Source organism: Bombus pascuorum, chromosome 5, assembly GCF_905332965.1.
Source record: "Bombus pascuorum chromosome 5, iyBomPasc1.1, whole genome shotgun sequence".
Lineage (NCBI taxonomy): Eukaryota > Metazoa > Arthropoda > Insecta > Hymenoptera > Apidae > Bombus > Bombus pascuorum.
In genome coordinates this window covers 4932675-5357502 of record NC_083492.1, presented here as the reverse complement: position 1 = coordinate 5357502, position 424828 = coordinate 4932675, and the positions used below count along the sequence as shown (strand labels likewise).

The 424828-nt window shown below is 41.2% G+C and overlaps 1 protein-coding gene across 9 annotated transcripts; it reads right to left on the bottom strand.

Moving 5' to 3' along the window:
* Positions 1–24070: 24070 nt before the first annotated feature.
* Positions 24071–423941, bottom strand: LOC132907088 (zinc finger homeobox protein 4). Of its 9 annotated transcripts, none has more exons than XM_060959833.1 (11): positions 423822–423941; positions 406557–406635; positions 336374–336424; positions 305590–305674; positions 279011–279046; positions 240177–240265; positions 153022–156389; positions 146654–149493; positions 143293–146067; positions 142119–142566; positions 24071–29994 (listed from the first exon to the last, which is right to left on the bottom strand). In XM_060959833.1, the coding sequence occupies exons 7-11, from the start codon at positions 156185–156187 to the stop codon at positions 29276–29278; spliced, it is 9948 nt and encodes a 3315-aa protein (XP_060815816.1). In that variant the 5' UTR covers positions 156188–156389; positions 240177–240265; positions 279011–279046; positions 305590–305674; positions 336374–336424; positions 406557–406635; positions 423822–423941; the 3' UTR covers positions 24071–29275. The 9 variants fall into 9 exon arrangements, 8 of the variants coding, with proteins under 8 accessions (XP_060815816.1, XP_060815818.1, XP_060815815.1 ...); XM_060959835.1 differs by lacking the exon at positions 423822–423941 and adding an exon at positions 423534–423617; XM_060959840.1 differs by lacking the exons at positions 406557–406635; positions 423822–423941 and adding exons at positions 62596–62666; positions 371316–373139 and having other exon boundaries at positions 29888–29994.
* Positions 423942–424828: the final 887 nt, after the last annotated feature.

Here is a 424828-nt window from a genome sequence, read left to right as displayed (position 1 = left end):
GATGGTCGTCGATAAGGGAAGAGGACCTCCGTGTGTCGAGGGGTTCTTCTTCTTAGGCCCCGGCTATATCCTCCCTCTTCTGCCTCTTCTTCTTCGTTCTATCGCCTGTTCACTCAGGGGTCCAGTCGATGCACCCACCTATATGGTTATAAAAGGGATGGTCAGGGGAGGCCCGGATTACAGGGGGGAAGGGAAGAATGGTGGCATAATATCCGCTTGAACTTAAGTTATATTCCTCCTCGTGCAGCCGAGATATCGGTGCGGAGGTGGAGTTCGGTTCGAGGGTATGCTAATTCCGGCCTCGGGCCACCACGCAGCCCTTAATAGCCAGCTGAGCAGCTCTTATGCCAGCAACTAGCGCTCGTATATACAGCGTAGAGGGACGGTGTGCATCTCTCGTAGTTATAGAGGTCTCCCGGAGTCGATGGTACCGTCGGCGAGAATCACCGGTTTTTCGGAATGTTAATGTCCCGGTAGAGGCGCCCCTTGCTCGGCTCATGTCGACGATTAGCGCTCGTACGTGTAATTGGGATAATGCGTCGGGACTCTCCTTCTCCCTTCCTCTTCTTCTCCTCTATTACTCGTTTTCCAGGTATTCGGGACTTTTTATCGTATTTAAGCGAGGGAGTTTAAATGGCCGTGTACGGATACCTCCGGGGGTATACGTGCGCTTCCAATGGCCGCGTGATTGCTCTATCTCTCTTTCTCTTTCAGAGCGCCGTTCCATCGTTTTTAGCCAGAATTTCAGCTCGTGACTTTCCGCTCTTTGGATAATCCACGGAGCGGATTACCTACGCAGACGAATCGGGATCCTGCGGTTCCGGGAACCCCGTGTTTTCGAAAACACGGTTTTCAACAGGGATTGCTTTTCCTCTTTACCAACTTATTCATTTTCACCGGCTTCCTCTTCTTCTTCTTCTTCTTCTTCTTTTTTAGCCTTTCTTTTAAGGCTTTTGTCCTTTTCTTTATTCTTCTTGTTCTCGCGATAGAGGAAACTTTTCTCGTGCAACGAGGCGTGCCATTCGAACGATCGTTAGTTTTCCTTTCTCGTTACAAGACGATAAGCGAAATAAGACAGGAAAATCTTGAACGTTTTTCACCTTGTAAGTAGAGGAGGTTAAGTAGTTTGTTCCCCTCGCGAGATTATTTTCAAGACGCGAGTATATTTATTAATGCCAGAGATTTCAAGATACAATTTGCAAGGGGAACGTAATTTTTATAAGTAGAGCATATATCTCGGACGTTTGATATGACGTTTTAAACAAAAACTAGACAGATACTAAAATACAGATTCGCGAGTTTGATACATCTTATGTAAACAAAAAGCACAAACCTGAAACGACGGAAGAGTCGTTCCAAACTGCATCTATCCGGAAACGCTTCGAAGTTCACGTCGAAGGATTCCTACAACTTCGAGACCTGTCTCGGAACTGTCTTTCGTCCCGATCACGATTTCCAGTCGGGAAGTCCGACTCCATCGGTCGTCTTTGGGTTGCCCCCTCCTCTCCTCGTATCAATCGCTCGTTCCTAACGCGATACGCGGTTCGGTCGCGAAGCGCACGATCGATCGTTATTTATCGACTAATTCGTCTCCATTTAGAAAAAACATCTGCCGTTTCCGAACGAGGGCTTTTGCACCGCGAGCTACGATCCGGGGCCCACGGCGAATAATTCTTAGGAGAGAACGGTCCGACGCCAGCCGACGATTCCTACCTCATAGGCAGATAATCGCCTTTGATTTCTCTCTTCGATTCCTGCTCTCTACCCTCCCCTCCTCCGCTCTCTCACCCCCGGTTACCCTCCCTCGCCCTTCATCTCCTTCTGCTCGAGTCCGCGCGATCGGAGATCACTCCCTTCTTATATAATTACCTTATTTCCGAATAATTGGCCAATTTATACTCGAGTCCCAGCTGAAAACAATCCACCTCTCTCTCTCCCCCTTCTCTCCTCCGCTCTCGCTCTCTTTCTCTCTCTCTCTCTCTCTCTCTCTTTCTCTTGTCGGCGTTCTTTCGTCCTGCTTGGTCTCTCACCGTGGACCCCGTATACACCGTGTGCCCCATAGGGCCCCGTAGAGCAGTTATTTTATGTATATGGGAGTGTGATTAGATCGGACTCCATGCCGGTGTGTGGGTATGATAATTCTGCCCGTAGGGCTTCGTGGGGCAGTCTCCACCCACGCCACGCACACACCACGTATCCGCGTCTATCTCCCTTTTCCTTCCTCTTCCTCCATCGTATCATGGTTCGTTCAGTTTTGTCCCTTTCTATCTGTTGGCCCGGCGCGCTCTGTACCCGGTCGTCCCACCTTTTCTTCCGTCCTTCGATTCTGCAATTCTACGTTCTACCGTGCCGGTAACATTGTAATCATCCTCGTACCGTGCATTTTTGCGCCCGGTAACCGTGCCGTGGTCGTTTCGGCTCATTTGAATTCGCGCCCCTGCGCGATCTAGTATTAGGGATCACGAGAAGGTGCCGCGCCGTTTCCGAGCCTATCTAGCATTGCCTTCTCCGATCGTGCGCTCACAAAAGACCATTCCTACCGATTCCACCTTTATGATCGCCGTACGCCGTGAATCGTTGCGTGAGATAAGCTCGCGGATGGCTTCGTCGCACGTTCGGAAGATGTAGGGGGGGGTGTATTAATTGGAAAATTTTGCACCAGGCAATCGTTATCTTCTTTGTATTTTAAAGCGTATTTTAAATGTTTTCTCTCTGTCAGTAGATATCAGGTATGTTTGATGATATTAAAACTTTTTATCATCCTTTGCCTACCATATGTAAATATTATATTCTCATATTATTTATATTTATTTCGTCACGAGACATTCCATCTGTTGAAGTGGTCATCGCTTTTAAGAAAACTCTACATCCGGTCTTTTAGTTTTCTCTAATGGCACCGAAGCCATCGACAGCGTATGGGCAAAAGACTGCGTCCAAGGCAAACCATAAACAGTAGATAAGCGACGATGGCTTCAGAGTTTTCAGTCATAGGGTAACACTGCTAGCGCGCGGATCTGGATCAGCTCAATTATATTCCGACTTGTATTTACACTTTAGTATTTAAAATATTTTCTACCTTACAATTTATCCACGCGTTCCTTTGTATTCACATACATCTAATAACATCAACACCACCTAATTGTCGAGTTTGTTACGATAAAGTAAGGTAACGTTGTTAGTTTTACGTCAAAGAAACCACGACTGTTATATTCCTTTAAGCTTATTTTTTAGCGGGACACGTTAGGTACTGAGAATGACTCTGCCAAGTTCATTGGACACTGGGAGAAAATAATACTTTCAGTAGTAGGTACATGTAACAACGAAATAACGATGTAAGATTATGTATAACACGAAAAATGATTTTTATATTAAGTATGACGTTATAATGCGTACCTTTGACTTTGTATCACATGCCTCGCAACATATCGGAACCAATCTTCTCGATGCACGCGGAGCTGCGTCTCAGGGATCTTGATTACGAATCTGCCGAATCATTCTTGTCCGATTCGAATTGTTGAATGAATGCCTGTCTTGTTACCGCTGGTGACGCGTTGAAAATAACTAGTCAGGTTAAATACATTAATGATTGTCAGAAACAGATTGCGGACTTTTAATCGCCGCGGGAAGAATTTTATTGATTCAAGAGTTCGCACGATCCACCTTTTTCATATTACGCGTACATAGAATTTCGTCTCGTGATGTTTCGCTTTAGTTTCGCTTAGTACGCCATAAATTCTCCATCTTGCAGCGGTGTAATTATTCATTTAACGGCGGAAGTTTCCAGTCGAATTAAACATGCGTTGAAACTTTTGATTTCTTAAAAAATCTCTATCGTTAATGATTTATACGTCTTTAGAATATCAATATCGTTTGAAATGATTAATACCGATATGTTTTCGTATCAGGTTACGGTTTCTAATATTCACGCGTTTCGTAATTGATATCAATTAGCGTCAGTCTTATACGTGACTTCCTTTCATGGTTTTATGGATATTATCGACAAACGTTACTATTTCGAGATAACTCTGGAAATCTATTTAAAGCGACAAAGTGAATCCACGAGTCATATCCAATCTCATAACGCGTCCTCTTGATATTTCTCGTAAGAACAAACAAAATTATCCAGTGCGAAGGAAGTAGGAGAGTATCCCTTTCAGCGGATAGGCTCTTGATTCTCCGAGCGATCTACGTCCGAATGGCAACGAACGTCCGGGTCCCACGTTACACTTTTGCTACTTCCTACTCGGTGAGAGGTTCGCATGGAATCGAACGAGACAGCGAGAGGAAAGGTGAGACAACTATAGGAGGAAGAAATCGAAAGAAGATCGCGATCGGTTGCTTGGGAAGGGGGATGAAAAAGCGGGACTGATCGAAAGAGGAGGCAGTGTGTGTAGCAATTAAGTTGGTGCTTACGAGGATAATTAGCGAAGGATCGAACGAGGAGGCAGCTGGCCAGCGGTGGAATCGGGACCCATCTTCGTTTCTTGCCTCCTCGAATCTTCTTCTTTTCTCTCTCTCTTTCCCCCTTTCTTTTTCATCTTGTAATTCCCTTGTAGCCGCATTTACCTACATAATTATCGTCATGATGATTATGACTGGCCACGGAGCCAATGGAACCCACGGGCACGTCGCCGCGTGGCAGCGCGTTTCCCTCGACGCCGTACTTCTCTTTCCCTCTTCGCGGTACGAAAACTTATTACCGAGTGGCCCGAAGAAGCGGTCGCCCCGAGCTGTCCAGGAACTCGTTGCCGGGTTTAACACGCTATAGACGTGGATACGTGCAAATGGTATTCGCGTACGCGGTGCATTCTGTGACGTATCAGGATAGGATAGTAACATAAATCGTTACGTTCATTGGAAAGTTAACAAATTTTATTGGACGCAAACAGCCGGAATAATTAAACGGTATTCGTTGAAAGAGAAAGAAAGGTTCAGCTTCGATATTATTTAGTTTACAGATTTCATATTTGAAGGTCTTAAATCGTTAGTATTCTATCAAGTAACTCGACTCGTCTGAACAAGACTTTAGAATGTTGTAGTACGTGTAAAGAGAAGGAGAAACGCGTCGAATAGATATGTACAGTGGACGAAAAACTTGTAACGATAGAATACTAAGGGTAAATGGTACAGGGAGAGGAAGAAACGAAGGAGATGATCGAAACACGAGGGCCTGGTAATTGCTGCGGACCGGTCGTTAGGTGACTACGGAGCCGGGTGAAAGTTCAGTTAATTCGATTAGAATCGGCCTGGTGTATAAACCGCGGTCAGGATTCGCCGTGAGCGACTCTCCATCGCGGATCTGCTTTACGTTCGGATTATGAGAGGCTCGCTCGGCTAATCTCCTTTCTCGGGGTCGTGCGCTGTATTATCGGACTTCCTGGTGTTGATGGCTCTCTTCGATCCTTTCGCGTTTTAGGCCCCGCGACCACGGTGTTTGCGTTTCCTTCGCGCGGATTAATGGCCTTCGTATTTAGGAACACAACCGTCCCGGCCGGCGTTGCTCGTGAAATCTTGATTTAATAGGCCGACAAGAAAATTATCGTTTCGTCGTGCAACGTTCGGGGTTACTCAAGCCGCGATCATTACCGTTATTATTACTGTTATTTCATTACTGTTAGTTTTGTCTTCCATGTGATTTCACAGATTTTTTATTCGCTCGAGCGTGATTACGATTACGAGCGTGTAGAAATTCGTTTGACGCGGTTACGATTGGAACGCGTGCAAATTATCGTGCTACCGGGGGCTTTTATTTCAATGGAAATTTGTTTTTAGCCTCTGCGAAACACTTTAGATACCTTTTTGGTTTTTGTTTGCGCTAGACCTTTGTGCGTGGAATTGGAAATTGAATTGACATAAAAGTTTTACTCTTATCGCAGGGATTTCATAGAATCGTATGTTAGGAAGTCGACGTTATGAGGTTCCGGCGTGTGGAATCGCGCGAGTTGATCTTTCGGTGACAAATTATATCGTACGTCGTTTCGAAATAATCGATCGCAAATCATACAAAATTTATTCGAGATGTAACGCGAATAACAGCGTGTTGGTATTGAAATCGAATTAAATCGGATATGTATCTACCGAGTCCACTTGTCTGAAGAATACTTATTTCCATAAGTGCTTGATAGAATGAAAATAGTTAGAATCGATTCATTGGTTCATATAGCACAACTATAATAATCATAATTTACACTCAGATATTCGATTTTAAAATTTATACTTACAATGTGTACTTTATCTACAGCAAAGACTGTTAATTACCGATTTTTATGCAAATATAGAACGCCAGAATGAAATAAATTAAAATTAAATATTCTAATAACCCAACCCTAATATATTAATATATAACCTTAGTCCAATGGTTAACACGTGTCCAATGTTCTTAACAATATCCGTCCAGTTGAGCAAAAGATTTTCGGTCCAAAGAAACTAATCTCGATCATCCATTCGATCTCTTTCTTCCTCGTTTGAACGATCTTCCTGATCAACCCCTTATTTACATTCGATCAAGTATTCCCTTCTGTGCAATCTCAGCGTCCAGGGTGCTCGCCATGCAAGAGCTCCTCGCCCTTAAACGCGATTCACGATCGCTCCACATATGGATAATATCGTATCCCTTGGCGCGGCATCGGAGAAGAAAGAGTGGTACTAATGCAAGGCATAAACATTCGGCGAGCAGAGCCACTGCAGGCATGCAGGAGTTGCCTGGCGGAGAGTAAGAGGGTGGAAGTGGTGGCGGTTGGGTGGCAGTAGCTCTGCGAGATGACGAAGGAGCGTCGGGCGCGGGGTGGTTCCCCGGATCGATGTGTGTGCCCCCGCCTTCCACGGGGAAAGAGTCACCCAGCTTCTCCTACCCGCTTTCGCCGCTCCTGGGGGTAGTTATACAAATTTCCAAGAGTGTCTGCCTCCTCTCCCTGTCACCCTCCTGGCCCACCGTTTCTCGAATCTCCTTTTCTTGGCCCTCCACCCTGCACCGGCCACCTCTCACGCCGGCTCCTAGAGTTTCCATAGCAACCCGGAGGCGGGTCTTTGCATATTATACTCTGTGTGTGACAAGCCGACTCGTTATGTATGCCACTGTGTAGGTGTGGAGGTGTACTGTACACCATCGTACGGCTGCGCGTGTGTTTGGCCGCCTTGGTGCGTTTAGGCGAACGAGAAACCGCGCTTACGTACACACCCGTTCATAAGTGAAAACTTAAGCGCGCACCATTGTGTTTATGTATATGCGGTTCAATCACGCATTTTCATACAAGTTTACGTTTTCGCTAACGTAGTTATAGAAATAGAATTTAAATAGAGATTCGTTCTCTCTACTAAATGTTGCAACGTGTACTCTACTTTGGGTATCTTATGTACCTTTTTTGTGTTTTGTACCGAGAGCAGCAGGGTAGCCTCACGATCGAACCGATGTTATCCATAAAATCTCATAAATCGCGAGTTATAAGTTACCGTTACTAATAAATATTCTTGTACGTATGTAATAACAAACGAGTTTGCTAACGAAGGAACAAACTTTCACGAACAAATTACAAATTACCCAATCGATGGAAGATCAGAAAATTTGTAAAAATAGGTCCGTAACTTCAAACTTGAAGTTTGTCACTCTCCAAATCTGTTATTGGTTGGTGAATTATCGTACAATTATCGTGCTCAGGTATCCTAATACTTCTGAACGAGAGTGTACGTACGTACGTGTGTGTATGCCTGAGCACGATGAACTGGTGTCTCGCGTGTATGTATAGGCGATGTTAGTCCGTGTGGTGGTAGAGGGGTTGCAAAGGAATCGGGCGGAGGTGTGAGCAGAGGCAGATGAGGAATTGTCACCTCCGACGGAACCGGAGGAAGGGTGGAGAGTGCAAGGAGCGAGAAGGAGAGAGGATGGCGAAGCGAGAAGAAATGTGACGATGGGGTAGGGGTTGCACGGCTATGCCGGTTCTTTGTACTTTGCAGGGTTGCTGCAATCTCCCATACCCCACGGCAGCTTCCACCTCGCGAGTGAACTCACCCCATGCCGGTGGAGGCTGCCACCTTCCTTCCAGCTTTCCAGCCACCCCCTAGCTCCTTAGCCTAGCTTCCTCTCTCACCCTGCGAAGCTGGAATTTCTACGAATCCGTGCTATCTTATATATGGAGAAACGAGAACGGCGGTGAGCCGACGCGTTGTGATTTTTACCGGGGCTCTCGTTCAATTCCGGGAGCCGTGGCGCGAGCGCACTCCTGGGGGTGGCTTTGATTCTTTCCAAGGAATCGAAAGCGACGGTTACACGCGCTTGACTGAAAGATAGCGAGACCATCGTCCCTCTGTAACTGTTCAGAGATGCGGTTGCAATTTTTGGCGATGTCGAAATTTTAACACGCGATGACTAGGTAACCGAAGGATCAAATTGCATTTATCGAAAGAACAAGAAAGACGTACGAGTTTCATCTTCAAAAGCGTAAAAGTGTATAGCTACAAATATCGGTTCGCTATGAATTCGTAACACGTTTCAAAATCTGATACGATTTTGGTCCACTTTGACTTTGTATTTCTTACTTTACTTCGATTAACGGAAAGCTGCCTCTTGTCGCGACAATCTCTTCGATTCGTACTAGTTTTACAGGTAATCATTAGATACGCGTGTACCCGTACATATTACGTACAACGAGTAAATAATTCGTACTGGTTTCGTAGATAATTTCGAACTATATGTTACGACACAAGTTTCAAAGATTATGGCTATACATTTGCACAACCATCGGTGCCAAGCATTGCTTTCGACGAAGATACAAATTCTAGAAACTTCAAGCTTAAAAATAGTCTTACCTTAGTTCGAATTGCCACCCCATCGGGTCGTTGAACATCTCGGAGTTAGGGTACTTACAGTGGATGGTCCAGAGCATACGTGGGCCGTAAGGGTATCGCCGAATGCGTAGGACTTTGTTAGGGTAGCGGCGGCCTTTCCACGGGGTGACATGTTTTTCTGGCAGCCAAGGGGTGCGAGCCCCTAATTATAAAATAAAAAAAATCAATATCTTACCCTAGCCCAGGCAGGGTGCACAAAAAAATAGGGTGACTCCCCCGTCTTCTCGTCATTTCCACCAGCGATTCTCATCCCACAAAATCCAACCCCGCGTCTTCCAGTCGTTGCTCCCTGCTCGTTTCGGCCACGGAGCTGATTTTTTTCTCTACCCCTCCGTCGCTCTTCCCACCCCCTTTTGGGGCTGTATTTCTGGTGGATGGGGGTAAAGACGAAGGAAGAGACGTTGGACGAAAGAGGAAGATGGAGCAGGGAGATGAAAGAGTAGCGTACATGGGATACGGAGTTGGGAAGTGGCGTAACTGGAAGAGAAGAAGGGGAAGTATAGCGGATAACGGAAGAAACTGCACGACTTTATTTCGTTGCGCTTATTGCGTTTCCTGAATTTTTATACGCCGCATGCGGCCCATACTTATGGACTTTTAATACCCAGCTGGCACGTGCTACACGCTCGCAATTTCGATATCTACTGCGAATAAAGATGCTAAAGTATTTTAGAGAACGACGAGAAACGGTTCGGGGGGATTCACGTGCGTACGTTTCTTCTGCATCGCCAGAGTTCTTTGATCGGATGTAATTTTTATGCGATTAGCGGCGAATATGAATCGTTGTTTAGCCGAGGTTATATTTTAAGCGCTTTCCAGTCAGGTTTCTGAAAATCGCACCCTTTTTCATATTGTTACGAGTGACGATTCCTTTACAAGAACGGCGATTGGAACGAAACAACTTTCAGGGAAGAATACGCGAAGATTTTAATATATGAGAGTGAGGTTTATTAAAGAGACGAGTGATAAAATTGTAATAGTCAGTGTATATTAAAACACAAGTACAGAGATAGTGTATACCAATCGTAATCTTCGCTTGTTCAATGCTACTGTTCAACTCTACTCTTGCTATTCGACTCTATGACTGCCTGTAATGATTCGCTATAATGATTGTCCTAAAGAGCACGTTCATTTATTTGTATCGACCGGTGGTATCGTAAAAAGTTCAAATGTAACTGCGGTTGACGATTACAAATAACGGCGGTAATGTTTTGTCCGGAGTTGTCCAAAGCAACGTTGGCACTCCAAGGCACAACGATACGAGTCTCTCCCGATTCGAATCTTCCCGCTACAAGAGGGAGGATAAGAACTTGTCAGCGAAGAGTTTGTCAGATTATGGCGACTCTAAAATATTAACAAGTTTGTTACTTTTCAACGATTCATACAAATCGTTAATCTATATCTTGGATCATACGCGAATAACCGCTTTCTTAATAACCCGTGTCGGTTACCAATTTTAAACCTGATGGTGATACAACCAATCGTTAAACCTACCGAAAATGTGGCACAAGCCAACTGTAGATCGTATCTCCACCGATACCGCTTACATTCATCGATTCGCGAGCACGGCGGAGCAAAGCGTCCCAGAGAAAACCGCTCCCTCTCACCGGGGTCGATTTCACGTGAAACAAAAGTGCCTGGAGCGGTCGCCGGTGGTGGCGGTACTCAATCAATAGATACATAAATATCATCCTTCTGCGGGGCCTCTGTTCGACAAACCCCTGCGTGCACCCAGTACACGCGTGCGTCGCCTATTCTTCTGTTACGTCTTCAAACTTTTCTTTTCTCTTCCACGATTTCAGTCAAATGGCGATGCGGCTGGAAACGGGTGGAAGAGGTTTTCGGTGGTAGTGGCACCATGGCACATCGATTCCGTGGATTCACCGGCGTCGTTTTTGTCTCGCGCGACGACACATTCAAATAAGTAAGGGCATCCCCTCGCCCCTTGGAGAGGCTTGCCCCGTGGCACCCATCCCTGGGACCTTGCCTTGCCACCCCTTGGCCGTAAGGTCCTTCTTCTTTCGTTTCCTTCGCCTTCTCTCTCCTCCTCTTGCCAGCTTCGCTAGCGTCACCACCCCAATCTCCACCTCCTCCCTTTCCCCCCACAGCTCAGGTCGACTCGAGGGATGGGTCGCGACGAGATTAAAAGAAGAATCAATAGCGCCTCTCACCCCACACCATCGTTGCGCTCCTCACTTCCACCGTGAAGGTGGGTGCCTCCTCTTGCCCTCGAGCACCCTAACCCCCGCAACCTCAAAGGCCCTTGCCATATATTGAAATGCTCTAAGAGAGGACTACCTCGGAACCAACATCTTCCCTCTCTTTCTCCCCCCTCTCTCTCTCTCTTTCACCTCTGCCTGAGTTCTTCCGCAACAGCCACCACCCACACGTGGGTGGCCATGGACGGGAGGGGTGACCACCCTCTCTCTATGTGCCGACCTCCACGAACACATTCGCTATACTTCTTCGAATCCTCTTGGACAAACACTGCGAGCATCGTTTCTTTTCTTCGCTGTCTGTCCTTTCTCCGCTCCCCTTCTCTTACCTTGCCGCGCGTTTCCTCCCAACCGTAGCTTTTGCAAGTAGGTACCCTCTCCCTTTCTCGTCTGTCTTTGGCTATTCTCCGCGTAGGAAAAGAGATTTGTCGTCAACCACCCCCCTCCTCCTGCTCTTTCTCTCTTCGTTTCTCGCGCTGTTCGGCCTTTCACGAAAGTCACCGAAAGAGCCAGAGAAAGGGATTAGAGAAAGGGTTGGCGAGGGTGAGATGGAACGTTCGTGGACCATCGAGGAATTGTCAATTTCTGTCTGCGCCTTACCTTTCTTTTGCATAGCGAGATAAGGGGCATCTCGGTGAATGATTTTAGCGGGAAATAGCGGGGGTCTTTGAATCCCCTCCCTCTGGATCTCCGGTCGGTAACGAAAGGCCAGAGGCAACAACATCACGTGAAATCGCCTCGAAGATAGGCTTTGGCCGCAGCCGCTGGACGTCGGAAATGCCATCTTCGAAATTGCTCTTGCAGCTCAGCCACCCTAGCCACCGTTTTTAATCGCTGCGAACGATGGACGGCGATCTTGAATTTATAATGGTCGATCCAGTTGCTCCTTTTATCGCGTTTATCCGATAATCGGCCGGATAGTCACTTTACAACGGCTGGATAGATTATTATCTTATTAAAAGATGCTTGGAATGTTTCAGCGTTAACCAGAACGCGTAAAGCATCATGTTAATTTACCGTGGACCTTTCGCGATCAAAAGAGGAGACGCTTCAGGCTGAAACAGTAGATTTATTATAATAAATCTACCTTGATCCGATATTATTCGTCTTACCAGCGGAATTATGTTATTAAGATAGATTTTTAGAATCGCTGGAATGCGATAGCTTACGTTGTAATCGACTCATGCACTTTGATGGAACGAAAATTGTTTATTACAGCTTCGTAGATATGTGTAGATAACTCGTTGATAGCGATGAACATGTTGAAACAGGGATTTTTACCGTAACAGGAAGCGTACAACGCTATCTTCGTTTGGAATCGATGTTTCAGAATCTGATTAAAGAAGCGTAACAGAAGGAAATCGTTGTATGTAATTTTATTAGTTTTCTAGTCGAGTATTTAACGATATTGTTGTTGGTAGATCGTTACGATTAATATAGGTGTATTCACTGACGTAACAAGTAATACGTCTTCTTCAAATCCATAACCGATCGACGTCGATACTTTTCTGTACTTTGTACTTTACGTACAGCTTTTATATTTTCGTAGTCTACAATTTAATAAAAGTACGATCGAAATTTATAGCCGAGTATTTAATCAATTTTAATCAACGCGTTAAACGGATGTTCTAATCTGTAGCACGTACGAATATTTAAGACAAAAATTTGTATCGCTGTGATATGTTGTATTATCTTCCATGGAATTAAATAATTATACCCCGAACGAAGAACAATGGGCAATATGCTATTATCTAATTCGAATAAGCGTGGCTAAACGTCAACCATGATAATGCGCACATGTCACACGGTCTGTTAATAACATGAGACGCGATAAAATCGGTTACAGAGGAGGCGAAGCCTACGGTAATTTCACGTGAAATCTGTTCGAGGCTGGCTGGCTGTTGTCCAGCAGCTAAACACACATGGAAGAAGCTATTTCGGAAATTGCTATCGCTGTTTGCATACTATGATTATGTTAATGCAGTTTGTCTTAATGATTCGATAAAACGCGTGTACCTTGCTTGCCTGTCTGCGTGTTATGCGATCGTAGAAGGAAGAAAAAGAAAACACATTTTTGTACACCGATCTAGGTTATTAGTATATCGATAACCGTGATCGATGTGCCATCCGTTATATCAAGAAAATGTATTGTGGACAGTATAATTTAGAATAGATTGCGCGTTATATAAATCAAGCTGTTTTTTCGAGAACTTCCAAGATGTTTGGTGGTAGCTACAATTTTTTCGTTAAAATTGAATGTCAATGTTTCTAAATTATATCTATTTACGTTAACAAACTTAGGAAATTCTACTTGGAATAAGAATGAAAAATTACTATTTCCAATAATGGATCGTTTCAACTACTTTATTACTTTTATCCTAAAACGATATTATTTCGCGTTAAAATGAAATAAATCGTTTTCTTGTGTAATTTTCTACCTCGTTTAATTGTTTCAGATAGAATAACGAATAATTTGGATTTTAATATCCATTTCAGTTTAAATATTGCATACGTTTGAGCGATGAACGCGAAACGTAGTCAAATCATCGTACGACGTAACAGCGTTTGCTTCTAAAATTATTCTAATCTCAACTACCCTTCGGTAACAAGCCTGAGCTTAGTATCTGTGAATTGTGCGAAACTTGTAGCGCAAAAAAGAATACGCTCCCAGAGTTTACGTTACGTCGCAGGCTTGAACCGTTAAAGCTCGAACAATTCTAGCTCGATTTACAAAAAGATAATATTGTTCGACCTTTCGTCGTCGAAGGAATGCGATTATTATTTGAAAACAAATTCGTAGCTAGCCAACCCCTGGTACACGAAGGTCGGAGATAAAGCGCATTTTTCTAGGAGGATCGTTTTTCTTTCTTAGTCTCTGCGTCGCTTTGAATTCGGTAGCCACGGAAATTGCCGTCCACATTTTGCGGCTCGGCTCTGACAAGGTGAATATTTTAGCGGCACCCCGTAGCTTGTTGGTTCCCACATACATATGCGTGCACACGTGCACAGGTTGAAGATACGCCTCGGTCAACATCGTCGAAAAATGTATTAAAGGCAAACACATGCATTCTAAGGAGGTTCGCCCTACGTTTCACCCTCTCCTACCTCCACCGTACGCTTTTTCGTCCCCGCGACATACATCCACGTATTCATACGAGCACAGAAGATACTTTTGCCAATCCCCCTACTGTCCAAGTCTTTTATTTTACACATATACGCTGTTCCACACTATCTAACGCGTACTACTGTACGCGTGGCTCTGATCGATAATTTCTTGCTGGACCTTTCCGAGGATTCAGGAGCTTCCGATAGTGCTTGTTGGTATTTTCAGAGAAAAGTGGTTTTACCGTGTTTTCGCTTTAAATTTCTCGCTAAAATTGAATTTTCATATAGCGTTTCGCTTCGTTTTCGTCCTTCCAGTAGCGTAATCGTATTCTTTTACAGTGAAACTTGAATTAAGGCCTAAACGGCAAGAGATCCTACGGCTAAGGTTTTCTCTGAAAGGAAACATTTGCAAATTAAGAGAATCGATAAGCTTTCCGCGTTCCTTGTTGCTATCTTGGGAACAAGACGATTTTAACTCTGCTTTCACTTTGAGATTCCCGATAGAATCGAATCGCGTGCATCGTTTCCTTTCATTTTTTTCCGCGTACCGAGGGTTTAATTGTAGCGGCAGATACGTCGTTCGATGCAACGTACTTCGCGATGCTGCGTCGTGATTATCATGCACCTAAGGTGTTTGCGTTTAACGAACACCATATACACTCCAACAAAGTTGCGGGGATATCGTGAAACGATGGTCGTGCCAAGGGGAAGAAAAGAGAAGAAACACCAGCTGGTTTTCTGTTCGAATACGATTTGCTCTCTTTCAGCTGGCCGCGTATTAAATGCTGTTAAACGAGCCGCCAATCAGCACCTGTCAAATTGTAATCAGCGAAACTGTATACTTCCATATACGTGGTTCCTCGCAGCTTTTCCGAACCTTTATATATAATACACAGTATAATACATAGCAAGAAAGTGGGAACACGGCCGCGAAAAGGGGAACGTCTTTGCCATTATTTGGCAATTAATAACGATGAGTATCGTCGATTGGTTGACTACATAGACTACTTATTCCATGATCGTCGTAATTATAGGAAAATAAAAGAGAAGAAGGAATGCTCGGTGGCGCGATGCAGGGATTATCGATCTTTCGTAGAATTAATTTTTGTTGCTTTCCCATTGAATTTCCTTTGTTTAATGCGAAGAAGCAGAGACCGATCGATGGAAAAAGGTTCACTTTATTTTCCCGTAAATATCTGTTACACGTTAACGAGTAGAGGTGTTTTATATGTTACCTGAATGCGTTGATACGGTTCACAGATCGTGACTTTGTATTCGTGTATTATTACAACCACCGATGCTAGAGCAACTCTCATTACCATTGGAATACAACGTGTATAAAAGGACAGAAAAAAATAACTTACATTAAGTTGTCAAGCACTTGTGAAGACATGATTAAATTTCATAGTTTAGTGGCTTGATTTTCGTGCGCTACATGCTGCAGGCTTCTTGCTATCTCGAATCCAACAGCTTTTACCGTGGCTCGCAATCGAATTAATTAGTTAGTCGAGTTGCTAGAAGCGAGCAGAATCCGCTGAATTCTGGTAGTTCTTGTTTACTTAAAAGGGAAAGCTTCTGTAATTTAAGATGTAAGATTCTCTGATCCCGAGAAAGTCGAATGTCGTTTTTATTAAATTTCAATAAATTTTTCATTCACCTCGGTCGTTATTACAAACTGTCAGGCCAATAGCCGATAACTACGTAGTATGCCCCGTGTAATTACATTTATGCAACTAACTGTAAGCTTTCTAATTTTTATTCCGCGAACGTTACAGTTATAAAGTTAGAAAGAAACATTAGCATTTCGGTGTACATCAGTTACATATAGATACTTTGTACATATTGCATATACATACTATACACATTACGATAGCGACACGCGTTTATTTCTTTACACGTCTAATGGAAATCCAAGTCTTAGACAAAATTCTTTTCCAAAATTCTCAGGTATTCTTATCAACCTCTTTTCTATAATTCAAAATTCTCAACGATATTGTCCGACAACGATACCCTAAACGATAAAACTCTCGATAATCAATCAATCAATTCAATTACAACGCGTCCGAAACCAAAATACACGCACGCACGCTTGGTCATGCAACAGCACGCGTAATCCAAACTCAGTTCGTTTCAATAGCGCCACGTATACGTACCATAAACATGTCCTTAGGTTCGCGAGTTTCCAGATTTCCAGGACTCGCGCGTGCACAGCTCGGCCGCGAAATAAACATCGCCTCGTCGCGACGTGTCACCGTGGAATTCGTATTAATTGCAAGTGGACAAGCGGTGCAGCTCGGCTTGCCTCCGAACAGGGCTGGCCAAGCGGGACGAGTTATGTGGCGGAACGAGTTATTATTTACTTATTAGACGGCTGGCGAGCGCGGCGCCCAGCGAGGGGGTGTGAAAATGAACTAAGGCCAGCCCGGTAGAAATTAAAAACGTGACTCCACGGCGCGGGTAGCTTCATCGCGCGGCTAACGAGAAGATACGACCTCCTGGTAAACGTGTAACTATATACGTGTTTGTCTGTGTGCGCGTATAGGTATAGCAGTCTTATATGCTGCAACGTCCGAAGACGTACGTTCTTTATATACCGGGTGCTCGTTCCGAGAACGACGTTAACACCGGCGAATCGGTTGTGCTTGCATTTTTTTCTCTCTCCTGCCGTATAATAATCTTCTTTTTTTTCTTTCGAGTTATTAAAGCGAGCCGGAGTTTGCTCGTCTTTTCGATTCATTTTGTGGTTTCGTTTCTTTGGTTCTTTTGATTCCGAGGATGCTCGCTTGATTATGTTAACGTTCCGATGACATGGTACGTATACTGCTGCTCGTAAGTGTTTGAACGCAGTTGATTTGTAGCAACAGTACGCGAATGTAGCGTAACGTATAGATCGATGAGAAACTAATTGCTAAAAACAACATCTCATTGTCTTATGGAATCGATAAATATAATACATCTTAGTTATTCGTTTGAAAACTGACCGGCGGTGTATCGAAACTTGAAACGCGTCTCGTTATGCGTCTATTCGTAATGAGTTCAAATATCGTTGCTCGAATTAATCGCGATAGCCTCTCTATAGGTCTAGAAAAATCGTCTTAGGATGGAGAATTCGTTTAGAATGCATCGCTGTAAATTTGCTTGGAGAATTCTTTTCTCCACTCTTGTCGGATGCCAATATTTCATTGCATACCTATTAGCTTCTTTTAAATTACTTCCTTATAAGAGACAGAAGATGATTTATCGTATTTCTTTCCTGTATTCTTCGATCATTACGAACGTACTTTTCCTATATATTTTACATCATCGTAAAGGAATGTCTCTTTAATTTTAACGTTGCATGAACGCGAAAGGAAAGAAAGGAGGAGGAGGACACGGAAGAAAAAGCGATAGCTTCGATAGAAATTGTCTCAAACGTAGAGTGTGCTGTGTTGGTGACTAGATACCGAGATGTACGTAATGGTAAAGATGTACTAGATGCGATTGAGTGGAAATAGGAAGGATAAGAGGAAAACTATGTAGGTGGATGCATCTCTGCCTTCTTTCTGTCCAAAGGAATCTTCAACGGAGCTTCTCGCCATTTCCTTTAGATCCGCGTGCTGTCTTACGCCGTACCCATTCACTATTTCGCGTTGAATGCATTTCAGATGTATTTGCAATATGCAATTTTAGATTGCCACGTAATTCGAAATAGTAACGGTATACCGTGTTACGCGTTATATATATTTTTCTTCTTCTTCCTTTTCTTTTTTAAATGTGGTTATATACATTGTACGTTTCCAGTACTCTTTGTTACAAAGAATAAAATAGTCTTGTCAGATTAATTTACGTTACGAAGTGATTTAACAAACGACGTTACTAAGTAATCTAACGGGCTACTCTTGTTTGTTCTAAATAAACTCCTGTTCGTGCGAAGGGAAAAAATACGTAGCTAAGGGTTACTTATCGTTTATAGATCCATCGTGACCGTGAAAAGTTTAGAGTAATTCTTTCTTAGCTACAAGTTTTATAATCTTTAGATATTTAATTTTCATTTCAATTTCCATGTATCGCGGTTTAAAAGTATTTCGATTTTTCAAAATTACAAAAAAACCCACTCCATGCGGTAGATCTTCGTTCTTCGTTGACAATTTCAACTGAGATGTGATTATCAACTTTTCAAAAGAATAATCGAAAAGTTATTTCGTTATATCCTCCGATCTTTGGTATCCATGGTCATTTTTTTTTTTTTAGAAACTAAGTCGAGAATGATAGAAAAATCTAATTAATATTTTCACTCTGGACCCTGGCATAGCGCTCACCGCATTTACATCTAACTGCTATAGCTTCGTTTCAATAATGTTGAATTATAAACAATTCTATCGTAGTTGCGATAATTTATACAAAATCCTATTCCATAGCGAAATTATTACTTTCAACCCTTTCACTTCTACTTTACGTACTCCCATTTGGCAGGCAAAGATACGATATTTAAATTTTCAAGTCAGTCGCCTATGGCAATTTCGCAAAAGACCAGACGCGGTACGAACTTAGCATTCGAGACGAAATCGCGTCGTGAAGACGCTTTGGGGGTTTCTCAGATACGGGGGTTGAATCGGGGTTGGCTGAGACGTAGATAGAGCTGAACGATGCTCTCGCGTCCCTGCCAGCTTCCCAAAGGTTACGGATGGCGAGGGTGGGTCGCATATATTTTACGTGTCGCCTTTATTTCGATACGACGGAGCTTCGATCCCGTCTAAACCTAATTTGCGTTCCATTTCGCGAGCAAACACTCTTTCCAAGACCTTTCGAGATCCTTCTTCTCTCATCCTCTTCCGGAAGAGTTGCTTCGTTCTCTCGAAACGCTCTTGATTCGTCGCGAATGCCACGCGAGTTTCCTTCTTTGCCTCGCCTATAGGGCTGTATCGAGCTCATTTTCCTTCGAATTCGTGCGAATTTTTTCTTAATAGAACGGAAAAAGATGGTTTTCTATTTGGAAACTTGTTTTAACAAATATCTATGACGGACGTGCTTTTACGACGGTGGAAAATTTGGTCGTAGTAATTATTTTATTAGATGCGAATGTTTTATGTTTCAGAAATTTTTTAAATAATTTTTGAGTATTTACCGACGTGTCGTGACGATAATTTAGTCGAAAATAATGTCTAGTATCAAATGGTATAAAATTATAATATATGAATCGAACGAAAGAATCAGATAGAAATTTTATTATATCCAGTTTTCCGTAGTTTGTTTTTATTGCGATGGTATTATGGTTTATTTCATCGTTGTTTTATTTTACGAGCGAAATCCAAATATAGCACGCACGTAACGATAAACTTGATAAGCAGATCACCCTAAAACTTAATATATTCGATCCCTTAGAAAATTATAGAACTTTTTACTTGTGAGATCAAGGGTTTAGAATATTTGAAATATTTGAAATTCGTACTTACCTCGACATCTGTGTCATCGAGTTTCACAAAGGCACCTTTCGAGGAGCCTTTAACGACAGAGCGCTGCGACCAACGACAGACGCGAGTCTCGTGCAACGAAGTCGTTCAAGAAACATCGAATTTCTTACAGGTAATACTTACCATTTAATGGAACGTGTGGAAATATATCATAGTAGAACGAACAAGATAAGTTTTAGTAATTTATATTAAAGTAATATATTTAAAGCGCAAGGAAAAAAGAAGAAAAGGAAAAATACTTGATTTCGAAGTAGGATTCCAATAAATATAGGTATCTGTTCTTAGTCTCGAGAAGAATAACCTGGAAATCGCGTAGGAATTTGCCAGTTCTGTTCAGCAATTGCGCGAAATCACGAAATTAATAAATTCGATCGTATCGACAGTGACTGGAGACTGTCACGGCGATTGTTCGGAACGCTTCGACACCGAATGGAAATCCGTAATGGCGTCATTGAAAAATTGCATCGGGTCATCGTGGTACGAGCGTTACCGATGTCGCGTTATCACGCGACATCGCTCGCTTAAGCGGCCGTGTTTTCCGTCTCTATGCAAATTAGCAGGTGAGCTAATATTGGAACTCGGAAATGGGACGCTCTGTGGACCGGAAATAAAATGAAATCCCGCATAATAGAGTGATATTCGCGCTCGGCGATTCGTTCATCCGCGATAACGCACGGTACAATTGGCGGAGGAGTTTCCGAAAGCTTTGTAAAACTTGTATTTTATATTAAATATTTTTATACTTTTACATCCTTATCCTTTTCTCTTAACGATATTCCTAGTTTCTCATATTGATATTTTAAATATTATTCGAAATTGGTTAATCGAATCGAATTGAATTTCGGACTCGTACGAGGCTTAAGCGAAATATCTTCTTTTAATTCAACATGCTTCTCGATAGAGTAATAAATATCTGGGGAAAACGAAAGAAAAACTTAAAGAAAGGCAACTTGCTACGTCCTAAAATAACAAGGGACAGGATACGGTAGTATTACGTGAAATCCCAGTGTTTTAGTTTCATAGAACGGTTCGAAAGAAACAATCGTATAAAGAATTCTAGTGTTTTAATTTCATAGAAAAATTTCATAGAAGCGTTGGAAATTTTACGAAATAAATAATAACGATAAAACGAGACCACTAAATAAACGATATATGTCGTACTGTCTGCAGAAGGAAATTTTTATTTCGTCGTAAGACGACGTTGGTAATCGTGTTCGGTGAAAACTCCGTATGAAAACTTCCGTTGGATAAAAAGTAACTCGTTGAAGCAGAACGAATCTTCACCTTTGGTAAAATGACGAAGACGTTCACCGTTGATGTATGTTGAACAGGAAGCGAGTTTTTTCACCAGAAAGGGGAGAGAATAGAATTTGAAGTTTCAGTAGTAAATCGGTAGAAAGACTCCGGAAAAATAAAGCGACGATGGGAAAAGAAGATCGAATCGAGCCATTTTCGGAATATTTTTGCAGAAAGATACCGCGTGTCCAGCAGTTTATTTTTCTCGCGGCAAAACCTACCGGAGTAACACGAACACGCAGTTACTTTAAAAGACACCATCCCTGGGCGAAACGTTAGGAATCAAATGTTTTCGTTTACTTTCCCTCCTCGTTTTTCTTTTTTCCAAGGTCTTTATTTTTTCTTACTCGTACCCTTTTTCCTCTTCTTTTCTTCTTTTCACCTTGCCACGGCGTTTCAACGATTTCTTTCGGCTCGTTGCGATTCTCTCTTCTCGTGGGAAAATATTCTACTCGAGATTTAACACATTCGAGATCCAGATGCAATTAAACAAGTCGATGCATTTCATGGTTTATACTGCTTTTTCTTATTGTTTCACTTTCGTACAATATCATTTCGCTGGTAGATTCTCGTCGATAGATGATCGAGTAATACGAATTTATCTCCAAGAAGCACGGTATCGCGTCGATCCCGAATGTGTTAGTATTCCCTTTGGCGTAGCCATTTTATTATATCGGATCAGAGATTGAAAATCTTCGAAAATCAGAAATTGAGAACTCTTTTCATTAGGCGTTCGGTTAATGGCAATTCGATAAGAAAATAAAAAGGAAAGAAAGAGAGAACGGAACAGAACGTAACATCTCGCTTCTCACTCCTAAGCAGAAAGAAATATCTCCGTAGTTAAACGAACGATTCAACTTATAAAAGAACGCTGATGTGAGGAGTACACGCGTGAATTTCGTTCTCCGAGTTTGCATGCAGACGCGAAAAAGAAACGAGGGATCGATCAGGGAATAAGACGTTTCAGCTTTTATCTATTTAAGAAAAGGATTATAGGAAGGGGATTATTCATCAGTTTCACAGACTAGATCTATATATAATCGTATCGTATGTATATATATATATCCAATAATATATATATAATATCATTATATCCTTCTTCATCATTTATATTTAGTGGTATAATTAATTACTCGCTTAGATATGAAACCTAATAGGAACATGATTGCACCGCACCCATTTTGCCGTACGATGTTGGTGCCAGATCGCAGATCTCCCTCGCCTCACTCTTAAATTCCTATTTTTTTTTTCTTTTTGTTCTCTCTCTTCAATTACTCTTTATAGGAATAGCGCACGTAAATATGTGCATCACTGTATGCTCGCGTATATTTATATACGTATACAGGTACAGCCATCTTACATGGCACGTGTGTGTGTGTATGTATGTATGTATGTACGTATGTACGTATGTGTGTATGTATGTACGTATGCATGTATGTATATAATATGTGTATGCAATGTGTGTGTATGTGTATGTGTAACGCGTGTATACACGTAAGTATGAATTGTCACGTGCTCGTGTATGTATATGTGTGCTCGTATGTCGATACGTTTTCGCGCTTGCATGTCGCATTTTCTCTCTCGCTCGCTCAACTCTTATTCCTTTTATTCTCTCTCTTTTTTTTTTCATCATTTTCTTTTCTCTATTATAAAATCTAGATGCGTGCGCGAACACGGGAACTTGTTCGCGCGCACATAACACATATGGCACCATAAATATATATTTGTACACAAGGGCGAGCGTGGGTGGACGAGATGAACAAGAAAGAACGTACGCGATGTCTGTATCTCTCTCGGCCGCGTTTTGCCTTCGTTTCTTATCGTTGCTCGGCCTACATCGTGATTCCCGAGTTTACGCGGTTTTTATATTTCAAGTTAATCGATCGACTGTTAATCGGAGATCAACGAAGGGTGATGGTCACTGATACGCGACGAAAGAAATCGGACGAGGTCGATTCGGTAGGAACATGAAAATTGTCGCGCGATCGAACGTGACAGGCATCACAGAAGAATGGAAATTCTACAACGAAGAAAAGTAAATCCTTGCTAGAAAACTTCGTTCGAAAATCACAAACGATTGCCAAATGATTAGAAAACAACGACACTCGATACGTCTCTCTTGCGCATCTTCGTCAGCAAGTACGAGAAACGCACGTCTGTTTGCATGCTCGCGCGCTCTTCCACATTTTTCTCTCTTCGGTTATCGTTTTTCTCTCCTTTACCTCCACCTTTTTTTTTTGCTTGCTCTCTTGTCTTATTTTTTTCGTTTATCCTGGATTGTATTCGATCGAAGCCGTCGGTATCGTTTCCTCTTTTTTTTTTTCTTTTTACCGTTTCTCGTCAAGTGGGTCTCCCCGCGTCTCCGCGAGTTTTACAAAAAAAGGGGCGAGGCGCGAGGCGCGAGGAGAGAAACGTTATTTTTTTGTTTTTTTAATAAGTATCGCGATCGAGTACCTTGCGACAGACACAGACCACGATCGCTCTCGAAAAAAAATTGCTCTCGCACGCAGAGGAACGGATCGCGCGCGGCGCCAACATCGTCGGGGTCCTTGAGCCGGCGTTTACGGGGTTGACCGCGCGGCCACGCTGGTTGCACGGCCTCTTCCGGCCCCATCGGAGGGCCACGGGCCCCGTAAGTGAGTACATATAAGATATACACATGGCAATCTCTCACAAGAATTAATCGCTATCGTTATCAATTAGTATCCGTTATTAATTAATAGTCAATGAAAATGTAGCTTGGAACAAATTCACAAAATATTCAATCGGCGATAAATGTGAACCACGATAATAGTGACAATATTAATAATAATATTCATAATGCAATAATAATTATAATAATAATAATAAACGCCCTTTCAATCATTGCATTAATAATAATAATAATAATAATAATAATAATAATAATAATAATAGATAATAATCGCAATAGCAATAGAAATAACCAATAGGGTTATACCAATAAGTATAGTCGTATTCAACATATTTCATACAAACTCAACGACAGTTATAGAAAACTGAAAAACTTCCTCGCCGCCGGCCGCTCTTTTTCTCGTCGAATCTTACACGACGTATCGTTTTGCCACTTGTCTTTCCATTTTCTGTGCTCTCCGATAAAGAGGAAAAAGGAAACCGCGATTCTTTCGATCAACAACGTTTCGATTTTCGTCTTTTCTTTTTCTTTTTTTTTTTTTTTAAACGAATCGATCTTAACGTCGTTCCCATTCCACGATCAATCTTCTTAAAAATCGACCGTGTGACCCTGTAAATACGTGTAACTGATCATCCGAATAGTTTCTTTTCCACTGATCGCATATATCTTCTTTTTTCTCTTTCCTTTTTTTTCTCTTATAAGCAATGGCTTCGGTTTTGCAGCCGCGTCTATTCGTACGAGCTTCGTCGACGATTATAGCAGGCCGTGGATAGAAAAATCGATCGTGGAATCGAAAGGACGTATCGTCGAACGTTCTTGGGTCGCGTGATCTCGCGAGGAAATGTCGCACGATCGACGAGAGAAACCGGAAGGTGACGGGCGGCGATGGGGCGGTGAAAATTTCTCGCAACGTAATAATAGTTTCCGCATACTCAATTGCATCTCTTATAGTTCACTCCTTAAATTAATCCGCGCACGCTTATCACTCATTCATCATTGTTGATTTTAGGAACAGCTAGTAGCGAGGTTCGGTTACTCTATCACGCAATCTCCCGTACTCGAAACTCAAAACGCCAAAACCCAGTTTTGCGTACACGCGCACGTACGTTGCCGCGTTTTGAGAATTCACGCGCGTATATGCGATATACGTTATATCGATTCGAGACCATTCTCGATGTTTTCGATTCGCTTCAATTCTCGATGTGTGGTATCCACGTATATACGCATGTTTCGTGTGTATTACGTCTACATGTTCATATGTGTGTATTATATATGCGTACGTGTAGACAGTGTGAGTATATGTTCGATGTACATGTTTTTTTTTCGAAACAAGTTGCGCGTTCGTCGATTCGTCTCGTGCAAATCTCCTGCGTGTGTATTAGCCGCGAATCGATTAGAAAAATTAAATATTCCGTGTATACATGTATACGCGTCTATACATATGTGTATGTATACAATTAAAAGGAACACGATGTTGATTCTTTTGTGCGCCAAAGTGCATACCATTCTTTTTCCTCTTTTCGTTTCTGTTTTCTACCACTTTCGTTTTCTTATTCTCTTTCGTTAGAATGTACGCGCGATAAAAGGGGACGCGTTTCGCCCTTTTTCCAAGGTCTCGCGTCTCGTCTGCTAAGATTAGTGATATATCGTGTGTATGTATAGTCGTTCGGTTAGGTCGTTTGCAATATACAGGCTTGATGAGAGCGTTCGAGATCGACGAAACGTGGTGAAAGCCACGATTTCAAATAAGAGGGGGCTCGCTACTTCGTAATCTACAGATTAACATCTACGCAGATTTTTAATTAGCCCGTGATCACCGGATAGTAACAATTGTCCTATTTTGCGAGGTATCGTTTACGAACATTTCTCTTTCCTTTTCTCTCCATTCGTTTCGATGCTCCGTGTTACGATTTAACTAAAAAGGGAATCGCCGCGGAGCAACGCGATCAATTGGGAATTTCCATTTTCATATGTGTATACGTATATGTGTTTATATGTACGTGTGAATCTTTTTTCTTTTTCAATAATTACACGTGTACGTCTCTCTTTGCGTGTATAAATACGTGTATATAAACGTGTGTGTAAAGTGTCCCTAAACAGGTGTCATATGTGTGTCATGTGTGCGTGTTACCGTGTGTCCATTCGTTTCAGTTTTAGCCCAACGCTATAACTTTTTACATAGATAATAATAAATACATGACCACATATATGTAAATATAATATAGTAAATCTATAATAATAATAATAATAATAATCATAATAATAATAATCGTAATAATAATAGTCGGTAATAATCAAATATAATATTAATAATCGTCGTTATCAACGTTTACATTAGAAAAAGCATCTTTTGCAGACAGGAACCTCGAGTTGCTTAGTTACCTTACAAATAGTTATTACTTTGCGTCTCGTTCGACGTCTAACGACCACTACGCGTTTTGCGCCCGCCTTTCATCCCCTTAAACATCCCCTTCAACCCCTCTCTCTTCTTCCTAATTTACTTTCCACGTAGCCGGGTAGTACCCTCTTTATACTACATATATATGTATTCGTTTTCTTCTTACTTCGTCGTACGCTCTTTACCTTCGTTTTAACTCCTCGGTTTTTAATTTTTTTCGCTTTTGAGGTTAAGATTCGGAGCGCGACCCTTAACAGGCTCTTTTCACATTCTCTCTTGCACATACGGTGGCACAACCCCCGCTTTCTTTCCACATTCGCGATATCCCCGATTCACGATTTTCCCAGTTAGTTTTCAGGCTTTTTGATAATTCGCTTACTTTTCTTCCTGTTCTGTGTACATGTGTATGCGTGTGTGTGTATGTGTGTGTGTATGTGTATTCGATTTCGGCGCGAAAGCGTGTTTAGAAAATTAAACAAAACGCGAGAAACACGACGTACGTACGCGCGTATACACGTGGCCGTTTCGGATATTACCCGCGAGGATTCTAGTACGTTACAACATCATATATTTATATATAATATATATATATATATTTATATAATTTTCTACATAAATATATATATACTTTTTGTTCATCCATTTTATTCATTTATTTATATATATATACCTTTTTTTATATATATATATATATACCTATGCATGAGTGTGTCTCGTGTGTCGTCTACCGATGCATATCCTCCCATATTCCCCTTAAAATCTACAGTTTAATTGTAATTAACCGTTAACTTACGAGCTAATAGTGGATTCTTTGTCATTCCCGAGCAGACCTTTACAAAAACCCCGTGTCCGTCGATCGAGAGGTGACTTTTATTTATGTCTTTCTTTCTTTCATTTTTTTTCTCTCTTTTTCTTCCATCGTGTCCAGTGCTATGCCGTGTTCACCCGATTCAACCGCGTTTAATTCTCTTTTCTTTTTCTTCTCTCGTAACCACGGAGACCCGGTTTGCGCGTACGCGAACTTCGCGCTTTCCTTCGGCCGACCCCGAAAGCATCACACGCGCCGCGCAATCCACCGTTTCCGGTTTTCCAGCGAGAAAGAACCAAAAAAAGTTCACGCCTTGATCAGCACTGCGCTCGATCGCGGTCTACGGCGCGGCTGACCGATTTGCTACCGTTTCGTCGACCGATTAACTAGCGATAATCAATTACAGCTATCGATAGCAATAACTATTTACCATTATTACTATCATTATTATTACTATGTTTATTATTATCATTAATATTAATCATTAATCGTTAGGTTTTTTTTAGCGTTATTAAATATAATTTATTAAATATAGGAACCATGTTTCTGGGTCTTTGCTTGTTCGTGAACGCGAACCGTATCGCGACGGGCACCGGGGCAACTTGCCCTCTCGCGTTTTCCTTCCCATTTCTTCTTTTCGCTTTCTCCCCCGTTTCGTTTCGTTTCGCGTCGTCGTCCTCCTTTCTCTCCCACGAAACTTTACTCTTCTTTCCATTCGACGTTTCTCCTTACGAGCATTTTGCTCTCACGGCCAGAGAAAAATGAACGGAACTCACGTTTTAAAATTCGCGCGCCGGTAGCGACGTTTATTACGCGTTTTATCGTACTTAAAAAGAACCCCTCCCAGCCGCGGGGTTACCGTGCCCTGTGGGTGTTTCTCGAAACTATAGAATGGATATTACTAGGCTTGTGTATGCGTGTATGCACGTGTATACGTGTCACGAGTGAGTGCGTGTGAGTGTGCACGTGTGCGCGTGGGTTCTCTCTCCATTTTTGTTTTTTTTTTTTTGTTTTTTTTTTGTTTTTTTTTTTTTTCGAAGAAAAAATCCTTCCAGCCACCGATTTCCTCAAAAGGTCGTCCGATCGTCCTCCGACACGTGAACCTCTCTGACCTCTGTACGTACTTTCGCGCGTTCATCTCTTGCCGATTAAAAAAGAAAAGAGGAACACGCGGTGATCTTCCTTTCTTCTCGCGATTCCCTTCCGTTTCGTGTCTTTTAAAAGGAAAGGCTTTCATCTTTTTTCGTGGTCATCGTCGGTGAACGACGCTTCATCCGATTCTCGCATCCTCCTTGACACACGCTACTTACGCAGTACCACCCATACACACGCACGTAAAAAGAGAAAGAGAGAGACAGAGAGTGAAGATTCATTTTTTTTTTCATTTCTTAGAGATGAATATGTACGTATGTATTCGTAACGAGCGCGACGCTATTAGTTTCGCGAACGCCGCGCCATCTATTCTACTACGCCGCGTCCTTAATGTCTGTCCGCTTGTTTTAGTAACTTTTTTTTTCATTTGTTTCATTAAATCTTTATTATTACTTTACATAGGAACGTTTAAATCAGCCCACCTCGACGCGTCTTCCCGGCGTCGTCGACGCTCATTCTTTTCCTCTCCCTCGCGTATTTATTCTCCTCCACGCGCTTCTTCGTCGCCTCGCGGTTTCCGCGCCGTCATCTCCATCCCCAAAATCCTACTTACGAAGCGACCGATGCGTACAGTCGACGCACGGATAGAGACGATGTCGCTTCGTAAAAAAAAGGAGACACAAAAAAGAAAAGAAAAGAACGACGATCCATCGAGAAAATCGCTCGTTTCTCGACTCGTGCAAACGTCTCTCTCGATTATCAAACAACAAACCGATAATCCTTTTGGTCGTACGTTACTCTGTTTTCACTCGTCCCGTTACGTGTGTCCGTCAAAACTCCGAAACATTCTCCATTCTTTCTATCGAAGGAACTTTGGTGAGCGCGCTGCTTTGGTGGCACGCTATGTGTGTACATATATTGTAACAAAAATATTAGTTAAATTGGTGATTGCGCGCGCGACAGTGGCCCGTGCGCGGCCCGAAATTAAAACGAGAATAAAGAGAGAGGTCCATTACGCGGCATCCTCGTTGATTGGTCCACCGTCCACGCGCGAGTATCTGGAGCCGGGGATTCCCCGGTGCCCGGAGCGGAAGAAAAAGCCCTCCCCCCACCGACAGTTCCTGCCTAGGTTGGAACCCCCTCCCCTTTATTTAGCCAGTTAGGAACGTTGTTTGCTTTCGTTATCGAGTACCCCGTCGAAGAGGAGCACCCATCGAACACTCTCTCCCAGCTCCGTTTTCTTCCTTCGTCCTCGGTTTCCTCTTCCTTTTCTTTTCCTCCCGAAGAAATCGTCAGCCTGCGAACCAGACGATTCGCGAACGTTCGATGGCTCGTCCCGTGGTAGCACCTCTGCCTGACGACTCTTCTCCGCTGTCTCTGTTATTATTCGCTTCTTTCGCACGTGACACGCTCCGTTTAACGCGCGCCAGCCAAAGCAGCAACCTCTTGGACCAGTTTCTGCCTCTTGACGTCGGGAGCGTTATTGTTGTCCTGGTTCGCCCTCTCGTTAGCCTGTGGCTGGCCCGTGGTGCTCTCAGCGGCCGCGCGAGCAGCCAACAGGGTGATTTGATTCACCACATCCTCCATCTCGTCCGTGAGCGGATGCACTTCCTCGCCACACTGTCCCACGGATTCCACGCCGATGTTACCAAACTGTTGTTGCTGTTGTTGGCGTTCTTGGTTCGCTTCGAGGCGAGCTCGATGCTGCAACGTTTCAGCGTGACGCCGCCATTCGGTGACGGTCGTGTAAGTTCTCGTCGGGGTGTTTCCATCGCACAGAGAACAGACGTAACGAGATTGAACGAGGCGCAACGCACCGCGACGCTGTTGATTGCCGAGATAGCAGGAGCGTTGGTGAGTGAGCAGCGTCGATTCTTGCGGATAAGCTCGGCCGCATCGGCGACAGACCAGGCACAGTTCCGTCTCGACTTCGCGACAGTGCTGTGGCGGCCCGTTCTCATCGGAGCCGCACGGAGGCGTCGGCAATCGCACCGTTTCAAGGCCTGGATGGTTTGGGTCTTGCTGCAGGAATGCTTGCATCAAAGAGCGCGGCACCTGGACCTGGGTGCCCCCTTCCACGTGCAACGACATTAGCCCACTGCTGTGCATGCTGCCGCTCAAACCTGGAGCCGCTACTGGAAACAAACCACAGATTCGTTCTGTTAGAAAATCGCTTTCTTAATCTGTTTCGTTTTTAAATTTCTACGAAACCATCTTAAAGTTGTACGAGAAACGCGGAAACGTGAAACTTTCGTGATCTTTTCTTAGAATTAGAAAGAAATTAGTTAGAAGCCAAAATAGTCGACTTTGTCTTCTAACAGTTTCGCGATCTTTCGTTACTTCGAACACGCGACTAACGTTCGATATTTCGTAAATCAAGTACTATAGACATTAACGAAATTGACCAGCTTCGCTTAATCGTAACAAAGAACGTAACCGATGTCTGACTATCATTTTGCAATCTATCGTACCGAGATTCCTAACTACCGAAGCGGTTCTTCTTTCAAACGATTTCCAAACGCGGATAGGGTTATAATTGATTTGTGCCGACTTAGTTGTCATAATAACGTCAACGATGTAACCAGCAGAGAATTTATATGGAACCTGTTTTTGCTTCTACGAGACAGGTAAATTGGTAGTTATTAGCCTGGCCGCGGGGCGACGCGCATTGACGGGATAATTCCTGCGGCCGCCTCCAGAAAGGAGCTCAATGTCATTCCTTACGCTCTACACCGGCTTGCCTAACCGTGGCATCGTCTATCCACGGATAATTTCAATTAGACGGCTATCGTCATTGTTTGATCCGAATCAAGCAACCAGCGTACCGGATTTTATTTTTAACGAAGGATCATAGGTAAGGTAAGGCTTGTGCGACAAATCACGAGCAATTTGCTTCCTAATTAACGAGATTTGGTTACGCACGATGTCTTAGCAATTACACGTTAACAATTCGATGACGATAGTCTTTTACAGGCGTATAATTTCTACTCGTCCAACGATAATGTTAATGTTCCGTGATGTTCTGTAAGCGAAACTTATTTTCTTGCTTATTCTATTAATTTTCATACGTAATACCTCGTATAGCAGGGATATTTGAATCATTTTCTGATATTTTCTTCTTCTTACACTCGAAATATCTAATATTTTCACTTATTCTTTCGTTACTGTATCGCAAACTAATAGAGCCCCGTATTGTACGAGTCGTAGTTATTCCACATAAAATTCGAGATTGAATTACAAGCTCGACTAATTCAAATAAAGCTATAGCTTGTAAGAATGCACGGACGCCTTCGTTGAACCATTTTTCAACGAAATATAGCGCGACACGGCAATGTATTTCAGACAAGATTCGATCGAGCGATTCCGGTGAGATGTTCGAACGATCCTCGAGCGATCTTGGAGCGATCTTGGATCTCGTGGTCGGTGAGGATGCGTTGTTGCACGTCGATTAGGCGGGTTGACAGGTTTACGCAGTGACGCGCATGGGTATATCGCGTATCGTGTATCGGACGAGGAGTCGTTACGAGGCAGGAAGTGTTAATGATACCCCTGCTCATTCGCTGGACGTTCGCCTGTAATTATCAGGCTTGGTGGGGCGCGAGCAAACCTGGACGAGAGAGCGGAATATCAGGCAGGATATCGTCTCTGTCCCTCTCGCTTTGGTCCGTCTGTTCCGCGTCAACGTGGAATTGATAGTTATTAGAGTCGAAGACCATACTTGCCGTGCCTCGAACATTCGCTTCTTTTAACCTGAAACCCTAATGAGAACCTCTGCCGATACGAAGTGTGGATTTAGCCCTGTTTGGTTAACGCTTTCACCGTCTTCTTCTTCTTCTTCTTCTTCTTCTCTTCTTTCAGCTTCGTTTTCTCGACCGTTGGTAATTCGCGGCCGCGTGGATTATGGTTCGCGTCGATCGCGAGGCCAAATAATCCGCGTTTTTATGTCCTTGAATGTCGAAGGGACCTTTCTTGGAAGGAGTTGCTCGTGTAGTAAAGACGGGAGAAATGTGTTACGGATAAATGGCGGGATTAGCGCAGCGACATTCACCGCGGTATAGTTCTGCGAGAGATGGCGTTGAGGAATTTCGTAAAAATCCAGAGAATTCGCCCATCGTGGAGGATGATCTATTTGCATTTGTTCGAACTCCTTCGTTTCCAAATTAGGCAACAACCAGAATCATTCGGTTATAAGTTGTCCGTTAGATTACGGGCGAATTAGATACTCTAGAGAAACCAAAGGAATGGGATTAAAATAGAAATTTGCCTAGAAATAAAAAAGAAATTTGCGCATAATTTCCAAAGAACCGGAATTTAATGGCAAAACGAAGTAGCAGCCTGCAAGTATGTAATCGGTTGATCGTACGATGACCGGAACCGTCCAGATGTCGACGATCGTCCTCGACTCCGTGAATTAAGCGTAACAATTTCGTGGAACGCAAGCAGTCGCGCCTCCACCGGGGATTTCAATCTCGCGACGGCTAACGCGACTTAAAACGCTTCCTCTCGAAACGATCTTCGCCGAAACCATTTCCTCATCGATGATAACGCAAGCCGAACGACGTCCACGCGTTCATAATTCCTTTCAGAAGTAACGAATCTCTTTACTTTATAAGTCAGACCTGCGGTTTCTTGTTTGTTTCCCTTTCGAAGCGCTAAAGATCGAAGAAAAATAAGAAACGCGCAGCAACACACGGCGACAGCAGTATACGTTCCTTCCGTGTATACTTGTCGCTGACAACGAATGTCGTTTTCAAATTCAACGCGAATATTCCACTAATTACGTGGACAAAATGATATTCGTGTGGAACACGCGCCAACCACGAGCTACGACAAGTTCCTCGTCGTTGTTTCATCGTTATATTCCCGATTACTTTCTCCAGCGTGGACAAAACGCATGTACAAGTTGATATTTGCAACGTATATGAAGAAGAAGCGACGACAAGTTGTTGGCTGTTGCTGGAGTAAAGACGGAGCTGGAGAATATCGTGAGGTTCGCGAGATCTGTTTTGGCACCAAGGCCATTGGAGGACCCCGTTACAACCCCGAACGAGCTAATATAATAAGGAAGAGCGTCGAATGACGCGCAGTAGATCGCGCAGCTGTCCCGATCCGTGTGACACCCTTGAAACAATCGGCTCGACCGAGAGAACGGAGGGGTTATTACTCTTAATGAGCACTGGTTATTTCTTTGAGTGGCTGTGATTTGCCCTCTCCCTCTGCCCTCCCGCGATCCTCCTACTCGTCCACGCATGTGTACATACACGCGGCCGATCATCACGGTACGTGAATCGAACAAGAGAAACTCACGCGCGTGAAACACGTACGAGCCGACACACGCTCGGGTCTGGGCAACTTTTACACGCGCATCGCTCTCGCCTCGTCTCCTTAGAGGGCAGGAGAAGCTCATTTGCGTACGGATTGAGATAGTAGTGCTTCGGTACCACCTCGATGTGTGTTTTTGTTTAAATGTGTGACTACGTACGAGATTCTGATTGCCGGCCGCTCCCAGCTCCACAGCGGCTCTCAATCTTCCTTCGATGTACGAACCGTTCGGACGTCGCGCTGATCAACTTTGTCAATTAAAATTCATACGACGATGACAATTAGAAACGTCATTTTTCGAAGGTTTCCCTCGGATTTACGATTATCGATGCTTTCTTCTCGTGACAAACGAAAATATAAGATTTCTCTTTTGAGATACTTGCTACTAATTATATATCGTATATATACACACCTAGGTAACGTGGAATTGATAACTTTTGAATAGCGGATTTGGCCAATTTGGCTTCTGGGAGACTCTTACGTTCGAGTAACCGATCGACTCCATTCTTTGTAAATTTCTACCTGGATGCCTGATTAGTATCCAATTTTCCACTAGGTTCGTTTGTTACAACAGATAGGGACGTACGGATATAAATTTCGAGATAATGTTCAAAAGAATATTTGCGATATCGTCGCTTTTCTCTATTTTTCAATTTATACATCAATAAATGCTTCTGATGTATTTTGCTATAGGAAGTATCGATTCGTGAAACGAATCACGATCGACTAACACCCCATTCCAGTTGCAAATTTCCAAGCAAATAATTATTCTAAATATAAATTTGAAATAATTTTTTGACGTATCTTCTAGTAGTTGATCGATTGAATTTTTTAGCGGAATTAGATAACGATTCGTTGTCGGTTGAGGACCACTGGACCTAAGATAGCCGCGACACATGCTGGAAATTTGTTCGGCGGGAATTTACGAGCGAGTTTCCGTGTCAGACGCAATACCGTGGGTTCCGCTGGTAAGTAGGTATATGTCTGTATATCCTGACAGCTATAAAACCGCATTCGAAGGGCGTCGAACAGAATAATCGGGAATGTCGTTAGTTAGCGCCTGCAGGAATTTTAATGGATGTTCTGGAACAGCGTAACGACAACGCGCAAGTTTGTCAAATTGAAGCTGGTTTGCTAAGCCGCGCGTACCGCGTCCCATCCAGGACAGTCGAACGATTCCTCTACCGATTTTAAATTGTATTTTACAATGCATTCCTCGACCGTGCTTGATTCTATCGCTGCGAAATTCTTTACAAGTTTTCAGTTATTACAACGAGAATTACAACAAAGGATTTTGCAACAAGGGACTGTGTTTCGTTCTTTTTCTTTGAAATTCTTTCTTAATTTTCTCGTTATTCTAATGAGTATTTTAACGACTGGAAGAGGAGGAATTCTCAATAGAGGAGATTAATTTTTGTCGCACCAAGATATTTACATTTGTAAATGTGACTAGTCTCAAAGGGAATGGAACTTAATTTAAATTCGTTCATTAAAACTATGCTAATTCGTCGTTTATCCTTTTACGGCTTATTTAATTTATATGTATGGAAAACACCATCTGGTATATTTGATCTTCCCATGGAAGATATCTCTTTTACCTTTTTATATAGCTAATATTATGTTGTAATATAGAGCGTTAATAATTTTTCATGCGAAGGAAATAAGATACGAGACGTTGGTGTAACGCATTGATACGAATTTTGTAATATTTTCCTCGCGATACCAGCTTGCCCTGAATCTATTTTTACTTCGCATCGAATGTATTAATGATAATGAAGGAAAAAGGAGGGACACTGGTTATACGAATTTATATATAGTTACCAGGGAGACGAGCAATTTTGTATCTATTTACACTAATTGCTCGAGCATTTCTTGAAAAGAAAATTACGGCCTAACAGTCTGTCTTCCAATTACGACAGCGAATGAGGTAATTGCTGCTGCGGAACGTAGCAGCCTCGATATGCTTTCTTTCAATATTAACTCTCGATATGAGTTTACTTTTTTCCCTTCGCTTCCATTCGTGACATGTTCGTTTCGATAGCTACGAAGCGTTTGTGGATAATTGACGCAAAGAATTGCTGTCAGGCCAGAAGTCTTCGACACTATAGAACCTCTAGCAAAACGAAAACACAAGCTGCTTCGTTGTCGTCGTTTATGTATTTCTACCTTAATTAATTTCTTCCACGATGCAATTCTCTTTCTTATGCTCGTCTATCTAAATCTTCTTTAGCAATTATCCTCGCGTTTCATTTTAAAGTTGAGATTCGATCGACCAACGTTTTTGGTATATCAAAGAACAACTTAATTTCTGTCTCCGTTAATCGAGAGACCACGATATTACCAGTTTCCTTAAATATCGCGTTGATCTACTTTCCTCGCAACTCTCTATCGAAGCTCAATTACCAAAATTTTCTACAGGGTCCATACGATTTATCCAACGATAAATCGTAATTAATAATTTCAATTTCCACCATCTCCGAGTTTCTTCTCGTTTTTTTACCCACCTTATACAATCGATACGATAGATATTACAAACCAGAGATCTACGACAAACTACGATCTCTTCTGCCAGCTGTCTATCAAATCGAGCTTCGCCTCGCTCGCAAAATTTCGTAATTAACAAATTTAGTCCTCGACATCCCGTCGAAGGAAGAATTCGCTGGAGGATCAGGATCGCCCAAAAGATCAGCATGCCTATCGTATTTCCATAGCCGAAGATTGACTCGACAATATCAGCGCACCGAACCAATACCATTTATACAATTGGTCGAAAGGAAGGTTCTTCGTGTAAGGGCATTAATCTCACGGCGATCCTGGGCGCAGTCGATCACCCGACCGATCCGACCATCTTTCAGCGCTCGGGAAGTCAATGCCACGGTTGGGGATCGATGCATTCGCGCGTTCATAAGCTTGCTACGCGAAGTATGCAACAACGGTGCATTCCACGTACGTCTACCAACGTGTTCTCGCGCGGTGCGACCGTACACACCGACGTAGGAAAACACGTTGTGAACGTGGGCGTGCATTCCTTCCCTCGCATTATCTCCTCTTCGCCTCTCTTTATAACCTTCCTCGCTATCTCTCTCTTTCTCCTTCTCGGCCGATTCCCATTCGTGGTGTCTCCGTCCCTTTTTAATTCACCGTCCAACCGAAACAGAGAGGGACCTTTTCTTCCTCTTTTTATTCCACATCGAGGCCCGTTATCGTGGATACCACGGTTCAGAACGGCTGTTTCACACCTCCGCTCGCGCGAGAATTAGGAAATAAATTAGCGGCCGGGCTAATTTCGTTATCTCGGCCGACGCGAGACCCTCCCGCTTGAGACGTCAAGGGACCGATGTCCCGAGCCTTCGAACCGCTGCTCGGACATGGGTGAAACCGTGTCCCGAACACCAGGATCAATGGCTCTTTCCATGATGTTGTCCGTCCCGTTTCTTCCAAAGAGTATATCTTTGCCGGATCGGCGAACGGGTCTTCGTTAGAAGACGCTTCGGTTCCGATTGAGATGGTGCCCGATGGGACCACGGTGTTTTATATAGAAAAAGTTGTCGCGCCTCGTACCAACCATGGAATCTGTGTGCTTTCGTTCTCGAATCCGAAGGCTGTGGCTCTTTACGAAGTTGTTCGCAGGGAAGACGCGCAGGGAAGAGTGTATGGATGGAAGAGCAAATTATACTTTGCTCCGTGCAAGTGTTTCTTGCTTGATCTTTTGTCCATCGTTGGTATCGGAGATCGTCCATCGAACGTATTGTCGTAGCTTTGTAAAATATTATTGCGCGATAGATTCGTGGTAACACGCGATGTTCGTATTACGAAATACGTTACGAGATTTTAATATAATAATCAGCTTACGATATCAAACTAATCGATAGAATATCGGTTTATCCATGTACGAGTTTTGTATTCGAATTTTACTCTCGTTTGAACAAACAGAAGGACTTTTACGTTACAAGAGAGACTTTGAATCAAAATATATATACGGGGCGAGTCATTATAAGATTTGTTGTTTGCAGTTGTACACCGCAGCTTTTCAGGGCAAATTTATCGAAATGGTTATCCAACGATTAATGCGTATATTTCTCCAACTTAGTTTAACGTTCGAATAACTCGCCCGAGCCCTATAAAGTTCCCGCTATTTGCAATTCCACTTCAACTTTGTGCTCGTAAAAGATAAAACACTGCAAGCTCGTATTCGAAACTTCCATTTATTATTCTACAATATCAACGACCGATAAGGCCTCGTTAAATGCAATTAAATGCAATCTCCGAAACGTGTATCGCGATATCCGAGGAATCCAATAAAATTTACAACAGCCCGTCTAATTATACGCGTTAACAGAGTTTTACGAAAAGTCGAATAATTAAATGACCAAAAGCAGCTTCCATCCAGCTATACGTGCAAGTGTACGAGGTTGGCTGTGTACGAAATAAACGATGGAATAGTTATTTATAACGGTGAATGGGCGACATTCATATTCGAGGGACCAAATTTGGGTTGGACCATCGGAGAGTCACCTGCCCACCCATTTGACGTTCGATACAGGCCAGGAGGTTTCGTTGTAGGGGCACTCTGCGCCTCCCTTTGGAAATGTTGAATGTCGAGGATCACGAGGAAGTCGTAATTTCTACGGAAACGAGGCAGCCGAGTGAATTGACGACGGCTTATCTCCCTGCACGGTCACAAAATCGTTTCGTACGCGTATCGGACAAGATAACGGCGGTGGCGTATCGATAAATTCTGCTAATTAATTATTGACGTGTCTCGGAGCTATTTTTGCGTTCGCCGCGCGCACGTGAACCTACGGGACCAGATCCTTTTCGCTTCTTTGCTTTTATCCTTCGTTCGCCTTCTCCCTTCCTTGCGAACGTCCTTCGATCGTTCTCGTCGCTCCGTGGTGGCCCAACAAAATTATTTGTACCACCGTATTAATCGTGAAATCGGTTCTTTATTTTTTCTCTCTTCCTCCGTTTCATTTCGAGGTGGCCGTTTTCGTAACGAGATCGATAAATATCGCTCGATAACCGGCCGATTCGAATTTCCTTTTATTTCTATCGCCTCTTTGTGCCGGATCGTACGGTTGCCTTGTGTCTGCTATATTTCGTTACTTCGCTTTGTTCGTGAGATATTTTCAATTGTTTAGTTTTTTATTAAATTAGAGTAGGTATATATATATTCATATATAGCGTTATTTATGGTTTTTTTTTTACTCTAACCAAATACTATGAATGAAGAGAGAAAGTTCAAGAAGCGTGATCTTTTTCAAACTTTGGTGACGATCGTTGTTTGTAAGTGAAAAGGTGTGACGTAACGTGTAATGTCGTAGAAACTTCGTGTCGAAGCGATGTTTCGCGTAAAACGAGACAAAAAGGTAGCTCAAAGATTCGAAAGTAATACAAGGCGTTCGAAAAATATACGATTACGAACACACATAACGTATTTAATTTGTTTTATACAAGAAGCGATGATTTTTTGAAAATGTCGGGGGAAGAAAATTGAATCTCGGACATGACACGCATATCGAGGAAACGTCGCGAACGATCTTATTGGGCAGGTGTCTTTTTTCGACACCTGTGTACGAACGTCAAACTCGGTGGAAAGGGTGAGATCAAGCAAACGCTCTTTACGAGCAGCGAAAGAAATTCAAGCGTCCATTTGTTAAATGTTTTACGTGACACGATATTAATTCTTCGTATCGATGACTCGACGCTTTATCGCTGAATTACGGCTCGTTGAATAGGACCGTTATAAAAAACTGCCGGCAAAAGTACACGCTTATTCGTCGTGAAACTTGAAGATATCAACGCCAACCACCTGTACACTTGTGTCACTCGTTATCCATCTTTTTGGTTAACTGCTGATCGATATCTGCTGAATTCTTTGGTGACCGGGTGATTTACAGATCGGGTCGCGATGACGATGGCAATGATCCAAACACACGGACGAAACGAATTACGTTTCGATATAATCGTATGTTTTCAATGGCTCGTATTATTTTACAAATATCCGACTCGTATTTAGTAACATCCCGCGTTCGTTTAAAGAGCACAGAGGGAAACGTCGCGTCTTTCATTGGGGGGCAACTTTTGAATTACTCGAGATACATTTGCAATCGATCCCGTCTAAACAAAATTGTCTTTCTGTTAGATCATCGAATTAAACACACGGTTCCTGCCTCTTGAATAAATCAAAAATAGAGTAGCATCCGTTAGATGCTCGATATTTTCAAAACTTTATAAATTCATCGGCTACTTTGAAAGTGTCGTAGTAATTTTAAATCTAGAAGCTTGTTCTTTCTTCCACTCGTACGTCGTGTCAAAGTCCTCCCTTTTATCTAACAATTACCGCAGAAGGATACGAAACGGAAACAACAAAGCACGATTTATCAGGTTGTTCCGGTGCACGATCTTCGTTGCAAAACGTCAGCGAGACGCGCTAAAGGACTCGCCAAGGTCTTGCTAAAAGGCCAAAAGACAGCCTACGATTTCGCTTCACGCTATCCACCGCTTAGGTTTCTCGAAGTTGTGGACGCGCGAGGATCGTGAGCGCGATCCACCGAAAGCCGGTGGCCGCTAGTATGTATTGAGTCTGCAAAACGGGAGGACGCGGCAGAAGCCAGGAGGTGGAGTTCCCTGTCAGGTACCTGATTCCCCGTGCTGTGACGAAGAGGCAGAGGAGAGGTCTTCGACCGGTAGCCTAAGTCGAGAAGCAGTCCCTAAAGAGGCACCAGGGTCATTAGCGAACGGAACATTTATCCTTGTCCCTCGTTTCTTCTCTTTCTCTTCTCTCCTGGTCGGTTGTTCGCACTTGATTCGCCGTCGGTATCAACGGGTGCCAGGCAGGAAGACCCGTATTATCGAGTCAATTGTCTCTCTCACCCTCCTCCCCCGGCCAGTTCAGCTGACTATAAAATCATTATCACCCGTCCACCACCACCGAGGCATCGTCACCAACCACCAACCTTTTTCTCCCCACCCACCCCCCCGTTCGCTGCCTTCCCCTCGCCGCTCCTCCGGCCACTTCTCGTTCGACGTTGAACGCTCGATTATCCCATTAATACCGACGAGTCCGTGCATCCATCCGTCCCGTCGGATCTTTAATTATTTAAATGCAGAGCAACGCTGCGGATCCGACGTGAAGGGTACACGCGGACCCGCCAAAGTCAGGGGCGGACCACGGCTCCAGCTTTCGACTCGTTAAACTTTATGCCCACCTTGCGTCGCCTTTACAATTTCGTCTTCGCAGTTTTCTTTTTAGGAGATCGACAGGTCGCTATTGTACCAGTGGATGGACATGTTTGGACGTTGTTTCATAGTTTTAAACGGACTACGGATTTAGCTGGTATATCGTAGCGTTATGAGAATCGACGAGTTGAAACGGCAAACGACGTAGACAGTGACGGAGGCGGAGATTCGTAACAATTAGAGCAGAGGTATATCTTTTAGGCAAGCTTTTCTTAGTTTATTCTTGACGTTGGTTTATTCCTCGGAGGCTATGGAGTTTCAAGTTTGCCACGACGTTTTAATTACTTTTTCGTTCTTGTCCGGTTCGAAGATCGTAATTGCGTCAGTGTCGATCGGTCGGAGAGAAAGTTTCTCGAAAAAATTCCGCAATATCCCTTAAATTAGGATTAACACGCGTATTTCCAAAGTATACGTGTGTTGTGTCTTTTACAGTAGACACCTTCTTCGGGTTACTTTAAGATCGTAACTGTAAGAAATGCCCAATTGGTAGTTTCTCATAGAAATTTTATAAACTCCTAGCGGTCGTTTTCTTGCTTTCTTTCTCCTACATTTATTACGCGTTTCTTTGTACATTTGCATTTTGGTTTCTTTGGTTCGAGTCGCGCATCTTGGTCGTGCTCGTGAAAAGCGAAGAGTAGAACGCAAAGTAAGTTCGTTAAACGATCCGGCCCTGTTGGTGAGATTGGTCCCGTTGGGAATGACGGTTGTGACGTGGTCGTAAATGGGTTTAGATCAACAATGTATCCGGTAACAATCCAATATTTGTCTCAACGAGTAGGTACGCGCATATAGGCCAGCCTGACCCTGACACGATGGCAAGCAATACCCCTTCGAAGATTTGCCTTAACGATTCTTAACTGGTCGACACGCGAATCACAGGGTTCTCACAGCACCCCAGCTCAAGAAACAGCGACGTTCGAGATTGAAACCTCTTGATCAACCCGTACGTAAACTCTCTTTCACAGATTAATTCTGAAAAGCTTGACTTTTAATCTGTTAACCGGCTCGTTTCTTAAACGTAGACGTTTCGTGCGCTTAAAAATCGATATATCGTAATACGGCAAGTTAAAAAACCTATTAATTCGCGTCTTCTGGAAAAATTTGGGAATAGAAGATCTTTCGAGAGCGACGTATCGAGGTAACTTATTTCAACGAATCGCCGAATTAACGTAACATCAAGAAATGCAATGTCAAGAAAATATTTTAAATACACACACAAAAATTTCGAATAAATTACCATGTTACAAATATTGGTCGATCGAACGACGAATTAACTTCTTCTTCTTAGTCAACTTAGATTAATCATCGTATAATCGCGAAAAGTAATCGAGAACATTGTATCGTGTCGTTTCGTAATATTCAACGTAGGTATAAGGGCAGATTTATTTGTGAGCGTAGCAGGTAACGAAATAAACGGGATTAACTAATACATGGTAGGACGATCATGACGCGCGTTGCCATAACCATAACGGGTATAGACCGCAGCCGATTGCAGGTATCATTAAGCGACGACTTAATGAGCGAGGCGTGCCGGACGTGGGAAGTCGCCTATCGTACTGTAATTATCGTGCTGTAATAGCGATCGAAAATAGGAGTGGACTCCCTCACGTGATCACGATGATGGTCATGCTTCGCCACTTTGCGGCGACCGGGATTGTTTTGTGCAATTGTGTCGATTGTTCGTGCCGATTGTAACGTGGGAATACCGAGAGGAATTTTCCTGCTCTTTATAATTTCGTCCACCAAACTATTCGATATTTTAAACCAAACAACGACCGACCTTCGATACTCTTCAATTTCAATTTCAATGTATATAAAATCGTTTCGATCATCGTTCGTATATTATGATAAATATAAGAAAGCAGTGATTTTCATCGTAACAGGCACACGAGTGGTAATATAAAGAAGTAATTGTCTGATGAAACGATAGAAATGATTTAACCTTATGATTTAACCAAACTGTATTCGCATGCTTCCACGTGCACGTTCACCCCGAAGGTTTCCATTTTAATTCACTTGCCGTTGACATTTTACATTCATCGCGTCTGTCCTCTTTCGTTAGAAGGATCGATATATTACAACACAGTGATGCAAGAAATACAAGAAAGTTGAGAGTCGAAGAATATCATTTTTCTTCTACGAACTGAAACCATCGAAAAGTAAGCGAAGAAATTAATTGCAAGCGATGCAAGATGCTAAGACGCTATTATCCGAATTTCTTTGAACAAATCCCCGATAATATTGGCAAAGACAGAGTGATCGTAATTTCGATAAGAAACGAGACTATACTAAAAAAAAAGATGTCAGAGCGATTAAAAGGAAACACGATAAGGGGACAGCCTTCGACATCCAGCTTACCATTCGATTTTGTTGTTTCTTTAGGAAGAGACGCCACGTCGGCGGATTAGGTCTCGTTAGGATATCGCGGAGTCGTTAAAAATAATTGTCAGCCGGATAATTAAGGGGTGGAAGGCAGAGCCCGTTCGTGAAGGGAAAGAAGAAATCATTTCCATCGTCTGTTTCTTAGACGTAACCCTCTGCAACCTCTTATATTTGTCTTCCTCGTTTCCTTTTCCCTTCTCTTCTTTTTTTCCCATTCTTATTCCCGACGTACGTAACGTCGTCTCCTCGTCAATCTGCTTACGTTCCTCCTCGAAACAGCTCTTTATCCGCGGCTCGTATTTTGTTAGCACATCGTTAGGAAGCCCAGAAGAGGGTGCGCGATTCCTAACCATCGGAGGGTGGAACGTGGATCCTCGACTGACGGCCATGCGCGGCTTGTTACGCAGATCAGACACGCTCGGAATCCAACTTTCCTCCCTTTTTCCCAACCCCTTTTCGGTTTCGAACAAGTCTCCGCTTATTTATATTCCTCGTTCAACAGTCTACGCTCTAACAGTCTCTGGACATCGAATTACATCCACAGGAATTTCACGTTTTTAAGTATCATATAGATTCGTTTGCGTCAGCCGAGATTGGACATTTTAAAATTCAATTTAGAACTTTGTACAGAATAATTTTAAACTCTTCGTATATTACGAGACGACAACTGTCTTCGATATAATAACGAAACAACGAGAGAGAAAATGTTTTCTGTTGTAGCCATAAATCGACAATAATCGTATCGTAAGCGTAAATTTAAATATCTATAAATCTGTAGTAAGGTTATTTGAGTTAATTAGAGATGGTTATTATACGTACAAAAATTAATAAATTAATCAAAACAATTTGCAGAAATAGAATAACATATACACGCTATTAAACTACGATCATTGTGTGCGAGACGAATGTTAACATTAACATTGAGCAGACTTTTTTCTCCTTTTGATTAGTTAAGGTTACGTCTATCCTCGTATAGAAGACTATTATCATCGTGACGTTAATGTACGTGATAGATCTCGCTATTCGTCGCGCCATAATATTGTAAACGAGGGGAACAGTCCGATTTCAAACGTAGATCGTTTACAAGTTGTTCACAATTAAATTTGGAGAATTACAGGGTGAATTCATTAGCGCGACACAAATTAGCCTATCTTATCTTATTGAAAGTTTCGAGTAGCGATATTTCTTTGGACTGTAAACCTTACAAGAGCGTCCTCGTAACGAACTAATGCGAACGTGGTCGAACGACCTTGCTCGTTCGTACACTGCTTCCTTTACTTCTTACTTGTTTAATCGTTTTATAATGAAATTAGTGGACCAGACGAGAAATTACAGGGCTGATTTATGTAAAGGGATTTCGTAGTTAATTGAATAGAGCTGTCTGGGCTCGTTTCTTGCGAATCCGCTCGATTCTTCGGTATTTTCATGCGAATTGATTTACTTGGTTTTATCGATTTTGTCGCTAAACCGTTTGTTCATCGAGATTTTGTTTTTCTCGGTGTGTAGGCTTTGTCGAGAGTGCGATTCCGCGGTATTTTTATTTAGTGAATGCATAAAAGAAAAGAAGTTAGAAAATTCCAGACGTTCAATGATTTTCTGGTTTCTAGTTTTGTGTTTTTATCGCAACGATTATTTTTTGAAACCCTATTTATATTCGTACGTGCGTTTTTAAGGATGCGATTCTATGCTTTTACTTTTGGAACGAAGAGAGAAGAGAGAAAGGAACCTGCGAGACAAAATGTCGAATGATCTGATCTTCGTGAGTGTTACAAAAATTGAACTCGTCGATTCGTAAGAGCCGAAAGATATTCCATGATTTGCTGTTTTAATTTTGTGTTTCAAGAGTTTGTAATATTTAAAAGTTCATGCGTGCCGCTATAAAACAATAAGAAAAATAAAGCCGAGTTAGAGAAAGTTGTTGGAAACTCTTATTTCACGTTCATTCCACTTTCTGCCAATCTCGTATTAATTTAGTATCTGATTCTCGTATAATTCATCGGATAAATTCGAGTACCTGTGTCTCAACATGTAATCGTTAACTGTCTCGCGTATGCGCCAATTAATGATCGTAAACAATTTTAATTAAACTTTCGTGAGATGTAATGCGCTTACTCGCTATCATTTTTTTACAATTTTTATATATAGGTTTTATCGATAAAGAAAAAGAGAGAGTACAAATTACGTTCCATCGTCCGTGGATAATTACTGGACTTAAAAGTTCAGAATATTTCATAACTCACGAGTAATACGTGCATTACAACCGTGTAGCAAATTTTTTTCAGACGTTTCCCCTAAATTCAGAGTGTAGAGTAATTTTACAGTTATTGCGGAGAGACAAGTATGATGATTAAATCGTTGTGATTACTATAACCGTAACTTAAAATACATAATTGTGATCGTAGAGTGGATTTGCATGAATACGAGCGAGTTGACATGAGAATTGCTCAAAGTACGAGCAGTTCGTCCTAATTTAATTTAGCTCTGCAGCCAAACGATCGATGACGTAAGTTAGAATTTTGTCCAACATATGCGTACGTAGTGCTACTTAAAAGATGTCGATGATCTCGAAGAATGGAAAAAAGAAATTATTTCGAGACGAAAGGAAAGAGTAGTAAGTCGTTACAATGTTTTCCTTCTCAAACCAACTAATTCTACTTTTCTCTTTTATCAAAATAACAAAGATATTAACGAACGTGATACAAAGAAAATCTTACCAAATACACTAAATAATACTGAAGCAAATACATAGATATTCAGGAGTAATATCGAAGGAATTTGATAATTTGAAATTAGAAAATATATTTAACTAGAAATCGAAAGGAGCAGAAAATGCACAGGGTGGTCTTCGGTGATGGAAACGCCAAGTTCGCGAGGGATGCGAGTGTCGGGGTTTGCGTCGTAAATATTAATGCGACCGCACCGGGGTAAAGAAAAATATTTGAATAATAATTAGCGAGACACCCTCGTTCCCTGTTATACCGGGTATAATAAAAAGCTTCGGAGGAAGAAGGCGCGCGCGAAGACGGGGTCGCGACGAGAATTTCCTAATTAGGAGGATTCGACTCTGGCTCTCGCAAACAATGGTCCAGCAAACGCCCAGAGAAACACTCGAAGCAGAGATTTTAATATCGAAAGCTCCGTTTATTTATCACCCCCTTGTTATCCTTGCGAAAGGAAAACGAAGCGTATTTCTTCAAAAGAGAAAGAAGGATAAGCTAAACAAGAAACGGGAACTTCTTCCGAGCTGAAGAAGCTGAAGAATTCAGAGCCGAACTTCCTTCGGTTTTGTAATTTACGGTTCGAACGAAGGGATAAGAAAACAATCCCCAATTAACGATTATCTCAGGTATATCCCCTCTTTGCGTTGGCCGGTTTATCATCCGCGAGATCGATCAGATGCGTTTTAATTTATGCGCCAATAAGGAAGTCCTTGGTGAAACTTGTTGAGCTGGTAATCGATACCGCGAGCTTTAATTAGCAGGCTGAGAATCATCGTGGTGTAAGTAAGCGAAGACTTCCAGAATCCGTATTCAGCGTTCTTACAACTTTTCACGTATTCTTACAGCTCTTACGAGTATCATCCTTTCAGCGCATCACGATCGATTCAGTTGTAACTTCGACACGATACGTTTCCACGCTTTGAACAAATATCGGAAGAGTTCGCGGTGCTTTTATCACGGTGTAATTCCATTTATCGCAACAGAGTTCTAGTCAATGCTCGATCGAACCAACCTTTGCCGCTTGATTTCGTTCGCGTGAACGAGAGGTAACATTCAGCGAGGAAAATTGGCGAGCTCCTGTTATATGAACAACGATTATACAAGCTCGACGAGTTCGGATAAATGGAGTAGCAGCGTGATAAAGACACTACGAAATAACTGTGTGAAATAACGAAACGGTCTTTCGAGATTCACTGGACTGCTGTCTCGAACGCGATTAGCGGTGCCGATACATCGAAATTAAGAAATAAAGTGGCAGTTACAGGGTGTAATAAAAGTGCTTCGAGGCGTTAATTGGATGAACGACGGTACTTATCACGGGAAACGCGAGATTCGTTCGATGCATACCAGGGTCTTCTTCTTTCGAGTTCGCGCCAAGAGATTCCGTTGTAGCCGGGCATTAACCAGTCTGCCGATTGGTCGATCCTCGCGGCGCGACACCGACACGTGATTAGTGTAATTAAGTAGGGGTTCCGCGTGGAAGTAGGGCGTTAGCGTTTCCCAGAGGGGATTAAGAAACCCTATCGAGATGGCGACCGGTACCCGTATAATTTAAATTCGCATTTATGTGCCCACGCTGTCTACCATCTACGCTCCGACCGAGAGTTCTTCAACCAACTCTTATGTATTTCAATTTTGCTTCTAGCGTGAATTGTATTTAACCGATTGTTTTGTCTTTGATCGTATTTCATTTCCTGCTCTTGTGCGATGGGCACAATTGGAATCGCTTTTTACAGCTCGTCAACGAATAGTTTGCTATTTAAGAAGTTCAAAGTTCCTTTTAGACTTTGAGTATGTGTATACGAGGCCTGTGGAAGTTTCTGTAGAAATTTTATTACCGTGGTTACACGCAAGTAATACAGAGACGTAGAGCGAACGAAGGTTCTTAAAATTTTCATCAAAAGGTGTGACAAGCGACTGTTAGATCCGTAAATCGATTGGGCGCCTTAAGAACTGTCTAGAGGAGCTTCTAACGGTATTCTAATAATTAACGTTAACTTAATGTACACAGTTGGATACGTAGCTAGATAATTATTAAAAGAAGATCGGAAAATAGAAACGTAGGTAGGCCATTGATGCTAATTTCTCGAGTTTGATACTATCTGGGACGAAGCTTGCCGGACAGGGAGTAAGAAACTGGGACGTCAGATTTGTCTGGTAAGATTAAGAAGCCCTATCGTGATCAAGACACGAGCGTCTAACTATTAGATACTGCGATGCCGTAATGAGAAATGAAGATTTCCACGGGGAATCACGACGCGTGAATCGTCGATTCTCGCGATACCGTGACTCGATCGCCGTTCCATTGCAAATCGTAAAAAGAGAAACTTTACACGGATAAGCGTATCGATAACGTAGAAGAACGAAGGAGAAAACGCTGAGAAACGGCGAAAGTACGGAATATGCAAAGGTTGGTCGGTAAGTTCAAAGGGGCTACTCGGAATAAATCAAGCGGATGGGCCCGCGGTACGTGGTTTTCTTCTTTCCTGCTGCTTCTCTGACAGTCATTAGGATAATCAACGAATTAGCGTTTCCGCGCTAAGGACTGGATAAGGTATAAGGGAGTTAGGAGGACAAAGTGCGTCTCGACACGCGATCCTCCGAAATTGTACGGGATGCACGCTCCAAGATTCGTCTTTTCGTCGATACCAACTGTGTGCTTCGACCATCCTTTCGGTTTTCTTTTTCTTCTTTCTATGAATTCTGTTTCGAATGGAAAGTTTGAGAAATTGTTTGAAGTTTTTCAAATGCAAATCTCGCAGGACTGAATGTATTCATAGTGGTGATACACGTATGTTTGCCATCCTGGGGTATTTTAATGGTTTGGACAATGTATGAAGCGGTTTCTAAAGCGTGGATTTATCGTTGCTTAATTTCCCAGACTAACGGAATACAATAACGGATACAATTAGAAGATTGAAATTACAAACACAACGTTATCGTATCGACCGATCAAACAAAACCTGAAAACTTCTACAATCTGATACATCGACCGTAAGAACAGTTGAAGTTAATCGATTAAAAATATTGTACAAGCACAGGTACGAGAGCCAAAATGAAAGTCACGCGAAAAATGATTTTCCAATTGTTCGAAGCAGTGTATTTAAATTTATTATTGATGTTGGAAAAGAAATAAATGTAAGAAATAAGATCGAAAGATTAAACTATCGCGCAATATGTACGAACAACAAGAGACATTATCTGGATGGTGGCAGAAGTGACGAACGGTTTCCGGTCGGAGTTAAGGAGCATTTAATTAGTAGCACTTAACATAGTCGTCTATAGTCCTGGTCAATTTCACACGCGAGCGTACCCCTTATGGACACGAGACGAACGATCCCGTCTTGGGGCGTGAAAAACACGATGAGATAGTTCGGCTCTCTGACCACGTGGGTTGGTTTATCTTCGAGGAAAATCTTAGGACACAGCTCGAGCAAATTCCTGCTTTCTCGAGGGTTCCATCGCGAGGGTAAAAAAACTCGTCTTCGCGTGCACGTAAGGTTCTGCGCCATTAACTTTAATGCCTCATCCTTTCCGCGGTATTAAAATGTTTACACAACACACCGTAAAATACTCTGATTTCCTTTTCCTGTAATTTCAAATTTCACCGTGTTACCGTACCGTAAATTTAGCTTCGTTGGGAACAAAGATAATATTATAAGATTCCTCTTGGATTAGTATACACGGTAAAATTCTATTTACGTCGAAGATCGAAGATTTTTATTTATGTCGATGATCAAGCTGACCGATAAATTTTTGATTAAACAACATCCGTTAAGATCGCCATACGCGTTTCTCAGCCAACTGATAATCGAATTAATAATAACTAACTAACGATCAACGTCACTTCTCCTGCCATCGATACGATTAAAACCGAAACTTATCTTGCGGCGATTGACTCCGCATAAATAAATAGACGAAAGAAGAAACGAACCATCCGCGTCATAAATTGAAAGATATTAAAATTCTTTCCATCTCTCATTCGCTCTCACACCAGAAAGGAAAGAAAAAGCGAGAGCAAATAAATTACAATTAAAACACCTCGTTATCACCCCATTTCTCATCCACCCGATTCGTAACAGAACGTCTTCTATCGCGGACCCATCAACCCGCCTCTTTAAGGGATCCTCCGCTTTAAGCCTTTAAGCACCTGACCATAAAGTCACTGGTAATTGTCTCGGTGAATCTGAGCGACTCACCCTCGCCGACAGGCATGCAAATAACTCGGGGTTAGTTAGCTAATGGGGTTGCCGGTGGCTCGATGCCCGTTCAGAGTTCATTCATTAAGGGGTTGATGGCTTAATTGCCAGCTCGCGCAGCATCACTGCCACCCCCAAAAGGATCACGAGCATCATCCTCTCTGCTACCTTTCCCTCTCTTCCTCTACAATCCTGGCTCGCCCATCCGGTTGATCTCTCGAGCAACAGGTTGCAACGGGAGACGTTTGTATCCAGCTCTCTTTCTCTCTTTCTCTCTCTCTATCTGTCTTGTTGTCTCTTGGTACATAGGATCCAACTCGTTTGCGTCCCGAATTAAACGGCCGGGCCGAGCATTAATTAATTGTCCCAGGTCGGTTGCCGAGAACGAGGGGAAGAGAAAAGAGAGACCATCCGGCGGGGTTAATTGTCGAGCACGTCGTTAACGCGATCCTTTCTGCCCTTTTACGCGGCGGAGAAAGTACTTTGGATTTTAATGAGCCTCCAAACGATCCCCGTCGTTCTTTCTTTCTTCCTTTCTTCGACGTTTTTCGGTGTTACAGTGACGAATGTCATCCTTAACTCTCAAATAAGCGATTTTACATCGAACAGAACAAAATAATCTCTGGAATAAGTATAGACACGTGTTAGCGAGCAATGATCGTTTGAGAATATTCACATCAGCCGAACGAGACTTATTATTATCTTCGGATGAGCAGAAATGACATCTCCGTAGAAAACTATGATCGTCGAGTTGCGTCGATGTATATAACGAGTTAAATGGTCTGTCATTAAATATAATATCGTTTGGTTACAGATTACTATGATATGTTTTGTTAGACTACTAAAATTTGGAGTATTTAATTTTATTTTGTAGTTGATATCTCTCGTGATAGAGGTTAGTGATAAAATTAAATTGAAAATTACAAAATTAAGCAATCTAAAGCTGAATCGTTATGGATACTCGTTGTATCCTCAGTGATACCAATTTAAGAGTATTATTTGTACGATTTATGCGACTGAAATATAAGCCTACTATTCATCGATAATGTCTATACGCTATATATTATGATATATACATTTCTTCCACATTGATATATTTATCGCTTAAGAATATTAATAACATTCTTCGATGTAGCATAAAGTCGTACATATGAATCTGTCGTTCGTGTAGCTTGTCAAATCATTCTCGAAGAAAAATAAGCAGGCTCTGGAAGCGAAAGAGAACTGCTGATATTAGTGTAACAAGGTATAATCATGTACTTTTCTGACAGAACCAGTCTGTACGTATCCACTGGCAAAGTGCAACGCGTAACTAATTTTAACACGTTTGAGTATTAGTTATTCCTGAACTTTCGAAATCTTTTCAACACTTCGTTACGACAATCGCGATTCTCATAGTTTCCGTATAATAAAAACAAATTATTATACTTGACATTTAATGTATTACTAAAATTAATTTAATTAATCGAATAACACAAGTAAGGAATAAAAAATAAGAAACGAGACAAATAAATAAATGAAATGAAATTAATAAAATGAAATATGCGTTATAGATACAAGACCTATGACATACATTGATCATGGATTTCGAAAGAGTTAATAAACCGAGAAATTAATTTACCAGACACGAAACTCGCAGCGGTAAACGTTACTTCGGATTGTTCGTCATTTGTTAATTTCGTTTCCAACGCGAAGAACAGGATCGCGTTATCCAGCACGAATGGGAAATATTTTTTCTCTCATTTCTCCATTTCTCTTCTTCGTTCAGCTCGGCCGTGCTTGATTCTTTCTGTCTTTCGTTTTTTTCTCATTTTACACGAAGGTAACGACCATACGAATTTTCGCCATTTGTATGCGACACGGCGGTGCTGTCAACGTGGGTCGACGTGAATTATCGCGAGTGTCAGGCCTTACGACCCGTCCGTATGAACGGTTTAATTTAAGGTCGCTGGTTTAATTCCTGGTAGAAAGCGCGTCCTCGTAACAGTAGCTGGAACAACAGCGCCCAGGGAAAATAGAGAGAACGTTAATTTTGACTCGATGGCTCCGTTACTTTGTATGTACGTTTCGTCTGATTTCTCAAAACGATGCCACCCGATCGAGAGCCACTTAAAATCCGGTCTTTGTATCAAGTCGTCCGTGACTCCTTTCATGCATATGATACAACGAAAGACAAAGTTTATCTAAATATCCTTAACAAGGTAAGAACGAAAAATTATAGAAATAAATATTCTTATTACGAATTTCACATTCACGGGAAACAGAGTTAGTAGGAATTATATGAAAATAATACAGCGTCTCAGAATGATGAAATTGATTCGACGAGTTGCTTTAAATCGATGTTCTTTTACGAGATTATTTTCCTCGCATCGTAGATACATTTCTTTCGATCAAAACTGAGATCCTTTCTACGTGGATACGTATCTTCACAGTCGACTTTTCTGTGATTCTTAAAGAACAGAACGGAAAGAATAGAATAGTTTCGAAAGAACTCGATTCCGTTCGAATTCAATTTTTTTTTTTTTTTTTTAATAAAAAATTGTCTCTTTCATTCGAAACGAGATTTCTACGAGACTCGAACTTGTAGCGATTTCTCCTTTGAAATTCTCAATCCTCCTCGTTTTCCGTACCTAATCCACCTTTCCGTTTCATCAAGATTTCCAGGGAAATTCGGCAAGAAAGGGCAAGAGTAGAGTAGTTTGCCGGATTGGAGATAACCGATCGCATAAACCGGCGATGTGCCGTGGATGAAAATGGCCGTGGTTAGGGTAGAATCCAGAAATTCCCATCTACGCGATCGTCTATCTGAAGGCAGCGCGAGGAAACGCGAACGATGCTCCGTGGGCGGGGATGATTTAGTAATGAAGATATTAACGGACCGAAAGCGCGCCACAGAATACTGAGATTCAACTATCCAACGGCTGACATAACTCACGTTTATGACTCGAAGCCGGTTGCTTCCACTCTCCCAGCCTTCAGACCCTTTTTCTTTTCGTACACCCGTTACATCGTGGCAATTAATGCCCGAATCGCTGGGGAAACGTTTAGTCTGCGGTTTCGACGCGGCACGGGGATGTTTTTATGTCTTCTGTAATTACGTGGATTAATTTGATGTCTTGATTAAGTGACCGAGAATGCTTTTGTTTACGATCGAATGGAAACCGTTAATAGCTATGTTTTAAGTAATGATACCACGTTTGGAACGACGATATAGAAGTTTTTGGTGAGTTATTAACAGCCAAGCTAATTGAACGTTGCAAGTGTCGAATAAATACGCGCGTGCCAAAGCTAAAGTTTTGTGGATAACCGAAACGTTATTTTTCGATCGAATATAACGATATAATGTGACGAATAAATATAGAAAAAATATATAAATACAAGAAAACCTATTTACACGTGCTATACTGTTTCGTATCGTAACTTTATAACATTTTTACTTTTAATATATCAAAGACTCGTTAATTAACAGTAAAAAGAATTTTATATTTTAAGCAAGAATGTAAGTCCATTATGTAGCTTCCTTAAAAAGGCTGTAAGTGCCAAGACAGATTTTCTTATCCGATGAGATAATTGAAGCAGATTTGCTCTACGCATATGTTCAAGTACGAAGGAGGAGCGCATGACACATACAACTCAATTTAGGAAACTGATCGTGTAACATACATCCTGTATCACACGCGAAACGCTAAAAACTGTACGAATTATTGTGATAACGCTTCCCTACGTGATTATTGATATTGCTGCTCGTAATAAAGAACCCGGATTTTTCCTCCCGCTCTTCGATCACTCTTTGGAAGTGGCGAGTAAACTAGAATCAGGTGAGAATCATTTAAACTGTAAGAATCTATCGTCGATTGACAAAGTTGGTAGTAATTGTAGGACAATTCTTTATTATATTTTTACTGATTATTCCATTTTATATATTTCGATCTATCGTTAACAAAGCAAAGAAGATTTTAACGAAACACATTTCTAATAAATAGTTTTCTTCCAATCTGACTAAATATAAAGATATCAACTGTTAGAGACGACTATAAATTTCCCAAACAACGTAACGTTAACGCTTCTCGCGTTTCTGTGTTATCAATAATAATAAGAATTACAATAATCTATGTTAACGAAAACGTACAATCTCTCATAGCATTTTGTAACTTTGATAGCAGTTTTTATAAAACTGAATGAAATTGCATGAACTTTGAAGCGTTCTATATCTTTGAACGTTCCTAATTAGTCCAGCAAAATATAGAGATAGAAAATTTGTAGCTTTCGCGTTTTAGCGAATGTAAATCCTAATACAGACTGTTGCCTTTCTTTATATTAGCGGAGAGATAGGTACAGGGGTTGCAGAGGGTTCGGAGAAAGGGAAGAGACTGGCTAAAGGGAGAGATCGTAGCATAGAATAAGTTTAGCCGGGATACATTAGCAGAGTTATGCTCCCGGAGGCACTACGGCTGGCTACGCCGTATATCTTGGTTATTTTTTACTATCACCCCTGGCGGTACATAGACACACGCAGAAAGGGTGATTTCTTCACCCTTCGACCGACCCCTTTGTACTTTGTACAAAAAGAGGGCCAGTCAACCATCGACTATCCTAAAACTTTCGTAAACGTTTCCGTAGAAGTGTACCTTCCTAAGTTTTCTTCAAAGTTTTCACAACGGTGTATCGTTCATTTTTAGATAGCATGTTATATCGGACCAGGAATTTCTATCGCTAACAGTTACAACGCGATGAAACTAAAAATAGTCGTGGCGTTTGTTTCGACGTAAATATGTCGAAAGATCAGCACAGACTCGAAGAGATTTTGTCACAGAGATTATTAATATTTTTTAAAAGAAATATAGATACACAGAGAGTTAAAAAACACGTTAAAAAGTAATACGAACTCCTTTAAATTGTCATTTGAATATTTGCCGATGATACACATTCTCTTTTCACCGAAAGAATCTTTCATCGGTAGCAACGATCGAACAAAAGTTCCATATGTCGGTTTCGAATTGTATTTTCCACGGGGCCACATTTTCCCGCGTGGCTGATAGAAATTTATCCTAGGGGCGAGGGTTATTTTTATATTTATAGCACCACGAAGGGCGGGGGCAAGAGTGGTACTAATGTCTATATCCCCACTCTTCTTTGTTGTTAATAACCATCAACGATAGGCACGCAGACCAAGAAGAGTCGAATTGTGGGGTGGGTGAGGATATTTCACAGGGTAGAAAAAAAACTGTGCTTCGAAAAGTTGTCTATGGACTGCACGGGATGACGATATGATTTACGCAAACTGCCACATCTTTACGCGAACTGTTCATCGTGTACGACGCGTTTATCCGTTCTTCGATAAAATTTCCAGCCGATTTGGTTAATTAACACCTTCGTATTAATTTTTAAAATTTATGAAACGCTCGTGTAAATTTCACTTTATGTGTATAAAGATAAAATACTGTGTCTGATTAACCGTTGTTGCCGAGTAAAAAATTCAACTAAATATTTTCAGATTTAACCAAATATCGTCTATTTTCATAGAAAGGAAATTTTATTATTTTATTCAATGTCATGCACGAGTAAACTTAAATAAGTTGGGGTTGTGCCGTAGCAGAGTAATGGTAGGTCGATGATAGGTTGCGTGCCCTTAAGAAAGGGTCGAAAAATGATAATGGAAAAGATTCTACATTATTGTTTTTTGCAACTAAATAACATTCAATTTACAAAATTTCATGCTTCGATGTTAATTATTTATTCCCTTCGCAGGTAGAACTTTACCTGGGGTTCGTTCTCTTTCTTTAGAAATTTAATATTAAAGTTTCTGCTTTGTCATACGACGTAGATCGAATAAATTATTAAATTGTTACACGTTCACCATCAAATTGGAAAACTTTATGTTCAATTTTATCTTGGACTTTCAATTTTGTGCTATTGCGGTTTAACCGTGGAAACTTTCATTCTTAATATTTAGAGACATCGTCGTTATCGATCAATTCTACTATTTCGATGAATTACTCACTATATTTTTGTCCTATCGATAACGATCTAGTCGTATCTTTACATAAAACTGAAAGAAATTTTGCCAAAATTGCAACAAATTTAAGTACACGTTTAATTGTTGTTTCACGTTAAACGATGCTAATTTCCAAGAGATACAAATATATATATATATATATAAATGTCAAGATATCGAATAATAAAAGTACAGTGAAATTGTTCCTATACTATATTTATCAACATCTTCGCGTAAAAAGCTTTGCAAGCACCCAATTATAACATGTATTTTGTATGTAAAGCCACACTACCCTTATTAATACTTTCAAGCGGTCGCTCGTTCAGCATACGGGGGTGGTAAATTAGTTCTCCTATTTTTTCCCCCCTTATACGCGGATATCCGTTATTATCGGAAGTATGGGGGATGCGTGCTCACCCCAGTGATTCTCGCAAATGTACTCCGATTACATACATAGTTTCTTTGTGTGGTTGTGCGTTGCGGGCCGCAATTGCCGCTGGTTCTTACGGATAGCAGGCGTCGAAACAAAAAATAGCTTTATGTCACGAACGATCATTACCGAAGTTTTTTCAAAGGGGGTGGACGCGTGGCAGGGTCAGGGATGACCCGTAACCTTGGACAACGCGAGGAGACGGTCATTCGCCTTGACGATCGTGAGTCCTGCAGGTGCTGACCAATCCATCGTGTCATAAAATAATCATGTGTATGTCTCTTTGTGCTTCTTTACTTTCCTTTTTATCATATACCGTATTTCATTCGGGACTCTGAAACTTCGTCGCTTCACGATTGTCATTTCACCGCGAGTTTTTCTGTCTACACGAGTTTAACGCGTTTGCTACGGACGTCGTGTATGCGTGCGACGCTTTAAGAGTAATTTATACTTTGATCTAATTTTATGCTGCGAAATAAGCGAATATATGTACATGCGAATTTTATAATTTATAACTTTCAATTTAGTATGACACAGACCATTTTCAACCTGAAAGAAGTTAATTTATATGATATCGTTCCATCGGACGCGATTAACGTGGAATCAATCGGTGACGGAGGTAGAATACAAAACGACTATTTATACCGAGCAATTACTGTCATTCCCATTTAAAACATTTTAATTCGGACGTCGACCCTCGGTATCTCTGTCGTGACATTTCGATACGCGACAGAGTATCGTCGCGAGCAGACACGATGGTGTACTAGTCACGAGATCTACCCTCTCCGATATATATTCCCTGAATGTACGATCGAAAGAAATTATTTTATTCGTAATTGGGATGGAAAAATTACGTTTTATCTAATTTTGGTAAAATTTCTTGCAACGTTACGCGAAGATAGCGCCAAGTCGTTGGAGCGAAAATATAGTACAGTAATAGAATTAAGATCGCTAATGACGATATCTTAAAACATCAGGAATAAAAGTTCTCGCGTAAAAATTCTCGTGAAAATTGTCATATAAAAGATTGAAACTGTAAGGTAAAAGTCTTGCACCGCGATCGTCGACATGCATCCGTTTAATCGTTTATTCGCATCGAACTGTGAAATTTTACGAGTTGTATCGTTCAACGACGCGGCAAATTCGCCATTGAATTTGTAGAGAAAGAGAAGGGACCACCCCCTTTCCCCTTGGAAACGATCGCTAAACGACGAAAGGTAAGGAAGATGGAAACGTTTCGAACGGTACATACATCGTTTTCACGGTCCGTGTCGTCTGTCTACGAACGTGACACGCTGTTTAGTCGATACGACAGCGCGATCGCTGGTGCAACCAGCAGCTGGCACACGTGATTTTCCAGAAAAGAGTAATTTCCACCGTCTAACAGCCTTTATTTCACCCTCTGCCACCTTCGTAGCCTTCTTTTTATTTTGCCCTTTCTCCTCGTTCTTCATCGGGCTCGCCTCATTTCTCGTCGATCGAACGTCGACGTTCGACGATCGCCCTGCCTTCAACTTCAAAGCGAGGACGTCTCATTATCGGACTTTCCGCTTTCTTGACACTGCATCCTCGCCACCTTCCGCTTACCCTCTCTTCGTCGACCATCACCCCCTTTATTCCTTACGGACGGAGCGAGGCTATCCGGGGAATTTATTTTTGCAATTCCAGCACGATCGGATGTCGTGACCAGGCGATAATTGGATACCCTTCCGCTTTTAAAATCCTTTTGTGAAACGTTTATTAGAACGCCGCGGTATGTGATCGAAGGGTGGAGGTTTCCAGGCGCGCAATTGACGATCATTCTCGTGAGATCCTGCGAACCGTGTCTTCGTGACACCGATGATATTGGGATGTCTGCTTTTTTTCGTCGTTTGATCGATAATTTGTTTATACGTTGCTTTCGATTAAAGGACGAGAGGTATTCATAGTGTATGATATACGAGCGACGCTGTCCATGCAAATGGTTCTCTTGTATTTAAATTACACTAGAAATTCCTCTATCTACGCGAATGATAATTATACGTGGATTTTTTTTTATATTTTACTTGTATCGAGCTATTACTATACGCGTAAAATATAGAACGATCCGATTACGCTAACGTGTAAGATCTTTTAGAATTTAGATGGCTAAACGCGTCGAGATAATCCAGCTCTGATATATTCGCTAGTTTCCTTTATTCGAATCATTTAGCATTCGTCCATCGCACGAAAGAATAAAACGTTAGCGTTAAACAAATCTGTTAGAAATCCCAAAATTTGTCCACACACACGTATCATGGAAATTTACGTTTTGATGTTTGCACGGTTAATCCCTTGTTTTCGTACCGAAACGATGTAAAAGCATCGTTGTTTTCATAGAAGACTCTCGAATCTATCCGTATTAAAAGAGCGTGTAGGCGTCAGGATAGTACCTTCGAGAGAAATCGATTTGGTTCATAAGTGGGGTTATAAATCATTGAGTAGTCGAGCTGTGCAGCATTGTTGCTGCATACGTACCGAGGGGTTCGCCTTTAGATATCGATCAGACAGTTTATCTTCTCGCTACAATAAAATAATCGTTCGTATCATTTGCTCGCTTTCACCGTTTTCGCGTCACCACGGAAATATTTCTTCCGTAGTATAATATTTTTAAGAACTTTCTGTCAAACCTACAATCAACGCTCGTTACGAAATGATGTACGCTTCGTCGTATTTCCTTTGTACACAAACGATTACGAAATCTGTTATTTCACTTTCAATACCTAATCGTGGTAAAGAATATCCGACTTTTTTAATTAAAGATTCGTAACCGTTCGTTGCTGTATTATTTTTCCGTTGTAAGTTAAGCGAGCGTTTAAACAGAATATTTTTAATTAAAATTTTTCTTAGAAAGTAACGAGAGGTATTTAATCAAGTCAGATTTTTTAATCTAGAGCAATCGTTAATTCCATTAAAAATTGTTGAAGTGATCGTCACTTCTGAGAAAACTCTACATCTGGTCTTCGGTTTCTCAAGCGCTAAGGTCATCGATAGCGCGTACACAAAAGAATGCGTCGAGGAAAGACCATAAGCGGTACACGTGCGACGTTGGTTTCGACAGTTGTTTTAGTCTCAGAGTAACGTTGCTAGGGAGAGGATCTGGATCGGCTTACATTGTATTTCAAAAATAATTCGCGAAATTAGACGTACAAATCATTCTCGAGATAATTCTATCGTTTTCTAGTATATTGCTGATTTACAAAATATAAAAATTCTTGTATAGAAAATTTTGTCATCTTCCTAAGAAGCTATCCGTAGTTTAATCGGATGACAGTGAGTTTAATTGCGATTCGACCTTCGATGCAAGTTACAAATATTTTCCATGAGAATCTATTTAAAAAGACGACGCGAAACGAGAGAATAATCGAAACATCTAAAACACCGGGCAAAGAAATTCAATCAAAGCGTAATTTTACAGCTAGATGGCCAATCATCGTACTAATGCAAGGACTGCTAGAAGTTCAGCTTTTCTTTGTCGACATTTTTCTTTGTATCGAGGCATTTTTTGTCGATCGTAAGCAAAGGTTTCAGAAAAGGCTAAACACAGTGAATACCAGTCTGACTTTAATAAGCATTCACACTATTCCTGGGACTGAATGCCTCCATTGTTTGGTACAATGCGGAAGATTACGAATCTACATGACAACAGGCAGACTTTGACGGTTTTTGGGTCGTGTTAAGGGTCGAGGTGACGCCTGGTAGACCTCACATCGAGTTTACTCTTACATACTTAATCGTCTCCTTTATTTTCCTTCTTTCATTGCCACGTCACTGTTTTAACGCCATACAGGGTATATTAAAAAAGGGAATTTTATCTATCTAGGATGCTTTACGAAATACGAAACAAGATTAAAAATATTCAGGAGGGTGACTTTTAGTCGTAGTCGATTTATATCGTCTTGCGTATAAAGAATATGAATATTTATCGTTTAGATTAGGATTGTTAATAACATTGGAAAAACCGTATGCCGACCGTTATACCAATTTAACGTAATATTATAACGTTTTAGTAATATAAGGTGCCAATAATACAACAGCGATAGTTGGTACTAATCGCGTTAATACAATTTATTGTTTGAAATTCGTTCTTCTGTTTCTCAATGATGGTACGTCGTTCGCAAAGTATCTAATCGTAGTTAACGCGATTTCGCACGCGACAGGTTAATCAGTGCAACCCCAACAAACAGAGTACGCGGCCAAAGCCACAAAGAGAGGCGTTCTGCGTCGAGTATTTCCTTTCTAAACGAGACGAGCACGCCCTTGGCACGGGGCGAGGAAGATCCGCGATACGCTCATTTGCATGGAGGGTGAGACACGCTGGAGTAGAATTGAAAAAAGGGGAGGGCAAAAAAGCTTCTGGTCGCGCGACCCAACACAAAACAAGGTTACCCACCGTGCAGGTTTCGAGTTTCGTTCGCCAAAGTAGGGAAAAAAAGAAACAACAGTAACAAGACACAAGGCAGAACGAGGGAAACATTGGATGTTTGACGGGGAGCTAATTTGAGGTTAGACTAATTTCGCACGCAAAGAAAAAGGTCGTCCATGGCGAAGGCAACAGGGTGTACGGCGACGAAAAAAAAGTTGAACGCGGTTGGGGATTGGGGAAAACAAGGGATGGTCGTTTGGACGTGCGAGGATAACGGTGGAAATTATTAGGATCGTAAATTAATTCGGTGCCTGTTTAATCTAAAATTGCAATTTTAGATATGGGTTACGAGATACGTTGGATTTATCTTTAACGAGGAAAGCGTAAGACACGTAGAAAATATTAGATTTTTAAGATGTATTTAAATTCATTAAAAGATGTATTTAAATTTTAAATAGAAATAGCTAGATCTGAAGACACCGAATTAATACATAGACCTAACAATTACGACGATTTAAAAAATATTAAAAAATTTTTAGAATTTTGTACCATGTTAGATATCAAATAATATCTTTCGTAGTCTAGTAGATGATATTCGAAACGCACTGAAAAACAGCTTCGAGAAGCCTTTTCCTTCGTTGTCAGTGGTCAACAAGTTTCTTTGTTCCCAAGTTGTTACGTTCCTGCATAAAACGCGCGACAGTTTACGAGAAAAAGTTTAAGCGAACTATCGAAGTATGTTTGGTGAAACGATAATCGATAGGGCCACGACGCGTAACAGTGGCAGCAACCTGTTCTACGACTTTCTCTTTCACGGACTATTAAATAAATAATTGCACTGCCACGTTGTAATTGCTCGCCGAGGTTTTCTATACGCGTTATGAATTTGTCGCTACCCGATATAAATCTCGTATTATGTTGCAGTTTACACGTTATGGACAATATTTCATCTTTTCGAGCCTGCGTTTAATGACGTAGTTTTAACGATTATTGGTCTACTTAAGACAGGATTTGAAAAAGTGAAATTTACATGGAAAAAATGATCAGAAGTAGAATAAATTATACTTTGAAAACATTCGCTTATACTGTTGGAACGAACCTTGTTTCAAAAATTGGTTTCAATTTCGTAGTAAGAAACGTAGAGTAACTGCTATATAATCATAAAAATGTAAAATTTCGAATCTGTGTGAGCTGCGAACTTCGAATCACGAAACTTTGAATTTCAAATTATTGCTCGAACTATTTATTACGCAAAGCCTTTAATATAGAAACGAAACAAGTAAAATATCCATCTCGAGCTAACGAAAAATCAACATATTGATTATCAAAATTTGTAGGTCGAACGTTCCGTTCCAGATTAAATTGCACGTTAATCAAATTTTCCTTAAGAAGAATTTAGTATTTTTTAAAACTTGCTACACTTGTAGCTTTCGTTTCAAAAACTCGTTATCCGAATATCATCTATACATACTACGGGTACCTGGGATCGTTCGAGTACCTATATATTTATCACTATAGTAATATCGAAATAAGATACCTAACTCACACAGCATAATATTTTTTAAAATTTCAAACTGGTTATATTATCGGGCTAAACGAACCAGCAGATACCTTATCCGACTCATTAAAATTAATGTACCTTTTCTTGTCAATAATTTCCATTTACTCAGAATCCAAGGTAAAAAGGTTACTCCTCGTCTGACACAGGCAAACACATCAATACTGTTACGAAAACGATAGTATCTACATACAAGTCAAACACGTGCGAATGCGTGGCATGTAATTTGCGCACCGTTATCTACGCTATCACGTGTACCGTCATCATCGCCGCTTTCAATTAAACGATCCATAATGCGTTAACAACGCAACTATACGCTTCTACGATAAAACGCCGATTATCCGGATTTTACCGATTTTTTACGTTTCAAATTGTATATTCTCCTATTTATCCAGATAATCAGCGTCCTACCATTATAACATAGAACGCTGTTCTCGCCCGTCTGTCTCTATCCGCACGCTTAAGTTTGAGTAATATGTATGTATATTTATCGTTGTTACTGACCTGTTGATGGCCAGGACGCGACTGAGGCTGGGAGAGAACCTGGCCTGCATGGTCTACTTGCACCGCTGAAACTATCACAAGCATTTGGTGTTTTATTCCGTCGTGATGTATTTTTCTTAATTCTTTCTTTTTTTTTTTTCTTTTTAATTTTTCACACACGAAATAATTTTGAATAAAAGGAGAAGAGGGTCAGGGCTAAATCTATGTAATACCTCTAACGAACATCGATTCGATTGATTTATTCCGTTCTATTGGAACAAAATTATTAAAAATTTCAACGTTATTAAAGACGATTAAAAAAAATTCTTTTCCAACGAAAGACTTTTCGTTAAAAATGAAATTGCTAACTTCAGAAATGGATTGCAGATAAAAATCAGTCGTTATTAATTTTGGAAGCCGATTGAAAGAAACCACAGAGCAGGCCAGACTCTCTTTCGCCTCGAAACCGGCGTCTCCGTCGTGTCGCCGTACTGCAGTAGAATTCTTTATACAGCCGTTTCACTCTATCTGCCGTGAACAGTCTCTGTTCGCTTTTTCGGCGGGTTCGAGCATTCCCGCGAACGATAAACATCGAGGACGTTGATCGTTCAAGTAGTAGAGATCAATAATATTGTTGTTGGTGGGTCACGTTATGGTCGATTGTTGTTTCGTTACTGGCACGCGGAGGCCGGTTTAGTGCGGCCGTGGACACTTTCGTGCAACGTGATTTATATTTCGTAGGAAAGCGGTACGAGAGTATCGTACGCGTCGATGGCAACACCACGTAGGTGCAGCTTGATAAGCGTGAAAGTTTATGCCACGCTTCGGGACTCGATTGTTTTGCGTGTCACTTTCTATTATATAATCAATTTTTTCTTTCATTTTCTTTAATTGACTTGTCATTGTGTAGTTTTTAGCCAGCCTACCGATACGTTCATCGAGCCAAGTTACGCGTCCGATCGAAATCCTACGACGAAGCAAACGCGATCGAAAACGAAATTTAAAAGGGAAATTTGATGATAATTCGTAAACGAAGCGCGCATGTGTAAGGATAAGCGTAAATGTGGATTCTGCGAGAAAATATCTTTTATATTACACGTTCGCGAATTAGATACTTAACTATCGACGTTATTATTCCTACAATTTGCAGCAAAAACTATAACCCAACACGTATTATTAAAATATAAACAAGACAAGGTAATACAGAACTTTTAAACGAACCTCGTATTCAACTTGTTCGACTATAATTTTCTACATCGTCGTATAATAATGATGGCAGTGGTTTCAGAAAGAGCAGAGATAATTCACAATTACATTTGAACAACCCGAAGATGCCGAAGCATCGTTATTGCGCCTAACTGCGGCACAATTATAACGCGAAAAACTATATGATTAATTAAAAAACCCAAAGGGATTATACACATCAGAGAGTCCTTTTTTTCTTTTATATGCTACATTTACGAGCATATGCGTAAAGAGTTTCATAACGTAACGATGGTATCGGGGTGTTATAGTTTTTACTACGAAACTTCGTAAATCTTTGCCTTTGTACGAGCGAAATAATTCACTCGGGTCGAGTACAACGCTGTAGTTAAGTATCGGCACAAGGTAACGCAACCCATAATTAACATGGTGCGCGGATTGCGCGCATATAAAATAGCAGTTCGTCGAAGCATGTTAATAAACCGCGCTACGCATCGAATCGTCTGGAGTCGAGGCTCAACTCTCAAAATGTGATTTCATTGCTACTCGGAGAAATCATGCGTTCCTGTTGAATCGTTGAATCGTTGAATCGTTAAGAGGCAAAGCATAAAGATCGATGCTCGGTGATACGAGAGTAAATGAAATAATACGACGCGACACGGTTGTAAATGAAATGGACGTCGTTATGTTTATAGCAGATCGTACAATGTACTTATTTATCCAGTTGTAACTGCGCGTATGGATCTTTAGTTGTCGTTGTTGCGTGAAAACTATAATTTCGTATCGCTGACCCAATTCTTCGAATCTTTTCTCCTTCGTGTTATTAATTCGGAATTACTGCTCGACCGACCAGATATTTTATATTTTATGCAACACGATTTACAGATAACGATTATTAAGCGTGACGTGTATATCTCTTTCGAACGTTCGTGGATCTTTTGAACGAGACAATATCTAGTACTATGTGATATCGTTGCGAGTATTTCACAGCGTGCAAGGCGAAAAAGTCTACGTGTATCGTTGCAGAAAATCGAGAAGACGATCGATCCTCAACGATATCTGACTTATCGATTGAATACAAGAGGATGCAAAGACGTTTCGGGCACTTTGCGTCGAACACACGTATTCTATGATTATGGTAAATAAACGATAATTATACGAAGTAAGACGACCAGCGTCCGCGAAGCGATATCTTCCAGGGCATCTCGATATAATAAACGCCTTACTAATTTACCGCTTTACCCATCGATGCACGAACAACTGCCATAGAATGCTCAATAACATCGGTACTAAAGCTATGAAAAAAGAAGGCAAAGCACGATAGAAGGATGGAGAAAAAGCGCGTGGAATTAGGATGGCGTGGTAGTGGATCGAGGCGGTGATCGCGGTCGCCGATGGGGAGCGGCGCGGTTCGAAAACGGGGCCCGGAGAGCCGTTTCATCAGCTCGTCGTTTCCGTAAATCATGCGAGGCATCCTTTCACTTTTATTCGGCGGCGTGCAGAAGGAGAGAGAGAAGAAAAAGGCTCGAAAGAAAGCGTGGCCAAAAGAACGAGGACAACGGGCCAGCGGGGCAGCTCGGGGCAAGAAAAAAGGCTATCGGGGTCCTAGGGGGAGATCACGAACCAGCAGGGTGATCCCGCGATGGAATTTAGTTAAACAGTCGTCGTTGGAGACGACGAGGACGAGGACGTTGCTCGGTCCACCCGGGTGCTTAATAAAAATCGAAGTCGTTCGTTCGTTTCTCCCCCTCGAAGCCCTCTCTCACACGTTCTACGTCGACGAAAGAGAGGAAAGGACGATCGAAGAGAGTGTCCAAAGGAGAAAACAAGAGGGAACAACCACGATGGTACCCTCGACTCACGGATGTGTGTTCCCCTTACACGGATTTTACGGGGAAGCGTGTGTTTCCTCTGGCTACACGTGTGTCCTTCTCGTGTTGTTCCGCGATGGTACACGTGTGTATATAGGTATATCTATTTCTATGTGTGCACGTCCGTCTCTTCGTCCGTCTGTACACGTTAGAAGAGCGCGAGGAGCGCGCGCGAGCGCCCCTTTGGCCACGAGTACGGTAGCGATACGTTTCTCCGACAAATAAATAAAACGAAACCGTAAGCGAGGGAATAAAATGTGATTTACAACGGTGGAAAGACAATGGCCGAGGCTCCGCACGATAATGTATGCGGATGGCGCGGACTGGTACCCGGGGATACTGACTTCTGATTGGTCGTGCCCCGACGCCACCGCTACAACGGAAAGCGATAAATAACTACGAGCAGATAAAACCTTTCTTTCTGCCTTGGGCTTAGCCTGGCCACTCTCTCGCATCGGGCTTAGCACTCGAGGCTTCTCTTTTCTCTTTCTCTCTCTCTCTCTCCTCTCTCTTTCTTTTTCCGTTCCTCTATCATCTTCTCCCTTCTTGTCTCACCTCTCCTTCGCCCTCCTTTCTCGCTTTTCTCCCTCGTCTCCCTTTCCTTTTCTTCTTTTCTCGCCGTTGTCTCCCGTTCCGCCGCTTCCATCGACCGATTTCGAATCGTAAAGGCCGGTTCGCACGAATCACGACACCCGCGATACGCCATCCCTTCTCTTCTCTCGCATTTCCACCCTCGCACGCATCGACTGTCCCGTGGATTTTTCTGCGCTTTTTCTCATTTCTTCTTCGTCGATCGTTCACGCTGGATGGAACGTAGATTCGCCGAAGGACTTATTTTTGTTGGCGTGGTTCGAGGAACGGGCTTTCCTTCCGTCCGGTTTTCGTGGAACAAAGATATCACGGCGACAGGAGTGGCTCCGGTGATTTGAACGGAAGATCGAGAAAGTCTTGTCGCTCGGTTCGGCGCCGCCCGGATTCGCTTTAGTCCTTTTCTGACATTGTAACTGGTCGTAGATTGCAGCGTGGTTGTAGAACGAGGTGGATTTCACGGAGGAGGCGGTTTATCGCACTGATTTGTGGTTTGGATTATTATCTCGATATTTTGATTTGCAATTTGCATTATTGTTTTACGGATATTCTACGATCGTTATTTTACGCGCAAAGAAGTAACTTTTAACCCATTTAACAAATAGATTGGCAATCTATCGAGGTTTAATAGTTCAGAGAAAAGATACGCGTTTATGCGAAATTGAAATATTATCGTAGAAGTAGTAACGATAATTGACGCGAATTGTAGATACTCTGTCGTTATAATTCTTACTTACGTACTCGATAATTCGCTATCAAAAGTGATTAAATTCGGTCTACATAAATATTATGTAACAACGTCCTTTCCCTGTCAATCTTTTTATATCAGTTGATTTAAACAAAAATATGCTATTACGTGCAAAATAACCAACGCGTAACCAGTCACATTTACATTCATATTCGGTCAATTGTTATAGAAACGTTCTTCCAACGTTCGATACGTTTTCCATGCGATTTCCCGTCACGTTTATTCGTAGCGAACCCAAACACGACCATACTGTCGCAATCGAGGATGTAAATTTTTCCAGCAGTTTTCCTCGCTTCACCCTCGGGCCATACTGTGACAATAGAAGGGAGAGACGGAACCAAGACGATCGATCGTTCACCGGCTCGAGATGGCAACTAAACTTAAAGGGGGACGACAAAGGGAGACGCTCGAGCTGCCTTTACAGAAATATGATATTTTTCCCCATGGAGCAGCTTGTTAAAAAATATCGAAAAGCGAGGGTTCCACACCCTCGAAAGCGAGGAAAAGGTCCTTTTTAATTTTTCAGGGTTGCCGTGTCTTTATCCAGCGGTGTTACACCTCTAACGGCCACTATAATTTGCATAAAAAAAAAAAGAAAAAAAGGAGGGAAGAAAAAAGATATTCATTGACCATCGAATTCACTGAAATCAATAGAACAGCCTGTTCAAAGTCCCACTCTCGTGCGAATGGAATTTCCACGGGAACACGATCGAATTTCCATTTCAATCCCGCAAATGACTTTTTTACCCCCGTCGATTCGCGAGTATTCGCGCTCAGCTTGGGCCGATAGCCAATTTCATAGAATCCCGTTTGGCAACGTGTCGCGCACGAGTGCCAACATTTTTCTTTTCATCGATGTCGGCCGCTAGTCAGAGAGGATTTAATTAAAAATCGCGAGTTACCGAAGCCATCCGATGAAAAACGTGGAAACGTCGCGGAGGGGTGAACGTCGGAGAAGGGATAACCCAGGTCGATTTCAAATATTTTGCGCGAACGAGCGAGGAAGAGACTGCGCGACCGAAGAGGTATAGAGATGCAATTATTTAAAACAGCAATCACGGAAATGAAAGAGCGGATTGAATAGACAGCCACCAGAAGCTCGGTGAATATTCGAACGGCTTTCCCAGCTGGAAAAATTCTCTAAAGGCTTTCCTTCCGGGCCGGCGAACAGCAATGCAGATCAAAAATCAAACGTAACCGTGGAGTTGCTCGTTTTTTTTTTCACCCCGAGTCTTTTTCCTCGTCCCACGTTTTTCGTTTCGAGCAGAGAAACTCGCGCACATGTGCGTTTTTAAGCACCCTCGCTTTTAATCTTCGGTGTTTTATTTGCTACCGTAACACGCGTGCAGCGTGTGTCGGAAAAATCGATGGGAAAGATTCGTGTTACGCGTTCGAAGATGATTGTAAAAATGTTTGAAACGAATGAAAGATCTTGTTGAAAATTATGTCGCGTGGATCGGCACAGTAGCGTCACGCCTAACTTTGAAGGAAACATCAATTTCCTTTTTGAAAATGACAGTAATCGGTATTAGAAGTGGGAAGAATTGTGATTGCATTAGTGGATCAACAACCTTTTAACCGGTATACTTGTCAATTTTTATAAATTGTTAATTCCGACGCTCTATGCATAAAATCGCTAAAGATGGACATTGTCTATTTTTCTTTGTATTTTTATTCGTCGTATAAGCGAATACTTTCGTATATAACTCTCTAGCCTTTAATTTACTTATATTCGATCAGGCGGCGGAATTGTTTGCCTTTTTCCTTGGATCTCGTTACGTTGCGTACCATTACCGCTGTACCTTTTACCGGAACCATTGTGCGCAACTAATGCGCCGGAAAATGCAATACGCGGAAGGGATTTTTATTTGTTCGTTAGCGTGCCGTGCGCGTTACTTGATTGTTCGGCCTGCTTTGTTCGTAAGGGAGCAGGCTGATTATTCTCTTAGAGCTTTTATGTAGTTCGAAGGTTGCACGTTGTACGGAGATTTTCTTTTATGAATGTCAATCGCGTTTCTGGATAATCTTAAATAGGTTTCGTTTGGATGTTCGTCCGGGTCTCTTTTTGATTCCAAGCACAATGGCAAATCTCGACTAATTTATTCCTTTCTCACGTACCGATCCCGTTGTATAATAGATATATCGATCCTATCGAACGTTGTCTCCTTGGACGATCCGAAGAAAATTCCTCAGCGATCGATTTACTTTAAAAAAGTTTCGTTCGTCGTTGCATCGATAGCAAAGGTATCCTCGACAAAGTCACTAAATTTACGTTAGTTTCCTTCACGATACGCTTACAACGTCGACTACGCGAGTCGCGTTTGTGTAATCGAGGGCTCATCTCTCGGGCGTTCAACTTTTCAGGCAGTTCGACGCGAAATGATATTAAGTTTATTGTGGAAGCATGATCGATGGTCGGTCGAACGATTACGCCGATTACGAAGAAGATCCCTGTATTTACTCACACGAGACGGACACCCCTGATCAAGGTTCGAGAACGACCTTTGCCACCTTTCCCTCCCTTGAATCTGCCCTCGGTGACTTCTGCCGCCTTTTACCGGACCCTCTTGAAAACTGGCTGTCGCCTTTTGTGTTTGCCTCGCACCAGTGAGAAGGCAACCCTCCCCCGGTATTCGCTATTGACCCTGATGATTGATCATTTTGATTTGATAATAGGCTATGATAGCATCGACGAAGAGTAGGCGGAGACCACCGATAAAATGCTTGCGATATTCTGGACGCTCTTTGGTAAATTAACGTGGAAAATATCGCGATTTCTGCTTTCAACGTATTACCAATCGTTGGTATAGATTTGTTTGCACTAAAGTTTCACGTTATGGATATTAATATAATGATTCTTTATTTTACATTACCATTGTAATGGAATAATTATCTATTCGATCGCATCTGCCGGTTTTAAGAACTTGACAATTTCTTCGGAGCAATTTTATTTCTGTAATATTTATTGTATGATAATGGAGCTAACAATGCTCGTCAAAATATTCGAGTATTCTATATTAATCGCAATGATAAAATCAGCATCATCGTCAAGTCGAATATTCTCGCAATATTACATTCGAAAATAATCGAGTCGTGGCTCTTGGTTCTTGAAAGCTAATCACAGTTCCTAATTGTTGAAAGAGATTCTACAAGCAACGTCGATATCTGTCATGCTCTTCTCCAAACTATCTTTCAAACAATGCCTAAAATATAAATTTACGTATAAAATCAGCAGAAATACTCCAAATTTTTAAAGCTCGTTGAAACCCTCTTCGCTCGTCGCTAACAAATCGCGTAAGAAATGCGTGGGCTAAGATTTTACCAACAGTTCTTCTTTTTCCTAGGGGCTTCGGGTATCGGAGCTTTAATATTCTTCGACAAACGTTCCATCCCTGAAGACCAGCGAGACGGAAGGGGGAGTTTTCGCTCTGGTCGCCTCGCGGTTCGCTTCGAATTTTAATAACTCGGGGAATGCTCAGAATCCAATAATGTCCCCCGATCGACTCTGCTCGTACGAGTACGCGCTTTTCTTCGCGTACGAGTCGCCAGATTCGCTGGCTTATGTCGCTCAGCCGCTTCGGTGCCCATTATATCCGCTTCTCTTTCTAGCTTCTCTCGCGAATTCTCCCTTGGACCTTCTTCGACCCTCGATCTTTTACCTACGACCACTCCCTCGCCTCGAACTGCTGGAAATCTCATATTCTGGAATGACGACGCGACTTCGACCCCTCGATTCCCCACTCCTTCCTGTCTTTCCGTGGATATTCTTCTTTCTGGCACCGAAATGTTCGCCATACCGCCGTTCCAGCCTCGATTATGAATAAATTTCGACCGTGTTTCTCGAGATACGGACGGTTTCATAGTTGATGGCAGATGAATTGTTTGGTAGCTGTCTCGGAGGCCGAGCAACGTTTGCCTCTCTCGCTTGCTTTCGGCGTAATATGGTATTTGCGAGCTCCATGGTATTTTATATAGTATTTGAGCTTAGTTCGTGGACATGGTAAATTATACGAATTATATGGCGAACTAAAGTATAAATTATAACGTGAGTTATGCTATAAATGATATTTTAATTGCGTAAATAAATGACTGTTTTACGAGATAGAAAGTTTTGAAGAAATTAGATTCGGGAATGTAGAAAGATTTGTGTTTCTTTCGATGTATTATCGTTTCATCGAGGATCGACGATTTACGGTTTCCTTCAATTAAAACGTATTTTACAATTTGTTCAGTTGATTTTTGATCGATGATTGGTGCTTCGTGGAATTCTAAAGTAAATTCTAAGTTCTTTATTCGTAGTTTGTATATTTGTTGTGTAACTGTTCCATCTGAGGCGAACAATAAGATTCCACGAGGAAATAAAATTTGCATTCCTCTCGAAAAATTCGAAACGTTTGTTTCTTTGCTACGCGCTCGACAGAATCATTAAACCGTGAAAGCTAAATTACCAACGATACCACCGTTTTTCTCTGTGCGATCGGTATGCGATAGATCTCTTGAAGAAACTCCTTTCCCTATAGTGATATTTCGCCTGCATATTTGTCACGGCCGATGCTCATGGTACAGAGCCAAGCATTCCAGGATTAAACTCGAAACGACTAAAATTCGAATAAAACCGTCATTGTGTCCGCGCCAATTGCGAAAACTTTCTCGTAAAATTCTCCTTTACTTTAAAAGACAATAAATAGCTAAAAGCCATCGAAAAAACTATTTCGCGTTTAGTCATCGCCGAGTAACGTTAAAATCCGCAAGCCGATAAAACTGGACTTATCGCGTTTCTCTTACTACCTTCGCACGTAAAATCGGCTCTTTCATTTGTGACACAAAAACACCTAAATGAACCTGATAAACTAAACTATATGTTAATTACATCCTTAAACGAACTCCTAAACTGCACGATCGAAGATAAAAATTGTACGTACTGCATAAACACAAGAAATGTGCATATACTTGGGACAATGTAGAATTGCCTTTCCCACCAGGTAATTTTGTTACGAATTCCAAATTTCTTCTCCAGATATCGACAGTAATTTCCCCTACTTTAATTCGTTTCCTACGAAAGAATTGCCGAAGGTAGCAGAATCTTTCTAAGCTCATTTTCTCTTTAAATTCTTAGATCTACTTGGAACGCGTACTGACTTCAAACTTTTGACCGATTTTTTCTCAACCTACGACTATTTCGTTAACAAACCTCCTTATGGTAAATCTTGTCGACTATATTCACCCCAATTTCAACTACTCCTCCTTATTCTACCCTCATCTTCGTCGATCTAACCCTTTTTCCATCTCTTTATCCGTGTTTCTCAGTCGTAGCCCGAGCTTTCGCGAAGAGGATCAGCTCTGCGACGAAGGTGAAAGACCATCGGGGATTTCGAGGGTAGTTGTACCCCGAACGATAGATTTCCAGAGCTCTCTGATCAGGCAGAAGGGAAGGGGGTTTACGTGGAACGCGAAGTCGCTCGCGATAGAGTCACTCTCGTCGACGTCCCGGAACGAGAATGGCGAATCGAGGATCGTGGAAGAAAAAGAGAGGTTCGATGGGGGTTGGAGGGGTTCTCGGAATAAGGTAAGGATAATCGAAGCAATCGAACGCCGCTGCCGGGCTATAGACGAGGGCGTTGGGCCGCGAAATGAATTCCACCCTTGCAGCTCGAACGGGGCTGGAAGAAAGCGAGCGCCCTCCCGCTATCGCACACGTATGCACGGACACATCTTCGCCGTGAAACGACGCTCCAGGCTGCTCGGAGAATGATAACGTCGCGCTAGAACGAAGATTTGTGAATACATTAGAGAAAATGCACGGCAGTCGGAGGAAAAAGAGGGTGGACTGTGAGGGATAGCGGGTTCCTCGGGGGAAACGCCTTGGAATCGTCTTCTACTCGTGTATTTATCTTCTTAGGTTCGCTTACGACTCGTGGCGAGTCAACGAACTTGGAACTTGGCCCTCCCTGGTATTCCAGGAGAGATTGTCGCACCCCGAGACAACAGACGAGGGTTGTGAGCGTTCTTTGATTGCTACGAACTTTCGGCGATGTGTAGCAGTGTTATTTGTATGGCGGTGGACTTGACATTTGGCGAGGAAACGGACGGAGAGAATAGAAAGTTTCGTAATAGTAGAGAGTTTCGTGGTTTTGAGTTTCGAACGTGTATAAATTGGCTGAAATGGGTTGTTCGTTACGTCGGTATGCTAAGTTTCATGATTAAATTAGAATTGCAACTTTCCCACGTTTCTGCAACTATGTAGCTTTAACGAGCAACTCGAACTCATGGTCTACTGTGATTCCATAAAAGGATAGCAAATACTACGTCTAATTACCTATTCGTTATTAATTTCCATTTTTTTTTGATCGAATAGATTCAAATAGGAAATTCAAACGATACATAGAAACGCTAAATATCAAGTTTAAGTGGCCATTTCAATAAACGTGGTTTAAAATATCGCCATTAAGAATCAAGCAATTTATCTAAATACTTATGAACGATGATCTACGTATCATGTACACTGGCGTGTGGAACAAGTAGATCGCGAATCAATTTGCGCTCGTTTAAAAAGCTTGTTAACGCCTGGTAGAGATCGTTTGTTCTCGGTCCCAGTTCTATCATCCTCGAGGACGCCTAATTCTCAGCTGGACAAAGCGATCGACTGGATCTAAATTGCCCCCGTTACTCTCGTTTCACGAGGCTAGACTCGGAACGTTCAAAGGGCAACGTGTTTCGCGACAGTGACAAAAAGAGTCGTCGGTATTACGAAGGTGGAGACATCGTTTGGTGGGTCTGGGTCGAACGTGTTTCCCTTCTCTGTTATTTCTTGAGGGCCACCTCCGCCACTTTCTTGCTCGCGCACTCTCCTGGCGAGAGACTGATGGCGGTTTATATTACGCGGATTCATATTACCACCAATTAAACTCCTATACTACCTCGAGCCTGTGGTGTTCATACGTTATACTGGGGGATACGGGACGTTGGTACCTGGTGCACGATTCTTCTACACGTTCGCGTTTAACGTTTTCTAACGGGTGTTTCTACTCGATCTCTATTCTACGTCCTGTGTTTAAGACTAGACTGCGGATTTTGGCGCATTTGCGGGGAACTCGAAAGTGTAAAATTGTACACGATACGAATAACTTCTGACAAAACGATTGTTTTCAGCATACGCTTAAAAATAGGAATTGGCGTAAAAATCAGCAGTCGAGTTATGACAGATAAATATACGATTTTAGAGATTTGTAGATGTTTCATGGAATCTGGTTTAAGAATGATCTACTGTACGCTGGTGATTAATATTTTATCTTCTCCTGCGTTTATCTTTCGAGCAGCTTATTCGTTTCGTCTTTATCCATGAATTTTAATTCTGTGGATTTTTTGAACACCGTTCGTATACATATTTCATGATCGTGACACTCGAGGAATGCAGATTGTTCGATTCAGTTGGTCATTAGTCGAAGAATCGACGGTGTTGCTTAGTCCCCGTGTATCGGTTTCAGTTCATTATCGCAATTAGAAGAATGTTTGCTCCTTCGGAAATTACCTGGCGACCTTTGCGTGCAACGATTCCGCTTGCGAAAAGTCCCCTGGGCGAGGTGACTCGCAATTATTGGCAAAAGTCATGCAGTCAGAACGAACGAAGAAGAGTCAAGGAGGGTCAATGATTTCGATATCTTCGTTAATTCTCTCCTTATCGCCGTTCTTACGGAAACGAAAGTTTCCTCTTTCAATAAAGAGTTTCTTTAACGTAAAGAGTCGCGTGAAACGTAAGCGATCGAAAGCAGTTTCATATTTTCCAGTATCCTCAAAGATCTTGTGACAGCATCGTTTAGAAAATTACCTAAAGGATATCTCACGTTAGATGTAATTTTTTTTATCGATCTAAGTTTAGATTTCAGCGTAGAAATTAGACAATTTTTTTTTTATTTTGGTTTTTTTACAATTTGTCCTGAAGGACATTTGGTAAAGCGTTATATCTTATTGGCGAGAAAAAAAATAAAATAAAAATAAATATAGCATGTGGGTGGCTACCCCCAGCGGGGTGCCAGCTTCGTTTTTTTCTAAGTTATATCTTTTATGCTTAGACAATTTGATACAAATTATAGCTACGAAATATTGATTTGAATATTATTTGGAGAAATATTGCTACTTCGATCGTCGAGTTTCCAATTTTCTAACGCAAATTCACTTTGTAATGTCTTGTTTCGAATATCGTTGCACGTCGTTCAGAGTCACCCGGTGTGTATGGATGCGAGGATACCACCGCGCGAGAGGAGACATTAATATTAAGCGTCCCCACTCGAGCAGCACAAAGATCGCCGATAAGATTTTTATAGTACGACCGGGTGGCGGCAGACTCGCGCATTGCCAAATCGCGCTAAGCTTCTTCGTTTTAAATTTTACATCGACCAATATTACACGTCACCTTTTTGCGTCCTCCTGTCTGTTCAGAAATTAACTTTTTAAGTCAAACTGATCAACTTCTTCGAGCTTAATCTTTTAATTAAAGATAAAAAACGTAAAAAGAATCGCATACCAATCACGCGTTTTAGTGATAACAATTTTTTAAAATTAAGATCAAGAAATATTCGGAAGGTTCGGTTTAACTTCCGAATGTTATAAACATTTCGAAGAATTTATATAAATATCCAATAGTCTAGCGATTTTCTAGTTACAAAGATTCTACGAAGCAGTATACAACAGCAAAATTAAACGCTTCTGTCCGAGTTAAATTATCCTACTCCTGCGTCCTTCGTCGCTAAGAACTTCCTCGACCTCCAGCCTCTCAGAGAACGTATTCGTTTCATCGACTAAGTTTCCAGTGAGGAAGTTGCCAGCCGAAAGATTTATTTTAAGAATCTCTGGCCCGTGACGTGGAAGGACTCACTGACCGTCGGAATGTCTTCGGCACAGAATTATCCTGCCGGATTGAAATGAGTTCTAAGAATCGGGGTACGAGAATTGGCTCGCTCCGGTACCGTTCTAGAGAGTCTAGCAAATTAATAGCTCCTCTATTGTTCAACCTGCTAATTTTAGATGAAATGTTTTTATATATATATTTCTCGTTATTATCGTTGTTTCGTTCATTGGAATTATCTCATAGGAAGACGTTGATTTTCGAGTATTAATTCACTCGGTACGAACTGGAATAAGTAAATGCGCTTTTGAAGTAATTTGAATCGCAAAATTCTTGTGTAATTTTCGCTCTAGAATTTCTATTGCCGCGTAAAAAAAGGAGTAATACGTTTGCTTCGATAGTGCAAGAAATTTCACGAAGATTGCATAATGAAGGATTCTACATTTTTTTTTGCAATGACTATTTTAACGTGTTTGGACTTTCACAGTGATAGATTTGCATATTTTCTCTAGTTATGGCGTGTAACCAACGAAACAGGAGAAAAGTCGTAAACGTAGCTTTGTAAATCGTTCGAGGTTTGAATCGCTAACTACATCAACTATCGTCTAACAAATTTAGAAAAGAGAAAACAGAAAATTCTGTAAGTAACGTCATCTTCCAACATCCCAATGCCCAACGTAATGACAATAAAAAATTCGTCTGGAATTTTTACGAAATTTGTCATTTACACAAAATGCAACGACACACTACCTACCGACGTCTTTCTCAAATCTACACTTTTTTTCGTCCCTAAATAACAAACTAACAAAAAAAAAAAAAAAAAAAAAAAAAGGGAAGAAACGATCAAAGTAAAAATCTGTCTCTGAAATTCACGTGGACGATCCTGGCCGAATCCTGGCGATTCGATCTTAGCCGGAGAATCATAGTCCGGCCAGTCTGACGAGGAGGAAGCTATCGGCTCAAGACACGAGAATTCAGCGCTGGACTAGCCCGAAGCTTGTTCGGGATTGAAAGTTCACTGGCATTGGAATTATCGTGAGGGCAACGATACGTGCGAATCACGTCGCGAGTCACGGCCCCTTTCGTGACCGGCGCTCGTGAATGCCGATGGGCGTATTCGTGTATACGTCCGAAAGGGAGAATCGATCTGAAAAGATCGAGCGGACTGTCCGTACGGAGGCATCGGTAGCGGCCTTCTCTTATTGATTAACAGAACGTTACGCCTTCGCTCCAACGTTTCGAACGTCGATCACCTTTGAATCGGGTGATGATCGTGCGACGTCTCATCGTGATCGAGTTGACGGGAGGATTTTGTCTCGTAATTGGAACTTTGATGGGATAGATAGGTATTAGGTTGATGCATGTGAAACCATTTTTCCACCTAAGAGTTCGATAGAGACAGTTTCTTTGGAACCTCGTATTAAACCATAGATTCTCTCCTTGAAATCGTATTTGCAGTGCATATAGAAAGTATCTTTTTGGCAGGTCTTATACCTCGTTGTCAATTTCTTTTTTTTTTTTGCAGTTAATTGAAGATACAATTAAATGGTACGAAATTTAATAGAAACGATAGAAGTGTACTACTTGAGAGGAAATTGTAATTAGTGCACGGTTAACTGGACTTCTGTCCATTGAGTACACTCGTCCGAACGCGATCTCCTGTTACGCGAACGAAAAATAATAAGCGGTGGAGAAAATGGATAAACTTGTATTGCGTAAATTCCGCGGTTATATAAACTGTTTCCCCCCTACAAGTTCGGACAAATGAAGTTTTACTACAAAATTTCACGCGTTGTCCGTTCGAATGCAACGTCGCGCGTAGCCGAAGGTGGGTCCGTAACATTGTTATCATCGCTGGACGTGTAAAAGTCAGCCCGTTTCGTGGCGCACTTTGAAATTTCGAATCACGTCGCAGAGACGCGGCCGTTGTGTCCGCGATCCTTCGCGATCGGTTGTAAACGCCGCGACGTAATTTGTGGAAATTCGCTTTATGGCCGTACGCGATCGGTGTTCGATCCAAGAAACCTCGACAACGAACGAGCTTTTCACCGTGAATGTTACTTGAAGTTGGCAGAATAGTCGAGAACCTAACATCGATCCTGTCCTTACGTAACGAAGTCAAGAAATCAACAAAAATTGATCGGTTCGACTTTGCAGAGGCCTGTACGTATTTCTCTGTTAGCGAGCATTATCCTCGAATGTTTCTTGTTTCCACGAACGTTCGCCCTGTGTAAAAGCCTCGGCAACCACCACTATGGTGTCTAACTTTTCATTCGTCCGCTAAGTTTCTTTCTTTATTGGGCGACTGTGCCGCAACGAAAGCGTTTAGCTTTCGAGGAAGAACTTGGTGAAGATAAATAAAGGAGAAGTCACGGCGAAAAGGAGAGCTGACCGTACGACAGAGAAAAGGGGAGAGGGTGGAATCTGTTCGCGAGGGAAGCTGAATAAAAGTGGAAGAGCGAGAAAGAGGAGAAGCGCGAAGCAAGCAAGTGGCCCTTTTGTAGTCGTTGGGTGATAATTTTTAATCAGTGCGCCCGTTGGTCCACCGTGAACGAACTCGTTCCTTTGTGCTCCTTTCGCGGGCAACTGGCCAAGGAAAGGTATTGACCCAGACCAAAGGCTTCCAGGCGGAAGGACAAAAGTTTCGGGATAATTGGAAGTGGCCGGACGCTGCGGACCCGAAAATGCATAATCGTGCCGCGCTGATTTTCAATGGGACCCGGCGTTATCTTTGAAATCGTGGTTTTAAGGGCTTCTTAGAGGTTCACGAGGCTGGTTGTTAATTTAGAAAGCGATCATCCGTTTGAAGTTGCATTAGGCGGGATTATTCGCAACATCTTTTGTCGCTTTGCTGACAACGGCATATCGGAATAAAATATCGGGATGAAACGATCGAAATAAGATACTTTTAATTGAGCAAATATATTTTTATTCTAAGATCACTATAAGCTACTTTGCTTACAAGCGGAAAAGGAACACTTCCGCAGAAAGAACGCTCTTTTCCATTTCTCGTACCATTTTCTCTCAACATTCGTTAAGAATATTGTCCGAAATTTCATATTATAGAAACAATAACTGCCATCTGTAAGAACAAAAGTCCAGCGAAAATGAAACTACAAAATCGAATCGACTAACACAAGTACGCCTTGCATAAAACATCATCGATCTCCTCTGAAATCTGCATTCTCATAATTCTTAAACCTTCTCGCTGTCTGTGCAAATTTCTTACCTAACCTAATCCAGCGTTGCTTACACTCGGAGTTTTCAAGACGACCCTACCATGTTCAAGCGTGCAGTAAACTCATTTCGGTTGGCGAGGCGTTCTGACGATTTGCCGGTCGCGCCTCGCGCACCCAAAAGAACGAAACGAAATTGCGTGGCTACCATAACCCCGAGGTCCTCCGCCGCGTTAGCCGGTGAGCTCGTGGCACAGCTTCCTCCAGGGTCCACGAAGGTATGCGGCCACGAAGAGGACTAGACTGCGGGGCACGCGGAGCGCCACCGGAGGCTATTAGGTGTGCGGCATTCCGAGGTTCCTGGCTTTGCAAGGGCAAACCGCGGCGATCTACACGTCCACGCAGGAGAAATCGTTCCTACCGGTTAGAGAGTCCTTGCTTAACACACTTCCTAGCAATCTGATTTCGAATTGCTAGATCGCCTATCCTTACGCGTTTATGGGAAACTTAAATGAATGCGAATGTATTCGGTTGGCAACTAGGTGATCAATATCATCTAATGACAAAATCCGCAATCATTTAGTTGCCAATCCAGTACAAGATGCATGTAACGCGTAGAAACGTGTACAATTTTCAAAGCGAAAGATAAAATATGAAGTCGGTGATGATGATAGATAAAAAAATAAAACGAGAAAGTCATTTCATCCTAATTATTACTTTGAAACGAAATCTTACAAGAAGAAAAGAATAGAATTTCTATCAACGTTAATTTACGTCACGAATTCTTTACAAATTATCGTCCGAAACGCGAGTCGTCTGAAATAGGGTACTTTATACAAAATTCTATGAAAACAATGTGAAAATTCAAATCGTACTTAGTTTATATATTTCCAAATGTTAAGTGAACCTGTTACTCGGCTCGTCGATTATTTAACAAATCAATCGTACGAAGATGCTGTCGGTTCGCTAATGGATCCACGCTGTGCGAAAAAATAAAAAGGTTTGGAAGTTTTATATATAGAAAATGCAGGAATAGAATTGGTTTGGTATCCGTCGTTGATGGAGCAGCTATTGGTGGCGTGGGTGAGCGGTCAGGCGTATGTATACGTGTTTGCGTATAAAGGGAATACACCGGTGGTGTGGGTGCCGCATTCCAAGGCCCATTCAGACGGCCATGCCCAACGATGTCAGACATGCCCACAAACAGACAGGCAGACGCCCGGGCGAACCTTTTCTCAATCAGGCCGATGCGTTCTAAGTTAATTGTCCCGCACTTTTGGTATGCCGTCGTAATTCTTTCAGTCCCGTCTCGTTAAAACGTGACCCACCACGCAAGAAAAATATCCGTTCTTTGTGCATCGATTTCCCGTTCATTTTCGTTCGTCTGTTTCATCGTCGAACCTGTCTGTACGATGACGTGTTAAACAGACGAGTTTTAATCGTTACCGAAGGATAATAAAGCGGACCGAGTTCATAAATTACAGTTTTTAAAATCGCATTATAAATTATAAGTAAGTTTCAGTTTGACAATTGTGTATAAGAGTAAGAGTAAGAATTGTGTATAAGAGAATAAAGTTGAACTCATAGAGACGGTTAATTGTAAAAATATCTGTGTAATTTAAGATCGTCTGGAATCGATCGTTTCTTTAAATATTGTTACCGCGGTGTATAAAACGGCATCGCGCGTTATTTATATTTAATTGTTTCATCAAGAATCAAGATCTTTTTGCGATAACAGTTTGTGTCAAAATTTACCCACGTTCGATCGAATCGAATAATACGATGAAAATAAATTATACAAAATAATGAAATAGCTACGTGAAATATAAAAGAATAATCTTACGTTGTCACGATAACTTGAGCCGGATCGACGCGACGCTTCGACACAGAACCTTAACATCCTTTTACACAATGAGAAACCGAATACCACCTTTCCAACTCCAATAAATCCATCCAACCGAGCGAATCTCGTCTAACCACACGATCGAGCCATCCTTGCCATACGAATATTAAGAAAAAAGAAGAAGCTCATTAACTATGCGCGGCGTACGATTCCAAGGAACTCAGCATGGACCTAAGGGGTCCGAGCAAAAAGGTATCCGAGAAGGTTTCCTAGTCAAATTAAAGCCTCTGCCAACTGTTCGGTGAGCGAGTTTTAATCCAACGAAACGAGAGAGGACTGGCGATCGCGTTTAATCGGCGGAGACCAGCCGCGGATCGGCATTGTTTTGTGGAATTAGGATCGAGATTCGAGAGCGGCTTGGCCAAACGTAGAAGAAGAACGGGTCGTCGAGAAGATCGAAAGAAGAGCGAAGAAAGGAGAGAGGAATGGAACAGGGACGAATCCTCGAGGAGGAGACGGAGATGCCGGTGGTTTTCGCATACCTTTAATATCTCCGCACACAGAAGAGGTCCTTTGGATAGCTGTTGGACAGGCACGGCGATGACGTGACACTACTGGAGTTAAGTGGCGAAACGCGCGGACAAAAAGTCCCATGAAAAACCGAGGCGAAACCGAGGCGAAGCGGCTAAAACAAAGGAGGTGTGGAGGTGTGACGAAACGCCGTGAAGAGAACCGAAGGAACAGCTCGCCGGAACCTTCTATCGGTCTCTCTTTCTCCTCTCTTCCGTTCGCCATAAAACGCGTTCCCAAAATTCACATTTTTGTTTCTTTCTCCTCCTTCTTTTTTTTTTTTAATATCTAATTTATTTTTAAGGTTTTTGTAGTTTCTTGGGATTTTCAGAGATTTCTTGATTGGACAGAGTTGCGATTTATCGTTAATGTTAAATCAACGATATGTCGATGGAAAATAAAGTCGATGGGATATATCGAACTTGTAACGAAAAGCTTTTGAATGCGGTGGAATCTTAATTATTTGTATTACAATTATGCCCTGCGATATGTAATTTAATTTTTCCATTTTGTTTTTCACTTTTGAATAAAAATCTAATGATTTCTGTCAGTTTCTATCTTAACTTTCCGGCCTGTGTCTAACAGTGTCGAGTTTTAAAGAAGACGTTTATTGGCTGCAAAAAGCAAGAGAATGAAATATCCTCGGTGCAGGAGGACCATCGAACTCGCAACGAAACTCGATCAGACCCAGGGAAGATTATGAGGCTAGCTCGCGTGAGTCGGGATAAAAATTATTTTTCGCCTTGATTGAGATCTCTTGGGAACAGGTTCGTGAGGCAGTGGTACGTACGTGTGAACCGTGTTACAAGATCCAGCCCTATGAAATATCAATGGCTTATTACTAATGTAATCTTTCGTTCAATGCTCGATGATTGCCAGACAAGCTACCGTGCGCTTCGGCGTGGATGTTCAATCGAAAAACTTTTTTTTTGTTTGTACAGGTGCCACGGATTGTCGATCCTTTATAGAATTGATACAACAAATTATTCATCTACCAAAGTATATTATTACATTTGTTAGTTAGAATCACAGAAATATTTGTATATAATTGATTACATAGATCTTTAAACTGCGAGGTTCGCAGATGCCAAAGGTGATTTGTTCGTCTCTTGTCATTCAAATGACAGACGTTAAAAGGGATTTAAACAATTTTTCAATAAAGACATTTTTCTTGTCAAACGATAATAACTTTTATTAAACAAAATAATGAAAATTCCATTCTGAAGGATATGACGTCTCGCTGTTAGGATTAATCTTCCCAAAATATTTCTAAATTTACGACTGTCGTCCAAAGGAAGAAGTGCATCAGGGAAAATCATTTTTAGAACGAGACAGAGATACACGACCCATCAAAGAGTGTTCTTTCATTTTCGATCGGAAGGAGGACGAGGGTGAAGTGACAGGGGTTGGAAAAAGTAATCGAAATAAATCCAAGAGAACGGAGTGAGCTCGGGCTTGCATGCCAAACGGCCATTTTTAAAACTCCGTCGGGAAAATAAGAAAAACTCATCAAGTAGGGATGATTGCCGTTCCCTCCACCGTGAACCACCGACAACCCTCGCCCACGGGAGCCACCACGGGTCTCTATGCTATTCCATGTCTGTAATCTAGGCTTCCCCCCTTCTTCCATGGGTCCTCAGGAATTCGCCTACGGGTTATTGTCCAAGTATCTTCGCTATGTTGACCTTCAATAATGAAAGAATACCTTGGAAGAACGATACACAGGAGTGGATCTGCAGGGACGCGAAAGATGCCGAAGATTAGGCCGAGAGTAATATTAAACGAGCCGGTTGGGTTGTTACGGTGGTTGGAAAAATTTGATGAAAATTTTAGGTGAATTTAGAGAAAATCTCGTTGTCTTTGTATTATTATTATTGTTATTATTATCATGATTATCGTTATAACTAATAATCGTGGTTTAGTTTCAAATTTTGATTGTACGAAGGTTCGTGAACATTTTAGGTAAATTTGGAGGGAGTTTTATTATTTCTATATTATTATTGTAATTAATAATCGCGAGATATTATTCGCGATCACAACGATTCCTTCGTGTTTTACATAATTTTCCGAAATTTCGTGACTATAGAAACACCCTCGCGTGAAGGAGATTTTGTTATCTTCGTCACGAGTATCGAGTGTTTTATTTTATAACGACACAGCAAATAACCGAACGAAAAGAATTTTTCCGACGCCCATAATGTGATGGTGATATTCGGTTAAATGTTAAAATTGCTTATATAATTTAATGAAATAATAACGCGTCAGTGTTGCGTGGAAAGTTACATTTCTGGCATATTTCCGTCTCTAAAATAATATTTAACTACGGCCCAATGGAATTATTATTTCTCGTAGAAATGTTCGTGAGATCCCTTCGAGTGATATTTTAAAACGGTAGAAAACGGAGAGGGTCGCGAAAAGAAAATTGACTGAAGAAAAGTCGAGCTCGTAAGGCAGCCGGCCCCGTGTGTAAACTTTTCTGAATTTCCTTAGGCAAATATTGGTCCTGGTCGCGTAACAGGGGCGTACAGCGCGCTGGCTTTTAGGGGAGGTCGCGAGGGCGAGGAAAATGAGATTTCTCTTCGATAGAGGTTTCGTCGCGCGGCTCTGATGGCAATGGCGAATTTCAAATTAACTCGTATCGTGCTCTGGCGTGCCGCGTAATATCCAGAGATGCGTGTTCGGTGGGAATCATTTTGCAAAAAGAAAAGTAAAATCACCTCTGTGTAATTGATTTAAGCAGTAAAGACACGTCAATGGGTTGTTACGTGCGAAACCTACAAACTTTTTATCTTGTGCATGCGTTTTCACGTGCAATATCCACTATGTACATATTCGATATTCTCCTTAATTTTTTCACTTTTACATCGTATATAAAAAAATATACGTACAATCTTTTTCCCGTCTATACAATACAGAGAGTGTCGTTTAAAATTTACCGGCATCATTTCCTACGTACGTTCTTCCTATTCGATCGAAATTCGGCTAATAAAAATAATAAGCTGCTCTCTTAATAGCCTCTACCAAAGAAAGCAGATGGTTCCCCAACGTGTCATGAACCTACATCGAAAACCCTTTCCACACTGTGTTTCCAACAATCGTAGTTTTTCTCTTCTACCTAATTTCTTCCTTCCTTTTCCCTCTCTTACCTCGAACGTTATCGAGTAATATGCTTTTCAAAGGAATTATCTTAGAGAAGCTAGTAAAGACGACACCTAAAGACACGTACTGCTAAAGCCTAGTGACATTTACGAGATAATACTGGACAAAAGCGAGTTAGGAAATTTTACGGGGTCCCAGTCACGGTGAAAATATATATTTTTTTCTCTTTTTCCTTCGGCGGATAGCTGGACGGGACAGAAACCGCAATTATAGTCGTATTATGTGGCGTGGTTCGCGCGAATTTTCTTTTTGCCAAGTCGGCCGGACCTGGTCACGTGTAAAACCCGCGTTTAAAGGCGCCTGCTCAACGCGGCCAGCCCGTAAAAAGAGCGGCCGGCGACAATTCGTGAGATAACATTGGATTCTTTATCCCGTTTTATGGCCGGACAACTCGGTTCCTCTGTTTTAGGCTCGAACGTGTTATGTTTTACATTTCCACGTCCACGCACCGCGTGATTTTACTGTTTCCTCAGCCGGGACGCGCCGCCACGAGCCTTCGAACGCTCTTTTAAGAGCGCGACCGGCCACCTTTTTTTCCCGCGGAACTGGAAATCGGTTTTACGAGCGTAGCTATTCGAATATCTTAGCCAATGACAAAGAACTCGCTTAGAAAGTTGTACGAGAGATGTTAGAGACGCGAGAGAATCGAAGGAATTTGCCGAATGATAAATAGATCGTGAATATTTATGCAAATTCGCGTTTTTACGAATGTAATTAAAGAACGAAACTTAGGCAGAAAATTGTTGCATCTATTAAATATCTACCAAAGAGTACTTTGGATATTTTTTTGCATTTGCCAGATTTCCCATAAATCTGTAAAAATGCGCATCTAACGATAGATGTACAGCGTAATTACGTTTTAGAGAACTGATCCTGTATACTTGTTCGTTGGTTTCGTTTGAAGGAAAATTTCAATAGATTCGCTTTCATTTGACAATTTACGAAAGAAATTGATCCCGCTCTTTAATCCATCGTTACGCGTGTTTTTACGGACGGAATATGCGAAGACTGTGATGCATATTTGATTACATTGCCATATAGAGACCATCGAAACGTCAATTCATCCGGATTCGGATCCATTGTAACCACAGCTTTAGGAATATTCGACCGGCGAAGAATACGCGAGACTTTCGAGAGAACTTTGCCCTTTCACATTCGATACTTTTAATGGTTTCAACGTTTAGATTCTTGGGAGAAGCAATTTGGAAATATACAGGCAACGTTGGTTGGATTTATTCGTAGTTTCAGAGAATTCGTGCGATGACAAACGTACGTAAGATTTACAAGAAAAATGATCGTTTGGTAGCGATGTCCGAGTTTGCTTTGGGTATGTCAAATTCGAATCGTCGTGAAAAATATTAATTGCCCACGACTGAAAGAAACTTCGACTTGCAAATTGTGCAAAGAAGGGAGAACCGTGATCTCGTTTCTAGTATCGGCTCGCTCGCAATCAGACTTTTTCCTCTAGAATAAGAGGAAGGTAAAAAGGACCGGTACGGCGCAAGATAAATTTCTTTTCTGGTCCACGATCGTCGACGGGTCAGAAAAAGAAGTTTCCGTCAGTTCTTACCGGTGGAAGAACCTTGGAGGGATTTGAATACGATCGATTCCCAATAAATAAGGATTGCTCGTGATTATGGAGCTGGTCCTTCCACGTAGAAAGCGAACGAGGTTGAGAGGGTACGGAGGTGGGTCTCGCTATCTGTAAAAGATAACGGGACAACCCTTGGCGATGGTAGTTGGGTTGGGCTTCGTTAGACCGAGTCCCTTTCACGAGTCCTTCGATTTTATTCGAAGAACCGATTGGGAAAGAAAATCCTCGCGTTAAACTTTCGACTTTACGAAAGAAGCTTTTCTTCGTCTGATATTGACTATGCGATTGTTAAATGTATATATAGGGTAAAACTATCGCAAAATGTTAAACATATTGGGTTACTGGAAATGAAATAAGTCGACGAAAGGGAATGGAGCAGAGCGTGAAACGGGAGAAGATCAAAAAGCTTGAATTCTGTTACGAATCGGAAGAAGAGTAAGGTAACGGTGATATTGTGAATGCGCGAAGAAAAGAGAATGCTGAAATTTGATTGCCAGTGAAACTGAAACGGAACAAACGATCGCGATGACACGTCGAGTTAAAAAGAGAAGAGAACGAGAAGAAAGCTGAAATTCCATTGTGAATCTATACGAGGAGCAAGAGCAAATGTAATGGTGACATGTTGAGGCAAGCCGAGTGAAAAAAGGAACGCGAAAAAGGAGAAGCTCGAATTCCATTGCGAATCAGACCGAAACGGAACAAACGAGTGCACCACCAACATGCCGAATCACTACGGGAAACAGAAGAAAAAAAAGACCTAACTCGAACCTAAAAAGGAAACGTAAAAAGAGAAAAACAAGGAAAAGAAACAAGTATAAAAGAAAGAAAGAAAGAAAGAAAAAGAAAAGAAGAACAATCGAATACCTGGCCGGTAAGAATTCGCATCGCAAATCCGTCCCACGTCAACAGCGGACCGAAATCACGAATTCTCGGACTGTTGCGTGATCCGGCGTTGATTTATGACAAATAAGAGAATTCGGCCTGGCTACGCACGTTTCGAGCGGTATAACCAGGCGCGTACCAATAATGAATACGTATAAGGAAGAGGGAAGGAGCAGCCCCAGAGTCGAAACGGGGGATGGAGAAGGGGAGAGCGAGAGGGAAGCCCAGAGCGTACGGAGCCGTCGACTTATTTGAAATGTAAAGACGCGTCTCTCTTTTCTCTCTTCTTCGTCTTCGTCCCTCTGGCCGCGAATATTCCATTAGCGGCGCTCTGTGTGCGTGTAGGGCATTGCGCGTGGCATACATGCATAATCGTATATCAAATTATTTATATGTGCACCGGTGCACGGCAATGCGTCTGCGGAATGTACGTGCACACCGTATGGGAGAAATGTGCGCGCGAGCGAAACACACGGGTAATCCTCTAGCTCTGTCGCTGCATGATTTTCGTATGGTCACCTCTGTACATATACACCGTGGTCCTAAATTCGCGATACAAGTAAAGTCAAAGAAGATGCTACGAGTCGAGATTTAAAAAAAAAAAAAAAAAAATAAATCACGAAGAACGAGATCGCATTGGACGCGATCGTTTTGAAGAAAATTTAGTTTCCTTATTATTATTACCTATAGAATCATACCGATTTTCTTTCGACTACGAATTTAGCATCACGATGTACGTATGTATTGTTTGTGTACGTGAGTGAGTTTTATAGCGTCGCGTACAGGAGTACGAGTACGTGGAAACGCGAGCGTGAGAGCACGATGGCGCCGTCAGTCAATATTTATAAGCTACAGAGAGTTCTGTCCGTTTGTTTAACCTGTAGACGGAGACGCTTTTTTTTCTTATTTTCCCTGCGAACGATGTAAAATACGACGCAATAAATTGCTGCGAAAATTTCAGTCGGTTTCGGGGTGCCTAAAGGCTCGCCAAAGCTCTGTCATCGGCGAAGCGAATTTTGAAACGAGTGGAAAGTTGTTTGCTTGAAGCTTCTGTCGATCAGGTGTTTAAGCAAATTGCGTAAATATGAAATACAAATATATATTTCAAGTGATACGTAATTTCTATAGTACAATATAATATAATAATAATAATTGAGCACACGCAAAATAACGTAGGAATAATAATCGAAACCTCTTTGATGTATAACTTTAAACTTTCACGCTAACATCTTTGTTAATTTAACAAGGATACGTTGTAGCTTGGAATAGAACCAGTCGATGGTGTTGCAAATGTATTTCTTGATAATATATTAAGGATTCTTAAATAAAGTAGAAGGTACACAGGAAAATTGTACGCGAAGAACCGAGTACGAGAAACATCCAACTGAGCGAGGAACGCTTGTACGAAGAAGTATATAAATATAGCTAAAGAAAATGCGATCGGCAATGAACACATCAATAAACGTCATCAAACACCACCTTCCATCCTCGTTGCGCGTATTTCTCGGAAAATCCCCGAAGAATTCTCAAGTTGTCCTCCTAATTGCAGATGCACGCGCGTACGAGATACTAGAAGTAGCGTATCTTCGAGCAATCATCGAATCGGAATTCATGGCTCGTATCATTAGCAAATGCCGTAATGCGGTGACCAATTTGGATTCCCAGCAATCTCGCTACATACCGTACCAACTTTTCCTTTTCAAAGTATCGTTTAACGTTTTTTGTCGGTCTATTTCTGCGCATCCTGCATCGATCAAATCGAATAAGCATCGAAAAGGAACAAAAGGAGGAAAAATGGAGATCGTTCGAATGACGATCGTTTCATACCACCGCGTCCACCTGCGCTTATGCTTGTGAATCTCTCTGATCTATGTGTCGGTCTGTTGTATGCGTGATCTTGTACACTTTACAATCACGTCTTCGGGCTATCCTTTGCGCGTGTATAGGTGGCTATACTTGAATCGATACATCGAACGTAGGTACGCGCGCACGGATTATCCGCAAAACGTCTGCCATTATGATTATGTTACTCTACGATCCAGATGTACGTGGCACGTTCGATCGAGCTCAGCTTTGTACGTGATCGGTAAGAGGGTACTTCTCCCCTCTCTCTCTTTCTCTCTCTCTCTCTCTCGATGCCTCTCTCGATATTCTTATTTTCTTTATGCTCGATGGAGCACCGCAGCGTTACCGATCGATTACCGAGACTTAATATTTTTACTACGTGAAATTTTGCTAAAGGCGGCATTACCATATTTTTTGTCATTGGCCTACGCCTACGTGAAGGGGTATATTGAAACCGCGAGAGTGCATGGAGGGTGAGCTACACGGTAGAGATATTATTATAATGCGATCTCCTCGTACGCGCAACTTCTGTTTCTTGTTGCTTTGAATTTTTCTTAATTTATGCGGGTACTCGGATGTTTGATTGGCAATCGACTTTTGATAGAAATTATTACGATGTAATTCATTCGATTTGTTTCTCAGTTTTTACGATTGTTTATAAGGACGTTTCGCGTTTTAATAGATTTTTGATACAATCTCTATATAATGCGGTTTCTTTGAATGCCGAGCTATATTATTCGAATTCGTTATAAACTTTCGACAGATATTATTAAAACGTAATTTACTCGATCGCGAGTTTTGTTTCTTGTAAAAATTTATTTATAGCAATTTTGTACCGAGTTACACCGAACTCTCTGCAAAGCTCGAAAGAGATATTTTCAATTAACTTTTCTTTAAATTTATACTACGACCCTCTTTACAGAATATTAGATAAACGTTAACGTACAATACTAGGTTGAAAAGTCTGTAGTTAAACGAGAATGTATTACACCACATTTAATTGCGATAATTATAACACTCAAGAACCAGCGTACGTTGTTCGACTATCGATATTTATCCGATATTTATCGATATTTTCAATTAACTTTTCTTTAAATTTATACTACGACCCTCTTTACAGAATATTAGATAAACGTTAACGTACAATACTACGTTGAAAAGTCTGTAGTTAAACGAGAATGTATTACACCACATTTAATTGCGATAATTATAACACTCAAGAACCAGCGTACGTTGTTCGACTATCGATATTTATCCGTATTTACAAGCATAAAAATTCAGCGCACGTTTCAAAACCAACTCGTATGTCATGTACCTACTTGCAGCGATACAATTGAATATTCAGAACGAAGTTCAGGATTATTTCAGGGTCATCATATCACGGTTCATCGAACCCATTCTACGTCTACGCATTCATAGTAAATGACACGTTACTTTCTAAATATACGTTGCTTTAGTATTTAAAGGGTCCTGGAACGATGTAAGATATACCTGCGCATATTATTTATATGGTACTCCTACTTAGTATGACTACTATATAGTAATTTCGTTTAAGAAACCCCTTACCATTCAGCAGGCAGGCTTAATAATTGATGCAAACCCTGATGACAGTAGGAAGAACAATATAATACGTATTCTACACAGAGTGATGACAAAGTTTAACTTTCCGTGTACGGTTTGCATACTGATCCGGGCTGCATCTCGTATGCACGCGCATTATCCGTGAAATTCTTCCCATTATGATTATCTGTTCGTTGCTGGACGATCCAGACGCCGCCGCGCCGTGGCCGCTACGTTCGATCAAGCTGATCGTTGTACGTGATCAGTAAGAGGGATATATCTCTTCTTCTTTTTGGTATTCCTTCTTTGTAGTTGACCGCGTAAATAGATGTCAGTGATCTTTGCGTTAGACTCTCTTCCTACTTCCTATTTAAATTCCCTCTTTTCCATCCTTTCGAATATTTCGTGTCCTTTAGCTTTGCAAAGTTTTTTTAAATAGCTCGAAGAAGTATATAGTTATTGGAATTTAGAGATTTAGAAATACTTAGTTGCAACTATCATTATAGTTTCTTTCTAGTATTAAGTTGCCCGAAAAGTGTCTTTCTTTTACAACGACGCATCTTTATACAAATATGAAAACTGATCTGTCGAACGTTGTGATCTTTATCTTGATAAAACAAAATAGATCATACGTAATTCGATGAAATAATATAAAACGAAAAATGTTGTGTATCTATTATTTCCTTATAAAACGAAAGAAATTTTTCCGACGACCTGATATAATCTCGACTGGCTCGAAAATAGCGTACGTACATAACAACGAGTGGTATTTTCTATTGTAAAGAGATTACTTTTATTTAAAACTTTGTGTTTTAAACATTTGCCTACAATGTCCGTCTGCGTGAGCTTTAAATATATTTCGATATCTAATCTACAATTGCTGTTATACACATTTCCTTTTTATAAACAAAGTAAGATTAAACTAAGAGTATTCTAATTTTCAATGAACCAAAATTAATCCCCCTTTAAGCTAGAAAAGGAAATTCGAATTCGTTTGGAGGCAGGCACTGGGCTTGTGGCAACAGAGCTCGTAAGAGTAGAAACCGTAATGACATTCTCTCCGATCAAAGGAAGCCACCCTCGAAATAGTCGAGGAAATTTAAAACGCTCCCTTTTTTAGCCAAAAAAGCAACGAAGACTGACGAGGGTTAATGCTGATCACGTAGCCGTGTACGCGTAACCTCTCTTCCCCTCGACTTTCTCCGACGTAAAATCCATCCCTCGTCATTTTTCCCGCTGGCCGACGGTGCCATCGATCAATCAGAAGCTTTTGAGAAATTGTGGAAACCGGGGGACTGCGTTGAATTAAAAATCGCGATTAATCGCACGTACGAAGCTCGTCCCATTTCTCGGATCTTCTGCGTTCGTTAAACGATGTTATTCGAATTTCGTAAGTTGTATAATCGTGGGAATTTGTGGTTCAAGCGTCGTTGAAATGGTCGATCGAAAGATGATTGGAAGAATAATTGTCACGAATAACGTTGTTACGTTTGTTATTATCATAGATAAAATTGCCGCGTTGGATATTGTTCGAGGTACTTCCAGGTGTAATATATCAGCGAATATCAGTGCGTCCGCCGACCCTTGACGAAGCTAGCTACGATGATAGCGAAACATTGGCAACTTTTTCTTTTACACGACTCGCACCCGGAACCCTCGACCAATGTAGAACGCAACAGTGTCGTTTAGGATGTCGCTAAGCGTAACAGAGTTACTTGAGATAATTGAAAGGTTTCTTGGAATTAAAATATTTTGAGGTTTCGAAAATTAAACCTCATTACTTCCCATTTCCAATTCAACGAGGCTTCCATTCTCTATAAACAATCGTCGTTTTCTCTGTCAATGGGAAAGCATTTTATTTGTTCCCCTAGTATTCACGGTGAATCGAATTTTAAATCGGACAAACAGAAACTGCGTGATCGTTCTTCCGTTTCCATAGCAGGGGGAGACGACACGTTAGCACGTGGAATGATGATCGTGACCCGAAAAATGGCAAGGGGAGAGTATCGTTCGGAGTATTGATTGCCGATCGTGTCGCGCACCCCTGACATGAATTATCATCGGCGATAGCAGTAAAAAGAATAGAAGAAAAAAAAAAAGAAACGCCTGAGTCATCGAGGCCGTTCGATAGCCACCCTTCATCGGAACATTCAACGCGGAGCATTCGACGGTTTTCGTATTCCGTGCGCGATCTTTGCATTGCCCGCTGGAGAAACCTCGATACCATTTATCATAATTCATCGACATCGGCGAGATAAGACGACGGATTAACATGTAACTACCGTACCGATCACGTACAGGAACAATCGGCACACCGAACAATGTGATTGCACGCGAAATGATGTTACGTTCTACTCGCTAATGGAAAATTAAATGTAGTAGCTGAGGGAGTGAAAAGAGACGCGTGTTTGTTTTTAATTGATATTTATGTTTCAACGCATTTGATTGTGTGAATTTTTAGTAGGTTTTCTTGGCAGGGGTGAATCGTGTTATAAAGAGCGATATATTAAAGAAAGTCATCGATTGTTTAATTCGCAAGAATTAATTCTAAAAGTAACTTGTTTATATCGCAGTTCGATGAAAACGTCCCAAATATTTCCGCGAGAGGTTGTACTAGGATGAAGATCACAATTACTTTAAAGATAATATTTGTAATTCACAGTGGCATTGTTTTATAAGTTTTTTTTTAAATAGCAAACAACACACTCGAGGGATATTCTATTAGAAACTGTCAAAGTTAGAAAACTCAAAGAATATTAAGCAAATTGTAAAAGAAGAGAAATTGTTTATTGTTCGAATAAACGCTGGAACGAATAAACTTTACATTCGAAATCAATTTATTGGAAGATTTATTGCGTCAACGTTCTGTAATTGCCTTAAAACTATGTTAAAATTCTTCTGTTATCCAACAACTGCAACTTTCTTCAAACTAAATACGCTTTTACTTCTGTCAACGATTGTCACGATATTCCTCGAGTAGGAACACGCTTGTTTTTTCCGTTTCCGGTAACCTTGCAGTCAAACGACGTTAGTTTAAACGTTTTTCGCGTCCTCCACACCGCCGTAAATAATTCTGATAAGCAACAGCGCGCAAACGTGCGAACAGGAAGCAATTAGCATCGCGCTTTCGCGGATTATTGTCGGTCGGTTGCTTTCTCATCTCATTTTCTCGGTAATATAATTGCGGAGAAAATAACACGCGTAACGATTTCCAGCTAGACCGCGGTTAAGCATTCCCGTAAAAGCATTAGCGACGTTTACCGCCTCGGGAGCAGCGGAAATTTTTGTATCAGCTTGCATAATTTAGCTATTTGCTTGTCGTTTTAATGGGCGATCCTAGGCCGCCATTTTCCCTCACGATTTTCCACGCTGCTCTCCAAGCCGTTTAGATGACTTTGTCAGCGTCTCGTCCGCGACAAAAACATAATTACCACTCTAATTGCGCCTAATGACACTACCGATATACCATCTTTTTGCGGGCAAACGAATCTCTCAGGCAAATTGAAGATTTCTTGCTTGGAGTCAACAGACTAAAATAGACGATGATACGTTTGAGGTTCATTTTTTTTGGAGAAATAGAATCGTGCGATTCGACTTGTTAATTAATTTGGTAACTAGCTTGCTGCGTTCGTAAATGTTAGAAGAATATAAATATAATATTCTACTGTTTTCAATTCGTGTTCGCTATATAAAACACGTAAATTGTATTTTCTCGCACATGTGTTACGTTTTAGAGTAAAAATGGTATAGATTATTTGTAGTAAATTAACGTACGATAAATGCAAATGGACTTTTCCTCGTTCGTGTCAATCAGATCTAAAATTGACAGCTGAAACCACACTGTCCGAACGATTCAAAGAATTTCACACTGTCCAGTGTAAATCAATCTAACGCGACGCTTCAAAGAAAAAAACTTTCTGAAGGCGTTACCTAATTAACACCTACGTAAAGCATACACGTGTAATCAGTGAGTTAACTACTAATTTTAGGAACCGAGACAACATCTTGTTAACGAATTAAGTATCAAACATAGGAAGCATAAATCTCCGAAACAATGCTAATGACATGGCTTCTGTAAATATTTCGTTCTTCGATTTTTCAATAGATACACATCATGAGAATTGTAAAATACCGTACTAGTAGAATGTTAAATAAAATACGCTATGATGTTCCTTTCCAAAGTTTAAAATGCATTTAGATTAAAAGAAGCAATGTAATACGCAGTGTATTAAATTGAAAAAATATCGTTTCATACAACTTGTTCCTTGTTCTAAAAATTCCTGTACATTTCTCTAACTGATCGTAAATAACGGAGAAATTGATTCGTTTTGATACGTATCTTTTAAAATACGGACAATACCTCGAAACATATGTCGCAGCGTACAGTAGTGAACACAATCGCGAAAATTTATTGTAACAACGTGATTTGCATCGCATCGCTTTACGTTTCCCTCTTTTTATCACTCGAACGACACCGCGTGAAAATGAACGTGAAATTCGATTATGTCCATGCGTGTCAGACGTATCATAAATTATTTGCATTGTACGCACTTATTCCTTTCCCTCAGCTGTTCCCTTATTACATCGTGTTTCAAACGAACCTCACTTTGTTCAAGTATCTACATATAGTACACGAAAAATATATAAACCGTATAATAGGACATATAATATCCTGTATCTTCTGTCATATCTATCTATTTCTAGCCTTTATTGGCCTTCAACTTGGTAATTATAAAAATTTCTGGTTAAAGAATACCAGCTCAAAAACAAATAATTCAACCTCAAATAGTTGTATTTAGCTTCGTTCGAACAGCAGCCTTATCCCTATGACGCTATAATTCCACTTGAGAATAGGAATCATAATTCTATTTAAGAATACCATTTATTCTCATGTTCAAAATCACATTTACTATAACAGTTCTCCTTACACTCGATCTTAACATAGCGTCTCTGTTTCGTAAAACCGTAGCAAATCCTACCTCTAATCGATAATTCCTCGTTAATCCCTACACTCCGGTGAAATTCAGATACTGTTCTCACGTAAACCATAACTTTAGAAACAGGAGGATGCTGCACACTGCGTTCTCTGTAGACCCAAGGAAAACAAAATTCGTGTACGCTGTTTCTCAGACCAAAAGCAGAGCGTAACTCGCTCTCGCTATTTTGAATAACAGCGAAGACGCACGAAAGAGTGGAAGGAGTAACGACTACCAATATCAATCAGCTTCCCAGTGGACCAGAAGGAAAACGAATTACCGTGCGCACGATCACTGCGGAGTACCCAGGACCCAGCCACGTAAGATTGTCCATTCAAAGTAAATGGCGCGCGGCCCATTAAAAAGAGGCTGGATGCCCATGAAGAATTCAGAAGCTCGCGGGCGCAGAGGGCAAGAAGAAGGTCGAAGGTGGCGCGACGATGCCGTGGTACGCGGTTTTTCCTTTCGGTGGCGTGGCTTACGGCACCCAAGAGGCGCGGCCGCTTCGACGCCGGGCATACCGAACAGGCATTACTTGATTGTCTCGTCAGAAACAAAGCAACGGAGCTGCCGTGGCCTTAATCTAACTTTCTTGCTCGCTTTGGTGGATATCGTCCGCACACGTGGTTCCAGAACGGAGAGAAGGAATCGAGAGACACCGAGGAACGCGATCACGCCGAACGTTTCTCTCGGATCATCTACGAATTGCCTCTGAATTGCGTTTTAGCGAGTCTCGTATCGGAGCGGCGGTGACGAGCAAGTTTGTGCGAGTTACGTGTGTTTGTTGGTGAAAGGGTTATTTTCCTAGGTAGGTTTCTATTCTAGCAAATGTTGTCGTTAAAGTTGCGATCTGTGGGACGAATTTACAATTTTTATTCTTCGTTCGTATTTCTGTAAGAAATTCCATCTGAAGAAGACAAAGTTCAAGTCGATTCTATATTTAATCGAATTCAATGTCGTAGGCGGAGATTTTATTTCGTATTTTGAACTGAAATGGTAGCTGTTAGAAGGAATTTATCATTTTTCTCCGGCTGCTAGTTTTATGTTCTCATTGAAGGAGGAAGGTGAAACATAGAGCGGGACATATGGATCTCGCGACAAGAAAGTAAGTATGTTAAATGCAAACATAGAAGCAGCGTTTTGAATTAGGCGAGATAAGATGAGAATGATAGAACGTTTTAGGTGTTGCGATTTATCCGATATTAATGCGAAATATCACGAAGGAAGCTGCAATTGCTTCGAATGAATTACATTTTGTTTTAAACAAAACATTACTAATTACGTAGAATTGGTGTAGTTTTATGAGAAGCTTGATTATGCTTTCAATTAGGCGTGCGAGAGAAGCGAAATCTTTTCTTTATTCAGTATTCGGAATAAGCTAATTTATTCTGATTTTAAGCAAACTGTTCTTCTTTGTTTCAGATATACGTAACTAATTGATTTATACTGATATAAAGTATCTTTCCTCGATGCATATAAAATTATTATGAACTACTTAGGAGAACTGAATAAGTAGATTCTTTGCTTCCTGATTAGCTACGTTATTGATCCGATCGAAATCGAAGAATGAATGGAGAGCAAATTAGACTGCTTCTGAAAACTAGTTAGTGTCTAGTTATTACTTTGGTTTACGTGTCCAGCTACACGATATATTTTTAGAAATTATTTTAACCCGTTACGCAAGTGGATATTTGCTTTGACTAAAAGATCAGCAAGGTAATTCAACACCTACGTGACGAATAAAACTGAGCTGTCCATTGAATTATTTAATTCCAACTCTATTTTCGCCCAGGCAACATTTTATCTCTATTAAAATAAATAAATTGCAATAGTTAATCGTACACGGAAATTATATGATTTTTAGACTTCTTCTCTTTGTCTTTTTTTTGGGGGGGATACTTTCCGTTGCTCGACGTAATTTCACGAACTTTTACGCGGTTGTGAAACTTCTTTACATATGCGTGGAATCGTACAACTGGGAATAGTACGGAATAACTGATAAAACTGTTCGATGTCACGTGGACAGACCCGGGAACAGAATTAGGAATGTAAATGGAGCCAGACACGAAGACACTTCGCGTTTCGTTCTCTTCGGTTCATTACTAACAATGCAGCAGCTAGCATGAGCGGAGACTACAAAATTATATTACTGTTTCATTTCTAAAGAAAGAAGGAATTTCAAAAATGAAACTTCTGTCCGTTCTAGAGGAGAAGTTTCGGAAAACTTTACTTTTAAGCAGTTTGCTTCGAAAATAAGAGGTACCATATTTGGCGAATAGACCGTAGAAGGATATAATTATGTCTCTCAATCTTCCATACTGTCTCGTTGAGAAATGAAGTTTTTTGAGTTAATCAAATGTAATTTCTTTTTGAAACAGGAACGGTATTTGCCCGATACTTGGCACAAATTCACGATTACTCGGAATAATTACGTATTAAATATAATCACGAGTACGTTCTGTATTATGCGCATCGTTTAAATTTCCCACGAACGTTCCAAGCAATCTCTCAATTCCAAAAACCCTTAGATTCCCCTCAAAAAAGAAAGAAAAGAAAAAAAAGAAGAAAAGGAAGAACTTGTTAACAGCACCCAAGACGGTTTTCCTCCGAGATGCAGACAATTACTCTTATCCACGGCCGCGTCGATGCGATGATAAGGCTAAGGTGAGGTTGGCTCGGCCTCGCATAATCGCGATCACTCGCGGGACGTGGAAAGGGTTCGGGGAAAGGAAGAAGAGCGACCCGCGCGCGCGTGGTCAGGGCGGGGACCACCTCGCGAGGCCGAGACGTTAATCAGAATATAATGCGACCAGTTTGTAGGTGGGCGCTTTAATCGAAGCTACGTCCCTGGCCAAGAAGACCGGACGTCTTCAGCCGTTTATCTTTGTCCGCGTCTCTTTTCCCCTTTCGCGGTCAATTAGGATCGGCCGTGCGCGTCGTGACAATTAGCACGGCCCAGTCACGAAGCCGTTTCAAGCCTCAAACGATGTTCCGAGAGAGTCGAACGATGATTAGCCTACCGTGTTAACCTGCGATCCGACCGATGCCTGTGTAATTAAACAATTAACGCTCTGTTCTGATTAGTTAAACAAATTAAGGCTGACGCAAGAAACGTTAAGTGGAGGAACTTGGTCCCGTACACGGCTAGCAACATCATCGAACCAACGTCCTCTTTGTCTTCCCCTTCTTCTTTATGTTATTTCTCTTTGTCCTCTTCCCTTTCCATCGTCTTCTTCCCAAACACTTTCATCTTCGTCTAACGGCCGTTGAGCGTGGCAATTAGAGGCGTGCATAATTAAGTCTCGCTGATTGTTGACAATGGCTGTTAGCGAGCCCACGACGACTGTCTTTCAAGGGAGCGTCTCAATTAGTATAAGCCGGACGAACCAGAGTTAAAGTGTTTGCGCTGCCGTTTCGCGTGTCCCGGTAATTCCGTCGATGGCTGGTTTATTAATTACTGGTTGGGTAAAGGAGACACCGTCGCGACAAATTGCTTGGAAGTCGCGAAAAACGAGGCGCACCGAACCGCTGGTCCATGGAATTCTAATCGGTGTGCAAACAGTCGCGGGACACGTGTGTTGAAATCACCGAGAGATGGTGTCCACTCGTTAAGATCGCCGGTCTAATGAGTTTCATGGAGGAGATAGAAAGTCGAAGAGGTTATCGTTTTGGTGGAATGTTTGAAAGTGTTTTTCTGGGTAATGTGCACGACTTTCCAACGTATTCTAACTATTTCCAGTTGGATATGCTAATGACTCTATGCCAGGATTCAATTAAATACAATTTTCTATATACACGCTGCACGATTCTATATTTAACCGCGAGAGTTGCACGTATGGAAATTATCATCCTCCACGAGTCTTTTCCGAAAGACATTCGTCACAATGTGCATCTTTATTTTTTTCTTCGAGTATCTACTCGCGGAGACCTAGGTTTCTCGGTCTTTTCGTTCGATATAAATTAAACAATGAGTTTAGTTTTTATTACAAGGAAGTAAGAAAGGTGGGAACGTTTCGGCCGAATGGAAGAATCGGTTCTACCATTCGCATTCAAGGTTATGCTTAAGTATAGGGTACACGTGGTACGTGATTCGAATGACGGCTGGGTCAAAATCTTTATTTGTGAGCGTGATGATCTTACGATGAACGTGAGATAATTAAGTCTTTTTTAAGAAGCTAGGGGTCGTGAGCGGATTTTCAACGAAATTCGACGGTGGAATTCCACAGGACTTACTCGAGGATTACTCGGAACACCGCTAAGAATGCCTCAACATCGGAGGTTTCTGACGTTTTTAGGAAACGCTTTCGTAACCGACGCGTCTTCCACAGCGTCGTATTCTTTCCGATTTTTAGAATCTTTAACAATTTTTTATATCATTTACTATGTCTCTTATTTTTTATTTTATGTATTCTTCACAATTCCTGGAATTATTAATAACTTTTGACATCGTTCGTTATATCCGTTCCTTTTTTTTTCTTCTTTTACCCGCTATATATTCAAGCGATGTGTCTAAAGATAAGTTTCAAACGACACTTTTGTAGACGAAGAACTTTTTTCATCGTTTCGGTATCTACAATCGGCTAGAAATATTCCTCGTAAAATATCATTTACCGCAATCATTTACCGCTTCAAGTTTTCACCGTTACGATAAAATATAAAATAAAATAAAATAAAATACAAAAAATCCGGAAATCTTCGTTCCGATAGATTCTACTCTTATTTTTTTATTAAGAGCAGAAGATAAACGTTTCTCGTCTAGCCTGTGTATTTACATATCTCGAAAATTTCCTCACGAAGCACCAAAGGAGATCACGACGGCAGCGGTTTCCGTCGCCGTGCCGGGTCCATCCTGTCCCCGTCCTGCCAGTGGTTCTGGCCTTTATTTCCGTCGAGCCGGTCGTTTACTATCGGCAATCTGCATAAGCGTTTAACCGAAGCGAAGCTGAATCATACGCGCGAGAAGAATAGGAAGGCAGTCGAGGTGTTTGCTGCGTGGGGGAATGTTCCTCGGCCGTAGAACCGTGAAACGAAGCGGAGAGAGAGAGAGAGAAAGAGAAACAGATAGCGAGAAGGGGACCAAAGAGGAAGAAAAAGGGTGCAGAAGAAAGAGAGGAAGGTGGACCAAGGAAGGCGCGAAGCCGCTCGCCGATGGAGGCGAAAGTTTACGACGCGTCGCCTGGCAGAGTTACCGACGCTACCACGGAGGCTCTTCGCTCTTTTCGATCTCCCCTTCTTCTCTTTACTGTCTCTACCTTTCTCTCTCTCTCTCTCTCTCTTTCTCTCTACACCTACGTAACAACACCTCGTACACAACAACCGTCTTGGTGTATCCCGGTAACACTATACACCGTCCGGTGTAACAATGTGCCGACCCGCTAGTAGCGGATCATTGGCCAGCCTCATCGCTCATTCTGCCGCCTGCAATTGTGTGTGTGCGTGTGCTGCTATGGATGCACGTATATGCGAAGTTTCACGTGGAACACTCGAGGTTAGCGGAATTTTGTTTGTTTTCCCGCGTGGGTGGTGGAGAGCCGGGAGTATAGGATGTTTGACGAGGATTTGGATATTTGGGAGGAAGATTTGGAAGGATTGCTTCTTCGAGTGGATCGATGTTTCACCGCCAATGACCGCTGGACAGGGTGATGTTTAAGGAATTAGTCATTTTACCGAGTGCGTGATAAGTTACATCGGGGGAGAGATCTGGGGTTCGTAGAAACGAAGAGACTCGGAAGGGTTGTCTTTTGGAGTATTTATGTAGAAATTCGAAGGCAGAGGCGAAAGTTGAAATATAACGCTAACGAGGATGAAAAGTTATACGATATTCCATTACTCTGTGATCGTGGCAATGAAGAAAAATTCAGTTTCTACGCGTATAGTCGGAATTTCATAATTTAAATCCCTCCTTCGATGTGACGACGCTCGTGACGCGCGAAAGGTCTGCGCTTGCACGCGTCCTATGCCGTCCCGTTTCGGGAAAGTCAGCGAGCCACGCAAAAAGCGAAAGGTAAACGCGACGTTTACGGCGCTCGATGATGATGATCGTTCTTCGGGGAAAGAGGTTAGCCGACAATCTCTATACAAGTACGTAGCAACGGAACGGCAAGTGGTCGACGATGGATCATCGATCCACCTCGGCGAGGAGATCGTTCCCCCTTGGCATGCAGCGGGCCTATCGTGTTTCTTATTCCCGGCAGAGAGATATCCGCGGCTACCTGAAAAATCCGGCGACACGTGGACAAGCTCCGTCGTTAGATTCATCTTGGTGTATCGTTTACTATCCTTGGACACGGTTGGTTTAGCGTAATATAGATAATGTAGCTTAGTGGACGCGATTGCTCTCGTACACGAGACGAAGGGGAGAAAATCAGAAGAATCTGAGGATGGAAAACGGTTGAACGTAAGATCGTTTGCAACGTGATCGACGACGAGCGTGTTGGAGTCGCGTGTGTAAATCGTTGCGCAAAATCTTTCGCTCTTACCCGACCATTATATCGTTCGTTGTGTCTATCGACGTTGGTATAATTGACTCTTTATTTTCACTGGTCGACCACAATCCACTTTAAATGTTAAACTCGACTGGATAGCCAGAATGTGTCTATATACGTGTGCACACGTGTATGTGCATTTGCATGAGACTCGTTGGCCGCTTTGTTCCCTACTTTTGTTCCAGCGAACGGAAGACACGGAGCTACGTAATATGTTTTCGCCTATCGAGACGCCATTACACCGTATCACTGTAAAATCGCTACGTATTACCGCCACGACTGGTTCGTCGTTGTTACGGGCCATCGTTATTCCTATATCACGGAGTACCTTTGACTCTCTATCGTCGCTATGATTTAAATCGCTGGAATCTTCGTAGTTTCTAACGCCAGAAGAACGCTGCTGTCGTTTGTTTATCGAACGAAGATACCACGCGAACGAATCCTCTACGGGCATCGTATTTTCCGCGGGATTAAAGTCTGAAAGTTTCGTAAAGTTCTCTCGTGCCAGCAATTAAATTAGAGAACGAACCAGGATGAAATATTGAATTGCAGGGTATTGAAATAAGACGTGATCGCTCAATAACTAGCGGAGATCTCTGTTCGAATAAACGAGCGGTGGTAAATCGCCGAACAGCAGTAAAATATCGGATCCGTAAAACGGCCATGATATGGAAATCCAGCGATGAAGATCGTTTATGCGGAGAGTCGACTCGTTTTAAAGCTAGCGATATTTTTAATCGATGGGTTTTAAACAGCGAGATTCTTTCTTCGTTTTACGTCGAAGCTCTCTTTCTTCTAACGACGCTCGATACGTATTAATCTGCGATTTAAATTTGACGAAAATACACGATCTTTTCTCTTATCGCAATAACAGTAAGTTTGAAACATAAAAATTAAACGGTACGAATGGAAAATTCGTATCAGAGTCGATTAAATTCCAACTTGGATACTGCCAGATCGATCGTACGCGAAATTATTTTAACCAGAACAATACACCAGATGCCGAAGGGCAGAAATTACGTCGGAAGTGGTACGGATGGTCGAAAGCTTTCGCGGTTCCGGTTCCACTGGGAGTCGTGAGCCGCGCTCGGGTGTCGGCCACGAACGAGAGAGAGATATTTTTACGAGTCTGGCTGAGGTTAGGCTCTCCGGGTTCGACTCCTCGCGGTGGAGTTATAATTTACAGCCCTTTGCCTTGCCTCTCCCTCCTCCCCACGTGCCCACCCTTTCTCACTTTTCACACGTACTCTCGAGGAAGATTGTTCCAGCGCGCTCGCGAACTCGCTAGAGCTTTAAGCCAGCCACGCCGCTTAATAGTGTGTCTGAGTCCGCCTGTCTGTCCGTCCGTCTACCCGGCCCCCACTTCGGCTTCTTCCGCGGCTGAACAGAGTACGTGTGGGTTGTTAGTCGGCCAGTTTATGCCCAGCCTGGCCGCATACTCTACCTACTGCGTTCGTTTCTTCCAGATTGCAAACTCTCGCCCTCTACCTGTCCCCGCGAAACTTTAAATTGGATCTGGTTTCATCGATGCGAACCGCCACAATTTCTTCTTCTTCAGAAAGTTTCGTCTATAAAGAGGAAGAGTTTCTTGGTACTCTTCGTGGAAAGATGACTAGCAACACCGTTCGTCTATTTTTTTTTCTGGTAGAGAGTGCCGTAGGAAAGGTACTCGTACGTCATTTTGTATTTATTATTTTCTTCGTACATATTTATGTTCATTTGGTGCAAGTACATTAAACATCGTTCAGTAGTACCACTTGGTAGTACTTTTGTATCGGCACGAGATTTTATACTGTAAAAATAAAACATACAGGATCCGAGGGAAGAAGGTTTCGTTGGAAAATAAAGAATACCGATAACTTTCTGTAGACAGACTTTGACTGGATTCATAATTTCACGGCCGTAGAAACTTTTAGTTAGAAAATTCGAGTTTCGATGGTCTTTGGTCGTCCCTTTGAAAAGTCCCTTTGGTCGCAATCGACTGCACCAAAATATGTTGTATACGTACGTCCGGATACTATATTCTCAAAATTCATAAAAGTGGAATCGATCAGTCTGATTTGTGAGTGGGTCGATTGTCGCGAGAGGCAACGTAAAGGGAACATGGGAAGGCCGAGTAGTTTTTACCGTACGTAAATCAAAGGCCTTCGTTCGACCGCCTCCGCGTAGCTTCCCTGCTCGCTAGTTCCGTTGGTGTCCGGGTCTAAGTAATAATTTCGAATTAAACGTTCGAAGTAATGTAATAAAGTCGTTCGGGGGGATAAATTTAGTGCGGTCCCCGTGGCTGACGCGGTGGCGGCATGGCAGTGGTGCTGGCGGCGGATCGCGGTGTGTGGACCGGGTCAACGGAGCTCGGGACGGATACAGTTGTGCCGCGGCCATGTAGGTAGGTGTTGGACACCCAGCGGGGTTTACCGGGAGTGGGCGGCCCGTTGCACACGTTGCAGAAGGACCCTGACAGAGCGCGGCGGAAAAGAAGAACGAACGACTCAAGGAGAAGGAAAGGGAAGAAACGAGGGAGGACACGAGTGAAAGAGAATAGTAGAGAGAGAGAGAGAGAGAGAGAGAGAGAGAGAGAGAGAGACGGAGAACGGAGGTCCGGAGAAAGAGAGTGGCTGTGTTATAGCACCAGAGAAGTTTGGTATCTGTATTTGTAGATACCAAAGTCCAACGGTGAGCGCGAGCCAGAGAGAAGAAAGAACGGAAGATGGATAGAGATAGATAGATAGATAGAGAGAGAGAGAGAGAGAGACGGAGTACGCGGTGAACGGTGAGTAAGAGAAGAGAAGAGAGCGAGAGAATCCGGCCGAAGCAGCGGAGGCCCCCGAACCCTCCCAACACCCACACACAACGACGCCGAGCAACCGGCCATAACAATAAATAACTCTATCCTTCCATGTGTTACCGCAGGATTCCTCCTCGCGGTAGAACCGCGCCCTCTCCTTCCTTCGAGGAAGTCGCGTACCACCGTATTGCCACCACTTCCATTGCCCGCGAGGAGGTTCCCCTTGGTCCAGGTTGCCCTGTCGCCTCCTGCTCCTCCTTCGCCATCGTCTCCCTTTCTCCCCTTCCCCTTGTTTCATCTCGCTCTACGTACAGCGAATTTTCTCCGTTTATCTCCGTCTTTTTGCCTGTTTCTCGTTGCACCCTGATGTCCCCTTTGTGCGTGTGTGTGTTTCGCTTTAATCGAGTTACCTTTCGCGCGAACGAGTGTGCGCCTTATGACCGGATACACTGCCGATTCAGACGTTGCGCCCGCTCCTCCTCGACAACGCGCCGCGATAAAACCACGTGTCGACTGATCGCGTCGTAGCCCCGCGCGACGATGCCTCTGCGAAGATTCGGTAACACGCTCGTACGTCATGCGATAAATTCTCTGTCCCGAGCTCTGCACGCGGATACCCTTTAGTATTTATGCATCGAATCCGCGTAGAACAACGGACGCTTTCGACTTTTTCACGTCGAATGCTTTCTTCCTCTTCCTTTCGGTTTTCGTACCGAAGAGATCGTTCGACTGCCTACGCGTGTTACATATATAGACGTATTAAAAAGTCTAGGAGGAAGGCGCACTTTTATCTATTATCGAAATCAACGAACGTTCGCACTACGGCGTTTCTCACCCTGTTCCAACCGTATTCACGCTCGGCAATTATCACGCGGCCATCGACTATCCGTTTCCGACCAATCACCGCCCTCAAAAAACACCAATTTCCACCACAACACCTCGTGTGTTTTCCAAGTTTAGAAAAGCGTCTCGTCGTTCGGATTAACCCGTTCTCGTAGTATTACACCGTTGGTATTGGAAATGGGATTACCGTAAAGTTGGATCGCGAGGATATCGACGGAGATCCGGCGAGGAGAAGACCGAAGGTGGAGAACGAGTGGCCGGTCTGTCTGATGGTTTTAACTAGATCGAATGGCAGCCTGGCGAGAACTAGGTAGTCGAAAGTTTTTGCGCGGCTAGTTTCTTCCTTTCTTCTTCCTTTTCTCTGCTTCTTCTCCGAAGCCTACGTTCGTGTGCCGATGCCGGTGAGAGCGGCGAGATTCTGACGACCGGCTACGGGCTACGAGGCGCTGTCGAGCTCACCGGGACGAGCATCGAACGAGAGGTAAAGGAAGAAAGAGAGAGAGAGAGAGAGAGAGAGGGGAAAAAAGGAAAGAACGAAACACGGCAATAAACCGAGAAGAGATAGGCGATCCAAGGATTCACCAAGGATCCCAGACTGCTTGGAGTCTAGCGGTATGCTGGCCGCGACTCTCGACTCCGATTTCTTTTCAGAGACGATAAATCCACCTCTAATCAAAATTCCCATTACGAGAGAGAAAAGGCAACCGAGGCGGAATGCGCTCGCTATGACTGGTTCGAGTTCGTACGAGGACGCGAGATATCGATGCCACTTCTGCAAGAGCTGATCGCGATCCTCTCGGGAAGCTATCTAGGCGTTTCTCCAGAGTACAGAAGGCTTCTTTCAAATGGAATTCTTCGCAGTAATTTCTTGCGAATTGTTAGGTATCGGGAGAATGCCGGATGTTTTGTGTATTTTGAAGGAGATTCGGCGAAGATTCTGAGGAATAGGATGGTTCGCTTGAAAATAAGTTGAATATCATTTTTTTTTCTCTCTTCAAATCGTGTTAACGATCTATTATTATAGCGTATAACCATCGTAGGGAATTTTCTGATAGATAGAAATTTCTCGCGATATTGGAAATTGTCTAGTAGCGATGACGATGGGAGGGTGCAAAGGGAGCGACCACCTTCCAGTACGAACACATGCTTTTATACATACGCTGTAAATGATCTCGATAATTTCCAAAAACCTGAAGACCGCTAGGTATAAATTTATGCGTGGACAATGAGAAATTCAGTTCCTTGCAGTCTGTTTCCATGGGCCAGTCTCTTTGTCTGTCAGTGATTGTATTGTCAAACGAATAAGTACAGTTATTAATTAGTATAGTTATTACTTCTTTACGCTAGATCTATGTTACTGCGAAAAGTCTATAACCTACGATTCGTCACTTGTCGATTCACCGACACGATTCCGCCATTAGAAACTGACCAAATTGATCAAGTCGAACAAGGAAAAGCTTCGGTAAAAGCTTGGACAGTCTAGAAACGCGTTAAAACGCGTCAGAACGGTACGCGGTTTCGCGTATAACGACGCCACGAGACGTTCACGGGTCGTGGTTTCTCTTCTCCTTCTTCTTCTTCTTCTTTCACGGTCGGTCGTCTGGTTGTTTTTTTCTTTTTCGAAGAGGGCGAACGAGGTGTCGGAGGGCCAGCGTTTATACCCGAACCGATGCACACCGAGAGCCTCCCCGGCACTTGTTGTATTTATTTTAACGGCATGCAACGCCTACGTCTATATGCATTTAAAATATAGCACAGTTGGGCCCTAGTTTATGAAGGGTCAGGTCATGGTGCGCGGTCAGCGCTGCGAGGATGGAAAGGAAGCGCGAAAGAGAGAGAGAGAAAAGAAGAAGAACGAAGGTGTAGAGGAGAATGAGTTGGAGAAGGTAAGACGATGGTGTGTTGCTCGTGTAGAAGGGTATCGGTGCCAGGGGACCATGGAACCGTCGAACCTTCTTCGTTGGCCTCGGGCCCCGTTTAACGAGACTCGGTTAATGCAACTCATAGATCATCTCGGTATGCACTAAACGCTTGAAATATAAATACGTATAAACACCGTGTAAATCAACGTGATTAGTTGGAAGTATAAGCGCGACGCTCAAGTGATTTCCCACAGATTGGTTTTGGTGAATCGTTTGGTTTGTGCCTGTTATTGACGTAGAAAGCAGGCAGTGTTGATTCGTTTTGATTAGCACTAATGAACCTGTTTGTACGACATATGTTTCGTTTTATATATGATAATTGTATCTTACCGCTGAGAGACGAGGGTTGCACGTCGATGGATATTACATTCAGTAAAAATTGTGGTAGCCAGTGAACTTAGCGTTCATAACTATCTGGTATTTAAAATCGTTTGCAGTTTATGGCGTCGAGCTACGAATTTGCTATGAGAAATTGCGAGAACGTTTTCAAGAACGTTTAAATTACTTAGGTATTTCGTTATTGTTTGCAAAGTTGAAAATTAGAAACCAATAAATATCACGAATAAAATATTCTGATTCATGTTGGTAATTTAGGACACGTAGGTAAGTAATTTGCAAGCGACATCGTCGTAGAGTATCGATCGTATTAATAAACGTTTCTCTCCTGAAACGCGTAATTCGAAATTAGCGAGTGAACGATCTGAATCTTGCGCAAAGTACAGCACGGATTCATCCTCCATTTTGGAAAATAATAAAAACCGTATCGTTAAATCGTACAACGTGGGAGACGCCGAGATTCGCGAAACATTAAATTCACCCTCGCCTGGCCGAGCGTCATTATGTCATCGTTTTGCGAAACCGGTTTCGCAACGACGCCGGCGACGATTTTTGCGGTCGCACTTTAACAAAGTACCGAGCCCCGAATCGATTTCGCGTCCCCTCTGGGCCGTGGACTTCGTCAAAATTCAAGGAGCACGACGGGCCACGCAGAAAAGGGAAACGACGGAGAAAGATACACCATAGAGAGCAAGATACATCATAGAGAGAAAGAAAGAATCAAGAGAGCGGTTCGTAATCGTTTACATCCGCCGGTATTATCAATTTTGCTCGCATCATCATCCGTCCCTTTTCGTCTCTCTCGCTTTCCATCGCGCGAACCAAAGCCACTTTTCGCCTTTCTACGCCGACTCCGACAGGGCACAGATGGCACCCTGTTAAACATCGTCGAAGCATCCGTAAGTCATTTGTCATCGCGGTAAAATTGCTAACCGACGCGACCTTCGTTCAACTTTCCGCCCTCCAGAAGACAATCCCAGGCCGATCCATTAATTCTTCCCTGATCACTCGACTCGAGCATTCGACCCGACTCCGGCCACCGGAACCACTGTCACTTTCTCCAAACTGCATCGTTACGTAACGGGCAAATTGATTTATTTTTTGTTCGGAGGCTCGTTCGTTCTGACGGGAACGAGGTTGCAACAGCCACTTCGGCTCCTCTCCGCGGGGCAAAACACATCACTTTCCGTTTCGACGCGGCTTCGCAGGATTTCTTCTGTTATTTGCCTCCAACTATTTCCCTACGTGTAATATAGAATGTTAGATTGTTACGTAGAAATATGAACGTTCTTGATTCGATGATTTACGGTGATGATGAAGTACACGATCGGAGCTGTTTCTTCTTCGCAGTCTATCGACATCAACGAATTCTATAATGTAGCGCTTGATCGAGTAAAAATAAAGGGCTCTTAAGTATATAAGTTAAAAGAAGCGTTGATACATCAACGTCCACTTTCCTACCAGCTTGTACTATGGTACAATATTTTTCGTTCACGCTCTTTCCATCCATTTGAAGCTTATAAAATTAATTTATTTCTGTTTGCTCGGTTAATGCGATAAAATCATTCGCGTTAATTCTCCTTTCGTCGTACATCAATTTGGATCATTATGTATATCAGGCAGAAAAATCCATTACTTGAACCTACACGCCCATAAAATCCTAAATAAATTCCTAAAGTCTCGATGTACAAATAAATCCTAGCATAGAACAAACCTATCTTCGTTATCCTCCGCCTTCCTCCTTTTTTTAATTTTCACACCTGGATGCACGCCAACCAGTCCGATCAGCCGAAAAGCGAAACGACCTTCCCCACTTGGATGACCTTACTCCTGACCTGTACCATCTCGAACACGGTAAAACGAGTGCAGTGGCCGAAGATGCAAGGGGACCAGTGGGTCTGGGGGTCTTCCACGGAGAGGATTCCAAGGAGCTGGTCTCGTAATGCGATATAAATGGAGGCAGGACCGGCCCAATGAAAAGCCAACGGGCAACCTCGGGTAGAAGATACATCAAGATTGGGCTGACGGTTGACTTGGTGCACGACACGCACGAGGGGAAGGGGGTGGAAAGGGAGGACGAAGCGAAGCAGTAAAAACTGGATCCCTCTCGCCACTCTCTCGGATCTCGGGTCTTTTCGAGCCTCCACCCTGGCCCGGGCATAATAAGGACAAACCTTTAATCTCCGACTCAATTATAATTTCCCCGCTGGTCGCTGGATGTCGCGGGAACAATCCCTCGATCGGCCGTGCTGAGTAGAGTCGTGGATCGAAAGTGGACCACCGGTTCGCCGCTTTTTGCAAACGGATCCAACCGGACTCCGAGCGCGTTCTCCTTATCTCGGGAGTTCGATAGAACTCGTGAGTTCCACGAGTAAATGGGATCCACGGCTGCATCGCGTCGTTCAGCGAATCTGCGCGGGTATTTTATATGCGCGGAATTATTAAAAGGATTGATTTGTGCGCGATCAGGACGAAGGAAAGGCGCTGACGCGTTTTACGTAGACGGATTTTAATTTGAACGTGTATTTTTTTTTCATTTTTGACACGTTTGATATAGTATGTATATAGCTGGAGAAATTTTATTTTACTTTGAAAATGCGGAATTTTCGGCTGATATAGAATATAAGGGAATGCACGTCAGAGTTTGCTGTTAAAACACTCCTGAATATTCAAAACGATCGTTATTTAAAACGACGCTCGAATTGAGAATTCCCTGTATTAACATCGACTTTTCAAAGAAGACTCTTCGACGAGTTACGAACTAAGATAACTCGAGAATTACCAGGAACTTGCTTGCCTTGTATTATCATTCTGGTCAACGCTCCGGTAATTCTATAAATCGTTATCAAGAAGAAACTTTCTTCCTCGACGAATCCCAAGTCGAGATAACCGCTAACAAAGACTCAGAATTCAAACTAATATTACAAGGTTCAGGATATAATACAACCAATGTAACAAAGAATAAAACTCCCTTACTTCCTTCACACCCTCGTTAATTCAGTTTTACGATGAACCCACACTCCCATAACTAAACACCGTGCACGACCTGTACATCGATTATTCTTTCGGTGAATAGCAATTCGATAGCATCCTTTTCTAAAAGAAAAAAGAGGTCGCGTACCAAAAAGAAATCTCGAAATCTGCCCCCACGTCGCGATCGTGTCTCAGTTTTGTGTGTATCCCTTCGGGCCAGGTAATCCTTAGAAGCGTTCTTTGTCCTTCTACTAGCGAGAAAACGCTTTGTCATCTGCGCTTCCGCCGTCGGGGGTGTGCGAGGAGCCCTCGAAAGGCTGGGCCTCGACACATTATGTTTATTCGGCCCCGAGAAAGCAATGCCACCCAGCCAGGTGTGCCCGTACGATCGAAATCGTTACAGCATCCAGAAAACGCTCGGTTCCTTAGAATTCTTCCGTGAACAATGGCGTCGTTCGTCCTCTCGGTTCACAACAGCTTAACCGAAATGGAGCAACGTATTTTAACGCGGATAAACGTGGCATCATCGTGATTTAATCACGAATGCGTCTTTGAAATCCGACGTAGCTTTGCGCTGAATTATATGCACAAGGCATCGGGTAAACGATGGCGCAGATGGCAGGGGATGATTTTGTCTAGAGAACTAAGATATACACGCGCGGAATAAAATTTGTTTCTTTCTAAGTTTCGTTATCAAGATAGTTGGATTTGTAGAGAGATCGCCATGTTTTTATTTGATAAATTTCGTATACTAACTGTATAATATTATTCTTAGGGTCTTGTGGGATATTTCATCTATAAGAAAGTTAAATTTCAAGATTCGTTAGGTTTATTACGTTTTTAGCCGATACGTCTTGTAGATTGTCAGAGATGTTTCATTGGAAGAAAAGTGCTTAAATTAGTAATTTAAAAAGAACTGATATTTTTCGTAGTTCTTATTGCTTCCTTAATTCATTTTTTCCCATATGCTGAAAGTCTAAGGTAGTCGAGGATTCTCATTAACCAATCAGATGTTCTATACACTGCTGTAAACATCAGTAAGAACGAATTTACTAGTTCTTTGATATGCTTGGTAAGAATGTTGTTGGATAAATGATAGAATGTTACTAGATCTAATTGTAAGTAACGAAACTTGAAAAACTTCTTCCGTTCGGTTTCTGTTATAAAATCTCGTACGTGTCGTATTACATGTAAGAAATTGTATTAATGAATACGAATGCATCTTGCAGGGATGTGTTGATTTTTTAAAAAGGGAATCATCTGCCGCCGTGTTTGAAAATCGAGGAGTCGGTTCTTATTCCTTTGGCATCAATGATTCATGAACGGCTTTTATATATTCTATTTTTATTGGAAATAACGTATACCTTGAAAGAATATATTTTATAGATAACCCGATGTACAAGCAAAAAAGGGGAATTTATAAAATATTTTATAATACATATTCGACATTGTATGAATATATAATGAACATAATTTATAAAATTGTTACGTCTCAATTTCGAATAAACGTAGTATAATAATAGTAAAATGTAGAATGTCATTAACTATCCAAATCGACGTACATACCGACGTTTAACAAATTTAACCATTCTTTGTAACGCAATACATCGTTCCTATAGAAAAATAAGAAAATAGTGACGCTCCTAAAACGTCCAACGTCGCGTTTTCCCGATCTATTCGTTTCATTTTATCGATTTATCGATCTTACTGGCATGACAAACAAAGACAATCCCTAAATTCCATTTCAAGAACGTTATAAATTCATCATCTTCGACTCAATAGCGTCGCAATAAAAATTTAATAAGCCAAGCGATACACATAGTATCCGCGCTCGCAAAGTTTTCAAAATATTCCTCGTCACAATATCGCGACATTAAATATATTAAAATATTCCTTATCTGCCGTATTCGCGTAAAATGACCGATAAAACACGTGTACCGTGACCAAAGTGTTAACAAAGTTTGTACAACTCCATCGAACCCTATGAGATCCGAGCTATCGACCGAAAGGCGTGACCGTGCGGCAAATGTATATTAAAACGATTGCGATCTGCCGGGTATCCGCGAGATAACGCTCGATAGGCCAGGTGAGCGTCGTTGGGAGTCGTGGAAGGGACTGGCGATCGCAGCGAGCCGATAGCGTTTCTCCCTCTTATCCTTCAAGGCGATTCCCACGAGGCCGAGTATAAATATGCGAAAGCAATATCGTTGGCGTCCTATCGATATATTACCGAGGGATGCTCGTTGTACGCTTAGAAACGTCAGCGATGGTGGCTGGTCCATCGATGGCAGCTCTAACAGGTAACTAGGTAGAGAGAGAGACGGAAAGAACTCGAGCGAGAGGGGAAGATGCTATCAACACCTTCGCGGCTGTACCCGCGGCTGTACCCGCGGCCGCCATTTTCTCTTCATGTATGTGTATGAGGGCCCGCATTGCATCGATAATGCATCGGGCATTGGTTGTCGGTGGACGGTACGCGAACTAATCGATTTCCTGTGGAAGTCGATGGCTGTAAAACCAGGTATTCGGTAAACTTGTATTTTGTCACGAAAGTTTTTCAAAAGTTGCCGAATGTTCGCCAGTATTAGCCGAGAAACGTATTTCATGGGTATATTTCATCATTGATGATGTATCGTTCGATCTTAGGTCGCTCGGTGTACAAGAGATTTCATATAAGGTATATGTATATATTCAAAACATTTTGAAGAAAATGATAAAAAATGATTTGGAATATCAAGTTGGAGTATCAAGGAAACCAATAGAATTATTTATTAAATTAATAAATAAAGTGGGGAATAGAAGATACGCAGCACAAAGAAACGACAAAATTGAGAGACGGAATTTATAGTTGACAAGCGTAATAAATTAAAATATAAATGAGAATTGATTACCAAGGTAGTGAGAAATTTTGAATGCAAAAGTTATTGGGACTCGTCGATATTAAACCGTATTGCGTATTATTGAAACCCTAATTAATTATACCGAAAAACGAAACTTATGATTACAACACCTGTTTCTCAGAAGAACGTGTTCAAACTTTTCGTCCGAAAAGCAAAGCGTGCTCCAAACTTTCAAACACGAGCGTATACGTTACTTCTCAGTATTCGTAAAATAATACTCTGTTCTTGCTACGCAACACACTACAGATTTTCGAGTTATAAGAAGATTACCCTTACCAAAGCTGTAAACGTGCGTTTCTTCTGGCGTGTGTACTTCAGCCCAAAAAATTCAGGTTACCAAACCTTAAGGAACATTCGCACATATTTTACAACGCTTTAAAGATCGCGTTTCTTTCCCGCGTTTCGCGTCCATGGGTTTCATTCTCGTCTTCATCGAGGGTTCGACGTTACGTTGGAAGATATTTTGAAAAAAGCGGGTGTCTCTCGCGAGCATAGTCATTTCGCACTTTATGCTCGCACAGCACGCTCGCCTTCGCGGATACCTGTTTATTATTGCTGTTTCGCGGATGTAGCTTCTGGGAATCGCAATACTGTACGCACTTTTGGCTACGTGGCGCGTTGATTTTCCGCGAATGCGTGTAATGAATCTGATTTGTCTTATTGCCGGTTTGTCGAACGCCTTCGGCTCACGCAGATTCTGCCGAATACCTCAATCTCAGGCAATTCCAACCCGAAATTCGTGTAGCTTTTACTAATTCGCGCTTCCAGTTATTATACCTTATGGAACTATGTGTTACAAGTGGAGACTTTTAACCATAATTGGTCTTTTTTCTCTACGATATTGATAATCGAGATAGGAAGACATTTTGCATTTTATGCAAAATTTTTAGTTTTGTTAATACAGTCAAGGAGACGGTTAAGTGGACACTTCGCTCGCTAAGTACTGTAACAAGTACTTTACTTTACATTATGCGTGTTATGTATGTACATTTTTACGTTAAATTCTTCATAAATCCATGAATATGCGTAATCGATCGATAATTGTGTGTTAAAGTTTGACGAAGTTCGGTTTCCATTGTAGTATTAGAACTGAGTGATACGATCGATTTAATAGTTTAAACGAAGTAATCAAGTTTAAATGAATGTAGAAAAGTACAAGTCTTTCTCTTTAAATAATTATTGGTTCTCTTTGTGTAATTGATAATTGTATATTAAAGTTGAAATTGAAGGATAAAGTAGAGTTTCTACAACAGCGTACGATAATTACTTAAAATTTTGTATATTCCAGGATATTTGAAGTTTATCATTTTCCGACGAAAACATATTACAACCGTAGGGAACGTCGTCCGATAATTTGCTCAATAATAAAACGACCCAGGGAGCAAAGAATTATAAATCATCGAATAATCACATAAGGGTTTCAAGAAACTTTGATAATAATTAATTTCGTTCGAGGACTACAGGGGAAGACTGAGAAGATTTTACAGGGAAGCAGTTTTAGGATTCAGTACGTTATCGATCAATCTCGTATCACGAAAATTGTCTCTGTATTTTTTCTTTCGTTTCAAAATTTGCAGAGTATCGCACGTCATAATCTTTTTAAAAGACTCGCGCCAATTATATCGCATCCAAACTCTCCTGTTCAATCACAAAGTAACGTTAAAAATCAGGAAATCGACAAAGATATACTTCTCGCTTTTTCTCCCGCGATATTCTTTTAAAATATTGTCCGAAATCTCTCAGTTTACAAGAACATCGTCGTAAACGCATCGATGCTTCCGATCATAAAAAGGTCCACATAATTCAAAGCTGGGATTACTTCGCAAAAGCATTACCGATATGGATGACATTTTTCCGCTATTAGTTAACCCCGGTCGGAGAATATCTAAGGTCTCGACTATTTATCTGGCCGTACTTCATTGACCCACTTCTAAAATGACCCGTAAAAGAAAACAATCTTTCTCGAAGCGAACAAAGGGTAGCAGAATAGTGGCACCAGCCGCAAAACCAGAAAACGTTCAAGCAGACGTCGCGGTAATCTCCCCGTGGAGAAGCGACAATCAGCAGGGGACCGTAAAGAACGGCGAAAGCCCATTAATCCTCGCCAGAAGAAATGATTTAGGATCGGTTCGTGTACCATCAGCCTCGCGTCTCAGGCCATCAGCGTAACGGCTACCAGACGAACACGCGTTTCCCAAGGTTGCAGCCTAGCCGTGTGACAATCATCGTCTCGAACTAGGTCCCTCGAAAACAATTCGCGTTTCAATCGTTGTTGTGTCGTGAATCGTCAGCATAATGACAGATGGCCGGATGATTGTACGTATCGTTCACTGGCGTTCGATCGATTGAATATACAGGGACTGGAAAAAGGAAGCGAGCATAGAATCCCATTCGAAAATTCTTTCGTTGCAAATCGATAAAAACAAAGTAGAGTATTGCTATCGATATCGTGGAGAATTAATTTTCAAATTAGAATTTTAAGCGATGTAGATAAAAGGTTTTAAATATTTTTTATTTGTAGCGTAAACGACAATCTCGTATAACTCAACGCGAGAAAAGGAAATATAGCTGCAAAGAGGTTTATTGCACGTAGTTATGGAGCTTACGTCGCTTCGTTAACGTCTACGAAGATAAGGCGATCTCCCGTTGCTCGAAAGAATCTATTAATCTAAAAAGAAGACGAACTTATGAATCTTATCATCATCGAAAACTCTTTCGTTAAGAATCTATCGAGATAAACAACGTCGCTATTCACATGTGTGGAATTATTTTTCCATTACCGACAAAGTCAATCGGTTATTTAACATAGGCAGACGATTCCAAATAATTTTTCGATTCTATACATAACAACCCTTACAACTCAGCTGAAAAAAATAGAAACATAGGTTGCAAAAGGGTTGATGCAGGCTTCTCTATCGACGGCGTTGGCGAGGACAAGGGGATTCCCCATTGCGCGAAATGGAGTCCTTGAACCCGCGAGAGCGGCAGGCGAGGAAACGACGTAAGTGGACAGAAATGTATAGCGCAACGTGGTTCGCGGCGCGTCAAGAGGGAATCTGTCCCCACCCGTGGAGGAGAAGGTGGACAAGGAAGCGGTGGTGGCGAACGTTTGGTCGCGAAAGAGGAGGAGGACGGAGGTGGAGAAGGAGAAGGAGTCACATCGTGGGCAACTCTCTGCGTACCGAGAGTCGAAGCTCTGTCTCGCGTACGCGAGAACCAATCCCAGTATTTGCGCTTCCTTCCTACCGTGGATGGCGACCACCTCTTTTCAGGGGCGTAGCCGTCGCGATCCCCCTCTCCCCGTGCGCGGCATGGATTTTTCGCGCGCTCCAAATTCCGCCCCGAGCATCAACGGGCCGATCCTCTTCATCGGGGATCGAACGAGGCCCGTCGAGTCTATCGATGTCGCGTCCGAGGTCGTTCAACTTTTCCATGTTTGCCCGTCACTCACTCGGACAGATTCCGAGGGCGGATTTCGGTCATTCGCGTTGATTTTTCATCGACCGATGCGTTCGGAGGCATGTGACTTTGGTTAGATCAAGGAGATTACGGTGTACAGTAGAATAGGGTGTTCATTGGCTCGACGATATACGTGATTTGCCGTTTGTACAGCGGTGCACGGTCGGATAAGTAGATTCAGATGGCAGAAGTTCATTTAGTCAGCCGTAAACTAGAATCGAATTTCTGTACTATTTATGATCTCTGTCGTTTCTCGCGTATTAGTCTGCGTTCAAATAAGTAGATTCGGCCAGTAGGACGTCGTTTAGTCTGACGGTAACCAATTGCGAGAGTGACTCTCCCCACTACCTGCGATCTTTCGTTTATACGATAGTTTACTTTCGGATAAGTAGATTCAGGCGGCAAGAATTTACTTAGTCGGACGCTACGTAACGTTCTGTCTTGTTCGTGAATTGAGTTAGGCAGCTTCCATGACGCAGTAGAATAAGATTTTACTGATATTTCTACTGTTTATGATTGTTGCTCGTATAATACTGTACGCTCGGTTAAGTAGATTCAGACGGCGGGAGTGCGTCTAGTCTAACGTTAAGTAGATAAAACGAAGTTCGTATAAACGAAGTTCTATTGTGGTTGAACGTTTAAGTGTTATTGGAGCTGTTAGCGATTGCTGCACTGCTAATAGAACAGAAGTAGACGAGTTTATTGATCAGTAAGAGATTGTCAAGTTTGTTAATTAAAGGGTCGTTTAATAAATCATTTAAAACACCATGAATTCTCATGAACAACTTTATACTGATATTAGAGCCTCTGTAAACTCCTGTCGTTTCAAATACGTACGAAAGCATGTAAGAACATCTTCTGAATTATCTTCCGCGTAGAATATGACAACACGAAGCAGGAATGTTTCCTTCGTATCTGGAGATCAGTTATATTATCCGATAAATTATATCTCAGAAATCGAATTCAGAAAACTACGACATACTCTTAATTGATGCACACAGAACACCTCGTACGTTCTTCAAAAATCTTCGTATTACTCTTTAACTTTGTTCTTCGCATAATACCCAAACACACCTATCAAAGCCGATACCAATTAAAACACCACATACCGACACTGAAGATGAACCACGAGGAAGTGCGTCATGTTCTTATCCGCGCAATAATACTTCGACCTTTATCCACAATTTTCAGTGTCCAAACGCGTTTACCAACCTCCGTATGAACGCGATTCCGCAATTTCCCGAAAACTGAAGCGGATCGAGTAATCGTGCAGTTAAAACACGGCGAATTGTCGCGGTGGAGCACGAGTCAGAGGAGAGAGGATCCGGGCAAAGAGGAAGGGAGCAGATAGACGGATGGACAAAGCTGTAGAGGAGTCCTGGAGTATTCAGTCGGTGACGCGGGCAGATTTACGGGCGGCTCGCCACGCAGACGAGCGTCTCTTTGCGGATTCTTGGGCTTCCACCGATATTATTAGCGATCGCGTCCTCTTTTTGATCCTGGCAGAAGGACGGGGGAAGGCTCCTTCCCTTGCGGCCGTCGAGAGAGTGCTGGACACGGCGGGTGGTTTTTTTCGTGGCCGCGTATAATGCGCTCGATAGAAGTTGCTTGCTCGAAATCCTTCGAACCCTTTTTCCCTTGTTAGGGCCAGCTCCAGGCCCAGGCTCGAACGAGTACGCATCGAAGGGACCGCGAATTTATTTCTTCTGGCGTAGGCATTCGCCGCGTTTCCCATCCACCGGACAGACGCTACGACGACAACGACGATGACGTGCGGTTTAATGATATGCAGCATTCAGAATGATCGTACCATGCCACGGTTTGTGTATCTGGTTTCTGCCTTCAAAATTTAGAACTTAAGGCTTCTATATTATATGCCGAAGTTGAGGATTTTCTCGAGTGTTGCTGTATGGAGATAGTTGTTACATTCATGAAGTAGTTGTTACACCGTATTGTAACTATTACTATATCGTATAAACTTGATATGGGTCGTGATAACAAATATAGTGTGATCATTTGATCGTTAAACATCGGTCGAGTCTTGGGTTATTTTTGTATTTTCATAAGAAATAAAATAATGCGATAAATTTATAAAAATGTCGGTCGATGTATTTGTCCACCTAAATTATCTATTTTAATCACTCAAACGTTTAACCTCTTACTCCAAACCTTCGAATTTCGTTCGAATTTCTTGGTGGTACAATACTCGAGTATTCTGATAATCTTGATGAAGGATTTACATATGGAAGACTTATAAATGAGAGCTGCGTGGAACGGAATCGTCTCTTCCTGTTCGACTGCCATTTATCATTCGCGAGACTGGTAGTGCAAGAAACGCATAATTACAGATAATTCCCTTGGTACTTGCTATGCGCCGGGATAATTGCGGCCGGGTATTGTGTGCCATTGTTCCGCCGACCGGCTATCCCTTTGATTATGGCAATTCAGGGCATCCAGATAGTCAGGCGATATTTAATTTCGTGAAAAATTCTGGTTGATTTTGATTTGATGTTGGGAATCGAAGAGACGTGTATTTTTTGACGCTTCAGGTGAGAATATGTATATTAATGGGGGAAGTCGAGAGACGTGTTAATGGAATAATTGTATATTGAAAGTCAGGTGTTTCAGAACTGTTGACATTGCTGTAATCATCGAATTATAAGAAAGATACTCAGTTGTCGAAAGTTTATACGATATATTACAATATTGTACTATTTTGTTCAATAAATTTTCTTATCACTTTTGCTTTTAATCTTACGTTTCGAACCAGGTTAGCAGATTCTCTTTTCGAGGTGTTTGGAACATTTTTGAAAATTTTAATGCTGTTACATTAATTGCAGAAACATGTTGCATTGCTTATTCGTGCTTGGTTTCAACGCTACAGTCTGGAAATCGAAAGAAAGATCGATTCGCTGGTATTCCAGTTGCTTGTCAGCATTTATAGCAATAAGGAACATTTAGAAGTTTTCATATATTCGTATTCTTCATATTATATTACTGTAGCAAACTTTAGTTTTACTCAATCAGAATCACCCATCTTCGATATCAAAGTTCAAGTATAACTGGCGTCTACAGTCTTCAACCTCGTGATTGATTGTCTCTGGTATTTTTATATAAAATTGACTAACTTTGGCTACGAATAACATAGAATCGTATAGAACCCATTCCTTTTTTCATTTCACATAAATAAGTAATAAGAGAAGAACATTATATCCAAATTTCCTTTTCCCTTTTCTTTTCTATCGTAACGGAAGATTAAAAAACGACGGATCTCACTTTATTAGTCTACATCTACATATTTTAAATTCGTCACTTACACTACCGAATGCCTCACGCCTAGCAGAACGTCGAAATAAATATACCCATCTCTATCCTAATTTTAACTCTACCCAACCTTTAAATCTCATCTCAAATTAAATTCAACTAACGTGACTGTGGTTCTTTTCGCGGATTCGATCGCGTCTTGAGTGCTTTCGTTCCGACGGTTTAAATTCGTACAAGCATAGATATGTCGTCTAATAATGAAACTTTAAAGTCATAAAATCATAAACTTTAGACGCTCCGGATCGACTCCTTGTTAAGTGCAAATAAATTCTCAACGATGAACTCGCAACTCAGCATCGGATCTCGCATCTTTCTCGCGTCGATTCCATTCTCGAATTCACACGGTGATTCTCGCGATTCTCGCGTGCCCCGCGGAATCTTATTGGCTATTCAGGCCGCGATGCCTTAACTGCCCGGGATTCGATGCATAGGAGCCATAAAGCATGGAATACAGAGGCCATGGTGGGCACAGATCCCGCGAGTTACCATGTCCCTTACGGTAGGCATTACCGAGATTACAGACGCGGACTGGACCTCTGTTCGAAGGCAACGAGTGAGAGAAAGATGAAAATACGCCATACCGATGGATCGAGAGAGACGATCGACCGCGTAATAACCCTTACTTCTTCCGATCCCTTTACCCACGTAGCCGATGAGATGGCCCTTTAGGTCTCTAAACGGCCCGACAACACGGGACCTTCTTACTCCTCTCTTTCTGGGTTCTATTAAAATCCGTGCGAGATAATCGGTCGCCTTGATAATGCGCAGCAAACCCGTGAACCCTGCAGCGATCGTCAATTTATCTTCGCGAAAATACGATCGTTTCGTCAGTTTGCTTCTTTGTACGTGAAACGTTATACATCGAATTTGCGTAAATATTTCATTTTCTTCCGATTTGCGTCATCGAATAATTCTCTTCGTTGACACTATGGAAAAGAGCTTCAAAGATTCGTCTAATATAATTTTCGTCGCTGTTTCTTTCGCGTGGATTCCTAAGATATTATGAAATTGAAAGAAATAGAAGAACGTTTATAACATTACCATCCAGACACTAAATATATGTTATGATAAAGACACGTATTATTACAACTTACAAATATGTAGATTGAACTGCTGCTTTCCTTTTTCTCAACTGTATGAAACGTAAATTCATTATGTTTATCCCGTATGATTTTTATATAATGCACGAACGAGAAAGTACTATAATTAACGATGCAGAGACGAGATCCGCAATAAACGCTAGTCTTATCGTTAGATCAAGAGTTTTCCACGAGTTATAAAATAACTTATCAACATCAATCTGTAGCTAAACCACGATTTTAAGATCGCAGTCGAAGTTAAAACCACGTGTGACCAGTATGTACAGGAGTTAGGAGTTAAAAACGATATACCATCGAGGAAAACTCGGTTATCCAGGTTTGGTGGCGTCTGATTGGCGTAATATATGCGAGCTAATTATTTTGATCGCGAGTCCTTATGCCCACGCTGATTGCAGGACTAACGTTGATCTCGAGAAAGATTCGCTGGGCGTGGGGAATTGAAGTCGGCTCGACGTTTCTGCAAATTGCTCTTTGAACGCTTCAGTTACACGCTCCGAGGCTTTACGAACGGCTACGAGAGACTGCCAACGCGGAATCCCCTGCAGATTCTAATTGCCTTTCTAATGGAAAATTATTTAATGCCGCTTGATTTTGATCTTACGAGAAATCACGACGTAAAAACGAGAAATTCGTTCCACTCAATGAGGTAATTGAAATGTAGGAGTCCTGAGAGATTGTAAATGATAGCGTTTAAAGTGCTCGCGCAAGGATATTCTCAGCAGAAAGGATGACTCTTTTTATACGCGCAGATTTTCCGTAGCATTCTTTCCTTCTTTTACTTCGAACGCGATCTTTGGATTCTGTTAACAGCGTGCGACACCAATTGCTTATACTACTTTCATAGAAAGGAGTAATCAGACCTATCAACAGTGTCTGACAATAACAACTTTCTCTACTTTCTTGGAAAAAAAAGAAGTCTACGTAATGCGGAATAAGAGATTGGGAATAGAATTTGAGGAATTTCAGTATAAACAGCGTAAGAGTTTAATCTTTAACAAATACGGAATTGGAAATTACAAGCTATCGTAAAAGCGTCACTACTCGACACGTTTCTAAATAATTGCATCTTACTACAACTAAATTCGCTTCGACGTCTTTTATAATAACAAAGTATCAGCTTAATTCCATTCGCAACCATTGTGTCGTTTGTAGGTTCCAAAAATTATATATCGCGTATTATGAAAATATAAAAATTACGAAAAATGATCTAAAATAAAGTAACGCAAGTCTTCCAGTAAAACTATCCAAGTTTAATATAAAAAGAAACCAACACCTTAAACCTTATACTCCGTATATAATATTTCGAGCTGAGAGAATTTTAGCAATCGATAACAAGGAAAAATTCGGATAGAAAATTCCAGCAGCTTGCGGGCTCGTAATAGAAGCCAAATTGTTCCAGCGGATACGTAGTGATTCGTACGAATTTGATCGAAAGATATCCCGCGTTGGAAAAGGAATAACTCAGCATAAAAAGAGGAGGAGACGGCAGACTGGAAAGATACTTCGGAAATAACTAGAAAGGATTGCCGGAGAGGGTTTCCTCGTTTCTTCCTAACAAGCTCCGCGCAAGCTTCCACCCGTTAGTCATACATTTATATAAGGGATGTATCTTCTTATTCCACGGCCAGGATACAGGAGATACGTATCTCCTGGTTATTAATGTATGTCTGCAACCCCCGGTTTCAACCCCTCTCCCTCCTGCTCGTTCTCGAGCCGACTTCGAAACCGAAGGAGCTTCGAATGCCAAGAAAATCCGAAACTACGCGAGAAGAAACTACGCCCCAACGATGGTTCTCATGTTCGTCTTTTCAATCCTGATCGAGTAATTTTCATAAAGAAAAAAATATGTAACTATGCTAATCCGTTTATTTCACTTTGATTTTTTTGATACTTTATTATTTATTGTATTTGCTGTTTACGATGGTTGCATATTAAAAGTTTCTAGTTAAGGAACATTTAAGTAAGTCGAAGAATTTTACTGTGTAAGTTGGAGGATGTGAAATAGACAAAGAATTATTTATCGAAATTGGAGAATAGAAAATAGATTAGAAAATATTCTGAATAGTTTACTGTCTTTTGTTTTTTAATATATCGCAAAGTATTAATGGGTAATACAGCTCCGCTTTTCTGTTATATTGTTCTCATCAAAGACGAACCTTGATACGCAATTGCTATGTTTTGTTCGATATGCTGGTGTATTTATATATAAATGATTGATTACCTGCGAGATCGTCTCAGCATTTTACAAATCCGGTCGTTGAAATTTCAGAAGTCGTGGGCCGTAAAAAATCGGAAATTGGATAGCAGTTTTAGACGATAAATCATGGGAATATACCTACGCAAAAACCTAATTCCAACTGTAAACTAAAATGAAATTACTATAAAATTCAAATGGCCAACAGCGTGTTATTAAACAAATAACAATAAAACCAATAATAAGTATATTAAAATTGAAAAGTTACCTTCGAAAAACGTCGAAATAAATTGTCCTTAGCCCGGAGAATATTATAATTTATAATCTGTCAGTCATCAATCTTCTCGTATTATGCTTCGGCAAAAACGAAAACACCGAGAAAGTATCAAAACATGGTTAGTAAGTAATAAACATTTATCCCCCTGGGTATCGTAATAAATTACGAATTCACACGAATTTTACATGGTACCCGATAGGGTATTACAACGTGTGTACAATACGCTAACAACCGTACAACGCCTATTAACTACAATTTATAATCGCGTCGCGCGTAAACTGATCCCTCCGCAACAGGGAAGATATTTTTCGCGTGGCGAATTGAGTATCGCTGCTCATAAGAATAACTCCATATTGATCACACTTGAGAAGCCTGCGGCCAACAATATGAATTCCTAATGCACGATGTGCACCCCTTCGTTCAATCTCTTATCGACGCCGACAAAGCTCGAAAAACTTCGTTACGTTCGACATATCTGGCAGTGATCCAATGCCAATCACAGCCATCTTTAATTCTTCTCTGTCCGTTCGAACGTCGATTTGCGGCCAAAAGATCGTCTATATTTCATTTGGAACTCTGCTCGTTCACTTTGCCTTGATCTAACTAGGTTAGATAAGATCGTGATCCATATTTATTCGGATTTCGAGTAATGCGAAGATTATTAATTCTTAGTGTTTTGGATGTCTATAGTTCTTGGGGATACTTTACTATAATTATGTACATTTGTGTTTTTCAATCGAAGCATATTTTTATTTTTAAAAATCATGATTAATTTTATGTAGATAATTACGTAGATTGAATGCCCCGTGCAAAAGAACTGTGGGAATATGATGTCAATGCACAGATTACGAAACTAAATAATGATCTATCGGATTCATCGTGGATGTAACTTTCAGCGATTTCATTGAAACGTAGTTTTAATAATTACGGAGGAACGGACGATCGCAGAGAAATACGCATCCAAGAATATTATCTACGATTGTGCGAATCTACTTGATCCGAGTCTATCTTTTACTATTTCAGGCTTACGAAAAATCCGACAGAATCCCGAAATACCTACCAACATTTCTATTATACTAAAAATATCACTGTTCAAGCTAAACGTCTAAAACTTTTTTCGCCAAAAATAAAGATTCTCTTCGAGGAAGGAACCGAACGAACCGAGTAAGAAAATCTCTCTACGTAAAATTTGCCTACGAATGGTTAAACGGTTCCATCTGAAAAGGAAGGAGAACCAGAAAACCATTCTGGAATCGAGTCGAATAACTCGATCAAGTAGATGCGCGGAATTCCGGTCTAAAACAGGATAAACGACCGGTCCGCGACAGGACGATTTCACTTTCGGTTTCAAGGATGCCGCGCGTTTGTCACACTGGCGCTGAGATAATAGCAGCCAGGCGAATTATCCGAATAATCGTGGATAGAGAAGAAAGGGGAGAAGGTAGGAGGCGACCGTGCAGGCTGCCGCAGAAACAATAATGCCAAGAGCGGATCGTCATTACCCGGCCGGTAGAGTTATTATAAGCGAGTTAGGACAACGGCGCGGCGAACAGATCGTTACGCTCTCGGGCTGCGCCGAGAAAAAGGAAACGATAGACAGGAAACCAGCTCGAAATTGCTAGAGAAAGAGTGTGTCTGAGGGGGACAAGGTGCCAAGAGAAGAAAAGGAAATGCCACTGGTCATTCGTGGCGTGTCCAACGATTTTCTGTAATCAGCTAATTTATGCCTAATTTAGTTTCGTTTCCCGGGTCCAATCCAGACCTGGTAATCTCGTCGCGGTTTTAGATTTGCGTTCCGCCGTGGAATCGCGGCGTAATTGATTTCGAAGTAATTCGTTCGGCGTAAAGCAACGAGCAAGGGATGAGTAAGGAGGATGTACACGTACGTACGTTTCGAGGTGAAGAGCATTTTAGACTTTGTTCGATTTTCTTTTTTTTTTTTTAGTAATTATCTTTTATGTTCCGTAAAGCTACCAAGATTCTTGGATTCTTGGAAACATGTTAGTTGTAAGATCCTTGTAATTAGTAAGAACTTCAGAAGGCAGGTTTAATCTTCCTTGTGAAATTGTGGACAATTAAGAAAAATCATAAGGAAGGTACATTATGGTGAGCCTGTTTCTACTGATGTTTTCCTGATTTTGAAGCCACTTAATGCTTAACAAGAAGGTTTTTTATATGTCTAATATGAGAAGAAAGCACGAGGAGAGTAACAGCTTATGAAATTAATAATGCTCCTGTTCCATAACGGCAATTTTTGTTCAAATAAAATGTCAAGCAAATGTGAGCAAATTGATCGAGACGACAACGATGACTTACTATTTTATATATTATGTACGTATACTTCGTCGAAACAAGAATGATCTTTATGTAAATTGTAGGAAGACCTGAACCTGATGTTAAAATCAACTTCCTCGACAGCGTCGAACTTGAACATCCAGTTCACTCGGTCAAAATCAAACTTTCAGAACCAAAGCTACCCTTGTTCTTAAATACTATAGTTTTACATTAAGAACCCGAGACTTCCATTTGGAAGCAGACTGTCCATCAGCATCCACGGCGACGTTCCGCGTGGCAATTCTCTTTCCGCTCGGAGATCCCGGCGGCGCGGCGAGGCAGACTCGTTGAATCGTCCGCGAGGCTATTTTGCAATTTTCGTCGGTCGGTCACGCGGCGCGAGTCCGCCTGTAACTAACCGTGTTTGCGGCGTGCACAGCCGGGGGCAACGACGAACAACTATGTGCCAACGTCACGTAGAGGCCAGACTCCCCCCGTAACTCGGAAATCGCGTTTCCACGAACGTTCTGGCCGCCGCCGCCGCCGGATAGGAAAGATCGGCCGAGGGGATCGCATTAAAGCGCGATTGCGCTCGCCGAACTAGGAACGCGGACTGATGATGAACAGTTTGACGGCGGTCACGTCCCGCGCTCCCGAAGAATCGCGACATAATATCGAGGAAATGAACCGAACTGGTCCAAGTATGCGTTTCACCGACTCAACCTTTCGTTTACCATTTCAACATCGTTTCGTTCGTTTTCAGAGAAAACGAGATGAGCTTGCGTTCCGTATTGCGCGTCTGGTGGATTCCTCACGAGGAATTTCCGGTTAACCGACGAGTTACATTTGCGTGTTGCGCGTAATGAGAGATGGAGTTGTCGAGAGAGGCGATTTGGTTTAGTTGCGGTATGAAGAGTAGCGTGAGATTTTTAGTATCTAAAGTGTCCATATCTTTGAACGTCTATCGTTATCATCGTCGATAAGTTGGAGCTGTTGAAAGAAAATTATGTTGCAGTAGTTTATCGAAAAACGCGAACCATCGTGTCGTTGGTCCCTGAATTTTTCTTTTCAATTGCGATAGCGAGTACGTTAACCGCTGATATGATTGATGCTTTTGTCGTGATCGTTTGGCAGGTACTAAATTATACGGCGGATTGGTATTGACTTTGCTAGATTTATGAGAGTTCGGTTTATGTAAAGTAAGAGGCGTAGGACTCGCTTAAGTAATGTCATTTTTGATAATACTTTTCGTAGGTGAATTTTAAATCCGTAGTAAATATATCATTGATCGATCAATCACGTTGACGAAACTGCTTTTTAGATTCGAACAAAATAAAGACCGTAACGCGAAGACCAAAGAATAAAAAGTCGATAACAATTTTCTATCCGTCCGAAATAAATCTTAAATACGAGATACACAATTTCTTTGACGAATCACTGTCTTTGATAGTAGACCTACGATTTAGAAGATCATTCCTACGACTATCCAAGTCACGATACGACGTATCGCAAGTGTACCATCAAGCGACACAATTCCGTCAAACGAGATAGTTGAACCTCGCTGTAAAAAAAATCCTACATACTAAGAATCATACCGTCCATGGCACCGACCATCATCGACATCTTCGAGATCAGATAACGACGATGCGCCACGCCATTTATCATCCCCTTTGCTTGGAACTTTTTCTCGGTCACATAAACGCCCCTGTCGATTGATCCTCACGGTGAAAGTTAATCTCTCGGTGCGTATGACATAGAGAACAAGAAAAAGAGCGAATGAGGCGAAGCTTGGTCGCAATCCAGCTCGTTAGGATCCATGTTCTCTTCTGGATCAAGAGGACCTCGCGTACTTGGTTGCCTTCGTCTCCTTCCTATCCAGATCGTGATTCCCTCGTTCCCCTCTCGAGGCCGTTTCATCCTGAATGGTGGCGCGGAATGCAGTAAAGCAAATAGGCTCCTCTCGCGGCCGAATAGCTAATTACGCTTCTTGGCATTCCTGTTTCTGGTTAGCCAGTCAGCAACAGTCAGAGAGAAGGCAAGCAGCTTGGCCAGAGGAATTATAGGCTAATCCTGGACTCGTAGGAGGACACGAGCGGCCGCGGTCACCAGACGACGAAGAAGACCACGAGGAACCCACCCAGACCTGATATCCTTCCTCTTTTTCTCGTATTTCTTCTCGTCTTTCTCTTTTTCTTTCTTCCTTTCCTCCTTCTGTTTTCTTCGCGTGCTCGCCTTCCTCTTCTTCCGTTTCCCTCTTACTCGGCGTAATGGCGTTGTTTAATGTTTAATCATAGCCGCCGCACGGCTAGAGTATAATCATAGTATAATTCAAGCAACAACATCGGCAACCACCGTGCCACGACGATGCTCTGGTGGTGGTATGTCCGCGCTCTGCGGTCGAGAATGCATCCGCAGCACCCAGATGCACCCACGGCTACGTGTTCCTCTTTAGGGCAAGTTCAACGTTGTTGCTCTTGGCGAGGGTGAAGTTTATCGTTTCCGAGTATGAGCTTGTAAAATGTAGAGACTGATGAGCGGTTGAATCCATGTTAATTTAAATTTGGAGATTGAGCTGCAGAATCTTATAATTTATATTTGCGAATTGAACTGGAGACTTTTGTGGCAGAGACTGGAGGATTTGTTGTTAGCGATATTGATAGGTTTGTTAGTCGTTGCTTTGTTATTCTTTAGGCATTCCATATCCTAACTGCTACTTATTTATTTATTAAATAATATATGGATAAGTACATAATTATTTATTAATTATTTATTTAATACCTATAAAACACTTCCATATAACAGCCTTTCGTATAAATTAAGCATTTCCTAAGAAATTAGATTTATATTCCAATTAATCACCTTCAGGCTGTCTATTCCAATATTCTCCAAGTAATGATATTTATCTTTCATTTTATTAATTATCTTTATCTAATCTTCGATCGATAATGATTCACGGATCAATCTTTTTCTCTAGCCTTTGATCTGCATATTTCGAACATATTTTACCATAAATTAAAATCATTAGTCCTCCACCGCGTAGTTAATAGCATGATTTAAGTGCGTACTCTGAACTTCTATTAAATACCTGTTTGAAGGACGATTTATGCCACGCGCGGCCGATGTTGCGACGCGTATAGCTACAAATGACAGAGTTCGACACAAACGATCTTTGATTGCGTTGGCAGGTAGATTCAGATGTAAGATATGTTCGCATGCGTGCTGCCCGTACGACTTTTCTATTATTCAACCTAATCATAATGCGGCTCCTTCCAACTCTATTTGTTAATATATACCGAATAATACAAAATAATGACACGTTATTAATACGTATCCTGTGAAATCGCTATTTCAGATTGTTGTTAGATAAGAAGAAGTAGGCGATAAGTAGTTGATCTATTGAAATCCCCTTCATCCGATGATATTGTTTTATCGTAATTAGTCTCTGTCGTATTTGATCATTTTATTATCTATTACATCATGTCGTGATATGAAAGATCGTCTCTTTGACGAATATATCATCGAAACCTGAGATCAGCAAGATATCTGTGAAAGTATCGGTGAACAAATTTTTCGAACAACGCATTGGATCATGCAACAGAAATTATTTTGGTATACGCGTACGTAAGTGTACCTAGTATTTTACAAAAATTTTACTTTATAAACGATATTTCATATGCGCTACATCAATATGTATTTGATATTTTTATCAAAAGTCTTGCAACTTCTATATGTATTTTTCAATTTATTCGAAACTTTCTATTCCAACATAATCACGATAGTCGCGTCTCATTACACTGCCAATAAAGTTTTAACAACTACTACGTAACACGCGTAATATATTCTTGAAAGCGAATCTCTACATTAACTCACTCTTTACGTGCACTCCAGTTTATTCTCGAATACGAATCACGAAACATATATTATATTTATAGCAAACTTTTTGCTGTGATGAAAAAAATTCGAAACACAAATATCGTCAAAACCATTCTCGTTCGAGATAATAACATTAACGTTACCTTGTAATTTTCGCTGTGCCATATTTCACAACACAGCTTAATACCGATGTTTCGAATCCAGTTGAAAACGATTCATTCAATTGGGTACACGAAAATTTCTTCGTATCACCGTGAAAGTCCCGTTGAACGACGGGGCTTTTTCGATAATTAACACTCGATTCTTTTGTGTCGGTGACTGCTCGGTACGCGTCAAGGCACCGAACGTCGTCGATTTGCTCTTTTTCGATCGCCTCAAGGCCCATCGGTACTTGCGTCGTGCCGAGTCATGCGTGGAACTCCCGGCATCATTGCCATAACTCGTCCCGCCGTGTTGCCTTCGTGGAGAGTTTATGGTACCATCGTTCTCGGCCCGCAACAATTCGGTCGCCATCGTCCACGCACAATTGCTGCCAGATTTTTACCTATCCTGTTGCCCCGTGGATGAATTATCCTCTCGATCTTTTATCTATATCTTGTCGACATTTTTATCGAGCAACATCGCGTGTGGCATTATAATTGTAGATTTCTTTTCCATTCGCTTGATCACAAACTTTTAACAATTATATTTATATATTGTACATATTATATCATATTTTACCTTCAATATTTCTATAAAGAGAACTGCGTTATTCAACGAATATATAGAAAGTAATTCACGACTACGATTATTTCTATTTAAATAATTCAAAAGGAACTGTAGCTTGTCTGTGCAATAAAATAATTCCGATCCTTCCAATCTCTGTATTTCTGCCCAAAAAATAATTACTTCGTTATCAAAAAAAAAAAAAAAAAGATGGAATAAGGAAGGAATTTAATCAAACCGTAATAATTGTCCAAATGTAACGACCAATGGAAACTTCTTACTTCCAATTTTTTCGTTAGTTCACGCGATCTTCTGATAGAACACCATTTCTTACGATCTTCCTATTCGTCTAAGAAAACAATTACATCGCTACCAAAACAAAAAGGAAAAAAAGAGAAGAGAAGAGGACGCAAAAACGGAAGAGAGAAAAGATTTAATCAAAGAAAATTACGAAAAATACGATCTTATTTCGGAGTTTTTCGTTAGTTCACACGATCTTATATCGTAGCAGCGTTCGAATCTTTGTCCCGGAATCGTTTTCATGGCGTCGAGGTCACGAGGAAGCGACGCCGGCACGGCGCGCGGCGTGGCGGTGGCAGCGTTGAAAATAACGTGGCACATTATAGGCAAGCATTAGAGTGACCGGTAGCCGACCGGTGAGTTTTTTGCCGGATTCCAGTAGCGCCTTCGACAAACACCGGCGAAGAGGGAAGAGTCCGGTCTCTATAGTTCGCTACTTTTACTAGGTTATTCACGAACGGTCTCGTGACTCGTTCCGCGCCAGCTCCTCTCAGCACCTTGTCCGACGCGGAGTCTGCCAAGGGCCAAAAGAAGTCCCCTCCGGAATTCCTCGTGGCGAAAGTGAACGCGCTGGAATCGAGCTTTGCTACGCGCGAAACCGAACCGTTCCGTCGCCTCTTCGCGCGTCATCCTCGCGTATGCGTCTTTCAGAGGCTTCCTTCTTCGAGTCATAGTTCATCAGTTGCAAAGATGGAGATGTTTTTCATACCATTCATATTAGATGGTTTTAGCTAGTTTTAGATTTTTAGGATTTACTATAGTTTCTGTGATTGATCGATACTTAGCAGTGCGTGAAGGATTTTTAAAGTTTGAAGATTCGACGTTAACCTGTCAATGTTTTCGGAGAACGAAGGATAATTAGGAACTGTAAAATCGCGTACACCGTAAGTTATATAATCGTACAAATTTCATTACTCCAGGCTATTCATTTTTTGGTACAGATTATGTTCCAACTCTTAGAGCATAAATTTCTAACGAGACGGCTGTGATGTCTTAAATTAGGATGATTCTCGAATTTTCTAGAATGTGTGATCAATTAAACGAGAAAAACATTCGTAAGACGAGAAACTATTCGATGTCACGTCCCTTTTAATTGCCCCCGGCAACGTATGAAATCATTCTGATGGGAAAATAATTGCTGTATTATTAATTATTCGACATGCATCATTTTTCTGAAGACCGTCGTGCGGTTGTTTTGCAATCGCGTTATTAAAGAGCTCTGATTGCGAGGATACCTTCGCGGATATAATAAATGAGATGATTCGAGAAAAGATATAATAAATGTGAAATATAATAATTATTTTCCTAAGTGGAATGACTATTAAAATGAAATTAGAATTCTGGGACCCATTTTAAGAAGATCGTACAGAACGTTCAACTTTTTTCCACGAACTATATCTCTCGATACATTAAATTTTCAAAATCATCTCACCTAATCCCCGCCATCCTATTGCTCCTTACATCGCCAGGACGCGCCTAAAACAATATTCTGATCGACAGTTTTTTAATGTATCTACAATTTCCTTCAAACTGCGTCAAATTCGATCAAACCAATTAACGAACGTTCCCAGCCAACGGCGATTTCGTGTTCGAACGAAAGGAAGAAAAGAGGATGAAAAAACGATATCCACAACGGTTACGCTGGGGGATGAACTGTCACCCCCCATGGCAGGATTTTTTTCGGCTCTCCTTTCCTCGGTTCTCTCATCCCCACGAGCCATGAGTCACATAATAGTTCCTCCGTGGCCCCTAATGATTTATGCCTATGGTCGGGTTTTATGTATTTCTGTGCAACGCGCTTCAGCATTTTTCTTTTTTTCCTTTTTTAGCTTCTCACCCCGGTGTCGTTGGATCGACCGACGATGAGAGAGAAAGAGAAACTATCACGGGACCGTGAAGGAAGAAAAAGGGGATGGGAGAAGAACCATAAAGCGTCGCAGGGCCCTGGTACTGCTTTTCGCTGCTACGGCTAACTACGCAGTCTATATAGATCGATATAATTAATAGCTCCGGCATGGATCGGGTAACATATGGCTCGGGACACGTTCGAAGAACGGAGAAGGACAGAAAACTCGGGGACAGCAGCGTGGAGAGAGGAGAAAAGACTCGGGGCACATCGAACTCTTGGACTGCGCTGCATTCAAAGGGATTAGAGGCGAATAAACGAACACCGCGAGGTGTTCTCGTGCAAGCGAAAAAAAAACGACAGCGGCATGCTAATTCCTACCTGGTGGCGTCCTCAAGGTCCAAGGAGGAGCCTACCAGTTGAACTCGTTCGCCTGTTCGTCACACTACTTTCGGTGTGAGTTTAATATTGACCCGGCGAGATTAGGTGCGAGCCAGGTTTGGATTAAACGAAGCGACGGTTCTGTTGATCATTCGTGAAAAAGTTAAAGGTTTGGTTTCGTTTAACGTTTGGAGAAGTTGAGGGAAAATTGAGGATATCTGTGAAGGGTGAGTTTCTTATGCGATTACATCGTTTTATGGAGCATAGCGATGACGAAGAATAATTAGAGGAAAAAATGATGACTTGGATTGTGTATTCCTTGTTTTAATATATGTCATAGACGATCAAATTTTTGGGCAGAATTTTATTCCTAGTTATTGGTGTTGTATTGCTCTAATTGTGATTGCAAATTTCTAGATTTCGACGATTCTAATTTGTCAGAAACGAAGCACGTACAGAGAGTAAGCGAATGAGTGTTGAGGAACCGAATGAATATTGATACGATAGAACCAACAAAAAATATACTTCAGAGCAGAACAAAAAATTCTTTCTGTTCCATTTCCATCCCTTACTGTTCGATACAATAAATTCAAGTAGCGATACGGATACTACAGTAATATCCATTAAAAGTGACCTAAATAGAACACACAATCATATATGTAAGTGCACGTGTACTGTCTACATTCTCAACAATAATTTATTCAAGAATAAAGCTTCCGTAAAGAACGTCACTTTGTACTTTCAACCTATTTTTCCCCATAAATTCGTCCTTTCTCAAGTTAGTAGCATCGATTCAAAACCACCCTGTATATCGCATATGTAGAGTTTCCACGTGAATTGCCATCGATGGACAAAGAACGAAAGAAAGATGCCAGTTCAACCCTCTAGTGGAGATATCATTTGCATTCCCTCGTCGACAAGGCCACGTGGCCATACCGTGTACACGGCCCTTTCCGCACCCTGCGCTCGCGCGAGTAAACGGCGCGCGTTTTGCATAATTTCACGAATCGCGCGTATAATCGTTCCCCGCCGGTACAAAACGCAGCGGTATTTTGTGTCGTACTCGCGTGACCCTGGCCTCTTCCGTATTAGCATAAGCTTTTCGAAATGACGCAGAAAGAGCGACACGTGACCCGTCACGAGCCGGAAGGACCAGGCCCTTGAAAACCAAAGGTTTCAGGCGTCATGAATTTCTGAACCAACTCCGTTCTTTTCTTCCTCGTCCCTCGAATCACCTCCCTACTGTCAATCGTCGATGTATCAAAATTTTGTCGAGTTATGCGACACATAGGAGGAAGCTGAAGAACGTTTTCTAAGGGGCACGTGACAGAGAGACAGAGAGACAGAGAGAGAGAGAGAGAGAGAGAGAGAGAGGCCTTGAACTCTTACACGAGCACGAGCCACGCTATTATTATGGTAGCAGACACCGATGTAAATGAATTTTATATGTGGGTTCTAAAGGAATCAGTTGGAGTTTTGAAATAGGTTGTGTTGCATTTGTATGTTGATGGAGTTGTTCGAGATGCAGGGAGATCGATAAAGTGGCTGATGGAGCAGTACGTTGATTTGAATATGCGGATTTGTCTATTAGCTGGTGATTTTTAAATAATAGGTATTTTGCAAAAGCGATGGGTACTTGTGTAGGTAAATTTGTTATGTTTCTTTCTTATGAATCTTGTAATGAATTTATGGCGTATAAGCTTTTTACTACAAGTCGGATGATTTAAGAAGAAAATGATTTAGTGAGAAGATTTTTATCTTTGTGACTGTAATAAGCTTAGATCGATGGTAACTATGTAATTATGGATCGAATAATCAGAAATATTATAACTTCAACTCTTTTTATAGTAAATTTCATAATACGCATAATTTCATAATGAGTAGAAAATAGACGTAAGTACCTCAACAAGATGCAGGTATCGATCAAGCTTACTCGCAATTAAAATGTTGATCAAAGTTTTAAATTTGACCTAGCTACACGCGTATAACTATTCTTTTTTTAGCTGTAACTTTCACTATTCACCTTCGCGATAATGATTTAATTGTCTCTCGCGTATCCATATACGGTAGAGTAGTTGGAAGAAAATGAATATATATTGGTATCTGATAATTGATAATTTATACCTAAGAATTCACGATGAAATAGAAACTTCTTACGTAATAATTTGTGAAATAAATGTAAAAATAATCAATCTACGAAATGTACCACGCGTATCAATCATCCTACAAGAGGAATAAAAAGAAGCAGGGATATCAAGTGATAATTCCAGAGGACATAAAGTGAGAGCTACCAAGAGTAATCACCGGATCGTTACCAGGCACAATACTTTCATGGAGCGATTTAACGCGCGCGTTCTCGAACAAAGCCATTAGATTTCACAAGGAATATCGAAGTCTTTGTCGTGTATAGTCGGTACAAAGGCCGCGAAAAAGGCGAAGCCAGGGTTCAAACGCACCGACGATCGCTCGTCACCAAGGAATCAATTTTCCGAATGAATATCCCAAGCTTTTGTTCTCCTTCTTTTTTCTCTCTTTTCTCCTTTCCTTCCACGCGTCCGCTTCCATTCAGAGCTTGAATCGCGTCGTTTAGGGAATTTCGTGGCGTCGCGTCGGTGGCAGTGAACGGGGCCGTCAACACCGTCCATGACCACGTGTACAATGGCCCTCTCTCGCAATCATCCACCTCCCTGCGTATAGATCGCCTCTATTGTTACCTCGAAAGACGCGACGAAAAAGTGGCGCGACTAATTACCTCGGCCAGCCCGATCGACAAAACCTTGGAAAGTCGAGTGTAAATCACGTAACAATTACAAAGGCGTCGAGCCAACACCGTTTCCATTGCCAGTTCCCCGTGTTGTGTGTACAGTAACGTTGTTTTCTTAACTGTGATTGAAATCGATCGACGTGGATCGTAAATATACTACGTGTAAATGGTTGGCTACTTGGAAATTTGTTAGGACGACGAGTAGACTGTAGATATTCGCGTTGCTTGGTGAAAATTTAAAATCACGATGTGTTTTTATAGGATTTAATATTTTTAAGGAAATCGAAAATTTACATACGAAAATACTAGACTGTGGATTTTTATCCATTTACGGGAAGTCTGAAGGTGTAAAGATGCATAGAACACGCATAATACGTTCATTCTTCGTTTAAAAAATTTTGCTACATGTCTCCGATACTTTTGAAGAACATGTTACGTACGCATATCTTTCGGAACAATATTTCTCAACTTTCAAACGCGATACACATACTTAATTGTATTTCTTTTATATATTTAAAACGTATAGCGTAATTTCAATATTTATGAATTGCTATTACCGATATAGTTCTCTCCAAACACAAGTAACCTAAATACGATACAAATCAGAATCTTCTACGCAAAAATCTACCAATAACGATAGCCGTTATCGTAGCTGTAACTTAAGACCTTATTTATTTTATTACCAAACTGATCAACGCCTTACACCCCTGTGCCTTGTAAAATTTTCCTAACAATATCGATTCAATTAAAAATTATTTGTTAGCATATAACACAAATAATAAAAATTCAAGTAGAAGCGAACGTATCGAGTGAATCTCCCGATAAGCAGATTCTACGACTCCAAATCTCAGTATTCTTTCCCTGAAACAAAATTCCATGACCAAATGGAAATATTCCGTAGGACGCGGTTTGACTGTCGAGCATCTACGTCCTCGCATTAGAAATCCAGGCGCGAACGTGTAATCTTACAGAGTACGGTTAACGCTTCCCTGTCGGTTCTAATTCATTGCTTGAACGCGAGTCGATCGAGCAACCTCGGCCTACGATAAACTCGCTTGTTTTCCATGCCAGTACCAGCTTGGCTGGTCTCGACAATGCCATGTATGTACTCGTAGAGTCGAGTCGTCGAATCGTCCGTGTCACGGAATGAACCCGGCTTAATTACCTGGTGATGCACGACTACCAGACGAACCACGTCGTAATTCGCCTTAACAGCCGTGGTTTACGCAAAACTCGCGTGATCGACCGGCCATGGTACCTGGAAACACGCTTTCTTCCGTCTCGAGTGTCGCCTGCTCGATTCACGCAGGTTAGGTAGTCGATATTTCACGCGTTCCTCTCGCCAGGAATTTAAACGTTTATTTGAATATGAAGGCTACGAGAGAAGAACACGATATGTCATATTTTATATTTTTTACAGAGGAGCAGTTTTAAAATCCAGTTTTCTCTGTCAATTAATTCCGTGTTGTTACGATTGTTCTTTTGTTCGATTTTGGCATATTTTTCTATCTTCTTCGTAATTTTATGTAAACCCACGTTCGTAATTCCCGTTTTTATCCTTGTTTCCGCTCATTGGATCTATCGAATCCTTAAAATCTCTCATACAGCGATAATTGAAGTCATAAAATCAAGAAACATGAATTTATCGTGTTCTCCTGCTGTGACTTTCATATTTATATACTTATCGTAATCAATTAACTTGTGTTACTCGTAGTAGACTAAAGTAGGATTATTTTGAGTTATGTTCGTTCACTTCGAATCTTGTGATTAACATATTTGGTTAAGAGCATCTTTGTAACGGTCTATAGTCGAAAATAGACTATTTGATTCATCGTTAATGGCGTTTCCGCGATTAATCCGTATCGTTTAGCAAGTATAATTTTCTGCATACGACAAACGAGTATAGTTCTTTCGTATACAACGTTTATGCTCAGTAAAACGTAAGGAACTTATTTAGTCTATTACTACTTTACATAAATTCTACAGCAACTACTAAGCGAAGGAACTACGATAATCTTTAGATATCGTTATTTAATGCGATACGACTTACCTAAAAACAAATCTAGAAACGCAAAGGGAATGTTTTGTCAGGGTTCTGGGTAAAAAGGAATGGGGTGAAATAATCAAATAAGAAGTAAACCAAAGATTAATCTTACCATAGTATAGCTTTATTTTAGACTAGAACGGAAAAATAATATAATATTAATAATATAAAATAATAATTAATAATAATAATAATAATAATAATAAACTATATACACGAGAATAGTAGGGACCGACATACATAACATTGTTGTTCATACGTATAATTGTGATTGTCGTGTCCATAGGTGTGTGTTACGTATGCACAAGTGTTCCTGAATTTTAGTGTACTCCATACATGCGTATGCGTTTGTGGATTCGCGTTTAACGCGAGTGTGCTAACGAAGAAAAAAGCGAGAAATTGAGCCACACCCTCGTCGGCTGCGAGTTCGATCTCTGAAACGCGTGTGCTAACTTTTTGTTAACTTACGTGCCCGATCATACGTTACTTTGTTGTAAATGAACTTATTCGTGGTATTGTAGAAACGTGATAGAATTGTTCGTTTAGAAATGTTCTAATCGAAGCAGATCCAGCCTCTACGTAAATCTACGTTCAGTAATACCTACCACTTCACTGGTATCGTTGACTCTAGTATAGAATATCATAACAGTTTGGATTGGATTTTACTCCAGTACTTTAATTCCAAAATATTTCATTTCACTTCGTCATAGATAAAATAGATTTTTCAGCGTATCAATGGAAATTTAATCCTTGAATTTCATACGAACAAATTCTTATTTTTCATAAATGCTTTAAAAGCATTAACGAGTAGTGAAAACTCTCGGTTCGAAGTGGTTCGAACGATCACGTTTATAACGCAGGCTGAACCGATGCGCTGTAAAATTGTATAATCCAATCTGCAAACTGTTATAAGATACCTATACGATTTAACAATTTGCTCCACGTTTAATACTAACATAGTTGACAGTCTTATTTGTTAACTAGATTTACAAAGATCGGCTGAAAATTTCACATTCCAGTTACCCGAAAAAGTTGGCGATGCTTAAGGATTCGATAAAAGGGGGAAGAATATGAAATTATAAAATAAAAAACTAGGCTAAAGATCGTAAAAGAAAGAAAGGGAAAAGAATATAACAGCGATGTATACGTCGAGTTTTCAGGCTGTTCAAGGTCGGTACGAGATCAAGTCGATTCGTTCGTGTGGGCAGACGAGAGTGTGACTACCACAAAAAACTATAAAGAGAAAGAAAGATAGTTTCTTGGGGGGGGGGCACATAAATAACTAACGCATAAAACAATAATAATAATAATAATAATAATAATAATAATAATAATAATAATAATAATAATAATAATTAGTAATAGTAGTAGCCCTGATTAAGATCGATGTCGTCGTAAAAATGGCAAAATAGGATTGTCTCGCTTCGCTGCGAAGGAAGAAGGAGGACAAAACGAAGTTATGTGACGCGATGACATAGAAACAGGTTCGACTGCGATTAACGCATGCGTATGAATGTATGAACAGAATGAATTTCACGTTTCGTGCTTAGATTTTATAAAAAATATAGGGAATCAACGCAAATTTGTTATATAATCCGTTGTATAATCCGTTATATATATCTTATATCTGTTACGTGAGATAAAACATCATTTATTATATATTAATTTAAAAAAGGAGAGTATAACTCGAACTCTGTTATTACTAATAATAATTACGATCTTTTTGTTAAAACAATTGACGATATACGTTCGGATAAATATATACTTAGTAAATCTCAAATAAGTAAAATTCAAATGAGTGATGTTGATTAATCGTTGATTGATTAATAATCGAATGAGATCGAAACTAAGAAATTAGTTGTTTCAGCGAATTGGGGACTTTTAAGAACTCCGAATGTTAGGCGTAAATCTCGAAATCGAAGTAAATACAAGAAACTACTAAAATACTAATTTGTGAATAGCGAAACTCACCTATCACATATATACCATAAGGTCAGAACACAATAATTTTTAAAGCAAGGATCAAATACAAATAGTGCAGATCCTTAAATATATCAATGTTCTTTTCGTTTGAGGTTTCCAAAATTAAAAAATGTTTTCGCGATAGTAATTATAAAATGGCTAATTTTTAACTTAACTTATGTACGAAATTTTCTAATTGCGAACTTCGATAGCGTAAAATCAGTAAAATAAAGAAACTAATAATTAAAAAAAACACTTTTAAAATGCTTTCAAATTCGTTTGTACACGTATTCCTAAAAATGGACGACAAATTTCCTGAAAGGCGATAATTCTATAATATCAAGCTCTCGTAATTCGTCGAAAAATGAAATCCATTTTGCGTCACCGTATAATGCATTGTAGAATGCACGTATGTATATATGTACTTATGGTTAACGCATGTGTCGTTCGTGACAAGAAAAAGGCAGAGAGAGTCGGACTCTCCAGCGATCGTTACGCTTCTTAGAGGCCAGAATCGGGACCGTTCGAGATAAAGGGGCCCTATCCGAGCCTCGGATAACAGCGAGGGCTTTGCGAAGTGTATTTACAATGAAACGCTTCAGGCGCAACAAGGAAAAGGCACTGAACGTAAGATGACACGGTGTTGGAATGGCTTCGCGGCTATGCATAATGACGACGACGACGACGACGGCGACGACGACGACGACGACGGCGACGACGACGACGACGACGACGACGGCGACGACGACGACGACGACGACGACGACGGCGACGGCGACGACGACGACGACGACGGCGACGACGACGACGACGACGACGATGATAAGTATTACGCATATAGAAAAACAAGGAGGGTAAAGAGGGGAGGGACGAAAGGTAAGGGTACAAGATATTTCGCAACACTATGTAGGAATTAAAGGCAATGTATTCTCCGTTCTTTCTGGCTATACTATAATGAATCAAACGCATCGGATAATAATCGAAATGGATAGTTACTAAGGATCCATTATAAAATATACTAATAAAATTCGTAATAATTTGTAATATAATCTATAACTGTACAGCAACTTATAATCAAAACGCGATGGCTATTACTTCTTTATCATCGTTTTTTTCCATTTTCATCATGATACTCTCACTTGGTTGGTTATGTTTATTCTTCAGTTTCTATGTATTTCACCGATGGCGATGATCGATATTAGATTAATTAGATTAAAAATGTTTAATGCTTGATATTCTAACTCATCACAGCACACTCGACACTTTCACGCTTTCTCTAAAATTTATGTACTTCTCTAAAAATCCCATTCTTTGGGAGTCAATTCACTCGCACACTCACTCACACATACTTTTCGTATTGTAGTTTACTCTTTTATGTTCGCTCTTTCCATCTTTATTTTTTTAGTCGTGTTCTCCCTTACGCTAGAAATAGTCATCTGATAGGAACTTTCAGTATTGCCTAGCTCTGGATATATTATTATTCGCACTATACATATAAAGATTCTTCGAGATTTCGCTTTGTTTTTTATTGGTTTTTTGAATTCTTTTCACTTAGAAATTTCGTAATCGATGGGCCCCCTAGAGTATCACACGGGCCAAATTATACAGTATGCGTACCTATACACGCGGTAAAGGAACACGTGCACAACATACAACGACGGTGACTCGCGCGGGTTCGAAATTCATCATTGTGGTAACGATGAAAGAAGGTCAGAGAAAAGAATAGAAAAGAGAAATCTCATCGAAGAGATGAAAATTATTCTTGTGTCTCGAACACAAAATAGCAAGTTCAAGCATCGCGATATATCGCGAAATATCGACTACAAAAGATAAAAAAAGAAGGAAAAGAAGCACAGACAAATATCCTCCGTTTCAAAATTTCGAACTCGTCGCGGGCCAAACGATCGTTTACGAGTCTAAGAGGTCAGCCAGACACTCACCGGCCGTGGTGGTAGCCGTGCTAGCCGCTGCGGTGCCTGGGTGTTGCTGTTGCTGTGGCTGGAACATCGCCGTAGGATGGAGGAACAAGGATCCGTACATCATGTTTTCGTCCGATTGCTGCTGCTGGCCGGCTTGCTGGTTACCAGGCCCGACCACCGGCGAGCTACCGATTCCTGCTGTGCCACTGTTGCCACTAGGAACGATCGGTGCGCCGGGTGTTGGCGGCACGAGGCTACCTTCCTCGACGGCGACACGCACCGATTCGATGTGTCGCCGTGAGAATACGTGCTCCTGGAGCGGCGACTTGGCCGAGTATCGAACTGAGCAAAGCCTACATTCGTCGGGCCCTGTCGGACCGCGATGAGGTTGGACGGCCGATCCTTCGGCTGGCAAACCTGCCGCCAGTCTAGCTTTCTTCTCCTTCGCGCGGGCGTTCTGGAACCACACCTGCCACTCCTTTCTATTAGATCGCAAAGTCCATTGGTGACTCGATTATCGTCATTAAGGTGATGTAATTGGAGGAATTATTGTGGAGTTGGTGAAACTTCGGAGATTTAACAGATAAAATGATAGAGGTATAGATATTAATTGCTATAGAACTCCATTTATCTGAAATCCAGTTATAAGAACGAAATCTTTGCTACTTCACCCTTAAACGAATTACTTATTGACTCGACTTATTTGAAAGTCAACTCCTCTTATATGAACGAACAATTTCTAGCAGTAGGGAGAACCAAGGTACTTGTACAAATATTATACTAACTCTAGTTATGCAGTAACTGTTTGTTCTTCCATAGGTTAATACAAATGAAGTACTACTGTAATTGGAACTTTGTTAAGGATTCGTGTATTGTTTGATGTTCCTCCTGCAGAGTTGTAAAATGCAGATGCAATAAATCAGAGTAAAGGTAGAAGATAATAGCGTAGAAAGAATTTCATTTATTTAAATCGGTCGAAGAATTTGAAGATTTTTAAAATTATCTTTATTATTTGTATCGTTATATCGAAGTTATACTTATATTCGTTTAAAATTGCATAATTTTTTATTGCTCCGATCCACGGATAGAGAGTAAAATAATCTTTACTTGAATTAAAATAATCAACTACCGCAATAAAGGTTATTGCGAAGCTCATGCACGATAAAATAGAACTATCGAAGTAAAGACTGCTCACCTGAACCACGCGCTTCGGCAGTCCGATCTCGCGCCCGAGCATCTCGCATTCGGCCATCGTAGGCGTCTTGTAGTCCGAGAACAACGATTTCATCACCTTCACCTGTGTAGCTGACATCTGAGTGCGATATCTTTTGCCGCTGGACTGGCCCGTTCCGCTGCCGGTGCCGGTAACCGGCGGGCCCGCGGTACTTCCGGTCCCCGCTGAAGCGGGTCCCTGTCTGGAGCTCTGTGTGCTCGAGGCTGGACTCGCCGGTCCACTCTCGTCGTCAAGGAATTCTGTAGTCTCGCTCATGCTGTCGTCGTCGCAGATACTTCTTTCGGAAAGGTCGGTCAATGGACCGCAATCGCTACCACCGCGAAAATGTGCGCCGTGTTGCTCTTCGAGAAGATTACTCAGTCCACCGAGACTCAGTTTCATCGGGCGACTCAAGTCTACCGGTTTGCTCAGATCCAAAGGAGATTCACCACTGTTACCGCTTGCCTGATGGTTCGCGGTTTCTTGTTTACCGTTACTGGCGTGAGCTTGCAACTCACTGATATATCGTTTCATCGACTCCTCGTAATACTTCTTCAAGGATGCCTCCATGTCGGTGTTGAAAGGTGGAAACAGAGGAGGCATCATGTTCGGCGTGCTCGGATTCGAAGGAGCCGACTCCATCGAGAGTTCTTCGTCGGGGATATTATCGATATTCACTTCGCCGCGCGCAACTTGATCGGCGTGTTTGCTGCTGAGATGGGATTCTAACGCCGATTTCACTTTGAACAGCGCTGGACAAAACGGACAACGTTTGTTGATCACCTGGCTGTGCGCGCGGAATTGGCCTTTCCGTTCCCTAGCCCGTGTATTTTGGAACCACACTTGAACAACACGTTTTTTCAGACCGACCTCACGGGCGATCGTTTCTAACATCTTTCTCGATGGATTTGACTCGACTTGGTACTTCTGGTACAAGTAATCCAGCTGTTCGGGCAGTATCGTCGTTCTTAATCGCTTGTCTTTCGGCTGCTCGTTGTGCTCGGAGTTCGGGCGACTGTCACCTCCTGTTCCTTCTTCGAAATCATCGTACCTTCTCTTTCTGTCCTGCATCATAGCGATCAAAGGATGAGGACTATCGGTAGCTACTCCAGTGGTAGCGTTCAGTGCTTGTTGCTGTAGAATCCCGAAAGGTGAGTCTGGCGGATAAGCCGGTGGGAAAAGGGATGGATTCATGATATGTACCAGCTGATGTTCGCGCCACAGTTCGAATCGCCCGAACATCAAATTACACTTGTCGCACTGAAAGCTACCTTCCTTCGACTCGGTTTGCGACTGCGACTGTTGTTGCTGCAATGGTTGCTGCTGCTGCTGCTGCTGCTGCTGCTGCTGTTGCTGCTGCTGTTGCTGCTGCGACTGTTGCTGAGGCTGTTGATGCGTCTGTCCCATTGTTGTCTGATGCTGATGGTGGGGAGGCGTAGTGGTGTTCAATGGTTGCTGCAACTGTTCCGCGAGAGCGGGAGCGTTCGTTGGGTTGCTGGAGACGGCGTTAGCAGTGGTGGTGGTGGAACTGCTGTTGCTATCTTCGGAACTGAGAACCGCGGCAACTTGGGCCGCGGCCGCCTGCGCTTGGGCGCTCCTCTTCGCGTCCTCCTCCTTGAAGCAGTGCGTCTTCTGATGACGTATGAGCTCGTAGTATCTCTGAAACACCAGCAAACACTTCCTGCATTGGTAATTCAAGCCTGGGGTCCGCTGGAAGCGGCCTGAATTGTCGTCGCCCTCGCGGCTGCCCGTTGTTACTGGTTCAGCGGCTGGCTGATTTTCGTACACTTTTCGTGCTTTCTGTCTAGCGTTTTGGAACCATACCACGATCACGCGCGGACTCAGTATAAGCAGCCTGCTCAGATATTCCAAATCGTCGTCCTTTGGGTACGCGTTTTTGTCGAAGAATTCCTGAAGCACTTTGATCTGGTAATCTGTGAATCTTGTTCTGTTAGCTCGTTTCCCGGAGCTGCTACCCGATGAGTTGCTGCCGTTGGTGTTTCCACCGAAGGAGTAGTCGGTTGGTCCACGGCCAGGACTCAGAGATCTCTGGGGCGTTAGTGCCATAGGCGCAATGGCGCCTGTAACGACGCTACCAGCTCCGGGATTGGGGCTGGCAAAGTTTTGTGGTGTCAACTTCGGCGGGAGCATGGGAGTGCTCGGAGCGTTGGTTGTCGATGAAGCGTGCGATGACACATCGTGATGAATTCCAGAAAACACCGAGCTCATGCTGAGCGCCGGTGAATGCGGTCTCGACTCTTGTCCACCGGAGCTTCCAGGAGAATGATGCTGCTGTTCTTCTTGATGCTGCGATTGCTGCTGCACGTGACACTGCGGCTGTTCTTGAATCTCTTGTTTTATTTCACTGGCCTGAGATGTATTCACGCTCGTGGTCGACGGTGGCGGTGTTGCTTGCTTGTTTGGACTTTTGTCATCCGAGGAACTGCTTCCAGATACGCTAGAGTTCAACGGTGTCACTTTTGCCTCTCCGGTTTTTTCGTATTCTTCGAGATTCAGAGTAGTGCTAGGCGGATTGTTGAAATTGTACGGGCTGTCCTTGTTACGTTGTCGCTCTTTGAACAGTGTGTTCCTAAACCAGTGTTTGATCACTTTCGGCGGTAACCCGCTTTGGGCCGCCATATCGAGAATCTGTTCCTCGCCGGGAGAATTGTTGATGTCGAAATGCGCTCGTAATATCTTTAGCTGTTCGTCGGTTATGCGCGTTCGCGCTCGTTTCTGCGAGGCAGCCGCGTTTGCCTGTAAGAAAAGGTCGCCTATGCTTTCTTTCTTGTTCACAAATTCGAGTACGATTTACCACGCTGATATACGCTTTCAGATAGAGTGTCTGCTTTTAATTCGTTTTTTTTATATACTCTAACATATCGTAGTTTCTCGTGAAGGTTGTTTATTGGAAGAGAACGATTATACGATCGCATAGTGATATGATAATGATTGCAAATTGAAATGTTAATGAATATGAAGATCGACATGACATAGAATAGTCCCGAACTTACTTAGTTTTATATTGATAATTTTCTATAATCGTATAAATTATATTTATAAACGCCTTAGATTACTCTCGTAACAAAGTAATTATATGGCGATAAAGTTCTAAAATAACTAAATTAACATAACAACAGATAATAGAGTTTAATTGCAGATTGTAATTATATTTTGCTTATAGATTATGATTTTTAAAAAAGCAGAGAAGAATATCGAAAATTATTAGAATTTATAACAGAAAAATGACGGCTTGACTAAATAAAATACTAACTAATTTAACGAAGAAATTTAAACGAAATATAATAAATCTCTATAATGAAGGAATCATAAAGCTACTCACGGCTGCTACTTGCTGTTGTTGCAAGGCGAGATGTTGCTTGGTTAGGAGTTCAGCTTGAGCATTGATAGGCGGATATCCGGTAGCCGTTCCATCGTACGGCGGTGGTGGTAGCATCATCGGTACCAAAGGTGGTTGTAAATTCATAGCAGCCAAAGCCGGTATTCCAAGCGGTAAACCCATCATACCCATCACCAATCCGGGATACTGTTGGAAGTGCTGCTGCAGTTGAGATGCAGCCATTGCGTTTAAAGCAGCCTGCATTTCGGTCATCTGTTGCGCAAGAGTCAATTGTGCATGCTGTTGTTGTTGTTGTTGTTGCTGCTGCTGCTGTTGCTGTTGTTGTTGCTGCTGTTGCTGCTGTTGTTGTTGAATATGGTGTTGAGCATTGGTCGGAAGCACACTTGGAGTCGTAGAATCTGTACTCGATACTGGCGTGTTGCTTAACGCTGGAGTCGTTGCTGGAGTAGTAGAAGTAGCCTCTGGAGTCTTACTGACACGATCTTTGTTCTCATTAATCTCCTCTTTCTCCTTTTCACGTTGTTCTTTATCCGAGGAGAGATCTTGCGGCTGGCTAGAAGCTGGTGTCGAGCTTCTAGGTCCGGACGACGTAGAAGAAGACGTTGCAACAGTCACTACAACGCTTTTTTTCTCGTATTCACATTTAAATTGCTGAGCATATTTCTCTAAGAATTCACGAGGCACCAGATCACGGTGTACTTCTTCGCAATGAGCTTTCAACACCCAAACGCTACTAAATTCCTTGTTGCAATGCTGACAGGTGCTTCTAGTCAGTTCTGGTATAACGTCATCATCAGTTTGTTCTTCAACTTCTTCCTCTCTTTCACGAGCAGCTTGAGCAGCTAGGGCCTGTTTCTGTTGTTCCTGCTTCTGTTGTTCTTGCTGAGCTTGGAGCGCCGCAGCAGCCTCTTCTTCTTTACGCTGACGTCTTTGGTGGTTTTCATTGAATTGCATCACTAGATCGAAACCAAAACTTTCTAGAAGATGCTTGTACATTTGCGACGTCTTGTGACGAGGCTGAGACAAAATATCTTGCGTTGTTTGCGAAGAATGTGTACTCTGCTGCATGTGTTGTTGTGGACCAGGTGTTGTAGATGAAGGAGGTGGAGTTTTCGCTGGTGTGGATGATGCGAGCTGTTGAGATGCTGCTAGTTGAAACAACGCTAATGGACTGCTAAATATGCAGTAGAGTTGTTGGTGAGTGGCAAGCTGCTCCTGGTTGACAAAAAGAGCACTGCATCGAGGGCATGACAACATTGTTCCGCTGTTTCCAGAGGTACTGGTGTTAACTGGTGGACTGTTTGGGCTGCTTGGCGGAGGCTGTTCGATCAATGGACGTGCAAGATCCAACTGACCACTGGCAGCGAGATCTGGCAATTTACTGGCTCTAGTCTGGTGCAGTACGCTCCTCATGTGAATGTCCAAAGTACTGCCTTGAGAATAAGCTACTTTGCAAATGTTGCACTTGTAAGGTTTCTTGTCCTGATCTTGCTGAGAATCAGGAGATTCCGTAGGACTCGCAGGCGGTACCACAGAGATTAGTGTGTTGTTGTTACCCTGCTCTTGCATTGCTCTCTTCAACTTATGCAAATGGCTCACGCTGTTGTAATGAACTAACAGAATATTCTTCTGGGTGAAACTCTCCTTACAAACGTCGCACTTATACGGTCTGTTAGGATCCAAATATTTCTCCATAGGATAAGACATCTTTTCTCCCTTGCGGTGCAGCAGCGTCTTGTTGTGTCCAGTCAAGTAACTCTGCCTGGTAAACGCGACTTTACAGCGATGACACTTGAACTTTCTCCCCGGATCGTGATACGAGTCCTCGGCCACTGTTTGACTATTCAAATAATCTTCTAAAAGACGCTGCTCTTTGTGTAATGGTGAGGAGTCACTCGCGTCACTCTCTTCCTCCTCTGCCTTGCTGGCATCATCTTCGATATTCTGTTCTCCAACCAAATTACCCTGCCTGCGAAGAGCTTCCTCCGTGAGCGCTTGAAGCAACGGATGAGCGTGCAGCAGGCTTTGTTTATACTGTACAAGTTCGTCTTCATGCAGATCCGCATGAGCTGATTCCAGGTGTCTTTGTAGAGCCTGGACCGAACGAAACGATCGTCCACAGAGGGCGCATTTTGTCGCATCCCGAATCGCGTGATACTGTGAGTGCTGTTGCAGCTTTTCCAGAGTCTTGAACGCAAGACTACACTGTCCGCATCGATACTTGTAAACGTGTTTTTCGCTGACGGCGAGTGTGGGTGTAGTGGCTGGATGAGTCTCTCTGTGATGTTGCTGTAGTTCCTCCAACGAGCGGCACACGCGTCCGCATACGGTGCATCTGGTGAGCTCCTCGATTTCCTCGTTGGTTCCACGTTCGCTCAAATCCTCCTCTTGCGGCTGTTTCGTGGTGGTAGTCGGCGAAGTCGGTATAGTTACGGCTGGAGTCGAAGTGTTTCGCGGATTGTTGTTCAGCCAATGGCTCTGGTCCACCAGTAACAGCAGTCGTTGTAAGCCGTCCGCGTTAACCGAGTGTATTTGCATCACGTGCTTCTCGAGCGCGGAACGTTCTTTGAAAATGTCTTGGCAAAGTGGGCACAACAATTCCGGCGGCGGCTCTTCCTTTACGGCCTCCGTTTTGTCCTCGGCATCCTGAACATGAGCCACTTGCAAATGTTGCCTCAATTCTTCGCGCGACGTTGGCTGATAAGTGCAATATGGGCAGGTGACTTCCTCGTGCTCGTTCTCCGGCTCTTGTTCCGGCTCCTGATCGTTATCCGGCTCCTGCTTCACCTCGCTGCCGCAGTCGCTACCTTCTTCTCGTCGTTCTGTAAAAGAAACAGTAACAAGAATTCGCTTGGTGATCGAGGCATCTCGTCGAGCTTAAGATATTTTTCGTCGCGTGAACGGCATTATTATATCGAGTGCGCGTGAAAGATAAATTCTTAACTGGTGTGCTGCTGAACTGATCGTTGATGAAATGATTCTCGTAAATAGAATTATGTTTAAATTAATAATCGTATACAGAGGCCTTTATTTTTACGAAATAAGTCAACGGTAAATGATTCAGCAAACAGTTAATCATAGTTGGACTATTATTAGCTAGTAAGATATAGTTAGATAAGTAGTATAGAAACTTTGTTAGAACCCGAAGGACCCTCATTTCAGCAAATTCGTCTCTTTTATTTTAAATATGTACTTTAATGTTAATTGTTGAGGTGTCTTAATGTAAAGTATCAAAATTTCCGAACGGTGAAAACCGGAAATCACGATGGTTACACACCGTGCAATTGGGCCGCATTAATGTTAACAGTTTTGATTCGTGCAGCATAAATTCTTGTGCCTTAATATCACGATTACTATCGGCCGATAACGCGAACCTGTAATTCCCCCTTTCTATTAAGGCGTCGATAAATCGTCGATCGACATCAAAAATCTTAACAGCCGAAAAAATAACCATTAATCTTGCAGCTGCATGCGAACAGAGGCATGAGTCGATAATGTTGTGAGAGAAAGTAAATTACGTTGAACGGCAGCGAAAGCATTTCGTCCTGTGACGTTCGATTTCGTTGTTCGATGTTACATTTCGTTAAAATCGAATTCTGTTCTTTGTCTTTTATTCTAATTTTATATCACATATCTCATAATCGAGATGTATCACTTCAATTAACCGATATAATTCGTAATAAATTATCAAATAATGAGAGCAACCCATGATTGTCAATATGGAAACGATTGTAACAAAACATCTATTCCTATATAGTCATACGCACAATGACAAACGTGCAAAGCAATTAATATATTTCGATAAAAATTCAAACTAGTCTCTTCTAAAAATTCAACCAACGCTAATAAACTTCGATCGAATTGCTAAAATCCATCGTAGCGATCAATGGGACTGTGAGCAATCAATTAATAATCAGTGGAAAAATTTCCACGAATTACCTGCTATTTAAAAGAAAGCAATCAATTAAAAAAGAAAGGAAATTCTCACAAATTTCTCATCGTTTGTAAAGAACCAATCTGCTATCGAACGCTGAGAAATCAAATTGTCAATGGAGCTTATGACTCAGTGGTATAATCTCGTCATAATGGATATACGTAGAGAGGCAACAGCCTTGTCCCTAGAGCGGGACAATCGATGAAAATTAATGTAACGTTAAAGAGTTTTGGTAACAACGAAAAGTATCGAGGGAGAGCCACGGTGGTGTGCAGACATCGCAGATGCTTCCTTGTCCGTATAACAATACCGCTTGAAATTATAGATTGCCGACGCGAAATTATCGATGGGTCGTTCCTCCAAAATAAAGGGAAGACCGCCTATTCGCGTGGTCTGCCATTGTCCAAAACCGCATTTACATCGAACAGGCGTCAGTTGCGAAGGCAAAACGCGACGATGCAACGCGTGCTGCTGGTTTTCGCTTTGTACACGATGCTGCTGTTCATGAATAAAAATCCTCCGTGCGATTTCGTGTCCTTTCAGACGAGAAATTTTGCAGAATATAGGAAGAATATAAAAGTATAGAAACTTTGAAGAATGTCACATCAAAATGGAAAATTTGGAGAGCACAGATAATAATATAACATACCTGTGGGTCGGGTATAGATCCGATATTTAATACAAATCCGAATGGATTCCACTACTTTTATTTTTTAGTCATCGTATTATCATTACATCGTATGATTAGACGAAATAAAATATTTATGTTAGAGGTTTCAAATGAACGTAACAAGTAGATGACCTAATATTTATGGCCGACAGTGTATTTGTTCTGAAAATAATTGAAGCGCTTTCTAGTAGGGAAAACTGATCTTGGCCCACTAAAAATTGCATATGAAATTTTACTGCCGTATGAAAGAGCTTGATGAAAGCAATCAAGCTTTAGAATAATAATAAGAAACGGCAGAATCTAGAAAATTAAGGGCTAAAGAATAAATCGATATCGTTTTTTTCCAACGAAAACATGATCAAAGTATTGTAGATCTATAGGGGGATAGTCTATTTCTTGAAGATAATGAAACATTTGTCAGAGTTGTAATATTGTGATAACAGTGACAAAATGGGAGGAACTCTGGAAGTTCTGGAGTAGTAATAGTTCGAATAGCACGTTGCGGTATACCTTCTCGTACATTTATATAAGTACAGGTCGTCGATATAATAACACTCGACATTGTGCGTGTCGAGGTAGACGGCATCGCCATATGCCATGCAGAATTACCGCAACTGCATGTTAATTGTGCGATAATCGATGAAAATATTGAATTCATTAAAAGAGGTGATCTTCACGAACGACATGCTAATCTTCTGCAAGTTTATTCGTTTAAAAACGATTTAACAGATGTGAGTTCTATTTTCATGAGTTCTTTCACATAAAAAATATGATTCAACGTCCTTGCAAACATCCTGCTTTTAGTTAGTTAGTCAGATTTTAATCGTATTTAAATCGAATGCCTTTGTAATCAATTACTGTTTTCTCGTAGCTTTTTCTTTCTTAATAAGTTGATCGTATTTAAATCGTGTTACGATGAAAACATTTCAGAACAAACATTATGTTTTATGTAGCATTTAAGGATAAGTGAAGGTAAATGTATTCGGTGAAAATAATTATGACGCAGGTATAGGTAGACTGATTATACTATATCTAAATCGATTTTACATCAGGAAATAATTTAATGATATCGTAAAATAATTATTCTCAATTATTATTTTCCTATAATATTATGATTGAATAATACGATGATTCCGTCTTCTCCGTAAAATTATTTATATCGATCGATCTTAAGAATCTAAACCGCTCCAAAGATCTAAAACTCTGTAAGATTTTGTGCGAATGACCATGTTTGACACTGTTCCATCTCTTATGGATTTAACACTGGCAATATTCTTTTCTCAATAAATACAATTCTGAATACTTCACACTGTTCTAACGACAAATCCTTAAAGCCTGCGTTTCTAAATCCACCAAGTTTCATACTGCGATTTCTTTCATTATAAATTAAGAAACGTACATTCGTTTTCTTAACAAATGTAACATCGAATACTTCGCGTCGTTTTAACGATACCACGGTTCAAATCAAAGCATGTACATAGTTAAATAAAGGTAAGAAGCAATTATATAATAACAGGACTGCGAATGTTTATGCAATTTTATACTTTCTATGCACTGTAACTAAAAAAATGGAACACGAATCGAAATTTGTTTCGTCCAAAAAATGTTACAGTGATTACTTTATTCTGAATGCTTCAAATATTTTTCCCTATTTCAATTTTCCACAGATGCATAGAAATCCGCTGTCTAGGACAATGCTTTTCACTAAGTAATTCTACCTTATCTATAAAAAGTCTTTCCACTCACCATTGTTGGCACTGGTAGCATTCGGTGTGGTTGGCATGGTGGGACTGGGTTGTTGGGCAGGTGGAGCATCCGGGTCGCTCATAACTTGGAAAACATCCCCGATATCAGTGTGCAGTGTCTCGTTCCCTTGAATACCACTTCGTCTGTGAAGTTGATGCAACTGCTCCATTTGAAGATGTCTGAGCGATCGAACATGTTGCAACAGAGGCAATCTGTGCCTCGCGCTGAAGCCACACAAAGCGCAATGGTACAACTTCGCTTGGGATGGTACGTTGGCACTGGCATCGATCAGGTGACGAAGAAGTAGGGCTGCAGCCTCGTGCCTGGGTGACGCGGCATGCAGGGCCAATTTGTGAGCGCTGTTCGTGTAATAGTCGCACGCGTGACAACGTAATTGCGCGGCGCTCGTGGGCGAGGCCAGGTACTTCAACTTCCATTCGTTTCGAAGCCCGCCCTCTTTCACATGGTTTACATGCTGTAAACGTTGGAGATGCTTGTCTGTCTTGCAGTGCAATTGGAAGTTAGCCTTCAGGTTAGTTTTGTAGGAACAGAGTTTGCAAACAAAGTGGCCAGCTACAAGAGCGAGGATTTCTCCCTCTCGTGTTCTCGTTCTGTCCACTGCTAAATGGTGGCCAAGAGCTTCCAAGGAATCAGTGGCGAAATTGTTGCACACGCAGCAATGATACAGATGAGAAGGATCAGGATCAGCCGGTTCGGGTGGTGGATCCATGCTGTCTGGTGACAGACCAACGTCACCACCCAGGTTACCCATGGCTCCCATGTTAGCCATGCCACCCATAATTTCTGGTGGAAGCTGCGGTGGCAATTGACCACCCGTCATCATCTGGATTAGCAAAGCCTGATTGTAAGCCATGTCCGCGAGAGCCGCCTCCGCGTGCTGAGGCTTATCCAGGCCACCCAAATGAAGTAGCTGCTCGAGTTGCTGTTGATGTTGCTGTTGCGCTTGTTGATGGTGATGTTGTGCCTGTTGGTGGTGGGACTGGAGCGCGGACAGGGTCTGCATGTGCTTCACGTTCTGCTGCAGGACCAGCATATTGTGCGTATGCTTCTCGCTAGTCATGTGTATCCTTAGGTTCCGTGCGACATTTGTTTCGTAGTTACAGACGTCACAGCGAAATGTTGGCTTCGGTTTCCCTTGATTTCCGGCCTGGCCAGCGACGTGCGGACTGTGGTTCTGTTGATGATGCGGGCTTCTCGTTGGCATCGGTGCGTCCTGCGAAGACGAGGGATTGTTCGCAGCCGAGCCACCGCCGCCGCCCTGCTGAAGCTCCTGCATGTTATTCAAATGTTTATCGCTTTGCATATGAATACTTAGATTGCCCTTGGTCGTGGTAGAATAGTTACACACTTCGCATCTGTAGGGCTTGTAACCGCAAGTGTAAGTCTCGCCACGTGCTAACCTAGGATGTGGTTGTCCGGCGATGCAGTAGATGCAGGAGGTTTCACTTTCTGGATGTTTCTCTTTCATGTGGATTTCCAAAGTTTCTTGGTACTTGTAGTGCCAATTGCATTTTGGACACTTGAGCGTCTTGCACGAGTTTCTACTGTGAATTCCAGCCAGGGGTCCGCCTGGGCCCGCCAATCTGCTGCTGGCTAGAATCAGTTCGCATTTGGGGCATTCGACTCCGCTCGGTCTTCCTTGCATGTGCTCGGGGCAGACACCGATGGTCGTGCCTGTGAGGAAATTCGGTGGTTGCTGGGTCAGCGCGGCGTACGACGACGGTGAGCCCTTCGTCGACGAAGCAGGTGGCGGTGGTGACGTGTAGTGTATGCCGGAAGCGTCAGGTGCTTTGGCCCAGGAAGCGGCGCTCACCTGGGCGCCGGTCCATTGATGCTGCTGCGTTTGTTGATGATTGTACGCGAGAGGATGATTCGAATGGGAAGTGGGAGTGGTGGGTGTGCTAGGTGACGGCCTCTGTGGTTGTTGCTGTTGTTGTTGTTGCTGGGGACTGCTCGGTACCCCGGGAGTGCTGGCAGGCGTACTGGTCGTGGTTGGTGTTTCATGATCGGTGGACTCGGTACGCTGCTGCTGCTGTTGGTTCTGCATTTGCGCGGGCGATGGTTGCGGACAAGTGGAACTCGTCACTGGTTCGAGAAAACTGACCAACGGTTGTTTGCCTCTGCCCACGGCTTGAATGATCGCTGACGCGGTCGAATGTGAGAGTACTTGTCGCTCGTCTTCCATCAAGGTAAGCTGATGTTCGCCCTGAGCGTGTGCCACGAAACTCTTCGCGTAGCCGAAACTGAGCTTGCATATGAAACACATTAGAATAGGTTTTACGGGTACCGAAGTTGCTGGAGGTGGTGGTGCCGCAGGAGGAGGTGGTGGTTGTTTGCTACCCTCCGCGCTCCTGTAACTTATCACCCGATAGCTGTGCATCACAGGAAGATCGGGATTGTGCTGCTGCGCCACCGAACGTTGTTGTTGCTGCTGCTGTTGCTGCTGATACGCCTGATGCGCGTACAGTCGCGAAACGTAGTACGCGCTCGCGATTTGGGGAAATACCAGCGAATGAGGAACCGAAACACCGCGCCCATCTACGATGCAACCGTCAGGTAACGAGTCATCCTCGCTGAGTTCGCTCTCCCCCTCGATAATGTATGCCGAACCGTCCGGATTGTAGACAATCTTCCCGTCGAACTTTTCCACATCGCCTCCCGTTGGACTCGGACTAGGGCTTGGACCTTGTTGTTCTTGAGTTTGCTGTTGATGTCCCTGCGGTTGCATGGTCATAGTGGTTGTGGTGGTCGTTGTCGTAGTATCCGCGATCGGTGTAGGCGTCGGTATGGCATCGCGGGTGCAGGGTTCTGTGCCCGAGGGTGGACTGGCTGTCCGGGGGTGATGGGGCTGATGTAACGCAGCCCCTGCTGCCGGGGGGGACCCGCCCCCTCGACCCCCCTCCTCCTCCGGGCTCATCTCCTGCTTTTGCTGCGTGTACGTGGAATTTTGGAAGGGCCCGCCGTGTTGCTGCTGTCTCTGCTGGTGCTGTTGCTGGTGTTGATGCTGCTGTTGATGGGCCGCCACCAGCTGCTGGTAGAGCTGATGTTGCCCGATCGCGGTCGACGTGTGTTGTTGAAGATGCGAGGGAGGAATGTTGTGGTGCTGAAGGTGGTACTGGGGGGGATGAGGCTCACTGGAGGGCATCACCCCAAACGTGAGGCGGGCGCCAGCCTCACATCACCTACGGCGCCTGCGCCTACACTCTCTAGACTTCCTCTTCTTCCTCTTCTCCTACCGTATGTCGTACTCCCCACCCCCTTCGTTCTCTCTCTACTCGTCCTAATCTGTTCTCCACCTTTGACAGATGCTTCTTTGCTAGCTACCCCGACACAACCCCAGGTCGTACCTGTAACAAAGAATAGAATTTTACGTTTAGCAAGATATCGTCGAATTTAATCCGTTATTAAGTTTTTCTATGATATAGACAAATAACTTCTTACATTATATCTATAAAAGCAGTATTATATTAAAATATTACTAAAGTATAGACTTGGCGTGTTTTATTTTCGTAATTCTAAATTGATACCAGGTGTTTGGTCCTGGCCGGATGTACAAGAATCTAGCTCGCAGTCCCAACGAAGAATGATTTCGCGGAGGAACACTACTAGATGGTCTAGTCGGTTAATCCGGGCAAACAGAGGCGGTCGAAAGGACAGTGGAAAGATAGCGAAATACGTAGAAAACGTCGGCAAGCTGCGTGTACAGAGGATCAAGGCTGCGATGCCGGGTACACAAAGCGGAAGGAGACTCGCCATGGCGACACAAGGCGTCCTATGTTCGGATTACCTGAACCCTCGTCGTGGACCCAGCTGTATTTACAACTAAGCGTCGACCAAGCTTATCTATCGATCGAATATCGACGTCTCTCTTTGATTCTCGTACAGCCGTACAACGAGAAACATAACGGAAAGAAATCAAGTATCCATGAATGGTCGCTGTTGTACGATTAAAAACGTTCCTTTTCTAGCCTGTCCTAGATTCTCCCCTATTTCTAGCAATAAAGGGACAATCTCACCGCCATGGCAAATAAACGGAAACACGCATAAATCCATAAAGTCACGTATGTATCTATACAAGCTTCTACTGTTCTATTCTGCCATTCGAATTTCGAGGACACGTAGATCTCGCGATGGCGAGGATCACCGTGAGATATCGCCTTCGGAAGTATCACTATGCCGCAGTGTCTACGTGAATTCGAGATTACACGCGTGGATTGCTCGAGGCAACGAGCATGCGTCTAATCATCCAATCCCAATTACGCGGTCTCGGTGATCGCGGTTCAAAAGACGGCCGCGAGTATTCGCAGAATCTAACGGATTAAAGGGGAGAGGGGCGTAGTGTACGCGGATTTATGCGGCCGCGCGTGTGGGGGTGTATCGCGGCGTGACTGAATCAGGAATCTCTCCGATCCTCGCGGAGGCTACCTAGAGAAATTCTTTTCCCCTCTTCGTCCCGTAGCAACTATCTTCTCCTCTTTCGTTCGTTCCAGACACGCCGCTGGACATCGTGATACATAGATGCATTATACGATCTTTCTATCCTCGTCTTCCTTTCCTCGTTACTCTTAGTCTTGTTCCACGTTTTCCTATGCTATCAGCGCAGTTATAATTCCGCGGTGCAAACTCCATAATCCAGTGACCATAGGCTAGGTACCAGTTTTCTAATGCGTGAGCCGCGGCAGGCGATCATTTCCTCGGATTATCGTCGATCGATCGCCAGGCAAATCGCGGTGGTCAGCACCGTTTGTCGAGTTTTTCCACGCCGAAACACCACCAATTGCTAATTCCCCCTCTCCACTCCCAATCTCTCGCGATCAATTATTTCGGATTGATGCTCAATTTACGTGTTTACGTGGAAAGTGATTCGAGCACGCTGCGGGGTGTACGCTATTTATCGCGGAGTACCGTGCGTTTCTGTGAACATGACTTAATCTTATTCTACTATGCTATCTATCAATTGGTCTCGACTCGTTTGTTCCTCGTTTTGTTCATAATTTAGGAAGTTATAGCGTGGTATTTTTGCTCGTCCTGGGAATTGGTTTCCTTTGGAACGTGTACAATAGATAAGAGCGGGGTTTGAATTGGAAAAGATAAAGATTTTTACATGAAGGTTGACGTGTCGTTTCTCCGACGGTTGAAACAGATATCACGGTCGTTGCGTGACCACGTTATGCCACGTTTGTACAACGTGTAACAAGCAGATAGTACGTTAATGCTCGCTTGATCAGGGAGTTGGATCTTGCCGTTAAAAAGTTGCATTCCGAACGGCTAACATGGTAACAGCGAGGGTTACAAATATTTCGTAAAGATAACGTAGCTGCTCTTGCGTATGAGTTATATTCTTATTTAATGACACATTTACACGACCTTATAATTTCTATTAATGTTCGAATTATGACAGGGTTGGAAAAATTCGTTCGGACAAAACATGTGACTAATTTGTGAATATTATTCACAGTGATTATTTCCTTTTTATAATACATCACGCAATTAGAGAGGATCGACGCACGAGCTATGACAGTGGTTTTTAGGGATCGACTTTACTTCTTCTAAATTTCTCAATCTCATTAACCAGCTACATATTTAGTGCTCTACCGCAACAACAAAATTCAGTTCAACAAAACTCTACCAAATGTCTAATTAAATAAACTGTTGTCGATTGAATCCACTTATCCGAACCTGAACTTTGATTGTACAAACTATTTGTCCACCAACAAGGTCATATAAAATGAATCCTACATCTGAAATGATTTTTTACAAGAAATCGTACAAACAATTCGTAAATTCCATCACTCGAATAAATAAAAATATCATCGCTCATCTCTACTTTTCATTTTATAAATTCGATCTGTCTAGCTTCTAAACAACTCGCATGATATCTAACGAAAATCCAGTGAAATATGAAGAAGTACGTGGAAAGTTAAAAACATAACCGTTAGTACAACAGTATAGGCGTGTATAAGTAAAAAATGAAACGAGCGTAATACCGTTGCCGGTTAGATTAGGGCCGGAACTGTTGTGTAACCAAAAACATCTGCCAATCTGACATCACCTGCTCCGTGTTACCTATTTCTAGTTAATTTATCATCCATTTTGGACGAAGTTAGAAACCGAAAGACGTCAAGGCTGGTTTCTCGACCAGGGCTAGATCTCAATATAAAACTTCGCTCTTTCCTCGGACCATGGTCTTTCATTATACGATAACATCTTAACTGCTACGCCAGCATGCGAATTTTCGATGGCGCACGGTTGTTCCGCCGATTCGCGTTAATAAAGCCTCGATATCTCAGAATTTCTCGCCAAGTCGCAGGTCAGGACGCGGAATAAGTTAATTGTTTAACCACCTGAGAGAAATTTCGTACGAGAAACAGATTGGAAACACATTCAGTTCTAGCGAGAACGATCGTGTCGATGAGTAGGCGTTCAAGCAACGTAGCGGTTTTCAAGCGAGCTTTTTTACAATTTTGCTCCGTATTCGAGGGTTGAAACGAACAGTAGGAAATATCGGATATTTACAAAAAAGTTTGTAAATTTTTGTATATGAAAATTGAACGCGTGATTTTGAATACTTAATAATTCCAAGTTTGACTAATTTGAGTATCCGTCGATGACACTCGTTTCAATTTGGCAATTCAAATATTGTAGATTAGCTTTCTAAATTGCCTGTCAATCTTGAATATTTGCAAAGAAATTTATAAATTATTTCTACGAACGCTTAATGTGTAATTTAATGTAGCTTCGAGTATTTAGAATTTCATCGATCGACTAATCCGTGGACTTTCTTAAATCCGAAAAGTTTGGAAACTAGAAAATGTAGAAATAAAAATTTCTCGATAACAAATTACGTTTACGCGACTTTTTACGTAGCGATGTCGCGTACAATTGAGCAGCCACGTAAAAATTGGAACATGTTTTAGAAAAGGCGTTTGAAAACCACTGAGGAAGGGAGGAAACGCGTCGAATGAATTTGATGGCGTGACGAACGCTGTGGATGACTACGTATTTCTAGGAGGATTCATTAAACAAAGCCGATATATCGATTCCACCTTTCCTTCAACGACACAACAAGCTGCCTCTTCCGCGAAATATTGTTGCCACTAATACGATCGATGAATTTGATTACGGTCTACCTATCGACCAGCGACGAAGGTTGCTCGAACTTGTAGCAAAGTCAGAGTAATTTTCGTCCGACTAATAACAGATACGATATCATAACGGTTGACGCTACTCGTTGGTAAAATCGTGTTTCTTTCAAATTAAACAATTTGCACTTACAAAAGTTCGATATTTCGCGAGATAAATCGTAATAAGCTAAATTGCAATTTTGCAAAAATATATATACAATTTAGTTGGTTAAACGTTTTCTCTACGAAATATTTTTTAAATTACGAGTTGAAAGATATACAGCTGCAAATGACACGTTGTTGTTCGCGTGTGATTATAATTCTTTACAACAAAGAGCTTCAAATATCGTAAAAGATATGACGTGACATACGTGAAACAATTTTCGTGTCAAACGTACATTTAAACGGTTCTGAAATAAAGACATAAAACCTCCTTTTAAAATTCATGCAAAGAGAACTATTCCTATAATCCTATCTACTCACGAGCGCACTGATAAAATACGGAAACAGTTACGTAGATTCATATCTTTTACGTTATTTGAGGTTTCCATGGGATTTTACTGGCGATACCATACCTACAAGCTCCCAGGTATAAGTGGTATCCTTTCAAAATATTCTTTCAGCGTTCCACTATCATCCCGGGCAACTTCATCAGAGATTCCAACAGGCACAAAATCACCGATCTCTATCTTCGAACCGCGTTCCAGTAACATGTGAAAGATCTAAGATATTTCCGACGTATAATCACGTTCTAATTGATGGGACGATGAATTAATCTTGGAATCGTAAGGATTTTTATCTTGTCCAATAAGATATTTCATAATTTTAGGTGTAAAGAAAAAAGTTTTAAAAAATACGATATAAAAATATAGATAAGGATACAAATATAATATTTACGATATGACGTGATATTTAATATATAGGATTTTGCAAAAGTTAAATATTACGGCGTAGTATATTTCAATCTAAATTTGCCAATGCGTTAACTAAGCCGACGAGACGCGACGTAAGCTACTCCGAAGAATTATAATCACATCCGAACGGAAAATTTCCACTATCCGTGTGAAACGAAAGAATCGCGTCGATTCCGTGTTCCGTGGACGACCCTTCACGCGGAAAGACAATCGGTGGACGCCAAAATGCGAAACGAGCAAATAATACGCGAATATAATCGTCGCTCGGGAGAAAGTGGAGAATGAGCACAGGTGGTTGATGAGTTCGCACTCAATGACGGAAGGGGAAGAGAACACGAACTCTTGAAAACCGACTAAGTATAAGAGAGAGAAAGAGAGAGAAAAAGAGAGAGAGAAAGAGAGAGAGAGAGAGAGAGTTAAACATTCGGGGAACGACCGCGAATTGGAGGCAGCAGGGCTTTTGTTTGTCGCGCCGTTTCACCGGAAACCGAACCGATATGCGCGTCTCATCACGCGAAAGTCCCTTTTGTGTCGGTCCGACGGTAGGTAGGAAGAATCGAAGGGACCCTACGGGGCCCACATGACGATCGGTCGCGCGTTTCGACCAGGCACGAAATACGCAAGATGCGCGCAATTATGGCTACCCAATTATCTCGTACGCGTCTCGTTATTTATTGAATATCGTGCCTGCTTATTTCTCAGGCGAGTTTGCGTGCCACCGCGAGAGGGGAAGACCGGGGGCCCTTCTCGCTTCTTCTGCGAGCTTCCGCGCGGAAATTCAATGGACAGAAAAGGTGGAGCGTGAGCGGTGCGCGCGTGCGTTAACGCGGAACGTCTGTCTGGAATTAAAGGCCGCGAATTAAGAAAAGTTGCGAACAAAAGCTATGATTATAAGGTATTGCGGTTAGGAAACAGACAGGTAGAAACGTCTGTCGAATGTTACGTTCGACGCCAGGAGTTTGAGATTTTTATGCTTAAGTGTCATACTTATCATTATCGTTATTATCAAGAGTGAGGCTTCCGGGTGTAAACCGTTTCCTTTTCAGGAATATATTCCCATCATTCACCAGTATATTCTACTAGCCACTTGCTGTACCTTCGTCGAAGGTTCACACGTTTGACTCTATCAATTTGACGATCTGGTTTTAGTTCGATGATATGGACAAGTGTCAAATATTGTTTTCTCGAATATCGAAGATTATCAACTGTTGAAGTGATTGCCACTTTTGAGAAAACTCTACATCTGGTCTTCAGTTTCTCAAACGTGAAGGTCATCGATAGCGCGTAGACAAAAGAATGCGTCGATGACAGACCATAAGCGGTACACGTGAGACGTTGATTTCGGCGGTTCTTTTAGTCTCAGGATAACGTTGCTAGCGAGAGGATGTGGATCAGCTTACATTGTATTTCACACTTTGTACTTTATTATTCACAATATATATACTTACAATACCTTACAATTTACCTACGCATTTCTTTAATTCCATCATACACCGAATAAACTTAACATCAACGTAACGAATTATCGACAGTTTAAACACTTTTCCCATCTCTACGAAGTATACATACAGCTGTTCCAAATATCTCGCAATTTCTATATACATCTCCAGATTTGTTTCAGATTTAACCAACGTAATCATCATTGGGTTTCATAATAGCGCGAATGAAATTTCAAAATGTTTCGTATAACACGTATACCTAAGAATAATGTGTCTACAAGTATCGAAATACTTTTGCGAGCCTGTGTACACCTATTCCACGAATAGAATAAAGCGTTTATTCCACGCCCACTCTTCTAAATATTCTTACGAACCAGAGCACATTTCCTACGGCAACGTTCGTTATTTATGCAGATTTAAGAGGCAATGTTGAGAAATCCTAGCAAAATACGGCTTGGAATCCGTTTAACGATATCGATCGTTAAACGCAACACTTGGCGACTCTCGATCAAACCTCGTGCACCTTTCATTATTGTCGTTATTACACCGGCCGCTTTCAGTTTGCTACGCGCGTACCAGCGCGCCGATAAGACCTATCGAATGCTTGAAACGCAAGCTCGAGCAACACGAGACGCGTTGCACGAACGCGGAACGCATCCACGCGAGACGATCGTCGTTGCTCGATAAAACTTCGTTCTGGTTCCCTCGACGAACTGCCAATTAACGTCGCGAACTATTCTAACGGAGCGACCACGATTTCCGGACGTCGTATAGACGACATAGACGTTCTTCGATTTTCCTAGTGGAATCTTTGAAACACGTTAAGCAGTTTATAATTACGAGACCATAATTTTATCCAGATTATTTTATGATAGCGAGAGGTGGAGTGTGTAGTTACGGTGGGCGATGAATGTTGATTATGCGGAGTTATAAGGGAAATTATGGACGTGGTTGGATTGAGTTTATATTGCTGGTAGTATAAATAGAAAAACAACCGCGCGTTCTATACGAATATCGATTGGTTAGAATCATTAATCGTGTTTTTATGATTTTAGTTAGTTGGACGAATAATCTACGCGAACGTATTGTTAGGAAATTTTGAAACCAGAGCGAATATTCAGTTTAACGTTAGAATATCTTAACGTACCTAAATGTGAGACAAATAAATCTAATTGAAACGATACGATGAAAATAAAATTCATGTATGTATACATGTATACACACATACATAACATAAGAAACATATGTCAATGTCCCTGAACGAAACTTTCAAACTTACCACCAAAGTAGCACACGCGATGAAAGAACGAAGAAATGCATGGAGAAACACGAAGAAATCAGTACGATCAATTGTATCAACTACAAGAAAAATACCCTAACTGAAATGCCCGTGACTGGGACGCGCGTCGAAATGATTAACCAGCTACGAGCCTAGCGAGCATCCAATTATCATGAAAGTTACCCATCAAACGTTTACGACCTAGCAACGGAATCCCCGCAACATCTAAAACTATCCAGCAGCCAATAATCCCATCATTGAAGTCATTTTCCGACTCTGTTCGACTGCAAGATCACGAATCGATCTGTTGAACCCTATCTTACAGACTCTCGCGGCCGACTACGCTGGTCGACGACGAGGACGATGAAGAAAGAGAAGAAAAAAGAAAAGAAAGGAAGAAGAAGCCTCGCGAGCGTTAGTCGATTAATCAATGATTTTCCAATTGCTTCATCCAAAGAGGAACAGAGAAGAAACTGCGGTGTGGCATTCGCGATGGCCGATTCGCGGTTGTAGCAGAGCAAGATGCCTCCTCGGGCGAACGCTAAACGACCGGCGATCGAGAAGAGGGGCAAACATGGCGGAGGGGAGAGGATGAACGCGAAGGAACGGGGGGTGGAACGACGAAGAGGAGAACGATGGGAGAGAACCACTACGAGAGGCTTTCGAAGACAACGGTAATAAGTGAAGGGCAGAGCGCGAGCACGAAGGAGGCGCGCGTAATTTACGTGCAACATGGATTCGGGCGGCGTTTAATCCGCCGGACGAGCTGGCGATTATGAAGTTAGGTTGGGTTAGGTGGTGAACGCAAGCAGGGCCTCTTTGTGATATCAATTAAGTATGATTTGCCCCCTCCGAGCTATGCGCGCTTCGATCTCTCTCCTCCCTTTCTATCCTTTACGTTTTCTCGTCTTCTTCTTCTTCGTTCTTCCTCTTCATCTTCTGGTTCGCTGCTCTGTTACCCCCGCGGGGTAACCCAGAGTTTAACCCATTCCCTTATAATTTCCTTCCAATGCACCGTGAGAAACTCGACCGTAACACGCACGCGCACGCACGTGTAAGAAAGATAGGATTATTCGAGTCACCTAAGCTTCAACATCTTCAAATTCAACCGTAAACTTTCTACGGTGTGTAATATTATCAGAGACTATTGGTCCTTGATATCGTGTAACGAAAGAATGAAAAACTGTTACGTATTTTAGGTTCAGTAAGGGAAGACACGAAAAGGAGAAAATGATTCGAATAATCCTATGGTAGGGTTAACCAGGGGTCGATCAGGAGGTATTGTATAAAAATTAATAAAATAAAAACGAAATAACTCGCAGAGTTATAGTAATCGAAACTAAGGATATTCTCATTAATGGAACAAATTTTCCTTTTCACGATGAGAAATTAGATGATCGTGGCAACGATCACGATAGGTTTGATCGTTTAGCACTCCACAAGATACGAAATTGAATAGTCTATTTTCAAATGTAAATTGTTTAAAAATTCTATACAACCAAATTTAACGAATTACAGAACAAATTGCTTACCTTGACTCAAATAACCCTATCTTACTCCATCATAATTGTTACGTTTCATCGAATTTTCGTCGTCCGTCAGCGAGTAAACCGAACCCACGACCAATCCGGTTCAGACTCAAATCCACCAATTAACCCCGTTAACGTCTCTCGCCCCCGCAATTAAGTTCTGATCCTGAATATAAGAGAAGCAGATTCCCGCGAGTTGTATGCGCGTTTCTCTCGGCGAGATCACGGATCGTAGGCGGAACTGAGGGATAAAGAGCAACACGGAGAGCCGCCACGATCCTCGAAACGCCACCTCCTGTCGATATGCTCCCGATAAGGTCGCGTGGGTCGATTGTAATTTCGAATTAGTCGGCCTGTCGGTTTTATCGTGCACGCCGCGTTTCGTGTTTCTTTGGATGTTTTATTAATACCGGTGTCGAGATAAGCCCCGGTTAGGCAGATTTCTCTCCGACGGGGTTCCAGATTGTAAAAATAGACACCTATGCTAATTTCGTGTTCGTGGATGCTGATGGAAAATGCTCGATTGATGTGGCGTCGGGAATGTGAAATTGAATTGACCAAACTATGACAATTGTTAGCAGAGTAAGTAGCTAAGTAGATGGCTGATACGATAAGGTATCGCGGTTTAATCTATACGAGCAATTATATCTGGAATTATTTGCTATATTTAGGCTGGATATATCTATTTCTGTGCTTTGAGGAATCTTATCTGTAAACAGAAATGTTTCGGCGATGATGTCTCTGGGGTATTAAGGGAATCTCTGTGTTTTGTTAACAGAAGATGCGCACTTTTGTTTTATAGATTTTAGTCGACGGTAACAAACAGAGAGAGTATTTTCACAAAGTTATAAATCAGACATGTCGTCGCCGATCTTACTATGCGAACTTCCTTCAAGCGTTCATTTATAAAACATTTGTGACTTATCTACATTTTAATTTAAATTTCAAACTAAAACAGTTACTTTTAAAAGCTCCGTAAACTTTTCCAACGTTCAAAACATGTCGCTATCAATCTTTGTACAAAATACCACGACACGAGGTTTCTAGAAAATACATATAAAATTTACCTAAGGTATTAAATTAAAACGTTGTTACTGTCTCCTGTAATTGTATATTTTCCTAACCAAAGTCCATGTTAATTCGACCAAAAACGTTCAAAAGGTCTCATTAATTTTCAAGAACGAAACATCTCAAACTCATCGTTCTGAGTTCGATAATTCTAGCGAAAGATTCGCAAGACGCTTTTTCAAATCTCTTCCGAAAATCTATTCTATCTACGTCAAGCCTTTCATTGTCGATACCATCTCTTCTTAACCATCTGCAGAGCAAAAAAAAAAAAAAACTCACCTACTTCTATATTCTCTTTGAAATCACCCCGTAACGAAGCAGAACCTTTCACCTAACCATCCTCTGGAGGATACCCGCAATCCGGAACCCGCGATTCAAAAACCAAAGCAACATCGTGGAGTCGGTTGTAAAAGGGGGACGGGAGAACCAGTCGCTCGGTCTGGCTTCGTCGTCGAGCGTCGATAGGAAATGCTTTTTGCTGTGACGTCGAGGCCGCGCCGGCAACAACGGCCGGCAGGGGTGGCTAATGACAAAATCAATGCGACATAATTAGACATGGCGGCTAGCTGGCTTGGCAGCGATCCGCGTGTGTACGTCGATGCACGGTGAGCATTTACGTGCGCGTAACAGTGTGGCAGCGCGCGCGCCGGGAATTATTGTAAAAACATCCCTTAATGTGATCGATACGGCTTCGTCGACGTAGCTTCACGACTTGGAACCATCGTCGTCGTCGTCGCCGTTCCGTATCGTTCGAATCTCAACGAAGACGATCAGGTGGTTTGCTGGCGTTTAAATTTCGTAAACGGAAGATCCGGCAGTGCAAGGATCCGGCCTGGCCCTGGACGTAATTCATCGCGATGGATTTTTTATCGGGTCGAAGACGCGAGCCGTTCTCTCATCGACGGCCGCCAGCACGAGCGGATGACCCTGATTGGGTTTGGAGCCGGTTCGAGGTGGCGCGCTAATGATCTCTGTTAGCGGACGCCTCGCACACCGAGAGAAACGGCTCTCCTCTTTGATTTATGATCAACGCTGGATTTCGGCGAATCGGTAATAAGGACCCGAGCCTCTCCCTCCACGTTCTCTGTGTACATTGCACGCCGATTCGCATTTCGTGGCCGCCGAATAAGTCCACGCTGTTGCCTGCACGCGACCAATTTTTATGGTTTCACCGGTGTTACCGTTTCGATGTTGATTGCACGGCGAACGTAAAGTCGGTGTACTTTGTGTTTCTGTGGGCCTGAGTTTGATATACACAAGCTCGCGCATTTCGAATACTCTGATGTATGGGTATTTAATCGAGATCCATCATTGCCGCATAAAGTATTTCAACGAGCGAATAAAGAATCCAATATAATATAAAGTTATTTACTGCCCAACGTATAGAATCACTGTCATATTTTGCAACATATCCGAGTCTTGTATGTTCGTTGGAATTTTTTCAAAGAAAGGCTACCAAAGGAATCGTTAACTTGGAAGATAACCATACTTTAATATTCCCATTATTTCGTGGCAGAACGACGAAAACAATCGATTACCGTTACACCTCGCAGACACGAGTCGTAGAAAGTCGTAGACAGATAGAACTCGTTAAATAGTACAACGTTCCCCTCGACTAATTTTCTCAATCTTCGCTCGGCAAAGAAAAGTTATAGTCCGTCCCAGTTTCTAGAATTACCATGTAAGGCAATGATCAAAATAATTGACGGTTCGTTTATTCCATCACCCGACCAATACTTTGTAACTTACTCATACAATTGCAAACAGTAAACATACTTAATGAATCCTCTACTTCCATTCTTTTTTACTTTGTATGTATTTGTCAACTATTTGTCGAATGTTTTCAACCCTTTAAAAGGAACCACAGGAATCATTTAGTAGTGATTTCTCGATGATAAACGATCTCATAGTTTGATAGAAGAAAGACAGTAACGTTAGAAAAATTCGTGCTTTTCGCGCCTGTAGATGTTACGAATACGTGGCAGAGAATCGGAAGCGTAATTTTTTCCCAGAACGAGTAAAGTACAAGCCGCGACATGTCGCTTCGACGATGCCATCGTCCGCTTCGATTTCAAGCGAATCCGTAGGTGGAAGAGCTTCGTACGCTCGTATGTAGAGCTAATTATATTCTCGAACAAAGGGTTGCTTCGATGACGCACGTGTAAGGTCAGAAGAGAACTTTGATGAGCAGCTCTACACATCCGGTCAACGATATGTGCATAAGACAGATAGAACAAGAAGAAGGATAAAGAAAAAAAGAGAAGGAAATGAAAAAAAACGACTAGTCGATAGAATTTCGAAGTCGTTCTTCTCTGCTCGTTCTCTGTCGATGAAAGAAACAACCTACTCAGAGATATAAGACTTTTAGCAATAAATGACAAATTCATGAAATTTTGTAAAAGAAACGAATATCTTCCGAGAAAATTGAAATTAATATTTTCGATGCAAATAATTTTTAAGACGATCACGTTTGATAAAAAGATAGTTTCGATAGTATGTTATTTATTAATAAGAATATCGACTATGAATTTGTAGCTCGTCTCAAAGAACGATTTGATTCTAATTGATTTTGAGCTGGTTCTTGTTGGTTTACTAAAATTACTAGAAAGTGGAGCTGCTCGTTATTGCGGCAGCCCTCTCAATTTGCATAAACACTCGCAATCTAACGATCATGAAAAAATCCCGAGTCCATTACTATTTGTCATTCGATCGGTGAAATCTCGAAGTCATTCGTCGCTCTTGGTCTTTTTTACTTGATCGTCTGGTTTCATGATCGTGAAAAAATCCTGTGTTTTCAAGGACTCGGTTGAAATCGATGATAGGAAGCGCCTTTATAGAACGCTGGAAATACACGTCGCGACTACTCGTGCGTGTCCGTAAATTGATTTAAATGCTCCACGCCTATATCTGTCTGAAGCCGTGGGATCGCTTCGCAAGTCAACGGGCAGATCCATCAACGCCGGTGTGGTAACGCGAGCACCGTGTACCGCGGCAATTACAAAAATAATCTCGCAGCAAATAATATCGAACCGGTCGCTACAGCGACCGACAAAAGTCGATGGACGCGTCTCAGCTTCTTCCATTTGTGCCTTCGAGATCTCCAACGTTTCTCACGTTTATGACGATATTTACCAGATATGTTTGAAGAAATTTTGAATTTTTATAATCCACAAAGTTAATTGTATTAAGGTTATAAAAGTTAAGGTATATTATAGATATATTTAACGAAGAACTTTTAGTAGTGTTTGTTGGATTAAGGACTTGTGAATCCTGCCTTGAATCCTATGAATTAAACAATTGTCTACGGTGGGTATCACAAACAGATTTATTTGTTCTATTACATGAGATTTTATTGTTTATTTTATATAATTGTTTCCGACTTTCCGAAGCTTCTAGATGAAAGCCATTAAAATTATTAAATACGCGACTGAGGGATAAATAGAAAAATTGTGTTACAATATTACTTTATGGAGAGTAAAAGGTGTTGCGTAAAAGTTCCTGTTCGCCCATTTTTGAGCCTCGCTGTACGCTCCCATCCGATCATCAGTCTCACATTATGGTTCAGACATGTAGTATACGTAATCTAACATCGAGCCATTTAACGACGAAATAAGTTAGACAGCATTAATCGAAGGACGCCCGTTTATCGAGAAGGTATGGGATCGATGTTTTAAGCCATACAAATTAGTATTGTCGGGTTAGTACCGTCAATTATTTGAATCAATTAAATTAATTTATCGTGCAAAATAAGGAATTTCCTTACAAAAAAAAAATAATATTTTTATATATCAGCATTTTAATCATGAATAAACATCTATAAAATATCAATTAAATTATTGATTAAATATTCTGATCACCTTAAATCATACGAGAATAATGATAAAATAAAAAGTACGATATGGTAAATAATAAAACATATAATTATATTGAAAATTCGCATCAGAGCACATCTTGATCATTTACAACGCAGCCAAACAAGAACGTAATCGTTGCAATTTGATTTGATCTTGATTTCGTAATGAAAATACGTCTTATCAGAAAGAGAGAACTGTCGAATACTTGCGTACCTACATACCTCGTAAAATTCCAATTTCCAAATCAATTATGGAATTAATCGATCGATCTATGAAATAATCGACGCTTTCATCGAGATACCAAACAAACTGGCATAAAAAAGTTTCCTTTCCTTTTCCCCAATATTTCTGCTATGGACTAGAAACGAACCGAGGAGAACCGGCGTGCAAAACCTGTTGGCTTTGTAGGAACGCTCACGCGTTTCCGGAAAAGGGCCGTTCTGTGGCGAGGTGCGTTGTCTTATTAGCAAGCTGAGCTTACAATACCTCCATTCTCGCCCACCCCCGTTGCCGTTTTCCAGGCCCGCGATACGTATCTCACCCTGTCGGCGTAACCCTTTACGGTGGAAACACGCGTCCACGGTAATTCGCGTACCTCCACGATCGTTTTATTGGCGCGCAACGACAGCTTCTATTGCAGTTAAATCGGAAAAGGAAATTATAAGAACCGCGCGTTGATGCTGGATTTGTGAAAAAGCAAAGAATGTGAAGTAGAATGGGAAGAATCCAACAGAAACTCTAAGCTGCTGACGTCTACCAGAAAAATTAGCAGATTCCTTAAATATAAATTGATTACAAAATGACGAATCTATTTATTTATAACAACGACTTTCATTTTATATTACAATAAAAGAATTAATTTCGTATTTCGTTACTATTGGGTTGACAACTGAGTGATTGAGGATTTTGTCATTAGGTGGTATTGATAATAATACGAATAATACTTGCGTAAATAATATCATGCGACCGTTTCTGTGACACAAAGTTAATATCACAGACACAGATACCCTGCACTAAAGATATAAATTCTACTTTCTTATATTTCCTCTTCCAACTACGCCATACGTCCTATAATCGTTTTCCTTATCGCAAATCCCACCATTTTATTCCATTGATAACGTTCCAGCTGAATATACATTCTATACTTCCACTCTGAATCTTCCCTCTCTTCAAAGACAGAATTTCATTGAAAAATCTTGCCTACTTTGTTAGTTCGGATAAATCATGATACAACGAGCTTTAGGTTCGTTCACAATGCTTTAACTGTATAAAGCTACAAGTTCCGTAATTATTGATAGCGCTTCGTATACTTGGAACGCGTTCGTGACTATTTGATCGAAGGAATAGAAGTGGTGAATAATAAAGAAATTAAATAATTGAAGAATTTCCTCTGTTAATAAAATTAAATTCGCGGAAGCGATCGATGAACCTCTTTCGTTGCGATCGAAAGCAACCGATATAAACGATCATCCGGCATCGAGCCGTTCGATTCAGTTCTTGTATCATGAGAATTTTCAAGTGTCGAATAATCAAGTTATCAAGCCGATCTTCATTTACCAGATACTCGGATGTCATTAAGCGATCTTGCCAATCAATTATAGCTAAGTACGTTCGCCGGTGTACGATCGGTCGCTATTCGACGCGCAAGTAAACCGATTCGAGACCAGAGAGGTTAATAATAAAGCAATCGATGAAGAAACGGCGCTGTTTCATCTATGGAACCGACAGAAGCATCGTCAAATTCCACGAGCAGAACAAGATAGTTAGGGGATGGTTGTGGAAGAACGCAAGAACTCCGTACGTGCTGGGACGTATTTCATTCCCTCTTGAACCGATGCATACGCAGAAACGCGTTCATTATTTCAGCTGGTTCAACGTGAAAAATTCTGTCATGGGACCTTCACGCGTAGAAAAACGAAGCGGAGGTAGAAGATCCAAGCGATTGTCGTCAATAAAGAGACAATTTGAAGAAGAGTGCTGATGAGATTAATGATTACAGGAGAAGAAGTCTTTGTTCCTTATGTAGGACTACTTTTTTTAAAATAATGGTAAGGTTTTCTGGGATTATTTATATATTAATGTTATTATTATATATTAATATTAATATTATTATATATTAATTCATAAATTGAATTTATAAATAACTTGAATTTATAAATCAGATGTTGTTAGTAGCGATTAATCATTGTTTATATCAATCGCTTTTAAAGATAGAATTAACATAAATATAAAAATGCTAGATAGTAAAATGATTGCCGAGTCTAAAATGTTAGTTACATGGATGACTAATAAATTCATCTCTATTAATTAATAGACTAATAAGCAGTTTAAGACGATATCACATTTGTCAAATGAAAGAATTTCTCAATTTCTAGATTTCAAAGATGATAATAGAATATTTAAAAATTAATCTTCCTAATGAAATTAAATAAACTTTCAGAAATTCAAACTACGATGTTAATATGAAACGTGAGGCAATTAATTATCAATTGAAGCGATCGGGAAGAAAAGAATTCGGACGTGTAGTCGGTTTTAATAATCCGCGAATCTTGAGAAATGATAGGCTCGTCTCGCGATTGGATTTTACATAACCAGCATGGCTTCAGCAAATAAACGAACCGAAGACCTTTTATGCAGCGAACGCGAGAATGATTATCAGACGTTGCGTCTCTCTTACATCGCCCCCATCTGCGAATGCGGGCACGTTGCCTCTGCCGGAGTTATAACTAATTGTTAGACGTCCTTCGAATAATTGCCACGTGTACTCGAAATCTTTTCCATAGAATCTCGACTTTCAATTACCGCCCATTATGAAGCTGCCCTTCCTTCCCCCCATGCGCGCCTTTTAAATCCATTCTAATGAGTTCTGACGCGATTAAGAAATGGGATCGGTTCGCTCGAACACAATACTAGATCCTCTGAAATAATCGAAGCAATTTTCATTTTTCATTGAACGCGTCAAATCGACGCGATATCGAAATCGGAACCCCATCAGAATTAATATCTTAATATAACAAAATTAAACTATCCATTAAAAAGTCAAATTACTAAATATTGGAAAAGATGTGCTTGGAATTTTTTTCGAAATTTCCTTATCACCAAACTCACCATACCAGCGATACAATTTAAATGGACAAGACGATATAAATTTGATTAAGAAGCCAACTATCTCTTGTGCCTTAACTCCGGAAAATCCGATTCTATATAAAGCTCTAGCTTGAAAAATAACAATGTACTACGGTATATTCCATTCTATTTATTCGTGGAAGACGTCACCGGGCTCCCGGTTCCTCCGCAATCATCAATGATTTGTATATCTGCATCGTGGTAACATAATTGCACGTATCATATTGTAGGATGTCACGGGCGAAAATGACAATATATGCATATCCTGCAATTGTTACGCGGTTCGCATCTAAACAGTTACGTTGTCGTTGGGACTAAATTAGGGAACGGTTCCCCACGAGGATTATCATCCCCCGACATGCGAGACGCGCGAGGGTCTCCGCTATATGTATATACATGGAGTATGTGTAAGCGTGGAGTGACGGGACGCTTACGCGGTGTATATCGACGCTAAATTGCACGGCGTTCGCGAACGTGTCACGGCCGACCGGCATGTGTTTGACTGACGGACAGATTCTAGCCGGACAGGACGGCGACGCTGTTCCTTTTTCGAGCATACGCTTCGAAGAATTCGATGGGAATTCGACGAACGATCGGGGAATCGCTCGATCGAGACCTGCTGAACGTAAAGAAAAATTGTATCGATCGCGAAGGTTTCCTTTATGGAAAGGTTTTTTTGGTCGCCGTAATTGAGAAGCATGCGTCGTTTTTAAGAGAGTGAGATGGACGTGAATTTTGAAGACTGAATTTATCATCGGATCGCGGTCACTTGGATGGGAATTTATCGGAATTCAATTGAATTTATTAGATGGTTAATACATCGTTGGTATATTATAAACGCACTGTGAGAGAATTTTATTCCTCTGTAAAAATAGACGTAGATTTCTCTGTAAATGATTGGTGGATTGCTCGATCGAGAGATTCGACCGCCTGTTCTACTGTTTTGTTTTATAGACAGTTGTTATCGTCTCTTATTTTTATGAAATCTCTAATAATCTTCTTTGAAAAACTCAACTCGGGGAACTTCACAATTTTTAACTAAGAGCGTATTAATTGTCTAATGTTTCATATGTATCTGTGAATTTCATCTTCTTAGATCTCGACCATCAATCCAAAGCGTTCGTTTTGCATAAAACGAACAAGAATAAAGATCGGTTCTGACACGGTCTTGCCAATCAGTCATTGGAAGCATGACTCATTACACAAACCAATCTTCGACGCTAAAAAACGCATTATCTGTATCTGTTATCAACGATCGCATTGTGCAGTCATTGCACCGTCTATCTTTCTCTTGCTTTGCCCTTACCATCTCCCATATGTGCTCCTCAAATAATGACACGTTGTTCCCAAGGAAAATTGCGGCTGTTCTTACAAAACAGGTTATCCAGCGCGAATCCCTACGTAGACAGTACACCCGGTACATACACGCCAGCTAATGGTATATGAATAATTGAATATCCGCCCTATCCGACACGTATCTATGAACGGTGGGTACATCGCTCCACTGTGTACTCGATAACGGGTGTCCAGTTGCGATTTCAGCTTAATTTTCACCGAAAAATGTTCATACGATGTTTCAAAGTTTTTATAGGATTAATTTTTTATTCGTTAATTTTGGCAAATTGACCTTCTCTTTTCGACAATGGAGATTGTTATAGTAATAATTGGAGAAGTTGAAGCGAAATCTGACTGACAATGATAACTAGATAAAGATCTGTCGATTAATTTGTCAATGTCAACTTTACATTGTACGTAAAGGAATTAGAGAATTAATAAAAGGTTGAAAGGACAGACTCAGGCTGAGATTTGGTTCAACTAAATACTACAATAAACACATTTTTCGACGTTAAGCGCATTCGATGCAGTTTTATATCTCCTCATAAACGAATATACCGAAACTTTCCAACCAATGGACCATAAATTCAACTAATGAAGGAAACTACTGATAAAATCAAACTTGTACGTGAGGAGCTCTAAAGCTTGTAAAAACAAAGCTGTTCGCTTTAGTTGTCCCAAACTTTCACTTATGGAAACGAACCTTTTGCAGATAAACAAACAAAGCTCCTTATACCTAAACAAGAGAAAGCTCGAAAGAACCACGGGAGTCAAAGATCCTTGATGGCGTGAAAATGTAGACCGGTGTGTCCACCGCCCACATAACACGTACAGAGATTCGGTTCTTTTTCTCTCGAAGGGATGAATGGACGAAGATAATCCTATTTCGAAGGTGGGACGTGAGGAATGTTCTCGTTTCCTGTGTTCCGTGGGGTTGCAACTACGAGAGAGAAGCGCCCTTATCGGAACGTGAGATCGCTCGGTTAGGGTCGCCTACGCCCGACCGAACTTCCTCGTTCGACCGCGAAGATACCTATCGTGGCCGTGATCCGATTAATTAATTCGTAGGATTAATTGCCCGGTCTTTATCTCGATGGATCTTCGCCGTCTGTTCGAGCATTATGCAGACATCGAGAGAACCGGACAAGACGAGAAGGCGAGACACGGGAGAAGAACGAGAAGAGAAATAGAGAGAAAGAAAGAATGAGAGAGGAGCTCGAAGGTCGCGTGGGAGGTTCCACCGGGGGACACGGTCATCTGGAGCACGACACGGAGAAACCGAAGGCGATATGGAGCGCCCTGCAACCACCCACGCCAACTTGCAAATTCGTAGCGTCAAGGTGCGCCACTGCGGTCGCGTAGGTGGTGGACTTGGGCCTTCTTCGGCGACAGAACATTGCTTCGCATCTGTAGTCCTACGCCACGTTTCGAACCTTCGTAGAAACGTGGTTTATGAAGCTTTCTTTAAGGCGTTAATGAAGAGGAGAGTGAAAGGGTGAGCAGAGGAGTGGTATGAATTCTTAATGGATTTAGGAGACGAATGACTTCTTTGAATTTCAGATAAAAATTTGCGAAACTGTGACGGGACTATTAGTCTCGTATTAAATATTACGTATTTCTAGAGAGTTTTCGATATTTTAATACGTATTTTACGTATTTGAAATGCAGTATCGTTGATATTCTATTAGTTTCGTAACACAATCGTGGTGCTCCACCTCGATCGCGGATCGCTGAATTGTAAAAATTAACGCAACTGCTGCGGTCGTATCTTATAAGAAATCTTTGAAACACATCTGATTTTAATAGCTTTTTTAGTAGCTTTTCTCTGCTTTCACTACTATCCGTGGCCTACCGCTGTATTTCAAAATGTAAGAAACTTCGTGGTCAGCCTACGAATTAGAAAAATGGCTATCGCTATTTCTAAATCGAATCAATCTCTGCAACCGCATCGGAGCTGTCAGAATACATCATTTCTCAAACGTACAACCACGCCTTTCAAATTTCTAATCTCATTCCTTAAATGCAGCAAAAGTTTAAACTACAAGAAAGACGACTCTCTGCTTAAGAGTTGAAACAAATCTCTATTCCATCTCTTCAATCGTATTCACAAAAATACAAATCTGCATAAAAGTCCACCAGCTACTCATCCCCTACTTATCCTTAAATCTTCCATCTACCTTCTTTTCTCTCATTTTTCAACCAAAATTCCTATGCACTCTCGAAGATAAATAATCCTATCGTGCAAAATTTCCTTTCGTTCGTTCGTTCGAAAACAAGGTATTTGGTTTTACTATTTTCCATTGAATGGTCCTGCGTTTTCTCAGTTCGGAGAAATTTTCTTGAACATGCAGGTGTTCCTCCATGAGACTGACGGAATTTTTCGAGAACGCGATCGAGAAGGTGTGCAGGTCATTTTGCCAGGTGCTGTCGGTCGTTGGTGAAGAGACTGTGCCGCTGACTGATCGCGGTCATTGTTGTCTCGTTCACTAAATATTCTAAAGTAAAGTAGTATCCGTTCATTTCGTCCTACGAAATGTTCCAACCTTCCATTGTGGCTGGTCCCCCGCGGCTTTAAATGGAGACACGCGGAACGCGACGCGTACTCTTCTTTTCAATAGCGTAAAGATGAATCCCACCCATTTCCTGGAAGGAATCGATCGAGCCTGATTTTTTCGTATTGTTCGGAAACGAACCGCGGGATATATTCGCTCGGGGATTGTCCAAAGAAGATGCCATTGTGCCAACGAACAGGAGTTCCCAGATTTTTCTATAACTCTTGCTACCGTTCCTGGAACCGTTTCCCTAATTCCATGGCTTTCGTCCATTTCCTAGCTTCTTTCTCTGTTCCTTGCTCTTTCAACTCTTGATGTGTTTTGGTTACTATAATGCAGTGTGGTAGATTCTTTTTTGGATGCAAAAAGGGTTGGATCGATAAGGTCTTTCGTCAATTTTGCTTTGGTTTTCATATTATTATTAAATGTATAAATATTATAAACGATCATAATGTGAATTTTTACTGAATCTCGCATTGTGTTAAATGTTATTTTTGATATGAAAGATAAAGGCAGAAGACGCAGGTTTCCATTTTTACTGATTTTATAACGCAGAAATACATCTTTAATAACGAGTCAGTATAGGTACTCAAGAGGAAATCTTTCTTCGAATACTTCGATTCTTAACAATCTTCGCATAAAGATAGTGAATCGAAATTGATGAAACTGGAGGGTCGAAGCTGTAAAACGCAACTGGTGGTCAAATCCAGTAACGATAATTCACAGGAAATAAAAGTCTATTATACGTAAGAATCGCGATCTTCTTGGGCAATTTCCTCAACGATCTTTACGATTTTCCACTTCTCGGTATAGGTAAAGGCAGGACACACCTGCGTAGGTTTTGTCGTCTAACAAAAAACATCGTATTTCTCTCTTGGGTCGTACCTTGAATTCAAACACAGTCGCCAGATTTCCAGTAAAAAGTAGAAAATTTCGAGTGTCGAATAGACAGAGGGGTCCGAGATGAACCGCTATTTTGAGGGTTTTTCTTTCGCTTTTTTCCTTCTGAAGAGATATTCGAATATTTCAAACTAACTTTCACTGTTAAAGATTCGCAAAAACTTTCCTTGATGTTGATTATTCATGATATAATTTTAACAACATCTTCTCTTTTAAAAATGAAATATTTGGAAAATATGAAAGATAAATGAATTTTGTCTAGTGTCTTTTGAAAGAAACTACTTTTTAATCGATCGAATTCTCTTGTTATTAACGTTATTCTCTTAGAACAGTTTTCCCAATGTAGGACATTTGTTTATCTCGCTAGTTTGAGCTATTTTCCAAAGAAATGGACAGAAATTCCCAAGGACAGGAAGAATAATGAGGAAACGAAGAAGAACATTACAAGGTACCAAGATAATTTTAGCCTGGAAATTCAGCAAACCTGTAAATAACAGCCAGCAGTGAAAAGGGCAACTCTCAAAAGCGAAACTCAACAGGATAATTCAACCGTTTCTTAATGATAGATCTTAAAATGGCCATCGGCAATTAACAGGTAAAGGAGATAACGAGGAAGAACTATCGAAAAAATATCAAGTAAAGAGAGAAACTCGAAGGATAAATTTATCTTAGTCCACGGAGCATTATAACATAAGTAATAGACGTAAGATATTCTGAATATTAGCATAAATCTAGTTTTATTGAGACATAAAGGCATAGCATGGAACCTTGTTAAATAATTACGGAAATCGATCAATTATTTACGTCAATCATACGTGATTTCTTTCCATATTGATGCAAAACAAGATATAATATCTGAATATTTTGTTTCCGTTCTTCAGATTTCATATGTCGTATAATAATTTAAATCGTTTCTAACATGCGCAAATATAATTACCGCATCTTTTCTATTTATCTGTTATATCTTACGTCGTATTAATTCGTAATTAATTCGTACTTAAAAAAAGATAACACGTTCTAATCTCTGCAACATTTATTCATACTTCTCGTATCTTATTTACATTGACAGCGATAAATATTGATACATCTGTTCGTTAAAATTTGTTGTAAAATTCGATGAAATTCCACCTTATTTACAATAAAATAACTAAAAAATAAAAGCATTCAATTCCTAATACTTGTAGCCATTATATACACATATATACATAATTACCACAGTACACCACTCGTATCCAGTAATAAGAAAGAAATTAACAAGATAAATACCGAACACTAAAATCAAACAATAATCACCTCGTATCAGTTAATTATGTGTAATTATATCGTAGAAGTAAGAGAAGAAAATTTTAACCTCGCACCCTTTATACACGAAGATAGCTGTTAGACACTTGCATGATACGTCGTACATTAAAATCATACCTATAATAATCATCACGCAAGTGCCTAATATTTCCATGAATCGAGAGTGCAAAATCAGAATTTTCCCTTTTGCTTCTACAATGGAATATGTATACCTACGTAATTGCATAATTCGCATAATTACCACGTTTTCCTCGTCGGTAATTGAATGCTGCCGTGTTAATTGAAATAGGTGCATCCGGTCGAGTGGTGGTTTTAAGAAAAATGACGTTTAATGTTTAACAAAAAGACATCGATTTAACGTAGATCCGAAATATAAAGCGTTATATCTTCCACTTCAATAAGGATACGACTTTCTTATATAATATACATATAGGTAAATTGTTTCTGTGCTACCTGGCAGCAGTGACTTGATTTAAGCGAAAGTTAAAGATACGCCGTTTTGATTTGACATGACAGAACATTTTTAACTATATAATCAAAACCTTTCTTCTCGCCATTAGGACAGGAATCAAAGGGTGAAAGTTTCATCGTTTTGATACTCTGCTCTTACGCTAGATGCTCGCCGTGCAAACGGCCGAAGGTCGCGTTAATAAAATATCGCGCGGGAATCCCCATCAGTGGCGGCGATTACGCGCACTCGTTGACTGGTTGCATCAAAAACGCGCGTGCCACTTTTATCAGGATTCCTCGGTTCGATTCGTTCCTCCGCTGGATGATTAAACGGGAATGATACTTTAGCTGTCACGCGAAGACTAGCCAGCTTGTAACGTTCGACACCGTACGCTTGATGGACGGCCTTTAAAAATGAACAAACCTAGAAATCCCGTGGAGTGGTGTAATAATCGGTTTCTGCGTCTACGCGTAACACGGTGGCGTGTCTACGACGATTTCCGTCCGAAAGGGAAAGATTTCCACCCTCTGACACGATGGACTCTTTGCACGATGTTATATTTACTAGGTATTTCCTTCGAGAAGAGATTCGTTACGGATGGTCTTCAGTAGATCACTGATATTATTAGACTACGAATTTCTATTTATTTGCAAAAAGTATAATTTTACTCTATTTATAAAGATACATAATGCATACAATGTGGAAAAATATATCAAATATCCGAAATGTAGTATTCATCGTAATATTAAAAAGAAAAATGTATATATACAAATCGACAGACTTTCTCGTTCAGTTGTCTTTACAAAATTCTAAAATTTCTTTTCGTTCCTTTTGATACCTTGCGCTTGGAGGGTACGTAGGTGGATGTAGGAATTACCTTCCGCGAATGAAAGTGTATATCGGTGTTTAATATGTCGAATGTTCTATGAATTCGAGATAACAAGTATCAAGTAAAGAAAAATTCTGCTTCCAATGTAATTGCAACAGTCCCTTTGCATTACTCAAGCTTATACCATTTCTCCATCTGGAATCCCATTTGTGAAAAAATACGACTAATTTTCTAAAAAAATTGAGGAAGTCAGAAGCTATTGTTCCTGGAAGAGAAAGTACGAAAACATTCTTCGTTTTATATCCTTCTTTACGCCACAGTTTAGGAAAATCAGGAAAGGTTAGCATCGTTGGTGAGCAACGAAGTGTAATTAATCTCAACGTGTCTTGTAAGTAACAGGTGAACGTACTTTTATCTTTTCGATCGTCTTTAGCCTAACGCAGCCAATTGTCCCCGATCTAGTTAATAAATCTATGTTCATAAGGAAGTTTCTGAATTAACTTGTATATGACACGTTAAACGTATCCAAACATCGAAATGGTATCAGAAAGAAAGTTCATGCTGTGTTCCTACTTTCTAAGAAATAACGGTAGGAAAATCGCGTTCTGTATAATTCGACCATAACTCTTTGTGAAAGAGGCCACAGTGTTATAAATTTCTGATTGAACAATTTGCGCGAAGTAGACAACTTGCTACTAGATACGATTAAATACGAAGGATTATAATTTATCCTTAAGCTGATCGTTAAATACAATTAGATAACATGCATTCACAGGTCCAAGATTAAATTACTTTATGTTTAGAAATGAATTAATTAAGTAAAATAATTTTTTGAAATTCCTTGCATTATGGATAATTGTTTCATTCGATTCAGAGCTGTAAATCTTTCTCACATGTTATAATACAGATATGGAGTAATAAAATCGACTTTACGGTATTTAAACAAGAAATATCTTTGCCTCTTCTTAGAAGACATATCAGTTTCGATTTCTTCATATGATAATGATTAACTACCGTTGCAAAAGAAAAAGAAAACTATGTTACGATTATAAATTTAAACTTTCTATGAAAACTTCAACGCCCGTCAACATCTCACAAAATAAACAACCCTTGTGTCAAGAAACCGACGTTTAACACACTTTATTATATCGATGTATGTATATGATTTAAATCAGCGGTATAAATCGAAATCAATAAAATAGCGATCGTAGATATCAAAAATAACTTAAATGTCAATCGCGGCGATTGAAAAACAAATAGAACGGCGGTTACATTGAAACGAAACTGACTAAAATGACGGCCGATGGTATTCGAGACGAATAAAATGGCGATCACAGACATCTGAAATATGTTAAATGCCAATTACCGTGACATAAAATAATTAAACTGGCGTTCACGCTGATAAGAAGTAATGAAAACAACCGTCGTGGTAATTCGAAATAAATGAAAATAAGAGCATGAAAATAAGGATCTGAAGAAAAGACTAAAAAAAACAAAGATAAGGAACAAGGCAAGAACAAACATATATGCGATCTGGTAATTAAGAGGAGCAAAAGTACCGAGGAAATTCTTGTGGCGATTAAGAACGAAAGGGCTGTATATTAAGAACGTGACACCGACCACGACAAAAGTCAGCTAATGATTCATGTGAACCCCGAACGGTAGAACGAGCTAAAAGACCGATCTCGTTTCGCCGCTACGATTGATCGATTTCATGCATAAGGTAGCTCAGAACTGGTTCTGTGTTTTCAGCGTGCACCACGTAAGCGTGTACGTTCAGTTAAAGCCGCATTCTAAATTCCTTGTTCCCTGAATCAGTCAAACTCGATCTCTTCCTCTTTTCACTTTGTAGCAAACCTCTGATGGAAGTCGAACGTAACCGAGCAACGAACACGATGATCAATTTTGACGACAAACTAGTGACAACGTTTTATCGTTGATTTAATTATATAGTACCGTAGAAAGGGAATTTTAAGAGCTAAAAGTTATAAAAAAGAGAAATACATAGTGTTACAAAATGGAACTATATTTGACAAATTATCATTGACGACAATGAATAGACATGGTAGATACTGTGGTATATGTCTGAATAGATGACTGTTGCTAACGTGGTAAAAATGCCTATAGTACAAAAGTTATAAGTACTAATATCGTAAAAGTGCCAATTTTAAACTTTCTTCTGTCAGCTACTATAATTAAGGTAGGAACTGTAATATCAGACTGCTCTAGAAACTATCGCATATACGAACGCTTTACATTATTATTGGGAATGAAAAGACAACGAAAAGGCAAATAAGTCAAAAATATCTTTAGAAATCTGTAAAAAAACCTCTTGTGTCGTACATATTGGAATTCGTTTAGTCATTTTAAACTGTTCAAAAATAACTAGAAACAAGATGAACAAAGCTACATACAACATTTTCTAGTTACCATTGAATTGGTCGAGGCTAACGGTGAATGATTAACATTCTTCTTGGTTGATATATGAAAAAAATAAGTCTTATTCTTCGTTTGCTTAATGCTAATGACACGATTGCAGTGAGTTAGAGAGGTTATACAAGATTTATACAAGATAGGTATACGTATAGAATCGGTGTGACTCTCTCTAAGAATCACCGTGGACAGTTAGATCGTCCACTTAAACGTACGTCGACTTCGTCCGATAATTTACATTTTGCACCCGTTCGCCGACATCCGCGAGTGATTAGGATAACAATATTTCACGGCGAGACGTACAACGTAAACGACATGCTTTAAATCCGTCCGAAACGCGATCGGTATCGATATTTCAGCGCGGTTGGACGTGTCGCGGATCTAGCCGAGTGGGTCGTATCGGCGATCGAACGTTACGCATGAAATCGCAAATGACCTCGCGTACGCTGGCAAAAAAAAAAAAACTCGGGCAATTCACGCAGTGTCGTGCGCGTAAATGAGCCATGGTTTCAAATTAGAGGAACTTTTAATAAAGCCGCAGTCGGCACGTCAGGGAACAGCTTCCAAATATTGCAGGTTTCACGTATTTTTTCCCTTCCGAATGAATTCATATTGTACAAAGATATTGATACAATAACGATATTTTGAATAGAACGGAAGGAACAAAGTCAGTGACGGTAATAAAACTTCAGAGATGTTCTGTTTCCGAAATGGTAGATTTTAATCCAGGAGAGCGGTACGATTCTCAGCCTCCGTAAATGTTACTGTATCACGATGTTCGTCCATAAGTGGAAAAATATAGAAAAAGATAAAGAGGAAAAGAAAAAAAAAGACAGAAAGAAACGCCGGATTGCGACAATAGCAGTGTAACGCCCATTCGACAACGAGCACATATTTAATTAAACAATCGTTTAACCGGTTTTCCTGTCTTGCCGCGGCGTTTCCAATAAATAATCGTGGACCGATCGACGACCTCGATCCCGTAAAGACCGATCGTGATGAAAATCGGCCAGTGATTCATGCAAACGTCGACACCGGGCAGAAGATCGACCGTTCCACCATCACTCACCGATCTTGTACACGGAGGGACGCGATTGGCGGGTTTTGAAGCGCGGGCGCCACGCAAAAAGTCGCTGGAAACCGGTCGTATATATACGCGATATGGACCTTTGTGGAAGCGTACATGTTCGATCGGCGACACGTTGCAGGCTCCTAGTGTTTTAAATCACCGACAGACACCTCAAGGCTGTCGATTGAACTCGCTGGGCGTCACTTCTACTGGATTCATCGCCGGTGCAAAAGAAGTCAGCAGAAGAGAGAAAGACCGATGAGAACCGCTCGTTTTCGATCGATCGACCGTAGAAATCTCGACGCTGGCCAGAGACAATGATAGCAACGGTTAAGGCTGTTCCTCTTGGTACAGCAAGCTGTTACGATAAATTGTCAGCCAAACGTGGCGAATACGTAGCTCGCGTTTAATTAACAGTGACGGCGCAGGAACTTTTTTTAATATTCTGTTACTTTATGGAGTACTAAAATTGAACATTGAAATCGTGTGTTTGTCTTCCGAGGAGATAATGGAAGGTAATAAGGTAGAGATGTTAAATTAGGCTCACAAGGATAAGTGAATGAACGAATGAGAGCTGACGTCTGACGTGTGGTTATGAAGAAACATCGGATAAAAAGGAGATAAACAGTTATCATCGAGTGGCTGAACAGCGAGCGAAGCCTTGTAAATCATGTTGTAGCGACTTGATTTAATTATGTACGTTGAACAACGTTTTCAATTGCGATGGAAATATTCCTGCGACTATGAGTGCGACATTTTTGTAGAACGGATATTTTTTTATTAGAATTCTTCGACATACGTTTTGTGATATCAGAGATCTATCGCTGAAATGATAGAATACTGTAATTCCTGAATTTGTTGTATTACTTCAATAAGTAAGCAGTTGAGTTTGTTCTACACAATCACCACAAATCGTAGGTTGATAAATCGTTAAAAAGAGGACATATCAATTACTCTGGATTGACAAGTTTATTAAAGAATAAACCATTAAACTATGCACAACTTATTATATACTTAACTCCCGTTATTTTAGACAGAGTTACAATTGATACAATTTTACATATATTTTATTGAAAAATGAAGAACTAATAATAAGTATAAAACAATAATACGATGTAGGTAGGAAGTAGATGAAAGAAACTTCAATTTTTATGAATATCGCGTGATGTTATAAAAGATTATGCAATAGAAATGACGGAACTTCAATACAATCGACTGAAAGGCAAAGAGAGAATTACAAAGCCGTCTGAATTTTAATAACGAGCCACGGTCGTGCAATGAAATTAAGCCAGTCGCGTATCGATTAAAATGCGACTTGTAAACCAGCGTCTCGAGGCAAGTTCATAGAGAAATTTAAATGAAAGTTTACGTCGGGAAATCGAGTTGTGACATAAGATATGTCATTGGATTTGTCCGAGCGACAGTAACGCCAAAGGCTTTGTCGATAAAGCGAAATAATTAATGCTACGAAGCCGTTCGATTTGTTTCGATCAATAAAAAAAGCTTCCATTAATATCACTCTATTCTTACGTAAAACGAATTATACCTCCATTTCCACTTAATACAGTTCGATTATCTCGTCTACTAAAGAATTCGATTAATTTAAACGATAATTAATAATAATAGATAAATATGAAATATATGTAACGGTGAAATGATATATCACATAAAATAATTGCGATGATAGCGAATAATAACAGACGTTTTAAGAATTATACGAAAAACGTTTCCCTCGAATTAACCAAGCCGATCGAAACGATGGCGAACAACGCTCTAGCAACGCGTAATCATACATTTCTTCTTTCATTAACTTTCTCGTGCTCCACGCTACCATTTCTTTCACAGTCGGCTCTTTTAATTCCAACGTTGCGCGAAACGACTATAACTCTGTTCCGTATAAATGTAACAAATTTACAATGTGCAAAGCAAGTGGAATTATTTTATCGATCTCGGAACCTCGTGCTACGTTAGTTCAACGAAAACTTTCCTGTGTTAAATAAATTATATTCCCTTCGTTGTTAATTCTCCACTGCTATTTCTTAAATTAAATGGAATTTAAACGTAGTGATCATCAAATAAATGAATAAAACGGATATTCAGTGAAATACTATTTTAAAACCTAATATCAAAATGAAATTATTGATCGATGTTTCGTATTGATCCTGTCTACTGTGTAAAAATACACACGTTCGATAATAATAAATCAATGCATGTACATTATTAGATCACAGATATTTATACGAATTCGTACCAAAGAAATAGACCTAACCCGGCACAAGTGGAAATTTCTTTCACCCCTCGAATATTATAATACATATTTCACTTCGGATATTTTGTATAGTTTCACTTATTGACCGTATTCTCTGTATATTTCTGCACGTTTAAACTTCTCACAAATATCTGAATATCCACAGACTGTTAATTATTTCCATCGCAACGAATCTACATCGATCGTTCTTCTGTCACGATGCGAAAACGAGGAAGCGCTATCCTACATCCGCTTCGGATAGACTCTTCTCACCGTCAGCTCAAGAATCTGCCGCGACGTCCTCCGCGGCGTGCGGCAGTTCCTTCACGGCTTCGACCTTTACATTCGTACAGCATGTCGAACCAATCTGGTCGCGACATCACGCGCCAAATATGCGAGGTGTGGCGGGAGAACGATGGAGAAAGAGAGACGGGGAAAAAAAGGTAAGAAAAGAGAGAAAGAGCGGGAGCAAGCAGCGCCCACACCGAATTCATGCTACGTCATTAAGTCACAGCACAGGAGGTCGCTGTCTTCGGACAAGGTTGTCGCCAAAAGTTCCAACATTTTGTTCCCATTGGTCCGATGTTTAAAATATGATAAAAGGGATCTATAAACGAACTCATTAGAAATATAATATGGCGCGTAGGAAAGAAATCTGTTCTTATAATTGTATGCAGCCTGCTATAGATTGAGATACCACTGCGCCCTTTAGCATATTTATGCAGTCGACATTTAAAGTAGATGTAAAGAAGACGATTGCGACTGTACTTGATGTACGTATATCGCACTGATGTCAATATATTGTAGTAACATATATATTTATACATCTTACTGCCTTAACCATGCGAAATCAATGATCAGTAATAATTATTAGATCAATATGCATAAAAGATAACGAGAAGCTGTTGACATCGACGAAGAATATTTGTATAGTTGAATTAGTTAAGAACTAATTGCTTTCATTTTAATTGCTTAATTACTTCATTCATAAAAGCACGGAGTTCTTCTTTCTCTGTTTTAATGCTTTTGCGATATTTGCTTTGAAATTTCGCACTTCTTCGTAGAATCTACATATCGTATAGACACTTCAAAGAACTAGCAACGAATTCTCTTCCGTTTTACAATCCAAACGCGTTAAAGTAAGTAGATCATAAATATTTACACTCTGCTCGATCTCCTTTCTAAATCAATTCCATTCACCCAGAAACACGATTTCTAAAAATTAATTTTCCATGGCTATCGAAAAAGAGAAAAGCCACGTTACTCTACCTCGAGAACACTCGTCGGAAATCAAAAACTAACCTGTTCATCCAACAACGTTAAAATCCGCAAACATCGATCACAGCAAAAACGCTCCAAATATATTCTCACACCCTTTCTAACAGATTGTCGAAAAATATTCTAGGTTCACGTGATTCGTTAAAGAAACTCGATGGATCGATCGACGAGCGAAAAGGGCGAACGTTGGACGATTACGACGATGGATCGAGCGAGCATCGTGAATCCTAGCAGAAGGGAAAAATCACGGGACTTCGATCGCTGGAGGGGTTGGCAGAACGAGCGCAATGCAAAACGTGCCAGACCAGTTGTGACATGGAAGGGGCCCCAATGGCTATCTACTGGCCGGACACATCTTATCCACGATCTGATCTCTCACCCTGTTACGAACCAACACGCCGGGGCCACGACCCGCGATGTTCGTTTCAAGCATTTTTATCCCCGCGCCAATAACAAAGCCGTAAATGTTATAGATACAGATAAGGGAGAGCCGAAGCACCGATTCAACCTTACTTCCTTGTTTTTTCTTTTTTTCTCTCTCCAGCTTCTTTGCGTTTTTTCTTTTTGTTTCGTCGGTGAAAAAGGGTCGAGACGCTAGACAAGATGGCTCTGAGACGAAAATTAATTCATGAAAGCAGACTTGCTGTTCTCCTCTGTGATAGCCTGTGGCTTCATTCTAGATGGAGGATTTAGATGAAACCAAAGATTGTTATTGCGTTACAACGTGAAGGAATCGATTCGAATATCGATTTAGGATATTTTTCATGGAGAAGTAAATTGGACGATGAAATGTAGTTTTACTCGGTTAGTGGGATAGAGCGTTAAATCTTGACGAAACGTTTGAAATGTTGATGAAGTTTTTAGTTGTTATTATTGATCACGTAATCGATGGTAATCGATCGAAGATAAAATGCAACAATGAATCTTCGTGTGTAAAATTGTATCGAAAAGTACATTGTAATTCCTGAAATCTATAAATTTCGCCAAAACTTTTAATGTACACAATTTTACTAATCTTTCTCCTACAACGTTGAAAATAGACGAATAATTCTTTAGAAGCGTACATTATACAAATATAAAGAGCCTTCTTTTCGCAGAATATTTCCTTTTTTATCTGCGACAAAAATCAGTCTGCAGACGGTTGGAATAACACCTCGATGCTTTGAACAAAACGAATTCGTGGAATTATAGTCTAGTCATCGAGATCCACACAGCAGAACCACGAAACTCGTCAGGACACCTGTAAAAGTGCAAGCGGTCCCCTAAGAGCTACCAAGAAGAAGAGTAGCGACAGTCCGCCTAATGAATGCACGGGCACATCCGATACCGTCGTAGCAAATTAATCCGTCGGACTAACGAATCAACTTATTTGAATATCCTCCTCCCCTCCAGTCTCGATACTTAGCCTCGTCAGTGCCTTTGTGAATTGTCTCGTCTTCGACCACGACCAGTGATGGATAAATAATTATTTACAGTAGATAATGCAACAAAGTGATAAACAGGTGTATCGGTGACGAGATAGAAACAATGTAGCAATTTTTTTCATAATTTCGATCGATAGAATCAAGTTGCTACAACGAAAGTAGATTCTTATTTTTTTTTGCTGATTATACATTTATAACAAGAATAGCGATTTGTCCTTTTCAACGCGTGTCAGATTTGTATGCGTTTTTTAAGGGGAATCTGCTTATAGTTTAACGTATATCTTAACATTATTTTTATTTTTGTATTATTGATATAACTTTGTTTTCGCTATAACTAGAGATGTATTTAAAAAAAAAAGGAAAACCATTCGTTACTTAATACAAAATGTCAACGTATCATTTAACGCTTCTGTAAATTAGAAAAAATAATAAGAATAAAAATACATTTCCTCGGGTTTAAAGATCGATAATTGTTTCTAAAGTACAGAAAAATGTCACAAGATTGTTAAGTTCCGATCTTAACAGGGGAAATGGAATAAAATCGTTAATTGAACGTACAAAAGTGAAATTGAATAGTATAGAACATGATTTATAGGAGGGCAGACGTATTCTGAAGTTAACGCAGTGAAAAAAGCTATATAGAAGTATTTCTAAACAGTTAGGAAAGAAATGAAAACGCACATAAGTGAGTACATAAGTGAAAATAGACGCGAGAACTTGAAGTTAACGACGTGGATAAGGGAATTGTAGCTTGTTGCATGATGAAGCAATAGAACCGGCAACCGTACCTTTTTGTTCGACGAGATAATTGCAGGGAAAACGGGGAATTGCGTTTCATTGTTTGATGAAGTAATTGCAACGAGTTTGCGAGACTTTGTCGAACTGTTTGGTAAAGCAACCGCAAGGAAAACGTAAAACGTTTAGACGGCTGCGTGTGTGGGTAAGTATATACGTGGATTATTGAAGTTAGATTTTCCAATTATAGTATGCACTAACTTTAGACTAGAACCTAATACCTCAATCTGTTTAATAAATATGCTACAGCCAACTGTATCACACAACTATACATTTTGACAACAAAATAATTAATCGTATATTATTGCCAATATACGTAGATTACAAGTATAGATATAGAGATAATATTTCATAGATAGCGATGATTGAAAAATCCTAAACCGATTAACACAGTTGATGTCTAAATAACTTTACACTGATGTTCAACAGAAAGAAGGACAATACCATCGTTAACTAATAGGATTCTATTAAGTGTAACATCATATGTAGATGTAATCGAAAACGACAAATAAAAAATTCCAAAACAATTAAGCATATAAAAACACTCGTATATCCAATCTATACTTTAATTTATACTTTTTACAAAAAATGATAGGATATTATGACTGATTAATGGAAATATAATAACAAGTTCTTTATTTCCAAGTTCCTTACAATAGTCATATATCTATGGTTGTAATTAATTCTAATCAACTTCCATTTACTCACATCCTGTAAGAAATTGCAGTTTCAATAATCGACGTAGTTTCAAAGAGCCCTCTGTACCGGCTCCCTATCGTTCGTCTGTTTTTTTCTCTCCTCTTGCGACCACTACCCTCTGATGCATCTTTTTCCTTCTCTCTGATGATTTTAATCTCTGGTAATCCTCCTTAGCGCATGTACGCGAGCACACCCTCGGCGCGCATTCGTGCGCTGCGCTCCCGATGCCTGCGCACAATGGTCCCTGATTGCGGATTAAGGATTAGGAGACAAAAGCAGCGAAGCCCAGAGCTTCGACCGTCTTCGACAAACAAATGGGATCGACTTCGATTAGGTTTCTACCATGGACACGTCGTTCGCCAACCAAATGCGGATCAAGCTATATGTCTCGCGTCTCTGATGTCTTGATTAGTTTGATTTAGGGACCAATTTCGTTTGCAACTGTCTCTTAGATTGTTTTAGATTGCTCCTTCGATGCTTGCTTGTTCATTGATTTATTTCCTCTCGTACGTGCAGCATTAATTATATACGTATCAATTTATGGGATCATGCGAAATTAAAATTTATTAAAGGAGTTAGAATTCTTTCGACGATACGCAAATTTTTCAATTCGTAAGGGAAATTGATTTATTTCAATCGTTCATTGTGATGGTTTAGATACAACGAAGAGAAATGTGTATACAAAAATTTGTTTGAAAGAAATTTAACAGTAGCTTCTTCTCTTAAAAATTCTCTCAAATATTAATATTCTAAACGCACGATGCATACTTTTGTACTTGCATAAGTAACGACCTTCCATTCTATCCGAATTCTATAATATGAAAGGGAAAGCGAGTAAATTGAGGTAACATTAATAAGCGTGTATGAATTCGATTTGCGTTAAAATACGTGGACAAACAAAGCTTTACAAATGATAATAATTTTTAACATTATATATATAATAGTACCGTGTATCCTTCTTCACCTTTGTATCAAAAAGAAACATATGTAAAATATTTGGCTACCAAAAAGCAAATTAAACGCGTATTGCGACAAGTTCCTGTTTTAATCGTAATTTAAATTTGCAGAACAAAAAAAAACGGACACGGCCGTTTTGATGAACCATGCTTCTCACAAATGCCTTCGCGCCTAGGTGATTGGCACCCAAAGTTGGTCATAATGGAGTCGAATTTGAATGCCGTCGGCGTATTGCGTTGGAAGATTTTGTATTCAGTTTGTGACTTAAACAGAACCTTAATCTGTGCCTTACACATGCTCAAAATATTTTGGAGGTTCGATAGGCTTAACTTTCTCGCGGTGATTAAGTCGATGTAGCATTAAACAATTTTAATTACTTTCGACGACCTTAATCTTAAATCCTGGAACTGGCGTCCTTAGGTTTTTTTAGCCGTTGTAGCCACCTTGAATTACGTAACACGTACATGATTCATCTAATTATTGTCCTGTAAAAACTACATCATAATAATATATAATACACCTAATAAATGCTAAGAAAATAAGGAATAATTATCAAGCGACCGATACAGTAGAATAATGATACAAGAAATCTTATTCCGGATACATTTATTAAAATACGTTTAATATTCTATACAACTGAAGATACCTTTACACATAGGGAAAGGAATTATAAGGAAACAATTAATTAAATGCAATTTCTTGCTTTGATTTAAAAACCAGAGATTTAACGATCGTGGAACTCCTAGCAATTAAACGCGCTGCTAATAAAAAAAGGATTTAATGAGAAGTAATAAAGAAAGATTAAAAAGATACAACAACATGGCGTCATAGAAGATTACTATTCAATTATATCGGATAATTAAATAACGTACACGATATTATTCAATCCATGTACTGCTGTCATACGAAAAATAATCAATTTCCACTCGTTGGATACAACAAAGTCAGAAAATTCCCATTCACCTGACCAAATTCAACCCAAAGTCAAACTCTCCGGTATCGTTCTGAGGTGGATTAAACGTGTAAGTTTGTTTTATAAAGAAACGAGTGAATGAATTCGTAATAGTCAGTTGTATTAAAATCGGTATACGTACAAGAGATAGTATATTCCAGTTATAATCGTCGCTCGCTCAATGCTATTATGCCGATCGCAGAAAGGATAAGAATACTCTCCTAGGAACTACGTTCGTGCATTTATATCGACAGAGGTTACCACAAAAAGTTAACCTTCTTACGTAACTCCGGTTGATGATTACAAGAAACGACAATAACAATCTGTCGCGAGTTCGTTTGCCTCTAGACCTTGTAAACCAAAACAATCGTTGGTATTCAAAGGCACAATAATACGAATCTCTCCCTGATTCGAATATTCCATTGACTTTTTCTACGCTCATGCGCCGCTGTAGCTGCCGAGAATCATCTCTCGGCGAAAGCAACGTATCTCCGAACACAATCGCATCGTTAACGAAACATGGAAATAATTTTTCCCCAAGGGAGGCCCGTGGTCAGGCCCGTATAAATTGCTCGCGTCCGGCTGCCGGATATCCGAGATTGCAAGACATTTATTAGACGAGCTCGGGCGACCGCTCGAACGGGCCAACTTCAATTTAGCCGGTGGTACACGTGGACGAGCGCAACACGCCGGGACAAGGAGCACACGTGGCTCGTATAACCTGGTCCGTCCGTTCTGGCATGGCGGGACTGGCGATGAGATACCGAGCGGAGGTTTCAGGGGCCTGCTGGAAAGCAAAGGGGCCTGAGGCCCGTGACCACCGTTGTGGGAAGAAACGAGACGGAGAAACTGCGAGGATAGAGGCGGAGAGAAAGAAGGGTGGAAGCGAGAAAGACGCTGATAAGCCAAGACGATGTAACACCAAGAACGACAAGGATAGAAGGAACAGACGAGAGAAAGGGAAAAGAGAAGAGAGAAAGACATACCAGGCGACAACTATTGTCGCCAGCGTGAAATATTGTTTTCCATGCCAGGCACGGCGCGTATGCACGAATAACGACACGTCGATTAATGTCCGCATTGCCAACCACACGGCCGTCTATTAATAGCGGCGCCGACACACGAGATTTCTAACTGCCATCGAATGGCAGTTCGGTTTACATGTAGAAAAAATTGAATTTAACGTCGAATCGATAGAAATCGATCGGGACCGACGATTATCGGAGAAAGATTAACGCGTTCTGGTAGGATCGAATTTGCTATCTCAATCCTCTTTTGTCTCTAAACAACGCCGGATACAGCTAGCGCCGCACGTTCGCGTGACTCGAGTTGCCCCGCGCTCCTGCGTATACAGTATACGTATACACGACGATCGGCGTAATTGCCTTTGGAATTTGAACAACGGGAATTAAACGTTACTGTTATTCGTCTGCTCGCGCGTGAAATATGCTTCGGAGAACCTGCAGTGGGCTTGGTGATCGTATAGTTCGCGGTTTGAGGGTCACGATTCTTTCGGTACGCTTTTACAAATATAGTTGGAAGGTCGAGGTTTCGTATGTTTGGGGAAATTTATTTATGTAATTCAGTTCCTAGGAACGTTAAGATTATTGGACTTGAATTTTGAAAAACAGTTTTTTAGCTTTTTAGGTGGAAGATTTAAAAGGGAATTTTAAAAGATGGTCATCGTCAATCGTGATAGATACATACGAAGAAGCTATCTTAATTGCAAGCAATGCTAATTTCAAAATCCGAATACAATACACGATATTACAAGATCATTGTACGAGACTATGTCATAAATTTCTTGTTCAATATAAATAACCGAATATAAACGAAAAGCTCAAACTCGTACAAAATTCGACGACACCTATAGGTTTTCGTATTTTCTACAAAAAAGGATTCGCAAAGAACATTGTTCAATTTTGTCGAAAATAAAGCCTCATAAATAAATAAAGTGGAAAGATCGTATCCTATATTTTTGATTTATTTCCTCGCTATTTAGGATCACTCTCCATTACTGATTGCAATGACATAACGACATTTTATATACGCCATTTTAAACACCTCTTCCTATGCACGCCACTTCCGGCGCGTTTCGCGCCTGTAAATTCGCCAATCCCTCCACAGTCGACAAGAACGAACCACTCGACTTCGTAAATCGCGGCCGCGCGACGCGACGATCTACGACGATCGCGTGCACGCGGCGGACTTTTGGCGAGCAGAATAAAACGAGAGACGCGACGTGCACCTGAAACGCCCCGCAAATTGCAGTTTATGTGTCGCGGAGTGTCAGGAATGCGAATCTGTTATGCCGGCTAACCGTCCTCTGGTTCTCGAGGCCGCCATTCCGTCCAATCGAATTCCACGCAAAAGACTACAATGTCCGATTCCTTTGAAATTCCTCGTCTCATCCGAGGACTTTCTTGATCGTCGGAGAAACGCGATCTCCGTTGTCGATGAAACGTGAGACATTGACGAAACGCGTCGACTCGATGCGTATAACCGTAAGATAGGACTATTTGAATCGTTTAAGCTTGTACATTTTAGAATGCTATCTTGAAGTTTGCACGGAACGATCTAATGGTGTCTCATAATATGCAACAAGTTTGATTAAAAGAATGAGAATATATCGCGTACTTTAGAGAGTAAGGGAAAAGAAAATATGAGAAAATAATTCGAGTAACGTTAGGTAGGTAGAATTATTCGAATCAGCAAGGGAATATTAGAGCGCGAGCTGATATAATCAACACCAAAATAACTTGTAGAAATAAAGTAATATAAGCACGCTATTGAATTACGATGATTACGAATAATATTTGATGATTATAAATCATATTCTCATAGAAAACTAGTGAAATTGTCAATACATGATATATTTCGCTATTTATCAAGAAACTAATAGCGAGTTTGTCCGTTTTCAAATGCAAGTGGTTTAAAAATCGTTGATAAACGAATTTGGCGAATTTCGAGGCAAATTACTTTACTTGGCTCGACTCGAATAACCCTATCTTACCCTATCGATTTCTGTTGCGTATAGGACGCTCATAGGATTGCCGAACGTTCGTTCGGGTATCGTTAGATCCGGTTTAATTGACAGCGACAGGGCCGACGGCAATATTGTGACGGCGTTCGTCAGCTCTTACGCGTCGATCGACGATCGTTCCAATTAAGATCGGAGCCGAGCAGCCACGGGTCCCTTTAATTTTCCGTATGCGCGGCGAACGCGACCCATAAAAATTAGAGGAGCACTCGAAAGATGCAATTAAAATGATCGGCCAAGAGAAAGAAAGGGAGTCTGGCTACGCTTTTTCTTCTCCTATTTTTTCCCTCGTTCTCGTTGCTTCTATTTCACCCTTGGATCACTGTAATTCCGGCGGACAAAATGTAATTACGTTAATGACGGAACCACGGGGCAAGTCTCGTTGTCCGATTATGCGTATCGCGTTTCCGCATATGGGAAACGCGTTTTTAAGCCGTTCCTCTCTCGTGCTTTTTATTAGAAACAAATCTTTTCGTTTTATTAAATATTCAAAACGGAGGTGAAAGAATTATCGAGTTCTTTGCGATACGCAATGGCGATACGCGTAATTGGAAATACCCGTACCTACACAACGGCGCTTTATGGTAATATGTAATTTGAATGCGAAATATGTAAAAGCTGCGGAGGGAGAACGTGGTTACTAACAATACGACTCAGACGTATAGTAAAGAACGTTTTGCTGAAACAATTAATACAACGCGTATTAATAAGCTGCAGAATTAACGCTAGAACATTTGATTGCATCGTCTTTGACTCATTAATAAATCGATAAAAATTAGTATTTTTGCTAAGAAAAGAAATTCTATTCGTAAATTTTTTACTCGAAAAAGTGTTGAGAATTTTTCTATATCTTCCTGGAGACAATGGTAAAGTTTCAAAAAAGTAACAATTAAAATATTATATATGTTAGGAGAATATCAAATGAACGAAACACTGATATTTCTAATGCTAAATACTGAACTTTGAAATCGAGAGAGACAAAATACTCGCGTCGTCCACACCAACGATTAACAAAATACAAATTGCACGCACAGGAGAGCAAAACGTGGAAGAAACTTCCAGACATGTTCTTCGTTCCTTAAGAAGCTTGTGGGAATAAACGATTTTTGCGACTCTTCGGAATGACCATCCTCTTTAACTTATTGCTCGAAGATTATTTTTTTTTCGTTTCGATCCTGCATGAACTTATTAAATTCTCGCGAGCAACTTGTGTAGCACTTCGGTTCAGATATTAGTCGACAATAGGAAGCTAATAATACAACAAAAGGGCACAACCGGTTGAACCCGGAAAACGTGCTCTCGCGTTTTAAGCCGCGTTTACAAATGCAAATCGCAGCGTGAGGACGACTTTCCACGAGGATTAAAACACGGAACTTGTTTCTTCCTCTGTTCGACTGAATTCTCCGAGCTCTGCCTGTTCGTTTCGCAGGGCGTAAGCTGTTATTAACAATCGTCAAATTGCAATTTCGCTGGATAATTACGATTGTTGAAATCGATGAAATAACACGAATTTTTTAACGAACTTCTTCGCCGAAGAACGCGAAGAGAAGAATAGCAACATTTTTGTGAATCTTTTAGATCTTATCGTTAATCTCAAAAAGACTGTAGACTTTTTTTTTTAGAAAGTTTCGTAAGATATTTTTCCGTGAATTATTTGTCTCTCTGTGTCTGTAAAACGCTATGCTAATTATTTGAATATGGTTTATCTTCGCGAGAAATATGAGGTAAACCTCTTTTTCGGAAAGATGCGTATAAATTTGCAATTCCGTACGATTATGAAATAAGAACTTTAATATTAAAAAGTACAAAGAATTGTTAGCATATTTAATGTTAAAGAACAATTACATTTATTCAATATCTCTCTACTGTACGAGAATAAACAATTTGTGGAACACGGATAACGAATTTAAAATCGGTCATTACGTTCGAATGACACAGAAACTCGATTAATATTCAACACGCCGATAAATAGCAACATTATAAAACAACGGTAAAAGCGATAATATAATTCAAAGACACATTAGCATAAATCATCAATTTAAACAATGTGATCTGACGTAATAACAGATACAGTGACATCACTACTGCATCTTGCATTCCTTTCTCTCCGCACATTCCGTTATACCAGTCTATTTACTTCAAACATTAACTCGTTTGGTCGTTCAAAATAACAACTTAATAATTCGATTTTAATAACCCTCGCAATTATTTATACAGGCTGTGGTCTAATTGGTACTGAAACTCGTAAGTAAGTAATCTTATATGGAGAGAGTAACAAGAAACGTAGAATAAAATTCTTTCGTTCGAAACGTAAATGAAAACTCTGAGATTGGTAACTAGTTAATAATTACGTTTCGTGAATTTCAAAAAGTAAGAAAGAATGTATATTTTGCTACATTGTATAATCTCCATTATCGAATAGAATAGTCAGGAGAATTTATTACAAATAATTTATCGAATCAATGTCGGCGACAAACATTGTACCAAAAGAAAATCCACTGTCCTCTTCTTTACGTTTCATGTCTTCCTTGCAACTTCTTAATAAATTAATCGATATATATTTCTATGGTACTTTAATCTTATTTTTACTTATAGAATTGTAGCTGCACATGAGCTACAGGACAATTCGAATCATGTTGTTGTTTTGTCTCGGAGTATCAATATCGTTAGGACATACATAATGTAATAATAAATAAACTTCGCGCAAAACAATGTCCCCGCTACGTGCAACCATCAAACAAAGAATTTAAATTTTCCGGTACTCCCCTGACCAGTATAAATAAACGAACACGATCGTAAGGTGATCAGTCTTTCAGTTTCAGTCTCGAGCGATTTTATTAGCGATCAATACACAGTCTTTAGCGAATCAGTTAGTACCGAGCGTCTTAGCGAACATTCTCTGTATTTATTAATTATTTTTAAATACATTTGATGGTTTCAATACGGAATTTATTAACAAAATATATTACGGAAAGTTTATGGAGCACCCTGTATGACAATCTGTACGTTACACGTTCTCAGAATCTAAAAACACAAAGCACCAAAATGAAAAGAGAAAATCTTTATATCCACCCTTTGGTTTCAAAAAACTTCTTTAGCCGCGAAGCTGCGCGCGCATACGAAATCACGTGGAACCACCGGCGCGTGGAACTCGAAGATTCAAAAAGAGAAAGAAAACGTTTCTACCATCCGTTCCACCTACGATGTACGAAAATCTGCTTTTTATTGGGAACGTTCGAAAATCACCATGATTCGGCCGTAACCCTTTCAAACTCTCACCATCACATCGGAAAGGAATGCAATACTTATCGATCGGTCGGGGTCACGGGCTCGCGCGCCACCGGAATCGTCGGAAGACAAAAGCGTCGCAATTAATCCGAACGAGACGCGGCCGTTTCGTAACGAAAAAAGGTCTTCCAGGTCTCGGCGGGAAGCCCGGCGAAACGCGATTACGCCGTAATCGGCGGGTAGAGGCGAAGCGTGGAATTATCAGGATTTAAGGAGGCAACAAAGTGCGTTTTTACGAGGGTCCGTCCAAGGATGGCCTTTATAGTCTACCAACGCTCGTATTCGCCTCGCCCGTCACCCTCTTCGTCCCTTTCTTATTCGACATCTTCGTCCATATAGTGTGTCCATGTAGTCTATATATGTATATATACATACATACATACACTACACACACTTACACTATGCTCAAACACATACATGTGCACACGTACTATCATACATATAGGCAGAAATGCCGGAATAATCGCCGGCGAGATATAATTAAGCCACTAATGACCACCGTTCGCCGAGCGGGTTCTCGCACGACCGCTCGCTGGTAATTATCAAATAAAATAAACACCTTCGAGAGAAGGGACACACAATGAATCAAATCGGTGGTCTGTGGACTGTCGTGTTGCGCTGACCGAGACTAATCTTTCCGGACGATCGGAAAAATTCTCGCAGCAATATACGTCTCTTCTGAACTGTCGCGTCGGCTCTCCTCGTTTTCTCGCCATTCGTCCCCATCGTCGCGATACCATGCGTTTTCGTGTTAACGCTGATAAGGGAGGGGAGAATATTGCGTGAGATCGCCGCTGCGATAAATGTAATTGCACGTGCGCGGAATGGAATGGGTCTAATGAAGAAGTTCCCTTTTGTAAACGTGTCGCGGGAACTTGATCGGCATGCGGTCGTTGATGAATTTTAAGATCGTGGAGCTAGGATCGAAGGATTTCAACGTGCAAACTTCGCTTGGTATCGGTAGCTCGCCGTCTCAGATCTTTGGAGCTTTCAATTTAGTAGAGTTTTTTATTTATTCGCATATATTGATTTCGATAATAGAACAATCTATATAGAGATGGATCGTGGTCCTGATTTACCGATTAATAGTATTAGTGAATCGACAAGATACAAGTTATAGTACTCTTTTACAAATTTCAAATGAGATAGTCAGAAACAGAATTGTAACTTGCGAAGGCGATCTGCTGTATAAATTTGTGAAACTGGCAAAAAATTGTAAAAAAGCATTTGGTTTATTTTATCGTGAAAGTTGTCACTTAATAACTTGGTAATAATAATAACTTGTACCATATTGTGGCATGTAAAATTCTACTAACGATATCGATTAACAGATTACAAGGGGTTTAAGTCTTTTCTAAATCGTTTATCAAACGTTCAACGCATCGTCGTTGTTTTTGAAACGATTATACAATTGATGTTATTATAGTTGTTCGTAGTAAATGTGTATGCAAAACATCGAACACGTGTTCGTTACGCGACGAAGAAATCGTAACTAATCTACGGTAAGAGAGGAGGAAGCCCTCGCGCGAAATCATGGCGTATTAGCGATAATACCGCGCGGAAACCACAGCGTGCTAGCGCCTTCTCGCTCGAGCGTCATTCCTCGATGAATGTTCAAGAGCGAGATAAGAGCATAATCGTAGGTAGACCCGATCCGAAGAATGCTAAGCGGTATTTAATTCCTGCAGTTATACGTCTGCCCCGCGCCATTAGCGTACCCGGCCGCACGACCGATTTATATTAATCAAACGAATAGCACACACGGTACGTATTCGGGGAACGCCACTTACGGGGTTTTCAGTCAATATTGAAGAATAAAGGAAGCTCCTTAAGACTTGTTACGAATAATTAACTCCTGAGCCAGAACCTCGATGAAATACCATGACGGTTGGCTATAAGACATTATGCAGGTTTACGATCGGGCAGAGCACGATTTGGCTCAGAGAAGAATTTTCATTACGATTGTTATTAATTGTTTACTTCTTTTTATTAGCACTTAACCGTAGGCAAACGTATCTTTTAACATTTTGTAGGCAAACTGGGTCTTTTATCTACATGCACTAAGCAGTAACTTTTTACTGTCATAGGTTTGAAAAAATATGGAAAGATTATAGGATATTTAGCAATATATTTACAGGATTATATAATCGTCCGTTAAGTCAAACGTTTGAAACGTTTTCCAGTAGTGAAATATCGTAGGGAAGAAATCGAAGAATGAAATTTTATCAAGATCTTTAACGACTTTAAGATCGTTAACAAGTTTATATATGGAAGGTAGTAAATTCAAATGGTATTATTTCTACTATATAGTTCAATTACAGAATCGTAACACTGATGTTTTTATTCCGGCTGATGCTCGTATTAATAACGACAAAGAACATCGAACGTTTAAACTTCGTAATCTCTTATTTCAAAAAAGCAAGCTTTACTACTGAGCTACGGTTAAACACAAATTACCGCTAGAATCTTAACTGCGCGACACTAAAACTTTCCAAAGTAAACGAATGTGGTATAAAAGAAAGATACTAAAGATTATTAGCGTTGCGCATATCTAATAATACCATTTTTTTTAAGTGTTAGCTTATGTCATACTTTGCCGGGTTACCCGAATGGAGAACCATCGGATACAAACGTCGTCATCGTGGATCATAGTAATTCAAGAGCAAATTCCGGCAAGTGCCAGCCAAAAAATATCGTTAAGAGGAGAAGTTGAAAAATTCAAACGGCAGACGAATAAATCGTGGAATCTCGATCTTACGAGCTGGCGTTTGCATCAGTGAACGAAAGCTACCGAGCATCGAAAACGATTTTAGCGCCTGTATTACTGAAACGTCCGACTTGATAAATCGGTACGTATAAAAATTATGTAAAAATTAGGTCATTAGCCGGACCGCTTTCCTCTCCTCGTTAACTAACACTTGACGCGTCGGTGAACGTCGCTAAAAAGCAAACCAAACCGAATGCCCACCGCTGTGTACATCTTCGGTTTAACGGTCATTCCGTTGGCATTTATGATCGAGAGGCGTAATTTTTTCCAGTAGAACGTCCCACAGCCGTCGCAAAGATGCATATTAAAAACGGGCGCTGCTTAAAAACCGAATACACGCCGCTGAAACGTTCCACCGGTCCGGATGTCAAAACACCTTGTAGCTTAAATATTAATTTGCATCCGTTCTTTGAATATTTTCAACGACACCTCCGCAGACCTCCCACGTTCTAAATAAACACGAGATAATAAATCATATACGATACGTGAATTTATCGAATGTAATCGATTCCCGGAATTTTTATCTCCGCGATAAAAATCTTCCTAACTATGCGGATATCGATCGATCAAGTTGAAATTACTCGGTATTAGTTTGTATTATTCAATATCCAAAACAAAGTACTTACGAAGGAACGAGAACACGAATTTATTCGTTTAATATCACAGGACAATTTTTACTGGTATCAATCTTGAGCAACGTCGAAGCCGATGATGACCGAAAGCTTCGAAAATTATTATATTCAAGAATTAGCCCTTTACAAATTTTACCATTCTTCTTTGGTTTACCATATTAATGTTCGTACCCAGGATTTTCTATTCTCTTGTGTATCGTTTCGTTTCTAATTTTTCGCTAAATTTCGTTAGGCGGTAAAAAAAAAGAAAAACATCATTAAACACGAGAAATCGTCGTACGTGTGAAAAGAATTCCTTGAAATAAAATTCGTCTCTATCAACTTCCAACCTCAAAATTCTAAACATCTACTCTGAACAGGTTAAACATTAAAAAACATCAGCAAGTATAAGAATTCACCACCAACGATCATCGAAAGAGAATAAAGAAGAACACCTCTTTCGACCACCCTGTGCAAACAAAACTGACTAAACCGTATCAAAAGATTATCCACGTAAAATTCCACGAGACATTACCTCCAGGCTAGCTGGAATCCAAATTACGACGTGTCACCGGAGGCACGCAAACATCGTCGCATTTAGTAAACATACCGCGAGGTCGAAAGGAAAAATCCGAGGCGAGTCCGCTTCGACTGGCGGAGATTTTACAAGAAGTGGACCAATGATCGTTCGAAGGAAGAATCGGTGGAAGACGACTGGATCCGGGCGTTTCTCGAAACGCGGCGAGGGAAGAGGAAATTCAAGGACAATCCCTGGAAGGGCCGTGTCGAGTAACGAGCGTGAAAGGATTCGACGTGTATCGGCCGCAACCCCGACTTCGCGTTAGTAACGGGCCAGACGAGGCACGTTCACGTAAGCCGCGATAATAGATTATGATAATAAACGGTATTGTGCCGACATAAAGGCACCTAATACCGGGTCTCAGTCATATTCATGGCTCTCCCTCGTTGTCCGCTAACACGGACACTCGCGGAGATATCGTAAAGAACGCGCTGCTTTAGCCAGGTAGATTTCGTGCAGCATCGGCCACTCTGGAAACTTGCTCGGAAACCAACGCGTTTTCGTGCGAAATAACCCAGCTTTTTGTTTTTTTCCTGCTCGTTTTTTCCTACTCGTATCGTTTAAATTGATTTTATACGAAATTGTTCCTTCTTCGGTTCTCTTACGATTTATCATGGAAGATATTTTCATTCTTGTTTTCAGAACGACGCAAGTCATCGCGAGAAACGTCAGTTTGTCAAAGAATGCGGAGAATTATTATCTCGATAGAGCAATACGTTATTTTCTTAATAAAATTGATCAACGTGAATATTCACGCTTACGAAATAGCATTATCTTTGACACTTCTACGTTTGTAACTGCAAAGAAGCTTGAGAGAATTTGTTTACAGCGATGTCTTTCTTAGCAAGGGTTAGGTACGGTTTGATTTTTTAGTATTTATTCGAAGGTTGAATGGTTTTAATGGTTCTTGTTAATTTGAAGTCTGAATGCGTTTTAACGTCGTTAAGAAAACGGTAGAAGGTTAAAGAAACTACGTGCTCTGGATTTTTGCTCGAAATATGCAAAGTTTCTCTATCGAGTTAAATTATTTATGTTGTTGAAATTCACGGATATTCAAGTTGAAAGCTTTTGTACGATTTAAAAGACAAGTATAATAAACACAAGAGATATAGGTAGATTTTATCGCGTGTGACATTTCTATCGGGTGTTGCTAGAAATATAATTGCATACAGGAGATATTCTTGAGACAACATACGAACTTGTCCGTATAATCAAGATACATTATAGAATTCTTTAAGTAGTAAGATAAAAATTACAGGTACCACTTATTCGTTGGGTTACCGATTGGCGTGGGACCAGTTCCAGGTTAATCAACGGCTAGGATGTAATTAAAGCAATTAAAGTAGTGATTTAGTGCCGAAAATAATTATTCTTTTTTTGTTCTTAGGACAGTTTCGTTCATACGTTACAAGGTATAAGGTTGAAAACGTAGAGTGATTCGGAAAGGCTTCAAAATAATTTAAAACGAAAGCCCGTTGCCCCGTATACCTGTTTTACTGGTCCCCGACCATTTTCGGTCCTTCATAATTGTCCTCGATTCACAGAAAACCTCTCTGATTTTATAGCGAATTTTTACGATACCAGACATTCGGAGTCAATGCGTTTAATATAAGATATATTTTTATGATCGAACTTCGCTTCCCCAAAAACTAACTCGACACGGCGAGAACCGATTGAGACTTTTCGCTTTTAAACCAGCAAAACGGTAATCCGCCGTATTTCACTGCGTTCAACAATCATTTAGACAAGGAAACACGTAAAAATTTTGACAGATATCGAAAAATCGTAAATAAATTGCATACTTGCATAAGTTGCGTTTATTATACCAATCGAAGTAACGTTTGATAAAATACATATATCGTAGAACTTTGCTTATAAAGTGTGTAAAAGGCAAAACTTAACTGTTAAGATCTTAAACAACTTCAAATCATAGTTTAAAAATGACGATGGACGAACGAACGATGATGAAAATATCAAAAGGGTCTAAATCGTCCAACGTTTTCGACGAAAACTTTCTATCGTTCCATATAATGTTTCCAGGTGATCCGATAGAACATCGTTAATACGACAATAGAAGAAACAGAGTCGCATTAAACATAATAATTTCTTTGTTTAGAAATCTTCTATCTCTTTGCGTATCGTTCCGTTCATTTTAAAAATACACCATATCATATCATATCTACATTTATTGACTCAAATTGATATATCCACATTAATCTTTAATTTCGTGAAATCTAGGTTAAGGCAAAATCACTATAGATACTAAAAATCCTTGGTTAATGTAATTAACGTTCCACTTAACAGATTCGAAACGGCGAGTATCCAAAGACAGCTTCTTAATCGAGGCTATCCGTGCAGCTTTCGACTTTAAACCGACCGTTTGTCCAAAATCTGTGCACCACGAGGAACCTTCCGAGTACTGCATCGACGGAATCCCATTGATCCTACGGAAACACGTCGAAACGTGGCGACAAATCGGACGCATGCCCGGCACGTGTTGCGTCAATGCCTTATGATAATAAGTGACATCGGGCCGGTACCGCGCACGGGCCAACTTTCCACGCGCAAAGGCGTAAGCGAGGCTGCAGGTCCCGGGATGGATCTGCGGATCTATTTCTATTGAAAGCCAGCCACGAGGCGAAAGGGCGACGGTGGCAGCAGCGGCAGCTCGCGGCGCGTGCTTCCTCTTCGTTGGTCGAGCGAACTTCAGCGAGTTCCTCATGCAAATTACAAAAGGGGGCCAAACACACGGAGAGAAAGAAAAAGAAAACGAGGAGCGTTCGAGCTTTATGAATACGAGATTAGGGGTGGCTCGTGCGCCGCCGAGGAAAACCGAAGCCAGCCACGGAATGAGAATTGGTAATCGAGAATAAAACGAGTGCGTTTATTAAAAGCAAGACGACGATTGTGTCTGGTCTCTCTGTGAGAGCGTGGATACTCGCGACGTTATGCAAATATGTATCCTTGGGATTTTTCGTGGAAAGGAAAAGGGAGCGAGAGGTAAAAAGGGGATGGAGAAGCGAGACTTCGACGATAGGAAACAATCGGATAGAGCGTTTTACGATGCGCCACGCGAAAGCGTACTCACGCCGCACAAAGTTATTCGATCGAGCTTATTCTCTGACAGTCTCATGCAAATCCCTCGTAACAGGGTTGCGAAGAGAGGCATCATTCTCTGCTTCTCTCTACCCTCCCAGTTGTTTTTTTTCCCTCTTTCTTTGGCTTCCGTTCTTTATGAATAGCAGATTAAGGCGCTCCGAAGACTACCGAAAGGCACCCACGGTAGAAGCAAGCAAACAGGAATTCTTAATCAACGGTCGAGTCAACCCTTCGTTACGGATTGTGCTTATTAGCAGGGGAGGTATGGTAGCGGTGGTTGTAAATATTCGTCGTGGAACAGCACCTTTCCCTGCCAGATTTTCCACATCGTTCGTGGTTTCGAGCAATCCGATGTTAACAACTATTCAACCGACAATGAATAGAATAATTCACAATCGATATAGTTTACGTATGCAGCAAACATGTTAGTCATTTTGTAGGGTACTTTGATTTAAAGAATTTAAGTTAAAGAAATGCGAGGTAGATTCGATTCTATCGTTCACGAAAATTGATTTAGGCCAAGAATTACTTTCAGCTGCTAGTTAATTGAATGGTAGTTGTTCATTGATTCGTCGAACTAATGCCAAATGTTGAAGCATAACACGTGACTTATATTCAGCTGCTTATTAAAGAATAGAAGTTGGAGTTATAGTAGAAGATAGTAAATTTGTTATACACGTGCAGATACGCATTATAAATTCACACGTAATTACATCACCGCTTAAATGTTCCAAATCAATCGTATTATTACCGTTGAAATCCGAAATGAAATCGGATGATCATCGAAAGATACGTTTGATACATCATACGATAAGAAGAGTAAATATGTAAAGCTGACAATTTTATCAAAAAATAAATGTACTAAAAATATACTAGAAATTCATAACTCGTAACAAGTACGTACTAGTTATAGAATTATCGATGAATATTGTCAATCGTCAAACACCGATACAAATCAATCAAACGCCTAATAAATATCAAGAAGGCAGAAAAAACCTCGTCGTATCGTGAGCATTCAAAATATTACTTCGCAAACAGAAGACGAACATTTTCCGAATTTCTCGGAGAAAATACGATCGGAAGACCAAAGATAAGATAGGAAGATGGATGATTACCGCGAAGGGAACGCGAGTCGAAGACACAGAACCCGTCACAACGATTTCGAGTTTACGGGACCAACGAGGTGTGGCGAAGCGCGAGCAAAACATCGCCGATGAACGCAAATTTACGACGCTTAAAAATCGGCGTGGAAACGCAAAACTGCATTATTTCGACTTTGTAACGACCGGCGGTAAAAAGTTCGTAACGACTTCGACATCTGACCACCCGGCTCGGGTTCTTCCACGTCCCGATGCTTAATCAACGATGTTAAAAATTTACGAGCGGCCCGTGTCCTCGAATCGCGCGCGATTCGACTCGATTTTCAACGAAACCGGAAAAGCTTCCAACATCCAACATCGAAATTGCGTCGTACTCTCGATACGTAAATACAAAAATTAAAAATAAATCGCTGCTTTTTCGATTCTAAATTTAAGGCGTGTACATTAGGCGTAAAATTAATGTTTATGTGAAAAATAAACGATTAAAATCGTCTGATACTGGTGTTTGATACATCGAATAAGTATGCGCTTTTAATGCAGTAGAAGTCTTCAAAGAAGAATTTCGAGTTCCATCATTGGCAAACATTTTAAAGTTCGCAGGTAAATTTGATAAGGAATTTCGTTTGAGAAAACGTAGAAAAATTGTATGTATTGTATTGATATGGAATGTTACCATCTGAAAGACACTGATATTATTCAAAGGATCTTTGACAAATAGGTAAAATTCCTAACAACATACCAGTAAATATTTGATAGAAACAAAGAGAGCATTTATAACGATTCGTTTGACAGCACTAAACCTTCTGATAATAAGTACTCCCAATTTCTTATAGGTACTGCATTTGCTTAAATATTAAATTATATAACTCACAATTGATAGGAAACTCTAAAAACTCAACTAGGTACAAAACAGCGCTTCAGACTCTACCGATTCTACCAGCCACAAAGCGTTAAAACTGCACGATCCAACAGTAATCACGAAACCTAATCCAATTTTCTAAAACATTACCATTGCCTCGCTATCAGAAGCACAATCTCTCTCATTATAGCCATTATCAATAACCTACGCGACATTTTATCGCGTCTTCGAATAAAACACGCGCAAAGAAAAAAAGAAAAAAAAAAGATAGAAGAAAGAAAGAAAGATCAAGCAAGATTCAAGGAACAAAGAAGCCTTTTCCGTAAGAAGGCGAAGCGTTGAAATTCGCGACGGCTATAATTTTCAGGCAGACAACGGCATTCCGGCAACGTTCGGGAAACCTCTCAACCTGTCCCGAGGCGCACACCGGTTCCGATGGGCTCCCTTTTGTCTCTTCTTTTGCTTGTTTTCCCCCCTCGTCGTCGATGATCACGGTCGTCACGTCAATTAACGCCGTCCGCGGTAAATGCGAGCCGAAGAATGGACGCCCTCATTTTTAATTGAATCGGCGCAAATCGAGAACCGGCCCGATACTCGCCACTCGGGGTGTCCATTAAACGGTCGATCGTTTCAGATAGAGAAAGTAGTCAGGGCCGTTTTAATGGAGGCCCGATCAGCCGAGATAACTGGATTACATTTCGAGTCGTCGGAAACACACGGCTCGACTAATTTCGGATTTCGTTCTGGTACTGCGGGACGTGCGACCATCTCGCCGCCATGATCGGGCCGCGCGTTTCATGCGAAACCCGTGCATCATTACGCGCGATCCTGACGATGATTACCGACGCGCCCGTCCCGTCCCATGCCATCCTTCCAATCGGCTTGTGTTTCGTACTTGGTGAATTTCGCGTAATTACAATGAGGCCGTTTCTGATATCGTTTCCTGGATCTTTTATATTCTTTGTGGAACTACAGTGTGGTGAGGTAGGAAAGAGAATTTTTTAGATAATATCGCTGATAAGTAATTGTGTGTTTAAGTTATGCTGATGTATTCATATTAAATTATATGTACCGTTGCTGATTGGAATTAGTAGAGCATAGACGTTTTTGTACGTATGATATTGGACATTGATATTGTACAATAAAAATGAACAAAATGTTAATGTACCAAGGGTGAAGCAGATATCTATTTAAATTTGCATAAACATCCGCGATCTAATAATCGCTAATGTATAGGAATGTTTCTGATAAACTGGTTGCAAAGAATATGCAGTTACGCTATAGATTTAGAATAATTCGTGAATATATAAGTACGTGAAACTTCATACGAACCGATTGTACTTTTCAATAAAATGTAACGTTCGTTACAATTCAATCGCAACGGAGCCAACCTGACGCACGCTTCTGTGTCATAATAATAGTCTGCTTATCGTATCAGACATCGAACCCTATCGCTTATAGCTACAAATTTAGCCGACACTCTCGATCTAAACCTATCTACCAACAGAAGCATCAGCGTACCGAATCAACCGCATCAGAAACAATTTCCTTCGCATAACTTCACGCGAGAAGTCGCGGCGTCGGTATAAATATTCATGGAGAGGCGCGCGGGAAAATACGGGTGAAACGTTCGAATTAAATTGTCGTTCAACTGGAAATTATGAAATTGACCTCCCAGCACGACGTACGTACTTCTTCCTCTCTCGTACATCGTAGACTCTTAACGAACATCGTTGGGATTAATAATTTGACGCCTTCGGAACGCCCGGCCCGAACCCTGAGAAATATAACTCAGACACGGTGTGCCGTGTGGCGTGAACACACGGAAGCGTGCTACATCTTTCGAAAGGTTTCACCTCGAAATGAAGGAAAATCAAGAGAAAAGGATGGAGCGAAGTAGGACGGTCGATCGGCGACGCGACGGGTTTCTCGGGATCTCGGTGTTTCGAGCGGGACGAGCACCTATTTCCGGCTATGTTGGTGGCCCGCCACGGTGATTTCAATGCGCGGCGCCGCGCCCGTCGGATTCGGACCACGCCACGAACGCGACGAGATAACTCGTCTTTCACTCCAATGGAACTGTCTTCTCGCGACGATAACGGAGAAGCTCTCGCTTCGATCGGAGAATTCACGTTTTCTCGCTTCTCCTTCTTCTAGGTATCTACTCTCTCTCCCTCTCTCTCTCTCTTTTTTCTCTCTCCCTGTCTGTTTGTCTCGTTAACCCTCGACGAAAGTTTTTCGGGTATCCACGTCTGGTTCTTTCAATTATACCCAGCGAAGAGAGAATATTGTGTTCGCTGGCGCGCGCACGACCGCGTTCGCGCGTAAACACGAGTCGCCGCGCCAAGCAAGATAATAAATTATTACTATTTTAATTGCGCCGCGTCGACCGTTCTTCCGCGAGTCTAAATTATGGGCCGAGTGACGATAATATATTATACCGAGCGATATTCCTTCCACCAATCGCTAATGATTTATCGCGAGAACGACTGGGAACTGTTAAATGCATCTCGCTGATTTTTTTTTCGTCCCTCCTCGCCCCTACCCGCTCCAACCCTCCACAGCCCCTTCCATCCCCCTCGAGATCTCTTCCCCTTTCCCTGACAACGTGTGCTGTTTGAGAATGCGAGTGCTCGTTGAACTCGAACCTTTCCGCTGGCGAGACACGGCGAAGCTGTCGAGAAACCAGGCTTGCGAAACGAGGTGTCGGGGAATTAATGGGCGCATTGTGAAAGATGAGACAGTTTTCGCCATTTTGTGGAAACTTCGGAGTACGTACTATCGATAATCGTACTGTTTCGCCTGTATACGGTGGAACGTCTGATTTCGCGTAAAGAAACGCTCAAGGTAGGGCTCAATGTTACCAATTACGCGGAAACTCTCAGAGATTTGTGTATTAATATAGTTTAAGCGTCGTTCTCTTGTGTAAGGATAAATTGGGACCAATTTCAAGATCGAAGAGCACCGTGAAAATTAAGTTCAACTTGTACATGAGAAATATAGCTCGTTTAAGAAAGAAAACTGAATACATAGGAAAGTTTGATCGAACCCACTCAACTTACAACCTCTTTACAGTTATTTTAGTCGTATACGATATTCACGATTTATTTAAGATAAATCTGTATACGACCTATATTTTTCACAACTAATAAACTAGTTTTTATTGATAGTGAATGTACTATAGAAATAAGTATTAAATAATCGGTAATCAATCATGTTGTATGATAAGTTTGATGGCTAAAGTAGTTAAATAGTTAAAGGATTAATGATTTTAAGTAGTTACAAAGGCGATTTATTTCGATAAAACCTAAAAATGAAATGTTCCTCTTACATACAGTAGTGGACACAATTTTCAGACGATTACCTTCCTGATAAATTATTGATGTCGTAAATAATAAATAGACAATAATCCACAATTTTTTGTTATTACATCCTACTAAATTTTGATTCATCAGAAGAAACATTTTTCGGTGTTTGTATACTTCGACGAAAGCAATTCCCAGCTTCTGATTTTTACGACTGAGTATCGAATTCTTTCGAAACACGCGTCCTTCGAGGTCAAAATCACGAAGATGCCCCCGAATGGCTCTTGCACGAATGTTCAGATCATTTGTAGCGCAGATTTCATTTTGAAAATCAGTAGCAGTCGGAAAATGACCCTTTCGGATAAGCGGTGGATGCAGTGGTCCATCTTTGCTGCAGTTTCCTGATTCATCGTGATTGCGTCCATTTTTCTAAATTTATTGGTACCATGGCCGCTTACAAGTTGTCTCAGACTTTCCCATGACATTTGTTACATTTTGGCAAATGTGTTTTTCTTCTTGCGTAGTGATGTAACAATTTTTCTGTGTTCTGAGCGTAGATCGCTGACTGTATCCATTTTATTTAAATTTAGCAATTGTTATCACAAATTTAATGTCACGTTAAACAGACTTATTATCCTTCGATTAATTCGGAGCGCTGTTGTGTTTCAATATTCGTCTTAATTTAATGTCCGTAGCAAATACAGCATCGAATCCTTTTGTACTCGTTCTCTCAAGTATTGTTCACGTTTTAAAAGTCCCGCTGCCGTTAGTAGATAAAGTGCGACTGCATATGTAATCGTAAGGACAAGTTCGGACTGTTGGTTGTTCAGCATGTATAATATGGAGCGGTGATCTATCAGAAAGATAATCATTTTAAACTTTTATCCGCTGCTTTATGTTCTACTATTCTTCGCTGTCGATTAAAATTCGTATACAATTATGTAGTAATTTCTCCAGGATTACAGATGTAACTACAAGATTTCATACATGCAATATTCCAACAAATATGTACAACACCAGTAAATATAAAAAATCTTACAGTACCAAAATAACTATGATTATCAAACTGACCGCATCTAACTACCCTTCACCAATGAAACGTTCCTCATCAATGAAACGCACTTAGAGTTCTCGTCTAGAATCATCTTGCGTCATCAGGCCTCTTCCAACAGATATTTTTCTCCGTCTAATTTTCTCCTACCAACTGGATCATCCTGCTGCTTTGGAGCGAGACAAGAACAGTTAGAAAGTCAATAGCCACCGTTTCAGACACAGTTCATCGAAGATCTTCATCGTGCTACCGGAACCATCTTTTACATCGAACCAACTTCCCTTTTTTCCCTGGTCACGACTAGGAACGGGCAATCGCGAGCGTTAACGAGATGGTGAACGGTGTTTCCCTTAATTAATCCGGTTACGAAATAATCGGTGCACGCACGTTCACGGATCGAGGCGAGCCGCGCAGCTCGCGGATCTAATTAGTTCGCGAGGCGGCCGGTGCGATCGTGAAAGCGGCCCGCCTAGAGAAACGTACCGTGGACTTTCCGCCGCTCTCGATTAATTAGCCCCTGGGGAACATCGTACAGTCCTACCAACCGCAGAAATTTCTGCGTTTCGGTAAACAAATTGCCGCAATACCGAAGGTAGGACGCGAGAAAAATGCCGGTGATGCGATGTCGCGACTCGCCTTTTTTCCACGCGTTCCGATACCCGTTCCCGACCGTCCATCGAGACTTGAAAATGCTTAGGATTCAAGGCATCAACGTGTTTCGAACGCTTGTGATCTGTGGGCAAGCGAGACGCCATGAATTTCTAGTTTCCACGTTTGTTGAGGTGGTGTTTTTTGCTTGCACATTTAGATAACTGCGGCTTTTTATGTGAGTATACATATAATAGCAGAGTTGGCTAACATGTCAAAATCATTGGCTCTTGATTTGTTGTTTTTGATAACGTTACAATGTTGTATCTTATTGAGATAGGAATTTGATGATTCGCGTCGTTTTGGTTTAAATTACTTATAGATAGATAGATAGATATATGCCCACCGTTAAGGTTTTAAATAGGAAAAATTATGGTTCCTCTTTTATAGCATATATATATCTAAATAGAATATTAGTTGGAAAATTTTCCTGCAATTGTTAGAAGCTTAGGAACATAAACTTTATTTTATTAGTAGTATTAGTTAGTTACTTATCACTAAGCTACTTATTAATAAGTCATTGGTTAGTAAGTTGGAATATTTTCCAGATTTTCATTCGTATGATATAATACTGCGTAGGGTTAGTTGAAGCTTTGTCTATCATAGAAACTACGAATGTTTGTATTTCACAATTATCTACTCTCATGCACAACTGTCTTACATCTTATTTCTCGATTGTTACTTATTATTTAATTCTGGTTATACGACTATATTTATAAACTATCAGCTTATTTCATTCATTATATCCCGTCGATACTATATTTTAGTATTTAATTCAAAATTGTATACATGATAAATGAAAGAGTTAAATTTGAAGTTCATTTCCATTTTGTGAATGAAAGTTACGAGAATAAAGAGATTGACATTGTAAAAGTAGATTCAGAAAATAATGTAGCTGATATTTTAACTAAGGCTCTAGGAAGAAACAAATTTGAAAATTTTAGATTAATTTTAAGAATTGTTTGATTGACATAAAAAGGAAATGAATATGCATATAGAAATATAGAAATGATCTTCATGTAAGAAAATTGTACAACGTTTTATATAAGTAGATATTTGTTTCCAGGCTTGGGTAATTCACGATAAGAGGTCAGTAAAATTCTCGCTCACAAATAATCGAGTGCAATATGCTTTTTACATTAAACAGACAATGTCAGTGACGTGCAAGAGTAGAAATAAATAAAATTGATTATGAGAGAAATAGAGAGCGTAGCAGTGTAAAACCTCTGCTCGTTCCGTTTTGTTATTGCCTACCTAAGAAATATAGATACCTTAGAAGTCATAATCCATTTATCGCTGCAAGCATTTAGAAAAAAAGACACAGTGGGTGGAATACTCCATCAAATTCCGTATCTCCCCTTATCTCTAATCCTCCATAGATATCAATAACGACCCTTATCATAGGAAAACCTACCGTACCAATAACCAATGTTCCAAGAATTACCATTCCACGATATATTTAGTTTTCTTTCAAATTTTCCAACAATTCAGTGCTCTCCGATAATTTATATAGAAAACAGATTCAAGTAATACATAATTTCACCAATTTTTGTAGAAAAAAATTAAGAATCGGATCAACTTTAATCTCTCTCTCTATATATATATATACATTCGTGAATCTGAATGACAAATATTAATACAAACGTTTAATTTCGTGAAATACGATTTCTTTATTTACAAGACGTATAAGTACCTACTTGAATTACACGTGTAATGTTCAAGAATGTACTTAAAAGTACTTTGATATTTGAAAGAATCGGATTCCATGAAAGAAGTATGTACTTGAACCTTGTAGGATAAGGAACTACAATCAGAGATATGCATCATGTATTTCACTTGAGTTCGATATTGTACACAACGAACTATTGCAAGCTTCCGACTACGGTTTAGCGTTCAAACATGTTTTACGTCATCTCTTACTTAATTCAACTAACATTTATGCAAGTTTCACCACTTTGTGGGAAATATATCCAGAGAGATTAATTTTCAAGTAAATATTTAAACAAAACATCTTCCGCAGCCGCTGTACAAACGTTTCAAAGAATATCACCTAAATTCAATTATCACTACACCGCGCATTTCTATGCACTTGTGGAAAATTTGAAGATGCAAACGTACAGAACGAACATAACATACAAAAATATATAAAATATCCAAAATATAGTACTCGTAATATTTGACACCAGAACTACCGATCTTTAATATGTACTTAAATAAATATAATTTATTTACCTATAAATCGATATAATTCAAATGATATCAAATAAAGTAAGCGTATCTATAGTAATTAAGCTCCGTCTAAATAAAAATCAATGTTAATTTTAGCAGAAATATTCGTATCCTTTTAATAATAGTAAGAAAAGATCTAAAACTCGTCATTTTGATGAATAGGTACGGTAGTTCTAGTATAAATAGAGAAAAAAATGTTCTGCCTAGATTCTGCGCTTTCAACGCTTTTACTCTGCTCCATTCCTAATCTACTCTTTGATTCATAAAAATATGAATTCCATAAATCTCGGCGATCTAATTACCATGTTCCGCATTCGTTCGATTCCTAATCTCCGATCGAAAGTTGGTCGAGCAACCAGAATGCGGAGAGAATGGGTCGTTGACGTGCGTCGCCCGGGTCGTTCTCAGCGTCGTTGCCTATGGTATCCTGGTGTCGCGATAAATTTCGAGATTCCCTCATAACGTTGCAATGGTGTCGGTCGCTCGCGGGCCATGCGCGCGAGCGATCGCAGAGTTTCTAGCGCGCGGGGCCGGGCGTATATCAATCGCGGTTAATTAGTCGGCCGCTGGAGGCAGCCAGGCCGCTTCGTGGGCGACGAATAAAGGCCCGGCTACGCACGAGCTGCGGCGCACCATCGAGCAACGCGATACCGTTGACCCCGATGGTAAATTGTCTTTCGAGAAAGCACCCGGCAGATGCAAACCGCGCGGGCCTTTAATTAATTGCGCACGCATCGCGCGGCAAACCAACACCAGGAAACCGAACGAACGTTGCCTCGCCGAGCTAATCACGATTAATTAGCCCGGCGGGCTTCGATTTAGAGAAATAAATCGTCTAACGACGGTGGGAAATGAACCGGGAACCTGACTTTTCAGACCGAGGTCAACTTCCTAAGAGGACGACTATGCGGTCGTCTCTAGGGGTTTTCACAGGTCGAGTTAAGTTCTACGTCTCGTTATCGATAGGTGAAACGAGACAGAGCGTCGAGACAGCAGGAAAAAAAGACCGGTCACAATGGCTGGCTAGAAAGCGGCACCGAATTATTCGCTGTTTATGGAAACATCAGCGTGCAAGCTTCCCTATCGAACAACCTCGAGTAACAATGAGCGCCTGAAACGGATACGCTTCGCCTTCGACATCTATGCTTCGCTGACCTTTGCATCCGCGTCTCCGAATACAGATAATTGAATAGTTCGCTCGTGAAAATCGGAGGAAAGAAATTCGTTCGATGGAATTCCTTCGGGATCAACTGTCCGGTCCGGTTTCTTTTAGATGGGTGGTTTTCTTCCATGGTTGTACGGATTTAGGTGGGTGGATCAAGGAGAGAAACAAGAGTCGGATGGTATCTTTGAATTCTCAGCAAGATTTAGGTAATTCGAAGGTATATGGAAACCTGGATTGCTTTCGTTGGAACGAAATATAAATTCTACTATAGATGTATTGATAGTTTTGATGGAGGATGAAGATGGAATTAGAGGTACAATGGTTGACAGAATTTTATTTTCAGACCGAGTAAATCTTTTTAAGGTATCGAATTGTAAAAGATCGTTTTTATTGATCTAAGATCCTTCTTCATATTCTATCTTTGAGGAATCTAATACAATTTTATAATACTTATCACTTATCTTTAACTCAAACTTTCGAAGCAGTTTTTAACAAAAGTAAGAATACTGTTTTGATGGAAACCAAAGGAGAATTTACCAACAGGCACGTCAACATTTCACAGTTATCAAAAGTTATACACAACGTACTCAAAGTAACTATTATTTCCATTATCACTGTCACTTAATTTGGTACCAAACCCAAAACACCTGCGTTCACACACAAGATTATTCTTTCTCTGCAAACTTCAATTTCATTCTCGTGAACACATACCTACGATTAACGATCGCGTGGTTCTACCTACATCTAAATACTTGCCACTTCTCCATCACTTATTCACCTTTCAAACACGAAAAACTCGAAATGATACCTTCAGATTCAACGAGACAGCTCGAGACAGATCGACATTGATTCTGACGTTATTGGCATTGAAAGTGGAGCGTTATCGAACAAGCCGGATTGCACAGATTTTTTCGCGGATCCTAATCGCGGTGTGCAACCTCCACTTCGTCTGAGTGCGATGTTGGTAAACAAAAGGCTGGATATCTAAATCGCGACGGGCGTATCACGGGCTCGCCGGCTCGAGAGGGTCCCTAATACCGGTTTCCTTATCTGCGCACGAATCGAAATCTGGCGTGTCGCACGCGTTTCCAACGCGTTCCCGGCGCTCGTTGCACGCACCTCCCGAACACACGAACGCGACTAACGTTCACCGGAACCGGTTGAAATTTCGACGCGAGGGAGTAACGCTCGACACCCGGTGAATTCGTCGAATTCTCTGTGAAACTGGCGGATTCCAACGCATTACGATACGAGCGTAACGAGAGCAATCGTTCAAACACGATCGTTATCGTTGTTACGATATAATTAGCGGATAACAGAGAAATATAAGCTTTCCTTTTCAAATGGTATTTTTTTTTACCGATTGAGAGTAAAATGTAATACTTTCACACACAATTAATGGATAATAAAGAAATACTACTTATAGGATTTCTCCTTGGGAAATATGTTTCACTGATGGAGAGTAAAACGGAACTTCTTGTATAATTTGTAGGTAATAAAGAAACGTAAAATTTTTCTTTGGAATAGTATTTTTCACTTATTGGGAGTAAAATAAAGCTTCCCATATATGTACATAATTAATGACCAATAGAAGAGTGAAACATTTTTCACTGATTGAAAATAACATGAAATTTCCATGAGAACTGTAATTTAAGTACTCAAGATAAAGATTGTTCGTCATTTTTCTCTGAATATCAAGCACTTTTTCAGTTTTCGCCGATGCTCTGCAGATAACCCTGATCCATGACGAGTCACGAGAGAACGGGATCGCGAGCTGGGCCAAACTGAATGATTTATAAGGCACGGTGAAAAACGAAGTGACGAGGAAGCGTATATTGTGGAAAATGGAATACCATGAAAGAAATGTTCACGAACTACGATACAATCTTGACGGAGACCATTTCGGGAACCCAACAACTATACGATTCTACACAGAATACTTCACAGAAACTTTGTGTTTCAACTCAACTCACATTCAACAACCAGAGAACGATTTCGGAAAAATTTATATCATACACATCAATTTGTTCGACCATCTAGAGAACCTCACTTTACGTCACAGCACAATGTTACATCCGATTTTCCTCACGATTGATCCGGATGACGTTTATCAATTTCGCCGAGTTAAACAAGAACCATAAGATCGATTTTATCACTCTAAGGATAGTAATCACTGGTCGTAACGCGAACTAGATCACTAACAGTGGATTTACATCCTGTGTAGGCATAAGATGATCACGTACCTGGGTTCATATCCCGCGAGCTGCCAGTTTCTCTTCAAGCAGCAGTTGCACTGTTACCTTCAGAACACTGTATCGAAGCACGATATTTATATTTTTTTATCTTCTTTCCAAGTGAACAACTAGCGATCGATCAGAGGGTCCGAACACTTTTTGTTGGTCGCGTTTCGCGCGTTTGCTTCGCACCAAACCGGGTCGTGAACAAGGAACCGGGTCGTGAACAAGGAACCGGGTCGAGAACAAGGAAGCGGGTCGTGAACAAGGAAGCGGGTCGTGAACAAGGAAGCGGGTCGTGAACAAGGAACCGGGTCGTGAACAAGGAACCGGGTCGTAAAAGAAAATACTAAACGTAAACGAGGAGCCGAGTTGCAAAAAAGACGTATACCAGCGTAAATTGTTATTTACGCTAAGATGAGAACACGATGAGACAAGAAATACGAAATACGAATACGTTTAAAAAGCACCACACACAGTTTTCAGCGGCGTCTACGGGCCAATAATAGCAGCAGAACGATCACCCTCGCGAATCCGAAGATCTACTACGGAATACACCACGATAACTACCCTTTCAGATTTGTGCACGTCCCGACACTTCGACACTCGTTGTCCAAGACTCCGCAGAGGAGAAGATACAGAATCTGTCAGCGGCTACAGCCGATCATTCGTTGCTTGCGACAAATTTCCGGTTCAGCGATCCGATGTACGGCGATCTAAACGAATTCCGTGTGACGATGTTCGTGATGGTAGTCCGCCCGTTGCTGTGTCAAATGATACCCAAGTCGTATGTTTCCTTCCCTTCTTTTGGTTCTGTTCGTCTCCTCTGGGACACGAATTCCGTGCGACGCGTCACAGCCTGGCTAGAGGATACGGGACGAGACCGAGAACAAGTCACGCACTACGTGGAAACACCGATCCTCGTTGTGCAACACCGTTTTCTTCGGTCGCGCACGCAGCGCGGACTTGCCGATAATCCTCGTTGACGAGTGTAGCGGTCCAACCGGTAGAAAAAAAACCAACACCGCGACCGCGTCCAACCCCTCGATAAACGCGAACGATGCGAGGCCCGTGACGAGGGGGTGGCGAGAGTGCGTTGCTCGTAGCGTGAAAACGGCGGCGAGGGCTCGCCGGGCTCCGCGGCTCTCTCTCTCTACGCACGGAATAATATTTTAATGAAGGAAAGGCCGGACAGCGAAGTGCCCACGTCGGGTCGCGCTGCCGAACTGCTCGCTTCCCCGCCCCTCCGCGGCCGGCCGCTTCCACCCCTCCACGACACCGCGACGGCTGAGTGTGCTCCGTGTCGCGACTATCCCCACCATTCATCTCATCGGCACACCAAGCCGCGCTCACGGGTCCCTCTACGCCTGAAGCACCGTAACAGCTGCGTCGTCGTGACGGTGGGGAAATCTGGGCGTGGTCTTACGCTGCGACGGGGCGTGGCCTCGCCGACCCTGGATGCTGCGTTGACGTTGCCTGGTGGGAGAGTTTGCCGAGCTGTTCTCCCACCGCAACCCAAGTCTCTACCCCTACTACTCAGCGCGGTTGCGGCTGGCCAAAGACAGCGCTGCCGCGACAGCGCAGAAGCCGAGAACGACTCTGCTGAGACACCGGGAACACCGGGTGGGGGTAGAGACGCGAGTCGCTGCTCCTGCCTTGCAACTTCCCGGATATCTTTCCGGTAAACTTTCCTCTCCGAGGGGTAGGCTCTCTTCTGCCTCCTCTCTCGCTCTCCCTCTTCGCTCGCTCGCTCGTCCGGACGTATCGTCTGCCCGACTCGATCGAAGATCCAGGATTTCCGACGGCAGGAGACGCCGGTAGACGTCTTCGTTGTGTACTTTCGTTCTCCTTCCTTTTTTCGACCAGCCCGCCCGGTCCCTGTGTGAGAGTTTATCGGTGTGTCTGTGCATGATTTCCTCCTTTTCAGGAGAACCTGTTAAATTGTGACTCGCGTCGCCGACCGTCCAGCCCGGATCAATTTGGACGAGTGTCGAGCGGAGAAGCAAGTGCGTTTTCGGTGACTCGTCGCGTCTCGTTAACGGGGACGAGGGTCCGTCTCCGTTTCACCACACATCTCTTTATCATCCGTTCGGCGTAACGATGGATATTTGAGAATCTTCCAATCCGGTGGAAATTACATTTCCACGATGTTTACGCCCTCCAATGGAAAATTGACAAATACGTATAAATGTGCGATTTATTCGTCGTCTACGCAAGTTTAAATGTTATAAAAGTCTCTCCGCAGAATAAATTGAAAAGGTTAGTACGAAGCACAGCGAGGTAGGTACCGGTATTTCCTCTCGCGCAAAACGACGACAACCGCCATTGTGCTTCGTACTGGTGTCCTCGCTGTGTCGACTACCAGCGATTATTCCTGCGAAAGATAACTAGAAAACGCAAGAATGCGATTTCCATCGGGTTTCTGAATGAGGATGACGAGTTTCTGTGGGATATTTAGCCAGCTACAAGAAGCTGTCCTTTTACAGCACGGTGGAAGACTCATCGTTTCTTCGACTTAAGCGCTTCATTAGAGACGATCATGAAAAATGTCAATGTTTTCCTCGTTGGTACGCTGTGCTTCATCTATTTGTAATGATACCGTGTATTAACACTTATTAACACAGGCACTACGAAAGTGGGTAGGAGTTGGTGTTACCGGTGACTGATCACTAACTTAGTAGATTTTATGCTTTCGAAACGTTTGCCCGTTAATTTGCGCGTAAATTCGTTTTCCGTCAGGGACGACTGTCGATGCCTCTTAGAACCTCACGATTCTCTTTGGTCTCTAATTAGCTCGATTTGCTCGTTCTTGTCAAAGGACGAGACGAAGATAAATGGACTAGGCCTCATAGAAGTTTCCACGATTATCTTGTTTCAAGACCGTCTGCTAATCGGCTTATTAGAACCAAAGCTAATTGCAACGTCTTGTTTTGGGTCGGGTCCTGATTAAAAGGGCAAACAGTCCTTTCTTTTACCAATTAAACGACGTATCGTAACTGTTTTACGCACTCTGTTTCTTTATTATTTCACTCGTTAAACATTGAATAATAAAATAATTCCTATTGAAAGATAATAACCGAAGTACATTAAACAGGTATCGTTGTGTAGGTATCGTATAAGGTAGAAAAAATGTATTAACATACATTATTATATAAATTAGAAAAATGTCAATTATCGTGCTATAGAATCTACTTAATTTTCTACTTAGATTTCTTCGAATTCCATCAAATTCTAAAGCCTATGTGGAAGAAACAAACTTGTAGTAACGAAAGGAACGAAGAAATAAGAAGCAAGTTCGTTGAAAATATCCTTTCAAAATAGGAAAAAGAGTTTCACTCCTCATTAGAATATTTGACATCGAAATTAATTCCACTTTGAAAAGCGTTCGTGTCTCAAGAATTCACTACACAATTGGAAAGAACCTGCTGCTGATAATTTTATCAAAACATTTACGCTGGAAGTCTCTGGTCTACGGACTGACCGGTGGAAAGCAAGCGAGTGCGTTCGAAGAGGGTTGAACCAGCCGTTTAAGGGGAAAAACGTAGAGTACGGGACAGGAGAGGCTATCTGTGAATGGATGGACCGAGAGGGAGAACGCAGTGTTCGTTTAAAAAGGGACCCCCTTGCCCCGGGCTCGGTCTTCAGTCAGTTTTACTGCACTTTCAGGATTCCGATGCCGTGGATGGCCAGGTGTCCCGTCTCCAGCAAAGGGAAACTCGTAAAGTGACTTTAAACCGATTCCTTCTTTCGTTCCGGTGAATCACTTTTCCTTCGTGCAAGGATGTGTGCCACCTCCCGTTTCTTTTTCTTTTATTTTTTTTATTATTTTTTTTTTTTTTTTTCGTTCTTGGAACACGCCCTTTAGTGACGTTCGGAAATCCGTTGTTCTCTATGAATCCTGAATGGATTCTTTTGAAGGTGGCAAAATAAAGAGCGGCGATAAAAATTGTGCAGTTCGGATGTTCATGTTCGCGTTGTGATTTAAAACGAGATGTAAAAGTTGTCCGAAAGAAGGGAAGGTTTGCTTGTAAAGGAGTTCGTAACGACGAACGAAAGAGTACGATTAATTTGGTCGCTCTATTTTTCATTCGAATAAAGAGAGTTAGAAGACACTTTAAGAGGAAATTAATTTTGGAGTTCTCTTAACTTTTTGCCAATTTTGTACAGTTCCGTCTCATTTTGTAATAACGGAATTCATGATATAACAAGGAGAAGGTAGTTAGATTTGGAAGAATAACGTTCCAGAAGCCTATATGAACACATTATATCGATACAGATGTTGTTATTAAATTAACTGTGACGATATCTTGTACTTTCGTCAAGTTATAAAAATACTATATTCTTTATGTTCTTTTTATTATAGTTTTGCCGACCTATCATTATGAAAAATTCATCCAAATCCAAGATTCTCCTCGTAGCTTTCTCCTTTTTCCATATTCTAAACACTTTCTTCCCTCCAAAGTTTAATTTCCGGCACATTTCCCGCATAAAGAGAGCCAACCTCCTTCTGTATTCCAGCTCGATAAAATATACGATATAATAAACCACCTTTAAAGCCTCGAAGTATTCCAATCTCTGCTATCATCCCACACGATCTCTCCAACGTTTCACTCGGACTTCGCCATAGATCGTTTGCTCTTTATACCTTTCTAAAATCACCTCCAACACCAAGTAATTAAATCTAATTCTCTCCTCACTCGTCAAGAGTGACCAAAGTTTCTCGAATAGAACTTGTCTATGGATAGATATAATTTCTTTATATTGGAATACTAGATCCATATATAACAATTACATTTTGTTTGTCGTATTATAAAAATTTATCATAATTGGATGCGTCGACTCTGGGTCGAGTAGTTTTCGTACGACACGTGGTATGTTTCTTGTAATTTTATAGTTGCTTTTACGAATTTTTCAATTTCCACTAGAAATATCACAAAATTTCTTCCGCAGGATCTTCATTTTTTAAATATCGTTACGTCGAAATTTATACGAAAGTTCTACATACTAAAGCTTCGAATTTCCTTATACACCTGTAACCATGGAATTTTCGTTACCTACGTAAAGGTTAATCATACTTGCTACCCTGGCATCAGAGATTCCATATGAAGCGTAGCACTTTCCTTCGATCCGTCATCTCTGAGACAACAGACGGAGGACAGAGGAAAGAGAGAAATCAGGACGCTCAAAAAATACAAAGGATCGGAGCGTGCGTCGAGCGGTGGTTCGTCCGTCCGCGCGGTTTTATGGGGTCGTCAAAACGTACCGCGATACTTCGGTATGCGGCCAGCTCCACGCATTCCACGTCGTCGCTGAGGCGCTCACCGTGAGCTGCTGACCGTGGCCCGAACTATGAGAAATATTACAAAGAGTTAAAACAGCGACACGGTAGCCGACGATCCGCTTTCTGCCGGTGGGAAACGCTCCGCGCGAAAAAAACGCCGCGGCCGCTTGGGAACCCGAAACGATTCCGCTCCGTTCTGGCCGTAAAATCGAATTACTATCGTTTTACTCGACAACTATCCGAACGATTCGAAAGAGAATCTCTCGACGCGAAACTGTTCGCGCGGCCACCGGTTAAATCCTATGGAAATTTCTGCGGGCAGTAAAAGCTAGCAACGAACCAAGAGAACGCGCTAGTCCGGCTTTGATTTCGATTCGATGCTGTGCTCGCCTCGGTTCCTGGCAATCTTCCTTGCTCGTGAACTTGACTTTTCCAGAGTCGTGTGTTTTACGGTGGCATGCGTGAATGATGGTCTCCGTGTGGATTTTTGTTAGTTTGGTTCGGGTACCTACAAGTCTTTTCTCGTGTTCTTGGCTATCAATACAAAGAAAGAATAAACGTGTACCTGATAACTCTCTAACGATAAGGAAAAAGTTAAGTGTGCACACAAATATAGATCTAAATACGCAGGTATATGAGAATTATATCCACGAGAAGAAAGAAAATCGAGAAATCACGATGTCCAATCTCGTCAATGAGAACGACATCAAAGAAAAATTGCCGAAAATCTGGAGAAGATTATCGTTACATGTTACAAATCCAACATCTACTACCGCGTTCTTCACGTTCATTCGACTTTTACAATTGTCATTTCTTTAAAACAACTTCAAATCAAACAGCAAACCCAACAGACGACGCAAAGAGAACAAACGTCCGATCGGTCAGTACAAGAATACCAACCAACTAATTTGAGTCAAAAGTCTGACGCAACTCGAACCCCTTCTTTATTTACCGACCCCTCGCGCGGCTAGGAAAACGGTCGCGGAATCGACCAGTTTGACGAGATTTATGATTTCAAACATAATACACGATGGCGATCCTTATTCGTCGGTTAAGCTGGCTAACGTGTACGAATCGGTAAGAAGGTCGGTGGCTCGCGTTCGTCGACCAAAAGGAGGGTGAAACTCACGGCGCCCGGCAGTCTGGTCAGTCCGGTTTCCTTCCGGTTGAAAAGTTGCGCAGCCCACCGGCCAGCGCGTGCTCCTCGTCTCACCAACGACATTTTTCATTTCTCTCTCGTTCTTCCCTCTATATTCATCCTATTCTTCACCCCTTTTGCGTCCAGGATTCGCCCCGAGGAACCGTTCACCTGGCAACGGGCCACGTTGCGTGCGTCTCACGAGTCGACGAGAGAACGTCCTTCCTCGAGAGGGTTGCTGTCTCCACCCCTCCTGTACGTGCTCGATGCACACGCAACCAGGGACGACCCTCCGAATCGTGTGCACGCGCGTGAGACCACGTAATTTTCTGACGAGTTCGCGTTCACCGAGCGAGGGTGAGGTCAGGTTTTGTCCCGGTGAAACCGTTCCAAGTTCGAATGCCACCGATCCGTGCGCGGTTTCGTTAAATAATGGAACTGGTTACACGGGTGACGAATTACGTGAGAATTTAATGGGCTTGTGGGAATACGAACGCGAAGAATTCGCGAGACTCCTTCGCTAATAGGTTGCTTCGAAGGTTTCATCGAGGTTGCGTTGTTCGTGACCCAAGAATTCTTGATTGTTCAGGCGGATTAGTGTCGTTTTTGCTTCGGCTTTACCTAGGCGCAGAGTGAATAGAATGTTTAGAAAAGAAGGTATTTACGATTATAGTATCGTGGGATAGTTCTTGTACCATTTGAATTTTTATGGTTCTATGGCCGCGATAGCTAGCACATAGCGTAAGGGCGATAATTGCAATTTTCGAAGTATCTTCTTTGTTAATACCGAGCGCTAATTTGAGCCACAAGAAAAGATCGTCAACGAGATACGTCACGTACTAATTCCTCTTTATCAAATCCCTAAACATCACGAACGATATTAAAATAAGACGCGATGACGGATGAATTAGTATGAAAATTAGCTTCTCGCTCGTGTTCGAAAAAATCTTTTCCCTGCTAAATCTGCGCTAAACCCGGACAACGATCGAGAAACGGTGGAGGATCGGGCAGCATGGTCAGTTCTATTGTCTCCGTTGCTTCTCGGAATTTGTGTGTGTCACAGAAGATGATCCTGATGTTTGAAGAGACAAAGGTCTACAACCAACGAGAGGAAACGAGAAGAAAAAAGAGAAGAGAATTTCAGCAAAAGATCGCTTCGATTGTGTGCATCAGGTAGCCGCTGGTCCTGGTGATGGAATTGTTCGATACTAGCAGGTGTTAGCCATCGGTATTCAAAGCAAAATATTTTTCTTACGTTCTTGTAGCTGAGAGCTGCGAACATGGAAAGATTTCATCTCTTTGTCTAGAACCAGTCAGAATATTTTTTCGTCCTTAGAACACCCATTTTCTTTCTCTTTTCCCCGTAAGCCTTTCATTCCTCCTACGAAAATTTTTCTTTTCCATCTACTTGTTCGTTCGACTGTATCGTTGGTGGTGCTGATCCATGAAAAACTATCACGAGATAAGTTTTTAAGTTTCTCGTTAGATCTATCAAAGAATCGAGGTGAAGATTTCGTAAGATTATCTTATTATTCGTATCTTCTTGATAGAACAATAGCGAGCAATGATGAAGGTAATGCGGGGTTGTGAAGATTTCTATAACGATTAGTTAAAATGCGACGTTTGTGTTATTGTTTGAAGTCTTTGGGCTTCGTCTATTGTTATGGCGTTTGCTATATAAACAAAGTTAGGTAGTGTATTTTACATTAAATATTTACATACGCGTATACTCTTACGCGTACCAAGTGATTAATCGTAATTGATATTTCTTGTGCGTTATCGCGATCGGTGTTTTTAGTTCGAATTCGTTGCTTTAACGCCGACTGCACAATTAAATGCTTAATAAGATAAAATTGATTTGAAATTTATCGAATGTATTGGAATATCGTTAGAAGCATTCTAGGTTAACAAATCCATTGTATGTTTATCCAACTTCAATTAGCATCGCTCGCAAAACACATTTACCAATTTCCGTTTTCCGTTTCCTCCATCATCGGACAAAAGTCAATTCGAAGAAAATAATAGCCACGCGGGGAGTAGAATTCCAATAAGAATCAGAGCGAACCGACAAGTTCATTTCCAGGATGCCATAACTCGTTGTTCGCGCTTTCTCTTTCCTCTCCTCTCACAGCCTCCTCATCCACACACCCAACTACAAAAATACTTATTGCAAACAACTTTCCTCGTTGGGAAACATCGGAAGTTAAATCTTTTGAAAAATTATACGCATTTCCAAACGGCTGAGAATCATAATGCTGTCAGATAGTTCACTGTTATTTTTCATAAGATAGTGTTCCGCGTTATAAGAAATTCATCGTACATAGTCAAATCGTGTAAAAGTATCGTGGTAGAGAATTATAAAATTACCGATAAACGGTGAAATATATCGCTTACATTGACAATTCTACAACTATAGTTCTCTGCGAAGATATAACTTCCTAGAAGGATAGTTAATATTCTTAATAACCATTAATTATTAATAAACATTAACGTTCTTACTTGTGACTCTCATGATTCAGTAACGTGTGTATATTCGTTACTTATTAACGTAATACCTTCTCGCTGAGTCAAATAATTTTACCATAAGGTTACTCCAATCATTTTCTCATATTTGATATTTTTTCTTGCTGGATCTAAACCGCACGACATTTTCTTATTCCTTGGTTAATACGTATTGGAGAAGTACACGCGATTAGGTACATTACACGCTAATGATGTTTCATAATACGCAACAAGTCTTATTATCGTGTACAAAGTTCAAGATCGAATTGTAAGATGCGGAAGCTTAGGTGACTCGAATAATCCTATTTTATTATATCCTAGTAGAACGAAGAAAAACCGTGAGACAAATATGGAAGGGGACGTTGAGAAGTAGCGGAGGATAATTGAAGGAGATAGAAACGGAAAGGAGGATGAAAGGAATGGGGGGATCGGCGTCGAGCAGCCGGCAGGATACGCGAATGTAGTTTAAAGTCTAGACACAATGTAGGACCCCCGAATTAGTGGCCTGCCGCGCGCTGCTTCTACGGTAATTAACGAAATTAGTCGCAATTAGAGAGTGCTCGGCGTGTCCCTCTTTCCTCTGCTCAGCAATCGGAGAAGAAGAAAAAGGATGCCGTCAGACGATCGGAGTGCCGGGACGTCCTCGAATGGTGCGTTTACGCCAAGACTTAATGACTAACCGCATCGTCCGAAAAACTATCTAAGCACGAAACTATGGGAACCGGGAACTGTTCGACCCGCGATTACCATGCCGGCGGAAGGGAACAAGAAGAAAGGGGAGAGAGGACGTAGAGAGCGTTACTCTCCGAGCGAAGATCACGCTAACGGATAGAAACAACAGGACTATGGATGATTGGATCGTCAAGTTGGAGGATTTGATGAGATCGTTCTTGCATCGTAAGGATCATCGATTGGATATGATGCGATGCATTTTTCTATAAAATCAAAATATGTTTCACATATTCTCCGATACGTGATATTACGTTGGAGAATCAGAAGCGATTATTTTACTCTCGTTTTCATGCAGGTTGATAAAATATTAAGCGAGTAATTCCATTTAAGCGATAACAGTCTCTATACCGATCGATCATAAGTTAGAAAAATGTTCTAGTCGATACGATTAGTAGGCATTTTACGAAGAAGAGGTATTATTTTGATATTTTCTTATCTTTGAAATTACTTGTACTCTTGTTCCTTTAACTCGATAAAAATGGCCACATCTGTATCGTATTATGTAACGCGACTTTCATTGAAAATCATAAGAAGCGTCGATTACAAAAATGAACAGAGACATTATGAAAGAAATAAACCATAAATATAAATCTACAAAGGCACCTTCCACTTGACCGTTCTGTATTCGATGCTAATACCAAATTCCCTTTCTCGCTGAACAACCCTTTATCTCGAATCGATACGATATCAACGAACAATCATGTTTTCGAATCGCAGTGCCAAGAGAGAAATTCGAGGATCAAGGTCGCGTAGACAGGTTCCAGCAACCTGTTAACCGTGAGACTCATCGTCGAATGACATTGGTCAGCTCGACGACCGTACCGGGACCAGGAAAGCGGGAAGAAGCACGCAACGACCAAACACAAAGCATAGAGAAACGAGGACCTTTCGTTATTCGACTACCCCCAATAGGATGTTAGAAGAAGAACGCATAGCACCTGCTTCGTCATGGATGACCGTGATCGCTTGAAAATTGTAGGTAAAACTGTTGTAACAATGAACCACCCGCCACCGGTTGACCATTGTCCGATCACGAATAGTGTAGAAATGGTACGCCGTCGTGCACAGAGATACTTTATACAGTGTCATTATTCGCAGGCGTGTAATCTTAATTCTCTTGTAACCGTCAGGCAGGTTTAGGTGTAGGAGTGCCTGCCATGCGCTTCATGGTCACTACATGTCTCATCGGTTATTTATTACCTTTGTTTATGGTGTTTCATGCACAATTAACGTAAATTAGTCCCGCACCGATTAGATTCGACCTTTGCATCCTCGGATGGGACTAACTCGTTTCAAGGGCTCATCCAACTACAAGTTGGTCGGTTGGTCCGTTTCCGAGAAAGTAGAGACCAGATCACATGCTATCTGGCCCGTTTTTTTTCCGAATTTTTTCAAGATTATTGGTGGTAAGGATCAGATACAGGTAATGTGGGATTTTGGATATCTTATGTGAAAGTTTGAACAAGGAAACAACGGTAGTGTTGTCGAGGCATATTAGTTTGGGAAGTGTTGGATTGCAACGAAAATTCTAGTTGATCGTGTACACGTTTTTGTTTTAATACTGAAAAGTATTCCTTGAGATTTCTGATTTTGTTAAAGCTTGATTGAACATCAAAAATCGATACGTGTAACATCGATGCTGGATTTATTCGTACAACGAAGGGGCTTGAGATATTTCATGAACATGTTCATGATATGTTTTATGAACAAGACGAATCTTTCATGTTCCATACTGCGTTCTTCGTTTCAAATTAAACCATAGAGACTAGAGGAAAATTTCGAAATAATTCGATCGAGGAAATAACAAGATAAAGAAACATTTCAGATAATTCTATTCAAAATGAAAAGTGTATCAACGAAGTGCTAAATTTTTTTCGATACCCGGGTATTCACTGCAACGTCCCACATAATTTTTCAATCGCTTGCGACAATTTAATCAAACAAAAATTAAGAAACTAAAATTTATGCACGATGAGTGGATAAACTTTATCGTGCAACGATAAATTAAAAAAAATAAATTCTAACAAGCAAGAATATGGATAAGACATATAAAAATTCGTCCGACTGCCGAGATATTAAATTCTTATGTTCTTCCCGTGGCCTTTTTTGATTCATCCGAACGCTGGAACATGCAAATTTCGACACTTGGTCGATTTTACGATCTCGCTTGTCATGGAAGCTACTATACCGCGTTTAATATCTCCTCTTTATGAAATCCGTGGACGTGCACAGCTGAACACGCGGCTGATCGTGCACTATTATAGTTTATGTGTTCGATCTGTAAACAGGATTACACCGAGCGCCAGTCTAACTATACGTACACGTTCCTTCGAACCATTATTATCTTACGCTCGATGCACGTCGCGGCATTAAATCGTCGTACACCTGATCGGACTTTTACCCCTTCTTTTATTCTCCATAAGGCTGTGGTGCGAGAAGCGACGAATAAAAAAGAAACGGCGACGTGTCTATTACTCGCACCGTCGAAACGTATCTCTCGCAAAATTGTTTGCCAAACAAGGTACGAGCTCCGTTGACAGGTGAAAGTTTGCCTTCCATCGGATGTCTGAGTGGGATCAATTAAATCAACAAATCGTTACTGCTGGGAAATGTGGTTTTCTTAATTGTTGCTTAATCTCAACGAGTTTTGTTCGTTTGGAATTTAAGGGAGGGGAGTCGTTAGAAACGTTATTTAACTTCAGACACTTATTGTTCTAAGATACTAGATATTTAGACGTATTTTTCACTCAAAAATTTTGTGGAGCGATGAAAAGCTTAGTCATATGTTATTTACGATACGTTTCATTTTATCATAAATTATATATTATAAAAAAAATACAATACAACACAATACAAAAAATACAAAAGAATACAATAAAGAATCCAATTATTTTAGTACCTAAGTACTAAGAATTCTACATTGAAATTTTCTAAGGTCAAGTATATTTTATTTAGATCTTGTAATAGATCTATTAGATTAATGAATGTGTCTTGTCAGTAGGAGATTAATTATAACACAATGAAATTAAAAATACACGATGCCGTTTAAGAAACTTCGATAATCTTAATAACAGTAAAAAGAAGATTTTGAAAAAATCTCGTGATTTTATGTATCTCCTAAAATAGTGCAATTTTTCCCTCTAACAGATTTGCATCTAAGGTTTATAATTACTTTGAAATCCCGAATTGCCCGAGTTGGCGGGCAAAAATCTGATTCTTCTACGTTAAAAAGTCGACAAAGGGTGTAATCGTTGAAATTAAAACCAGAGATCGAACCTGAATAACAACTAATGTTACCGATCTTGCTTTTCAAACACGAAAGTCGATTCTTTTCAGTGATCTTTACCAGGCTAATGACAGACATCGGGAATACGATCCGGCGTGCAGTGGAATGATTTCCAGTTTCACGGTCGGTATGCAAATTCGAGGAGTATCCGTGCGAGGCGTTCGAGGGTAATTCACGGACAAGAATAACACCTCGAGCGCGGACATTGAAAGCGAGCGGTCCGCGAACAATTCGCTATTTGCATTTCTGTGGCCAGCTCGCGAGGTGGCCACCGTCGTACGTGCATGTGTGATGGGACAAAAGAAGAGGGAACGAAGAACGTGACGGAAACTCAAACGGGTAAAGACGGGTTTGTATCTCCTCTTCGGTCGAAGGGGGTTGAAGACTTCGATCAGGGGATGAGAATTGTTTCTCGCAACAAGAGACGACCGTTTTCTTCCCTTTCTCTCATTATACCAAGTTTGATATATTCGAGATACTTGCCAAAGACTTAAAATTAGTACAAAGATAGTACGTTTTCAATTTTCTCGTATTAGAGTGATACATTATTACGATTGCCTGCTTAATTGTTACTTTAACTTGATACTTAATTGTAATAACTAAATAATACGTAATTCACTTTATTATAGTAATTAAAACCAGACACTACTTTATGGGTAGTCTTACCTCCTCTATCATCTTCCGGTGTATTTAATTATAGTAATTTTCTAAACATTCGCTAGAGAATGAAATCTAGAGTGCAATCGACACAAATGAAGTCTTTAAAATATAATTAACAATGTCGCGATAATCCTCAACGAAGATTTTCATTTCCACTCTGGCATCTAATAATTTAATTTTTCAAACACACGTCGACGTCGTTCTCTCGACTCGCACGACGCAACGTCAATTTGTTTCTACAAGAAGAGACGTCATGAACCATCGATCTCTCGTGATCGAAACTAGATCAGGAACGCGTTGGTTTTGCGTGGCGATTTGGTGGTCACATCAATGGCCACGGATACGTGTTCAGAAACGTGGAGCTGACTGCACGACGCGGTGGCCAGTGAAACGCACATAAAAGCGGTAGATAAACGTAAGGGGGCATTGATCGTTCGTCGCTCCTCCATTCACGAAGTTGCCGGTTATGGCTATACTTATGTGCTTAGGTGCACATCACATATACCGACCGTGTACACGTTTGCACACACGCGATACGATTACTCACGTGTGCACGAGGCCGACGTGTGTGCATACTCGTATGTATATATGCGTGTCTGTGTGTGGTTACGTATATACGCGCATCTCCAACATAGTCGACAGCGATTCTTGCCACGGCCATGCGTGGTCACGGCACATACACACGATGAAATCGTTTCGGGGTCGGGAGAATAGCCCTGACCTTCCGCAAGTCCCCGTTCGTAAGTTGTGATAAAACGAAAGCCCGGTGACGTCACTGGTCCCCATGTGTCACGATATGTAGCTAAAACTTCGATACGTTGATCTTTGAGCGTTTCGTTTTTCAAATCTTCGTGAGAATGCACGAACCTTTTTTATATGATGGACTGAATGGTTTTTATATAAACAAGTAGTCAGTTACAAGCAAAAAAAAAAAAAAAAAGAAAAGAAAAGAAAAGCAAAGGACAATGATATGTGTAGAAACAAATTGAACTAAATGTTATGGATACAACTGAAGTTAACTGATTAATTAAGTTCTGAAAGGGAGTCCAGTTAACCGTGGAAAAGTATGAATATTTTATAAATCACTTTTCCAAGCCACTTTATTCTATCTCTATTCGATTAGAACCGAAAAATGCCTTTTATCTTTCTTCTACTAAACTCGACGCTTAAGTATTAGCAAATATGTAATTAATCTTAATCAATTAATTAATTCTCTCGAACTAATTGATTCTTTCAAACACAAATATTTTAAATCTGTACTGTTTATCAATCTAAACAAAGGAACATAGATAGGAGTTTAGGGAATAAAACTGACCGAGAGAGCACTATCTTTGAGACCGTAGAAAATTTCTGCAAACCGATTACGATGGTCAGGTAGAGGCGTAAAATTTCGATCGTGCAGTTCTGCAGCTATTTGTGGATGTCTAGCTGGCAGGTAAGCGGAGCAGTAAAATGGAATTACTTCAAGAAAAGCAAAGATGCAAAGATGTAAAGATAAACAGAAAATAGAAACGTTCTGCTTCTATGTTCTGGTTAACGATACCGGATTTGCTTCTAATTTAGATTCTCTTGTGGTTCTGGAGAAAAAAGAGGAAGCTGGAAAAATAGGATCAGAGAGGATAGAGTGGAAGAAAGAGAGACAATGTTCGAAGGCGTTTCGAATACGATCAGACTGAGACCAAGGAAACAGTGATTTAAAAGAGCGGCCTTCGTGACTATATGTACCTACACATAAAAGTTACAACTATAAGTTGTGATATAACCCAGTGATTTGAGTCCGTTATGTTCATATTATACACGCGATAGGTTCAAAAGATATTTTGGACGTAGGAAAATATATTCTCCACGAAACTACGACATAGTGCTTTGAAAAGTCTAGCTAGAAAAATAAATTATTCATGTATCTTCTTATTTGTGTAGCACAAACTCGGAATGTATTTAAGACTATAATTTGTCTACTAAATTTGGAGTAAATTCGGATTCCAATCGTATTCTAACGTATTTCTGCACGCATGAAGCATAACTGTAAATCTATTGAAAGTAATCTAAATTCATAGGTTCTAAACAACATGAAATTTGTTCAAATAATACTTTTATGGAACATGTACATATTATACTTCTTTTTCTACATCAAAGGAAGAATTGCAACAAAAATACAGCGAATTTCTTGCATACTGAAGAATTCAATCCTTCCGTGTATTCCTCAAGTAGCACCACTTTATCCAATTTGCACGAGGCAAAATTTAATCTAATCCAGCAAAATGTAACGAAAACCTCACATCCTATCGTTCGTATCGTCAAAGGTACCGCCACTTATATCCAAGCGTGCTTCTAGCGTCTCGCTACATTTCATCTGGCAAGTATACACGTGTCCAACTAGACATAACCATAGACGTGCAAGAAATCCAGACGAAAAACAAAACGGAAGAACGGAAAAGAAAAGAGAAAACTTATGGTACGTAGTAAGGAGAGATTGATCGATAAGGTGAACGTTCCATCTAATAATGGAGAAATTTCGTTCGAATGGAAGAAGGAGCGCGAGGTAAGGGGAAGAAGAAGAGGCACGTAGACGGTGATTCCCCGAGCCAGAAACGTTCGTGATGAACGTAGCGGTGCATCGATAATCGCTCGCGTGCCACGAAGGCGCGAAGGACGTAACGGAGATACAAGCTCGATACGCTGTACTACAGGCCGATTAACTCGATAAGGTAATTACTAAATGCTAATATAGAGAATCGTGTGTATTTCTGCTTTGCACATAACTATCCGCATGCCGCGTCTTTGTACGTTGATTTAGATGGCGGCTCGGTGTGGGTGGATCGCGATAGCGGCGGCAAAATTGGTATATTTGTATTTGAAAGGAGAAAATTTCAATGATTAATTGAAATTAATCAAAGGAGTGAATTGAGATTTATGTGACGAATGCTTTTTAGTGATTTGTAAACTTTTGTTAATACAGTGTATTTGATGAATTTTGTCAGCTAACGTGTAATGTGTATTCTGTTAAATTTTAAATCTATTTCAGATAATGTATCTTTTTATTTTTGTACATTTTTGAGATGACGTTTATAGTATGACCAGAATTTCCTCTCTATCCTTGTTAAACTATAGCGTTTACATTTGTGAAATTTTTATGCGAGAGACGGTAGATCAATGTCTCGGTTTTTATAGTATGAAGTAATTAGATCATATTGTTATTTGGTTGGCATTAAGCTGACCAGATGAATTTCATCATTTGGTGTTCACAATTCGTTTTAGGATAGACATTCCTTGAGAAAGATATAAGACAGATCGCCAGCTAGATAGACATCGTTCTTCCCAATAAATTAACAGACAACCGAAATCTTTTTATACATTTTCCAAACTAATGAAATTATTGACGAAGATAACAAACGAACGGTACAATTTTATAATAAGCCTGATTAATTTCAAATAACTTGCCTTCACATAAAAATCATTTCTAAATCCCATGTAAACATCCGGGTGAGGATATAAAATTATTTAACTAGAACTCGGAACCCTTTTTACCGACCAATCACTCTGAACGTAGCGCCCATACGTACTCAAAAGCCTCCAGCGCCTCTCTCAGAGCCAGTCGCAAATTCCACAGGTCAAGAACGACTTGTGGTGTCTGTCTGGTTGTCGAACGATATCCTCGAGCACTAAATATTACGAATGCCGGGCGAACTTTAAATTAAACGACGGTTCAAGCCCGGCCAGATTAGCCACCGCGCAATGCATAAATACAGTGCAGAACCGGCGCGGTGTCCCGGTCCCTATGTAACGCCGGGACTTACGAGCGCCTTGTGTCCCGAAAAACACGTCCCTTATCGTCCCGGTATCTCGTGCAATGCCGATGTTACATGTTCGTATCGAGTGTCATTAAGTGTGATTATATTACCCCGTCTGTTCACGTGTACATCGAGATAGAACGAGATAGAAGGCGAGAGGGGGATGGAAAACAGAACAGGAGAGAATGGAAAGAAGAGAAAGAGAGAGAGAGAGAGGAAGGAGAAGAAAGCACGTTCGAGGACTGGGACACAGGAGAGCACAAGAGAAAGAGGTTTTCGTGCCGTGCTGCCAGAGGACGGGGCCAGAGAAGCCGCTTTTACGTCGATACGTAATTTATTGCCATATCCGATATTAAAGTATCGTGGATAAGACGAAGGGATTGGCAGAAGGTCTACCTGCGAGTTTCTTCCCTTTCTTCTCGGCCGCGAGGACGCTACGCGTGTGGGAGTTTCTTTCTGCACCTCTTTTGTTCGTCCCCATTTCTTTTCTCTTCCCTCACCCGCTGCGTTTCTTTTCCACTTCGCGTATTATTTTGCTTTAGTTTCACCCGTATTTCTGTTCAGTCTGATTCAAGCGACGTTTCAGAGGTATCGAACATTCGTCAGTTGACAAGAAATTATTAAGACAAATTATTCAATCAGGTGGTGAAAATTTTAAGTTTAGTTGAGGTATATTCGTAAAAGTATTTAATTTTAATATTTTGCGACAAATTTTACAAATAATCTCGATTTACATTCTATCGATTCCATAGAAATAATCATCGATAGATCGCGCATCTATACTTTTATCGTCTATTTTTATCACTCCAATTTAGGAGAAATTTAAAAACACGAATATTCGCCAAGTGCATTTAACATACAAAATTATAGAACGCGTGCAAAGTATAACATCTTGTACGATGTATAGTGAATGAAAGAAATTTCTGCCCAACTTTCATTTCTTTAGTTCTATGTTTATAAAAATATAAATATTTAGTCAATATGTAAAATTAATTAATAATACCACTTACAAGCGATAATTCGATATCAAACGTGTGAATCCGGCTTTGTAGGGGACACGATTCGCATTCTGTGGAGTGGCTCGCAGGATCTGTGCGTTGATTGATGACGAATTGGTGTGCTAAGAGTGAGAAGCGGATGGATATTTAACGCCGCATTTAGTCCGGCAACGAGGCTAGTGGAAACACGGTTTGATGTCGCACGAGGATGAAAACGGCTGCTTAATCCTGCTACTTAATGCACCGTTCGCTCGGAGGTTGAACATGAAAGATGTTATTTTCCGGTGCTGTTATATTACAGATATTGTAGCATATTTCGCAGCGGAAATGGAGAAATGATATCATTTGTCAGCAGGAGGAAAAGTTGTTTGAGCGAGTGGATAACGCTTTTTGTTAGGCTCGTCGTTCGTTTGGATAAATTTGGAAGCTGTGAGAGAACGTTTTGTCGGAATTTGTGTACTATATTCTAAACAATCCGCTTCGATGATCGAACGGTGCACTTTAGCGATCAAGTGAAATTGTGATAAAGAGAGGAATTAAGTTCTTTAATTTTTTACTAAAGTCAACGTTTCTGAATACAAAAATAATTACGAATTGGCAAATGTTACAAATTCTGTATCACATAACGGAATGAAGAACTCCGAGGGAATCTTGAAGTTCAACAAATGTAGAAAACTACTGGATCTTTCGTAAAGTTATTATACCGGAACTTCAAAGCCATGTGAAATGCGGCTAAAAGAATAGAAAAAAAGACACTATCGGGAGAAGCGGAAATAAGTAATAGGTTCTTAATGGACGACAAACGAAAGGGAAGCAGGTAAGTCAAAGATAAAACGAAAGATCGTAATACTCCTTAATTTGGTGGCGCCATGAATGAACGAAGGAACTCACGTTTCACCCTGGAACGCACACTCATCTTCCCTTGGGCCGTGTTAAAACCAACAAACCGGTGGCTCAGCCGTCTCTGTAATTTTTTAATTACAGGGCCGCGTCTCTCAGTCACTCAGCTCCGGTGACTTGCAACCGGTGTCTAGAATCCACTCCCTAATTTTTAATAACACCTAGCGTCGGAAAGAGCCAGAGTAATAAGTTTGTAGGCGGTTCTCCGTGGGTTCCGAACCAGGAGCGGAAGAAACGAAGGAGCAGCGAAAGAGAGAGGCAGAGCCACCGGAAAACAGATTGGTAGCGTACAACGAAAACCTATTTTGTGGTGGATGGTTCAAATTACCGCGTGTCGTTTTAAGAAAAAATTATTAGACCATCGAAATTATTCGATACGGCGAAAGTGTTCTCTGGACAATAGCAAATGGAAAAGTTCGAACAGTACCCAACCGTGGTGAAAAAATTCCTAACGTGTGGGTGTTTTAATAATTTACGGTATTTAAATTTTACTGAAATGAAACGACATTGTTTTCTTCAAAATATCAGCGCAGAATATTATATTGATTTTATGATATAGATAGTTATTACATGTGTGCGTGTGTAGTAATTGATAAACGACAAGGGGAACAGGAAATGTAATAAAAACTACGCAAATGTCCATTAATGTTTGTGACAATTGTAACAATTTTCATTTTGCCCTTTTGTTAATATTCAGAATGCGTGAGTCATTATGTTCCATTTATTTGGCTTTCAAGTATTTGTTCATTCGAGATACACATCAAAAAGAGAGATTTAGAATAATATATAATTATAGTCGTTCTGCGAATACCTATGTGTTGGCATTATTAAAAATGTGAATAACCTCTGAATTATATGTTGAATACGATTGAAGGATTGTACGCAGAAGTTTCGTAGCTTTGACGGGGCATAACACGTGCGTATAGTACTTTCTTGCTCAACGCAGTCCAAACGCGACAAACAAAAATTCAATTTCCTATCTATATTAAAGCAACGAACCATTCAAGTCACACGAAGGAATATTTTCGACCCATAATATCTACGCCGGTTCAATCGGCTTTTTCGTTGAAATATTCATTCTTTCACACAACGTTTCTTCCGATTACGATCGAGCCTCCACAGCTTTCAATACAATACAATGTCACAAAATAATCTAATCTTTTTAGCCACAAAAAAAAAAAAAAAAAAAAACTAAACGAAAGAAAAGAAAGGAAAACTAAAGAATACTCGAGGAAGACTAGAGGCATACGGCTCTGCCTAAGTTGCGTCAACCGCAACAGACGAAATGGGAAAAAGATAAGGAAGAACGGATGGTAAACACGAAGGGACGAGGAACCAGAGCAAGACGTCGGACGTTCTTCAAATCAACGTGAACGCGATGGGTAGAAGCAGTGACAGCCGGCCGAGCAATACGCGGGTTTTATTATGCGCGCGATCCGCGCGCGCCTTCTAACCGAGGCTTATGAATAAATATCGCGATTTCCGTCGGCCGAGAGATCGAGAGAGCCGAACCTAGCATCGACGGTGCGGCAACAGAACGGATCGATAAAAATTCGTCTCGTACAGCCAGCCGCCATAAATATTCCAATAAAGGTCGACCGTGCGTCGTCGGGCCGCCTTGAGAACGTTTCGTCTCTGTCCCTATATTCAATGCCCGTCCACGGGCTGGCCGGCTTACGTCGCGTGGAACGCGAGAAAAATTTTCCAGGATATTCTTTCTCTTTTTCTTCTTTTTGTTTTTCTTTCTTTCTGGCGTTTCTCGTTTGTCCACGATCGACGTTCCGAAACGATCTCGCGGGCGTTTCGCGTCGAGACGACGCGACGTGCTGCTCTGAATTTTCTCGAGGTGAAAATCTTTCTATTTCCGATGTGATATAGAAACGATAGGTTGTTTGTATCGTGTGACGCGAAATACGAAACGAGATTTTAAGTGGAAATCATCGAGTATGTGATTTTGGCGAAATTCTTGTAGACAAATTTACATGGTGTTCTTTATAATTTTTTCAAATTTCCGCCACGGATTCTCTCTACTCTTTTAGTGACACGCTTTTTAACGAAAAATGTCGCTGATTTAGCGATGGGATATTACAGTTTCGTTGGAAGATCGTTTAAAAGCTTTTTCATTTACTTGTTCACAATTTTAGAATAAACTGATCTTATGGTTTCTTCGCTTTCATGATCACGCGCGGTAGAACTCAAGGAATTAGTTTCTCTAATTAACTAACCACAACCTAATTTAAGTTACTAATACTATAGGTAATACTAAATGTTTTTAAATTATAGTTGGATGAAAGTAGATAAATGGAACAATACCTTTGGTCAGTAGCGTTGCTGGTTTAACGGAAAGTAGAAACTTTAAATTTGGTATTGAAGTGGGCCGTTTTCGCTTGCATGACCTGAAACTGAAACAACATCGATTTAAATTCGATTCCAACATCCATAAGATTTTAAAGTGTACTTTCTTTGTATTTGCATTAAGTTACGCCAGATTTCCATTACATTAGATACCTACCAACGTCCACCGCACTTTTTTTTGTTTTATAATAACTTAGTTGAACAAACATTTTGACTTCTAGAATTGCAATTGCGTTACTTTTCGTTCCTTTCTATCTCTGATCGATATTCACAGTATCACGTATAATAAACTTTTATAATTTTTAGCCATTTCTTAGGATAAATTTTTTAAATTTTTAAATAATTTTTTAAAAGGATTTTTTAGGATAAATACGTAATACCAAATTATAAATAATTTCTTATATAACTCTATACCGTGAAACTCTACTCCAAAAGCAAATTGTTACTTCCAGTCCCAATTTATCCAACGAAAAATCGACTAAAAAGTATCTAACCGCTTGGAATTTTTATTTTATCGTTCAACAGTCAGGATAAGCATGAGCCATCGCGTTTCAACGTCGCGTCGAAGGGGATGATAAACGCGAGGAGCACGGTTCGCCGAACGGTAACGTCGATTACACAACGGCGAGGGATCGTTTTGAAAATCACTTGACGATCGCGATCGAATCCAACCGGCCGTCCCGTTCAATTTAAATATTTAACGGAAGAGAATAATAACGGTCCATTATGTTCGCGCGACAGCTACGCGATGCTGTGTGAGCGCTGGTGTTGGTTGCGCGCTATCGGCCAGTGTTATTAATGTTACTATTTACCATCGCTGCTGGCGCAATTGTCATCACGCCAGACAGTACGCGGCACTAATTACCGTCACGGCAGCCTATTGTTCCACTTAAAGCTGATTGTTATCGTTACGCAAATTGCAGCCAATGCAGCGCGCGCCAGTAATGATTTCGCACCGATATCAATTCCGTCGAGCGTCTCAATGCTTATATACTAATGCACTTATGTACATTGTATATACGTGGAGAACACGTTGCCGTGGATGATAATTTTTCTTATTGTTAACGACATTCCAATCGTTAATAAGCGGGGCGGAATAGTTTTCCATTAGCGGTGGACAGCGAATAAATGACCGACTACGTAATCGGACAAAATAATCGCCGGCTAATGTCTTGATAGATTGACGCGATCGAACGAGGTCGATGCGCCGCTGGCTGCTGCTTCGAAGCGAATTTGCAAGTCGAGTTTTGCGAAATTCTTCAACACGACAGTGATCAGGGGGTGAGATCGCGCGGTGACTGTTACTGCGAGCCAAGGTCTTCGGTCGAGAAAATGTGCGTTGTAGAAGATGAGAATTTTATGATTTAGCGTCTGTGTGGAAGTATTGTAGCAGAAATATCGAGAGATCTTACATTCGGATCTATGAAATTGTTGATATCCAGAGAATCTGGATATTACGAAGTCTATAGATGTTGTAGGATATCGTCTGTTGCACGAGAATTCATAATGTTTTTGTATCAAATTAATATTTCAATCTTATTCCGAGTTGGAAATTCTTGGCAATTGGAAATTTGATGCAAAGAGGTGGGATTTTTTTAAACGAAGCTCATAGGCGAAGGTAACTTCGATAATGTAGAATTGATTGGCAAGGCGTTGTATTTTAAAATTGTTTCTAGTGCAGAAATTGGGAAACGTGATATATTTCTTTCTTGTATTTTTTTGAACTACGCCTCTTAATTACTTCAAGAGCAAGAACAGTTAATTTAACAGAATAAAATAAAATCATTGTCGATCCTTTTCATCGACTAAAATTAAATTTGATCGAATCGATGGTTTACGGTAAAAGGAATGTCGAGATTTAAAAGAGCAAGCACAACTTTACCAGCCTAAATCACGCAAGCGATTGACGTTGTGAAAGCCGTTCTTGTTGGTTTGAAAAATCGTTAACAAAGATTCTTCACGGCGACAAACGATAGATAGATCCTTTGAAACAACGCGACGGTTACGATAAAATTCCGCGGCAGCTACGTTCGATCGTAATTATCTGGTCGTGTTTATAAATCACCATGGATCAATTAATGCACGAAACGAAGGGAGAGAGATAGAAGGGGGAGAAAAAAAGGGGGCCAGTAAAGGTAGAAAGCATGCGCCGTTTTATAATACAGTCGGTGATCTTAAATCAACGTCCTTTTCTTGGCCGGAGATAAATCTTGCGCGGTCGAGCTCGGCCTAAGAAATATAAATACGATTGTGCATAGAAACGGGGCGTTTTGTCGCTCGAAGCGCGCGTCCAACGAAATAGTCCTCGCGATTTCGCTCCATGTCCTCGTTTTGCATTGTCCTCGTTTCGTTTCGCGAAACAGGGAAGGATTTATAAAGAATTTAAAAGAACTTCTTCGTTTCTTAATTTCTTAATTTAGAAATACGTTTGACCCACTAAAGAAAAGATGGATATAACAGAATTTGGTTCGAAGGAAATATCAGCGAGAAACGCTGTAGATAGTGTCTTCCGTGAATGAAGCAATAATTATTAGATAAATAATATGTGATCGTTCGCACTGTTATTTAGGTACACTACTTAGGTATACTACTTGGATTGGTTGTAACATATAATATGTTATCTCTCTAACAGATATGTAACTATATGTAAATCTTTCTAAGATATTTGAATGTTTTGGAATTTGCAAAAAGCAATATCAAATTCTGAGAAACTTTGAAAATACATACACTATACAAACAGATGGGAAATTGTTTCAATGCTTGGAAGAGTAAGCAAAACAGATATAGTTAAAGATAACAGATCTCTGTGGTATTTATTGATAAAAAAAAATTGTAGATTGATAATTATATTACATCTGCAATAGCATTCGAAATTTGTCACATTTTCATAAAACGATCATCCCTCTCATCGAATCCTTAATTAAAAAAAGATACGGTTTTTAATGAAACAGTTATTTTCTCAGGGCAAATGGATCGATATTCTGTCGAGCATACATCCTATATTAAGTTCTAAACAATATTTTATACAGAATTTCTATTATATTTTCCGCTATGTAATATCTCTAGAAATTTTAATATTTCAGAAACAATTTATGGCTTCTCTGAAAGCATCAGGATGTTTGTACGTCGAAGCGAGGAGAATTCTCCGGGAAGGACGCGTCTGCAACGAGCGCTGCAACGCGAGTGGACGCCTCCTGGTTCGGACAGCGTCTCTTATTAGCCGCTAAGGCGTCGCGACGCCCTGGTTGCAGAAAAATCCGCGAGATGGGGACGCCCGTAAAGCTGGCTGCCACAAAACACAAGGCAGAATCGAATCGGGAAAGACGAAGGCGCTAATTCATACGCTCGATTCTGTTTCCGCTGTTCTATTTTATTCTCAGACGTCTTCGTCGTCAGATATTCATCGGAGATGGTATCTAACGCGAGACATGACATCGCAAATTATATTTGCTCGAGGATGTAACTCATTTATCATATACTTCGTGTAGTTCTTTACGTTCTAACGTATGTATGTACATGTATAAGGTACGTACGCATGTATACGTACATACGTACGTGATGTATATTAAAGTGATGTCTCGGGAAATTTGCATTTTACAGAATGTGATAAGCGAACCACGTGTGAGCAAGGATTACTCGGTTCTTTGACATTCTTGCACCTTCGACTTGCTTTCACGGTAGCTGACAGATTCTTCGATATATGAGCCTTCCAGAAGGTAGTGATTAACTTCTACGTTTTGTAAGTTTCGTAATTTTCTCACTCAGGTACACGATTAATGTTCGATTCTCGGAAAACGAATAACTTACTCCCCTAAGTTTCTTTATTGCAAAAAGACGATATAAATGATAGCGTAGACAAATTTTAAGGATTAATACTAAAATTTCAAAAATTAACGATCATAGTAGCATCATTAGTTTTCTTTACTTTTCAATTCTGGAACTGATCAATGAATCTTCTGGATGGTTCACGCGTCCACTCATAGTATTCATACGTAAATCGCGATCGTTTTGAAAAATATTATCCAAGTTCAAGTATGCCGATATAATGGATATTTTAAAAGTTACCAATTGCCGACAGACCCTCCAAATTTGTTAAAGCCGTTTATTTATTTCCTTATTTATCATCGAGAGATCAAGTATCTAACGCATGGTGACCGCGTGAACGTAACAACATCGAGACATGTACGCCGAATCCCAAGAACGCAACAGAGTACCCTTGATTTCAACAGCTTCAAAATTTTCTGGAAAGCCAGCCTGTTGACGCGTCGCGGAAACGCGGTCGTTCCCATTCCCGGTTCCATCGCGCAACAGAAATATCGACTGAAGTTTTAACATACACCTCTCGTATGGCTGCCGAGTGCATCTGGGCTGTCGTCATGGGAATATAAAAGGGAGCTGCAACGATAGACAGATAACTAGAAGAGGACAGAGAGGGAGCGAAGGAAACGGCGGGATAACAAGGGACCAGAGGGGGTTGAGTCGAAAAGATAGACGAAGGAGGGCAGCCGAGGGAGGAGGGCTGCAGGGGAGGGGGAGGAGAGAGAGTAAAGGGAAAGAAAGATCGAAGGAGATGCTTGTCACCTCCTACATCTTACACCTCCGCGCGCGCGGATCCTGCACGCTTTCCCATTCTACATACGCCTTCTTTTCTGCATCCCTCGGCTCCCTTCGCTCCACCCCCGTGTTCCACCCTCTGCGGCGCTTCCGCGTCGTCTTCTCAGCCGCCGCCGCTAACCGTCCACCCCCGCAACCGTGCCGCGGCAGACAGAGAGAGAAGCAAAAGACGATCGTGCCTGCCGGAGAAAAAGGTGGCCGAACAAGCCACCGGGAGGGGATGTGCTTGCTTCGAGCATAGCTAACTAGCTGAATCTGAATCAATACTTACTTCCGCCCCCAACCGACTCCCATCCTCTTCTCTACCGAGTCTCAGCCAGCTCCTCTTTCCTTCTTCTCCCCGACCACCCCCTACCGGGGTCCTCCTTTTTAGCGAGAAAGGACTTTCGGGGTACCCTCCTGCGCTTACCTCTCACCACCATCCTCGACCACCCCCATTACCCTTCACGTTACTGTCTTTCTACGTGTCTCTTTCTCCCTGCTTCTTCCGTTATTTTTTTCTCTCTTCCTATTCCTCGACCTCCTCCAACCTTACCTCCCCCCGTATAGCTCTTCTTCTACCCTTCGTCGCGTCGAGCCTCGTTCCAATCCTTATCGGAGGAACTTCTTTTCCCTTTGCGGACGGCATTTTTCGATAGTCGCGACGTTTGATCAGCCGAATTCACGCTTCCGCGATCCTCGCCCGTTGTAGATTTCGTTTGCGAAGCTCTCGCGAGTGGGCACAGCCGAGCGGAAGATCGGATCGTTCTCGCGAGCGAGTTTTCGTTCGTTCCTGGGATCTTCGGGTTCAACGGTTCACGTTAATTTCGTTCGATTTCGGTGTTTTGCGATTCCTAGCAACGAACGTGGCTTCCTCGGTCTTCATTGCGAATTGAACTGTTTCGTTGGTGTTGAAAGATCGAGCCATTGGAAAGATAAAATATTGGCCAGTTATATCTGATGAAAGTTTCTTAATTTTGGTATCGAAATATCAAATATTATTATAGTTATAGATACTACCATCGTTGCTTTGTTTAACTAGGCGTGTAACATTTTGCCTTTAAATAAAAGTTTAAACAAATTGGAATTGTCAAAGGAGTGGAATTTTATTGGCGCAAAAAATAACTAAAATTGGCATCTGCGATAAATATCGCGTACCTAAAATCGGGACAATTTTAATATTATTTCGAATTTTTATCTAAACAGCTTGTGAAGTTTGCTACTAAATTACCACGGTAGATCGTAATTACAAATAATCGCAATTAGTATCAAACAAAGATAAATTATTTTCTTACGCACTTCACTCAGATAAGAAGAAGTATTTGCATAAAGAAATAACGGCGTAATCGCGAGAAGAATAGACCAGAGGCAATTCTAGTCTCGGCTTAGCTACTTTAAAATTCGAGTCTTCTCTTGTGGCATCACGATCTACTAGCAGCCACGACTCGAGGACCGAATCGAGGGGTTGTTTCCCCCTGACAACCTACGGGCATCCCCTCCATGGTTTTACGACACCGTTCCACCACAACGCTCTTAAAACACGGAGCTTATCTCTTAAGTAAAAAGTACAGGAAATCCTGGCTTCGTGCAGATTCGTCTTCTCACGACGGAACCAAATTTAATTCCTGTCTGGAAATATCCACACCGAGCGTTTATATGCAATTTATACGACTTGCCTTTGCGTCTCCATGGACGTTCCATCAAGAAACGGATCTTTCTATAGAGACTTTTTAAATACAAAAAGATATTATGTAAACTAGTGAGTAAATCAATGAACAACGATTAATAAATAATATTTCTTTAGAATTCTTTGAATAAAAAAAATAGGGAAAGGTACAAGATACGCGTCCTTCGGAGATACTAGTTAATTTTCCTATTTTATTAATCTTATTAAAAACTATAAAACTTAATACTGCGTCGTTTTATTAGAATAAAAGTCATACTAAGAAATTGTCAGTTGTCAACTATCCAAAATCTCGCTTGTTCCAGGAAAGAATTTCTCCTATTCGTACGAAAGCTACAACAACGGAGAAACACAACGTTCGACGCTATCGACCATATTTTCATTTTCCAACGCTTCAAACTAAAAATGTAACCAATCTGCTACAATGGGAATCAACCTCTCCACCCAAAATCGTCCTCCCGAGGCAGCAATTCGCAGCATCGCGACAAGCCGAGCAAATCCTCGTCTGAGACATCGTCGTTGCCTCGCCAAACGTTCTCGTATTTGCGTCCGCAGGAAATACGTGGAAGAGAGGCAGAGAGACGCGAAATTCGTAGGTGAGATTACAAACTGAAGTCTTGGGACGTCGTTCATCGCGATGTTCACTGAACTGGTGCGTCCCACCCCACAGCGTGCACCCTTTAGCTCGAACCAAGAGGTTGTTTCCTCCGCGTCGTGACGGTTGACTCGCGGGTATTATAATTCCCCGACTGGCCGCGGGCTAATTGTGTTGCGTGGGTGTGAATATGGTTTATAGTTCGGCGGAAAAGCTGGCCGCGGGCCAGGCAAACGAGCTCACGTGACGTCACGCGACGGAAATACACGAGCGGGCTAATTAGGCGAGGCACCTCTCCTCTTACGCTCGAATGCAAGCGGAACCCATGCGTCGCGACGTTTCTGCAACAACGTGACTGGAGACGCCTGCCGTCTCCTGTCGTATCGCGTGTCTGCAGTTGTGGAAAAGTCAGAGAATGGGGGAAAGATGCGTTAGGGAAAAATTGTTCGGAGCTGAAGTATGGTTGACGAGAATGCGTCGACGAGGATGGTTTAGAGGTGGATTCTTGTAAAGTTCGAGATATTTTTGGGTTAGCTTTAGGGTTAACATGGAATGCTAAAATGTCGTGTTGAGAGTAATTAAGCGGCAGATATTAATTCTGCAGAAATTGGAAACTTTCGTATGTTTCTTCCGCGGCTTTGTTATTTTGATTATTAAACTCGAAAGTTTCGTTGGTACGATATCTATATTGTATTATTCGTTCTAAGAAATTCAAATTTATTCCATACATCATACTTTTCCGTTAGAAGAAATCTATTTTCTAGGAAAATTCGTCCAATGCTCTAGCATCGATCGTAAAGCACATTGTATAATTGGTGCTTAATTTTCGCAATAGTAATTTGTCAGATTATTTAATGGCCACGAACGTTTCTTTGCGATTTTTCTGCCTAATATTTGGCGAATAAATGCTTCGTATAACAATTCTGGCATTTGGTAGCGTGTAAAAATTGCTCGGGTGGGGAAAAAATTGAGCTATAAAACTATGATTAACGTCTGGCAAGAGCATCGTTCTACTTAATGTTTCTAAATGCGTAGGCGGAAGCGAGAGGCTTAATTAACAGGAAATAAGATTCTACTGTACATTTTTGGCGACTGTTCCGTTCAGTGAATTATATTTCGAAGTAGCATAAATGAAGTAATGTTCACAGACGACTCGACTTTAATTTCTAGGGAGCAGATAACAGTTTTGAACACGTGATGGTTGGCTGGTATTTATAGATTCTTGATTGACGTTCGTTCTCGTTCTGAAATTCTCGCCGTGATTCTATTAAGACATATTCATCGCGAAATTACTATTGCATTTACCATACGCATTTACTACGATTGCTTCGTTTTAGTGTTTATAAATCTTATGTACGTTAACACGAAGCATCGTGTACAACATCTCGACAAGGATTTACTTACTTTTGGCATCGGAGCGAACGACGTAGTTATGCTTTTTCGTCAAAGTATTATCACAAGATCATTTATTTATAAGACTACACCGAATGTCTCGCTAATGAAGAACGAATCTTGGAATTTTATACTACAAAAATGCTATAATTCTATTTATATCGTACTGTCATGTTTCTAATATTTATACGAAATAATTTACATTCACTTTTTATCTATTCGTAATGTCTGATACCTAGATATTTATTCTACTTTTAGCATGAACGAGCTATCACTTAACGTCTTTTAAGATCCGCTTAGTTTATATCTAACTTACAAGTTGCATTTAAAAATTATTCGCAACTTGAAATTATTAATTTCATATTTTCATTTCTACGCAATCCATCATCATGGATGGACAAAACACGATCCGCATCAGTCTTAGGGTTTGTAAATTAATCAGATTTTCGTAGTCATCGAACCGCAGATCCTCCTATCAAGCTGGCGCTACGTTTACGCGAAGAGACGACTATGATCGAGGAAATATTCTAGATCCACATTCGTGGAAACGAAATCTAAGCCTTGGTCGGTGAATCAAATCGACTGCGACTAAAACGCTCGCATCCTCTCGCGTAACAGGCTATCTTTCTACGAAATCAGCCGACATATCTATACCACGTTAAACCGGTACACGCGTAAAAGAACAGCTTAAACGATCAACGACGAGACTCGTTCGCGAGCGCACGTGTATTCCTGACTAGAATACTCGCGTGGGGTCCGCTTCCTGGTCGGCGCCGATCGTGTCGCGTAGATCCTTAATTAACCAACGCCCAATCGCAATTTCGCCGGCGGACAAAGTGAATCGCTCGTCGCCTTCGTTCGCTCCGACGCGATTAGAGGAGACACGAAAAAAGGAAGACTAGGAGAAGAAAAAGGAAGATATCCGTCTATCGAATAGAGAGGACGAGAGGAACAACACGGAGGCCCACGCGTTTCATTTGCATCGGAAACGATCGTCGATGCACGCACCGGTTCCCCTCACGGGCACAGAGCTGTGTAATTAGCGGGGCATAGCAATTAACCGAGGAGCGGCTCGTGCGTGTGCCTCGGCCCGCTCGAGCTCGCGAACAGACGAGACCGAGCGTAAAGAGTAAAGTAAAGAGACGAGAGTGGAGTAGACGTAGCGCGCGAAGACACCCGTTTCCTCGAACAATGTAAAGCGGCGTGTAAACGGTGTAAACGCGAGGGGTGGGCAAGCGGGCGTGACTGCGTTAAGTCAAGTTAAGTCGAGGTTAACTCCCTTAATTACTCAGATTTAATCAGAGCCCGAGGCTACGTGTGCGTATACACACGAGCGGAGGTACCGTGGGCATAACTAACCGTATATAAACCGTCGAGAGGAAGAGGAACAGGGAGCGGACGAGTTATGAGACGTCGCGTCGGAGAGGGGAAGCACTTGGTCGGTCGGTCTTCGAAACAGGAACGGATACCGGGGACTGACTGCTCGCGACTTTTGCTTCACGATTGCTCGCGTGTTCTCTCTTTCTTTCTCTCTCTCTCTCTATATATATATATATATATATAATATGTATACTCGTATCTATAAGCAGTATGTGTATATAGCGGCGTAGTGATCGTGTGTGATGCACGAGGAAGACGACCGCCATGGACGGATAGTAGCGTGTTGAACGTCGGTGGAAAGTGTGTATATACGCGAGGCGTCCGCGCGCGATACGAGTAAGTAAGTAGAAAGGCCCTGGTTGCTTGCTCGCTCGCTCGCTTGCTTGCTTGCTTACTTAACGAAGATTAATTGCGCTTAAACCAACCGCGCGCGCACGGCCTCGCCACACAGCTTCGTTGGTCGCTCTGCTCTCTCGGTTCGACTCGTGGCCGCGTGCATTCTAACATGACCCCACGAAATCTTGACCGTGATCGAGGATCGAGCGGCGTCGGTATGCGCGATTCGAATAATTTCGCGCGACCGTTCGTGTCGCTGCCTCCGGCTGCCTGTCTGTTCCTCTTTCTGCCATCTTTTTGGTTCTGTCGTAGAGACTTTTCGAGGAGGGTCGGGGGTGGCAGGTCGATTAGCCATGGCTCGAAAACGGCGCTCCTCGCGGGCTTAGTTTTAAGCGCGACGTGATTTATACGGTTAAATGAGACGCCGCGCGGGAACCGGCGCGGCGGGACGCGCCAGCGGACAACCCTCCAAGAAAAATGATCGGGAACCGCGGTGATGAAGATTAATGACGATTAATCCGGCCGGCTGTGATCCATCGGAGATAATCGTTAAGTGACTACACGAAATCTGATCCGGCCCCGCCGTGGAAGCTCGCGAGACCCTCACGGATCCGCGCGTATTGTGACCGTTCAACGACCGTGGAGAATTCCTCTCTGAACCCAACGATTTCGTCGTCCGATTCACGATTCAGACGGTTCCTTTCATCGTATCTTGCATTCGTGTATATCAAATGCATTCGTTTTTTACTTCGAATAAAATTTTAACAGTAGTTTCTCTACGAAATATAAATTTAACCGGAGCAACTCTTATACATTTGCATTTTTCCAATCATGTAGTTTCGTTATCTCGGGTTTAAAATGTTATTTTAGAATAATTTGCGCGTTAACAAATTTCCAACGTGGAACGGAGAATATCCGTAATCTGTACCAAATGTGTGACAAAACCGCTAAATTTTGTAAACACGCCATGAATTTACAGTTATTTATTTATTCCCGTAGAACGAGGCTAACTATGATTTCCATTAATCATACACAAGGTTAATCACAGGGATTTGAACACGTAACTGTAAAGCCAGCCGGTAATTACTCGTACATCAAAAATACTACGATCAATTTGCAAAATTGATCTCAAACGAGTTCCGTTCGATTCCATGATTCACCATGAAATTAGTAAACGTCTGTACAATTATTTATACCGATACGATCATGACAGTCGTGTCTTATTACAGTACTAATGAAATTTTGAAATGTTTCATAGAACACATACACAATACGGGCATAAAAGTTTACTATAGTGATTGCTCGAATACATTCGCGAGCCACAGTATATAGCATGTACGCTTGCTATTTTACAGCTATATCGTGAAACTCTCGAATTAACGTACAAAGACGTAATTATCCTGGTGGCGCGATTACGTAATCTACGCGGCGAATCTTTTTCGCGGGCATAAAATCGCGATTAATTTGCGCTGTGGAGCTCGCTATCAACGGAAATCGCTACAAGGACGAGCGAGAAAAGAACGGAGGAAGGAAGAAAGTAAAATAGCCAGTTCTGTATAGGTGCTAGGTAACGTCTCCTTGATAACAATCGCGCGGAGGGTGGAGAGGGCGAAGGTTGCGGTACTGTGGGTGGAGGTGAGGGCGGTAGCCGTGCCGGGGGCCGCTTTTGTTGTGTATAAAATATTATTTCGCCGTGGCCGGGCATTCATTCGGTAGGAGCTTTCCTTGAAAGGCGAGCTCAAAGATTAAGGACTGGCTGGACGGTAGGATAATTATCAAGAAAGGAAGAATTCTGAAAGCGCGGCTCACCGAGACAAAGACGAGCGTGGGGTGAAGAGCCAGTATCTTGACCAACTTCTTTCCCTTCGATCTCCCTCTCTCTCTCTTTTTACCTCCCCCTTTTACGTTTCGTTGAAATCAGCTTAGCAGCAGCCTTATTAACTTCCGATTACAATTTTATGGAATTAGAAAATCGACCATAATTGTTCGATTTTTAATTGAGTTTGATACGTTGCGGCAAGTGCGAAGACACGATACGTATCGTTTTTAAAATTTTATTCCAGATGGACGAAGAAATTGTATTCGCTCGTTTTCGACGAAAGAATTTGAAAATTTAACTGTATATGGTATGAACGTGTAACTGTGAAATCAATGAGAACTCGCCTTAATTTTTGATCTCATTTCTACGTTATATTTTTGGTTAATGTTAGTTGATCCACGTATAACCTCTTTCCAACAATAATTGCAACTACTTCCTTCTCCTCCCATCTGATACGTATCTTTATTAACACTTCACTCGTATCACGCTTCTCCGCCACCTTTCAGTGTCTAATCAGTCCACTCATACCGCGTTTGTTAATCACCAACATATCAATCAGAAATCCAACCTTCCTCCCTCCTAATTAACTCTCTTTTTCTCCAAGTATTTTTATTAATCGCTCATCTCGCGAAGGAATGATTAATTCCGTGCCTCTGCTTCCGCCCTGTTTTCCAATAGCTCAATTTACACCGGTCGTTAATCGCCGAGGAATCCTTGTTGTAACACGCGAAATTCAATGCCGAGCAGCCTGAAATTCCTTTTCGGTGAATCGAACTTTCTCTCCCCTTTTTTCGACCAAGCGGAATATTAAAATAAATGGCGCGAGGCATTCGGTTATTACACTTTGTTATTGGGCGAAGGTCTCTCGCGAAGATCTCGCGGCAACAGCTGCCACCTCGAACTACCTAGGCAAATAAGGGCGAGGGGAATAATTATACGATGGCTAATTGCCCGACATCTCGACTCGCCGCGAGACATAACGAAATAATCTCGAAGCTCTTTGCTTCGTTCTATCTCTTCTCTTCCCTTTCTATCCTTCTCCCTTCGCTTCTCTTAACCCTCACCCCTTCGTGTTTTTATTCGTTCTTTTCTTTTTCGGGACCGGCCGTATTCTTAACGGAGAGAAGCCACCCCCGCGAGGGATTCTTTTCTCTCGGTGAAATTAATTAGACGGACTTCCTGTCACGGGAGAGCGAAGGTTAAAGGCTCGTGCTTGATGAGCTTGCTTCGTCACTGTTGCTTTCTTTATTGCGGCCAGGGGGAGAAATTCTGAATATATTCGCGATAGCGCTGATTAATGTTCACGAGGAATTACGGTGGCCGCGCGCTTTTGATGAGGCAATTAGACGAGCGTCAAGAGCTTGATAAAACGTTTGCTTGCCGCGATAACGTGAGAATTAGCTAAAGACTGTCGATAAACGTAATTTGAGTCGTCCTGTAGTCGTGTACAATTTTTTTCAACGACTTCATGATAGGTATGAAGATAGCAAGAGTGTTTCTACTTGGTAATTCAGCAGTTGGAATGATAAACGATGTGAAGATTTGAAGCGAAGTAAGGATATTTTGTAACTGTAATCCTTAAAATGAAAATCATTTCTGTGAAATCATAAATTTTCTAACAGTTTATAGAAATGTATGTGTATTATAGTAGTCTTCAAAGGTAAAACGAATTACTTAATATTTGATAAGTTTTAGTATTTGACATGGAATGCATAATAGATACTATTCGAATGAAAACATTATTCCCTCACTTTCTTAATACTCAGATTGTTTACCGTTTAAAGTCTACGATTATTAACTGTTGTTAAATAATTCTCAGAGAACGCAAAAACCGCGACTGAAATAATTTTGACGATAACAAATTCTGGTAATACCTGAACAAAATTGTTTATTGTCTCCTGGAATTCTTATCGAATAGATTAGTACTTTCTAAAATTAGCATAATAATTTTACAGGTAAACTCAGACACAAGTTCACGTACCAGTGAACACAGAAATGCTAATAAAACTATATGAACATAAGTAATAGCATGTCTTTGAGTTGTCATAGTAATCCTACAGATAAATTCCAACCCACTTAACGTAAAAAAAAAAAAAGAAAAGAAAAGAAAAAAAATGTACGAACTAGTAAATGTATAAATCTCGTGAAACTAATCGTACCAAGGATCGAGAAATTTTAATTCGATGAAATTGAATTCTTCTAAATTATTACGCTGATGTAGCAATTAAATCCTGATATATATTGCAACGGTAACACTTATAAACGACATTTATAGACGCGTGTAATCTTACATTAGTTAACAGACCGATACCCGTAAAACTTTGACGAAACAATCGTTTCTGGAACTGTAAATCACACGTAAAAGCATATTGCGTATGCCACATGACACATTAGAAACTTGTAATATCTTACTATAATAATAGACATACATGTGTATAACTAGTCATAATAAAAATACAGTTCATTGTCATACTTGTCTTTTCCTTTGCATATATGCGATTGTAAAAAGGCTTCGCCAATGATTAATTGCTTTCCATTTGCGCAAACTTGTTTCCGTTCAAACGAACAAACTTTCACCTCAACCTAGTATCTCCTACACATTCTCTTCGTTCGGACCTTGCGAGTGCTTGCAAATTCTAAATTATTGTATTTGTATATCAAATTAATTTACTTACGTATAAATTTCAGCACTGTCGTAACAATTTTATGCATAATTTACATATACATTACGATTGAGATTAATTCTTTGCTCCAAGAAACCAGGATCTATAAGGCATAACGTCGGTATAAGATTCAAATTGAAAAATCGCACGTATTGACAACGGTCTTACGTACATGTTTCGAACAGGGCGAAGAGAAATTCATTTTATCATTTACAAAGAAAAAAAAAAGAAAAAACGAAATTTATGATACTTATAGTTACACACAAATAGAATATACGAATTCTGTACACGTAATGTCGAGTTTGTAAGTGCAGCGCGCGAAGAACACAACCACGTCTTGTCGTTGACAAGACGAGTATTTCGCGACCGATGGAAATTCGAAATTCGATAGATTGCAGGCGAAGCGCTATGTACAATTAGCAGCGGATGCTGCAACTACACAGTTTCTCAAAGTTAGAAAATTTGTTGAGAAAGAAAGAATATAACGAAGAATAAGAAGAATTATAAAATCTTGTTAAATGGAAAAAATTCTTAAATCCCAATTATTCAACTTTACGAATCCATCTCTCTCATTTCTTCCTGCCAGCCGCCATTCTCAAATTTCTGGCATCCAACGTCCGTCAAACGATCCTGGACTTCCGTCAGCTCGCGAATTCGCGCGCGTCAGCTTCTAATTTCCAATGTCTTCTGCGCGGGTAACACGCAAGCCGGGTTTTCCTCGCGTTACGAGATTCCAAGAGCAGCGGCACGCTCGAATCCGCCCGAGGAAGGTGGTTTCACGTGCAGAAATGCAGAGAGCCGTCAGCAATTTCACGAGAAACGATTCCCCCGGTTGAGTGTGGCCCATTCTCGTTCTTACCTCGTCGAGGCTCGGTGCCGTGGTTCCGAGAGGACCCCGGGACCGCGTATTCGGCGTTGGCATTATAATCACAGGGTCCGTGGTCGCGGGGGCCAAGGGGGCGAGAAGAGGAAGCATGGCGGCCCATCGAGAGGATCATTTTCGCGGCGATAATTAGGCAGCGAGTCGCGCGGTCGTGCTGGTTGCACGATGAAAAATAACGAGGAAATAATTGCCTGCAGAGGATCTCGAGTACCTGATGTTCGACGGCGAGCGATTTGAACAGCCAGAACGGCGATAAACAAGAAAAGAAAAAAAGAAAAAAGAAAATTAAAGGCAGTGAAGAAGGAGGAAAAGAAGAGAGAGATAAAGGAAGGTGGTCTTTTTTAAAAAGGGGATGACGGTGGTGAAGCGTGGCGAAGAGGACGATGCCGGGGGATGAGTCTCGTCGTTGCGGTGGCTCGAGGTGATGAAGAAGAAGACCGTGGTACAGGAAGAAGAAGTTAATTAAGTAATAAAAAGTCACCAGGCTGCCCTCCAGATCCGGGCTGAAATTAAAATAAACATCCCTTAAATGAGTCGCCGCGACGGTATCCACCCCCGCTTAACCGGAGCCGCTAATTAATTCCAGGCTTGTGAAACCGAGAGGAACAAAAACCCCGGGGTTGAAGTGCCTCTGGATTCTGTCCTGGTGCCGACCGGAGACGAGAAACGGGGGTGTGAGGACCAACGGCAGACAGGGAGAGAGAGAGAGGAAGAGAGAGAAAGGGAGAGAGAGAGGGTAAAGGAATGGTGTATTAAACACCGCGAAACCAGCCACCGTCTGACTCTTTAATTAGCCACCCCTAAAGCACCGCAACCGGGAGTGTCGAGGGTCGGTGTCGAGCAACAGGTGAGATGCAAAGCAAGGGTTATTCTTGGCTTTAGAGCTTGGAGAGGCCACGGAGGGTGAGTAGGCAGCACCGTACCGCCAACGAATCGCGCCCTGGGCTACGCTTTGGATATTGTCGAGAGATAACAACGATGAGATTGATGGTCAAACGATCTGCCTGTTTTTAGAATTTTTCCCTTTGAAAGTTTTCGAGTTTCAACAGATGTAATGTGTTTTGCGGTAGAATTTATATCGATATTAATCGACGGATGTAAAAATAATAAACATGATTGGAAACGTACTGGTTTGGTTCGAAAACCGAGACTGGAAATAGACTGATTTGGATGTACGAAAAGCAAACGAACAAATATCGATCCTTTCTTATAATTAGTAATAACATCTTTGATATTATATATTAAAATATTCTTTGGATATATTTTTATAGTAATTATACTTAAAGGATTATACGTTTAACCTGTGAACTGCAAAGTAGCCTTTAATCCTAAATGTAAATTTTGATATTTCTTTCTTCTGCACCATTTACTTCTTCCCTCGTGAATATCGTTTCCAACAAGACAATAATTTTCTCTAAAAGTAGAATAAAGAAGATCTAAAAATTAACATAACGTAATTCCAATAGGTGAACTCGTTTAAAATAATGAAAACTAGTCACGTCGCCAGCTAAACTTCCTATCGATGATCGCGCGAAGGATTGCCACAAAAGAATCTCGCGATTGAAACGGGAACAAATAAGTTGTCGCGTGAAAAGGGTCGGATCTCGTCATCGAGAAAGTGTCGACGCTAATTAAAACCTGTTGAGCGAGCAGCTCGTGAAGCTGTAAAAGGATCTCGTGTTGGGTAAGGGAGAAGGGTTGCAAGGCGATGAATATTCCAAGATTGAATCCACTTCGCGAAAGGGTTCGAGGCTAATGAAAAGTACATTATGACCGACGTAGGTATCCAAAAGCGCTGGTGGAGAAGGTATCGTGGGGCGACAGTCGCCGAGAGCTCGAGATCGTCGGGGGTTAAATGCGATAATTTGCGTGGGAGGGCGAACGTGGCTGGAGACGATAAACCCTCTGCCATTTAATTACGCTTAAAACATGCATTAAATATTGTCGGAGGGTGGAAGCGTCGGAAGGGTTGAACCCTTGGGTTCGTTAAATGAGCAGAGATTTTCCCTCCTCGACATTCATCGCTTTCGCGCTTACAGTCCTGTTACGGATTTGTAAATCCGCGAAACAGCAGCTCTTCACGCGTGCTATGTATTTCGTGATGCGTTTGGGAATCTCTTTATTGGAGGGTTGAAATGATTTTATTCCGTAATAGCAAGCTTAGATTTTTATGCTAGGGGGAATATTGATTTAATGTGATATATGAGTGGTGATAATATTTAAGATACGCGCTGCTCGATATACAGTAAATACACATTCTATGTTCTCTAATATAGCGCATAATTGACTGTTCAAATATTTTGGTGATGTGTGGGAAGTGTAATGTTTGCAATGGGTATCTTGTAATTTTCATATACAATTTGCAGATTCGTTTCTGATGTCTGATTAATGTCTCGGTGCTAATGAAGTTTGAAAACGTTTCGTATAATATATATTCCTACAAAGTCTTTATGTATGTTCAGATATTTTCGTTCAAACCTCGGTTTCGATCGAAACAGGTGCTTCGAGTAGGCGAGTATTAACAAATAATGTTTGGTATATTAACTTGTCATATATCCAATATATTCTAATAAATATAGCATCAAATAATTTTGACAAAACGTTAACCATATAAAAATACTACGTTTTAAAAATTTTCATTGAATCTCGCTACAAATTTCCGGAAAATCCCAATTTAAACACTCTAAAGAAAATTCAATCAACAAAGTAAACGATATAGGTACACATTATCTCTATCACGATCGCTCGCACACGATCGGGCGCGAACAAACCGGCAGGCCACAATTAATACAATAATATCCATCATACAGGGCCCGTAATCAGCATAAATGCAATTAGCATCTGGCTGAGGGTGGGCCTCGCGTCGAGTACGTAAATTAGCAAGGTAACCCTTCCGTGAAGTTTCAATTATCTCGTCGAATGGCGATGGAGTTTAACGAGATTCTTAGATGGTGCTTGAAATTCAAAGGACGAAGCCACTTTACGGTACCCTAACGAAGCCACCTGCCTGGCAACGTCCACCCTGTTAATTTTAATCGAGGGAGACGCTTTCACGTGAATTAGAAAGGGGGTGTCGGTGGGGGGATGAGCTGGCGGTGCCAGTGGACGACGGCCTTACGACTGCAGCAAGCCGCTCGTAAAAGACCTTCGTATCGAAAGTGTCGTCGCGTCGGTGGATCCGCTTGGGAACCCCGAGCACGATCAAATGAATCAACAGAGACAATTAATAGCCCGGCGAGGACGCCTTGGAAAAGCGTCGGGACGCCGCCGCCAGCCTAGCAGGTCAATGTGTGGACAACAAATCTATCTGGCTGTCCACTGAGCACACTATCGTACGAGCTATGAACTACCGTCGCGAGAATTCCACCATGTTTCTATACAGTTTCTGATTTACAACGCTGGATATTAGTCAGATTTTTCTTGGAATCCCTATGTTCCGTTATTGAAATTAATTGGATTAACATAAAATGTTTGGAAGTTTGAGGTGGATTTCTTCGACGGAATTAAGAATTCTTTTTAATCGACAGAGACGTAATCGAATCAAATTTTCTGCAGTTTGTAAGTCTAATTAGTGGGTTGTATTCGATTGTATTAATTATATTAATATAGAAGTGGCAAAAATGTTTATTTTCACCAATAAATATAATCGACGATCTTTCTGCTTCGAAAAATGTCTTTTCTACAGATTTTTAAGATATGAAAATCCCACTGTACTTAGGAAAAAGAATCTCTGAAATTTCTAATACCAATCTCTGAAATAAAACTAAAGTACGAAATTTGTGCAACAAATCAAAATACCAGCATTTTCATTACACAGATGCGTCAAAAAGCTCTTAACTTTCATAACCGAAAGATACGCAGTTGATTTCACCGGAAAGTCGAATGAAACGAACGCCTGCCGTGAATATTATTTTGACAGGCGGGATGCATTGATTCCGGTGAGAAAGGGTCCAGTTGTGAGACACGGAAACACGAAGACCCGAATTCAGTAGCCGGATGAGGGACACAGGGTGACGGTGTGAGGAAAGTGGGGGCGGGGGTTTAGATTAGAGGTTTCCAAATCAGGACAATTGAGTGTGCGCGACTCAACCGCTAATAACTCATTTCCGGCGTTTAAAAGTGATACGTTGCATCCCGATCTCTTCTCTCTCTTTCTCTCTTTCTCTCTCACTCTGTAAGTACCAGTGGACCATGTGACTCGTTACCACGTTCATCAAAGAGATCGTATCGCCGATATTATTACACTCGTCATTTTTCTTTTGACCGAAGGAAGTATCTTCAATAGAAACATTCAACGGTCATTATCTAAATATTACGAATGCATCCGTCATTGGTTAAATAGACGAGCTAATTCCGGGTTCGAAGTATTCTTTGATTTATATCTTCCACTTTAAGCGCTGCATAGGTACGTTTCTTAATTGATCGTCCTGTATACTAAATATTTTAACGATCAATGCTTTATTGATAGCGTACGTATACGATATACTAACGTATAATACGCTTATATTGTATATTTTACACTATATCGTTTAGTAATATACTCATAAGGATACGTATAATTCAATTTATCTAATGAGAAAACGTATCTTGCGTTTTGTTAAGCGCAACAATCGAAATGCTGTACAATGATGTACATGATTCTATTCGATTTAAGAATCAAGAAAAAAATCAATGTGATTTATGAATAAAAAACTATTTCGTTTATTCCATTTAGTGTGAAATAAAAATAATTCTACGAAGTAAAAATAATTTCAATCAATCCAAAGCAATTTAGCGGAGCATTTTATATCGTTTATAGGAGAGAGAACTATCACGGAGGATCGGAAATTAGAGAAGAAACACCAGTATCGTCCCAATGGGAGAAGGAGCGTACGGTGAACATCTGTATCTTCGATTTTCTTCTCGGATTCTCTGTGTACCTTATGGCAGCGATTCGAACTCGTCGCCAAAGTTGAAGATTCGGCCTTGACCTACCTCCGTATGTGCGAGGTCACCGTTTTCTTTTCTACTAGAGGAAACGAGAAGCAGAAAAGTACATACTTGCTGGCGTACGTCAGAGTGTTGTGCACGTTCTACGCTCGAACGTTGCAGGAAATCGTGATATTTGTGCGGAGAGTTATCGGAAAGTGCTTTTGAACTCTTACGAAATTGACGGTGGAACCTTGATTCTCGATTAGAATTGCAAAAGCATGTTTCCCGATAATTTTGAAAACTCGGTAAAATATATTTAGCTTTTCCTTATCGCTTGCAGTAGTTCGATAAAAAGAGAAATTTAGACAAATTCCAACTACGTTATATATTGATACTGATTATAAATGATCATTATGGTACTGATTATAAATAGAAATTACAATTTAAATCTCATCTACATAAAATTAATGGCGGTGTGCTGGAGAGACGTAGAAAATAAGATAGAAATACTTAAAGAAGGAAATTGAACGTACACTTGTGTTCCTTTTCACAAGTACCGAGATATAAGTATAAGAACCATAAAGAAAGGGCAATAATTAATTGAAATTATTATAGAACCAGATAAAGAAGCCTACAAAGTACTCGAAACCGTTCGATTCTTCGTCTCTACACGCATTCGCAATTGCCTCAAAAGACTTACACTTGCTAGACCACGAACTTACCATCCGCTTATTCAAGCTTCGACTACGTAGCATTTGCATGCGCGCTAAGACGGCTGTCGGTGAAAAAAGTCGACAGCAGTAAACGGCTTCGCGCGGACGAACAATCATTCACGCTGTTTTATCGCGTCGCGGGATTATTTCAGCGGCCTCTGGTCGGGGACGACACGTCGTCTAGACGTTTCTGACGGAGTCGATGACCACAGAATCCACGACCCGTCCCTCGGGTTCTCCAACGGTCGTAGGATCGTTCCCTCCGCCGCCTCTGGGTCTGTTGAGAACGGTGCGCGATGTCGTCGCCGTGGCGACGGAAAAATAAAGATAAAGCCTGAGGAATTAATTAGGACCGGGTAATCAAGAAGATACCGCATGGGACCCTAAAGGTGGAAACGCGAGGCGATCCAGCGGCCAGGTGGAGGTAGAAGGGGCTTTTGGAAGGCGACAAGCATGGCAAAAAAGGTGCGAAGGAAGAGACCGCGTATAAATATTCACTCCTGTTCAACACTGTTCGAACGACTCGCTTATCCCCGGATTGAGCAGATCCGCACGATCCGTTCTCTCTCCTATGTGCTGGCTTCTTCCACTTTCTGGTCGGATCCGAGCTGGAAATTCGAAATGCCTCGTCCGGCATTTTATTTTATTTTCTTCGTCGTCTTCTTCTTCTTCTTCTTCCTTCTCTTCTTTGTCGTTGGTTCTGTTCTTCCTCTTCTCGCTTGGCTGGTCTCCTTTCACTAACGCGACGACGCTTCTTCTCTTCCTCTCGCGTTGTTCGGCCCGTCCACCGCCTCTGGTTCCCTCAGACTCAGGCCGTTTCGCTCGGGCAATACGGGCCCCGATCTTCGGCCGTGAGTAACGGCTATTCCAAGAAGTTGTTTCAGATAGAGGGCTAATTTGTTCGCGTGCTCTTCCCGCGCGCCAACGGCCGGCAAACATACGGGACTGAGCCGCCCGACCCGCGGCGCGCACCCGCCGAGATCTCTTAACGCGACGCGTTACTTCCATTTTATTTTATCGACGTGCTAACGATTTTTCTCTCGACCAAGACCTTCCCCGATACGTCTCCGGAGGACATCCCGAGGATGTCCAAAGAGACTATTTGGAATGGTCGCTCGTTCCCTATCGATATCATCATGCAACGCAACTTTATATATAATTTCGTGTTGCGAATATGTTCAATACTTGAAGATGGAATCTCGATTCGATGGTATTAATAGGAAATCAGAAAATTAGCATGTTGACTGCGTTGCTAGTTGTTCGATCAAGTATTACATATATGAGCTATATTACTTTCTTTGTATCGGAGTTTTGATTTTAAAAATGTTTTTAGAATATAATAAAGGATTATATGAATAACCGCGCATCAGAACTTCGCAATTCCTAGTTCTTACATTTAAAATAATATATGATTTCTTTATTGCAAAAACAAACATGTACCATCAGATATTTTCACAGTGAAATAAAAAAGCAGGATGAATATTTCGATAACGTTATATCCGTACAATTTAACAGGCAAATGCAAGCTACTAAATTTTTGCACTTGAGTGGCAATATTTTTTCAAACCTCCGACACTGTCTTTTTTTACTTTGCTACCAAAATCCCAAATCGTTTGATCTCTTACATACCTAATTACTTGATGATATAAAAGTCTTTTAAACCTCTTTAAAAACCATCATCTTTGAAGCCTTTAAAAATAAGCCTCGCGAAGTAACGTAAATTCCATACTATTTTATCCTGATAATGTATCAACGATAGATAATATTAAACGAATTATCAGAATATTCTCTCCAAGCATTTCCGAAGCGAATAGCAGAACAAACCACGATCCAACAAGCACCCCAACGACACCTATGTCTGTAGGAGAGTTAATTAACCCTGGCCCGAGCGCTCTCGCGTGAGATTCGAAACGGAAGAACAAAAATGGAACTTGCGGCCGTATTCGGGCAGTAAATCCGCGCGAAACGGGTCACGCACTAAAAAGGTGCGCGTATGGCCGTAAAAAGCGGCCGTAAACAGCCGTGGCGAAGGTGCGTGAGCACCAAACACCGTATGTATTACGTTTTTGACGCCTATACGCAATGTCGAAGGCGTGGAAGGAATGAGCAGGATTTCCTGGTTCGGTGACAGCAGAAAAATGCGGAGACACAAGCGTTTTCGGCTGATTCTTACCCGCTGGAATATGCTCGAGATATTCGCGCAACTACGCCCGGAATGTCCAGCTCTCGTGTTTACCCCAACCTTGCCGCGCGCATATTATAACGGCGTATCTGGCGGCGGGGCGCGGAAACGGGGAATACCGGGGGTTGATAACGGCGGCGGAGGGCCTGGATAACAGAAGGAAGGGGGTGGTATCGCATGAGTTATTAAGATTCCGGCGCGCATGCTCGCGGTTCTTTCATCGATTCATAAGAATATCCTCTGCTCCGCTCAGGCCACCCACCTCCTCCGCCTTCTTCGCTCCTCAACCTCCTCCTTACGGCTTCAGGGACGTATCTATCGGCTGCATTATTTACGCCAGATCGACGCGAGCTATTGGAAATTCTCGTTGCCCGATCCTTGACGGACATCAATACGGTTTCATAGGCTGACTGCGTTTGCGTCTGGTCGTCCTCTCTCAAGGGCTGTTTCATAATTTCAACAGCGAGTTGCAGCCTGTTTCGTACAGTTTGGAAGTTTTGAAAGATTTTGGGTTGCAGTTTGGTATTGGGTTGTCGTAGGTTAATATCGTATTTTAGGAAATGTGTGTATTTCAAACTTTGTCTTATATCATCGGGTGCGCGGATTTAAAGTAAAATTAAAGTTTCTGAAACTTGATTTATGAGAAATTTCTTAATTAATTTCGAATCATAATTTCCAGAGGAAATAAAAGGTTAAAGAAAGTTTCAAGCAACCAGTTCATCCCATACACGTTACAAGTACACGTTCCGATTATAGTAGAAATTCTAAGTAAAACGTCAATGTGTTAAGCAATTGCACGAGTGAAATTATAGTTAGAGGAATTGAGTAAAACCTTTTAATCGGAAGGTTGTTATTTTAACTGGCACCGCTAAACTAAGGAAGGAAAGCGTGAATTCAGGACGATCGATATTTTTGTGTAATGAAATATTATAATAGAGGGTAACACCATGACCCATTTATAAGGTTTTATCGGAAACATTAAATTCTTTATAGCATAAAATAGAGTCAGGAATAACGCTGACGTGCAAACGAAATTAACGATAAATGAAATGCAATTTTAAACTTATATTTAATCTGACTAAATATAATACATTAGCCGCATAAACCTGTAATTTCGAAATTAAAAAAAGTCTAGAAAGTCAACGAATAAAAGATAAACTACAAGAAACTATTAATAAATATTCACAACTATTGAAGAAATTATCATATAAAACTATTATCTTATAAAACATATAATATATTATTTCATCACATTTTGTAAAAGAAATTCCTTAGGAACAAATATTTATTACCATGTGGATGATTCATTAATCAATATTAATTTTCATTTCCAGTAAACGGCGGCAGAAAGGCCACTACATTTTCGCACGCGCATTAAAATTTATTATACCTACAACAAATGCTATAATAATATGATGCTATTTAATAAAACATCGTATCACAGTTAACATTCGCTGCAAATAGAATCGTTCCACTCGATCATCAATAATCACCTCATATACATCCCTCTGCCTTCGGTACATTTGAAGAACCATTAACACATCTTTCCTTCCACTCTGCCCACGTGAACCCACGCGAAGCGTGCAGCAGCTGTTAGACGAATTGCGAATAACAATAAAAATAATAGTAAAAATCGCAATACAGGTCGGCCCATTTTTTCACAGATGTCCTGGATTGATATCGCGTCTCGGTACACGCGATACCCGGCAGCGTCGTTAACAGCGTGGCCCGAATGAAATTTATAGGCATCAGAACAGAGCATGGAACCTTTCGTTCACTGTTCAAATAGATTCATCGAACACTCTTCTTTAACCAATGTCCTACACATCAACCGTTTATTCGCATTCGCAGCAATTGGTAGTTTTAGTTGGATCATTTAGCATTTAAAGTTTATCATACACGATAAAACTTTGCGTATTTCCTTATTAATCAAGAAGTACTTTACGAAGCTTTACGAAAAGAATACAATGTCGGAAAAATTGCCCTCAATATTGGATGAAATTATGTCACGAACGCAAAGTATAAAATTATAATTGCAACGAAACATATTATTGCATATTTTACAGCTAAGAAACATATCCGCTTGAAAAAAGGAATCGATCGTCGTTTTTCTCGATTAACGTAAATGTAAATGATAAAAGAGTTAAACACCGTACATCGACATTGAAACGTTATCAAGTTAGAAATTAGCGAACGCGCGCGAGTAAGGCGCGTTGGGAGCGTGGGTTTCACGGTAAACGGGTCAAACGATCGATCGCGGTGAACAAGCGAGGAATCGGCGACGGGTTTACCCGCGTAAACGATAATGAGCGTGGACGGTAGTTTGAAGCAGAGGTTACGCCTTCCTGAGAAACCGGTATGCGTTACGGAGGCCTACCCCTTTTGTTTTCTTCGTTGGCATCACGCATGGTAGGAAATTCAAGGCGCGCAACCTCCTTCTCGAAAGTCGTGCAAGGGTTGATGGAGCGGGAAATCGTTCGCGGAAAATGCTTCCTATGGCGATCGAAGGTTGTAAAGAACTCGTGACTCGTTACACTTTCTCGAGTACGATTTTAAAATTGCGAGCAGGTTATTCAGATTCTTAGAGGTGGTTCCAAGAAGATGATATGAAATGAATATTAAGCTTCCTTGTATATTACGATTGTGTTTGTACATTTGTATACGCTTCGACCTCGAAATACGTAAGAGTAAAGAAATTAAATAACTACCGAGAGATTATTTGAGTTGATAGCTTATATGACATAGACGATATTTGTAAAGTTTTGATATACCAACGATTTTACTAAACAACTTGGATGCAATTTAAAGTTTAGAGGCTACACGAATTACTGGAGTTCCATCGAGAATAAAATGTGTATCAAGACTTTTCTACGTATATTGGGCGTATACATTACTAGGCTTGAATTTTCAATTTATCTCTGCTGCGATATTCTGATGCGTGGAATGTATATCGTGAATGCGTGAAGTTTAATTATGAGGTTACAAGACGAGAAAAGGATTAATGTACTTTAAAGTATACGTTCCGAGATTTTTAGCGAAGGATACAGCACTGGCGGCGTAAAAGAAGGCGCACATGCACGTTTATAACGCGGAAGAAGTGTGCGCGCATTTGCAGGGTGGCTGGAAAAAGAGAAGACACTGGACAAGGGCGAGGGTGGAGTCAGGGGTAGAGGGCGAGGCTAAGGAGGAGCTGGTGGAGATTGCGAGAGAAGGGGGAGGGGTGATCTATGCGTTTAATTAACCATAGAGACGCTCCTACCAACTCTTAGCCGCTCTTAGTTCGAGCTTGCTCGAGCTCGGTGGCTGCAGAGGGACAGGGTGGCGCAAGAATAAAAGAGCGAAAGAGCAGGGGAGAAAAGAAGCAAGAAAAAGAAAGGATTTAGCTATCGCCGGCGAAATTAACCCCGAGGAAAAACTTATAATGTGTCTTCCCCGGAAAAGCAGCTCGAACGTTGGCGAGCTCGTGCCGATGCTTTCACCGCGTTCGTCCTGGATAATTGATTCCGAATATAATTAATCGGTGACATAAGGATAAAAGCACTGTTTTCGCATCGTTCTGGAGCATTTTTTTGGACAAGATTTTTACTAATGGTTCTTTTTCTGAAAATTGTTCTAGATTCATATTATGTCGGGAATTTTATTCATATTTCGTAAATTGAGTTGTTTTGGAAACGTTTTTCTGTGTTTCATTAGTATCGCTGGTTTCCTGTAACCCAAGTCCGATGACATGCTGATTTAGTATCACGCTTAATATCACTATATCATCACACGCTTGATATCTCTGCATCTGTAGCAAGAAAATCATTAGAACAGTTTTTCGAAAGGATACGATTTGTATGAGGAAATATTAGACAAGAAATCGAATTACAAAGATTTCAAGTATACCGCTTCTTACTAGATACTACTAGAAATACAAATTCATTTACGCGTAGGAAAATATCTAAACAAGCTCTAGGAATTATTATTTTAACGTTTTTTCACTGTCATTCCTAAAATAGCATGTCGAACGATTAGCTTTAATTTGTTATTAGAGATCAGAAACTTATAAAATTCGTTCACGTATTCCTCTTCGAATTTCCCCGGCTCATCAAACCAGACATAACCACGTGACGATCATTATACGTGTTGGCTACCTCGAACAGGCTTCCCTCCCGTTCATCTTCAACGACATACATCAACTATAAACCCAGTAGCCGGTCGAACAACAGAGAGCCCGGTTATCGTTATTACCGCGATGATGTGCCAGTGCCAAAAGACGACTTAATTCCGCCACGGTAATCCGACAATTGTTTACACATGTTCGTTATTTACGTGTAGCCGAGTGTGTCGAACATCACACTCGGCGAAAACGCACGATCAGCAGCATATAATCACAGACACGCGTACACGTACCGATATTCGCACACCCATGTAAAAACTGGCCCAGCCCCCAGTCGCAGCGGCCCCAACCTTCTCGTCGTCCCACCCGCGACGGTGATATTTTGAGATTTCTTTGGCTCTTGTCTCCGAGTCCCGCGATCGCGTTCCGAGAAAAGGGAGGTTAATGAGACGGCCGCGGACAGTTATAAATGAACGATAAGGCGCACGCCGGATTCCTTTAATAGCTGGTGCAAATTTATGGCCGCCGCTAAGGGACGTCCGCTAAGGGGTTATAGATTGATTGGTCGTGAAATCGGCTTTAATCAATCGTGTGTACCCTCTGAATTATACGTACGCCCGGCGGAGTTAATTAATTCCAACACATCGGTCGGTCGCCTCCTCCCGCTCGTTCGACGCCGCGGCATTAATCTGCCCTTTCGTTACATTAATTTGCCCGGCTGATAACGTTGCTCCTGGCCGCTCGTATTTTAGTAGAAAGAATCAGAACGATCGGAAGAGAAGGGAAGGGATTCCGTGTGAAAGAGATGGAAAGAAGGTGCCGGACGCAGAGTTTCAGGAGCGTTCTTGAAGAACGCACGAGAAACAGAAATTGGGATTCCTCCGTGTGTACGTTGTTCCGAGTCAACGTCACGCTCGTTCCTCGTGACGGTCGTCGTGCAGTCGAACGAGGAACGAACACGACGAGGACCAAGCGTCGATTCGGCCGTGACGCGAGGCCAATTATTATAATTACCGGAATTCACGGTGCGCAATTAGGCCGGGCAAAGGACAGGAGGCGCACGGTTGCGTGTATCGCCCTTCTCTCCTCCTTTATACCACTTGATTTTCATCCTTGCGTGCCGTGTATCGATTATAAATACCACGACCGCGTTATTACACACATGTGCAATTACACCGGCAGCTCTCGCTATTACATTATCTTCGGCTTCGTTACGTTTCGTTTTAATCGACTCGAGAGCCGACTCCACGCGTTCCTCCGGAGGACGATCGCTCTCTCTCTCTCCGTGAGTGCCAGATTCCAGTTAGCTCCGTGGAATTTAAGTATCGCGTATGCGTTCCCCAGGATCCTTTCGCGGCTGTTCTATCTTAATTACCAGGCTGATTAATAGTCACGCGTGCGGCTAATTAATCGACCGCTTTTGCCAGCCTGGTTTTACCCAGGCCAGGCTTGCACGAACGCCAGGGCTTCTTGTTGGTTTGCTCCTTTCGTGGAGATCGAATATTTTCGTCGAACCAAGCAGGTATGTATACTTATCGGTACACTGAAGATCCTTATGCAAATTTATATCTTCATGGACACAATTAAACAAATAGAACTGAAATAGAAATTCGTTTTGCTTGTTACAATCGAGATTATAACGAGCACCGTATTTTGCATATCTTATATATTTTTCTATATTGTATCCACTCTGCGTAATTTCTGTCTCCTTAAATTTGTCATAAATGGATAAAAGTCCGCAATCCACTCGTCAGAGGAGAACCGAAAAAATGAAGGAAGAACGAAAGGGTCACAGTTGGAAAGAGAATACGCGAAGGAAGAGAAAGGAAGAAAGAAAGGAAGGAAGGATGAAAGAGACGAGAGTTACCTGTGTTCACGTGGCATGTATACACGGTGTAAACAGGCACGTCCGTGTGCTCCCGCGCGGAGCAGGAAGTGTCTCGTAATAAAAGAGTGACTTCCGTCGGTGAAACAATACCGTCCGCGGGATTACCTCGTCCACGGCTCGGTTCCATCTCCTCTGCCTCGTTACCTTATCCAGCCGCTGTTAATTTGCGTCGAAAGTAATTTAGCGCCGTCTCGTTGTCGCTTTTGTTATGATTCGCCGTGCTGTCCCTCGTTGGCAAGCCACCGAGGGGACGACAGCTTTGTTCTTTTGCGCGGGAACGAACAACATTCGGGGAACGATACGAGGAGTTGAATTTCCTCATTTTTCTTTTCTTCTTCTTCTTTTTTTTTTTTTTTTTTTTTAAGGGAGTTTGGTAAGATGAAAATTTCGACAAAATTTGTTGCGACAGACGCAGCTACACAGTTCGTGGAAAGACGCGATTAAAATATTCGCGTCTATTTCTGCGTAGAGAAATTTCGATGGATTTATGGAAGAAATCGTGGTTTTAGATTAATTGCTCGAACGAGTGAAACTTGAATTTGGTTGCAAGAAAAATAAATATATTTTGGATTCCTTAAACGTCATGGAAAATTATATTGGAGAAATTGACTTTGTTTTTGAAGGAATACGTTTTTTGACAAATAATATGAGAATGTTATATTTAATGTTGTAATATAATAAATGTATATATTTTCGTGAATTTAGTCAACATTTTCCTCCTATTGTTATCGTACAACTTCTCTCTTTTCACTTTAAGCATCGCTCTTCAATTCTCCTTTGACGAATTTCACGCTCGTTATTTTGTAAATGATCATCCACAGGTGTTGAATTTTATACTAAAGAAACTATTTAAAAGAGTGACTCGGTGAAATAATTGCTTGGCACAGGATTATTATATTCTCACTTCTTCCACGTCCTCAGCCAATTATCGTTTGCCAGTCGGAGGTATTTTATGTATGTTTATCACGTTGTCTATTTGCCGTTAATTTCCATCGAAAGTGATTTATTTTCTCGCTTCGATAGAACCTCGATTAATGAATTCGATGTTACCGGGAGGACGAATACTATTAAGAAAATCGTGTCGAGTTGTAGAACATTTTGTATCGTCTCAAACACGTTTCTCAGTCTTTTAAGTATTATATCAACATCTTGGATCTACTTATTTAAACGAATCCCATGATTCAGGTTTTAAAACAAGACGATACCTTCTTTTATATCAATCCCGTTGTATCTGATTTGGTATTTAAATATCCGTCGAAAACTTAGATCGTAGTCTATATGATTCATACCGTTGAGAAGTCACTGAAATTAAAATAAAAATTACCTTGTTTGATATTTCGGTATTCGGTAGGTCAATTAAATGTCCCTGTTGGGCGTCTAGAAACTGACTCGTAATTTATAAGTTGGAGCACACGACAGTGGAGTTACTTTAATTGCCATGTTATTGCTATTGGCAGTGAAACGTTTCGTTACGGCCAAAAATTTACACGATACATCGAGTCTGTGGAATTTATCAGTTGAAATTATTTCAACTTTTGTATAGAGTTATAGCCAAGCCAGCGTTGTCTTTGCCCAAGAATAACGCGGATAATATATGAGAACAATTGCTTCTTAAATGGAGGAAGAATTAAGTAAGAAATAATGGGATAATGGAATAAGTACTACAACTACACAGTTTCTAAATTGCCTAGAATGGCAAGTCCAAACGTTTCACTTTCGTACATTGTTTTCTTCTTTTCTTTCGCTCGGGGAATCGAGACGGCGGCTAATTTCTTCGTAATTTTTGCCATGATACAGCTTCTCTCTAACTTTTTGTTTCTCGAGATACTATACTGTCTTAACGTGTGTCAGACTTGAAACTACTCGATGATGTTTCACTTTATCGTTGCTTCTATTAATATCAAGGTATTTCTTATGTTTGTTTGCGAATCGAATCGGAATTCTCAAACACGAATTTGTTAAAAGTTACAACAAGAGTAACAGATAATCGGACTCATCCCCTTAACTGTAACAAATGGTAAAATTAATTTAGATCCCTCGAAAATACATAAACGTCTCGTCAGTCTGGTTATATCAGTCCTTACATACTTAGACTAAATAAATTATATCGCTGTACAACGTTCATACTTAACACGCACAACTTGGATTGCTCGCGACAAGTTAATAAATCAGAGTCAAAGACATCGGATTACCAGCGTGTTGAAAGCAAATTTAACAAATTCCAGTTCCTTCCGAATATCGCTACACAGCCATCAACCTTGTCTCCATCTAATTTCGTACGAGTCGTGTACGTACCGATTATACGTAGAGCGAGACACGCGTCTCGCCGAGACATCGTTTGCGATACGTCCCGTTTCTGAAATCACAGGGTCCCGCGTGATCGATGCCTTTCTCGTGCTCGAATAAGCGGCGACGTGTAATCACTTAATCCAACGGTGCAATGGAAACGCGGCGGAATCGTCGTGATCGCGAAGGACCAAGATGGAAGAACGGCGAACGAACGAAGGAGAGAGAAGAAAAGGAAGAAGAGAATGGTTACTCGCACGAGGCAAAGGGACTATCGCAGCGAGAGGACGTTCTGCTTTATCAGTGCAAATGGGATGCCAGCGTGTTTCCATTAATTCAAATCGCGGAGTAAAATCACGGCGCGGAATGTCCATTAAAGTCAAGCGGGGAGAAGTCGTTAGCCTGTTCGTGGCGACGTAAAGTGCCGGGCGTTACACCGTCGGTGTCGCGTTTTAACGCGGAAACTCGAGAAAAATGCGTCAGCCAGGTCGAGGTGAGAGAAAGAGAGAGCTGTTTTTCTTCGTAATAACGTCCTTTAACGATCGGTACCGGTCGGTAGATTCTCCGCTGCGAATCGAGTACCCGCGACGACCAACTGAGAACGCGTTGGAGGAAGATACGCGAAAACGCCAGTCAGCTTTATCTTAACTCTCGCGTTAGGCTTGTCCCGTGTCGCGCCACCTCTTCGTGCTTCGTCCAATCTTCGACGAACGGTTTAATTAGCCTGTAAACCGCGAAATATGAGCGAGATCATTTTCCAGATTCGACGAGAAGTCGATGAATTAATCTAGGTTCGTTCACGCTACAAAGTATCATAGTGATGGGAACGATCAATTTTTCATAGAATTTTTATAGATTCGCAATGATAGCTATTCAGGGATTTGAATATTTTTTTCATAGAAATTTTATAGACCATTTTTGTAAACTTTTTCGATCATAGATTTTTGACGATTCGAATATTTTGTAAAATACGTATGATGGAATCAAGGTGATTTCCTCTGATGATAGCTCTTAAGGGTTGAGAAAAATTTGAAGTAGATTATTCCATAAAAAAATTACCATATTTTCACACTTCAATCTATAATGAATAACAGAAATACGACTTGATCGACTTCTTTGATCATCCGCGTTCCAGAACATAGCGTGCCATGAAAGAAAAACGAGTTCATCGGAGTGGAGAGGGAAAAAAATGTACGAAAGCTACGACTGGCAATGATCACGCAGCATCTTATGGCTATGACTACGACTAGAAAAAGATCACGGCGAGTTAGAAGAAGAACGAGAAAACAGGTGGGACGTTACGCAGGTACTTTGGCGAGGGTTTTTTCTCGCCACGCGAACACGAAATCGTTTAATTCGAACAGGTCGCGCGGCGCGTTCGAGAGGAGACGAACAGGCCCGTGAAATGGACGTTCCGGTTTATCCGCGCGTATAGCGCGCGCTTCGTGCGGCTTGTTTCCATTAATTCGCGTTGCGCGACCAACTCGTGCTATGGGAATGCCCCGTTCGAGTCGTTAGGCGGAGAATGGCAAAACGAACCGGGCTAATTCACGACCTTGTCGTTGGATGCGCCTGCAGCGAAATATCGATTATGAAGCAACTCGAAAAAGACGATAAATTAGGCTCAATTACGCTTATTAACCCTCGTTTAGATTAGTCAAGTTACTTCGATTCAAGTCGCCCGAATTATTTGATCGTACTTTACGTTCATGATACGTTTATAACTACAATTAACATTCGTATAGACATAAATTCTTCTTTCGACAACATCTTAGGCATATATTTACATTAAGTATTCTGTCGAATTTAGGATGCTTGAACAAACGATTGCAGGCTAAGTAATTTCAATTTAAATCTGCGTTCATAGGAATTATTTGACAGTAGAATAGGTACAATCGACTGTCGGACATTGATATCTTTTCTTCCATCTTCAAAGATCATAGGGGGTCTTTTAGCGACGAATTTTTATTTTTAAATTCCTCTTAAAGCTACTCTTATTATCATAGTACGTCACAACCTTGACTCCGTTTCAATTATAAAATATTTTTCCGAGCTTAATTCTTTCATTATAATAATCGAGACTAAAAGGGTGCAATGGAAATGAATTAACTGAACTGGACTCGTGCTCGATTCATCGATGCATAAATGAACCATAATATCGTATCAGTAACGATGCTGTGACCCCTATGAAATCGATCTTGCCATTTCAACGTTGGCCGCTTGTCGTTTCTCGAGTTATAAGCTTTAAAGAAGATTATAACGCGTTGAAGTTACTCGTTCGTACGATTTAGGACAATCGCGATAATTCGCGATTATTCGCGGAGAGATTTATGATGACAAAGCGGGATGAACTTAGAGAGCAAAGTTCAGTCAAGTAGGCCATGAATTTCACTTATGCATGGAAAAACTAGACCCGACTATTGTGGAATGCGATCGAAAGCGTTGAATTTCTTTGGATAATTCGAAATATAAAAGTAGCCACGTATCTATAGGTCGAATCTAATTAAAGAACGTATGCATACGAAGAAGAAATATGCGACGTCCGGCGAAATGTGCGAAGAGTGATAAATGAATTCGTCCAAAAACATTGGTGACAGAAAGGAATGTCGCGAGGAAAAGTTGAAGTTGTTTTATGAGACTCGGTTTTTGCAGGCGGTGGCATTAAGGAGATTTCAAGGTTATTAAACTTTTTACAATGAAAAACGACTTTTAATATGCACGACTGCAGTTTACATTCGAATGGGTTTAATGACTACGGTCGTTTAAAGTCAATCGAGGCCACGATGAAAGATAAAGCGATGGTGTCATTTTAATTACCATCATTTTTTATACTTTAATGCCGGTTTATTAGAATTCCGAGCATAGAAATCCGTAGTTTTTAATCGCTATTCTATGATAAAAAAGGAAAAGAAAATAATAAGCCTCTGATTAACATTCTTGCGAAGCAGATTGGCGTGGAATTATCTTCTTAGTCTTTATGCATTGCGACATTCCTACAACCCGGTGTTATTCGTAACGATCATTTTTCATACAACGTTCAATGAAAATTTATATGACACATAAATATAGACATTTAAATTCGGAATATTAAAGCACCGAGATAGATATTAATTTTGTTAGCTACGACTGTTAGAACAAATATGTCAAAGTCGAGAAAACTCAGTGAATCGTAGAAATTGTGAAAATAGTCGTCGATGCGGCTGAATACTTGTAGTTTATATCGCGTCATCCACTGTCGTTATTTCTGAATGATTATTTCAAGAGAAACGAAATCAAATGGAAGATTCAACATTTAGCACAAAAAATTCATTTCGTTCTTCGTAAAATCAAAATAAAAAGGATTTATACGACTAACGAATCTCTCGAAATTAGCAACCACTGTTTAAATTAATCTCAGTGATCGCATTCATATAACGATACAATTATAATAACAAATTAAACAATTCGAAGATAAAGAATTATTCTCAAACGAAGAAACAGTTGCGCAAAGTTTGACGATGAGTAATTCCGATTTTATTGTAACATATTAGCTTTAAAAAAATCAACCTTATTACGCGATGATCATAAACAACAACATCTTGCGCAACCTTTTTAATTAATTTTCATGCTGGCAAGAAATAAACGAATGTCTGACCATTTCAGGTATCTGCTCACGCATATATCTAACAATCCATCGTAATCTTTTAATCAATTTACATTCCAACAAAACTAAGCAGGTATCTGACCACTGTAGGTCATATCTACTTAAGCAGATACGTTCAGTATTATCGCAGAAAGCAAATGGATACAAGTTATAAATTATAACACATCCCAGAACATAATACTCGACAGGATTACATTTCAACAACCCTTAGAAATTCTTCAGGTAATCAACGCTGGCAAGAATCCCGTAAAACGCGCGACGATAATTACAGTTAATCCAGCGGGAATAATTCGCGCAAGATGGCGGAGACGTTGAATTGAATCGGCCGCGAGCGGAAATATTCATTTTCCGCTGGCGAAATCATTTATCGTGACCGGTGCACGGCCGCTGGACGCGGAAGAAATTTACCGCAAAGGAAACAGATGCGTGCCCTCGTGCGCTAGCTTCTTTCCTTTTGATATTTCTTCTTCTCCTCGTGTTCGCGTTCGAGCGAGCTTCTGCGATCGCGCTCATGCGTGAATACGGAATCGCTTCATTTAAGACGCGTTGCCGTGTATCGTGGCGGCTTCGAGAGGCAAGAAGGCGAAAGAAAGAGAGAGAATGTAAAAACCAACGGTTAAGGACATTTCTATCCGTTGCCGCACGCTGCTTGAACAAGCATGTACCTCCTATGGGTTAATTGAAAAGAATTATTGCAGCTTAAAGTTTAATGATCGGTCTCCTTTGCCAGTTGATAGCGATAACCCTTTCCTTCTTTCGTGTTCTTCTCCCTCGTTTTCCTTTTCTTTTCTTTCTTTCTTTTTCTTTCTTTTTTCTTTTTTTTTATTTTCTTTTCAATTCCAAGTCGAAGAACTTGAAAAGTACACGGTGAGTGTACTTGTACTAATGAAGTTTATCGAGACAGGTTCTTCGTAATCAATCGATCGTGACAGGTTAAGATGTAGACGTAATTTTCCAAATTAAGTTTGACAGCTTGATGCATGTACATATGGCTGTTTTTTCGCCGTGGAAACAGGTTGGAGAAGCAATCGTTCAGAAATTGTTGTATGATTTCGTTCTCAGAGCGGAATAATAGAAATTGTATATGTATGATTTTTTGGGTGGCAAGATGTTAGAAGTTAATTTGAGGAATATGTCTTGTGTGCGCAGATGAGTCTCGTTCTTGTATGTGAGATATTAAGCCTTGTTTCAGGCCTATATAGATATGCTTTTCTCGGCAGATATTTCGTATCGTATATGTAGCTGATATTTATTATTAACTTTTAATTTACAAAGCAAATCACGATATTACAAATATACTTTATTAAAAGAATTTTTAAGAAGACAAAGGCATAAAAATTGTAACTATAATATTTCAATACTTAAATACATATTTTCCTATTCGTTATTTTACTTTCTATTATCCATTTTGTTCTCTCGCTTGTACTTCGGCGCAACCATTTTACAAAACATTACTAACTACAAACGGAACGAATAAAGGCTCCCATCGATCTTCGTCAAAATTAATATCAGCACATTCTATTCTAGAACCAAGGTAATCAGAGGCACGTACACCAGAGTGTGTAATTTCGTGCAACAGCTGAAACTTCCTACGAAAAATGTAGCTGACACTTTACACAGCGTACCAAATAAATTAAGAATCTAATTTGTCAGATCCCGTTTCAGAACCGTTTGATATCGAATCATGGGAATAAATCGTAGAAATTATATCGACGAATCAAAATACTTTCACAATACGTACTCGTTAAGCAATAACATCTAAAACAGCAATTACAGAACTTCAAATAGCCGATTTACATCATTCCAAGAATCTCGCCAAGTATATCCAGATTTTTGTCGATACTTATCGAGCCAATTTGTACTTCGGTAAGTGGAATAACTAGTTTTACGCGTGCACCTCCCAATATACCAACCCCTGCAAACGAAATCATTCACTGTCTAAAATCCTTTCAGCTCCAAAACTTATCTCGTTTTACATTACCAAGCTCATCACACCGCATCAATTCTACATCATCATCGATCACGACCTACTACAACATTTGACTAAAAAGATCATTAAGAATAATACTTCAACCCCTGTAACTCCATTTCCAAGAAAAAAAAAAGTAACCTAAAGAAAACTGATCAACCTAAATCCTCGCAAAAAGAGTAAATGCGCACTAAGATTGCAAGACTAAGTCTACACGTATAATCGAACGTACATACACAGATTCTTACGAGTAGGCTGCTAATTTTTATGCAATCTCATATTTTTATTAACACGGCTGAAGGAATCGTTGAATCGATGAAACGTTATGGCAGGTAATTCACTTCGAATATTTTCTCTATTTTTGCATTCTATATACGTGTTGTATATTTTTGCGATACTAAATTTTCCATAAATGCATCAAAATCCACGGTCTACTTACGAGTGTACGCATTTCGATCATCGAAAGGTCCATTCGTCGGAACGACAGTTCGTCGGAGGACGCGTGCACGGCAGTTACAGCCCACCGCAAACCTTCTCCGATCTACGGTAAACCTCCTGTCCAAAGGATCTCCGGTAAATTCGCGCGGAAGTCGCCTCTCGATAAAGACGAGCAAATATTGCGCGCGTTGTTCACGCGTGGCGAAAGATTACCGATGGCACGCGCGCGACCAAGCATCGCGAATTTAAGATTCCGGCGGATGCCAGCTGGAAAACGGGTCCACGATGCTCCGAATGGACAGAGCGAAAGAAAACAGTCGAGCCAACCGACGATCGTGACTATTAAACAAAAAAAAGTGAGGAAGATCTGCGTAAACGCGGAATGGTCGGGGACGAAACGCTGCGCGAAGTGCTTTCGTTGGGAAAGGATAGAGAGATACGAAGGTAAGGAAGGCGCGTTCCGCTTTATCAGCGCGCGCCGCATGCCGCGGCGTGTTTCCATTAATTCGCGTCGCGGGGCAAACTCGTGCCGTTGGAATGCCCGTGCTGAGGCCGAGGAGAGAAGTCGTTAGGCCTGCGTGCCGTTCGGCCGGGCAACCGGTTTTCCCATCGGTGATTCGTCGTTAATTCGCCGATGGAGAGTAAGTAATCGCACGCGTACCAACGACCACCTCGAGTGTGTTACACGGTTACCTTCGCGCCGCGCCTACCTCGGGGTTGTTCCGATTTTCCTCGGCGATAAGCGCCACCACTTCGACGCGGGACGCGAGAAATTCCTTTGACCCTTTTTCGGACTCTCCGGGAATCGCCGCGTTCCTCCTGGCGCGATTCCAACGCGTGCGCGAGGCTTAACCGCTGTCATACGTCGCGCTCTTTTTTTCTTTCGTACGACCTTCCGATTACACTTTATGATTTATAGAATCGTTATTTATTCATTGAAATGCGGGATCTATAATCATATACATGCATATACATATGTAATTTGAAAGATTGGAAAGATTAAAAAGTCAAGATATATACGTCACTGAATTCTGAAAAGGTTTTTTCCTTTACTTTGTTTCTCGTTGTTCGATACGTTTTTTAATGATTCTTGAGCACCGTGTTGTAATAGTTAATCAAGTTTAATTGTGACTTAATTATATGGAATTTTATTTCCATGGAAAGATCAAACTTGCTTCGACAAACTTCGACACATTCCTAGTTTTTCAAGTATGTGCTAGTACGGAGATTTTTGTTACTTCTTTAAAAGAGACAATGATCGAGAATTCAGATATATATATCGTGTTAATAATTTTGTAATATTAGCGATTCCACTCACCAGATAAGTTCGCCAGCATAGAAGTAGTGGTTCCTTCTGCAACAAAGACACAAACTTAATATGAAGTGACCATATAATAATGTAATTGTTGCAAGTAACATAAGATTCATACTAACATAAAAATATCATGCTCACGGAATTACCATATCCGATCTATAGCAATACGTATTTACTGACGCAGCATCGGTTGGTTAATGAATGTTGTGATGCGATTTTGCTTCTCCCACGCGTAATCGACGCATATTAATTACAATTTAATAATACCTACACCTTATTCAATGTTTAGAATTTGCAACACGATGTTATGCAACTTTATTACGTACGCGTTAAACTGGTTTAAATTAAACTCTAAGAATAGAATTACGCGAATATCGCTTTAGGGACGTATTGGATAGTGTTCATCGAATAAGGGATGAGATAAGTAAAATGGAGCTTCGATGAAAATTATGAAGCTCGCAGACTTGGAATTTTAATTAATAAAAATGGAGAAAAGGTTCAGTGCAACTCGAAAAGTAAATTAGTCTTAAACCATTGGATTAAAACAAGACTCAAAATAGCTGGAAGTAAAATACGTTACTAAAAGATTCACGATGCCATTCTACAAAGAGTGTCTAGCATCGTTTGAGCGGCGTGAGAACTGACGCCGCGCATTTCATATTTTCTTTTCTTTCCCTCTCTGAAATTTTACAACGCTTCGCTGGTCTTAAATACACGTTGACACTTGTCGTTCGAAAAGGTGGACTCGCTTATCTGGAAAAACGAGCAACTGCCGAGCAAAATTGTTAAATATGCCAAGAGACACTCGCGTGGCGTGCACGCACGCGCGATGCCGTATTATTATATTTTATTTCGCACCGCGCGGAAACCCCAGAATAATTTGCACGAATGAGCCGTAATTATTTAAGGGTTTGCATATGTAAGAAGGGTGGCAGCGACTAACTAACAGCTATAGTTATTTTAGCCACACACGTTATACACCAACCTCTATCGATTCGCCTTCGCCTTCGCGAGACGAGCTCGTTTGCCTCTTCCGGGAACCACTGTTCGCAGACTAATAAACCTTTCGCCGATAATTATCGTTGGCACCGCGTGACTTTCCCTTTGACGAAACCGTTTGCTTCGAGAATAACTTCGATTCGTTGTCGTACACTTGGTTAGAATTTATTTAACTTTGGAACTTATGGAAGGAAGTCATTATTTCTTGAGAATTGCATGTTAAAATCGTGTACTTTATTAATGAAATTAACGAGTTTACAGAAAATCCAGTGGATCAGTTTGGCTTCTGACAGGCTTCCATGTGTTCTTTCCCTTCTGCTAAAGATTTGTTGCATGTATTTGTAAGAACAAGGGTACACAAATTGAAATTGACTGTATGAATTTTTATTTCTAACTCGAAGAAAAGGTTCAGATACGTTATCCCATATTTTCAAGCTCTGATATATGCTGTTTCAAGCTATTATGTGAGACCTTCATCGTACAGAACGAAAGTAACTTTCTGCGTGTCTCTCGTAAGCTATGAAGCTGAACGACCACCTGATGTGTAGGCGTCGAAACCAAGTGTGCAATAAACCTGAATCAAGAAAAATCGAACACTTTTTTCTCCTACTCTTTCGGTCTGGACAGCTTCTTAACCGCACCACTGCGTTACGATTAATTTGAAATCAATCTTGTTATTCGGTTTTAATCTCGCGTATCAGTCGTACATCGATATTATACATTGAACATCTCGTGTAATTAGATTACGCTTGAAACGTTACATAAATTATTCTGTAGTCAGTAGTTATAACCCATAGAATATCGAGACAAAAAACATATCATTATTTAAAAGTATCTACTTATACAGATATATATTAATTTTCGTACGATATAATTTAATCATTTGTAAAATTCCTGAAACCAATCTGACTGAAATCGTTGTGTCTGTATTAACTTTTAATTCTACGCTCACGGAATATTCGCTGTCGCCAAGAAAAAAGTATCATTAGCATGAGTGTGAGAGTATCGAAATTATCATCGATTCCTAACTCTGCTGCAGTCCACGAATTTTCATTTCTAACTCTCGTTTCAACAAACACAAAGACTTTTAACGTTTGGAAGAAAATCTTTTATCGCAAAGTTAGAATGAAAATTATTAAAATTATTAGAATTGGTACGAAAAATCACACGTAGCAATAACATTTTTCCAATGCTTTCCTCAAGGTAAAGGGACTTTTCAACAAGAGGAAATACAATTTTCACAGTGGAAAATGACAACGCAATAAGGTTAAGAAGATTCTTAAAACGACACCTCGAAACCTTGATATAACGTTTCCCCGTGTTTTCTGCGGGACTTGGAAGGTTAAACGCCGGCGACGACACCGATTTAGAGGACGCTTTATAGCTCAGGGTGGTAGCGCCGCGTGGCACACGGACAAGACCGCGCGCTACGACAGAAGCGCGACGACGCCGGCGTCGAAGGTGGTGGCTCGAGTGGCTCGGGGGGTGATTATGAGCGGGTAAGTGCCGCCGTCCAGTTTTTACTCCCCGCCGGACGCCCTTCACCCCTATCGTGGCAACTATCCCCGCCACTTTTGCCATGGCTCAACTAAACCCCAACGGATCAATACGCTAAAACATTGCCATATCGGGACGCCGCCGTATAAAATCTCAAAGAAATAACAGTGGATTTCGTGTTTTCCTTCGGTCACCCTGTCACACCCCTTTCCAGGTCTACGTTAACGAATTTTCGTCAGCGTTCCATCAGATACTGGGCTTTCTATGGATTTTCTGGGTAATTTGGAAGCTTTGTTTTCATTCGTTAGCAAATTTACGCGGGAACAGTTTGTCGAGCGATGAAGACGAGTAGGAGGCTATATCGTGGGTGTTCGACTGTTTTCCTCGACGTTGAGGTGGTTGGTTCGAGGGTTAGTAGGGTGAATCATTGTTGCGATGGCTTCTGACGATAATTTGTTTATCTATGATTTGTCGATTGGAGTTTGTCGAATTGGTTTCGATTACGTATGAACTGAAGGAAATAAATTCAATTTACTTAGGTTAATCCAAGTTAGAACACGAACCTAGAAATCCGATGTAAAATAAGTAGAAAAATTTCCACCAATTAAAATCAATCCAATCATCTAAATTACTTCTCAACCAACTACTTACCACGTATTCATTCCATTTCCAACTTCCTATCTAATCGATCGACGACCGACTTTATCTCCAAACTCCAACTACCCTACGTCTCAATGACGCCATCGATAAACCTAATTAGACACAGCACATACGAGTGTACGTATGTAAGTACATCATTCTAGCAAACAGACGACCCAGTAGAAATCTTTGCTAGACGTTAGAACTCGATATCCGAATCATTCGCGTACCAAAGTGATTAAAATTTCAGGAATATTAGTGTCAAAACACATGCTCCTTGCCTATGTTATATAATTTCATTAATTTTCCCAATTTTTGCTTCCTGGAGCTAATCGGTTTAACAAATAAGTGGCTCGTCTATATCTAAGGTGGGTCGGTTAGTAGAAAGCAGTCGATTTTCAGGGCAGAAGAACGTAACGTTGGTAGCTGGTCCTGGAAGGGCACGAAAGACGGATGAACGGACGTCCGTGGCCTACCGCAACCCACGTAAGACACTGATTCGCCTCGTCCCTTCCTCGTGAAGGCGCGCGAGCGAGCGCACGCACATGAACGCACGTTCGAACGATTCACGTGCACCTCGATGACGACGTAACGTTGCCTCGACGCGGATGGTCGATATATCGATTGTCGTCGACGAACTACCGACTGGTCGACGACCACAAGAACCAGTGGGGAAGCGAACAGGAACGAGGCTGATGGCCGTGTGTGTCTGGCTTGTGGTCACTTGTTGCCTTCCACCCCCGGGGGCTGGCCTTGTCCCTCTGTGTTTGGGGAACGCTTGTCGCCGCTCCAACGACAAACCATCCATGCCAACAGAGAGAATGAGAGATGTTTCTATCCTGTCGGACGGAAGGATCAGCCTCGAGGAATTCGAGGCTGCTGGTGATTCTGGTGTCCGCTTTCTTTTCTTTCGCCGAGCGCATCGCTTGATGGAGGTCAGTAAGCGATGGCCTCGTCCGTTTATTCGAACCTGTGTATCGGTCAGCGAATTAGTGGCCGTGATCAAACCTGACAAGATTAGTCAGACTTTTTGAAAGGTGTAAAGCTTAGTGAGCGTGTGTTTTGGTTTGTTGGATCGATGGGGTGAATTCTAGAATGTGATGTTGGATCGATAGTTAGGTCATTTCGAAAAATCCAGCATTGGGAATCGTAAAGGAGCGTCATAATATTTCCCTGGGATGAAATAAATTTGGAAATGTTAGCCGAAATTTCTGAAAAATTTACTAGTCAGTGTTTCAAAGAACTGTCAATTACGTTTCAATTTGTGATGTAATATTTGGATTTGATTATAAGGATTAAATTTCAATATCGATACGATCGAGCTCTTTCCTAATGAAACCACGCTTTTGTGGTATAGAAAGAGAAATCGACGTCTGAAATCGCGCTAATTTTATCAACAATCAATTAAACTCGAGACATAAATAGCGTGCGAACTCCATTCCCTTTATCGGATGAATACACGTTCGCACTCTGATAAATTGACATTGGAACGGAAATAAAGTTTCATCGGCGACCGAGCAAAGGCCGTTCTAATGGTTCTGTGTTTCCGAAGTCAATTCATTTACAGGGCATAAACTTCTTGCCGTCAGATAAACGCGCGTTATAAAAATTACGCTGCGTTTATCTTATCGCGCGTGTACAACGTTCTGCTTCGCTACCTTTCAAATGGCGCGAGGAATAAAAATAGTTCACCGGGGCGCCCCGCACGATGGAAAAACACGAAACCGCGCCATCGTCGATTTCGATTCACCGCGGGGTGTCGATTATTCGATAATTTCGCACATTCTCCGTCTCTTTCGACGACAAACCCGCTAATCAACCCATCGACGGCCATGCCATTTCCTTCGTCTTAAGAACAAGCTTTTTCGAGATTATGCTTATCGTTCGGAATGTGAGATACGTTTCTAGACAGTCGATAATGGCGCCCTTAACGTTTACCTGGCACCACCTCTTTTGGAAAAACGTTCCATGACAAACACAGATGCGTTCGATCCGACGAAATTTCTTTCTTATCTCGTTTGGTGGAATTAGAAGCAGGAAAGGAAACCGTGGAGGAACCGCAAGGCCTGTTTCGAGAACATCTAATAAAGGTTGCCGGAAACGATCTCGCGCCATGACGCATATCATCGTTCCATGTCGGGTTTTTGTTGAAATTCGCCGTCAACTTCCCGGAATCCTCGATGTCTTCCAATAAAATTTAACAATGATAATTGTCCCGGCCGATAATTATTCACGGTGGGCCGTCATAATGCGCGCACAGACATTTTTACGACCGTAATTAGCGCTTTCGCGTGTTATCTCCCATCTCATAGCACTTGCAACTCTCTGTCCACACGTGTCTCACTGTCTCTCTCTCTAATTATCGCCTACAATTGTCTTTTTATTACATTGTTGTCCATTCCGTGAACGCTTGATGGTCGAACTCTATGCGTGTTCCGTGTCCGCTTTTGTCACACCGAGTTCTTTGATATTTGATTTCGGTCTGGACATGGATTCGTGCGTTTTATGTTTCACGGACTGTACGTAGAAAAACCATGCGATTATCTAAAATCTTTGGACTTGTACCTTGTTATAGAATAAATCGGGACCAAGTATTTAAGTATTCTTGTTATCTAAATTTACTCCGTCGTACTTTACTTTAATATTTTTACTTTGGAGATGGAACACGACTTTTGTCAAATATTAGACACAAAATGAAAATTTGCTCTATTCACGTTAAGGACTGCTCTGAAGTAACAGACTGAAATGTTCGTGAAATTTGACAGGATAACTCGCAACGTACCGATACCACTCTCGAAACTCCAAAAGTCAGAAATACGCGATCCAATCATCGAGAGGGTATGAAATCTACTAATCATTTCGGTTATAGAAAATCGCGAATTCGATTTTTTTCGAGTCTTACACATACGTAATCGCTATTACGCGACAGTAGGTAGAGGCCGACAGGCAAACAGCTAACAACGTCCGAGTTCGTGGCACGTACGTGGGAAACACGGCCACTCTGCTCTCTGGCAGGGATTATATAATATTCAATTTTAGCATGCGTGCGACCCGTCTTAATCCAGCCATTACGTCTAATTGGTCGAGATTAGCTAATATCCTTGTAGTGATTAGGCCGTGTCTGTAGCCACGGCTCGTTTAGATTGAAGCCAATTCCCCCGAGCGTGTAGCGCATGCATTGCTGCTTCACGTCGCTGCGAAGGATCGATAGGCTGATCAAACATTATTACCCGGAGAAACCTCGAACCGTTCTTTTCACGCGTGCACACAGGGGATCGCGTGTTGCGTGCATGCCAGATCAGTTCGTTCGACTCGACGTTACGCCTACTCTAAAAAGAATTCGAGCTCGTCGATTCGAGAAAAACGGCTGCTACAGATCCTTTCGCTGGATGGTTAACTGGCATCCATTCGACACAGTGTCTGTGGTCATTCGTTAGAAGAAATTGACTCAAACTGATTTCATATGTCGGATATTATACGAGAGGTGTTATAATGGTAACTGTGTCGTTTGGATCGTATTACCGTTGTAATGTTCGAAAAAAAGAAGAGAGCAGATGATTTTTTATCACAGTAATTGCTGGCTGCGAACTAACACTATTTTACAAATTATAGCAAAGGATCGAAGATTAGTTATTAGCGATGATTTAAAGAAAAATGTTACTTTTAAATGTATACTCGTATGCAAAATATATCGTCATATTGCTCCGGTTGATTAAAATTTCTCCTTAATGAGATTAAAGGATAAATCAGGAATTACAGCTGGTGATTCAGATTTAGAAAATGTAATATCGATTAACTTAATATTTGTACGAACCGACCAATTAACAACGAATCGTCACAAATCCTATAGATTTTGTCTGAAGCATCGCGAACGTTACCTCGTGGCCTCTTACTGGGGAACTTGCAAACCTATAATTTAATAACCAGCTGCTACGTTTCCATATAGCCGGCGCGCAGTTAGACACGAGTAAACAGGCTAGAACGCTCCTTTTAGAAACCTCTCAGCCAAGAAAGCGAACCTTTCGAGGATACTCGAAAAACTACGGACGCTTCTTTGCGTCGTTTTAGAGATCTTGGCTGTATTTTACACAAAGTCGAGTTCCAACTAACGAGGTCTCATCAGCTTCGTTTCAGATCTTTTATCAAAAATTTTACGAAAGTAAATTAGTAACGCAGTTCTTGGAAATTTTATAAACTACGTGAGATAAGTGTTGTTTCTACTTCGAAGCTAATTTATTCGTATCAAAGTTCACATTTTAAATAATATTCCGAAGCACTAGATAATTTTACAATTTTCCCCATTGAGAAGAAAAACCTATCGCTGGGAGGAAAGACAAACATGGTTTATTGAGAGAAGATAACATCTTCAAACACTCTGCTCATTATCATGTAAATATCGATAATAGCGCGGCTTGATCGCTCTTGTAATTTTCTTCTACAGCTAAAAAAAAATCTTGGAACGTATCTCGATCGAGATACTAAAACCTCGAATAGATTTCAATTCATTTGCTTAAAATGATTTTTTCGTTTCCCCATACAAAAACCTAATATTTCCTTCGTTCGATCCAATAATTCCCGCCTCTCTACACGTTTTCAACAATACAAAAAGAAAAATTACAGAGTAAAGAAAGAAAACGAGAGTCCTGCCGCCTATCCATTACCCGTTATCAGGCTTAACGCGAGCTTATCAACGTAAACTCCGTGTTCCTCGCCTTCTACATACTGGTCAGCCGGCCACGTCATATCTTACACGCCGGTTGAAGGAAAAGGAAGATCTCTTCCCTCCGCTTTGCCGGCTAATGTTACAAATCTGGCCCGCGAAAGGGCGGGGATGTCGGCTGTCTTGTCTGTGCTACCAACTGGCCTGTAAAGAACCTATCTCCCTCTGCCGGCTCACGATCCTCCAGGTTCTTGTCTTTATAGTTTTATATTTTCCTCGCTAAAACCTCCCGTCCACCGTCTCTCTCCACTCTTCTCTAACCGCTCTATCCTTCTTCCATACTCTCTCCTTCTCTCGCCTTTGATCTTCGCTCAAACTCACGGTCCAGGTAGACGAGAGAAGAAACGCGTGCACGCGTGCACTTCTGATGGTTCTCGTGCGAAGTCTGCATTACTACGACGAACCGTTTGCACACCGCGACCAGGTGTGTAAACAAGGCTTGTCACTTTCGCCATGACAAGACCGCCGGGTGACCGTCGTCGTTTTCGTCGGATCTGACGCGCATCTCTCGCGTTTTCGGCCTGTCTACCAAGAGAAAGATCGCGCCACGCCGATTGCCCGGCTTTTCGAGGCGTGAAGCACCCACGGCTTGCGAGATCACCGCCGGCTGATAGCCGGTGAAGAAATAATTAGAGGCGTGGATGCTCGACGAACGCTCCCCGAGGCACCAACGACGAGTTTGCTCGCGATAGCCACGTTTTATCGGTCACCAGTACACCGGACGATTCCTCCTCCGGGGAAACAGTCGATAAGAGATAGTCGGCCGAGGGAAATATTTTATTTGACGAAGAGTCGAAACCGCGATGCTTCGAGGATCAGCCTGTTTAACTAAGTTCGAAAAACGTGTTTCACGACAGAGTTTGGAGTACGATAGGTTCGCGAGCGGTGGAACGATTAATTTCGAGGTTTATGATGGGGGATTTATGGGTCGCTGTAGATACTTGGTTCTGCCTGGCAGGAATGTTGGTTTTGAGAATGGAAAGTTTAGGATGTATAACTGTCGCGCGCTATGGTAGGAGCTTCTTTAAGCTGCGATAAATGTGGCATTCTTTTCCGTGCTGATTTACGATATTAAAGCGGGTATTACGTGGAAACGCATGACGTTTATGCGCGCTGTTCAAGTTTTCGAGTTTGTTATTGACAAGCTTTCTAGCTTTTTGTCAAAGTTAGAGAATCAGGAAGAGAATACGATAATTACGTTTACATTTTTGTTTTCTGATTTCAATCTCATCTTATGACGAAAGAAAGGTATTATATTTTAATATCACATAGTAAACAGCTTCCAAGTTGACGAAATTTTGTAAAAATTAGAGATCCAATTATCGAGGGAAGCATCATTCTAGTGTTATATTTTATTATCGTAACAAGCAACATTTTTAAAATTACGAAGGGGATGAAACATCGCGTGTTCAACTCCAAAATCAAATAAAAAGATAATTTTAGTAATACGTCCAACAACGTACTGAATTAAAAAATTGCCATACAAAGAAAGAAAGCATAATTTCTCGTATACTTACTCCGTATTCTTCGCTTTACATTCACGTAACAATAAATAGCACATAACACAAACTGCTTCCTCCTTTCTTACATTCCTCTATGTTTAAACAATTCTGATAAGATGTAGCGAAGAGAACGACGTTTTCGAAATTTTCCCTCCAGAACTATTCCAGAAATAAAAAAGAGACGAGATATCAAAAATAAAAAAGGAAAGGGAAACAGAAACTACAAGACGTAGCCTTCTCACCGAACCCTCGAAATAATCTCGACAAATAATCCTCGCAATCCAGGCGCGACTGTGACCTGCCGGAGTCACGCTCTCCTAAGGACGACCGTTGGAGACACACAAAAGGGAATCGTTCCGTTCTTTGAATGGACTTTTCCAGGTATTCAAGGCCGGAAGATTCCAGAGTGTGTGGAGAGGCCTCCGCGTGAAAAAGCTTGCCAGACGGAGGAAGAAAGACACGAAGCTGAAAGAGGGCGCGAATGGAAAGATCAACGTTGGAAGAGACGCGCGGTTCGCAACGAAATCAGACTGTGCGTCGAGTGTTTCAGTGTGAGACGATCTCGTGCAGCGATGAGACAGATTTACTAGGCCGACGAAAAGTCACAGCCTGTCGACCTAGATGACACCGGTCATCCTGGGCTTCGAATGCATTTCCATACATTAACCCTCTACTTAGATAGCGTCCCTAGCCAGAAACTATTCCCTTCGTGGTCTATAGCTTCATTTTTTTGTCTCTTTCTATCGTTTAATAATTCTCATTTTGTTTCATTGCCTTTTTTGTGATTTAATTTTTTGTGATATTTTTCTTCCAGTTGTTTCGAACATTTTCTTTCAGCAATTGTTACGGAAGATATAGAATAATGATATTAACATCCAAAACCGAGTAAAAAGTTCTTCTCCCTTACTTATTACCATATCATTTAGATTAAAATTCTCTTGTATAAAAACCTTATGAATGCAATTAGGGCAATCGAAATTTTTGCACGTTACGTGCATTCTGTACTAGTATTCATAGCGTACCAACTTTAAACCTTTCTTTGTTCGCTATTATACGTCGGATAAGCTAAGTATACACAAAGCAAATAATGTGATGGCATCCACGGGGTGATTCTATCCAGCGAGCACAGATTTCGAGCGTATCTTCGGGGATTCCAGTAGGCTGACTGGAATTTATCGGACCATAAGGCACTTTTATAATATCTCCGACCAGTGGTTTCTCCTTTTCTCCATTCTATAGATTTTACGTGTATGCGTAGCGTTAAACCGGCACCTAAATTTCATATCGTCTATAGTGGATCTTTTCTTTCTATTATTTCGTGGCAGGTGTTCCTTCGCAGGTGTGTGCGTTCCGACGAGATGTGCTTTTGATTTTACAGGGGAAAATAATATATTTATCGTAACAGAAAGGTAGTAGTGATTCTATCTGAAGAAGCAATATGGATTCGATGTTCTGTTAGAATTGTACATTTTGATAATTTAATTTATTATTGGTGGAATCGTGTGAAATAGAGACAAGCGTTATTTTTGCTATTTCACAAGCTATTTTATATGCATATTATTTGATAAATTCATTAATTTTATTAGGGAATATTACATATTAAATGGTAATATTAAATTTAACGAATATCTAAGTAACGAAGCGAATGATATTGACTTCCCTGAACCAGATAATTTGATTTTACTGAAAATCGACAGTGTGTCATCTTGTATTTCTTTAAAAGATACCTTTATATATAAAAACGTAATAAAACGCTTATAAATCAAGGTGTATAATAATTCAGATAATGTCAATTAAAAAATTGTTAACGCGATAATACAGCAAAACATGATGTAACTCTGTTGCGACGAAAATGTAGTATTTATCTAAATTGCAACAAATATAAAATTTCGAAGGTATCGTAGAGCTCATTTTACCGTCATTATGAGTTAAAACCGCTAAAACACATATATTCAAATGTTTATTAAAACCATCGCACGAACAAAAAGCTACACGTCCAAGCCTCCAGCCATACATCAATTTCTACCCCGAATTTTTCAAACGAAACATCGTTGGACTTCTTCAAATTCCTTCAAACTTATCAATCATCCATCTTGGAGGATTCAGCTTCGACGGACACCGGTTCTGTCAGGATTTTAACGCATCATTAATAAAATCGAAGCGCGATATCGGTTAGTATTTAAGTGCGTGACGCGAACGCTGTGGAAGTGTCAAGTATCGGAGCAAAAGTTCAAACTCATCGGAGAGGGAAGGTGGAAGGGAGTTTTCTGGGAATTATGACGAGTATATGCTGACTAGTTCCCGCCGGGTGGTATCCCCGGGCCTCATGCTCATTCGGTAATTAATTACACCCGCCGTCGAAGCTCGTTCGTCGATCTTCATCCGAGATATCGACTGGATTCACCGTATACGATTCGTAACCGATTCACTGACGCGAGCTTTTCTTCGCTGGCAGCTCCGCCGCACACAAACACGCTTGCATACACGCGTTCGCCACCACGGTGAGTCACGCCGCGAGATTAATAAGATTGTGTGTACATTGTACGTTCCCCGTTTGACGAACAGTCCTCCTTTTTTTCTGTCAATTTCTCGCCTGTAGGCCTTCGTATTTTCTTTTTTCACGAGGAGATTTTGAAGCGCGAAACGAAATGAAGATATTTAAGGAAAGAGTTAAGTCATCTTTGTGACCGTTGAAAGTTGTACGAGGTTTCAGGAAGTTCTTACAGTGGTATTGTCACGATCGTACGTTTAATGCGTTAGTGAATAATTTATTAAAGGAAACTTGAGTTTAAATACATACCACTACAGATATTTGTACTATACTATATTATATTAATCAGCTTTAAGGAGGTTCAATAGGAAAAATAAATTTTGAAACAGATCCTACGCACCTCTTACCCTACAAAACTATTTTCTCTCAAAATTCAGACAATCACGAAACACCTGTGATCGGTAGCAGCGTCGCGCAGCTTCTCAGTAATATCGATGTCGTGATTAGTCTTCGCATCGTTCATTAACCTTAACAAGATCTCCCCTATTCACCAAACATCACATATCTCCGTTTGTTCCTACACGTTTATCAGAGCGAAAGCCACGTTCAAAAATCGACGCGAGCAAACATTCCGTCATTCTTATCGTCCTTTCGCAGATTAACGAATACTCCGGCTCTGTATTCATTTTCACGCCACCTCTCTCTGTCGTTCATCACCATGTACTCAATAAGTGAACGCGTCTCATATACATGTGCGTCTACGTGCGCTCGAATTGCGATAATCAAACCGGAATATCACGATCGGACGAAAGAAGAGTTACATTTGTTCGATGACTTCTTTATGTGTAGAAATGAATTTGATGGCATTTTAATTCAGGTACATTAAGTTTCGTCTTTAAATTAAACTTTAAAAGACAGTTTTAAATTAGACTTTAAAAGACGATATAACGGTTAGCAAAGGAAAGAGATGACTTTTGTATTGGAAAAATCACCTTATTAATTACTATAAGGCAAGTATTAAACGCAGTAGCTCGATTAGAATGACAATAGGATTAAGATATTCGTTTATCTATCTATCGAAGATAGTAAAATATGTATGAATATTTTACAAGGCTTCGAATCCCTCTGCATCGGAAAATGGTCTAACTTGCGTTTTTCACGCATCCTCGAGAAAGGTCCGAGTGCAAGGGGTTAAAATACAAGGTACCGCCAACTTGGAGCGACGCACAGACGTTTTTCGCGAAATGGGCCGGCGTTCGAGGGAAACGATAACCGGCTGGTCAATTAGAGGTTGGTCCGACGTTCCTAAATATCGTTAAATCGCTTTTACATGCGTACGTCCGAGTACATAAGCCCCTTAATTTCAGTGTAACCGGCCGCGACGCGACGCGATACGGACGCGACGTGGTGCAGTGAGGGACGAAAGGTGCGGTCGCCCTAAGGGCAGCACCGTAGCTACATGTGTATTCATATTAGCGCTTAACCGGGCGCAACAGAGGCCTCGTCGTATGTCCAATGTAAAGGCCTCGTGTATATAGCGCGCAACGCCGGAATATTATTCAGCGTTAGCGTAACCCTTGTCACGGATTTAATAATTTATGGTAATACGGAATCAAAAAGAGCGGGGAACGTAAGCCACTCGATGCCGTGCTGATTCCTACACGATGTAATTATAGTGTTTACCGGTGCGCCGACCACTACGTCCGCCACGTTATTAGACGCTTGGACGCTTTACTCATAGACAGTGCTTCCTTTTTATTTTCTCTCCTTCCCCTCACGCTCTTTTTGTTTCATCGGTGTTGATTCTTCTGCGTTGTTTTTCGTTCGATCGTTACGGCATAGTCGAAGCAAAATTAATGAGAAGCTCCTATGAAAAGTTGATGGAGGTTGCCACCGAGCGAAGGGAAAATAGCTCGCGTTTTCGACGTGGAATTAGAGTAACCACTTTTCGATAAAACGAGTTCATGTCCTTGTGTCGGTTGTCTTGTAATTAACGTAATGGAAAAATTGGAGATTTGAAATATGTATAAAGCGCGATTGTAAGGGTCCGTTTGTTAGTCGCTTCGTTAACGAGGGATGTCTTTTAGCATAGGAAGTAAGAAAGTTAATCGACGATTTAATGATACTCTTATGTTAAATGAAATATTAATGTAACATTGTTAGAGAAGATACATCGCTTCGAAATAAAAGGGGGTGTTTCATTTTCACGTACTTTGCGACGTTTTAATGGTAAACGTTACTACCATTGTGAGTCAAGATCTACTAAAATATTCGTACGAATGTACTTTACAACAAATTTCGTTGTACAAATTTTCTATGTACGTGTAATCTCTTATATTTTCTTCTTTGACGTATAGCGCAATTTAAAAAGAGCAAAGCAACCCTTTTGTTTAACGTTGCGCTCTTCGATTTTTTCAAACGTCCGAATGTTTTGATTTATATTCCACGTCTCACCCACGGTTGCAGCCGCGTGATGTTGACTCGTTGACCGGTTTATGCCATTATACCATGCTTCCTCTGATCTCTCTCTCTCTCTCGTACTCTCTCATTCACAGCACTCCCCTCCCTCTCTTTCATCGCGTTCTACGTTTATTCTTAATAACGCTCGATCGATTACGACGCGTTTCCAGACATTATCATTTTACGTCGTCACGTATCGTACAAAGTTGCTACCACATAGTTTAATATTATATTACTAGAGAGAATTCTTCCGTTTCTCGTTACACGGAACACAAGCTCCTCGATTATTTGAAATTTCTCATGCGGTTCCCCTTTATTGGCGAATATTTTTAGCCTCGCGATCTTTGAATTGATTCGTGAGATTAATAATAACAGACTCGTTAAATTATAATCTAGGTAGTTGCTACGTGTCAAAATACAGTTATTTTCAAAATAAAAGTATTGAAATATTGTATATAATTCGTGTTTGCCAATGAATTACTTTATCATTGAAAGTGTATGGAATATAACAATTATGATAATAGTTTAACTACTTAAAATATACAAAGTATTGAAACAAACTAGAAATGGTAGAAATATGAAACAATGATCATGGTATCTGATATATCTTGTATCAGCTATATAATATTTATCGCATATAGACCCCATTATTATACAAAACACTGTTAAACTTTTCTTTTCTATTTAAAACGCTTTCTGCAATTAGATACAAACCCATAATCTTTATCAATCACAAATGTTCACTTCTGTAATAAATTTGTTTTGTCCAAAATTTTACGAATCATCCTGTATTCTAGAATCGAGTTAGCGCACTTCTCATTGATCATAAAATCAGTGCTGCGAAAAAAGATTCTTGCTAAAAAATGATATCTGCAACGATGGAAAAGAACGAGGAGTATAACATGACGTATGAAAATTCGAGAAGTGGCTAGTTGAAAGGGGTTGCGAGAGGGTGAGCGAAAGAGGAGCGAGAAAATCGGGGAGAGACTTTATATACACGAGTCAAGGCACGGGTAACGGATATACGAGCCATATTACAGACTGCTACTGCACACTCGCCAGGTTTTATAAGGCGCTTAAAATTTTATTCGTTATAAAATTCCTTCGTTCCCGCCCACCTACCCCTGTCACTCGTTCATCCCGGATGCACACTGGAAATTTCGTGCACGATAAAGGGAGGGATGATTTCGAGTGATTTACCGACCTTCGATGTGCTCGTTTACTCTTTACCTTTAGTCACCCTTCGTCGAATTCTTTCCTGGTTCAAGATACTTCTAGTCGTGGTTAATACCACCGATGTCTCATATATTTATATCGAATATCTAGGATTATCGTTAGAACCGAACCTTTTAAAATTTAAGTATTTTTATTTGCCTTTTTCTTAATATCTATTTCACTTTTTTTAACGATCTTGTGGCATTACTTCCTAAAATTGCTATAGTTTGTATATATTGCAGATTGTCTATTTATTTAATCTTTGAAGTTATTTTGCCAAAAGCACATTTTTTTTTTAACAGAATGTACCTTGTATAGTTAATAACAGAATGAGCTAATTTCATCAAATATAGAATATTATAGGTACAATATTCAAAGGTGTAAGAGTCTTCTTTACTCCTTTATCAGTAAAAGATAAGATAAATTAATTCCGCTCACGATATATCTACAAGCTTTACACGTTTACTATAACACGTGTAACTTCCACTTTATACTTTATGATGTATGTAAGATCAAAGTTTAATCGTTTAATTTTAGACGAAGCAGCGAATAATTACACAATTAGATGCTCGATAGATTTAATGTTCATCCACGCGATAGTGGAAACACTATATTCATCCTTTTCGATAAGAAACACGGCTATCTTCGTACGTGGCCGTTGCTTTAACTTTGTACAACAGCTTGATTAAATTACTGACTTGTACGGCACGCTACCGTGATAGGTATCGCTATATTTAATTAAGAGTGTCCTTTCTTCTTACTGACGTTAATTACAGCGAACCTTTATCCAGCCATTAAAAAATTATTACGACCACGGTAGAATACCACGTGTACCGAACAAATATTCTTTCCTTTCTCTAGTTTACTGGCTTATTAAGTGCAAAACTGTTATTTATATCGTAACTTTCCGTTACGAATTAGGACTCGCCCAACATTGTTTCGATAAACTTTACACGGTATTATTAAAAGTAATAACAACCCTCAACAGAGTATCAACTCATTAAAAGCTTCTCTTCATAGACTTACCAGAAACTATTCAATCTTCTTTACACATCGCAGAAAGAAAATAATTGAGGTCTTATAGGTCTATGGTAAATACCGTATATAGACATGCATCGTATTTTATAGACAGATAATTGAATTATTATGAAATTTTTATTTAGTTCATAAATGCAGAAAGAAAAAAGTTCTTTAAGTACCGCTACGATTATTAATTCAGAGGCAACTAATACTAAAAATACTGAAATTAAAACTTCTATGGCAATTTACACGATTTACCATTTTGTTCTATAGACCGTTTTTTCAGGAAGCTCGTCGATACGAGAATTTATAGATCAACTCACTGGCACTGTTTAATGGCTTAATCAAAGTTTCAAGTTTGCAAAAGTTGAAACTTCCACCGAACGAACACGCTGCTTATCCTATCCTTTTCTTCAATTAAAACTATCAGAAATACCCCGAGAGCATCGAGATTCGCGCCATTTCCCTTCCAAAATTTTGTTTGCAGTTTTACGTAAGCAGCTCCTTTTCGTGGAGAAAAGAGAAATACCACACCGAAAGTGTCCCTTTCATGGTACAGGTAAGAGAGGGTGGTTCGACGAGATTCTACCTCTTCGAGGGATGAAACGAGAGAAGAAAGAGAAGGCTGCTCATCAGGATAGACCGTGCTCGCACCAACGCATTGTTACTGAGTTATGTTCGAACGACTGCGCCTGAATTCGACTTAATTTTCCCGAGAAAAGAGATTAAGCGAAAATGGCTGCCGGGGGACGAATGCAGCGCGCTCGTTCTCCCGGAAAGCCTCTAAAATATTCGAAATTGTTACCTTAACCGGTGCATTGTCGCTGGTACGGATCCTTTCAAAGGTCTTTTTTCTTCTTTCTTCCCCCAGCGAATTTCTTATTCGTTCACCTCGCCACCGGTTCTCGGGTGACGAGCGACGCTTAAGCGAATTTTAAACGACTCACGGTTGATTAATTGTGCGTCGCCCGCTGGTCAATCCTTTCGGGCCTCGGCGAATGTTTTTTCGTAGCCAGTGACGAGAGTAATGAAACGAAACACGAGGGACACAAAAGCGAACAACTCGTTCGTTCCTCTTCGGCGTTTCGCTGTTTGAAAAATATTGAGGCTGCTCGTTGTTAGAACCAACCGAGAATTATGAGTTATGAGTTGTGTTTCGATGACAAGGTTTTTGTGGAACGTTCGATTCCTTCGAGAAAATGACGTGAATATCAGTAGTGTTGGATAAATTATAATATATCTTTTAGATCGAAATCCTACATTATAATTTTTCTATATTGAATTTTAATTCTACGTTCGCACTTTCCTGAATTGTATAATTCTACGTTGCAACTTTTCCATGCTGTAATTTAACTATACGTTGCAATTTTCCTATATCGCGATATTTCTGTATGGAATTTTAATATTATATTGCGAGTCTTCTATACCGCATTTTAATTCTATATCGATAATACTTTCGCATTATCCAGCCCAACCCGAACACGTACGTCTCATATTTGCTATAAAACGGTAGAAAATACATCAAAATAATTTCCCTGTACAAAATCTCGAAGGAAACGAACCGGCTAGCCTTCGAAGCTCTGCGAAAGCAGAAACCGATGGGACACGGTTTAATTCGCGCGAATGAAATTAATTATGAAGATAGAGGAGATCCTGGAGGATGTCGGCCGGTCCTCGCATCCCTCTTCCTCGTTTCCCGGAGGGAGGCGGACGGCCACGTCCTGTCGGGCTGCAACCAGTTTCGAACAGTTCGACGGAAACCAGTCGAGCGAGAGGAAACAGGGACTCGGGGAAGGGAGAGGAGACGAAGGGAGAAAGATAGACGCTTAGCGGAGGGACTTACGGACACTTGGCCGCTCAATGGCGCGAATTTAAGAGCGCCAGCCGTTACGCTTCTCATTCGTTAGCATAAATTAATTATTTTCCAAGGGAACGTTGAGATATGCCGGACAAAACCGTTTAGAAATATCAGCCGGAGACACCGGTTGGTTGATTGTTACCGCGAGTTGCACACCGCAATGCGGTGCTCCCGAAGTGTTCGTAATTACCTCGCATGTAAGAAGTCGTTTCATAATTATCTTCCGGTCACATTGGAATCGATATTCGCCGTAATTCAGCCGAAGAATGGCCGCTCGTGAAGCGAGGCCTAGGTTCGGTGAAAAGAGGCGTGACTTCGAATAACGATAATAAAGGAAGGACACCAAGTATGAGAAAATTGTGCGCTTTTTGCGTGGTCGTGCACAAAGTCTAGAGATTTTTTAAGTTTTCTTTTCTGTTAGTCTTAAGGAAACCTTGAAATTCTCCTTCACAACCACACCGCGAAGAAACGTAATTCGATAACGTTAATTAACTGGGAAGAACCGCAAATGGAACGTTGCGCAGAACGTTACTAATTAATGGGTTACTGCAGTTGATCGCGATTACAAGAAAGACAACGCCATACTTCTGGACGTTAAGAAGATAGGAGTGTTCTAAAACGACAAACCAAATAACAACGAACGTATAAAAATAACGCGTATACAGCCGAGCGCTCGTTAGAAAAATTACCGATCTTTGAAAACCACGTTTGCTTCCCCCGCACATGGAAATCCAGTCGAGAAACCAGTCGCGCTAGAACGTCTTGCATCGATGTCGGACGATTCGAATCGCAATGGTTCGAGAATAAGAGAACGAAGAACGAGAAGAACCAAAGAAATATTTTACAAAGTTGCACCCACGAAAGAGACGGAAAGAAAAGAAGTCGACGATCAAACGAGACGAATTGGAGGAGGAAGGGAGGCGGAGAAATAAGCGGGACATCCGGCTCGAATTAACGAACGAAAATTCAGCTTGATTAACGCGGAACGAAATCGGTGACGAACGCGACGCGGTCCATTCCGTGGACCCCCGCGCTCGCGCGAATTAATTAAACCTGCGTCATTGTGCGCGATCGGTCGAGGAACACGCGTAGAATCAGAGACGCAACACACGTCCGTTGCTCGGTTCGTGTCTCTGGAAATCGGCGCGGATAGGTTTTGAGGTCGCGTCCAGTTCGTGCACGGGCGCGCACAATAAGCGAAGTGGACTTAGATTGGGCTAATTAATTAATGCGCACGTCCTGTCTCGTCCCGCCTAATTATCTCGCTTGTCAGCTCGACCGTCGTTCGCCACACCGTTAATACGTGTCTCCCCTTCTCTCCTTTGCGCATTCCACGTTTGCCTTCTCGCTCTGTCACGTTTGCTATTCTTGTTCGTCGTCTCTTTCTTTCTCGTTCCTGTCTCGTTCCTAGCTCCGGTGGATCGTATCTGTGCGTGTTTCTCGTTTCTCGTACGTTCGGGGTCAGCCTGTCTTTCTCTATCCGTAATTATAATCAGGCTAATTGTGACGTCAGGCACAGGAAGCTACACCTAGAAAAATCGCCCGACGTCCGCGAGCCACACGAGATACCTACACCACGTCCTACGATCGTTTAAACGATACTGATCTAACGCGCTCGGAGATCCGTATCTGAGTATAAGCCGCGGTTCGAATGCTGTATCATGGTTCGCGGTTTGATCTTGGCACGGTGACACTTTATCGAGAAGAATGTGAATTAGTTAGACTTGTAACGCGTGGTATGTCGGCCTATGCATACAGCGACAGGTTACATAATAATAGACAGGAGAAGAAAAGAAAATGAAACCTAAATGGAGATTTCTTTCTCTTATTAAATACGATATTACGACGTGTTTTTCACTTTAAACGTTTTATATATTTTTATATATTTTAAACTTTTTTTACTTTATATACAGTCGACTTTTAAGTCGAAGCGTTCAAGCACTTACACATATTGGGCCTTTTAAAGTTTTGATACGATGTGAATTAATCGTCATCTGATATGCTTTGATCGTAGGTGACTCGCAACAGCTTCAGTTAAGTTATTAAATTATAGTTCAAAATCAAAAGACTTTGTTTCTTTTTAAATTCTGCGATCTACCCGATAAAGGTCAACGTTAAGTGCAGACTAGAATTAAATATTCCAAAATAGAGTACAGAAAGCAATGAATATACATTAAGGATACACAGCGTCGTTAATTTTAATATACAATTATTCAACTTTTTAATAGATAATTTGCATGTATAATCTATCGGTTATACAGGTTGACGAACACTACTATAGATCATTAACTTGTCGTTAGTTTATGTACATATATTAGCAATATTTATATGCTGCTGTTATAAATCAACCAAACTATTTAAACATTTATGATCGGGTAGTATATATAATCGATGTGTTTCCGACAAAGATCTAGTTGCGAATTAGGGGATGTTGAACTTCACGATATAAAGGGTGAAATTGTTTCTATGAATCTAAATAGTAAAATAATACTTTTAATAGTGAAATTTCTAAAAATTTAGTTAAAACGACAATTCAATATTATGACATATACTTCGAACGTAGAACCAGCAACTTGGTAAAATTAAGAATAAATATTTCGAATATCCTCCTGACAAATATATCTCCTTTATACAAAAATCCTATACGTATACTACAAATAGAATTGAAAAATATTTTTTACGAACAATAGCTACCAGATACCTAACTATATTCAAGCACCGTACCTAAACCCAAGACCAAGGAAAGAAAGAAGCAAGAACAGCCCATTATCGTCATCTAAATAAAATTACGGTTTATTTTCGCGAACAATTAGCCTCGCTCTGCTGGAGTAGGTAGCAATACTCGTTCTCTGTTCGTAAATAGCCTCGAATCTCGCGGTTCATTAATTTCGAAGAATCCATAGGCAGGCCTGCGCTCTCTCTTGTGTCTCGCAAAAGGATCGTTCGATTCTTCTGTACGTGGTATAGGCTCGAATTTGAATCGACGATCAACCACGATGGGAACGAGGCATTGATGCGTGTCCAGAGGAATCGTCGATCAGTTGCGTGCGCGCGAAATTACAAGCGATAAACGCGAAAATTTACCGCACGACGGATCGATTTGGCGGCGAATTAACCGATGAATCTCGACCGCGGTATCGCCCCTAATGTGATTAGTTTTTCTCTCCTGTTGCCGATCATACTCGCGATAATGGTAACCGTAATAATGGCCATAACGACGGCACGCTGGCAGAAAAGTCACGCGAATATTTCCGCCATGTGAATTCGTACGATGACAAATACCGGCATAAGTGTTGTCGAGTTAGTGGAAGGAGTAGATGAAAGACAATTTCAATCGATTAGAAGATTTGCACGAATTGTTTCTTTGAAGGAAAGGCGATTCGAGAGACGAAAAAATTGGGAATTATTTAAATTGAGAATTTACAATTGGATCTCCGAAATACGAAGCAGAAATTTTAATCACAGGCGTCTGCATTTTTTCCATTAACTTAGATCTCCATTTACTTGATAATTTCATTTATAAAATCACTGCACTTTAACAATTTGTCTGATGTAATACGACTCTTGTATTTAATGATATATATCTGTTTGTAAAAATGTTTTTGCAATTGGAAGTGATCAAATCTCGAATCTTCTAAAATTCTCTACTAGATCGCAGTAATTAAAATTATTTATTACAAAACTGACTACTATAAAGTTGCTGGATTTGATTGAAATTCAGCTATTACAAAATCATATAATTTAATAGTTGCACGTGACTATTTTTTCTAAATCTCATTTCATTCGGTTATTACTTTAGCAGTATACTTATTAACATGGTTAATGAATTGAAATGAAAGCAAATGTATGTGCACTTTCTGAGATTACGTATTGATAGGCTGGTTTTCATAATTTTTTATTTAAAAATATGCAAATTTTGTGCGTCTATCTCGTGTTGCATATTCTGAAATATAATTAATTACTTTCATCGTCATTAACAGTACGAAGCGAGGTTAAGCATAGAACTTGGAAGTCAATTTTTTCTGGAACAATCAAGGTCCTTCATGAATTTCAATTCTAGCCTTATCTGGGAATATAGTTAAGATAAGTTAGATAACCGTCGTGTAAATTAATTTATTACCCTAAGTAAGAATTCTGATTCTGGAATAAATCCTATCGATTTAGCAATTTTTAGTCTCAAGCGTGCATTTTAATCCATTTATCTTTTCTCTTTCAATCCATCATAGCTCACGTATTTCTCGGAATTAAAATTCTGATTAAAATAAATCCTGAATATCTTTCTAGCTAACAAACGACCCAGTTTAATTGTTCACTCTATCCTCGTTATAAAAATAAATTCAAAAAATAAAACCCACACACATACAAAACGTCCATAAAATTATTTTAATCCTTTCAAAAATAAAAGATTGACACAGATCCGTAACCTCTTTTCCTTTAATACAAAAATTTCATCGATCAGAGGTAAAAAATCGCGAACCTTAAAAGAGGATCTTTATAATACTTCGTACGGTAGAGAAATTTGTAAAATTTTAGAACTAAATTTTGTAGAAAAATAATTTATTATTCAGCATCGGAGATAACAAAAATTCAATCAGCCGTGAACGTATCGAGGAAAAGTTCCAAAATTCAGCACAGTACGAGTCATGGTACGAATGCACAGAGGAATTGATGGGCGTGGTGTATTTTCACGTGATTTATAGATATAGAATTCGATTTAGGCAGGTACGCGAAGCGCGAGGAGTTCGCGTCGCTTGTAAAGACTCGCGAACTGCCTGGAATTCGAATGAATAAACGCGAATCGAGCGTGTCGCGCTCGAAGAATGAACGTGGAGGGAGGCCAACAGAAGAGCGAAAATGAATTATGGAGGAATGTGGCGAAAAATGTGCACCGCTTCGATTGGCGCGCGCGACTGCCTTTTCCCACGAGTTCTGGAACGAGGGCTTTCGAGGCTGCGTCAGAAATAACGAATGCATTAACCTTACTACTGTTAGGTGGCCAAGAATAAGTAGAGCTGCACGAATTTACGCCTTGAAACAAATGCAAGCTATATTTTATTTATAAAGGAATCCATTTATCTAGAACGTTCTAAACAGATGGTTTAGATTTCGATAAACTATAACGTAGCACTTGAATAATGGAAAAGAAAAACAAGCTATATATATATCGATATTTTGTAAAACGACGAAAGTCCATTTATAGGGGTTTTAATTATTAGTGATTAATCCGATGGAATAATCTAAATCAACGATTGGTCGATTAAAGAAAAAAGATTTAATGCCTCAATGAAAATTTATTCCACTTTTGATAAAATAAAGAAAGGAAACACGGTTTATTCGAAATTCTATTTTAGTTAGAGACGGTGACAGTTGGTAAAGAGAACAGTGTAATACGTTACTACACAATGAGCTATAATTTTAAATGATCGCTGCATAACAATAGCAATATTTCATTTTCGGCTAGCCAAAACCCCTCGATGCTACACAACGCAACCGAACTTAGTTTTTCTTCGAAAGTTTCAAAACAAGTTGTTCAATGAATGATCAACGCAATTTATTTTCATTGCGAAAGCTAAAATAATATATGTATTAACTTCTAAAATTTGTCCACGACCTACAATCTAAAGGGAAAAGTAAAAATATTTAAACGATACTGTAAGAACGCGCTAATTAGCATCCACGTTAGATAGAAAATGACTAAAATTATTAGATCAATAGTTATGAAGGAAAAAGGAAACTACTAACCGCATGTTCTACTTGCGAAACAAAAATCGTTACGCTAATTCGGAATTCGTGACAAAAGACAGAAACTCAATCCATCGGAATCGAACCTGCTAAATAGGTAACCGATGTTGGGACACAGGGGAGGGGACGACTTCCAGCCCACTCGACCTCAATTCGGGTGCCACGTATTCACGATAATCAAACGGAATTATGCTTGCCGTGGGGCAACGACTAACCGATCCCATAAATCAAAGAATCTACATGGAAGCGTTTCGTTCGAACCCCACGGAACCGATGAATCGAAGGGTGATGAAGATTCGGTTATGCCGGTGGAATAAAGAGACTCGATCGATTGGCTGATCAGCGAGGATCAGACGCGATGTAACGAGTAAAAGAGAAAAGAAAAAGAGGATAATAACGAAGAAAGAAATAATCGAGACCCGGTGGAACAGGTAGAGAATTCGGGTACGCTGCTGCTAGATTTCATCTTTCACCCCTTTCGCTGACATAAATCGAACGACAAACGAACAACACCTAAAGAAAAGGGATCGGAGAGGTGAAAGAGGGGGATGGTTCGAGCTTTAAAGACCGCAACGTACTTTAATTGTATCGTTGAGACGAGAGAAAAGGAGAGAAAGAAATCTAGCAAACTAACAGGCAGAGAATGAGAGCAAAAGGGACGAAGGGAGGAAAATGGAAGAAATAGAGCAGAGGCTCGTCGTGTATCATGTATTTTAAGGTATTTGGGTCGCGGCAAGGGTGCTACCACTGTTTCTATTATTGTCTCAAAAGGGAAGCAGCCCCTTCGCTTTCAGGACCCTGGCGCACACCTCTATTCACCTGGAGTAAGCAGACCTGACGAACCGATCCACGCGTATTCATCCGCCTCTCCTCTCTCCTACCGTCAACCTGGCCTAAGAATCGAAAAAGTGACAACTTCTCCGCGTATATCTCTCCGCTCTCTTTTCGTTCGATGTATCTGTCTGGACCAGCTGGGCGACAATGCCGGGAATTAAGGGCACGGATCGTCATAGGTGTGGGAATCCCGGATGAAACAGAGCTGCGACCCGGCTTGACTCTCACAAGAATGCATACTAATACCGAGACGGATAGTCCGTTCGTTATATCGAGGAAGCAGAAACGAGGATTTCCAACTGCTGTTGGTTGCTTGAGGGGGGATGCTGTAGAGATCACCCCTTGAAATTTATTCCCATGCTTCTTGATGATCGTATGCGATCTGCTGAACGTAGAGAAAACCGGTAGCAAAAAGACGTGCAAGACGTAGATTTAAGATGGTACGAATGCTTTTAGTAAGACGGTTAAGACAAATATTTATAAATACTTTCTCTGTACGAAGATGTTTCAATGACTTTGAGAGGAAACTAGGAGGAAATAGCAGATATCTTTTTACAGATGCTTGTGTGATCATAATATATTATATATCTGTGTAATACTTGTTGAAGCACGTACGAACGAAAGTTCTACAGTAGCAGTATCTCCTACAGGGATGCATTATACATCTGAACAGAATTTTACAAGTATTTAAACAGCTGTAAGCTATTAAAGACTATAATATATCTATTGAAATCTTTGGTTTATGACATTTTTGCAAACTTTAAATTCATAAATTCCATATATCTACCAGAATGCTGCATTTATTCTATTACCATCTACTGGAACAAAAAATAGTTAAAATAAAAAACAATTTTCCGTTTGAAAATAAATGTTTAAAATTCAAATATCGCCTAAAACGTTAATCATCCTTATTTGATCATCCTTATTTAATCATCCCCTCCTTCCCCTCTACAGGTTCGATTCTAACGTACATATTCCAACACCTATAACTTTTCCTTCATTCCTTCGACGTTCGAATCGTTCAGGTAAAATTTCAGCTAGCTGGTAGATTATCGATGAATGAAAACCAGCAATGATGCGTAGAGTGACTGATCTATCGTCATTAACAGACTGAAAAATCCCTTACTTCCTTGCCAGTCAGGTATTCCTTTCTTTCTCTCTTTTCTTCCCCGTTTCTACCCCTTGGAGAGTAACAAGTGCACGCTTCACGTGGAAATTAAGGATGCAAAAAACGCGCTGCGGCCTCGCAGCGGGAAATTTGAATGTGAATTCGAGGCAGCGGCGGGTCGCGTGCTGCTATGGATCTAGGAGTGAAATTTGCATACGGAAGGTCCTTGGCACGCATGAAAGCCCCGTGGCTGCCTTTGTCGGGAACGTGCTACGACGAGACGTTCGATTCCTTCGATACGCGTAACGGCCACGGTTTTAAACGGTTTTCGATCTCGATCCATGTCGAACCCTTCGGTTCGTACAACGACTCTTCGAATCACGCATTTACATAGGTACGTTTCGAGATACTTAGCGTGAACAAAGATTGAAAATTATTTTATAGGAATACACGGTGTTAGGAGATTAAGATTAGAATATCTTGATTTAGGTACGTACCTTCTGTTGTAGATCGTTCAACTCGCCCTGTAAGCCTTCCATTTAAGAATTGAAAGCTGCCTTAATGTCCCACTAACGCTTCCACCTACAAGAAAAACAGTATCGTTCTTGTGATAGTCTTTACACACTCGTAAGAAATATTTAAAACAAAATGTGATAGAAATATATTTTCAGCACATTCGGATCAACGTGTATTACTATATAGATCCTTCTAATTCCGATCAAATTTCTTTCCTTTCAATCCTTCAAGCAGTTACACTATCACAAACTTCACCAAACTTTCATCTCACGTTTACGAAGGTTGTAACTAATTCATCGCTTCGATTCTATTTAAACTCTTTACCTAAACGTATTCACTCTCAACAGTTACCCGCAAGTCATTCTACCCCATGAAAGCGAGTCATCGAACGTCGAGATCCTAATGGAAAGCGTGAACCACCTAATCAAACATATAACAGCCTTCGAATTGCCTTTTGATCCGACTTAAACATGGAAATAAATTCCGATCGCACGTTCCAGCCTCGTGTTCCCGATTTTAATTATAATCCAGGGAGGCTGCACCGGTGTGCCGTATCCGTCGCCTCATGCAAATAAATCATGGCAGGCCACAAAGCGCCACTTCCGGCTCGTGTCTTCTATCCGGAAAAAAATTTGAATATTTTCTTCTCAGACGTTTCTCTTTCCCCGTTCGAACGATCGTCGATGCGCACAGGCACGTGTCCAAAAATCGTCGATTCTAATTCTAATCTCCACGAGTCAAATTTGAATAACGTTCCTCACCCTCGAGTTTGATCTCGAGCGCGCGCTAGACTTTGCGACACAGAGCGTGCTGGAAACGGGATCATCGAGCACACGCGACCGAATTTCGTTCTCCTCGTTCCTGGCGAGCCCTCCTCTGATTTGCATCATTTTACTTTCTTTTTTATTTCCGCGCGTGCCGGAATAAATCTCGGTCTGATACCAGACGTTACTCGAGGTGAGTCGAACGAGCGGATCAACGGGTCGAACGCCGCGCGCGTTGCCATCGTCTGAATAAATTTATTCGATGGTGGATGGAGGCTGAGAAAATGTAAAGGTTGAAAGTGTAGCGACGGAGGAGAAGCGTATGGACGAAGTTTTGGATTTCCTTCTTAGCATAATTATATTTTTTGTTCTACGAATTTCTGCAGAATTAAATATTATATAATTATGTTATATTTCAGGTAGTTAGGTATAGTGGAATAAAGCGTGGAATTTGTTAATTGGAATATGACATATTAATAGCAGGATCGTATCAAGATTATCAAACGAAACAGATTTCTCTAATCACCTTTTACACTTTCCAATCCGATCGCATCTTCTTGCAACTTATCGAGTATAATCTACTCCAAATTATCTTTTCCGATATAAATTCGTTCAATATCTCATCCCACTGAGATCTCAAAATGACGTCACGCTCTTGAAATAAAAGTAACCGCTGGATCGATACAAAAATCTGCCAAATCACTTCCATAAAACCTCCCCTCTAAGACTGGACCCGTTCCGTTCCAGTCACTACGCAGCTTCATCATTGAACCGACGATCTAGCGGGACCATCGTGACGCGAAATCACGCGAATAAAACGGCGTTAAAGTACATGGATCGCAACGAATTCCCCGTATAAACCTGTTGGAATCGTTATTGTCACCCACGAACTCGTGGTCTTGCTCTTGCACGACGAACGAACCTCGTGTCTCGAGGCATCGACGAGGGGACATGGCGAGTTTAGGACGCGCGTACGAGCCTACAATTATTGTCATTGTCACCCACGAGTTTCCATACGCGTCACCAACGACGGAGTAAAAGTCGATCGGACTGAGGCCGCGGAGAGCGATCGACTGATCGAGGGCCGCGTAAAACGCGCGGAGACACAGCGAACGACCGATCGATCGCTGGTACACACGACGATTATTACTATCGTCGCGCGGCGATCTTCGTCCGTGGAACTTCGTTAACGCGATAAAAAATCGCCATCGTCTCGGCGAGTTAGCGAACGATCGGTCGTTTCACCGAGGCGGGATCGCACGAGTATCGATCGACGGTTATTGCGCGATCCAAGATCGTCCGGGAGTGGAAGACGCGCGCTGCCCACGGGACAGGACGATTCGCAGGACATTCGATCGACGTCCAGCCAGGAATCGATTAGCTATCACGATTTTTCACGTGTACCTCCGACAAATTACCCGGTAAGTTACGCTCGCCTCGGGTACTGCCTCCGCCCCCGACGATCCAGCAACGATTGACGTGTTTCTCGTTTTTTCCCTGTTCCTACGAACGGAGACTACGTTTCCAGAGGTTTGTCCAAGAGAATGCTTCTTATCGTTAAGATACGCTAATGTGTGTCCGGGAGATTGCTCGGAAATTTACTGATATTTCTGCGAAGAGAACGTATGGGATGTTTCCTGCGAGATAAGCTTGACGATCTTATAAATTAAGAAACTGGGAGATGCTGAGTTGTGCACGATGTTTCTCTTTTATAGGTAAATGGATGAGAGGTGCGGTGAAGGAGAATACGAGTGGGATAATTTAGTTGGTTACTACGATGCTTGAGCATTTGACGAAGTTGATGTTTATATGGTTAGGGGAACGGAATATATTTGTTACATTTAGATTAAGAGAATATTATAAGATAAATAAATTAACACGTCCAGTGCCTATCGATTATGGACACGACGATGAAAACGTTGGAAATTGGACAATGGAATTTAATTCGATTTGTTTCTGGCGTGTGTTTCTATAAATTTGTCTTTGCAAGATTCTATCAATTCACATATTAGTCAAATGTAGATTGCTTGGCAAAATATTCCATGGTGAGTAATATAATCATACAGTTTCATCTATGATTTAACGATAACATTTCACGCACGAATAAAACTACATTTCGATATTCCGATACAAAAATAATCCATACACTTTTACCTATGAACTTACTTTAACATCAAACTTCTTCAAGCAACGTTAAACATACTCCAGACATACCTTCCCGTAATTTATTAATTCTCTTTGAAAAAATGTTATGAGCTAGTCTCTAAAACTTGTACATATAATTCCCGGTAAAATCGTAATCACGTAAAAAACTCGATCATGTCGAAGAAAACACGTCGTTAAGGTGAAGAAGCTAGGGTTAATTCGTGCAAGCAGCGTACAATTTCAGGAATTCCGTGAAACGGAGGACGCGCGTCCCCGTCGTTTATAGTCTTTTTACTGTGCCTTCGGTGTTCGATCGATAAAAATATTACGATTCAAGCGGGACGCAGACATTTCGCGGATTGCCGGCCATTCAACAACATCGAACGCGCATCCCGTGGAAACTATGCCGTCGTAAAAATCTCTTTCGCGCCTGCATGAGGGACGAGAGGACCAACGTTCTCTTGATCGGCATAAAGTACAGCGGGTATTAAATGCAAAATTGTGTATATATGCCTCCTGCCGTGTTCTTTTTCTCTCGAACGAGTGAAAACGTTGACCGTTTCGGTCGTGTCGGGTGATAAAAGCCGCGTTCCAACAAGAAATAAAGGAGATCGCCGTGATCTTGGCACGGCGAATCCGAGATCGTCGATCGATCGTTCGAACCCCCAGGCAATAATTATTATCGTCGCCACCCACGAGTCGACCTTGCGTCTTTTGAGCGACCGAGCTAAAGAAGAAAGAACGAACCCATAGGAAGAAAAGAAACCGAACGAAATAGAAAGAAACGACGCAAACTCGAGGCATTTACGACAAGCCGCGTTTCCAATAGTCCCTTCTAAGCTTTCGTTATCCTCCTCTAGATCGTGTTCAATCGTTTCTTTCTCTCTTCGCCACGAGACCGTCCAGCGGGGCTCGCGTGGGCGAACGAGCGACTTTATTGGCTGGTCCACAATGCGACATTTGCAGCTTCGTGTGTCGTAGGGTAGCTAGTATAACACGGCCACTTCTGCCTCAGAAAAAATTGCCGTGGATTACGTAGTCCCCCGCGATGAAACCGTTTTTCCTCGTATCGAAGCGCATTCGATGGCCGGACAACGTCAAAAGTGCGCTCCAAACGTAACAATCAAGAATCAAACGAAAGAATCAAACAATCTATCCGTATTCTTGGTCGAATTTTAAAATCTTGACGATTTCGTTACTATGAAGTACTTTCTTTAGTTTTTAGTTGGATGGAAGTCCAATGACATTTATTAATTGCAAGATTAATCGGTTTAGAATATTTTAGGATTAGGGATGGGTTGTTAGTATAACGATTTTCTCGTTGAGAAAATTAGCTTTGATTTTAAAAACGAGAAACTTGGAATAGGTAGTCTTGGACGAAACGAATAAATATAAAACGCATATAGAAATTAATATCAAGTACATGATGTTTAAGATGAACTTGCAGGGACTATGTTTTTATTAATATTAAACGCGTATTTTCAAAAAATACGACACTCCTCTGTATTATAATGTAAATGATTATTAAAGAAAACTCTGTATATATAATGAATTTGAAAAATATTCACAACAATGTACATTTTTACTCCTGTTGAGTGAATGCATTCCCAATTCTCAGCTTTCAAGCACTATATTTAAAATACTGATGAAATAATAGACATTTAATGCATCAAATATTACCATGACATGTCAATATCTAGTATCCGAACGTCAAAGATATTCATATCGATAATTGCATAAATGCCATCCAGCTACTATTTACTAGCTACCCAGAAATATCAGCAATTTCGTTCTTTACTGTCTTCGACTATCAATAAACTTCGACCAAAAAAAAAAAAAAAAAAAAACACGCTGAAGAACATTAATAGCCTCGAAAATTCCAATAATTCTATTTCAAGATACGCTTACCTCATGCACGTCGATAAAAGATGACCGTTCGACAGTGAACAGAAACATCGTGGTCGATTACTATCCGTGCCTCTCATAAAACCGTTGTACGGAAGGAATGTTTGTTAAAGTTTCACGGGTGTCATGGCGTCTTCGCCAACTTTGTAACGACAGCGTATCTACAATGTGTATCCGTACTCTGGCGAGAGAAGACAACAAAAGGGAGGGCAAATAATCGTGGAACAATGGCTGGGCAGGCTGCTTCCGCGATCGCCGTTTACATTGTGCAAACGAACGCCCGAAGCCTTACGGATTCTAAACACGAGACATCCCACCCTTGTCCGCTTGTTTTCCTCTCGGCTTGCACTCTGCTCTCCGCCTTCGAAACGAGGGTGACCCGTATAGTAGCTCGGAATTTTATAGGGTTAATTACGTAATAGGGTTAACTGCGATTTTAGACCGAATTAGCGTTTCAACGACACGAGAGTTGTGAATCGAACGATATCAACCCTTTGTGAAGTGAACACCGTGGATGTACGTTAATCTACATTCACTTTCACTTGTGGATTATGTTTCTACGATTTGTTCGGAAAAATTAGAATATCCTGTATCATTTGATAACGAGTCGTGTACACAGGCTCACAAACACTCGTAGATACCTGTTATGAATATATTGTGTGTGTTGTGTGAAACGTTATGAAACTTCACTAGCTGCGTTATAAAATTTGTCCGCCCTATTTATGTTAGTAAAGTTTGACAAATCCGAAGATGTATATAGAAATTGCAAGATATTTAATAGAAGTAGGAGGTACTATATTTTTCGAGCAGATCAAAAAACTATTTAAAAGTTCAATTATTTGTTATATTAATAAATAGCTATATATTCATATTTGACGCTTATTATATCCTTAAGACGACTGTTCGTGTTGTATATTAATTTTTTACCAAATATACGTTTGCAATAGACGTATATAGAAATTGCAAGATATTTAATAGAAGTAGGAGGTACTATATTTTTCGAGCAGATCAAAAAACTATTTAAAAGTTCAATTATTTGTTATATTAATAAATAGCTATATATTCATATTTGACGCTTATTATATCCTTAAGACGACTGTTCGTGTTGTATATTAATTTTTTACCAAATATACGTTTGCAATAGACGTATATAGAAATTGCAAGATATTTAATAGAAGTAGGAGGTACTATATATTTCGAGCAGATCAAAAAACTATTTAAAAGTTCAATTATTTGTTATATTAATAAATAGCTATATATTCATATTTGACGCTTATTATATCCTTAAGACGACTGTTCGTGTTGTATATTAACTTATTACTAAATATACGTTTGCAATAGACATTTCGTAATTTCTATAAACATTTGCAGATTAATTTTCAATTTGGTTAATACAATCATGATCATCATTTCGTAAATGTCGCAAGGAACTATAGTCACGAACGTCACTAACTATAACTACAAAAGAAGTAAACAAATTAAATATATATGTATATCTTTTCAGTTTCTTTAACATGGTAATTAAAAGTTAAACGTGCGCTAATAATGGATGTAAATTATCGAGAAAGTAACGAGATCAATAAAACGAAACGTCCGATTAATATCAATCCAATAATAAAACAAGACTTTCTGGATCGTTAGAACGAAGCTACTCATTTCTTCTCCCAACAGCCATTATGTTCTCGTTTTTAACGATTAATTTCGGCGTTTTGCTACCCCAAATAATCGTATGAAGTGCTCCTCCTCGTCGAGGCTCGCCACGCCACGTGCAAACTTGAAATTTTTTAATTGAAGGTTAACGCGGACTCTTACTGCGTCACTGTTATTTCTGCTTTATGGGGAAATAATTATCTAGTAATGACAGCTCCGTATGCTCTTACGATCGCCGTTTACAGTTTTGCACCATGCAAGCGTACGCTCGCCGCTTTACGGATTCTAAACACGGAACACTCCCTTCCCCTGTTCCCACCCCTTTACGACGCTGTTACCTCCGCTTTTGCCAGGGGATCGAAGGAATAATAGGGAATTGCACGTGTACAAATTCGTCGGAAACGTCGTTGTTCCTCGATCTTCGAGTCGATAATATCTTTTCAAAAGGAAGAAAACGGAAGGAACGAAAAGAAGGATCGGTACAAAGGAGAAAGAAAAAGCAAAATGAAAGATATAGGAACGTTAGCGCGATGAAATAGAAGGGGAAGGGAACGAGATACATGTTAGAAAACCTCTAATCTTCTCTTGGCTTAATATTCATCGCGCACATATAAACGCGCGCATACACGCGCACGAAAAACACGCCCAGCGTACACGTACTTAACTCAAGTATCGCGAGGTATCATTCACCACTATTTTCCCCGGTTAAATCCGGTAATTAGGTAAATAAAGCTGCCTGTCAGTGCATCCCTGCGATTGTTGCAAATGCCTCCCAGCAGTCACACGTAATCACGCGTAGTCACACTTGGCTGAGTGTATGGGTGGCCAGTGGAGACAGCAGCCGACCAGAACTCCGATCGGAATTTTCACGCGTCACTACCGCGTCCAATGGATGTGTTACATTAATCAAACTGACTTTCATACGGATTAACGTAATGCGTTTCATGATTTTTCTTTCATCGATGCCTCGTTTAATGCCTGCGTGTGATTTCGCCGAATTATTCGTGTAATCTGCGCTTTCGCTAAGAATCGTAGATTTTAAAATATTTTGTGATATTTACGAAAAATAGAAAAATGATTTTTACGTTATAAACTCTCATCTTGAAGGGAACATACGATATTCGTTTTATCTTATAAACTTATTACACTCGTTGACAAATAATATGTTGTTTAACGTTACAAATGTTATAAAATAATATCCTAGAAAATGCTCGCGTTACGGCAATTATTCTCTTTTTTAAACTTATAATTCCTAAGATTTCACTACGAATCTCATTCAAAGTCTTCAAATTATACAAGCGAAATTAATATTCAATTAAAACAGTCATTCGCCGTACGATCTTCCTCTCGTTAAATTAACATTTTCTTTTGCCATTTAATCAATTTAAAATCTACTTAACATCTGTAAATCGTCCTCGAATGGAATCAGATATTACGAGACTGCCGAAAGCGTCCAGCCTTTGAAACATCCATCAAAACATTCATCCATTTGAAACAACATCAGAGTAGAAGCCGCCTGCTCCACCCCGCATGACTACGCCAATGTGCAGAAGTAAACCGTTTACAGCATTGTACAATTACCCACGCCGGGATTCCATGGTCCTGCCACACCTACACCTACGCGAACGTCCGCGTCGCCCCGAGTGGCGAAACACAGTCGCAGCAGCGCCTGGCCACACGAGACCGTCCACGTAGTAGAACTCACGTGTGTACACGTGAACGTACACGCGGCTTGGGTTAGGTTAAGTATAATGCGCGGTCGTGCAGCTTTGGGGGCCCGGAGGCGCTAACATGAAAATCGTATGGTAATGGGGCACCGTGGCTCCTCCAGCATGGGGTCGAGTCCGTGTAGGAACCTAGCGAAGCCCGCGGTAAGTCTAGCTTTCTTCCTAGTATTAGCGAGTCAGCCAACCACGTAGTTCAGCGCGGAGAAGAAGAAGAGGACGAAAGAAAGAACCGAGAGAAAAAGAGAAACAGCGAAGAGTAAAGCTACGAGCAAGAGGAAGAGAAGTCGTAGGCCCTCTCGAGGAGGGTCCCTGGGTTCGCGTGCCTCTGATAATTATACGCTCGAATCGAGTCCCGGGAGAAACAGAGAGCGAACAGCCAGCGGGAGGGAGGAATAGAGAATATCGAGTCTGCGGTTCGACAGGGTCGAAGTTGACCGGCGTCTAATCGATTCGCCGCCTCGGCATGGAAATTTCTTTCAGGTTGCCCCGCGGCCACCCTGCATCCGCAACACCTAGCATCTACGAGAAAATTCCGTGGGACTACCCGTGGAAGCCACCCGCTGCACGATCTTCGTGGACGATGCTCTTTCAGCTAGGCAGAGGCGAGCTGCACCTTCGATTTGTCTTAACGTCGGATTACGCGTTGAGAGCCCATGAATGTTAACCGTGGTCGTGTTGAATCCTTTCATTACGAGTAAGATATTTTTAGTCGTAAGCTTTTTCGTTTACGCAAATTACTCGTTAAATGGGCTTTATGTTGCGTATATATCTACGTCCCTTTAGCGCGGACATATCTGTGCAATATTAATGGGAATATTTATAGGATTGTTAAACGCTACGCGAAGGAATATTAACGTCTTGAACATTGAGTTTAGGATTAAAATTGAGATTAACACGAAGATAATAAAATCGAGTTTCGTTGATTCTGTCGATAGTTGGAAGTTTTATTGGTGTTTTAGAGCCTCGTTTGATGCTCAAGTGTTTAAGACACTGGCTTTCGCGGTAGAATTAATGGTGTCGAAAAATATGACCAATAAAGTTATAGGACTAATTAATCTGTTGCTTTACAACTTTTTCCATGATCGTTATTAGAGATAGCTATTTTATAGCTTTAAGTGGCGTGTACGATGGGGAAATAGGAGGAGTTGAAGTATACATAGTCGTATATATTCTATTCGGCCTGATATAAGAAGACAAAGTAAATTAAATATGAACTATTCATATTTTAATGGTATAACGTAAAAAATATCGCGATAGTTATTGCAGCTGATGATCTTTTTATAGCGAATTTTTGAATCTTTGAAAATAATTGTCAAATCAAAATAGTTATACCTATTTTCTATCAAAGTTCCACGAATTAGTGACAAACTGTTTGCCATAGTTATTAGAATAATTAATCCGTTGCCCTAAGTTAAACCGACTCGACTTCTCGGAAGTAGCAGTGTAGCTACACGCTGTTGTTTTATGAAGTACGATGTCCCCGATAAAATAATCGCAACGGAACAAACGCATTCGAAGTCACGAAATCTATTTACATTATGCACATAACCAATTTCGTGACTTCACGACGACCACCAAAACAACAAAGACAAAAGCAATAAATAGTTGTCGAACTCACACCGTGGAATGTCTCAACAGCGTTAAACATCCTTCTAGCGATTTTCTACTCCATTCGCCATAAAAGAATAGACTTTAAAAGAAACTAGCCAGATATAGCTTCTTTGTTCCTTTCCAACCGAAGAAACAGTTCCTTTTTGGAAAACTTTGATCACTCTGGAAACTTGAAACGCCCTAAAGACAACAAAGAAGACAATAAAAGATGTGAAACGTTATTTCTGAAACTTTTGAGCATCGTTTCTTCTATCATTTATTACGACGAAGCATTTAGATTTTAACTTTGCCTTTATTCACAGACGATTTACTTTTGATTAAATACAAATTAAACTTACGAGAGAATAATCCTAACAATCGTGGAATTCAATGCTTAAATTGAAATTAAATTGAGATTAAATCATGGTGCCATAATCGATTCGATTTTATCGTTTGCAAAAAGTAAGTAAAACGAAATGTATGACTGAAATGTTTTTAATTATTCGATACTTTACTTTGTGAGTTTGACAGGAATAACGCGTGTTAAAATATACGTGTCCATTTTGCTTCAGCTTCGAAGCTTTGCAAGTTGAAACTTTAAAAGACTTGACGACTCTTTCACTCATGGCAAATCCACATACTTGCGAACCAGATAATTCCAACGATCAATCGTATGCTTTTCTTTATTCATTGCAATGCTTAGAATCTGAGGAAAACAAGCGAAATTTTTCCTACGAATAAACTTTCGACTAAGACCTCTCTGTCCCTTTCTCGCGTCACAATAATCGATACTACAATATTAATTTAACTTCGTCTTACTCGGTTCTATAAACACTCACAATCTATATTCTAAAAATACGTCACACTATACTCGATCTGTATTATTCATAAATGCAACGTACCTAAAATTAACTTTCACCAACGCGTGTCACTTGTATTTCTTAACCTACACATCAATTTTAACGGATGATCGCCTGAAACGACGTTTAAAAAAGAGAAGCGTGTGTCTGCAAACACGAAAGCCATACATCGACTAATCATAATCAAATCGTTCAACCAAATCCAAAAATTCAAAGTCGTGACAATCGTGAATAACGCGATCTGGTGAATTGACGCGATCTGGCGAAATCTTAGCTAAATTGGTCGGTGATAATGATCGAAATTGTCGGCGGAAGGGCACGTGGAGTGCAACCTTCGTCGGAACACACGGCAATATCGAACTGGAGGAAATAGTGCAGGACACGTGCGCGTTAATCAAGCGTCACTGACGTCAGGGATGGTCGCGCCGACCGAGCGAAGGACGTTCACAGGCGGATCTCCACAGAAGCGATCAGCGATCCCACGGAAATCGGAAACAAGGTTCCGGCCGGTAGTGTCAACAGATTTGCCCCTGATAGTTGCTCGTACACAGAGAGGACGGTGTCGAGAGTGAGGGGGTGGTCAGGAAGGGGTGCAGATCGATCGCGAAGGATCAGAGTGTGAGTCGTGCTTGTCTGTATATACGTGTGTGTATGTATACGTGTGTATGGGTTGAGTCAGAGCGTAGCAAGGGTGGGCTCACGATCAAATATTAAGTCTTATCTGGCGCCGCTTTACCCAGAAGTCGCGTTTTCTCTCTCTTTTTCCTTCTCGCCGAACCAGCCTTTTCGTCTCTTTCTCGCCGCGTCTAATTATCCCCGCCAAACCACCGATGCTTCCAACAATATCCCCTCTGTTTCGCCTCACCCTTCTCCAACTAGTCACCCTCATGGTCGCGGGGCTATTCTCGATCGGTGAAACCACACACATTGAGTATAGAATACATAAAAGTACCGACTTGCTTCTTCTCTCTTCGTCCACCGATCAACCACATCCCCATCCCCTTTCCGTTTCTTACACCACGCCACCCCCTAAACGCTCCACGTCCTGCACCCCTTTGGCTTTCGCGCGCGTTCCTTCCTTCGATCGTTGAACGTTAATAGCTGCCACCGTCCCTCCCCCTTGCTACCCCATCCTCCGGGGACCGTAATTAAGAGAAGGAAAGACGCGGATGGAGCCGATGTGGGTTCATCAAAGGAGGACATTCAGCCGAGGAATCCTAGGCCAACTAGAACGGTTTTCCGTTTTCATTGCCACGATCCTCTCGATCTTCCTTTTTCTTTCCTTTTTTTCGAGATGTTTTCGAGAATCTTCTTCTTGTAGTGGAAAGAATTAATGTTTCACCGACGTGACGGTTCAATTAAGAATTTCGTCGTTTGGATCTTGGAAGATTTGTCTACGAGTATTTAAGTTTCTCATAGTTTTACAGAATGTATCTTAGTAGAAAGAAATTAACAAAATTCGGGCTACGATATCGTCAATGTATCAAATTATTTATTTATATTTTATATTTTAAATTTTAATCTATATTTCGAGATGATTAACTTTCTTCTTGACCATTATGTACGTCTAAATTAGAACGAAAGTACATGAATGGAATTTATATACGAAGAATTCCTATAAACGGATACCATTAGTATAATAAAAAATGAAAAACAAATATTTCTATCTGGAGAAAAAGCTCTTCTAATATCCATCGATGCACCAAATATACCAAACTCTCGGGCGGCTTCTCGTTCTTCAATCATCCCCGCATTTCTTTCGAGTGGAATTGGAATTGCGTATTTCGGGGAAGAAACAACGGACAGAAGATTCGTAGGTGGCGGGGTGGTTGCGCGCGCGAGACGATGGGACGGTGCGAGAAGCGAAGGGTTGGACGCGTCCTCGTTACGCGAAAACGAGGGCGAAAGCGTTTCGAGGATTGCGATTCGATTGAAAATTCTCTCAGGTCCGTGGATCCTTGGGGTCGGATTGGTTGGCGCCAGTGGAAAGAAAGTTTTTCCCTAATGACCAAGCCGAAGTGGTTACCGTTAATTTGGCCCACCCCCTTTTACCCCGCGTTCCTCCCGGCCACTTCTTCACCGCAGTCGTCTCCCTATCGTCCCACCTCTTTCCCTCTTTCTCTCTCTCTCTTTCCACCTCTCCCATTTTTCGTACACCCGCCACACAGTGTTTATAGGGTGACCCAGAAAAACAATGACAGAGAGCGACAAAGAGGAGTCGAGAAAATTGAGAACAAGAGAGAAGGAGCGAGGAAGAGAGAGGAATCAGCGGAAAAGAGTAGGGAGGCGTGCAAAGATCGATCACCCGTAGCAACAGCCACGTCGAAGATCGACGCGCCCGATCGTGATCGATCGATATCCTCTGACACCAAGGTCAGCCCCGATGTACTTTGCATAACTGTCAAGCTTGCGCTCTGTGGCCAGAAGTTACGAAAGATATCATCGTTCTTCGTTCTAAGTAAACGCGTTTAACCGATCGCCGGACGATATAGCCAAGTTGCGTAGCCTGTTTCGGATCCCTTTTAATATGGAATATGCCACCAGTGATGAATAATTTCGACGTTTATTGCGACATGTATCTTTAATGGAGTCGCATGTACCGAACGGAAGACAATAGTTCATGTTTGGTGGAACATGTAAACGAATTTCTTCGACCCTCGTGCTAAAATTACGAGATATTGGAATCTTGGCAGAGATATGAATTATCGTAATAAATTGCGTTCCGATGATGATTTATTATTGTCATTAAGAATGGTTTGATGGACGACGTGATGTAAGCTAAATGACGTTGGCAATTGACGAGTTACTTCGAGAGGTAAGCGGCTGATTTAGATTTTTGTAATAACAGGAACTGTTCCAATTTGTATAAAAAGCGATCTTTCAGTTCCGTGGACGTTGTAGCGAACGGATAAATCCACGTTTGTACTAGAAATTTGACACACCTACTTAAAATGAAACGCAAAACTATCCTTTGATGCATCATTCCCCGAAGGCAAGATTCCAATCTCGACTTAGCACCAAAACGCCGAACCCATAGATCCATCTCCTTTGCCTGTTTCTTCGTTATGAAAATAAACGCTTGCACCGCAACTTTCCACGCTTGAGTAAACGTTGAGTAAACAAGGAAAAAAAATATCAAGTCGAAGAAAGCTTGTAACTCGCGAGGCAGCTAACGCGCGATAAAATTCCGTCGCCGTTGGTTCTTCTCTTTTCGAGCACCGAGTATCGTCTTGCAGAAGGAGCCAGGATAGCCACAAGCATGCGGGAAAAAAGAAGCGGCAGAGTGCGAGGGGTGGCTTTCAGAGGAGGACAGAGAACAACGGGGGTGCGAGAGAGCGGTGTAGCCGAGAGAAAGAGGGCGGTTGAAAGAGGGTGGCGGTGCTCTCACATTCTTTTTACCAAGCGAAACGTTGCCGGCGGAGGCAGCGAGAGCGTCGCCTATCGATTTTTACTTCTAATGAATTCGAGCTAAAAACCCACCTCTCTGCCCCACAACCACCTCCTGGCCCTCTTTCTCTCTCTCTCTCTCTCTTTTCTCTCTCTCCCTCTAGAATTTCTCCGCCTTCCTCCCTCTTTCTCTTTCTTCTACTTTGCCACAGCCACACTGTGCTACCCTCGTGCTTAGCCACGCTTCCACCCTCTGTTCCACGAACCACGCCAATCACTGCGCGGCATAATTACACGGTTGAGGCTAGTGTGCGACTCCGGCGAAGTCGTGTTTCTTAGACCTCGTGCACTGCAGTAAAAAAAACGAGAAAGCTGGACGAGGAGGGTGGTCGGGGGTAGCGAGCGTCTGCTGGGCTTAGAACGAGTTTCGCGGGGTTAGAACGCCGACGTTCGGGGATCGACTTCTTCCTTGGTTTTCCCTCCCCGTTTGTTTTCTACCGAACGTTGCTTCCTCGATGGGGAATAGAAGTTGTTTCTTTTTGTTTTAGTGACTACTAGTAGCTAGAACTTGGCTGAGAATGGCTTATAATTTGTGTTCAGCGAGTTGGATTTGTTGGAATTGCAGCGGTACTTGAATGTTAAAGAGAAGTTCATTTATTTTATTTCGTGTATATTTTGCTGCAATGTAAGGATTTTATCAAGAATATGCAAAATTAACGAGTATAGTAGTTGTTAATGACTGCTATATATGTTTTATATGACATTTAACGCGAGAACAAACATTTAATTCAATATAGCATGAACGAATGTATTTACTCTGGTATTTGAAACGTATAAAATATTTTGTAATTTAAAGTTCGTTTTAAGGAATTCGGAAAGAAAAAAGATTTGCTGATAGACGGAAAATTAACTTCTAGAAAAAAAAGGATTCACTTTTTCTGTATCAAACACTAGCTACGCAATTAAAATATTAAAAAAACACGATCATAATTATTTGCCAATTTTCAATAATTAACGATATCTATAATTCTTACTAAAATCAACGTTATTCCACGCAAACATTTTATCAAAAAAGTAATACATACCTATACGTACAATGATCGATAAAGACAAATAAAAGAGGTCAACTGTCCTACCAATTAACAGGATTCGAGGAACGAAATCGATGTGAAAATTTCGCGATCCTTTCGAACTATCGCGACGTGTCGGACGAATCGCGAAGATTCCGCGGTATCGCAAAACGAGGACGCGGGATGAAAACGGAATGTATAAATCAGGTGGCTGTGAACGAGAGGCAGTCAACTGACGAACGCGATCTGAATCCGTGCCAGTTGCACCGCTCGGGGGCAATTACTGTATTAGAAATGATTTCGAATCACCGCGAGCCCGTGTACGTGCACTTGAAATCCACGGGTGTATGCACCGTTTGCATTGTGACAGGCCGGTATGCGCCGCTGGTTGCCCCGTTGATGCCTGCACAGGAATAGATTGGTAACTAGTTGCCAGATGCGCGACTCTGTTGCCGATCGCCGGAGTCACAGCTTCCGTTCGCGTCCAAAATCTCATTCCTTTCCGATGCGATTAACCGTCCAGAGGATGTCCCAGAAAATTGGCTCAACGCTTTCTGAATATTTCACGCTTCCTACCGGTGACCGATCTGTTACCGGCTAAGAGAATAATCTGAACAGTTTGTCAGCGTGATTAGGTGCAGGAATATACGAAGTCTGCGAAGATAATAGACATTGATAGAAATTGTTAACACAGATGAACGTATATTTGGTAATCTTACGAATAGACTGGGAAGTTTCACGCAAATTAACCAAAAAATGAAATTATATTGGACAGAGTCTGATCAATAAATGAAATACAGTTATTTTTGAACGAGAAATTTCGTAGATATAAAGCGGGAATGAAGCTCAACGGAAGAATCAATTACACGCGCGGTAAAAGATTCCTTGCTCGAGAAAGGGTTGGTTAATTTATTCAAATTAGAAGGACCGGTCGAGGAATGTTGCGATCAACCGTCGTCCAAAATTAACGCGGCCATTGAAATCGATCGGTTCGTCTCCTTGACCACCCCTTCGCACCATGGAAAATAAAAACCCGGTTGAACTTACAGAACAGCGCCTCAGGGTGAGAATGGCGGATAATGCGAAACCGGTTTCGAAATCCATCCCTTAAGGAGCCGCTAACTCGTTCGAGTTACCGCGTCGCAATTATCGGTGAGACATCGAAATAGACCGACTAGAACTGTATGTATGCTTGTGCGTATATATATATATATGTACATATATACAAGACGATACCAAACCCCATGGGACGAGGGAACGTTAATTGAAATGAAACCGTGCGAACGAAATATTCCATAGGGCGAGTTTTATGTTCGTCCTCCCTATACGCTGACTCTCTTACGATTCTTTCTCAGCTGATTTTATGCAAATCGAATCAGCGCCTCGCGTTAACGATTACGACTTTTCGTGAATCGGATCGGTAGAGCTCGTAAAACATGGACAGGTCTGTTCGTTTCCATAAATCGGAAATCTATAATAAGAAAATATACTTTCAGATTGCTTTCAGATTTTACCGATAAAATCCTGGCTGTTGTGCCTTATTACAGCGTTAATGAAATTTCAAAATGTTCCATATAACGCAAACAACGTAAAAGTACAGCATAAAAGTTTTCCATTTAGTGTCTTCTCATTATGTTTTTCTTTTTCGGTTTTTTAAACATTTTTGAAATTGTTTCCCGCAACAGTGTGTACGAACGATTCCAAGTAAGCGCGAGCAATTCTATTTCGAAGCGAGTTGTATTGACGAAGGGGCGAGTTTGTTTCGCTATACAGCCGGTTTTACATTGACCAGACGATGTTTCTTTCGGAAGAAACTTACTTAGAAACTTCTCATTCCGATAAAGCTGCTCTTCTGCTCCCCCCTGCTTGGAAATATCGATCGTAAAAAGATACCACAAAATATGTCTTATTCTGAATGAAACAATTCGAAGAATTCGATTTAGTACATTTTTTCAGGTGTTCCACGCTTTTACACCTTTCGTCATAATATTGTTTTTTCTTGGAATAATTCTCACAGTCGACGCGTGATAAAAGATCGAAACGAATATAAAGCTGAAAGTAAAAGAAATATTAATAAATAAGAATACTACTCTAAAGCAATGCAAGGGGTAAAAATATTCAATTTAAACGTCGGTTTCGTAGCAATGAAAATCCTCGAGTCATATTTGCCCGAATCGACGAGGAATCCTATCTTCTCGTTTATCAATTCAGGGTTTCACGCGAGCCGTCTCGATGACACGAAACGAAAACGCCAGCAACGAATCGCTGTTATCGTGTCGTGACGGGATACATAACGGTGACCGAATGCGAGGCCTGCTACGCCGGCATGCTCGGAACTCGGTAATTATCGTAATTATTGCAATTAAACGGTGTCGCGACGAGCGCGGATTACACGCAGGCCCAGTTTCTCGGAACGCATTCAGCTATACATAGGGTGATTTAAAAGAGGAGCTCTAACAATTTAAGGGATTATTCTTCACAGTAAGTAAAAGAGCTTAATTAATACAGGTCCCTCGATTAATCTTGAACAGGATGTAGAGCAGTTATTTTATTTAGTGAATTCTGCTGCTTGGCGGTATCAAATAATGGACAGAAGAACGAGCTTTTATTAAGGTTTTAATAAGTAGACCTTATAGTAGATTAACGTTAAACTTGGGTCTTTTGGAAAATTATATCGCTTCGTAACATCAGATGAAAAATAAAAGATCGATATCTTTTATTACACGTATAAGATTCTAACTAGAAACCATAACCGTTATAAGACAAATTTAAAACAATTATAGGAATTAGAAGGGAAGAAAAAGTTGAGGATGGTCGCTTTTGACCATCGTCAACTTTCGTTATACAGATTTGAGTTTCAGAGAATATTATACCTTTTGTTTCCCATCGCGTCCTTCGATGAAATTTCTAATTTAATTTTCAATTATAAACCAGTTCTTACGTGAGCGAGCAGTACCGTATAAATCTTCAACTTTGTGCGCACTTCGTAGCTAAGTACCCTTCTACCTCCTACCATTTGTCCGTTTATTTAACTCAATGCAAAATGTATGTATAGCAATTTGTAATGCAAATGGCGTAAACGAGTTGCATAGTTTAAACTTTACGAATTTTTATTCGTCCACATCCTACGTCTTTAGAACTTTAAACTATTTGTTTTTCGATCGCTTTGTGCATGCAAGCTGAATTAATAGACGCATCGAAATGTATCATTAGAAAGAACGATCGAGTACGATGTAACAATGGCGATGTTCGAACGATTCCTGTCGACGTTCGATAAAGTAACGCAAATGGACATTGGAAATGGTATATAATCGAGGCTATCTTTTAATTGCGACGACCGAGCGTTTTGCTGTTCGCTTTTATCGGAAATTGATTTATCCGAATAACCGATGAAACCGCGTTTTTAGGTGAAACAGCAATACACGTTACGAGGATTGTAATTTCTAGCTGATGCAACTTTTTCAACATTAACTATTCACGCTAATCAATAAGTGACTTGTACACGTCACGAGTTACAAATTTAAGAGATAATTTTCAAAATATACAAATGATTACATAGGTTTTGTTTCGTCTAGAAAGAAGTAAGAAGGATTTAAAGTGTGAAATCTTGTTCCGTAATATATCAAGCGTTCGTTTGGAAATTGACACAACCTCAATTTGTTCTAAAAATAAGAGAAAGTGTCTTCGAACTTTTAATAAAATATTATCTTGTTAAGCAAATCTATCAATAAGAGGAATAACGAACATAAAACGGAAAAGCAGGAACGATTTTATGATATTTACGTCACTAAAAGAAATATAGAAATAGATATTAATTAGGAATAAGTCAATATAGAAATAGATATTCGCGTTAAGCTTGACATTAATAAACTATTTCTAGCAAGACAGTGATACTAATTTTAAAAATATTAGACCATATTACATTCCATCACGTTGATGGAAATCATCTCGACTAGGTAGCGTACTCGTGGAGAGTACCGCAAAGAGCAGCGAACGCATTTACAAATCTTCTAAATTCAGCGGAGCCGCGGTGATGTGCGACGTCGAGACTCGACCGCGGTTAATCGGATTTCCCGAGTCTGCTGGACAACGATGGCAGCGATAATGGAATTACCGTGCGGTCAGCACTTAATTACCCTGATCTCTGGTCCGATACAGGGAACAACATTTCGTTCTCGTCGACTACGCGAACCTCGGCCAACAGTCGTGGACGGTTTTAGACGTTCTAAACCGATTCGTCGAAGAACCGAGTACGTAACCCGGTTACTTGGTTATGTCTACCCTTCGTGGTTACTCGTTGCTTCGCTCGTTTGCCATTTTCCACCAAGCTGACTGAGTTTCGATGCGTACGTTTCAAGAAGGGATTCTTCTTTCACCGGTCAAAGCCTAACACTGGACACGGTACGTTTAAGCAATAATTGCAACAATTGGAAGATTTTTTTTCTCAATAGAAATGAAATTTAAAATTTAATTCAACGTGATATTATTTTTAAATCAGACAACTTTTAAGTTCAGAATAAGAAAAAGAGAAGAGACCAGAGAGAAGAGACTACATGCTAAATACCGTTAAGCATGTAGGTTTTACCAACAAATTTTAAATTGTTTCCACAGCTTTTCGAAAATAAAAACTTCGTTACTAAGTTTTTCTCCTAAGTCGTTCAGTTATTCTATAAACATCGCTTATTCGAACATTCTACCCTCTATAGTTTCCAACATCTCTAACATCTCTAACATCTCTTTCCTCTATGCTCTTCGATGTCTTTTTGCTGTATCGCACACACGAGATTCAATTATGTACATCCTTCCAAGAATTTATACAACATCGTTGTCCATCGATCGTTACGATATCACGGATCGCGCACGTATAGAGCGGTTCCTTGAGTAGACAACAAACGAGACGTTCACGACGAGGACGATAGCCCTGTCGAGGGTAGACGATCGAAACCGATGTCGAAATAATTCCATTTCAAGACGGCTGCGGCAGTCGGATTACACGACGGCCCCTGCCTTCCGGGAAGGGCCAATCGATAGTCTCGTGGCTTGACCTGGGCCATGTTTGCACACCGATCGAATCTGTTAATCGCACACCATACTGTTTCATTGACACATGCTTCGATGATCGTTGTCGCGTTATAACATCAAGCTGCTCGATTGTGATCGATATGATTTTTTATTGGTAGGGCCATGTGTCGGTGAAAGCTATTTTCCCGTTAATCTACGATTTCTTATAGCATAAGCTAATTTATGGTTTATCGATTCTAATTTATTCTAGGAATTAGTTTAATATCTGCTCCAATGATTTACGATATTGAATCAAAATATCGCCGACAGAGCGTTAGAAGCTCCTTTGCTATTCAACGAAACTAATCCGAAACACGTGTTTTATCGTGTAGTCTCCTTTCAAATTTATAAAAATGTTAACGATAAAAGTGGGTAGCTTCGAAACGGTAAAAATTACACGCGTCAAATTTAACAGAGTTCCAGTTTTTTTATCCCTATCGAAAATACGTGACACTTGCACCGTTTACAATTTCAACTCGTCGACTCAATCGCTTTACGCGTGTAATCACGCGATCGTGTAACTATGGAATAATAACAGGCGGTGCTGGTTCGTTATAAATTAATGATCGACTCCGTGGCGAGTCAAAACGCGAGGGGGATGTCGAGGAAAACCAGTGGAACAAAGAGAAGCAGAGAGAGACTCGTGCTTCGACTCGAATAGGACCCCGTGATTTCGTAACTGATTTCACGGCGGAGTTGCCAGCCTCCTCTAGGAGCCCGTGCTCGCCTTCTTTGTCACGAGACACCGTGGACCCGGTAGCGGCGCGGATTTTCACGCTGGAATTCGTCGGCTTTTGTCTGTGGATCACGTGAGAAACATTGTAAGAAAGAGGCACGATGGGGGCCCGATCGAACCGATCGAAAACCGTTCGAACGGTTCGCAAAGCCCTCCGGAAGGTCGACACTCGATATTCTTGCCGATACGTGGGGACGAATCTGGGCCCCACCACCTGCCGGCCCGCTTTTGTAATCGTCCTCGTGTCCCTCGTGACCTCGGCCTTTTCGATCCAAAGATGTATAGGTCCCGAGATGCTCGAGATCGAGCTGTGAAAGATTCTTCGTCGTTTCCAGGTTTATCGGAGAATTTTTGGAAAACCAGAGGTTTGCTCGGTTCGGAGACTTCACAGATAGAAAAGGGTTGTTGGATGGTGTCTTGAGATTATCATGTCTACAGTGCGAAGGATTATTTATAATATAAAAAGATACACACCATTAGACGAGAATTTGTAAGTCTTCTCGTTGTTAGTTATATCTATGAATCTTCGGTTAATTTCGTTATTGATCCAAAATAATTTTATGGAACTCAACAGTTTCAAATGTTTGGTCAATAACGTACGGAATATATATGAATAGACATTCAAATGTGTACTGTATGATGATGTAGAAATGGGGATAAAAAATAGAACAATATTTTTTCTATTGTATCCTAATTACATTGTATTGTAAAAAGTAGGAAATTTATTCGAGGAAGCTGTATAAGACAATATTAAGAGTGAAATTGGGGTCGTGGCCCTGTTGAAACGGATAGAGAAGATAGGAAAATTTATCGAAGTAAAGGATCCTATGAAAGGAACGAAGACTATAGCTTAGTCAAAGGGGATGAAGCAGAACCACGAAAGAAGATCAATCGATAGGGAAATATCGTTGAAGGGAACGAGTTAGTCATAGAAAACTATATCGAAAAAGAAGACGAGAAAAAGGGGATCAAAAATGCATAGGGGATGTTGTACTCAAACGTTGGAACCCTTAAAAGGATGATCGTTCCCTTCATTGTTTGGAACGTTATCCACAGGCATGGACGCTGTTGGCGGATGAAAACGAAGAAAAAGTCGAACTTCCATGAAATTAGGTTTTGCACGCGTATTAAGGTCTTTTTAGTGGACGAATACAATTAGGAGAAGTTCTTTCGACGAGGGATGCTTGCTATTCGAATTTCTATTGAATCCTTCGACCTTCAATGAGGGAAATAAGATTTTATCGCGATAATCTATAATATAACGATTATAAAGTTGACGTTCAAAAAATTGTTATCTACGAGATTGTAATTAAAAACGTAAGTAAATGCTATTTATTAAGTTAAATTATAGACAGAAAGAACTGTAAAATCGAAAGACCTTAAGTAAGAGTTGATCGTTAAAAAAATGATTACTCGTCGATTCAGAAAAATGATCAAAAACGGATTAATCGTTATCGATCGAAGTATTTTGACGAAACAATGGACATGCATCTGGAGATTCGGTCGTTTCAGCAAGAACGAGAAACTGAAATGTCTAGCGATCGATTAGCGCAACAAAAAGCAATTAAAGAACCACCTTGATTCGTACAAAAAGACAGGGACGCGGCAAGAAAAAGGCGAAGAGACTTTTCTTCGACGCTTCCAAGCCAAACTTTCCCGTGCTCAGCCCCTCGAGTCTCTTAATTCGGGGATCAACGTGTCTGTTTTCGAAGACTAAGTGCGTGTAGGAGAAATTAGAGAGAGCCTTTACACGAACTCTGTTTCCATTTTTTACCGGACGCTTTTTCTCTCCCCAACATCGATAGGATTCCGTTAAAAGGATATCTTTCTTTGTTTTCAACAGAAATTACTTAGAAAATGAGTTTGATTCGCTGTGGCGGATTTTCGTGGAAATTCTAATGCAAGCAATTATATCTTCGTTCAATTCGAAGGCATTCTTCCTTTGCATTTCTATCCTCTCGCAAATAATCGAACAAGGAAAACTGAAATTTCCATTCTCATGAATATTAATGCTTTACTCTGAATTCTCAACCTAAATATACTTGAGCAAGAATTCTAGGTTCGTGAAATGATGCAAGCAGTCATTAGGATCATACAAGTATACAACGATAACAATTACATAATTCCAGTTAGAATATTAAGCACCGTACAAAAGATGATATTATAGGTGTATTTCCTAAAAAGTTCAACAAGTTCCTGATCATTATACGTTCCCCATCACTGCTATCGAACCTCGAAACGTCAAATCGCTTGAGAATAAAAAATTAAAAAAAAAAAAGAAAAACACGTGAAAGATCAAGATAACCTATAGGAAAGTAGATCACGCTTATAATTAAACTACAAATTACTACTTTATTTATCAAATGACCGTAAAATACCGTAAATTTCAAAACCTCAATATAATATAAAATAGGAGACGAAAAAAATAAAACTGTTTAGTGTCTCGTCAAACGAGTTTAAAAATTCACGATGATAAAAAATAGAATAAAACTAAGATCATATCGCTTCGATCACTTTGATTCTGTAGATATCCCTGTTCAGGGTCAGCAACCTGGTAGGTTTCACGATCATTCGCAATGCAGTCGAACGACTCTCGATCTCGTGTGGTTCCTCTTCATCATCTCTACTCGGCCCGTTATCGAAGCTATCCAGGTTCAGAGAAACGACCGTATACACTGGCGTATAGTAATCGGATAACCCGCGGCCACGTACTTGCACGACGCGCGGGATTTCAATTGCAAATCGATTTCGCTTCTTTGTAGTCAACCACCTAGTGCGTGCCACCTATCTTCAATACGTAACAAGGAGGATCGACGCGAATCCAGCCACGCAACGTTCCCAGAAACGGTTCTAATCTCAGACGTGCTGGAGACCTGCAGTGTGCTCGCGCGGGAAAATCCATAAACTTCTGCTTTCCAGCAGGATCGATACGGCCGATGAATGATTAAACCGCGGTATCGGCGCGCCGCTTTTTATTAATTCCCACGTCTCTTCGTTTCTCTTGCTTTTTATCAGTGAATGGATCGTTTGTTATAGGAACAGTTAAAACGTTACTTTTTCTGCTTTTTGCTGTTTTATATCGAGATTGAGAAGCGAAGATTGCTCGTTGCTTGCTTCGAATAATTATAAACTTGGCCTGATGCCGATATTACGTATCGAAAATATTTCTAGCAGATTTTTAATGTGAAATATTGAACTTGCATTGTATTTATGACCGATATAATTTATGAATCAAAAAATGACAAATATAATGGCTTTAGGGATTTACTTAATTCGTCAAGATTTTATTATAAGATACCAGGGTATTTTGTATAATCGAACTGTTTTTCATTCGAAAAAATAGACCTGGTAGCAAGGTAAAGTAAATTTACAATCAACTGACTGATTGGATTAAACGAGGTTTCATTCGATTAAACATTATTCGTTAGCCAGAACGGCATATACTTTTAATCGTTCGTAATGTGTATAAAGCACAAAAATAGTCCACAATAAGCGATCTAAATTAATGGAAGGTAGAATGTTTGGTTGGTTATCCGATGCGATCCGCTCATTCAAGTTTTTAGCGACTATAGGTAATAAGTTAAGTGAACGAAAAACGGTGCCTTCTAAGGCTATTAAATAACGATCAAAAATCTTTAAACGAACAATAATCCTATTGAAGTTTCTTTTAGTATTTACATACATACTTTCCAACCTTGTTGTGTTCTTAGAATTATTTATTTGTTCTATATTTAACAAATTTCTTGTATATTTTATTCTTATCGCCAATAGGATATGGTTGTTTGAGATAAGACGAAAAAAATGTAAATTACACGTCACTGCATCGCACAATAATGTGAAAATCCAAATACATACTTGTACTACATAAGATTTCATTGCATATAATGATAGTAATCTATATAAGTATATCATCTGCAACAAAGAGGACAGACTACTCTATTCGATTGATTGACGATTTCTCTAACGGAATAACACGACGCCGCATCTTCGAGATACAGACGCGAAATTTACGAATAAGAGACACTGCATAAGCTGTTTACAAGAGCGTGACGAATTTCATTGACAGCCATGACGCGGATGTCGAGCGCGTAAAACGTTAAACCATAACTAATTTGTCAGTAACACGATTCACGATAAAAATTCAATTTCCGCTTTCCGCAACGATTTGCATGATAAGTATAATTTATATGATAATTCTACATTAATAACGATTAAAATATAATATACATAATGGACTTCTTTTTAAAAACTCACCACATCTTTCTCGCGTGATTTTAAACATTCTTGCGCCTGTCCGTTCTCTTTTTTTCGTTCAATGCGTTCTCGCAAGGTTACTCTTGCGTCTTTTAATCGATGTCGTCGTCAGTTTTTATTTTCGCGCGATTAAAATAATTTTGTTTTGCGACTTTGAAAATTCAGCATGTTTTACTCTCATATGTAAATAATATAGCGTTCGATAGTAATCAAAGGCTCTGGAAAGATAATCGTTAATTGGAAAATTAATAAATGTCTGTGAATTACAAAACGAGAAATACTGTCGGGAGATAAAATTACTTTCGATCGATGTTTCAGTGCCTACATGTACGGTTGCGGTGTGCGATACGTGTGAGCGAAGGAAAGCAGCTGAGAAAATGATTAAGTGTCAATTTCGTTAGTGGATATATTGTGATCTTTGGATTTTCATAAACAATTTCAAGAATATTCATAAAGAAAAATTACATCTATGAGGGAATAAACGTAGGTTAACGCCATGGTTATTGATAGTTACGAACGTTAATCGTTTAACGTGATTGACAAATGAAAACGAATGACTCGCCGTGAAAAAAAAAAAAGAAAAAGCAACTTTGGATGAAAAAATTCTTCTAACAAATCAATATGATACAAGATTTCTATACCGACATTCTCGTTTACCGCAATTAAGCTACATTAATCGAAAGATTTATTTCGCCAGTATAAGATCGTTATCATCGGCGAACATTTTATCCAGGTTTCAGTGCAAACTTTCAAAACCGTGCCATTTGACGTGATTGATCGCTAATACAAACGGATGATGGATTAGTTTCACACAGGTCATTCGCGCGATCATCCGAAATAAAAGTGGTCAAATGAGTGTTCGTCCGATGAGTGATCAATGTGCTTCATCAAATTCTGACCCCGTGACTGCGAACACTTTGTGATCCTCGATTTAACAATCAGTTTGCTCGTTTCCCACGTATAGACACGTATTTTGTTCGTTTCAATATCATTTATCCATGTCGAATTCGTGTTTTTTTTTTTTTTTTTTCTTTCCAAAAACGATATTCTTTTTACGAACACGCGTCTTCGATAAATCGTTGTCTCATGAAGAGCGTTAGTTGTTTAAACAACGTACTTTAAATTCACATCTTATTTTCCATCGTATCAAAGATAAGAATAACATTGTTTAACATACAAAAGTATACCGCTCTGCTGCATATGTTTCTAATAACTAAATAGTAAGTAGATTATTAACACGTTCACTCCGGGTTGGATTTTCCCTACCTAGATATACTAAACAAGAATCTTGTAAGTCAAACTAATTAACTCTACTTCTTGCAGACTTTTCAAACTCGTTAGCTAGCTATGTGATTAGTGACCAACTTAAAAAAGAGTATGAAGTTTTACAGGACAATGTTCGTAACAATCACTTTTCTCTGCCTTTTAATTTATGGTATTGTACGTGACTCGTGTATTTATTAACAGACGACTTTCATGCAAAACTTAAATGTGTAAAACTTGAAGTTTCGCGCGTGTACATTGCACGAATCATTATTTTCTATATTTTTTGTTAAATTTCATGATTTTTACTTCGCGTTCTTATATCAAAATCAGTATCGCGCGCATATTGTAATAATGAACAAATAGGTTATAGTGAAATTCTCATCTTCTCTGTCGTTAATTTTTTGTTAAGATTATGGTTCGACATTTTGATCTTCTTCCACGAAAATTTTTTTCTCTGTACCACACGGTTCATTAAAACGATAATTATGCTTGTCCTGTCTAAATTTGCGCGTTTCTTTTACGTCATTATTGACTTCCGTCTCTAATGAACGTTCGACTTCAGCTTGATTACGTAAATTGGTGTTTTAAGCAACAAAACCGGCGTTAGTCACTCGATAATGGCAGATAATCACCTCGCAATTAAACCGTTTCGATCAGATAGATAGAATATATTAAGTGTACTGCCTACGTTTGGCTAATAACATTGTACGCGGAGGTTTTAACATTACCAATACTAAGTCGGTTCTTCCGCGATTTGCTCGTGTTTGACAACCGGTATTTAAAAAATCGAGATAACGAAATATTTTTATTACTAAAAATACGATTTTGTTCTGCTACAGAATCGAGTAAATTAAATAATGCTGCTAAAGCTGCCTTTCACACACTTGTTCAGTTATTATTTCAGTTAGAATTTTATTTATATTTTATTAATATTTTATTAATTTACACGAATAATATTCTATAGAAACGAATAATTCCTATTATTATACATTAATTACACGTACATCTTGCTGCAAATTATTTAACAAACACGAAATACAACGATTTTCATTTAATTTAAATTGAGATTTAATGTTTAACAATGATGCCAAATTTTGGAATAGAGGCTCTCTGAAAATGGATATTTTATTTATAACCATTGATATCGCTATTATTTATACCATATATACCATTAATAAGAATTAATTTAATATTTCGAAGCAAAATGAAGAATTTACATTTGAATCACATTTCGTAAGCAGAAGTTAATCCGGAGAAGCCTCTGATGAAATAAATTTGAAGAAATATTGCTAAACGACCAGTTCTCGAACCTATATTTACAAATGCTTCTGCCTGCTTTTTCACGAATTCCACCGATTAATTAAGCGTTGTACCTGCTATTTTGATACAGTCAGTGTTTCAAAGCGAGCAGAATGGCGCGAGAAAATTATACGCGGCACGATGTTAATTAGTAGAAGAAGCTTCGAACGAACGTTTTGCTCGTTACCTACTAGAGGATCGACGCGATTAAAATCTTATCGGTGGACAAGAAACGCGAGTACCTGTAGAGATCATTAACTGTTGTACAGTGGCAACCTTAATCCTCTTAATTTCCATAAACGGTGCTCTAAATTCCACGGAAAAAGGACAAAAATATTACAAGCCAGAAAATTACACGGAATTACGTACGAGATTGTACGAAATTGCTTTCATTACGGCGACACTGTACGAGGATATTTATTTCTGAGAAACGATGCACCCGTTTCCTTTCAGTCGGAAATTAATGAACTAAATAAGGCGACAGAAGGCAACTAGCAATATTGTGCAATGCAGAAAACATGGATTATTAATTGCGTATAAGATCATTAACGAAGCATATGTTGTAAAGATTATTAATGGTAAGTATTCATACGTTCATTATTTATTGTCGATCATTTGCATATTTTATTTTTTTAAGACGCTTCGTTGACAGACGATACGATTTTTCGTGAGATAAAAATTTCGTCAAATCGTTTGAGAAAAAGGTAAAGGAGTTTATCGAGAGGAACGATTTTATATATTTGAAACGAAATGTACAGATACAAGCAAGATCTTCTAATAAATCTTTTAAACTAATTAATTATACAATGAAATTCTAATATAGGAATATATTAGAGAATATCGAACAAAGATTAAAATACCGTTTCTTAATTTTCTTAGATTTGATAAACTCCGATTTTTAAATATCCTATTTTAAACAGCTCCGTTTTTAGATAAATTCTGAAAGATATTTTAAAGTAACAACGAGAGAACCGATAGATTATTATTAATCGAAAATTTTCCACCCATAGTTTCAAATCGATAGTGCGAAAATAGAGAGAGAAAGAAGTAGAACACGGCCGAAAAATAGAAAAATAATTACAGCAGATTTAATAGCGTTCGTTGCATTTTCCGTGAAGTAAACGTGTTTATCGCGGCATTCTGCTTAAAATATCTATCAAAGACCCAGCCAAAGCGGATAGAATTTATGATGCTATAAACGACTGTAAATTTCTACGATTCGTCCTATTTTATCGCTGAATGTTCGAAATCGTAAGGAAATGCTATTTCCTGATAACAGCGTTTAATTATTTATGACGAATATTTAACGCGAAACACGCGGCATTCCAGCATCTGTGATTTACTTACTCGCATGAATTCCAGTTGCGTGCAAATAAAACGCGCGAATTATTTGAATCGCAATAACTACATACTTCCCGAAGGAATACGTTCGAATGAAAAATGTCCCTGATAAGAAAAAATTAGAATAGAAAAGTAGAATCTAGCTATTGGATGAAAGAAGAAAAGAAAACATCTTCGTTAATGCGACCCATCTAGCAGGTGAAATAATTCTCCACTTAAATTTCATTTACTCGATCGTATTCCCCAAAATATAATAATTTGGGGGGGGGGAAGTAATTTTTTAAATATATATAATAAATATCCACAGTGTCTAATCAGAACGCGCGAACGATGGAAATCCGCGCGGGGTCGAAATTCTGGTGGGCGAACCGCGCGTGGAACGCGTTGGCGATAAATCTGACGGCGATCTCGACGCGGAATATTTTATTCGCGTAACGCCTCGCGTTAACAACTCATCGAGCGATATTACTCGCGCCATTCGAGATTACCGGTGCCAATAACCCTGCAGTCTGATCTATGCTCGGTTCGGACGTCACCATGGTGGCGAGAAGAGTAGGCTCGGCTGGTCGCGCGTATTCGCTCAAGAGTAAGCCCGTTTATTGTCGTGGACGGTGCAACGCGACCAACAGAGCTCCGCTTAGCTTAGTGGTCCAACAATGAAACGCCGCCCGGGAAAAATGATCGTCGTCGTCGTGGAGACGCGGAGGCAGGTCCGATGGGTTTCTTCGCGCGCCGCTTAACGACGATTTCGATCGTTTACGACTTTAATAATTTAGGCGCGGCCAGCCTCGCGAAGCTCGACACGTTTTCGCTCGTAAACCGCGCGACTAAATCCGTATTTATGGGGAAGAAGAGGTAGTCCGGCAACCGGGGCCTGTCTCCTTCATCCTTCGCCTCTTTCCTTCTTCCACAGTTTGCTGCCACGTCTCGGTCTTTCCTGTCTCTTTCTTACTCTCCTCTCGAATCTGTATTTCTTTCTTCGCGATACGGGACTGGCTTGGAGTCTCGCGAGGAATCGTTTCCATTCGAAAATTTGTCCCGATGTCGCTTCGTAAGTTCAGCAGAGATTATCGGTTCCGAACGTACGATTGGGGGTAGTTGTGGTTTGTGGTCGACACTCTGAATATAATTTTTCGCTGAGATTTTCCGTATTATTTTTTTAACGACGTTTTCTAATCAGAAGACATCTTTATTAAGAGAGACTGTTATTTATTAAGAGAAATTTAAGATTAACCAATCTGGTCGGGATATAGCGGTTTACGAAATATTTGAACACGCGTCGAATCTTTTTACGAATGTATTATAAACAATTTTAAGGATAGGTGGTTATTTACATGTAGAATGCATCGGTTTGATTTTCACTCGTAATTTGTTTCGTACCTACCGATTCAATTATCCAAACCAAAGCAGCAACAAATCTTTCGAAAAGAAGATTATCCCCGACGATCGGAATAGCTATAGATATAATTTATAAGTTAATTGGTTAAAATAAAACCGATCAGCTCATAACTAAAGCCAACTCCTGAGGCTCGTATCATCTTGAAAGGAATGTAACGTTACACCGCGACATTTATAAATTTCAAAAGGCGCAGCCTCGTTAGTTAAATGAAAGTCTGTACAGGTTGGATAATACGTGCATGTCATAAAGACCCCGTGCGCTCGGTCGTGAGACATTTTATATTATCTTTATATTCGCTGTTCACGACTTACCGAGGACGCAGACAGTAGAACTCATCTACGCTCCTTCCGCTCCCTTATACCCTGTAACAGAAAAATACGAGCATACGTTGAACACCACGTGCACCAATACAACCGTCGAAAATACACACGAACACACGCTTGTAACGTGAAAAACATAACAAACCCTGGGAACATTAATGCTCATATCGCGCAGGTGTGAAATTCACCGACTGGATTATGACGCTCCGAAGCTTAAACGCGTCGCCGATCATCCGGCGAGATTCTCGCGCGATAAGCGCAACATCCTGCGCAAAAATTGTTCGCGGAAATGCTTGCTGCAGGCGAACGATCATCGCCCAGTGATATACATTGTACCTTGCATACGTTTAGAGTGACGAGATTATAGTTAGATGGATCGAAATAATATGTTCGATACTTTTGGCCTGCGCTTTCGTTGGAATTTTTAACAAAGTTCGAGGTAATTGATTTGGATAAGACTATTGATTCTTTGTCTTAAGATGGAAATACGTAAATTTTCCAATTGAAATAGAAGACTCTGAAACTGTAAATTTTTATGTGTCAGAAAATCGTAGGAACATGATTTAAGAAATGTTCTGTGTCATTGTTTTGTAGTTTTTTATTTGGAAGATTCATTGTCAAATTCATTTACACGTTTGTAGTGTGAAGAAATACTAATAAGTAGTACGAATAAGCCCGCTCTTTCATAATTTCATCATTATGATTTTATTATATTTTTACGTTGCAGACAGATCTGCAATAGCAAAAGGTGGCAAAACTTATGAAGAATTAAAACCTCTTCGCTACAGAGTTAAAAATAACATTTTCAAAATGTAAAAAGAACAACGAGCCAACTCGCTGATTCAAATTCGCAATTTCACAGGTTTGAAAAATTCCGAGCGCTTTCACATCCGGCGAACGGTCGACACGCGTCGCCAGAAACGATTCATCGGAATCGTAATGAGTTTCGTTCCCCGAGGGGTCTAATTAAAAAAACAATTATCAATCAGCCTAACAATACCACGTGTCCCACATTAGCAAACACCGTCTCGACGTCCACAACGCGTTCACAATGCGTTCGCCACGAAACAATGTGGCTACGAAGAAGGGACACGCTTCTCGAAATGCTCACCTCGAGGTATTCTCGAGGAAGAACAATACGACGAAACGGCACCGGCTGATCAGCATAATTTCGTGCATTCGACCGAGTGCAAAGACAAAAGGAGTTCGAGGACCAAACCCAACGAAGGAAGAAACGACACGAGACAAGACGAGGCGAGACGAAAGGAAACGAAACAAAGTAGAAGTGTGACCAGCATGGTGTGCAGGTACAATTAAAGCGACATTAATTAATTGTTAGCGCAACAATGCATCTGTGTCGGAGGCAGGGACGTAGGCAGAAGAGGGGCCTCGAGGGCCTTCATAAATTTACATGTCTTTCGCCGCGAGAATCATTTTTTACAGCCGTTAGGAGAGTGTCCACGGTTGGTGTGCGTGCGGAGAGAAGCGGCGGACCTACAGCAACGCCTCGGCTATATTACGGGTCCCCATGGTGTTGCTCATAATAACCATCGATGTCTCTCCGCGGGCATGGAACCAGCCTCGAGCTTCGATCTTGTTATCCGTCTCCGCTACTCCAATCGAAATGTCTCGATCGACTTTGGGTTACGATTATTCTCTTTTCTCTCGTGGTTTCTTGGAATTTTCCAACTTAAGGATTTTTTAAGTTAAATTCGTCTTGAGTAGATTTTACGAAGAAACTGATTCGATGGAGGAGAAAACGACAGGTTTGAAACAATCTCAAACAATATCGAACTGACGGTGTTGGGTTGAAGATATTTGTCCTATTATCGCGTTCCAGGGTGTAATAAAACGATGGAATTAGCTTTCTTACTTTTTGCTTTTAGCATAGTTGGGTAGATTACCCTACGTATTTCTATCATAAAATGGCAGCTTGGAGAAGTTTGGAGATTGATTTCGAGAAACTCCTTTGATCTCTGATTCAGTAACGAAAGCTGATGAGTCCGAAGGTGTATTATTTTATCTTACTGTATTGATGTAAAAATATTTGCGCAGCTTCGTGTATTGTTCTTCGTCCAAAATTAAATGGTCGCTTAAGGTCAAATTCGTCATCGTGAGGGATGTAATGTATAGCTGACCTCCTTCTGTATCTATAGTCTTGCTATTCGCTGCAAACTGTATGCTTACGGTGTTTATTATTCTTCAATAAGATAGTAAACTAATGAACAAATGAGCTACATACCTACGTATAACGATATCTTGTCTAATAAATTGGTATGATTGCTTTGTTACAATTTAAAATTGTTGCAAGAAAATCAAAGAATTGTCTCATCGACTAGATAGAATTTTTCTATTTGTATAGAATAAATTTCTGACCATTTCGATCCTATGAATGCTTAAATGCGTAAAAGAAACACAAATATGCACAGAGCTAAAAAGATTCCATTCTTCCAGTTTATGAATGTTAATGTACATTCGACAAAATCAACAATCATTTTCCTTTAGCAAGAATATCTACGAATGTTCTTCACAATTGGAGAACCAAATGCTAATTTAATGGGTTTATGCCGTAACTTGTCCCTGTAGTTTTCATAATAAATCGTCATCTATTCCTAACCTTCATAAAGACTTCGATAATAAACGTATCCTAAACGTTACTGATTTAAACACTCCACTAATATTAATACGCGACATAAAAGACAAATCGTAACAAAAGGATTAATATTCCTTAAAATTTACGAAAGCACATTCTTCTCGAAAAACGACATCTATAATCCGTATTCTTCCCCGAAGCATACCAGTGATATAATTAGAAAAGTAGCGTTCAAGAGCAATTCCATGTCTCACTCATTCCAGTTTTCCTTACGAGATCGCGATAATCAGCATTGGTAAAACTGATTGTGATGGTCGGACAAAGCTTCTGAACGAACCACTCTATTTCTCGCATAATAAATGTGATTTGCACGCTGGCCAGATCTTCGGTTACCGATGGAACGGATGGCGGAGGGTAGGGCAAGCGTGGTTATTTTCGTCAATAGCGGCGTCGTTCGTTGAAAATTCAAAAAATTTCGCATAATGCCCTCTCGGCGAAGCACCGTATTAAAAGAGATACGCGATCGTAATGTGAGACCGAGAGACGTGGGTGGTTCGTTGCACGAGGGCCGATACCGTGGTTATTTTTAATGTTGCCTCCGAGCGTGATCACGGACAGACAGAGAAAAAGAACGTTCTCTTATAATCGATACAGGTGCTACCGAAATTAATTCGACGCTGTTCGATCGATCGCGATAAGGGCTCTGCAGCGTTGATTCTGGACGAGCCGAACCGGCGATATTAATTTGTCAGCTGCGATATACATACAAGTACGTACGACGCTTGGTTCAACATGTACGATATCAAACAGGTAGTTTTTTTAGCGATAACTCTTTTAGTTGGGTTATCTGTCGTGTATGCACTGGCTATTATCGAACACGTAACACACCTCATCCGTAGTAATCGTAATCCGTAAATATAGTGCTACCATATTTCGAGTAATACGTTTTCGAGTCTGGGCAAAGTATTCGATGTTTTAATATTCCACAAGTGATATTTAGTATTTTATTAAAATTTGTATTATTTTGTTTTTAAAAGTTCTATTTCTCTAAATGGCTACTCTTAACGCGTTAATTGCGATACACCAGATATCGATTAACGCTTCGTCAATGAAGAATTCTCTTGCTTTCTTCTGTTCCCTGTTCCGAAAATACAAAAGCCTTTAAAATGCGAAAAGGATCGTACACTCAGAATCAAAATCAGCGTTACAAGCTTTCTACCTATGTTCACCGCACAGCGTTTTTAACATTGTACCTTAAATCACAGTTACGATCGATTCCTACCACACCATAGTTCACAATCACCGTTCTTGTACATCCAAGCAATCGAACGTGCCACGAACTTTCCAAATCGTTGAAAAGCTCGTTACAACGTTACACAGGCCTATTGCAGAGGCGAGTTCGCGAGACGTACAAGAGAACACGGTGTCTTCCCTTTCAAAACAATGTCCTGGCCAGATCCGGGCGGAGGTAACGTCTTGTCCTTCCTGGCCAATAAAAAGCCGCGCGAGCGACATGTTAGTAGCAACGCTTTTATTACCGCCTTTACGATGCTTTTCGGCCCTCGTCCGGTTGTTCGTCGTTGATCCACGAATCACCGATTCGCCGCTACGAAAAAGCTTCGTTCCGGAATTTCGACCAGGTCCTTCCCCCGCTTCGTTTCTTCACCACCTACCGCCAGGCCATCGGGGCATATTTTATTTACGATGTCCTGCATTATCATCGGGCGGACGCGCGCGCCATTGTGGCCTACGTGCGCGCGTTATTGCGGGGAGAGAGAAACACATAGAGAGAAATTTATGCGTGGGCGAAACGAGCAACCGAATCGCACAAAGTGGACGTATCTCGCCTCGCCTCGAATTAATAAACAGCAACAAATGACCGCCTACGTCCGCCCCTTTCTCCGTCACCGATTTCATCGTTCTGGTAGTCGATCCGTAAAAGATTCCTCTCTCCTCGCCTTCCCTCATAGCTTGTCTATCTCTGTTTCTCTTTCGCGAGGTACAACGTCCACTCGAGAGGCGACCCTCCTTTTCCGTCATCCTAGCGCCTTCCTCCTCGTTCTTACCCGATCGTGGACCGCCCGCGGTGTCCCTCCCGGAGGCTGCTGAATCCTCCGTGGATCATTTGCCCCACGATCGTTACCGATCTCTGAATTCGTCCTGCTCGAAGCTTTTCGAGAAATGATTTTTTGTTTTCCTTTCTTCTCGTTTCTTCGCTTTTTCTTTTTTTTTAATTTAGTCGGTAATGATCGCGGGTGTGCTCGAATGGTTGGAGATTCGATCGTTGACGAGCTGAATTCGTGAAGATTCTAAAGATTCTTTGGGCTTTCGACGTTTGGTAATAACGTTTGCGTTATCCTGCGCTTCCTTTTGTAGATTGGAAATAGGAGTACGTTTTAAGGCTGTAGTAGTTTCGTTGTGCGGACGATGAATACTCGGGGATTGGAAGATAACGATCATGTAAAACAGAATGCATTAGTAATGTAGGACGTGTGTGGCGATTACTGCGTCAGAATAGCTAATAATATCTAAGCAATAACGCTAAAATATGTTACCTTTGATTATAAGTAACTTTTATGTAAAACATTTTAAAGTTGGAAAAATATGCGAGGCACGTACTATAACTTTGTGTTTTTTTTTACCCAGTGAATTATTCAACGAGGAAATCATATGTAATAAAAGTTGAACTAACCATCTACAAATTGTCATCTATAAATATTACGAATTCTATAGAGGAAAAAGAAGTTGCACAAAACTTCTCGAGTCTGCTAGTTCTATCTCAATCGCGTATTAATGTGCTGTACCTGTGGCGTAATCAAGATGAGACCTAACGATCTCGTAACTCTGAAAGAATTACAACATGTACGACAGGGATTGAATAAATTCCAGAAATTCCAAGCAACCGAGTTTTATACCAAAGCCAACACTCGCACGAAAAACGAGACACATATTCGAAACAACCACCAACCAAACCATTGAGAACAATTAAACACAAAAGCGTTCCGTTTATTTTCATTTCGCCGTGGAAGCTTAAAGAAAAACGCGTGTTTCACTTGCACGAACTGTTCCACGAAAAAAAAAAATCAGGGACAAATAAATCCGCAAAGCTTTGAAAATCTATTATTACACAGCCGTACAAACTTGTACGAGTATGCCAAAAACAATAACGAAGCACCGAACACAAATATTGTCGTCGAAACTATGTTAATCCGTCAGATTAAATTACTCAACCGTTTTGATTTATCGATTATGTTCCTGTCGTGTTCTACTCGTCTGTTAGTAAAGTATACATATTTCTGCATATTTTTATATCGTTATTTCCACAATTCCATTTCTTAATTCTTCGTTTTTTTTTGTTTCTTTTTTTTTTTTTAATGCAATTAAAGTAAAGTAAAAAATAACGCGGAGAACGCGACTAATGCCCTTCCCCTTCGATTTTCGTAGGTATACTAAATACACTTTAATTTCATTACGAAATAAAAAATATTTCGCACACGATTGTTACAGCGAAAGACAAACTCTCGATAATTCGAAAATACGAAGATACGTAAAAAGGTGAAACTATAGATACACGACGACAGGAAGATAAACAGAAAGACGCAAACTATGAGCAATTGAAAAAGGTGAAAGGCACTCGTTGTTCGTCTATCGAAATCCAACATCGAAGGGCAACTGCCTCGAGGCATTTCCCTTTGTGGGACACGGAGGACGTGGGCACACGCACGGCACTGAATAATTAACTCCGCTTTGCCGGCGCCGGTTTTATCGTAATTATCGCTGCGCGCCGTAGCTGGTTGCCGCCAGTGGCGGACCAGGATCGATCGTAGATCGCGAAAATGATCGACGCGAGCGCGCAGAGGTGTGCCGCGTTCGTTCGCCACAGCGAATAAAACGACTCTCGCGTTTGCCTGGTTACTTCAACTATCGCGCCGACCGTATCGTCTGGGTTTCGCGGGCTCTTTGTTTCCTGAAAAGGACTAATGATCATCGGTCGGCCTTCGAAGTGCTGCGTGCCGGCCCGTTTAGAGAGATCGTAGCGAAGACGCGTGGAAATTTTCGTGGCGCCATCGAAGATTTCGTAAAAATAATCATGCGTAGCCTTCGCTCCAACGCGACGAATATTTAGCCAACGTCTCGGCGTCCACTACTCTCTACTTCGCAGAAGAATCGTCAGTGGGAAAAAAGAAAAAAAGAAAAAAACACGGATTCACGATTGTTTTAATTTTAGAAGAAGTGAACTGCACCGAGTATAACTACCTACGCAGTTCGACACGATCTGCATCGAATTCTTCAGATATTTTTAGATCGAACTTTGTTATACACGTTTCCAATGAAATTCGCGTTACTTTTGCGCCGATTCATCGTGTACTATCTATCTGCAACTCTAATGTAAATACTCTATTACGCAACCTCGTGATACATTACGGTAAGACTTCTTTAAAAATAGAATAATATTAATAGCAACAAATATTTAGTGAAATAAAAATATTTAATTAAAAAGAGGATTTTTGAAAATTATATTTATCTAGCTTTATGACACCTATCTTTCTGACACGTATCTTATTCGATTTAGAAAAACCATTCGTTAAAGACTTAACTCATCGTAAATCTGGAGAATGATCGAATCGAGTCGAGAATCGATAATTATCTAAAGGAGATTCTTCGATCGCCTTCTACCTTGACGATCGTTTTCGCGCGTGCAAGCGATATTATGAAATTTTCCAGCGATAATATACGAACAATCACGTGGAAGTGTCTGTTAGAGGGCTGATTTGCATCGGTAATTACTACAGCGAACCATTAATAATTAATTAATGAGAGAATCTGACGCGTGACGCAATCGTCGCACAGCCGCGACTTTTAATTGATCGGCGATTAATCACGCTGCTTAATCGTCTTTTTCCCTATCGATTCCGCGTCTTCTTTTTCCTTTGCCCCCTCCTTACTCGCTGCTGTGACTGTGTAATTACCACCGAATCGACGCCCGTCACGGAACGCGTCTCTAATGGTCGGCTGGAATTTGTTCTTTTAAACGCTGCCGCGCGCAACACCGACGGAAACTCGTAACAAGATTGATAGAATACTTTCTCGTGATGCTTTCTGGTAGCTGGTACCGCCGCTCCGGACGAATGATGAATTAATGAGCCAACGAGTGTACACACCGTTCCTTGAAATTGTTTAATTCAATAGAAGGCTGGCTGATTTAGTGCTAGATTTCCTCCTTCGTTCTTTCGACAGAGGAAATGTCAACGAAACTGCCTTTTGATTTTAGAAATGAGTTTCAAGCTGATCGAACATGTTGTGTAATTTTGTATTAGCTTGTGACAGTTGAGATGCAATCGTCGATGAAAGATTTTCTTTACCGAATGTCATTGACTAATCTGTTTATTTCCTGGTGTCTTTGCATTATTTGTTATTTATACAGCAAGTAGTCAGGTTATTGCGATGATGGTTACGAAATTGGTAATTATTTGAGAAAAACAGTGAGAAATATATTTAAATTGAAGAGTTCTTCGTTATACAAAGTGTTTTAGAGTTTATATAAATTATTAAAAATTATAGAGTATGGATTCTGCGATCTTTTCGTTACATCGTAAGATCATTTGATCATCCACCGTAATAAAATAAACGTGTAATAAATTAAACAGGAAGCTATTGTTGTTTGTTTAACGACGAGAATAGTAGAAGAATGTAAATTAATTGTAGAGCCGTTCGTTAAATAAAATACCGCGCAGAATAAAGATCGAACTGAAAGTAATATGTGTGTATTATACGTTACGTTTGCAATTAAATTGCATGGATGTTCCTTTAATTACATGTCTGGCAATTACTGCAAAATAGGAATAAGAAGTTTGTATTAATAGTTTCGGTGACGTAATTGAAGCAGTAAAAAAAGCGGCAATTATTCTTCGTATCCTTCGTCTGACATTTCAATCACATTCTCTGAACAACTAAAATACACTGATCGAGCCCCAACTATCAATATCGTAAACACGTTGCATAACTTAAAACCATTTAATCGTGTTACGAGTTTTAATTAAGAATCAGTAAAATTCACACCACGCGTCAAATTACACGGTTTTAAAATAATATCGAATCGTATTGATCGATTTAACAAGATGACTGGTACCATCTCTGTCATAGAAAACGCGTCTATACCAATTTTAACGTACAACATTCTTAACACGTATATTTCGATCGTAAAAATTGTACGAATCTTTTTTAAGGACTAAATTCACTGGAGAGATTCCAACTAAAAATTCCTGAGAACTTTTTACTAAAATAAACGCTGAGAACTAGCCATCGATTCGATTAATTTTTAAACGAAGTACGTACTTTCATAGGTTCGAAGAGACAAGCGCTGCAAACATCTCGATCGAATGTACGAATAAAATACGAAGGAAAAATGTGTCAATCCTAATGAACCGTGTAAAAGCAATTAACAGTACCAAAAAAGATTTACAGAGGAGCGGTTCCAATAAATATCGATAATTACACCGCTAATTCCGCTCGAAAGCGACCGAAGATTTATGCGATCCTAGGATTTCGTAAATGTACCTGGTACCGAAATCGCCGCATTTTTACGACTTTCCGGAATCGGTGTCCATAAAGCGATCAGACTTGCCCCGGAACGTGTCGAACGTTTTCTCGTTTAACGCGTCTAGGAGCGCCGCGACGTCGTTGCAGCCAGCCAGAGAGAGAGACTTATTAGTTCAAGGTTGCTAAGGTAATTCCGTGGCTGACTTCACGCTGCGTGGATCGTCGCTGCCGGAACACCAGGCCGCGATCTTCCGTTCGAGTAACGGTTACACGATCGAAGACGGAAGCTTGGTGATTAATGATCGAGAGGATCGTATTAATTTCGCAGTCGATAACCGTGCGACTAGCGAAGGATAAAGGCGATAATTGTTTGAAATTACCTGGATGTCTGTGACGTGACCTCGTAGCGTGAATTTTCGTTTCTACATAATCATGCCTATTCGATGGTCACGCTATTAAGATATCTCGTCGAAGAAATTTACATTTTTCGGAGGAGAAAAATTGCGAGATGATCAGCGGAATTTAAGAAACAGAACTCCAGTCGTCGTGAACTTGATTGGGGAATGAAATATGGAAGTGATGACTACGAACATCGAGGTGTAAAACTGACAGCGAATCGCTTTGTGATAAATTGAATGGATGTGTAATTATACGGATTTCGTTTTGGAGGGGAGAATCTCTATGCTTCTAAAGTAGTGAATAACATTTAACGTTTAATTGGATTAAGCACTCAAGAATGATATTAAATGGATTAACGAACGAAGAACGTTAAAACATCTTGTAACAGAATTATAAAACATTCACCGAAATGTGTTCGTACAAGGTTAACGTCCAAACGAATCACACGCTGAATGATAAAAATAGCAACTTTATAAAATCCAGGGACAAAACACAGCCTCGATAACTGTTTCGCTACTATTTTCTTTAAATTCTACGACTACTTTTTTTACCAGCTGAGAAATAAGCATACCACGAAAAGAAATGGAACAAAGAAATCTATTCTTTACTATTCCTTACGGAGATCACAGTCATAAAATCAATCAACTCACTCATCGATTAACTACCTCGAAATTGACCCACGTCTGCTACTGCCCTCGATCAAGTAAACCGTTCTTGGTAGCATGTACCATCGTCAAAACCACCGTACAGTTTGTTGAGAAACGCAAACCACGCACTATGTACGTAATGTATATTGTTAACGAAAAAAAAAGAACTCCTACATTCTTTTAGGAAGGGACAAGCGTGGCTCTTACTCTTGAAATCAGGGATGCATCCGAACGGAAGGGTTCCTCTTGCCGGGCGTATCGCGGGAGGGCGTCGTTGTTTCGGCTCGAGCACGTTTTCACTGTGAGAGCTGTCCAAATGGTCGCGCGCGCTTTTTCACGCGAACCAGAAAGAAGCGCACACCGGACGTTCGAGGGATCGAGAGATCGGTGGAAAAAATCGTGACGAAATAAGGAAACGAGCGTGGTGGCGCTGCCGTCGGCGACGACGACGACGACGACGTACCACGACGACGGCGACGGCCACGACGACGACGACGACGACGACGAGGACGAGGACGACGACGACGACGACGACGAGAGAGGCGTCTCTCGCGCGACACACACACGTGGTGGGGGCGTCTGCGGCCGCTACGACAGAACTAAGGGGTTGTTTGCCCCGTTGGGGGGTCTCGAACGGCTCCGCCACCCCACCAGCCTTACTATTTTGCATAGGGCCTGCGCGTCGAAGGCGGCACACACCGCCACCCACCCTCTTATTCTGACTTGCAGCGACGCTCTATCTCCTCGAGAAACCCCTCTCCACCCCCGACCTGGCTGCTTTCGCACGAGGGGTACACTTCGATTTGTCGAATCCGCGTTCCGCGGCTCTCTAGCTTTCGTTCGCAAGAAAAAGAGGAAGAGAGAGACGACAGAGTGAGAGAGAAAGAGAGAGAGGGAGTGAGTGAGTGAGTGAGAGAGAGAATCTCGGTCCGTTGCTTCGCCCTCCATCCAAATAACCACCCTTCTTCTTCTCCTTTCTCTGCCTTTCTCTTTCTCACCCTCGCTTTTCCCGAATCCCCTCTTGTCTTCTCTCTAGTCCGGCCTTCTTCGTTTCCCTCTCGTATATTTTTGTCTTTTTTTCGCCATTCCTACTCGCCGGCTGTTCCTCGGGCTTCTTCTTATTTATCTCGTTGCGCCGGCACAACCTCGTCTCGGTCATTTCCACCATGGAAACGAAGATCGAGCCGAGGAAATCTTTGACCTCGAGGAGCGTACTCTGCACGCTCGCGGAGAGCGGTCCGCTCGTAAATTGGAGATTGCGAGGTCGTTACTTCCCGCGGAGCGTCTGTTAAGATCGCCGGAGGGTGAGTGTTTGTCTTGCGAATATGAGATTAAGTCGAGCCCAGGGGCCTCGCGGTGGAGGAATATTGAATCGGTGATAGCTCCTAATGGGATTGAAGGCAATGAATATAAAATAGGACGCCTCTTTGTGTGTCGTCCCCGGTTAATTATCCACGGGAAACTGATGGCGTGGACAGCCTCGCGCGATCGAGAAAACGGAATGAAATCGATCCTACGTTCAGAAGCGTAGAAACCAAATAATTTCAAAGTTAAGTAGGAAACTTTTGAATCGGCAACCGATTAAAACATTGCACCTCTTAGAAAGTGCCTCTCCGAGTTCAAGGTCTGAGCCGAGTTTGTATAACTTTATTACTATCGAGCAATATAGAAGATATCAAACGACTTCGACGTAGAGATTTCAAGATTAACACCGAGTAGAAAAAAAATTACGGGTACCAAAGCTACGTATCGACGACCACGATATCGATTCACGACGCTTTCTCGCTTTGCTATAACCGCTGCACATAAAGTATATTCACGATCTCGTAACACTCTCCCTCTCTATCCCTCGCTATGCCAAGAACCCAAACACGTACGACGCGTATCAAAAACTCCGAACTTTCCCCTAATGGCTCTCTCTTCCACGCCCATTAAACTCGACTATCCTCTTAAAACAATCAAGCTCCGACTCTACTACAGTGATTCCTCAAAGACCGATATTCGTATCACCAATTTACAATCCGCAGTTCTAATTTATCCTGCCAAACGGACGAGCCTGTCTCTGACGGAAATGAAGTCACAATACCGCTGAAAGCCAATCAACGGTTACGGTTTGCGGCAAAGGGTTGCTGTTCAAGGGTTGGCCGAAAGCTAGTTAACGCCTCCGCGTAATTAAGCAAAGCAACAGCGTGCCGTGCACGGAGATAGGTCCATGCTCCACCCAGACTCCGACGAGTGAGGACAAGAGTGGTTGAACCCTCTCTGCAGAGAGGGCGACAGGCCCGGCCTCATTGGAGGCGGGTTGGTTAGCGCATGTATAATTAGCGCGAACAGACAGGAGGGTTCTGTGACTGTGAGAGCGGCGCGGAGCGACGAGAGGAATAGGAGGAAGTAGGGTGGGTGAGCAGAAGAGAGAAACACAGTGAGTCCCGGTGGAGGACAGGGTGGAGCCACCCCGTCGGCGCATGTGCCAGCATCCCTAGAACCGGAGATATAATGTATTCATAACGTAGCTGCTCTCCATGCAGCAGCCCTCCCTCTTCACCCCCGACTCACCGTTCATCCCTCTCTCTCTGTCTCTCTGTCTCTGTCCAGCCCAAACCCACTCCCGATTCAGCGTCGCGCTGCGTTCCAGCCTGACGGTCGATTAATTGGCGGATTCTAAGAACGCGTCGCGCCGGAAATGCCCTCAGACGATATTCGATTTCAGGAAATTCCGGCGTAATTGAATAGGCGGCGAGGCGAGCCAGGGTTGGAACGTTGATTGCGTACCCGGGCCGCGTACCTGTTAAAAACGCTCAGATGCCGGGGATAACTTGGGCAATTCGTTTGTTTGGATAGATCCGTGGGGTCTTCTCGAGGCACGTTCTCGAGGTAGGAGGGTGGAGGTATGATCGAGTGGCGAGAAGTTGATGCGAATTTGTAGGTTGGTTGAGTAGGTGGAAGCGTCGAACGGTCGTATGTTACATTGTATGTCAGTGGATGGATATTTGGCGAAACATCGATGGTAGTTTGTGTACGGAGGGTTTGTAAAGGAGCGTTCAGATGGTTAATATTACTGTTATGTTGTCAATATTACTGTCAATATGGAAGCTTCTCAACATTGTATTGACAATATCTATTGATCATTTAGAGGCTCTTTTACGTACGATAATATTGAGAATCTTAAACATCGACAATAATATTGATCGTTTGAACGTTCCTTAAGTTGATCTTAGCATGTTGAAGCATATGTAAGTTGAGAAACAGACGTAGAATTAAAACACTTTCTAGAATTAATATATATATATATAAGTGTAAAATATTCAACGATAAAGCCTAAAGAGTATTGCATATAAAATTCCTCTTTCCGCGAACAAAATTTTATATTGCTATATCTTATTTTATATATTTATTTAGGCACTCTACATCGTGTGTGGATTATCCAATATTTTATGTCACATATCCGTGCATTTTTTGTATTACACATCTTCTGTTATATATCGAACCACATTTCTGTTGATCGATCGATTAACCTTTACTAATGCTTCGAATCCAATTTTTCTCTGGTCGCACCTAACCAGATGCAAAGAGAGCGTTTAGCGAGAGAGCAGACAGCCAGACTATCGCTAAAGGACCAATAAAGCTGGCCCTTATCCAGGTAAACGTGACAGGATCGTCGCCCTCGCAACAGAAGAGAGCATCGTGGCTCGAAGAACGAAAAAAAAAACGACCCTCGAACGTGTGCCGTGTATTTTGGTCCGGATCCTAGATAACCCGGTGTGCTTTTCCGGATGCTTGAGCACGACACATGTCCCGTCCGTCCAGGCTTTTCCCTTTTCGTGCGAGGGTTCGTCCACCGGGGGATGGTCGGTATAAGGGATGGTGAGGAGGAGGAAGGAAGCTGAGGAAGAAGAGAGCGTTCTGCGGTTTCACCCCCGAGGACACGGTGTCATCAGGCGCAATTAGGGATGAGTCTCGGTCATCAACACGTGTACCAAGCTTTCTTTCTCGATGAGAGTGTTACAATGGCGTACCAGCGTGGATGTGTGTGCGACCAACCGGATAACCCCCCTCTGGTCGCCGCTACTTTCTCCTATCGCATTATTTCTTTCCTTAATTTCGTTTCATTCCCCTATGACGCTGCGAGCAGCGATACTTTCGTCTTTGTTTCTCCCCCGTCGAACTATCCGTCGTCGTTCGTCTCAGTTTCTACGAACCTCGTTGCAGCCTGACTGCGCCCGTACGATTACTACCGTTATACGCCTTTGACGCAATTATACTTTGGCCCTTATGATGTCTCGTTAACTCCGCCAACCCCCTGGAGGGACGCTGCATTACCGCTGCGCCATCACGCTGGAAACCACGCTGCTCCATCCTGATGGAAGCTTCGCCGCGTAAGGCTTCGAAATCGAGAAATATATTATTTATAACTTTTTCCTTGACCGAGCTGCTCCAAGTGGGACTGCGCGCCGGTTGGTTCGTTCGTTGATTCGGTACAGAAAGAAACGGAACCTCGAGCCGGATAGTTTAGGGTGCACGGAGATATTTATCTTGGTGATTAATGGTGAATATCGATACGGGTGTTTCTGCCCGCTGGAACATGCGTGCTAATGGCATCGAGCTTTGTTTTAAAGCGACGTTTCACTGTGGTGGTATGCTCTAATGATTCTACGTCCTCTCTACGTGTATGTCATTGTTGAAACGTATTAGTATAAAAATACGCGTGTTCCACAAGATATAGAAAAGTTGAGATGTATATAAAGGCTAAAAAAGGCACTGAACTAAATACAATCACCTATGTGTTACAATATTACTTATATAGAAGTGAAAATTCAAATTTAATTGAACCATTTACCAAGGAAATCGGGCCAATCTCCTGCTAAAATTAAAAATATTCGAAATTCAATGATATGTAACCTAAATAAATATTTTAGTATTAGAGATTCCTAGCACTTTAGCAAGATGGATAGATCCAAAAGTCGCAGTAGTATGTAATTCCAAATAAAGCTGTAGAATTTTCTAATTTAAAGAATTCTTTCAAAATGGTAGAAACACGTTAACAAAGTGCAGACGCTGGAGCGCATAAAGATAATTACGCGCAAAGTCGCATCCAAGCTCGCACCATTCCCAAGTAGTAATACACAAAATTAAGAACACGGTAAGAACCTGCACGCGTGCTACCCTTAACAAAAGTCATCTAAATTATCTGACAAGATTGTTTATGGTAAATTTCAACGATTGCATGGCTAAGAAGGGACGGCATGCGCGAGTAATCAGCGAAATGGACGCGAGGGATGTAATCAACCGTGGCCCTTTCGTCGAACAAATTGATCTCTCCGGTGTAGGCGCAAATTTGCGGCAAGGAGCGTGATAAACAAGCTCGTGTCGTTTCTATTGTTCTGTGAAAAGCGTCGTTACACCGTGCATACGTAGAATTACGAACTTGGATAGGCAGTAATAGCGGCTGCAACCGTGACATGCCAGGTTTCTACGATTTCCTGCAGTGTTTACTCGGTGGAGGGGCGACTAGGTCGTAAGAGGGTTGGTTTCTAGTGCCACCGATCGTGCCGTAAATTTATCGATTGCCACGCGACTAAACGGCGATTATTTAAATATTGAATCGATTACGTCGTCCTGACGAATTAGTTCTTTAATATCATTACGTTGACGGATCGATAGTGACATTACAAACCTGACAGATCTTGAGAAAGCTGGTACACTACATACTTATTTAGTGGAAGTAGACAACAGTTCTTGTTAGGATACGGCTTTTTTGTTCTTTGAAGAACGAGTTCCTCGAATTATATTAGGTTACTTTGTTACACGACGAAGTAATAGCCTGGGATTTTTACTAACTTTAGAATTTTGAGAATTTGAAAAATTACAGATACGTTTGCCTAAGTTGCGCGACGATCGAACAATGTAAGGAATATTTGGAAACTACCATACGTACAAACAACGCTAAATATGTAAAAACATGTACAAAAAGACACTGAAATACCAGAAGAACAGGATCAATGGTAGTCGGCAGGAATACAATTTAAATACCTCTAAAAGCGTATAACACATACCGGTTTAATATTTAGGTACACGCATTAAAGATTTGAAACACACATGCCAAATATCCAACACCAAAAACGTCCATAATCACATCAACCGAAACGATATTATTTACACCACAAAATTCGACCGTTGTCGTCGCGACACAAGTATAGCGCTGTCACTCGCAAACACGAGCGTGCATTTCACTGAATTTAAATACGCGAACGCGGCCAATATCCACACCGTTGCGTTGGTCGTAAAATAGCGAAAGTTAATAATTCCCTAGCCGAAGTCCGAGGAACCGTAATAAGCCGCGAGTTTAACCCCCGATGCACGCATGTAACCTCATCGTGTACACACATGTAAGCGCACTTATGCCACCGTACGTGTATGTTTGCGGTTCTTTCCAGCTGGAAAGGGGATCGCCAGCCGAGGCTCGATGTTTTTAATAAGCGGTCGACACGTAGCACGTACTAGATATTACCACGACAGGCCAGGCGTTGCACCCCCGTCTCCCTCTTCAGGGTGTTCTTCCATCCTGACGATGGTCGTGGCTAGAAAACCGCTAACGGAGACCGTAAGGGGGCGCTCCACCGTACAGTATGGCCTCTAATTAACTCACACCCACCTGACCAAGGTGCACAGTGTCCCTCGTCGAAAGTGGACGAGGTTCACGAACGCAAGGGCGACCTTCTTCGTGGAGGTGACTGCGCTAGGTCGACTTCTACGGTCGATGCACCACCACCATAGGTCACCGGGTAATAATCCGGGGAAAATTTCATTATACCGACGCTAATAATTCAACCGTTGAGTTTATAACGTTGAAAAAGAGTTATAACGTTGGGTGGCTATGTTTCAGTTTTCTTCAAGGTGCTTCATTTTGCGAGTGATTTGGAATACGATGAGATTGAAGAAGATTCTATCTCCATCGTTCTTAGCATCCTTGATTTTCAATGAATAGTACGAAGAAGCGATAATGGCCAAGCTTTTATAAGAGTATTATTAGCTTTGTCTATGGCTGGAGATTTTGATTGTGCGATCGTTAACGACGTATTTCCCTTGACGTTAATCGACTGACACATAGCCGATTCCGCAACATCGACAAATTCTTGAAAACGGAAAAGAGTACAAAAACGAGTATTTAGTACGATAACTTAAAATTACGATATCTCTAAAATATCCTACGAATCGAACTAATACGTATTATTATACGTTATCTTACAAATTACAACGCGATCGCAATATGTACTTTGACTAATAAACAGACTGTGGATATTCATGCAAATGTATATTTTTATCAACTAAAAAGATAACATCTGGTAAATTTCTATTTACTAAAAGTGCTATATTCTGAACATTCTATATACTCTTGCCTATTACGTTACACTATATATACTACAAATTAATAGACACGTAAACATCCGCTACTAATAAAAAACACGTCAATTGCGATCAAAATAGCAAGGAAATTTCGTTAAATGTCACGCATCCCACGCATCGTACTACATCGATGAAATAGTACTAATCGTTGGCGATGTACCATAACATACGCAAGACCAATTACGAAAAACATTGATCGATCGTCTCCGGTGCTGATTAATGGCGTTCCGGCAGCATCTCGATGCACGCACAGGTCCTCGTTTCCGGTTGCAATCGCAAGGGCGGGATCACCGACCAGGGTACCACGAGCATACTTGTACGGCCCTGAACTTCAGCCGCGATTAGATCGTCGTAAATTGCAATGTGGTGCACGTCGACCATATCCATTGCCAATGGCCGTAGCATTTCCATTGAATATTCTTTTCATGAATTACATACCTAAGAAACGTCCTCGCGCCTCCGCGGCGATAAAGCGTGACGAGAACGCCAGATATCTACAACAGTGTTAATGCGAGTTGACACTCTAATCACGAGCGGGATGAACGGATAGATAGACGAAAAATATCGGGACGATCTCAATATTCCCAGAGTTATTTTGCTTTTAATGTCGCCGACAGATAAAAATTTTGTTGGGGATGTTACATCGATGTTATCGATGGTAAAAGCGATTAATCGAACTTATTTAGTTTCACTGATAGAGTAATATCGAGATTGAGGCAATTTAGGTTAATAGATCAAAGGTCGATAAACTTTATATTCTGGAAACTTGATTGTTAGTTCAAAAGAGTATAATTACAAGTACGAATGTCCTATTTGATGCTGACAGAATCAAATTATTCATATGGTTGCTCGCGTTTTATATAAAATACTTTTGTCCCAATCTTAATCGTGATTTGAATCACAAATTCGTTAGAATTAGTAACCAGAAATTTCATCCTATGCTTTAAATCAATAAAGATCTGCGAGAGAAAAGCAGATCAGATCTGTTTCAATTTCTACCCCCGAAGAGCCAGCGATTAAAGAAGTGGCCAGGAACCTCTCACCCCAACGGGCGGTGGCTTCATCAACCACTCTCTGCTGTATCACATTAATGATATTGATTTCGAAAAATACAATCAACGCGGTTCTCTTCATCTCCCACCCTCCGCTGTCGTCTTTATACAAACTCACCCTTGTATTATATCCACACGCTCACGCTTACGCGTACCCTATGGTATTTACTATCGATATAACGTGTTCAACAAATAAACACAGACAAAGGTTCGTACGTGTACCTTCGTTAAGCTAGAAGAAATCAGGATCTCTTATTAATATCAGACTTGTTTTTCATTTTCTGTCTCTCCCATCCCTTCCACTAATCTCCCTCATCTACACACTAATATCCAACCTTACTTAACTCCGATGGATTTATCATTCGATTCGAAATGCGTTGCCCGTGTCAGCACTTTTCACTATAGAATTGCTCAGAGAATTTATAACGGTTATTTTCCGCGGAATAATTCCGCGCCATCGCGTAACGACCGCTCGTCGTCTCGACGAGAAGGAGGAAACGAGGAGGTCGACGACGACGTTCGTTCGAGTTTTGATAAATTACGGGAATCCACGGCGGTTTACAGATTTATGGTAGCCCCACTCGACCCGGAAGCACGATCTACATCGTTAATTAGCGTAACAGTCGCGATCGGTCGCCATGATACTGTTATGTCTCATAAGAGAAAAATAATATTCGTCGTGCCCTTAACTCCGCTCTAACATCGCTTATTATTATTAATTACAACATCGCAATTCTTGTAATGTTGGAATTCCTGTGGATTTCATCAGATAGCGATGGATTTACGATCTCGTGAATTTTACACGACGCGTGGCAGGTAGAATGAGACTCGATAGAGACAAGCGACGTGATGTCACTGTGATTTCGCAGCGGTGACGCTGTTTGATTCGGCAGGATTATATTTTTGATGATGTAATCACTCGAGCGTGCTGCGACACGTGTAATAAGAGACAAAAGTGTTCGTGTAACAGGAGAAAGATCGTTAATTATGGATAACGTGAAATTAAGACACATGAAATTAGAAGATACAAATATATGTGTAAATATTCACAGTACGATATTCTTTAAAATATTTATCGGATGAGATAGATCTCAGCTTAGATTGCGTTTCTCGAATCACGTGTATAAGAATATGAAGTCGCAGAAATATTCGCGATCTAATTTATTCGAACATCTCATCACCATGAGAAATGAGGCATAGATTCCAACAAATACTTTTTCCCCGCAAAGTTCTACTTCTCTTTAAGGGTTTTCTCTTTTCTCTATCCGTAGCTTGGCATCGCGATCGCGCGTATCCGACGAATCGTCGGGACGAGCGCCACAAAATCGATATCATCTTCCACCTGCAGCGATTAATTACACGGCGTAGTGGCGCGCGGCGTTTCCATGCATCAAGTCGTCGTAATTAATGTTTCTTCGGTCGCGAACGACCGATCGAGGCGTTGCTAAGCTTTCATACCTCGCATCTCTCATACCTGGGTTCCGTCTTTCGCGAAACGCAATCGCGAAGACGGTACGTTTCGTAATGGCGCCTATAAAAATCCGAATCTGCGGACGAGATCGTACGAGGTGCAGCGTTTAAATAACGCCAAGGAAGATAAATGCAACATTTATTGATACAAGACGTATTGTTCGCGCCGGCAGGATAACTCTGATTGATTAGTTTCAGTGGATGTTGCACGGGACGCCGAGTGACGTGGTATTTTATAACGTACGCACGTCGGTAATTAACCTTTCTTCTAATGATCGCGGCCACGACCGAGACTTCGAGAAACGTCTGTCCGTCCTCTTTTTAATAAACGGGATTTGGCTTTCGCTTGGCTTTCTAAAATTCTTACACAGAGTCTTTGCACAAAGACCAGTGCTATTTATCTTTTACTTAAGACGAAAGTTGCATATTTTAATTTGCATTTCGCGTGTATTTTGGAACGATTAGTTTAAAATTAATTATCTATAATGTCGATTTACATACCATTACCGATATTTATTAATTCAGAAAAGGCAAAAGAATGTTAGAGATAGAACAGAGAAAGTATAGCAAGGGGATCATCTATACGTGAAATGAGAGAACTACGAAACTAAAATGAAGAGGTAGTAGTTACGGTAAAACTTTATATAGCACATTGATTCATAAGACGATCAATGGGACAGGTTATAAAACTTGAAAAAATTATTGAAATAAAAGCTGCACGAATTAATTATAACACTGAATGTTAGTATACCCATCGTGTAGTAGCTTGTCACGTAAAATCTTCATTTATCTCTATCAGCTAGTATTGCATGATGCAATTGATTAATTTAGAAAGAAAACTATTACGAGGATTTAGAAAAGATCATACTCGTTGCTTCAACAAAATATACGTGTACAAATCCTTTCTCTAAGTACAGTACAATTTTTCAAATATAAATACGAAAGGAAAAAGGAAAGAACAAGACGTGTCATTTTTTTAATTACTCGTCTATATAATCTTATAACGTGTAAATTCAAAGAAAAATCAGGCATCGGTAGATTTATCGAAATAAATATCGCGATAGAAGAAAAAAGAAACAATTGAAACTAAAGATACAATGCTCGGTCAAAACTCGATTCCTGACAACGGTGCTTCGAACACGCTCGAACAGAACGTTTGCATTCTTTCGCGTATCCCAGCAATCTCGAGCGAGTGGGTCGGAAGATCAAGACGGCCGATTTTAAATTCGAATCTCGAGCCGTTACACTCCCAGCCCGGGCCGACAATTCGCGGAACGATTAATCATATTAATTGCACGCGGCACGGCTCTGGACCGGCTCACGAGGCATCGCGAGCTTAAGCTGCTTAATTATAAATTGTAATTAGCGCTCGCTCGACCACGCAGCTTCGATTAATTAACGGCCCGTCTCCCCACCTAGCTCGCCGGCCGGGGGCTCTTAATTATTAATTGCCGGGACCAGAAGCGCGCATCCGGCTGTTCACCGCGACACTTTGTACCCTCGATTCCTGTCTCTCCTTCTTCCTCCGTCCGTGTTCGTTTGTAAACGCTTTTGCCTCCTCGCTTATATTTCTTCTTCCAATCGTAGAATAAAAATATAATTTCTACCTATTTTACACGAAGTAACTTTCATTTACTATTTTATACATTAAACGACGGTTCTTCTCTTCTTCTGTCTGCATTTAAGAAACGTTCAATCATAATAAATGTTTCATATCGTGGAGCTCGAGTTCGTTCGCAAATAATATTGCATTATATTGTAAGTAGGTTCGCGATGTTTGCGTACGGCAATAAAGAATTTCTTCGTCCATCGGGTTAACTATCAGACGGTGTCTCTTTGTTGGCACGGTGTTAGTTAATAGACCAGCACCTACTCTTCTTCGTCATACTGCCTCAGTTCATATTTCAGATTTGACACTGTGTAAATTCCGCCTGGTTTATCATGCTCGTCAGATTGATCTTCCAGCCATTACCATGTTTTTTTTTTTACTATTTGAACAGCTTTTAGATAACGCAACTATAGAAAATACTATTTTGGAATTCATAGAATCGAATAACCTAGATTTCTCTACGCGTGTAAACCAAATTATTTCACTCGCTGTACAGTGGAACACAACTATATTACTTTGTCGTACTGCTTGATCGATAAAAGAAGTTTGAAAGTTTTTAATAAAACTCGCATGTTCTTAGATATCAACAGATTATTCGCACATACCTTGAAAAGACGTAAGCACCACGTACGGAATATGTGCGATTTTCTTCTTCGACGTATTTTTAATTTAAACGCAAGGGAAAAAGAAGATGGTATAATAATGAAATGCATGCATATATACTTCATTACATCACAATCCAATAATACTTTAAAATCGCGCGGCTTGCAACCAGTTACGTTACTCGTGTTCGGTATCCTATGCTATACGTGCTTCACGAGACGCATTCAACGCGGAATGAATCGCAGACACGCCTTCGGCCGATTTTACCGCGCATTCGACGAACTTTCTCACACGTTGCTCGTGCATGTCTCCTCGCGCCAGATGATTCCCCGAATATTAGTCTAAATATATTGATGACGAGTGACTAACTGACAGTCGTTGATTAGAATTGAAATCGCCGAGTTACGGTATCGTCGAGCTCAAATTCAATCGTTTCTACTTCTTACGGTAATACGACGTTTGATATACGTAGAACGTAGATGGACTAGAACCTCCTTTTAACGAAAAGAATTTCTCGTAAGATGTAAACTTTTAATCTTTGAAACGAATATCGATGTTTTTCATTCTCTGCGAATTTTTATTTTCCGATGAAAAAATCGAAAGAATACCATTTTCTCGGAGCAAATTGCTCAAATTCTTATTCGAGATGTAACTTAAGTATCGAGGCGTTTTTAGAGGTCAGTAACACCTTCTCGTACATTTCGAAATCCAGTAAAGCCGATCAAAAATTATCCCATCGAAGGTAGAAAGATACGTAAGCTATTTCTGAATGTTAGAAACCTCCCTTCGTATATACTTAAACCTTATCGAACTCACTAAAATCATCCAAGAAACCTATCATCCCACCTCCGACCGATCTGTAAACCAGCAACCAATCGCATACCACCCAGGCAATTCTCTTTATCCAAAAGCGTCGTAACTCTCGTACTCTCCCTCATTACCCTCCATTATCTTCTCTGCGGTGCAACGACTCGCAACGAAACACTCGCGACGAAGTTAAGATTCTGCTCTCGTGTTCGAGATCGCGATCTGTTGGCGAGATCGAAAACACCGCTCGCGGCGTTTCGTTATATACGTGGCTGACCGGCTGGCGCGGCCGAGGGAGGCTTAATTATCGGCTCGGGGCCGCGGTAACGACAACTCGCGCGACACTCGCCGGACAATTAACTGGCCGAGTGTTTACAATCTAGCGCTTAGCGACGCAAGCAAGTGGCAATCAAGCGGGCCAATTAATGAGCGGCCAGCGTTCGCTTCGAACGTTCCCGGCTTAAATTCCTTAATTTGCGGCAATTATGCGCGGCCCAGTAATTAGCCGTTCTCTGGCTCGTTCGGACCGACGAAGGACGCGACGCGAGTTCGTTCGTATACGGACGTTGACGGACGGTACGTACCGCGTGAACTGACCAACAATTCATCCGGTCGACGTCGTTTTCACCGCTTCCCTCTATCTACCTGCGGTTTTTCGCCGGGAATCGGTGAGATTCGTGAAAGATAAAGGAAGAGATCGTGGGAAGTAATATCCTCTTCTAGGGGAGGAACAATGGCAATATGCAGAAAAATTGAAATATTTCGGGCAACGTGGTTAATGCTGCTGTGAGAAAAGTTTTACGCTTCCGACGAAGGTTGCTGGAGTATCGCAACAGTTGCTTCAATTCCAACGTATCTTTTTTTTATTTTTTGATTAGCAGACATTGCGAGTGTTGATACGTTTATGGAAAATTTATATGTACGATAAATGGTAATATGGAAAAATATTCAAGTATACGTTATAATATCAAGAACCTCAAAATGAGACAAATCTCAAGTTCGGTGTCATTTTCTTCTGTTGAGTTCGTAAAACATCCGTATATCTATTTGGTTGTTTACCATTGGTACTTTATTACCTAATTACTAAAATTGTTTTGTTTTGTCTGGTGAAAGATTATTACTTTTACAGTGTCGTCAAGTGTTCTTCTAAAACGACGATAGATACGTGTACGGTTATCTATGTGTTGAATTTTGTAGAGAATTCGAGTCCACGTTTGATAGATCCTATCTATGTATATAAGATAAAAATAAAACTGGAAAGAGGGAAATGTAAGCGTGCAGTGCAAGTTCTCACGCCGCCCACATGTTGGCACGATGTGTATATCCTTTTCTAGGATAGCTCGGTGAATTTTTAGCAATGGGCTTTCACTGGGATGACTAGCAGTTTTGTTGACAAACGAAAAACGAAGATTTCGTATTTACCATTTGAATTGGAAGGATCTACAAAAGAATTAAAGAAATCAGAAAATTCAAAGAAACAATTAAGCGAAATGGAGATATGTAAAATCTTATACGATAATAATGGCATTATCAATTTACGTGAAGTGTAATTGGATCGAGTGTTCGAGCAGAATGTACATCGATAAAATAGAGATTTTGTGACAAAGATTAATTTGGCGTACCGTTAATATGCTAAACAAGCATGTGCAGGATACAAGATAAGAGAGGTAGATACTACAGAAAAGATCTGAAATATGCTAGTAGATTTATCATGAATCGCTTCATTAACGAAATGAATATCAAAGTAGTAGTTACTGTATACGTATACTAGAAATAGATAATATTTTGTGACTAATAGCAGGTTGTACTTCGAGTGTTGATAGAAAACAGGTTTAAAGAAAATGTAGTAAAATTCTGTAGGAAGAAAGGTGGACTAGCGATATTATGTACGAGATAGTACTGTGGGAGGTTTAAGGAGCAAAAAGTTGATATGTCAGAAAATTCACGAATCATGCTATCTCATCTTGTAGTCAGAAAATCACAGTGATTATTTCGTTAATAAAAGACCGGTTATTAATAGAAGACCGATCCGTAAGAAACGAAAGACGTTTCTTTAGTATGTTTTCTACCTTTAAGTAACGGAAAACGAATAGATACGTAACGAAATCCCAAAATGTAACCGTGCGAATTCCTTCGGGTTATAGTTTTATTATCGTTAGCAGATATCGAAAAAATGTCCACGTGTAATCTAAACCGAGAATACATTAAGTATTTCACGAACTGTTAGAAAAGGTGTAAGATCATAGGCATACCCTTTAGAATGTAGTTTTCTGTGCATCCTATCACATGCAATGTGATTACAAAAATGTTCTATTACTTTGATTTTCTAACGACAGTAATGAATAACTCATTAATCTAAAGTCCATTCTAGAGAATTAATTATTTTGGTGGAATTGACGTCACACATTGTATAAATTACTCTTTTATCTCGCTATATTATACCTTTGAATTGAATTCATTTCTATTGTAATTATGAAAAGAAATTCCGAAAATTTCAACGTTTTTATCGTTTTATTGTTTCTTCTACCACTTAGCTTGTACAATTTTACAAAGTTTAAAGAAATTGTAGTATCTTTGATCGCTATAATAAACTATTTTCTTTTCAAATCATTTGCAATTTTTTTCGTTACTATCTCTCGTTCTATCCAGATCCTACAATTTTATAAAGTTCGAAGAAATCGAAATATCTTCGAGCACTGTAATAAACTATTTTCTTTTCATATTATAGAATCTCATTTTCTACCTCCAATTTATACAATGGGTTTCTGTAATGTATCTATTATTCTGGTACCAACATTTTGTATCTTGACAAAACGGTACGATAACTTACTAACTCTACATATTTTTAATAACGTTGCATTCATCCAACTTCTACGCGTTATTTCGTTGCCTCGTTCTTAATGACATAGTCTTCGTTTAAAAATGACCTTTAGCAACACTTTAATCAAATGTCAAAGAAAGCACAAAAGAAACCCCATCAAACGTGAAAAGTTCACGGAGTGCATATAGCGTGGGTGAGGAAAACGTAGTTAACGGCGTTCATTGCGGCATAGATTTGCTTCGGCGTATGGTAGTCGCGCTGCTGAAAATAGTAGCGCACAATAATAACATGCCCCGCGGAATTACAATGTTTCGCGAACGCATAACTTCTCGCCATCCGTTTTATTGGCTCCTAGATATTGAGCAAGCGTTATGTATTCCTATTTTGTTTGCACGTGCAAGCTTACTAATATCGGTACGCTGTGGATAAACGAATAAAATCGAAGCGGGCGCGAAGTAAAAACGTCACTGCAATTATCGCTGCTACTTCATTAGCCAATAATCAAATGCGTCCGGCAAAAACCTTCGACACAACGTTCCAGCGTCGTTCGTTATAGCTCGTAAACTATTCCTTTTCCGCTTGCACGTTCTATATATCCACTGCACGGGCTGCCTCGCTTCCAATATCCAGGCAACCTCATTTGATTCTGGCACGAACCTCAAAGTGGCTCATCATAAACTCGTTTAAATGATCGAGGCAAAAGGAAACGGAGGAAAACAAAGAAAATCAAAACCGAGGAAAAAGAGAAAAGTATTAATCACGGAAGCTGGGGATCGTAGCTGGTCGGTTGGTCTTTTAGCGTAACGATTCCAGTAAATTGCGTTAGAACAAAATTTTCTTCCGAGGCCAGAAGCCTCGAGAGTGCTTACGCGGAATAAGCGATACGCTTGTAACGCAAATAAATTGGCCGCGTATAGAGGAAACGGCTTTAGCTAATCTATCGAGCCGATTCGCTTTAAAATCTGCATTCGACGGCTAGTTAGGACGAGGCGCGAGGTTTTTTGCTTCTGCTGATTCGAATTATCCTCGGTTTGAGCGTAACGCGCGCTCAATGATAGTAACATCGAGATTAGTTGATCGTTAAGGGGAAGTTGTTAATAAAGCTGAAGATGACGATTGATACGTGTTGTATTATAACGTCTGAAGTTTCTTTCGGATAAAACATAAACTTCGAATTAAACAGAAATTTCCTTACAAGCTTGGTTACACGTTCGTCGAAACAAAAGAGCGATGTAGAAAGAAGATACTGAAGATTACATCTAACGTGTTTAATGCTATTTGATATGCCTAATACGTTTAATAAGAAGGCACAAGTAACGACACTTAACGTCTCATATTTCACTGAATCCTAAGAAAAATACGGTCACGCACAGAAAAGGTGTAACAAACGTAATTAAACGTAGAAGAAAAAAATTCACTGTTTAAAGGTCTTATAAAATTATCCGCGAAAAGAAACATGGTTGTTGAAAAGAAAGGTTTAGAAAATTGGTACGAAACCGAGAATTTCACATATTGTAACTTAGAGTATAACGTTTCGTCGGCGAGTTAAACAAGACGAGCTTTAATGGTCGTTCGATGAGCTACTTATTGTTAGAATACATTTAGTCGAAGGACAACTGACTGGACGAGAGGCTAAATTAAAGGTATCGATGATATCGCTGGTAAAATCCTCGCCCACGATTCCTGGTCGATCGATCCACTCGCCAACCGCGCAACCACGTGAATTAAAAGTGCGTGACTTTACTGGCGCGATAATTACCGTACGAAAGTGCCGCTACGAGCCAATTATTGTGAAAGGAACAGAAATACACTGGCAACTCCGTGGCAGGCCACGCACCACCTTTATCACAGAAATATCGACGACGAACAACGTTGCTCGCTTGTCGCGCAACTATTTCGAGTATGCGACTGTATCCTGTGTGTCGATAGTGAAACTGTTCCTGCTCCTGCCGCTCGATGATATTCAACCGTAACTTTTCTTCTCCAGCTGGATACAATTAAATTCAAATTTTCAAAGCTTTGTGCCATTTTTCATTGTCTCTTTTCGGCTCTTTCTCGTAATTAAGAAATCTAAGTGTCGTTGATTAAAAAATTAGTATTCGAACACTTACCATGGAGAATTTTTACGAATACGTTATATGCATTATACGAAACTCTAAATTTTGGAATTTCATCAGAGCTGTAGCGAAAGACGAGTATCGTGATTGTATTGGTAAAATTTGGAACGTAACTGAAAATGTATATAAAAGTTATATTAAAACATTGCATTAAGAGATTAAAGCTGATTTTTAGCATACATTTACATATCGAACTTGATTTCAAGGAAAACCCGTACTGATTGTGTGGTTTTTATCTTAGCTGGAACGCTATTAACTTGAATTTTTTATATTTTTTAAGATAAATTTTAAAAGAGATACGAACGCTTCGCTATATTTTACTTGGTAGAATCTGATGCGTGGGATTCGTTCCTAAATCACGAATATTTGAATTGAACTTGGACTTGAATGTGTTATTGAAGTTCAATGACTTTGTGGCTTATGGTTCCGAAATATATATCGCATATTGAAATATCGCTTATTTAACTTACTTATTTAAATACAGTCTACTGAATTACATTCGACACGCTATATTTTTAGGAAGGAGCAGAACGAACAGAAAATAATCCGGAAGTCGATATCCCTAAATGAAGGAATAAATTGGGAACTGAAATTGGCAAATATTTCTATCTTCGAGCTACTTAAAATAAAATGGATTCGAATGTATCTAAATATGAAAATTTGAATTTCTATGCTTTCTCAATCAATTTTATCAGAGTCTGATCGTAAATTTAAACGAAAAACCTAGCTACTTCTGTTTTTATTAATTGATTAATCAAAGTATCTCTGTAAATGTTTTCGGTGGCTCGAGAATCTTTCCAAAATGCAAAGCTCTTAATTTATCTCTACCTTTAATTTCGTATTCCGCGTGGTGTGAAATTAATAATATTCTTATCGGCAATTCGTATGCATGGTACTTAACGATTCAAAGATTTTTTAGTAATGAATCAGCCACGGTCGTAGCACCGATGTTTCTACTCAATTCGCATCTTTGATAACTTATTCTTTTCTCTCTTTTTGCTACAGCTCTTTTTTGGACCAGCTACTATCGATTACGCAGGTATTAAAATTCCTCTAAATCTCATTCCATCGTTCCGCGTTTCGTGAGGCAACGATTTCTTTGAATATTCATTTATTCAATCATTTGAAACCTCTTATCGATTCAGAATACCTCTCGCGCGGGTAATTAAATATTCCAACGTGGTTTTTCCACGCGAAAATTGCAACATCTCGTCCTTTTTCGAACTTCTTCGTTTAAAAATCGTTCTAACTTAACAGAAACGGAAAAATGTAGGACGAAGAGATGAGAAGAAGAAACTTTGAAAATAGCTAGCGGTGAAAACGAAATTTGCGAACGATTGGCGCGAATTGTGGAGCGAGGTCGAGGCACGAGGATGACACGCTTTTGGATTCCAAAGAAAGAATTAGTCACACGTTGGTCGACCGCGGTATTTCCTACTCTTTTATATGTGTGCATAATTTATAGGTGGCGTAATGAACGCTACGCGTTCGGCACGGTGTTAATTGACGAGGAGACGATTACGGCATATCGTGAACAAGACGCTTCGTTAGTCATGATCTGCGTCATTTGCCGCGGTCGAAGGACGGATACGTTGCCGAAGCGCTGATGAAACGCGACGGCGTGATATATCAAATGGAAATTAATAGATCGTCAGGAAAGTGGAGTATGAAAATCGTACGGTGAAACAGGCATCGTATTTTTCATTTTAACGTTCTGTTAAATTGGAAACGATTTTTGTAAAGTATACTTTTAATCCAGGCTTACTATAATTAATTAATCGAAGAGTCGAAGTATTTGTAGGCTCTCGTGAATCGGTAATATCGGAAATTTCAAAGCGATTTTAAGTGGCAGGGTATCAAAGATCAAAGGAATTCTCGTATAACTCATTTCCACATTTTCAAACGCTAGTTCCTCGATTTGAATCTTTTTGTGCTTCGATGTGCTTGTATATTTCGTTAAGCATTTTCGTTTGCTTTTAACATTTTCTACGTTTCAGTCACAGTAAATTCAGTCCGTTTATTGTCTGTCTAGTATGACTAATACAACATGTAATTAACAATGATGGTATATTAGTCGTTATTTATGTAACTATCATTTCTTGAAAAAGGAAATTGAATAGCTCATCAATAGTAGTTTCGCATAATTAGAATCATTGTTTATTTATATCGCTTTAGAACTTATACATTCTGTATTCTAACGAATCTAATTTCTGCGTTTGACCTAACAACTCAGTTCTTGTCCGCTTGACAAATCTCAATTTCTATCAAATTAATAACTTCTTCTCTTTCACTGACATTATCTTATATAGAAAAAAGATGTAATTTATATAGAAAACATGTATACACGAAATAAGATCTACACGAAGGAAAAAGATAAGGCATTCGACTCGCATAAATAATCTTCACACGCCCATAAATATTTCAAAATTGTTAAAAACTGGGAACCCGTATACTCCGCTACGGCTTTCGATTAACGACAGTCGAAGGAAAACAGACTCGTCGGAGGATTCGTGTGCGAAAATGTGGGCAACATCGAAATTTATAGCGTGCATAAATATCGTTCAATAAAAAGTCGTCTATCCGTGTCGGACGTGTCGCGAGGAGCCGGCGAATAACGAACGATTAACGCCGGTAAAAAATAAATGACCGGTGAATAATGCGGGGCAGAAGATAGAGCAGACTCTGGAATTCGAGAACAAGAAGAAGCTTCGATGGTGGGTGGGGGGCCTGGCAATAATATTTAAAAATAGAGGCGACCAGGCACCCAGAACGATGCTGAAGAGGAATAATAATAATAATCATCCTCTGAAATTAAGCCGAGCCTCGACTCGAAGCACCACCACCACCGGCAGGCAAGCCAAAGAGACAGAGAGTGTGAGAGATGCAGGAAAGTTCGGTCTGGCTGGCAAATTCGAAATGTTTCGCAACAGGTGTTGCGGAAATTTGGTACGTCCGCGACTGAAACTTAAGCCGTGCAATCGTGTAACACGGAGGGAAACACTTGTTGCCAACAAGTTCGAAATTTACCGCGGCTCCACAGCCGCGGAAAAACGTGAACGCGAACAGTTGCGGCGTCGCGCTTTTTCCGCGCGTTCGACAGCTGTTTGACAAGAACTACCGGATGCACTGCCACTGACTCGGACATTTTTTCCACCGCATCATCCATTTTTTTTCCTCTCTCTCTCTCTCTCCTCCTCCTCCTCTCTATCTATCTATCTATCTATCTTTCTTTGTTGTTTTACGATGAGGTAAGGTGGAGCTTGCGGAAACTTTCTTGACAATATGGAAAGTACAAGGGAATATTGCACGACTGTGTAGAGTAATAAAATAACAGTTCTATTTTAAACATTTTTATATACTTTTAGGATGTATCATGAACGTTCTGTATCTTGGATATTTCGAGCAATATAGGAAAAAAGTTGTATTTTTTTCTTTCTTCTCATGGGATATTTCGCAATTAAAATTTTGATCGAATATTTAGCGGTATACAAAGATTCTAAGACACGTTTCCTAAATACGTGAAGATATTTGTCATACGAAAGTTATTTCGTTTAATAAAGAAGAAAGAGGAAAATTGTTACCACTAGAGATTTCCATTTCCTATATTTTTAATGAAACTGTATGTTACACGTTATTGTATTAAACATTTCCAAATAACATTCAGCAACATATATTTGGCCACTCTTCGATGCTCGGTAATACTCAATACGTCAAAATTAACGACTGCCGAACGGACACAATCGTTACTTTCACGCAAATTAAAGTGAAAGTGGAAAAACCGAATCGATCGAAGTTGGAACACGAATCGGTCTCCGATCGTTCCATCGCAACGTGGAAACGTGGCAACGAGTTTTTAAGGACAAAAACGAATGGTTTTCTCTAACCAGTTCCTCTGCGATTGTTATATCGATCGTTAATTGTGCAACGGTTCGCAGCGATCAGGCACATTGTAACGATCCACAATGAAAACGTTTCCGCGCGCCGAAAACGGCGTTGCCTTTCCCACAGAAATCGATCGCGCATAAAAACCAAACGCCGATACCGATGAAATAATCGCTTGGACGTTATTCCCAGTTATAACGTTTAGCAATAAAATCATTTACACCCAGCAACAGACCGTCCGCGCTCATTATAATCCATAGAATCGCTTTCTCTCTTCGCGCCATCACTTTCGGCACTTGCTTTTTACTCGCTCCTCGGGTCACGTTTCTTGTAACAATCATTGTACGAACATGACTTTGTCGATCGTGAATTGCTTGTCTATACTTTGTAGCGCGTTTCCTTTGACCAAAATGAAAAGGCGAATGTGACATGTATATAAAGCGTCTAAAGTATATAAAGATGGCGAAAGTAAAGAAAATCAGTGTTAATTACAGTTAATATATTCATGATTGAACAGGAAGATGACTATGATGATTATTAATAGATGCAGAATGTTTATACATTTAGAAATTTCGAGATGCAACGATGTATACGATATGTATGAATATTGAGTACATTGCAAATGTAGTAATAAATACATTGTGTTTATTAACGTTATATAGATTGAAAGGAGAACGTATAAAAAGATCTGACATCAGAAGAAAAATGTTCCTGGGGAGTGCTGCTAAAATATCTGGGTAGAAACAGAAACAGAAACACAAAGAATGCGTGCGTGCGTCAGAGTGGCTGAATGACGACTACAAGTGTATACGTTCGAACATGTGCAGGGGTAACTATCCTTAGGGTTGGTCAGTGCGTGATGAGGGTGGAATTTTAGAGAGGAACGAGCATAATGCGTAGAACAGGTTAATATCCTATTATATCGATCGTTATTTGTATTAAGACCAGTAAAATTATATCGTAAAAGATACTTTATATAATTATACAAAATTCAAATAATACTTCTAACACACGCAATATTTCTATCAACAATTTGTTATGCGTTAAGAAATAAATAACGCAACTTTTTCAAATAACGATTCCTTTTCGAAGATGAATTTCCAAAATGGATCCTCGTCTTTTATACATGACATTAAAGATATATTAGGTTTAAAAAGCAAATAAATCTGCAGAAAATTGAAACTGCAAGTTGCTCGAGTACACGAACTTAGCCCAGCGAAACTTCGGTTCTTCAATTAACTCCTACTTCCTTCAACGAAACAACCGAGCGGCCAAGCCACCCAAAAAACCAAAACGAAGTGACCACTGAACGAGCTTATCGCGCCAAGGAAACATCGCATTCCTGAGCAACCTCATTAAAGTGCCATCAAACGTAATTGGCATCAAATTTTCGAGCTGGGCTACCACGACTCGCATCGCCGGTGTATATTAATTTCGTATCAACTGCCTCCCCGCCAACCTACCCTTCGTACACCCTATATTCCTTTCGACATTCTGAAATACACCGCACAAAACTGCTGCGAATCGAACATGGAGGAAAACGTGGGAACATCACGGCGCGATAATTCGTTCCTTTATCTCCGGTTCGGAATTACGCAACGGCTAGTTGGAGCGCGGCGGTGGTCAGCGACGCGGTCTCGTGAAAACGTTCCTACCGGAAGTGCGTACTTTAATTAAACGTCGTTTCCTGTCTGTCATTAGCTCGGTCGTTTACGGAGCGAAGCGAGATTAGAGCTTCGTGTCGGCGGGCATTTCGGAGGCGGTTGCCGCCATCGCTTCTTCTCCTCTTCGACATCGTCATCGTCATCGTCGTCGTCGTCGTCGTCGTCGTCGTCGTTGTCGTCGTCGTCGTGTTCGTGCTGCGCGAAGAATCTCCGCGAGGACGTAGCGACGGTTATCTCGATGGTTGTTTATTTTTACAACGATGCGGGAATTACGTTAGCCGGTCTTTACGATGCTTAGTGTACCAAGCAAATTTCTGGCAAGCGGACGCTTGATGTTTCGCCAACTAAACGCCGGTGTACTTGGGATCTATTCATTCAGACTTGGCGTGATAGTGTTTTCGTATCGCGCGCGGATATTGGAAATTCTACGGATCGTCGATACGTGTATCGCGTTGAGAAAATGATGTCGAAGGTTTGAAGGTTTCTTCGCGCGATGTAAATCGATATCCTATGTAGGTAGATAAAGAACTAAAGTTTGTCTTTATGAAAGGCAAACTTTGCTATTTTCGTGTCTCAAGGTGTGTTAGTATTTGCGAAACTAGTATTGGTTTGTTTGTAAGTGTCTAGGGAAATATTTGTATTTGTTAAACCAGTATCGGTTTGTTTAGTTGCAAAAATGGCGGTGTTTTTAGAATCAGCGTTGCGAGTAGCAATGTTTTTGATTTCTCAGGTGTTTTTCGTACGTAACCGTTGTGATGTTTCGTGTGACGAGGCAGTTAAGATTGTTGAACAATTTTTCCAGGAAAATGGCTTATATTAAAAAGGGAGTAATTGTATAGATCGTGTGGCACTGTTGATTGATGGCACTAAAGCATTCGCGATCCTGAATTTTATGCTCTGCAGAATGCCATGGAGGGGAGTGCATGCGTACCATTGCTCTTCCACCTCCCCCTCCAATTACATGCACTCGGTAGTCATCTTGTTTCGTGCATTAAGAACCGAGAAAAAACGTGTTTATAATCTCCGTTTGAAACTATCGATTTCTTTATTACAGTCATATCTTATAACAGTTCGCGTGGTCTAATAGATTTCTCCGAGTGTTATTTATGAGTTTTTCTTTCGAAGGTAATGTAAAACTCGTGAGTTACTAATTTACGAAAGATAATAAGTTAGTATATTTAATTCGAGAACGAAGATCAGATAGTAATTAAATAAATTACGGTAAATATAAATGTTTGATTTACGCAAAGATAAGTAACGAAGCAATTCTACCATAATAACGTATTTGCCAATAAGATATTCTCAAAATATAAAACGTTACTTACCAGGCCAAAGAGGAAGATCTTCGTTTCCGAGTGGAAGGTAGAAATTTTGTTAATATCAGAAAGAACAATTTCCTGTTGAACGAAGGTGGGTCGATAGGTCTGTGATTAGTCTTCTGGAATATGCACGAGATTGTAACTTTTTTGTTGATTCCCCAGGCTGAATCACCTAATCACCCGTCCTCAGCCGGTGTAAATCATCGTTGACAATCTCTCGATTAACCTATCCGAGGTGTACCTTGTGCGATGTAATTCCTTTCGAGTTTACCCTTCGACTCGTTCACGACGCACCATTTAGTTCGTTGATCTCTTCCTCGACACGACTAATATAAACACGTACCGTTACCAGATACAACTGTCATTAAACACACTAGACGCGCGAGGCATCTAAAGTAGAAAGAAAAGGATCTCTATCATCGACTCTCGGTGAATTACGTAGTTCTCGTCGACCGATAAACAACTTTTTCTTACTTATATCGTTACCGTTAAACCGTAAACAATCACGGAATTAATCTACGAGTTTCACCGCGTGTTCGTTACATAACATTTACCATATATATGTTTCGAAAAAATGTAAAAATGACGATAATAAAGGAACGAGCGAAACAATAGTATACACTTTTTGTACGCAAAGTCATCGAACTCCGTGGATCACGTTCAAATTTGGGAACGATAGTTTCGCTGCAGAAATCTTCGGCGATCAACGGCCAGAAATTCGAGAGAAAAGAGATTTTCCTTGACCGGCAAGTTTTATTCACTGTTCACTTCTATTTATAACACTCGAAGACACCAACTTTCTCCTTTGTGTCGATAGAAGACAGTACGTCGCGAACTACGACGTTAAATTCGACGCGTAAGATTCAACTTCGCGAGAAAAATCGAATTCGAGACTGGTCCGATGATCCTTGCCGTTCGTCAACGCGGCTCCGCGGATTATTCGTCGTTTCCATGGTCGAATACTTTCGCCCACGAGTCGAGCATGCTTTTATATTTAGAAGGGAAGTAGCATCTGCGTGTCTAGATGACACCGACTGAAAGGCGCAACGTCATATGGGGTAAAGACATTGGCCTAGGTCAGGATCACCACGTGATGACTACGATGACGTAGATCGATTCCGGTTCAGGGCCGAGCAGACCTGGTATTATGGTTGACGTTCCGGTTTTTAAGGATCTCGTCGTACGCCTGTTCTACAGCCAGTGCATTCGAAACGATCCAGTGTCTCGTTCTATTCACTTGTCACTCGATTTTTACGAGTTTCGTTTGAACACCGTCCGATCGACCGGGACAACATCGTCGTTTAATTTTCATAAACGTGCGATACTCCCGATCGTGGTCAGCGAAGACCACCGATTCGCGATGTTACAAGGAGAAACAATTCCGTAGGTAATCGTCGTCCGCGATGTCGATTCGAGAACACCGCGGCAAAGTTGACTCGAAGATCGTTCGAAGCGATCCTGTTGTCTGAGCTCGGAAAGCTGACGTTGGTGGGTGCTCGGCAAAATGCAGCTGCAGGATCGGGTGAAAAGGCGCGCGCGATATCCTGGTTCGCGATACGGCGCTGAACTCACGTGGCGATGTGGTCCGAGCCCTCGTCGACGGTGACCACTTCCTCGAGGTTTCGGCCAATCAGCGGTGAGCCAGGATACCCCGAGAGAGACGATCGTGGCGACTCGTTGGCGTTCGGTCGCGCTCGGTAGCGGTTCGTCTTCGTTCCGCTCACGTGTGCCGCGTGGTCGACGATGTACGGTCCGTGACTACTTTTCGGACGTGTTCGTTCCTTTCTGTAGACGACTACTATCAGCAGCGTTGTTTCCTGGTCCGCGGGGCCATGCACGATCCACGGCTGTCCAGTCCTGTCGACGCGACGATACCTCGAAAGCCGGCAGGACCGCGTGGACACCACCGGATCCAGGACCAACCGTGTCGTGTCCTGGTACACACACCGCTTCCTGCTTTCCGCGCGTGAAAGCACGCGCTGCTTCGCATCGAGCGTGCGCCTCGTCCAGCGTCCGACACGATACTACCTCTCTCCCCTTCCTCTCTTTCTTTCTCACTCTCCCTACGCCCCCTCCACAAACTCCGCTAGCTCTGTCTTCCTCTGGCCGCGATTTCTGTTCGAGTAGGGACGACGTGGGGAGAGGCTGGTAGCCGCTCATTAAACAAACGCCTCGATGACGTCAGGAAGTATCGCGGGACCATCGAAAATCAATCGTCGCGGCTGGGAAACGCCATCGCAAGTTATCGATCGATCCCTCGATCGTTCGCTACGTCACTGGTTTTTCATTGTACGTACGGTCTAACTCTTTCTACTTGCCGCTTAGTTGCAGGAACGTGGTCCGGTTCGAAGGTCTGTTTCTACTGCCGTCGCTGCACACGCGTCGGATAGTAGGTATACGGTAGATTTGAGAAACGCGCGCGCGTCGGTCGCGCTCAACATCCGGTGATCGCTTAATTGGAAACTTTTCTGCTAATCCTTTGCCGCGTATTTTTAGAACGAACTGCGCGCAACCAGACCAACTTTCCGTCGACGGATTTACTTCGATTAATTGGTCGCTCTTCGAACGCGATTCTGGTTTCAGACTTCAAATGTTCCGAGAATGAACGTTTGACGGCAGGTGAAGAGGTAGGATTTTGATGTGTGATTTCTATTTGAATCATGGTGTCCTGAAAGTGAATATAATTTTGTAAAATCCCTTAATAGTTACGATTTGGATAATTAACGTCTTTCGTTCGTGAATTATTTAATCGCGTTGCTCCATCCACGACTGTTCGACTAATATTAATTTACGAATAATCGCAAAAAGAATTTGTTTCAATAAAATGTATAAATAAAATGTGTTTGACATATAACCGCTACGCAAGAAATATAGATACAACGAAACAAAATTTTAAGAAAAACATAAAATGTTACTGATATACGGGAACAGCTATCGATGTCTTAGCATTAAAAACAGCAATGAAACTGTGAAAACAGGCAAAAGCGGTTCCACTGTTAAAAATTCAAAAACGAGAAACACAGATTTCATAGTCACAAGTGACATGATACTGCGTAGATTCATTAGCAAGTAGGGGGGAATTTTAACAGCTTATAAAACGTTACGTCACATTAAACGCAGACAGGTTGTCCTCCGTTTTCAGACGGTAAACCTTCGTGTCCGCATGGTGCACAGTGTGATCTCTATATTTATACTGGTTGGGGCAGCAAAGCTCGGTAGCGTTCATTAAACAAACATCTCGATGACATCAGAAAGCATCGGTGGATCATCGAAAATCGCTCGATGCCATTAGCAGCGATTACTGATCACTCGATCTTTCCCACGAACTCGTAGTTTGATCGATTTATCGCGATTTGTCGATCAAACTGTTGTAATCCACGTCGAATTATGTCCGTTTGGTTGATTTTTCAGAACCATCGCTGTTTGTTTTAGCTAGTTTCTCGTTTTTCTGATCGTCCACTTACAAAATGAAATCGCTTTAGGTTTATTTTTGATTGCGCGTATTTTAGAAACGTAAAAATCAATGTCAACCAGATGTAACTATTTTGCAAAGACGAAGAATCAGAAATTGTTATATGCTCGAAGAATTCACGAGGAAATTGTAAAAGATACAGACATGTAGAAAACCAAATTGATAATTGAAAATTGGTAGAGCTTTCAAGCGAGTGGAAATCTAATTCTCGGATAAAAATTTCGCCTTTTTTAATTATAAATGAATTTGAATAAAATGTAATGTGTTCCAAAAATGTTTTATGTAGTATATGTGTTACTAAGTGAAACTCGTATCCGCTATATTTCTACTGATATCAGTCTAACACTACATCGATAGCTCTTATGCTTGAAACTTTGCATTCATGACACACTCTTTAAAAACCTGAAATTCCGAGAAATAAAAATTACAAGGAAATTAATACCGAGAAAGCCAAGTTAATAGTATACTCGACAACCTAAAACATTAAATTTTTTAATTTGCATTTTCCACGTAATATTGGATAATTTTCAGTCTGTTACATTACGCCATGTTGCCATACTCCTTAATTTAAAGTTCGCACAGGTATTAAAGCAGTTCATTGACACAAATTCCGAAGAGTTTTTATTGCCACCGTTGCGACACGGCAGCGTTATGATCCTTTCTTGTTTTATTTTTCCTTGCGATCAAATCATGGTCTTACGATCAATGACAGCCTGCGCGAAGGCTGGTAATTGTTAATTAAACAAACTTTCCGATGACGTCAAAAGGAATCACGAAATCATCAAAAATCTCTATGTCTGTTCAACAATCGACATCGATGCTTCCTGCATCTTATAAGTTTTCCAATGATCGTACGTATCTCAATTAACGATCCGATAATTATTACTGAATCGTTAATAAATCTATGACTGCTTCAACGACTTCGGTTTAAAGATTTGCAATTCTAAATATTTTTAAAAGAACAGGTATGCATGGAAGGAAAGGTAGGATAGGAATATAACAATGAAATGCAATTCGATCAAAACGAGTTATAGGAAATAATTTTGTCTAAGAATAAGAGTAAAATATGAATTTAAGAATAACGCAAACAATTACTGTTAAGATTCGATTAAACAGCAGTGCGACATCAGTTTTTTATGCTGAATAATGTGATTACTTTCTTATGTTAAGTAGTAGGTATAATTGTGTTTTTATAATAAACACTACAATTTATAGCAATAGATTGGTAGCAAAAAATGATAAAAACTTTCCTGTTAATCTTATTATCCATATACAATGAGAATAATTTATACATATCGAATAAATTATTATTACTAGACTAACACCATGACGAAGACACATGTTAACGAGTAATTCCAATATATCAATGTCATTTGCAATATCAATTTGCAAAACAAGCGGAAATACAAAAAATAAAACAGTACAAATGCATATTCAAATATAATCAACAAGATCTGAAAATTCAACAAAGCTTTATTTATACGCACTTACGAGATTTCATCTAGCAAGTTCAAGTTCTAGGTCAACAACTCTTCGCTTTTCGAATATAAGATAATACATAATCGCATCAATGCGCAAGAAAGTATCGATACATCCTTGAACAGATGCATCGATCGATGCTCGTATTTTCACCAGTATCGTCGCTGCATCGAAAATCATGTAGTTTGTTTTTTTTTCATGTAAATAATGGCTGCCACGACCGCCACGCAATCGCTGCTCGCAGTCTCCTCGATTTCTGGCCGAGCGAAGAGAACGCGGAGGAGAGGCTGCTAGCATTCATTAAACAAACGTCTCGATGACGTCAAGAATAACCGCGCTCCCCTTGAAAAGTACTCACGTAATTCACGCCTGGGAATATTATTGATTCCCGACGCATCCGCGTATAGTCCGAGTTACTGGAGCAGAGATACGTCTTTAAGAAGGCTTTTTAGACCGAATCGAGAATCGTGGTTGACTTATATATTCAGAACGTGAATTAAATTACGTAATTGATTTAAATTTGAAGATTCACGAAAATGAGAAAGCTTTGCAGATTTTGAAAACTCTTGATCTTGGTAGATTTAAAACCGTCTGGTTAATTAAGTCGCACGAATACCAACATGATAAATACTCCCAAAAATATTCGTCTATTTTCTGAATAATTAAATACCAATTGCATAAGCTCGCAGTAAAACGAAAAAAATTTCGGAAAATAGAATTGATTACTAACTTTTGAATAACTTGACTACGAACTCCTGTACAACACGCAAAGAGAAAACATAAAACATTCCCTTTCCCTTTCTCTCTCTTCTAATAAAATTAAAAAGGAAGATTCTGAAAGTTGAAATCGAAATTCCAAGTAACCAACCGACACGACGAACATTGGTCGCGACACGAAGAAGCACGAAACGCGTTGATCCATGGGACCACAAACGAACGATGCTTTTGGCCAGTGTAATTTGGCACGAGTGAAAATTCAATTGCAATTTCTACCGCGAGATCAGCGGGACGATTCCGCGTATAAGACGGATAGACGGGATGAGATGGGGCCGTGGGTGGTCCGTTCGGTACGTCCTAAGCTACTTGGAAATGGATTTCGCCGCGTCTACCGACGCGGCGTCCAACTGCTATTTAAAGATGAAGCGTACGACTCACGCGCGCACTAGCCCCTTCCTTTTTTTCGACGACGCCCCGCGGCCGCACTCTCTTTCCCTGTTACAGCACGTGACTCCGTCAGTGGAAAACGCCGTGAGTGCAAAGACACCTTTCACGCGATACCATCGACAATAATCGCCAGGGCGAAAGGTCCCGACACCTAATGCGCGCGCGCGACTGCCAGCACGCTTTCGTACCGATGTGTTGTAACGAGACTTGCAATAACGGTTGATAATTATTTCCTGTGAGCAGGAGAGGAGTGGACGAAACTCGAGAGCTGGACACGAGTACTTTTGATCGAGGAGTTGAAATGGTAAACGATGTAAATGCTAGAAGAGTAAAAGATTCTTTCTTTCTTTTTTTTTCTTTGGTGCGGAAGAATGCAAATTCTACGTGGAGTATGACGGAGAAAATTATAGGTGGTAAAATAGTTAATAATAATATAATTTCAGTAAAGTGTATAATTATTGAATATAATTGATTTTATAAGTGAAAAGTCGACTGTGGTTAAAAAAGGTGGATGTACATAATAAAAGAGAAAGGAATACAAATTTTCTGACCGTGTAAATTTCAATTCTAGGTTTTTTTTAGAGAAAATACAAAAGTATTTCGAACGAGAATACAAGGTATCTCTTTACTTATTGATATTACAAAGATCCGATAAATTTCGAGGACTACGCTAGTTTCATACATTAAAATGTGCTTTATTATCACCATTCGTAGTTACTCAAAAGTAAATCGAAGCAAAGTTGAGTGCCTGTTAGATAACCTTCTGGAAAGTTATTCATAGAAATTTAATAAACGTCGTAAAACTCATAGCTAGCTGCTCTGTTTCATTAGTTATATTTGCGTATATTCCGTGTAGATCAAAGTTTCTATAACTAGATCTTCGCTGCTCTTATTCGTTTGCACCTTATTTGTTACTTCCTATTTTTGTACTTTGATATTAACTTTCAAATCGATATCAGCATTAACCTTTGATCAAAATATCTGATTCTTTATTACATTCGAAACAATACATAATATTTTTACTCACAATGGACAGCTACAGTATCTTTTATCGCTTAATTTAGCTGCTATTGTAAATTGCTGCTATTAAAATGGCATTAACACGACTAGAGGTAAACACGATAATAATTTGCTTTTACAATGGAAAATATGTAAATTATTAGGTCGTCCGAGAAGTTTCTTTCGTTTTATAAGAAAATAATGGATGCACAACATTTTCCGTTTTATATTATTTTATCTAATTACGTATGATCCATTTTGTCCTATTAAACTAAAGATCACAGCGTTCGACAGATTAGGTTTCATGTTTGTATAAAGATGCGTTGTTGTAAAAGACGGGTCTGTACTAAATATCTTTTATTTACATTAGATTAGAACTGTATGTAATTAAAGCTTGAAAAATGTATCTTTATTAAATAAGTGAGAGCAGATCGTTCATTTCTTGAGAATGGAACGTCGATTGCCAACTTACGTAATGAAATTAAGAAATTAACAAAAAAAATGGAATTGATCTTCTGAGACTCGTTTAACCTAGAAATACCGAACTTAATGAAACGTTCCTTCGGACGATCGAATCACCGGAGAACACCAAAGAAAATCGATTGCTCTCCGATCCACGGATGGTCCGGTATTTTTCGAGAGATCAAAGCCGCGATGGCATGCGCGGGATTAAATTACGCGGCCGTTTACACGCCGGTGTTCACCGTCAGAAATTTCCCCGAGCGACAAGTGAGCCACGAACGGGTGAGCTATGCGCGATTCTCGCCTACGACTCGTCGTTTCATCGTCTGCTATCGCGCGAGTTATTACCATTCCCGTAGACGAGCCACGGCAATGGCTGACCGCGTAATTATTTTAAATAAATTGGACGGCCGTGGCCAGGCAAAAGTGGTCGATTAATTAAAGTCGAAGCGCGAAACATTTGTTGCTCGAAATATCCGCGGCGTCCTAGATACCTAAAGCGAGCGCTCGCGAGCTCGAGCTCGCCATCAGGTATCACGGGAGTAATTATTTTGAATAAATGGTGGTCGGCCTCCTACGCGGTCGAGCAAAAGTCGTCGCGGCGTTAACGTCGAAACGCGAAACATTTCAGAACCGAAATAACCAACCCGTCCACGTCACGTACAGGCTGCGTCTGTACGCTCTAACTTCTCATTGTTTTTCTTAGATCGCAAGGTCGAACGAGCCGTGAGCATCGGACTCGCAAAACCAAGGATTTGTCGAAGATCTCGTGTCCTTTCCAAATCGAACGCTCTCGCGTCGAGTGGATGTTTCTTCGATCGATACTCTTTGGTTCGAACGTTTCTTGAAAAATTGACAATGACGATCGGTCACTGTGACTACAAAAATTTGATACCGTGAAATTGAGATATAGCACCTGATAAAATCAAAAAAAAAAGACACCTGGTTGAAAACTAAGACTGTGTGCAAAAATACTTTCTTGTAGCCAGTGTATATTATAATTAGGTACATACGTATTTATAATTCTAATGATAATAACGAAGAATTATTCGACTTTCCAAAATCAAACAATCAACCATCAAAGCCTATCATTATAGGTTTTTACCAAGCAAGAAGTCTCACTCGTAATTGTCAAGCAAACTTGTAAGAGGTAGGTATCTCTCGAAGATCCTGAGAAGCAGGCGGGTCAAAGGGTTAAGAAGGGGGATTAACGATGGTCATTAACTCGGCGAAGGGTTAAAAAAAGGGCAAAATCAAGGCAGTAAAAAAAGGCAAACGAAGAGACCGGAGAAGAGCTCGAGGGAAGAAAGATCGTGGAAGGGTGGAGGCTGTTTCGCGAACGAGTAATTTGATCGAACGGGGCGAATTAGCGACAGAGCTTTCGCTCGTCTAAGGAGAGCACGTAGGAGGAGATACCCTCATGCTATAAACGTTCAGTTCAGAATTAGCGTGGCCAGCACATGCTAAACATTCAATAAAGCGCGCTCGAAAGCCGTCCGGAATAATCGTAATCATAAATAATCGGGCCTAAATATACGTCGAGGCACAGTAATGCCCGTGAAGCTTCGCTCGCGTACCAACTGCTGTCCGCGGACCGTTAACGCGAGCGGAAATCGGTTCGCCGAGTTCCATCGGTCGATCGCCGCCGTTTTTTCATCGTCGTTTGTCTACGCCACGCGGCATTGTAAAAAGCTAAATAGCGGGCTGGGACAGTCGCGTAATGAATCGGTAATATTGGGCCCCGCGAGCCGTAGCACGCAGGAAATGACGAGGCGATCGTGACGGAAAGTCGTTTTGAAAACGAAGACGCAGGCTCGCGTGCAAACGCGACAGAAATTAGATTACACGCATCCTCTTTTCTTACGCTTTTTTGTCTTCGCTTTCGCGAATAGTGCGCACGCGTTTTTCTTCCTTTTTTCTCGTCTTTTTCTTCTTTTTTTTCTCCCTCTCTCTTTCTCTTTGGCTCCCGCAGAGGATGTTGCGCTAGCGCGACCCAGGAACGCAGTTTCTTGTCCGTGTGTGCTCGAGATTGTTAGGTACTCGGACGATTTATTAGGTTCGGTATTATTTTTTTAATAATAGGAATTTGAGAATGTTTCAAGGGTGAGAGGAGTCAAGGTTGGTGGAAATTTAATGGAACGCAAGATGTAAAAGTAGATTGCTCTTGCGCGCTTCGAAATTTCTCACTGATACGGTTTCTTTTTAAATCGTCGATTCAACGACTACGGAAATAAAATTCCAACGAAAATAAATAGGTCAAAAGAGAAATTAATATTCGTATAATAGTACGGCAGTAGAGTATTCGGAAGATGTAAAAAATGTTTTTAGGAGACAGCATTTATATCGTACTCCGTAAGCCAAGCATGCAAGTAAGACGCCAATAAATCAAAGCCAAGATCCGCTGAAACAATAAATTATATTTCCAATAGTCTCTTCGTCAACTTGTTTTCCCTGTTCTCTTAACCTCTTAGCACCTCGTCTAACGTACACACGTTATAATTACATACCAAACGTACCACATATTTGCTTTATATTAAGCGATTTGTAATATTGATTAGTTGCTAACTACTTTGCCATATTCGTAATAAGTGTGCATATTGCTTCTGAGAAATTATGCAAATATCTGTTGAACCATATTTGTTAGAAATCGTTATTTCGTATAGCTAGCATCAACTTTTCTTTGCATAAGAGATTAATACACGTAGTATTCTAAATAAAAGAAAAACCCTCTAAATCTTAGTTCCTTCTTACCGAAAACCAAGCTATACACGTACTAAGAGACTGAAAGAGAATACATCAATCTTGTTGGACGATATCACGAATGAAAAGGCTCGTCACGCGTGATCGAAGCAAAGTCGTTCAGAGTGAGGCATCGGCGCTGTCGAAGAGGCAGCCTTGACGCTTCGTCATATGTTTAACTAAGCGTGCCCGCGATCGTCATTAGTACGCAATAATGGTTAATGGTTAGGTTTAGCATGTTCATCTCGGTGCAACGCGAGGCTGACGCTCGTTGCGCACAAACGGACATATGGTCGGCTGGCTCGGCCGATTAGACACATTTGCATCACAATGCCGAAGTCTGCCCACCGCGGCTCGGGGCTCGCTCTCTTTCTCTTTGTCTCTCGCTCCTTCCACCTCTCCCTTGTTGCTTTATTACGTGCTCGTACAGGGTGTAGCCTGTGCCAGCATAATGGCACTTAGCCGACAGTGCAAGAGCGAAAAAGAGACACGCACAGAGAGGAAACGGGAGAAGGAGAGTGCCGGCCGAGGAAAAAAGAGTGTTGCAGCTTTCGGTTAGCACGGCAGCCCGTTTGTTTACGCCGACCCTTTAAATCTTGTTCACCGGATCCGTGAACCAAGTGCACTCCAAGAGGCCTTGCCATCGACGATGTCCTGCGGGTAGCAGGATCCATGGAATCCAGGGAACGGAAGTGGATGCGTTCGACTACGAAATTATGCCTAATGACGAGGAATCAAACGTTTCCAAAACGGTTGACGAGGAAATTTTGCTTTCTGATTTAGGATGACTGTTTGGAAATATATGTAACGATATTTTAAAAACACAAAGCTTGAAATTTATTATTTCGTGCTAAAATATCGAGATATTTTCTAGAAAGTTCTATAAATTTTGAAATATTAGATCAGCGATAGGATACGAACAATGGAGAAGCAAGACACTAGGAAAGATCATTGAAACGATGAATCAATCTATAATCTCTTAGGATGAATGGTTTAAGAATAACCGACAATAGAGTGATTAATGCTATGCACTATTTTGCAAGATGTCTTAATAGCTTGAAAAATTGCGATAAATTATTGTATGCAAATCGGAAGAGCTGGATGAAGATATTACGATTATCGCGTTAAAACGCAATTAAGAAGCGTTTAGTAAAAAAGAGGTACATTTAGTAAATAGATATATTCGGTAATAAATGTTTCACAGAATATTGCACTACGATATATTTCTTTGTAAATATACTATAAGCCACATAAATATAGCTTTCTTCTGAAAGTAGTTTGTACGTTCACTGTACGTTTATCATCTGCACGAAAATAAAAGAAGAACAGCATGAAAATATCATATTTTAAAAATAAAAATTCACTAAAAAGATCTCAGCTTTGAAAATTCTTATTTTTATCAGAAGATATTTTCTCTTGGTCCCGAAAATTATATCTTGCACCAACAAATATTGTAACAAAGTTTCCATTTCCTCATGGAAAACCGAATAAAAAGCTTATACTCTCGTGATAATAAAATTCTCCTGACATAATTGTCTCAGGAAGGGTTTCTTGATTTTTTAGGAAATTAAATATCACGGATAGTAGCAGAGCGCATTAAATGATACATATCAAAATTATACACACGAAGCCCTATTATTATACAATCGTCACATACATATAATACATAGGAAACTACCCCAGTGTTTATTTCCTCATACAGGAAGCTATAAATCGTAATTCTTTTCTCAGACTTTAATTTTCTACATGAAAAAATCGATATTCCGTTAGAAAACGTAGCAACATATAAAATAATCGATAGGAATCGCAACATAGTTGCGATACGGAAAAAAGCTTATGTATGTAGTAATCTCTGTATAGCGAATGGTAGACATGTTAAGAACGAAGCAACCAGTAATTATCTCGAAGTTACTCGTGGTCTCCGAGGTGGTATCGCATTAATATTTCAATTAAATATTTCAACGATCTCGATTTCTACCAGTCGAACCATTCGTTGGTCAAACCATTAGAATGGAATTCCGCGACGAACGGCCTACGAAACGTCGTTTTTCGAAATTACACATCCGGTCACGCTATTCTCGCTCTGAATCGCTGAACATTATCCAACGCGTGTCCGCGTTGCGTCAATGACTTTATCGCTCGGTTAAAGATCCTTGTAATTACGTAAGAAACTGCACGCGACTTAATTAATAAAATCTCTTCCCTTCGCTTCTCTTTCCGCAGTCAAGTCGAGTCGAGCGTATACGAAACGCGGAGAAAAATATCGTAAGAGATGGAATAGGAAACGAGAAGCTGCGTCTGGGCGCGTTTTAATCGCGCGACTGGAACGCCTGTGATCTGTGCCTTGCGCGAACACAACGAATTATGTAAGCAGCTTGCGTTCCTTTAAAGATTTATGACTGAATGGAAGGATCAGCGTGAATTATTAGCGTCGAATACAAAGAAGATTGTGCTGCATCGTGCTATGGAAGCGTTTCAGAGAATGCCAAGGTGTGGGTAAATTTGTTACTCTTAAATAATGTTTACTCTAGAGAGTCTGGTTGTTTGATTTGTTCTCAGCTATTTTTAAAAATTGTCGTCTCTCGCGTGATCGTAGAAGTGTATCGAACATTGTGAATATCAAGGGTTTACTCTAGTACTTCGTTTTAATTAGCTATTAATTACTATCGTTTACGTAAATACCTGTTAACAATATGTGTAACCTATCATTTTATAATACGTCCGTCATGCAGATGACATAAATTATGATTCCAGTATATCAAAGCAAGTCACGTTCATAATGCAATTTGCGTTTGATATGCGTTTTAATATCTGAAATGCTATAACAATCAACGTTTTCGTATCGCGACAGATGGTGAAGTAACCAAACAATTTGCTATATAACTGACCTGCTTGCAAAATATCATTCGTTTCAATATCAAACTTGTTAATATATCGCGCAAGAATGTTTATTAACGTCGCTAATTCGTGGCTTGAAAATTTCCCTAGTAACGTTAATTCGACGACTGCGTAAAACAGCCCAGTTCAAGAATAACCATAACAACGAAAGGGTTTCATTATCCTCTAACGAACAAACGAAACGTTTTACATGGCGCTTAACCAGAAACACGAATTAACAAGAACCAAACGCTGTGATATTCCCGCTCGTTTCACGGACTTACTCTTTTCTCCTATGTCGTCCTCGCATCGATCACGCCGCCCTATAAAAGTGACGACGAACGTTCCGTTTCCACCCCTGTTGGATCGTGGCGGGCGAAGAGAAGCAGAGGGTCGCCGGCAGACCGATAGGTCTACGGACTAACCTCGAGTTAGAAATTAATTAGAAAAGTGCGGAGAGACGGCCTGGATACGAGACTGAAATGGTGGAGAGCGGCGCGAGGGGTAGGGGCAGGCAATCAACGAGCAGATGAATTAATGGCCATGCCAACTACCCCTCCGAGATGCCGTAAGAAGAAGGGCGCCCTCTAAATGCGCCGTTGCGCGGCCAACGCCAAGTAGATTCTTATAACTACTATCGACGTTCCACCCCCCGCCATTTCACCCCCTCGCCGTGAGAACGGTGCCGTCCACATAGCCGGCTTTGCTCTTCGATCACCAGTAACATTTCCGAATCTATCGGCCGATTTTCCACTTGGGACTTTCGCCTCGCTGGAGAAAAACAATGAACATATTGTCGACTACCACGATTGTTCCTGCTCGTCCAACAGGGGTTAAGACTGTCCCGAAGATTAGAGTGTGCGTCTAAGATGAGGGTGACGTCGGTCTTTTTAAATAGATACACGCATCATGGAACTTTTTGTTCGACTTTTAGTTTCCAGTTTGTATCGTGAAATCTACTTTTTTCATTCTTTTCTCTCCGCAGTTTGAAAAATTGCTTTTTTTGTGTTTATTTATGCCAAGATAGTTTTTTATACATTGATTGTAATTCATTTAAACTATGAATTAGCATAATGTGTGTTAGGATTTGTTCTTGTGTTTTTGGATTTAAGCCACTGGAGAGCGGAGCTTTTGTGTATTCTTGTTTGTGTTGTATTTTTTGTCCTGAAACTTGGCCGCAAAACAGGAAGTTTGAAAAACTGCTTTTAACGCAGAATGATCGAATCGCTACTTCGTTCGATCGATAGTTTTACGAGTACAACCGGAAGGATAGGATCTATGCAAAGACTTGTTTCATCTTGTTGAAGTGGTCACCGTTTCTAAGAAAACTCTACATCTGGTATTTTTAATTTTCTCAAGCACCGAAGCCATCGACAGCGTATAGACAAAAGACTGGGACGAAGGCAGATCATAAACTGTAGACAGGCGACGATGGCTTCAGGGCTTTCAGTCATAGGGTAACACTGCTAGCGTGCAGATCTGGACCAACTCAAATTATATTCCTTCTTGTATTTACACTTCTGTATTAAAATATATTTTCTACCTTACAATTTATCCACGCGTTCCTTTGTTCACATACGTCTAATAACCTCAACACATCTGCTAAATATTATAACGAGTACCGTATGTACTCTGAATATGTTGTATATTAGCACGTTCTATGCACTTGTGTATCTTTCAATTTTCCATAAATGCGTAAAAAGTCTCCGGTCAACTCGTTATAAACACAGACGAAAGAATATATTACATTGGGCCACTGATGACCACGCATGCAAACCGTGCTAAAATTTGCAATTTCGTTTCATACGCTCTTAATTTTCCATTATTCCACGGCAAAAGGGTGTTATCAAAATTCAGGTATACGATACGAGTAACTCGAGAAATTCCTACTATTCAGCCGTGCAGATGCAACACGAAAACTCGGAGCATGGAATTACGTTAGCCCACCTGTACATTCGACTTAAACGTCATAAGTACTGGTTACGTGGTACTCGCGGCGCAATTGAAGCGAGGGTTAATGCTCGCGAGGTCCCTTAATATTTCATGGATAATTTCTCCCCTCGGGAAGCGATGTCACGAGCCCGGAAGCCATTGTATGAAAGAAGGAGCAGCCAAATCCTCGCATGTCCTGTCCATTGCCCCTCGACCAACCGACCCAAGGGTGGTTAATTCATTGTTAAGTAACGTCCGAATGCGTTTAATGCGGGCCCATGAATGTCGCCAACGGACATCGTTCTTCCGTTTCGACGCCTTGGGCTTCCAACAATGCCAGGCCAAGACACACGCGAATGAAACGATTTTTATTAGCCGGAGTCGTAATGGAAATGCGGCATGAAACATGAAAAGGCACAAGTATGCTCGCAAAACGTGGACATATTACGAGCACGAAGCTTGGAACTCTCCATTTTTTGTAACGAGTTCTTTTATTCTTATATTAACGGATACGTTAATGGAACCTGCAGAATCGTGTCGTTGACCTGATGGACTCGACGATCGGATAAGTATCCAAACGAAATTTAAAAATGCTGGCTCTCAAATAAATAATTACGATGTACGCAAACGATAAATTGCAACATTTTTCGTGTCACGAGGCTGATTTTCGCGTTATATGCATAACGGCGCCGGTTATATTAGCGTATGATGTACTACATCGAGAAAGACATCCACTTAGATACTATACACAATTACAAACACCTGCAACCTATTTAACACCCGTCAATTAATCAACCGGACTGCACCAAAAAATGATTCGAATCGAAACCAACGAAGAGATCCTTTCTCTGGCCGTTCGAGACCGAAGCAGTCGCATCGTCGGAGTCGCAACGATACACACCGATTCATCATCTCCTTTCGCGCCACACATCCAGAGTAGAATCTAACGAGCGAGCGAGCTGGTTCGCGGCTCCCACGGGCCGTTTCGACGGCGTACCAACCGTCGCGTCGCCGGGAATCGTTTGCAACACACAAAATCTCGTTCGTCAATCTCCGCGATCGAAGATCCGCCGGTCTCTCGCGTGGCCCCTCATTTTCTCTCGGATTAATCGATTTCAGTCACGAGCGTGTGCACGCGGATCTACAAGAAGAACACTAGCAGCTGCCCTTCGAAACGAACGGCACGTACGAGCCAGCGAAACCGAGATTATAAAGCGTTTATAGCGCGGCTTCCCACCTCAGGGCGCTCTCTCGCTTCTGATCTGCATAAAAATAGGGGTACACAGGGCCGCGAGGGGGAGAGAAAGACGAGGCATCCAGGGTAGAGAGGGCAAGGGGGTCAGAAAGGAGATGCTTAATACGAGATCAGATTATGATTTTGCGGGGGAGTCCGCTGGCGAGGAGAAGACGGAGAGAAAGTAACGGAGGCCTTTATGAGTTCCAGCAGGCTGGATCACGGATCCGCGTCTTGTTTCTTTATCTCTCCCCCGGCTTCGTCTTCGTTAATGGATCGCGGTTAATACGCTGATCTTGAGATAATCGCGTGGAAAAGAGGTTCTTCTTTCTTATTCTTCCTTTTTTTCTTTTTTTTTTTTTTTTTTAACTTTAAGCAACCTCTTCTCGTCGTTTCCCTTCTTGGCGATAAATGCCACTCAAGAGAAGTCAACGGGATCATCGTGCCGTTTATAATTAGATTCTGTCCCGATATTTGGATTTGACGAAGGCTGAATCGCGTTTAGTAAAATGTTGTATCGCGGGCGTGACTGACGATTCTATACCGAGGTCATGATTTTTAGAGTTTACACTCTTGCGAAGAATGGCGTTGTCGACGAATAGCATCCCGAAGAGTAGTTAGTAAGAGATACGTAATATTTCATTTCTCCGATATTTCGTCCCTATTTTCTGATACACTTACGAGTGGTAAATAATTCGCTCTCTGCTTGAAAAATCTGTCTATAAAGCGATAGGGAAAAAAGGTGAAGCACCTAACAATACCAAATATATCTATCAATCAACGAACACAATTAAATAACTAAAAGTCCGCAGAACAAAGAAATTTCTCATCGTGGAAAGGTCAGGACATAAAGTTCAATCGAAATTTACCAACGCACCGAGCAGCTGGCGCGGTATCGCCAGATCGCTGTCGTAGATACGCAGGCTATAGCGTTCAAATATAAACGAACCGTACAACGAATTTCCATCACGGAACGATGGTGACTAAAGTCACGGGAAGACAATCGGTGGTCGCGAAAACGCAACAAAGGTTCGAGAGTCTGTTCGAGGTAGCCGGATATACATTCCAGTCGGCGTATAATCGAAAGCATCGGCGGCGAATCGGCTGCGAGTCGCATTATCATTGCCTCGAAAGCGAGCGGGGCCTCGCGCGCGCCTCGTAACACCCCGTGAAGCCGAAATAAGAAGTGAAAGAAAACGAAGAAGAAGGAGAATCGAGCGTGCCAGTATAATGGCGCCGAGATGCGAAAGGGCGAAGCTAACGATATATCTTGGACTATTGTCTTGTGGGCCGCGACAGTCGCGGCCATTATATCAAGATTAACTCTCTTATTCCCTTGGAGAAGGTATGGAAGGGCATATAAAAGTACACAGACTCCCGAGGGAAGAGGTGGAGGGCAAGCAAGAGGAGGATGAGGAGAACGACGAAGAGTAGTAGAGGGGGTGAGGCTGCGAGGCAGGCCTTATGGCGCGTACACACAAACCACCCACACTTTAACGTGGAATACGAGAACGACGACAACGACAACGACGACGACGACGACGACGACGACGAGAAGGAGGAGGTGGAGGAGGGTGAAGAAGTTGGAGTTAGAGGAAGGAAAAGAAGAAGACGATGAAGGAGGTGGAGAAGAAGAAGAGGGTCAATGGTGTGTTCACGGTGTTCCTGAGACGGCATACGAGAACGGGGGTGTATGCTAGGCATCCGCAGAAGAGGACATTATAAGGAGTTATGAGGTCCTGCCTCATACGTGAGCATCCTTGCCTCCGTCTCCCTCGCCACACTCTATCCTCCCACTATCCACCCTTTTATCGTTCTTTCCCTTTCCCTTTCTTTCTTTCCGTCCCCGTCCGTGCCGCGGATCCTTATACACAAGATCTGTAGTGGTTCTTAATGTCCTCTCCCTTTTAATGCCTCGCTCGGCCTGCCCTCGAGGTCGATCCACGAACATTTTTGCCTGCTGCCTTCTTTTTCGTGGCCCGATATTGAGTTATACGCGCGGCGTATTTATCGTTCAAAATCCTTTTGCGAGAGAGAGTCTAAAAAGGGAGTACACAGAGGGAAGAAACGAACACGAGAGGACAGGCCAGCCAGAAGATCAAGAAGAGAAAGAGAGAGAGGGGGGAAAGGGGGTTGACCTGTGTGTAGCCCGCATTTGCGTAGAGAAAGAGTGGATGATGGGAAGAAGCAGCGGAGAGATTAAGCGCGTGCATCCTATATACGCTCATTGTATTTGTGACCCCCTTGCATGAAACCTTTAAGGTTCTTGAACTTTCTTCAGATGTAAATTCGGTTTATTCCTGGCCGGTTGTTCGTGTGATTATTATATTAATACAAATAGAACCGTAGACAAACATAATGACACTGTAACGCTGATCTTCATCCAGCAATGGTGCCAGCAAACATTTCGATTTCAACAAACAATAAATGATAGAAAGGTCTTAAAATTGGTTTCAAATATGACATCTGACATTTTATATGACGGATATTAATATAAATGTAGATTAACGGATTGATAGAAAGTATACAGATCCCCATTAAATTGATTTATCACTGATTTATCACTCCAGAAAGCACGGAACGACAGATATTCGACGCTCATCATTCTCGAAAGAAATCAATCTCTTTGCTAAAATATGATAAAACACGTATTCTACTTGCTGCTTTCGCGAAAGAAAACAATCGCGAACGCGTTTTCGAAAGGAGATCGAAACCAAAAGAATCTATAGGAAGGTCGTGACCCAGTGAGGCCGGAGCATCGAAAGCGTAGGAAACCGATGCTACAGAGGGGTGGCCGTTAGATCGACTGAACTGGATTCTGGTAAGTTTTACAGCCGTGGGTTATAGCCCTCCACGAGCGTGCAGCATAGAATCGCGACGCGTGTACCGACACGAGACCGGGACCACCACCTACCCCTTCGAACTAGAGGGGTAACATCGCTGTTGGTAGTGGTAGTTGACTATACTATCGTAGTGGTAGCGACGGCCCCACTGACTCTTCGTTTCACCCTCACCTATAGTGGCTCGCTGGTACCCTTTACCCGCCACCCGTTCTACCTCCCCCTCCCTTCACCAGTCGCTCCCTTTGACCTCCACCTTCTCCTAGTCGACCTCCAGCCAACGTGCTCGAACCGTAGTAGTATAGCTGCGGCAACCATGAATGGGGACCACGTGTCTTTCTCTCTCTCTTTCTCTGGCGCGCGCCCCTCGCTCAGTTCAATGCCACTGAAAGCCCGTGGATTCCGCGCCTCGCAGTCTTTTCGATGTGCTGGCCACGTGAAACGCGCGCCATTGGGACATGTTTCAACGTTTCGACACCAAGTTTCGTCGAGGCTGAACTTTTACACGAACGACGTAGTGGTAGTTGATGTGTCTAAGGTTCGTAAGGTTAAGTGGAAGATACTTCAGAAATGAGAAGTCCGATAAACGAGAATGATCGACGTATGTAGATTAATATGTAGACGTTCCAGATTTGATAGGATTGTTCGTTTCTTGAGATATTTGGAATTAAATATTCAAAATGTTGTAATGAAATAGCAATGTCTGTGGCTAGTTCCAATTCCGTTATATTAGTTATTGCACTATAATTTCAATCCTACGCTACAAATGAATCAACGAAAAGAAGTAGAGGGCGTGTAAAATCTCACCTTAGATACTCGCCGGAACAATTAGAAATTCTCGAACGGACGATTCAATCATAGCGCGTCAAAGGAAGGACCCAAACTGGCCACGCATCAGGAAACTGGGGCAGGAGGGCTAGACAAAAGGGCATTGTGACGGATCTCTCTCTCTCTCTCTCTCTCTCTCGCTACAGTAGACCACCAATACCCTAAACACGGGCCGCAAAAGCGAAAGAAAGAGATTAACAAATTCGAGGGCACCTCTATATTTTTACGCTCGATTGCGATCCTCGCTTTTGTCGCTCGCCCTCGACAAGCAAACGAGGAACATAAGTAAATAAGGCAATGGATCGAGATTCCAGATAAGCTTTCGTTTTCTACGCTTACTCGAACTTGGAAGATGTCTCGGTCCTGTAATTACAATATTTACCGCCTTCACAAACAGGCGGAAGTTTAACGAGTCGTTGTGTTTATAGAGTACCACCTAAAACGGGGTTAAATTATTTTACTGCCATTCGTAATTTTATTTTTAGTTCAGCAGTTCGGTTTCTGCGGTCTGCGAATCATAGACGTGATGACGTCACATTGAAAGTACAATAGATACGAATTCCAGTATTCTGAAGCTGGAGTTCGGGATTCCAGCTCCGATCATACACACAGGAAGATTCTATTCTAAACGATACATAGAAATAAACCAAAGCGGAGGAGGCAGCAAAACAAGAAATGTGTTCATCGGATATACGATAGCGCTAGCCTAATTAAAACTATACAAACGCGTGTTTAAAAGCAGAACAGCGTTCACATTCAAAATAACAACAAAGCAAACATACATATAACATAGTTATTCATCTTTTTCCAAACACTCCCGTTTACCCCGATGTCCCTAACATTTTCTCTCCCTTTCCTCATTCTTCATCTATTCTTACTTCCTTATTATTATCATATCGCTAAATACAAATGTAAACGAAATCAGTGATGGGTGTCAAGTAAAGTGTCTAGGAGATGAAAAACTACGAAGACAAAGAATCGCGCGAATTTTCACACGCTCCGAGAGTTAAGAGGGAACAAACACGAAGGACAGAGAGTAAGTTAAGGGTAGTCGACCGTTGTGGACCGGTCATCACCTGGTCAAAGAAACGAGTCTTGGTACTGTGTCGGTACGTTATCGCATAAATTAATTCACCACCCTCCAGAGACCCTCCCTTTAATGTACCCTTAGTGTTGGTAGACTCAAGGAACCGTTGCAGCTGATGGGAATTCTTACTGTGCCGTTTCAATGGGAGCGAATACTGCGATGCTTCGCAATGACCACCGTCCGTGCCGAACGATTACCACGAGCTTAATTATTCTTCCCGTGAACTTTCATTGTTCGCCGACTATTGTTATGGAAATAGGAAGCTCGAGAAGATAGGATAAAGCTATGAGAATACGTGCTAGATGATGGTCCAAACTGGTTGGATCGTTCGTTGAAATTGCAAACGGTATTAATTCGAGAAAAATGTTAAATTAAAACACGGTCAGAGATATTTGAGTCGTCGTTATTTATATTTTAGAATGTGTCTGTGATAATCACTGTGAAACATATAGGCAAATAATTTCGAAATTAACACGAAAATTAATGCGACATAAAGGGAAAAGACGAAGATTCTGGGTTTCGTTGCTATTGAACGCTATAAAATAATTTAATATTAAAATTTAAATATTTCGATATTTCTACCAATAATTGATCGGGGACTTGTTATAAATACGATTCGATAATATTGTAGCAAGTACTTCAAACTAAAGCAGTATAATATATTAAATAAAGATGTATTCCATAACAAATATTTTCTTACTAATCATAAGAAATATCTATATTTCCCAATAAATTTAAGAGATACGGATTGTACATTGAATGAGATAAAGAGTTGCATAAAAAGTACATTTTGCTACATTTTTATCGTCTGAACCGTTTACTTTACCAATATCTTCAGCGAGTCTTAAGAACGTCCGCAAAGAGGAAACGACTTTACATTGTTCTTTAACCAATCAAAGATGAGCAAGATCTTTCCTTAAGGGTTTCGAGCAACTTTCAAGAATCTTCTTGGACATTCTAAGGAAGTACCCTTGATTTCATGTTGCGGATTGAAGCAAATGGCTTGTTAAAGACGCAACCATCCCTAAGATTCTCCTTTATACCAAGTACCCTTATAAGATTCTCTCAATTCTTCGTTTATTAGTAATTTAAATAAGATCTCTAATTACCACAGTTCATACATAAGTTAAGGAAAACCTTTGTCTGCCTTCTTACCAAAATTAAAATATTACTTCTGAAGTAACGAAATCTCTTACGAATGAAACAGAATATCAAATAAATAAAATACAGTTATTCTACCTTTTATTATTTAAAAATTCTAAAAATTCTCTAGAAGAATTTTTTAATATTTCCTATTTCCTACCTAAGAGTTCTTAATTTTCTTCGCGTCATTACACGTTAAAAGTAACAAACGTACCTATGAAATACGCTTCCTTGGCAATAATCTATGATAAAAAGAATCCATAACAACAAAATTCCACTTAATGATTCTAAAGCAACGCGGACCGATGCAAAGTACAATAGGTATAGAAAGAAAAACGTGGAGAAGAGAGATTTCGTTCACGCATTCTAACGTTGCCCTACCTCTCTTTCTCATCGGTTAATTCTTTCCCGAAGAGGCTACCGAGATGTTCTTTCCATCTCGCTTTCTCTCTCTTTCTCTCTCTCTCTCTCTCTCTTGATGGAGACGCTTTCAGAACACTGGGAACACTGTTTCTCACGGTGGTCGAAAGGGACCGTCCATCAGGTAAACTCGATTGTGTCGTTCACGTCGATTAGCACGAGAGTTTTCCAAAAATTCGGGATCTGCATTATGCTCCCTTTGGTCCCGTGAATATCGAGCTTCTCTTTTGTATCGTTCTATCTGCATCCCCTTTATGTACCATTACCCAGACATCTGCGGTGCACTCTGCTGCTCGTCGAATCATCGTAATTTGAGATTCTGCCGAATTTTCGACGATCATGCTCTCGGAAGTGGACTTCTCTTCACGCGAATGCAAATAAGATGGAACGAGATCTTTCGCGTGTTTCGTCGATCCTGACCATTCCGTTTGAAATCTCGTATTCTTAAGATCGCGCGCTGTTTTCAGTTTCTAACGAAAATTACTGCTTGCAGGTAATTGCTTAACAAAATTCAACGCGTTCAAACTTACTCCAATGAGTAACATAACAAGACCATTTTTAATTTTATCAGTGATCAGTATCAGACCGTGGAGTTTGAGACGTTTATTCGATATCTAAAGGTGAAAAATGTCCAGAATATACGCGTATGTAAAAATATTCAAGGCACTTTCTATGATATATAGCAGATAAAACGATTTTCTACCCGGATTCCATCTATTTCATTATATTCGTAAAAATACGAATTTGCACAAACGTGTACAGGCGAGTGCGTATATCGCCATATTTTACACTGATTTCTCAAACTACAATTTTTTCTCACTTATACAACCGAACCTTAAGTAACTAAAATACCACACAAACATTGCATCTTCCAACCATATATCACGCCATAAGGAATCTCCAAACAGAGAGCCATTACAACGAACGAAAAGACGGAAGACGCTAAGCCATCATCGTTCCAGGAAAAGGTGAGGAACCATTATTTATCGAAGAAAGAGTCACGGTGTCGTAGCGTGATCGTCGAAAATCTGCGGACGTTCCATCGGGAATAGATCGATTCTCTAGGCATCGATACCGATCTAAAGGATCCCTATGCGTCGCGATCGTGTGTAAACTATGTTCGTTGGGACGCGTCAATTCATTGAAAATCGCACGATTTCTGGACAACAAAGAGCGAGCACAGCGAGACTGAGCAGAGAGGGAAGCGATCCATCTTTGGTATTCATTCAACGAAAGAATGAAGAGCCGTGGGAGAAGGCTAGCTTGTCCTGGAAGAGGGTGGACAAGGGATGATGTCGGCGGTAATAGAAGCTGAAGAAAAAGAGAGAGAGACAAGATGAAGGAAATGGTGGGGTAAAAATGAAACGAAGGACTAAAGGAACACGGTGGTATACACGCGAGCGTTACGGAAAGCATCGGAAACGAATGAATCGAAGGTGTCAACCCCTATCGCCTAGCGAGATTTTCGTGGGCTGGAATTTTGTTTTACGCCGCAACGGAACGTTGGATCACGAACGGCCATAATGAGTGGCTGGTGAACGCATTGTCATGCTAATCTCGCCGCAGGGACCATCGAGATGCTCCTTCTCCCTATAGTTTAGGAAGGATCGAGGACGAAGGATCTTAGGTGGACAAAGGGACGACCAGTCCTACGTGGATCCGGGCGCCCTTGGCTGGGAGGCTGATTTTTATATTTCATATTGCGCACACTTGAACGAGAAAACCACGATCTGGAAGATAACGGCAGCGAAAGCGGTAAACGAGACGTTAACGTTGACGTTGGTGTTGATTCTAAATAAAAGATTTAAGGAAATACGAAGATTGACGTTGCGGTGGGTTGTTGGTGTATTTAACGACAAATTTAATTTCTTTAGATCGTTTTGCGATTTCTCTTTTTAAATTTTGCGAGCGTATCACGACTGAACATTGCAGGAGAAGATATTATAAGAATATTTTTATAGATTTTCCGACCTTAATATCGCTGTATGCTTAAGTAAGAGGAGTCATTTTACGATTTCATATGACGTAAAAATGTTAGATACAAAATTGTCAAATTTTAAAATTGAAAAAAGGTAGAAGATTTGGTTTGATTTGCATTTGTAGCTTGAAGCGTACAAGAAAAATAAGAAAATTGTTAATCGCTAAAAACATAGATTCCGAATAATATCGTCTCTCTTACGAGTTTCTCCGCAAGATCAATCGAGCCGTTAAACATCGCACTTTGCCAAAGTATCGAAAGTGAAACAAAGTATCGGTACGATTAGGTGGATGGAGCGGCAATTGGTAATTCAACGTGATTCACGTGAAATGTACAGTTACACAAGATCGATAGGAATCTTCTGAACAAATACTCTCGATTGCCTGAGCGTTGGTCGAGAACCAGACTCCGTCTTGTTTGGACCAAACAAAAGCAGAAACGTGTCTTGGTTTCGTGTTAGAGGTATCAAGGGGCGAATTTTTACCGGCTAAAATTCAACGTTCCTGGAGGAAGGATCAGAATCGAAGAAACTGGAAGTTCCAGGCTATTATCGTATTATTAAAACACATTACTGCTCGGTTAGTTCTTCCTCCTTAGCTTCTTCCTCCCTACGGCCTCGAGGATGTGTCCGTAGTGTTAATCGTGTTGTGAAATTCGAAGTGACGAATGAATCTAAAAAATTCCTTTTAACACCGATCGGACTCGGTCAGGTGGACAGATCCTCGTCGAACAGAAACCTGGGGTATCCTGGTCAGGAACGTGTCCACACTGCTAAGTACCCTGCGTTTTGCAAAAAAAAAAACGTTTTATCGTCGTGGAACTGATGTTTGTCTGTTTTTATTTAATTTTTATCAACGTGGAGAGTGATTTTGTTCTACAATTTTGCAATTTCGTAACAAGAGTGTTTCGAAAAACGCTTTAAGTAAAACCACCAAAGGAGAAAATTAAAAAATAATTGCTAAACTGAAACGAATTCGTGAATCTTACGTAACCATCGAATACAATTCATACCGCGCTAAATGCAATCGGTAAAGCATCGATCGACAGAATAATGAGAAAACAGCATCGTGAGAGTGCCTATCGATCGAAGGCCGAAAATGAAAAGCCAGCGACTATCAAAGGAAGCGTGGAGAAGCGTGGCCTCGACGATTATTACGCAACCCGTTGCCGATCAAAGACAAAGATAAAAGGGCCGGTGGACGAGGTTAAATCGGACGAGATCGTTAAGCTTGTGAAATAAATCATTATTAGTCCTGCGACTGGGCGTGGTGGCGTGGTACCGGCACGGATACACACGCCCCTGACCTCTTCAGCATCCGTGTGCAGGTAAACTGCTACGAAGGTGAAGCCAGGTGTGCTTCGCCTCGAAGGGTAGCGAGTCGGTATTTCTTTCTGAGCCGCGGGCCTCATTGTTGTTTAGTTTATGTAGGCCTGACCCGATCGGTCGCTAAACTATTTGTTTACTAATGACGAATTGTCCCGTCTTCCTCAACCATTCGACGATCCGGTCACTTCCCTCCACCTCCGCGATTTTCTTTTTTCGCGTATCCTCTGCTGTCTTTGTCCTCGTCTACGCGTTTCCTACCTACTCTTTCTTCCCTTGATTTCTTTCGCTGTTAGAACCTCGACGTTTCGAGTCCCTGAGGATTCGAATCTTGAAAAGTGGATAGGGAACAATAGCTGAATCGGCTTATGTAAAGACCAGATAAATATATGTTTTCTGCAGTTAGGAAAGAAACGTATTATTCCTGGCGAAGGGCTAGCTCATCGTAAATTTCCAGCGAGGCTTAGGCATCTTCGACGAATGGTAAAGAATTCGACGAAGACAGAAAGGAATTTAATCAGATGGAAGCGAAGCCAAGGTTTAATAAAGAACGTTATTTGGTTATAATTTGGCATTAACTCGGCTAGTTCTGATAATATCTCATTAGTTTCATTGTATCGTCGTTCTATCCTCTCCGTATTTAACGCAAACTTATCGATGAACGAACTATACGATACATATAAAATTTCTCAATAGAAGTAACTAACTTTCTGCCCGTCAGTTTTTACTTTTCAACCAATTATATCGTGTAACATGCTAATATTACGAAGGAAACATGAGAAACTCGGAGCCTTTAGCGATAAAAACGACATTTACTCGATTAAGAAGCAACCTTTGCTCTTAACATCCTCGCAGCAAGAAACAGGGATATCAAACCGAACAAACTGTAAAGCATTTCAGAATCTATAATCCAGCATCGCCAGAGTGGTATGCCGAGAGTTATATAGGCATCAACTTTCATGAACATGACCGCGATGTAGCCGACGATCAGCAGATATGGAAAAGCACCGCGTAGTGACCGCTTCGTAACATCTTTTCCGCGTCGATGAAGCAATTACCAGCAAGGAACTCGATCGTTAATTGCTCATTACGTATGTGCCAGTACCGGCTGCGAATATGCGTGCGATTATTTATGATCGCCTGAGATTGCAAACACCCGGGGTATTAGTAACGATGCTCTGGGAAACGGTAGAACAAATAAACCCGCGATGGTGGGCGAGGGACACAGTGTTGCACGCGTAATTAGAGGCATGCAATTACAGTACGCCGCTATGGTAAACGGTATGTAACGTAGAAACGCACAAAACATCGATACCGCCATTAAATCGTTCCTCGATATAAGGAGAAAAATTGTAAAAGGAACGTGGGAACATCGCCATCACAGATCTTGCTAATATCGCAATCTTCTCGGGAGGAGGTCGAACATCTTCCTCATACCGCTCTTGTTTGTTCGAATCCCTTGCGGGACATCCTCGTTCTCATTCGAGCTTTCATTGCGAAAAAATGAAAGCGTAAAAATACTTTCGCGAGGATAAAAGATTTGAAAGATTTCTTCTTTACAATTGGAATTGATTCGTACGGTATTAAAAAGTTCCTGTTAGGAGAAAATTTTGTATAGGAGTCTCGTATAGGTCTAAAAATTTAACAATTTGTCAAACTAGTCTGTCCAGCAGTTCGATGTTGAATAACAAACAATAATACGAAGCACATTGTTTTAGCTATTATAGACACAATCTGATCGATAAACTGTTTTTATTAAATCTAATATTCCCCGATACACGTTTCATAAATAAATGTCAAATGGAAATGCGAATCTAACCAAAAATTTACATTTGGAAATATTTCCTACATTGAATTATGACAACGAGGATTTTGCTGGTTGACCGAAATTTTATGTATTAAACATTCATATAAATCGAAGAGAAATAAATCGACTGTTTCCAATCGTTGAGCATGGCCCTGCCGGCACCATTCCAATATTCGAAGTTCATAGACCGAAAGAATTTCATGATTTCTATCAGCGTGTTCATATAGGATGTTACGCAAGAACGAAGTTTTCGGTGGTAAACAGAAATCTGTCAAAACATCAGGAAGACAATACTTCTGAAACGAGGGACGCTTTTCTTCTGTTCCGTACTTTTCTTTCAAAGTTTCTCCTTTTGCAAATTTTCTAAGTTTGCACTTGAAAACTGCGCTATAGCGACATTTGAGCATATCTATAAATGGATATTTCGCTACATTTAATCACCTTTCCTGCTACGTTAAATTATTTAACGTTCATTGTAAAAGAAAGAACAAAGTATTCGTAAGTACTTAAACAAAAGCTCTGACACTTTTAGTATCTTTTCGAAAGCACGATAATATTTCATACGTATAAACGATAAGGACAATATAAAATAATGTACGATACGTAGTCGTACAAAGATTACTATTAATTAATTATCGTTAATTTCGTATATTGTCATAGAATGAAATTTCTAATTTCTCGTATCTTTCGTAGAACAGAATTCGTCTAGAAAATTCTACGTAGATACGCCTCAAAAATTACAGGGAGATTGTTATTTCTTGAAAAGAAAATAACTGCTGTATCCTGCCTCGGCATCGGCTCAAAAATATTAAACCATCGCAACAAGAACACTCGTTTAGAGGGAAACAAATTACTTTCGTACCACCGGTGCAAAACAATACGCTCTTAATACACTTCAGTTCTAACTCACTCCTGTAACTTCGTATGATTGATTACGGCAATTACTTTTCGCGTTTTGCATCGACGACGGATGAGAGGCAGGGAGGAGGGCGAAGATTCTGAAAACGAGGACGATTCCGTGGCCGCTTTCGCGTGTGTTTAGCCAAGGTAAGGAGACGAAAGAGGTTCTTCTTGGACGATGTTCGAGTCCTCGGGCTAGTCGCGGATCATCCGTCCAGCCAATCCGAGTTAATTGGCCTCCATAGATAATTACGCGCAATTAGGAGTAGGCCGACCGGTCGTCCCGTCCTTCTCGTCCTTTCTCTCGCTGCCCTGCTCTTTTGCTTTCCCCTTGTGCCGACTTCTCACAACGAGAAAACCCATACGAAGCCAAGAAGCCTATGGAATCGGTGGAAGCGAGACAACCCGAAGCGATCGGATCTATCGAGGCGACGAGAGGAACAAGGATAAGAAGAGAAGAGAACGTTCAGGTGGAACTGAGAGATCGCCGGCAGGTACACAAATTATCTGGCGACGAAAAAACAACGGAAGAGCAATTAAATAATGCTACGTCGCCACATAGTAGTATTCCCTACCGCTCTCTATTCTATACCGGGTGTCTGAAATAATCTAGCTGCACGTTAATTCCGAAGCAGAACGTAGCTGAACGATTATTCGAATCGTCGATACTCGTGACGTTCAAAATGAAAAATAAATCGATGCAATAGAAACGGAGAAGAGAATTAATTACGATACTGTTACGAAGTGTGTATCTAATAAAGGTTTCAATAATATTCACGAGAAAAGTTTAAAATATTTTTATGATTCTTTTGAAAATCCGAATTGAAAATCCAAGTCTATAGTATCTTAGAGATCGTTTATTCGTCAATTGATCGATTGTTATGCAGAAATTTAGACAGACCATTCTTACAATTGCAAATTGAATTTCAAAATTAAGTTTGGCATTCTTCTTCGTCCTAATTATCCATAAACGTCTACTATTATATTATTACTATGTTATAAATGTGTACGACTATCGACGATGTAGAATAATCGAATAAGATAAATGCGACGTTAAATTCTAATCCAGCTATCCACTGCACTCGATTTCAATCTGAGGAATCAGAAAGAATACGAAGATCTGAGAAAATACAGAATTCTATCATCGTGTTTAAGAAGGGAAACTTATCGATAGATCACCCGTTAGACGACACCGCAGCAAGTTTTAAGGCACAACGTGTGCTGGTGCCGTTGCATTAGAGCAACCCGACTCATTACCGCTGCCACAATTAAGGCCCAATTTCGGGACATAATGGCCGCCAATCTGACCGCACAAAAAGCCCGCGGTTGCTCTGTTCGAAGGAGAGTTAGAATCGTGCCGACGTCCCTTGCCTAATAACCAACCAAATTCTCGACTCGTCCTTTTCAGCCATCACGAATCTAACTCTCGTATTCGGCAGGCCTAAAATTCTCTTCGATGAAACGTGTCCGCGACACGGCGATCCGTGAACTTTCACCTCGAGGCAACAGAGCGCCGACGTAACTCGTCGTCGAACTTCCACTCTGAGAAACGTCGAAGAAAGTAGGACGAAATCGGCTGACCCACTGAAATTTGTACACGATCCTCTAAGAAGTTAAACCTATCCGCTCCACTTTTTAGATACAAGCTTCCTATTTACATAACAAATATTCCGATAATAATTCCTAGAAACAATCTTCGTAAGGAGACAGAAATTTTTCTAAGAAAATTGTTAAATCAAATGATTCAACTCTATTAATATTGTTCAGCGATATCAATTTTTCCAGCTCCGTTTCAGCAAACGGATTAAATATCGAAACTTGAAAGAGTCGTTAGAGTTGGAATATTGAAATGATCGATCGAAACGTGACAGAACTGCGCGTACCGCATCGTCGAAACGCAGACTCGTTGCGTTTGGCGGTAATATTCGAAAAAAAAAAAAGAAAAAAAAATGGAAAAAGAAAGAAAAACGTTGGAACGTCGCGTAATTGGTGGAACCGGTGAATTCCTTTTGGCGTCGTTCGAGGTAAATTCGATTGGTGAACGAATCGGCGGCATTGACGGCGAAATATTCGAAAACTGGAGAGCCCGGGGAGGCTGCCACGCAGCCACGGATCGGACAATGGCCGACAATAGGATCGCATCCGATTTTTGCATGCCAATTTCGCGGCCGGTATTGTGCCGTAGACAATGCGCCAATAATTACGCTAAACGGCGACCATTCATACGCCCATTCGGCCGGATTCAAACCGCCTTTCCGTATCCATTATCGTCGCGCGGCGCAAATAATCGCTCCGATGCGCGCCGCTTCCAGTTTTTTCAACTACCGCGTCCTGCAGGTGGCATCGATCATCGATCGGTAGGTTCAAGTGCGTTTCGTTTGACGCGTATTAGCGAAATCGTAACAAGATTCGTTCAGTGTGTCGCGTTTCGCGTCGGTCTTTTCGTCACGTGGAATACAACGAAATGCGAATATATGTGAAATGCGATGCGTTAATGGTTCGGTATTTTAATATAGTATCTCTTTGATTTTTCTCTACTTTAAAATACGTTTCAAATTAACTGAGCGTGTGGATACGATATATCTCAGAATGCTAGATAATATGATGAATTTAATGTGTGAATAGAATACATTAAAAATATAAACAATTTTATACGCGCGTATAGCTGCGAATCAATCATATTAAGATGTTCATCGTTTAAAAATTGTAAATCGTTATGTTTTTGCGTCATTACAACGAGTCGGGTTAGGTTCGATTACGTCTTTGCGTACGGTGGTTAGAGCGAAGTGTAATATTTCACCCTTTTCCTTCTTATTCTATCGATTCTATTAAGGTATACTGTATGCAACTTCGATAAAGAAGTATAATTATTATTATCATTATGTACCAATATCTCGTGATCTTTCTCTCCGAGTGGATATGGCTTGTTATAAATAGCCATAACCATAACCATACTCATAATCATAATCGTCATTATAAAATCGCCTATTAGCTGTTGACACGCTGAACTCCTGAATCATTCTACATTATGTATAACCTTACGAAGTATAATTAACTTTTTCGCCAAAAAAAAAAAAAAAAAAAATAAAATATACCAGGAATGATTAATTCGTGGATGCACATTTATCAAGTATGTTTTATAGTTTCATGAAGTTCATTAACGATTTAAATTTGCATGGTACGTCGAATGTCGTATCTAATCGCTTATAATCATCGGAACGTTAAATCGATTTTATGAATATCCCCTCGGAAGACGATTCAATATTCCCTTGCAACTTTTACAATCCTTGACGTAGGAACATGTGCTTTACGCGTGCTATATGTTTTTGCCTCAATAATTCATAGATGCAGATAAAAATTCGCGATATCGGGAATTTCCTTCGAGAACCTTCGAAGACAACTGTATAAAAGAAGTAACCTTCGAGCAAATCCCTGAGAAACCATCTAAATCTCAAATTCTCCAAAAAGGTAAAAGAGTTGGCATTCCTATTACATACGAATTCCAGCATCGGTCCCAGCGCAAAACTTTAATAAGTCTTTCGATAGAGTTGTCTAGGTCGCAATGGGCGGCGTACTAAGCAAGAATCCGGCAAAGGAAATGCCAGCGTCACGTAACGAGCGGCAAACGAATTTCCATGAAAACTAGCGCGCGGCGTGTACCTGAGGGGTGGGCGTGCGTTCGAAAGAGGGCGGGAGAGTCTCTCTCTGTCTCTCTCGCTCTCTGTCTCTCTCTGTCTATTTCTCTGAACACGGCGTGCAAATCGGATTTCCTTTCGTTAGAGTCGCTCGGCTCTGCACGGTTCGGCCAACGATATAGCTTGGTCTCGCTCTCGCATCTCGTTATGCGCGCCTCGTCTTGAAAGAAGAAAGTCTACAAACGAGAGGCAGCTTACGGAACGGGCGCGAGTCGGAAAGAGGAAGAAGGAGGATCCTGACGGTCGACCGTGAGGAAAAGAGGCTGCCGGCTCTCTGGAGAGGGGCACATCCCCCTTTGACTCGTAGAAAAGAAGGGGCCAGAGGTGTGAGCCACGGAGCAGGGCTAACTGCTCGTTTATTATGCATCGAAATGCCAGCAACGATGCCACGCGAGTGGACAGGACGTTGTAAACGGTCCGCAAAAATGAAGTAACGGCCGGCGCTGCTCTGAGTGATTCCGCGTCGCTCCGGGCTAGAACGCGGCGAAGAGGCCCTCTTCGACGCGCGAACCTTCTTCCCTCGCACTCTCCACACGACCACCGGTCCTTTCCTTTTCGCGCGAACCCTCCTTCGATCGTTATTACCAATCCGATCGATCATTCCGACCGGAACCGTTTGCCTGACCTGCACAGGTTCTTTCTCGTGGAAGTGGCTCGTGCCTCAGCTTTTCGTGTAAATGCGAGTATGATTAATGCGATTTGATCGAGAGTATATTCGTTGGGATAGGTTTGAGTGGGATTCGCGATATATGCTACGATTCATAATTATTCGAACGATTTCGAAAGTGGATGGACACGGACTGTTTTTTCGAGTCACGGCAGACCACGACAACTTACGTCGAGTTAGTTAATTTTATGGAATTAAATACCCACAAGCATAGCGGATATAGCACAAGTTGGAATACGGCGTGCAGAATAAATATATAGAAGTAAGAATATAATATAGATATTGCGTTGGAATAATTAATAATAATAAAGATAGAAACGTTGCCGTACTACGAATTATGAGAGGATTGAACTCATGTTGATAATTATCGTGATTACCTACTACGATTATATTGGAAAAATTTGTGGGGGGACATATATGTACACATATGTCATACGGAATAATTATAAGGAATTTACTTTAAGTATCAGCGGCACGAGAAGCAAGGGAATATACAAAGTTGTCTAGAAAATGTTACCACCTTAATTATTTTCAACATTGTTGCAATGTAACCCTCTTCGAGTAATACCTACATAATTAGTAAAATTGATAGCTGTATCTTACCGTACCCATAACAATATTTCAAAAACTTCGTAACGTAGCATATGTTATGCAAATTACAGGTTTTGACTACAAGCACTTTCACGACCTGAAATACTTGTCTTCCATTGTTAAACATCGTAATATCATGCGCTTGAAATTTATTCGCCAACCAAGGACACTAAAAAAAGATATTGTACGTTATGCTTAAAAAAATTGCGGAAAATTGATACGTTTAATTTTTAATAATAAAAATCAATTTGAAAAATACCTCCTCCATCCTAAAGGAAAAAGGAAAAATAAACGAATACGTGAAGTTACTTATTGATATTCAAATTTAGGAAAGTATATCCCGATTAACTCACTCTCTGGTATTCCTCGTATCGAACGAAATTAGAGCAGTGAAATTACTGGCAAATGGTAGTCGTTTCAACATGAAACCGGCGCACAATCGGGCACAATGTAGTAAAATAGTCCCAAGTTGCAATTTACTTCCAGCTACTTAACAAGCATCGATCTTCGAAAAGCGCAGACCTCGGCTGCCCTAAATGTACGCATATAAAAATCGCACCCGGGGAAAATCGAACTAAGATTAAGTTAAACCGGATCGGGCGATACCGCCTGGTGTCCGCCATTTCCAGCCGAGCCCGGATTCAATAATTCTTTCCCGTAATCTCTCGGTAATTTCGAAAAGTAAATTCTGTGAGTAAATTCCGTCGAAAAGCGGAACGTTATCGAGGTCGTTCTGAATTCCCTAATAACGCTACTTCACTGAAATCTGAAACGCCCGGCCAAACAGAGAGAGCCGCGTATTTATATTCATGGAATGCTTTATCTCGGTATTATTAACGTCATCATTTATATGCCGGATTGATCTTCCGCACGAAGCTCGGGCATGCAATACACAACCGGCGTTGGACGGTCGTTTCGCGACATAAAACTCCATCGATTGCCGAGTGATACGTTCGCGCGCGGCCGGTTTAAACGCGACGCACCACGGCTAACGCGCTATGATTCACATCGCGAGATGGGTCTCGTGTAAATCCCTGTTCATAACTATCGGGATACTTATTGGGTTAACACGAAATGTTGCAATGAAACGATATTAATACAGAAACGATTAATTCCGCGACGACGTGGTGTACTGTGATATATGTTGAAATCAGTAGTGATAGAGTTCCGTTCTTTTTGTACTTTTCCTTGTGATCCATTCATGCTATTTTTTTACATTTCTCACATTCCTCCCATCCCTTGCATTCCCTACATTCCGTCCATCCCTTACATTCCCTACATCCCTCACTTTTCTTTTCTTTCCGACACTTTGTATTCATTGTTCCGCTTTGCAATAAATAAATGTATGGTAGTAAGTAACTTGTTTGTCGAAAAGGTTGATGTTAATCGTGTGTCATGTAGCCGTATAAAGCGGACCTGATAAAATTTGTCTCGAGAGTGACTCGTATGATTTTGAATTAGATTTCTTGCGTTTACTTTGTTTCACCGATACCTGTGTTTTCTAATCATCGTGAACGAAATAAGCGTGCTTCAACGACCGTTAATTACTCGGATTGCCAAGCCAAGTAATTAACACCTGAACGAATACGGTTGATTAATTACCACTCACCATTCCGGGGATCGGTGTTCTGCACAGTCTTCCCGCCTCTCTGTTTCGTTTCTGCCGACGTCACATTCTTCGCGTGAATCTGAAAGACAAAAAAAAAAATCGTTCGTTACCAATCTGTCGCGTTCACGCGGTGCTACATCGTCGTGGACGCGGAAGGTGTGCGGGTCGTTTGCGGTTAATATCGTCGATCATCGACGTAGATTGGATCGAAGAGCTGAAGCCTCTGTATAACTTCGAAACGCGTAACGCATCGTTCTCGTTGAGAAATAAATTTGCGACGCGTCACGAGGCAATTGAGGAGAGAGGGGAAGGGATCGATCCTCGATTACGCGGCGGTCTGACCGTGGACGTGCAAACAGGCCTATACCGAGATCTAATTATCCCGGCTGTTCGTCGATAAAAACAATATTAATTTTCCTCGAGACGCGGTATACAACCGGCGTATCGATTTATCGGGTGTTCCTTCCAATTTCGGTTACATACCTTTCTCTCGCACACGATTAATCCTCTATCGATCCAGTTCGGATCGAGTCATTAACGGATATAAAATATTTTTTCACGCGTTTTACATTTTTCTCGTCAAAATATTGCTCTATTATTATATATATATACATATATAATTTTAAATAGTTATTCTGCGCTCTTGTCTGTCTCTGATATTGCTCTGTCCGTATAGGAACAGAGTGCCTCTCAAAAAATGGTTGTCCGTAAAATCCTAAGAGGGTCGCTCTGTCCGTGAGACAAAAGGTCATGCTACTTGTAAAACGAAAAAGGTCCCTATCCCACGTGAACTCTAGGGAGTTTACATATATATACTTAGAATATCTTACAATATACCCACGCGTTTCTTCGATTCCACATACATCAAATAACCTTAACAATAATGAATCTTCCTGCGAGTTGTCCATCATTGTTGTATACTAGATGGTATTCATTGAAGCGAATGCATTGCAAAGGTTAACAAGTGATATCGGTGAGTGAATAATTGAGATGTCGGTGACGATGAATTTAGGTTCGATAACGAATTACCCGGTCAACGCGATGAAGATTATCAGACTATATCTCAGTCCAAGTGAAACTGCCCTTATATACTCCTTTATGCATACTCTCTGTTAATCCCTGTTAATCCCTCATGTTAATTCCTGTTAATCCCTCAGATTAATCGCTGTTTTAAGTAAAGTTATTTAATTACTTTGTCCTCTTGTTAAGTACCTTTGTTAGATGACCTCCCATGACCCTAAGCGTGACCCTGACCCTCAGTGACTCATTATGCCACTTCAGCCCACCCCCACTGTCATAATTCTCGGATAATCATAATTATCTTAACTCATAAACAGCTAATCCTCAGTTTTATTATTTCAGTACTGCTATAATAAAATGTATGAATTAAAGTATTGGACTTTCCCAAATATTCCGAAAGAAAGACTCCGGTGTCCTTTCATTTCCGACATATATATATACATATGAATTGTCTTTGATGGTTTTGCAATGCAGGATCAGTTGCTGGCTTATTGCGTTTTTTATTAATTAATTCTTCGTTTATCGTCCGTTACGTAGAGATTTAGTCTACATCGCATCGTTAAATTCATTCACCTACAAACACCCGGTATAATTCAGTGGCGCACCGTATATCGGTAATTCAAGCGGCGTTTGCTCGATGAGCGGTATTCTATAATTAGTATCGGACAGGGGAATTTTTATTTTCGTTTAAACTTGAACGTCCTTGCCTGGCGGCCCAACGTCACGGATTCGTATCTTTTTTACCCCGGCTCCGGAGGCGGCAGACCACGGAGATTTCGCGGCCGGTTCGATAATAATTATTATCGTCGAAGCTTATTTTTTCACCTAGCGTCCTCATCGTGCTGGATCGCGTTCGGTCGTGTAGTACCCACGCGTTACGAACGCTAATTCGCTCTCTCTGGCGGTCAGTTAAAAAAATGAGGATTACAAATAATTTGAATCGCAAGCATCACGATACGCCGGCGGCGGACATCATCCGGCGACCACCTGGCGTCTTCTTTTCTTTCCTTCGAAAATTTTGCCCCGTCTCTACCGTCTCCACGCAGAGTCTCTTCTTTTGATTTTCTAATTATTGTAGTTGCTAGGAGTATTCAACTATAGCAAGATATCGCCCTATTGTTGAGGTAATAGATTTTTTACATTTCTCACATCCCTCACAAAAAAAAAAAGACTATCGCATAAGGTTGTCACGAGGACAAAATATGTTCTGAGATGCGCTGAAATTGGAGTATATTGCTGAAAATTTAAGAGCGGATATATTTATATTTAACTAATATATAAGAGAATGAGAAGGGCGCGTCCATATTATTTTTGGATCTCACGTTTTAGTAATAATAAATAATAACGAAGAATCTTTCGTTTGGTTCGACACAAACGGTACAACATAGGCTGACTATTAAATTCGTAGTCTTTAATATATCATCGACTCGAACAACGTATTTCTTTTACCTTGTCCCATCTTTATTTTCTTAGATCATTGTTCTGCGTCGAAGCTAAAGAATTTTTACCGCTGTACTCGCAACCTGTAAATATTATCCTCTATGCAAAAAGTTTCGTTATTTTTATATCGATCCTACCACGATATCGGTAGACTTCGACTCTCGATGAATTCTTCTGCAACAACTGTTCGCGATCTCTTAATAGCCCAACTCGCGTTATTCATACGTATATTTCCGTAACAATCAAATTTACAAGCGTTCCGAGCAAAAGGAGAAACTAAAAAAGAATCGTTCATCCGTGAGCCTGTTGGTAGTTGGTCAGCCCCAGCGAGCATGTAACGACCGATGATTATTTTCGGTATTTTTCGCAAACGTCCACGACTAATAGCTCGTGACTGGAAACCTCAAAAAGCGTCCATAAATCCGGCCGGATTTTGTTTTCACGATTTAGTGACCGCTATTTTTAATTCATCCCGCGTAATTTCGAGAGCTTTAGCCTTGAGTGCCTCGATGAGATTCATGCTCCGCTAACCGGACCCGCTCGAAAACTATTCTCTATGTATTATACACGCTCATACATTTTCATTTTGAGGACGTGCGTCGAAAATGAAACAACGCTCGTTCTACGAATGGCTAGCGTGTGACACACGGTCATCATCATCGGCGGCGTCGTCGTTGTCGTCTTCGTCGTCGTCGTCGTCGTCGTCGTCTTCGTCGTCTTCGTCGTCGTCTTTGTCGCCGTAGTCGTCGTCGTCGTCGTCGTCGTCGATGGCCTCGGCGGCGGCGTCTCCGACAACAAGCATCGGTGGATACGGGAATAGGCTTAAAAAACAAGATAAATGAGAAAAGGTGAGAGACACCGTGGCAAGAAAAAAAAGAGGTCACTGGCAATGTCTTCGGGCGTGCTTACTACGCTACTTTAGTTAATTAGAGGCAAAATAAGACAAGGTCTAAAGCAAGACTCGCAGATTCTTCTTCTTTCCGCCACCCATTCGTTCTTTCTCCTTTCTTCCTTCGTGCGTTTCGTTCCCTTTAAGCGTTCACCTTTCCTCCCTCTCACGCTTCTCTCACTTATTTGTGTTTCCCTGTGTTTGTTTAATCAGGCGCCGGACTCAGTCTTCATTACTAGCACTAATTTATCTGCCTTGTCGTCCGACTCTTTCCAACCATCCGACCACGATCCTTCTCGTCCATTGTACGTACGTAGGAGAAAACAGTGGCGTAACGAAATAACTGGGAGCCTTCGTTTCTGTTGAACGCGAAACCGAGATGTTTTATTGTCCTCGTTCCATGTAATTCGATGTAATCCTCCTCGAGCCTGCGTTCCTTGTTTTCTCGCCGGCTCCTTCTGCTTCTTTTCTCGTACCGTTCCTTTTTTTCCCCTGTCTTTTTAAGCATCATACATTTCAGCAATTTATTTGTAATCTCGGTACATTAATCACGGAGTGTGACGAATTCGAACGGTATGGGACGATGCGTGGCAATCTGGAGTCAATTTGCACGGAATCGACCAATTACTGGGAAATTTTCCTATCAAATGTACGAGAGAACTTACGGTAGCGACTAAAACACACGCTCCTCTTTATTAATTCGCAAAGGATTAATTTTGTGACGATTTTGACAAATTTTATCGACGACGACACTATCCGCTTCGTTTAATTCCGTCTCAATACGAATTGATTTTCAAATCTCTCTATACCAGAAAGTCAGTTTTACCCTTCCTTTTAAACGTTACATCTCGACACACGGAGAGAACATTTTCGTGCTGGCAAATTTTAGATTAGCCAAATGCTCGAAAGGATTTGAGAACTAGGAAGATATTGAATCGACCATCGGTCGGGATCACCTCGAATACGAAATCTCAGGGAACAAATTAACTTGCGCGTTAAATTAACCCGGCCGTTCGTCGAATCGAGCGACGAAGCTCGGTAACGCGTCTTACCGTCCAGGGACAAAAGGGAGTTCGATAGCAGGATGAGGAGACGAAGAAGAAGAACGGAGAAGAAGAAGAGTCGTACGGGGGGCTTCTGGATATCGACGGCAATATTCGTTAAGTCCCGCTAAGACCCTGTATGTGGTGTAGTTCGTTCATTCGGATTGCCAAGTCTCTTTCCGTCCTTTTCTCTCTTTGATTTCTCGCCCCTTGCCTTTCTTATCCCGACGACTCGTAGGAGAGGGAGAACGGTGACGATCGTTTCTCCGTTCTGTCTTTCTCACCCACGCGACAGACTTTAGGTTCAGGAATACCTCTATGCCGAAGGATCAGCGTGTCAATAAGGTGTTTGTTTAATTTGCGGATTTGTCTGCTTGCGCCTTCCACGCCCAGTGCCTCTCAACTAGCTAGCGTCAGCGAATTGACGAATACAAAGAGAGAAATCTTGGATAGTTGGATTCATCGAAAATGCGATAGTAGTTTTGGAGAATTAGCAAGCTACATAAGCGGTCATAATTGTTTCTAGATATTGTTTACATTAATATATAATTATTTTAATCGTTGAATAATCGTTTTTAAAGGAATTTATTTTTTAATTGTCCGATACTACTGACTTTTCGAACAAATATTATTACAGTCAACGTGAAATAATAATTACGTTACATTAGCTGATATCTATAGTCATTTGAAGGTCATAGGAGGTCGTCGAGGTCGTGCCGATTGAAGATTATTTTGAAGGGCCATGAAAGTCATTCTTCCTCTCATCGTCTGTGGGTGGATGTTGGAAAGTTATCGAACACTGCGAAGACGTAGCAAATACATTACTTTTCCAAGTGAGGTAGCATCGCACATTGATGATATTGCACTTCTGAATGAGCGAAGTATGCACTTCGTTGAAAGAGAACTTCTGAATATGTTTTTGTTCTATCAAACATAAAGGCTGTAATTTATTTCAAACGCTGTATTTAGATAGATATGCCGCCGTTAATTTGATACGTTGAATTTGTAGTTGATGGCAATAAATACTATTGGACGCTATTCGTGTAAATAAAACGACGTCCTAACGAGGTTTCTCCATGTAACGTGCGAATACAGCACGTATAGTAAATTTCTGCTTACCCTATTAGCAAGAAAGCGCTTCGGATAAATCTTAAACACTAAACATCGATTAGGTGGAAAGAAAATTTACTGGAACAATGAGAGATTGTATAAAGTACTGATCGTTGCTCCATCGATTAAAATAAATTAAAGCCTATAAAATATTAATACATCTGCACGGTGGCAAAAGTCTTTTCATGGAAATATTTTTCATAATACGTGCCTCGTTATGAAACCTACAGTTCTATTTTATTCTTCCGTGGACAAAACTTTCGTCGATGTCGTAAAAGTGTTTCCGTCGAATCATTCGATTCGTAATACGAGCAAATTTTAACGAAGCGCCACGCTGGTAACAAGCGAGCCCCGGTGACTCGCGGGTAGAATACGTTTCATTGTGTGCGCACAAAAATCAGGAAATCACGTATTCCTCGGCATGCATAATTCTGGCACAATGCATACACGAGCGAAATGTTTTATCGTAATGGTCGTGACGTGCGGACGTCACGTAAGTCAACGCGATTATGAGAAAGCAGTTAACGTCATTTCAGTCGATTCCCATGCACATAAATACGCGGAGCGGAACCAGCTGTCCACCACAATGTGGAAGATCCTTCGATGAGACGAACAATTACATAAGGGACGCGACGTTCTCTCCTCTGCCAATAGACGGGAGAGAGACAGGTCAGCCTTTCGCCTCATTAAGCCGTTCTTTCCGCCAAATAAATGAAGAAGTTGCGCGGAATTTCAGGCCACCGGTATACGAAAGGGACAGCTATTAAAACGCATGAGAAGCATATTTCTGTTGGAAACAAATTCGAACTGTCCTCGCCACGAGAGCGGATTTGCTTCTCTTTACGCTCCAAAGCATGAACTTAAGAGAGCACGACAGTTTCTTCTTTAAACGTACCAAATTGTTCGTGTAACATTGCCAGCAATGGTAGGTAGATTAGCGAAAGGTGGAGTTATTATTTTGTTAGGATGAAAATCATTTAACTCTACGATTGTGCGATAAACGATTCGTTAAAAACAATTCCGTTACTTCTATGCGTCAAATCCATTCTCGATGTTAATTTACGGTGGCCACAAAAATATGTATCGTAACATTTATATATCAATAAGTTAGGTGTAAACACATTTAGGTATAACTAGATTGCGATACATCGAAAGGTAAAAGAAAAAAAGTAATATGTCAAAACTAGGAAATCGTGGAAGTAAACTAATTTCCAAAATATTCATTCGCGTGCTTTCTATACAGATTGCAACGGTAACAGAAGGTCGCGTGAAACGAGTAAAATCGACGATTAAACGCCGATGGCATAGCATTTAAAGCGGTGGAATGAGTCCCCATCCTATCGAGATTACGCATTATCTCTCTCTCTCTCTTTCTCTCAAATCTCTGGGAAATAGGGGGGTCGTTATTGCAGTGCAATGTAACGGCCATGAAGGTCATTGTTCAACCGTTTTTAGGGTTCGTGCAATGACCAGTTCCGGCGCGCATGAGAACGAACTGAAACAAAAGCTGGCAAACCTGTTGGAAACAATCGGCCACGGCTCTCCCTTGGTTGGGGGAGCTTATAACGCTCAGAAGGGGATGAACAGTTGGGTGACTTTTTTTTGGTCTAAGAGGAGCTGCCATTGTGCGATACTCGCAACATGTGTGCCTCCGTGTTGTCACGATGAGATCCCCCGATCATCCTTCCACTATGTTTCACCGCGATTCTTCAGCTTCCAAAGATGCAACTCTTGTTTCTTTTTCTTGTTATAACGCAACGAATCGACGATTACGTGAAAACCTTCGTAACGTATTTGGTCGATTAAACGGGCTAATTCGAAAAAATGAAAACCGTGTCACTGTAAATTACGCTATGTTTTAGTGTCAGATTATATCTTTTGCACGTTGTCACATAATTCGTCAAAGACGTCATTAGAAACCAAGGAATTAAGTTAATCGTAGTTAGGACAATTTCTATCTCTTTCTGGAAGTTACAAAGCGTCGAAGCTTGTAAAAGTATTATTTCCGTTCTACTTTAAACGAAAACTTCAAAAAATATCGTAATGTTCTAACGACGAGCGTATTAAGAAAAATGCGATATAAACAAATATTCTGCAGGGACGAGCCTGTGCAATATTATACAAGATTTCCGGCTAATTCACCGCGTGTCTATCTTCCTCCGCCGTTTTTCACCCTTTCTAGTCTCATCTACCTTCGATTCCTTCTTTACACGTTTCCCGTATTTCCCTCATTTTCCGTCTTCTTACACAATCCTCGGCTTTTCCTCTTACAGAATGAAGGTTAGGGAAGGGTGTGAGGCCACGGCGAAGGCGAGAGCATGAAGCGGGCAGAGGCGAGTCGAACGTAGGAAGTAAGCTGCTCGTGGAGGGGAAGACGGGGAACGGGGTTGGTCAGTGCTCCTTACTTAGAGGGTGGCGAGTCTGTTCTTAATTAACGCTCGCCTCTTTTGCTGCACACCCCTCGCCACCGTGGCACCGTAATGAGGCTCCTCGAGTGTGTGTATGTGTAATACGTGTGTACGTCTATGTATATGCGATACGTAAGTGTCGGGCATGGCTAGGAGCCAGTGTGGGTGACCTAGATGAGACGCGCCCCCGTCTAACTAATTCTTTTCTTCCGCGCTGACCACTAAAGTAAGTAGATGGCCGTGTACGAGGCATCGACGTCGGTGTGCGGATAGTTCCAAGGTATTCGTGCCGATTCCACCAGCGTCTGGAAACACGTACATGTATACATGGTGGATATATGCTCGGGCAGCGTGGCCATATTCCTGCGAGCGAGCCACAGCCGGCTACCACTCGTACAACTTCCACGTTACCTCGTGAGAGTTAGGTGAACGTAAACACTATACCGTAGCTTCCGTGCATTAAAGTGTATCAAAATGACTTTACGTCGTGTGCCACTGTATTTCGTACATTAGCGGCGTGGATCGAATGTCACCGAGAAGCCTGGCTCTGCTTTTGCGCAGGTTAGTCATACAACGGCTACGGTGCTATCGCAATTTGCAATCGATCCAGCGCTTGCTCTTAGTCCAGACTTTTCAGATTCAACTTCTTTCCATCGAATTCTTCCGTCACGATCGAACCAGGATTCCGCCGGGTGTGCTGGTTTCACCGACTCTTACGATTGTCCTTTTACCGCGTTTCTTTCACACCAGCTTCGAAAGCTTCGGCGTATTATCATAGAAATGAAGTTTATTTTCACGTGTTTCGTGCGACATGGTCTCTCATACGTTTTTCTATTAGTATCGTTTAATATTTATGGTAAAGCTATAGAGAAGCTACGGTAAAGCTGTGGTAAGGCAATCTCGTATTGAATTAACTATTTGATCAGCTGGAGGGAAGGTAGTCAAAATGATCAATACACTCTATATGCTTGAATTAAAAATTTAGAAACGTTTAACACAGCGTATAATCTGATTTATAGATCAACGATGTAAATTGACGCTGTTCGTTAGATAACTGTCCACTGTCAAAGATATCAACGTCAAAGTATCAAAGTATCGTTTATGTTATAAGAAACGTCAGTGGAAGAAAACCAAACCAAACGTGGGAATGGTGTAACGCAAGAGAAGGTCACGGCGCGTTTATTTCACGCGGGGCGTCACATCCTAAACCATAAAATCGTTGGTTTCGCTAGCGAGAGACGAAGCGTTCGCCACAAAGAAAAGAAAAGACAGGTGGACGATCGACGGGCCCATTCTTCAGTCACATCCTGGGCTGGTCCCACCTCCGCCTTCTGCCTCCTTCCTGCTACCCCCTTTCCTAGCGGACCACGGCGTGGATAACAGCAATTAAGCCTTCCCCGTTAATAGAGACGATTGTGATTAATTATCGGATTTAATGACCGGCTACTTGTACTTGTAAATATAGGGACACAGGACGCGCGCATGTGGCTACACCGTAAAAATTAGAGACCATGATTCCTCAGGGTGCTCCTCCTTCTACTCCACCGATCTCCGCCTCCCCTTGCGCCTACTTCTTCTTCGTCCTCGTGTGTCACCGGTACGCGTGTGCGCCCGCCAGAGAGAAACGGCCGTGTCACACTCCGCTGATCTTTTAACCGGCAATCAAGCAGACCTGTGGGACCGTCCACCTTAGTATCCTATACGAAACCTAACCTATTCTGCGTACCAACGTTCCAGTGTCTTTCGGAAAAGCCTGTTTTAAGCAGCTTCTGTGTATCTGAATTTTGGAAGCTTCCCCTCTCGACATTTGACCTTTAGTTACACTTACGTATGGAAAAACAACGTTACACTCGTACTAAACACAAACACAGCTTATTCGTATCGTAAACGTCTTTTTCTTTTTCTCCTTCAGTGTATTATCAAACGTAATCGCGCACATACGTTTCAAAAGACGGTCTATACGTCAAGTCGTCGTATTGGGATTGAGTATCGTTAACAAAGTTGAACGAGTTAATGTGGTTAATAAACTTGTTAATCTTCGATATAGTTTGAAATTTTCACGTGAGAGTTGCTTGATTTCAAAGTGACGTATTAACAAGTTGGTCAACGCTGCAATTTAATCTTATGGCGCGTGATCTCGTAGCACATTAACGTTAAATAGTGGCAAAATGTCAAGATATCGTTCGAAGAAAACGCGTTTTATGGCTGGAACAGTGCGAACTGTAATAAGAATCCGGGACGCGAAGGCTTGAAATATCTCATTGGTTAACATTGTTTGTCGAGCAAGAAAGGCCGCAGTGTCTGAAGCGTGACTTTTAAATGCGCCCAGGCTATTTTCAACAACGATCTCAATGGAAAACTAGCGATATTATAAACATACAAAGTGTAAGACGTTCGTGGATGAAAGGTTTGAATCACGGCCAAATTACCGTACGTATTGACTAATCGGGACCGAGAGTATTATAGCTGGGCGAAGTTTCGTTTAAATGCTATGTACACCGATATTTAAATGATATGTATTTGTAAAATCGACCAACCGGCGCATATTTAAGTATTGTGCATGAATATGAGACGCCGGCGTGGGAGAGCGTGAGCTCACGTGCCGAAATTAACTGTGGCCTCTTGGCATTTAAAAATAATTGGTAATTATTGGCATTATTAATAGTTTCGCTGGCTCGAGCGGACGGCGCGTACAAGTTTGCAAACGCTCGTTCACGAGCTCGTTTCGTGCAATCGAACGTGTGTTTAAACCGCGTACGAGATGTTTTTCTGTCGAGTTTACTCGCGAATCCAGAGAATTTGTATTATACTCGACGATCGTAAAAATAATACGATAAAAATGAAAAAAGCGTTGGTGAATCTGACTCTTCTCTTACAACTTCCATCGTGGCTACGCTATTTAATTACATTTTCCTTAACAACTTCTTGTTATTTAGTTCCAAATCGTTCTTTTCGTTTTTATTATTAATGTACATTAGATTTTCAAAGCTGTACGCGTATACGCGAATAAATATAATATTTTTGTAATTGCTGAAAAATTTCCCCTATAAAAATAATTAAAAACGATTATCCCACTTCGTATGTGATTTTGTATAAAAATTATTTTTATATAGAAAGAATATCAGAATATCGTTCGATATAAGAAAAAGTATCCAGAAAGGAAGGATAAGCGAGTAATATTTTTTGCCAATATACTATTCTGATGCAGAAAGTCCGTATTCCAAAAAGTTCATTCGACAAAAGAAGAAAATAGCGGTTCCACCTGGGAACGTAATCAATTCGATGGAAGAAGCTCGGCGTGCTTTTTTTCCTTCGACGAAGAACCGAGTCGTTCATCGAAGTATCGATTGGTTCGTATAATAATTACCTCCCCTGCATTAGGGGTGACTACCCCCACCACGATCCTAAACGAGCCACGCTGCCTTGTATTAGACTAGACTCGACGAGGGGTGAGTGAACGGTGGCGTACCCGGGCAAGAGCAGCTGTTACATTCTTTGAATCCTTTCGAGTCACGTTAATTAATTATTTATCCGGCTCGTAAATAACTATCGGCCGGTTGTTATAGCGAGCGTACCGCTCGATACGTCAAGTTTTCTCTGGAACTCAATCTATACCTTCTAAGAAAACGTGTCGCAACAAATACAACGGTAAAAGCTTCGCCGCTATATTCCGCAGAGCCTAATCAACCTTTCAAAGCCATTTAACCTCGATACTCACAATTTTCCAAGGGAAGACGCATAAACTTTCACGCGAATAATTTACTCGAGCCACGAAAGCTTGTTGGATGGATCGCGAACGAGCGAAAAGCGTAAGGCAGAAGACCCACTCTCGTCTTATCTATTATTCAAGATTAACAATTAGTCAGGCGGCTTTACAGCTTGAATAATTAACCGGACAAGACGAAGTGGAGCAAAACGGCGTTTTCTCGGCCGATTCTTGAGTAGTCGTGACGGCGGCCAGTACTCTAACTCGGGTAAGCGCGCGCTACGGGCAAAAGCAAAGGAAACAGCACGAACACGAGCACGACAACGCGAATGGCGCTTCATGCAAGCGCGCTTTCGGATCCGGGATCCGTGAACGCACCCGCGCTTTCGCTCGACATGTCGGCTTGTCGGTTGGATGGGTGGGTGGCGGTCGGGTATTTTTGTATCTAATTATAATCCTCGGGTGAGGGAGCGAGGCAATCGCCTAAAATTAGAGCATATAGTCTAACCGGTACACGTCGCTCGCTATTTTATATTTTCCCGTCTCTTTCGCGCCCGTACGCGTGCCACCGACCGCGCTCGCTCCCTTTTTCCTCCTCGGCTCACGCCGCGCGACTCGTCGCTCATCCTGCCAGCCGTTTTATCGCCTTCCCTTTACCCCACCGAGGTCATATCTATTGCTCTCTTTCAAAACCAACCGCTCACTCTCGTTAGAAGTCTAACAGAAGTCACCGGGAAAGCCGACGTGCGGGAATTCGTACGCGATTATCGCGCGTTACGTCCACACGATCCAACGTTCTGTCTCGTTGGAGTCGCTCCTTTTGTACGACCAAGCGTATTATAGATGCGGTGGTTCGCGACGAATATACAGAGTGAATTTTGTATACGCGAAGAATGCTTGAAGCTGGAGGATCTAAATACGACACATATTAACCCTTTGTATTTCCATAGTGATATAACGTACAATGAACAGATGGAACAGGTTTCCGCAGTGACGCTTTTTAAAACGAACAGATCATTGAAATTTTTGAAAGGGAAAGATCGAAGAAATATCGAGGGTCTTTTAAATTTCTACCAGTTCGGAAGAAGTAACATTAGATAAAAGTTGCAAGGACCTTCGGTAATTTAAAAATACCAGAAATTCATTTCTATCGCAATTATTCCATCTAGTACCGTCACGCTATACATACGCTAAACTTTACAATCAATATACGAACAAAAGCAGCCAATTTTCTACATTTCATAGTACGACGATCAATCACTCGATCTACGCAGATATTATCGTAACATCTCAAAAGCAAAAGTTACCAGAAAAGGTAGAAAATGGAACCCTCTCCATTAGCCTTTACGCCACGCGATTAATGTGTCTCTTTCAAAGATATACATCCATAGATTTGGTCTTCCGGTCGCTTAATGGACTCCTTCGCGTCGAAGATCAACCGCGTAGGATCAAGCGGGTCGCAACGAACCGTTGTCGTATCGACGGGGGCGACTGAAAGGAACGTCGTCCGGTAGAACGCGATCGTGTGGAGGAGGAGGGCAAAGGGGTGAAAATAGAAGGAAAAAGAAATAATGATCCATAGTGAAACAATAACACGAGTGACAGCTTGTGATTAGCCGGCATAGAAGCATAATCAGGATAATGACGGGTTTACACCCTCTCTCCGGCTGCAAGAAAGGGAGCCGATCGAGTGACGGCGGGACGAGAGGACGGCGGTTGCACGGTTTGTCGAGTTAATTGTCGTCTAGCGTGTCGATGCGAACGTACCCCCGTCTAGGCACACGCAAATGTCACTGCGAGGCACGAGCAGAGGGAGAATAATAATAAAAAAAAAAAAAAAAAAGAAGAGAAAGGAGAAAAAAATGAAAGTTCCTCGCGGAGCTGCCACGACAATTAAAGGGAAAAGCGGACGCGCGGGGCTGTTCCGTCAGCGAAATTGCGATGCTTCGGGGAACCGTAATGGACGGGCGATAAAGAAATACGATCGCGCGCTAATTGATGTTAAAACCACGACCTAACGTCTGCTTAATCGATTGTCAAATAGTTCAGCCACGAATGGCCGTAACAACACGACCGTGTAACGAAACCGAGTATGAAGATAAATTGTTTTTGAAGTAGAATTGAAACGTAACTGTGATTTTAGTGGCTAGTCCATGTCCATTGTGTACGTATCTTTCTAACTTTCAAATATTTCGTACGTTTAAGAGGAAAATATGAAACTACTGGTAATATCTACGTGTGATCCTTTTTATTCTATATCGCGTTGCAATTTCTCTTAGTTTATCGCCTAATTTCCCTCTACAAGTAAGCATAGAATTATAGCGAGTTGTCGGTAAAAGTACCTCAACTTGTATAAAATGGGAGTTTTGGAGAAAAACAAAGACTCGTGAAAGAAATCAATATTTCTGTTAAAATAACTGGCCGATACACATAATCTACTGGCACGATCTAGTTGGCCGTATCTCCTCGGCGAGTAGCAACGACGGCCGTCTAGATATCCCTTTCTAGGAATATTAATTTCAAAATAATCCCGAAATTGTTAAGCCATTCGCGGTACATACACGGAAAATTGGAAGACAAAAGCAAGATCCAATAAATCGTTAAATATACTACTGGCACATCTGTGCGCCGAATCCTTCAGGAAACAATTACCTAGGAATTTAATTCGTGCCTAGAATTTTTCGATGCTGTCGAAGATTACGATCCACACGCCACCCATAAACGACGAAAAAAAAAGCAAAATCATAGAAAGAGACCGGGAACGTTGTAGAACGATCGGCGAACGCATGAAGCGTGAGTTTTTCGTGGCAAGATCGAACACGATGAAGATAATCGTAGGTTCGCAAGGTAGCACGATCTAACGCGATCGTGAAAAGATCGAGGCCCGAAGCTGGCGAAGATCGCCGGGCACGCGGATAATAATCGTTGATTGGCATCGATCGAAAGTCGTTCCGTAGGTTTTATGGGAAAATCGGCTGACACGTGACGATCGTTGAACGATCGACAGTCGGCTTGGCCGTACGTGACTACGATCGTTAATCGCGACCGACGCAGGAAAAAGGGGGACGGTTAGAAAAATGCCGAAGAAACGCGGATAAAACGATAATTCGGTCAACGGGCCCCCAACAGGGAAAAAGATTTAATTTCTACGCGGATTATTAATCCGGAATCCGGCTTCTTGCGTACGATACGTTTTCATGAAATCTCGATAGGAATACCGATCGTTCTATGCTTCATTGTGACCGCGTGAAACATTCAAACTCTATGACGCAACGTGGATCGTAATTGTGTGTGAAACAAAAAGCTTCCACTTGGCCCTACCTAAGCGGTTAATTTTCGCAACAGAGGAATATTTTAGGAATATTTATTTCGTATTGTCCGCGTGAAACAATGACGTTAGTGTCCAAAGGTGAGTACAGGCGGGTTGAGTAAACTGACAGACACACGATTAAAGTCGGAGGATTCGAACAAATTTTTATTTGTAACACACAAGCTTATATAACAAGGAGAATCGGCGTAATCGTAAGTAGAACATTCTAGCGTATAATCAGACAGCTCGTGATCGGACGAAGCGACAAAGCGAGAGGCTCTACGGGCAACCTATCTTCAAACAAACGGTCATTGTCTCTTTATTGAACTTACGAACGATCTGCTTGGTAGATAACGTTTTGCCAAAAATTTCAAAGGCAAACCGTTCGGCTCGAATTCGATAGTCGCGATAAGGAATCTGCTTGTTTGGAAGGGACACAACGTTCACAATGACAGGCACGATCAAGCAAACATACGGACAGATTCATAGACGAAGTGTTACGCGTACGTGCAGGAAAAGGAGGATAGGATGGAAGAAGAATTTTTCGTCGCGACGCAACCAGCTCGGGTCGAGCTGCCGAACGCGTGGATCGAGGCCTCGCAGAATTTCGGATTTCTCGAAGCTGCGACTGGTCTAGGCCATAAGAACATCGTTAAGATTATATTTAGGCATCGTAAAAGAAAATATGCGCCCGTTGGAGCCAAGTCGCTCATTACGTGAGACAGCATTAACGCCGTCGTGCAACCAGCGAGTTTTCAGCATCGTATAGTCGCGTTAAAATATATATAGTTAGCGATCTACGTGGTAAACCGGTAGGTCCAAGGTGTTATTCGAAATTTCATGCAATTAGCTGCAAGCGTTTGTCCACGAGGCATAGTTTATCTCCCTCTTGAATTCTTGCAACGTCAAATTAAGAAATACCCAACACGTTACATGATTTTAAACTAAAGCAGCATAGAAAGGTAGGAAAAGTTTCGTTGACTAAACGAATACCGATCTTTCTTTCTGCGCCGTGTTTCCTTCTTATTTTCCTTTCGTTCCTTTTTTCGTTGGTCGACGTGGATTTTTACGAGACTCCGCTTCGAGGCAGAAAAGTCTTCCGCGCTGTTCACCACGGGATTGTAACGCGGTCCTTGAAACCCAACGATGCTCTTCACTGTCTGCGAATTTCTAGGTCAATGCTGTCTACCGTGGCCGTTGCACGGGAAAAGTAACTAGTCGCCGTCTTCGAAAACAATTTCAACTACCGAACCAAGATGCCAGTCCCTGGGAATTTTAATTGAACCAGGATTTCCGTTGCTTAATGAACGCTTTAGAAGCTATCAAAACTATGAGACTTCAATTTGAGCAAATTATTATGCGGAACGTTTCCATCCTTAAATCCAACTAGCAGGTATCTTTGAATCGTAGCTTATTCATAGGCGATCCTAGCAGTATGGAGTAAACACGAATTAGGTTACGTAATTTTATCTCGACGCAAGCTATCACGGTTGACCTATGACCTAACGAAAGTTGTGTCGAAATCAACAAACACCTACAACTCCGGTGCAAACTAAACGACAAGCATAAAGAAATTTCAAATGCTTGTAAGGCGATTCTTAAGATCGAGCATCCGAAATCAATCAAAAGAACCCGATTACGCGTCAACCTCGTGACAACGAATGAAACGCGCATCAACGTGGTGAAAGGCTCTTCGCGCGAGGAGCGATTTGGCCGCGGCGCTACGAGAAGGGAGCTAGGTTTTAAAAAAGGGATGGAATACGACGAGTGGCGCTTGAAGAAAAGTCGGAAACACCGAAATTCGACGAGCGGCCCAAAGGGGTTGGTCGCGGAAAATCGCGAAGGGCGGGTCGCGAGAGGAAGGTAGACGTCGGCGGGAAGCAAGGGGCGACCAGGGGGTGTCGGTGTGCGCGTCCCGAGGGTAATGGGAGGCGGGGGGAGCCGGTTTAGGAAGGGGGGTGGAGGATGGTGGCAGAGTAGGGCCGGCGAAAACGCGGTATGCAAAGCAGGCGGCGAATTTAAACGGTCCTGCGCAGAACGAATGGCCTCACCTCGTGCTACGCTCCCTCGTTTCTTCTCTCTCGGCCTCGTGCTCGCTCGCACTCGCGCGACCACGTCTCTGGATGCGACTTCGCGAGCACCCACACGCAGGTACCACCAGAGGGGCAAAGAGAAACACACCGAAGGAGCGACAGACACCGAAACAGACAGCGAGGCGAAGAGAGAGGGAAGCAACGGAAGAAGAAGAAGAAGAAGAGGAAAAGCGACACGGACCGAGAGTAGCGCGGACAAAGACGGAGAGAGTGACCGCTCTCTGGCTCCCTCTCACGTTTCCTCACCGGTTCTCTCTCACTTGTCTCCCCGTGGCACACGTGCACGCAGCGAAACTACGTTCTCCTGTCAGCAGAACTCCCGATGCGGCCCGTACGACCTGCGAAGGACCGTGTGTCCACCTGGACACGGCACTCGCACGACGATCCTCTCGGCCAACGCGTATAATATCCCCAGGAAGCGTGGCAACCTGTCCGCTCGACGGACCACCGCGACGAAACAACCACGTCTAGGCGCGTTACATTCGATCGCGTTGACCGCGGCGACGTTTTCCACCCGGATTCGAGTAAAATGGCTGCTCTCGCCGCTGCGGCGCGCCCGAGCTTACTGGCTTGCCTCCCTTCGTTTGGGTCTCCACACAGACAGACGCGCGATCGCTGCCACGCGTGTGTGCGGATGCACACGTACGTCGGGGGCGCACACGCGCATGTACACGTTTGCCACGGAGAGGCACACGCGCGCGACCATCTCGACCGCGACGGTACACGTATATAGAACGCGCGGCCTCGTGTATACACGCGTGCTCCCACACGTAGCTTCGTGCACGCACACGCGAGACCGCTTCGCCCCCGCCAACCACGCGCGCACGTGTCTGCGCGCAGAACAGCTGAGCGGAAAGGAACGCGCTTCTTTCTTGCCTTTCGCCAACTTCGCGTCTCGCGCTTTTCGATCTTTCTTCGACCATTCGGTACGCGTCGTTCCTCTTCCCCGTTCGGCAGAGTTCGATTCGATGCGCGGGGAGTTTCGTCACATCGATCCGATCGATCGAAAGAGGCGAGGATCGTCGAGTGCGCGGTGCCATTTAGCTCGAAAGTTTTCAAGTTTCGGACGCGACTGAGCAGAATTTAAGGCGATTCGACACGCTGTCGGAGAGATTTAATTGTTCTCTGTTCGGTCCTCCTTCGCGTTCGATACGGCCACCCATCCGAATGTCAAGAACCACAGAACCAGATATAAAGAATCCCACTTTTGCTCGCGACCGCGGCGTTTTCTCGAATCTCCGATCCCGTCGGAG

Excerpts from the sequence above, each read along its gene's own strand:
- LOC132907088 (XM_060959833.1), bottom strand. The coding sequence starts at position 156,187 with ATGCCCTCCAGTGAGCCTCATCCCCCCCAGTACCACCTTCAGCACCAC. Across the intron at positions 146,068-146,653 it reads AACAACAGCAAGTAGCAGCC|GCAAACGCGGCTGCCTCGCA; the intron begins GTGAGTAGCTTT and ends CTTTTCTTACAG. Across the intron at positions 29,995-142,118 it reads CACGGCTACCACCACGGCCG|TAGCGGCTCCAGGTTTGAGC; the intron begins GTGAGTGTCTGG and ends GTTTGTTTCCAG.